We start from the raw sequence: 576,716 nt of genomic DNA on the forward strand, positions 1-576,716 counted from the left end.
TCTGGGCAGATTTTTGTTGTTGTTATTGGAAGGTTTTAAATTATGGATTCAATTTCTTAAGTAGACACAGGACTATGCAGTTTATCTATTTCTTCTTGAGTGAGCTACAGTAGTTTGTATGTTTCAAACAAATCTGTAAATTTCATCCAAGTTATCAAATTTGTTGGCATCAATTTTTATTCATAATACTTCCATATTATTCCTTTAATGCCTATAGGATATGTGGTGATGTCCTTACTTTCATTTCTGATATTGGTAATTCACATATTCTCTCATTTTTCCTTCCTCAATCTGGCTAGCTTTTCTAAGAAACATCTTTTGGTTTTATTGATTTTCTCTGTTGTTTTTCCACATTTTATTTCACTGATTTTGCTTTTATATTTCTTATTGTCTTCTTACTGCTAACTTTGGATTTATTGGCTCTTGTTTTTCTAGTTTCTTAGGGTGAAAACTTGGATCATTAATTTGAGAACTTTCTTTTGTACTTTAAGTGTTTAATACTATAAATTTCCCTCGAAACATCGCTTCAGCTGCATCTCACAATTTTGTGTGTGTGTTTTGTGTTTATTAAGTTCAAAATTTGTTTAAGTTTTTTTTGAGCCATGGGCTTTTAACAAGTGTGTTGTTTAACTTCTGAATATTTAGGAATTTTCCAGATATCTTTTCATTATTGATTGCTAGTTTAATTCTGCTGTGGTCACAGAGCACACCTTATACAATTTCAACCCTCTTAAATTTATTGAGGCTTGATTTACGGTCAGAAGTATGGTCTACCTTGGTGAATGTTCTGTGTGCACTTGAAAAGAATGTGCATTCTGCTGTTGTTGGATGGAGTGTTCTATAAATGTCACTTAGAGCAAACTGATGGATAGCATTGTTTAAGTCTTCTATATCTTTATAGATTTTCTGTCTACTCATTCCATCAATTACTGAGAGAACATTGTTGAAGTTTCTAATTACCCTAGTGGATCTGTTCTTTTCATTTCTACGGGATCTGTGGTCTCTTTTTATTTTTTTATTTCTTATAATTTTATTTATTTTTTTTCCCCCAAAGCCCCAGTAGATAGTTGTTATGTCATAGCTGCACATCCTTCTAGTTGCTGTATGTGGGATGCGACCTCAGCATGGCTGGAGAAGCGGTGCGTCGGTGCACACCCGGGATCCGAACCCGGGCCGCCAGTAGCAGAGCGTGTGCACTTAACCGCGAAGCCACGGGGCCGGCCCTGTGGTCTCTTTTTAGTTCTGTCACTTTTTTGCTTCATGTACTTTGAAACTAGGTTATTTGGTGCATAGACACTTAAGACTGATAAGTTCTTTGGATGAATTGGCCCCTTTATCATTAAGAAATGACCCCTGATAAAATTATCCCTGATAAAATTCCTTGTTCTGAAGTTTACTTTTTCTTGTATTAATATAGCTACTTTAGCTTTCTTTTCATTCATGTTTTCAAGATATATGTTTTTTCCATTCTTCTACTTTTAATCTATCTGTGTCTTTATATTTAAAGTAGTGTTTTAGTAGACAGCATATAATTGAATCTTACTCTTTAAACCAATCTGACAATCTCTGCCTGTTAATGTTGGAGTGTTTTGACCATCTATAGTAATGTAATTGGGTTTAAATCTACAATCTTGCTATTTTTTTGTTGTTTCATCTATTCATTTTTTTTTTTCTTCCCTCTTTTCCTGACTTCTTTGGATTAATTTAGTATGTTTTATGTTTCCATTTTATTTTTTGGCTTAAGAGGCATACTTTTTTGTTGTTGTTGCTTATATATTTTTTTATTGATGTCATAATAGTTTATCACATTGTGAGATTCCAGTTGTACATTATTATTTGTCAGTCGCCATATAAATGCACCCCTTCACCCCTTGTGCCCACCCCCAACTCCCTTCCCCCTGGTAACCACCAAACTGTTCTAAGAGGTATACTTTTTTGTTTTAAAATTTTGTGATTGCCTTAGAGTTTACAATATGTATCTTTAATTAGCATTGATAATTATCATGATATTAAAGATAAATATTGTATCAATTCACATATTTTGTAAGCACCTTGTCATAGTATGCTTCCATTTCATGTTATACCACTTCACATATTTTCTAAGCATTTTATTATAGTATATGTCCATTTTACCCTTTTCAGCCTTTGTGTTATTGTTTTCATATATTTTACCTACATATGTTATAAAGTCCACAATATATTTTTATTTGCTTTAAACAATTGGTTACCTTTTAAAGTGATTTTTAAACATGAGAAAACCAGTCTTTTATGATACTCACATGTTTACCATTTCCAGTGCTCTGTATTACTTTGTGTAGATCTGAATTTCTTTTAGGTGTCATTTTCCTTTTGCCTGAAGAACTTCCTTTAACATTTCTTGTAATCTAAGTGTGCTAGCAATGAATATTTCCAGCTTTTGTCTGTCTCGATGTCTTTATTTTGCCTTTGTTTTTGAATAATATTTTCACTGGCATGGATTCTAGGTTGATGTATATCGATATAGATACAGAAATATGCATATGTTATTCAGTACTTTAAAATATATCATTCTCTTATGGCTTGCATTGTTTTTGATGAGATGTCTTCTTTCATTCTTAATTTAGTTCCTCTCTATGTAATGTGCCTTCTTTTCTCTGACTGCTTTTAGCTTTTGTCTTTGTCACTGGTTTTCAGGAGTTTGATTATGGTTTGTGTGTGTGTGTGTGTATGTGTGTGTCTGTGTGTGTGTGTGTATGCTTTCGTGTTCTTTCTGCTTGGGGTTCATCGAGCCTTTTGTATCTGTGAATTTGTAGTTCATCAAATTTGGAAGATTTTTTGGTAATTTTTTCTTCAAAATCTTTTTCTGTCCACCTCTCTGATTTTCTAGGACTTCAATTATATGTGTGTTAGGTCCATTGATATTGTCCCACAGCTCACTGATGTTCTCTTATAGTCTTAGTCTTTTTCTCTGTATGTGTCATTTTGGATAGTTTCTCCTGCTCTGTGTTGAAGTTCATTGATCTTTTCTCATGAATCATCTAATCTGCTGTTAGGAGCATAGCATGTATTTTTCATTTCGGATATTGTATTTTTCGTCTCTATGAATTAAATTTGTGTCTTTAACAAATCTTCCATTTCTCTTTTCATCATGTTCATGCTTTCTTCTACCTTTTTAAACTTATGGACTATATTTATAATAGTAGTTTTAAAGTTTTTGTCTATAATTATATAAATTGTGTCTTTTCTGGTCTATTAGTTTATTTTTCTTAATATTGTGAATCATAGTTTCCTCCTTCTTTGTATGATTGTACAATTAGTGATTCTTTATTGGGTGCCAGATATTGTGAAGTTTACATTGTTATAAATGGAGTGCTGGAGTTTGTTGTATTCCTTCAAATAGTTTTTGCTTTGTTCTAGATGCAGTTAAAGTCCTTGAAATCAGTTTAATCTTCTTGAGACTTGTGTTTGAGCTTTGTCCCGATGGGTTTATTCTGGCTAATTTGATTCCATTACTGAGACCACACACTTCTGAGGGATCTAACGACCTCTTATGTTAGGAGATCGCTTCTTGCTTGCTTGTGGGAGCACAAGCCATTCCTGGTCCTGTGTCAATTCTGCAATTGTTTTGTCTACTCCCTTATGGTGGTTCTTTCCCCAGCTTGCATTGTTTCCCAACTTACATCTGCAGACTGGTACTCAAGTAAAGATTTGAGGGGCCCCTCTGCAGATCTCTAGAGCTTGCTCATTCTATACAGTCCCCTCCTTTATGGTACTCTGTCTCACAAATTCAGTTCACCTTGGCCTCTGTCTCCATAACTCAGTAGGTCCTATAGGCTTTGTGTGGGTTCCTGTTTCACGTACTGAAGCCTAGAAACTCTCCTGGCAGTGACCTGGGCACTTGCTGAGCTCACTTTGTGTTATGGGCTGAATTGTGTCCCCTCCAAAATTTGTTTTGAAGTCCTAACCCCCAGTACCTCAGAATGTGACTATATTTGATGTAGGGCCTTTAAAGAGGTAAGTAAGGTTAAATGAGGTCATTGAGGAGGGCCCTAATCCAATATGACTGGTGTCCTTACAAGAGGAGGAGATTAGGACACAGACACACACAGAGGGACGCCATGTGAAGGCACTGGGAGAGGATGGCCATATGCAAGCCAAGGAGCGAGGCATCAGAAGAAGCTAACCCTACTGACATCTTGATCTCAGACTTCCTACCTCCAGAATGTGAGAAAATAAATTTTTGTTGTTTAAGCTGCCTGGTCCGTGGTACTTTGTTACGGCAGCCCGAGCAAAGTAATACGTCTCATTTGGTTCCTTTCTTTCAGAAATCACTGTTCTGTGATGTTTGTGTTCTAATGTCCTATATTTTATCTGGTTTTCTAGTTATGTAAGGTGGAAGAATAAATCCAATTCCTGTTTTTCCATTATGTCCGTAAGTGGAAGTCAGAACCAGATTTTAGTTACTCAGCAATATCTGCTGCAGCTCTGTGATCCAAGTTAGACGACTGTTCATGGAATGTCCAATTAGAAGGAAGCCTAATGGAGACTGCAGAAACACAGAGACAAGAGGAGGAAGGCTAGACTGCTCTAACGAGAGACTCTAATGAGTGGCTTAAACAGATGCAAGCCAATTTCTCTCTCCCGGACCACCTCGGGCAGGCCAGCCACGGCCACTGGCTCGTCAGAGCTCCATCCTCCTCGCTCTTCTCCCATCTGCCGCGTTTGCTCCTGTCTTCATGGCCAGAGATGTTGTTCTACACATCCATGCTCCACCGTGCAAAGAGGGAAAGAAGGAGCAGGGGCTGCGTGCAGCTTTCTACTCATGTCCCGACTCAGGGCTGGGCCTGACTGCAGGGCAGTCTGGGAAATGCATTTGGGGGCCATCAGGTGCTCAGATAAAATGACTGTTCCTGGGGAAGAAGGGAGCACGGTAGCAGTTGATGCTACACACGTGAGACTTTTCTATCTGGTAAGAAAGGAGAAGAAGCTTCTTAAATGGGAAGCAGGAGTGCACTTACCTTCACAAACCCTGTTCACCAGGCAGCACCAACAGTGGCTAGGCATTTCAGGAGCTGGCCAGTGAAGATTTGTTTGGGATGGGGCAGTTCCACTTATCTCATGGCTGTTAAATGGCTCTATAGGGATGTCCCTTGACGATGGTCTCATGCCTGACACTGAGTAAGAGAAGATGAGGAATGAATAAACCTGAGAGATTTGGCCCAAAATCAAATCCTGAGACATTCTGGGAATATAACCTATGTTGTATATAAAATGCAGGCATTGTGTGTGATAGCTGAACTGTTTAACTAAATTTTGTGATATCAATTCTGGATCATATTTTTAGGTCTAAACATCCTTGCAAGATCCTCCAAGAGTGTATTAGAACATCACGCCCCACACAGCTGGCAGCTTGTCAGTTGTTACAGAAATGTTAGATTGCAAAAGTGTTCTGTTTTCCCAGGAGAAACGAAAGAGCCAAGTGCCACATGGTCCAGGACCTCTGTTATCGCAGGGATTTCGAGCTGTTCTACAAAGGCCTTCATGAGTGTCATAGATGTGGGGGTGCCCATGCAGAGGGGCATCTGGGCCCCCACCCGTTTCAAGAAGAATGACTCTGCTTTCATCTAGTGTATACGCTAAGCTTCCAGATAAGATTTCTTTTGAACGACCAGTCCTAGGGTATTGAAAACATAAAGCATAAAGCAGCTCTTCCACAGTTTACGTGGTGGATGCAACGGGGATGCTAGTATTAACAGATAATTCCAAAGCCTGGAAGGTGACCCCGTTTGTAACGGAAGAGAAACCTACTTCCCTTGTGAATTCTGCCTGTTCATCCTGGGAGCCCCTTTCAATGGTCAGAGGCCATTCCAGCCCTGACCCTGAGGACAGCGCTGTGTCACCACTAACCCTGCTCCAGGCTCCACAGCTGCACAGCCCTTGGTGGTTCCCCACCTGCCCCCACGACGTGCAGCTAGCTCAGCTGGACTGTCTGTGGGGCAGGTGACCAGTGCAGAGTGCAGTGGCACCCCTACATCCACCCATGTGGGCAGTTTTCAATTTACTTATATCACATCATCCTTTTGGAGGAACTTCACTCATTCTACAAATGATCTTTGGTCAAGTGCAATAAATTGCTGGTTTTACAGTTATTCAGATTGGTGCATTAATTTCTTCCCTTGAGGTAACTGTGACCTTGATTCTGTCAACTGTTATATCTACCTGTCCCACTAGGCTTTGGGTAATTGATAGATGTGATATCTATGCCTTGATCCTTCGTCTAGATTATAGAATGTACTACTGGGCAGAGCCCTGCGGTATGCCACTAGAGACCTCTCTTCAGATTGACAGTGATTTGACCTGGCCCCACAGAAGATTCTGAAGCTTTTGATTAAAATCTAGGTCCTTTGATAAGTTAATTGAAAAACTATAAATCAGTGATGATCCAGATGAACAGCTGAAAAGTCACTCCCAGACTGATTTACGTTTATTAGGGCTGCGACGCACATTTAAGAAGCACATGAAAGGGCTGAGTTCAGGGTGACATACTGGATTTGCCATGTTGCAGAGTCTGCCCCCTCCTTCCCTTTTGAAGTGCTCAGCGCCACAGCAGCTGACACAGGAGACAAGAGAAGTGGCGACGAGCGAGGCTGCAGAGTCCGCATCTCCGCAGAGAGCTCGTCCTGAATCCTGGGAAGGGCTGACATCACACACGGAGACTTCTGGCGAGGGAGACGTTTCCACATCAGAAACCAAGTGTCAAGATTGCAGCTTTGAACATCAAAAAGAAGAGAGAGCCCCCGACAGCACTGACACCCAAGGGACAAGCTCTGAGGCCACAGATTGAGGCACTTCTGCCGAGACCTCAAAGATCCCAGGTGGAAGGGTGGTCTCCCGGCCTTGTCTCCTGTCCCCCTCTGCTCACGCACTCCCGGGCTGGAGAGGGCGTGGTGTGGCAGGACCCAGTGAGGAGGGGGGAGGACGTGGAGGAGGCAGCTTCCTGATGCTGGGAATCCTTTCCCCTCTTCCAGAGTCTCTATTTCGTTTCCTTGAAGCCGTTTCTGACTGTGTCTGTGTCGAGGGCTCAACCTTCCCTCCCCTCCCGCCTCTCAGCAGACAGCTCCAAGGCTGCTCCACGGCCACGAGCCACGAGGAGCCAGCCCAGCCCAGCCCTTCCTCCCAAAGGTCTCAGGCGGCACAGACGCTGGATGTAGGGATCCTATTCAACAGCACCCGGAGAGGCAGTCAGTGTTCAGCTTCTGCATTTCAGCACAGGTCACTTGATTTTTAAATTGAAACTTAGGTTTTGACAAACAAACACATAGATACAGAGGACAGATTGGTGGTTACCAGAGGGGAAGGGGGTGGGGGGAGGGCTCAAGGGGTGAAGGGGCACATGTGTATGGTGACGGATGAAAGACTCTTGGTGGTGAGCACAATGCAGTCTGTACAGAAGCCGGAATATAATGATGTACACTTGACATTACACAATGTTATAAACTAATATGACCTCAATAAAAAGAAAGAAAATTACGTTTTGAGTGTGTAAGCCATTTATATGTAAAAAGTAAACACCGTGTGAAAAGGTACATCCAAAGACATGCGGTGCTCACCTCGGCTCGAAGTCCTGTTTCTTCCAACTCCTTGACTATTTTTATCACAACTGTGTTGATCATTAGTGTCGTTAGTGTTTCTGTTGCAAAACCAAGCAAATACAAAGTATATATACATTCTTATTACTTTTATATATATATATAAATATATATATATATATACTTATTACTTAAAAATTTGCTTTCTTACAAGAAGATGTATGTACATGTTTATTGTTCTGGCCCTCACTTTCTTCATTTAGCAATCTATGTGGAGACTTCTGCAAATCCGTGCTCACCTCAGTGTCAGTTTGGCAGCTGCGTGGGCTCCATGGTGTGGATGGGCCACATTCACCGGTCCCTGGCTGGAGGACACCTGGTTGTTTCCTGTCGTTTAATATTACAACGCTGCTGTCATGTCTTGGTGCACAGGTGTGTCCGTGCGGCTACATTCCTCTCCCTGGAGCTGCTCTGCCTGCGACCCCCCAGCAGGTGGGGGAATGCCGGCTCCCTGCAGCCTCCGCCACTGAGAGTGCTGTCCAACCTGTGGATTTCGGCCAATGAGTGATGTCTCTGCATCGTTTGAATTTGCATTTCTCTCACTATGAGTGAGGCTGAGCATCTTTTCATATGGTGAGGGCCATTTGTACTTCTTTTGTGGGAACTGTCTGTTCATTAGACTCTTTAGACCTAAAGCAGAAACATCACTCTCAAAAGTCAGAGCAAGAGCTGTTTTTGTTTTTTTAAAGAAAAGAATTGATTTGATTGCCAAAAGGCTGAGGGCCTGAGGGACAGAACAGGAGATTTATTCCATAAGCAATAGAGTGGGGAAGAATGTGTGATGATTTAGGAGAAGTTTCCATGCCCCAAAGGGCAAGAAGGTTCATCCAATGGCGGGTAGGGGGTCTGGGGGTGGGGACCACAGCTTGGGGGTGGAGGATCCCTGAGAAGGAAGCTGTCCCCCACCATCCTCCTCGGGCTGAGCCCCAGGGTGTGATGGCGGAAGTGACAGAGGAAACGCTCAGGATCCATCCCTCCTTCTGCCAAGGCTCTGGGTCTTTCTCCCACAGACCCCGGCAGCCTCCACGACACCCTCCACACCCCACCTTCCCAGGGACGGCACGCAGCACAGCTTCCCTCGTCCTGCAAAAGAAGGCAAACAAAACCCCACCGCTTTGCTCTCTGCAGCCATTGCCCATGTTCAACTCCCAGTGCCATCTCGCCCCTGCCTCCCGTCCCACCCTCACATGGCCAGGGTCTCCTCGTGCCCAGCCCAGAGCCGGAACACTTCCCCTGTAGTCTCTCCTCAGCCCAGTCACAGCGATCACCTCCCCCGTGGGGGGCTCCACAGGCTCTGTCCTCTAGCGCATTCCCGGCCCCACCCCACCTTCCCTCTGGAGCCTCTTCCTCAGCAGTTCCTGAAGCTTCCTCTGTGTCCTCAGGGATGCTGATGGTCACTCCACATCAGGAATCCCCCCTTCCTCTGCACACTTGCGCCAGCTTTTGCTTGCCATCCTCCTTTTCCTGGCTGGCCCCTCGTCCTGTCCATGTTCAAACAGATCCACTTCCATCCCTCCTGAGAAGAAAGGCCACGCTGGACGGCCCTCCAGGCCCCGCAGGGACTCCAGGACTCCCTGGAGTCAGTCAGGACACATCACAAGTTGGAGGAACGGGGGCTCATCAGCCTGAGGCCACTCAGGGGGCACCTGCGAGTGACCTCAGCGATGGCCACTGTGTTCACTTCTTGTGCCTGATGTGATAGAACATCAGAACTGGGTGCTGGTGACACAAAGTTATTATCCTACAGTTCTGGAGACCAGGAGTCCAGAGTGGGTCTCACTGGGCTGAAACCAAGGTGTCGGCAGGGCTGTGTTCCTTCTGGAGGCTCCAGGGGACAACCCATTTCCTTGCCTCTTCCAGCTTCTAGAAGCCCTGCATTTGTTGGCTCACGGTCCCTTTGTCCATCTCCAAAGCCAGCAATGGTGGCTTGAGTCCTTCTCACGTAGCATCTCTCCCACACTGACCCTTCTGCCTCCCTCATCCACTTGCAAGGACCTTGTGATCCGGTTGGGCCCGCCCAGATAATCAAGGTCAGTGATTAGCAGCCTGAATCCCTCTTAGTCTTGTCCTAGAAGGTTCTGGGGATTAAGACCCTCTAGGGGCCATGGTTCTGCTTTGTCTGCAGGACGTTTGGCACTGGCCTGTCCTTGCCATCTCCCAGTCACCCCCCTGCTTTCTCTCCTGTGACCTCTGCCCTGCCTGTTGTAGGAGCTTCGTCACAACCCTCCTGGGCCCTACTCTCCCCTTTCTTACACAGAATTACTTTTCTGAACCACAGGCCTTCCCCTGTCCCTTGCAGGCTGAGCCCTGTGACCGGCCAGCCTCGCCAGGCCTCTGGAGGTCTGGCTCCAGTCTTCCTGGGAAGGCACAGGTCTCTGGACTGACATAGCCTAAAAAGGCAAACTTGTAAACACTCAGCATTCCCATTTTTGTGGATAATTCCCAGAACAGTCCTTGCTCTGCAGTGGGGCTTGGGCAGGTGGTAGTGACGGCACTTGGGACAGAGCAGGGAGAGGCTGGAGGGAGGCAGGACATCTGTTTTGTGTGCCACTGAACAGCTAAGTTTTTATTGGTGACACATGTCCTCAAATCTGTCCTTGCAGAAGCCCTGCTGGGCTCAGCCCGGGAGCACAGACCTCCCGGGGTGTCCCACTTGGAAGCTGATGGACTGCCCTGGGCTATGATCAGGCTACTCCGTGTTTGAATATCTCTGGGACATCTCCGGAAGAGAGCAGATGCTTGGTGGGCGTTCAGAGCCTGTCTGGGCCAGCGAGCTTTCTTGCTCTGCTCCGCGGCCCCGGTGCCCGGCAGCCTGCATATCCAGTAACCCAGAGACGTCCTCTGCACCCTGACACACCGCTTACCTCTCACCACACCTGAGTCCTTTCTTCCACCTCCAGTCTGTCTTCCTCTGCACAGCCTTTTTCCTGCCCCAGTACCTGCCGACGTACCCGGGTCTGGCTCCACCCGGGCCTCCCACACACTTACAGCCCTTGTGCCATGCGCATCCTTTACTAGCTGGAACCATCCTCAAAGAGGACACCCGGAGGGGCCCGACTCTCTGGACTCTTCCCATGGAGTTGACCACCAACCCAGATGGACTGTCTGGGTGGACTGTGGACTAGTGGACTGTCCAGTAGTCCACCTGGATGGGCTATGCTCTCCTGCCCTCATTCTCCACCGCCCTCTCTCCCCTTGCCCTCTCCCACAGTCTCAGTCACCATTGCCATTCACTTCTCTTTATGGAGCTGGGAAGGAGGCTTCCGTCCCCGGTGACTCTGACGAGGGCTTGAGGTCCTTCAAAAAGAATCAACAGCAAAGCAAACATTAAGATTAACAGCCTGTCAGCCACATCTGCTTATTTTCTTTTAAAAAATCTTATTTTGAGATAATTTCAGATTTAACAAAAAATTGCAAAAATAGTACAGACTCTCATATTCCTTTCATCCAGCGCCCCTTAACGTTATCATCTTACAAAACCACAGTACAATTGTCTAAATCAGAACCGTAACATTGATACGATACTAAACTCATTTGAATTCTGCCAGTTGTCCCACTAATGTCCGTTTTCTTGCCCAGGATCCCACTTTGCACTTGTCCTGCCTCTCTGTCTCCTCCAAGACAAAGTGACAGCCCCTCAGTCTTTCCCTGTGGTTAGGACCTTGTCAGGTGCATCTTGACTGCGGAGAAGCGCGTGCAACATGTGTGTGTCTCTCACCAAAACTCCCCACCGAGGAGAGGAAGGAAGCACACACCATCCCACCCACAATAGACCATGTTCTGTGTAGCGTCACCCTTCCTGTGCACATGGCTGGTTTTCCATGGATGTGGCCATCTGGAGTCCCTCACACCCTCTCCATCTTTTCGTCTCCAGGACCATCAGTGTCTGCATGTGGCAGTGGATTGATAACTGTTGGCTGCACTGGGCTCAGGTACCTAAGTGAACCTAGTTTGTGAGCAGGTGTGAGGTGTTGCACGTGTATGTAAACACTTGTAGAAGTGGGGGTGCCTCTATAGATAGCTGCTGCAAAAGTCAGTTATTTCTATGAGTCAAATCAAGCCATTTAAATTGCTCAACTAAAATTTATTAAGTGTGAACTTGGTGGCAAGCACTGCACTGATTAGACATGATACGAAGTCCTGGAAAAGCAAGACACATTCCCTGCCCTGGGGCGGCCCACTCTTCCGTGGTAAGCAAACGCTTGCTGGCTAAGCAGACACCGTGGCTCTGGGAGCACCGAGGGCTGCCCAGAAGTGACATCTTAGTTGTGAGAGGGGCGTTGAAGGGGAATTCACCAGGAGTGAGGGAGTGACAGGGACCAAGGGTGGGTCTCAGGTGAAGGTGAGAGAGAGGGTGCATTTGGAGAACTTCAGCCGGAAAGAAGTCACATCCATTGAGTTCCTCTGTGCAGGTCCCACACCAGAGACACTCTGCACAATTTCTCTAATCCCTAGACCTCAGACAGCAGGCATAGTGTCCTCATCTAAAGATGAGGTGAAAGGAGCTGGGAGAGGTGGTGACTTGCCCAAGGCCACGAAGTCAGCAGGAGGCAGCCTGAGGTCTAAACTCCAGAAGAGGAAGCCTGTGGCTGGAATGTGAGGTCTCAGAGGCCGGCAGAGGAAGCCTCCATGAGAAGTGACAATCTGTGGAAGGACAGGACAAAGTTTCAGTGCGTGCTCAGTTCACCCAGCTTCCTGGCTGCCAGAGGCTCAGATGGGAACCGGCAGTGGGGGCTCCAAACGCCGGCGGGTCGCAGACAGCTCCTCAGTGCAGGATGCTCACGGCCCTGTAACCTATGACCTGTGACCTGGCACAGCCTCCTCCCTGCACACTCTGCCGCCCAGGGCCGTGGTTTAGACGCCGTTAACACTGAGGCTCCTGATTAAGCTGGAGAGTTCGCAAGAGCAGCGGTCCCTCATCCACATCAGACGAAAAGTGAGGGGACCGGGGGGACCCCGAGACTCAAGCGGGGAAGTGGAGCCGCAGCCAGCGTGCACCCGTGGTCCTGAGCACAGGTAGGTGCAGGTGGAGGAGGAGCCACAGCGCTAAGCTCTGAGAAGGGTGGCCGTTTCTCATAATCAGATGAGAGCAATGGCCAGCAAGCCCCGGGGCTTTCTCCCCTGCGTTCCATGACAGCCGGCTCTGAGCAGCCTGTCCCCAGCTACCCAACAGGTGACCAAGGAGTCCCCGGGGACACTCCACTCTCCGGACCCCAAATCCGAGGAGCGCTGCCCCTCTTCAGGGACCGGGCACGGCGCGGGGCCCACGTTGCCGGTCCAGCAACTTCTTCACAGCACGCATCTGTGGCTCTTTCAAGACCCGGCTCAAACTCATTGCTTCCAGAAGAGAACTGGATGTCGAGGATCACTAGCTTTAGAGGTGTAGCCCGGGTGGCACGGGCTTCGCGAGGGAGGCAAAGACTGGGGTGAGATAAGTAGCAGATAAATGGAGAGGAGCAGCTGCTGGGAGCCTGAGAAACTCCTTTAGTTTCCTAGAGAGCTCAGCATGTGACCATTGTGGCAGGAGAGGATAGGGTCTGATTATTTCACTTTGCCGTCCTGAAAGGGCATTTCTCAGCATCAGCCAGAGGTGGTCCCAGACCACCCAGAGCTGTGGGGCGGAGAACTGCAAATTCAGTAAGTGCCTGAGGCCAGCATCTAATCTAGGTGGAGGTGATCAACTGGTAGAGAAGGATGTTTGGCACCCCGGTCACAGGGTCTCAAAGGCCCTGGAGGAAGTGTCCAGGAAGATCCAGGTCTCCGAGCTGTGCTGTTCCCAGGCCAGCACAGGAAGGAGGGTGCCTGCTGTGGCTGTGCTCCTGACGTAGGTGTGGGGAGGCCCGCAGGTGGGTCTACCTGATGAGGCCTGAGGGTCTCCCTCCACTGGGCCGGGACTCGGCCCGAGGCTGTTGTGCTAACGCACTCTTCCATGGAGGGAGTTCCTCAACATCTGGTCAGAAGAGGCCTCCTGGGACAAGGGAGGCAGGTGACACAGCAGAGCTCCCAAGTAAAGTGCTAGGGGGCCGTGTCCCTGTGGGAATGCTGGGGGAACGGGCACCCAGCCCCACAGTGTGGCCCTGTATAGCTTGACAGGACCCACAGGACTAGCAGGGGCAGCGCCTGTCTCAGGAGGGAACCTGGTCCACAGAGAGGGACCCACTGCCTGCCATGCCCCCCCCCCACGCCAGGGACACAGACCACACCGACCAGGCTGTGCATGAGTGGTCTCCTCCAGAAACGTGCTATGTAGATGCACGCTCTTCCACTGATTTCTCTGATTGGGTGCTTACTCTGTGCCAGACACCTTAGAGATATCAACTCGTTAACTCTCTAGAATGACCTGTGGGATGGAAACCACATGGCCTCCTGTCCTCCCCAGTGCCCACGCTCACCCCGCAGCTGGAAGCTGTGGGCAGCTGCCTCCCGTCTCTCTGAGCTGCCTGGCCACATTCCCAGCAGGGCTGGCAAGCATTGATGCCACCCACACGTGGCTAATGCCTCAGAGACTGGGACATGGACTGCCATTCAGCTCGAGATTTATCCCAGTTCAGATTTTTCTATTTGTGCCTCAAGCCTTGCTTCTCTGCTCTAATTGCAGCAGTTTCTACTGAGCCAGCATCTGTAAATAGCCACGGCACACAGCCCTGCCTTGTGGTGCTGTTTTTATCACAGCTGCTGCCTGGCACAGGGTGGGGGACAGGGCAGACCCCTGCCCTCCAGGTTCCTGGGCTGGCTCTTGCCTTTGCAGTGAGACAAGAGCTGGGTCTGTTCTGTGCACTCTGCCCCCTCACAACATGCATAAGGCTTAGTTAGTGAAGCCTTATGAACACTAATAAGTGGCAGGATTTGGAGTCAAGGCAAGATTGCTGACTCAGCTGTCTACTCCTCCATAACAAACCACCCCAAGTGCAATGGCTCAAAACATGCCCCAACTCTCTGCTCACAGGTCTGCAGTTTGGGCTTGGCTCAGCAGGGCAGTTCTGCTGACCCCCCAGGGTCCCCCATGCAGGTGCAGTCACCTGGCAGTCAGCAGGGCCGTGTGTTCCAAGCAGGCTTCCTCACCAGGTGGCAGACAGGTGCCAGCAGCAAGAGAGGGTAAACCCTAAGGCACAAACACTTCTCAACCTCCGTGTGGATGATGTGTGCTGGTGTCCTCGTAGGCAAGCCCCAGGCCAGGGTGTGAGGGGACCACACAGAATGCGGGTCCTGTGCGGTATGGGCGACCAGCATTTTGAACAGGCATGTCTATTGGTGTATTACCATCACACTAGGTAAAGATGCCTTTTATTTTTAATATTATTGAGTTTTTAAATCAGAGAAGAACTCACTGTAGAAAATACAGAAAATAAGGAAAAAGAATCAAGAAGTAAACGAAAACCACAAGTAATCTTCAAGCCCAGAGTGAATATTTGATGTGTCTTCCATTTATTTTTCTCTAAGCATGATTTTTTTCTCTGTTTGCTTAATACTAGATCTTAAATCCAGCCCCATAGACACAGTGTTTGGCAGCTGCCTGATATTCTTGCATATCACAGACGAGTTAAATGATTTCCCGAGGTTGGGCATTTACGGTTTTTTTCATTATTATGGATAATGCTTCAGCAAATATCCTTTGACATAGCTTTTTGTTTGCATCTCTGATTATTTCCATGGTTAGATTTCCCAAGAGGTCAAAGAGCATGAACATATGAAGGTTCTTGGCACATTTTGGCAAACGCTAAAGGCAGCCCTTAAAAGGTGAACTTGCCGAGAGCCACTGCTGGCCTTTTGGGGGTGGCTCCTGCCTGTCGGGGAGCCATGTGTACTGGTGAGGGCTCCCATCTCAGGTCTCTCGGCGGCCCCGACTGGAGTTCCACAGCATGCGGGCAACTCTCTGAAGGCAGGCCTCCTCTGGTGTCTTCAGAGGCTGGACAGCCAAGCAAGGACCTGTCCCATTCAAGACGAGGCCTGGCGAGATACTCCAGACAGCAGGAAGGTCGGCACTCAGAGCCTGAGAGAGCCCCCATCCAAGTGCTTAGGGGACAGATGGCATTTTGCAGGTCATGTGTCCCCAGCGCTGTGCCCAGAGGAGATGTTCCATAAAGGTTTGTAAAACATAGATGCTGAAGGCAGTGGAACCAGCAGTCGTGAAAACGACACCGGCAGTCTGTTGGAGGGAGAATGTTAACCCAGCGAATGTTTGAGCATGTAGATCAATAACAACAAGAAACTTAGTGACAGCTCATTTACATATACTTGCATGTTTGTTCCTTTTAGCACTTACTCAAATTGGGCAATCTACAATTCATAAACAGAACTGGAATGTATGCTGCCCTATGTAAATGCATATCTGTGGTAACGTGCTCCTTCTCTCTGGCCTTCTCGTCAGTCCAATGGCTGTACTTTAGCTGCTCTGCTGCAGGCACAGCTGACGGCCAAGTTGTTTCCTTAAACGAAGATAGAGAGCAATGCTTCTTAATTTCGGCGGCATATTAATGTCCCTGGGAAGCTTGTAGAAGATGGTGATACCTAAACTGACCTGGGGCCCACTGGACCAGAGTCATTGGGGTGGGGCTGGACTCTGGTATTTTCTTCCCGAGGATGCTTATACTCAGCTGGGGCTGAGAACCACATGTACAGGTAGCTGGAGAATCAAAGATGCCCCGCTCAAAACTTATTTTGCTAAATTTTTACTGATCTCAACTGGTAGGAGACTCAATTCAATTTGCATATATTCATTCAGTGGTTTCTTTTTTAAAATTAAATTTCGAAGGAAATTGCCACCAAAACTTTAAACGTTACAAAGTCAGATGCTGCTGTTGCCAGGTGACAGGCATGGAGTCTAAGCAGTGCTGAGTCCATGGCTGCTAGACCCGACAGGCAGAGCAGCAGCTGCCAACCGAACCACCTGCCCTGTCCCTGCAGAAAACTCATCTTCAATTAACACCTGCTGTAACAGGTACTAATAAGAGGTGTCTAGGTAACGAGTTGATTAAAGCTGTAATAAAAGTGTTAACAGCAGGACCCCCAAGGAGATGAGCTGCTGCCGGGTCTGCTAAAGGGACACAAAGCTGTTTCCCGTGGATGCAAGCTCCTTCCTGTTTGAAAGGGTGTTTCCAGGTTACTTTTCCAGCCAGTGATTTCTTTTCGTTGTTAAAAACACCAAGACTCAAATAAAGGGGGTGGCAAGGAACAGAACAGTGTAGAACAGAGTGGGCGTGAGTGCGAGTTCAGTCGTTGGACCGGAGGCACGCGCTGACCTGATGGGCGTCACCGCTGGTGCAGCACGCGGCGTCCCCCGCTCTCCTGGACGCGTCTAAGGTCCAGAGCGCTCTGCTAGGCCTCGGCTGGGGCACTGCCGAACAGCGAGAAGGAAACGCTGGACCTTTCCCAGCGCGCTCGCAGCCTCACAGGGGAGACTGAGCCCGCGCGGCCGGCACGGCGGCCGGCGGCTGAGTGTGGTGCGGCTTGACCAGCACCACGCCCAGCGCAGCGCTGGACAGCTAGCCCTCCGCGCAGCGCCTCCCTCCCTCGTGCCGCTCTGGCTCCTCTGAAGCTCCCTCTCCCTGATGGAGCAGGCGCGGCAGAGCTGAGGCCGCGCTGCCGACAGCATCCAGCCGCCTCCGTCTCTCATCTTCAACATCCTAAGCCTCAGGCACTGCTCCACCCCCCCCACCCACTGTGTCATCTTTTTGCTCTAAACTCAGCTCCAACTCCTCTCCCACTTTTTAAAACTTTTTATTTTGAGATAATTGTGGATTCACGTGGAGTTTTAGGAAATAATACAGAGAGATTCCATGCGCCCTGCACCAAGTTTCCCCAGTGGTAGCATCTTGTGAGCCGTACACCATATTCCTGCCAGGAACCTGTTCTGATACAATCCTCTGACCTTATTCAGATCTCACCAGCTCTACTTGTGTGTGTGTCTGAGTGTGAGTCTGTGTGTGTGTGCACACGCATTTAGTTCTATGCCCTTTAATCCCATATCTATAGTCACCACCACCAAGACACAGAACAGCTCCATCAGCACAGGGATTCCCCCAGCTACCCTATCATAGTCACACCTACCTCCCTCCTGCCGCCCTCCAACCCCTTGCAACCACTAATCTGTTCTCCACCTCTATGACTTTATAATTTCAAGGATGTTATATAAATGGAATCATACAGTATGTGACCTTTTGGGTTGGCCTTTTTTCACTCAGCATAATGCCCTTGAGACGCATCCAGGTTGTTGATGTATAACAGTTTGCTCCTTTTCACTGCTAATATTCCACGGGATGCCTGTACCACAGTCTGTTTAACCACTCAGCCATCGAAGGACATTTGGGATTTTTTGCAATTTTGGGTATTATGAACAAAACATTAGAGTACAGGCTTTTGTGTGAACATAGTTTGCATTTTTTAGGGTAAATGTGCAGAAGTGTGCAATTTCTGGGTCATATGGCAGTGCATGTTTAATTTTTTAAGAAACTGCCAGACTGTTTCTTAGAGTGGTCATACCATTTTCCATTCCCACCAGCAATGTATGAGAGACCCAATTTCTTCACATCCTCACCAGCTTTTGGTGTTATCACTATTTTTTATTTTAGCCAGGTGGTTTTTAGGTGTACAGTGGTATCCCGTGGTTTTAATTTGCGTTTCCCTAATGGCTGATGATCCTGAATGCCTTTTCATGTGACTGTTTGCCATCTGTGAATCCTCTCTGGGGAGATGTGTCTTCATGCCTTTTGCCCATTTTCTAATTAAATTGTTTGGTTTTTTATTCTTGAGTTTTGAGAATTCTTTATATATTCTAGATATAACTCTGTGGGCAATCTCCCTCCTCCCCCTTTAAAAGTGACTAGGATTCAGGGACGATTGTCAATGAAATAACTAACCACGTGGCATCTGTGTGCATGTTATTATATATATTTTTAATGCATGTCTGTCGTTTTTATTGAAAAAAGGTGCAAATATAGCGTTTTCAGGTCAAAAGAGACCAGTGTGATCTCCCCAACAGCTGTGAGGACCGGCTGGTGGCCACGGGAGCTCCGGACACCCCTCCTGACTGGGCTGCTCCTGTCCTAACAGTAGGAATGACATATGGGTCAGTGATCCTGAAAATGAAAGTTTGGGCGAATTGTAGAGTGATAAATATGCATTTGAATCCCATACACTATCTGTAAGAAAGCATTTTTTAAATTCCAGCAAAGTTCAGTGGGAAATTTGATTTGGTATATGCATATTTGCTTTACATATAATTTCACTGATGAATGTTAATCATGAAAATGTCCATCAGCAATTGCACAGTGGTGGTTGGTAAAGCAGATGCCTTCTCTCTCGGAGTGGACAGACTGTCGACGCAATGAGTATTTGTGGATCTGAATGCGTGAGCGCAGGTGGTGGCCGGGAGGGTCTCACTATTAGTTCAGCTGATTGCCGGTTGGGAGACCTCAGGGAAGTTACCTAACCTCCCTCAACCTCCGCTTTCCCAGCAGTAAAACAGCGTGACAGGAGTACTTATGTGTAGAGTGCTAATAAAATTAAATGAGGTCATCGTGTAAGGTGCTCAGTCCTCAATCCACACAGCTAAGATTGTGTGTAGAGACAAAAAGGAAAGAGTAGCGAATGCTCCACTCCCTCGAGGGGCGTGCTGCTCAGCAGGAGAAATATGCCTGTGTGCAAACAGCTCTTGCATAAGAGTGAGAAACAGATTCATGCTACATCGATCAAAACTAGAAAAGTAACACAATTGCCCACATATATTTTCCTGTCCTGGAAGTTATTTGCTAGGGATTTTGTTTAAGGATTCTAATGAGGCCAAATAGAGAAACCAACTGCTGGGCTGGGAAGACAGCTCTAGAGCAGGCATGGGGAATCTGCAGCTCGACAAAGCACCTCACTGGGCAGCAGGACCTCAGCACGTTAGCCTGCTCCATTCTGGTCCGTGTTTGCCTCTCTGAAGTTATAAAATGAGACGCGATGCCGGCGTTCCACACAGTCTTCTCTCACCGCCCTTATGGGACATGTGTTCAGGCAGCTTTTGAAGACTTTGGAGCTGCAAACACGTGTCCACCCTAAAGAATCCAGGACCCACTCCATAAGTTACTATAGGCTCCTGAGGTCACCCCAGAAACAGCATGATTCATGTGGAACACCTGCCCCGTGGTTGTGAGCGTGCCCCTGGAGCCCATGGTACACACGCAGTGGGTGTCAACCTGAGCTGAGCATTAGGTCACCTGGGAGACTTCCACCCCAGACCCCTAGACTCAAAATCCCAGGCAGGGATCCAGAGTCTGGACCTTTGAAAGCTTCCAGGTGACTGCAGCATGTGGCCAAGGTGGAGAATCAGTGAGAATGAAGAAGTGAGGCCGTGGGCAGACAGGTGCCAGGGCAATGTGAGATCACACCTCCCTTAGAGCCCGCAGGTGGAGCCAGAGAAGCAGGAGAGCCATGGTCCAGCGCCCCAGGACCTGTCAAAGCCACTTCCTCCAATACCTCTAATGGACTGCAACAAAGCAAATAGCTGGGGTGTCCGGGGCATTGTGGGCACCAAACCTGCGGGTTTTGGTCTCCACTGACCTGTCTGGCCTTCTTCGTTGAGGCAGTGCTGAAGCTCTGAGGAGAAACATTTGAGCAGAGGTCCCTACAAGGTCTCAGATTGAGTCATTAATGATCAACCACCCCTTCAACCTTTGATTGAGCTCCTGGGCACTGGTGGTCCCTGCTAAGGAGGGGCAGGCATGGAAACAAATGGGGACACGGATGGCATCTGGGGGGTGGGGCAAGGGACCTGAGCTGCAGGGGGGCAGCAGATTTCAGAGGGAGGTTGAGGTCATCAGGGCCTCTGCATCCCTTTGCACATTCCGCGTGGAGCTTTCCAAGGCTTCACCCCAGTGACCCCATCCCCCAGGACACAGTGGTTCTGGTTGGTTCTGGGCCTGTAAGGCAAGGGGCTGGCATTCCTAGAAGGCCTTTTCTGGGTCAGCAGAACCTGCCATCACCGTTTACTGAACCGTGAACTTCAGGGGCTCATTGAGCAGAGGTGAAGAATTCTGCAGGGGACTTGCCCCCTACTTCCAGCAACCGGGATCCATTTTGACTGATGAGGAGCAGTGATGAACTATTTTTTGCACTTAAAAAAGTTATTATGGGAAAATAATTGGACTGTCTGTTCTGGAAAAGGCAAGCTTTGTTGAGGAGATCTTCATCTGAAGGCAGGAGGCGAGGAAATTTCGTTGTTCTTGGTGAGCTGAGAGCTCCGCCCCGCAGTTAACTGAGCTTACACGCCTCCCTGTTTTGAGGCCTGGGGGCTCCTGCAAGAGGTCTGTCCCGATTTCCACCCACAGGAGAGCTTCACCTCCTTTCTGGCTTCCCCAGGGTCATGAGTAACGCCGCCTCGCTCCCTGAGCTGTCCAGGGCAGGCCCTGGGGGGTGTGGTGGCGGGGGCAAGCCACTGTGCTGGGTACCCGGGAGGGCCTGGGTGGCCTCTCCTGCAAAGGCATCTCACCAAGATTATGCCACTTAGTCCTTAAACCTGATAGTAGGTCCATCATGTCCACCTTTTCTAGATGAAGAAGCTCTGGCCTGAGGTCACATAGTCAGTACCTGAACTTGGCTCTTTCTAACCCAGGAAACACCTGGGTGACATGAGCTCTGAATGAAGGCCAGTCGTGGCAGGCTGGGCCCACGGCTGGAGGGCAGAAGGGGGGTCAAGGGATCAGCAGCCCCACTTTGCGGGTTGCTGGGGCTCCAGGGCCTGCGGGCTCTCAACATCGGTGTCCCCAAACTCTGGACCTCCTCTGCGGGGGAGGGAGGCGGCATGCTGCGCTGGTCAGTGAGGAGGGGAGCACCTGGTTCAGAGGGCGCTTTCCACATCCCTTGGCTGGGAAGATCACTAATCATAACACTCCATTCAGCTGGAGACCCTGGAGCTGCGTGCGAGTGCGGAGCAGTACACGGGAAGTCAGGCCAAGCACGGCCTGCCCTGAGCAGAAGCATCTCTGCAGCTGATGGCCCTGTGGGGGGCCTAGAAACCTCACTGAGGGGACAAGTGGGCTTCTTGGGGGACTTCAGCCTTCCTGAGTCCCACAGTGGGGAGATGGGCATGAGACCAGGGCTACAGGAGAGGATGGAAAGGGTGTGCTATGCTGCTAATGGCTCCTGTCCTCTGGGGAGCACGCGGGTCCACGGCAGCCTCCTGCTGCGGGCAGTAAGCAGGGCCTGCCCATCCCTGCCGCCCAGGAGGAAGCGCTGGCTCCGTCCCCACGCCTCCAGGCTGCTGGGCTCCCTTCTCTCAGCTGCTGCCTCCAAACCCTCTTCACTTTGCATGCAGATTGTCTGAGGCAAACAGTCTGGATCTGGAGTCACAGGTCCTGCCGAGCTCACTGGCCACTGGGTGCTGCCGAGTTTCCATGAAGGCTCTGCCTGATGCTTAGAGAACATCTTCTGCCTTGGGTCATCATGCCGAGCCAGATGTCAGGGCCAAGTGCAGATCCAGACCGTGGGGCAGAGGCGTTCGGTCCTGGAGGCCACCGGTGATTTCTAGGGCAAACGTCTTCACTGGACTCATGTTCTACCACCAGGCAGAGCGCTGGGTGTGGGAAGTACAGAGAAGCCATTGGCTATGCCTTCCAGGTGTCTCTGGCTAATTAAGTCGAGTCTGGGGAGAAGAGTGCATGTGAGAGGGAGCGGGAAGGGAGGAAAGGAGGGGAGGATCGTGAGCCTGGAGAGGAGGAGGCATCTGAGGGAGCTACTGCCTGTCTCTGAGCGGCATGGCTGAGGCAGCCCAGGCATGGGGTGGGGAGTGGACATTCTCTTCCCCGACGCCCAAAGCCCACAAAAGAGCCAAGCCGTTGACTTCATGAAATGTAATAAAACGGTGAGAAGAGTTCCAGACACAGATCGGGCCATGGTAACAGAAAGTGGGAAGTGGCAGGAAAGAATACTCCAGTCCTGCTGTGGCCTCACACAAGGTCACTGTGGACGCTGGCGTTTGTCCACTCCGGCTGGGAGAGCAGAGGTCTGGGCTTAGACAGGAAGTACATTCCATGCCCGAGGCCTGTGGGTGGAGGGGCCTGTACATAGGGGAGGTACTCATCGTAAGGAATAAGGGACAGCCCGGTGACCTGCACCCTCCCAACAGCTGCCTGCCTGGCCCGGCCCCAGGCAGGTCCCTAGACACGGCCAGATGTCCTGAACTTAATTTGTACAGGTCCCGAGGGTTTGCCTTTCTTTAGAGGAGGACAGAACTGTTCACAAGTCTGAATTTACTAGAATTGGGGGTGGCAGGGCTGGATGGGGGAGCAGGGGCGGCTCGCACACCTGGGCTGCATGCTCCTAACAGCGCAGCCTGTGGTTTATAACGTGGTTCTCTGAGTCCGAAGAGGATGCTCTGTATTTACCAGCTCAGAGCGGCACTGAGGCTCCACGTCCATAAGCAAGTTACAAATCATGATAAGATTCTAGGGGGCCCGGCCCCGTGGCTTAGTGGTTAAGTGCACGTGCTCCACTACTGGTGGCCCGGGATAAGATCCCAGGCGCACCGATGCACCACTTGTCCGGCCATGCTGAGGCGGCATCCCACATACAGCAACTAGAAGGATGTGCAACTATGACATACAACTATCGACTGGGGCTTTGGGGAGAAAAAGGGGGAAAAAAAGGAGGAGGATTGGCAATAGATGTTAGCTCAGAGCCGGTCTTCCTCAGCAAAAAGAGGAGGATTAGCACGGATGTTAGCTCAGGGCTGATCGTCCTCAAAAAAAACAAGAATTGGCCTGAACTCACAAATTAAAAAAAGAAAAAAAGGTTCTAGGAACAGCCAGCCCAACACATGGGAATTCCCAGGGAGCCACGTCAGTTCGGAATCTGGTCCGAGGAATCTGATGTGGAGTTAGGTTGCACACAGCTCTCAGAGCAGTGAGAGCACTTTGATGGTGGAGACAGAAACTGGGCTTGCTGCCTCCCTGAGGGATGTGGGGACGTGTCCATTTTAAGGCCCTTCTCTTGTCCTCACTCTAGGTGCAGCAGAGAACTCTGACCTGGGGCTGTAGACTCACTGGGACAGGAGGGCCCACAGGCCCGGGTGGGTGCCCGGGCTTCCAGGTGGGCTGCTTGCTTTTCCAGGATGTGCTCCTCGCCAGCAGGCAGGCATCCTGCGACCCCACTGGAGGAGGAGGGAGGGCCCACAGGACGTGCTGTGAGTGAGGGCGTGGTCCCTGGAGACACCCGCTTCCCTGCACCCCTGGTGACACGCTTGGCAGCTCCAGACTGGCCCTGGGCAGGGGAGGGGCACAGACCACAGCCTCCCTGCTTGCCCTGACTCTTCCCTCCACGTGGTCCTCCTCCAATCCTCACCCAATACAGGAGCGCTACAAGGAGAGACAGGAGGGGTGTGTGTGGTGGGGGGCAGGTGTGAAACAGTGGGGCCCGGGTGCTGAGATGGGGGCTGTTGTGTCAGTGCTTTCTTCTGGGCGGTAGGTCAAGGGAACAGGAGTGGAAGACCCGGAAGGCAAGCCAGGGAAGGAGGGCAATCTCAGAACTGCCCCATGGAAAGAGAGGGGCATCTACCCACTGGTCCTGGGGGTATCGGTCCAGGTGTCCCCCGCATATGTAAGTGCTGTATAGACTCCGCAGGCTTCCCCTTACTGGGGTGACAGAAAAGCCCAGGACACAGAGGTGCAGCCAAGGTGGCGGGGGAAGGGTGGTCAGGTGACACTCACCAAAGGCGGCTACCATGGCAATGGCTGAAGTAAAGGTGGGCCTAGAGGATGGGAGTGGGACACAGAGGGTGACTTAGCTTTCAAGAAGCACACTGCCACCCTGGCTGGTGGTTCAGGACAAAGGGGAGTGGGGATGGGGTTCTGGCGAGCAGGTAGGTCTCAGGGGCACAAAGGTGGAGGACCTCCAAGAGATGGACACACCCAGGGGCTGCAAAGTCAGAGATGGCAGCACCAAAGGCTCTCTGGGGATCCAGGTGCAGGGCGAGCCTCTCACCCTCTCTTAGTCAGCCTCTGCAGCTAACTCATCTCACATGGGGCCCAGCATGCCTGCTCCTGCCTCGACTCAGCACAGCCCCTCCAGTCAAGGATTCTCGGAAAACGCTTGGTGCAGAGATAGAGACACGCAGCAGCAGATGAGACCAGGCAGGGGCGATTGCAGCAGATTAGGAGAGAGGTGAGCAGGGGTGACATTCAAAATCCTTAGCCACCGGCACAGAAGAGAACAGACCCTGACTCGTCAGACTGGGCCAAGTACACCTGGTGGGACCGTCCCTGTACCTAGGCACACCCAGGATGGGGGCAGAAAGATGGAGCTGGGGCCGCAGGTTAGAAGGTGAAAGTGGCAGCCAAATGTGGAGATTGGCTGGACATTAGGAAGAAGATGAAGGACATATAGAGGGTGGCCTCTGGGCTCTGCCTGGATCCCACTAGCCGAGACTACGAGGGGGTCCGGGGGGAGGTGCAGGGTGCCTGTGACATGTAGAGGGGATGTGTCCAGCCAGCAGTGAGGTCCTGTGATCAGCTCAGGGGAGAGCAGAGGCTGAGGCATGCGTGTTTGTGTCTTTCAGTCACAGGAGACGTTTCAGACGCCAAGAGCACGCGAGGCCGCCACGGGCATGCGTGAGGATAGAGGAGCGTGGGGCCCAGGACACCAGACAGGCCCAGCTGGAGAAGGATCAGAGGTGTCACTGCCAGAAGCCAAGAGTAGAGTTTCCAGAATGAGGGGCACCTCATGGTCTGAAACTGCTTCTTATGTTGAGACTTATGTCACCCCAATTTATCATCACATGTGATGGGGCTCTCAGAGGTGCAGGGCAGGTGGAGGCTCCCATGTGGCCAAGAGGTGGGTATGGGCAGGTGAGGCCAAGCACATCTAGGGCAGACATCCCCATGTAGCCTTCTTCTTTGTGTTGGTGGGCTTGGCAACTGTCAGGTCAACGTGGCCACGAGTGATGGTTTATGAATCTGAGCCTCGGACTGAGGCTGGAGGAGGTCTAATTCTTCCCTCTGCCCTTGGCCCCTGAGAACCCAGACTCTGTCCTATGCCCTCAGAGAGGCCTTCCCTAGTGGCCAGGGCCTGGGCAGCCTCTGGGAGCCTCCTACCTAGTGTTCTGGTCACACTAATGGCTATAAGACTTCAGCATGGAAAGCCGAGACCTAAAGGGATGGGGTTCCAGCCTCTGCTTCTCTCTCCCACCTCAGCCCTCAGCTGGGCTGACCTCCTTGGGGTATGGTTCTGCCCTCTAGACACTTAGAGTGACCCCGGACATGCAGATGGACAGCCAGTATCCAGGGTGGGCTCTCTGAGCGTTGCAGAGCCAGGAGGACCCTAAGGGCTGTGTACTCTGAAGAGTCCTTGGATCGGCAGCTGGACCCCAGTGCTCCCTCGGGGCATCCGATGGGGTGACAGGGTAGAGATGGGAAGTAGGAGCCAGCATGGCTCATGGGTCCCCAAGGCCCTTTGATGGGAAGGAAACAGGGTCAGCTCCTTAGAGGGGAGTGGAGGGCCGACCTTCACAGACAGCTGAGGGACCTCTGGGGGGGCCGTGAGCGTGGGACCCAGGCGGACGGGATGAGCATCTGTACTTTGCACCAGCCTGAGAGCAGTCTGGGTGGGAATGCTGCAAGCAGGGACTCTGCCAGCTGGTGTGAGTCTCTCTGGTCATCCTCCTTATGAGGGAAGGGAAGCTGATATCAAAGTACAGCGCAAGTGTCAACTAGGGTTTATCTGGTCAATTCGATAGAAGAGAATTGAACAGCAGATGAGGAGCTCTGGCCCCGGCCTCACCAGGGTCACAAAGCCAGTGGAGGACGATGTGACACCCACGGCCCCACCCCCAGGGATGCCGGGAGCTAGGCCTCCCTGGGTCAGGAGTGTGGTCTTTGGAGCCAGACTGCCGGGTTTGAATCCCAGCGGCACTACTTTGCCACCTCCTGAGGCAAGTTTGTTAACCTGTCTCTGCCTCAGTTTCCTCATCTATGAAATGGGCATGAGAACAGTCCCCACCTCTTAAGGCTGATGTGAGCACAAAAATGAGACAACCATGTACAGCATTAAGCAAGGGTCCAGCAGGGTGAGCACCTAATACTTCATCCACATGCACTGTCATCTTGGACAAGGACGCAGCAGGATTCTGGGGCCCAGGTATCCTCACCTCCCACATCAAGGCCTTCTCGTTACTGCTCTCGTCTGCTCCCTGGCTGCCACACTCTCCCCCATCTTGCACACAGTGTCCCCAAGACTCTCAGTGTCTTGCTTTGGTTGTACAATCTGTCTGGAGCTCCCACTCACTCACCTCTGGGCAGAACCCTTGCCCCTGCTGCTAATTGCTAGAGGAGTCCAGCTCCTGTCAGATGGTGAGGAGGGGTGTCACATGGCACATAGCAAGGCCACCACTGTGTAGGCTTTGCTGGCTGCTTTGTTCCGAAGCGGCGCTGGGCTTAGAGCCTCTGGTCCTGGCCAGGAATAGAAATGAGGCCTTTTATCACCCTCTGCATCGGGGCCAAACATGACCAGGATGAACCGCTGGAGACTAGCAGAGGGGGAGGGATGGAGTCTCACCTCTCGTTTTAGTAAAGTACAAGTCTCCACCAGTATGCAGAGAGGGGCTTCTGGCAACCGCCAACCCAGTGGTCCCCTTGGGCCTGCTAAGAAGGGGATCCTGATGGGCCATGATAGCTGTGAAGGTTAATTTTATGTGTCAACTTGGCTGGGCTAAGGGATGCCCAGACAGCTGATAAAACATTATTTCTGTTTTCCAGAAGAGATTAGCATTTGAATTAGTAGACTGAGTCAAGTACATGGCCCTCACCAAGGTGGGTGGGCATTATCTATTCCTTTGAGACTGAACAGAAAAAAAAGGCAAAAGAAGGGTGAATTCTCTCTCTCTCTTCTTGAGCTGGGACGTCCATGTTCTCCTCGGACATTGGAGCTCCTGGTTCTCGGACTCGACTCAGACTAAATTACACCACAGGCTTTCCTGGGTCTCCTCCTTGCAGATGACAGATGGTGGGACTTCTCAGCCTCCATAATTATGTCAGCCAATTCCCATAATAAACCTCCTCTTATATATCTCTATATAGGATATTATTGGTTCTGTTTTCTCTGGAGAACCTTGACTAATACATAGGTTCATCGTTGGGAGCATTCCTGGGCATCCTGCAGCCCTCCCTTCTTCCCTCTCTCCACAGCCTTGTAAAGAAATAACTGTATGGGGGGCCAGCCCCGTGGCTTAGTGGTTAAGTGCACGCGCTCCACTACTGGCGGCCCGGGGTTCAGATCCCGGGGGCGCACCGATGCACCACTTGTCTGGCCATGCTGAGGCCGTGCCCCACATACAGCAACTAGAAGGATGTGCAACTATGACACAACTATCTACTGGGGCTTTGGGGAAATAAAGGGAGGAGGAGTGGCAATAGATGTTAGCTCAGAGCCGGTCTTCCCCAGCAAAATGAGGAGGATTAGCATGGATGTGAGCTCAGAGCTGATCTTCCTCACAAAAAAAAAAAAAAAAGAAGAAAGAACTGTGCAAATGAGAGAAGAGTTACTTCAGAGTGGTCTCGCCCTAGGACATGTGGAGAGCTTCTTCCTTGGCCTCCACATGGCTTATTTGGGAGGTCCTTCAGGTCTTCCCACTTCTCTCTACGTCCTTGTGCTGCCCTAAGCCAAGACACCATCACCTCTTTCATGGACCTCTGCGGTAGCTTCTTCATTGGCTTCCCCACACTCACATGATCTAGTCTCTATACTGCCGACAGAGGGAGCTTTAAACACAGATATGGTTGCCTCACCCTCCCTCTTTATACTCTTTACAGGTTTCCTCTTGCCTTCAGCCTAGAAGGCTGGCCCGGCTTCCTGCCTGTTCTCATCCCAATCCTTCCTCTGCCCCTCCCCGCCTTCTCCTCTCTCTCTCAGTTTTAGCCAAGCTCTCTTCAGCCTCTCTGGGTATTTGCATATGTTGTTCCCTCTGCCAGAACATTCTTTCCTTCTCTAAGGAAGGACCTCAGTGACCTGCCATGCTGCCCCCCGACAGCTGGATGAGATCTCCTGTGATCCCTCCATACTCTGCTCTATAGTAATTATTTGCCTAGTAGCTATTGTCTAGTTGTTTTATTTAATTTAACTTTTGACTTCCTCACTACAATGTGGTCCCCATGAGCATAGGCACTATGCTCAAAATTCATATGGTGAGGTCCTAACCCCTGGGGACCTCAGAATGTGACTGGACTTGGAGATAGGGTCCTTAAAGAGGTAATTGAGTTAAAATGAGGTAACTGAGGTGGGCCCTAATCCAATACGACTGGTGTCCTTATCAGAAGAGGAAAATTAGACACAGACACACACAAAGGGAAGACCATGTGAAGACACTGGGAGCAGATGGACATCTACAAGCCAAGGAGAAAGACCTGAGAAGAAATCACCCCTGCAGACACCTGATCTCAGATTTCTAGCCTGTGTAACTGTGAGGAAATGAACATCTGTTGTGTGTGCCGCCCAAGCTGAGGTCCTTTGTTATGGCAGCAAACTAATAGTGATACCAGCTCAAGACAAGTTTGACATAAGGGAAGCCATATTGTAGAAAAGAAGCCCTATTGTAACTTTGAATGAACTCTGACTGACTAACCCAGCTGGATGTGCACCCTCCAGGAGATCTAACTGCTCTGTAGATTTTACAACCCCTGCTTGTGCATGTACCTCCCAGCTGTGATAAGATGATAACTTTGTTCTTGTGAGTTCCTCAGGAATGTGATGACCCCCGAACAGAGAGTCTATGCTGATAGCCATCATCAATGACAACTGAAAGATCTGGTGTGGCACTCCCAGTCTGTAACACCAGAAGGTCAACATTCCTAACTCCCCAATAACCCAATGGCCTATATAACTGCTGTAAGATTTTGTGCCCCCTTCAGATGGTTCTTTTGGACGTTAGTCAGCCATCTTCCCTCTTGCTAGCAAGCTGTAATAAACTGCCCTTTCTTTTCCACCATCTTGCCTCTTGACAATTGGCTTTTGTCACGCAGAGAGCAGATCGTGCCCTTTGTGTGGTAACAGAAATCTGGCGACTCTGGTGGGATGTTAAGTCCTGCTGGTGGCCAGCCAACCTCGGATGGGCGACCTGTCGGGTAAATCCCTAGCGGCTGCTGAGGCTCTCTTTGTCTTGGGGATCTGCTCTACCTGCTCTCCTGTGCCTACACCAGCTGCCTCCTAATGCTCCCTATGGTGGGAAGAGAAATGGCTACTTCTGGTGGGTCGACGGGCTCACATTTGGAGTAGGGTATGTCGCTTTGGTGGTGCACCACCAAGAACTTTCCTACAGCTCCATCTGGGGTCCCCTCTTTGAGAAGGGGGACCATCTGGTTAATAGGGTGCCCTGCCAGAGTGGGAAGAGGTATAGGACTTCACCTGGAATCTAGGAACTTGGTGTCCACCATTCCTAGGTTCAGTGGTGTCTCATTTGTCTGTGTCTGTGTCTGTGTCTGTAAAGAGCTCCAGGATCAGACGTCTTTTGGGTTTGGGTGAGTGACCTCATTAAAATATGGCTGTGGGGGCCGGCCTGGTGGGGCAAGCAGTTAAGTGCGCATGCTCCGCTGCAGCAGCCCGGGGTTCGCTGGTTAGGATGCTGGGCACGCACCCACACACCACTTGTCGAGCCATGCTATGGTGGTGTCCCATATAAAGTGGAGGAAGATGGGCATGGATGTTAGCCCAGGGCCAGTCTTCCTCAGCAAAAAAAGAGGAGGATTGGCAGATGTTAGCACAGGGCTGACCTTCCTCACCAAAAATAAATAAATAAATAAAATGTGGCTGTGCCTAAAATTGTCTAATGTCTCACCAGGATAGTGGGTTAGAGGCCCCACTGGTGAGATTTGGGTGCTGGGTTACAGTCCCAAGGAGAATTCTGGGAGACAATATAAAGGTTACAGCCGCTGGGGCACTCAAAAGGATCGGGTTAGAGTCCTGAGATCTGGGTTAGAGTCTCAGAGTACCCTGGGTTAGAGTCCCAGAATATCAGATTTTGGTGTCTGTTCATGTTTGTCTATGTCTGACTGTTTTATTTGTTAAAATTGGCTGTTTGGGGACTGAGTTTCTTGGTGATCATAACAAACTTTCTTTAGAAATTACCTAGTTTGTTGCCGCCACCTTGGGAAAAGCCCACTAAAAGGGATATAACTGTAAACAGCTGGCAAGATAACCTGGGACAATTTAAAATTACAGTGGCCATTTTGGGCTCTTTTTGAGCCTCCAAACCAAGGAACAAGGAAAAATCTTTAATCTTTAAAGAGTCAAGGGCTCCACCTTTCGACCGAAAGTTTCCAAAAGGTGTAAATGTTTACAGAGAACAGCAGAATCTTACCAAGCTTGTTTTGTGTCCTGAGCGCTTGACTTCACAATCATCAGGTTGGGGGGGGGTCCCAAAATACGGTTGGACAAAAATATGGTTGCACCTCATTTTGCAGTCAGACATAGTTGGACAGAAATGCGAGTTGCACTCCTGTTTGTGGCTAAGAGTCCTACCAAACCGCCGTCAGCCTCAGGGGAATTACACTGGCCATTAGAAGAAAGCCTTGGCTGGGCCTTCATTGTAAGGGTCTTGATTTCAGGGATGCTTTAAATTTTCACGATCAAATTCTAGCTGCAGCATAAATATATTTTTGACCAGCCGTGTCTAAATTCTGGAACAATGGAAACTCTAATTCAATCCCCACGTGTAACCCCTTAGGCTGCATTCTCCTGAACTGGGCGACTTTCAGCTATAAGTATGAGCTCCTAAGTATTCATTGGCTTATTGATCCTTCTCCTCCCAGAGACGGTCGCTATTTTTTCCTTTTCTTTGTTTTTTGTGTCATTTGTCATAAAGGAAAAACCACAGAGCAAGATGCAGGCATCTCCATAAGCCTGTTGTCTGGGCGGGCTTGCAGTAGACTTTGCCATAGGGCCCGCCTGTGGAGTATGTGCATAAGGTGGAAGCTGTTGCTAAGGGACATCTTGGAAGCCAAAAACAGTCCGCAATATTGGTGGGCGTAGGTTGAGCGGTTAAGAACCATTAGTTCCCCTGCCAACCTCAGAAAATGTCCATGCAACACACATACAATCTCCAACCCTGTGGCACCTCCCCCCTAGGTATTAGTCTGGCTCTGAGAGACCCAAAGCATAGCTAAAGCTGTTAATGTGCATATAAGATGAGGGTTTTTTTCTCTCTTTGTCTAGTGCTATGTCTTGAGAGCTTGACTTTGTGACCTCTTTTGTCATAAGAGGTCCCAATCCATCGGGAGCCTTTGTCGTCTCAACCTTTTGTTGTTGTTGTTAGTGGCACTACCACCTTGCAGCAGAAGCCTTTGCTTTCTTGGAATATTTTTGGGAGTGAACTTTCTGGATCTTGTGAGGGCTGCTCCTTTTGCACTCTCCTTTGGGGATGCCTCTTGTGTCCATAGTTAAGCCATAAATGCTTGTAGATATTGGGACGTTTAAAACTGATAAGGCAAATATGCCCCCAGAACTCCATCTTGGAGAAAACTTGAGTGGTTTCTCTGTGCCTTTCTGATGTAGTTGGACAGGTAGATCAACCTATAATGTCATTTCAGTTACAACCCAATTTCTAGAAATTAAGAACAATTGTCCTTAAAAAAATCCTTGTAAGACTGGAAAAGCAGCTCTAGAGGCAGTTCAGGTTCCACCCATTTCCTTTACCTCAAAGAGCTTGCAAATCCTCTGGGGAATACCTAGCCCATCACTAATTCCTAAGACTGAAGAAAAAAAAGGGAAAAAGGCCAAAAAAGGGCCATAAGAGCACCCTCGCCAAAAATCTAGCATCTTGAGTGTCTTCTCCACAAATATCAGTAAAAAAAGGCTTAAGACAAAATTTGGGCTCATAACTAGGGAGGCTTGTACCTGATTCATGGCAATAAATTTAAAACAATAGCTGTACATCTCTGTGTATGTGTGTCTATATCTACGTTATACGTGTGATATTTTACCTCCGGATGCTATAGTTTCTAAAGAGCTCTATTCAATTGGTTTAAAGTAAGCACTTACAAAAATTATTTCTAAATGCAACTAACCCAAATGTCTTTCAAGTTAATGTGATATGAAATAATCTTTGGTAAATGAAATCTTGTTTAAATTTGTTGACTTGATTGAAATAGACATGTCCTCAGAGTTATCAGCATTGGCTATGATGCAGACATGCAGCCTTCATTCTATATTTATTGGTCAAATAAGCTGATGTTATCTCTACCACAAAACTGGTTAGCAAAAATAATAACTTAAAATAATGGCTAATTTTGTCTAATGTCTCGTTAAGTTTTATAGGCAATCTAAGTAATTATTGGAAACAAGTAAACTGAATAAATATAAAAAGGGTAAAAGTTTTTAGGGAAACTTTTAAACGATTATGTGTTATGATGTATGTACTTAACTTAAGATGATGGCTAACTGCTTTAGTGTCACATGAAGTTTTTGTGAGTAATCTAAATATGATTGTTACAAACAAATGATCTAGATGTAAGTGAAATGAGTTTATAGGTAAACTTTTAGCAATAATTATAGTTTATAACATGGCTACTTAAAATAGTTTCTAAAATCTCTTTGGTAACTTGAAACATTGAAGTTTTGCTAGGTTAAACTGAATGATAGAAAATTCATTAAATATTTAGATCACTTCTTATTACAGAGAAACTAAAATGTATTTAGGTCTATTAGTAAACATGTCTTGTATTTTATTAAAAGATTGTACTATGAAGTAACATGTTTTTAGAAATTATGAAAGGTATTTATAAATTTGCCAAGCCACAAATGCTAAAATAAAAGACAGTTCATAATTGCTTTTTAGTTTTTACTAAGGTCATTAAGGGTTAAAAATTCTTTGTGGTTTTTTTTTTTGTGTGTGTGAGGAAGATCAGCCCTGAGCTAACATCCATGCCAATCCTCCTCTTTTTTGCTGAGGAATACTGGCTCTGAGCTAACATCCATGTTGATCTTCCTCCACTTTATGTGGGACGCTGCCACAGTGTGGCCTGACAAGCGGTGTGACGGTGCACGCCCGGGACCCACAGCCAGGCCGCCAGCAGTGGAGAGCACACACTACGCCATGGGGCTGGTCCCAGGGTTAAAAATTCTATTAAAAAATTAATAAGGAAAACATTTTTGTATTCAAGGAAAGTAACATGTATGTTTTTAGTAAAGAAGGTATAAAGAATAGGAATATTTTTGTTTGTTTTGTTAAGAAAGATAAATTTGTCCTAAAGTATTGGAAGGGAAGAAAAGAAGGCATGGGACAAATTCTGAATGTAAAAAGAAAGTTATAAAAGGTTTGTGGAAGAGGAACCCTAAAAAAAGAGTTTCATGCATGGTCAAGTTGGCTAAGATTTAATTAAATTTAAGTGAATAAGTTTTAACATAAAAAGTAAGCTGTTGAAAAAAATAAAATATGGTTTTCTCTTTCTTTTAAAAGGGATAATTTTCTTAAACTCTTAATCTGCTCTTGGTAAAGAGGTAATAAAATGTTTTTCTTTACCTTTGAGTAAGTCTACCTAAAAGATAGAAAAACTATGTTTTGTTAAAATAATTTCCTATGTTCAAAAAGACTGAGTTATCGCTATTAAGTTTTTTTTTTTTAACTATTTGGCTCTCTCTGTTTGCCTTCAAGACCTTGGTTGTCACTATAGCTAAATGGATAGCTAAGCATTGTTTCTTAGGGATCTATGATATTGTGTTGGTGAATGTTATTGATATAGGTGTTTTGAAATTGTATAACTTTACTAAGATTCTGGTCTGTCCTGGTTATCAGTCATAATTCTGGTGATTATTTTAAAGGGTTGTATGTCACAAAATTAACCAAATTTCTTTGTCAGTTGCCATTTTGGGGTCTTGTTGTCTACACACAGTTATTGTTTTACTCTGATGCTTTTGCAAAATATGTTTCATATTCAGAGAAATTCATGGAAAGGACTCTGGTGCTTACTCTAGAATATAGGCTTCTCATAAATTTTCAGATCATAAAACTGAACTGGATAAGAAATAACAGAACTCTAACAGAGAAACTGCTGACTTCATGAAACTGCTAACAGAAGATTAAGATCAAGAATCTATTACACAGGACTGAGTGAATTGATGAGGATGATTATAATTTTTCTGACTTTTGTTTGAAGTATTGCTGATTTTTAAAAGTGTTTTTTCAGATTTAAGGAAAACTTTTTCTTTTTTCTCTCAAGCTAACTGTGGCTTATAGCAATTTGGTAAATTATACTTTTTAAAGCAGAATTGAAACATTTATCTTTTTCTCTCTACCTGATCCCTCCAGAATTTGGAAACTCTTAGTAATTAAATACTCTTATTTCATGGAAATATAGTTATTTGCATAAGTTCAATAAGAATCTGTTCTCCTTATAACAGGCCACAATTGCAAACATTGATTATAATACCAAGGCTTTGACTGGAATGTCATATTTGCGAGAAACATGCATAGACTCAGATATGACCAGATAGCTTTTGAGAGACAAAGATGGGACTTTATGGAATAAAACCACTTGGAAATATTGGCCTGGTATTTTGTTTACAGCATTCCAAACAGCAACCTTACTGGGTAAGTAAGGAATGTCACTTATCTGGCAGGTGCAAGGAACCTCAATACTTTGGGGAACCTCAAAAGAAGAGAGGAATTCACTCAAATCTGTAGGTATTACAGGCAAAGTGTGATGACAAAGTCCTTGGCTTGGCTTTCCTGGCCTCAAGAGGACTTTAAAGTTCAATCTGAGCTTCCTTATAAAAAGCTCTAGCAAAGCAGGTTTAAAAGAGCCTATATGATCAATGACTAGTCTTGCTGCACTTACATAAATAACTGAATCAAGTTTTATTGAAACCAGACTTATTTTGCAAACCAGTTTATCTTAATTTGGCTATCTTTTACAAAAAAAATGAGGGTGGTTTTAGAGAGAAAAATTATGTTTCAATAGAAACTATAGTACACATTCATGGATATTAAATTCTAGTTCTTTTAATTATCTTTGAGGTTTTTGTTTTATATCTGTTCACTGGACTGGATCCTGAATTCTTCTAGTCTCCTGAAATATCTGGCTACAAATCTCCAAATTAACATTTTCAATTTTTTTCCATCGTTTTCACTTGGAATCATTGAAAACCGAACCTTCCCTTTTTCCTGAAGCCTTGCAAACTGAGGCTGGTGGACTTGATATAAACTTAAGAGAGATTCAAGTCTGTTGCTATGTAACCCACTCAGAAAGGTACCTGAATACCCAATGACACCATCAGGGACATTTTAAACTGCAAAATATGCTTTGACTCTGACATGTAGAAATCTTTTTGACTTGCTGTGCTCTGTCCTCGGAAACTGGTTTATAATTTGCTCCCACAATTAACTTTGTTTTTCTTTTCATCTTATCAATTACCTGGTTACTTGCTTCCACAATACAGGTCTAACTTTGGGAGCCCACCTGCATCACCGTCTTCCTAAGAGACTGGATCAATAAGATGGAACAACAGGATATCCCTTAATCCTGAGGGATTAAACAATAAAAGGGGGGAATTGATACTGGCTCAACACAAGGTTGACATAAGGTAAGCCATATTGTAGAAAAGAAGCCCTATTGTAACTTTGAATGAACTCTGACTGACTAACCCAGGTGGATATGCACCCTTCAGGAGATCTAACTGCTCTGTAGATTTTACAACCCCTGCTTGTGCATGTACCTCCCAGCTGTGATAAGATGATAACTTTGTTCTTGTGAGTTCCTTAGGAATGTGATGACCCCCGAACAGAGAGTCTATGCTGATAGCCATCATCAATGAAAACTGAAAGATCTGGTATGGCACTCCCAGTCTGTAACACCCGAGGGTCAACATTCCTAACCTCCTCCCCTATAACCCAATGGCTTATATAACTGCTGTAAGATTTTGTGCCCCCTTAAGCTGGTTCTTTCAGACATTAGTTGGCCATCTTCCCCCTTGCTAGCAAGCTGTAATAAACTGCCCTTTCTTTTCCACCATCTTGCCTCTTGACGACTGGCTTTTGTCTCTCAGCGAGCAGATCACACCCTTTGTGCAGTAACAATACAGGCACCAAGGCTTGTTCACCCCATGTCCACAGCACCAAGCACAGTATTTTCTGATGGACTGGCCAAGACACTACCAGGTAGAAATTCCAGGGGGCTTGAGCACCTCAGGCAGGGCCATCCTGTCTCCATTGTCTCTGTGATGCTGGGCCTGGCACAAGGAGTCTTAGGAAACAGCTGTTGGGTGAATGAGTACAGGTGGGAGACGAGGGAGAAGGCTCAGAGATGTAGAGCAAATGTCCTCAAATGACCTTACTAGAATGGGCCCCATCCTCAGGTTTCTCCTGGAAGAAATGAGCCTACCCCTTTCCTGGGCAGGAGTGAGCTCCTTGCCTACTCTGTCGACATTGCCCACTCTTGCTGAGAATCTCTAGGCAGGAAACAGCTCGAATCTTGTCCATGAGTGGGCTGGATCCCTCTGCCAGGTGCTTCCAAAGCCCGTTCCCCTCGGGCACCATGCTTACCATGTTTGCAGTTACTCATTCAACGCTGACTTTCCTCTTCCGATTGCCAACTCAGCCCTTCCTTGCCCCGTCACTAGGACCAGCCCAGCACGTGTGCATGCTCTATCAGTGTACATTCCCCAGTGAATGGGAGGATGAAGACTGGGGCCATTGATGGAGGGTGGACAGGTGGATTTCCTCCACAACATTTCCTTCCTGTATCCTAGCTTTTATCTGGTTCCATCTTTTAGGACACTGAAGAACACGACTTCCTCTAAACTAAGACTTTTTCTCCATATTCATAATTGTGTCCAAGTCTGTCAATATTTCCTGTCAGACTTATTTTAGATCTGGTTTTTATATCTCATCTTCATAAATACAGTATGATGACCATCTGATGATCTATCTTCTCAGACTTTGCTGGGGTATTTCTGGGAGCTGTGTCTTGGGGGGAGGCAGCCCTGTGGAGTGGGCATTTGCTGTTCTTACCTGGCTGGTCACGATTTCCTTCCATTTTTCTACCAGCACTATGGTGGTGTCCTCTCATCTCCACCTTCAACCACGTAGTTTGGGTGGGTGAGAGCTCAGGGACAGCTTTCATCTCAGGCCCCAGCAGTCAGCATATTCCTGTCTTCTGTCCACAAAGGCTGAGTCAGGGAGGTCAGCATGGGCCCAGACTGAACCAGTGGAGGTTTCAATCCCAGGATTTTGACTGGGACCACTGAGAAAGAAGCTCTTTTGCTGCAGGGATGGCTAAGGTGTTAGTCATCCTCAACCTGCTGGTGACAATATTGCCAAGATGTGGGGAGAGTTTGCCTGAGAAAGGAGCCAACATGGAGCATGGCAAGAAATACTCAAGAACAGCATATGAGTTCCTGGATGCAGGTGTACCTGAAGTAAAATATACCTAGACCAGTTTCTTGATGGGTACACTGTTGGCATTTCGAGTAGGACATTCTGCACTGTGTGGGATTATTCTATACATTGCAATATGTTCAATATCCGCAGCTCCCACAAGCAAAATGCGGGTCATTTTCCTAGTCACTGTAACAACCAGAACCACCCCCATCATTTCCACATATCTCAGATGACTGCCCTCAGCGTTTCAATTACTTGAGTCAAGAATTTCCCCATTTTACTTATTCCAGTGGGTTTTCTGACATTTTCAAATGGAAGGGCCCTGACTAATGACACTCTGTCACAACATTTCTGGGTATCTGGGATTTAATCTCAGCAGACCAGTTGATCTTGGTGTAGCCTGTCAGAGCACAGGACTAGTTCAGAGAAGAGCCAATGGCCAACACAGGTACCATCAACATAGACAAATAAAAAGTTGTCCAGGGGGCCAGCCCCGTAGCCTAGCAGTTAAGTGCACGTGCTCCACTACTGGCGGCCCGGATTCGGATCCCGGGTGCACACGACGCACCGCTTGTCTGGCCATGCTGAGGCAGCGTCCCACATACAGCAACTAGAAGGATGTGCAACTATGACATACAACTATCTACTGGGGCTTTGAGGAGAAAAAGGGAAGAAAAAAAAAAAGGAGGAGGATTGGCAATAGATGTTAGCGCAGGGCCGCTCTTCCTCAGCAAAAAGAGGAGGATTGGCATGGATGTTAGCTCAGGGCTGATCTTCCTCACAAAAAAAAAAAAAAAAAAGTTGTCCAGTCCTGGTCCTAGAAGACAACACAGAGGGACAGCCTCACCATGGCAGGGCCAGCCTTGAACATTGGGCGACAACAGCTAGACCTGAGTCGGGGCACCTCTAGCTCACAGGACCAATGCACTCCGTTGTGGGTGGCTGGATGTGGCCTCCTTTGAGAGAGTAAGAAACCATCTGCAAGGGCAACATCAAGTGGAAATGAGAAGAGAACTCCAGCAACATGTTCAAATAATAAAGATCCTGACAAGATCCACAGAGACGGCGACTGGCTCTGTGAGGCCCGGAGCTGGAGCTGGCTTGGGGAGGGAGGCCTCACGGCCTCCGCGGCTTCCTCTGAGCAGCACAGGCTTCATGAGGGGGTGCTGTGTTCTACCTGGACATGTAGGGTCTGAGCACAAGGAGAGACAGTTATCTTAGCGTTGGAAGGGCCTGAAGGGGCTCCTGCCCTCGTTCCTGTAGTGCAGGCCCACGCCAAGCTCCCTGAGGCACAGCTCAGAGCAGGTCCACAACTGTCGACAGCCCCCGCCGGGGGACTGAGCACGGCTCCTCCCAGCAGTCGGGCCTGTGTGAGCCACAGCTCCACCACGTACCACTGTGTGGTCCTAACCAGGCACCAGGCCTTGTGCTCCCTCCGTTTCCCCATCCGTGAAACAGTATGACACTAATGCCCACCTCATAAGGTGGTTAGTGCTGACAGCAGAGTGAGTGTTGGCTACCATAACCGTCATTTTAGGATTTCTGCTGCATTCCAGAAAAAGCCAGAGACTGGAATTCAGAAGTCCTGGCTCTGCCACTCATTTAACCCAGAGCTAATAAAAATACTTCTCAGAGTCTCAATTTCTTCTCTGTAAATTAGGAATGATAAAGACTACACCTCGGGGATGTTGTAAGGATGAAGTAAGATAGTATTTGTGAAAATACCTCATAAATAAAGATTTGGGATAGTATCTCAGCCCCGCCATTTGGAGAGCCCCCAGATGCTGGCTTGCCCCCCTTTAAAAGAAGCACACTAGGGAGAGACTCGCGGGAGGCCTCCTGCAGGCTTGGCTCCCTCTTCCGCAAATCTTCACAAGCCTCTGTTTAGGCGTTCCTCCCAGATTAGTCCCTCTCATTACCGACAGTGGTGTGTTGTCTTTGCAGCTCTGCTGAGAGCTGGCTGCTCTCCCTGCTCCCTGCAGCACCCAGTGTAGCTCTTCATGGGGAACTTTAAATGAAGGGCTGGCCCGTGGAGCTGCTCCCCTGGGAAAGAGGACCCAACACTTCCCCAGTGCAGATGTGCCACCTTGTTAGAGGCAGAGATGCAACCCCTGCTCATAAAGGCCAAGGGACTGAGGCCTCAACTGGGGCCCCAGATCACTGATGGACAATGAGAAACGTCTATGCTACCCAGGCCGAGCAGTCGCACTGCCCTGACTCGCACACTGTTCTCCCCGTGAGTGTTAAACTGGTGAAGGGAAATTAGTCCTGTTTGCTTAGTGAGCATGCATTCAGGACAGTGGGAGTAGTTGCACGCTCTGAATGTAAAAAGGCACCAGGCCCTGAGGGGTTGCCATATCCAACTCTATAGTCAGGCTATCCCTGCCCAGCAGACCTGCTGCACTGGCCACCAGACACCCTGTCCTGACAGATTGTGGTGGGCACTGCACACCTACGTGTCCTCTGGCCCGTCTCCCCACACTGTCATGCATGACACAGTATTTCTATAGAGGTTCTATATAGGTTTAGCACCCAGCTTTTGGAGCTGGCGAAATAGTCTCAAGTTTGGTGTTCCACTGAGCTTTGTGATCTGCAGCAATTCACGTCGGTTGTCTAACCTTGACTGCTCACCTAGCAGATGAGGTAAGATCATCTTTCCCCATGCCTGTTGGGAGAAGTAGGTGAGCACGTATGTGCTTCCTCACGGTAGTGCAGGCCCTCACCGTCCTCCCCTCAGAACCCACGGTGTGCTATTTACTCTTATACAAGTTCATTTCACTTTCATGGAAGAGTACAATGGGTCTTTGCTAAGCTTCCTTCCAGATCAAGTATACACATGAGAGTCAGACTGTGGCCATGCATCTGGGCCAGGAAGGCGGGGAAAGCCTAGTTCAGGAAACACCCAGATGTGTTTACGGCCCGCAGGGCAGGCCTCTGCCAGGGGTCAATCCGTCTGCCTGATTTGGGACAGGCCCACCTTTCTGGAGGTCAGCAGCCTCTTGAAGTCCCTCCTGTTGGTGAATTCCAGTGGTGAACTCTCCACCCCTTGCTCCAGAAAATAGTGCCCCATGGCTCGAGCACCCCACGGGCCAGACACACAAGGGCAGGGTCGTGAGTGTGCTGGTCAGGAGGTCAATACCAGGCACTCTTGGTTGACAGGGACTTGAATAACTACCAACACAAAATGCTTTCCCACAAGAAAGGAAGGTGAGTCGTCTGTAGAAGGTCACCCCGCTCTTTCTGACAGACGAACCCCTGGAGGGGAGCTAGAGGTCCTCCATGTTCTCTATGCCTGGCCAGCCTGTGACTCAATCTTACCATCCGTCCAGCAGATCTCTGGCCTGTGGGGGTATGGCTATCTGACATTCCCAGTCTCCTCTGCAGCCCACCCCCCGATACAGACCCTGTGTCCCCCACATGGAAGCACTCTGACTTGGCAGCTGTCTGAGCCAACAGGCTGGCCACAGGGACACAGGATGGTGCCTGCCTGGTTCTGCTCCTACCCAGCCAGGTGTTTCTGCCCAGGCGCCCCAGCCTCTGCCCCCTCTCACTGCTCCCGCCATCCAGACGCAGGACCTCTGCACGTTCATTTTTATTTAAGGACTCAGAAACACGGGCATCATAGTTCATCATCACTGTCAATTCTTCCAACATCACACACTGACATTTGTGTATAACCAAAACACTGCGGGGGGTGTGTGTGTGTCTCTGCGTACTGTGCAAAGTACATAGAATTTCCCAGCCAGTAGCTGAGCGTGTCTGGGCACTGGAGCCTGGCATTCACACCATGAGGCTGCTGGGGAAGGGCTTGTCTGCTGTCTCCCCACTGCACTCCTGTGGCCTTTTGGTGGCCTGAATGTCCCTGTCCCCTCAGTGTCCACCGACTGACCTCATTCAGTGGACTGTGGACTCTACTGCACTTCTCAAAGCAAGTCACCTTGGTTTGCAAATGCCACTGCACAACCAAGATGTGTAAGTCCCTGGCCCAGGATGGAATGTGAGGGTTTCAGACAAGTGTTGGTTTCATCTTAGTAGCCCAAAGAGTGTGTTCTTCCAGGCAAGACGGCCCGAAGGAAGGGTCTGATTCTGCTCCTGCTCTCGTCTGGGGGTTAAATGGTCATGAAGGCTGATGGGTCTGAATGAACGTGTTTGAAAACAGCCCAAAGCACAGGGGCTGGTCCTGCATGTCCCTGCTCTCTGGGAGCCCTGCCTGAAAGGATGCCCTCGTGCTGGCAGGCCTATGGCATTGCTTTCCTTCCCAAGGCAGTACACGCTTGTCCCTGACTCTGCCACAAGAGGGCCAGCTAATACCTCACAGAGACAGCTGGTTACTTGCCCCAGCTCTCTGCTGTAAGGGGGTGCTAGGCCCCGGGGGGCCGCCGCCTGCCCCAGTCACTGGGCTGTTCAGCAATTCCTACCTACCACAAGCATCATGTGGGCGGCGAGAGAGGAAAGAAGATCCAAATTAGTCTGCTCTGTTGCTTGGTAACTGCCGTTGTTGAGAATAAAATGACTTTCCTTATATCTGGGGATTTCAGTCAGTTCTGGTTTCACTGGAGAACATGTGTCTCCCTCAGCATGTTAATCCATGCGTGTTTTTGGTGATGACATGACTTGAAACATGCACATGATTTTCGTGCGTGGTAGGCAGCTAATCTGGCAACTGATGGCCAACGCATGGCCTCTGCTTGTCATTTACTCAGCGCACAGGCCTCCTTACGTTTAAACTGGACTTTTAAAAAATTTGATTCAGAAAAAATTTGTCAAGTCTATTAAATCGATTATCATCTGGAGAGAGAAAAAGAAGCTTTCTCTAGGCACGATCCCAGCAGCACCGTAGCCACCTGGCAGTGACAAACAGCCAAGTCACATTCCAAAATAGAGACTCTGAAAATAAGTGTTCTGTATTTCAAATGCATCATGCCAGGCAAGGGGATGGGTTTCTGGATTTTGTTGAATCCCTAGAAACCAGCGAAATTCTATGTTACCAAATGCTAATTTATTCAGCCTATTTAAACCTGAGGGGTTTTGTAAAAATATAGAAAGAGCAGATTGATGAATTGTGACTCTGAACGGATAGGAATGCATTCCTAAGGTGTGCATCTCTGAGAATAAGCTCCCTCGAGACAGAGCTCCTCCCATCAGACCTGGGACGCAAAGCTGCTGGACTCATGGACTCACTTCATGGACTCCACGTCGGGGAGGTCCGGGGACCAGAGCTGCCCCCTCTCCTCCCCGCCTCCCCGGGTCCTGTGAGTCTGCAGCAATGCCTCAAATCCTTTGTTAACCTCACTGTATCTCTAGTATTGAGACCAAGGTTGGCACTGTCTGACAGAGGACGAGTTATTTACTAAAAAAAAACCAAGAAAAAAAAAAAAAAAGACAAAACCTTCACAAGGCAACAAATCTGAACTGTGGTAAAAACTGTACATCTCAATAGTGAGAAATCATATTTTGACAATGCTAATTGTAGTCATTCTCTCCAAAGCAATAAAAGGAAAATTCTGCCTTCCTGGGCTGGTGTCAACCTTCATGTTCTTTTACTGCCACACAAAAGGTAATTATAGTGACCTTTCCTCAAAATGTTTCCAGTTCTTGAATAATAATTATCACTGCTTAGACAGAGGATGGGGCTTTGGTAAGGTTTAAAGAAATTGGCTTTTGCCAAACTTTCTCCAATCACCTAAATGGATTCCCTCTTATCCCACGGAGTGGTAGCCAACATTGTGATGGCGAGGACGTGGGCCTTCAGAGCTCTCCCAAATGCACATGGTACATATAAAAATTCTGCCCATTTGATGTCTCCTCACACATTTTTTTCTTTCAAGCTCAACCAAGTCATTACTAGTTTTACAAAAAGACAGCACCAGATGTGTGAAAAATAGGGAATGTATGACCTATTAGAAATATATGAAGTCTAACAGTTATACATTAAAAAGACGTAAGAAAGAAGCAATGCAAAGGGACCGTGGTGGCAAAACACAAATGCTGCTTATAATACTGGCAGGAGACAAAGCCTGTGGGATCCAGACCCAACAGGAGGCGTGGAGGGGGGTGCTTTCCCAGGACTTCGGCTGGTGAAGGCCCCTGGGCCAGGAACACCCTTGGCTGAGGAGCCAGGCGGCATGTGACTGAGGTATATAGAGAGGTGATGGAGCAACGTGACCCCACGTGAAGCCCGGGGCAGCCGGCAAAGACATTCTCCAGGCTCTCTGGGCCCCCCGCCCCACAGCCGGTCCGCAGCTTCCAGGCCGGCACAGGCGGCGACGAGAACACAGCAGCTCCACAGGGCCATCAGCCACATCAGTATCGTCTTCCCTGTTCCGACATCTCTTTATAGTTTACACAGAGGAGGCATTTCGTGGGTGAGCGACCCCAGGGTGTGCTCAGTCAGGGGTCTGGGGCAAAAGCACACCCTTCACACCTCAGGCTCCGACCCCACCCAGGGGGCCCCACCAGGCGCCTGAGAAGGGACCTGGGACCCTGGGGCACCGTGGCTCCCTCTCCTCGTGCCCGGGGCTTCCCGGGGGTCTGCATCCCTGTGAGCTGTGCGGGAACGCGTCCTCAGAAGCTCTCCACAAAGCTGCCCGGGAAGAGGCCGGTGCGGCCGGTCCTCTGCAGTGTCCCCTTGTACCAGCCGTCCTCGCGCTTCTTGTGCACAAAGACGATGTCACCTTCCTTCAGCTCGATCTCCGCCTCGCTCTGGGGTGGGTATGAGACCACCACGCGGTACCTGGGGGGACACACGGCACGGTGGGTGAGCCCGACCCAGACAGGCCCGCCTCCCGCCCAGGCCGCCTCTCTGTGCACTTCTTTTCCTTTTCCTTCTGATGTAAACTGTTGTAATTCGGGGCTACTTTTCCCACTTTAAAAAAAATTCTACTTATCTTTACTTTTAATTTTTCCAAAACATTTTAATTTTTTAAAAATAATTCTTCCCCTTGGTGTCCTTTTGGATACCAATCTATGCAGCTGGAATGTTTCTGCCCACGAAGCAGCCCCTCCATGTGGGTCTCATCCTCCCTCCGGCCCAGGGGCAGGGGTGGCCGCTTCAGTCCTGGCAGGCAGTGGGTAAGGGCAGGACACTGCTGTGTCCTCGGCTCTGTCCCGTCCTGGCTGCATGATCCTGGGCCGGCTGTCCTCATGAGTGTCAATGTCTCTGTCTGAAGAGCAAGCAAGTGAGGACACCTCTGGGGCGGTGGTCCCACATGATGTGTGAAGGTGTTTTGAACAATGTTGGTAAATGGTCACTCTTTTAAATGTGCTGCAAAAGTCACCTGTTGTTGTGGCCATAGCGCCTGAACGGCTGAAGGCACATCACAAATGAGGCCCGAGTTGTCATCCATCTCCTTCCTGCAAAACCTGGGCCTTCCCTGCAGCCTCCGAGGCCTCAGGAGAGTCCCGTTTTCAGATCAATGTGACATATAATTCGCCCAGAGACAGGAATCCTCCCCCGGGGACGCCTCTACCTGCTAGGTGCTTAGAGGGGGTGCTGCAGGCCTGGCCTCCCACCAAGCACAGACCCCCTGAGGGCCCCTCTGGGCCGCAGCAGGTCCACGGGGTGGGCAGGCGCCAGGCGCGGCCCCCAAAAGCTCCCCAGATCTGAGACAAGGGTCTGACCCTTTGGTCAGCACCTTGTCAAGGATCCAGAGCCCTCGGGTCAGCACAGGGCAGGCCCGACACGCCACCCAGGGCCCCCATCCCCCAGAGGAGGCCTCGAGGGAGGAGCAGGCAGCTAGAAAGAGAAGCTGCGCTCTCACGGAAGACCAGCCTTCTTCTGAATCACCACCAGGGGCAAATCCGCGCAGCCCCCTGGTGCCGAGTCCCTCACTCTGCCCGGCCTGACAGGAATCGCCCACCCACCACTCCAGCCCACGTGCCTCCCCTGGCCCTCAGGGAACCGCAGGGGCACGTGTGCCCAACAGCTGCCTGGGCCCTGCACCCTCCACCCTGCGGCATGCAGGGAGCACGGACACTGCCACCCTGCTGGGCACAGGTGAGCTGGGGCTCTGGAGCAAATCTAAATGTGGATGGGTTTTGTGGGAGGCCGGGTGTAGGTGCTCTCACTCCCTGAAAACCCCTAGCTCCAAGTTGCTACAGACACCCATGGGCTGAGGCGGCGCTGGGCGGGTTGGCCGGCAGGGCCAAGGTGCTCCATAACTGCTCCCCGACTGACCGCTGCTCCCCGACTGACTGGACAACGTCTCCGAGGGCTGCCTGGGACAACACACACCCAACCATTCTCAGACACATTCCCCCGCAACCTCACCACAGTCTCCCCATCACGGTCTCCGTATCATGGATATCCCCATCACGGCCTCCCCATCACGGTCTCCCCATCACGGTCTCCCCATCACAGCCTCCCCATCACGGCCTCCCCATCACGGTCTCCCCATCACGGCCTCCCCATCACGGTCTCCCCATCACACGTCTCCCCATCACGGCCTCCCCATCACGGTCTCCCCATCACACGTCTCCCCATCACGGCCTCCCCATCACACGTCTCCCCATCACGGCCTCCCCATCACGGTCTCCCCATCACAGCCTCCCCATCACGGCCTCCCCATCACGGTCTCGCCATCACGGATATCCCCATCATGGTCTCCCCATCACAGCCTCGCCATCACGGTCTCCCCATCAAGCATCTCCCCACTATGGCCTCCCCATCACGGTCTCCCGATCACGGCCTCCCGATCACACATCTCCCCACCACGGCCTCCTCATCACGGTCTCCCGATCACAGCCTCCCCATCACGCGTCTCCCCACCACAGTCTCCCCATCACGTGTCTCCCCATCGCAGGTCTCCCCATCACAGCCTCCCCATCACGCTTCTCCCCATCACGGTCTCCCCACCACAGTCTCCCCATCACGGACTCCCGATCACGGATATCCCCAGCACGGTCTCCCCATCATTGGTCTCCCCATCATGGTCTCCCAATCATGGTCTCCCCATCACAGGTCTCCCATCACGCGTCTCCCCATCACGCACCTCCCCATCACGCATCTCCCCATCACAGTCTCCTCATCACTCGTCTCTCATGGGTCCTCCAGGGTCCTGGCACTTGCCCCACTTGGGCTCCCTGCTTTACCCTTACTCCTCTTCAGCCTGCTCTCCACTCCGCAGCTGTACAAGTGAAAACACAGGCAGAGATCATGGCCCTCCTCTGCTTAGAACGTTCCAATGGTTTCCCATCTCTCAGAGTAGAAGCCAAAGTTGGGAAACGGCTTCTGTGTTCCCATCGCCCTCTGAGCACGTCGGTGCTCTGCGACCTCCCCCAGCTGTGGCCCAGGATGCCCACCTCAGGGCTCCTGTGCTGGCTGTTCCCTCTGCCCTGAAAGCTCTTCCCTGTCACAGCCACCTCAAGCCTGCCCCTTCCCTCCCTGTCCCTAGAGCACTCCCACCTTCGCAGGCCCTGCCATTACCTACTTACTGCACTTACTGTAGGTCTCTCCCCCTGGCAGGCAAGCCTGGTGATGATGGCAGGAACTCTGGCCCTGGCTCCCTGCTGTGCGCTCAGTGCCGAGAGCAGGCCCAGCACACAGCAGCAGTTCAGCGAAGAGCTGTCCAGTCAGTTCACTGTTAGCATGTGCTGGAGGGCAGGCTGGAGGCCTGGAAGGGGAGCTGCTAGGTGAAGGGTAGAGCTGCTGGGGGGTCAGAGGAGCAGAGGCAGCAGCAACCGGATGAGTGCCAGCTGGGGGCCAGGAGCTCTGCTGCTGGGAGGAGGGGGAGGCTGGGCAGTGGGCAGGGCTCCACCATAAACCTCCCAATAAACTTGTCTCATGTTCACTGATGACCCAGGCCCCAGAAGGCCATTGCTTCTTGCTCCTCAGTTATCAGTCCGCTGCCACCCCTCCTGTGGGCAATGGCAGATAACAGGAGTTGAGGTGTGTGCAGTGGGCTGGATGGGGAGAGCAGTTCACGGGGCTGCCTGTCCTGCAGCTCCTCTGCTTAGGGGCTGAGGCCTGTCCCTCGGCTGTCCCTGCCCTCAGGCCTGCAGCTGCAGCTCCTGTGTAGTGGTACCTGCCCAACTCACAGGACCCCAGATCCTCTTCTTGAGTCTTGCAAACCCCAAGGTGGCATCCCCCGAGTGGGCAGTTACACAGATTACACACTCCCCATTCTTCTCCGCCCGGCCCTGCCTAGCAGTCTCCTGGCTCTGGGCCCTTCCAGCTTTCCCTTCCTATGAAGAGGGCTACCGAAAGCCCCCAATGGAGAGAAGGATCCTGACAAATTGCATGGGCAGCGGTGGCCTGACCTCTGTTAGAGGGCCACCCTAAGGAGGCCCTGCTGTCCCCTCCTCCCGGGCAGTGCCCAGGCCATGGTCCTGGCCCACTAGCTGGGTGGGGGAAGGTGGGAGAATCCTGTACCCTCAGTCTTCTGTGGGCTGCCAGCTGGCTGTGAAAGCTTGCCCCTGGTCCCCGACTCGCTCGTCGGCCACAGCCACACAAATGGCCCCTGAAGGAGATCATCCAGGTGTCGTGGCAGCTGGCTGCCCTGAGGGTCCTCAAGGGGCTCTATGTTTGACCCAGTATATTCTGGTCTTTAAGAAACTAGGACATTCATTGTAAAACAAAAGAGCTCCTAAGACAGCATTTCTCAAATTGTGGCCCATGGGCTTTCAGGACCCTGGGTCAGATTCCTGGGCTCCATCCTGGACCTACTTGAGAGGCTCTGGTGGAAAGGGGCCAGGAATGTGGATTTTCCACAAATCCTCAGGCAAACGTCTGCATGCTGCTGTCTGAGAATCAAGGCGCTGAGGAGGACGTCACCCTTCCTCAGCCCCACGTGCTCACACAGCCTGTGGCACCGCCTGGCTAGGTCAGGACAGGGAAGCCGTGGTTTGGGGCAGCTGGGGCTGGCACTGGGGCTCGGATGACGCACAGGTGGAAAAGACCAGGCCCAGCCCTGGCAAGCTCCCAGCCCCACGTGCCCCAGGTGGTGAGAGCAGGGCAGAGAGGAAGGCGGCTCCTGAGGCCAACCTGGCAGGTGTGCAGGCATCCTGCTGCCGAGGAAGCATGGCTGGCCAGGCGCTCTAAGTGTCCTGGAATGGCCACAGGTGCAGGAGGGTTGGGCCAGTCTCCACTGCCATCCCTGGGGCCAGATGCTGGCGTTCAGGGTGTGGAGGAGAGGGAGGAAAGCCTAACTCCCACCCTCCTCCCAGCCCAGCAACTCTGCAAACAGCTGCCTGCCGGCCACTCCCCGGAGGAGGACAGATGGCCGCCAGGATGCAGCAGTGGTCAGTGACATCAGCCAGCACTCAGACTGCGCCGTTCCCACACCCCCACACTCAGGCTGTGTGTGCCGCCACGAAGACCAGCGCCGGTCCTATGTGGCTTTCTGCCTCCTCCACTCCTCTCCAGACACCTGCCTCCGTCTCTCAGCTCTCAGCTCTCAGCTCTCAGGCAAAGAGTGAGAGGATTTCTCAGACTCCGAACACAAGTTTTGGCTTTTGCCTCAACTGCCAGATGTGAAACAAACAAGCAACTTTAAAAATGTAATTTGTTAGGGGGAAAAAAGGTAATTTGGTACTTCTGAGCAATTCAATGATTTAATGAGCCCAGATGGATGATGGGGGCTGAAGGCATATGAGATGAGCATTTAGCGTTTCTGTCCAGATCATTCCAAGACTCTGAGCTATTCTTCCTGCTGCATGAAGTAATTGATACTCCCTGTTATGGGCACAAAGGGCCAAATGAACAGTTAAGGACAGCAGCTGCTCCTGCGTCATGATTGTGCTGTCATAAATCAGTAAGAGCCTCTCCTCTGCAGAGTTAAGGGTATGTCAACCATAGCTGATTGTCAGACATAAGACACGGGGGAGCAAAAGGCTCAACATCAGAGTGAATTCTTACCACTGCACACTGCAAGACGCTTTATGTGTGAGGTCTGGAGCGTTCTCCTCCCGTGGTGTCTGCTCCCCTCCCTGACAACGGGGTCACAAGGGGACCCTCCGGGCGGTGGGCTTCAGAGCTCTTGCTGCAGCACAGCTGAGGATGAGTGGTCTCCGAGTAGGTGGAATGTGATCACAGAGAAGTGTCCCGCTAGGAACATGGAGATGAAAACGACACGTCTACACCCTGGACACTGAACTCTAATATCAACACAAGTGTCAGTTGCCAATTGCTGCTGTAACAAATTTCTCCAGACTCTGGGCCTAAGACAACACAAACTTCTCATCCTGCAGTTCTTCAAGTCAAACGTCCAACACAGTCAGACAGGGCTAACATCATGGTCTCGGCGGGGCTGCCTTCCTCCTGGAGGCTCGAGGGGAGCAGGCGTTCCCTTGCCTTTTCCAGCTCCCAGAAGCTGCCCTCATTCCTGCGCTGGAGGCCTCTTCCTCATCTTCAAAGACAGCGAGGGCGGCTGAGTCCTCACAAGGCATCGCTTGGACCTTCTCTTTGGCCTCCTTCTCCTACTTATAAGGACTCTTGTGGTCACGCTGGGCCTGCCCAGATACTCTGGGATAATCTATTTTAGAGTCAGCTGGTTAGCAACCTTCATTCCATCTGCAACCTTAATTCCTCTCTGCCATGCAGGGTACATAGTCACAGTGTTTGATATTATGGCCTAGACGTCTTTTGGAGTCATTATTCTGCCTAACAAGACACATAATACATCAAAACAAAAATCTTTTAAATCCTAACAAAGCCAAACAACTTTTAGGTCAGCAATAGGTGAGGCTGGACAGATTGATGTGTGAACATATGGGACAAAAAGACTGTGTGGATCAACAGGGGAAGAGGCTGTGCCAGGCAGCACTGGAGGCATCATCATCATCATCTTATTATTAGTGTAGACGTCATATCGGATAATATTATTATATACATCATTTCATGTATTATTATTGTTATTGCTGTTGTTGTTTTTATTTATTATGCATTCATAATTTCCTAGGTATTAATCTAAGTGTTTTACAATATTATAACTATCAGGTAGGTATTATCATCCCCATTTTACATATGGGGGAACTGGGACTCAAAGAAACGAAGGCACTTGTTCGGGGTGAAATGGCTGATAAGTGGCAAGTGTGCCTACTGCTCAGAGCCACTGTGCACTATTGCCAAGGAGCCAGGAGGCAGGCGTCCAGAGGATGGGGTCAGCTAGCTCAAGAATTCAGCCAGACCTGTCTAGGGTCAGCACATCCCTGTTGGGGAGACAGGGCATTACACAGTTTTAGCCGATCCCATAACTACACCCCTATTACGAGTTCCCCAAGCAACTTCCAGAAACTTGGCTCCCTGCACACTGTCAACAGGGCATGAGTACGTGTAGACGGCCCAGGTGTTAGGCTAGGAAGGGATGGGAATTGCACTGGGTCTGCACATCAGGCTGTGGGCTTGGCTCCTGCAGGTCCCCTGCAGTCAGGCCTCCAGGTAGCTGATGCGCAGGCCTGGCCAGCCCAGCTGGGGGCCTTCTCCACGTTGGCTCCCCTCGGCAGCCTCCCGCTACAGCACGCTTCAACTTGAACTTCCTTCCTCAGAGCAGTTAGGAGAGTTGCTCCCCTGGTCTTCTCAAATCCTCCGGAAGAAATGGTGAGACCCGAGAAAGGCTGTACACAGGAGGCGCCCAGACACACAGGCAGCAGCACCATGGTCCACCGGGAGCCCAGCCTGAGCCAGGGCAGAGGGCCCCCCCTTGGCATGTTGGCGCTGGAAACCTGGAATCTGAGCCCCCGCCTGCCCTTCACCCATTTCCCACCCCGTCATCACAAAGTGGTCGTGCCCACAGCAGCACTCCACAGACACGGGGCCTCCGGGGCAGGGATTCCTGTCCCTGCTGCTCCCCTCAGCTGTGAAGAGAGTATTATTCCCCAGCCTGCAGAGCCTGAGCCCAGTGCCATCTGGAGCCGCCCCACCTGGAGAGGAAGCATCTCCACTGCCACATCCTTGGCTCCACTTGCCTGGGCCCCCGGGCGGGAGGCAGCCCCCGGGCTGCACTGGGGGAAGGGAAGCAGCATGGTGGGGCTCATTACACATTCGTTTGGTTTCAGGCTGTATTTTGAAAACTCTCATCACTAATGAGCTGTGTAGAGTGCTGGGGACAAGGAGGGCACCAAGAATCTCTGGGTATAATTCCTCCCAATTAGACAAAATATTCAGAGGTTGGGAGTAATTCCCTGAATTTTCTAGTGAATCATAGACATCCATGGTTTTTCAGAACAGGGTCTTTTAAGATCTTTTACTGAGGAGTTTGAAAGTTGAGGGATCTGGGGAGGACAGAACGCTAGGGGAGACATGGGAGCAGCTTAGAAATATCTAGAAGTCTGTCATTCTCAGGAGCCACCAACTCTGTGACTGGGGAAGAGGGATCCACATTCAGAAATCATAGGCAGTTGGGGGTGGTCCCATAGAAGGAAGAAGGTTCTGAAACGGAAGAGCTGCCCAAAGTTGGGGGAGGCTCCCTTGGGAAGGGAAGTGGAGGAAGAGAGAGAGAGAGAGAGAGTGTGTGTGTGTGTGTAGGTGTGTGTGGTGTGTGTGGTGTGGTGTGTGCTTATGTGTGTGGTGTGTTTGTGTGTGTGGTAGGAATCCAGTCTTCTAGGGGCCCTGGACTTGCTGTGGGACGGGTCTTCACTGTATTGGGTCCAGCCATGACTGGGTCGGGCCCACAGGTGCCCCTCAGATGGACAGTGTTGCTGCTCCGCTGCGGCAGATCCAGAAGCTGACACTGAGAGGCTGGCAGGGCTGTGACACGCTCGTACTGGTTACAAGCTGAAGACCCCTGGATCCCTCTGTGGACCAGGTAAGCACATGGGTGATGCTGACCGTGCCCCTCACACAGCAGGCAGAGCCCGGGCTCTGTTCCTGCTCCTGAGGGAAAGGGCTCAGCTCAGTCCCTGGCTTGGCAGCTAACTAGTCACCTGGCCTTTTATTCAACCTCAGTTTCCTCATCTATAAAACAAGGACACTGAATTCACAGGGTTCTTGGGAAGATTAGCTGAGATAACACAAGGCAGTGGGGAAAACGCTAGCAGATGCTAAGCTGCGTGCACGGCATGGCCATCCTGGATGGTCATGGCCAGTGTCTACAGCAACTGTTGAGTGTCCTGAGCATCACCCCTGCAGAGAGCTCAATGAATGCTAGCTAGTATTCTAAAAGCAGGTGTCAATACAAACTTACACTTGACCCGTTTATCAGAAATCCATAAGTGCCGGCCCACAGTGTCCCTCCACCGCCCTGGAGAGAGACTTGTTCTCTCAGTGACCCTGGATCTCAACGCCACCCCATCAGCTCAGCTCCAAGGACATCATCTGGACCAGGGCTTGGCACCCTGTGGCCTGCAACTAACTTGTGTGGTCTGAGAGCTAAGAATGTTGTTATACTTTAAATGGTTGAAAAAGAAATCAAGTGCCGGCCCCGTGGCTTAGTGGTTAAATGCGTGCGCTCCACTACTGGCGGCCCCGGTTCGGATCCCAGGCGCGCACCGACGCACCACTTCTCCGGCCATGCTGAGGCCGCATCCCACATACAGCAACTAGAAGGACGTACAACTATGACATACAACTATCTACTGGGGCTTTGGGGGAAAAAAAAGGAGGAGGATTGGCAATAGATGTTAGCTCAGAGCCGGTCTTCCTCAGTAAAAAGAGGAGGATTAGCATGGATGTTAGCTCAGGGCTGATCTCCCTGACACACACAAAAAAAACAAAAACCCAAGTATCTTTACTTAAAAAAAAAAAAAAGAAATCAAAAGAACAATAATTTTTCCATGACACAAGAAAATTTTACGGAATTTAAATTTGCATGCCCACACGTTGAGTTTGACTGGACGCCCGCGCGCTGTTTCTGTGTCGTCTGTGGCTGCCTCAATGCCATGACGGCTGAGATGAGTGGTGTGACACACCCTGCGACCTGCAGCGCCTGCAGTCCTTCCTCCCTGGCCCTCGACAGGGGAGGCGTCCGACCTGATTGAGATGGAGCCTCTGCAAGCCCGGACACGGCGCTGGACCTAGCAGACGCTCAGGACAGCGGTGGCCCTCTCAGGTCCCAGGCCCGGGAGACACGTGGAAGAGCTGGCCGGTGGGCAGTGTGGCCAGCAGGGGAAGGGTCCTCACAGCAACACCAGGATTGTCTCCTTGAGAGACCGCTCACCTTTTCACTATTTGTTTTTCTTTTTTTTGTGTGTGAGGAGGACTAGCCCTGAGCTAACATCCATGCCAATCCTCCCCTTTTTTCTTGAGGAAGACTGGCCCTGGGCCAACATCCGTGCCCATCTTCCTCTACTTTACATGGGACGCCACCACAGCACAGCTTAGCAAGCGGTGTGTTGGTGCGCGCCAGGGATCCGAACCTGCGAACCCCAGGCCGCCGCAGCGGAGCGCGCGCACTTAACTGCTGCGCCACCGGGCCAGCCCCTCACCTTTTTACTATTTAAGCAGCATTCCACCGAGAAGAAATTTAGGAAGGAAAATGTCCCCAGCTGTGCTAATCTGACACCGCCCCCTCTCTCTGCAGTGCCTTCTGGCCCTTACTTGAAGCTCCCTGAGGACTAACTCAAACGGGTCGACCCACCGAGCAAAGTACCAGCCTCTGACCCCTTGTGAAACCCCAGCACCCGCAGTCCCACAGCCCCAGGCCTAGGTGGGCCACATCGCCGTGGCTGGACTGATTCCTGATCTGTAAAACTCTAGCCTGAACTCTATGAAATTGCTAGTTTTGGTAGGAAAAAACAGATGAATATCGGCAATTTCAACAGACTATATACCGTGGAAGCCAATTTGGGATAATATTTTATGATTCTAAGATGTCAGAGTGGGTTGCACCTCAACAAAAGCTGTTCCTTGCATGGGGCACACAGGCCCACAGGAACTCAGCCCAGGGGTCCACTCCAGGGTGCCCCCAGCACTGAGGGGACAAAGTCCCCTCACTGCCCCTTCCCTCGCTCTTTGGGCTCAGTACCCCACCAGTTCTGCCAAACTTCCTGTGGGTCCAAGCTCAGGACCCACACGGATTCAGAACACGAAATATGCTCCTATCTACCTCCAAACTCATTTTATCCAATGCTCACTTTCCAAGCTCAGGAGCTGAGTAGATGCAGATAGTGAGGGATATCTGGTAAATTTAATCTTCAGAAAATCCCCATTGTCCCGCTTCCCCAAAAGTGGCTCCAGACTTCGGAGAGAGAACACCCACACCCAGAGGACACACCCACCTCTCGCTTACCTCTCTCTGGGCAATGGCTTGGGCTCGGGCCAGATGGCGGCCATGGAGAGAGGTGCTTGCCGGGAAGGGGATGAGGAGAAGTTCAGATCCAAGGAGCCAGCCTTTCTGTGCAGCGGCTCCATCCCCATCGCCCCCTGCATCTCACTTTCTATGGGGCAGGACCCTGCCCGACCATGGATGGACCCAGAGGACACTTCGGGTCCCACTGCACCCTGGAGCGAGGCGTCCACTGCCAGCTGGGGGTCGTGGGTCGGAGAGATGGTCGGAGGGGAGCGAGACTTCTTCTTGGTGGATGCCCCAGCTAGAAGTTTCAGCAGCCCACTCTTCTTCTCTTTCTGGAGAGACACCCAAAATTGAAATCAAATGGGTTAATGCTTCTAAATGCCCTTGTTGTTAGTGAGAGGGGAGAAGGATAATCTCATCTGGAAACTGGAAACAGAATCTTGTCAAGCTGGTTAGAGGAAGAAAACAAAGCCAAGACTTAAAGCTTTTCCAACTCTTGTTTTCCTTCCTTCCCCAGACCTGACAGAAGTGCCCAAAGCAGACCCCGGAGACCCTGGGGCAGGCCAGAAGGCACCCTGCCCAGGAGAGGATGCTGCGGGGGGCGGTCCTGACAACACAGCCCCTCGCCATCAGAGGACCATGTTGCAGCCTGACAACTTCATTTGCTCTGTCGGAGGAAGCAACAGTCAGCATAATTTGGTTTCTCCTGACCCAGTTTTTCTAAGTGTACTTTGCAGCTGGGGGCTAATAATTCTCCATTAGGCTTCCTGAGATGAGCTGCCCTGACCCTGGGTTCCAGAGCCAAAGGCCATGGGTCCTGGCACCCTGGGCAGCACATGTCAATTTCTCTCTGCACAGAATGATTCATCACACACAGGGAACCTGCAGAGTGCGCGCGTGCACGCGTGTACACGTGCCGGTGTGCATCTTGTCCATTCCCTAGAATGGCCATTGCAGGCCAGGGAGCAGCGCTCAGCCCAGAGCTGAGGGCAGCCCCGAGTGAGGGTAGTTCCCCCTCCCGCCCTGAATTCCCTCACTGGGAAATGTCCTGGTACAACCTTTTCACCCAGAGGCGGGCGGCTTCCCTACCTTACGAGAAAGGGCTGTAAGGGGTGTGACAACAGGCAGGCCACGGGCCTCACACACAGAACAGTGAAATAACTGACGGGATCTGCCCTACAGTCATCCCCCAGGATGTCCAGACCCCTCTGCAGGTCCATAGCCCATGCCCAGTTCCCACGGTGATTCCCACAGCAGCTCAGATGGCCACCTGCGGGCAGAGACCAGCACAAGGTCTTCATCCGATGTCCCAGATTCTGCACTCTCTTGGCTCTCTCTTTTTTTTTCCAAACCGGCCTTTTAAAAAAATTAGATGCATTCAATTAATTGGGCTTGACATAAAATCCAGGCAGAGAATCCTTGTTCCTGAAGACAGAGGCCCAAGTCTGGGAGGTCGGTCCAGGCCTTTCCACTCCAGCAGATGACGCAGGCGAGTAGCAGTGCTGGGGCTGGACGGCAGGTGCAAAAACCCCAGATGCAGTCCTCAGACCCCTTTCAGAGGCGGAATGGACGGGGAACCTGCCTGCCCGGCCTGGGTCCTAAGAGAAATCCAGCACAGCTCGGAAAGGGCCCAGACTTCTCAGAGAGGGCACTGCAGCTCCTCCCTCAGGCTCACGTCATGGGGGCTGACGTGCTATATGAGGAGCACGCCCTCAATAGATAATAACTGAGAGTTTGGCTGGGGCGGTGACACCAACCCAGGTAAGGACCAGGCAGTGTCCCTGACTGGCCTGGTCCCCGACTACCCCGTCTGCCACTTCTCCCTGCCCTGCATGTTGTGCAGCACGGTGAGTGGCACCCCACTGCAGCCTCCCTCAGCAGTGGCCTGTGGTGGTCACATGGAAATGCTTAAAATGTTGCCACTGACACTCTAGGAAAATTCCAGGTGAGAAAAGAATCACATCCACTTGAGGCTGGTCCATGTGTGTGTGTGCATGAGAGTTGCATACGTGTGAGTGCGTTGTGTGTGTGTATAAGTGATGTGTGTGTGTGAAGGAGAAAGTGTGTACACACAGAGAGGTGCTTTTATAACAATGTGCTTGCCTTGGAATTTGGACATTTTCACGGCTTTACTGGAAGTTAGTTTTCTAATGTTCAACGGAAGCTAGGTGGCAGGGGGGATATGGGGACACAGTGTAAGATGCGGGCAGTGCATGGAAGTCTGAAACGATAGTCACCGGGTCAGTGAAGACCATCTGAATCTACTTTGGTCACAGGGCTGGCCGGAGCCCGAGGTGGATAGATGGTAAGTCTCTTCTTCCCGCCTTTCTCATCAGCATGAGTGAAGCTACTGGCGGAGTGAGTGGTGCTGAAACCTCCCTCACGTCTAGGGACGGGGCAGCTCTTAGACTGAGTCAGCAACACTTTGGTATGAATGAATCCATGTGTTTTTCTCTTCTCCTAGCACTGATACTGATAGAAAGGACAGAAGCAGACGTCCTCAATACCGCCCACGATGAGGAAAGGCTGGCTTGAGTGAGCCCTGGGCCTGGTAGGGAGCGGTGGGCTCAGGGCAGCCCTATCTGTTTGCCCAGAGGAAGAGGTGCTTGGGGCACACCTAGGGAGCTTCAGTCATCTGGCCACCAGGGGGCGTCACACAGCTCAGAGGTGGCCTCAGGGCTTCCCTGTCCCCCAAGGAGCCGAGGCTCCTGAGGCCACCAGACAGCTGGTGGTGTGTGTCTGGCTCCTCGTGAGGACTGTCTCCTAACCTGAGACCACAGGGGAGGGCACAGAGGTGGGAGGACGCAGCAGGGTATGAAGGGTGTCTAAGGGCCACAGCCCTCTGGGCCCAGCCATCAGAGCCCACCCCTGAGTCCCGGCCTTCACCACCTGCCTTTGCTCCCCACCAGCGTGCTCCCCACCAGGCTTCCCCTGACCAGCCCTACTCCTCTTCCCCAGACGGGCGAGGTGACTTTCCATTCCCTCCTCTGCTCCCTCCGGAACAGAAACACTGGGGCCAGGATGTGTCCTTGTTGTTCTCCGCAGGACCCCAGCGCCTCGCCTGGAAGACAGCAGGCACTCAGTGCTCGGGGTGAACGACGCCGCAGGAAGCGAGCTCAGCCAGCATGAGAGCTCCCACGGCCCCTGTGGGGGGCCCCTCTTTCTCGTGAGCAAAGGACAGAGTTGATCAACAAACGCTTTCTTGCAGGGTGCCACCACGGGACAGAAAGCCTCGGCACCACGGGCTGAGCCTTAGAGGGATGTGCATGAGAGAGAAGATAAAGCCACTGGGCCACTTCGCACGTCTGCAGTGAAGTCCAGCCTGGCTGCATGTGTAGCAAGAGGCGTGTAGATGTGACAGTTGATTTTCCTGTCTCAGATCTGCATGAGTAAATATCACTGATCATTTTCTTAATTTGGCTTTGACAAACACTGATATTATGGCTGGAAACTCCTCTCCAAAAGGTCTGCTGTCCACGACAGAACTCTGCTAAGGCCGTAAGCATCCAGTCCCAACAGACGGCTGTGGAATTCCACGTCCTAGCAACCACAGTGCACACGGGGTCCACGAACGAGGGTGCGGGTGTTCCAAGCACCTCCCTGCTGGCAGTCCTGCTCTGTGTGACGCAGCTAAGAGTCAGCTAACGGCACTGTGGGGTGTCAGGAAAAGGCTCACTGGTTAGTCATGGGGCAACACTGGGACAACAAGAGAATAAGAGGGTTAGAGGACACAGGCTAGGGTTGATCTGGGCTAGAAGTTTATGTTCCCTGGGGTTCCTCCTGGGACCAGGACCAAATGAGGGACCTTCATGAGCCTGGTGAGATACCGAGAGTGATGTCTCTGTTACGTTTTCAGGGATCACTGTTTTCCTACACAAGATTGGGGGGTCACTGCTTTCCTACACAGCTTTCCCGCCAGCAGTTTGCTGTCTCCACTTGTGGTTCAAAGTTCCCTCTCCTGAGGAGGGGTCACTTTCCACCCCTATGACTGTTTGAATGGCCAGGGTCCAGTCATTTCAGCCTTGTTGGGGGACCCAAAACAGACTGAACTGTGGGAACAAAATGCCTCCATGTCCCACGAGTCCTGCCCGGGAGGAGGTGCCTCTGCAGAGAAAGGCGCCCTCATCTCCTGTCTTCACCCAAAATGCGTGCGGGGCTACTGCTGCCCAGTGAGGAAGCCCTCCCCAGCTCCGCACACCGTCAACCCTCCTGAGCTCGCAGCACGCCAGCTCTGCACCCTGAGTCCAGCCCCTTGGGAACCGTTTGCCTCACCAAGTTATTAAGATGGCAAATATAAGCGTGTTTTTTAAACTATTAATGTATCTCACAAATATTTGATTATGTTGCTGTTTCTATGATGTTTTGGATATTTTTAAGTTTTTGCAAAACACCTACAACCTGGTGAGCTCCCAATATTTTTTCATTAAATGAATAAAATTACTTCATCTCCACAATGTGATGTCTCACCTTAACCCTTGCCTTGCCTCAGGAGAGCACACGGGCCTACACAGGGACCCCTCAAAGATTCTGATTCAGTATGTCTGAAATGGGGACAAAAAAGTGATTCTGATTCAGAACCCAGCAAGTGATCAATTAGCAGCCAATGGTCATCTGCGCAACCTAAGTGGTTTCAGAAGACCACAGACAGAGATGTAGAGACACACACAAGGGACAAGCTGCTTGGGAAGGTAACAAAAGAAGGGCACCGTGGTTTGCTGAGCACCTCTTTAGTCCCCAGGCCCAGGGACAATGTGAGTTTTAAAGTAGTGCTTTCGAGTGCTGGGTGCACTGGAGAGAGAGGCCCATCTGTGGGGCTGAGCCGTCCAGCAGCTTCCAGGGAAGCCCGCCCACCCTGGTCGCACTTAGAGCAGCCAGGGCAGATGTGTGAGCAGGAGCTCAGTGAGCAGGGCAGGCCGCCAGGCAGAGGGACAGGCGCCAGCGGACTGCAGGCATGACATGAGGCTATTCCAGAAGATACACACCCAGATCTGACAGCCTCCCTCAGCATGTACGTGGAGCATCATGTAGAGAAGTAAGAGCCCGTGGGTTACACAAAGAAAAAGCTATGTGTGCAGACACACTCTCACACTTATAGACACACACTCACACTTATACACACAGTCACTAATAGGCTCACACTCACACTTACAGGCACACTCATATTTCTAGACCCACTCACTCCCATTTATATGCACACCTGCTCACACTTACAGACACTCACACTTATAGACACACACTCTCACACATATACACACACACCCTGAAATAAAGTCACATACTACTTTTAAAGAATCATCTGGAAATCTAACAATAAAAAAAGAGATATTTGAAAGTGTTCATTCTTTATAGGAAAACTGTAAAACATTTTACAAATAACGAAATAATAGTTTTTCCGTTATGATTGAGATAGAGGTTTCCCTAGGGGTCTCAATTGTTTCATAGAACATTATATAAAAGCTTGGCAAAAGGAAAAAGAAATTTAAAGCTTAAATTAAGAACCATTGCCAGTTAAAAGTCAATTGGAAATTATGAAACATGGTCTATGAAATTATAAGGAGCCAAGGGGAATATAATTTGATTTATAAAATGTGACATTAAATTTTTCAGGGATACAATTCATTTAATTAAAATGAAGTAAACCTGTAAATGTCACCTCTAAGTGCCCCGTTCTTATCAGGCTGTCTCCTTCATTCACCCATGCTGAAGGAGGTGGCCACGGCACCATTTCCCTCAAACAGATTTACGTTCTTAATTCTTTTTCGCTTAGGGCAACATCTAAAATCATTGACCAGGCACACGCTAGACAGTGGGCCAGAGCTGGTGGGCAGCACGCAGACACGGACTTGATTTGCAAGGCTTAGCCCTGAGATCCAGGAAACCCTGAACCTGTAGGATCCCACACTGACTGCACATGTGGATGAGTGTGTGCTCTTTTCAACATCAGAGGGGTGGCTTCACACATTTTCACTTTGCCAGATGCACGAAATGACATTTGCATGAGCTGAGACCCAGGAGAGAGTGGCCATGGGTCACGGGTCACGTTCAGATCACGTGTGGCCACTCAGTGACCTGGGACCGTCTGCGGACTGTCTGAGGAAAGCACAGCAATACTCCCCCCAGACTGTCAATATCGGTTACAGGGCTGAGCAGGGCCAGGAAGGGAACTCGGGGCAGAATTTAGCTTTTGTTATGCACTTTTGTAGTGTTTGAATTATCACGTCTAACACATATTTCTTTTTAATTTACGAGAGGAAACATAACAAAGGAAAAAGTTGCAACCTGTTGCTTTGAACATAGTGGTACTAGATGTGATGAACCAGAAAGAATTTTTGCTACTAATCAGCTTGTAGAGAAGGAGGTGATCTTATAGGAGGGGGCAAGTGGGGTGGCCTTGAGAGCTGCGCTGATTCGGGCATCATGAAAAGGAGTGGGCTAGTCAGTGATACTGTCCAGGGGAGGGAGCGGAAGGTGTGGAAGGAGCAGATCCAGCCAAGAGAAGACGCATGGTGCCTGGTGAGATGAGAAAGGCAGGTGGACAGCACATCCTGGTGGCCTTGGGGGCCAGCCAAGGAGCTGGAAGCCCGCTGGGTAGACACTGGGAGTTGCCAGGAGCTGCGCTGGAGGCAGAGGTGGTGGGAAGGGAGTGAGGGACTCCAGAGCGGCAGGCCTGCAGGATGCAGCCATTGATGTGGCTTCTGAGGAGTCTGAGCGGGGACATGGGGCCACGGACAGTGTCGGTGATAGTCACCAAGAGGTTAGAGGGAGGGTGATACCGGCTCCTGCCAGCTGGAGACAGGAGGTGAGAGACGTGGGCTCTGAGGCTGTGCTGCTGGGCGGCAGCCACGAGAATGTGCTCTGTGCCCACGTGGCCGTGGTGGACTCCTTTTTGTTTCCAGCCTTGACACTGTGCCAAACCCTACGGTAATTCTCACCATTAGTCATCTGTTGAATGACATCAACAGACAGAATGATAAAGGAAGCAAAATGAACTTAGGAAGATGGTCAAATAACTCTCAGATGCCACATCAACCTATGGGCAGCCAGGAAAAGCATGCGGCAGGCGTCTGAGTCTACAGGAAGGCCAGAGCCCGGAGAAGGCAGGCTCTTTAATTCTCACACACCTATTAGATTGACCTGCAGCTGTACATCTAGGAAGGGCTAGTGACACTGAACCATGGTCAGAGGCCTGGTCCACATGAATTTGGCATGACAAATAATGCTGGGGGCTGTAAGTAGCCCTTAGATATTCAAAATAAAAACCAAGGGACACAGTGTGTCCTTATCTTTACTGAGTCTGGCTCCTGGGCCAGCAAGTTACACTTTTTTTTGTGTGTGTGAGCAAGATCAGCCCTGAGCTAACATCTGCCAATCCTCCTCTTTTTGCTGAGGAAGACTGGCCCTGGGCTAACACCCGTGCCCATCTTCCTCCACTTTATATGGGACGCCGCCACAGCATGGCCTGACAAGCAGTACGTCGGTGCGTGCCCGGGATCTGAACCAGCGAACCACGGGTGGCCGCAGCAGAGCATGCGTGCTTAACCGCTTACGCCACCAGGCGGGCCCCTACACTTGGAAGCTTTTTGATTGGAATGTTACGTTTGGAAACTTTCCTGTTGGAGATGGGGAAAGGGTAATTAAAAGCTATGGCCTGTTAGAATTTTGATGGGGAAAGGCACATCTCTGATTATGCCTGAAAACATAGTTACTGTAAGAGCAGAGAAGGGTTTATAACAATATAAATATGCAACGCAGTTTCAGAAAGGGTAGAGGAATAGAAGAGCTATAATAAATAAAGAGGAAGAAGTTGACAAGCTAATTAAAAGAGACAAAAATTATGCATTTAGCTCTTGGCTATTTTAAACTTTAAAACACATCTTCAAAAATATTCCCCTCACAAAAACAGAAGATAAAGAAGACTGACTCATGAAAACCACGAGGGAGGGAAGCGGCGGACAGCGCGTGCGGTCTGACTGTGCTTCTGCAGCCTCAGTTTCTACGGGAAGACGCTGCCGCACTCCACTGCTTTTCCTGCTCTTCCCGAGGAACGAAGCTCTGGTGGTCCAGCCTTTGTTCAGGGCCCTTCTCTCTGTGGCCCTGGGTGCGTGGGAGTGGGAGCTGAATGGACAGGGGCGCAGTGGAGGTGGAGATCCTGGTATCCTGGTCCTGAGAGCAGAGCCACAGGTCCTGTGATCACAGCAGTCTGCCAGACCCAGAAATGGAGTGAAGAACACTCAGGAGCTGGGCCTCCTGGCAAGCGGTTTTGGGTGACCAGCCAAGTTCAACATGGCAGGAAAGAGCTCCCGACGTGGAGGAGACTGTCTCCTGAGGACCTCTGAGATGAATACAGCCACATCATGACAGCCATGGAGACAGATGGAGCTGGGGGTCAATGTCATTATTAGTTGACTGACCTTGAACAAGTTATTTAACTGCTCTGAGACTCAGTTACCTCATATGTAAAATGGACTACGTAATTATATATACATAAAACAGTACTGGAAACTATTTCTTCAGAAATAGGAACCAGGCACTGTTCTAAGTCTTGTACATACCTTAGCTCATTCGGCTCTTAAAACAACCTCATAGAAAAAATGGAGTCTCTGAGATACTAAACACAGACACAGGGTAATCAACTAGAAAGTTACATACTCTGGATGAACCCAGGATTCGATTCCAAATTTTAACTACAACTCCACTGCCTTGTCATGAGAAGTAAATACGACAAGGCACGTAATCCCAGTATGGCACTCAATAAGTGGTAGACACCCCTATCACACACTGCTCAGATTTTCATCTGTTTAAGTCACTTCTTGGAGGGGCACTGAAGTATTTACGTAGTGTGATGATTACAGAATCTAACGGGCTGCATGATGATAAAATAATGGGTTGGCCAGTTTCATATCACCCTGTGACACGGGCAGCACTTCCCCTCTCTGGGCTGCTTCTTCAAGACGGGACATCGATAGCAGCCCCCTCCACACTACTGGGAGGGCTAATGATGACGACACGTTAAGGCACCTAGCAAAGCGCCCAGTGCGCAGTAAGCACTCAGCACAGTGCAGCTGTCAGGGTGCTGAGCTATGGTGCTGCTGCAAGCCAAGCTCTTCATCTGCTCGCCTGGCCCTCAGCCAGCATTCACTTCCTGTTAGCAAAGGCTGAGCTCAGAGGAAGCACATGTCATTCACCCAGAAAGGAGGATGCAAATAGCACTGATGTGCCAGCTGCCATCCACCATCTTCTGGAAGCCTCTTGTGCAATAATAGGCTGAGAATGTCCTCCAAGTCCCTGAAACCGTCTAGTTACCCACAGACTGGATGGCTTCAACAACAGAAATTGATTTTCTCGTAGTTCTGGAAGCTGGAAAACCAAGATCAGGGTGCCAGCACGCCGGGGTTCTTGGTGAGGCCTCTTCCTGGCTGTGGACAGCCACCTTCTCGCGGTGTCCTCACACAGCCTTTCCTCAGTGCACGCACGTGGAAAGAGAAATCTCTCTTCCTCTTCTTAAAAGGTAACTACTCCCACGACAAGGGCCCACCCTCATGGCCTCATCTAACAATCACCTGCCTAGGGCCTCATTTCCAAATGCCGTCACATTGCGGGTTAGAGTCTCAACATACGAACTGAGGGGGGAAACAAATATTCAGTCCATAACATTCTGCCCTGACTCCTCAAATTCACGTCCTTCTCACATGCAAAATACACTCACTCCATGCCAACAGTCCTAAAGTCTTAACTTGTTGCAGCATCAACTCTCAAGTCCACAGTCCAAAGTCTCATCTCAGTGTCATCCGAATCATACCAGGGGGAGATTCAAGCTGTGACTCATCCTGAGGCATATTTCCTCTCCAGCTGTGAACCTGTGAAACCAAACAAGCCATATGCTTCCCAAACAATGGTAGGACAGGCATAATAGACATTCCCATCCCAAAAGGGAGAAATAGGAAAAGGAAGGGGTGATGGGTCCTAAGCAAGTCCAAAACTTAGCAAGGCAAACTCCATTAGATCCTAAAGTTCAAGAATAATCCTCTTTGGTTCAATGCCTGCCTGCCAGGCCCAGCTTCAGTCAGAGGCCATCTGGCCTGTTGAAACCGAGGTGGCGGTCCTGATGGCCTCTGAATCACCTTCGGCCTTCTTCTTCTTCCCTTTCCTTGCAGAATAGCACACGTTTGCAGTCAAACAGCTTGACGGTCCAGTCTTATAGAATCCAAGAAGTCTGACAGCCATCCTTCATTCCGTCCTGCTTTCTCTGTCCCCTTTCGTTCAAACTGACAGGGTCTCTGCTGGTACAGTGCCATCTCTATTCCTGGCCTCTGCTGAGATGGCTGGGTAAGCCAGTCTGGAGGGCAGAAGGGATTCTGATGTACACCTCCCTTGCGACACTTGATCCATCAAAGGAACAGAGGGCTGGCACCCCCGATTCCTCTCCGCATGGTTCTCTTTCCTCTCAGGCCCACAGGCCATCACAGCCTTCCCGAGGGCAGACTTGGGTTGCACGCATCCCTGCACTCCACAAAGGCCCTGAACAAAGGGGATCAGACCCTGTTGCAGCCGCATGTGCAGCTTCTGCAGCGTGGTCCTATGCTGCTGTCACTCCACACAGCAGGCAAGGCTAGGATCACAGCACCGTGGGTGGGGGTCACAAAGGCCACAGCAGGGCAGCCCACCATCGGCAGTTGCTGAGTGAAGCAGGGACCAGCACGGCTCAGAAGACACGCGGTAGAGGCTTATTGGGGTGTGCACTGGGAAATGACCTGTCATGGGGCGCCAGGATGCTCATTCTGAAACCAAGAGACCAGGCGAAGACTCTGGATAATGAAGGGAAGAGAGGCAACGCAGCACCACGGCAAAGAGCAGGAAACGACTAATCCGACTTCCACTACTGACCAGCCACACGCCCTTGAACAAGTGACTTAAATATTCTGTACCTCAGTTTCCTCATCTGTGAAATGAGGCTATCAACAGTACCTACCATAGAGAGCTGTGAGGATCAAATGAAATAGCACAGGTAAGAGGCTGGACACCTCGGAGACGCCTTCACGTTAGTGTGGTTACAACACAGATGTTCGCTGCCACAGGGATATTGGGCATAATGCCTTCTTTCTGTAGGAATAAGTCTTGTTATGAGCAAGACTTGAGTATCACACCACAGTTGCTTTTTACTATGTTGGAAAACAAAGTAACACCTCTCGGCCAAAAGAAAAGTGCCAGGATCTAGTCCTTTCCTGTCTAAGAATGGTCCTCACTGGAAGCAAGAGCAAAGCTGCTGCTTCCCACAGGCTGCGACAACACATGTGGCCTGAGGGGACACAACACCCACATGGCAGGGGTTGTCAGCAGAGCCAGAGCAGGAAGGAGAGTTCCCGGAAGCTGTTTCCCAATGCCTTGGGCTCGTCAGGGGCTCGAACGTGAAGGGCCTCAGGGGTCAGACAGCCCCCAGGTCTTAGTCAGCGGTCTGTGGATGGTGCGGGGTCTGCGACACTCCTGCAGCTGCACCGCTGGAGGTAGGTGTGCATATATACCCTTCAGGAGGGTCTCAAAGGTGTCCACGCCCCCCTCCCTAAAATTAAGAAACTGATGGTTTCACTCAATTGAAAAACAAGGAGGTGAAGGGGCGTGTGTGCCTGCCCAACACTGAACAGCGGCAGGCGTGGACGGGGCTGCGGAGTCCAGCATGAGGGCGCCTGGCACCCCAGGCCACTGCTTCCTCTGCCCATGATGTCAGGAGAAGCCGGAAAGCCTGGCTCCTTGGGATAACAGATATAACAGAATTTATTTTGCTCTTAATTAAAAAGTACTGAACCAGAGGGAGCTGTAACAGACAAGAAATGTTCCGGCTGAGCTCAAGGAAAGAGTGAGAGGTCACAGAGCTAAAAGGGGACCTTGGGCAATGTGGCAAATTGTATTTTCCAAAAACAGCCACAACACTGTCTCCCCTCCCATTCACCCTCCTTACAAAGTAACTTTGGCATTCCCCTTGTTAAGTGATAGGAGCCACGTCCCCTCCCCATGTGCCAGGAGACCTTGTGACAGTCTCCACTGATAGAGCACAGCGGAAATGCCACTCATGACTCCAAGGCATGGAGATGCCACACGCTCACTCTTGGAACCCGGCCTCCAGGCTGCAAGGAAGCCCCAGGTCGCCCACATGCAGACCACATGGAGAGGCCACATACTGGTGTGGGACGAACAGCCCAACCAAGGTTCCGGCCAGCTGCCAGCATCAATTGCCAAAGATGAGTGCACCAGCATGCCTCCAGATGGCTCTGGCCCAGCTGGCACACCATCCGTCACCCCCTGAGCTGAGGCCCCAGATATGGTGGAGCAGAGAGAGCCTTCCGGGCATGCTCTGCCCAAGGTCCTGACCCACAGGCCAGGAGCATAACATGAACATAACAAAGTGACTGTTGTTTGAAGCCATTGAGTCTGGGGTGACCCATTCTGCAGTAAGAGTAACTGCTGCAGATTTCACTCTGACCCCCAGGAGATTTCCCAGTCCAGACTAGGCTGCACAATGAGACTGCTGGCATTGCCACCTTTGAGTATAAGATCTTACATATGAGCTTCACACACACACACACACACACACAATATTTTTGATAAATAAGTGTGGGATGGAAAAATGAAAGCACATCCCAACAGACTGCTTTGGAAAAGTTTACAGAAATATTGGAAATATGTACAATGAAGGTGAACCAGGCATCTAAATAATAGATGAGAAGAATTCTGTGAGGAAAGGTGCCAAGAACTGAACTTCAATATATTTTACTGGAAACATGAGGACTTGTAGATAACCCAGTACAACCAAACCAGATAACAGGGTCATGAAAACCAAGAAGACAGCATGTTACACTGTTCAGGGTGTTCAGGAACTACAAGGCCCTGTCCTGATTTTAAGGCATAACTGGGAATTCAAGTAGAAGGGTTTTACCCAGAGGATGCATTTTTCAGCCAGCCCAGGGAATCTAAACCATGCAAGTTTGTATGTATCAGAGACAGCTAGATAGCTTTACAGTAACTGAGAAAGAGAGAAGGAATGAAAATAGAGCAAGGGCCACAAAGATGGAAATGTGAAACTTAACAAGGCCATTAGGACCCAAAAGCATTTAAATCACTTGCCCAAGACACCACTTCCAATCAAGCAGCTCATTTCTCTCTGCAAAGATACTGCTCAGCTAGCTCAGAGCCCTTGGTGGGCCCTTTCATGGCTATCAGTGGATAGGACACTCAGGGAACCCTCTCCCCAAGGGTCTCTCTCAACCTTGTAATCATTCAAGTAATGTTTCATTACCAGGGTGGGGATGTGAGGAGGCAGAGCATGCAGGAATCCTGCCAGCAGGGGGAGAGAGTTCCTCTGTGTAGGTCCACACGGAGGGGACGGTTCTGTGGGGCTGTGATCCAATCACTTTAATCCCACCTCTCCTGCTGGGAGAGTCCATCAAGTAGAGGGTTAGCTCTCCCCCACCACTCCTTGCCATGTGTCTGGCTGGAAGAGGGCCTCTCAGCCCATGGCTGGGAGAAGAACTCTCTGCTCTCCTTTTAGGGACTTCAGGATTGGGTTGGCAAGAGAAGCATGGGAGCCCCCTAAGGACCATGGCTGCAGGAAACGAGTGGTTTGCAGTAGACCCCATAGACCATGCTATTTCTTTCTTGGAGGGCAGAGAGTGACGTGGTCTTTGGGTGTGGAGCAACTTTGTGGAGGAGTGGGAAGCAATTTTCTCTCCTTTGGGTCAGCTCCTAACAGCCAACATGTGATGTTGAAACCAGTGGACAGTTAGCTATTAATGATTAGGTAGCTAGAAACTAAAGTTTTTTAGGCTGTTATTAATTGTAGCTTTAGTTGTTTGCCTGCCCATTGTTAGCTGTGCTTCTTAGGCAATATATAATCCAACTCCCACTAGGTTCCTCATGGATAACATCTCCCTGACACTTGGGTCACCATGGTAACAGATGCCGGAGCTGTTTTTCAGGAACTAAGAGTCGATCTCTGTCCGGTTCAGGCCAGCCAAGATAACCAACCCACCAATCGGGTCTGCGCAGGTATCCAATAGGTGAACTCCTGATGTCCGGGAGCCAAAAACTCCACCCTCACTTTATGTTAATGCCACCATTTTGTGAACATGCATCCTATGAAGAGCCATGCAGCTTGACTACACTTGTGCCGATCATCAATTACCTCACTTCTCCCCACCTCCAATCATCTATTCTCACACTTCAGACCACCCTGCCCCTCTGTGCTATAAATATTCCTAGTCCCTATTTTCAGGGAAGTGGATTTGAGATTTGTTCTTCTGTCTCCTTACTTGGCTGCCTTGCGAATAAACTCTTTTTCTGCTGCAAACTCATCTTCTTGGTGACTGGCTTTTCATGTGACAGGCAAAATGAACCTGGTTCAGTAACAATTTGGCAAGCTAGCCAGGAGGAAAGTCCGGATGGACCTTTTGCCCGTGGTTGTTAGCCCCTTGCTGGTGTGGAGAGCCTATGGATGAGTCTAAGCAGCTGCTGGAACCACTTGTCACAGGGACCGTTCCAGGATTTTCCCCAGCTCGGTGCCACCGACCTTGGGGCATAATTTCATTTTTTGCCACAGAGAAATGGTTTCTGGGTTTGGAAGACGTCTTTTTGGTGAGTAACTTTGGCACAAGTGACTGGACTCTTTTTCTTTTTCCTTCTCGTTTGGTCTATATTGTGAGGGTCTTTATTTCAGAGACATCTGGTATTAAGGAAGAATTAGGAGATCTGCTCACAGAAGTTCTCTTGGTTTTGTTTGTTTTTTTGAGATCTTGTTCTAGCAGAAGCATAAATATACTTTTTATTGGCCATGTCTAAATTCTGAAACAATGGGAAATGCTAATTGGATCCCCACATGTAGCTCCCTGGGCTGCATTCTCCAAAACTGGGCAACTTTCAGCTATGAATCAATGAAAAGGAAAATCTTTAATCTTTAAAGAGCTAAGCACGCAACCTTCTGGCACAATTGCTCAAAACCTAAAGGTTCCAGAAGCTGTAAATATTTACAAAGATCAGCAAGATCTTACTAAGCTTGTTTCATGTCCTGAGGGCTTGACTTGATAATCATCAGAGTCCCAAAATACAGTTGGACAAAGATGCGGTTGCACCCAAATTTGTGGTCAGATATGGTCAAACAGAAATGTGGGTTGCACTCCATTTTGTGGCTAAGGGTCCTACCAAACTGCTGTCAGCCTCAGGGGAGTCACAGTGGCCGTTAGAAGGAACATTCTGATAGATCACTTAAGAAGTGCACTTAAAAGCAAAGGCTTCAAAATTCCAAAATAACCTTACTGAAAGGTGTATTGCAAAAGGAAAAAATTAAGTTATAAAGTTACCCAAAATATCAATAGAAGCTTAAAATGAAATTTGGATTCATAACTAGTGAACTTTGTATTACTATACTTGATTCATGGCAGCAATTCTAAAACAATAGCTGTGAAGTCTCTGTGTATGTATGTCTATGTCACGTATGTGTGATATTTTTACCTCTGGATGGTATAATTTCTAAAATAGCTCTATTCAATTGGCTTAAAGTAAGTGCTTATATAAATACAATAGAAACTAACCCAAATATTTTTCAAGTTAACATGATATAAAATAATCTTTGGTAAATGAAAGCTTATTGAAGTTTGTTGGCTTGATTGAAATAGGAATGTGAGTTATCAACATTGGATATGATACACACATGCAGCCTTTATTCTATCTGGGTTTATTGGTCAAACAAGCTCATGTTATCTCTGTTATGAAACTTGTTAGCAAAAATAATAACTTAGAATATAGCTAATTTTGTCTAATGCCTCATAAAGTTTTGTAAGCAATCCAAATGATTATTGGGAACAAGTAAACTAAATAGATGTGAAAAGATAAAAGTGTTGGGTGAACATTTTAACAATAATTATGTGTTATGGTCTATGTACTTAAAATAACTTCAAAACCTTTTGGTAATTTGAAACCTTAGAGTTTTGCTAAATTAAGTTAAATGATAAAATTTATTGAGTATCTAGGTCATTTTCACATAAGATATAATATTAGATATTAATTACTAAACATAGATTTATTTACCTTTGGCTTCACATTACAGAGAAACTGGAAAAATACTTGGGTTTATTGATAAACATATTTTGTGCCACGCTGAGAAATTTTCTGTGAGAAAGCACGTTTCTAGACCGTATTTGTGGATATGCCAATCCACAGGATGCCAATACAAAAATTAAGGAAAGCAAGACGTATGTTTTCAGTAAAGAATATTTAAAGGAATGGAGACATTTTTGTTTGTTTTGTTAAAAAAGATAAATTTGTTCTAAAGCACTGTGGGGGTGGGGAAGTCATGGGACAAACTCTGAATGTAAAAAGAAAAGTTATAGAAGGTTTGTAGAAGAGGAAATCTGAGGAAAGAGATTTGTGCATGGTCAAGTTGGCTAAGATTAAAATGAATTTAATTAAGTAAATGGGTTTTAATATCAGAAGTAAGCTGGTGCCAAATTAAAATTTGGTTTTCTCTCTCTTAAAAGGATCATTTTCTTGAACTTTTAGTTTGCTCCATCAGAGATTATAAAAGGTTTTTCTTTACCTTTGGGTAAGTCTACCTAAAAGACAGAAGATCTGTGTTTTGTTACAATAATTTCCTATGTTCAAAAAGCTGAGGTCTCTCTATTAAAAAAACTAAGGTTTTTTTTTTAACTGTTTAATTCTGTACGTTTGCCGTTAACATCTTCTGTTGTCACTTTTGTTAAATGGATAACTAAGCATTGCTTCACAGTGAGCTATGATCCTAATTGATCAAGTGTTTTAAAACCTTTTGATATTTTTGACAAAATTCCCCAAAATTCAAATCCTAAATAAATTATTTCTTTTGACCTGAAAGGGACTTTGAGAATTTCCAATGGGCCCCTGGAACTTCTCAAAGAATTTGTTCTCTCTTTGTATAGAGGGAGATATTAAACTAATTAGGCTTATTTGGTATGTTAAATTCATGGGGACATTGTCAAATAAGTGATGGTAAACCTTCTTATGTTATATGGCATGGGTGAATATTATTAGTACAAGTGTTTTAAAAATTAAATAACATTCCTAAAATTCTGATCTGTCCTAGTTGTCAATCATAAGTCTAGTTATATCTTAAAGTGTTGTATGCCACAGAAATAGCCAAGTTTCTTTGTCAATTGCCATTTTTGAGTCTTTTGTCATTTACAGTTGTTGTTTTACTCGGATGTTTTTGCAGATGTGTTTCATCTTCAGAGAGACTCATGGAAAGGACTCTGACACTTGCTCTAGAATGCAGGTTTCTGATAAACTTTCAGATTATAAAACTGAGCTACGTATGAAATTACAGAACTCTAATGGAGAAACTGATGGTCTCATAAAACTGCTAACAGAATATCAAGATCATGAATTGATTAGATAGGACTGAATGAACTGATAAGGATGATTGTAACTTTTATGACTTTTTATTTGAAATGCTGCTGATCTTTAATGTTTTGTTTTTCCAGATTGATGGAAACCTTCTTCTCTTTTCTTTTAAGCTAACTATGTAAGCAGAATTGAAACATTTATTTTTTTCTCCCTACCTGATCCTTCCAGAATTTGGAAACTATTTGATGAATGAGTATTCTTATTTTCATGGCAATATAGTTATTTGCATAAGTTCAATAAGAATCTGTTCTCCTCATAACAGGATACAATTGGAAACATTGGTTATCTTACCAAGGCTTTGACTTGGATGTCATATTTGAGAGAGACATGCATAGACTCAGATACGACCAAATAGCTTTAAGGAACAAATACTGACTTTATGAAATAAAGCTACTTGGAAATTAGCCTGGTACCTTGCTTACAGGGTTCCCAGTAACCTTACCAAGGTGAGTAAAGAAGGTAACTCCCTGGAAGGTGCAATAACTTCAGAATATTTTGGGGACCTCAAGAAGAGAGGAATTCACCCAAATCTATAGGTATGGTAGACAGAGTCTGATGACAAGTCCTCAGCTTGGCTTTCCTGGCCTCAAGAGGCCTTTAAAGTTCAATCTGAGATTCCTTATAAAAAGTTCCAGCAAAGCAGATTTAAAAGATCCTATATGATCAGTTGCTATTCTTGCTCTACTTATGTGAATAATGGGGCCAATTTTATTGAAATTAGACTTATTTTGCAAACCAATGAGTCTTTATTTGGCTATCTTTGGTAAAAATGAAGGTGATTTTAAAGAGAAAAGTCATGTTTCAGTAGAAATTATAATACACATTTGTGGATATTAGAGTCTAGTTCTGTTAATTGTCTGTGAGGTTTTTGTTTTCTATCTGTAAACTGGACGGGATCCTGAATGCTTCTAGTTTCCTTAAACATCTGGCACAAATCTCCAAACTAACATTTTCAATTTTTTGCATGATTTTCATTTGGAATCATTGAGAACTGAAACCATCCTTTTTCCTGAAGCCCTGCAAACTGAAGCTGGGCAGCTTGACATAAACTTGAAAGAGACTCATGCCAGTTGCTGTGTAAGCCACTCAGAAAGATACCTGAACACCCAATGACATCATCAGAGACATTTCCAACTACAAAAGATGCTTCAACCCTGACATCTAGAAATCTTGACTGGCTGCCCCCTGGGCTCAGAAACTGGTTTATAATTTTCTCCAACCATTATCCTTGTTTTTCTTTTTGTTTCCATAGAAATGCTTCTTATTAAATACCTGGTTACTTGCTTACACAATATAGGCCTAACTTTGGGAGACCCCTCCTATGTTCTAGAGATGATCCAGGAAACTTGGAGGGAACTCGAATTAAGGAACTAGATACTGTCAGATGTTCCTTTGTACCATCTTTGTCATGGAGACTAGGTCCTACTGAAATCCTGGAAGTACAAGCACCCAAGCCCAAGCACAACTTCATCTCCACTGGATGGGACCATATGAGAAATGCCACAGAGAATGGGAACTACAACACAGAAGAACAACACAACCTGGAGCACCCAAACCTTAGCTGGCTTCATACTCCAGACCCTGACTTCTCCAAATGGACAAGCAAACCCCTGACAGACCTCAAGTTACTGTTCAGAAGACGATCTCCTAAAAATAAGTAACAAATGACTCCCAGGTTTTTACCTTACTTGTTGGACTATTTGCTTGCCTTTTCTTAACTTCTTACTTGTTCATTTATTTTTTACTACCTGAAGGGCTAAACCACTTCCTTTGTGGACCTAATCAAAAGACTCCACTATAGCTTCAGTGAGATGAAGACACACATTGGACTATAAACATGATTGCCCTTTTCCTTTGCTACTATGCTTCCCTCTTGACTTGACCAGCCTGGAGGGACAATCTGATGAGTAGAATTTCTCAGACATTGACAAAGGCAGGCAATACTTCTAGATGTTGGGTATGTCATCCCAAACCTTATTCCGTGCATGACCATGGGGATCTCTTGATACTTCCAGTTTATAATGTCACCAGACTCTCCCCCTTAGAAATTAAAAACATAATCTATAAATATGTCACATACAGAGTTCAGCTGGCCACCTATGCAATCAGAGAACAAGCTACCTGGCTACAGTAAGTATCCCCAGAGGTGCCGGGTCTAGATGGGTTTTCAGGACTGTTTTCTTGGGATTAGATATATTTTCCAGGGACTATTAAAATTTGGGTTCTTATAGTCCTTCTGGCCATATATTTGATTGTAAAATATGCCTTTAGATGTTGTACCAAAACTGTTGAACAAGGTACAAAAATGCTAATAAATGAAAAATGTCAACCTGAAGTCAGGAACAAGAGAGTATCTCCAAATGAGTGCTAAACAGTTCCATTCCTCTAACCCAGATCTATGTCCTGATTCAGCAGGAAGTAGCTAGATTGGTCTTTGCCCCAAATCCCTCAAGAATGAGGGATGAATGAAGAACAGGAGGGACTGAAATCAGTGGGCAGTTAGCCATTAATGATTACGTAGCTAGAAACTAAAGCTTTTTAGGCAGTTATTAATTGTAGTTTTAGTTGTTCACCCCCCATTGTTACCTGTGCTGCTTAGGCAGTATACTATCCGACTCCCACAAGGTTTCTCATAGATAAAAGCTCCCTGACACTTGGGTCACCATGGTCATGGATGCCAGAGTTGTTTTTCAGGAACTAAGAATCAACTGTGGTCCGGTTTAGATTGGTCAAGACCACCAACCCACCAACTGGGCCTGCGCAGATGACCGACAGATGAACTCTTGATGTCAAGGAGCCAAAAACTCCATCCTCAGATCATGTTAACACCACCATTTTGTGAACACGCACCCTATAAAAAGCCATGAAGCTTGACTGTGCTTGCGCAGATCATCAATTACGTCACTTCTCCTTGCCTCCAATCATTTATCCCCACTCTTTAGACCACCCTGACCCTCTACCCCATAAATATGCCTAATCTCCATTTTCAGGGAGTTGGATTGGAGATTTGTTCTTCTGTCTCCTTGCTTGGCTGCCTTGTGAATAAACCTTTTCTCTAACGCAAACTTGTCGTCTTGGTGATTGGCTTTTTGTGCGACAGGAAAAATGAGCCTGGTTTGGTAACAATGTGAGGTTTACGCAACCAGAGGCCCCCTGATCAGGGGGAAGAGGGTGTAAGCTTCAAGGATTTCCAGTTTTCTCCAAGGCTTACAGTCATTCAGTCTCTTCATAATCACCTGTTGAGGCTCATGCAGAGCCCAAGGGCACTTTAGGAGGCATTAGAAAGACTAATATCTCTTAGTCTTTGACAGCGTAGAGTCCCGATTAACATGAAAGTTCAAATATTTTTTTGTATTAGATCTCACTGTATGAACTGTCTGAGATGATCTGAGTACTAGCACCTTACCTTTGTGTTATGCCACAATTGTCAAAGATTCACACATACATAATCTCATTTGATCTGCACTCAAATCCCAAGACGCATTATGCCAGCATCCTTGGTGTTCCCAAGAACGTCACATTGCAGGATGTTAGCAGGTCTGGTGTGAGCAAGGCTGACCTGGTCAACTCACTTTAGGAGAGCTGGGATGAAAGGAAGGTACAGCCTTCTCCACTGCAGGACCTTCTCCAGCCTATGCTATGTTAATAAGCTAAATTTTTTAAATTAAATTTTATTTTGGTAAATTTGTGTGGATAATACAGTACTGTGGACAATACAGCATTGTTGACTATAGGTGCCATGTTGTAACAGCAGATCACTGGAACTAATTCATCTTGCTTAACTGAAACTTTATTGATGGACATAAGTATGAATAAGTTCTAATAAGCTAAATTTTACTGCAGGAGTTTTTTTGGCAGGGCTAGGGCTCTTTTGAAAGGGAAGGAAGGATTCTGAAGATTTGGAAAGGTAAGGATTCTGAAGATTTGGAAAGGGTAAAGTTGCCCAAGATAATCACTATCAACATAACCTCAGGGCAGAGCCAGGCCTCGGACCCAGGGGTCTCATACCCAATTCGTGGTTCCAGAGACACAGTTGGTGTATACATCAGGGGTTCTCAACCTGGGGCGATTTTGCCAGCCGGGGACATGTGGCAATGTTTGGGGATATTTCTGGTTGCCACAACTGGGGTGTGGCCATGCTACTGGGATCTAATGGGTAGAAACCAGGGGTGCTGCTCAACATCCTACAGTGCACAGCACAGTCCCACAACTGTGTCTAGCCCCCATAGTGCCAAGGTTGAGAAGCCCTGGTTTACATGATAGGTGTCAGGCTCTACTTGAGTGTCTGTCCCTGTCCCTCTCCTGTGGTCATTTTGTGGTAGAATGCAGATCTTGGCTGGGTGGGCCTTCTGCACCCAGACTGCCTCTCAGCATCCCATTTCTCTCCCAGCTTTGGCTTTAAGACCTGGGAAGCTGCAGGTACTGAGCTTGGAAACAGGTCTTGGGAGGCAGGGGGCATGGCTGCCGCTTTGTGTGGGTTTGCTTTGGGAGGCAAGGAAGTGGAGGGGTGACGAAGAGTGCATTTGGTAGACAGAACGATCCAGAAGCCCTTGCAGATTCACAGATAACACTGAAAAGCACTATTTTAACTTCTGTGATCAGGGGAGGAGGTGCTGCCATTGCTGGCACTGAAGCGGGCAGGCTGGGGCTGACTCTTGGAAGGCTGCTGAGTTCTCCAGCCAAGAGTGAGTGTGGAGTCTGCACTGCACCTGAGCACATGCCCCGGGCCCTGCTGACGTCCCCTCTGGAGCATAGGGACTGTGGGTCTCCAGAGCCATCTGTACTGCCCGCTGTTCTCTGTGACAGCAAAGAAGCATCTGTGGCACTGCGGATAAACGACAGGGCCTGGCCCTAATGCTGCCCAGGGAAGGCCAGCAAGAAGCTTCCCAGCTTCCATGTGCGGTCTCCTCCTGGCAGGCTGAAGCGCTGAGGACACGCGTACGTGTCCTTCTGGCGTGAGCCCTCTGCTGTACTTACTGTAATCCCACCCCCAGGCCAGCTGTGGGCCTGACATATGGCTGCCACGTGTCCCCAGTGGGACGCAGCCTGCTCTTGATTGTGCCCACATTTTCCATCAACAGTGCCCTACTCCACAGTGGACACAGCCCCACCCTCTCCCAGGGCTCCGCTAGGATGTTAGCATGCAAACACCTGTGATCAGCTCGCATCTGTAGCCCAAACGACCCACAGAAACCCGAGGGCTCTCTTTTCTCAACCAGCCTAACACATAACCAGCAGACCTATCACGCAACCCCTTCCTCCTACCCCGAAAGAACAGCCACAGACGCCGTGCCCACAGCCACCTCCCTGAGAGCAGCCGGGGTTCTGGCACGTGTGTGGACAAGCGTGTGTTCTTGTGCAGCCGTGCAGCTCGGCTTCCCTGGCGTTTGTGCCTTCTGCACACCTGCCAGCTCCAAAACCTCTGCCCCCCACGCCAGCCCTGCACTAAACATCTTAAATGGAAGCCACAACCCCAACTCCACGGTGATGAGGGCAAACAGGCATGGAAGACTCTCCCAGCAGCACGGTCCACTCCATGACCGTGCTCTCCAGCACCCTTGATGGAAAGACAGTATCCATGTGGACTTCCCGACCCTCAGTGGGGACGGCATTAGTATGCGGTGACATGTTACCCTAGGAGTAAGGATAGGTCTGCTGATGACAGGGAGCAGCACAAGAGAGCGCTTAGGAGACCCCCCAGGAGAAAGAGCTTGTGGGGATAAGGCAGCAGCTGTGCCCCAGAGGAAGCCCGGTGCTTGGGGGCCTCTCAGACAGGCTCACTCTGGTTCGCTCCAGGGCAGGCTTGGCAGTGAGAGGACATAACCTGGGGGGCAGGAGGCCAGCTGCGGCAGGTGGACAAGCCTCCTGGCAGCAGGACACAGGTGCATCCCCTCCTCTCTCCACTGGGAGATGCAGTCCTCCTCCACCCCTCCCAAGAGCCTGATTCGAGCTTTCAGCCCTGTTTGGAAGCCATCTCCTCTCTGAAACCTCGACGAGCGTTTTAGGGTTTGTTTCTCTCTCCTCTGCTCTGTCCCGCACACGTCTATATGGTTCAGGCCTCTTTAGCCTCTGTATTTGCTACTTTTACCTCCCCGCAAAGGACCCCGAGGACGCAGACCTCATCGTATCCGTGCTGTCTGGCACCAAATACTGATGGTGCCCCCAGCGCCCTCCATATTCTGAGTGTGATGCCGACCTGCTCTGGATAAGTGGCCGTGAGCCAGGGCAGCTGCTCCCCCACCACAAGGGAGGCTCCAGCACAGGCAGGGCCAAGGTTCAACTCCAAGTCCTCAGAGGGGGCTGGGCACGGAACGGGACCCGACCAGACCTCTGGGTGGCACTCACACTTCCAGGCAAGAAGCTGCCATCCCTAGGCAAACTATCACAGAGCTGAGACACAGTTAACCTGGTTTAATAGTGTTAAATGAGGGAGGATTAAAATGCTGCAGTTTCACTTCTTCACAAATTCTTCTAAACTCAGCACCTGAGAAGCTGCAGCGATGTGTGACCCTGCTCCCTGCTACCTCATCCCAATGCTGTCATCTTTTCACCGAAATGGGAAGGCCCCACTAGCCTAGTAGAATTTATAGCACAACATTAATTTCTTTAAAATTGCTTCCAAGGAGATTAAGCCAAAAGGCAGATAGACAGAGATAAGAAACCGGACCAGCCCTGTGTGCTCTAGGACGCGTCTGGGCTGTGTTACAGCTTTGTCCCACTAGGATACCTTTGACTTGCACTTGGATTTCCAACAGGCCTCTGGGGTGTTTTCTGTAGAACAAATACAGTGCTACCACAAACTATTAGATTAGATGAAATGCATTCAGATGAAATCTCCGTAAAATCTGGCATTCTTCTGAAGGATTTCTGTAATGGAACAAGAAAGACTAAACACTTCTTTATTTACTCAGGTATGCCAAGCTCATGTACTTTCTGAATTTTTTTTAAAAACAATGGAAACAGATGGATAGAAACAAAACAGATGGATAGAAATCACCTCACCCAACCAGAAAGGCAGCAGCAGGGGGTCAGCTCTACTGGGAAAGAGCAGCATGCTTCCTCAACAGGATGCAGGATTTCTGAGGCTCAGTTAGGAGTCAAGCTATTCTCTCCATTAGCACTCACAGCGGGCCAACAGCATGCCAGGCACTGACAGGGGCCTGCAAGCTCTGTGGGATGATGTAGATTTTACCCCTGTATTTGTGTGCTTCTCAAGACAGCCTGCTTCCAGCAAATGTCAGACGCCCATCTCACCTGGGGACCACCTCAGAGATGCAGCAAGGAAGGGCTCAGGGAGGCCCACTGGCAGGGGTCTTCTCCTGCCGCCACCCCGCTGGGAGCAGCCCAGACCCTGGCCAGGCAGCACCTCCCTGAACCGGCACCCTGATTTCTGCTTTCATCCATGTCCAATCTTAAACTGGCAACTGCTCCTGAGTTCTTCTAAGGAACCACCATCACAAGGTCATGCATGCTTGTTATTATCACATTAAAATGATTAGAAAAGGATGGAAATCTGAAGGAAGCTGAGTTGTCAGAATCCAGATGCACTAGTTCTGCAGGTTCACCAATCCAGGGGCCCCACACTCTGCTCTTCCTTGAATTACTAATCTAATCACGAAGGAAAATGGCATACATCCCAGACCGAATCACACAACCGCCCACACAGCTCTGACCTTCTGGAGTGCCGCCAGACATCTCCTTTACCTGTGCAAATAGTCTCAACAAAGGAGAATGTGGGAACAGTTTAACAAGAAGTGCTCTGTGCAAAGGGTAGGATAAGCTCTCCGTGGTTATGGGTTAGCTTATCTTCTATGACTAAACTCTTGGCACCATTTTCTACCCGGGATGTGAAGACTGAGATGGGAGGGGTTAGCAGAAAAGGAAGGCCCCTGGACCCCATCCCAGGGTGCGTCCTGGAGCAGGTGAATAGAGGCAGCCCCTTCCCCAGTGAAGTGCAACCACAGACGTGGAGGAAAGAAGGGAGGCCAAGTGCCTGGCCCGCTGGCTGTTCCTCTGGTGAATCTTGTTACTACCCCGCCTGAGGCGACAAAAGTGATTGCTTATAATCAGCAAAGAGGAACGAAAGGCAAGTATCCTTTACTTGCTGTGAGCTTCTGTGTGTTTAGAGTGAAGACTTCTCTGCAAAGGGTGTCCCTAGGCTGCAGCCTATGGAGCAGGGGACAGCTCAGGGCCTCGTACTCCGGCCATGTTTCCTACACGTCTGCACTGCTGCCCCCCTGATGGGGGCTCTGCCTCTGGGTTTCCACGGCGCCCCATCCATGGCAGTATGAGTCCACACAGCTCAGTGGAGCTGCCTGTGCAAAGGTGTGTCTCCTCCAGACCCCTCGTTCAGCTCTGGGCAGGAGCACTAAGCCGGGGCTCACCGCAAAGTAGATGCTCCACGAGTATTTTCTTGTCAACGGATGAAAAAAACAAATGAATGACCAGAGGGCAACTGCACTAACGGTGGGCTGTGTCTCCCCAGACTTGCAACACGGAAAAGGGTGAATTCTGGAAACTGCTGACTAATATGGTGCTTTCCAGGGATTTCTTATTGAGATCCAGCAAAGCTCTGGAAAAGGTGATCTACAGATGGGGCGTGAGTGGGCGGAAGCCTGTTAGAAACACAATCATGGGTTCACAGCTCCTATCCTTGGAGCTGGGAGGGCTTTGCAGATCATCCTTTCAAATCCTGTCACTCATTGATGAGGAAGTAAGTCATCCCAAAGGAAGGGAAGCTCATTTTCTTTTTGTGATCAGGTCCCTGGGCCCTGTGATGAGGGGATGCCGTTAGCCTGGTGGACACGGCCCTTCCACCCTAGAGGGGACAGGAGGACTCCAAGTGGGTGGGAATGTGGATCTGCCTTCCCTCACCAGAAGACAGTTCTGGTGCTTGCCCATTGCCCGAGGGCTCAGTTATGATAACCACCTTGAATAAGATTCTCTAATATTAACACGGTCAACATAAAGTAACTCCACTCAGCAGGGTAATTCACACAAGTGCTCATGGGTTCATTCTGCTGCTTGAACTTCCTGAAAATGCTTTGAGAACCCTTGCTGTGTAGGCTCAGATGCTCCATGGACACCCCACTGAGGTTGTCTGCCTTACAGTGGACAAGGGCCTGCTCCCAGACTTCGCACAGAACCAACTGCTGAGGGCTCTCTGGACTTGCTTCTGGGTAAAACCACAGTTCACACCTGATCTGCTCCCTAAGCATCCTGGGCCAAGAGGCAAGTAACACAGCCTGCCAGTAGCTTTCAATGCCTTGAACTTTACATGCATCTGGTAGCACAGGAGGCCACCACGAAGTGGGAAGGAAGCCCCAGGGTCACAGCCTCAGAGGGTGAGCAAACCTCACCAGGGAGACAGCTCTGTGTTCTGCTCCTCTGTTATTCTGTGAGGTAATCATTTGTCCTCTCTGCTTTCCAGGCACACGTAACATTTTCCTTCCCGGCCCCTTTGGGACTGGGTCGGGCTATGCATCTGGTTTTGAGCAATAAGTTGTGAGAGAATTTGTGAGCAAATGTGATGCGTGTCACTCCTGGGTTGAAACATTTAGCTGCTCCTGGGGAACCTTCCAGGAGCCTCTTTCCCACTGCCACAGCAGCCAGCAATGGTCATGTTGGCAGATCCATCAGCCTGAGTCCTGGGACCAGGAGACCTGGATTAGTGACTTTAGTTAAATGGCAAAGGACATGTGGTTTGCCTGAGAAACAAACAGCTGTGTGAGGTGTTCACATTCTGGCATAGCCTATTGTGACAGATCTCCGTATCAGATCAGGAAGGGAAGTGGCAACGTAGTATCAAAGTAGCGTACTGTTTGTGAAACAGATGCGCAAATCATGCTCACTCTTTCTTCTGGCTCTAATATGTATATTTTCACAAAAATACATAAATATTTTTTAATAAAGGGCTGTCAACTTTTTTTATAAACTTGATAAGTTTTGTTTTTTTTCTGAGGAAGATTGTCCCTGAGCTAACACCTGTGCCAATCTTCTTCTATTTTGTATGTGGGATGCTGCCACAGCATGGCTGGTGAATGATGTAGGTACGCACCTGGGGTTCTGAACCCGCGAACCCGGCCACCAAAGTGGAGTGCAAGGAACCTTAACCACTTGGCCGCGGGGTGCACCCCCAATCTTGATAGGTTTTGACACAGGCACACCCCTGTGAAACTTCACCACGGTCGGGGTAACATGCATTGCCACTGCCCCGAGGGTTCACACGTGCCCCTCTGTAGTCCACTGTTTGCTTCTCCCCTGGCCCCAGGAAACCACTGATCTGCTTTCTATCACTATAGATTAGTTTGAATTCTCTAAAACTTTATATAAATGAAATCATCCAGTATGTATTCTTTTTTTCTGTCTGGCTTCTTAAATGATTGTGAGCTTCAGCTATATCATTTTATGTATCAGCAGCTCATTTCCTTCTATTGCTGAGCAGTGGCCCATCGTGTGGATGCACCACAGTTTGTTCATCCATTCAACACCAGACTGACATTTGGGTTGATACCAGTTTGGAGTTCTTACAAATAAATCTGCTAGGAACACACACATAGGAGCCTTTATATAGGCCCGTGTTTCCATTTCTCCTAGGTGAATATCTAGGAGTGGAATGGCTGGGTCAGAGGTGGTATGGTTAACTTCTTTAAAAACCGCTAAACTATTTTCCAAAGTGGTTGTACCATGTTATATTTCTACCACCAGTGAATGAGAGTTCTCTGTCTAATCCTTCAAATACTCAGCCTCTCTTTTTCTCCCTCACTGAATATGGACACACACACACATACACACACACAGGCACACACATTAAAGAGTAAGTTTTTACATAAAAATAGGCACATTATTGTAGAGATAATTCTAGCCCCGTCTTCACTACAAAATAGCTTTCTTGTCTCTATGGTCAAGTCAGTTACCTTCTTGTTACCTCCCTTTCCCCATCTGTAACAGTAATGTAATTATGTTTGCTATTTACATCCTATTCCAGAATGAAAAGTGTCCATCCTGGTCCACACTGCCTCCATCTCTTTCTGAGACCCTTACACACTTCCGACCAGCCCTTGCCTCCCCCAGTGGACCCACTGATCTTTCAAAAAGGGTAAATATGACCATATCACTAATTCAAAACCACCAAAGGTTCTGCACTGCTTTTCCATTGGAATCCAGACTCCCCACTGTGCCCATGAGGTATTCCTGGATGGCCTGCTGACCTCTGGTACCCCTCCCCTACCACTGCTGCTCCCTTTACCTGGTTCTGGCCACACTAGTCTTCCCGGCCTTCTTCAATTGTGCCAAGCTTGGTATCCTTAGGGCCCTGGCTCTGGCTGTCCCCCTGTCTGAAACATACTTTTCCCCCTTGCATACCTGCCTCCTTTCTTCATTCAGGCCTCTGTCTAAAACACAATATCCCTCCCCCAGTGCCCTGCTTATTTCTCTTCCTAATGCTTAAAGCACCTAGAAGGATATTTGTTAATTCTTTGTGTACATGTTTGTCTTTCCTCCACCACAATGCCAGCTCCAGAAGGGCAGGGACTTTGCCAATCTTGTTCACCCCTGGGTCCCAATGCTTAGAAACTTGCCTGAGAGACAGTACTCACCAAACAGTTCTGAGAGAAATAAATGCCCAGGGTGCTGGGAGCCCCATTGTGTGAGGACTGTTCTGTGATGGTGTTTGTTTAATCTAGATTTAACAGTCTTTAGCTGAAGACTTCAGCACTCCTCTGTCAGTAACCCACAGATCCAGCAGGCAGAAAATCGGTAGGACATACTTGAACTCAACAGCACCATCAGTCAACTGGATATAATTGACATCTATAGACTACTTCATCCAACAACAGCAAAATACAAATTCTTCTCAAGCTCACATGGAACATTCACCAAGATAGATCACCTTCTGGGCCATGAAACACACTTTAACAAATTTAAAATGAAAATCATACGATATCTGCTCTCAGACCACAATGAAAACCAGAAATCAATAACAGAAAGATAACTGGAAAATCCCAAAATATGTGGAGATTAAACAGCACACTTCTAAATAACACATCGGTCAAAGAAGAAATCTCAAGCGAAATTTAAAAATATTTTGACTTTAATGAAAATTAAAATACAACCTCAAAATTTGTGGGATGCAGTGAAAGCAGTGCTTAGAGGGAAATTTATAGCACTGAAGGCACATATTAGAAAAGAGATCTAAAATCAATAATCTAAGCTTCCACCTTAGGAAACTAGAAAAAGAAGAACAAATTAAATCCAAATTAAGCAGAAGAAAAGAAATAATAAAAATTAGAGCAGAAATCAACGACACTGAAAATCAAGAGGGAAATCAAAGAAACCAAAAGCTGGTTCTTTGAAAAGACCAATAAAATTGATAGGCCTCTAGCTAAGCAAACTAAGAAAAAGGAGAGAAGACACAAATTACTAATATTAGAAATGAAAGAGAGGACATCACTAGAGATCCTGTGGACATTAAAAGATAATAAATAGTATGAATAATTTTATGCTCACGAATTTGATGTTAGATGAAATGGACCAATTCCTCGAAAGACACAAGCTGCCAAAACTTAGACAAGAAGGAATAGACAATATGAATAGGCCTATATCTATGAAAGAATTTGAATCAATAATTATAACCTTTCAAAACAGAAAGCACCAGCCCAGATGGGTTCACTGATGAATTCTACCAAACATTCAAGGAAGAATTATGCCAATTCTCTACAATCTCTTCCAGAAGATAGAAGCAGATGGAATATTTCCTAACTCATTCTATAAGGCCAGCGTTATCCTAGTACCAAAACCAAACAAAAGAATTATAAGAAAACTACAGACTAATATCTCTCATGATCATAGATGCAAAAATCCTCAACAAAATATTAGCAAATAGAATCCAACAATGTTTAAATTATATAGAATTATATATATATATATATATATATATATATATAAGAATTATATAACATAGCCAAGTGAGATTTATCCTACGTATGCAATATATCCTAGGTTCAACATTCAAAACTCAATTAATGTAATCCATCACATCAACAGGCTAAAGAAGAAAAGTCACATGATTACATCAACAGATGCAGAAAAAATGTGTGACAAAATCCAACACCTATCATGATAAAAACTCTTGGCAAATTAGGAATGGAAAGGAATTTCCTCAATCTGAAAAAGTACATTTACAAAAAACCTACAGCTAACATTATACCTAACAGTGAGAAGCTAGAAGCTTTTCTGCTAAGATCAGGAACAAGGCAAGAATGTCCCCTCTCACCCACTCCTCTTCAACATCATACTGGAAGTCTGAGCAAATGTAATAAGATGAGAAAAGGAAATAAAAGGTACACAGATTGGGAAGGAAGTAATAAAAATATTCACAGATTATATAATTGTCTACATAAAAATTTGAAAGAATTGACAAAAAAAAAAACACTCCTGGAACTAATATGCATTATAATGAGTTTGCAGGATCCAAAGTTAATACAAAAATGTTAATTGCTTTCCTCGATACCAGCAATGAACAGTTGAAATTTGAAATTAAAAACCCAATACCATTTACAGTAGCACTCCTTAAAATGAAATACTTAGGTATAAATCTAACAAAATAGGTACAAGTTTTATTTAATGAAAACTACAAAATTGTGATGAATGAAATCAAAGAACTAAATAAATGGAGAGATATTCTATGTTCGTGGACAGGAAGACTCACTACTGTCGAGATGTCAGTTCTTCCCAACTTGATATATAGATTCAACACAATCCTAATCAATATTCCAGCAAGTTATTTTGTGGACATTGACAAACTGATTCTAAAGTTTATATGAAGAGGCAAAAGACCTAGAATAGCCAACACAATATTGAAGGGGAAAAACAAAGTTGGAGGACTGACACTGCCAAGACTTACTATAAAGCTACAGGAACCAAGATGAATTGTATTGGCAAAAGAATAGACAAATAGATCAAGGGAACAGAATAGAGAGCCCAAAAATAGACCCACACAAACATAGTCAACTTATCTTTTACAAAGTAGCAAAGGCAATACAACGGAGACAAGACAATCTTTTCAACAGATGGTGCTGAAATGACTGGACATTCACATACAAAAAGAAAATAAAAAGAATCTAGACACAGATCTCACACTTTTCATAAAAATTAACTCAAAAGGGATCATAGACTTAAGTGTAAAATGCAAAACTGTAAAACTCCTAGAAGATAACATAGGACAAAATCTGGATGACCTTGGGTTTGGCAATGATTTTTTAGATATAACACCACAGGCATGATTCATGAAGGAAATAATTGATAAGTTGGACTTCTTTGAAATTAAAAACTTCTGCTCTGTAAAAGACACCATGAAGGGAATGAGAAGACAAGCCATAAACTGGGAGAAGATATTTGCAAAAGACAAATATGATAAAAGAATTGTTATCCAAAATATACAAACAACTATTAAAACTCAACGATAAGAAAACAAACAACTTGATTAAAAAGTGGGCAAAATATCTGAACACTTCACCAAAGAAGATAAACAGCAGGCAAATAAGCTTATGAAAAAATGTTCAACATCATATGTCGTCAGGGAACTGCAAATTAAAATGGCAATAAGATACTACTATGCAACTTTTAGAATGGCGAAAATTCAAAACACTGATAACACCAAATACTGGGGAGGATGTGGAGCAAGAGGAACTCTCATTCACGGCTTTGTGGGAATCCAAAACAGTACAGCCTCTTTGGAAGACAGTTTTGACAGTTTACAAAACCAAACATGCTCTTATCATATGATCCAGCAATCACACTCCTTGGTATTTACCCAAACAAGCTGAAAACTTACGTCCACACAAAACCTGCACACAATGTTTACAGCAGCTTCATCTGTAATTACCAAAACTTGGAAGCAAACAAGAATCCCTCAGTAAGCGAATGGATAAATAAACTGTGGTACATCTATACAATGGAATACTAATCAGTGATAAGGGGAAATGAGTTATCAATCCATGAAAAGGCATGGAGGAACCCTAAATGAATACTACTAAGTGAAAGAAGCCAGTCTGAATAGGTCACATAGTATACGATTCCAACTATCTGACATTCTGGAAGAGGCAAAGCTATGAAGGGAGTAAAGTGATCAGGGGTTGCCAGGGGCTGGGGGGAGGAGGGATGAATAGTCAGAGCACAGAGGATTTTTAGGGCAATGAAACTATTCTGTATGATACTATAATGGTGGACACATGTCATTATACATTTGTCCAAACCCATAGAATGCACAGCATCAAGAGTGAACCCTAATGTCAACTATAGCCTCTGGGTGATTATGATGTGTCAATGTAGGTTCATCAGTTGTAACAAGTGTACCACACTAGGCCGGGTGCTGAAAATGGCAGAGGCTGTGCATGTGTAGGGGCAGGGGTATATGGGAAATCTCTGTACCTTCTGCTCAATTTTGCTGTGAACCTAAAACTGATCTAAAAAATAAAGAATTTTAAAAACATGTCTTTGGGGGGCCGGCCTGGTAGCATAGTGGTTAAGTTTGTGCACTCCACTTCAGTGGCCTGGGGTTCACGTGTTCAGATCCTGGGTGCAGACCCACACACCGCTCATCAAGCCATGCTGTGGCAGAGTCCCACATATAAAACAGAGGAAGATGGGCACAGATGTTAGCTCAGAGCCAATCTTCCTCACCAAAAAAAAAAGAGGAAGATTGCCAACAGATGTTAGCTCAGGGCCAATCTTCCTCACCAAAAAAAAAAAAAAAGTCTTTGGGAGGATGACACAATATCAGAAGGGCTATTTTTAGAAGAGGAAATGGAGTGTGAGGTGGCAGAACTGCACAAGTGGATCAGCTATGCAGGATGTGTAGTTGTGTATGTACGCTTTGTGAATATGTGCATGTGAGGGTGTGCGTGTTTACACATGTGTGTACCTGGTGTGCGTGTGTCCACATGTGTGTGTTTGTACACATGTGAATGTGTGTATGCAGGTGTGCACGTGCATACGTGTAGCCTCTGTAGATTGTGACTCATCAAGCGGACGAGCTTTTTAGCAATAGATCAGTCCAGCCATGGAATCGGCTCCTTCATCAAAGGAAGTTCCTGTCCCCATAGGTATTTTGGCAGAACCCGAATAACCCCTCTTTGGGAATGCTGCAGACAGGACTGGCGGGGTGGTGGGGGCCTGGTGGGTCCGCGTAGCTCAGATGACAGCGAACCTCTCTTCTAGTGCTAAGCTCTGTGAATCTGGGGCCCTCAGGCGCGAGGGTCTCTGCATCATCTCTTGTGACTTCTTGCCAGGACCACTTTACACAGGGGCCTTTTCCTGAGAGAGGACCCTGAGTGTTCGCTTCCTGCCTCATCTATGTCCCCTTCCAGCTCTGAGAATCCTGAAAGCCCAGCTTGGGGAGTTAGAAAGAGCTCTGAGGGAGAAGGGGGACCCAACTGAGCAACGATCAGCTGTCTGCAGTGAGAAATGGACATTGCTTTGGACGTCCTTTATAACGATCTTAGTATTTTCCTAATATAAATATTTGAAGTCAGGTCAAGTGGTTTAGAGAGCTTGATTGCAGTGGAAACGATTGGTAACACCCTTCTTTTCTGTGAGCCCTGGAAGATTTATGGCTTCTTCTCCATTGCTTCCAAAGTACTGATTTGTTACACAATAATCAGAAGTTATTTAAATAATAATTTAAATTATAATTTAAATGATTAAATAATCAGCAAATAATCAGTGATTTGTTGCACGATAATCAGAAATTTGAAGTCATTTATATTCCTTCTCCACCAGGATGCATTTTACTTTCCCTATCACTTCACACAATAAGTTTAAACCTTAGTCCCCAAATCACCCCAGAGATGACTCTGTAGAGCTATAAATAAGAAACAGCTGACATCAGCATAGTCACTGTGAAATCTTGGAAAATAAAACACCAGCCTTGGCAACACCTCTCATAATTTTATCTGAGTAATTCTGACCTTGGAAATTTTTAGTAATGTTTCATCTAATCAGTTAATAGTTTTCTACTGATTACTCTGTTACGGTTAATTTCAGGTGTCAACTTGGTTAGGCTATGGTGGCAGTTGTTAGGTCAAATGCTAGCACAGGGTTGCCATGAGGGTGTTTGTGGACATCATTAACATCCACAATCATTTGACTTCACGTAAACATTACTCTCCACGATGCGGGTGGCAGTTGAAGGCTTTAAGAGCAAGAAGTGAGGTTTTCTGGGGAAGAAGAAATTCTGCCTCATGACTGCAGCATCAACTTCTGCCTCCATTTTCAGTCTGTGGGCCTGCCCCTCAGATTTTGGATTCAAGACTGCAACATCAACTCTTCCCTGAGTCTCCAGCCTGCTCCCCAGACTTCACACTTGCTAGCTTCCACAATCACGTGAGCCAATTCTTTCGGTTATGTTTCTCTGGAGAACCCTGAATGACAGAGATTTGGGTACCAGGAGTGATTCTAGAGGAGCAGAATCTTAAACATGAGTCTGTGAATTGGTTCTATGTTTTCTGGAATGAGTTCTCTAAGCTGATTAGATCTAAACACCCTGTGACTCTATTTTCATAGTGTTAAAGAGCGATCGTCCATGGTAAGATGTGGCACTAGAGACACGCGAAGTATCACATCGCATACTCCTAATCAAACAGTCTCAGGAGGCAAGGGGCTGGATGACCATGTATAGGACACCTTAGAACATTTTGTCCAACTCACAAGTATAATGAGATTGGCTGGTTGCTCTTAACTACGCTGGACAAACGATGAGCTCAGGATTTCAAATTCCCAGCTCAAGTGACACATAAGTGACCTGAAAGTTTCTATCTCTGCCCTGAAAGAAATCCTTGTCTCCTGTAGCCCCAGAGCTGAGATCTCTGAAAATTAAACCCAGAGTTTCATCCTGGAGTGGCTGAACCACTATGCTGTGTGAATACCCACCCTCGCAGGATGTCTGTTGTCTAACTGAGGGCAATGGTTGGGAAGGAATGGGATCCTGAAAGTTGGAATGGGAACATATGGCCAGATTCTATTGAAGCTAGAGACACTGAACCCCTAAATTCTGCTGAGTCTTCTTTGCCAATAGAAGCAGCCCTTCCATCCCTGTCTGAGGACCGCTGCATTGCCTGAGGAACCCGTTATGGCCTCCCCTGAAGGAGTTGCCTTGCAAGACACTGATGATTCTCCGCAGGACCCACCCCACCATCCTTTTATGCTTCTAGACCTATAACTAGACTCAAGTCTGAGCAGGCCCCGAAAGGTGTGGTACAAAGTATGACCCAAGAGGAAGTGTGTTACACTCCAACAGAACTGCATGACTTTTCCAATTTATACAGAAATAAATCTGGGGAATATGTGTGGCAACGGATATTAAGGGTGTGGGATAATGGTGAAAGAAACACAGTTAGAGCAGGCCAAATTTGTTGATAATGGGCCTTAATTGGCTAACAGAGACTCTGGATTTAATGCTATGGCTCAAGGTATGGAAAGGGCTCTAACAGTTTGTTTGGTTGGTTAGCTGAAACATGGACCGAAAGGTGACCTACAGTAAATGCGGCTGAAATGCCAGACCTGCCCTGGTATACTGTAGAAGAAGGCACCCAGAAACTTAGGGAGCCTGAAATGTTCGAGCAGACTTACCATGTGAGCCTGTTCACAATCCCACGCTGGTCCAGAGGACAGACCTGTGAGAAGAGCAGCAGCATCCTTGCAGAGCTCTGTGATCACCCTTCTCCGTGGGCAGACCTCACAGTGGGAACTGCAGCACTGAACTGGGAAGCCTGAATGGAACGGGAGTAACTGGACCCTGAGGTGGCAGGGACCAAGTGGAGGTACTCCATTGCCAAAGGCAAGGTGGGCACAGTTACCATAACGGACAGCAGAGTCAAACAGTCTGATTTGTGCAGACCTATGGCACTGGGTGGTTGATCACGGTGTCCCTAGAACAGAAGTAGCTGGGCAGTCTACTAAATTCTGACTTGATCTGTATAAGCAGAAGAGTTCTAGGTCTAGTGAAGAGAAGACTAATTAGAATCATAAAAACAGCGAGTTACAGCCCTTCAGTCAATTCCCAGACTTACAATTTACAGGCCCAGAACCCCTTCAATGAAAGGGAAGGTAGGTCCTCTTGAGGAAGGACCCTGCTACATTGCCAACAATTTATACTGTTAATCTTTCTCCCGGCCTTTCCCAAAAGACCCTACAGCTTTTTACCAGAATAACTGTGCACTGGGGAAAAGGAAAGAATCAGACATTTCAGGGACAATTGGACACAGGCTCTAAACTGCCATTAATTTCAGGAGACCTAAAATGTCATTGTGGTCCCCTAGTCAGAGTAAGGGGCCTATCGAGGTAGGGTGATCAATGGAGATTTAGCTCAGGTCCACCTTATTATAGGTCCAGTGGGTCCTCGAACCCATTTTGAGTTTTTTTCCCCCAGTTCCAGAATATATAACTAGAGAACGTATACTCAGCAACTGGGAGAATCCCCACATTGGCTCCCTGACCCATGGAGTGAGGGCTGTAATGGTGGGAAAGGCCAAGTGGAAGCCGTTAGAGCTGCCCCTACCCAGGAAAATAGTAAACCAAAAGCAGTGATGCATTCCTGGAGGGACTGCAAAGATTTGTGCCATCATTAAAGACTTGAAAGATGCGAGGGTGGTGATCCCCACCACATCCCCTTCAACTCCCCTATTTGATCTGTGCAGAAGACAGATGAATCTTGGAGAATGACAGTGGTTTGTCATAAACTTAACCAGGTGGTGACTCCAACTGCAGCTGGTGTACTGGACGTGGTTTCATTCCTTGAGCAAATTAACGCATCCTCTGGTACCTGGTGTGCAGCTATTGATCCAGCAAATGTTCTTTTCTCCACAGTTATTAATAAGACCCACCAGAAGCTGTTTGCTTTCAGCTGGCAAGGCCAACAATACACCTTTCACTGTTGTACCTCAGGGGTGTATGAACTCTGCAGACCCACGTCATAATTTAGTTTGCAGGGATCTTGATCACCTTTCCTTTCCAAAAGACATCACACTGATTAATTACATTGGTGACATTATCTGATTGGACCATTATGCTGCTTGGAGCTATTGAGCAAGAAGCAGCAACTACTCTAGACTTGGTGAGACATTTGCATTCAGAGGGTGGGAAATAAATCCAACAAAAATTCAGGGGCTTTCCACTCAGTGAAATTTCTCGAGTCCAGTGGTGCGAGACATGTCAAGATATCCCTTCTAAGGTGAAGGGTAAGTTGTTGCAGCTGGCCCCTCCCACAACTAAAAGAGAGACACAATGCCTAGTGGGCCTCTTTGGATTTTGGAGGCAACATAGTCCTCACTTGGGTGTGCTAACGTAGCCCATTTACTTAGTGAGCTGAAAAGGCTACTGGTTTTGAGTGGGGCCCAGAACAAGAGAAGGCTCTGCAACAGATCCAGGCACTATGCAAACTGCTCTGCCACTTGGACCATCTGATCCAGCAGACCCCATGGTGCTTGAAGTGTCAGTGGTAGTTAGGGATGCTGTTTGGAGCATCTGACAGGTCCTAACAGGTGAACTGCAGCACAGGCCCAAAAGCCTTCGGCTTTTGGTGCAAAGCCCTGCCAGCCTCTTCAAACAGTTACTCTCCTGTTGAGAAACAGCTTTTGGCTTGCTACTAGGTCTTAGCAGAGAATGAACTTTGAGGGCAGAACTTGGAGCAGCACACGTGGTTGGTAATTTTGCTTGGAAGGAGAAATGGCTACAGGTGTGATTGTCTAGTGATTCATAGGCTGCATGTGGTCAGGAACTTGGAAGAAATGTAATTGGAAAATCGGTGACAAGGAGGTCTGGGAAAGTGGTATATGGATAGACTTCTATGAATGGGAAAAAAAACGTGGAAATAAATTAGTGTTCCATGTGAATGCCACCAAAGGCTGACTACAGCAGAGGAGGATTTTAATGGCCCATTCTGAGGATACCAGTCATCCTCTTTCCCCAGCCAGTCCTCTCAAAGTGACCATGGTGGCAGGGTGGAAGTTACGCATGGGCTCAGTATCATGGACTTCCACTCACCAAGGCCATTTTGGTTAGTAGCCACTGCTGAGTGTCCAATCTGCCAGGAGCAGAGACCAACACTGAGCCCCCAATATGGTACCATTCCCTGGGTGATCAGCCAACTACCTGGTGGCAGGTTGATTACACTGGACCACTTTCATCATGGAAGAGGCACCACTGTGTTCCCACTGGACTAGACACTTACTCTGAATATGCATTTGCCTTTCCTAAATGTAATGTTTCCACCAAAACTACCATTCATGGACTTACACAATGTCTTATCCACCATCATAGTATTCCACACAGCATTGCTTCTGATCAAAGAACTCACTTCACAACAAATGAAGTGTGGTAATGGGCCCATTATCACAGAATTCATCGGTGTTACCATGTCCTCCACCATCCTGAAGCAGCAGGCTGGATAGAATGGTGGAATGGCCTTTTGAAGATTTAGCTACAGTACCAGCGAGGTGACAACACCTTGCAGGACTGGGGCAAGGTTCTCCAGGAGGCTGTATATGCTCTGAATCGGCGTTCAGTAAGTATTCCTCCCATAGCCAGGAGTCACGGGTCCAGGAATCAACGAGTGGAAACGGGAGCGGCACCACTCACTGTTACTCCTAGTGACCCACTAGCGAAACTTCTGCTTTCTGTCCCTGGGACCTTATGCTCTGCTGGCCTAGAGGGCTTATTTCCAAAGGGAGGAATGCTTCCGCCAGGAGACACGGCAATGATTCCATTGAACTGGAAGTTAAGACTGCTGCCCGGCCACTTTGGGCTTTTCATGCATCTAAATCAACAGGCAAAGAAGGAAGTTACCGTCCTGGATGAGGTGACTGATCCTGACTGCCAAGGGGAAATTGGACGGCTACTCCTCAGTGGAGGTAAGGAAGAGTATGTCTGGAATACAGGAGCTCCCTTAGGGCATCTCTTAGTATTACCATGCCCTGTGATTAAAAATCAATGGAAAAATACAACAACCCAATTCAGACAGGACTGCTAACGGCCTAGACTCTTCAGGAATGAAGATTTGAGTGTCCCGCCCCCAGGAAAAGAACCACGACTAGCTGAGGTGCTTGCCAATGGCAAAGGGAATATAAAATGGGTAGTGGAAGAAGGTGGTTATGAATACCAGCTATGACCACCTGACCAGCAAGAGAAAGGAGGACTGTACGGTTATGAGAATTTCCTCCTTATTTTGTTGTGAATACGTTTGTGTGTGTGTGTGTGTGGGTATATATATATAAAATATCTTTGTTTTCTTCACTCTCTTATCCCCTTATCATGTAACATAAGTTGTATTGACTTTATATCACAGTATTTGTTAACTTCACATCACAGTATTCAAATTACAGGATATCAAGAGAAGAGTGAATATCACCTAAAGACTTTGGATCCTCTTCGGGGGAAAGGGTTAGTGAATTTTCAGCTGTACCCAGGATTGTTGTATCATGTTAGGCAGAAGCATGACTTCACTATTGTCTTTATTTGAAGACTAAGTACAGTTTACAGAGATGAGTATGGGTGCCAAGTTGACAGAGGTTGACTGTAATGGTTAATTTTATGTCAACTTGGCTAGTCTGTGGTACCCAGTTTTAGTCAAACACTACTCTAGATGTTGCTGTGAAGGTACATTGTAGATGTGATTAACTTCTACAACAAATTAAGTAAAGGAGATTACTTAGAGCATGTGCCTCAACAATGTGGGTGGGCCTCATATAATCAGTTGAAGGACTTAAGAGCAATCTGAGGTTTCCTGGAGAAGTAAAATTTCTGCCTCAAGATGGCAGCATCAACTCCTGCCTGAGTTTTCAGCCTGTTGGCCTGCTCCACAGATTTTCAGCTTGCCAGCCTCCACAATCATCATATGAGCCAATTCCTTAAAAGAAATGTTTTTACCTATATATCCTTTTGGTTTTGTTTCTCTGGAGAACACTGACTGATACAAATCAATAATTAATTTTTTAGTAGTTAGCAGAAAACATTACAGGCATACCTCACTTTATTGTGCTTTTTATGGCGCTTCACAGATAACTATGTTTTTTACAAATTGAAGGTCTGTGGCAACATTGCATCAAGCAAGTCTATCGGCACCATTTTTCTGACAGCATTTGCTCACTTTGTGTCACATTTTGGTAATTCTCACAATATTTCAAACTTTTCCATTGTTACTCTATTCTTATGGTGATCTGTGATCAGTGGTCTTTGATGGCACTATTCTAATTTTTTTAGGGCACCATGAAGCATGCCCATATAAGACTGGAACTTAATTGATAAATGTTGTGAGTGTTCTGATTGCTCCACTGACCAGCTGTTTCCCGTCTCTCTCCCTCTCCTTGAGCCTCCCTACTCCCTGAAACTCAACAATATTGAAATTAGGCCAATTAATAACCCTACAATGGCCTCTAAGGGTTCAAGTGAAAGGAAGAGTCGCACATCTCTCACTTTAAATTGGAAAGTAGAAATGATTAAGCTTAGTGAAGAAGGCATGTTGAAAGCCAAGACAGGCTGAAAGGTAGGCATCTTGCGTCAAATAGTTAGCCAGGTTGTGAGTACAACGGAAAAGTTCTTGAAGGAAATTAAAAGTGCTACTCCAGTGAACACACAAATGATAAGACGGTGAAACAGCCTTATTGCTGACATGGAGAAAGTTTTGGTGGTCTGGAGAGAAGATCAAACCAGTCACAACATTCCCTTAAGCCAAAGCCTAATCCAGAGCAAGGCCCTAACTCTCCTCAATTCTCTGAAGGCTGAGAGAGGTGAGGAAGCTGCAGAAGAAAAGTTTGAAGCTAACAGAGGTTGATTCATGAGGTTTAAGGAAAGAAGCCATCTCCATAACATAAAAGTGCAAGGTGAAGCAGCAAGTGCTGGCGTAGAAGCTGCAAGTTATCCAGAAGGTCTGGCTAAGATAATTAATGAAGGTGACTACACTAAACAACAGATTTTCAATGTAGATGAAGCATCCTTATCTTGGAAGAAGATGCCATCTAAGACTTTCATAGCTAGAGAGGAGAAGTCAATCCCTGGCCTCAAAGCTTCAAAGGACAGGCTGACTCTCTTGTTGGGGGCTAATGCAGCTGTGACTTGCAGTTGAAGCCAATGCTCATTTACCATTCTGAAAATCCTAGGGCCCTTAAGAATTATGCTAAGCCTACTTTGCCTGTGCTCTATAAATGGAACAACAAAGCCTGGATGACAGCACATCTATTTACAACATGGTTTACTGAATAATTTAAGCCCATTGTTGAGACCTATTGTTCAGTAAAAAAGATTCCTTTCAAAATATTACTGTTCATTGACAATGCACCTGGTCTCCCAAGAGCTCTGGTGGAGATGTACGAGATTAATGTTGTTTTCATGCCTGCTAACACAATATCCATTCTGCAGACCACGGAACAAGAAGTAATTTTGATTTCAAGTCTTATTATTTAAGAAGTACATTTCATAAGGCCATAGCTGCCATGTATAGTGATTCCTCTGATAATCTGAGCAAGGTAAATTGAAAACCTTCTGGAAAGGATTCACCATTCTAGATGGCATTAAGAACATTTATGGTTCATCGGAAGAGGTCAAAACATCAACATTAACAGGAGGTTGGAAGAAGTTGATTCCAACTGTCGTGGACGACTTTGAGGGGTTCAAGACTTCAGTGGAGGAAGTAACTGCAGATGTGGTGGAAATAACAAGAGAACAAAATTAGAAGTTGAGCCTGAAGATGTGACTGAATTGCTGCAATCTCAGGATAAAACTTTAATGGTTGAGGAGTTGCTTCTTATGGATGAGCCAAGAAAGTGGTTTCTTGAGATGGAATCTATTCTGGGTGAAGATGCTGTGAAGATTGTTGAAATGACAACAAAGGATTTAGAATATCACATAAACTTAGTTGATAAAGCAGTGGCAGGGTATGAGAAGACTGACTCCAATTTTGAAAGAAGTTCTACGGTAGGTAAAATGCTATCAAACAGCATCGCACGCTACAGAGAAATCATTCGTGAAAGGAAGAGTCAATCGATGCGGCAAACTTCATTTTAAGAAATTGCCACAGCCCCCCACCTTCAGCAACCACCACCCTGATCAGTCAGCAGCCATCAACATGGAGGCGAGACCCTCCACCAGCAAAAAGGCGATGACTTGCTGCAGGCTCAGATGATGGTTAGCATTTTTTAGCAATAAAGTATTTTAAGGAAAGCATGTACATTGTTTTTTTAGACATAACGCTATTGATACTTAATCAACTACAGTACAGTGTTTACACTACTTTTATAGGCACTGGGAAACCAAAAAGCTCACATGACTCACTTTATTGCGATGTTTGCTTTTCTGCAGTGACCTGGAACTGAACCTGCAACATCTCCGAGGTGTGCCTGTGTTTCCATCTTAGTATTAAACAAACTGAAGTCTAAGAGACGGGTCTAAGATGATATAAAGTGAAGGAGAGAACAAGTAAGAGTCAGAAGGCAGTTGATACAAGCCAGAAATCTAGCCATTACTGCTAATCTTACAAAGAAATTGTAAAACAGGAACATTTTCATTACATTGACCCATTAGTTCTACTTGAGATGTGGATAGAAAGAGAATGACTCCTCTAAAAAGATTAATGAAATTTATTCTCATGCAATATGTAAATATGTCGTGTAATTTATTTAGATGTGGCCTGGAAGGAATTACTAAGCACATAAAATATCAGGCAAATGAAAATCAAGTCTGCCCAAGAGTGACTTCACCACGAGGAGATGACAGTGTAAAGCTGTCTTCCCCCGCTGAGGGGACAGAATGCCCCTGGCCTCCAGCACGGTCTGTGTGTTCAATAAAACCATAACAAACCAAACGACGACACCAGCACTCTGCTCTTCTCAGCACTGCCCTCAGCTATGGGACAAAACGGAAAAGCACTTACGAGTTCTCTAGAACATTAGAGATGCCCCATCATGCTGATATGTCTGCTTTCTGGGAAGGGCAGCCTGTTGGGTCCACTCTGTAGGCATTATCTCCTGGTGTGGTTTATGGGGTGTCTGCATATGTTTTTCTTTTGCACTGATTCCATCAGCTGAGATCTGGGCATTGAAGACCAAACAATATCCCACGTCTTTACGAGCAATGTGAGGACATGTCAATCGAAAAGGAAGGTGGTAACAGTGGTAGAATTTTGCAGAACAGAATTCAAACTTGATGTGGGAATCAAGTGTGCTCAGTGGCTCACAGCCACCCGAATGCCACTTGAATGTGTACTTTCTACCTCACAAGCCACACTGTCATATTCATCTCTTGGCTATCCCGGAGCGTTAGGTCTTGTGTCAGAAGAGTGCAAAATTCCCCAACAATCCTGACTAGTTATGGTAAACTCTGCCTTCTGGGAAGGGTTACAGAACCCCCACAGCTGTTACAGCTGATTCACAAATTCTTTTCCATTTCTAGAGTTTATTATTATTTAAAAAAAATAATTTTGGTTTAACGCTTTGGAGTTGAAACACAACTTCTGACTAAAATAGTTCTCCTGGGCTCCACACATCACTTAGGCTAAATGTCAGGTATGAAACTGACACCTTAAACAAACTCTTTATATCCGTGTTTCTTGGTGGGCATAGAAAAAATGAACCAGGAAAGGGAAGCTCCAGTGGTTGAGGAGATGAATAAATATTATTTCACAAATAGAGAACACCAGCCAATTCGGGTTCATTTTTGAGTAGCCTACATGTCTCAATTTGGCAATGTTAGGTGTCTTTTTTTTATCAAACTACAAAATCAATCTCCTTTTAATCTTTCATTAGAAGCCCCAGGAATATAAGTTTTACATCTGCATCTATCTCATAATTCTTATGGTATCTGGTCTTCAATGAATATCAAATTCTTAAGAATGATTTCTAATATTTTTGTTCCAAATCCTATGCTAAGTATTGACGAGATTAACTAATTTACTCCTCCCCAAAACTCAGGGTGTAGATGCTGCCATCCTTGTTTTACAGATGAGGAAAGTGAGGCATAGGAAGGCAAAAGAGCTTGTCCGAAGTCACACGGTCAGTCAACAGAAGAGCCCTGATCTACCCCAGGCAGCCCCACCCCAGACCCACCCTCTGTCTAATTAGTCCATTTGTGCCTTCTTCACCAAAGACAAATTTCACTCATTTTTGAAGTAATCTGGCTCCTGCTTCCTCTCTTCATCCCCAGCCACACCCTGAATGCTCAGAGGATGGGCCGCGGGACACCCAGTAGGAAAAGTTGGGAAATAGGGGCAGAGCAGAGGGAGCGGACACTCCCCTGAGCAGCAAGGCAAGTTTTTATTCCCAGTGATTACCAGCTGCAGGGCCTTGGGCAGGTCACCTTGCTCTCTGGACCTCCACATCCACATTTGACCTTGAAAGGGTCACCAGCACTCACTCTGCCAAGCCGAGATCCGGCAGTCTCATCCCAGGACAGAGGCTGGAGAAAAACTGGGGGACGGCCTGGCCTTGTGGCACCTTCTTGTTGGGGTGGGGGGGGCAAATGCCAAGAGAAGGTCTCCAGGCCACCTCTGAGCTCCCTGCAGACCAGGGTGGGGCCACCATCCTGCCCCACTCGGAGGTCTGTGTCCCGATGGGCTTGAGGAAGAAGCTGCTGCCCCATCACAGGGATGTGACGCTCCCGCAGCATGCCCCCATCTAAAAGTAAGTTTCCTGTAGAACTTCAGAATGCTGTGGTTTCAACAGCTCAGATTTGTGCTTGCAGGATGGGTTCATTTTCAGCCTGAAAATTACTCATCGGTCCAGTGTCAGCTTCCTTCACCCACAGAAGGCAGTCCACCTAAAGGGAGCTGAGCGGAAGGTCTGAAGTCCCTGGGGCTCCCAGAAGCCCCCGGCAGTCAGAAGGGGGACCTCTGCCCACCAGAGCGCCAACCCTCGTGCCAGGGGCAGGCAGAGCTGCCCAGCACGAGCGTCCCTGGGAGGAAGCAGGTATCCACAGACCACAACTGACCAGCTGCCCACTGGAGTCCTCTGTGACTCACTTGCAGGGCAGAGGGGGCTCCCTAAGCCCACAGGGATGTGCCACTTGGGCCTGTGGGCTCAGCGATGCTTCATGCGTCACCCTCTTCCGCTGAGGCCACACCTGAGACACAGCACTGGTCTGAGGGTCTCCGCATGGTTGGGCCTCACCCACAAGCAGGCCAGGGCAAGACTCCTCGAGATCAGTGTGAGGGTCAGGCCTGCGGTGGAATTCAGCTCTGGCAAGGTCAGACCCAGCCCACTCCCATCTCTGATTTACTGTCTGAGAGTCCACGCAGACACAGCAGGACACTCCCCACCGCCGGCTGGGCAGGTGGGGCGCACCCAGCTCATTGTGATGGCAGGAACACGCCTGCCTGTCCCTAAACTGGGGACGCACTGGCAGCAACGGAGATGTTGGTTACAGAGCCTACAGCAGCCCTCTTCCCAGTCCGCATTTTAGAAACAGCACACGCAAAGGCTTGGTTACTACAGGCAGCCCCAGTGGGAGGGAAAGACATCACAAACCGGGGATTCTTCCCTCAGAAAAGAGCTTCCTCCTCAAGGTCTCTTTAGATTGCACATTCCTGTTTTCATTAAAAATATAATTGTAACCCTATTAATAGGTGCCCTTTTATCAACTACCATATATACACATACTTTTAAACGGGTGGAGTATAGACAGTAAAGAACAAATTCACCTGCAGACACACTTCCCAGGGGTCCCCGCCACAGGCCAGGCCTCCTTGCTGTTGCTGTGCACCTCCTGCCAGCTCTCCTGCTCCCCAAAGCCTTAGTCATCAAGGCCACACCATCCATGTGGATTTGGTCATGTGGTTCACTACCACATGGGCTCCGGCTCCAACTGAGGCCAAAGTAGAGCCAGAAAGCAGACACCTCAGCTCACACTCCTCTCTCCTGGGCTGCCCTCACAGCCTCCTGCCAGCAGCTACCCAGACTTCTCACTGCAGAACTCCTGGTCAAGCCAAAAACACCAGGCGACGGCCTCACAGGGACTGGGAGGCCACCACAAGTCAGCACACTGGAGCCAAGATAGCACTGACATAGGAGTTGGGGACCAGAGTTCTTATGCTGGCTCCACACAGTGCTGTGTGACCCAGGCAAGTCTCTCAGCATCTCTGAGCCTCAGGAGCATCATCGAAAATGAGCAGTTTAATGGAAAGATCTTCAGAGGCTCTTTCCTGTTCCAATATTCCATTATTCTGTGAAACTGAAACTAGCTCACCCATAAGCAGAAAGTTACCTTTCTTCTGGCCCATCACGTCCAGGATTTCTCCCACGTCATGGGAGTGAGCACTCACCAGCAGCAGTCCCAGCTCTCTGCCAGACACCCACAGATGCCTTCTGAGAGCAAGGCACTCCTCAGGGCCTGTCAGGCAGGACTCGGGGGCTTTTTTGAAATAAATTTTATATCAGGACACAGCACATGCAACAACAACCACCATTTCCACCAAATATACTGACCCCTACTGTGTGCTGTGCATGCTGATCTATTCCAGTCTATGCAGCCTATTCGATCTAAATAAAAATGTTGGTCCAAATACACTAAATCGGTTTCGTGCCTTGTGAATGGGTCGTTTTCAAACATGTGGTTTGAAAGATGCAGCTGTAGAGATCACAGGAAAGGGCACGTGCCCCATGAGCACGCTCACTAGGGCAGCAGGAGGTGCAGGTAGGCACCAGCAGGAGAACCCTCCAAGGGGACAGTTCCCTGCAAGACAGAGAGCAAGACGGCGAGGCACCGGGGACTCAGAGCAGGGGAGGGGCACAGCAACGCCCTTCCATCAGGCCTTGAGTTCCACCCTTCTGCCCAGCGCCAGGCCACTCAAATCGCTGAACAGCGAGGCGGATAATGAGGCCCTTCCAGGGTCACCTGCTGCCGCCCAGCTGTCAGGCTGAAGCCCCTAGGAAGCCTCTGTCCCTGTCCCTGTACTGGAGTCTGCGTTCCTCCAGGCCAGGGCTGAGCCTTCTGTGGCTACAGACCCCCGGCGTTCCCCGTCTTTGTCACTGTGGCTGGCAGGGTGAGGGCCCGCGGGCACACTGCTGGACTGTGCACCACTCGGCAGGAGGTGGAGCTGCGGGGAGCTGGCGGCCGGCCCGGGGCAGGAAGGTGAGCAGCCTGATGCTCGGTGGCGGGGGGCGGCTGCACCCTGGCAGAAGCCAGGGGCCCAGAGCAGAGCTCTGGCTCAGGACCCAGTCTATAGGAAGAATCCCCACTCTGCCAGCACCGTGTCTTTCCACAGGCCTCCCCTGCCCAACACTGGGTCACGCAGGGCCAAGAGGCGGGGCCTGCCTGGAGCAGGGCCGAAAGGCCCAATCCCACAGGCCAACAGAAGAGGACCAGCCTCCTGGGGTCTCCACCACTGCGGCTGACGCACAAGCTGGGTTGGGCCTCTTCCTTCTCCAGGGGAGAAGGGACGCTGGGGCATAAATCTCCCAGGCTCCTGAGAGAGAGCCACCCCTAGCCTACCTCGGCGCCGGGGGCCCCATCAGTTACGGCTCTCTCTCGTGCACATTTCAGCAGAGCTCGGCACCATGAAAACCCGCAGACGCTGAGGTCCCTATCTCTGTGGACGGGGGAGCGCACTGTCTTTCCTCGAGGAAGATTCAATAACAGCAACAGCCCAGAGAATACTGCCAATTACTTTAAAAAATCCTTTCACTGTAATTAGACATGTGCACATCTACGATGGGGTTACTCAGAAACAGATTTGAAGCCGATAGCTCTGTTCTCAACGTTGGTCAAATGTGTTGAGCTGTGGTCATGGTCGGGGCAAGGGGAGGCGGCAGGGTCCTGCCAGAGCACTGCAGGCTCGGAGCCCAGCACCCAGTTCACCCCAGCAGCCAGCGTCTGCTCTTCTCCTAGAAACGGCAACTGTGGACGCTCCGCACCTTACTCCAAAGGAGGAAAACTTCAACTGGGGATACAGAGGGGAACATTAACAGGTGCTTTTTCAGAGCAGTGCTTTGTATTTTGCTTTGTTTGAGAGGTGAGAAAGGAAAACCACACGTAACATGTGGAAGGAGATACACTTCTCTTCTGGGCTTTGACGCTGACGACGGCTGCTGTACCTATGGACACATGCTGACTCCATCCCACGAAGTCCACTTCACTTCCTCCCTGGGACCACAGCACGGACGGCTCCCCGTGCGAGAGCAGTGTGGGTACAGGCTGGTTTGGACTGTGTGTGTCCACCGCCAGGCCCGACTTGGGGAGATGTCAGAGCGAAGCTGACACATCTGCTGCTTTCCGTCTGGGAGCAGGGCTTCCTTCCAGGTACCTTTCACCAAGAGGGACCTTTCGGGGGTCCACTGGACTCAGCTGTTCCTTGCTGAGGGAGGAGAACTGTTAGCAGAGTGTAAGCCTTGAGTGAAAGCAAAATACCTGCTAAGCGTCTACCAGGCAGATGTTGAGAGCCGCCCAGCGCTGTTGTCGTTAGCGACACACATGTGAGGGCAGAGACAGTGACCAGTATCGCTCCCCGTGTAGAGTCCTGCCAGCCTGACTCTGCTCAGCAGCAGCCCTGTTGAAGCCAGCCCTGTCTGTTCCACAAAGACAGAGGGAGTTTTTTGGCAAAGAACCCGAAATGTTTATAGAGCTAACACAGCTCTTCTCTCTCCAAGCCCATCCCCCTGTTTTTTTCTTAGCAGCTCGGAGGCCTAGGTGATCTGTCTTCCAGGAAGGATGTCCAAGTAAGAGGGTGGGCCCAAACCCCACCTCTGCCTCCTGACGAGACCCAGCTCGTCTCCTAACAAGGCTGTAAGGTGGCAAGGAGCAGATCAAGAGTTTGTGATTTTCAAGCAGGCATGGACACAACGTGCAGAGGAGCCATCTCATGTCACGCCCAGGTGCCCCGCTGGTCTCAAGGAGATGAGCTTTGCTGGCTGAGAGTGCAGCAGCAGTGGCTGTGACAGAGGCCTCTTCCATACCAGTGAGCTGGGAGTAACATTCCTCTGCACCAGACGAGACGGGTGGTGAGAAGGCCTGGGCATGGATCCAGAGGTCCTGAGGAGGCTGGGTGTGCATCTCTGTGAGGGACAGGGGCTCCTGCGGAGCACGGGGTGTGAGGGACCTGGGCTCCTGCAGAGCACGGGGTAGTGATTGGGTGGGCATGCCTCCAGGGGATCCTAGGGAGATGGCCTGAATTGGCAATGCTGGTTTTGGTATTGTCCCCAAGGAACAAGAGAGGCTGTCCTCACTTTGAATACCGCATCTAGTGTTGAGGGTCCTATCCAAACCCTGGCTAGCATGCTCTACTCAAGACTGGCTTTATATAGAAAGGTTTTAAAAGATCCACAAAATGTAGTAAAGCTAAGAGAGAATGAGAATCAACCGTTCATACAGCATGGCCGATAAAGAGAGGGGTTCCCTGCTGAAGGTCTTGGCCCACACTGCCCAGTGTAGCCGAGGACAGCGCACAGGCCCCTGAGCCCTGAGGATGTCTCATGGGACTCCACACTGCTGTCAGACTGAATATGACAAAAGGGGAGACATCTCATCAACACATTTTTTACATAGATTACATGTAGAAATTATAATATTTTGGATATTAGGTTTACTAGATTATGCCATTAAAATGAATTTTACCTCTTAATTTTATTTTTAAACTATCTTAACTTTTTAAAAACGTGGCTACTGGAAAATTTTAAATTAGATACGTGGCTTGAACTATAGTTTTATTGGACAGCACTGATTTAGAAATCTGGATTCCAATCCTGGCTAATCCAATGTGTAGGTGGGTGGCAACTGAGGCAAGTACACTGGACTCAGATTTCTTTTGTGAAACAAGCCCACTTTCCTTCACAGGAAGTGAAGGAAACCATCTGGCGCCATCCTCCTCTTGCTTCTCCTGAGAGAGCGGCCTGTCTCAGGTGGTTGGGCAGGTTGTGGACTGCACCAGGAGGATACATTGAAGGGAGGGGTGCTGTTCACACTGCATATAAGCAGATTTGTGTACTTATTATTATAATATCCTGGCACATGGCAGTAAGTATCTTCTTTTGACAAAATGAGTGTATTACAATGATTTTCCAATGGACGGCACTAGAGCGTCTTGGGCAGGAGATACCGGTTTTCTGATTTCCATGAAAATGCAGCCGGGCCCCTGTCAGCCCTACCTGACCTGAGACCCGCTTGAATTCCACATCCAGGACCAGCGGCTGTGCTGGTTTGACCCCCATCTCTGCCACGTGCCTGATGCCTCTGAGGGCAGGGCCTCGGTGCCCACGTTCAAGTCTTAATTGTACAAAACGTCTTTGGGATCTGGTGCCAAAGAGTTACAGTAACCAGCGGGGCCAGGGCCAGGGCTCGCCCAGGACGGGCCACTTACCTTTTCACTTTTCTTCTCGTCTGGTTTGTGTCCCGTGTTGGCAGGGCCAGATGTCGACAGGCCACCGACGGGCCCCCCTCCAGCCTCCCCGTTGATGTTGGCAGCAGTGACGTTGGGAGGTGTGATGGCCGATGCTGCTGACGTGAGGGGGATGGCTGGCCGGGCGCACTGGGCCCCGAGGACCATCTGCATCGGGGGCTGGTGGATGTGCTGTGGGGACACCACAGAGTGGGGCCTGAGGCTGGCGGCGGGCAGGTGGGACGGAGAGTTCTGTGTGCGCAGGGGCGACACTGTGGCCGTCGGTCGGTCCTGAGCCTGAGCTGACGAGTGGGCAGCTGGAGCAGCGGGTGAGAGAGAGAGGGTTGAAAGGTTAGTTTGCAACCTGCAGTGCAATTGCAACGGACTCTTTCCTCGGCCTCGTCCTCCTAGTGCCACAGCCTGGCTCTGAAGTCTCTCCAGACCGGCCACACTTCACAGGGCGAGAGACTAAAGCTGAGCATTCCTGCAAAGGCATTCCTTTCTTCCCAAAGCCCTGCCGCCACACAAAACAGCCCTCCCTCAGGAGCAGCCAAAATGCCTTCCCCAAGCTTGCAGTGAGTGCGGGCACGCTCTCAGTGCTCCGTGAAGTCTTTGAACTGGTTTTCTCTGCTGTGATGAACTAACACACTCAGAAGATTTTTAAAAACACCTTTGTTGGAATGTTCATAAAAGTAAAGCCCGTGAAAGAATCTTGAAGAAGCCTCCAGATGCCCTGAATTATTAGACCCCACTGCCTGTAAGGTGATCATTTTCTACAGGTCAACTCTGGTCAGTCTTGACCCCAGAACTGTGATGGCCCGCCCAGTCCTTGCTTCTCACCCTTGGTACCTGACGCGGCTGAGCCAGCTTTAGCTGGGCACGATCCATCACAGGAAGAAAGCAGGGGCCTTTCTCCCCACTGCAGCCTCGGGGCGAAGCCCAGCGCTGCTCCCACTGCAATCTGCCTGCAGGCGTCGTCCTGCCTGCACGTGAAGGGACAGAGTTTCTGGATTTATTGAGCAGGAGCCTCACAACTCTGAACCCGCCCTCTTGCCCTGCAAAAACGCTCCCTGAGGACGTCAGGAGTCTAAAGGCACAACACTTGTAAAACTCTGCCATTTGAAAAGATAAAGTTCTCTCTAAACAGCGCCATATTAAAATTAATCCTGCCATACCTTGTGTTAGAAATTTTGAAGAACTGTCTCCTTACTAATTACAGATGAAAAAAATAGGGGGAGAGGATGAGCCACACGGGAGGGACAGTGACTCGCAGCCTGGGCTGCTCTGACCCAAAAGGAGAGACACAGGTGGGGGCAGCAGACAGCACTTCACACCGTGTCCGATCCACACCAGGCAACCCAGATACAGCCATGTTCGCATTGTTACGTCAGAGGAAAATTACATCAAGCTGTTGCTATTTTCTACCACCAGAATTCGTGGCTTCAGCAAGAAACAAAAAGTTCATGCAATAAAACAATACCTCAGCCCCCAAATACGCCTTGAATAGATAATGTACTCATAAATCCTAACAGCTTCTCCCAGGCAGTGAAGTAACTCCCTCCACCTGCGAGCTAGGCCTCCTTCCTTTTGGCAGACTGTGGGAAGAGCTTTGAGATCTAATTATGTGATCGTGGGTTCTCTCAGACTCAGGCTGTGTCCTTGTTTCCAGGAGGTGAAATATATAAAGGCTGATTTATGGTTTTAAAAAACTATTCAGGGGCCGGCCCTGTGGCTTAGCGGTTAAGTGCTCGTGCTCCGCTACTGGCGGCCCGGGTTCGGATCCCGGGCGCGCACCGACGCACCACTTCTCCAGCCATGCTGAGGCCGCGTCCCACAGACAGCAACTAGAAGGATGTGCAACTATGACGTACAACTATCTACTGGGGCTTTGGGGGAAAACAAGGAGGAGGATTAGGCAATGGATGTTAGCTCAGAGCCGGTCTTCCTCAGCAAAAAAGACGAGGATTAGCATGGATGTTAGCTCAGGCCTGATCTTCCTCACCAAAAAAAAAAAGAAAGAAGAAAGATATTTAAAAAACTATTCAGGGTTTGGGAGGGGTTTGGATCCTCACTCAATGTGGCTCCACATTTCAAAAGGAAGACCAGGTCCATTCTGCAGATAGATGACGCCAGTGGGGTCATTTAATCACCCCGAGGTGACTCGTGACTCAGACGGGCTCCTGGGGCCATTTATCTCCCTCTCCCCTGCTGTCTGCACTCTCCTTCACCCCAACCCACCGGCCCCTGGAATGGAAGTGACGGCTCAGCTAGGGAAGGGCAGTCACACTCGGGCCCAGAGCTCAGTCTGCAGGGCTGCTCCAGGTTCCTCCTGCGGGCCCCACCCAGCTCACCCCCACCTCTGGCCAGCTTCCATGTGACTGCCACATCACTCTGCTAAACTGGACGCAAAAGAGAGCGTGTTCCCGAAAGTTCTAAGCCTATCTGCCACGCACGCTCTCTGATGCCATCTCCTAACCTCTCCCTCACCCACTCTGGCCCTGGCTGCGCGCACACATGCAGGTGCTCTCACCTCAGGGACTTGGGGCCGGACAGTCTGTCGCGGACTGCTCTTCCCCCAGAGAGCTGCCCGGCAGGACCCGGGCTGCCTCCAGTCAGCTCAGCCGCATTCTCAGAGAGGCCTGCCCTAACCAACCCCCAAGCAAGCCACCCACCTTTGGGGGGCTCAGCCCCTCTGGCCTGCTCTCACTTTCCTTTTCTCCCAAGGCACTCATCTCCTTTAGTGGTCTGTGTGTTGTGTATCGATTGTTCATGTCTGTGTCCCCACCCCACAGGGTGAGCTCTGGTGGGGGTGGGGGGCAGGTGCGGGAACAGCTGCTGTGTAATTCACTAACAAATTCCAAACAGCAGGAACAGTGCTCGCCATGTAGTGAGTGCTTCATAAACTTTTTGAATGAATGAACCAGTCTTTGAGAAAAGAGAATGTCAGCTACAACATCTCTGCAGACTTCACAGAACTGAACGACCGGGGAAGACACACATACCCAGGAGAAAGAGAAGCATGACTCCTGGCACTGGCTGGTGGAAGAATTTGGGGTTCCAGTGGCCTTCAGTAGGTTTGATCCTCCATTTCACCCACCCTGTGTCACCCAACCTTGTGCTGACCTAGCCTACAACCCGCTCGTGATCCTACTAGTTAGCAATGCCAAAGAATCTTCTTGACAGATGCAGGCTGTCTGAGAAAATGCTATGACTGCCCAGTCTCTGGTCCCCCTTTCCTCTCCTCTGTAAACCTTCAGCATGCTTCAGTAACTCTGGTCCCTGATCCCATGAGCCCTCACTCAGTCCACTGTTCTATCTCCAGGACCTAGAAACTTTCCTGGCACCCAGTGGGTGCTTTATAATGAGTAGTTAAATGAATAAATGACTTACTTTATCATCAATTTTGTCCCCTCCTTATTCCCAAGTCTATCACTTCCCACTTCATGGATGAAATGAACACTGGCAACTCCCACAACTTCAGGCCAACCTCTCTCTCAACTCATCCACATCCAGACCCACCCTCCCTCCGGTCTGCAGGATATAGGATCTCACCAGTTAACCCCTTCACCTTCATCTCAATCCTTTCCCCTGGCTCATCCCCTTCTCTCCTGCATTCAACTCCTCTATTGGCTTTCCTCCATGGTTTACTAACCAAGTCAAGTCTCTCCCAGGTAAACAACAGGCCTCCTCCTCTACTCTGTGTTCCTCTAGCTAGTACCTGCTTTTCTTTCTGCTTAATATTCTTGAAAGTGTCTACACTGGCTCTTTCTTACTTTTCACTCACTTCTCTGTATGACCTATATTTGCTTTCCTGGCAGTTTTCATCTTGGCTCTGTGTTCTGGATAAATTCCTTTGTATGGCTTTCCAGTGTCACGAATTCCATCCTCAACTCTGTCCAATATAGAGTTTATGTCACCCATGGAGGATCTGTATTTAAATAAATATATTTTTCTCTTTCCAAAACTTCAAGTTGGTTCTTTTTTATATCCAGCGGTTTCTGACTCATAGCTATCTATCTGTTATTTTTTTCTTCATAAGACCCTGATTTTCTTTCTTTTCTTAGGGGGTGGTGGGTGTTATTCTTTCTTCTTCCTCTTAGAGATCTTAAATATACTGATAGCAAAGGCTTTTTCAGATCTCTCTCATTTCCCTCCCATTTCTTCACTTTATTGCTCTCTTTTATGTGTTAGTTCTCCCCCTGTGCTCTGAGATTTTAGTGTGCAAGCTCATCTTGGGTGTAAGTGTCTTACTGCTGTGGTTTCCTCTCCTTGCTCACCTCTCCGGGTCTGGCAGTTCTATCACTGCTTCTGCATGGCTCTCTCGGACCTCCTCGTAGAACCAGGTGTAGGAGGACGGTTTGAGCTCCAGTCCTGCAGGGATGGTGCAGATCTAGTTCTCAGGCCAGAGCCAAACTCAGCTCTGTGCCCAGGTGGGACTCTCTATTCCCTCCCAGACCCAGGCAGTGGCTCAGCACTGACCATTCCCCAGGAAGAGGCTGCAGCTCTTTGAACCAGTGCACTTGACACTCACCAGGGTCTTCCTGTCCATATCTTCCTGCAGGAGTTGAAAGTCAGCCAATACCACCTGCTTTTGATCCTGGAGCCTGGTAGGCCAGCACTTCAACCCCACTTGCTATTGTGTGTTCCATTTTGTTTAGATCCATAGAGTTGACGTTTAAAAAATTTAAAAACAAACCTCTCTGTGTTGAGGACAGAGAAAGTAGGGGATTTCTACATAAGCTCACTCTTCCATACTGTCCAGGAATTCTTCATTCACCTCTTGGTCTACTGAAACATGGTGTCTCATCCCCTCATTCTATCAAATATTATCTGGACAAGATCAACTATGACTCCACCTGTCACCAAATTTAATGGACACTTTTCTGTGTTCAGAAAAAGTATCTGTTAATCTAGTTGTTTATCTTGACACCAGTATCACACTGACTTGATTACTGTAGCTTTATAACATGTCTTGAAATCAGTGTTAGCCTTCCAACTTTGTTGTTCTTTTCAAGGTTGTTTTTGGCTATTCTAGGTCCTTTGCATGCTATGTGAATTTGAGAACCAGATGTTAATTTCTACAAAAAAGTTGGGTGGGATCTTCATTGGTATTCTATTGAATCTATAGGTCAATTTTCAGAGAATAAACACCTTAACAATATTGTCTTATCACTCATGAAAAAAGTATAACCATCTACTTATTTAAGTCTTCTTCAATTCTCCTAGCAATATTTTGTTTAGTTTTCAGTGTGCAGGTCTTCCTCATCTTTGGTTAGACTTATTCCTAAGTCATTTATATTTTTTGATGTTATTAAAATTGGCATCTTTTTTAAAAATGTCAATTTCCAATTATTCATTGCTAATATGTAAAAATACAATTGATTTTTGCATATTGATATTGTATCTTGCAACCTTGCTGAACTCATTTACTAGCTCTAAAAAAAGCTTTGTGTGTGTGTGTGTGTGTGTGTGCGTGGATTCCTTAGGGTTTTCTATATACAAGATCACGTCATCTACAAATAGAGATAGTTTTACTCCCTCATCTCCAATCTGCATGCTTTTTATTTCTTTTTCTTAACTAACTGCTCTGGCTAGAACTTACAGTACAATATTGAACAGAAGTGGCAAGAGTGGACACCCTTGTCTTGATCCTGATCTCAGGGGGTAAGCTTTCAGTCTTTGACCATTAAGTCTGATGTTAGCTGTGGGTTTTCACAGATGCCCTTTATCAGGTTGAAGAAGTTCACTTCTATTTTCTCATTTTCTGAGAATTTTTATCAGGAATGTATGTTGAATTTTGTCAAAAATTTTTTTCACATCTATTGAACTGATCATATTATTTTCATTTTTTAGTTTGTTAATACAGTGAATTATCTTGATTGTCAAATGTTAATCAGACCCGGAATTCCTGAGATAAACTCTACTTGGTCATGATGTATTATCCTTTTGATTTATTGCTGTATTTGATTTGCCAAAATTTTGTTTAGAATTTTTACATTTATGTTTATGAGTGATATCAGTCTGTAGTTTTATTTTCTTTTTAATGTCTTTGTCTGGTTTTGGTATGAGGGTAATGCTGGTCTTATAGAGAGAGTGAGACAATATTCTCCCTTCTTTTCAATTTTCTGGAAAAGTTTCCATAGAATTGTTATAATTTCTTCCTTAACCATTAGGTATAATTCACCAAGGAAGCCACTTAGGCCTGGAGTTTTCTTTGTGAAAGGTTTTTAAGTAACTCAATTTCTCTAAGGGATGTAGGCGTATTCAGGTTATTTACTTCTTATGAAGTTTATAAATTTGTATATTTCAAGAAATTTATCCATTTTATCTAATTTGTTGAGTTTATTGGCATAAGATTTTTTATAATGATCCCTTATTATCCTGTAGAATCTGGAGTGACGTCACTTCTATTATCACTGGTATTGAAAAGTTTTGTATTCTCTCTTTATTCTTTATTCCTCTGGCTAGAGGTTTATCAATTTTATTATTGATTTTTTTCAATGAACCAAATTTTGGTCTCATTGATCTTCTCTATTGTCTTTCTGCTTTCTATTCCACTGATTTCTGCACTGATTTTTTCTACTTCCTTTGTGGCTCCTTTGTTCTTTCTATTCTAGTTTCTTAAAGTGAAACTGAGGTAATTGATTTGAGATCTTTCTTTCTTTTTGTAATATAGATGTTTAGTGCTATAAATTTCCTCTTAATTACTGCTTAAGTGGCATCCTACAAATTTTGAAATGCTGTGTTTTCATTTTCATTTAGTCCAAAATGCTTTATAATATTACTTTTGCTTTCTTCTTTGATCCATGGATTATTTCGAAGTGTACCATTTAGTTTTTAAATATTTGGGGATACTTTTGTGTTATTAATTTCTAATTCAACTCTAATGTAGTCTGTGTGACCTGAATCCTTTAAAATTTATTGAGATTTATATATTATGACCCAGAATATGGTCTCTCTTGCGTAAATGTTCTGTGTGCATGTGAAAAGAACATGTAATTTGCTCTTGTTGGGTGAAGTACTCCAAAAACGTCAATTAAGTCAAGTTGGTTATAGTATTGTTCTAATGTTCTATATTCTTAGCAATATTCTGTCTACTTGCTCTCTAAGTTATAGAGAAAAGCATTAAAATCTCTGACTACAATTGTGGATTTGTGTATCTATCTCTCCTTGTAACTCTATCAATAACTGCTTATATACTTTGAAGCTCTGTTATTCAAGGCATAAATATTTAGTCCTCTTGATGAACTGACCCCCTTAATCATTATGAAATTGCCTTTTTTATTAATAATAATATTCTTTGTTCTGAATTCTACTCTGTCTGTGATTACTACAACCACTACAGATTTCTTTTGATTAGTAAGCATGGTACAGTCTATCCTCATTATTCACAGATTCCATATTTGCAAATTTACCTACTAGCTAAAATTGATTTGTAACCCAAAATCAGTACTTACAGTGCCTTTGTGGTCATTCTCAGACATGCGCAGATTAGCTAAAAATTTGAGTCACTGATGCATATGTTCCCAGCTGAAGTACAATAAGATGACACTCTGCTTTCTTGTTCCAGCTCATGCAGAGATGCCCAGGGCCAGAGCTGGGAGGGGGCAGGGCAGTGCAGTGCAAGAAGCTCCAGCTCTGGGGCCAGCTGGATGGGTTTGAATCCTGATTTTGTCACTGGTTAGTGGAGTGGCCTCAGGCAAGTCACTTAATACTTATGAACCTCATTTTCTCTTTTTTAAAATAAAAAAAAAGAATCTACCAGGATGAGTTGTTTCTAGTATTTAAGATTATAATCTATGTGAGATACACACACACACACACGTGCACCTATTTCACTGAGCAATAGTTCCGTATTCACTAATTCAGCGTTCATGGAAACTTTATAGAACACAACTACTGTGAATAATGAGAATCAACTGTATATCTTGTTCCAGCCTTATACTTTTAACTTATTTTCATTTTTATATACTTTATATATACTTTAATATTAAAATCTGTTTCCTGTTCACAGCATATGGTTCAGTCTTGTCTTTTTCTTGTTTTTAATAACTGACAATCTCTGCATTCTATTTGGGGTTATTAATACGATTTACATTTAACGTGATTATTTATATGTCCAGCCTTAAATTTACATTTTACCACATGTTTTCTATTTGACCCATGTATTCTTTGTCTCCTTTCCCCTCTTTTTATGCCTTCTTTTGGATTAATTGGAAGTTTTGTGATTCCACTTTATTTCCTCTGTTAGCTTATTTGCTGTTAACTCTTCATTTTCATATTTAGTGGTTGCTTACATCTTTAATTTATCATAGTCTACCTACAAATGATCCCATAACTCTTCACATATAGTATAAGAATATATTACAGTACCTTACAATATAGTATACAGTATATACTTCCATTTTTCCCCTCCCAACCTTTGTGCATTTGCTATTATACACTTTAGTTTTATATATATTTTAATTCCAAACTGTGTTGCTTTTATTTTTGTTTATATAGTCAGTTATAATTTAAAGATATCTAAATAATAAGAAAAAATTTTATATATTTACCTATGTAGTTACTATTTCTAGTGCACTTCATCCCTTTGTAAAGACCCACATTTCCATCTGGTACCATTTTATTTCTTCCTAAAGAACTTTAACACTTATGATAGTGTGGGTCTACTAATGATGAAAACTTTTAGCTTTACAATGCCTGAATAATTCTTTATTTTGCTTTCCTTTTTGAAAGATAGTTGTGCTGGCTGTAGAGTCCTAACTTGACAGATTTATTTCTTTCAGTTCTCCCCTGTCTTCTGACTTGAAGTGTTCCTGACAAGAAATCTGTCATTGTTATTTTTTTCCTACTTTATGTTCTATACAAAGTAGGATGCTTTTAAGATTTTCTTTAGCACAGATTTTGAACAATTTGATTAGATTTTGCCTTGGTGTAGTTTTCTCCATGTTTCTTGTGCTTGGGGTTCACCAACTGTCATTGATCTGTGAGTCTGCAGTTTTCATCAAATTTAGAACAATTTTGGTCATTATTTCTTCAAATAATTTTTCTCTCTCACTTCTTTCTCCTCTACTTTGGGGACTCTAATCACACGTATATTAAGCCACTTGAAGTTGTCACATTGCTCACTGATGCTCTGTTCATTTTTTAAAGCTCTCTTTTATCTCTGTATTTCATTTTTCATAGTTTCTATTACTATATATTCAAGTTCACTAATATTTTCTTCAGCAACATCTAATCCGCCATTAATTCCATCACGTATATTCTTGGTCTCATGCACTGTAGTTTTTATTTCTAGAAGTTTGATTTGGGTCTTTTAAATATCTCCATGTCCTTACTTAACATTCTAAGCACAAGGAATGCAACTATAATACGGGTTTTAATGTCTCTGTCTGCTAATTCTAATATCTGTGTCAGTGCTGGGTCAGTTTTGATTGATTTATCTCTTCATTGTTGGTCATATTTTCCTGTTCCTTTGCATGCCTAGGGTGACAGCACTGACAGCACTGATCATTTCTTTCATTCTTTCCTGGCTTTGAGTAGTTTCCTCACAGGCACATGCTGACTAGTTCTCAGTGTACCACTCAGGAGGGATGCTCTGCATCTCTGGGGTTTCCTTCTCCATGCCACAGCCCAGAACTTCTCTCCAGGCAGCATGGTGGGCCTGCCTCTTTGTTTCCCAGCTCTCACAGATCACTGTCCTTGGTTTTTAAATATCTACTGCCTTGCAAACTGTTGTTTTACATATTTGTCTGTTATTTTTCAGTTGTTTCCAGTGGGAGGGTAAATCCTGTGCTCATTACTTTATCTGAGCAGAAGTCTAGCTTTATCTTTTAGATACAAAAATATGATTGTATCTATTATTTAAAACCCTCTAATGTCTCCATTGCCCTTAAGATAAAATCTGAAATTCCTTGACATGATCCAACAGAACCTTCATGATCTGCCCCGCTTGCCTTTTCAGCTCTACCTCAAGGCCCTCATCCTCTTGCTTTCTCGTTCTTCCACACTGGCCTTATTTCAGTCCTCAAATGCATCAGTCCTCTGCAGCCTCGGCTTTTCATGTTTGCACTCTCACCTCACCCCTGCTGCATGCTAAGTTCTACCATCTTTGAGATCTAAAAGGAAATGTTGCCTCAGCGGAGAAATTGTCATCAAGACACTATACTTCTCCTTCCATACCTTTTGTCTCAGTCATATCAAACTAAATAATCTTACCCAAATAGGGGCTATGGTCTTTCTCACTGCATGCCTTTGCCCTTGCTGGTCCCTCTGATGGAACTCTTTCTCTGCTTTGTCTGCTAAGATAGTTCCTATTTGTCCTTGAAGTATCAAGGCAAATCACCTCCTCTTGAAAACTCTCCATAAACCCCTCCCTATCCCTCTGCTACTTTCCTCCCCAATCTGAACAAGATGTCTCTCCTCCATGCTCTAGTACCCTACAGATGCCTCCACCACAGTGCTTTCCAAACTCTATTTTAAGAATTGGTTTTCTTATCCTTATCTCTAATTGGGGGTAGAAATGGGGTCTATCTGGTTCTTCTCTGTATTTCCAGATCATAGCAGACTGCCTTGTGTGTATCTAGCTCTCTTGCAGTGCTTTTTTGCTGATGAATAAATGGCCATACAGGGCTCTTGCCCCTGCTAAGCACTGATATGAGGATGTGTGGACAACGGCACTTTACAGGGAGAGATCTGCCCTTGGAAAAAGGAGTTATATTAATCAAGTAGGACAAATCATATTGGACGTTATGGGCAATGCAATTAAACCTTTGTGAAACTGCCTGCCTTTGGCTCGAGATAAGAACACTGATGAAACGCCTCTCAACCGCCTGGGTTCGGGTCTGCTGAAATGGGCAATCATCGCAGTGAACAATCCATTACTTGTACTGTCAGCAGTGTTTTTTCTCTCTTGAAATGCAGAGTGAAGTGGAAAATGCTGTGGGAACTCGGTGGCATTTAACTTACTGATATGACGCTGTAGGAGCCATTCTTTAACCTGGTTGTGACAGCAATAGTGTGGGGACAGCATTAAGTTGGAATGCACTGGGGAAGCCGTTTTAACCATCCTGTGCCTCACGCTTCCAATATGTAAAATTAAACTGATGGAAGAGAATGCTTGTCACACCACAGTGGTTACTATGGTGATCGATGACTGAGACGCAATGCTGTACTGCTGCTAGCCATGCCGATTTCTTTTGATTCTGCTTGTTATTTCATGGAGGGAGAAATGACTGGCAGGTCTCATTTTCTTCTTTGAATTGAGAAAGTTGCTAGGAAGGAAATGTCATTTTACTGGCATTTTGTGCAGATAACCCAGGGCTGCCGTGCTGTGATGTTCACTCTCAGTGAGGAGCAGGGCTGCCCAAACTTTCCATGTCGTGGTGCACAAAGAAACATCTGTGTGGCATGCTGGGGTAAGTGAGTGAGATGTTTATAACCAGAAGGGACCTGGTTTGGGACGTTAGCTTCTAAAGGCCAAGGAGATCGGTATCTTGGTGTACTTCTGACCAAGTCGTGCACACCAGGAAGCTCTGCTGTGGGCTCACTGGATCACTTGGCTACTACAACGCTGTGTCCCTAGATACAGTCTGCCAAGAAGCACCATCAGGTGAACTCGCACCACGCCAGAAGCACGGCTAAGAAGAAGGTGGTGGCTGGGGCCAGAGGTCCGGCACCAGGTGATGCTGCTACAGAGCTCTTTCAGGCAAAGACAGCTCGGTCCTCCCCAGGACCCTGCAGGCCAAAGCTGAAAAGACACAGAACTCACTCTTGGCTAACTTAAATGAAAAAGATATATATGAGAGACTATTAGGTGCTTACAGAGTCTCTGGGATGGCAGAGGCAGTCTTGGAGGCTCTGCAGCCAGGGCAGTGCCAAGCCCACCCGTGAGGGTTCCTTGGTGCAGATCCCACCACAGCTGGACACGGACACTACCCAGCATGACGCCAGACACTGGGCACCAGAAGTCTACCCTGCACCCACTAATGACTGGGCATGGGACCCCAAAGTCCACCTTGCACCCACTGAGCATCGGGCACTGGACCCCAGAAGTCCACTCTGCTTCCCCTGTAAAGGTGGATGTTTTCACCACCACCTTCACCCGCAAAAGGGATCCACATGGCCTCTCATGTTTTGTCTTCTGAATGGAAGTCATATGCAGGAGGATCTGTCCCCAGAGTCTAGGTCACAAGTCTACATGGTACCTATAAGGCAGGCTGGAGGAGGAGGGTCTGCCTTCTACCATGGGGAGGCAAGATTCACACATGGGATGTGAGCCCCACGTAGGGAGGCTGTCCCAAGTCAGCCAGCGGGCCACAGTGTGACCAACACCCATGGCACCTCTCAAAGCCACATGTCATTATCTTCCCCCGTAAACCTGTCCCTTTCTGGTCTCTTCTAGGTCAGGGGATGCCATGTCATTCTCCCAGTCAACTGGTTCCAGAAACCTGGAAACTGGACTTGGTTCCTTGCTCTCCCTGAACACTTCCATCCAGCCCATCCCCAAGTCATAACTATTCTGCCCCCTAAATATCTCATTATTTTATCCCAATTCTGCAACCCCATTCACTGGGTCCAGGCCCATTGCTACCTGTCACCTGGGCACAGCAACACCCTTCTAGTGGCTCCTGGCCTCAGGCTGCTCCATGCCAACTCTTCCTCCTGCTGTGCCTGGTGATATTTGACAAAGTGTCGTCCCTCTGGCTTAAAATCCTCGGTGGGTCCCCACTGCCTTTAAGAGAGAATTCATGCCCTAGATCTTTGGTAACAATTTCTATTTACTTTTTTGACTCTTACGCATTGAGTACTCCAGTAATATTCTTATTCTCTAACAAAAGAATAAAAATAGCTAAATGTACTGATTACTAGGCAAGCCGTGCTGGATGGTCCTCACACAATGTCCTCGGAGGGAAGCGCCACTTTACAGAGGAAGAAACCGAGGCGACAGCCAGGATGCCAGCCCCAGAATTCAAACCCAGGTCTGCCTGCCTCCCGTGCTCTGCCTCAACCAGACCTCTGTTGGCTCTGTCTGTACTGAATTGCTTGCAGCTGGTTGAATAAGAACGCACTTTCTCCCACTTCTGCTGGTCTGACTATTCCTTTCCTCCTGCTTCAAATGGCGCCCTTCTTTGTTTTCCTACCTGAGTGTTACTTTGCTGCTCATTGCGGGATGGACCTCTTTGAGGAGCCTTTCCGATCCTCCCAGCCTCCATCACATCAGAGCCTCCTGCACAGCCCCACGGCCTTCCCAGCCAGATGCACTGCTTCCCTGACAACTGAGAGCAGAGACGGGTCCTGTTTTGTTAGCGGGTGTGCTAACAAATGGACCACACTCAACAACACTCAGGGTGATTTACATCACATTCAGCGTTTCCTGCAAGGGCTCAGCAATTCCTCCTGGCGCGTGTACACCTGGATTGGCATCAGCGTGGGAACATGCAGGTCACCTTCCCTAAAGAGTAATCGGGTGAGCGAGTAGACATCTAACCCCTGCCCCCCGGCCCATCAGCAGTGACTCAGGAGAAAATATAGCCCCTGCTGCGCTAACTCTTATCTCGACTTTTCACACTCGAGAAGATGCTTTCTGGAGCACTTCTAATGGGTTGTCTTCTGGTTGGCTAAATTCCAAAAAATAGCGTATTTTATTGCTCCAAAGAATTTACATGTTTTGTCCTTTAAGCCTTACTTTGAGAAGAGAGATGATTTCTGAGAGAATAAGGTTGGGCTGTGTCATTTAATGACATTCAGAGTTACATCGTCCTGTCCTGTGTTCCCTTCACTGCACAGTGACAATGTCGCTGGCTCTATGGTTTCAGAAGGTTACTGGTGTGGGCTCCCAGGAGCATCAAGTAAGTTGAGCTTACTTTATTAGCTCAGCGTTAAGCTTCCAAGAAAGATGTGTTTACCTTCTTTATGGCTTTAAGATCCACCCCATAATTTCTCTTCATCTCACACCATACTGGGAGCAAACTGGATTTTCCTTAAATTATGTCAGCCTGGCTATTGATAAAGCTGGCACAAGGGGCCAACCCGATGGCGTAGCAGTTAAGTTCGTGCTCTACTACAGCAGCGTGGGGTTTGCCGGTTCAGATCCTGGGCGCAGACCTACACACTGCTCATCAAGCCATGCTGAGGCGGTGTCCCACATACAGCAACTAGAAGGATGTACAACTATGACATACAACTATCTACTGGGGTTTTGGGGAGAAAAAAGGGGAAAAAAGGACGAAGATTGGCAACAGATGTTAGCTCAGGATCAATCTTAAAAAAAAAAAAAAAAAGCTGGCACAAAGGTGAAGGATCAACAACCTTCACTCCTCCTAGCCTCAGAGCATTTCAGAAAGGGAAGACCCTGGATCTGGGTCTCATGCCCAGCCCGGCCGGTGAGATGCAGCCTGACTGGGAAACCCTTACGGGCCCGGCACACGGCAGGCCTGTGAGGCTACCTCCCCCACCCCACTGGGGTGTCCGGAGGCACCAACGTTAACCTTACTAGTTCGCGCGGTCCTCTTGCTACGATGAAATGTATGAATATTTGTCAATTCTCTATCCACTTCAGCCGCCAGCACAGGGTAATATGATGTCAGTACATTTCCCGGAGATCAGCAGAAGTTTATGATTCTGATGAGCAAATACAACTTGCCCCACTGTGGACTGCTTGAGACCTGGGCAAAAATGTTTCTCACGATTTGTGTCCCCGAGACACTTCCTTGTCAAATTTTCTGGCAGAGTGAGGTCCCTGGGGGCCTGGTCCATACCTGTGAGGATGGTGCTCCGGGCCTGGCTGGCCGCTGGCTGTGCTGAGTGCCGCAGACAGCTGCCCGTTGGAGGAGAGGGTGCCTGGTGCTGGGCCTGGGCCTGGGGTGTGGTGAGGGGAAAGGCAGGCCTGGTGGCAGTGGCTGGGCTGCTCAGACTTCCACCACCTGGGTGGATGGTTGTGGCCATCCCTTTGGCCAGTGGAGACCCTCCAACCACATTATTCCGGGGTGGCCCAGCCCCTCCTACAGGAACCCTGAGGAAATAAAGCACAATCAAGTCAGGCAAGGGCGCAGGTTGAAACCACACCACACAGGCCACTGCTAAAGGCCTGCTTGTACCTGCTGGCTCCAAGAGATGAAGGCCATGCAGCCCAAAGTACAGATCCTAAAACAATGACAGGATCACCCCGGTAGGCAAACGATGCCCAGGGCTCAAGCTCGGCAGCAGAGCACCCTTTACAAGACCTTCACAGGGGCCGACTCTCAACATGAGAATCTAAGAGATAGTAAAGAAGCCTAAGAAACAGAGGAATGACCCCAGTCTATCAAATGTTTTGTACCAGAGCTACTGCCTGGACTAATTCTAACAAACAGCTGTGTCCCCAAACACGCCCAGGAGGAACCCCCCAAGGCTTCCACACGTCTGGCACGTGATGGGAAGTGACGGCAAGGACCGGTCTCCCTCTGGACATGGCCACCTTGTTGTTTCTGCCGGCCTCTGGGAAAAGGCACAGACAGACTGCGTCCTTCTGAGGGATGTCAGCGAACTGGCAGTTTCAGACCAGAAATAGACGCCCTTTCACCCCAGAGTTTCCAGAAGAAACCAGTTTAGAGTGTGTAAGAAATACAAGAGGAGCACAGCAACTCTGAAGCAGGCTTTAACCCTTTCGCCCTACACGTATTTGCACCACTGGAGTTCAGGGCCTTGGAAGCTTCTATGGGTTCCGTTTTGGGGGATCAAACATCTTCCATTTGTCTAAGAAGCAGGTGAACTTCCCCTTCTGTCCCCTCAGGACCTCAGTTGTGAGACAGCAGAAGCCACATGTGCCAGAGAACAGGCGCTGCCAGGCCCGCGGCTCCTGGGCCGGGTCGGAGGGCCTCACCTCCATATGGCTCGGTACCACTGGGCCGTGACTTCACTCAGGGAAGAGCCCATGTGGCACTAAGTCAGGGCTTCTGCACAATAGCCGCGAGAAGAAGGGCCTCCTGGAAAAGGAGTTGGCCGTCCAGGGACCACAGGACCATGGGGTAGTACCTTCTCTCCTTAGCCCTTAGAGCTGCCCTGAAATTCTCCTCTAGCAAGGAACTCTGTCAGCTGGCCAGCCAAAACCACGAATTTTTTTTTTTTAATTACATCTGCTACCTGTTGAACTCAATTTTACCGTAGGAAATAATTTTTAAAAACTGAAGAAAGTGGGCTCACAAATTACGGGCCTTCCCAAGAAGGCCATCAGATGAGGTGGTGAGCAAGCCCATCTCCAGGGGGGCCCCACTCTTCCTGGTGCTTTGAAAAGAGTGAGTCAGCGTAGCCACCGCTGCAAGGTCTAGGCATGAGGTTCTTTCATAGCAGTCTTGCTCCAAAAAGAGCAGAACCCAAGGGCCACAGCTTCAGTTTGTGTGGGAGTCCTGGAGTGTCAACACAGGGCTGTGCCGGGAAGGGTTCCATGAGCGAGGCTGACAGAAATCAAATCAAGCAGCTGACCCCTCATCCCAATGGAAAATTCTCAGACAACTCGGGATTACCTCTTTAGCAAAATCTTTAAAACTCGTTTTTCTATTTTATAAAAATAATATAACAGAGGCCCGCCCGGTGGCACCAGCAGTTGGGTGCGCATGCTCTGATGCGGCGGCCCGGGGTTCGCAGGTTCGGATCCCGGGCGCGCACCGACGCACCGCTTGTCAAGCCACACTTTGGCGGCGTCCCATATAAAGTGGAGGAGGATGGGCACAGATGGTAGCCCAGGGCCAGTCTTCCTCAGCAAAAAAGAGGAGGATTGGCAGATGTTAGCTCAGGGCCGATCTTCCTCACAAAAAAATAAAAATAAAAATAATATAACAGAAAATTTGTAAAACACAAGAAAGCACAAGGAGGAAAAGAAATTTTAATTACTCAAAACATAATGCTACCAGTCAATAACAACTGTTAACTTCTGGGAATATATAATTTTTCCTTTGCACATATGCACATGTGTGTGCACTATGTACAACAGGTCTATATGTGATGACACGCAGGCTGGGGGAAAGACAAGCAAAACCCAGTTCAGAAGGTGCAACGGTCGCCAGGCAGACCCCTGGTTCCAGGGGAGCTCTGAGCTCCCAGAGCCGAGCCCTGGGCAGGGGCCCTGGAAGCCTTCTGGACGGTGTGTCTGGGTGGCCCCTTCAGGCAGTGACGACAGCTGCAGGGGATGTGGGGCGTGCCCCCCCAGCAGTGATGGCCTCACCTGGAGACGGGCGTCACGTAGTTCCCCGGGAACACCCCAGAGAGCCCGGTCCTCAGGGACGCGCCCTTGAACCAGCCGTCCCGGCACTTCTCCAGGACGCGGTACATCTCGCCCTTGCGCAGCTCCAGCTCGTCGCTCTTCTGGGGCTTGTAGGCGTAGAGCGCCAGGTACCTGCAGGCAGAAGCAGGGCCGAGGATGAAGGGAGGCTGGCCGGGCGGGCAGGGCCACGTGGCATCACTTGGTCACATGTGAGCTCATCTGTGGATGAACCCAACCTGAAAAGAGTAGCTGATGCTGTGGGGCTCACACACTGCATCTGACCTACTGCTCACAATATAACCGGCGAGGCAGTGGGGGGGCACCCAGCACGGCCACAGCACATCTGCAGAACCAGGTTCTGGGAGGATGCACAGGGAGGGACAGGGCTCTTCCTGGTGATCCTACAGCCCACAATCCCTCCACAGCCCTTTGAGGGCCTGGTAGGGGGCACTCGGCACCACCTTCCATCTGACGGCTCAGTGAGGCTATGCGCCTCATCCAAGGCCCTGGGGTTGGGGCAGAACTAGATCCCTGGGGGTCAGGAATTAGGGCCCCTCCATTTTTTTTCTAAAGCCTGATGATCAAGAGAAAACTATAGGGAAAATGGAGAGTGAACTAAGCAAGTCTGGGTGGGTTTTCCCCATTTAGTCTGACCTGGCCCTGGCTTGCCCGCCTGGCTTTTCCAATCAATCTGAGCTGGAAGAGAGCTCAGAGGCCCTTTTTAAAGAAGAGTCTAGTCAGGGACTTCTTGGTTGCATTCTCCCTTGCAATATTTGTACCAGGACTAATTATTTAAATTCTACTTTTCTTTGAAGACATGCAAAGAACAAACTTAGTGTTGTAAATCCTAGCCTGGGGTTCAAAAGTTGAGCCTGGAAGTTAGCCCTTGACCTTGGGCGAGCACTCATGTGAAGTACTCGGTGGTCCTCGTCCCCAACCTCACGGGTACTTGTAAGGGCTGGGTAATCCTTGCACAGTGCTTTCCTACCTTGGGGGTCTGGGGAATGCCTGGTTTTGAACTGATGGAGAGAACTGGATCAGGCAACTATATTTGCTTACAAGATTCAGGCTGGAGAGCGGGTGGTGGCTTCAGATCAGTAGGAGACCAAAGATGGATTTTAAAGATGTGTCATCTCCTGGCTCTCCCACCAGGATGGACTACTTGAGGGACACGCTGACTCTTCCCAGGGCTGTGGCTCCTTGGGGCTCGTGCACGGCAGCATCTCTGGGGCTCTGAGGAGGCTCCCAAACCCCCCAGCTCCCTCCTGACCCTAGGAGGGCCTTCTAAGTAGGGAATCCAGAAATGGGACAGGACTCACTAGGGTTCAAGTGGAAGAGAGGAGGCCTCCTGGGTCTAGGAGGCCTAGTGAGGAATATGCCAGAACAGAATGAGAATCCTGAAGAGACTAAAGATGTCTTGGTCTTAAAATAAAGTAAAATAAGATAAAATAAAATAAAATCTGCCGCCCCTTCCAACCTCCTAATCCTACAGACCCCTTTGCCTGCACAACCTCTGCTTTTCCTCCAGGGAGGAGCCCTGTTGACCTGCTTTGTCTACAGGCTTCCCACCCTCAGCCCCTCCCCGTCGGGACATCGCAGGATGAAAGGTGGCTCACATCTCTACTTCTTTCTCTGCTTGAAAAGATAAACACTGACAACTAGGAAGGACTCTGCATTTCAGGGCGGATAAACGAAGCCGTCACCAGCGAGGACACCTCGCTTTCATGGGCGTAAAGATTCATGTTTTGACGCAGTGCCCAGGTGACAAATGAAGAGACCCGGTGGCATCTTTGTGTTTCCACATTTGATGACTCCCAGGGAGCTCTCTGATGGCGACAGAAGAATGGCTACAAATGGAAAAGTCACGTGAACACTGCCTCTATACCACAGACACTGTGTGTCCTTCTCCTATTCCGGTAGGAGAAGGAGGGGGCCCCCACAGCTCGGGCTCAGGCACAGGAAAGAGGAAAAGAGAAAAGAAGTCTGGGTCTGTGAGAGGCCTGCGACCCCATAAAAATGATGCACGACTTTTCGTGCCTGCTCTCAAGGAAACATAATTGAAGCATAAATCCTGTTTGTTTGCCTTGTTCTGTCTCTTCCTGATGTGAGAACAATCTTTTTGATTCTGTGGCCGGTGAATGCACGGCGGCCAGGAGCAGAAGGCCAAGCTGGGGTGACAGCTCCTTGGGGTGTGCGTGTGTGGAACACAGACCGCGCCAAACAGTCCCGTTCCGTCAGGGAGAGAGGAACCGTGTGCTGCCCTGCTCCCTCTGCACAGCGTGCGGACAGACACGGGCTCTCTTCCCCCGGCTTGTTAAACAAGGCTTGGGGACTGAGGTTCTGTGCCACCCACTCCTGGGGCCTGTGCGGAGCCTGGACAGCACAGAGTGGACTCTGGCCCCACCACACAGCCTGTGCTCTGCCAGCCCTGCTCCTCCACCGCCAGGCCCAGGAGGAGCTGGAGTCCCGTAGGCCTCACGCACATCCCTTCTCTGCCCTCTGGGTCACTGCCGGCCGCAGGCTGTTGAACACTTCCCTGGAAGGACTGGGCCACGGGGCCATCACTTGGTGTGCTGGAATGGCACTCTGCGGAGCTCCTGTCCACCTGAGCAGCGCCACGCACGTGTGGCCTCGGATCACAGAACACGCGACAGGGCAAGTGTTACACCTCAGGTTTCCTGCCAGCCAAGCCCCGGGGGCTGTTGTCCAGAGCTCTGCCTTACTGAAGACCCCTTTTCCAAAGGCTCCTTTCATACATGGAGGTTTCACCATGGGCCGACCTCCTCAGGGAGGGTACTAGGTTGAGAGTTTCAATTCCCTCCCCTCCCCTCTCATCTCCCCCACTTCTCACTACACTCTTGTGGGATCTGGGGAATTCTGAGCAGCTGTGACCTCTTGTGACAGATCATCCTGTCCTTAGCTAGGATCCCATCAAGAGGCAGCCACCTGCTGACTTGTGGCCACGTCTACACCCTGAGAAGGCTGAGTGCCAGTGCAGAGGGAAACCCGAGTCCAACCTGGAGGAAGGGGACCATGTAGACACGTCTCTAGCTGAGAGGACCCAGCAAACCTTGGCTCAGGGAAGCTTTACCAAGGAATATATACTGTATATTAGGGAGGGAAATGACCCAGATAGGTGGAGGGAGGAGAGGTGGGCCACAGAGGGGAGTAGACCCTGGACTTGAAAGAGCTTCTTTTAACAGAGATGCCAAACAGGCTCTTCCAGCCCCTGGAGGTGTCAAGGGTCCCTCTAAACAGGGCACGGCGGGTGGCCTAGAAAAGGGTGTCTTTGACTGGGACTTCTTTCCTGACCCCTCCACCTACCCTTCCAGCCTCTGGGACCTGGGTGACTTCAGAGGGACATCCGCACCGTCCGTCTGCCGTGTGGAGAGTGAAGCTATGGACAAGGGGACCCTGCTTCCAATCACCTGCCAAACAAGAAGCTGTCCTTGCCAGAGAGAGGACAGACCCCAGGTGACTAGTGTACACGGCTCATGTTGGCTCAGCAGCCCACGGACTGGGGCCTGCACCACCCACAGCTGGCTCAGTGAGCCATGTCCACGAGCACCCAACTTCCAGGGCGGGAAATTCACCCTCCAGACTTTAAAAATAAAGCAAGTGTTAGCAACTGCAATAAATACCCTACAAAGCATCTGAACTGTTAACAATCAGGTTTGTGATGCGGGGGGAGGAGCCATCAAACAACTGAGAGCTCACTGTCTTCGGGAATGAGCTGATCATCTTCCACTCAGCATTTTAGGATTCCCACGCCATTTAAGGGCACAAGGGCTTTGTGTTCACTTCTCAGCATAAAGGGCTGTTTTCATCCTTCCCCATCAAAAGAAAAATGAGGATTCTTTAGATTGTGGGCATCAAGCCATCTTGATTAAGACTATTAAGTCAGCAAAGTCTTCTTTCAAATTCCATTTTTATTTTAGATAAACACAGACATGGTTCCTAATGAAGTAATAAAGGCAGCAGTACAGGCAGCCAAGAGGTGAACTTGGCTGGACGTTTGCTGCCCAATTCGTTCAAGTTGGACGACGTGTGTGGACCACAGTGCCGCAGAGCAGGGATGTCAGCACCACCCCTCCCGCGCCCAAGTGGGCACAGGACCTGCTGAGAGACAGCATCCTTTAGGTTGGTTTGCCAGAGGTGGATTTGGATTTATCCTCATCATGCCTGTTCACACGGACAGTCCAGATTCCTCACAGTGGGAAGTAGATATTTCAGCCCTTTTATTTATTAGATGACCCATGAGACAGACACCTCTCAGGGCCTAACAATAGGCAGGGCAGACAGTGCCATTTCCAAGGATGCCATCAACGCCATCGCACCCGAGGGGCGACATGCCCCTCTTCCTCGAAGCACAGCTCTCAAAGTCATCAAAGTCAAAAACTCTGATTTGGGCCGGCCCCATGGCTTAGGGGTTAAGTGCGCGCGCTCCGCTACTGGTGGCCCGGGTTCGGATCCCGGGCGCGCACCGACGCACCGCTTCTCCTGCCATGCTGAGGCCGCGATACAGCAACTAGAAGGATGCGCAACTATGACATACAACTATCTACTGGGACTTTGGAGGAAAAAAAAAAGGTGGAGGATTGGCAATAGATGTTAGCTCAGAGCCGGTCTTCCTCAGCAAAAAGAGGAGGATTAGCATGGATGTTAGCTCAGGGCTGATCTTCTTCACAAAAATAAAATAAAATAAAATAAAAAACTCTGATTTTACCTTATTTGTCAGGAGTTGATGTATGGGGGCCTTATGGACAGTTGTGCAGAGCTGCACCTCCACCCCAGGTGCATGAGCCATGGGCTGAGGCAAGACAGTTTCCAGAGGGCAGGAAACTGGCCTTTACCATGGGCCAGGCTCTCACACGGTCTTATACAAGCCCCACGTGAACTCTGAGGCTGGGATTACCCCCATATCACAGCTAAGGAAACTGAGGCTCAAGAAGATGGAGCATCTGCGCTTACACAGCAAGTTAGAGGCAGGCGGCGGTCTGTGGCCCCAAGGACTGGGCAGGACCCCATGCGAGGCTGTGGAGGAGGCCGGCAGGCCCGCTGAGGTTGCCCAGGCGAGGCCAGGTCTGGAGACGGGGAGCCGTGGGGCCCACAGCATAGGGGGTCCTGCACCAATTTGACGCTTGCTCTTTTCATCTTTATTTTAAATTTATTCTGTCGATGAGTAATCCCTCCTCTGGCCTCAATATTTCAAGTGTGCCCTCTAGGTATGTGTTGCCGGGGGAACTGGGATATAAATAAATCTGACTTCACCTTGAAAAATCTCTGCCCCTCCTACTTATTTTTCCTTTGGGTGCCTCGGGGGGAAACCAAATGCAGATGGATCTGCCAGGTCGTTTTTCTGCGTGTGGTGTCTGCAGATCTGGCACTTGGCTCGTGCTGGGCGGGGCACTGGCCTGGAGCAAGAGAATATGTCACAGGGCGTCTGCTTTCCTTTCCGATGACTCAAGAAGAAGCACCAGACGGACCACACTTGAACAGAGGATGACGCAGCCCGCTCTCAGCCGGACACCTGCAGCTCTCCTAGCCCCTGCTCCGGGCACCACGTCACTCAGTCTAGGCTCCGAGTGACGGCCACAGGGGTGCCAGCTCTCCACTCCCTTTCCACCCACGTCCCCTCGGCCGCGCCCTGCCAGCACTGCGAGTGCTGGCAGTCTCTGGGCAAGCTGCAGGCCTGTCCTCACGGAGCCTGCGGGGGCCACGGCCAAGCACGGGCCTGCGGGCCTGCTGGGAAACGGGGCAGAAGCAGTTGGCACCACATGGTGCTCGTCCTTCTGGTTCCCAGGGCCCGACTCTCACGTTTTGTTCCTTCGAAAGGCCTTGGCAGCTTTATGCAGACCTCCACGGAGGGCTCAGGGCGGTCTCAAAACCACACGTAGATCAGACAGGGGCTGCCCCTCCAGGCCCAGAACTCACCTCTGTGGATTCACACAAAAAAGGCTGGTACTAAAAATACCTTATTTAAGGCAATAGTAGGAGAATTTGGCTCAGAATGCCTTCTTCCCCATCGCCCTGTAGCCAATATGGGGCTTTTACGCCAGTTAGGAAAAGGTGCCCACTCCTCCAGGCAGCCCTGCGAGCATGAGTCAGGAGTGTAGCGCCAGGCCCCACACCGCCCTCCCCAGGCGCCCTCGCACAGAGAGGGCACAGGCTGGACACGGCGGGAGCTGTGACACTCAGCTTGCTATCGTGCACTGTCTGTTCTTACATGCAGCCTGTTGGGAATCTGGGCACAGCACTCCCTGAATCACTCGCTCATTTCTATAGCAAGATCTTCACTTGCTGTTAACTGTCTACAGACTTCCCTTCCGCTGTCATCAAGGAGGGAATGACAGGATTTCAGTGCCTTCATTAATTTCTCGCCCCTTCTCCTCTATGTGATGGCTTACTCATGTGTCTTCTAAAATATGTGAAAGATTTTTCCCATTCCTGCTGCAAAGATCTCTGCTCCTGCTCCTCTGGTTGCCAGGGCCACACGGGCTCAGATTAGTGAGACACGTGCCCACTCATTGATTGTTGATTCAATAGATGTCTACCGAATGACAGCCAGGTGCAGCCAGCTCCTGGGAAGGGGGAGATGGATGGCAAAGGTGCCATGCTAGGGTCTACACAGGATGCCACGGGGCCTGGGAGGGGACCACCCACACTCAGAAGGCCAGTAAGTCCTCCTGAAGGAGGTGACAGCTGAGCTGAGGGGGCTGTGAGGTGACGAGGCACTGCAGACAGGGCTAACTGTGGGTGCAGGTGCTCAGAGGAGAGAATCAGGGAGAACTCAGGAGCTGTTCAGACAAGGTTCTCCCAGTGGAACCCAATGTTGGGAGTCCAGGGAAGGAAGGAGGTGGGGGCAGTGTGGCTGGGAGGCCGGCGCAGGGACTGGCGTCTCTCCCACACTGAACTCACGGGAAGTGTGCCTGCGGGGCTGTAGAGCAGTGACCCCTACGGGGCAGGCAGCAGCATCCGCATCACCGGGGAACTTGTTCGAGATGCACATTCAGGGTCTCACCCCAGAGCTACTGGGTGAGACCCAGCAATTTGGGCTTCAACAAGCCCTCCAGGTATTTCTGCTGCATTCTGTCTGGGTATGGTGATGCCCAGCCCTGGTCCCCACCCAAGGCCACAGCACTGTCCCTCAGAGTGGGCCACGGCTGCTCACGGTGCCGCGGTGCCCCTCAGTGGGAATTTTCCCACAGGGCGCAGCTTCACTGTGCCCCTCCAAGGGCAGCCTGGAGTGCACATGGGCTCGCTTTGGGTGGGGAATCTGAAGGGCTGCCAGGGTCCAGAGCTCCCAGGGGGTCAGCTGGGCTTCCTGCAGCCACTGCTCAGAGCCTCGCTTCCCCATGGGCACGGCTCCTGGGAGCCGCCCCCAGCAAGCCTCAGCCTCGGGGTCGGCTTCTAGGAAACCTGACCTGGACAAACCTGGTGCTGCTGGGGACTCTCCCACCGCCCACCCGGCTCGCACTGGCTCAGGAGCAGTTCCTTTCTGTCACTGCCCGCCAGCCTGCCAGCACCTTTCCCAGGATCCAATCTCTGCCTGCCAGAGTCCCCTATCTGCTCAGGGGGTCCTGCTGCTCCCACATGCGTTTCTCCCACTCCCTCCCTGTTTGGGGCCTAGTTTGCTCTCTCCTTTAAAGGTGATCTGAGCAGCAGAGGTCACCTTCTCCACACTCTGGGGGCGGGTGCCATGATCCTGGAGGCGGGGACGGTGAGGCCAGGCGCTGTCAGAAAAGGCTGGACGGTGGCTTCACCGCAGCCTCGGCAGGCACTTATGTTACTGGGTTCTGGGGCACTGACCTCACACTAATCAAGCCCATCGCAGATGGGAGCACAGAACCAGCCTCCATGTGATGGATTTGTTGTGGAAGACTCCCCTCTCCTGTGCGGGCCATGGTCTCCTCACCAGTCCCCTTCTTAATGTCAGAACACGGGGGCCACGCAGTCATTAGAAGGTAGCTCATCAACCTCTTGACCCTCAAGACTAACAGAGGTGGGAGCACAAGGAGGGCGACCACAGCCTAGCCTGTGTGACTGCCCTGGCCACAGATGGGTCCCCTAGGAGCAGCTCCGGCCCAGGATCAGGGATGCCCCTCCACCCCGTGCACTGGCAGGAACATGCTGCCTGCTGCCCCTCGGGCTTCCCTTCCTGGTCTGCAGGCAACCCCCTCCCGCTCTCCTCGTCTTTCTCCGGCCTCCCTGATGAGACTCCAGGCCACCCAGGTGGCATTCAGGTAGTCACACACTTCAGGAGGCTCTTGGTTTTCCCACAGGAACGAATCTCACTCATCAGCCTGTGGAAGTTTCCTTCTCAGACGGTGAGCTGCATTCAGTTCCCCAGAGCGAGGCTCTAGGAGCCCTCATGCGGGCGGTGGGAGAGCTAGGGAGTGGCAGTCCGACTTGGGTTTGTCCACCTGACCCTTGTGCTTTTCCCCCACCTCCAGCGCCCATGACTCCTCAGCAGAGCTTTCAGGAGACTTGGCCAAACTGCTGAAGGTGCCGGATGCCTGTGGAGGTGGCTCAGCCCCATCCTCGCCTGTCCTCGGCTCTCTTCCTGCCCCCGTGGTCTTCCCTCTCCTTGTCTGGCTCTGAGACGCCCATGGAGAAGTGGAGGTGAGACATAACCCCCAGCCTGAGTGGTGGCCCCGTCACAGTCTTCCCTACCGACCTTTAGATCTTCAGACCCAGCAATCTGGGCTGCCTCCGACTCGCAGCATGGCCTCCAGGACCAGACACTCATTTCTGCCCCCGGGAAGCATGGCAGGTCAGGCAGATGAAGGGCAGACAAGCCCGATGAGGTGAGAAGACAGGGCGTGGGATCCTGTGGGTCTGAGTGCATCAAGGTCCCTAAAGATGAGCAGCCACCTCCACGCACTGGGTGGGCAAATCGAGAGGCCCTCATGTGTCTCAGCACCACCGCATCCTCAGGAAATCAGTGTCCGCGGAAATCTTTCACACGCCAGGAGGAGAGGACGAGAGCAACATCCTGCCGCCAGTGCCGACCAGAAAAACCAGGCCTTTTAACCGCACGGGCTAACGTTTCAAGGCACATGACTGGACCCACATGCTGCAGAGGACTGCAGAGCGAGGGGCTGTCACTGGCCTTCCCTCAGCCCCGCCGGCACGCCTTGGAGGCCCGGGCCATTCCCGCTGGCAGACTCTCCTGCTCACCGCAGTTTATGTGAAGGTAGCGCCCCTCACACTCAGTCTCAGACCTCTGAACAGGACTTCTGGTACTGTTTGGGAAGAACAGTCAGGTAAAGAGCCTCCACACTCCCACCCCAAACACCTGTCACCACTAAGCATGGGACCACTAACTTCTTGGAGCTAAACAGGATGGGCCAGTGCTCAGGCTAATCCCCTACTTGATAAACCACTGAGGTCAATCTAATCTTTCCCTCCCCAGGAATAAAATGAAAAATGTGATTTCAAAGGTCATGCTCTCGAAGTGCATCATGCACAGCACTGTAACGTCCGTGATAGGACCTGCCGTGATGCTCATTACTTGGTATAAACAGCCAGGGAATGCACACATTGAATTTACAACAGCCAATCGTAGTCACGCCAGCCACGATTCATCTGCTACTCAGATGGCCACTGTGACCAGCGGACACAATCCTGCCAAATTACTCACCATCCTCTGAAGAACATTATCTGACATGTAAGTCTCCCTTGTGTTACCCAAATGAAAATGTCAACCCAAACAGGGACAGCCATGCTCTAGGAGTGAGGCAGAGAGGGAGAGAGCAGAGGGCTGAGGACTACAGTGACCCCCTTGTCCGCCATGGCAGAGCAGGGCCAGGGGAGAAAGAGGTCCCTCCATACTCTGCACCAAATTAAAAAGGCCTCCATGACATGGAAGGTCTGTGCACGGTTGAGGCCTCCAAGTTCACAACACTTGGAGAGTGATATTCTTGGAACTGTATTACCTTTTGGGCCTCAAAGACAGAGCAGCCTTCTTGGGGGGCTGACCTGACGCATAAGAGCTGGGGACTTTGGGCCGACACCAGGAGCCGTGCGCACCCAGGACAGGGAAGGCTTTGGCTCGCACTGAACAAGTCAACAGTCATTGAGAGCCTGCGTGCAAGGCATTCATTTGGGGGGTGACCCCAAAATGAAACACCTGGGCCTTGTCCTTGAAGAACTCATCGTGTCCCATCTCTCATTTGGGGAACTACATTAGGGTCCAAGGGTCTCCCATGGACACAGCTCCACCTCCTCAGGGATAGGGTCCCACATCCAGCTCTTCCATCACCGCCCATGCTTCCCCGTGAGCTCCTCGGCCCCCAGGTGGGAGTGGACACCGCTGGAGCTTGTCCAGGAGATGGAGACAGAGGAGAGCATCTTCTGTCCAGTGTTGGTGAAAACCTGAATTTCACCCTAAACACATCTAGAAGGTAGCTTATTAATCTACGTTCCCCTCAGAAACTGGGTAACAAACAGCTAAGTCTCACTTTCCCTTTGTTTAGTTGGTTGTGGTAACGACCTAACCACAGCAGAGTGTGCAGACAGGGAGGACGTGCAGGGGTCTCCTGTCTGCTGCCAGATAATGCAGACGTTCGCCTGGGCTTCGAGAGACAGGTGAGCGGGTACCAGTGTCCTTAAGCTACTGCTAGGAAACCTTTTGAAGCTTGGCAAGTTGCTTTTTCAAACGGCATTTTTTGCCTGAAGTACATTCCATTCTGCAACAACACAGGTTCTCAGTGTCCCTTTGACCCACACCGGATCTATGGCACTTTCTACCTCGTCATGTTGTTTACCAAATTCATATTCTCCACCTTAAAACGTTCATTCAAGTAACTGAACTCATTGGCAAATAGAGTAGAAGGCAGTCTAAGTCTTCAGAACACTATTTAAATGGGGAATTTTTAAATTGCACGTATCTTTTAAGAGCTGTAATTTAACAAGAGCAGATTTTCTAATCTGGGGATAGCCTGCAGCCACTGTGCGTGGATGACAGTTCTGGTTGTTACGATACTGAGCTGCTTCTGAGTGGCTGGTAACTAGCGACTGCTGCAGGCTCCAGGCCCCCCGGCTCTGGCCACCCTCTGCCCTCCAGGGCCCGCCACCTAGACCTTCTCAGGGGCCTCTGGGTCTTGTCGGTTCTAAGGCTGCTCCTTTCCTGATTGGCCAGTGCCTGTGTCATCAAATATTTTGAATAGACCCCCTGCTTATAATAAATGTCTAGAGATAATGACATTTAAAGAACCTGCTAGACGTTTGTTTTCCACACTCTCCTGTCAGTGGTATTATTAGATGCACAAAACTAAGCTGACCAGCTAGTAACAAAATAGTAAACCCTATAGAAACCATATGTTTACATGCTAGCAGGGATGGGAGGGAGATGCTGAAGGCAAAGGGCCCCAGAAACATAAACAGCAGCTCACACGTTGAGGGGCAGCTGGACTTTGGGAGCCGAGCCCTGTTGTTCAGCCGCTGGGGTGGATCCGGCCGAGGAGGAGGAGTCCTGGAAACAGACAAGAGGAGACAGCAGTGAGTGGACAGGAGGCTCCCACCCCGGGCGGAGAAAGGCAAAGTGGGCTGGAGTCCAGAGGCATCTGTTCTCCCTTCAGGGGCCTGACTGATCCTGGGACCTCCAAAAAGCTCCGGTTCTGCTGGCCTGGTCGTTAAGAACATTTCTTCAGCCCACTGGAGAGAGCCTGGCGGCCAGCAACACTGTCCCGAAGCAGCTGTCAAGAGCCCTCTTGGAGCAGCTCAGAAATCACTCTGGCCTGCGTCCGGGTTGATCAGTATCACACTGTGTTCAACGTGGAAGAAGGCAGTGTAGGGAGGCCTGTTTTTATTCTTAGAACTTGAATTAATTATTCTTGTGTTTGTCAAAGAAAATCCAGACAAAACCTTTCATGCTACAAAGCATGAGCTTATTTAAAAACTACATTCCCAGGAACTGAAGATTAATCTCTCAAGAAAACTGGTCTTTTGGCAGTGGACAGAGGGGCAGGGTGACAGGATTCACAGACACAGCATCTCCCACCTCAGGCCCTGAGGGGCTCAAAGCTTCAAGGGTTTACTTTGCAAGGAGATCCCTGGAGGAATGGTCTACTTAGAGATGGCTCCCGGGAAGCATCAGGTACACGCTGAGCTGTCTGAGGGAAGCGGGTGAGGGCCAGGAGAGGTATCTGGGCCATGCGATGATCGTGCCCAGGCAACTCCTGCACAGAGAATCCTGCAGACCCAGCCCGTGAGGGGCAACATTGGCCCCAAATCCCCTCACCACCCATGTCTATCGCCCGGCCTCAGTCTTCCTCGGGCTCTTTCTGTTCAGAGGTATTAGATGGCACAGTGAACTGGACTGTGTGACCCCAAAAGATATGTCCAAGTCGTAGCCCCTGGAACCTGTGAAGGTGACCTTATTTGGAATAAAGGTCTTTGCAGATATAAGGGAAGGACCTTGAGGTGAGATTATCCTTGATTAGAGTGGGCCTTAAATCCAAAGACAGGTGTCCTTGTAAGAGAGAGAAAAGGAGAAGACAGACACCCAGAGGGGAAGGAAGGCCGTGTGAAGATGGAGGCAGATATTGGAGTGACATGCTCTAGGCCGAGGAACCCCAAAGATGGCTGGCAGCCATCAGAAGCAGGGCGAGGGGAATCAGATGGATTCTCTCAGCATCCAGAAGGAACCATTCCTGCCAACATGCTGGTTTTGGACTTCTGGCCTCCAGAACTGTGAGAGAATAACTTCCTATTGCTTTGAGCCACCCAGTTTGTGGTGCCATTATAGCTGCCCCAGGAAACTACACAGATGGGGACATCTAGGGGTGCCTGGAGGAGAGTAGGGTCTATGTCCCTCAAAGTCGAGGGAGCCAGGGGTCTCCTCCTTTCCTCAAGGATCCCTTCTAGGCTCCTCCACCAGGGACAGGATCGGGATCCTGGAGGACACTGGAACCAGACGAACGGGGAGCCAGGCAGGCTGGAGCAGAACCCTCAGGAGCTTCTGGGGCTTTGGCAGAAGGCAGGTAGGGAAGTGGGCTGCGGAGGGGCTGCCCAGGGCTCTGGTTGGGAGGTGGACCATGTGTGGGTTCTCAGGTGGGCCAAGGTCGCTAGAAGAGAAATCACAAAGATGGGATGAGAGCTCCACCCAGAACACACTCCAGGCGGGCAGCACAACCCTACGACTTGGCTGACTATTATACCACTTTCTTGCTTGCACGGAGGGGTGAGGGGGCATTTCTCATCAGCCCACCGACCAGCTCTGACCAGGCTCAGCTGATGAGCTCCACGTGCTAAGGCAGCCTGATTCCCTCCTCAGGTGGTCAACGGCCCTCCTCCACCAGGAATCACAAATGGGGCCGGAAATCACAGCTGTCCACAACCTCTAAGAAGGGAGAAATTCCTCTTGTTTCAACAGTGGAATGCCTGCAGAATGAGAATGTGCAATAGAGAAGCACAGCTTCCCTCGTGTCTCCAAGGTAACTTGAAGTCTCAAAGGACTTCCCATTCCACGCTCCCACACCTGTGAGAGAAAACTTTGATTTTCAAAGGCAGCGCCTTTCACAGATCTCTTCCCTGGGGCTAATGCATGGACGTCGTGTTTCCAGAGTGTGTGTGGAACTGGGCTAAAAGGAGGGGATATTCCTTCTGCTGACAGATTCTGGGGACTTCTGTTTGCTCATCACACCTGCCCTCCCTGGGGAGGGGAGAGAGACAAGGAGGCATTCCCCATCAAGGCTTGGGATTACGTTCCTTCAAGATAGTCGCTGGTAGAGTTCACCACAGCCGGCCAGGGACCGTCCTCCACAGACCTTCAGGCAGGAGTGGGATGGCGACCTCTACAGGTACAGCCACCTGCTCCAAGCCCACCCTCCCCTGGGGTATTGAGCAAGAGCAGCAGGCACCCCTAGTGCTGGTTTCTGAGGAGCCACAGCTCTCCTTGTCTGGTCACTGGAGACAAGTGTGGGGAGGACATGAGGGCCCTTCACTCCCTCACTCCCTCAGGCACGGGCAGGCCTGGCACCACGCCGCAGGCGGTCAGCAGACGTCGCCAAGCACCTCCAGCATGAAGCTCAGCAGCTAAGCAAGGTCAGAGTTGGTCAGTGACTTGATGAGAAAAGCCCCCCTCACCCCCCAACATGAGCAAGAAGGTGGCGCGATGCAGGTCGAGTTGCAGGGTTGTTCTGCCAGCATGGGGCATGGTCTAGGTGCTCATGGACATCTGCTGACCACCTGACTGTCAGACCCGGCTCAGGGTGCAGACATGGCCTCTGATCCCAGCGTGGGGCTTACACTGGGGGGCACAATTGTTAGACATGTCATTATAGACACGTGGGGTCCCAACAAGTGCAGGGCCACAGGAACACAGAACAGGGACCTCACCTGGGGCCGCAGCCAGAGAGGCTTCTGCGAGCAGGAGGCAGCCCCCTTGGGCGATGTGGTGAGGGAGCTGCAGAGCGGCCAGAGCAGCGAGGGCTGGGAAAGGCAAGCTCAGCGTATGTGAAGACACTGAAAGAGAGGAACGGCTGGAGGACGGGGGGGACACTCGAGTGGGCACAGCGGGCCGTGCGAGGCCACCCAGACCACTGTGAGGTGCCTGGTCCTCACCCTGAGGGCCAAGAGATGCCACGGAAGGACGGCAGGAGACAGGGCGAGATAGGCTCAGGGCCACGGCTTACAAAGGGGCCAGTCAGGAGGCACTGAGGAAGTTCAGGCCTGGACCGGGGCCATGATGCTGGGGGTTGTGGGGGGTCTGGACATGCGTAGGAGGCTGTGGGTAAGAGCAACCACTCCCCTCAAACAGAGCTCACCATGGACTGTGCCTGCTCTGAGAATTTCGCCTGGAATAATGCATTTAATCCTCCTAATAAGCCTGTATAGTGGGTGTTATTTTTTATCACCATTTTACAAAATGAAGAAACTGAGGCACAGAGATGTTAGGTGAATGGCTCATGTTCACACAGCCAGTAAGTGGCCAAGGCTGGGCTTGAACTCAGGCAGGCTGGTGCTAGAGGCCACACGCTTATCCACCACGCCATCTGTATGTGTTTCTTATGGCTGCTGTAACTAAGGACCATAAACTTAGTGGCTTAAAGCAACACATATTTACTCTCTTACAGTTCTGAAAGTCAGAAGTCCTAAAATCAAGGTGTCAGCAGGGCTGTGTTCCTTCCAGAGGCTCAAGGGGAGAATCGTTTCCTTGCCTTTTCCAGCTTCTACGGGCTGCCTGCATTCCTTGGCTTGTGACCTCTTCCTCCATCTTTAAAGCCAACAGTGTAGCATCTTCAACTCTCTCTCTGACCTCTGCTTCCATCGTCTCATGTTCTCTCTGACTCTGACCTCCTGCCTCTCTCTTATAAGGACCCCTATGATTACATTGGGCCCACCTGGATAATCCAGGATCATCTCCCCATCTTATTTTCCTTATCTCTTTTGCCAAGTGAGGTACCATATTCATAGGTTCTGGGGATTAGGATGTGCACGTTTGGGAGGCCATTATTCCCTCCCCCACCAACAGGACTGGTGGATTCAAGGGCACAACAAAGGAGGATGAGCCAAGTTTCTGGCCTTGGTGACTGGCCAGATGGAGATGCCATCTGAAGAGATAGGAGCATGAGATCTGGGGGAGGGCACAAGCCAAGTGTTGGACGTGTTGAGTTTGACCTGCCTGGAGAACCTGAGGATGAGGGCAGCCGGTGACGCCAGTCAGGAGCTCCGAGGAGGGGACTGGCCCAGAGGGTCATGAGCATAGAGTCCATCTACAGGCAGTGCCCCCTCACAGTTAAGCTTTCACTCTCAAGTGTGCGGGGCTGTGTCTGTGTGACCCTGGGCAAGTCACTGTCATTGGGCCTCAGTTTCCTCATCTTTAAGATGGAGTCATGGACTTCTGCTCTCAACCAACGATGGAGTCACAGGGCTGGATGTACCCTCCTCCCTGAAACAACTGAGAAATCTGACAAAACATGTGACTTGATGGTTCCTGGGACCTTGGAAATCAAGTAGTGCAGGACAGAGACCCTGGGGGGATGGAAAATGGGGTCATGAAAGCTCCAGTCCTCCAGGTTAGTTGGAATATTAAACGCAGTAATTTAAAGCTCATAGTAAGCCCTCAATAAATGCTGGCTGTCATTCTTCCTGAAGCCAGCTGGGAGGTGGATGAGATGGCCTGGGAGGACGTGTGCAGTGGGGAGAGAGGATGCCCTGAGACTCAGCCTGTGGACTCCAAGACATAGGGGAGCCAGCAAGGGGACAGAAAGAACCAGGAGTGCAGGCATCTCGGGTCCAGAGAGGTGAGTGTTCCAAGGGGAAGCTGGTGTCAACCACGCTGAATGCTGCAGAAAGGCCAAGTCAGCTGAAAGCCAGAAGGATCCCTTCAGTTTGGACACGTGGGTATGCACAGTGTGCTTACATGGCTGGCAACCGTCACTAATGGATGCCCAGGTTGGCTCACACTCCTTAACCCCGCCTCCCAGGACACACAAAAGACATGGGCCTGTGCAGGCGACCCTTGGTCACTTGCTTCTGTCTTGTTGTGTTTTAAATCAGGTCCTGCTCGGCTGTAGCCCTCATGACATGCCTGTGCAGTGGGGATGCCCCAGGTGGGGTACCCAGTTTACAGATTAAGGAGAAGAACTGGACAGGGGCAAGGAGCTTGTGGGCCAGAGTCGTTCTCACACAAAGTTAGCCCCGAATTCTAGTTATCTGGGCTTGCAGACAAAACTTCCGTCAGTTCAGGGGTAGGGGGGCGTGAAGAATGTGTTGACCCAGCAGTTTCCTGTTAAGATTCGAACCTGAAACATTTGAACAAGGCTAAAAGAAGGTACAGACAATGGTTCACTGCAGCACTGTTTATAACACGAGAAACCTGACTACTGAAGCGGCCCACATCCAGAGTAGAGCGTTCAATGAGATGATGCGACCGACACCACACAGCTGTGACGTGGGGGGTCCACACTGATGGGCACGGATGGCTGTGCAGGTTCATCAAATGGAAAAGGAGGTGAGAGAGATGGGCGTGTAGGATTATCTCGTTTCTGTAAAAGATGCACGTATTTCCATGGAAAAAAAGTCTGGAAATCTACATACCAAATGATAACCTTGGTATTTAGGGTAGCTGGGATTTGGGATATTCTTTTAAAAATCTGTATGTTCAAATTTTTCATCATTTTAATATGAACAAGTGACAATGGTTTTCAGGTACATTTTCAAAGTAATATAAAAAGAATAACAGTTTCAATTATTTGAGGTCTGTTTTAAGATCAAGCTCTGGTTGACAGCGACCCCATGTCTTCTTGGATTCCACACACACCACCTTTTGGGGGATGCCCAGAGGGGACAGGACAGGACTGCGGAGGTGACCCTCCAACTGGCCGCTCTGCCAGGCCCAGTCAGTGGCTGTCAGCAGCAGCACGCAGGCCAAGGGCAGTAGGCTGGGCAGCAGGGCAGCAGAGGCACAAGACGACCAGCTTAGACGGAGCACAAGTCCACGACCCTACTTTTGTCAACATGCCTTCTATCCAGGTGAACTCTCCCGCAACAGCTGAACCACCAAAACCGGCACACAGAGCACCAGGGACCTGGGGGGAGACTGCTCGGAGTCTTGCTGCAGCTGGACGGCAGCCTGCCTGGGGTCTCCCCCTCCCGACGCCCTGGGGCCTCAAGCCACAGTTCAATAGGAGGCACTAATGTCTGTGGCCAGAAGAGAGGAAGATTAATTTCAGTCTGCTGAGCAGAGGGAGGAGGCAGGCTGGCACTGTGGCCTGGGCCGGAGCATGCAGCATCAGGGCTCAAGAGCCCACCTTTGCTGACGTCTGCCAACTCCCCTGGGAGATGGGACACAGACTACTCCGTCCATAAGGCAGGTGTTAGGGGCTCAGGGAGGACTGGGCAGGGTGTTAGCCAGGCACACAGATGTCAGGAGCCGACAGCCGCCCCGAGACAGGACTGCACCTAAGGAAAGCTGGAGGGCAGGGGCGTCCTGGCGGCTTTGCTGGAAACCTGACCCTCAGTTGGAACTTGGTGTGACAGGTGCTACAAAACAGATATCTGGGATGTCACAGCAAAGTGTCACTTGAGCTGGAATGGAGGAGCAGAGAGAGGCCACACTTGTGAAGACGGTTTTCCGAAGGTCAAGATGGAGACTACCTAATGCTGACACTTGGCTGAGCGCGTTCCCGTCCGGACCCTGCAGTGCAGAGCCCAAGGTCTAAGGCCTGGCCCGAAGTCCTTCTGAGGCCAGCTCTGCCCTCAGGGATAGAGGAGCGAACAGTGTTGTGACTTCTGGATGTAGCCTGGGGCTCCATCCACCCTCCTCTGAATCAGGTCTTCGTTTCTGTGACTGTGGATACGAGGTGACGAGCAACGTTGCTGGTGGCGGAGGTGGAGTGGTGACCCCGCTGACCACTGAGCTGTGAATACTGAGGCCCAGGGGAGCAGAATGTAACCGAGGAGAAGCCCTGAAAGGCAGCCGGGCTGCTGCTCCCCCTGGCAGGTATCACAGCATAAAGGGGCTCTCCGTGAAGAGCTTGTGATTAGAACCGCGCGAGCACGAGGCCTCGCACAGGGCTCCCCGTCACCAGCCTTCCGCCAAGACTCGGGAGGGCTGCGCTGACTGGAGGCACCACCACACCTTCGTGAACCACGCCTAGAACACACGGGACAGGATAAGTCCGGTTTGAGATCGATTCAATGCAACACCAGGGCGTCTGCGCCCCTCCCCTTCCAGCTCCACAGTGCTGGACGGGGCTTCCTGGGCCCCTGGAATGGGGCCTGTTTCCTGTTAGCTGAGATCCACGTTGCTGATACTGCTTTGATTTTTAATGGCTTAATTTTAAATGATCTGGGCCTTAAGGGATCAGTGAAGCCTTGGCAGGAATAAGAGAAATCAGGCAGGGACAAACACAGGGAAGGAGAGGGGCTCCGGCTGCTTTCAGATGGAAATCATTGGGAACCAGCCCCTGAACAGACATTCCCCGTCTCCATAATCACCCGTGGACATCTCTGCCCTCACTTCAAAGCCAAGCCCAGCCCTGTGCACTGCGGAGCCGTGCCACCGGCCCGTTACGGGAAAGGCTGCCGCCTGTGATCTGGTAGATTCCCACAGTGTTCTTTTTCAGATGACTCTGCAATGGACACGTGCTGGGGTTCAGCCCAGGCAAGTGGGCACACCCCCATCTGGGGGAGCTGGCCAACAGTGAGAGGATGCTTATGGCTCTGTCCTCGGAGCCACTGACCCGACAGAATGGATGACTCCAGCAATCCCTTTGGGCCTAATGTTCAAAAACAGCCCACAGGCATTTAACAGGAGCCAAGTATGTGCGGGGTCAGCTGGCTGGGTCACCAGTTGGAGATGATGCCTTCATCAAATGGAACTTACCATGGGGCAAGCAAACAGAGGGAAAGCAGGCCAAGGAGCCCATCAATGCTGTTCCCTGGTGCCACTCGCCTATTGCCCTTCAAGGACATGCAGGGGTCAGGGGGCCAGAGCCCCGGCAGGCTATGCACTCCCGTGAACTGGGGCAAGCTGCTCGCCTTCCAGGCCTCCTTTTCCTCCCCGTAAAAGACAGAGCCACTGCCCGAGACCGCACAGGTGAGCGGCTCACACACCCCGGAGCCAACAGTCGGTAAAAACTCGGCTATCATTTCTTACTGTGACCTGCATGCCTCTTCGTATGATCCCAGCCTCCGCTGGCTGAAGCCCAGCGTCAGTTTCCGGCTGCGGTGCTGCAGTCACGAACCCCTGATCTAAATTGTCCGGTTGTTACCAGACGCTGGAGACCCCGCCGCTGCATTTTCACGGGGCCCCTGAGCCAGAGCTGGGAAGCGGGCCATTTTATTTTCCTGTTGGCATTAATAAGAAAGGAAAAAGGCGGTCTGTGGGTTGGCAGGCCGTACAGGGGATCCAAGTCGCTTTCCTTGACACAGTGGCACAGACCAAGACCCTGAGAAGCAACATCTTCTCGTTTTAATTTTTAATCTGAGTCCAGAAAACAGTGTCATCACCCCAAGGACCAGGGACATGAGCATGTTTTATTCATCACACGCCACCACTCCGAAACACAGTGTAAATCAGACTCGCAGGAAGGTGCTTCCCAAAGAAAACTTCAGAATAAAACACGTACAGCTGATTTTTCTGCTTGGCTCCAAAAGGAACAGCAAACAGCTTGCAGGGCCAGAGGGCCCAGGGGTGCCCCCCTGCTCCCTGGCCCGGGGGAACCTGGGCTGGTGAGGCCGGGCATGGCTGGGGGACAGGGGCCTGGGCTGGCTGAGCTCATGCTGGCAGCTCGAGGCCAGAGGCCAAGGAGCCTGAACAAGATGGTCTGTCCCCGAAGAAGGAGCGGGCTGTGCCTTGTGCCCACATAACCTCCACAGTTCTCTCCGTAACCCCTCAGGAAAGCTGGCTAGTCGCCTGAGATGGAGGCTGCAAGGGACCTAACTTCACCTTGAATGCTGCCCACTGCCCACCCTCCTCCTGCAGGAGCCCCATCCAACACAAGAGTCTGACTGTCCAACATCTGAGCTGCTGGCTGCAGGGCTGTGCAAACAGGCCCTCGCTTAGTCTCCATGGTCTGCTCAGGCGTGACAGACGCGCCTGTAGGTCAAAGCTGGCTGTCCCCTACTTTTGTGAATAACGTTTTACTGGCATCCAGCCACACTCACCCCATTTACTGTTGTCCCTGGCTGCTGGCAGAACTGAGGAGCTGTGACAGAGACCACATGGCCCACAAGTCTAAAAGATTTACTCTCTGGCTCTTTACTGAAAAAAGTTTGCCAACTCCTGCTCTAGGTGTAAGGAGAGGATGAACCTCCAGCTTCTGCCCTCATCCTACTGGGCCGAGAGTTGAGACCAAAAAGCCACAGCTGGGGGCCGGCCCCGTGACTTGGCGGTTAAGTGCGTGCTCTGCTACTGGCGGCCCGGGTTCGGATCCCGGGCGTGCACCGATGCCCCGCTTCTCCGGCCATGCTGAGGCCACGTCCCACATACAGCAACTAGAAGGATGTACAACTATGACATACAACTATCTACTGGGGCTTTGGGGAGAAAAAGGGAAAAAAAGGAGGATTGGCAATAGATGTTAGCTCAGGGCTGGTCTTCCTCAGCAAAAAAAAAGAGGAGGATTGGCATGGATGTTAGCTCAGGGCTGATCTTCCTCAAAAAAAAAAAAAAAAAAAAAATGAAAGCCACAGCCGTGCCAAAAGCTTAACAAGGCATCCTCAAGACATTATTCAAGGGAATGTGCAAAAAAAAGCGTGGTGGCATGTGGGAGAACAGCAACCACAAAATAGCTCCAGTTTAGGGAATGAAAGTCTCAAAACAGCAACGAGGAAAGGGGGATCTGTAAAGGTGTCACAGGACCTATTTCGTATGGATCTGGACCAACAGTTAGCCCTGGAGACTTTCCTCACCGAGAAGAGCTTCAGGCGGGTCTCCAGCCACCGCTTTCCTCTAGCGTTTCCCCTTTACAAGAGTCAGTGTGCTTGGGGGTCTTTAGCCATAGGAAGGTGCCAGTAGCTACTGTGGACCCCCCTCTGTGTGAGTCCATAAGACCAAAGGCATCTTCACCTGGCTTCGCACAAAATGTACAATATTCATATCCCAACGACCTGTGTGTTCAAACAGGTGGGGCCTCCTATACAGAGGCTGAGGAGGGATGGGCTTCCAAAACTCCTTCTGTTCAACTCTAACTCAGTGTGTCCACCCATCCATCCACACGTCTGAGAGCACCCCACACCAGGCACTGAGGGTACAAGAGGGCAAGCAGACCTTCTGTCTTAGCAAAGCTCACAGGCGGTCCTGTTGACAGCCAATGCCAGACATTATGAGAGCCGTGTCTACTCTGGCTGTGCAAGCTCACGGGAGGGGAAGGAGGGCAAGTCGGGAGGCTGCTGAAGGACCCCACGCCACACAGATGATGCCGGGGCTGGGGAAGAGGCGGCCCAGAGCTCAGCGTGGAGAGGGCACAGGCAGGACGTTCTCTGGGAAGGGGCTGGGCTGGGGCAGGGGAGGAGAGGAGGGCTGAGGTAGCTAGGAGATCCGGGGTGAGGTGGGGACGGTTCTGAACTTCCTTACTCTCCTCCTGTCCAAGAACAATGTGCCTTTGCACCAGACCTTTGAGAAGACGTGGAAGACCCTGGAGGAACCCGACTTGAGTGATCCTTGGTGCCCATTCTTGCCTCGTTTCCTCGTTTCCTCCTCTGACCTGCCATGGCCTTTCCCTGTGCTGATCCACGGTGCTTCCTACTTTCTACCCTTGATGGCACAGGCCTCTGGTCTCTTCTCCTGCTAGGCCGGGTGGGGCCTTGGAGGCTGGGGTCCTTGTCTTTGCCATGGGCTACTCCTTTAACAAAGAGCAAGGGAACCAGCAGCTCACCTGCATTCCTGGGCCAGCACACGCCAGCCCAGAGCTCCTGGGCACTCACCAGGTGCCAAGGGGAGGCCAGGGGCCTTCCCCGACGTGTCCCTCCCTTGTCTGCCAGCACACAGGCCTGAGGCACAGGCAGGAAACTGTGGATATCGCAGCAAAAGAAACGTTGTCGGCACCTGACCCCGTGGACGGAACAGCCTGGCAGCTGATGAAAACAGAGCCAAGCCACGGGCAGTCCCAGTGTTCTCTGTCCCCACCTTAAAGGCACGGCTGGTTAAGTCATGGACGTGCAGCAATTCCCAGACTTGCTGAAGAAAGCTCTTCTCACCCAACGTCCTCAGGATGGGAATTTATTCATCACATGTTCACTTGGTTCTTTTTTTTGGCTTCTTGTAAGGCATGGAATTAAGTTTGTAACTTTCTGAAAATACAAAACATAAGTGCCGGTTCTCCGGAGCCTGTGCTCTGCAGGTGAGTGCTCCAGCCAGGAGGCTACAAGGCTGGGTCTCCCACACCTCCTCCCGCCGGGGCGTCCATCCTGTGGGAGACAGGAGGAGAGACAACACGGCGCCCTCCTGTGACAGGTGGGGACGCATTTTAAAGATGCCCCAGAAGCTTCCAAGCAGAGTTCTTCTAATTTACTTCTCAGACACAGGGAAGACACTCGAGAAATGTTCTCTTTTCATGTTTTCCCTTCTGGGTTTCAAACACTTCCTCTTCCACTGATTTTGAAGGGCATTTGCCTAACCTCGAGGGTTTCTGTGTGCTTATCTGAAGTTGATTTGTAAGCCATCAGGCTCTCTGAAGCTGAGAAACAGGCGAGGTCTGGTGAGAGAGCCAGTTCTTGGCTGCATGGGGTCGGCCTGCGTGCAATCCTGGCCACGTCACAGGCAGCGCCCAGAGCCTGCTGGGGGGCCCTTCCCAAAGGTGGTGCTCCGTCCCACAGAACAAGTGTGTGCCACATGGGCAGTCCAAGATCAACTAGCATAGAAATCCGGGCTTCAACTTTTAAAGGTGTCAGCCCTTCCTGTACAGTCGCTATCTTCAGATAGCAGCTCCCCCTCTTCAAGTTTCCCAGCCTCTGTGTTAATGTGTTAACAATTTACAAACAAATACCGAGACTCCAGGGGGGAACGGCGTCATGGGGGCCATTCACCAGCATCGGGTTGTCCTCCTCATGGGCACCCACTGGACTTCACTCCCCACCCCCTGCAAGGAGAGCAGGGCTGTAGGATTTGCTTCGGCCACTGAAACATGAGCAGAGGTCAGCGGGTCACCTCCATGCGAAGCCTTTAAGGGCCACTGCACTCACTGCCACATTTCCCACCCCCGCCACAGTGACTGGAGGCATTCTAGACCAGGGGTCAGCAATTGTTTTCTGTACAGGGCCAGAAAATAAATGGTTCAGGCTTTGCAGGTCATGTGATCTGTTACAACTGTGCAACTACAGACAACGTACAGATGAGCGGGCGTGGCTGTGTCCAATAAAGCTGTTATTTACAGAAACCGGTAGCGGGCCAGGCTTGGCTGTGGGTGTCTGCTGGTGTCCCTGGCGAGGGCACTGTGGAGAAGCCCCCGATTGCTTGAGAGGCACACGCAACATGGGGGAAAGCAAGCCTCCAAGGGTCTGGGCTGCTTGCTACTAGGGTGTAAGCCGGCTCTGCTGACTGATGCGGGCCCCCAGAGCCGCACGCACCCTGCAGCCTCCTCAGTGATGACTAGGACCTTGCTTGGTTTCTTATTCGGTTTATGAGAGAACTGTTCTACAATGTAGAGAATCATTTCCTGATTTGATCCAATGACCTTTACAAGCAAGTATCTGGATTTTTAAAAGTGGAGTCTGCCCGAACGGCCTCATTACCTCTCCTTTCCTCTGATAATCCTCCGTCTCCAGCAGAAAGGCAACCCAGGAGTGCTGCTCCTTTATTCACCAGGAGTGGAGCTGCCCCTCTGACCTCTCCAAGTGGCAGGGAGAAGTAATTCATAAGGGTGCAAATGTGAGCAGGGTGGGCCACCTGAGGCTCAGCCTGACCACACACCCCTGGGAACCCTCAGCTGGTCACCTCGCAGCTGCACCCCCTCTGCAGCCACTGATGAGGACCTGGAGCCCAGGCGGAGCCAGGTAATGGTGGGGAAGGCCACATGGCACTTCTGGCGCCTTGTTGTTTGATGTGCAAGACCATTCAGTCTGCAATGTGGCTGACTCGGATCCCATGGTCCTCCAAGAAGAAAGCGAATGAGTGTGAACCCTCCTGTGGGCCAGGTGCCAGGATACAATGAATGGCACCCAGTTCCTGCCCTCAAGGGCTTCTAAGTCCAGGGGTGGGGGGGAACAGCCATATATACATATGACAAAGGCAATACGGTCCATGATAGACTATGGAAAAAGTCCCGCAGGCACAGAGACAAGGGAGGAATTAATTTGGTTTGTGGAAAGGTGATCTGGAGCTCTGGAAAGCTGTAGAGGGGAAGTGAAAATTTCAGATGGCTACGAAGGGTGAGCAGGAATTTTCTACCTCGGGATGTGTCTGGTGTTGTGTGGTGGGCGGGATGAGAAGGGAAGAGGGCGAGTGGGAAGCAGGAACAGCTTGGGTAAACGAATCAGTTGCCGCAGGCTTGTGAGACATGAGGCAGCTGGAGCCAGACCAGTGTGGGGCCCACAGGAAGTGGGTCTGTGCAGATGGTGCGGGAGTGGACAGCAACTGTGGGGGAGGCCGGGAAGACAACCTGGGGCCAAGTGTGAAGGGCTCTGCAGGCCCAGCTAAGGAGTTGGAGTTTATTGGGGAATCTCCAGATGCATTTGTGGAAAGATCAACCTTATTACAGAGGGATCAAGGGGACCCCAGAAGCAGAGAGGTAGGAATCAGCTGATACAGTCTCAGTGAGGGCTGAGGGGAGCCTGAACCAAGCCAGGGTTCGTGCCACACAGAGGAGGGACTCCAGTTTTCCTGACACGCCAGCACACGCTGCTTCACATGCCCCAGCTCCCTTACGGTTAAGTTGGGGCTGGGTGACTAGTTCTGGCGAATGAACTGAGAGAAGCGGTAATGAGCATCATTTCTAGGGTGAGGCAGTTAAGTGTCCAAGCACCTCTCTATCTCCCCTTCCTGTTGGAGGCCATGTGCTGTAGACGGCAGAGCCACAGGAGGAAGCAGGCTGGACACCAAGTCCAGCCTGAGCACGCCACTCAGGAGAGCCACCTGACCCGTTGCTTAAGCACATGACACACATTCACCGTGTTAAAGCAACTGGGGTCTGGCATTGTTTGTCACAGCTAATGACCTGCCTCATCCTGACTAATACATGGGAGAAAAGTTTTGGAATTAGAGCTGAGACCCTGGTTGGATGGCATAGGTGACAGGGAGAGTAGGGTTTGGAAGATGTAGGGTCTTCACTACGGGAATCTGTGCTAAGATGGAATAAAGAAGGGGAAACAGGTTTGAGGAAAGAGGAGAACAATTATTCTTTTCTGGTATCTACTGAAATTGAGGCCCCTCTCCAGATGAAGCCATCAGGTGGTAGGAAAAAGAACCTACAGGTCAGAAAAGGTCCTGCAGGGCAGTTCAGACACTTTGGGGGTCAGCTGTTGGCTAGATGAGAGCCCCATGGGAGAACGTGCACAAGATGGAAAAGGGACGCCAGGGGAGCATGGAGGTTCACGTGAGATTACACAGAGAGGGTCCACGGAGGGGCAGGAAGAGTGCTCAGAACTGCACGAGAAGGGTCCTAGAGGCAAAGGCAGGAGAGGCTCTCGAAGGGGGTCTTGTCCCCAGTGTCCAAGGGTGCTGGGGGTCGAGGGGGAGGACGATGGAGCAAGGACACTGGGCCCAGGACTGTGACCTTGGCCAGCTGGGTTTTGGCAGCAGGGGTGGAGGAAGAGGTCGGCTTGCAGAGTGGAGCATCCAACGTGAGAAAGTAGAGCACGTTAGAGGCAGAGAGAAGAACGAGCTGGGCCTCCAGCAGCAGCTGTGCTGGGAGAAGACAGCGCCGGTGGGAGAGGGGTCAACCCCCTTTTCCCTTCCTCGCCACGGCCAGCAGCCTGGCACCGCATCTCCAAGTCCCTCACAGTGCCCACGGCACCCTCCACGAGGGGCAGCAACGCCAGGGACGCAGCCGCGCGGCCACCTTCCCTCAAGCCCCCTGCTTACCACACCTTCTTCCCTGCACCTGTGGCTCCCAGAACACATCACTGGGGCCCTGAGTCTGGAGCCTCTAGCATCTTCTCGTATGGTTACTTGATGTGCAGAAACCTGCATAAGACCCAGGCTGCTGTCCCACGGGATATCGGAAGGGAGAAAGGAGCACTCTCCAGAATCTCCCACTGCCCCCGCCACCACCCCCCACAGGCAGACAAGCTCTGGACTGGCGAGGACAGGAAATTCATGCTTTTCAAGTTCAGGCCCCGCAGTCCAAGCCTTCTTCCCTGCCTCTGTTGGAGTCCCTCCTCCCGCCTGGGCCTCAGCTGCCCTTACACACCCGCACGTTTCCTCCTTTCCTCTCACCACCACGCGCTCCTCCTTTCAGGGCCCACAGCGGCACAGCTGCAGCCTCCAGCCTTGTTTGTAAAGGGCCGGGGAGGCAGTATTTCAGGTTCAGTGTTGCTTCTTCCTCTTCCTCTCCTAGCCACCCTTCTTCCCCACCCCCCACCTTTTTTAAACAACCTTTAAAAAATATAAAAGTCATTCTTAATGCAAGAGCTGTACAAAAACTGTTTGTACAGTTTGCCACCCAGGCCCAGCACACAGTCCCAGCAGAATCACCTAGAGGGCGCTGGAGAGCTCCGAGGCGAGGAGAGGGTTTTCAGCACTGTTCCCTCCCTCCTCCACCACATCAGTGTGGTCCCCTGCCCACTGCTGGGCCCAAGTCTAGGCCTTGAGAGGCCAGGCAAGTATCTCAAGCCCCAGGGAACCTCTGCCCTCCGGCTGGGCATCAAAATGAGGCCTGTGGAGCAGACCTGAGCCTGCCTGGACGGGAAGCCCCGCAGAGCTCCCAGGCCCCGCTGGCTGTTTGTTACACAGCATCCCTGCACACAGGCCACACGGATCCATGGCGCCCCTCCCTCTCTGACTCGGGTTTCATTGATGGGGTAGGCCCTGGGATCACAATGTTTTACAGGCCTCCCTGGTGGCACGACACACACCTCACAGGGGTTTAGGCAGCCTGGAGCGACGGCCGAGGCCTGGAGCAAGCGAGCGAGGCCTCCTGCCATCGCTTACATCTCCTACACTGTCGCCCTCAGGAGCAGCGACCAGGCCTTCCCTGCACTGGGGTCTCTGGGACCCAACAAAGGTGCTGCACAGGGGACAACATCACATTCTGTCGGAAACCTCCAGACACCTCCTTTTGGAGCCTGGTGAGCAAAAGAGAAATGTTGCAGGGTGACCAACTGTCCCGCTGGGCCTGGACCTGGTTTTAGCACTGAAGTCCTGTGGCCTAGGGAACCCCTCAGTCCTGGGTGTACCAGGACCCTGGTCACCCCATGTGGACTTGGGCCCGGGTTCAGGCATGGCCCGTGGCACAGCCAGAGTGTGAGAGAAGGGCACTGCTGCTCTCCAAGATGGGTGGTACTTCTCGACCTGGTCTTGCCACCCGGTGGGGGAGGGGCTATAAAGTCCCCAGACCCAGGCCGCACCGCAGACCAGTCACCTCAGTGTTGCGAGGCCAGGGCTGTGCTGGGGGACCTGGAATCTGAATTTGTTCAATCCACCAGGTGATAATGATGTGCAGCCAAGGCTGGAACTCACCTCAGTGGATTCCAAGTGGGGTCCTCAGATTTCTCTGGTGGATGTTGGAAGCCAGGGGGGCTGGACCACACCAGCCTGGCCTGGTTATCACTGGGGACAGACCAGTGAGCACCTGACAGCCGGGGGCGCACATCGGCTTATGGGGACGCTAATCAAGCCAGGCTCCCATGACAGGAGTTGTGATGGCAGGCAGCCTCGGCCCCACCCACCCCTTGTCTACCACCAGCCTTTGGAACCTCCGGGCTCCAGCACAGCACCACAGCAAAGAGAGAATCTTGCAGCAGAGAGCAGTGACTTAGCATAGAAGAGCCACCTGGAGCCCTGAGTGTCACATCTGACATCTTGGGGCTAGTGATTTGTTCCCTGATTCCCTGAGCAGCAGAGAGAACCACCACAGCCAACAATGATGTGCTGTGATGAGGAGAGGCCAGCCTGTGTCCACTCACTTCACCCTCATGACAATGTGACTGCTGTTGCTCCATTTAACAGGCGAGGAAACTGAGGCTCTGGGAGAAGAAACTGGGCAGCTTCCTCAGGGTCAAGAGGTGTGAGGATGGTGTTGAACTCGGCTCTAATGGCAACTCTCTAGGCTCAGAGAGGTTCAGCAACTCCCCTAGGGTGACAGAGCTAGTGGGCAGGGGAGCCAGGACCTCATCCCAGACTCTCTGCCCCACACTGCCCAGTGCAAGGTCCCAGACTAGGAGAGAAGGGGAAGGAGAGGCGGGCCCATCTCTCCAGGGTGCCAGCTGCTCTCTGCAGAGACTGGCTGGCATGTTCCTGCTTGTCTCCTTTGGCCTGAGGTCAGCCTGCTGCATCTTACAGAAGAGAAAGCTGAAGGGTTAAGTGACATCCATGTCCTGGACTCATGTCCACACCACTCCTGATGGGAGCCAGGGGGCAGGGAGGGCTTCCGGGCGAGCACAGGCTGAGACATTACTTACACCCTCTGGGCCTCAGTCTCCTCATCTATGAACAAAGATAATAAAACCTCCAGGCTCTCCCAATGGTGAGATGTGCCACGCGGGGCAGGAAGCTGAGATGTGCCAAGAAGCCCAGACGAGAGGTGAGATCAACAGAGGAGCGGGGAAGCGATGAGGGCGGGGCTGTGGGAGCAAGCCACAGACGGGCCGGACAGCACACCCCAGGCTCTCAGGAGGTGCCTCCCTGCTCTAGGACCCTGAGGCTTCAGGTTTAATAGTGCTCACTGCATTCTGTCTGAGAAGCAGGGAAATGGCACTGTTTTGTAGAGCCATTTCCATAGAAACCACAGCTCCCACTAGCTCTTCATTTTGGAGAAACACAAAAGAGTGCGAGAAGAGGCAGTGATGTTGATGAACGGCAAGCCAGCTACCAAGTGGTCCCTATCCACGTGCGCCCCGCCCCCCGAGTGTATCACCCACACTGATGCTCCTGTGGGTGTGAGTGTATTTGGTTTGCATTTGGTTCATCTGCCTCCACAGGGTTTTAGAATCAAGTCAATTATAACAGCAGCACAATCATCTCACATCGGGTGGCCCTTTCTGATCTGTAGTCACCTGCACACAAGGTGTGTGTCACCCTCAGAGCCTGGCTCACAGGGGGACTCAGCTGGAGCCACTTACCCAAGGCCTCTTCTCCACTCCAGCTGGCTGCTCTTGCAGGGCAGACAGGCCTGCGGCTTGGAACTTTCTATGGAACACTGTGCAATGTTCAGTGAAGGGTCAATGACTGTCAGCGACAACAGCCACCCTTGCTCTCCAGAAGAAATTCACTAGGACCCATGACTCGAGGTCTTACAAAAGCTCTGCTCCTCACAGCCCAAAAGGCCTGGGTGTGCAGGTAAGGGGTGCAGAGGTGTGAGCAGACCCGGCCTGGTGCTAGACGACCAGCCTTGTTCATCTCATGGGGGCTAAGAATTCATCCTGTAGGTAAAGACATTCTGTGTCACAGCCCGAATGGACGCATCGAGTCTCGAGGGGCTGCTGGGTGGGAGGGGGCTGGCTGGACACTCGCTGGGGCCAGCATCGCCCCATGCCCTTGGGTCCCGAGAAGCCTCAGTGCTTCTGTTCTGCCAGCCCAGAGCCCATCCCCACGATGTCGCCTGGCATGCGGAGGCCTTGGTTCGTGGATGAATACATGCCTGCAATGATGCTGGATTTCTCCAGGTGCATGATCACAAAGCCCAAGGTTGCCCCAAGCACAGAACCCTGGCACTGAGTCCCATCCCAGAGCGTGTCCAGCGCAACAGGGAGGATCCATGCAGCACCATGGCCAACTGCAGGACCTGCCTGGCACAACCTTAGCAACCCTAGGCAAGTCCTCAGGTGGGCCAGGGCATGGCCGTCCCGGCGGGATGCACGAGGCCAACAAAGCGATAGAGAAGCAGGAAGGCAGCGCCAGGGCGGGTGGAGAGCCCTGGTCTCTGGGTGCAGCCGACCACACAGCATGAGGTACCCACAGGCCACAGCATGGGGCGCTTGCCTGAGCTCAGAGCGCTCAATGCCACCCCCCACATCTCCCAAGAGTTGAGTTAAATCAGGACGGAGACAGGTGGAAACCACTTTGCTTGACCTCTCACCCTTTTCGATGACCCTCACTGAAGTCCAGAGCCTGGTCACAACTTTCACCTCAAGTGTAACTGCTGGAAAACAGTGTAACTGCTGGAAAACAGTCATCTCTAACAACAAGCTAATTCAGCACTTAAATCCTTGTGGAAAAAAGTAGGGCACAAATTTTTTAAAAAAACCTGTTCCCCTCCTGTCCGGGAGGCTGTCTATAGTAGACTCAGATTGCAGAGCCCAGGAACACTCCCTCTGCTCCTATTTTCTCAGCGCCACAGCAGCAGGAGGGCTGAGAACAGGGAGGATGAGGAAGAGGCAGAGAGAACCAGATCCCACACCCAGGCGCGCGGAGCCCACGGGACGCAGGCCAGAGAGCTCTGCTAATGTCCATGGGCCCTGCTCGCTCCTGTCTCAGAAGCCCCAGGGGATGCTGAGGGAACCTGGGCCCTGCACTTGTTACACATGAGTTACAGGACATAGAGACCAGATAGATACCCTGCGGGTGAGCACAGGCCTGGCGGCTCCAGGGCCGCCTTTGGCTGTTTGATTGAGAAAAAGGTCCTTCTCCTCTCCTTTATCTTACTAGTGGAATGGAACCAATGCCATGTCTAGAAATAGAAGGAATCTGTACAAATAATAAGAGCACTAAACAACGTAGTTAATTCTGGTTCCGAGCTCTGGCTCTTCTCTATTTGTGGAAAGGGAAGCAAGTCAGTGAGTGTTATAGAGACGCTAAAAGCACACTGGCACTAAACCAAGAGTTTCTCCATGACACAGTCAGATGGGTTGAAGGGATAACTCTTGTGTGTTGGGCCAACATAATTCAAAGGTCACTGTGGGCCATGGAAAAGTACCTCCCACACCACCTAGATCATCTTCTGACGCTGAGAGTACCAATCACATATTTACCTTGGTTGTGACAGGGAGACACACCTCCTACCAAGGCTTAGGGGGTCCCTGAGGCTGGGCCATGAGAAGGAACCACAGCTGACCCAAAGGGCACTGCTGCCGTGGCCCCCTTCACGCTAGTTTAGGGGACAGGACGCTGAGCACAGAGCCCCCAGACCCCAGGGATGCAGGCCTGGCACCTCTCTATTCACACTTCGAGGATGTTACCTGGGCAGGAGCACTGCAGGACAGATGAGCCAGCTCCCCGATTCTGGCCGCGGCCCGGGGATCGCTGGAACTGATCAAAACCGGAGCGCTAATTTCCATGGAATGCCTGTGGCTGGCGGCCCGTGAGGACTTGTGCGTCACGCTGAGCGCCGTGAAGGAGTGGCGTTTCTTGGCGTTCTTCTTGCCGTCTACGCGCCGCTGGAAGGCACTGACCGCCTCCATGCTGCTGACACTGGGCCCCACGCCAGGGTCAGAGGGCAAGGAGGCGTGGCTGCCAGACACAGCAGCGGGGCACGGCTTGTCCATCTCCATGAGCTGCTTGGCGGAGTCGTTGAGCTAGGAGAGAAAGGGAGAGGGGAGGCTTCATCAGACAACGGTCACGGCTACGTCCAGCTCTCTGCGCTCCCCCAGCCTGCGCCCGCATTTAAAAATGGACAACGTGTTCTAATGGGTCAGGTCTTTCTAATGGGGCATCCAGTAAGAATGGTGCTGTGACAGCACAAGGAAGGCCAGAGAGACATCGGCAGACTGTATGGAAAAGGCTCCTGGAGAGCTGTGTTTTCCAAGGGCCAGCGACCGCGTCTACCCCGGTGTAGCCCCCATCCTTTCCCGGCTGCCCATTCTGGGATGCGAGGTGCAGACCTGCAGAGGGCGAGGGACCAGAGGGAGGGGGGAAGAAACACCAGCCAGCGGCCCCACATTCACTGCGACAACAGGTTCCTGGCCTGCCCTGCACGATTCTGCTCACTCTGGGAGGAGAAGTCCAGGCCTGTGACCAGAGCGCACTTTCTAACCGCCGGGACCACAGGTGGCAGGACAGCAGGCCTGGTGAGTGGGAGCTATGGATGCTCCTTCCAGGAAGAGGCTCCAGTCAGGCTGTCAGGACCCAGAGCTGACCGGAGCCACGTCTAGTGATTCTGCAAGGACTCGGGACACTACTCCTTCCCTTTTCTCCCGACCTGTTCCACAAAATAGCAGGGAAGAGTTTGCTCTGGCAAAGGTTTGATCCTGGGTGGTGCTTATCAGGAGAGGTGGGATGGAGGCTGGACCCAGTGAGCACCTGTGGGAACAGGGAATCAGTGTCTAGGCCGTTAATGCGGCCTTCCGTCTCCGGCTGTGCTGGGCGGCCCCAGGAGGCTGAGGAGGAGCCTGTGCTCACACGGGGGGTCTGTGGGGCCTCAGGTTGGATAAAAGGTCAATTCACCATCTAGGAGCCATCATGTCCCCCGGACTCCCACATCTCGAGCAAGTTCTTCATTCAAGGTGTACGATGCAGCCCCTTCCCTGTTAGGCTGCGCTTGGCTCAACCTAAGTTCACACCTAAAGGGGAGCTTTCGGCAACTGAAAGAATGGAGCAGAGGGACCTGGATATTGCGTGTTCAGTGTGGCAGGGAGAAAATGTGATGTGACAATCAGTTGGGACCACCTCCACAAGACAGGTTAAATCAATGCCATTATGCTCGTACACATCCGTCAAATGCCATCTTTCCCCCTCATCTTTTCAGAAGTAGGAGAGATTGAGTAAATGCCAGCAGCCCTCTGGTGGACCTACCTCAGGGAGCATGGAGTTAAACATGAGGGAACTCAAGCTGTTGCTTTTTATTTTCTCCTCACCCAACAGAAACGGCTGCGGAAGTCCTGGGCTCCAGCAGGCCTGGCCCACGGTCTCTGTCCAGCACGATTCGGCTCTGCTGGCTGGAAAGCAGCAGCCGCAGTGACATCTATGCCAGGGCGTGGGTCCCCAGCTCGGCCTCTTGACACAGGCTGCACACGGCCGGATCTGGACCGCAGCTGGAGCAGAACCCGGCAGCACACCACCGGCTTTCCAGGACCGGCTGAGTCTCTATCCCTGCTCCCTCTTGTTTCTCTCCAGACACCACATTCCCAAATTTCTAGCCTATGGACATAAGCTCTGTGTAGCCTCCAGAGGGAAATGCCCTGAGGACAGTCACTGCCCAGCTCAGCTCTGCTTTCTGAACAGGAGGCAACAAAGAAGCCTGAGGCTCTGCAGGCGATGGCCCCGCGCTCATTTCCCTGCCTGACGCTGAAGAGGTGGAAAGAGCCAGGACTGCTGTGTGCTCCCAGCGGACAGGGATGTCTCCAGCCAGTTCATATCTTCTCACTGGGCTCAGAGACGGAAGGTCCCTCCACTCTAAAGAAGCTCCTGTTTTCCTAAAATTTGCTTCAAGATCTGGGCCTTGGCCATGGTTTTCCTGTGTGACCTACGAGGCCAGCAGTGGCTCCTGGGGCAGGGAGCAGGGGTGGGGTGGGAACGATGCCACTGCTGGTCAGCTATCCCAGGTAGGCCGGTGCTTACTGGTGGCACAGAGCTACCTGACATGTGCCTGCACGTTGCCCCTGCCACCATGATAGGAAAATTAGAAAAGAAAAAAGGAGGACTAGAGAGAGAAATGTACTGTCTCTGGCAGTCCAGAAGGCTGAGTAGACCCCACCACTTCCTGGGATTCGAGATGCCATCCACAGGACAGCCCATAGTCCTTCCGCAATGTTGGGGAGTGGGCTTTAGATGACACCCATGCACAGGAGGTAGAGACAGCATTCCCACCACAGACTGAACGTCGCAGGTTAGAAGGGCTGAGCTGACCAGGGGGCCTTAGGCCCAGAGACCCAGAGTTCTGGTGTGTCCAGGCAGAGCAGTCATGCCAGGTCAAGGCCACGCAGGTGCCCCAAGGCATGAGGAACCCCCTCCAAAGTGGCTCCCCAAAAGAGTGCCATGGGGTCAGAGGTGGCCCTGGAGTCAGTCCCCCGTGTATGGTCTGGGATAGGACTCACTTTGGTCGGGACTGTCCACCCACAGTCTTACGCCAGGGCCCAACTATGGTGTGGAGTGTCCAAGAAGGTACCACCAAGGGCAGGGGTGACGGACGATGAAAGGAGTGGGGCACACCACAGACTAACTTCCCTTTTTCACACTTTGGCCAAGCTGTGCTGTCCTGGGAAACGCTCAGCAAGGGGATGCCCCGCATGCCAGTGGCACCCCACCTGCTCTCCCACCCCCACGTGCTTCCGCTTCCCTTGCACCGCAGCCACTGCCCAGCCTGCAGGGACTTCCCATGGAGAGGGCTCAGGCTCCCGGCAGAGCAGAGTAGGTCAGCCCCCGACACCTCCCTGGAGTGCCTGGCCGCCTCCCTTGGCCCTCACGCCAGGGTGGCTGCCTGCTCGAGTGGGGAGGGGAGGAGGCAGAACACGGCCCTCCTGGAACACTGAACACACCTGCAGCCAGATAGACACACAGAGGGTCAATGGAAGCAAAAGCAAAGATGATGAGTGCACGGTTTAGTGCTGAGAGGCAGGCCCCATCCAAGGGTCAGTTTACAGAGGAGTGGTCAACAGAGGCCCTGGGCAGGCTGAAGCCTCCAGAGGAGAAGGGACCTGGAAGGGTCTGGAAGGCACACAGAGTTCAGACAGGACGGGAGACGAGGGTGTCAGGGGCTCTACAGAGGCAGGAGGTCCCAGCAGGCAGGTAAAGGCAGACCAGACGGCTGTGGATCAGCAGGGCACCTGGCAGGACCACGCCGGCGTCCTCTGGGCTGGAGTGGGGGGCTGGGTCCCCACATCCGTGCAGTCTGCCATCAGGCCTGGGTTAGGAAGTTCCCCTCAGCCCTGTGAGGGTGGAGGACAGACCAGGTCCTCACTCAGCACACACTACTAGGGTCTGCAGCTGGCAGCATCGTGACGCATTAAACAAGAGACAAAGCCCCGTGAATTTCAGCAGTGAGGGGGCTGCTGCGTCTGGGAGCTCACACGTCAGCAGCAGCTGGACGTCCGGCCGCCTGCCGACGGCCCAGGCGCAGGGCTGCCAGCATTTCCATTACAAATACCTGTCTTTCAGAGGAAGGTTATGAAAAAGTCACTCCAGGCCCCAAAATGTGTGATCTAAGTCCAGGATTATTTCCTTTGAAATGTGTCCTCCAGCCAGGCTCAGCTGTGTTGCTCTATTTTATGGCTTATTCATTTGCTTCCTCAGCAGTGCCAGCTCAAAGCACAACCAGTCCTGTTCCCTCCACAGCCCTGCGTGGGGTGCTCCAAACACCCGAGGGTCAGCCTCCTGGACCCCGGTGTTCTGCACCCACTTGCACAGCCAGGAGCCGAACAAAGCAGCGGGAGGCAACAGTACACCACCTTTGTTTCCCGGCATCGGAACGCGGTGAAGCACTCCCTGTCATGTGTCTCCACTTGGAACCTTATACAGAAATAACAGCACCAATAGTGCCTGAGGCTGGGCTGAAATCGTTCTGCTCCTCCCCAAAGCAACAGACCCAGGGCACCTCACTTAGTCCCCCTGTGACTCTATTGAGTTGGTATTAGAAACGCTATTTTCAAAATCAGGAAATCCAGGTCAGGTGGAGGCTGGTCCAGAACACATGGAACCATAATCTGAGCTGATGGGCACGGCAGCCGAGAGTTCTGCAATCGCTTACCGACCGCCAGGCGGCTCAACCAGCGCACGCGTCAGTCCCCGGCACATCTCCCCAAGAGACTGCTGGCGAGGGACCATTCTGCCCCTCCTTGATGGAGGACCAGGGTAGGGGGCACACATCTCTCTCCCTCGCGCCTTAATAATCCAAAACCCAGGGTGCATGCTGAAAGTCAGGGCAAATAAATTTCCATTAAAGATAGGTGGTTTCAACAAAGTAAGAGTATTAAGAGTAAGAAACTGCTTCCAAGTGGTGAATTCTGAGTATTTCATCAGGAGCTCAGAGTCCCTACCATCTACCTCTGCAGGAGGAGGGGAACTTTCCGTGAAGGACCCTCCTGGTGAAGAAAAACAGTTCGGTTTTATCTTGTTCTCTGAATCTCTGCTTCTGTGACCAGCGGCTTCTTGTTGGAGCCACACATATACGGCATTAACCAGTAATTACCACCCAAGACTGGAGACCCTGGCTTGCTAGACTTGGACAAACACAGTGGCAAGCAGATAGACTGTGGGCCCAGCAGAACCCAAGCTGAGTGCTGCTCCTCTGTGACTCGGTCCTAGAGGCAAAACTCAGGGCCGAGGAAGCTGTCATGATCTTCTCAACAAGCTCCAATCAGCCACGTTGCACAGCATTCAAGGTTGGGCCTGGCAGCTGGCCCCACTGGTGCGGTCCCAGTGAGAAGGCCTCTCTGCTGCACACATCCACGGGGGCCCATTATCGCAGGATGCCGTCACCTGCCCGTGACAGCAGCTCCTGCATCAGACCCGTGAGGAGCCGCCACATTCCTGTTACCTCACACTCCTCCCACCCATAGGCCTCCACCACTGCAGGAAAACCAGACGACTGTCTCCCCGGCTTGGGCACTGGAGCCCTGCCTCCCCAGGCCGGGGGACGCTGGCCCAGTAGCCCAAGTGCTTAGGGGAGGGCCGAGGAGGCAGTGAACGAATGTTGGAAGCTTCCTCCTCAGTCCCTCAACAATCACAATGCTAGAATGTTCTGTGAGTGGCTGCTGACTGCCAGCTGTGAAGGGGTGGTGTGTGGTGAGGTAGATGGGTGCTTCCTGGGACTCTGCCTCAGGATGCTCATCTAGAAACGAAAGGGCTCTGCCGCTCCGGCCGCACGTGTGTAGTCATCTGATTTGTTTCTCAAGTGGATGCTTCCCGCCCACATGGAGAGGCACACACAGAGACCATGCTCTTCATTCACGTAACAAAAAATCAGTGATAGACCAATAGATCCAATAACTCTGATTGTGATTGTATGTTGATGGAAATCGAGAACATTTTCAACTTTCATACGAAATGGAAACAGTGGTAGCACCAACATTTAAGTCTTGATGAGCTTATTTGTTATCATGAGGCCTGTCATGGGCACTGGAAAGGAGGCCACATCACAGGCCTGCTACCCTTGCTCTGTGCAAGCCCCTCTCTAGGAGCCAACCTGCGATCGAATGCTCCTGGGAATGTGGCATCAGACGGGGGAGGTCAGCTACAGTCAGGTGTGCTTCCTCCACCACAGCCACAGTCGTGCCAATGGGCCAGTAACGGGCAGCCAGGCTCACTCTCCCGCCTGGGACTCTGCTCTGCCTCGCACTTAGCGACCCTCTTCCCAGGACTTTGTCTCAACAACTTTATCAGCCCCACAACCACTCTTTCCTCCAACCACAGAAGCATCCAGAAATGTAGAAATGAACTGAAGAGTTTCCTCTTTCCATTGTTTAAATAGTTCCCCAGGACAGTCTCTTAAATTAGAGTTAGTTGTAGCATCCCAGCTGCATCTGAATTTGGGGACCAGGTTAAATAAAGGAGGCTCTCACCTGCAGGCTCACAGGAGCCATGGGACCATGCTGAGCCCGAGGCCAGTGCCGGATTTTGGAGCTTGGTCGAGCAAAGCTCCAGACCTGGGGTCCTGTGCGGAGCACAGGTACCCTGAAACCATGGTTCCAACAAAGAGGACTTTAAACTGAAGGCATGTAGGAGCAATCTTTAAAGGAGAAATAAGATTGGAAAGACAGACCTACGGGAGGGTATCACGTATAACATGAAAGGAAGCACTGTGGGGTGGGAGGTGCCCAGCAGCTCTCAAGAAAAATATCAGAAAAGGATGTGCACACCGACCCTCCATCCTAACCCAGAGGCAGGAAGTCCAGGTTCAGCACAGCCACCGCCCAGGGTGATGGGGCTGGGACCGTGACCCAGGGAAGGACATGTGTCTCCCTCTCCTGGAAATCCAGGCAGCCAAGGGGGCAAGCAGGCTGCAGGGCAGGTGCCTACGACTCAAAAGGAAGGCAACCAGTGCCTCTGCAGATGCACCATAAGACAACAACATTTTCTGAGCCCCGCCACATCCCAGGCCTGTGCGAGGTCAGGAGGACGCTGCAGGGAACAGGAGAGCCTGGTCCAGTGGAGTGTACACTTCAGTGTGTGTTGAATTACTAGGGAGTTTTCAAAGATGCGGATTCTGGTTCAGTAGGTCTGGGACGGTGCCCTCATTTCTGCAACTCTACAAGCTCCTAGGAGATGACACTGCCACTCTCGGCGGGCCCTTCTGAGTAGTGAGCTTCTAGAACACTGCTTTGCAACCTGGGCTTCACAATGGAGGCCGCCTCCCCTGGAAATGTCCACATGACCAACATGAGCGGCTCTGGCCGGGCACTGCCTTTGCTCCACTCCTCCCTCCCCGGTGGGCCGAGCACAGCACAGGTCACGGAGCCTGGCAGGCGGCCTGTGATTTCTCAGAACTTCACAAACGCAGGAGCCGATGACGAATGGCCTTTACCTGCCTAGAACCTGTGTCAGGAGAGACCGCAGGCGTTCCCCGCCTCACTGAGACGGGCAGCACAGCCGGCCGCACTGCATCTCCATCAGCGCTTCCCAGCTGTAACACACTCCATGCTCTACACGGCTGACCATCAGCAGGGGCTGCTGGGGACAGAGGATCTCCTGTCAACTCTGGCACCTCTCACCCTCCTCTCTAAAGGTGGCGTCTGGAGCACAGCTAAAGCTTGGGAGGAGAAAGGCTGAAATAAGGGCTCTCAGCGGCTGACTGACTGAGCTGTCAAAGCAAGCGGCCTGGTGATGGCCACTTGCCAAGCACTTCTGCGGTCCTCCTTCATCACCACAGAGGCTCATGTGACCCCTATGTCAACGGTCTGCGGCCATACCAACATGGCCATTTACAGGTGAGCAAACAGGCTGAGAGAGTTTAAATAACGTGTTCCAAATCACACAGTTCAGGGGCTCACCCCTTTTCCACCACACCTCACTGGATCTACTGTCATTTGCTTTTACTGCAGAGCATGAGGATGCTTTTCTGATCTTGCTACACCTTTAGACTAAAAACTAATACATTCTTTGAGGTTATCTATGCCTTTGGCAACCGGAGAGAGCTGGGTTCATCTTGGAGATTCAAATATGGGTCTTTAAAAATCAGACCTTTTTGTCAGCATGAAAATTAGGGCAGGCAGATTCCCACACTGGGAGGGCTCCAGCTACGGGTACCAAGGCAGGGTCATCTCTGTGCCCTTCCATGTATGTCAAAGCCGTGGGGGTGACCTTGAGGCCTGCTGACAATGCCAAACTTGTGTTTATCAGGGCTGATAGACCCTGGTCACCTGGAACACCAGTGCCAGCACTCTGGCCTGACACCTCCCACTCACTCCACACTGTTTGCTGTGCACCTGCCGTGGGAGAGGCTTCTACCTTGAGGTGATCCCCATCCTCAGAACTAAACGTTTTACAAAGCAGTAAGCAGAGCCAGAAGCCCTGCAGCAGTGTAATGGAGACCCAGACAAGGCGCGGTGGTCCGGGCTGCGGCCCACAGCACACCCAGCACAGGGCAGCTGCCTGTGTCCCATTCCGGCCTCTCTGTATTGCACTCAAGCCTTGCTCCCCTCTTGAAGCAACTAAAGTGCACAGGTGAGGCTGTAGTTACGTTGCCAAGGTGGGCTGACGAACTGAGGCAATTATTCAGATAACTGAGGTTTAAGACAAGAACTATCCAGCAAAGAAGACAAACGTAGGTGTACACCTGAACTGCACAACAGCTACCTAATCCTGCGTGCAAAGACTGAGTACAAGCAAGGATTTTGGAAGAGATGATCTCTAAAAATTAAAGTAAGGAGACAGGGAAGCACTCTTCATTTGAGCATCCCGTTATCTGGGACTGGACAAAGCCCCAGCTCTGTGAGACGCGGGGCGCTTCCCACGAGTGGCGGGCTGTGCCGCGCCACCAGCCCCTGGAAGAGCACGTGGGGAAGGGGCTGCCTCAGCTGCCGCGACGGCCGGCTGGCAGCTCTGGGGCAGTCTGGCAGAGCCATGGACCATGGTGGCAAATCTGCTCCCACTCCTGGCTCTCATGCGGATGACAGCGGCATTCACATTGTAACCCCAAGGCCTGCTGCTGGCCCTGGCAGACAGAGGGGCGCCCTTGTCCTCTACCCACACCTGCGGCACAGCCGCAAGCCCAGGAACAACCTCGCGGCCACCGCCAGTCTCACGTGGGCCTCCCAAGCCGCCCTGCAAGAGAGGGCCAGCACGTCCTTGCTTGGTGTGTGGGTCCCTCACTACAACCAGAAAACACACAGCACCCTTCTCTCGGCCTGCATGCAGAGTTGTCACCCCGCCTTTCCTAGGCACTCACCCAACTGCCATGGGGAATTTGGCACCCCTCTCTGAGTTCAGCCTCTTGATACTGGGTGATGTTCCCTTCCTGTGCCAGCACCACACTCTCATTTCAGTAACAGGGCCCATGAGAAGGAAGATTCCAGAAAGAGTCTGATACAGATTAAAATAAAAAAAAAACTTCACTCGTTTGCTAAGAATGTGTGAAAGTCAGAAAAAGGCCCATGAGCAGCAAAAAGTGAGGATTAGTGCCTAGGCAGAGTGTGTTCTGTGACAGAGGGACCATTTACCGGAAGTGTTGAGATTAGCGTTATGACCCTATGATAATTTTGCATGAAGATAAACTTAAAAGGAGACAAAAACGGTTGTTTTTCAGTAAAAGAGAAGCACACAAAAGGGGACCACTTATTCTCCACTTTCTGCCAGAACCCCTGAAGGGGCATCTCTCTTCCGGGAAGGTGGCAGACCTCGGAGGGCACCAGCAGGGGCTGCGTGGCCTCCCGCAGAAACGTCAGACCCTGGGTGTGCTTGCACAGGCATTTCTGGCCATTTTTAACCAGAGGACTGAAGTAATAATCTCACAGGGTCCTTCTGCTCTAGAAGTCACAGATTGCAAGCAGCTGAGGAAGGAGGAGGAGGAGGCACTGTGACAAGATGTGGCTGGCAAAGAGCTCAGGCTTCAGGAAGCAGGGTCAGCTTCACTGATGGATCCCAGGGTCAGGCCACCAGTGATGACCCAGGCCAGGGGCCTCTAACCTCTTCACTGACTGTGCACCCCATCAGGAAAGCATTTCTGGGCATACATCTCTGAAATGACACATATTTTCTAGTGTGCCACTATATTATATACTTTATAAAACACACACAAAATAGAAATTAAAACTGAGTTAAAAATTTTTAAATAATAAATTTGAATAGAAGTTCTAATATTACCTTTCCTTACAGAGCTGCATGCACCCCTAAGAGCAGTGGTTTGTAAACTATCGATTTAGTGGGCCCTGACTGACCACCACTTTTTAAAAAATAAACCGGATTAGAAGAGAGAATATCAGAAGGCATCAGAGTGCTCAGGGTAAACGAGCCCCGCGAGGCGTCCGTGCAGGCTCACGGCCGCACCGGGGCGTGTGCCCAAGGTCGGGATGTAAATGCATTTCTCACGGGGAGTCTCAGTCCAAAAACACTGACGGCCACCAGCATCAAGGGGAGAAGAGACACAGCGAGAAATACAAGCCCTCTTCTTCCCATTGGCCCAGGTGGGAAGTCAACGTCTGTGCAGCAAGGAACAGCGCCCTGGCCCCCAGCATGTGCCCCAAGAGCAGGAGCCTTTCTGGGGGACCTCAGCATCAGGCTGCCTACAGAGGATACGGGTTTGGAAACACCCCTCATGTCCCCCCGCCCCATCCTTGAACACACTTGCCAACTGTGCTGGGTTTACGATCCCCGAGGCGGGTGCTCAGGGCCCCATCTGTCCTCACAGGGCGCCTGGGAAGGCGATGGGATGTTTGTGCATCCGCATCTGGCACGCATCCTACATGCAGCGTCTCTGGGACAGAAAATCAGCTCCCAAGATCTGGCGAGGCCCAGGACACTGCCCATGGAGACTCCCACCGTGGCCGAGGGACAGAGAAATGCTCGGCCATGGTTTACGGAGCACCAGCCAGACTTTCGCTGAATTTTCCTGCTACTGCGGGCTCGACAGCCAACCTGGCACTTCACCACCACTTCCCTAAAGCCACCAACCACGCAGAGAGCCTCTGGATAGCAGGCATTTCCACCCTCTCCCTCCCTCTCCGTGTCTCTCCCTCTCCTTCTCCCTCAGTCTCTTTCTTTCTCTGTCCCTCTCTCTGTCTCACTCAGATCTCAGGAGCACCTCGGTAACTACAAGACCATCAGGACCTCCTAGCTGATATGGAATTCTGAAAATCAGAGCCTCTTTTGTCCTCTGACAAACAGCTGTCTCACTTCACCGGAGGTGCTCAGTAAGGACGCAGTCAGTGGATGAACGCAGCTGACCTCTGCGTGTCACGGAGTCCGTCAGCATGCTCACACGTGCCTCCCTCAGCTCCTCGAGAGAGCTGGCTCACACCCACTCCACACCCGGGGCCCAGCCCGCTGGGCGGCGTGCGGAGGCCGGGACGCCAGATCATAAATGCACATTGAATAAAAGATCTATTAGAGAAAGATTGGGCTACGTGGGAAGGAACTTAATTTCAGTGGTTATGGACAGGGGCAAACGTGACATGAGTATTTCAAGGCAGGCGAGAGACGCAGGCAGGAATGAGAACACGTGTGGGGGTGTGTGTGTGCACGCGCTGTGTGTGCAGGGTCAGAGTGAGTGGCCCGCGTCATGCAGATTACAGGCTGCATGGGAGTTGGCTGTGACTTGAGGCTCTGTCAGCTCCTGAGCAAGGATGGGTGCCTTCCGTGGAGCTGGTGCAGACGCTGGTGAGGAAGGTCTGGGCGGGGTTGTTAGGGTTCCTGGGTCAGTGCAGCAGCAGGGGGCTGAGACCAGCTGGACTGGCCGGGAGAGGACAGACCCCCAACCACCGGGGGTTGGTGTTAGAGAAGGGGAAGGGGTCTGATCACAGAGCACACATGTATTAGATGCCTACTGCATGCCAGGGCCTCTGCTTGGCACTGAAGGTACATCAGTGAAAAAATCAGACAGAACTCCTGCCTCATGGAGACCCAGAGAGTAGGGCGTAAGTATTTGATTATAGTTAGTGTGTCAGGTGGTGAGAGGTATACGGAGAAAAAGGTATGAGCAGAAGATGCACTGGTGGGGAGGGTGGCATGGTTACACAGGGGGGCTTGGAGGAAATGACCTGTGAGACAAGACCTGGAGGAGACACGGGAGGGGGACTGACATCTGGGGAAGAGGGACGGAGAGGCAGGAACAGCAGGTGCAAAGGCCCTGCAGTGGGAGTGGGCTGGGCTGGTGTGTCTGGGGAGGAAAAAGGAAGCCGGAGTGCTGGAGCAGACTTGTGGGTGGAGTGAGGTCGAGGTGACGGGGATTAGCCAGGTGGGGCTTCGGGCATCTGGGGGTCCTGGTTTTCCTCGAGTGAGATGGGGGACGGGCCGGAGGTCCACACAGCAGAGGGCCGTCCAACACACACTCAACAGGACCCCTGACTGTTGTGCTGAGAACAGACTGTGGGGTGAGGATCTTTGAAGCTATTGCAACAATGTCATTGAAAAATTCTCACAATTTAATGAAAAAAGCAAGATAGAAATACTGACGCAGCACAACCCCAAATTTGTTCAAAATATATGTAAATTTATACATAGGTAAGAATAAAGGAAATGGAACAATATGCTAACATTTCACTCTTTTTCTATATATATATATATATATATTTACACTTATGTTTACACTTAGTGGTAGGATTATAGGTGATTCTAATTTTCTTCTTTATACTTTCTGAATCTCCCTATTTTGAATAATAGCCAGGTATTATTTTTACAATCACAAAGTCATTAAAAACCAAACAAAACAGCAGATTTGGCTGGGCTTTCTATCAACCAATGGTGAGATTTCCTGAGTTGTGGCAGTAACATATTTTTTTCCATTTTGTACAAAGTGTGAGTTGCCATAGAAGACTTGGGTGTTTTCAGTTCAGTGAAAACGCAGTCATTCTTTAGGAGCAGGACGCTTCCAGGAAGGCCCAGGAAGGGTCTCCTCCTCCTGGCTGGTTTGGTTTCACCCCGCTGAGTGGCGGTGTCTTGATGTGGGAGCACAGACCCAGGGTCACACGCCTTAGGAGACTCCAGAATCCTTAGGGAGCTTCCTGGCATCATGCTCCCATGGGGGCTGCCACAAGGGCACCAGAGAGCTCAGAAAGGAATCCACCAGGCCAAAAAGGAAGGGAACTGGAAGCAGAGAGAGGTGAGCAGAGGGCGAGGGCGAGGGCAGCACACCTCTGCCTGTGGGCCAGTTCCAGCCTGATGCCTGTCTGTCAGGAGTGTCTGGGACACCACCACGCCTGTCTGCCTACTGTTGTGACAGCGCTGCCTTGTAGAGCTGGAGGTAACCCACCCTGGATAGCACTCATGGCCTCTTCTCTCATCCCTCCCCATCAGTTATCTGATTGCTGGGGGGAAAGGTCTGACACAGGATTTTTTAACTTTTTATAACAGACACAAAAGTAGAAAGATGCACCCATCACTCAGCTTCAGCCACCACCATCATTCTGCCGTTCCTATCTCATCTGCTGTCTGCCCTCCTCCCGTTTTTCTGGGGTGTTTTAAAGCAAACTGCCGAAACCATATAGTTTCATCTGTGAATGCTCAACACGCATCTCTGACAGAGGGAGATCTCCACGGTAGGGCCATCTGCATGGGCCAGGTGGAACTAGTCTATTCAGAAGGTATAGGCCCTGGGCGCAGTCTCTTCTTTCCAGTCTCCCAGCTCTAGTTCAGGTAGCAATTCTAGGCAGGTGTCAGTTTTCAGTCTTGACCCATTCTCTCAGGTGGGGAGGTCCCAAGGTCTATGCTCGAGGGTGAGGAACTAGCAAGTTCCCTTGTCCCAGATCTGACTTATTCTCCTACTGAGATTTATGGATAATAAAGTGAACATTTCAATTTCCATCTCTCAGACACTCATCTTTTTCTCAGCTGGATCCAAGAACAGGGTATGAAGACTTACTACGACTAAAACCCCAAGGATAACCCAGTAAATTCTCCCCAAAATTTATATATTTAAGAACATCAACATGTCAACTGTGTTGCAAATTTAGCAACAAGAAACAAACAAGAGCAGAGTCTCAACCACACATTCCTCCTCTTTGAAATACAAAAAGGTTTACAGGAGCATAAATTAACCCCTTGGTCTTGGCCTTTGCCTCAGTCTTCCTCCCTGCTCCAGAGAGGCCCAAGACCCTGTGAGTTTCTGACCACCACAGCTTGAAAATTTTGGTCTAGAAGGTTCTCTCTATATTCATTTTACACTATCAACCCCCCTAGGTAAAGGCAGGGGTGGGCTTAGAAACGACAAGGCCTTGGTCAGGGAGGGTCAGCAGACACAGGGACAAAGGTTGTGATGCCGGTCCTGATATCTGTTCCCCTGCGGTGAACCCAGCATATATGGGGTTAAAACCAAAACACACTCCTTCCCCCTTCCCTGCCTCTAAGTTACATTCACATGTAGATAGTGGTTGTTTTATGCTGTGTGTGCCTGAATTCCACAAGGCAAGTGGAGGTAATAAATTATTAAAAGCCCAGGTCGCTACAAACTGAAACTCTGGCTAATGACCAGTTCTTGAGGTTTGCTGCAGGGAGACTGAGATCTCCAAATTATCAAGAAGCTGAAGCTCCCCAACTCCTGGTTCCTGGGGCTGAATCCTCCATTCATCACAGGGACAGACAGACAGAGGACACCTGCAGCTTCCCTAACTCAGCTAAATGCAGGCTGATGGGAGGACGCCAAACTGCAAAGCCGCAGCTCCCCTCCTCCACCGAAAACTTTGTAAACTTTGTAATCCTTAATTGGCGGCAGTCGCCGTCCACTCCCCAAGGCCAAATTTCAGGTGATGCAAGATTGGTTGATGGAGCCCTAGATCTCTTGCTGTAGATAGAGATGACAGCCGGCTTGGCACCAGAAGACTGGGATCCCTCCTCCAACAAATAATCAGTCACCAAGGATATATTCTTTCCCACAGACTTTCCTTTAAAAACCCCAACTCCTAATGCCTCAGGAGGACTGTGGATTTTGGGGCATGAGCCCACCGCAGCCTCATTTTGCTGGCAAAATTAAACCATTTTTCTTTTCCTCGATCCCTGGTCATTGTGTTCACTGATTCGGCTACGGTGACAGGGTCCCGGGTTTTTCTGGCTACAGTTGTATGCACTGAGCAGGGAGAGGGTCTGGAAGGAGAGGAACCCAGACCCAGATTCGCCCACTTGTAGTGAGTGTTTGGAGCAAACACTAATGTCCTCGAGTGACCTGGCAGACCCTGTCAAGTCAGCCTCCCAGCGCCTCTCTGACCTCACCTCTCTCCCCTCCCCACTCAGGCTGCTCAGTCACCCTGGCCTCCTGGGCCTCTGCCACAAGCCAGCTCAGAGCCGTCACCTGGAGCCCCACGGCCCGCTCCTCACCCCCTTTACCTCCTTGCTCAAAGGTCGCTTCCTCAGTAGGGCCTTCTGAGCATGCCCATTAAAATCATAGCTCCCCTCCCCTCCCAGCCCCTTCCCCCACTTTTTTAGATTTATTTTTCTCCATAGAGAATAGACTACCCTCTAGAATTTATTCCTTTTCTCTATTGTTTGTCTCCCACTAGAATGGGGGTTTCAAGGTGATTCTCTTCTGCTTTGTTCATGGCTGCACCCCAGGGCCTAGCACATAGTGGGTGCTCAATAAATGAATGAATGATGGGATGAATGAATGAATGAATTATGGTGGCTGACTGGTGGCCTCAAGATATAGTTTGGAGAACATCATGGTGGTGGAAACTTGCTCTTTCAGTCAAGGGCTGAGATGTGCCAGCAGGAACCTAGATCAGAAGGAACGACCTCCCAGCTGCAGACAGCGCTCCCACAGGGGCAGGAGGATTCCTGTCCTACGGCTGAATTCGAGAAGCCCGAATATGGCTACATGTGCTCTCCCTGGGGACACCGGGCAGGGCATCCCCCCACAAAGGCTGTGATGTAGGGACGGGCTGCCTTTGTCTACAAGGGGCTGGCCCAGAGGACAAGTGTTTGTGGCAACCTGGAAGCCTTTAGACCCTCATGAAAACCGGAGAGTCTTGGGGAACAGCTGCAGCCACGTAAACTCACCTCATTGCTTCACAGCCAAGTGCGGAGACGTGGCTGTGGGAGATCAAGATTTGGCCACCCTGAAATATATCTCTTTACCTTGATTGTTTTCTCTGACAGACATTTGACCTCCTCCACTAACTGCCTAAAGAATTTGACACAGTAACTCCTTCCTGGAACAGATCTTCTATCTGATGGCTGTAATGTAATGTAAAATAGATGTTACAATACAAAAGGCACCAACAAGCCCATCTTATTGGAAGTTCTGTCTCTCTGGCCACATTCTCTGGATGGCCCTTGGAGGAGTTGCCAGAGAAACATTTGCATTTATAAGGGAAATCTCCATTTGTAAAGGTATCTCCCTCTCCGTATTGGGAAGAAGGGGGATGACCTCATTTCTAGAAACTTATCAATGTGGAAGGTGAGGCCTTAAATCTGCATAATAACCTTACTCTTGTTTATTGTGCTTTAGTGGTAATCTCCTGTAACTGACTCCCCCCACCCCCAACATCTTCCTTTGTCATTGGCTGAACATGGTATTTAAGACGAGAATTTCTGCTATTGTGTTGAGAAACGCAGTGTCCCTGGTTTCTCCCATGTATACATGTTATTAAACTTGGTATTATTTTCTCCTGCTAACCTGTCTTGTTAATTACTTGGCCAGCCATAAGAACCTTAAGGGAAAGGGCAGAGGGGGATTCTCTCTCTTCCCCCACATGGCTCAAGTTGAAACCAGCAGTTAGCCTTTGATGATTAAGCAGCTAGTAACTGTGGGGGGTGGGAATTGGCCATCTCACAATATGTCTGTGCCTGAATGACACTTTGGCCTCCACCCCCACTAACTGACCAAAGGAGTTTGGGATGGGAGGCCTGCCCCCAGAACAGGCTGTAACCATAGACATCTCTGGGTACCTGGGAGGGTCCATGCTAAGCCCATGCTTAGTTCTGGTTACCCTTTGTAAGAGACTTTTACATTTGTGAAGAAAATCTCCATTTGTAAATGTATCTTCTTCCCTGCACCAGGAAGAAGGGGGGATGGCCTTACCTAGAAACTTATCAGAATGGAAGGCTAGGACTTAAATCTGCATGATAAACTTACCCATTGTTAACTGTGCTGCTTAGGCAATATGCTACCTGACTCCCACTAGGTTCCTACAGATAGCATCTTCCTGGAGCTTGGGTCACCATGGTAACAGGTGTTTGAGCTATATTTTTCAGGAATTGGAACCCGTTGTCCACTTCAGGCCACTTAGGACCACCAGCCCATCAACTGTGCCCACGCAGACTTATGTCCAATAAGCGACCTTTTGACAGCAAGAGGTTAAGACTCCACCCTCAGGACATGCTGACACCGCCATTCTGTGGACACGGTCCTACAAAGAGGCACGCAGCCTGACTACGCCTGCGCAGATCATCCATTACCTCATCTCTCCTCACCTCCGGTCATTTCAGACCACCCTGCCCCCCACCCCATAAATACCCCTGAGTCCCTATTGTAGGGGAAGTGGATTTAAGATTCACTCTCCTGTTTCCTCACTTGGCTGCCTTGTGATTAATACTCTGAAGCAACCTCTTTCCCTCTTACAGCATTCTTCCTTCGGAGTGCCCCCCCCAATATAAAACTGAGCAAAATGTTCCCTCAACTCTGATGACCTCCTAAGACATGTCCCTTTCCTCACCTCCATCAGACCTTACTCCTCCACCCACCCATCCCTCCAGATTTACCTTCATTCCGCCACGCGATCAAACGCCTTTACAGGCTGGTGGGGAAGGGACACTTACACAGAGATTTTCCTTAGGCGTCCTCTGAATAAGGCCTGTCGTTTCATGTCATTTCCTCCTCAGCCCTAATGAAATCAACCAACACGCCCCAAATGGGCGGCCCCTCCTGTTCCGAGGATGCACTCCTCCCCACCTTGCAGTGGCGGAGGCTGGCTCGTCCCCCTGAGCACACAGCTTGGCCGTGGCTCCCAGTGGGCCTTGCAGTTGGGCAACCACGTGACTGAGTTCTGTCCACGGCCTAGCCTGTGGGCCGTGGTGCTGAACTCCACTGCGAGGCCTGGCCCATAAAACTCCCACTTATCCTCCACTCCCCACCGTGAAAGACGGCAGGGCCCCTGTTGGCTGGATTCCTTAATGCCTGTGCGAGGCAGAGCTCCACGCGCCCTCAGCAGCCAGACAGAAGCCTCTACCGTGTAAGCCCTGGGATTTCAGGGGTTACTGTCACGGCAGGTTGTGTTCCACTACTACGCTCACAATCCCTCTTCAGAGATTCCCCTTCCTCCTCCACACCTTTGCTTCCTGACCCTCTTCTCCTGACTCAATCTCCCCAGGATCAGCTCCTTTCACCTATGGGGTGAAGGGGGTCGCCAGGGAAAGGGCACACGAGAAGCACTGTGCGTCCCCAAGTCACCCTGCGTCCTTTCATGCTGTGGCCAGAGGCAGCCACTGTCCCTCCACATGTGGAGACTCATACATGATCATCAAGATCACTGGGCAAGCCCCCCTCAATTGGCTTGTTCACCCAGGGGGTCATCTCCTTACCTCCATGTTTAAATGCAAGAGCAGAAAACAAGGAAACACGTTAACACGTCTAAGTTAAATAAAGGTTGAGATATGCCATACAAAAGAGGGAAGGAAAGAGCACCACTTTCAACCCAGAAGTCCTGCCAGTGGCCAGGAAAACAGAATAGCACTTCCCCGGCGAGTGGGGCAGGCCTCGGGCCTAGGCATGCTTAGCACTAACAGCACAGCTCCCCTCCGTCAGGCGTCACCATCCGTCCACAGGGCCAAAGTCTTCGTCCGTGCCTTTGCGTACTTGCATCAGCACAGAGCATGGAAAGGCAAGTTTTCAGCGGCTCACCTGCCCGCTGTAACTGCGTGTAACTGCACCCTCTTTGAGTGCTGACCCCTGGGGACACGAGGAGACAGATGGAGTCCCACCTGCAGGGAGCTCTGGCACCGGAGGGGCAGAACGTAACTGGCCCCTACACCTGGGGGAGCCCAGAGCACGGTGGGAACATGGAGGAAGCCCTTATTCCAGTATTCCAGCCCTTATTCCAGTTGACCCAGGGGATCAAACCAGGGGTCTCCTCACAGAGGGGCGTGGGGGCCAGCCACAGGAGCTGCATGAATAAAGGCCTGGAAGTGAGACTAAGGGGTTTCCATGCCCTCCTCAAACTGTCCTCAGACAGGAGGGAGCTGTGCCCACACAGCCAGCCGTGTTCCCATCCGGCTCACCTCGGGGAGGTGGAGTCGGGAAGCGAGACCCAGCAGAGGCGCACAGCTGTGCCGGCAGCGGCGGGTGGCACAAGTCTGCTGGAGCTGAGAGAGGGAGATCTCTGCAAACACCCAAACCCAGGAGCAAGGCAACCGCACTCTTCCCACTGCTCCCAGACAGTGTTCACCCCCTCTGAATTTCACAGATATTTTTTTTCAGTTAAAAACTAGCCCAACACCAATTCTCCCTCACGCCCTGCTTCCCCCCAGTCTGTACCTCCAAAACCCCAAATAGCCATGGGCTCTGGACAGTTGCTGTGTTTTGCTGAATCCAAAAACGGCTCCTGGCTAATTCTTGGGCTGCTAATCTCCTGACAAGCTGTCACTCCTGCAGTCAAACATTTATTAAACACCCATGGTGTGCAGTCACTTTGCTAAGCACTGGGATGTTAAAAATGAACAAGAGAAGGTCCCTGACTCGGAGGACCAGGGTCTGAGCAGGAGGGAGTGAAGAGGTTGGAGAAACCACAATGTGTACAGGGTCTCAGGGCTCAGCCAACGGCTTCACGGAGGGAGGGGCATTTGAGTCGGTTTAGAAAAGTGAACGGGGCTCCACAGGTCCCTGCACAGAGGCCTGAGCTTGGGGAGGGAGTGGTGAAGTGTGGGGGCTGGAATCTAAGGTGCAGGGACAGGGACAGGGAGTGCTGGGAGGCTGGGCAGGAGGCCGGGATGTGGGACCTCCGCGCCTCAGGCAGGCTTGGAAACCATCACCCTGGAGGCAGCAGGAGGGAGGCTGGGAGGGAAGAAAGGGGCTGGGACTTAGAGGCGAGGGCAGGGCAAGGCAGATTCGAGAGAAACAGAACTTCAGTTATAGTGAGGAGGACGGACTAGTGTGGGGGAGGCCGGTGTCGGGCAGTGGGGGTCGGGGGCATGAATTATTCTAAACAGACACCACGACGTGTCTCTTTAGAGGCACGAAGACCTGATCTAGGGCAGGGCTCCACTCCTGGCCTCTGCCTAGCCGGCACCCGTTCCCACGGGGGTCTGCTTTAGGCTCGTGAGGCTGATTCCATCTTCATGCCAAAGACCCCGAGTTAGCATCTCCAGCGCGGACCTCTGTCAGGAACGTCATCCTTCTACGTCCACCTGCCTATCTGACATCCCCACTCGGGTGTTTAACAAACACCTCAGGCTCTGTGAGCCCAGCACTGACTCCTGGTCTCTGCACGACCCCCCTTCACACTCCATCTCCCACCTCCGTTGATTGCAGTTTCACCCCTCTAGCTGCTCAGCCGGGACACGGGGGAGCTCCATGACTCCTGTGATGCCGTAACCTCACAGCCAGCCTCAGCACAGCCGCTGGGTCCACCAGCGCCCAGCATCTGGTGATGCTGCCCCTCCACGGCCACCAGCCGGGCCCGAGGCAGCCTCACCTCTCACCTCGAACGGGCAGTAGCTTCACCACCTCTTTCCACTCTTGCCGCCCTCGGCCCCTGTGCAATCTAGGCTCGACGCTGGCACCAAGGGCATGCTCCCAAAACTGAAGTCAGGTCACCAACTGCAAAGGCTCTTCAGGGGTCTCCTGTTTCACCCAAAGCAAAAGCCCAAGTTCTTCAAAAGGCCTTCAAGGACATGGGTGGTGATGGACTGTAACTAGTGGTGGTGAACATGATGTAATCTGTGCAGAAACAGAAGTACAATGATGTACACCTGAACTTTACACAATGCTATAAACCAATGTTTCCACAATAAAAAAAAATTTAAAAAAAAAAGGCCTTCAAGGGCCTACGTGATCTGACCCTTGACACAAGCGCCCTCATCTCCTATGACTTGCCACCCGCCCACCCGGTTCCAGCCACTCGGCCCTTCTTGCTACTCCTCACACAGGCCTGCGGCATTCCTGCCTCGGCCTCTGCGCAGGCTGCTCCCTCGTCTGGAACGCTCACCCACTCCCCATCTCCCTTCTGTTTGATTGTTTTCCCACTGTGGTTATCACTTTCTAATGTGTTTGCATAACTGACCTACGTATCTTCTTTGCTGTCTGCTCCCCACACAGGAAAGGCAATTCCCTGAGGAGAGAGACCATTTCCTGTTTCCTGATGTGGGAAATAGTGAGACCAGTGCCTGACATATATCATCTGTATTTGTTGAATTGAGAAGGAGTTTCAGAGAGAGAACTGATGAGAACCGAGGGCAGAGTATATCTGGAAAGTGAGGGAGGAAAGGGGATCAGAGAGAACCCACGCTTCAGTTTGGGAGACACTGGTGCCATCTCGTGTGGTGGGCAAGAGAGGAGCCGAGAGGGAGCAGGAGGGGCCAGGCAACGCCAGAGTGGATGTGAGAGCTGAGGGGCTGGAGACACCGGGGGTCTTAGCCCTCATCAGTTGGTTGCAGACTTGAGCCTGCAGCTTAGGGCAGCGGCGGGGTTGGGGAGTCAGCCCTAGGAGCTGCAGGCCCAGTGGTGGTTCTTGGGGACCTGCGGTGGCACTCCACCCACACAGTCTCCAGGGGGAAATGAACCGCAGACCCAGCTCGCCCATGGCACTGCCCGCCACAGTGCACACAACGCACAGGCTTGCTAGATGTGGGATGGGCACTCAGAAAGCGGCTGCTGCAGATACATTTGAAAATTCCTGCCAGGCCTCTGGACTCCTCTCGACTGGGGTCCCCACTGTACAAGAGGCCCCTGGAGACTATCTGCTCGGGCCTCCTCATGAGACCTGACCACTCCCCTGCAGCAGCACTCAAGGATGGGCACGCCTCAGAGCCCATCCCATCCCATCTGCCATGGCCAGGTGCAAGTGTAAAGTATGCTTCGCTACCACAGAAATTCTATCTGCCTCTTTCCCCCAAAGCAATGGGGTTGACAAGCCACAGAGAGGAAGCCTGCAAACTCTTGGATCTCCAACTCCAGCACTGGGGAGAAAGGTGGAGGGACCCATGTCCACGGCAAACGTGCGGCAGCAGCCAGGGCATCGTGCTCCCTCGTGCTCACACAGCCACGGTCACAGAAGGCAGGAGAAAGTCTCCAGATACTCTCTCCAGATCCCAGGGAGATCTTAGTAAATCCACTGACGCAAAGGGGCTTTCTCTGAATTATCAGACCCTCGCATGTCACCATCAGCTCCGCTGATTAGTCCGTGCCCCTGTTTCCACTTCCCAACTCTGAGCCCAACATGGGCTGCCCCTGACCCACGGTCACCACGTGCTTCAACCTCTCCCATCTCAAGCCAACTCTACGTGCAGATGTGCACACACGCTGGGCTTAGCAAGATCTCCTGGATTCACAAGAGAAGTGCTCCCTGAAACCTTTCATTTCTAGAAGAACCCTGAGGCATTCCACAGCACCAAGCCAGGCCTCCAGGGGGTCAAGAGAACTCCTCCCTCCTTCGGTGCATGCCCGTCCACACTGGGAAAGAACCCGGCCGAGGTCAGGTGGCCGAGCCCCAGTGCCCAGTGCCCGGTGCCCAGTGCCATCCCGGTCAGGCTTCATGTTCCTTACCAGCCAAATGGGAGGATGACCTCTCACCCATAACACCCCCTGAGGAGCCGCGCCAATAAAAGCAGAGGATGAACGAGCAGACCGGGGACGCACGGTTAGGGCTCTTGCGGAGCACTGGTAGCGGAGGGGAGGGGAGGCCGTCCCGCGGGGCAGGACTACTACCCTCTCTTCTCCCAAGCCAGACCTGAGGCAGCAGGATGCCCGGACGCCAAGGAGCTCTCCCCTCCCCCTGAACAGAGCACGCCTAGGCACAGGGTGCTCCACACCCTCCGCCACCCCCGCCTGGTGTCACGCCGCAGACGTGGGGCCACGTGAAGCACACAACAGCCATCTTCTCCCTCGCCACCCGGGACACTTAGGGCAAGTGGGGAAGGCAGGACCCTCCTCACACCCTCCCCGTTTGCTGCCAGGGAGGAGGCGATGCGGGCTGCTCCTGCGCGTGGTGCGGGCACGAGTCTACATGAGGGTATGCCCTACACGACATGTCACCGAGGTAACCATCTACACACCGACCACGCAGAGGAGCTGATTTTTAAATATCCCACCCGGTATAAACAAAGCACCAGCATATCATCCACCGACTTGGGGGGTCTTTTTAGTTAACTGCTGGTGAGCTAGGTCTCCTCATGACGCTGCTTCAACAACTGGTTTTCTGAGCATGAACATAGAACTTGACATTGATGCTTAGTCCATTTCACCATTCTTTACAACTGTGTTTCCAGCCTATTCTGGTGTCTTTGGCATCTTAATTCTGCCCCCCGCGGAGAAGTTTTCCTCACGGACAAGCATCATAGGCAAACCTGCTAACGTGCCTTCTAAGTCTGCATGCAAGTCCCCACCAAGAGTCTGCAGGACAGGAGAGCACAGCCCTGCATCCTGTCTCTGGACCTCTCCACAGTGAGCTGATTCCCATGGTGCTGCTCAAAGACGGCGTTCAAGAGAGCTGCCTCTCCCACCACGCAGCACAGCACATTCGTGTCTCCTGTCTTGTTGGCATTATCCAACCGCTAATTCCCCAGCCGGGGCTGCTGTGCCTGCATAGACATGGGGGCACACCTGCCCCCAAAGAGCCCACCCCCTGGGAAGCGACAGGAGCACTTGTGAGAAAACACTCAGCCACACAGGCCGAGTGTGGTCAAAGCCCAGGAACCACACACAGATCTTCAACAAACACACGAGTGAGCAGTTATTCTTTCAGCAAACATTTATAGCAACGAAACAAAAGAGACGGCCCTTGCAAGGAGCCTACCTCGTGCCGGCCCGGTCTGTGCACTCCGTTATTGTCTTTAAGCCTCACAACCACCCCAGAGGTCCATGTCACTGCCCGTGAAGAGAGGACACTGAGGTTCAGGGAGGGTAAGGAACTTGCCAAAGGTCACGTGTCTCATGTGTGGTGTTGAGCCACACTGGGTCCACCTCTGAAGCCCACGAGGTCCTGAGCTGCCCCGCGGCCCACTCAAGGTCCTGCCATTGGGGCTGCCATTGCCCATGAGGAACGGGCCCTGCTCTCAAGAGTGGCAGACGCCAGGCACGCCATCTTGGAGCCCCGGGGAAAAGAAGAATGGGGCCGGCTTGGCAGGACCTCAGGTCGGGGCACTCACGCTACAGGGTGGGGACCCAGCCAAGCCATGGCAGGACTCGGGAACAACAGAGCCTCACCCGTGTTCCTGCAGCACACTGACCCACACAAGCAGCGCTGTAGCCCTCACACACCGAGGAGCAGGGCTCCCCAGCCCCTGGGCCTGAGGAATTCCCTCAGATTGACTTATCCTCACTTCTCTTAGAACAGTGCATTCTGAAGAACCAAAATGCTGGCAATAATTCTGCCCCCTCAAGGACTGGAGACACAGAACGAAGGCCCTGTCTTATGTTTGGGTTTATTCCCCGAGGACAAGAGCACCCTGTCTGCTCCTCTCTCTGTCCCAAATGGACACCAGCGAAGGCGCCCTGCCCAGCTGTCCTCTGACAAACGGACAGGTGTCAGTGACACGTGCCATCAGTCCTGGTGTGAAGATGGCCGCTGGCGCTGATGGCACACAAAACCGATGGGGAGCAAAGAACAAGGAGGCAGGTTCCGGGACGCGGGACTGTGGGCCAGGAAGAGGAGCTAGAAGGGCAATGAGGAAGATCAAGGCCTAGGCAGGAGAGGCGCACGGGGGCAGGGAGAAAGGACAGGGCGAGGTGGCAGGTGCACACAGATTGAGTGTCCGTGATCAGTGGGCAGGTGGGCACCTGGGGGCTGTGGAGATAGTAGCTGAGAGGATGACCCACAGCACACCAGGAAATACAGACACTCCTGGAGACAGCACTGCCTTCTCAGGAAACAGCCTGCAGGCAGCAGCAGGTCAGACCAGCTCCAGGCGGTTTTATTCCATTTGTCCACTGCGCCTGCCCGGAAAGCCCAGGGCAAAGAAATAGCCCTTGTTGGGAGAGGACTATACAGTCTGCAGCGCAAAAGTTCTCACCCACTTCTCACAGATCCACCCCGGTCCATCAAGCATCCGGCCTGAACTGACTGGTGGGCAGCCCAGGGCGGGCAGAGGCCCTCGGCGCCCCACGGGACCACAGCCAGACGCCTGAGCACAGACCTGAGCCCCACACGCACTTCCAACCCCAGCTAGACAGGCTGGAGGAGAGCTCTCTGTCAGCCAGTCCTGTAAGGAGCACGACTCCAGCCACGTTCCTCCAGAAGCACCAGGCTCATCTCTCGGATAAAGGACACTCCAAACGGGGCTGTCTGCCTGAGCAGCAGCGGAGACGACAGCCTCGGCCCCTCCTGGCGCACCAAGCTGGCTCAGGCTCCAATCCTGCGGAGGACCCCAGCTCCGACCACTCTGATCTGACGTGCCTGCTCGGCCTCAAAGAGGACAACAGTCTCAGCTAATCGCGAACTTTACAACCCACCAGGACGCACCCTAAGGCCATATGCGAGGCAAGAGTCATGGTGGGCTTTTGTCACACACCTCAAGCACCTCAAACCTCAAGCACCTCAAACCTCAAGCACCTCAAAAGGGAATCGACATAAAACCCCGGAGCACAGTCTCCGGAAATCCCCGTTTCGGGCTTCTTGTCTTCACTGGTTGTTGCTAAGAACCTAGGAGTCTGTTTCCGAGCATCTGAGGCAGTGCTGTGGCTGCACCAGGGCTCCACAGGCGATGGTGTGGGGCTGGGCACGGCACAGGCCGCAGCCCTGATCAGGAAGGTGCAGGAGAGGAAGGAGTGAGGCCCCTGCCACAGCTCCTGGGAGGAGGGCCGAGCCCCTGAGCCTCAAGGGCCATGGGGCCGTCCTGTCTGAGGAAACACACAGGGCATAAGGAGGCTGAGCCCAGAGCAGAGGGGGGCCTGTAAGGGGAGGCGTGGGGCACGAAGGGCCACAGGGCCAGAGTGATGAAGGAGCCCCCGTACATCCTGGAGGGAGGAGTATTTGAAAGGCACATCTCCAGCGACTAGGCAATCAACCCTGGGAAGGCATAGATGGGCGACCTGCCAGTTTGCCCTTTGCGTGTGTCTGGTTGGTCTTCCAGCTCTATGCCCATGCTCTCGGCCTCCCTGACAATGCCTGAGCCCCTTCCAGAGAAGGGGGTAGCTGACGGGCCTGACTCAACTGTCAGCAAGGGGTGGATGCCACTGTTACCTGTTACGGTTCCCCATAACATTTTTCCTAGCTTCTTAAATTGCAGTGTAAAAAAAAGTGCACCAATGTTAACTGGACACCAGCTGCTACATCCGTGTAGCCACTCCCAAAACCAAGCTATGAAACATCTCCACGTCCCAGAAGACTCCTTCTTGCCTCTTCCAGTTAACGTGCTGCCGAAACCACCGCTGTGCTGTCTGTTGCCCTCGGGTAGTCACGCCTGCTTTTGAACCTCCTTTAAAAAATCATATGGTATACGCTCTCTTGTGTTTGGCTTCTTTCAAAAATGTAGAAAATGTAGTAATCTTTCGTTCATTTTCACTGCTGGACAGCATTCCATCGTATGGACGTACCATACTTTATTTATCCATGCCACAGTTGATGGACATTTGAAGTGTTTCCAGTTTGCGGCCATCATAATAAGGTTTCTGTGAACATTCTCATATATGTCTTTGAGTATCCCTGTAAGAGTCAGCCTGGGAAAAAGTTCCACAGGCTAAAAATGTCTGGGAGCTCAGAGTTTTGACTTTTAGACTGCACGGTCAGTGGTATTCATGCATCAAGTTCTCAGATCTTAAGCAGCAGGATGGAGAACACCCCCTAGGAGCTGAAGCAAATGCACAAATGGAGGCTTACAAGGTGTTCGGGTAATTGTGAATCTTACAAGTCTATCTGACCTCAGATTATTGTGGAGTAGCTTCTTTCTCTCTTGGAAAAGGGGGCTCCAAGGTCAGGTCACCCCTGGTCTAAAGTCACATCACCCCTGGTCTAGTGAAACAAACAAGGGCAAAAGAAGCAGCAAGTGTGACAGTGGGACCTTACCTCCACGTACAGGAGAGGGAAAATCCCAATCTTGTCCCCCAGCATTCCTTCTGCCCAGTTGTCATCCACTCTTCTGATCACGGTCAGGACTTCGTCCTGGAATTGCCAGAGCCCACCATGTACACAAGCACAGGGATGTACACACACAACAAAGAAGAAAACAACAGACCATTAGTATCGTTGAGGTTAAGAAAAGATTCCAAGCAATGATTCGAAGAACAGTCACTATTCATTCCAAGATCTGACATGAAAACAGTCAACCCTTACATCTTCACCCAGGATCTCTCTCTTTCTCTCGTGTATTGATTACAGCTGCAAAGATTCTGAAATGGAAAAGCATGGCAATTCACAATATAGTTAGTATTTTAAAATTCACGTTCCCATTGTTTATTTAATGAAATAAAAATATTTTGAATAAATATAAATTCACTAAGTATAAAACTTTTTAAGTTTCTGACTCCATTAAAGAACAAAAAAATGACCCAATCAAACTGCATTTATTTAGAGTCACGGGTACAGAAAGCTTCGAATAACCCTCTTAAATTATTTAGCATGCCAGACAATACCAAGGAGAGATGGACAAAGTGGAAACAGATGGAAAGAGAAAGGAAGAGGCCTGAAGCAAGGAGGAAAGATGACTGTTGTGGGGAGATTGGCAGAAAGGCAGCTGATGAGGAAGGACAGACCCAGGATGCCTTCACAGGTGCCAGGAGCTGTAGAGACAAATGGCGGGGGTGTGGAAGGGAGGGTGAGAGAGAGAAAGGACTGAGAAGTGATGGAGAACAAAAGGGGGAAATGACCAGGAGGAACCCCCAGGGGAGAGAAAGACAATACAGGGTGCAGCAGGGTCAAGAGGGCCAGACAGGGATGCCATGGGCCAAACTGGTGCCGACATCAGGGCTCTTTGGCTAGCCTCTGTTCCCTCTCCAGTAACCATCATTCTTTTAGCACACAGGGGTACAGGGGAACCCCCACAACGACAGTCCGCCCAACCACCCGCCACCCCCGCCACACCACATCAAAACCTGTCGTTTGTCCCTCAAGAATCTGCTAGGAGACCAGCTGGCCCATCTGGGACTCTAATGTGCTGAGGAGCTGATGGCCAAGAGCGGCCTAATGGGGTAACCCCTATTGGATTTGAATGTACCACCCGCCTTCCCAATGAGCCTTCCAGACTTTAACATAAAGCAATAACATGGGACTTGTAGGCCTCTCTCAGGGTCAGAGCGACATTTTAGGGCAGTAGATTTCATGAAATCAGCAGAGAAGCTGCTTCACTGTGAGCTGAGGGACCATACAGTTTTGCGGTGTTCATCTAGGCTGAGATAGAATGATCTAATGGGAACTCGATATGCCTTTCAGAGACACAGAGAGGGAAAAGCAAGGACGAGCATCTGTATTGGGAAGTTCCTCCAAGGTCTCTTCCAAACCTCTCTTCTTCCAGGAGTACAGAGCAGAGCTTAGGGGCAATCATACCCCTCCTTTTCCCTGTCCTCAATTCCAATTTCCCACTTTAAAAAGTAACAAATAACAAAAGGATTTGTGACTTTTCCCAACTGATATAGGCCAGAAAAATGCAACGGACACTCTCAGGGAATCCTATCACTTCACATGTTACAGGGTAGCTGGTTCTTGGGCTACAGGATAACATTTACAAGGGTTTCCCTCTGGCAAATGCTCAGCCATTAGAGTGTGTGGGCTTTTCTGATAACCATTAGGGCCAAAGAGGCCAAGGGGCTTGGGGAGAGGTGTACAGAGAACGCTCCCTCACCCCTTGGCCTTGCTCACCTCTCATGGTCGCAACTAGGAGAGTCCTGACCCGGCGATGAACTCAGCTCAGATTTAGCCAAAGGGAGACCCTAAGACTGACCATGCAAAGGAAAAGGTAATGGCAGGCTTCCTACAAGTCTGAGTTTTTGCAACAGCAAAATAACACACACACAAATTTAATTTTATAACATTAAAAAGAAGAAAATACCAGCTTAATTTTGGTTAAAAACAAGAAAATGCCATAATATCTATACTATTATTTAACATTGGTCTAGAAATTAGAGCCAAGAAATAAAAGATGACAAAACAAGAAGTATGAATATTGGAAAGAAGAGTATACAATTTTCTACCTGGAAAAATAGAGTATCAACTAAAAAATTAGAATAAGTAAGAACTTGAGAAAGGCTTCAAATTTTAAAATAAATACATAAAAATGATTGTTTTTCCCATCTACCAGAAATAATCAGTTAGAAAATGTGATTAAAATTGGCTAACCATTAAAAAAAATAAAGTTAGTTCTCTAATTCACTGTATATGCCAAAATTAATTCCATAAGGATTAAAGATTTAAATGTTAGAAAAAAAACTGGAATATCCAAGAAGAAAATATGAAGAGATATACAATTTTGAGCTGGAGAAGGTCTTTTGAAGTATGATAACAAAAATTTGGCTATAAAAAAAACCCTAAATTCTCTATGATAAAAACAGCAGAAACAAAGCAAAAAGGCAAATAAATCAGAAAAATACTTGCAGGATGTATGAGAGTCTTTACTATATAAGGACCTAAAGACACAGTAGGAGAAAAAGACAAATATCTTAAAAGAAAAATAGGCCAAAGGCAAAAATCAGGCAAATCACAAAAGAAGAAAAGCAAATTGCCATTAAACACATTTAAAAATGTTATACCTGACTAGTAATCAAAAAAATACAATTTTATACATGAAGATTCCTTTTTTCCTTCTTTATTCTCTTTTGCCTATCAAATTAGCAAAGATGAACATAAAGCCAACTCATAGTGCTGGCCAGCACACAGGGAATGGGCACGTTATCATTTTTGGTGGGGATATAAATTTATGGCCGGCAGTTTGGCAATTCCTAGCAAACATTAGAGCCTACATACGATCTAACAACGCCACTTCTAGGGACTCTATCCTAAGAAAATCAAAGATATGCAAAAAGATTTAGCTTTGAGGATGTTCATTACAGTATTTGTCCAACTAGAGAAAAACTAGAGGCAAATGCACAGCAAAAGAGGATTGGTTAAATAAATTATGGTATTGTCACCAATACTACACCCAACTCCAGCCCACTCTAGCCATCCTGTCCTACCTAAGGAGGAGGGGAAAATGGAGAAGTGCATGTGGATTTCACAATCCAGAGGAGCAGTCTCCTTAAAAATCTGAGAGCTAATCATAGGATCGCAGGACTATAGAACACTTCCCCGCCTTTGACCTCTCCACTTCCACCTAAAACTACAAAACTCTGATGAATGGAATCAAAGAAGAACTAAACAAATGGAGAGATGTTCCACGTTCATGGACAGGAAGACTCAATATTGTCAAGATGTCAGTTTTCTCAACTTGATCTATAGATTCAATGCAATTACTATCAAAATCCCAGCAAGTTATTTTGTGGATATTGACAAATTGGCTCTAAAGTTTATACAGAGAGGCAAAAGAACAGAATAACCACCATGATACTCAAGGAGAGGAACAAAGACTGACACCATCGACTTCAAGACTTACTATAAAGCTACAGTAACTGAAGACAGTGTGGTATGGGTGATAGAATATAAAAAACATATATACTGGACACAAAAATATATTCTGCATGATCCATTTATTTGAAGTTCAAGAACAGACACAACTTATCGATGGTATTAAAAGACGTGGGAGAAGAGAGTATGGGTGGACTAGGGCGCTGATACCTCACCATTTCTCCACTGGGTAGTGATTATAAGGATACATTCTTTTCATTCATCAAGCTGCATAATCTTGATTATTGGACTTGGTATATTATGCTATACTTAAATAAAAAGTGTTTTTTTGTTTTTTTTTTAAAGGTAACAGTCCACTGGATATGGACAAGGCATGGCGCACCTTGAATATAGCATTTGGTCCTAACACATCTCCAAAGGGACATCATATACTGAGAAAGCCAACCATTACGTAAACAGTCTGAAATCAAGTCACAGAAAGCCAGAGAAGAAAGCAGGATCGCTGAGCCTGAGAAATGTTAAAGCTGAGTGTGTGTGTGCGCGTGCGCACGCGCGTGTGCATCCACACGTGTGTGTAGGGGGTTGTAGGGGTATGATTACTGTCTTCGAGCTTTGGCTTCTTTACCACACTGAAGAGCAGGGCTCATTCCGGGTCATCCAGGAGGGTGGGATTAGCACCAAGGGCTCCAAGTTCCTGAGAAGCAGACACGGTTCCACATAAGGGAGAGCTGTCCAAAAACAAGTGCCAACTCTTAGGCCAGAGAATTTGCCATCACTTCAAGGGTTAAGTAGTGCAAACCTGCTCCTCACCCAGCCACCAACATATGAGCAGCCCTAAGCGCCCGGCATGAGAAGGAGATGATCCCTTCCCAAGAAGAGCTCAGCACTTGGTCGGGGAGGCCCTCTAGTACAGAGACAGGCATTATCCATTGTAATGTAGGGTCAGTAAAATCCCACCATAACGTGGTAAGTGGGGTCCAACACCCAATCATGTCAAATGTGATATTGTGACGTTAGTGAAATGAGCAGGTGGAGCCTACACAGCCCCATCTGCCTATCAGATGCAAATCCAGTGTCGTCCCAGCTGTGGTTTGGTGGTACCTGGTGGCAGGTGTCTGTTCTGGCTCAAATACTGACGGAGGCAGTCCTGGGTCCCATGGCAGCCTCAGAACAAAGCCGTGCTGAGTGGGACGTGCAAGGAAACACCATGTGCTTGGCCTCTGTAGTGCTGTGCTCCATGTCACAGGGCAGCAAACCTTTCGAGAAAGGGCCACATAGTCAATATTTCAGGATTTGCAGGCCACACTGTCTCTGTCACGTACTCAACTCTGCTGTTTTAGGGTGAAAGCAACCAGAGACAACACATAAATAAAGGACCCTGGACTGCATGCCAATGGAACTGTATTTACAAAAACAGCAGCAGGTGGACAGAATTTGGCCTGTGAGCCCTCGTTCACCCACCCTCGCTTGATGCAGAGGAGTAAACACAATCTCACTAGCCACCACAGACATTGCTGACAGTCAGAGGGGCAGATGAGCTGCTGGGCCAATATGGCAACATTTGAGGATTTATGAATGAAAGTTGTTTCCACGACGTCACTTCACTTTCAGATGCACGACTCAATTTCATTTACAAGTTTCATGTAAAGTGCTTGTTATTCTCTGTGGGTCAGCAGAATTCCATATGCTGTCTTCCCCGTTCCCTGAAATTTTCAAGCTTTGAAAATACACCAAATGCCATCACCGTATGGCAGTGGCTCTCCTTAGTATTCAGGTGGTCTCAGGTGGTCCTAAATGATTGTAAGTCTGCGCTATGAACATAACATGGTTATGAAAAAGGTACATTGCCTTTATTCCCAAGGCTCAGTGGGTAATACATCTGCAAAGGATTCAAGTACCATAGTAGGCCCACCACCTAAAAGGGGCCTTTAACTGTGTTTCTAATTCATTTACCTAACTCCCCAAAATCTGTGCGCTCATTTCTACTGGGGGAACAGTACAGCTGCACACAGATGGGCTCCGTCAAGAAGAGACACTGCAGAGCAGTGCACCGAGGCTCTGCCTTCCTGCCCTGTCTGGGTTGGTGTATGGTGTCCCCACAGAAGCCTTCTGAGGGAGGCCACTAAAGGTGCTGGCCGAGCACACTGCCCCTCAATACCACTTGAAAGGTACGTTCAGTAAATGTCAGAGCTCACGTACCAAGGGCTCAGCCTGAGACGCTATGCTCACTGAGAACCCTGGAGAACTCCTTCAGCAGCTCTGGATAAACCAACCTCTAAGAGCCTAACATTTCACTCTCCTAAATGAGCTGTGGGGCAATATCACATAAAAAACCCCTAGAAACGGTCCCTGAAGGGCCATGAAAGGGCGCAGACGGCTCTCCTGGAGAGCACTTCAGCTTCTCTGCTCCCCTCTTCCACCTGCACTCAAGTGGCTTCCGAGAAGCAGTAACGTGCCGGAGACCAGAGACGCCCCTTTGGAAACCCAGCTCCGTGGCCTTGCCCTTCATCGTCAGAACGCACACCAACCACAGACAGAGAACCCAAGTCATTGTTTCACAGAAAGAAGGGAAAATTAAAAAGGGAAAAGCTCACAAACTCCCTCAACCTTTTGTGGCAGAAATAACACAAAATTGTCCATCTGGTAGCTGTCGGCAGTTCTAGGTGAGGCTCTTAACGGAATCAGCTGCCATGAATCCCCTGCTGTCCTGCTGAGGCCTCAGCAGCCATGACCTTCCAGAGCCCAGGGGGCTTTCTCCCATCTTCCTGTCTCATCACCTAGTCTCAACTCCAGAGGCTGCCAGAGGCCTAGAACCACCCCAGAGGGCAACACTGCATGAGGGAGAGGCAGACGGCTCAGGGGGTCTCAGGGCTGTGGCAACCTGCAGCCACAGGGTGGGCCCAGTTCCAAGTGGAGCGGTCAAAGGTCAGGTGCCACACCCTCCCCACTACACACCCTCCAGCAGGCATGGCTCAAAGACCAGATAATCCTTGTCCCAGTTGCCCACTGTGGGTTGTGAGCACTTGAGGGTGGGACTCTGTGCCCACGCACTGTCCTTGGCACTGAGCCTAGCACCCGGAACATAGCCCAGGGTTGAACACACGTCTGAAAAATGAACGAATGGACCAAGGAGGCTGGACGAGAATAAACTAATACTCTCCCTAGCAAGGCAGAGAGCCTGCACCCAGCTGCACCATCAAATATGGATTCAAAGTCCCCATGCTGGGGACAGGCAGAGAGTAGATGATGGACGATCCTCCCCTTGGGGAGCCTGCATTCCAGCCAGGAGGGGCAGACAATGTTATGTAAATATGAATCATACTTTCTTGCGAGGAGAAAATGCTGTGTGGAGTGCTGGGTAAGTGGGGGCTCCGTGACAAGGGGGTCAGGGCGGCTCCGAGGGCCTGCAGACACACGGGGAGGGCATCCAGGCTGAGGAGCCCTGGGGGAGCCAGCAGGCTGGACTGGAGAGAGAAGAGGCCAGGAGGCCAGTACGGCTGGGAGTGGAGTGAGCCAGGGACAAGCGCTGGAAACCAGCTGGGAGGGAGGCAGGCGAAGGGCCACGTCGGGTCTTGTAGGCAGCACAGACTTTGACGTCAGCTCTGGGGAAGAGGAGAAGCCAGTGGGGATTCTGAGCAGAGGTGGGGCACCCCGACACAAGGTAAAAGGCTTGCTCGCTCCAGCTGCTGAGGGGAGAACAGGCAGGGGGTTGCCTACAGTGAGCCAGGGGGACAGGGGCACACAGGGTGTGAGGCCTGTCCTGGGAGAAGAGCTCACCTCCTGGAGAGGCTTGAAAATCTTGCCTGACAAAGCTTCAGATATATCCCAAGCTTTCCTGCAAATGAAAATGATTCCCTGTACAGATTCCCCGACCTCCCCCTTGATGTCAAAGAAGGGGGTGGGCGAGGACACTCCGCAGCAGCCCCTCAGGCTGCCTCCGCTCCGCCACCTCCTCTCTGCCTCCGAGTTGATCACCTTAGTAAAGGCACCTCAACCACACAGGCCCCGTGGGCACTCAGGTGGCTGCAGGGCTGCTGCCCAACTGGAAGGAGGGGTCCAGGACCCAGCAGCCAAGAAAGTGACTGAGTTTCTCTGGTGAGTTTGAAACCGGGGGCCGACTTGCTTTAACTATACTCAGTTAGTCGTCTGTTTGTAAAAGTGGTTAGATAATGCATTACTAAAACCCACCCTACAGATAATATCTCTGTGCCTTGGGTCACCATGGTAACCAGTGCTTGAGTTTTTCAGGAACTGAGAATTGACCCCTTGTCCAGTTCAGGCTGCTTAAGAACCCCAGCTCACCAACTTGGCCTGTACGGATGACCAATAAGTGACCCTTTGATGTCAGAGGGCTGAAAACTCCACCCTCCGACTATGGTGACGCTGCCATTTTGTGGACATGCGTCCTACAAAGAGCCATGAAGCTTGACTACGCTTGCACAGATCATCAATTACCTCACTTCTCCTCACCTCCAATCATCTGTTCCCACACTTCAGACTACCCTGGCCCTTATTCTCATAAATATTCCCAATCCCCATATCTTGGGGAGGCAGATTTGAGATTTGTTCTCATGTCTCCTCACTTGGCTGACTTGTGAATTAAATCCTTTCTCTGCAGCAAACTCGTCATCTCAGTGATCAGCATAATCATGCCGTGGGCAAAACGAACCTGGTTGGGTTTTTCAGGGTGAAGTGGCCTGAGCAGAGCGCAGTGCTCAGGACAGGGAGAAGGAGGAGGAGCCACCCAGCTCTCCTCAGGCTCATCCCACCTTGGTCCATGGTCACAAAGTTCCCGAGTCTTCCCAACCCTGAAGGTGTTCCCAACTGCCCGTCAGGAAGAAGCAGAGAAACAGCAGGCCCGGGTGCCCAGAGACGAGGTCAGCAGCCTTGACACAGGGACTGAGTGGATTCCACACCCCGGAGCAATTCCCTCCAAAACTCAGCCACGAAGAAAATACGGTATAGCAGACTAGCCCTCGAAATTCTCAGTTCCGCACGAAGTATGTGTCTTAGGAAGGATGTTTGTTTTCCTGCGAGCATTCTGGGCTAACATAAAAAGTGGCATGTATCAGAGAGAACTGCAGCTTTTCCTGAAGCAGGAAGAAAGCAGACGGCAGGACGCAAATATTTGTTGAGAGCCTATTTTGAGCTCAGTTCTCTAAATGCCTTTGCTCATTGAATCCTATTATCAACTCCATTTTCTAGTTAAAAAAAGAGACTCAAAGACTAAGAAAAGGTCCCAAAGTCACCATATAATAATAAAAATGTGTCACGGTTTGGATTCGTGTCTGCCTGACTCTGGAGCCTAAGCTCTGTTACATTTGATTTTATTTTTATCTAAGTGTGCCCCCAAATCAGAAGAACATAGTTTGGGGTTAATGCTGGATTAATTCACAAAGGAGAGAAATGATGGTTAATTCTGGGAAATGATGATTAAACTCTCAGCAGCGTAAGAGGATCATATGGAAGGAGAAAAGTCTGAGTAGATGAGGACAAACTGTGGGGTGTTTTCAAAGGGTTTTTGCCAACTCAAAGCATCCCTTTGGCCCTGGAGGGTTGGGGAGGGCGAGTGTGAGAGGACTACCAGCAGCTGTCCCTGTGCCCACAAGTCCCGCAGCTCCTCCACGCAGCAAGAGTGGTGGGATTGGGGCCAACGTGGGGAGCCTCGGGTCCCTGATGCAAGTCGGGTACAAAAGTGCTTCTGTGATTGGCCAGGCGCTGCCTGAGCAAATCTCATGGCCTCTGACGATTCCTGAGCGTTGCAGAGTGAATTCACCAACCGGCAGCCCCAGGTCCTTCACATCCAGCACAGGTCCCCGGCCAGGTGATGAAAATGTTCTCATTCACTGACATTTAAATAGTCGGGGCTCAATAAATATTTGCTGAGTCTTGTAGTTAAGTGAAAATAAGATAATATGGAGTAAGCCACCACAAAAAGAATGGATCTCAAGGCTGCCAAGCCCTGAGCTCAGCTCTTGACTTGCTCTAGACACCCCAGGGCAGATATTAGCGTCCTGACTTGAACAGGAGGAGCCGAGGGCCCAGCAAGGTTAAGCATCTTCCTCAGGTCCCACAGGGATCCCTCACCGCCTGCACCCCGGTGCCTCCACACCAAACCCACCCCTCCCTGTCACTCGGAGGGCAGCGCCCACCGAGGCCTCCCGTGAGAGCGTGTGGGAAACCGGCTGGCAGTGCGTGGGGACACGGCACTTTTTCCTTCAGGCTCCTTATTTGCTGCTTTTTGGAGAGGGACTAAGAAGTTATAAAATATGCTTTTTATAGCTGCCTTATGAAAAGCAATTATTCATTCTCTTATATGAAACAAAGACTTTGGTTTTAGAATGACTTTAATCAAAGCAAGATTTTTACCTTTGGTGTTGGCTTTTGAACAGTCCTGTAAAAATTGCATTAATCTCCCCGCTTCATGCCTTTTTAAACCAAATCAATCCATCATAGTGATGTTTTTTAAAGGTGAGTTAGCACCCTCCGCGGATTTTAGAGACCCATCTTCCTTGTTACTCGAATGGAACATAGTCAAACAATAAAGCTTTCTCTGGAGGCAAAACCAAGCTGGCCTGAACCAGCCAGTAGTGCCAAAGCACAGACAGCCATGTGGTCACCTGAGGTGCAATATAAATGGAGATTGTTAGATAGAACCGGCATTCCAGGCTGGGGCAATGAACGGGGTCAGAGGCATGTGCAAGGAAAATCTCAGGCAAGCAGTGGGGGCAACAGCAAATACAAACTGAGCAGAAAGAGAGTCAGGATGAGTCGCCCACGTCCTTTGGAGGCTGTGCTGGGAGACGTTTAGAGGCGAGAGACGTAGACAGAATGGGTGCATAGTAGGGCTGTGCCCTGATCCAGGTAGGAGGGCGGAAGCCGGTGTGGTGAAAAGGTCATGTGAACATGGCAGGGGTCACAGCACTGTTTTCATTGGGAATCACACCCAGGGGACTCTAACCCTCCACATTAACCCACAGGATTCAAGAAAAGCAAGTCCTTGGAAAACATGCCAAGATACAGCACCTCCCACCAGGCCTCCTGTGGGAACAGCCACCACGTCCCACTGCAGGAGACCCCCGGCCCTCTCACAGCTGGCGCTCTGGCCCCTCAATCTCAACTCAAATGCCACCTCCCCAGAGAGCCCTTGTGAGGACACCCTCTTCCAGGGATGCTCGCTCACCCCAGGGACCTCACGGTACCCCCACCGACGTAATTCAAAGTAAAAACAGTGCCAACCACAGCAGGAGTCTAAGGAAGCCTAGCAGAGCGCCGCGTTTCCCACAGGGACTTGCTTTCTTGTTTCTTTTGATATATCAAATCACTGAATGTTTTGGAACGCTTACTAAATGTCCAGTCTGCCTCCTGGGTGACCAGCATAGCTCATTATTCCCTGAAACTGTCTTTTGAAGCCTTATTTCTTGACTGGCTGCTCCTGTCTCTCCCACTAGGTTCAGGCTGCAGTAGGGCGCCAATCCGTCTGTGTCCTGAGACACAGCACCGTTCCCAGCAGAGGCGGGGCCCCATACATTTTGTTGATAAGTAGACCAAGCCCTTCTGTCCTCTTGTCCAGTGGGCTCTGGTCTTCACCCTGGAGTCAAGTGTCCTAGAGCAGAGCAGGTTAGGTGAAGGCAAGAAGAGCCCGCCTTGGCTCACGCCAGGAGAGGCTGGAGGCTGGAGGCTGGAGGGCTCTGTCTTCCACAGTGAGCTCTCCTGGCTCTGAGAGCCTCCTCTGATGAAATTCTGTGAAGGAGGGCCTCATGTCTGTCCCTAAGCTGAGCTCAAAGGAGCCTGGAGCCATAACGGGATCTGTCTCCTTAGCAAGGGCCTGACCAGACTCCCAGAGGTTGTTGGAGTCCCTGCTCTTGGTCACAAGTGACAGCACAGAGCACGACGGGCCCCCTGGGGGTTCTCCTCTCAGGGCAGGATCTCCAGAGTCCACTGGGCAGAGAAGTGAGCAAAGTGGGGGTTCTGTGTGCCTGACACTACCCTCTGGGCAGCCTGCCCCTCTGCCCTTGCACTGAGAGAGAGATGGAGGAAAAGGGAGGGGATAGAGAGGGAGGAGAGAGAGAGAGGGAAAGAGAGAGAGAGGGGGAGAGAGAGAGAGAGATGCAGGGAGAGAGATGGAGGGAGAAAGAGAGAGACGGAGGGAGAGAGATGCAGGAAGAGAGAGAGGGAGGGAGGGAGAGAGAGGGAGGGACATGAAGGGAGAAAGAGAGAGAGGGAGGGAGAGATGAAGGGAGAAAGAGAGAGAGAGACGGAGGGAGAAAGAGAGAGAGGGAGGGAGAGAGATGCAGGAAAAAAGAGAGAGAGATGGAGGGAGAAAGAGAGAGAGAGAGAGATGGAAGGAGAGAGAGAGGGAAAGGAAGAAGGAAAGAGAAAAAGGGGGAGAGAGAGATGGAGGGAGACAGAGAGAGAGGGAAAGGGAAAGGGAGAGAGAGGGAAAAGGAGAGAGAGAGGAAGAGAGAAAGAGAGGGAGGCCTGGATGTGGGCTTCCTGGGAAGCTGCATCAGCCAGATGACAATCAGAATTAGCATCAGAACACCTTGACGAAAGGAAGGAAGCAAGAGTTGGATCCCTGAATGAAAAATAGATTATTCACTGTCAGGCTGAACAATGGAACAAGACATTAATAGCAGCTGTGCACAGGAGATGCCAATTTTGCTCAAATATGGTGTGCATGGTACTGCAGCAGCCCTCCAGAGAGCTCAGCACCACAGCCAAGTTCTGCACTGAGCAGAAGAGAGTGAGTGGGTGAGAGGAGAGGGAGACAGGGAAACAGGGAGAGAGGGAAAGAGGGAGGGAGGGAGGGAGAGAGGAAGAGGGGTGGAGGGAGCAGAGGAGAGACAGGAGGATGAGGACGGAGAGCCAACCAGCAGCCTTGGGTAAGGGACTCGGCCTCTGAGCTGTGGTTCCCACATCAGGAAGAGGAGCTCCAAGGACTTCCCTGGGACCCTTGGTGGTTGTGAAGACACAGCACGAGCGTGTTGGTAAAGCACCTGGCACAGATAATTAACTCATGAGTGGTAAGTGCTTTGACTGCCGTCAGGCAGACAGCAACGCTTCAGGGGTTCCACGTGGACTCATGGTCCCAGAGCCCAGAGGAGAGTGTGAGGATGAAGCCCAGGAAGGAGCGATGCCCAAAGACACAAATGGAGCTCGCTGGTCGTGGTCAGAAAGGACCATCACGGCCTGAGGGCCATCACCTCTGTTCTCTGGATGTTTGACAACCTCTGATGCCCGGGACAGCCGGAAACCAGGCCCCTGGCATTTCACTCGGTTCCCCTAGGACAAAGCCACCGGAAAATACCATTTAGCTCATCACCAAGCGGGTCCCTCTCGGAGAGACTGACCTGGCCTCTTCAAATGCCCTCAGCACCAGTGTCTGCCTCTCTCTGGAGCACCTTGTATGCTGGAGGACCAGGCTGTGACACGCTGGTTTTGGGGCCGCCTCCCTCTTCCCCATGAGCAGCTCTCCCCATGAGCCCTCTCCTAGGGCCTGGGAGTCCTGGAAAGACTCCATGCCTTCGCACCTGAGTCCCGCTTAGATGCCAGAACTGACTCAGGTCACAGAGGCTCCCGCTCTGGCACCCAGGAGCGCCCTGTCCGCTCTGGGGAGCTGGGTCAGGCTGTGTGTTGTCTCATTCCACCAGACAAGCTCAGGAGGTGGAAACAACCCCTCTCTGCACTTGGGAGGCGCAGCGAGTGCCGATGTCAGGTAGGAGGCAGGGTTCGAACCCGCAGGAAGATGCGGGTGCGTGCTCTGCCCCAGGCTTCTGGCAGGGAACTGCATGGGAGGACGGCCCCTTACCTTGGTGAAGGTCAGACAGTCCTTGTCCTGGTCTCTGTCCTTCATCTCAAAGTCATAGAGCGCTTTGCCCTGGGGCAGGGCCTGTGGCCAGGGCCGCACGCACTGGATGTAGCTGGCGGGCAGGAAGCCGCGCGCCCCCTGCAACTCCCCGTGGTACCAGTGCTCGTCCACCCTGCGCCGCAGGAGGATGACATCGCCCTTGTTGAACTTGAGGTCCCCAGGCTCTTTCCCCTCGTAACTGTAGAGGGCTTTGCCATAGGGGAGCTGGGAAAGAGTCTGAAAGAAAACAAAACACCAGTTACTCAGGGGGCCCTTCCCACGGCCCGGTCGGATGCGCCCAGTGGCCTGCACCAGGGCCCATGTCTGCAGGCACGTCCAGAATGCCCCAGAGTGGGAAGTATTTCACAGGAACAGGCACCTTGTCAGTGGGACATGTGAGCCCTGCCTGGACAAGAGGGTCGCCACAATGATAATTCTCTCTCAAACAGCGCAGGTGAGGGGGGCCAGGCTCTGTCCAGGGCCTTCCACAAGGTCTAACTCACTCTGCACTGAGTAGGACTCTGAAGCAGGAGCTAAATTATCTTCACTTACAGGTGAGGAAACTGAGACACAGAGACAGAAGGTCACTGGCCCAAAGCCCCACACCTGTAAAGGTAGGGCAGAATGCCCACCCAGGTGGTCTGGCTCTGGAATGTTCTCACCCACTACTCAGTGCTGAATTGTCCTCCGTTGGGTGATATTTCCGGCTTCCAGATTTCCAGCAATTAGTATCCAACAAAAATTGTCCTTACTTTGTCTCTGAACCTTCACAGCAACTCAGAACACGCGTCATGGCTGAGGAGACAGACCCGCACCGACCTTGCTGTGCCCTTCCCACTCAGTGAGCTCACGACCTGTGGAATATGCCTACAATGTCCACCCAGATGGACAGCCTTGCTGTGGAAGCTGGAGGCCACCCCCAGGACTTTGGTCCCCAGTGCAATAGAGGTTGTAACAAGTGGTTCCCAGCTGTCAACGACCCCCCAACCATGACACATAGCTTTTGATGCATACGGCAGTCTGGTCCAGAAGTACAATTTCAAGAGCATAAAACAGTATCCTCTTAACATCATGGGATATTCCTGTCATCCTGTCAAAGATTAGCCAACCCATCCAAAAGCAATCTGCTGTCTCTGGCCTCCACTAGAGACCAGCTCTGAAACCCAAGCAGAATTCTTGGTGATCTTCTGCTCTTCAGCAATAAGGAGTCTGTTGAACCACAATGAAACTTGACCTAACACCATCGTCCACTTCCTGGGGTCCTCTAACTTAACTGGGCCTGTTTCATAAAGACCAGGGACCGCCTGGGTTTCTCTTCCTCTTCTTACCAGTGGCCAAGACCAGCTCAACGGAGTAAGCTTTGTCAAAGGCCAAGTCTATGCCAGAGGAAAACCAAACAAACAACAACCATTGTCCCTGTGTCAACACCCAACAATTTCCCTAACGAAAGCCTCATTTTCTCACCAGGGCTGCCTATGCCAAGGATTTCTTTAGTATTCGAATCAATCAATAGAGGCACAAAAGCCTGAAGCGGTAGTGCACCGAAAAACTCTTTGTAGAGGACTTAACAGCATGTTGGCAACTCAATCACTCTGCATTTATGTTTCAGCAATGTCACATGACAGCAGTTAAGAGGGAACCTGCTGGCCAAGTGACAAACAGCCACCACCAACCAATTAAATAGTAACACCAGAGGATTTGCCTTACAAAACTCGATGAGGAAAAAAATCAGTTTGCTTCCAATAATGTTCACCCTGGCTAGCTTTGTACTGCAAGCACAATAGACTGTCACAGGCCGGATTTTAGGGAGCTGAGGTGGAGGGGTAATTTGCAATACAAGGACTGCGATCAGAAAAGAATGGAAGAGGCTGCTGGCTGTGGGCCACCAGAAGAATTCCACTGCCACACAAGGGCTGGTCAGCCGCTGGCCCAGGGTTCTCAATCAGGGACAATTTTGTCCCCAAGGGCACATCTGGCAATGTCTGAAGACATTTTTCATTGTCACAACTGGGAGGTGGGAAGCTATTAGAATTTAATGAGTAGAAACCAGGGATCCTACAATGCCCAGGACGGCACCAATACCAAGGATGACCCCGCTTGGAATGTCCACAGTGCCAGGGGTCAGAAACCTGTCCAGCCAGTTAGGTTAAATTTACAAAAAGACAGAATAGCTTCCTTGTTCTCTTTGAACTTAGTCTATCACAACTTCCTAAGTGAAATACAACATTTATTTTTGTGGAGGGAGAATTTTCACTGTTGGCCACATGGGGAAGCTGAAACGTGTGGAGGTAACAGGTGTTACAGGGCCAGTGAAAAAAGAACTTACTGTTTAATAAATGGCAAGCAATAGGATATATTGGAGCATATGAGGAAGCCATCTGGTGTAAAACTAATTCGGCCTGACCTTGTTTTTCCAAAAGGGCCTGTGGCCTTTGAACATGCATTGTGTATCTGCTTTACTATGTCCCAAAAAGAAGAGTAAATGCCTTTAAGATAAGAATGCAACTTTCTCCACATTGGAATTTCATTAAGGATAAGCATTTCTCCCTAGGCTAGGATTTAATTGCTGCGCTCATCCTGTGACCACCCAGCTGGAGACAACAGACCTGACACCAGCCATGCCCATCGAGACAGCAGACCTGCTCCCCACTGTGTCCATCAATAGCTATTCTGGCAGGGCAATCTGGCAGGGCGATCTTGTGGCTATTATAAAAGGGACATTGCAATCATATGTGATACATGCTCTTTGACGGTATATAACCACTCTGTACAGCCCACTTCTTTGGTGCCCTTCCTTCCTTAGGGAAGAAAGGCCCCAGGCTATGGTCCTCAAAAGTTGGCTCATAATAAACTTACCCCAGTTTTGATTTATAGATTGATTATGGATTCTTTACGTCAACACTGTTACACTTGAAAACTGGCCTCAACTCAGTGACCAAAGGAAACATCACTCGTCAAACAGGCTCCGTTTCCTTCCATTCCACACTAAGGGGCAGCGCTCACAGACTCTGAGGCTGTGTGGTAACTTTTGCTACTACCGATGACAACGGAGAGCAAGACTCAATAGATCTGCACTTTTGTTTTGATAAATAAATAGAAAGTGATAGGACATACTGGAGTATATGAGGAAGCCATTTGGTTTAAAACTAATTCAGCCTGACCTTGTCTTTCCAAAAGGGCCCGATGTGGCCTTGTACGTCTGCTTTAAATATTTACTATGTCCCAAAGACAAGAATGATGCCCTTAAAGATAGGGATATAATTTCCCCCATATTGGCAATTCCTTAAGGATAAGCATTGATACCGGCTCAAGACAAGGTTGACATAAGGGAAGCCATATTGTAGAAAAGAAAAACTCTATTGTAACTTTGAATGACCTCTGACAGACTAACCCAGCTGGATATGCACCCTCCAGGAGATCCAACTGCTCTGTAGATTTTATGAACCCTGCTTGTGCATGTACCTCCCAGCTGCGATAAGATGATAACTTTGTTCTTTTGAGCTCCTTAGGAATGTGATGACCCCTGAGCTGAGTCTATGCTGATAGCCATCATCAGTGAAAACTGAAAGATCTGGTGTGACACTCCCAGTCTGTAACAGCAGAGGGTCAACATTCCTAACCCCCTCCCCTATAACCCAATGGCCTATATATAACTGCTGTAAGATTTTGTGCCCCATTAAGGTGGATCTGTCAGACATTAGTCGGCCATCTTCCCCCTTGCTAGCAAATAAATAAAATTAGAAATGAAAGAGGAGAAATCACAACGGATACCACAGAAATACAAAGGATTATAAGAGAATACTATGAAAAACTATATGCCAACAAATTGGACAATCTAGAAGAAATAGATAAATTCTTAGACTCATACAACCTCCCAAAACTGAATCAAGAAGAAATAGAGAACCTGAATAGACCAATCACAAGTAAAGAGATTGAAACAATAATCAAAAACATCCCAAAAAATAAAAGTCCAGGAGCAGATGGATTCTCCGGAGAATTTTACCAAACATTCAAAGAAGATTTAATACCTATCCTTCTCAAACTATTCCAAAAAATACAGGAAGATGGAACACTTCCTAACACACTCTACGAGGCCAACATCACCCTGATACCAAAGCCAGACAAGGACAATACAAAGAAGGAAAATTACAGGCCAATATCCCTGATGAACGTAGATGCAAAAATCCTCAACAAAATATTGGCAAACCAAATACAGCAATACATTAGAAAGATCATCAAGTAGGATTTATACCAGGGACACAGGGAAGGTTTAACATCCGCAAATCAATCAATGTGATACACTACATTAACAAAATGAGGAATAAAAACCACATGATCATCTCAATAGGTGCAGAGAAAGCATTTGACAAGATCCAACATCCATTTACGATAAAAACTCTCAACAAAATGGGTATAGAAGGAAAGTACCTCAACACGATACAGGCCATATATGACAAACCCACAGCCAACATCACACTCAATCGGAAAAACTGAAAGCCATCCCTCTGAAAACAGGAACAAGACAAGGGTCCCCACTTTTGCCACTATTATTCAACATAGTGCTGGAAGTTCTGGCCAGAGCAATTAGGCAAGAAAAAGGAATAAAAGGAATGCAAATAGGCAATGAAGAAGTGAAACTCTCGCTGTTTGCAGATGACATGATTTTATATATAGAAAACCCTAAAGAATCCATCTGAAAACTATTAGAAATAATCAACAACTACAGCCAAGTGGCAGTGTACAAAATCAACTTACAGAAATCAGTTGCATTTCTATATACCAACAATGAACTAACAGAAAGAGAACTCAAGAATACAATCCCATTTACAATCACAACAAAAAGAATAAAATATCTAGGAATAAATTTAACCAAGGAGGTGAAAGACCTACACAATGAAAACTATAAGACATTATTGAAAGAAATTGGTGATGACATACAGAAATGGAAAGATATCCCATGCACATGGATTGGAAGAATAAACATAGTTAAAATGTTCATACTACCTAAAGAAATCTACAGATTCAATGCAATCCCAATCAGAATCCCAAGGACATTCTTCATGGAAATAGAACAAAGAATCCTAAAATTCATTTGGGGCAACAAAAGACCCCGAATAGCTAAAGCAATCCTGAAAAAAGAACAAGGCTGGAGGCATCACAATCCCTGACTTCAAAACATACTACAAAGCGATTGTAATCAAAACAGCATGGTACTGAAACAAAACCAGACACACAGATCAATGGAACAGAATTGAAACCCCAGAAATAAAACCTCATTTCTATGGGCAGCTAATCTTCGACAAAGGAGCAAAGAACATACAATGGAGAAAGGAAAGTCTCTTCAATAAATGGTGCTGGGAAAACTGGACAGTCACTTGCAACAGAATGAAAGCAGACCATCTTCTTTCGCCATGCACAAAAATTAACTCAAAATGGATCAAAGACCTGAAGGTGAGACCGGAAACTATAAAACTCCTGGAAGAAAATGTAGGCAGTACACTATTCGTCATTGGTCCTTAAGGGGTCTTCTAGAATTCCATGTCTACTCGGACAAGGGAAACAACAGAAAAAATAAACAACTGGGACTTCATCAGACTAAAGAGCTTCTGCAAGGCAAAGGAAACCAGGATCAAAATGAAAAGACAACCCACCAGCTGGAAGAAAATATTTGCAAACCATATATCTGACAAGGGGTTAATCGCCATAATATATAAAGAACTTACACATCTGAACAAGAAAAAAACAAATAACCTGACCAAAAAATGGGCAGAGGATATGAACAGACATTTTTCCAAGGAAGATATACACATGGCCAATAGGCACATGAAAAGATGTTCAACATCACTAATCATCAGGGAAATGCAAATCAAAACTATACTAAGATATCACCTTACACCCGTGAGAATGACTATAATCACTAAGACAAAAGTAACAAATGTTGGAGAGGACGTGGAGAAAAGGGAACCCTCATCCACTGCTGGTGGGAATGCAAACTGGTGCAGCCTCTATGGAAAACAGTATGGAGATTCCTTAAAAAATTAAAAATAGAAATACCTTATGATCCAGCTATCCCACTTCTGAGTATTTATCCAAAGACCTTAAAATCAACAATCCAAAGAGGCTTATGCACCCCTATGTTCATTGCATCATTATTTACTATAGCCAAGATGTGGAAGCAACCCAAGTGTCCATCAACAGATGATTGGATAAAGAAGATGTGGTATATATTCACAATGGAATACTACTCAGCCATAAAAAAAAGACAGAATCGTCCCATTTGCAACAACATGGATGGACTTGGAGGGGATCATGTTAAGTGAAATAAGCGAGACAGAGAAAGACAAACACTGTATGACTCTCTCATATGTGGAATATAAACTAACACACGGACAGAGCGAATAGTTTGGTGGTTACCAGGGGGAAGGAAGTTAGGGGGTGGGCACAAAGGGTGAAGGGGCACATTTATATGGTGACTGGCAAATAATAATGTACAACTGGAATCTCACAATGTTATAAAATGTGATAAACTATTATGACATCATTAAAAAAAAAAAGAAAGAAAGAAAAAAAAATGTGCCTGTACCTAAAATTGTCTAATATCTCATCAGGATAGTGGGTTAGAGGCCCCACTGGTGAGATCCGGTTGCTGGGTTAAAGTCCCAAGGTTAGGATTGTGGGAGACAATATAAAGGCTACAGCCACTGGGGCACTCAAAAGGATCGGGTTAGAGTCCAGAGCTCTGGGGTAGGGCCTCAGAGTATTGGATTTCTGTATCTGTTCATGTTTGTCTATGTTTGACTATGTTATTTGTTAAAATTGCCTCCTTGGGGACTGAGTTTCTCAGTGACTGTAACAAACTGCCTTTTAGACTAATCTTATGAGTGTCTTCTGACTCCCAAGAAAAGAGGCACTGTTCCCTCTGGTCCTTCGGGACGTTCCCAGGTGACTGGGACTTTACCAAGGTGTCGGGGTGTCTGCCAGTGACACGCAACGGCCTCATAGGGACCCCTCCTGAAGAACATATCTTACTGGGCCCTCATTGTTCGTGGTGAGGCAATCGGCAGCGGCAGCTCCTCCGGGGCTTAAATCACCTGAACTTTGTGGGTGCTGGGACACCTAAGAGAAAGAGCCGACCCCTTGATTATTCTTGGGGGAGCTGCTCCCACTAGCTCACTATCAGACCTTGTTTGTTGCGGCCACCTTGATAAAAGTGAGATAACTGTAAATGGCTGGCAAGATAACCCAGGATAATTTAAAATTACAGTGGCCATTTTGGGCTCTTTGAGCCTCCAAACCAAGGAACAAGGAAAAATCTTTAAAGAGTCAAGGGCTCCACCTTTTGACCGAAAGTTTCCAGAAGCTGTAAATGTTTACAGAGAACAGCAGAATCTTACCAAGCTTGTTCTGTGTCCTGAGGGCTTGGCCTGATAATCGTCAGCTTGTGGGGGATGGGGTCCCAAAATATGGTCAGACGAGAATATGGTTGCATCTCATTTTGTGGTCAGAGATGGTTGGACAAAAATGCGGGCTGCACTCCTGTTTGTGTCTAAGAGTCCTACCAAACTGCCATCAGCCTCAGGGGAATTACACTGGCCATTAGAAGAAAGCCTTGGTCAGCCTTCATTGTAAGGGTCTTGATTTGGGGGATGCTTGAAATTTTCGCAATCTGATTCTAGCTGCAGCATAAACACACTTTTGACCAGCAATGTCTAAATTCTGAAACAATGGGAAACACTAATTTGATCCCTACCTGAAACCCCTTAGGCTGCATTCTCCTGAATTGGGTGACTTGCAGCTACAGGTAAGCAGTAGGAGCTACTGAGTACTCATTGGTTTACTGATCCTTACTCCCAGAGACAGTAACTATTTCTGTTTTTTGTGTCATTTGTCATAAAGGAAAACCCTTAGAGCAAGAGGCAGGCAGCTCCACAAGCCTGTTGTCTGGGCGGGCCGCAGTAGACTTTGCCGCAGGGCCCGCCTGTGGAGCATGCGCATAGGGTGGAAGCTGTTGCTAACAGGGCATCGTGGAAGCCAAAAGAGCAGCAATATTGGTGGGAGCGGGTCGAGCAGTTAACAGCCACTAGGGTGCTCGCCATCTCCAGCAGTCTCCTGTGAAAGGATAAGTTGGTCACTGAACAGGGTAGCTGACACAGGTCCCCCGCCAATTTCAAGAAAATGTCTGTGCAATAACGAGGCACTCTGTAAAGCACACACAGTCTCCTACCCCGCAGCACTGCCCCCCTAGGTATTAGTCTGGCTCTGAGAGAACCAAGGCATAGCTAAAGCTGTTAACGTGCATATAAGATGAGGGATTTTCCCCCCTTTTTGTCTTATTCTATGTCTTGAGAGCTTGGCTTTGTGAGCTCTTTAGTCATGAGGGGTCCCAGTCCATCGGGGGCCTGTGTCATCTTAATCTTTGTTGTTTGTTAGCGCACTACCACCTGTGCAGCGGAAGCCTTTGCCTTCTTGGGCTATTTTTTTGTGAGTGAACTTTCTGGATCTTGTGAGGGCTGCTCCTTTTGCACTCTCCTTTGGGGACGCCTCTTTCATCCATAGTTAAGCCGTAAATGCTTGCAGATATTGGGGCATTAAAAACTGACAAGGCAAATATCCCTAAGAAACTCCATCTTGGAGAAAACTTGAGTGGTTTCTCTGCGCCTTTGTGATGTAATTGGAGAGGCAGATCAACCAATAATGTCATTTCAGCTGCAACCCAATTTCTGAGAAGTTAAGAGCAACTGTCCTTTAAAAACAATCCTGTAAGACTGGAGAAGCAGCGCTAGAGGCAGTTCAGAGTCCACCCAGTTCCTTTATATCAAAAAGGACTATCACCTCGCCTCTCTGAGAACTGTTATCTGGCCCATCACTAATTCCTAGGACTGAAGGAAAAAAAAAGTAAAAAGGCCAAAAAAAAAGGCCATAGGAGTGCACCTGGCCAAAAATCTAGCATCTCGAGTGTCTTCTCCACAAATATTAGTAAAAAGGCTTAAACCAAAAATTTGGATTCACAATTGGGGAGCCTTGTACCTGATTCACAGCAGTAATAGCTGTGCAGTCTCTGTGTATGTGTGTCTGTTACCTATGTGTGGTATTTTCCCTCCGGATGGTATGGTCAAAATTAAGAGCTCTGTTCAATTAACTTGAAGTAAGTGCTTACAAACATTATTTCCAAACGCAATTAACCCGGATATCTTTCATGTTAACATGACATAAAGTCATCTTTGGTAAATGAAAGCTGGTTTAAGTTTGTTGGTTTGATTGACAATTGTTGGAAACAAATGATTTAGATAGATGAAAATGAGTAAGAGATTTGGGGTACAATAATTATGTTTTATGGTCTGTACACTTGAAAGAACAGCTTCCAAATTCCTTTTGGTAAGTTAAAACTTTAGAGTTTTGCTAAATTAAGTTAATGATAAAAGTTCGTTGAGTATCCAGGACATTTTCAAATAAGAAAAAATACTGAAACAATAATGCTAAACATATCTAACTTTATCTACTTTTGGCTTATTACAGAAAAACTAAAAGGTGTTTGGGTCTATTAGTAAACATGTCTTGTGTTTTATTAAAAGATTGTATTATAGGGGCCGGCCCGGTGGCGCAAGCAGTTAAATGCGCATGCTCTGCTGCGGTGGCCCGGGGTTCGCCGGTTTGGATCCCGGGTGTGCACCGATGCACCGCTTGGCAAGCCACGCTGTGGTGGCATCCCATAGAAAGTGGAGGAAGGTGGGCATGGATGTTAGCCCAGGGCCAGTCTTCCTCAGTAAAAAGAGGAGGATTGGCAGACGTTAGCTCAGGGCCAATCTTCCTCACCAAAAAAAAAAAAAAAAAGGATTGTATTATAAAGTAACATGTTTCCAGAAATTCTGAAGTGTTTATAAATTTGTCAAGCCACAGAATGCTAATGTAAAAGAAAGTTTATAACCTATTACTTAGTTTTACTTAGAAAGTAAAGTCTATAAGGGTTAAAAATTCTAATTAATATTTGTGATTAAGGTTACTAAAAATTAATAAGGAAAACACCTCCGTATACAAGGAAAGTAAGATGTATATTTTCCATAAAGAAGGTACGAAGAATGGAAATATTTTGTTTGTTTGGTTAAGAAAGATAAATTTGTCCTAAAGTACTAGAAGAGAAGAAAGGAAGGCATGGGACAAATTCTGAAAGTAAAAGGAAAGTTATAAAGGGTTTGTGGAAGAGGAATTCTCGGAAAAGAGTTTTATGCATGGTTAAGTTGGCTAAGATTAAAATGAATTTAATTAAGTAAATAAGTTTTAATATCAAAAGTAAGCTGGTACAAAATTAAAATTTGGTCTTCTTTCTCTTAGGATAATTTTCTTGAACTTGATAAAGAGGTTATAAATGATTTTTCTTTACCTTTGAATAAGTCTACCTAAAAGAAAAACTATTGAAACAATTTCTCATAATCAAAAGGACTGAGGTCTCTCTATTAAGCTTTTTTTTGACTATTTTAATTCTCTGTTTACCCTTGACTGTTTCTGTTGTCACTTCGAATGGATAACTGTTTCACAGTGAGCATTGTTTCTTGTTTGATCAAGTGTTTTAAAACCTTTTGATATTTTTGACAAGCTCTCCCAAATTCATATCTTAAATAAAGTCTTTCTTTTGACTTTTTTCTTTGAGAATTTTCAAAGGGCCCCTGGAACTTTTCAAAGAAATTTGCTCTCTTCCTATAAGGAGGAAGATGCTAAACTTACTAGACTTATTCAGTATGTTAAATTACATGGAAAGCATTGTCAAATAAGTGTTGATAAACCTTCTTAGATGATATTGTGTGGGTGAATGAGATTGAATAGGTGTTTTGAAATTGTATAACATTACTGAAATTCCGATCTGTCCTGGTTATCAGTCTGGACTGATAATGTATTGTATGCCACAAAATTAACCAAACTTCTTTGTCGATTGCCATTTTGGGGTCTTGTTGGTTACAGACAGTTATTTCTTTGCTCTGATGCTGTTGAAAAATATGTTTCATCGTCAGAGACATACATGGAAAGGACTCTGGCGCTTACTCTAGAATATAGGTTTCTGATAAACTTTCAGATCATAACACTGAATTGGGTAAGAAATAACAGAACTCTAACAGAGAAACAGCTGACTTCACGAAATTCTAACAAGATTAAGATCAACAATCGATTACACTGGACTGAATGAACTGATGGGGATGATTATAATTTTTATGACATTTGTCTGAAATATTGCTGATTTTTTTAATGTTTTTTGTTTTTTTTTTTCAGATTTAAGGAAAACTTTTTCTCTTTTATCCTGAGCTGGCTATGACTTATGGCAATTTGGAAAATTATACCTTTGTAAGAAGAATTGAAACATTTATCTTTTTCTCCCTACCTGATCCATCCAGGATTTGGAAACTCTTAGTGAGTGAGGATTGTTTTCATGGCAATATAGTTATTTGCATAAGTTCAATAAGAATCTGTTCTCCTTACAGCAGGACACAATTGGAAACACTGGTTATATTACCAAAGCTTCAACTGAAATATTATATTTGAGAAAAACATACAGACTCAGATATGACAAGACAGCTTTTGAGAGACAAAGACGGGACTTTATGGAATAAAGCCATGTGGAAATATTGGCCTGGTACCTTATGTTCAGCACACCAAGCAGCATTTACTGGATAAGTATTGAATGTCACTTATCTGGCAGGTGCAAGGAACCTCAAAATATTTTGGAGGACCTCGAGAAGAGAGGAATTCACCCAAATCTGTAGGTATTGCAGGCAAAGTCTGATGACAAAGTCCTTGGCTTGGCTTTCCTGGCCTTGAGAGGCCTTTAAAGCTCAATCTGAGATTCCTTATAGAGTTCCAGCAAAGCAGATTTAAAAGACCCTATATGATCAGTTGCTATTCTTGCTGCACTCATGTAAATAACTGGGCCAAGTTTATTGAAACTAAACTTATTTTGCAAACCAGTTAGTTTTAATTTGGCTATCTTTTATAAAATGAGAGTGACTTTAGAATGAAAAACATATGTTTCAATAGAAACTATAGTACACATTCATGGATATGAGGTTCTAGTTCTGATAATTGTCTTTGAGCTTTCTGTTTTATATGTGTTAACTGGACTGGATCCTGAATTCTTCTAGGCTCCCGAAATATCTGGCTACAAATCTCTAAACTAATGTTTTCGATTTTTTTCCGTCATTTTCATTTGGCAGCACTGAGAACTGAACCTCCCCTTTTTCCTGAAGCCTTGCAAACTGGAGCTGGAGGACTTGATATAAACTTAAGAGAGATTCATGTCTGTTGCTATGTAACCCATTCAGAAAGGTACCTGAATACCCAATGACATCATCAGAGACATTTTAAGCTGCAAAAGATGCTTTAACTCTGACATCTAGAAATCTTGACTGGCTGTCCCCAGGACTCAGAAACCGGTTTATAATTGGCTCCCACCATTAACTTTGTTTTTCTTTTTCTCTTATTAATTACCTGGTTACTTGCCTCCACAATATAGGCTTAACTTTGGGAGCCCACCTGCATCACCATCTTACTAAGAGACTGGTTCAATAAGATGGAACAACAGGATATCCCTCAAGATTGAGGGATTAAACAGCAAAGGGGGCTATTGATACCAGCCCAGGACAAGCTTGACATAAGGGAAGCCATATTGTAGAAAACAAAAACTTTATTGTAACTTTGAATGACCTCTGACAGACTAACTCAGCTGGATATGCACCCTCCAGGAGATCTAACTGCTCTGTAGATTTTATTTATTTATTTACTTGTGAGGAAGATCAGCCCTGGGCTAACATCCATGCTAATCCTCCTCTTTTTGCTGAGGAAGACCAGCTCTGAGCTAACATCTGTCGCCAATCCTCCTCCTTTTTTTTTTCCCCCAAAGCCCCAGTAGATAGTTGTATGTCATAGTTGCACATCCTTCTAGTTGCTGTATGTGGGACGCAGCCTCAGCACGGCCGGAGAAGCAGCACGACGGTGCGCGCCCGGGATCTGAACCTGGGCCATCAGTAGTGGAGCGCGCGCGCACGTAACCGCGAAGCCACGGGGCCGGCCCCGCTCTGTAGATTTTACGACCCCTGCTTGTGCACGTACCTCCCAGCTGTGATAAGATGATAACTTTGTTCTTGTGAGTTCCTTAGGAATGTGATGACCCCGAAACAGAGAGTCTATGCTGATAGCCATCATCAACGAAACTGAAAGATCTGGTGTGGCACTCCGTCTGTAACAGCAGAAGGTCAACATTCCTAACCCCCTCCCCAATAACCCAACGGTTGTAAGATTTTGTGCCCCCTTAAGATGGTTTTTTCAGACATTAGTTGGCCATCTTCCCCCTTGCTAGCAAGCTGTAATAAACTGCCCTTTCTTTTCCACCATTTTGCCTCTTGACCATTGGCTTTTGTCTTGTGGTGAGCAGATCGTGCCCTTTGTGCAGTAACAGCATCCCTTCTGAGGAACTAAGGATTCATTACTGACCTGCTGTGCTCATCTTGTGACCACTGACCTGCTGACCACCAACCTGCTGTGCCAGCTAAGCATCTTGTGACGGTAGTAAAAGAGATACTCCTGGGGCTGGCCCACTGGTGTAGTGGTTGGGTCCGTGCGCTCCGCTTTGGTGGCCTGGGGTGCGCAGGTTTGGATCCTGGGCACAGACCTACACACTGTTTATCAAGTCATGCTGTGGTGGGCATCCCACATATTAAGTAGAGGAAGACGGGCATGGATGTTAGCTCAGGGCTAATCTTCCTCGCCAAAAAAAAAAAGAGAGAGAGATTCCTGTCATATGTGATGTATGTTCTTTGTTCCAAGATGGTATATAACCACTGCGTACACCCCACTCTTCTGTTGCCCTTCCTTCCTTAGGGAAGGAAGACCCTAGGCTGGTCCTCAGATCTGGCTCATAATAAACTGATCCCAATTTTGATTTACAGACTGATTATAGATTATTTGCATCAACAGTTCCTATGGACTCTGCTTTACTCTGTGCACCGTCATGCTATCTGAACAGACGCACCTCCCCATCCTCCCGTGTGCAGGGGACGCTGCATTTCCACAGTGGCCTGCCCACCATCAGCTCTACTAGCGTGGTTGACACAGAAGCCACTTGCACGCACCACTCACGCGCATGATGTGCAACTCTGGCTCGACTTGCCCAGCGTGGCAGGGGAGGGCCTAGGTGTAGTGAAGACAAAGCGGGCCCCTCCCACGCGGGGGCCTGGCCCCGGGGCTCGTGCTCTTGAGGAGTATGTCTCCACGGGTCCTGTGAGGCGTGCACTCCTCACATGCCGGGGACTCCACCTTTCACCGAGTCTCAGAAAGCACACGGCTGCCGCTTGTCTGGGCACTGTGGCCTCAGGCCTCCCGGGCCAGCTGACCACTTTCACGGCTGCCTCTTCCTGCCTCTAGGCTGTGACTCTCAAATCTCTCTGTGCTCCCAACTTCCCTTTCCGAGTATCGGACTTACGTCAGTCTAACTGCTTGCCTGACATCCCTGCCCAGACGTCCCACAGCTCCCTGAAGCCACCATCAGTCCTGGAGCCCCCAGCCCTGGCATTCCTCGTCCTGGCCGTGGACTCCCCACCCACTGCTAAGCAAGCCCCCTCTGCTATCCCTGTGCCCACCCTTTCCCTCAGCCTCAGCACGAGTCCTCAAATTCTGTCTATTCCACGTCTAAGCTCTCATCAGGAAACCCCATACATGCTTCCATCCTCACCTCTCCCATCTAAACCACTGCACACCTCTGCCAGCGAGCCCCTAGGTCCCATCAGCCCACTGTGAGGCTGCATGCCCAAAGACAGAGCTGATCCTACCACCCTGCCACTTACAAGCTTTCAGGGGGTACTTACCGCCCTCGAGGAGGGGTACCCAAGCTCCTAGCATGGCATCTGCCAGGCTGGCCTTGGTATACCTTCCAGCCACAGCCCTGCCCTCAACACTCCTCCCCACTCCCACGTCCAACCACGGTGGCAGCATCCTCACTCACAAAGAGCACGTGCTTCTGGAACCTGCAGGTCTTTGCTACCTCCTCTGCCTACTCTCTCTCCTTCTGAAATTCAGCAGCAGCCCAGGCTGTGTTCCTGCCTCTTGGGAGCCTCTCTAGTCCACCACTCTCCTCATTGCATTAGCCCCTATTAAACCAAGGCCCCAGAACAGGACTGTGCTGTGTTTGCCTGACTACCCCGGGACCGAGGAGAGGTCCCGGCACAGGTAGGTGTCCCATCCATGCTTGTGAATTCAAGGCAGCTCAGGTTATTCCTGAGAAAGGCCTGGGCAGGCCGGGAGTGGGGAAAGTTAGAAAGGACAGACAGATCTGACAGGACAACCTGTAAACCAGCATGCCTCACAGAGATCCAGGAAAGGGGTGCCAATCCCAGCTCGGCACGGAAGAGCAAAAGAGCAGCTGTTCTGGCACGTGAACCCCGGGGAAAAGGGGGGGCAGACGCCTTCTGGAGCAGCAGCAGCGGGCAGGAAGGGACGGTACCGCCCCTCGCCACAGCTCCACGGGCGGCCGAGACGGGGCCAACCACCCCTGACCCCAATGTCAGAGCGCAGGGCGGGGAGCACACAACACCGCTTCGCTGGCTCCAGCGACGTCTGGTCAGGCAGCCACTCTGGTCAGCTCCTGTGCGTAGGCAAGGAGAAGGCGGCGAGAGGAGAGAGCAAGCAGTGGGGAAGGGGAAGGGGGAGAGGGAGCCCATCCCACTGCACCAATCCCCTCCCCAGACTGCCAAGATCAGCATCTCACAGAGCAGTGCTGAGAGGGCAATAAGCCTTTTTAGATGCAGGACACATTTCTGACAGCAAAAAATAAAAGTCAGGGACAACGTCGAGAGGCGGTATGTTCAGGGGGCAGAAGAGTCGGAACCTGGTTCCCGCTGTTAGGAAATGCTCAGAAATGATGCCTCTCAGCACCTCCACAGTGGCTTTCATCTTCAAAGCCCTCTGTAAGATGAACTAATTAGTCCATAACAAGGGCCTAGAGGCAGGGGAATGCTATCACGGGGGGAAAAGACTTCTGCAAACTTAACGGCAGCTTCCCTAGCCCAGCACAAGGAAAATGAGCAGTTTCTCTGGAGCCACCCCCTTTCTGCCCCAGACTGTTCCTCACAAGCTCTCCCACATTCTGTGTGCTCCCCTCTGGAGGAATTGTATTCCGATTTGCCACTGAGCTGCCATTATATGGGCTCACTACATTAAGAAAAGGAAATAAAAGGAAAAGGGGAAATACATCTGGATGCCTACAGGATAATGAACACCAGCCGCCCTGCAAGGCATTAATAATAATTAAAATTTATAATGTCAATTTCATGGCTCATTACTCAGATGTAGCACACAAATCTTACTATAGGCTTAATATCCTATCCCGTGCAGACATGGGTGCTCACGCATGCACAGCAGCACCATCTCCATCTTCTACTGCAGTCGACACGGCAGCGGGCTTTGACAAATGTGCGTCCACTACACCATGCTGCAACGTGGCTCTAAGTCATGCTGGCTTCCCTGGGAGTGAGCACAGGCGCCACGGCGGGCCTGGAGCCTGGGGGTGCAGGGGAGCTTGGCCCAGGTCAGGTCTCTCTCCCCCAGATCTCTAGCAAGTTGGGGTGAAGAGTGCATACAAAGAGCTCACTCATCCTTTAGACTCTAAGGAGTCACCCGTTCTCCCTTATCCAGGGTTTCCCAGGCCACACTTGTCAGGTCCTAACTCCATGATCCAATGGAGGCCCCAGGTCACCAGCCCCACCAGGGCAGATGCTGTGCCTGGTTTTGATTGAGGTTGCATCCCTGACCCCGGCCTGATACGGATCACACGCTCAAAATACTGACCGACTGAATCAATGACTGTATGGACTACTGTGGGTTAGGGCCTGGGTGAAGAGTCTCTGGCTGGAGGAACTTTCCCTGCACATTATTCTTCCCAGGATGTGCGGTTTAGTGTCTATGTTGCCCAAAATCCTGTTGCTGACACTGGCTGGGCCTGGACGAAGGGGGAGACCCCCAATGCTTGCTGGATGAAGAATAGGGCATTACGGCTGGAGGAGCCAGCCTAAGCAAAGGCATGGAGTTGGAGACAGACACAGGTCTGCCTCACACAGAATATGGCAGAGTCGACAAGTGCTGGGGAAACGAATCATGGCGAGCTCCAGGGCTGGTGAGCAGGCCAAAGAGGGGAGACTGCCTGACTGCAAACAAACCAAGCACTGCAGCGTCCATGAAGGCGGCAGAGGCAGCTCATTACCCACCAACATCCACTCGTTCCTTCTTCTTGTCAGTAAGATATTCCACGATCCAACTGGGGTCAAGGTCACCCAGCTAAAGATTTCATTTTCCAGCCTCCCTTACAGGCAGCCATGACCGTGTGTCAAGATTTTAGTGAATGGAACGCAAGTGAAAGTGATGTGCTCAAATTCTGGACCACGTTTTATAATGACATCATACAGAAACTCCACTTCCTGTTTCTCCCCTTGCACGGCCTGGAAAGGTGAGCCAGGCTTTTCCACACAAAGATTTCCACTCAGAGCAGAAGAGGAAGGAAGCTGGGTCCTTGGGTGACCTTACAGAACAGAGCCCTAGATGGACATGAGACAAAAGAAACTCTATCATACCTGAGCCGCCATGCTTTGGGGTCTTCTCATTAGCAGCTTAGCCCGTATCCTGACTAATTCAGGGGATCTGAAGTCCAACTGAGGATTTCTTTAGCTCTAAGCAGTTTTCAGGTCCAAGTGTTTACTTCAAGATCACGTGTGGGGGCTATCACTTCTGTATTTTCTTTTTAGAACATAAGCACTCTCAGATTTAGACTTACCTGGAAAAGCATGATTCCTTGGCCTTATCATGTGTTCGTAACGTGTTTAACCAGAATGTCCCTATCTTCTACTTTACAAATTTAATCTGTGATAAAGTTGTTACTATGTCATACTCCAGCCAGGAGGTCCCCAGGTTTTAATTTTACAGCTGGTGACATTTCAAGTTCTTTCTTTCCTTTTCTATTAAGAGCTATCCATTGGGTCCTGGCTTTTTGTTTCTTTCACTCTTTTATTCTGATGGCTTTTTCCTTCCCCATATTTGTGCACTCCTTCTTCCAGGCATTTATGGAACACCATGATATGGCAGACCCCGCTCCAGGCTCTAGGCTACGGGAGGAGTAAGACACACTCCTTTATGCAGAAGTTCACTGAAAAATGCAGCAAAAGAGAAATGCACAATTTGTCCCCAAACACAGGTGAGATGAGGACACCCCTAAGCGGTTATTGTGTGATACAACTGGGCTGCCTTTAGCTAAACTTCATGTTTCAGCAAGATTAGGGAGGATTAAAAAGCAAATGTACTTTTCTTTTTCTTTCCTTTTTTTTTCTTTTCCCAGACTTTGTCAAAGGTCCTCTTCTCAAGTTTGCCTGCTGCTCGACACACTTGGGCCAGTCAATTCGCTGCTGTTAGTGACACTTTGCTAGAAGCTGGTAGGGCTTAACTTCCCATTCTGCACTGTTGGGAGAAGCATGATTTAAGGAACGCTGTATTTTGCCTTAGAGACATCTGGTGACTTTGGGATGCAAGAGTCACTTGTACGTGGAAGGTGTGATGTCCTTTGGGTTCCTCCAGATGAACAGTGTTATATAAAGCAATGTCACTGTTATGTCATATAAGGGATGTGGCTCTTTGAACATCTTATTAGCTGATACAACTTCATAATGAAACCATCATGTCATAAGAAATAAACCTTTTTCAAAACAGCACTCTCCTCTTCAAAGAATTTATGCTTAAAAAGCTCAATTCACCCTTCTGAGGATAGGAAGCCAATTTCTAAGCCACTCACACGTTACCCTGGAAAGAGGATAGACACTCGGATCAAACTAAGTCTAACAGAGGGAAGGTGAGATTCCAGTTAAGGCCATCTGAAAGCACACTGAAGAACCATTCTTAGAAAAAGTTGCTCCTGACAAGGAAATAGCTTAGTTAGGGGGTGTTTTGTTTTGTTTGCTTTTCCATTTTGGTAGATTTACAGCCAAAATTAATGAAAACGTGGAGAGTGAAGAAAATTCTGTGGAAAGCACGTGCACACACACACGCACACACACAGACGTGTTCACCGGCTGGGCCTCTGCTCAGCATTCACACTGATGAGGGTCCCGGGCAGTTAGTTTGCTCCCATGAGATAGTGAGCACCTATGTGAGACGAACAGCCCGCCCAGCACCCTACCCTCTGTCCCAGGGGAACACGCGGAGTGGGCATGCTCACAGCAAGGACACCCATGGGCTGCCACACTCGTGCTCCGGCCATGGCCAGGAGCTCACTCTTCGCGACCCACGTGGAGAGGAATAACGGGAAGCCCAGGGTCACCGAACAACGAGAGCCTCTCCTGACCTCTAGCCCAAGACCACCGTTGGCCCTGGTTCGTGGGTTCACGTGGGTGCCGTGGAGCTTCGTGCTGCCTATCAGTACAGACTGATCAGTACAGACTGGGGGACCCAAGGATGCATATTTATACATGCCCTTTCTCCCTTTAAGACCCACACATTCTTCACAGTCTGAGCAGCTTCTGACAACGCACAATTGCATTTCTGAGCACCAGGTTTTTAAAGTTGGTTGGTCTGACAGAGTTTCTACAGGATTGCTACAATAAGCTGTTGCAATCTGGTCAGACAAAGGCTTCACAAAGCTCTCTGTTCCACCAGCAATGTCTTCATTTCTGGTTTGCAAAGATAAAGATGCCCTGGGAGAAGCTTCTCAGGAATTCGTATGATGTCCAACTGTGGATTATCTACACTGTGGTTCAGGTGAGGGAAGCATTCAGTGTTAATATCTGTTTCAGCCCTCCCGGCTGAACGTCTTTCTGCCTGGGTCCCTCAGAGGGCCTTGGACACACAGTGCACTGAGCTGTTACCACACGGGGGCCCTGACCAATGCAAGTCCCACCTCCTCTCTCTCCTCCTGATGGGGGGTGGAGGACGAGCAGTGGAATAGCTCAAAGTTGGGAATGAAAATGAGGAGGTTCTACGAAAAGGAGAGCAAGGGGAGGTGAAGGCTGAGACCTCTGCAGGTGCCCTAGCCCTGCTGCATGTGCCATCTGGAGAGCAGAGAGTGACACAAGAAGATGCACAGGAGCTGCAAAGGAGACCGACCAACAAGAAGTATGGCTGGAAAGGGGGCATGGAATGGCATCCTTTCACTGAAATCAAAATGTGCACGCCCAGCCCAGAGTCTCCCTGAGTCACAGACGGACAACCTGCCACCACCGTTAGCTGGGAGAGGCGGAATTCGACTGTGCAAATGGTCAGCTTAAGAGTACGGGGCCCCATGTTGGAGGAGCCAGGCTCTACTGGCCACCTTGGTTTCCAAGCACCTCCAGACTCTCCAGCCCAGCAACCACGCCCCACTCGCCTACCTCCAACACCGCATCCATCCGCTCTCCTCATTCTCACAGCACATTTCCACACAAGAGCTTGAAAGGGTTCAAAGGCTAACAAAACAAGGTTTTCAACCCCCGGGAGAGCGCATGCCTCTGCTCCATCAGACACAACCCCAGCTCCCACAGCCTCCTTCAGCCCCGCCCTCTCGCTGCCCTTGCTGCCTGTGAATCACCACTCTCACCATCTGCCTCTGCGACCTTAAAGTTCTCCAGAGGTCCCTGCTGCTCTGGGAATGGTGACGGCCCATTTGTGCTTTATTTAAAGTGTGAAGAAAACTCTATAACATCTAGTTCATAAAGGAAATAAAAAGTAATTCTGTTCTGACAATTATGAAAAAAATTAGAATTGCCTGGAGAAGTGTTAAGCCAGGGTTGGTAGTCCCATCTCGGGGTCTTCAGTAAGTACTGCAGGTATTCATTTAGAGACCTGAATGCCTAGTTCAGGCCCTGGGACCCACCTGTCATACTCCGTTACTGAAAGGGGCATGTACGGACAGCATGCACGCAAGCACGTCCACAGACACACACTCAAACTGTTTCTCAAACATAATCCACCCACCACTGACCCAGGTTTATTGTTCTGAAGTCAGTGAGGAGAAAGGGAAGGTGAACGCATGGAATATTAGCACAGATCAGGAGTTGGCAAACCATGGCCCCCGGTCAAATCCATCCTGCCTCCTGTCTCTGTAAGTCAAGATTTATGGCGACGCAGCCACGCCCACGCCCATCCATTTACAACAGAGACCATATGGGCCACAAAGCCAAACACATGTGCTACCTGGCCCTTCACAGAAAAGGTCTGCCGACCCCTGGAACAGAGTGTCAAGCTTAGCGATGGCTCAAGGTCAGACGTGAGCACAGTTTCCACTCATTCCAGGGAAAGGGGCACAGCTGGGAGACTCCTCTGTGGAAGTGGAGTGTGTGTTACATTTACGAGTAGCACTACCACTTCTGATGTGAAAGCAGGGATTTGGGGACAGCCGTGGCTTGGAGGTGGCCTTGCAATGTGCCTTTTGACGAAGCACCTCAATTCTCAGAGGCTTCGTTTTCCCATATACTGGAGATAATCAAATCTGTCCTATATTTCCTAGTAATGTCAAGAGAATAAAATTGACGCAACGTGACGAGCTTTTTGTCGGTTAATGAAGAAAGTACCATATAAGAATGACTGTCATAGACTATTTGCTGAGGCAAACACATGCTCCAAGAACCTAGATGCCGGTGCTAGAAAAGGCAGCAGTTTCTAAGCACAGGAAACGGCCAACAACAAGCCCTAACTCTATATGGGAGTACACGCCAGATGGGGAGGTGAGGACGCCCAGCGCCTGCTCACATTGGCTCAGTCACGCATCGGGTAGAAGTAAAACCGGCCGGAGTCGAGCGTGTTGTCCTTGTGTGACGCCCCCTGGCCACTCACGCAGTCTCTGTGCACTGGCTCAGGCTCCAGGAGTACTGACCCCTCCCTCCAGCATGACACTCTCCATGCTGACCACCACGGGCCCTGTCGCCCCTTCACCACAAGGACCAGCCGTTTTCTCCTTAGCAGCCGGGACGTGCCAGGTGCTGCTCCCCACACTCTCCCTAGGGGACCACCGAGTCCTCACAGCAACCCTAGGGCGTTGGTCTTATATTACTGACACTTTACAGACAGGAAACTGAGGCACAATGAAGCTCAGGAACTTGCTGAAGGTCCCAGAAGTGGAAGAAAACAGCAGACCAGGATCGGAACCCCGGTGGTCTGACTCCCACTTATACTGTCTCCTAAAGATAACAACACGACCATTTATTTAGCTGCTACTCCACACCAGACACTCCAGATAACTCGATTATTGCCCACAGGAACCCTGTGAAGTAGGAATTGTTATTGCCATTGTGGGGGGGTCAGGGCAGGCCACCCCAAGATGTGCCACTCTGGGATGTGGATTATTTCGAGCTGAAGACAATAAAGGCTCAGAAGACTCAGAAACAAACTTTGACTCCCCATCCCGCACCTCCCCACCCCCCTGCCCGCCACCGCCACCCGCCACCACCACCAACTGCCTAAAAGAATCTAAGATAGAAGGCCTGGTAGATAACATCACTGTAGATAACTCTGGGTATGGACAGACTGGGAGGGTCCTTGCTAAGCCCATTCCAAATAAAAGTAGAAGTTATCCTTTGTAGGAGACATTTACAGTTGTAAGGGAAATCTCCATTTGTAAAGGTCTCTCCCTCTCTGTACTGGGAAGAGGGGGGATGGCCTTATCTCTAGAAACTCTTATCAGTTTGGAAGATGAGGACTTCAATCTGCACACTCTTTGGTGTGCTTTCTGGTCCTCTCCCACAGCTGACTCCCCCACCCCCAACATGCTCCTTTGTCTTGTGGGAGATCAAGATTTGGCCACTCTGAAATATATCTCTTTACCTTGATTGTTTTCTCTGAGGGACATTTGACCTCTCCCACTAACTGCCTAAAGAATTTGACATGGTGGCTCCTTCCTGGAACAGATCTTCTATCATGATGGCTGTAAAGATAATGTAGGATAGAGGTTACAATAGGAAAGGCACCAGGCCTCTTTTATCAAAAACTCTGTCTCTCCCTGACCACATTATCTATAGATGACCCTGAAAAGAATTGTCCTCCTGCTCTCTGAAGTCCCAGGCCACTACCCGCCCCCAACACGCTCCTCGCCTTTAGCTGCAATACTTAAGCAAGCAGCTTAGTCAGAGGGACGAGTTGCTCATTTCTGAGTTTCTCCCATGTATACATGTTATTAAACTTGGTATTATTTTCTCCTGCTAACCTGTCTTGTTAATTATTTGGCCAGCCATAAGAACCTTAAGGAAAAGGGCAGAGGGAGATTCTCCCTCTTCCCCCGACAGTCTACCTGAAAATGCTATTTAAGGTGAAAACCTCCACCATTTGTCGAGAAACTCAGTTTCCCTGGTTTCTCCCATGTATACATGTTATAAAGCCTTGTTTGATTTTCTCCTGCAATTCCATCTCACGTCAATTTAATTCGTAGCCCAGGCAGAAAGGACCCAGAGTGGGTAGAGGATAGTCTTTCTCCCCTTCAATACAAAACAGGGTTTGCTATTAAGTTTAAAAAAATTTAAGCCTGAATCAAAGTATAGCTAATCGTTTGGGTTTAATTTACACATATATGGAATTTACCTGCTTTTCACTAATTCTGTCATTTTCTACCCACATAGGAGAGCAGCCTGTCTAGGGCTCAGACCACCTTTGCCTGGGACAGGTGAACACTGGGGCAGGATTCTCCACTGCACCAGCCTCAATGGACACAGTTGGAGCTGGAGAGGGTCCCTTGGTGTTTCACTTCTATGTTGATTTACAGAAATCGTTAACTCTAGATATTTACAAAATGCTATGCTAACTTTGTACTGGAAATTACCTCAAAATTGGATGTTGCAGTCACTTTTATAGACTTAAGGTGAACTTCATAAATAAATGATTAGTGCAGATAGTCTCACTACAGAGAAACAAGCAAGGGTCTCCAAATCACTGCCAGCAGCATGTGTCTCCGTGTGGCAGGAAGGCTGCCGGGGCCCATCACCCCCTCATGCAGGGACTGGCTCATTCAACAGCAGCTTTCAGCTAGAAGGGAGGCCACAGCGAGCCTCTGCATTTATCACCTGTGTACAAAGGGGAGAAATGTACTGGTGGCAGCTTGGCTCCAAAATGTATTCTGTATGCTAGACAGTCAATCCAGTTATTTTCTGGTATACTGTGGGAGAAGAGGAAGAATCCTCCTCTGCCCTTTCCCTTAAGGTTCTTATGGCTGGCCAAATAATTAACAAGACAGGTTAGCAGGAGAAAATAATACCAAGTTTAATAAAGTATACATGGGAGAAAGCAGGGACACTGCATTTCTCAACACAATAGCAGAATTCTCTTCTTAAATACCACGTTCAGCTAAGGACAAAGGAGGATGTTGTGGGTGGGGGGAGTCAGTTACAGGAGATTACCACTCAAGCACAGTAAACAAGAGTAAGGTTATTATGCAGATTTAAGGCCTCACCTTCCACATTGATAAGTTTCTAGAAATGAGGTCATCCCCCCTCCTCCCAATACAGAGAGGGAGATACCTTTACAAATGGAGATTTCCCTTATAAATGTAAATGTTTGTCTGGCAACTCCTCGCAGGGCCATCCAGAGAATGTGGCCAGAGAGACAGAACTTCCGATAAGATGGGCTTGTTGGTGCTTTCCTATTGTAACATCTATTTTACATTATATTACAGCCATCAGATAGAAGATCTGTTCCAGGAAGGAGTTACTATGTCAAATTCTTTAGGCAGTTAGTGGGGGAGGTCAAATGTCTGTCAGAGAAAACAATCAAGGTAAAGAGATATATTTCAGGGTGGCCAAGTCTTGATCTCCCACAGTACCTATGAGAAATCCCTTCTTGAAGCCCGCATGCCTTTATGTGACTGTAAACCTATCTAAAAGTGAAAGCGGGTCTTCAGTTGTCCCTGCATGCCGCCCAGAAACAAGACTGCCTGTCCAGCATGGAGCCTCGTCCCCTGCATAGGGAGGGTCTTTCTCCCACTGGCTGACTTCTGGGCCAAGGAGTATTTTTGACCTTCCTAAAATATTAAGCATTGTTGAGCTTCCTAAAATATTACAGAGCTTACTAGGCCTGTCTCAATTTTCAAAAATGAGCGAGACGACCCCCATCTACTCTAACCGGTTTCTGATGAGTCTTAGACTCTGCAGTCACTTAAATCAGCCCCAAGGCCTCGGCGACATCACACCATCAGTCTGACCACACACCCCACCTCCAGCCCCACCAAGAGCTTCTTTTCTTGCTGTTATAATTGCTTCCTTAATAACTATACCTTTCATATTCATTTAGCATTTTAAACTCTCTAAGCATTTTTACAGGCTTTATTTAATTTTCATTCTTATCCTCTCAAAAACCCTATAAGGTAGCAAGTGGTTTTAGTAAATTGCATACATTTATTCAATAAATCAGTATGGAGTGCACACTCTGGGGGGTGCTGTTCTGGCCACAGGGGAGCTGGCAGTGAACAAACTCGATAAAGCATCTGCCCTCATGGAGTGTATGTTCCTGCAGGGAACAGCAGGGAAATATCCAGGTAGGTAAACTAGAGAGGATGGAAGTGGTGAGTGCTGAGAGAGGGGCAAATAAACCAGGGAAGGGGATGGTTAACTCTGAGAGCGTCATCACCAGGAGGTGACTCTGAGCAGCCCTGAGGAGTGAGGGCAAAGCGAAGGGTCCAGGCCCCAAGGAGGGCATGGGGCTTTGGAAGAGTAGCAGCTGGCACCGGGGAGGCCACGAAGGTCCAGGAATTCCTGGGGGGGGCCTCGTGTGGGACCCTGAACATCCCAGTGGAGACTCTGAAGCAGATGGATGCAAATGAGGGCTTTCCATGTGGAAACTGAGGCATAGGCAGAGGGTAAAGAAAGACACTGAGAAAGTGTCTTCTCTGGAGGATATCTTAGGAGAGACATTCTGCTCGTCTGGGGTGGGTGAAAGGCTGTGCGGCCTGGAGTCCTGAAGCTCCTCCTTGGAGGTGTTGAGTGGTGGCATTCTAAATCAGGCCAAGGAATAGAATAATACTGAAGGCTGGCGGGGCAACATTCTTACTGGCAGGATGCTGTAAAACACCCTGATGAACCTGCACTAGGAACACACGGATTTTAGTCCCGAAGCAAGTAGTGGTGTAATCATTACTCTCCTGTGGAGAAACAAAACCTCGACTCAAATGATTGAAGTACATGAGCCATCCACGCCGTGATATAAATCGTATTCTCGGAGCCTCGAATCAGGAGACCTGGCCTGAGAATGCATAAAAATAATTAAAAGCACAATTTTCTGAGAAAATCCAGCCTGAAAAACAAGAAAGGGGACCCAGAGACTTCTCAATAGAAACGTTGGGTTCTCCAAACATGGAGTCTACCTGCTTTCAAGACTCTGCCTCAGAAGTGCTCTCTAAGAGCAGGTGACGGAAAGGTCTAGCCTGAGAAGGCCGAGAAGCAGAGGCAGGAACAGAGGCACTCAGCAGCGAGAGAAAAGCCCCACGGTCTGTTCTCAAAAGCTGAGGGGTATCTTGCAGCTTACCCCCATGCCCGACTCCCTCCTGTCCATCCCCCTCTCACTGACATCCACGCCTTCTTGTTGCTGGGGCACCACCCCCATGCCCACGTCCCTCCCCCTGCTGGAATCACACCCCTGTGGGAACTGCGGCTGCCTCCCTCGGGCGCTGTCTACACCCAGTCGGTTGGCAGAGGGCCCGCTGGCTCTCCACACCAGCTGTCCTTCCTCCAGCCAATCAAGTCTCTACCCTAATTTTCAGGAAGAGTCATCCAGGGCAGTGGAGACAGGAACTATCCGCCTCACAAAGCAGGATCTTCCACAGAGGAGGCCTCACAGGGGCCGGGGGTGCCGGAAAAACGACGTGGTCCTCACGTGGTCAGTGCCCAATGAGGGGCTGCCTGAGACTTGAATAAGCGGTTGGACTTTTCCACAGTCTTAGAAACCTGCCCACATGTGTAAACATTTAACAAATTTACCACTTGCCAGAAATTGTTCTAAGATGTTACAACTACTGATTCATTTAATCTTCGTAACAACCTTATAAAGCAAGTATTACTATTATCTCCATTTTACAGATGAGGAACCTGAGTCACAAAGAAGTTAAATAACTTGCTCAAGATCACACAGCCAGTCCTTATTCTCTTTGCCAGGAGTCAGCAAATCTGTCTCATAAAGAGCCAGACAGTAAATATTTCAGGCTTTGCAAGCCACAGGGTCTCCTGACAAAGCTACTTAACTCTGCTGTTGTAGCACGAAAGCAGCCACAGCTTCCATAGATTATACACAAATGAATGGGTGTGGCTGTGTTCCAATAAAACTTTATTTACAGAAACAGGAAATGGGGAGGATTTGGCCCTCAGGCTGGGGTTTGTTCCTCAGCGCTGTGTGTCTCACTTTGGGTCATGCAAAATGTGATCACACTCAAGTTGGTCTCAAGTTTGTGCTAATGGAGAATCTGGCTAGATTTGTTTTGTTTTGTGGTTTCAAAAGCAAGAAACCAGTAGATTGACTTTATTTTTCTTTTTTTTGGTGTGGAGAGCGAGGAAGATTAGCCCTGAGCTAACATCTGTTGCCAATCCTCCTCTTTTTGCTGAGGAAGATAGACCCTGGGCTAACATCCGTGCCCATCTTCCTCTACTTTATATGTGGGACGCTGCCACAGCACGGCTTGATGAGTGGCGTAGGTCTGTGCCCAGGATCCGAACCTGCGAACCCAGGGCCACCGAAGCAGTGCATGCGAACTTAACCACTACGCCACTGGGCTGGCCCCAGGATTGACTTTCTTAAAATGTCATGCTCAAACTGATGCATCAGATTGGTCACATACAGTTTCTTGTGCATTTCAGCCAATACCGGGCAACATTAACATGTCCAACAAAGACATGCTGGAGATTTTTTAAAGGTAAAATGAATTGCCCTTAACTTGAATTCTCAACTGCAGGCAGGAGAATGCCAGAACTTGACAAATAAAGGCAAGTCCACCATTTTTCTCTGAGGTGCAGGCCTAGCACTGGCTGCCAACGAGACTGAGCCCAGGCCCTGTTAGCCTTGGGAAGCGAGCTCAGGGCTCAGAACTGAGGTCTCTCCTGGAAGAGCTCCTGGGCCACGGCCCAGGCTCTGCAGCCACTCTCCATTCCTGGCAAAGCTGCGCCTGCAGGGAACCAGCCCGAGAGGAGAGCGCACTGCTCCAGCCAAGCCAGGCCTGGTCACCGTCACCCTCCCAGGGCCCAGGCTGTCAGTCCACGTGACCCCCCACTGATGGGGATGAACGCCCCAGCAGCAGGCTGCACTTGCTCCGTATGCTGCACTGACAGGGGCTGCCAGGGCTTTGGTTCCGCAGTTTATTTCCACCTCATCAGACCGGTGCAAAGGAACCATCGGTTTCTAATCATTTATGCCACAGGGCAAGAAATACTTCAATACATTCGTAAGGACAATTAACAGACCACGCAAACTCAAGACCACGTGCCCCAGTCCTAGTTCTCGCTGTCCACACTGCACCTGAACCGCTGCCTTCTGACCTCCTGGGGTCTGTGAGAATTGTTCAGCAGAACGATGCCAACGCCCTCACAGATTAGAGCACATCCCACACACTGCGGGCAGCCCAGCCTCCGTACAACTGCAAGGATTGCTAAGAAAGGCATGCCCACCGAACTGAAGGCAGAACAGTCTCAGTCCAGGAGGGGCTGAGCTGAGGTGCGCCTGGGGCGCTGGTGTGCAGTGGGTGCAGGAGAGGCTCTCTCTGTCCCACAGGCAGCCTTGGGTCAGCGCAGCATTAACGCCCTTGCACGGCTCCTGCCTGGCTCGGGCCCTGAGGCCCTCGGGGAAGACCTGTGTGCCACATGTTGGGCCAGAGGAGCCGCCTACCTGTCAGAGGGAGGGCAAACTCTGGGGAAGCAGCCCTGGCTGGAGCGCTCAGCCCTCACAATACCTGGCGCAGAAACGCCATCAGGAGCCTGAGCTCTCGTGGGTGTAGCTGGGACGCAAAGAGAAAACAGCAGGTAAGGGGGCTGTCCCTCCCCTGAACCAGAGAGCCCGGAGGCCTGACCTGGGTCAGACACAGGCAGGTGGAGGGAGGGCTCCCAGCCACAGCCACTGCCCTCTCCGGTGAAGAGCTTCTGCTGCTATTTACAGTAAGCCTTGGCCAATGTACACGCCAAACAAGAGCACCCAAAAGACTGGCGAAAAGCACACAGTCTTCCCACGGTAGCTGAAGCAGAAAGTCAGAGTCCTGGCACAGACTGCTGCAGGCTCGGCTGGCATCCGTGACCCAGTGCAGACGGGCACAGCCCAGAGAGACCTGCAAGAGGGTCGGGCCCAGTTCTGCTGGGCAGGCCAAGTCTGTCAGGGCCAGCTCACCACCAAGGCGGCAGGAACGGCGGAGAGAGCTGCAGCCCCTCCCACACAGGCTGAACAAAAGGCTTTCATGAACAGTTATTAATATAGTCATTAATCTACTGAGTATGCACTGGCCACCTAACATGTGCCATACCCAGTTCTAGGAACAAACAAAACAGACAAAAAACGTCTCTGCCCTGAGGGAGCAAACATTCTAGAGGGGGAGAGACAGATACAAAATAAGGCATCAAATACATGCAGCATTTGAAGACAGTAAGTACTGTGGAGAAACTATACCCACGTGGGAAAAGGACAGGAAGTGTCGGTGGGCGTGGGGTTGCGACCACAAATTAAGCCAGGGGAAAGAACCTGAAGGAGGAGGGTTCGGGAAGCCCGCCATTTCTAGGGGACAGGCTCCAGGCGGGGAGGACCTGCACGCAATGCCTGGGTAAGGTCCATCGCATTTGAGAATTCCTCTTCTCACTCAATTCAGTTTCTTTATGATGCAGAAAGAGGAGAGAAAAGGGGGAGGGGATGAGGCAAGAAAGAAGGCTGGGTGGCTGTTAACTGAGCACAAAGGAGGAACCCGGGATGGCCAATTCCTGAATCTCGCCCTAGCACACAGCCCCGCGAGGCGGAAAGAGAGGGAGGATCTGTGCACAGTGTCAGGCCATGTCAAACCAAACACCAGCATTCCCGATGCTCAAGGAAACAGCGGTCAGACTGAAGGATGTAAATTATGTTAAAAATTTAATATGTTAACACCTTAAGGGGCAGTTGGGGCGAGTCTTCTATGAATAGAGTCTATCGATCCTAACTGACTCTGTTCGCGGAAGACTCACCCTAAACTGTTCAGAGAAAATTGAGAACAAGGGAGTGCTACAGAGGGATAAGTTTGGGAGGGTCGGGGTGGAGGGGGGCCAGGTGGGGACATGTGTGTGCACCTTGATAGCTGTTTCGCGCCGTAGCAATTCGCGCCATAAAATATAACTGTCTAAATGTTTTGAATTAACCAATCATGTAAAACCGCGCCAACCTTTTCCCGCTTTATGCTACCAAATCCTATAAAAGAACTTGCCCCCTAAGGCTCAGGGTCGACCCCTCTGTCTCCTGCGAGGGACACGAGTCGACCCGGAGCTCCGCTCAATAAACCTCTTGCGTTTGCATCAAGTTCGGTCTTCTGTGTCTGTGGGCCCGCGTCATCCCGAGACCTGGTGAGTTGGGATTTCCCTCCCCTTCCCCTTGGGAATCCAACATTTGGGGGCTCGTCCGGGATCTGCGCGGTCACCCCAGACTCCGAAGACCCCTTGGAGGTAAGCCTGAGTGACTGGGTGTGCGAGTGTGTGCGGCGCCGCGAAGCATTGCTTTGGTCTCGGTATCTGGGCAGCCGCCGCTTTGGGCCGAGAGGGCCCAGCGGCTGCAGTGGCAGACGTGCTGGGAACTGCAGGCTGCAACCCTGGGGGACGCCCCAAGGTACAAGGGGAGTCAGGAAAGCCTGACTACCCCCTTTCAGGTAGAAAAAGAAACGGCACTCTTTTTCCCAGGGAGGACACGAAAACCCCTCCCGTCTGAAACCGCCTTCGGTTGGCTTGTACAGACACCAACCGGGCAAAGTTGTTTTTGTCTTGCTGTGTTTTTGATGTTCATTGTTCTGTTTTTGTTCGTTACGTGGACCTCATTTGACGGGATGGGACAGACTATGACGACCCCCCTCTCTTTGACCTTAGACCACTGGACTGAAGTGAGAGCGAGAGCGCACGAATTGTCGGTAGAAATAAAAAAAGGGCGTTGGCAGACTTTTTGCACCTCTGAGTGGCCCTCCCTCAATGTGGGTTGGCCCCCTGAGGGGACGTTTAATCTAACTGTTATCCTCGCGGTGAGGGCTATTGTTTTCCAGGAGAGACCGGGGTCCCATCCTGACCAACGACCATATATTACAGTGCGGCAGGATCTGGTGCAGAACCCACTCCCGTGGGTTAAGCCATGGGTAAAAGCAGAAAAACTAAGCCCCCGAGTCCTGGCGCTGCAGGATGCGGAGACACGGCAAAAATCGAAATCAACTCGAACAGCGGAGTCGGAGACCCCTTCGGCCCCCCCCCGGGGTCTACCCTGAGATTGAGCCTCCTCCCGAATGGCCCCCTTTCTCGCCTCCCCCTTACCCCTCCCCCGCTCCAGGATCGCAATCAGGACGGAGGGCGACTGGCTCGGGTCCCTCCGCTGGAACCCGAAGCCGCCGCGGAGCCACTCCGGACGGGCCTGATACCACGGTGGCGCTCCCGCTAAGAGAGTATGGAGCTCCTGCGGGGCCCAACCAGCTGTCACCCCTCCAGTACTGGCCTTTCTCTTCCTCAGACCTGTATAACTGGAAAAATAACCATCCCCCCTTTTTCAGAAAACCCCGCCGGATTAACCGCCCTGATAGAGTCCCTAATGTTTTCCCATCAGCCCACTTGGGATGACTGTCAACAGCTCTTACAGGCACTCTTCACCACGGAGGAGAGAGAAAGAATCACACAGGAAGCAAGAAAGAATATCCGAGGCACCAACGGGCAGCCGGCAACGATAGCTGAGGCGGAAGAAGGGTTTCCGCACAACCGACCCAACTGGGACTATAACACGGCTGAAGGTAGGGGGTCGCTGTCCGTTTATCACCGGGCTCTAGTGGCGGGTCTCCGAGGGGCCGCAAGGCGGCCCACCAATTTGGCTAAGGTAAGAGAGATCCAGCAGGGGCCCACTGAACCTCCCTCCGTTTTCCTAGAACGATTGATGGAGGCTTACCGCAGGTATACGCCCTTCGACCCATCCTCGGAAGGGCAAAAGGCCTCTGTCATTATGGCCTTTATTGGACAGTCTGCCCCAGATATAAAAAGGAGATTACAAAGGCTAGAGGGGCTGCAGGACTACGACTTGCGGGACGTGGTAAAGGAGGCTGAAAAGGTGTATCATAAAAGAGAGAGTGAGGAGGAAAAGCGAGAGAGAGAGAGAAGGGAGGCTGAAGAGAGGGAAGATAAGAGAGATAGGAGACAAGAGAAGAAACTGACCAAAATACTGGCCGCAGTGATAAAGGCGACAGGGCCAGATCATAGGCAGTCAGGGAACCTGGGCAACGCCCCACGACCAGGCTCGCGCAGACGACAGCCCTTGGACAAGGACCAATGTGCCTATTGTAAGGAGAGAGGACACTGGGCAAGAGAATGTCCCAAGAAAAGGGCCACACCCAAGGTGTTGTCCTTGGGAGAGGACGAAGAATAGCGGGGACGGGGCTCGGGCCCCCTCCCCGAGCCTAGGGTAACCCTAACTGTTGAGGGGACCCCTATGAGTTTTCTGATTGATACTGGGGCTGAATATTCAGTACTGAAGCAACCTTTGGGGAAATTAAAAACTAAAAAGACTCTGGTTGTTGGAGCCACTGGGCAGAAACAATACTCATGGACCACTTCCCGGACAGTGGACTTGGGGAAAGGAAGGGTGTCCCATTCCTTCCTAGTAATTCCTAAATGCCCAACCCCGTTGCTAGGTCGAGACCTTTTAACCAAACTAAAAGCCCAAATAGATTTTGCTCAACCTCGGCCTACAGTATCCTGGTCCGCACCTACTACTATGATATTGGCCTTGGAGCTAGAAGAAGAATACCGGCTCCACCAGCAGCCTAAACCTAGAGCTCGGCTTGATGCCGACAAGTGGCTGATCGAATTTCCTACGGCATGGGCTGAAACAGGGGGGCTAGGGACAGCTACGAGAACTCCCCCAGTCATGATAAACCTTAAGGCCGGAGCTCTCCCAATAAGGGTGCGCCAGTACCCAATAAGCAAAGAGGCCAGAGAAAAAATTCGTCCCCATATCCAGAGGCTGCTTCAACAAGGAATCCTAGTTCCTTGCCGGTCTCCTTGGAACACCCCTCTCCTGCCTGTAAAAAAGCCTGGAACTGCTGATTATAGGCCGGTCCAGGATTTGAGGGAAGTGAACAAGAGAGTGCAGGACTTACACCCTACTGTGCCAAACCCATATAACCTACTCAGCTCCCTCCCCCCATCACGAAAATGGTATACTGTCCTGGACCTGAAAGATGCATTCTTCTGTCTGCGGCTGCACCCAAAGAGCCAATTACTTTTTGCTTTCGAGTGGCGCGACCCTGACATGGGGGTCGCTGGACAACTGACTTGGACAAGACTGCCTCAAGGGTTTAAAAACTCCCCCACCCTGTTCGATGAGGCCCTCCACAGGGATTTGACTGACTATAGGGTTAAAAACCCTCAAGTGACTCTTTTACAGTATGTAGATGATCTACTGTTGGCGGCGGAAACCCCGGAAGACTGTGAAGAAGGGACCAAGCGCCTCCTGGCCGAGTTGGGTGAGTTGGGGTACCGGGCGTCGAGGAAGAAGGCACAGCTGTGCCAGGAAAAAGTAGTCTATTTAGGCTACACACTAAAGGACGGCCACAGGTGGCTGACCGACGCACGGAAAAAGACTGTGATCCAGATCCCGGCCCCAACCTCCGCTCGCCAGGTAAGAGAGTTCTTGGGGACAGCCGGCTTCTGCCGATTATGGATCCCTGGGTTCGCCACTCTGGCTGCTCCACTGTACCCATTGACTAAGGAAAGCGGGGACTTTGTCTGGACTCCAGGGCACCAAAAGGCTTTTGAGACTCTAAAACGGGCATTATTAGAGGCGCCCGCGTTGGCCCTACCAGATTTGACTAAGCCCTTCACCTTGTATGTAGATGAAAGAAAGGGAATCGCCCGGGGAGTCCTAACTCAAGCCCTTGGGCCCTGGAAGCGCCCAGTCGCATATCTATCAAAAAAACTGGACCCGGTAGCCAGTGGATGGCCCTCCTGCTTAAGGGCGATCGCGGCCACCGCCCAGCTGGTAAAAGATGCAGATAAGTTAACTCTGGGCCAACAGATAACCGTAGTAGCCCCCCATGCCTTAGAAAGCATTATCAGACAGCCTCCAGATCGATGGATGACTAACGCCCGGATGACTCACTACCAAAGTCTGCTCCTAACTGAGAGAATTACCTTCGCCCCACCGGCCATCTTAAACCCGGCCACACTACTGCCCGAAGCAGATGATGAAATACCTGTTCACCAATGCGGCGACATCTTGGCATCAGAAACGGGGACCCGACCCGATCTGCCGGATGAGCCATGGGCTGGGGCCCCTAATTGGTACACCGACGGCAGCAGCTTTATGGCAGAAGGTAAGAGGATGGCTGGGGCTGCTGTGGTAGACGGGAAAAAGACTCTGTGGGCAAGCAGCTTGCCGGAAGGGACTTCTGCACAAAAGGCTGAGCTTATCGCCCTGACACAGGCGTTAAGGTTAGCTGAAAATAAGACTGTGAATATATACACGGACAGCAGGTATGCCTTTGCTACTGCCCATGTTCATGGGGCTATTTATAAACAAAGAGGGCTGCTTACCTCGGCCGGAAAAGATATCAAAAATAAAAAAGAGATTCTGGGCCTCCTAGAGGCTATACACTTGCCTAAAAAGGTGGCAATCATCCATTGCCCAGGTCATCAGAAAGGCGCCGACCCCATAGCTCAAGGGAACCGCCTCGCGGACTTGGAAGCCAAGCGGGCGGCACTAGGACCTATGGTCCTGACCCTCCAGGAAGCTGAAGTCAACGAAATTGACTCCGATGGGGAACCATCTAAAAAAGAGAAAGTCCTTTCCGTAGCAGAAGGGCGAGAATATCTATCACATCTACACCGGCTAACCCACTTAAGCCCCCAAAAACTAATTAAAATTATTGAGGCCTCCCCGTACCAGGTGCCAGACTTGAGAAAGGCGGCTGAGGAAATTTATAAAGATTGTAGAGCTTGCGCTCTCACAAATGCTGCAGTTACCAAATACCGCACTGGACATAGACTCCGGGGAGATAGGCCTGGAACCTTTTGGGAGATAGACTTCACTGAGATCAAACCGGCCCGGTACGGAAATAAATATCTTCTAGTATTTGTAGATACCTTCTCGGGATGGGTAGAGGCTTTCCCCACCCGAAAGGAGACTGCCTCTGTAGTAGCCAAGAAGATATTAGAAAAAATCCTCCCAAGATTCGGAATCCCAAAGGTAATTGGATCTGACAACGGTCCTGCATTCGTTGCCCAGGTAAGTCAGGGATTGGCCAGTCAACTGGGGATCAATTGGAAATTACATTGTGCTTATAGACCCCAGAGTTCAGGCCAGGTAGAGAGGATGAATAGAACAATTAAAGAGACCCTAACTAAATTGTCTATGGAGACCGGCGGTAGTGACTGGACAGCCCTCCTGCCCTTTGCCCTGTTCCGCGTCCGGAACACCCCACAGGGACCCTTAAAACTTACACCCTTTGAAATCCTCTATGGGACCCCTCCCCCTTTGGCACAAATAGGGATACATGACCCTGACATTATACCCTCTATACCCTTGTTAGCCCGCTTGAAAGCACTCGAAGCTGTCAGGCGCGACATCTGGAGCCAACTAAAGGAAGCCTACCAGCCTGGTGACCTGCTCATACCGCACCAGTTCCAGGTTGGGGACTCTGTCCTTGTGAGACGACATCGGACGGGGTCGCTAGAACCACGCTGGAAAGGGCCCTACGTGGTGCTCCTCACTACGCCTACAGCAGTTAAAGTGGACGGTATAACTTCTTGGGTGCACGCCACACACGTGAAGAAGGCACCCCAGAATGCAGCAGATCTTTGGAAGGTGGAAAAGACTGATAACCCTCTTAAGCTGCGTTTGCGTCATGGGAACGGCGAGCAGGTCGTCCAATCCTAATCCCCACGCTCCTCAACTGCTCACGTGGCAAGTCGTCTCCCAGGTAGGAGATATAACCTGGTCAATCCAAAAAACTGCTTCCCCTTGGACATGGTGGCCAGACTTACACCCTGACCTTTGTAAACTGGCTATAGGAACCCCCGACTGGGATTTCATGGGTCGACGAGGGGGGGCAAAACAAGCCGGAGGATGCCACTCCCCCCCTCGCAAGGGTAAACTAAAGGCATACCCCTTTTACGTGTGCCCCGGTCACCACAGACCTCGTTCAATTGACTCCTGGTGCGGGGGCAAAAAAGACTTCTACTGTAAAAACTGGGGATGTGAAACCAGTGGGACTACTTATTGGGAACCCTCCTCTTCTTGGGATTTAATCAGGGTTAGAGCAAATTATAGCCACCAGATGAGTCGGGGCTCAGAATGCAATACCTGGTGCCACCCCTTAACCATTCAGTTCACAGGGAAGGGAAAAACAATTAAAACCTGGATCGGGAATGGTCATTCATGGGGAATAAGATTGTACAAAGAACGGTACGATGATGGCCTGACCTTCTCTATTAGATTAAAAATAGAACCCCCCGCCAGCAGACCAATAGGGCCAAACGAGATCCTAGCCGATCAGAGGTCCCCTCTGCCCCAAAAATCCCCCGCCAGCAGACCGATAGGGTTAAATAGCCCCAAACCCCCCCAGGTAAAATCCATAACCCTAAATGGGGCCGTAGATATGGTCACCAGATCTGCTCTGCGACCACCATCTACGCCACCTCCCGCAGTACCTACTGAGCAAAGATGGCACAGACTGTTTAACTTAGTATGGGGAGCTTACTACGCCTTGAATGATTCCAACCCTGAAATGACTGAATCATGCTGGCTATGCCTAGCGGTCAGCCCCCCTTATTATGAAGGAATTGCCACCATGGGGGTCTATAATAACACCCCAGACCACACGACTTGTCTTTGGGGCAAAGAAGGGCGGCTAACCCTAACGGATGTGTCGGGGACCGGTTCAGGACTATGCTTAGGAAAAATTCCCCCAGGCTACCAGGCTCTATGTAATAAGATTGAAGTCAGCCTTCCGACTACTCCTGGTCATTTTTTGGTACCAGGACCCAATAGGTGGTGGGCCTGCACCACGGGCCTAACCCCCTGCATCTCAACTAGCGTATTCAATTCGTCACAAGATTTTTGCGTGCTTGTGCAGTTGGTGCCTAGAATTTATTATCATACTGCTAATAGTTTCGAGGATGAATTTGACCAGAGATCCAGATTATGGAAAAGAGAACCAGTATCCCTCACCCTGGCTGTACTCCTGGGACTGGGAGTTGCCGCGGGCGTAGGGACTGGCACTACGGCCTTAGTCACAGGAGAAAGGGGATTAACTGCCTTGAGCAATGCTATAGATGAAGACCTCAGGACTTTAGAACAGTCCATCTCTAAATTAGAAGAGTCCCTCACCTCCCTGTCTGAAGTAGTGCTCCAGAATAGAAGAGGATTAGATCTGCTGTTTTTAAGAGAGGGAGGACTTTGTGCGGCCCTTAAAGAAGACTGCTGTTTCTATGCAGATCACACAGGGGTAGTCCGAGATTCAATGCAAAGATTAAAGAAAAGATTAGACATGAGGCAGCAAAGCAGGGAGGCGCAACAAAGCTGGTTTAAATCCTGGTTCACTAAGTCCCCCTGGATGACGACCTTACTATCCTCCCTAGCAGGACCCTTGCTGATTCTTTGTCTACTTTTGGTTTTTGGACCGTGTGTTTTCAATAGAATTACTGCTTTCATAAGAAAAAGAGTCAATGCAGTGCATGCTATGATGCTCCAACGCCATTACCAAGCTCTCCCACGCAATGAGCCACTAATAGTAGACACCGAAAACTAAGTTCTAAGATTAGAACTAGGGACAAAAGAAGAAGTGGGGAATGAAGGATGTAAATTATGTTAAAAATTTAATATGTTAACACCTTAAGGGGCAGTTGGGGCGAGTCTTCTATGAATAGAGTCTATCGATCCTAACTGACTCTGTTCGCGGAAGACTCACCCTAAACTGTTCAGAGAAAATTGAGAACAAGGGAGTGCTACAGAGGGATAAGTTTGGGAGGGTCGGGGTGGAGGGGGGCCAGGTGGGGACATGTGTGTGCACCTTGATAGCTGTTTCGCGCCGTAGCAATTCGCGCCATAAAATATAACTGTCTGAATGTTTTGAATTAACCAATCATGTAAAACCGCGCCAACCTTTTCCCGCTTTATGCTCCCAAATCCTATAAAAGAACTTGCCCCCTAAGGCTCGGGGTCGACCCCTCTGTCTCCTGCGAGGGACACGAGTCGACCCGGAGCTCCGCTCAATAAACCTCTTGCGTTTGCATCAAGTTCGGTCTTCTGTGTCTGTGGGCCCGCGTCATCCCGAGACCTGGTGAGTTGGGATTTCCCTCCCCTTCCCCTTGGGAATCCAACAAGACTAGGGCGGGGAGAGAAATGAGAAACCGCCTTTCCATTTATCTTCTGGTCATCTTGGAAAGAGCACCTTCCTGTGCTCAAGGAAAAGCTGAGGAGCCTTGTTTAGATTTCAGTCGAAAGTCAACAGACACTAAAAAGGTTCCAAATGCCTAGCTTTTCACACGGGCCTTAGACCACAAGCTGATACGTGGCACCACCTCTGTTCAACAGACATTTACTCCCCACATTTACTCCTATCATAAAACACTGTGCAAGGTGCTAGTGATGTAGAGATGCGTGACTTGAACACCTTTACCAGAGGAATTCAGTCCCTTAACACAGAGCTCCCTTACTGATGGGGACCAGGGTGAGCGCACACACACACACCTCTTTAGCGGAGTTGGGGAGTGGTAGCGTATATTTGTATACCTGTGTACATATTTGAAGTATCTATCTTTATCCATCCATCATCTACCCATCCACCCACTTACTGACCACGTTCTCTGAGCCAGATACTGTGTGAGGCTCTAGAGATATAAAAGTTTAAGGCTGACATGGTCCTCCATTCTCACAATATTTGCAAGGAAGATGGAATGTTTATTTATATAATAAGATATAAAACATACAGGACTTAAAAAAATCCCAGGATAAAAGTCTTGGATACTTTGGAGATACGCCAAGATGAGAGAGAGAGAAAAACAGAAAGGTCAGAGACAGAGAGATGAACACCAGGAGAAGACAGTTGCTGTTTTTCCTTAGTTTGGCAATGACATTGGAAATGCAAACCAAAATTGAGGAAAAGGCAACATTCTTTCTGTGGGCCACAACATCGGGCAGACTTACCACACACATTCCAGTATGACAGAAACTGGACAGAGGACATTCTCTCCAGCACTTTCCCTCAGAGTACCTCCACAGCCCCTTGGCACGGGAGAAGACAGATGGTTTGCACAGGCTACATTTCATCACACATGTAGCTTCTTAAATTTTTTCACCATTTGCTTCATCTAGACAAAATTAAACTGTTCTCAAGGGCCAGGAATGATGTCTTCTTGTGGTATCCCCTTCTTAATGCCTACTTCAATGACTGGTGATCCAAGAACCCACTGGAAAATGATGTGGCTTATCTGGACCCAACGTTAAAAGGTTCTTCAGAGAGACTTCTGGAAACCCTTCACTTCCATGTAACTTTCTTCTTCTGTTGAGCTCCAGACATTGCAAAACTGCCTAAGATGGGAGAACAGATGGGTTGAAGGCAGAAGCCGGGCCCATGGTAAGAAAAAACATCTCTTGCCTAGTTTGTGTCAGGCTCCTGCAATTTATTTTACCCTCCTTTCTGCTTTCTTGCATCTCAGCTCTAAATTAAGCTGAGTGTGGCCCCCATGCAGCCTTGGAGATGTGTAAACCTCTCTGCTGAAGCTTCCTCCGCTGGCAGAGGCCTGTCAGCTCAGGACTCATGGGAATCAGCTATCCATCTCTGAAATGTGCCTGAGGAAGGCTAAGTCCCAGAGAGGGAGGGGAACAGGCACTGGCTCTAATCATGATCTCTAGAACCACTGGTTTTTTCTCTCAAGGCAAAGAATCCAATGATTTGCATCCGTTGAAAAAGTCTTAGTGAAGAACCCTGCCTGCAGATCAACCTGATTCTTTGGGCCCAGAAGTAGTCCCATGGGGACCTGTTCTCAAGGCAAAAGCCCTTTTTCCCATGAGTTAATCTTTCCTCAGAAATCTCCAGGATGGTTGTCAGATGGAAAGATTTAGAAACAGTCCACTAAGTCTGTGGGGGTCTGGTCAGTGACTGGGCCTAGAAATTAGGAACACTGGGAGAGGACTGAGTGGGGGTCAAATACCAAAGAAATGTGTAAAGATGGCCACCTGAAAGACACCGAAATAGGAGTGAGAGGAACAATTTTTTGAGAGGAGAAAAATGTGAAGTAAAAGAGGAGGTAAGTCTTCTCAGAAGAAATGTGAGGAAGATTCCAGGTCACCATATTAAGAAGATTGCCTCTGTGGACACATGAAGACAACAGAGGCCAGCCAGGATGTAGGAGGAAGAAGTGGCCCAGGCCCGTCATGACCACTAGGTCAGCACCCCGAGGGGAGGCTCAGCTCACCATCCCTGATCAGGGTGGAGAAGAGACTGGAGCTCACACCTTTGACAGCTGTGCACGCCAGCTCTGGATAACATTAGTGCTCACGGGAGGGACTGTCACATCCCTGTGACCAAAGTGATCCTGAGTCTCTGGGTCATGTACATAAAGATCGGGGCAGAGGAGAAACATGCTGCCAGATCACAGGACAACGTGCAACCAGAAACCTAAAATGGAGAACAGTCACATCACCAGAAACTATTCTGGACTTGCATTTCTATCAATGCCATGATCTAGGCATCCTGGACAACCCTCCTAATTGAAGCAACTAAAATGCCAGATTAAAAAGTACAAAGACCGACTTTGTAATGCGTTGCTGAAATTGGAGGTTTCCAGCACCACCTACGAAGTGCCCTTGGAAAAACAAACAAGTAAGTAAACAAACACATCTAATGGAATCAGTTTACAGGAAATACCAGGATGAAGGAACATGACAAATAACACTACAAGGATGTAACTAGCAGAGTCAAGAATGTGGGAATGCTATAGGACAAACGACTAGGTTTCTTCACTAAACTAATGGCACCAAGAGGCAGCGTGAACTGTTCAAGTTCAAAAGAAATGGAAGAGACAAAACCCAGGGCCATGTGTGGACCTTATTTCAAACAAAAAGTCACGAAAACACATTTCAGAATTCTCTAGGGCAGGCTCCGTGGCTTAGCGGTTAACTGCATGTGCTCCGCTGCTGGCGACCCGGGTTCGATCCCAGGCGCACACTGACGCACCGCTTGTCCGGCCATGCTGAGGCCGCGTCTCGCGTACAGCAACCAGAAGGATGTGCAGCTATGACATACAACTATCTACTGGGGCTTTGGGGGGAAAAAAAATAATAATAATAAAATTAAATTAAAAAAAAAAAGAATTCTCTAAAATTTGCACATGGATCGATATTAGGGAATTATTGTTAATTTGAAAGACGTGATGATGATGATATGGTTATTTTCTTTTTAAGACTGCATCTGTTGGAGATACATGCTGAAGTATTTACAGGTGAAATAATATGTTTGAAATTTACTTTAAAATATTCAAAATAAAGTAGAAGGAGATATGAAATAAGATTGGCAAATGTTTATAAGTACTGATGCTGGATACACCAGGGTCCTTATATTAGACCCTCCACTATTTCATATATTTGAAAGTGTCCATAATAACAAGAAAAGAAAGACGTTGTTGAGCTGACATGAAAGGAAGGATTACGCAAAGGCCGAAAGTGAACATGGGAACGCTGGGAAGCTAGCACCAAAGCCAGTTTCTACTGAGAGGTTTCTGCTGAACCATTTGATGTTGGCAAGGGGGTGGGCTGTGAAGCCTCAGGCCCATCACGATGGGGAGGCCAAGAGCTACCTCAGAAAGTTTGGCTCTCACAGGCTTCACCCTGAGGAGAAGCAAGAATGAGAAACAGGCCAGCCCCACTGAAAGCCAATCTCCTGAACACTAGATTCGCCAGCTGACTCCATCAATGCATAAGAAATCAGAGCACATCCTGCCTGATTTGGGTTTTCCAGGAATATAAGGTCGGTTTAACATTAGAAAAATTACTTATTTGTCACATTGAAGATTGAAAGAGAAAAACCATACTTTCTCAAAAGTAAAAGAAAAATCATTTGATAAAATTCAAAATTGACTTATAATTTTAAAATAACCTCTTAGTAAACCAAAACAGAAGAGAATTTCCTTAACCTGATTAAGAATGTCAACAAAACCTGCACAACAAACATCATCCTCACTGGGGAAATCTTGAACACATTACCTTTAAGATCAGGATCAATGCAAGGATGCTTTTTCTATGACTCCTGCTCCACAGTGCACGGGGGATGCCATGAGACAGAAGAGAAATAAAAATAGATTGGAAGGGAAGAAACAAAACTATAATCGTTTATAGATGATATGACTACCTATGTAAAAACCCAAAAATACCACCCAGAAATTGTCAGAATTAATACGAATTTGGCAAGGTTATTGGATACAACCACCAATATACAAAAGTCTACTGCTTTTCTATACACAATCAACAAGCAGTTAGAATATATAATTTAGAAAATACTTTATATTTTTGTTGCTATTATAAATGGTACTAGGAATAAATTTAACAAAAAAATGTGCATTCCCTTTATAGAGAGAATACTATGAAGTTTATTGAAAGGCATTAAAGATGACCTAAATAAATTGAAAGAAATACCATGTTTTTGAGTAGGGAGATTCAGAAAAGCTATAATTTTCTCTCAAATTGATGTATAATTCAAATGCATTTACAGTGTAAATTTCAACAGGATTTTAAGGTACTTGAAATATTGATTCAAAATTTATATGGAACAGCAAAGTTCTTGGTCCTACTAGATATCGAGGCTTTAAATAAGCTATAGTCATTGTGAACATATAATGGAATCAGGAATAGACAAATAGACTGGGGGAACTGAACCAGTCCAGAAACAGCACCACACAGAGATGACTTGATTTATGAGCATGGGCACCCAGATCAGCAGGGAGAGGCTGGGCTATTTAATAAATGGTCCTGGCAAAACTGGATTATCTATATGGGCAAAAGTGGTCCTCCACTTCATATCATACACAGAATTATTCCTAGCCAAATTAAAGTCTTAGATGTGAAAAGCAAAACTATGAAACTTTTAGAGAAGTTAATTTAAGGTTCCAAGGTAGGAAAAGATTTTTTAAATTAGACACAAAACACTCACCATAAAGGAAAACATGTTCAGTTCAACAACATTAAAATTAAAAACTTCTGTTCATCAAAGGACACTAAAAAGAAAGGAAAAAGAGAATCCACAAACTGGGAGAAGATATTTACATCACATTTCAGAAACAAGGTATTAGCAGCCAGAATATATAAATAATTCAGTGAGAGACCGCGCAGGGTGAGGAGCAAAGTCAGGAGACAGGGTGCCAGGTGCCGGTCCTGCCCTGCTCGTACCAGTGGGGATACCAAGGGAGGGACTCCATCTGCCCTCAGGGTCTTCACCTTCAAATACATGAAAAGATACTCAACAGCACTGGTAATCAGAGAGCTGCAAATTAAGCCACAACGAGATGCCATTTCACACCCGCAGACTGGCAAAAATTAAAAAGTCTGACAAGACCAAGTTTTGGCAAGGGTGTTGAACAGCGTCTGTCACCACTGCTGGTGGGAGTGGAAAGTGGTGTCCTATCACCCAGCTATTCAGTTCCAAAGAATACAGCCTCGTGTTCTCTAGAGCAAGAACGCACTTCTATGCGTGCATCAAAAAAACAGAAGCAAGCGAAATGCCCATCAATTGTAAGGTGGATAACATGAGAACTACTCCAATCAGGGAACACGACCCAGTAGAAAAAATGACTGGACGACATCCACACACGTCACCATGGCTGACTCTTTGCTGAGTGGAAGAAGCAAGTTACAGAAGAACACATAATGATTCTAAGTATGTAATATTTAGCAACAAGCAGAGCTAAATAAAACTAAACAAGCTATTTAGAGACACATACTATATGTCCTTAAATGGTTTTACCCCTCGAAAGGAGAGCAAAGGAGACATTAATACAACAGGAAGAACCAGCGGAAGGGCCTCTGGGTCCCAAGTTTTCAGGCTGGGTGAGAGAGACACTGGTGCTTGGTATGTTATCCTCATTAAACTGTGTATACACACTTTATAGGCTTTTATGTATAATGTTTCACAACAAAATATTGCTAAAAATACTGTGTAAAGACTATCCATTTCTAATCTAAGCACCAAGCACACTTTTAACACTCGATGAGTTTTTTACCCGGAGTGATCTGGAATGGAAGTCTATGAGGGTCGTGTTTGGATCAGCATCATTGTCGTACACAGCAACGAGAAGGGACAGCAGCGGGCACCACGGTCCTCGCACCTGCCCTAGGCCGGGCAGTCCGCAGGACACTCGGACGGGGGGCTGGAGGAGCAGGTGCAGATGGCCAGCCTGGAAACTAGAGTAGTGGGGATGGGGGTAATGGCTGTTTTTTAAATACTTTAATTAAAGTGCCACCGTGTAAAAGATTGGGACAAACCACTGCAGAGTGGTCCACAGGGTGGAGCCCAGGGGCAGATGTGACTGGGCAGCAGACTTAGAATTCATATAGAAAAGAACGTTCTAGCAGTTAGAGTTGAGATGGAATGGGCTGCCTCTGGGCATGGGTGTGTCTGGGTCCCAGGTAGACCTGGAACAGCCACTTTGGGGGATGTTGTACAGGGGGCTGAGTCGGGGCGGGGCGCGGTAAGAGGAAACCAAGAAGGTAAACGGAGGAGGTGGTCCTGAGATCCACTTTAGTCCCGAGATTCTTAGATTTATTTCTTGGCTTGCTCTGTGTAAACCAACCCAGCCTGACTCCAGCAGTGCCAGCTGGAGGGATGCAGTGAGGCACTCATCTTCAGAGAAAATTAAAGACGAGTGCGTTGTTTCCGAGCACAGCAAGGGAAATGTGGCCAAGAACCCCGGTGCCGACCTCTGGGGCCTGGTAAGAGTCATCACATCCTCCCTTGCAGCCTCTAGGGAAAAAAAACCGCAAAAACCACACACACATTTTAAAAACATTTTTTAACACAAGCCAAAAGCCTGTCCCAGAATAGACTTCTCCATGCCAAAATTGTGTGACTGAATTTTTCTGTATTAGTCATTACTATTTAGAAATGGGAAGAAGAGAGGGTTTGGGGGAAGCGACATTTCAGGCTGTTGCCTGCAGGAGACGATGCGCCAGCATGCGTGCACGCACACTGCAGAGATGCAGACACGGCACAGGAGCGAGAACGCTGGCCCTCGGAATCAGAGCAGAATGCAGTCAGGCTCTATTCCCGCCCATACAGCCTCCTTCTCCTCAGGATCACTCAGGGATTACACAGTGACTGCGATTTTCAGCCACTTTACCACCAGAAGGCAGCAACAGCTTCTGAGCAAGTAATTCCAGAATAAAGGGTCCACTTTGCCTTCTTAAAATACTATCTTCAAAGGACCTATTAGCACTTTATAAATACGAGTTGACAGATTATCAACATGGTTTTCCTTCCAAAGTAAGTGGTGACTATAACCTTCATTATTATTTTAAAATCTAAAAGATTAATCGAAACAACTGCATACCCACAAGGATGGCTATAACCATAGAGACAGGCAATAGTAAATGCTGGCAACGATGTGGAGACACTGGAACCCTCATGCTTTGCTGGTGGAAATGTAAAATGGTTCAGCCACTTTGAACAACAACAGGCAGTTCCTCAAAAGATTAAACAGAGTTACCATATGACTCGCAATTCCACCCCTAGATGGATGAAAACATATGCCCACACACAACTTCCACATGAATATTCATAGCAGGACTAGCACGATTGTTAAAAAGTGAGAACTACCCAAATGTCCATCAACTGATGAATGGATAAATAAATGTGGTATATCTGTACAATGCATTATTATTCAGCCATAAAAAGAACGACAGGCTGATATGTGTGACAACCAAAATGAACTTTGAAAATATCATGCTATGTAAAAGAAATCAGACACACATTATCTGATTCCATTTATATGAAGTGTTGGGAATAGACTAATCCATAGAGACAGAAAGCAGATTCCTGGTTTCCAGGGACCAGGAGCACAGGAGAATAGAGTGACTGCTGTTGGGTATGGGGTTTCTTTCTGGGGTCATGAAATTGTTCTGGAATTAGATAGCAGTGTTGGTTGCATGACTGTGTGACTATACTAATAACCACTTTAAAACGATAAAATATAAACTTAAAAAATCTGAGATTAGCACTCTGAGATATTTGGGGACCTAAACTAAACAACAGTTAACATCCATAAAGCAGGTTTACAGTTTAGAACACTGTCTTCACGCCCAGGATCTCTTCTGAACTCTACTGCCACTGGCAGGAGGGCCGGAGCACAGGCGCCATCGTCATTCCTCTTGTTTCCTCCCACTGCTGCTGGAGGGCACACAGCCAGGCCCACATGTGGACCCTACAGGCGTCCAGGAGCCACTAGTCCTGGTGCAGACACGCGTTCAGATCAGGTCACTAGAGGCAGCTATGTTGGGGGGCTTAAATTTTACGCCTCGTCCATCACCACTTATAATTTTTTTCTGGAGAGAGAGGTGGGCATGGGGGGGCGCTACAAATTACAGAGAATTCACTTGGTTGTTTGTTTCCGATTTTAAATCTCACTGAAAATTCTTGGGGATGGTATGTATATATGTGAGCTTCTGTGTGTGCATGTGCGGTTTTTTAATTCAGACAAGTCCCTATACATGGAAAGAATGCAGAGCCCATAGCTAGAATCTCACAGGTCTCCCCTTCATTGCAGCTTTCTCTGCGTACCTGCTTTACAGGTACCCGCCCTTGTGTCAGCCCTTGCTGAACACCTGACGACTTCTAGACCAACACCTAATGAGCCAGAGGGTCCTGATGGCCCCCTGGCTCTTCTTCCCACTTCAGAAGTACACACTTCCCCTTTCCTTCCTTTGCACTGTCCATGGAAGCCAAGGCCTCTCTCTGGAGCACATGCTAGGAGCCCAAGCACGGCTAGCAAAAGCAGAAGCAGCAGATATGTATATGGTCCTTCCTGTCTCTGCTAGAGCATTTAATGAAATAACCTCAGGGGGTAGGATGATAAAAACACTGACACAGCACAGGAAAACCCCTCCTCAACACAGCTTAACAGCCATGCCCACATCCCATATTTAGCTTTTTTATGATGTCTGCCTACTCTCATTAAATCCCAATTTAGCCAGGGAAAAGCCACCTCGTGGCCTCATCTTAACAGTACAAGATTTGTGCCTGGAACTTTAATTAATGGCAATAAAGCTGTCTGCCCATATTCTAATGTGGTGAGATATGCAGACACCAGAAGCTTGATTTCCAAGTTGGAGAAGGATCCTCATTTGAATTCTTATCTGCTGAAAAACCAAAGAATGAGCTGATAGCCTATCCCTCAATGAATCAGAAATCACTTGCGTGGGTCCCCTCTGTGCTCAGTTAATGCACCCTTTCTGAAAGGTTTTTTCTGCATTGGACCATCCTTTCCCATGTGACTGGCAGCTACTGCAGATGGACTCATTCAGCAAATTCATTCCTACAGTAGCTCTCAAAAATCAGCACCCACTATTATACAGCACAGGCCCCATTTATGAAATTATTTATAGCCTTATTTAGAAATCTAAGCTTCCTTAAGACTGACAATTTTATTGGCTGACTTAAGCTCAACTCTAAGGCAAGGAGTGCTGAGCCCTCTCAGCTCACTTCTTAGCTCGGCCTCCACCATCAAGGCTGCCCTTGGGAACCACCTCACAGGTTTGGCTTTGCTTCTGCCTGGCCTGGCTGCCCTCAGACTCTGTGGGTTTACAGAGGAGGATGTGGATTCGGGACTTCAACAGGAAACACAAAAGATACAAAGTTCTGCTAAAACAGGAGAAGAGGTTGCGATTATTCAGGGAATCCAGGCTGTTAGAAGCCATGCCAGGTCTTCTGCCTGTCTGTCCTTCTCTCCTACACCCTTCACCCATCTCTCTCCTTCCCGTTTCTCCCTATTCCTCCCTCCATCACTGCCCCTCCCCTTCCCCTTTCCTTGCTGTGCCTGCCAGTTGTCAAGGTGATTTTGTTTTTTAAAGAGCCATCCACTCCTTGAAATGTGGTATTTGCTTTGGTACTGAATTATCAGAACTGATAATCTCCAGAGCTCAGACCTGCCAGAAAATGGCCCCATCTCCAGTTCACAGAAGTACTGCCCACACCAGACTCTAGGTAAGCAGTAATAACCCTGGGAATTTGGTCAAAACTTTGGGATTTTCGTGGCCAGTCTTTGATGTCAGCACATGGCCCGTCCCTTACTTATACGTATCTTCTAGCATCCGTAATGGTAGCTGGAAGTAGACCCTCTCCCCATGAGACCTCTCCTTAGTTGCTTGGCAGGAGACCAGGGTTGACATTTGCTACACAATTGTTCATATTCACCAGATCTATTCTGCCACAAGGGGGCTTGTCTAGACAAGACTCCTCAATTGGCCAGGTAAAATTTAATCCTCTATTGATTAGTCTCATCTCCTGTAATCCATCCAGTCACTGAAGAGTGTTTGTTAAATTTCTATTTTAATAAAAACACCACCACCAACATTTTCCTTCCTTTGTTAAATGGAAACAAAGCATAATCTAATTTCTAAAATACTCTAAGCAGATAATCAAAATTCTACAACTGTCTATACTAAGTCAACTAATTTCCACTTCAAATGCTTCTAAATCCATGCTGGCTTTGGCAACAAACCATGTTCTGTAGTGAGGAAGAGGCAATTTGCATGCCACATTTGCTCTACCAATTTACTAAATTAAGTGGCAAGATAGCAAAGGAATGGTGTTTTGATGAGAACAGTCTAATTAAAAGTGAATCTGAGGATGTAAGTTTTGAGTTCCATTACTGACTGCAGACCTCAAAGACTGCAAAGAACAGCAAAGAAGAGTTGCAGAGATGTGTTCCCGCACCTGGAGTCTTGTGTGTCCATGTGTCTTTCTTTCATGAGTGCTATTTCTTATCAGTAATGCCTATCAGTACAATCATTACTTACATTGCTATAATTATATTGCTTATCGTTAATAGCAGCCATTTTTGAGCTCCTATGAAACAATCTTAGATGGTTTACATACATTCTAATCCTCATTAAAAAAACCCTACAAGATAGGCAATATTATCCTCATTTTACAGATCACGTGTTTGTGGTTCAGAAAGGTTAAGAAAATTGCATACAGTTACACAGATGACAGGAGTAGGGCAGGGACTTGAATCCAGGTCTGGTACCCAACTCCACGGTCATTGGTCATCCCACTGGGCCACTCTGCCTCTCCACCTGTGTCCAGCAAAGCTCCGTGCCTAGACAGCTTGATCTTCCTTTAGTAGTAAATCCATCTGCATGGCTCTGCTTGTTCACCTGTAGCATCTGCCTCTGCGCTGACGTTTCACAGGAAAGAAATACCTATAATTTTACAAGAACAGCAGTTCCGCATGTTGAGTATTAAAGAGCTAGAATCCATACGGATTATGCTGACCTCATAAGGAGGGGGCTTAGACATTCTGCTGAGGTGGGATAGGCCTAAACTGCTCCAGATAACAAACGTGGATCCAACAGGTAGAACAACATCCTTTTAGCATGGAAACTGGCCTAAGATGAGGAAATGCAAGGAAGAAGCTGTGACTTACTGCTGAGGATGCAAGTAACACGGTCCTGGACTGGGGTTGCTCTGCTAGCAAGAAAGACCGTTTTGTGCCCTTTGTGGTTAGACCTAGCATCTCCTGGTTATACAGGTTAGACCTGGCTGCCGCAGATAGGCTTAGGAAAGGATAAGAGCCCAGATCTTCCTCTCCAGCCAAGGAGGCCACTGCCAACCGTGCGGAGAAGGGGAAGGAAATCTCTTCTCCTGGTTCTCATTTGCCCCTCCTCCCCACAAGGACTGATCCTTCGGAGAGAGCCACGGGAGCTGGGGCGAGCACAGTAAGGCCACAAACACTGGGCAGAGAGAACAGTCACCCTCATTCACAAACATTACTTGAACACCTGCTGTACTCTGGGGGGCGTACAGTCACGTGCATTCAGTTCTCACCAAAAGCCCATGCGAGAGAGGCCACACAGCATGGCCAGTGTCTTTAGGAACACGGGACCACGGTGAAGGCTTGAAGGGAGGGGCAGACAAACAGCTAAAGAGCCGCAGTAGGCAAAGACGGCTTCACAGAGCAGGTCACATTTTAGGTTTCAAAAGATGAGTAGAAATTTACCAGGCAGAGGAGAGGAGTAGTGCAGAAGAAACAGCTCGACCATCCATCATAAATAGGTAATGAGGGGCAGAGCTACAAGGCAGGGATGCAAAGATCACTTAAGGGACTAGTCCTCAGGTCTTTTTAGAGAATTATACGTTGTAAATTGCAGCCATAGTCATTCGCATAGTACAAAACAACCCATTTTTACACTTCAATCCCAAGGCTATTTCATTTAGCTGTTTGGGGTGGAGAGGTGGTGTTGAGAGTTCTGACCGCCTGTGAAACTCCAAGCTGACAGCCACTGGGCTGCTTTCCCCTCCTTCCAGGTTGTTGAGTGGGCAGCCAGCCAACCGAAATCCAAGTTAGCATATGAATCCTTTCGCCATCCCCGGGACTTGGTTCCAGGCGAGGCTCAAAGCAGAAGCTCACTGAAGATTTAAAATAGAGGCTGCTCACGTTGGGACTCCCAGTCACTGCCCTCTCTAACCTTTTATAAAGCACTGGGGGAGATTTCTAAATCCTAAATGCAGGGCAAATGGACCAATATTATTACTAGCCCAAGCAGGATGATGAGAGGGAGGGTATGGCTGCAATGTCCGGGACAGTGGGGCAGGCCAGGCCTGGGAGGGAGCCAGCCACACTCACTCGGCTCTGGCCAGGCTTCTACAAGTCAGCACATTTTAAAAGAGAGGAGGAGGATAAAGCTAATGTTTAGACACAACAGAGATGACAAGAGACTATGGGGGAGGGGAGGGACTTTATTCTCTGGAACAAGCCCCACGGGGTGTTTTCTGCCATGTGGGCCCCCTTCCATGTGGGCATGGGAATACAGATCTGTACTCACGTGTATTTCTCTTGACCAGTCACCACCCCAAGAAGCTGCAAGTGAACAACAAAGCTCTTGTAAATCCAAGCTCTGGGCCCAGGACATTTAAGGAAAGCACTGGGTGTTCTACGGGTCCCCACTGGGCCTGTGGCAGACACAGGTGAGGACCATTGTCTCTTTCTGGTCTCTGCCTTCACAGGTTCAGGAAAAGGGGAAATAAACATAGAGTGTCTATCAGGATGCTCTAGGGACCGACTCTTTTTCAATTCCAAATAATGCAACAAACTTCATCCTTGGTCCTTGGTACCGCTGTCACCATGTAACATCTTTAGGGTGACAACCAAGAAGAAGGTACCCGAGAGGAAACCAAGACATGCCCACCCGGGCAGGGACGGGAGCTCCGGTCCTGCAACACCCACCAGTGGCCTGCTGTATCGGGCAGTGCACACAGCAGGCCGGCGCCCCATGGGAATGGAGATCCAATTCATTTCCCATCTTTAATCCCAGCCAGACGAGTGCTTTTGATCTGTTCTGGAACACAGACTTTAAATAAAATTGTTCTCAGAGAAGTTTTGAAGTAAAAGTTCATTGCATATTTAATCCACTTGGCTCTACCTACAAGAGGCAAGAAATTTCACTTGGGTTTGGTTCCAGAACTCTCCCTCTTTCTTCTAAATGCACTCTCTGCCTTTGGACTGAAGGGTAGCCTCAGGTCAGGCTAATTGGGGCTTATCTTTTATGCTTCGTCTTTAGATTGGATGGTAACACCTGGGAGGCCCAGCACCTGGACTTCTGCTGGCAGCTAGCCAGGGCAGCACCAGCTTCTGGATCATTCTGGCTTCATGGGGACCTCAGTCTCACAAACCAAGCTCAAGGAACAAATGCCGCTCCCTGAATGTCAGCACGCAAGTGATTCCCATCAGAATCTGGTCATATTCACCCTGACTTTGAACCAATACCCCCACAAGAGCAAACCACAGTTGTCTGACATCCTTTTCCTCACAAATTCCAAAATGCAGAGTTCACACATGCTGCGATGTACTCACTCTGATAAACGAGTATTCTGAGAGCAAGCCTGGCGTGCTCCCCCTTACACGAGTCTCTGTTAACCAGCCGGCACTGGGTGGTCCTCCTTCCTCACACACAAGCGTGCGCAGTCACGCGGCCAAATTCGAGCGTCTGGGAGGTATGCAGCCCGTCATGCCAGGAGGAGCAGCCGAATGGAAACACTCCCAAACATCTGGGGCCGCGCTTCAAATTTCAAAGTGATTCTTCTGCTTGCACAACTTCACAACCTCGGCATTTGCCAAATGCTTACGTTCTGCCTAATCTGAAATTAGGCAAGGATTTCATCTCTCACTCGCAGCATCACTGAAATGATTTTTCCACTTAAAGGGAGGTTAGGCATACCGAAGCTCGGCCTGCTGGCAGTTCAGAGAACCAGGAGGGTGAGGATCAGCAGCAGCCTTCTGCCCTCGGCTTCGCAGGATCCGCCTCTGTGCAGACGCAGGCCTTCCCCGCCTTTGCCGAGCTGCGGTCAGGAAAGGCGGCAAAGCTGCCAAGGCCCCTCGGTTCTCAAGCTGCGAGAGACGCGACTGACCACACTCGACTTGCCTCTCGACCCAGACTCCAGGTATTCGCCTCATTGAGAAATCTACACCCAGACAGACGGGGTTGTTCCTTAGGTCCTACGACGTGTCCCCCAGTTAGCACCAGGACACTAAGGGCAGTCATAAGCAGAGTTACATCTGGTGAAACCTTTCCTCTCAAAGGCAAGCAGCCCTCTTACTTTAATACTGTGACACAAAAATAAAGGTAACTAATATTATGTACCTGAAGTCATCTAAACACGGATCAGTTCTCTTTTCCCAGGGACAGCAATTCACAGAAACCCAAGAGGACTTTCTGACTGTCCTGTACCCGCGAAGGGGCACTGGAACAGAGGAGGCAACGCCTAGCAGAAACCAGACCAGAATGGAGTCCTGGGCCACTCACAACGGCACGTGACATGCCTCCCTCGGAACCTGCGAGCTGGGGGGATGCTCCCTAGGACTGAGGCAATTTCCTTGCTGAGGTCCAACAGGTGGAGACAGAGACCTGGGGCTTCTCCTCCCTGCCCCTTCTCTCCCCCAGGGCTGGGAGTGGAGTTACAGGTCAACAGTGCTGACCATGGGCAGGATCCAGCGCGGAACCACCATCAATCAGCTTGTGAACAGAACCGTCACTCTAGGACTCCACTTTGCCAAGACCGCACATCCCAGTGAGAGGTGTAGCTGGGATCTCACGAACCCAACACCATAAAAACGGAGAATGAAAACTATGTCCACACAAAAACCTGCACACGGAGGTTTATAGCAGCTTTATTCACAATTGCCCAAACTTGGAGGCAACAACGATGACCTACAGTAGATGAACAGATAAATAAACATCCAGACAATGGAATATTATCCAGCATTAAAAAGAAATGAGCCATCAAGCCATGAAAAGACATAGAGGAACCTTAAATGCATATTACTAGGTGAAAGAAGCCAATCTGAAAAGGCTACATACTGTATGATTCCAACTACATGACATTCTGGAAAAGGCAGAACTATGGAGCCAGTAAAAAGATCAGTGGTTGCCAGGGGCTGGGGGAGAGGAAAGGATAGATTGGAAGAGCACAGGGGATTTTTAGGGCGGTGAAACTACTCGACATGCTACTATAAGGTACATGTACATCATTAGACATTTGTCTAAGCTCACAGGATGTACAACGCCAAGAGTGAACCCTAATGTAGACTACGGACTTTGGATGACAATGATGTGTCAGTGTAGGTTCACTGATCATAACAAATGTAAGCTCTGCTGGGGGATGTTGATAATGGGGAGGCTTTGCATGTAGGCAGGGAGGATATAGGAAATCTCAGTACCTTCCTCTCAATTTTGCTGTAAACCTAAAACTGCTCTAACAAATAAAGTCTATTTTTTTCTTTTAGAAAAGCAGAAGGACTCTCTAAGACGAGTGACAAATTCTCTTTATGTCACGGACTGTGTTGTTAAAGGCCACCCATGTAGCGATGACCACAGTGACATCACACCGGATGGTTCACCTGCCATGGGCAGGAGGCCAGTGTCTGAAGGAGAATCAGCGCGTGCACTGAGCCCTCTGCACCAGCTGGAGCATGCAGAGCCAGCCACAGCACGCGGCAACCTCCCCAGCGTCAGCATCAACTCAGTATCCAGGAGGGGAGGTGTGGACTTCATCCCTCCCTCCGTCATCCTTCCTGCATCCACCAAGCCCCCAGAGAGAGGCCCCCCAGCGCTGGGAGCACCCTGGAGCTGTGCACGAGGGATAAAACCCAGACCAGGACCTCAGGGGAACCTCCTCCAGGCTCCCGAGCCCCATCTTGTCCTCTCTCTCCTTTGAAACCTTCATTTTTTTTCTGCTTCAGAACCACATGCTAGAAAAATATTTTTTAACCACATCAAACCCCTAAATATCAGAAATGTTTGCAGTTTAGATGAAACATTCACATGAAATCTCACACAGTTAGACCAAAAAACCTTCAATCACATCTCAAAAGGCCCCCTTCTCTAGTACAATATGGGGCCAGAGACCTGCTCTGGTAACAGGTGACATTCTGGTGGCTGGTGCCTCAGTACTTAGATCACATCCGGACACGTCCAAGTGGGTGAAGGGCCATCCAGGATGGCAGTGCTACCGTCGGCCCGTCCACACCAACAGAGGCTCGTCTGTGCCAAGGCAGCAAACAGCACTCCCCTCCCCCTCCCTAAAAGTCACAAGGACAATGAGAATGAAAGAGGCCAGGAGACAGCTCTGATGGGAAAGCCTCGACTAAGATAGGAGGCGCCTCCTTCACCAGCTCGGAGAACCCACACAGACCTTCCCTCTCACAGATGTCCTCGTTTGTTCCAGCTTCTGACGTCTTAGGACACTCAGTGTCCCCTCTGCTTACACCAAAAACTGACCGTGCTTCTGCATATTTCTGATTCACGCTAAGATACTGTGTATTCCACAGATAGAAGCTATTATTTTCCTCACGTTCTCCTTCTGAGATAGGGGCAGAGGTTTATTTTGCTTTGTTTTTTTTTAACTGTAACTTCTTTTTTGGTGAGGAAGATCAGCCCTGAGCTAACATCTATGCTAATCCTCCTTGTTTTGCTGAGGAAGACCAGCTCTGAGCTAACATCTACTACCAATCTTCCTCCTTTTTTTTTCCCCCCAAAGCCCCAGTAGATAGTCATATGTCATACTTGCACATCCTTCTAGTTGCTGTATGTGGGACGCGGCCTCAGCATGGCCGGAGAAGCGGTGCGTCAGTGTGCGCCAGGGATCTGAACCCGGGCCGCCAGTAGCGGAGCGCACGCACTTTTGCTTTGTTTTTAAGCCACGGGGCCGGTGCTATTTTGCTTTGTTTTTAAGAGAATTTTAAGACTCAAGGAACAAAGCAATTTACCTTGCTTAGTGTTACTCAATTAATAGCCCACAGTTGGGGCTGGACCCAGGGCCTTTTAAATCACTGGACTTTTCCTGTTGGACAATTCTGCCTTGTTATGGAGAGACTGGTAGTCCTCTGACACACTGTGGGGGTTCACATTTAAGGGGGACCCCAAAGAGTAAATCATAAAACAAAACTTTTTGCCAATAACACTCGGCCCAGTAAAACTTCCTGCCTTTGTCGTCACCATTCCAGAGCAGTGCCATCCGTGGAGCTTTCTGCACCGACAGACACGGTCGGCACGTGCTGTCCAAGCGTGGTTAGTGGCTACCTGTGCACTACCTGCACAGCTCTGCAATGAGGGCTGGGGGTTCTGAAACTAAGGGCTTCACCAAGAATAACAGTCATGGGGGGCTGTGAGTTTCCCGTGATCCCCAGAGATGTTTCCTCTATGTCCACTTCCTACAACACAGACAGGCATAGGATGGGCCTGATATACTGGTGGTCTGACTCCCCTACTCACTGAGAGAAATTTGACGCTAGTACAGTTATATTCCACGTTAAACAAAACGAAAACAGCAAAAGAATTTACAGAGTAAGAAATAGGCTGGCGAAGGAGCCAGCCTGGTGGCATAGCGGTTAAGTTCGCGTACTCCGCTTCGGCGGCCCAGGGTTCACAGGTTCAGATCCCAGGCATGGACCTACGCACTTATCAAAGCCATGCTTTGATAAGCATGGCTTATGGTGATGTGGTGGCATCCCACATATAAAGCAGAGGAAGATGGGTACGGATGTTAGCCCAGCGCCCATCTTCCTCAGCAAAAAGAGGAGGATTGGCAAGGGATGTTAGCTCAGGGCTAATCTTCCTCACCCAAAAAAAAAAAAAAAGAAAAGACAGAAAGAGGCTGGTGAAGATTATTCACTTTTAAAAAGATTCATCAAATGATTCATTAAGGAGCAAGTCTGCCTTGTGCATGTAGAGAAGGACTAATTTACAAATTGATATGCAACCTTAAAGACCATGCAAAGTCACAGACACATGCAAATTAAGATGAAGACAGTATTCACGAGGTACAGGAATAACAAAAATGAGTAAGTTAGCGATAATATTCACTTGGTGGAGAATTCATTCCTGCAGGGAGGTAAAGTCAAAGGTGAGCCCATCTAGGGCTGACCCACTTTCCCGGCCGGGATCCTGGTCTCTACCCTCCCGGCTCTGTCGTTATTATCACTCGGACAACATCCCTGATATCTACACCCCTTTAAAGTATCCATTCTTTGAAATCCTAGCCTCTAGGAGATAATTAAAGATTTATCAATTTAACCATTTCAGGGGAAAGAAATCTTCTAAACTGTATCCCAGGCTCTGCTTTCTTAAACAGACTGCATTGCACATATGTGGGCCAGTGTCGGCACTGTGCCCTGTCGCTGGGCACCTCCACCTCCCGGTCCCCTGGCACACAGCCCAGCGTCCCCTCTGCCACCACCCTGTTTCACAGCCCACATTCAGCCAGCTGCTCTCCTCCACTGTGGTGCCCCTAGATCCACACAGGCTGGGTCCTCATGGCCCCGTGCTTCCCCACAGCCTCTTTCCTCTCCAAGCATCCTGTGGTCCTTGGCTCTTTCTAGTCACCTTCCTCCCTACTCCAAAACCTCCACTGTCTCTCTCACACCCTACAAAACAAAAGTCCAAACACCGCAGCTCAAGTACGAGGCCCCAGAGCACCTTTCCCGTTACCTTCTCCATCGTTATTCTTCACACCCGTTTGCTCTAGCCAAGCCCTCTCACTCGCTCTTCCCCAAACGCACCCGGAACGGCAAGCCCCTTCCCTGTGCTCAGGCTGCCACCTCTGTGTCGAGTGGCGGCCCCTCCATCTCCACAAATAAACTGGAAGCATCTTTCAGGTCTTAAGGCAAATGCCACCACCTGCAGAAAGGGGTCCCTTCTCTGAGCCAGGAAAACGCACCTCTCTGTGACCCCAGAATCCTTCCTTCTCCCCTCTCCTGTGGCTGTCGAGCTTGAGAGGAAGCTGGGGCTGCCTGCAGCGGGTCTCACCGCCAGCCAGAGCCCCAGATCTTCCACTCACAGCTATGTGGCCTTGGGCTAAGTACGGAGATTCCTAGGCTTCAGTTTCCCCCTTTGCAGAAGGGTGCTAATAGAGACTCACCTCATAAGATTACTGTGAGGACCACCCGATACACCACACATCAAGGGTGGCGGGCAGTCCCCCACATGGCAAGCACTCAGATGTGAGTATCAGTGTCTCTCATGAACATGCCTTACAATCTGACACTTCAGCTGTGGCTCTCATCCTGGCTGTGCACCATCATCTACTGTATCAACAGCAAACGCAACAGGAAACACAGATACCAGGCCTCGCCCTGGAGATGCAGTTCAGTGGGTCTAGGTAAGGCCTGGACATCGTCAGGAGGAAAGTGGGTCCTGACATCACACCAGGTTGTACAAACCAGCTCTCTAACCCATTTCCAGGTTTCCCCTGGCTCCTCAGAGCCCAGGCCACCCACAGAGGAGGCCGATGAACACAGGACACACACCCCTACTGCGGTGGGGGCTTGAGTTCAGTTCCCTGTCTTATGCTTCTTCTCAATGCTACAGACGTGCCCACCTTAACCCTCAGTTCCTCTTCTCCTTCCACTTTACTGTAGAGAAAATTAAAATCCAAGAGCTGTTGTGGAAAACACTATGGCAGTTCCTCAATAAGAAAAACATAGAATTACCATATGACCTGGCCATTCCACTCCCAGGTATATTCCAAAGTAGTGAAAACAGGTATTCAAGCAAAGACTCGCAGAGGAATGTTCAGTGCAGCTCTATTCACAATTGCCAAAAGGTGGAAGCAGCCCAAACGTCCGTCAATGAATGAATGGATAAACAAAATGTGCATATACACAATGGCATTCTAGCCTTAAAAAGGAATGAAATTCTGACACACGCTGCAACATGGATAAAACTTGAAAACGTTATGCCAAGTGAAAGAAGCCAGACACTAATGCGCAAATACTGTATGACTCCACTTACATGAGGTCCCTAGAGAAGTCAAATTCAGAGACAGAAAGAACAACAGAGGCTGCCAGGGACTGGGAGGAGAGAGGAATGGGGAGTAACAGGTTAATGGATACAGAGTTCCCTTCTGGGGTGATGAAAAGGTTCTGGAACTAGACAGAGGTGATGATCGCACGAAATTGTGAACGTGCTAAATGCCCCTGAAAGGTACACCTTAAAATGGTTAAAATGGTGAATTTTATATGATACGTATTTTACCACAGTAAAAAATAATAAAAACCCAAAAACTAAACTTGTTAGAATTATCACAGACAGGAACAAGTGGACTTTGAGTGAGTACCTTGTCCACAAGAAGAGGGATTTAGAACCTGAGCTACGATATTTTTGTCCCTTAGGCCTTGTATTTTTCATTTATTAATGCTTTGTGATTCTTTGTAAGAGTTTGAGTTTCGAAATAACCAAATTGCCAGTTCCAGATAGCTGACATGTTTTTGAACCAACAACGACAATGCTAAAAGAAACCAAGAAACACACAGCCCAACGTCCCCCTGGTCGGCGTCTGACTGCTGGACTGGCCGCCGTGATGCCTAGGTTAGCGCAACAAGAGGACAGCGTACAGTGGCTGACCTCCCCTGGGCCGGACTCACCATAAGTTCATTCTGGATGGAAGCACAGGTGTGATGTGTAGAAAACACCAGCTCTAGAGTCTACGTGACTCTACGCCACCCACTAGAAGACAGTGCAGCTGCGGCAAGAGGAGAATCAGAAAACAGCTTCAAAGCTATCATTAAAAATTAATACAGGGGCCGGCCCGATGGTGTAGCAGTTAAGTTTGCACGCTCCACTTCAGCGGCCCGGGGTTCGCAGGTTCGGATTCCCGGGGGGGACCGACACACCACTCATCAAGCCATGCTGCGGAGGCGTCCCATATAAAGTAGAGGAAGATGGGCACGGCTGTTAGCCCAGGGCCAGTCTTCCTCACAAAAAAACAATAATAATAATGCAGAAGAACAGGACAAGCCACTATTTTAGTAAAGTTCACTAACTGTGCCATAAGATTAGCCTTGATGTGACTCGTGCATCACTTGAAATCAGTGCCATTGTCAAAGTGAAGCCAGACAGAGAAAAACACAACCACCACCAGGGCACATCAATTGGAAAGGTACTTCCACAGACCTGACCTCCAGTCAAGCACTAAATCATCCTTCAACATCCACTACTTCTGGGATAGACATGCATCTTGCAAGCTATAGCACAGAACACAGAAGGGAGCCAAGCGGAAAGGCACATCCTGCTTGCCCTCAACATGACACCTTCCTGACTTCCCCGGGAGAGAGCTCCTGTAATGGTCATAGCAGAACATCTTCAATGTTAGATTACAATGCAGATTTAAGAATTAAATCAATTTGGCTACATAAAAGTTCAATTTGTGACAAGATACTTATGTATATTCAATCCCCAAGTAGGCATCTCTCAGCAATGGAAACTAAATGTGAACATTATTTGATAATAGTATGGAAGGCACAAGTATTTTTCTATTTCAAACCACTTTAAGAGAAATAAAGAACTCCTGTTGATTACATACAGAATCGAGAAATACATCTTAGAAGTCTCCCATCTATAAACTAAAAACGTACTGCAGCAATCACAGTGCCTTCAATCATGTCCCTTAAGTGCCACATACCAAATGCAAACACCTGAGCCAAGCCTTCCTCTATAACCAAATCACAAACCAGCTGGGGTGTGGAGTGCACGCCGAGCACACGGTGGAACCATGCTTCAGCTCTCTCGCTGATTATTCAAAATATACACCACCTGCTCAACCCAGGTTGCTACACTATCAACCAATCCACCAAACGGCCCTGTGGTTTTTAAGTTTCTTCCTGGACCATGCCCTAAAAGAGTCACCAAACAACAAGAAATGTGATCCTCCCATCTCAGGTTGGATTTGTTGCAAATAATGTCCTAGGTTGCTGGATGCATTTGGAGTCAACTGGCTGGTAACTCTGAAGTTATTCTGTGTACTTAAATTACAGTGGGGCGTGGTCAGTGCAGGCAGCTTCTCGCCTGGAGACCACCACCAGCGACCACAAAAGTAAGAGAACACATCCATAGGACATGGATGCAGGGACAGAGGGAACTTGCCTTGCTTCTCTCCACGGGTCATGGGAGATAGAGGTATCTCATGGCCCTGCGGCTGGCTCTAGGTGGGTATACCCTAAAACCGCAGTGCATCATCACAACGAGCTGCTCCCGTCACAAAGGTCCTGGCCCTGGTCGGGGGCAGGGCCCAGGATCCCAGCTGGAGAAATGTATCTCCATACACACTGACGTCTGCTTGCTGTCCTGTCACCAGGTGCTAAGAAGGGGAGTCTTCATCTCACTACCTCAAGTGCTAAGGCAGATGATGACAGTGAGGGGAACCCCGTGAAAAACAGTGCCCTGCCAGGCTCTCTCTGAGAACGTTTCTCCTGAAACCACCTTCATTCTGCTCTGCCCTCACGCCTTCTGCTGTATGTGCAACCTGCTTGCAAGAGTGGGAACAGGTGCCTGGGCACGCTCCCAGGAGGAATCACAGAGCTCTGCCAAGTGCTGCCGGAGCACGGGCTTGCTCAAGGTGGGACAGACGTCCTGCGAGCGACCAACGGCACAGGACAGCTGCAAGCCTGCATGTAGGGGCACCCTCCAGGCATCCCGTGTCCCAGCCCCCACCCTGACACTTCTTGGGGCCTGTGCTTTGCTGACTCTGCATCTCTTCTGAGAAATGGTCTGTTCCAAGTGTTTTAATGCATCCTGCCTAGTGTGGTTTTTATCTGAAAGGAGAATGTAGATGATGTGACATCTGCTTCCTTGGTGTTAGATGATGTAACCACAGCATGAGGCAGGACAAAAGCAATATTCCTGACACATCCCACCGTGGCCAGTATGAGCCCAGGAGACGGCACTAAGCCATTCCTGAAGTCACTCAACTCGGAAATGCCTGGGTCTACTGAGAGCTCAAAAAATATTGTGCCGGCTGAAGGAGGAAGGAACAGCCAGGGAAGCAGCCCGAAGGGGCTGAGCCCAGAGAAGCACCAGGCACGTGGGAGGGCTCCACGTGGATTTCCTTCTGTTGTGTCACACGCGCTGGTCTCAATTAGAGCTACCAAGACCACGTCTAGGAAGCCTGGGGGCTTCTCAGGGCGCTGCCGGGAATGTGCGTCCTCCCCAGTCTCAGGTCCTCGCTGCGAAGGAAGGAATGTAAGGTGACGGCGCCCACTGGAATCGACCAGTCTTGCTGCCAGTGGGGCCCAGCATCACAAAGGCCTGCCCGGGCTTCCCGCTCTCATCCACGTCTAGGTCAGGTCAGCTTACGACAGCAGGTGGAACGAGGAGTGCCACAAAAAATGTGCGTGGACAATCCCAGGCCCTTCTGAGGGGATCAGCATCTGCTCTGTCCTTGCTGTTGCTGGCCTAGTTCTGGCCCCTGTGCTCACAGACCCCTGCAACAGCTTCCTTTACAGGTCCCCCACCTCTGTGCCATACAGAAACAACACACCGCAGAATCCCACACGAACGGAACACACCCTCAGCGTCCAATACAACGCCATGTGCTTGCATGATACCCCCGGGACATGGTCACAGGAACACAGCGCAGGAGGGCCGGCGTCTGGGGCACATCCTGCTGCCACGTTGGCTTAAACCCAAGGCCCACTGAGAGAACGCCACTCCATCCTGCCACGTGGGGAGGAAACGGCAGGAGAGACAGAACAGGACTGCAGTGCTGAGCCGCTGCCGGGCATTCTCTGGGCTGCATGGCCTCTCCGTTCCAGCTTTGGGAAGTGCCAGACAAAGCAGTGGGACTTGGTGTGGACCCGTGTGCACTCAGCACTCTCAGGTGTCCTGGTCTTCGGGTTAGATGCACCATGGAGTGGTGTGCCGGGTTTAGATCCTAAGTAGATCCAGCTCTGTTTCAGTAAGCTTTTAGGCAACTTTTTCTTTTCTCTTCTAACAACGATTGTTCATTTTACTGGTTTTAATCACAAAGCAAGGTGGGGGGTTTTCTTGTTGTTTGGGAGAGGTGCTATTTTTTTTTTTTAAATCAAGCATAATAAAGTTAAGAAACATGCTGTGCAGTTCTCATTGTCCTGGCTCCTGCCGCCAGGGCTCAGGGCAGACACTCCCACGGGGGACGCTGGAGCCTGTCAGCCGTCCTCCCTGCTCCAGGCTGCCTGCATGATGACCGGAACCCTCCTCCCTCTTCTTTCCCCACGCCTGCCCCTCTCACCTGGCCAGACCACACTCTCGTGCCTCTGGCTTCCTCCTCTCCACTCATTTCAGCCCAAATCCCACCTCTTCTTCAGCACCCTCCCCACGCAGCTGCAGCGACATCACCCCTCTGTGCTCCACGCCCCATAAAATCCTGCTACCCATACCGGGCAGCTGTGCCCCCTGGCGCCCAGGTGCCCTCTTCTTTTTTTTCCTTTCAGTTGTATTGAGGTGTAATTGACATACAGCTCTGTATAAATTTAAGGTGTACAGTAAAATGACGACTTACATATATAGTGAAATGATTACCACAGTAACTTTAGTTAACATCCATCATCTCATAAAGATACAAGGAAAACAGAAAAAAACTTTTTCCTTGTGATGAGAACTCTCAGGCTCTACTCTCTTAGCAACTTTCAAATATAACGTACAGCAGTGTTAACCGTAGTCATCACGTACGCTGCATCCCTAGTACTTATTTACCTTATAATTGGAAGTTTGTATGTTTTGACCATCTTCATCCCCGCCCCGCCCCCCCCCCCGCCTCTGGTAACCAGAGATGATCTTTTTCTACGAGTTTGGTGGGGTTTTTTTGATTCCACATGTAAGTGTGATCATACAGTATTTGTCTTTCTCCATCTGACACTCTTCACTTAGCATAATGCCCTGAAGGTTCATCCAACTTGTTGCGAGCAGCAGGATTTCCTTCTTTTTTGCAGCTGGCTAGTATTCCATTGTATATATACACCACATTGCCCTTACCCATTCATCCGTAGGTGGGCACTTAGGTGGCCTCCATATCTTGGCTATTGTGAATAACGCTGCAATGAACATGGGGGGCAGTTATCTTCTTGAGTTAGTGTTTTCATTTCCTTTGGATACATTCTCTGAAGTGGAACTGCTGGATCACATGGCAGTTCTGTTCTGACTTTTGGAGGAGACTCCAGTTTTCCATAGCAGCTGCACCAGCTTACAGTCCCACCAGCCGTGCACACAGGGTTCCTTCTTCCCCACATCCTCACCAACTCATTATTTGTCTTTTTGATCATAGTCATGCTGACAGATGTGAGGTGGTATCTCATTGTGGTTTTATTTTTATATATATATATTTTTTGGTGAGGAAAATAAGCCCTAGGCTAACATCTGTTGTCAATCCTCCTCTTTTTGCTGAGGAAGATTGGCCCTGAGCTAACATCCGTGCCCATCTTTCCCCATTTTATATGTGGGATGCCTAACACAGCGTGGCTTGATGAGCGGTGCATAGGTCCACACCCGGAATCCAAACCTGTGAACCCAGGGCCACTGGAGCAGAGCGTGCGGACTCAACCACTACGCCACCGGGCCAGCCCCTCACTGTGCTTTTGATTTGAATTTCCCTGATAATTCATGATGTTGAGCACCACTTCGTGTGCCTATTGGTCACCTGTATGTCTTCTTTGGAAAAATATCTATTCAGTTCCTTCGCCCATTTTTAATTGGATTATTTAGTTTTTTGCTATTGAGTTGTGTGTTCTTTATGTATTTTGTTTACTTATTTATTTATTTTGTGAGGAAGATAAGCCCTGAGCTAACATCTGTGCTAATCCTCCTCTTTTTGCTGAGGAAGACCGGCTCTGAGCTAACATCTATCGCCAATCCTCCTCTTTTTTTCCCCCAAAGCCCCAGTAGACAGTTGTATGTCATAGGTGCACATCCTTCTAGTTGTTGTATGTGGGACGCGGCCTTAGCATGGCCAGAGAAGTGGTGCGTCGGTGCGCGCCCGGGATCCGAACCCGGGCCACCAGTAGCGGAGCACGTGCACTTAACTGCTAAGCCACGGGGCCAGCCCTGTATTTTGGATATTAACCAAATATCAGATATATGATTTGAAAACAATTTCTCTAATTCCATAGGTTGTCTTTTAATTTTGTTGATGGTCTCCTTTGCTGTACAGAAGATTTTCACTTTGATATAGCCCCACTTGTTTATTTTTGATGTTGTTGTTTCTGCTTTAGGCGTCATTTCCAAAAAAACCACAGACAAGACCAATGTCAAGGAGCTTTATTTCTATGTTTTCTTCTAGAGCTTAATGGTTTCAGGTCTTACATTTAATTTAAGTCTTTAATCCCTTTTGAGGTAATTTTTGTGAGTGATATAAGATAGAGGTCAAGTTTCATTCTTTTACATGTGAATATCTAGTTTTCCCAGCACCATTCATTGAAGAGACTGTGTTTCCTCCATTGAGTATTCTTGGCTCCCTTGTCAAATAGTAGTTGACCATATATGTTTGGGTTATGTCTGCCAGGTATCCTCTTCTGAACCTGTCTGTCTGGCAGAACTACATCACCAAATATGGCCTGTCATATGTAACTTTTCCTTGATGATTGTGCCCTAATTTTTATCTTGAGTGTTTCAGGGCAGGAAACTTGGGTTTTGTAGGTTACACAATGAAATATATGTTTCTGCAGTCCTTAAGTAATGAAAATATTTGTTGGCTTATCAATGTTCTCCTGCTCCCGTGAAGTGACTGACGGGAAGATGCAGGTGTGGGGAAGCCATACCCGTGTGAGCAGGCAAGAAGGGAAATGGTACTCCATCCTCTTGGTAGAGTTTACAATAAGTCTCAGTAAACCCTTTCCACTTTAGTATACGTCACCATATTTCAGAGAAACAAACAGTCAGCAGGTTAAAACAGCTAAAGAACAGATATATTAAAACGTCACCATTCTGGGAGCTAATTCAGGAGAAGATCAACATACCCCAGTTGTGGACTCCTTCCTAAGAGATTAATAATATCAAAGTAATCAAAAGTGTCTTAGGCACAATTTCACTCCATGGACCCAGATAACATTCAGATGGAGAAATGCCCCCTGCCTGAGAAGTACCCAAGCGACCAGACGTCTCAAGAAGTTAGGTGATGAACGGATCACATGTTCCTTTGTATAAGCTGATGCTGACTTTACAGATGGGACCGAAACCAGCCAGGTGGCTTTTAGCTCTGACCCGTGACCTCAGCAGCTCCCCCTTGTCTTCTCAAGGTGTCTCTGCGATTCTCATTGCCTCCTAAGGTTGCTCTCGGTGGCTGCTCTTTCCCAGCACCTCCTGTTTCGCAACTGTGACTGAGGTGGGGGCGGGGAGCGCCATCTCTGCTCAGGTTTGCTCCCGGGTCACAACTACACAGACCCCTCCCAGCTGGACACTCACCCACCCAGCCGGGGGACAGAATGCGCTGGCTGGCCGAGCCGTTCTCCTCTGTGCTCCTGAGCAGTGGGTCCACCTGCCGCTGTTGGCAAGTGTGGGGCTGAGCAGGGCGGTGACAAAATGCCTCCCCAGAGGGAGGCCAGGCTGCTCACAAGAGAAACCTGGAAACTCAGGCTGGAGCTCGGCCCTTCACATCTGCTGGCTTGGCGTTTACCGTTCCCTTAACCCTGGTGTCCTCAGGGCACTGGCCAGGGCAGCAGAATTATCCCACGGTGGGCAAGGTTTCCCTGGACCCTATTGATTCAAAGGACTCCAACACATAGAGTTTAATGCTAGTTTTCTGTTTGACTACCCACATCAAGCTGATTCAAGGGGTCCTTTCTGCTCTACTTACACAATCCTACCACTGTGCTGGGGACCGAGGTGGGAACAGACTGCTACCGAGCATGACTGACAGTACTACTGTGAAGTAGATTTTCAATCTGGGTCAAGACAATAACTACACTGTAGGGCAGCTGCTGCACCCATGCCCTCCTTCTCCGAAAATCAACCCCACCAATGGCAGCCCTGATGACAGTGGCCAGGACCGACTGCACAAGTAGAGGAGAGCTGATCCAGGAGGCTCCCTCCACTGGCTGGCCAGACCCTCGCCCCAACGTGGCCCGATTCAAAGCGATGAGCTGGGCAAAGCCTCACAGTGCAGAGCGGCACTGGACAGAGACCTTCAGAGATGATGAACACGCGCCCCATCCGTGTTGTGTGGGACATGGTCACTAGCTCTTAGGCACTTGAAAAGTGGCTAGTGTAACTGAGAAACTGAATTTTATCTAATTTTAATCACTTGACATTCAAATTTGAAGAGCTTTAAACTGCACTGGGCAGCGCAGCTCCAAAAACGTGAACTAACAAGCTAGAGGGCAGTTCTAACGGGGCTGAGAGCTTCAGCGAACGGGTCTCTGGAGGCCTTCACTGGTGCCAGCGCCCTGGGCAAGGACGAAGGAGACTCAGGAAGCCACCAGAGAGAGGACAGAGGACGCCCAGCAGACGACACGGGCCTGAGCCCGGCCGCATGGCTCTGCCCACCTCCCTGACGTCTTGCTGGACCTGTGTAGCAGCCCTATCCCTGTCACTCATGCGACAAGAGTTGCGCTCTCTTCCTTGATGCTCAGAGGGAATAGAAAGTATCTCAGGATCGCCATACGTACTGGCTGCCACATCCTACGCCTAAAAATATTTCACTTAAACAAAAAGTTTCATCACTTTTAGTGTGCAGCAGTCTATGAGTCTACACAAAGATCACCTTAACTAAAAATGTAGTTTGAGCCGGAGGAGAAAAGCCTTGCCCTAAAAGAGAACAGTGCTCACCCTCAATCAAACTGAATGTGGGTCGTCGGTGGATCCTGTGGCGACGGGCACTTCACTCAGAAGCACCCATAGTGGGGAGGAGCCCCAACAGAGACAGGAACTCCTCTGTGAGAGCTGGTCAATCTCTCAAGTTTCCTTGGCTACAGTGGAGTTTAAAAACTAAGGAAATCAGATAATACAGTTTCAAATTCTGTGTAGAGATCACCAGAATTTTCCCTTCCACTCCAGATTGCCCCCATTTAACTAATTCCAGCCTCTGAGGGGTCGGTGAAATCTGGTGTCTGAAGAACAGACAGACTCTGAGAGCTCTCTGATGAGCATCTCCAGGATCATTCCTGCGGGCTGACTGTGAGGACCCCGACCCTGGTGCTCTTGTAAGCCAGCGAGCCCACAAACCAACCAGGCAGGAGGCACGCCCACACCCCAATTCTCCTGCCAGCTCTCTGAGCAACCAGAGGGGGACAGAGACCTGCTGACATTCCATGAGAGCAGATTACTTCTGCTCTCTGCACCCCGGGCCACAGCCCGGCAGCCCCCAAGAGTCAGGAGGGCGTGGAGGGCAGAGCTCTCCACTGCCTCTTTCAAGGGCTGTTTCAAGTCAGCAGGAGCCCACGGAGGTGAGGAGGCCTGTGGGCTGGTGGACCACACGCTCACTTGTGCAACATGAGCTGCGGGCAACCCCCGCTGAGCCCACTCTCACCTGCCGACTGAAGTCTGCTCAGATTGCAGGCAGAGCGTGAGGAGGAAGAGGAAGACGTCAGAGAAAGGGTGACTTCCCAGTGCACTTCCACCCATCGCACCCCTCGCCACCCACCGTGGAGGCAATGCCCAGCATCCCTGGGGCGCGCATTCATGTCCTTCCTCACGCGAGGGCCAGAGTGGTGCACGACGCCACGTCTCAAGAGCAGACCTCAGATCACTGCTCTCCCCCACCCGTGTGCAGGAGCTCACGCAGCGGTGCCCGCGCTCACAACTTTGTGCTCTCATGTTCTTGCTCCACGGAATAGCTGGTCACCCCCTGACTGTGCAGCTTTCATTCACTCACTCACTCACTCACTGACTACGCGCTTTCCAGTTTCCAAACCATACGAGAAAGGGCAAGGTGAATAAATAGAATAAATCTTCACCTGCTTTAAGTTTTATCGTTTTATTCTTTTCTTAGCTGGTTCTGCACATCCTACTTGTCATTCAGCAGTTCTGATTTTTCATTTCAGTCTTTTTAATTGAATGTTCAGCTTGGCTGTACACACTGGGTTTTGTAGCATTTTAATCAATAAATAAATTAGTCTGTACCAGGGCCACATCCGCCACCTGGTGCTGACGACAGAGCAGAGAGTGAGCAGAGAAAAGCCTTGCTTGAGGATTCTGTTTTTTAGCTCCGATTATTTAGAATATTCCAGACAGAACTAGCGTTTAGATTCATCAAGTATAGGGCAAAAGAGGCGCCTTACAATTCAAGGAAATTCACGAAATGGAAGGCAATTTCACCCCCTGGCGATTCCCGGAGCTCCCCCCGGGAAGCAGTCCTCCTGTGGGGGGGGGTGGGAGCACAGGTCAAAGGCCTGTGGGGGGTGAATCACGGGGATGGCCCCTTGCTTCAAAACGCCCCGGAGGCAGGCAGACTTCCCTCAGGCCTTATGGTCAATCACCCAAGTGTGTGTCGAGGACTTTGTGTGCCAAGTGCCACTCTTGAATATGTGGTTACAGCATCTACCAAAATGCGGAAATATCCCCGCTCTTCTGGACCTCAAATTTTAGTGGGAAAAGACAGACAATACAAAATATACAAATAAAATACAGAGAAGGCTAAATGGTGAGAAGTCCTCTAGAGAGAATTAACAAAGAGAAAGGGAACGGGAATTATTACGCAGAAGCAGAGTTGCAATTTTAAGAAGAGTGGTCAGTGAAGACCCCACTGAGAAGATGACTTGGGGCTGAGGGGGTATTCTAGGCCATGGGAACAGCATGTTCAAATGTCCTGGGGTGGGGGCCTGCCTGGTGAGTTACAAGAAAGGCAGGGGCCAGTGTGGCTGCAGTGGGTAGAGGGGGTGAGGGAGTAGGAGAATGAAGAGAAGTGACCTGAGAGGCAGTGGCGGGGGGTGGGAGGTGCAGGCCCTCGTAAGCCGTTTTACAGGCTCTGGAGTTTTCTCTGACTGTGACAGGAGGCACTGGGGGATTTTGAGTGTAGGACTGGCATGATCTGACTTCTGTTTTAACAGGATCGCTCTGGGCACCCTGAGATAACAGATGTAGGGCAAGGGAAGGAGGAGGAAAGGGTCAGGAGCAGCCCCACCATCCAGGGAAGAGGAGAAGGTGGCCGGAGAAGTGGCCAGACCATGGGTGTCTCGTGGGGAGAGCTGACGGGTGTGCCAATGCAGGGTAAGGGACAGAGAGGGGGCCAGGGTCACCGGCCTCTGTGATGGCCTGTCTCGTGGGAGAAGAGCTGTGGCACCAGAATGCGGGTCCTGCGGGGAGCACTTGATGAACGCTGCTGCGCTACCACCCGGGGCTCGTCCTCCACCAGGCCTGGCACAGTGCAGGTGGCCAAAGTCAGGGCAGGGCTCACTGCCCGGGAGAAAAGGAACCCAGCCTGTCCTCAGAAACGGCCTCTCCCTGCGCTGTGGAGACTCTCCTTCTCTGGCTCCTTCAGGCCACGGGGCCCAGGGCAGCCAGCACCTCTCTGCTGACTGCAGAAACCTGAATGGATGAGACACCTCATGGACAGGCAGTTCTCCTCCCACCTCCAGCCCCCACGCAGCCCCCCCTTGGAAACACAGCTAAGATTGTGTGCATGACCCGCGCACTCTGCCTCTCCCTTCCTTCCCTCCATCTATTTGGTGACTTCATTACGCCCACCTCCACCAGCTCATACCCTGTCCCTCCCCCGCTGCCACTCTGCCCATCCTGGATCCCTCCCCTAAGAAGGTCTGATTGGGACAGTCCCTCTCTATCCAGCGGAGGACACTCCTGCTGGACACGTTCTCATGCCACACTACATACGGCATGGCTGTCGGTCTGCTCAGGGGAAAACCTGGAGGCCGGGGGGGGCAGCGACCTGTGCCGGGCTAGGGCAGGGTCAGGGCGCCTCCTCTCCAGGGGACTGGTCAGAGTCTGATCCCCCAGGTGGCAGAGTTTCACCTCTTCCCCTCCCCCATTCTGTGGGCTTCCTTTCAACTGCTTTAGCAAAGGGTATCCTCAAAGAAGGCAAACAGAAATCAGTCTTTTCTATCATTTACAGCATTAGTAGTAACAAAAATAATGTCAATGAAAAGGGAACAAGTCAACAGCAAACTCCTCCTGGAAGTCAGCTCCTCAGAGACACTGTTCCTGCTGCCCACTCTGCAGACTTCTTCCTTGCTTCTCTTTATCCTTCTTCCCCGCTCGCATTCTTCACGGCACTTACCACATGTATTCAGGTGTTTCCGTCCTGGGTGTCTCTCCCCCCTGAACCAGAAGCCCCTTGAGAGCAGAATCGGAGCTGAGTCACTCACCACCACATACTCAGGGCCAGCCGCAATGCCTGGCATACAGTGGGCGCTCAGTGAGTCCTACATGAATGAGTGAGGAAATGGGTGAACGGTCAGACCCTGGGGGTGGGCTCCCAGGCCTAGCTCATCCATATTGCAGCCTACATATTGTAAGCACTCAACAAATATTAGCTAAAATAACAATTCAGAAAATGCTGTGTCCACTGCCGAACACCATCCTCCTCCCCCGCCCCTTCTCTCCTCGCTAAGTTCTCTTTCTCACTCATTCAGCACCTCTTCTGAGCACACCGGTGTGCTGGGCTCTGTGTCAGGGGTTTGGCTGAGACCCCTGTCGAGCCAGCACCTCCTCCAGGTGGGCCTCCCTCGGAGCAGTCCTCCCCTTGGGTCGTGACATTGTGTACCTGGGTGTGGCCCTGCACCTCCAGCCGAGTCTTCTTCCCAGCTGAGTCCTAGATTACACAGTAGATGCTAAAACATTTGACGATCAGGTAAAGGAATGCAAGGATGGTTGTAACAACAATTCTTTATATAGACAGAACACCTGTCTTCAGAGAAGCTCTCCAATGGCTCGAGCAAAATCTCCTACCAAGGGATCTTATGTGACACACAGACTCCTCCTTTGAAACAGTGGAAGGAAGACAGCTGACTAGAGCAACCTTATCTCATGGAGGGGCTCAAGGAACAATCATAAACCGCAGACAGCTCTCTCCTAGTGGGTCAGAAGGAAGAATCCATGGTCACTTTTCAGGCAGAGAAAAGACCACAATGAGAAGGGACACAACATCACCAGCCACTCCGCCAAGCCACGGCCCCTAGATGCTGGACCCCGTGGCTACTCAAGCCACAGCCATTTCGTGGCAAGGACATGTGCACAAGCAGTAGATCCTGGGCCACACTCCTGGTTATCCTGACTCCGGGTCTGACAATAAATCCCAAGCGTTCTGCCCAGATCTGGGCAAGGGAGTATTTTGCTCCCCATTGAAACTGTGCAGGTGATTTCAAGAAGAGCTGACAGCCAAGCAGGAACGCTAAGACACAACACTGATTCTCGGGCGTAACACACTCTCACTTGCAGAGGACCCTGCCCCAAAGACAACTAAATGAGTCTGGGAAACGGAACTTAATTTGAGAAGAGGGCTCCCTGGGTTGCATGGTCTTCATGCCCTTCGTCTTCTAGTGGTCAGTGGGCTCAGCAAGGATGCCGTCTGACCTGGCGGAGCTGACTTCCACCAGGGTTGGTTGAGGCAAGGGGGAGCCCTCCTTGGCCCCCTTCTGTCCTGTGGTTGGCCAGCCTCTCACCTGTCTAGTGGCCTGGTCTGGCCTGTCAGTGACTGGCAATGCACCGAATGCCAACATGGGTCAAGAGAAGCAGCACCAGAGCTGTAGCCTCTCTGCCAGATGTTGGTGGCCTCTGACTCCACGTGAATGGACACTGCCGTGTCCTACAAGTTATAGTGCAAACCCAGCAGGAAGAAGGAGACTCCAGTTAGCTGTGTGGACTTGTGTATTTGCACTACAGTGCCAGATATTTTTAAGAAGAGGACTTTCCTCACCCTCCCCCACTGTGCCAACCCCGAGGCAGCACAGACTGCAGGTGCGTCTCCTGACGTGGGGCCGTCCAGGGGGCCTAACAGATACTGCCTCTCAGAGGTTGCCACAAAGCAGCAGCCCCGGGCCATGCCTCCACAAGCCCCCCTGTGACTGTGGGGCTGACACATTCCACGTAAATGTCCAACAGTCATTAAGCAAACCAGGCAGATGAGGCCTCCCTCCCACACCATCTCAACAAGACAGGTGCTTTTCAGGCAAGCATGTGGATAGAACACTGGCAAAAGGGAAAAGATAAATGTATACACAAGAAAAACATCCAAAACAGAAATTAGGAAATACAACTTGAAAAATGGGACATTATTTAAAAGAGAGAAAAACTGGAACAAGCTTAAATATCTAATACGTGAACAGTTACACAAATTATGGGAAATATTTGTAATGATTTATTTCACAGTTATTAAATATCTCATTTTAAAAACATTTTAATGAAATAAAAATATTCTAACTAAATATAGCACTAAGTGAAAGACCAGGATACAAAACTTCATGTTTAACATGATCCCAATCGCGTTTGGAAAACAAACGCATATGCAGAACACCAAGATATTAATGAGGGGCTTTTCAGGATTATGGAAAGGGCAAGTTCTATTTCCTTCTTTAAACGTTATTTTTATACATTTATACGTTCCACATTTTCTGTAGTGAGCATAAATAATGATTTTAATTAGGAAACATTTTAAAATATAATTATTTCAGACTGAAGAGACATCAAACGGCTCAGCTTCCGGCAGCTCCTCGACGGAGCTGAGATGCAGCACTCACTGGAAACTGGTGTCCTTGCCAAGCTGATGCCCCACTCTGAAGTCTGTGGATGAACCGGGAGCCCAGGAGCAGCTTGGGAGCAGAGAGGAACTGGTGGGAGCAGGCAGGCACCATGCCCCATTGCAAAGTGATTCAGTCTTCCCAAATTCCTCCCACCATCGCCCCAGCACGCAGAAGTAGCCCAGGCTCAGGAGACCAAGGGGTCAACAGCGTCCTCCAAGAGCATTCTTAGGATGGAAACGGCGCTCCTCAGAAGCATCCTGCCCAAGAGCCACCTGAACCTGAGCCCCACCCTCCCGACCCTGTGCGGCAGCGAGGCCCTCCCAGCAAGCACCGGAAATGAAACACACCATCTGCACTCGCCTTGTGGCAGATGGGCCTTGTCCAACCAAACATGATTGAGGCAGCTGCGAGTAGAACACTGAAAATCAAAACAACTTCCCTCCTCCTCAAACATAATGCAAAAAAGTCAAAGTTTCTCAGCTTCTTTTTCTCCTGACAGCCTTCTGTGGTTGCTTTTCTGGCATTTCTCCGTATTATCCTGACAGCATTTTCAAAGAACTCGTGTTAAGTGGTGCCCTCCCTCCCACTGCAGACTCGTGAGAACAAGTGTCTCAGACTAGGTTCCACTGGACATGTTCAGTGACCAGTTCGACACTTCCTGGGTCAAGGGGACTATGGACTCCCTCAGGAACTAGATGAGCACGTGGGGATGCAGGACCCAGAGCTGCCCCAGGGAAACAGCACTGCCCCAGGGAAACACCCCCAGGTGGTCAGGTCATCACTTACTGTGCACCCACCACACACCCAGCACTCTGCCAGGCGCCCCAGGGAAACAGCAACAAAATGCATAGCCAAACACACAGTCCCCATCCTCAACAAATTTACCATCTGGCCAAAGAGGCGAAAATACATACATGAAGAATAAAGATATATTTGAGCCCTAAACCAGATGGAAAAGATGTTTCAAGCAATTGTTAGAGGCTGTCAAGAGCACTGTGTTGGGAAGGATGCTGAAGCCCCCTCCTGAGGCCAGGAGAGGTGTGTGAGCAACAGCAGGGGTACAGCCAGGGCAGAGCAGGGACCAGGCCAAGGTCTGCACCCTTGCCCCAAAGACCAGGGTAGAACAGGAAGCGCGTCAGAGGGCTTCAAGGAGGAGTTAGGATGTGAGCTAATCTAGAAAAATGACAGGCTTGGGGTAGGTGAAGAGACATTTTAGTCAGAGGAAATGTATGTCTAGAAAGGGGCGAAGAAAACGGAAGCTGAGTACTGCAGAATACAGACACAAGCTGGATGTGTAACAGGGGATTCCAGGTAATAGAATCTGGTGTGTGTGTGTGCGCGCGCGCGCGCGCGCGCATACACGCGAGGAGAGGAGGAGAGGGGGAGAGAGGGAGAGAGAGAGAGCACGCATGCATAGGGGGAGGAGGGGAACAGGTAGGGGGAAACTTGAGTATTTTATGCCTGAATACACACGTCTTCTCCCACTCAACTAATGTAAGAAATATTTCTTGTGTGCCTGGGTGCAATGCATTGGATCACTAGAAACAGAAGTTCTCACTTTGCCCTCCTTGTTTCTCTTTATTGCCAAAGAGAAGGAATAACGTGATGAGCACTGAAAAATCTGAAGATGAAGAAAGGATTTGGCTCGCCCAGGACCCCACAACATAGGCCATGTACATTCATGGTACTCAAAGTGTGGTCCGTGGACTTGCAGCATTGGCATCACCAGCTTCCTTGGTTAATGCCAACTCCCAGGAGTCCCCCTGGACCCACAGAATCAGAATCTGCATTTTAATAGGATCCCCCAGTGGTCTGCTAGCCTCTTAAAGATTAGAAGCACTGATCCAGGTCAAAGAGCCCCAAAGGCTTAGAATCTAAGAATTATAAGCAAACCTGGAAGGAACCTCAGAGATCATCTGGTTCAATCCCACAAGGTGCTAGATAAGAAAACCAAGGTCTGAATAAGTTAACTGATTTTCCAGTTTTCCACCTTTTGAACATTTCACTGCCATCCAGTTTGGGGCTAAAAAAACCCAAACCATCAACAACAAGGTGTTACTTCATGACAGCACACCCTCCCTCAGCATGCATTCCCGGGAATCAAGTGCCTACCATTCTTCATCCTCCATTTTGTAACATGATGCCACACCAACTGTGCCACCCAGAGCAAGAAAGTCTCAGAGGGGACGAAAGTCAACACAGCTTCCCTTGTGCCTCAAAAGCAAAACCAAAGACATCTAAGCACAAGGTGAGACATCGCAGCGCACCTCACGATAACCATGATTAACGAGATCTTTACACAGATTTCCACTATGCCCAATGTTTAGCCAAAGGTACTTCTTGTAAGAGTGGCACCTCCTAGACTCATTTCCTGTCAAAATGAGATATACATCATCAAGAAAACCCAAATTCATATACAAACAACAATTTCTCTACAGAAGATACGTCAAGTATCTATCTGAAATGGTTGTTTTTAAGACTCCTTTGTGTAGAAGCAAAGAATTTGAAATCCTCCTCCATTTGGGATTAAATACTGAGAAGAATCACCTCCAGCCAGTTGGAGATAGCATGGCGTCCATTACAACACTCTGTGCACAGAGCGTGCATGCCCAGTCATAGGACAGCAGAGAAAGGGCTCTTCCTGCAGAGGGTAGGGGAAGGACGGAAGAAGAGAGAGAGTTAATGATTTTCTTTTCATTTGACAGCTTGGAAAATCCTAGTTCAGCTTTATAATGCCAGCTTCTCAGTTCTAATTTAACACCCATTCCAAGAACAGTTGACAAACGCATGTTAGTGAGCAACACAATGCCATTTTCATTTGTCAGCCAGAATGATTTTTTCATGTTCTTGATAAGCCCACAAATAAATTCGTCAATTTATTCATAGCTGTGGTTTGGAGTCCAGATGCATTCTCTTATGCTCTGCAGACACTGGTACCGCTTTCTTTATGGTACCTCCATCTGTTTTTCTACCACATGGGCATAAAAATTTCCAGAAGCTACTAAATCAGAAAGTGATTTTAGTCATCCTGTAGTAGCTCTCTAGCCATCTGCCATCTTATCCCATGTGTCCTCCATCATGACAACCACTTTTGCCCCTGTTCTATAGGCAAGGATCAGAGATAGCAATCTCCTGGGCTTCTGGCAGGATTTCATCATGCAAGGAAAAAAAATGGCAGCAAAGAGTGAAAATAAGTCAGTCTCCTTTGGTGACAATGCCTTGCCTTGCAAAAATCCCAGTGTGCTGTCAGGAAATGCATAACAACCCTCGACAGAAAGGGAGTGGGGATGACTTTAGTCCTACATGACAAAAATTCTGTTCTAGGAGTCACCTGAGGTGCCTAATAACATAGGGAAGGAAAAATTTCTTTAATGACATCTCTGTAGGCTAATATACTTGCTGGCTTCATCCAATTTTAAGAGCTGGCATATGCACATTAAAATGCCTCCTTCATGAACTGGTCTTCAGAGGAGAATACCTCCCAGTGCTCCTGTGCCCTAATCCATTAAGAACTCAGGCAACCTCGGGACTCCAGGCCTCCTGTGACTCTCGCGGGAGTCATGCAAAGGCAATTACAGCTAATGACAGTCATTCTGATTGTTCACTTCCTTTTCTTAGGAGGCCCAGGGATTTGGATCCTTTGCCTTTTCTGAATGGTTGCAAGTGCAGTTTATCTAGGTCTCCTGAGTTCTTCTTGGAGACAGAAATTCAAAGTGTTTTCTTGGTAGCCTCATCTTTTCAGCAAACAAGATAGCTCAGGGGCATGAGACTGATGCGATAGTTAAGACTAGCAATGTTAGAACAAGACAACTCAACCTGCTGGCACTGGCGGCAATCAGCCAGAGGGCCACAGGACTGCCAACGCCAAGAACTGAACCATCTTCTGGCGTGGTAGTTTTATGAGGCAGGTCTTGGAAGAAGAGAGAGGGAACACTCCACTCTACAGGAGAGTCTGTAGAAGGAAAACTGACAGGAGTGTGGGCAGGGTTGGGAAATTGCATCAGGGGCAGTGCAGGACCGGCAACAGTAGGATATGTTGACCACCCTGGGCCCAGAGGGGGAGGAGAGAAAGGTCTGCAGTGCCCAGAGAGAAGCGCCCCATGCAGAGGGTCTCCTGACAGGAGTGGAGGTCCACGGAAAGAGGCAGCGGGAGGTAAACATCCTGGTCCATGCTTCCTCCTCTTGCACTAACAGACAGATCCAACCCCATGCCCGGGATGTGGTCCTGACTACTCAGCCTCCTGGGCACACACAGGGTCAAGGGGGAGGGTGGCTCTGCAGAACCCAGTGGAAACCACCTGAGAGTGGTGCCCAAGCCCAGTGCTCTCAGAAACCCTTGGGCAGCCTCTTGATGCCCGAGCACCTCAAAAACATGATTTTCTTCTGCTCTTGATAAGCCCACAAATACACGTGTCTATTGAGTCACAGCTGTGGTTTGGAGCCAAGATGGTCTGCAGACACTGGCACAGCTTTTCTGCCAGGGTACCAGGAATCGGGGAACGCCTGCGATCACTGGGCAGGTTTGGGGGCCACCATACACCCTCACAAGGGAGACCAAGCGTCTATTCACGGGACCTCAGCAGAAAGCAGTCCCTTCAAGAAATTTTAAAAATGTAAATTTCGGATGCAAAATCTGTGTCACATGATCATTGCCTCTTTTTAATCTCTGACAAGCTGACAGCCTCCCCACGGGGTGGGTACCACTGTCATGACCTGAGTGTTACAGGTAAGTAACTGAAACCTGGAGACAGCAGCTCAGGAGGCCTGAGCATGGGGAAAGTGGGCAATACGTGTTTCACAGGGTTCCCAGTCAGGGGAGGCTGGCACCACCGGGATCTGGGCGATCAGAAAACTGCATACTCATCTTTTCAAATGCAGACCCACATCACTGCCGAAGGCCCTTGGGGACAGATGGGCCCAGGAATTCAAAAACGTTTGCATTTTGGAAAGAGAGAATAGCACCCTCTCCTATAATTACATAATTCCTCCCTATAGGTCCTGCCACGCAAGCTATTGGGCAAGGAAACTTAGGCATCACTAAGTCACACGGACTCATGACAGCACAGGTCAAATTTTGCTGTGAAATGACTTTGTGCCAAACATAGGGGAGAAAACCCGTCAGTCTTCAGCGCTTTTGGGGTTTTAGAATTACAGTGAAGGACCTGTGTGGAGGCTCCTTGTGCACTCTAATCGAGGACTTGCTCGTCGCAGGGACCGCAGGGAGCCAGCCTTCATGCTCAGCCCAAGCCCTGCGGCCCAGCGGGGCTGAGCTGTGAGGAACCCTGCCCTCCACACGGCCCCAAGGGCCCGCGTCCAAGCTCCTGCCCGGGCTCGGAGGCGGCCTGGCCTTAGCGACTTCACCTGCCCTGCTTGGTGTAAGACATACAGCCTCCTGCAAAACCTCTGTGAGACTGTGGGAGATGGTGCTGAGAGACCACAGGACACCGAATAGGCCCACCCCCTTCGCACACTAGGCCTCTGGTCTGTCACTTAGCCTCAAAACTGCCAGGCGGGGTGTGGGTCAACACGGCTAGGCAGAGTGCCATCTCCAGTTTCTTCCAGGAAGACGGAAAACATCCCTCAATCACGTTTTAGTCATCACAACTAATCTGTGTTTTACTCAAGTTTCCTTCCTCAGAGTGACTGGAAACTGTCTCATCCTTTTGTCTACCCCTTACTTTAAGAACTGAAAGTGAAATAAAATCCCAGGATAAAGTTACTTTGAAAATCCACAGATACGGGCAGCACACCCCCAGGGGGTCTGATCACCACATAATTTTCCATTCTGCCACTTCATGACACTCGCCCACACACCCACCTCTCAGCGTCACAAACCCCATTCTATGCGCAAGCACGAGCTCAGGTGTTTACCAAGCCCTCACTTAATTATCACAGCTAATCTTAGGCTAACTGTCTTCAAGGCCACAGAACCTTGGAACCCAGAGAAGGAGAGAGAAAACTGGGCACATAAGACCACTCCCACAGGAGTGCAGGGAGAAATGGGGATGCCATGGAGAGGACGTGGAGAGGTGCCCGGGCGAGGCAGAAGAGTTCATGGCTCCAAGCCACGCAGATGCGTGGTCTCCACGATCAGACATGAAGCCAGCGAGGCCAGGACGAGCACGGAGGCAACCATCCCTAGTCCTCAGACTCACAGAGCGCTAGGTCTGAGAGGTGTGGCTTCCTCACACTGGACCATGGGTCCGACAGATGCAGAAAGAAACTTTCATACGTGGCGCCTTTGTCCCACAGAACTCCCAGGACAGACAAGGCAGACACACATCAGGCTCCGGGCAGAGCACGGCCACGCTCCAGGGCATGACCAGACAAGCTTCCCACCCAGCCCACTGTGCACCAGCCGCCAGCACTCCAGCCCCCGCAAGTATGTGTGCCCTGCATGCGCTGTGAACACGCCCCTTCCCAATAGGCTCACAGAAGGGCAGACAGCAGAACACAGGAGAATCGATGGGTCCTACCTTAAGTCTCATTAAAACAGAACATTCTGTCTGACTGCTTTGGAAAGGCATGCTATGGATTCATGCTTAATCCGGCTATTAACACGACGCTTCTCAGGCCTCCCGGAGCCCCGGGGGCTCAGCTCCACACTGAATGGCACCCCGCATGTGACGGACAGCACGCTCCCCAGGGCAGGACAGCCATCTGTCTTCTCTCTAGCGCAGCTTCCATGGAAAGCCCCGCCTCACACACAGCCCCTCCCCAGGGGTCTTCCACAGTGGGTGGGGCGGGACGAACCGCTCCTGTGCCTCGCTCTTCCTCTGGGCAAGGACAGGACAGGTGCAGCCTGGCAGCAGAGTGAGGGCACGTGCAGCAAGGTAAATGGGCAGCACATCCTGAAAGCCCACTGTTTCCTGCACTGCATTCACTTTCGACACTGCGAGGCCAGAATGTCTTCCGTTCCTTTCCCAAATCCCCATCATCAGGAAAGCAGACGTTGAACCAGGGTGGATTTTTTTTTTTTTTTGCTGAGAAAGATTTGCCCTGAGCTAACATCTGTTGCCAAGCTTGCTCTTTTTTCCTTTATGTGAGCCGCTGCCACAGCATGGCCACAAACAGATGAGTAGTGTAGGTCCATGCCCGGGAACCAAACCCAGGACGCTGAAGCAGAGCGCACCGAACTTAACCACTAGGCCACCAGGGCTGGCCCAGAGTGGACTTTTTTAATTCAGTATACTCAGGAGCATCATCCTACACAGGGCCACAGATCATTTTCACACACACACACACTGCACAGAGATGGAGCCCAGAGACTAGCGACCCAGAGGGGCGGCCCTCAGAGATCAGCGTCTCCGTGGATCTGCGCGCCTGGCCCGGGGCGGAGTTCCAACAAGGCACCAAAGCCTCAACAACACTGCTGGGCCCCTAAAATGGGTAGTGGTCTCCCACATGCTCACAGAGCCCACTCCACACCCTTCTTCCAGCCAGAACCACCCTGTCACTGCTCCGCAGGGCACTCAAACACAAGGTCTCCGGCAGTCAAAAATGTCTCAAGCGGCTTCCCAAAAGTTGGGGGCATGAAGGCCAGACTGTGAGAATGCGAGGGGAGGAGGGCTGTGCCACTTCTTCAGGGGCCCACCTCCCAACCCACAGTCCCAAGACTAGCTACCTTCGAGAATAAAGTCCTAGCCTAGAGGCAGGAGCCTGTCCCGACAACCACCAAATTTCACCTCTTACAACTTATTTTATAATTTTGGTCACTATCAGTGCCTGAATGCTTTAGGAACAAAAATGCCCTTTAGTGATATTCATTGTCATCCGGGGAATGAAGGTGCTCCAGAAAACCAACAACACTCAAATGATGTGACCTCCAAAACAGAAATCCCTGAGGGGCAAACCACAGATGGGAACACTGGAGGCCCCACCCATCCCCCCAGGGCTGCCCCTCTGTGAGACCTGTGGGCTCAGGACCCGGGGATCACGGGGATCACGTTCGTTCAGATCCTTGGTTAAGAGTGGAGACAGGAAGGCGATTCGCCAGCAACAAAGGAACACTCAAGACAACATTAACGCGGAGTTGGCGGATGTACACGGAAGTAACATCACTGCTGCACCGCACCCCCAACCCCCCGTTTTCTCCTATGGCAGGCTCAAGCTCTCATAGATTAACGCCTCTAAACAGAGCCGCGGGGCAGAGAAGGGGTCTGAAACAGAACGTTCACATTGAATGGAACCTGAGGGTCATTTTACGCGCACTTCACTGCAAGTACCTACGAAAGAACCCTCCACCCAAGCACCCAACCTTGGCTAATCCTCCCTGGCACGGACGCTCCTGACTCCGTAAGGGAGTCGCATGAGGGGATTAAGAAAACTAACACGGGAGCCAGCCAGAGCCAAGCTCAAATCCCAAGCCCACCACGTAACATCTCTGTGACTTGGGACAGCTCTTGAACATAATTCTCAAATTCTTCATCTACAGAAGGAGCTAATGTGCCCCCCTTCCAGGGTCACTGTGAGCACTGAAAGACACAACGCAGGACACTTCCCTTGCAAATGCTCTCTCACGGCCCCGACTATTAGAAAAGAGCCCAAATTCACCGCTATCACCACCCTCCCTTTCCCACGTACCCTATGCCACCCTCAGCAGCAACCCAGACCTCACTTGTCTCCCAGAGACCTCTGCGGATAACACGAGTGGTCCTCGGAGTCACCCGCACTTCTGAGTTCTTGTCTATGGAGTAGTGCAGTTCCCACCCCCTCAGGGAGCTCAGAGCTGAGGAGGAGAGACACTCAAAGCCTAGATTTCCAGCTAGTGAAAAGAGGGCTATACTGAGGACACTAGCAAGAGGGCCACCAAGAAGAGGGCCTTCCGGTGGAGGGGAGGCAGCTGGCCAGGCTCTGCAGTGGGAAGACCATTGTGTCGGGAATGAAAAGGCAGAGAGCAGAGCTGGGCCACAGTGCCCAGGCATCTTCCTCGGAATACGCCAGCCACTTTTGAAAACTAGTTGTTTTCAATTCACTTTCAGAATTTATCATCCCACGGCCTTCATCACTGCCGCCCGTGAACCCAGCCCTGGGCCAAGCCTTGACTCCCCTTCTATCTGAACACAGTTCCGCGTAATGTTCATCCAACCCCTGATGCACTCACTCTGACCCCCTCTTACATGTGAGGAACCCGGGGCTCAGTGAGATGAACAGCCCGCCGCATGACCCTCACAGCTGACATACCACGTCTCCACCATGCCTTCCTGAGGCCCCGCATGGACCTGCCTGTGTCCACAGTGGGCCACCAGACTCCTCCCATTAGGTCAGGACCACTCCAGCTTGTCCTGCCCAGGGCGAGGGGTGCGCTGCCGCCAGCCCACCCTCACCTCGCCCACGGCTGACCCTAGAGCACACAGAAATGGACTGTCGCGTCTTGATGCCGTTCTTCTGCATCTTTCTCCTTTGGCCTTTCGGATTGCTAAATCATAAAACAAAAAACAAAGTTGAAAAGTAAAAGAAAATGGTCAGCCAAACCCACTTTAAGGGACTTAATCCAAGTGCATGAGGGTGCACACACGTCCTCATCATGGATGAGCACAGGAGTCCAGTGGCTCCCTACACTATCTGTCCAGCTGACGGTCCCCATGCCTTGCAGTGGTCTGGGCCCAATCCTATACCAGCAGGGACCTCCCAGCACAGGTGAGGGCTCTGAAGGCCTGGGGGTCCCTGTTTCAGAGAACCCAGTGCCTTCTCGATGTGGTCAAGAAGTGGGGGCCGTGGGACAGGGCAGGAGGACTCCTCTAGCTAGCCCACTTCTCCACACCTGTGTCTTGGCATCTCAGCAAAACCCGAGCTCACTGCCTCCCGGAGGTGCATTTTTTTTTTTTTTTTTGCGTGAGGAACATCAGCCCTGAACTAACATCCAATGCCAATCCTTCTCTTTTTGCTGAGGAAGATTGGCCCTGTGCTAACATCCGTGCCCATTTTCCTCTACTTTATATGTGGGACGCTGCCACAGCATGGCTTGATAAGCGGTCTGTCGGTGTGCGCCTGCGATCCGAACCCGCAAATCCCGGGCCGCTGCAGCAGGGCGTGTGAACTTAACCGCTGTGCCACCGGGCCGGCCCCTAGGTGGATTCTTTTAGTTAAGAAAAAGCAGACAACTTGTGCTTTTGTCTGCTTGCTTGTTGTTGTACAGTTTTTGGTTTTTGTTACCTTCCCAAGGGAGCAATTCCTGATTGATGATGGATAGCAGCTATTTTCATTTCATCATACTGCCACGCGTGTTTATTGGGATAAACCTCATCCTTACACATCAAGGAAGGGAGAGAGATGCTTTGCGGATGTGTGTAGATGGGATTGTGTTATTTAGTCATGATCATAGTTGATACCTTTCCACCCTGGGCTGTGACACCCCAGAGACAGGCTCTGGCCAGGGCAGAGCCAGCTCAGGTCCTTTCCGCACGTCTCCTGACACCGACAGCAGGGAGCATCTGGAACCTGAGTGCTGGCTCACCTCCAAGGCAGCTGCACCGTCAGCTCAGCCAGGAAGGTTTCTCCAGGGCTCCTGCTCTCCAAACCCAGGGCCAGCCACGGCCTTCCAGCTCCAGGCTCACGGCCACTCTAGGCTCTCCTCCCTGGAGGCAGGAGAGGTCAGCTCTAGCCCACCACCCAGGTAGGTCCGTGTACCCCCCACACCTCCCTGTGCTGTCTGCATGCCCCCCCTCCCAACCAGGATGGTTGGTGCGCTCATCAGCACAGGATCACCCTGCAGGTTTGCCTTTTGGGTCTGCAGCCACCCCATCATCGTGGAACCAGAGACAGAGCCTTTCGATTCAGCTCTGGCCTGAGTCTGAGAACTGTGGAAAATGTGGCAGCTGTTCTTTCAGAACACACTATGTTCAAGCTGAGTATAGCACTTTTCCAAAGAGCAGACCTAGAGCTTGATTAAGAGGTTCCCGTCCTTAACTCCCCAGCAGGGAAACACCCATCACCACCGCTTCACACATGCCCTGCTGGTGCCCAACAGCGGAGAAAAGCAGGCTCCAGAGTCACACCCGCAAGCACTGCCCAACTCCGCTGGACCCAGGTGCTTGACATGGAGGGCAGAGGGAGCCCCATTCCAGGCATGTTACACCAGCAGAGCGAGGCCGGGCCATCCCCTCTCCTCACTTCTTCGCCCCAGCAATGGAATTCGTGATGGAGAATGAAGGGGCACCTGGAAGAGGCAGGAGGTATCTGAAAGTACTCCCACCCAACAAACCTTCCACAAAGGACTGGAGGGAGCCCGGCACTGTGCCAAGGTGGGGACTCTCCTTCTTATCACATGGGTGAAGCTGTCCATTGCTGTCTCCCAGTAATCAGTTCTCTCTCCGTCTCTCTCTAACGTGGCTCAGCTGTTAGGAGCGTGAGGCTCTGCGGCTGTGGGGACCTCCTCCTCTCTACTTCCCTGGGGTGCACTTCCCCACTCCTGACTTTGGGCTCAGCCACGTGGCTTGCTCTGGCCAAGGGATGCTGCGCAGATGTGTGTTTGTATCCGCATCACCATTTCTACCTATGCGACCCCATGCAAGCTCCTAATGGGCCAGCACTTCAGTTTCTGCATTTGCAAGGAGAATAATGCATCTACTCCCAAAGGCTTATCATACACTGTGCAGGATAATGTGTAATGGACATGGTACAGCTGACCACACAGCAGGTGCTCAATAAATGGGGAGAAATGGGGTCCTCGTCTAAACGAAATCCTCAACACTTGTGAGTCACGGATTCACAGCCCAAGTGGGGTGAACCTCATTTCAACTTATCCAGACATATCACACAGGCACTCTCACCTTTTGGTGCTAAACAGCAGAAAAATCATTTATATCACCCAAATCGTCTCAAAATAATCTTTTGAGACGATTTGGCTGGTCTACCAGTGTGCAGTGTGTTGTGGAAACTCCTTACGTGAGGTTCTCCAGAATCGGGACACTGGATCCCTGCATCTCCTTTCTCCTGGGGCGGGATCTGGATCACGCCCAGTCAAGCCCCATTTGGTCAACAACCCCCAGACAGGGATCCCCATTGCTTCCCCTTCCCCACTGCCGACTGTCCAGCAGGCTGGGGCCCTGACGGCCCTGCCCCGCCACGAGTGCAGGGCTGTGGGGCACGGAGCAGCGGCCAGCAGGAACACTGCTATCCAGAGCCTTCCAGAGCTGACTGCCACCTGGGCTTTGGGACCCAGGAAGTCCTCCCCTCACTGGGCCTCAGTTCCTTGTGTGTAAAATGAGGGGGTTAAACGGAGAGGCCTCTGGCTCCCCAGCAGTGCTAACAGGCTAGGACTTGATGCCGAGTTCTCAGGGACCAGGTGGTGTGTGTTTCATGTGTCTTTTCTTCCCTCCGCTAGTGCAGATCATTAGAGTTAGCTGTAGAGGTCAGCGGTTTATGACTGCGCACTGCAGCAAGAAAGAAGGAGCCCCTGAAAAGCACAGAAAAAAGAACTATGTTGTCTTCCAGGATAAAAAAAATAAGGGGGGAGCCTGAAGGCCCCAGTCTCTACCACTCTTACCCCAAAGCAGCACAGCCTAAGAAAGGGCGTGGCCTCAGGAGTTGTTTCTGGTGCCTTCTCCTCTCTGGCCCCTCTCACTCCCCAGCTGCCCAGTGGCCCCCAGGGGCCCACCCCTAATCCCCACTACAGGCCCGGCCCTGCCTGTGTCCCACAATACTCGTAGATCCCCAACCCTTCCCCTCAAAGGCAGTCCTCCTTGTCCTCCTCTCCGGGCCTGGCTCTGAGCCGTTTTAGCTTGAAATCCATCTGCAGAAGTGGAGCTGGCAAGCAGGTCAGCGTGTGCAATGGTCTGGGGTCACTGTTCCCAAGGGTACTGAGTTTCAAGGCAAATGGAAGCTGACAAGAGCTGCAAACATGGGAAAGTCCAACAACAGAATTCCAAAAGGAAACGGTGGTGAGGACATCTTTGGAAAAGGTGAGGGGTGGGAAAGGAATGCAGAAATCCCACCAAACAGGCAACTGTGTGCTCCTCACTCCAGCCCTGGACAGGCAGAACGACAGTGAGGGGAGGGGCGACTTTCGCAGCCAAAACCTCAGGGGTCTCACAGCATCAAAGTGAGGGGGAGAAAGAGCCGGAGGAAGGACGAGGCCTGAGACGGAGGCCTCCAGCCAGGCGATGGCATTTCCCACAAGACCCTGCACTGCAGCTCGAGCCTGACTGTCAGCGGCCTCACGTCTCATGTTCTCACGTCGTCACCAGCCCTTCACTGGCCACTGGAATCCTGTCATGCTGTCAGCCTTGAAAAAGCAGCAGAGACGGTGTAAAGGGTGGAGGTAAGTCACCTCCTTCAGGAGTGAGCAAACCGCCCAGCAAGCTAATTAGCACAGAACAGCTAAGCCTCTTCCCAAAAGGCATGCATGGAATCTGAGACCACATCTCTTAGTCTGCCCCTCAACACCACGTGGATAATCTTCTAAGTAATAAATGCATTTGCTGTAAATTTAATGGTCACAGCAGTCTCCAAGACCCCCTGACTGTCTTTCATGCTTCACACCCAGGCAGGACAATCACCTCCAAGTCAAGCACACGCCCACCGACTTTGGGATGAGGAAACCTACAAGCCAAAAATGTTCAGTCTTCCCTTTACTGCTGAAAGTACACACTCACACAGTGCCTGGGTAGGTCATTCCTCAGCAAGTACTCCTTCCCCTCCACTTCCGTGGGGTGCCTTCCCCCCTCTTGACTTTGGGCTTAGCCACTTGACTTGCTTTGGCCAAGGGGATGCTGACGGGCAAGACACAGGCAAAGGCTTGAAATGTGTTTCAGGTGGGCACAGGTGGGCTTGCTTTCTTGCAGTCTTGCCTTTTGTCATGAGAATGTGGCTCAGGTTGCTGCTGGTCCAAAGAAGGTAAAAGTCAAATGCAGTAGACTGGACCCAACCACAGCCTGCCTGAAGCCAAGCCCAGCACATGTCAGCCAAAATTTACGAGTGTGGTGAGCAGTACACACTCCCTGCTGTGTGCCAGGCACTCTTGGGTGGATGGTTATGCAGCATTACTGGGGCCCTGGTGGACTGACAGACTGTCTCGCATTCCTGCAATCACACAGTCAGCCTTCCCCATTGTCAAATCGATGTGCCTCACTGGCAACCACGGGCCTTTGTTCATTGGGCACATCTATTTTAGCTGAACAGAGAGCACTGAACACCGAGGCAGAAGAACTGCCTCGTTCTCTCAGAAGTGTCGTCACCGCTGCAAATCAACAAGCCCCAACTCGACGCTCCTTGGCCACACTCACCACAGGTTCCAGCCTGTTCTGCACCTGCACCAGCCCTGCCAATGAGGTGTCCATTGTGGACTCTGGAAACATCCTCCACAAATGAATGCAGACAAAATAGTCCAGGTGAATTATGGAAACCACTTTAAGCAAAAGAAATGTCCTTGTAATTCATTTTCATGAGGGAAGAGTCTAAGTTACTTGGCCACTGTTTCTCCATTTTCGAGAAGTGAGACCGTCAGGCAGAAGAATGTAATTTTCCATGTAATCATTTCCCAAGACCTACACATCCTCCCCCAGCTATGCATGGGGTCAATGATCCTGTTGTCACACAGTACATCTGGGGTTCCTCAAGAACAGGAGGTGCCCTGAGTGTCCCAACCCAAGCACCAACCGTTTAATCCCAAATTAAATCTGAGTCGTGCTGCAGAGGAGCAAAGGGAATAAACACCGACAGTGCACACAGGAAGTCTCAGGGAGGGACTGTCAACTGAATCGACGCCTGTTCCTCGGTATTCCATGGACTGCTCAGAGGTGCAGGCAGCTGCTAATGCCCTAACAGAAGTAGGACTCTTCACAAAAGACACTAAATCTTATGAAATTACACAGTTGTAGTAACTGAGAGCATGAAGCTGATTTCCATAACCAAGTCGTGGGTCACATAAAGAGGCTTAAATGAAATGACGCTAGAAAAAGAATCAGTTCAAAATTGAATCAAACCATTATCTGCAAACCTCAGTAATATGGATCGCAGAACCACATTTAGGTTACCACACCAACGGAGGACAGGCCAGTGTGAAAATGCCAAGACGACGGACACACCTGGCACTCATGTAGCTAAAATCCTGGGAATCCACTTCTAACTAAATAATGGAGACAACCGGAGGGCGGAGCCACCAGCCCTACTCAGGCCCTGAGGGTTCTAAGCAGCTGAGCGCCAGCCGTGCGGAGCTGACTGCACGTGTACACCCAGCACCCAGAACGGGCCTTGAACGTTCAACAGGTGCTCAGCGAAAGCCTGGCGGATTACGTGCACACATCCAACCCTCCTTCCAGGGAGCAGAGTGCTCTCAAGCTAAGTACTCCCCATCTTAAACTCTCCCCCAAACACGGAGCTGGGCTGAATGTGTCATACTTCATCTCCACTCTCTTCACGTCATTCTTTTCTCATGTCAAGATTTCACTGTAGTATTTCTATAAGGCACCTTAAATCCTTGCAGAAACAAGGAAGGATATATGTAAGTAAATCAAAACTGACTTCTCCAGATACAAAACAGCAGAGGAAGCTGAGATGTTAACAATGCTGGAAAAAAGGAGGTGATTTTTTAAAGGTGTTCTCTATCAGACTTTGACTATTTGCATAGTAAAACAGCTCAGATCCGCCCAGCACCTTAGCTCAAAGCACTCACGGCATAATGATAGCAATTGTATCATTTGGTTTCACAATACACACGTGAAATACAAGATTTCTTCAGTTACTGCATCCATTTTACAGATAGAGAAAAGAAGGCACTAAGTGGCTTGAACAAGGCCCTCCATGTAGCAATGACTGGACTAAGGTGTCAAGCTCTCTGGGGGTCCTGGAGGGCATTTACACTCTTTAGACGGCCTGGACCCTGACAGAGTCATTCTCGGGCCATTGCCACTGGGCTTGCCCAAAAATAGCTGCTATGGTTATTGAGGGACATATTTTTCATCACTGCCATTCATATCCCAAAGATCTAATTCCATTTTGGTCTAAGCGTGACCCTTTTCTAGAGTAACTTTTTATTCTTCTAAGATATGAGAGTTGTACTTCTCCAAGAACACCCACACTGCACACTTGGTCATGTGGGAGAATATTTGTGCCTTCCCTGGTTTTCAGGTGAATGCCTGCTCCTGTAGAGTCAGACATCAGCCCTGGAGAACAAGGGCTTCCTAACTCTAACGCTGGGCAGGTTCCACCAGAAGACGCCCTCAACATCTCCAGTCAGGAGCTCAGCCACTGGGGATAGCAAATGCCCTCTGAACCAGCGGGTGTTGAGTTACTCTCTGACCACCCAACCATGAAATCCTCCCCAGGGTGAAAACACCGGGCTCTGCCACCAGAACCAAACGGGAGGATGTTTTGTCTTCCTTCACCCAGCTGTAACTGACATGGGCTATAAATCCATTCCATAACCGCAGCCAAAGAATGTCAGAGTATAATGAATTTTACTCTCCATAAACCTAGAGTGGACTTAGAAAACCAACCGACCTTGAAGGGAAAGCCTCGATCCTATTACCAGCTCCACCTGAACCCTCAGATCTCTCTCACTGACGCCTCGCTCCATCAACTACTATTAGCGAGGGGAAGCAGGTAGGTGGCTAAAATGGAGAGGAAGGGAGGCCAGCAAACAGTGAAATGAAGGATGGACTGCTTAAAATAATGCCTCAGCTAATCAAGTGCCCAGATAACCTTGGCTGATCCCTGAACTTGGAAGTGGCAACTATCCCACAGGTAGGGGAAGAAAACGATGGGGGCTGGGTAGGTGCGGGGTACAATTTGAGTGCCTATCAACTGATTTACACATTTATTAAGATTTCTAGTCACCTCCATCATTTCGAACAACCTACAACCCCAAAATAAACAAACAGTGCCCCAAATCAGTAAGAAAACCCACTGCCCCACAGTCCACAGGAGACGGGAAAGCCTGAGAGGGCAGGGGCTGTTGATTCCTTCATCAATCCAGTCCCTCACAGCCCCTGGCCCCCAGCAGACTTTCCGTGTCTGTCAGACCAAATGGAGGGTCCCGGGACCCTCCTGAGAGTACATAACAAGCAGCCAGGGAGCTGTCCTATGGGCCAGGCACGGCTCTGAGCAGCTCACCAATATTATCACAAACGTGCAGAGTGGAGTCTGGTCACCTGACTTCCCCGGGGATGCGCCAAGTCTCTTCTGCTTCTCGGGATCAGAAGAGGGGTAGGGTGGATATCTGTCTCATTTGGCAGCCCCTGCAGCCTCACCATATTGCAGCAAAGTATGTTAAACATACTCATGGTGATTATCCAAAGCTTCATAAAAGGTTAAACTTGGGCTCCTAGCTGTTGGTGGAACAAGGCAGACAAGCACAGACAACATTTGTTTTTAATGATGGAAGGTGTTCTGAGTGGGATGTTCAGAGAGGGCAATTTTGCATTATTTGTAAAGGTTGAAGTCATATAAAGGAGGTATTATGGTAATCTACAAATATAATGTAAGTGGTACTTAAGAACTAGCTTTTTATTATTGAGGTGAAATTTACGTGACATAAAATTAACCACTTTAAAGTGAACAATTTAGTGGCTTTTAGCACATTCACAACATTGCACAACTACCACCTCTATCTAGTTCCAAAATATTTTCATTATGTCAAAATAAAATCCCATTAAGCAATTATTCTCCATTCCTTCTCCCCCCATCCTCTGGCAACCACCAACCCACCTTCTATTTCCATGAATTTATCTATTCTGGATATTTATATAAATGGAATCATATGTGACCTTTTGTGATTGGCTTTCCTTGAGCATAATGTTTTCAAGGTTCATCCATGTTGTAGCATGTATCAGTACTTCATTTCTTTTTACGGCTAAATAATAGTCCACTGTACGTATATGCCACAATTTGTCCATCCGCTCATCCACTGACGGACGCTGGGTAGTTTCTGCCTTTTAGCTCCTGTGATTAGTGCTACTGTGAACATGGGTGAACCAGCACTTGTCTGGCCACTTGCTTTCAGTTCTTTGGGGCACATACCTAGAAGTGGAGTTGCTAGAACTAGCTTTTGATATACAGAATACCCAGTGTTACAGTATGCTTAGGACTGATAAACTTGAAATCTCAAACCTGGAAAGTTTTTTCCCAGGGATGATGAATTTTCAACTTTCTAATAAATTAAGGTCCTAGAAGATTTCTAGAGCTACAAGATTGCTTTTGGTACAGGACCAAAGGCAATTCTGCTCAACATGACAACAAAGACAATAATAATAGCAATGACAATAACAAGACATAGAACGTAACAGTGACTGACACTTCCTGTAAGTCAAGCGCTATGCTCAGTAGTGCACCTGTCAGTACTATTACATATTCCCACTTTTCATGGAGAAAGGCGCACTGCCAGTAAGTGAGTCTCAAACTTGCCCCACCACTCCAGAGCCCATATTCTTAATAGTAGGCCACCTTTTACAAAGCATATCAAAGAACCCCTTGATAAGCAATCAGTATTTATGCTGAGTACTTTCTGGATTTAAGTCACCATGCACATTCCTGTCACCACATGAAAGGGAAACCCCATGACATCCTACTCTGCAAGCAATAACTCTCACAGATCCCCTTCAGCAGTTGTCTGTGTTTAATGTCTGTCATTAGGAAACCATGAGCTCCAGGAGAGGAGGGATCTGTGCCTGCCCCACTACCAAACCCCCACACGGCACGACTCCTGGCACCTTGCTTGCACTCACTGAGCACATGCTGAATGAGCAGGGCTGCAGTAACCTATTCCTCGAATGGCACAGCCTGCAGGCTCTCAGTTTCTACCTTTTTCTCAATCACCTAGGTCCGACTTCATCTACCTCTCAGGGGCAGACAAGGATCCATATGTCCCCTTTAGGATCTTGCTCCTCTTCATTCGTGGTTCAGGACTTTCCTTCATCAATGGCACCCGGGCTGCCCAAGGACACACTCCTCCCAGACAGGCCAGGAAAGCCTCTGCCTCAAGGGCCCTGTGCCCACCTGCCCCTGCTATCTACAGGGACACATGTAGTGGGCCTTCCTTAGCCCGACTGTTGGCACTGAGTAACAACAAGCATGTAATAATCCTGGAACAGGCCTATGATCTTGCTACTTAATGGGCAGTGCCTTTATTTCTATACAGGAAATTTAAAAGTTTGTCCTAAGTCACCAAGATGGTCCTCAAGAACTAATACTTCTTCAACCCTCAATACTCAGTAAACAACTTCTGTTGGACTAGTCTCTACCCCACTGGTAAAATTAAGACCAATTTTTAAAAAGTAACATCTTCTTTTCCTCTTTTAATTTCTTCCAGTAGCTTAACAGGAAACAAATGGGCCCTTTGTGATTCCTCCACTCTGAAGGTGAGCACGCCCTGATTCAGGGGACATGCAAGAGCACAGGCCAACGAAGAAAGCAAGCCTCAAGCCTGCGATCACAAGGCCCGACGTCACGCCACGCGCCATAGTACTTAGAGGTATTTTTTACTGAGATGTATTCATTCTGATGCTCTCAGATGCTCTCACTCACCCACCGTCCCAACAAACTCCGTAAATGCGTGAGATCTCGGCACTCCCCAACAGGGTGTCAGCATGGCCGTCTGCCCTTCACAAACCACAAACAGCCAGGCCTGACCGTCTCCATGACGACTAAAGACTGCAGGTCACGGAGAACTGTCAGTGACTATATGTGGGTCTAAAAGCAGAAGCTTTTCCTCAGTTGAGGCAGGATTTCCATGGGAACAAAAGCTCCTTTCAGCCCAAATAGAAGCATCATTAAAAGAAAACAAACAAACAAGCCACCAGCACCTATTGGGGACAGGCACCGCAGTACACTGCACGAGAGGGACCGTGCCAGCGGGAGCCCCAGGTGAGTCTGGGCATGGTCCGCTCTGGTTCCGGTTCTTCTGGGTTCCATTCTGCAGAAGCTCTTGCTTCTCAGAGGCAGCATCGTCACGGGATGTGGAGCCACTGGCCCCAAGAAGCAGTTTCTGGTTCAGCAACTGCTAGAGATTTGGTCTGGAAAAGCAAGCACCTGCTTAATAGGAAAAGGACTGTCAGACCGTCAGCGGAGGAGGGCCCCCGGGGATCCGAACCTTGCTAAGTCTGATCCCTCAGACCAGGGATGGCCACTCTGCCAGTCCAGACAGCTGGCCCGAGACAGATGGGGCTGCCCAGGCTGGTGGGTGGCACAGGCCCAGCCATGACACAGGGCACCACAGGGTCACTCAGCTGCTCAGCACTTACCCACACCAGATGAACCCGAAGGTCCCATGGTCTGAAAACTATCAACAGGCACCTGAAAGAATACATGAGAAAGACAACCCTGCGCTGAGAGTGCATGTGGGTAGCAGTCAGAATTTCAGCTCCCCCTTTGGATTTTTCTAGCCATTTTCAGTAATCAAGTTACAGGATAAACATAGTTCAGATTTGCACCACATTTTAAGGATGGTAGACTCAATCTTGGGTTTCAACAGTGATACCACAGAAGTCCAGTGAGGTCACACAGGATTTGTGGTGCCTAACAGGCAATGGGTGAGCCGTGGGAGAGGACCTGGTACAATGGTCCCAGTGCAGCCCCGTTAGTGAGCACAGGCCCCCCATGGCTGGAGTCCCGGCTACGATGCCATCATCACAGTCTATCAGTTTATAATCAGTTTCAAGGGTGCCCAAACAGCTCTCTTCGCTGCTCTCACCGTGCCTGGTAGCAAGACCCTCGGTTGATTTCAGGGAAAAGGATGAGCAATATGGTCTCAATCAATTTTTTTAACTCTTATTCCAAAAAACCAAATGCTGAGTGTTTTACACATGTTTTTGATCTTTTTGCTTTCAGTTTTCTCTGCACATCTATTTAGGTCCCCTGTGAGAGGGGTTAAGTGTCTCCGAGGCAAGTATCTAAGGACAGACCCCACACCACGCATGGTGAGAGGATCCAGAGGCTTCTTGGGAGCAGCTCACTGCTGGCTTCCTGTGACTTTTCCTTTTCAAGTCAACACACCTTGTCTCGTCCACCGGCAGACACTCAAGGAAGTCAAGCATCCGCTGTCTCAGCACAGGCTCCTGCTCCCTACGCTCACTGGTGGGTAGTGGAGGTGGGAAGGAATAAAGCGAAGATCGACAGACTTAGATTAACTTCTACTCAGGACAGTGTCAGACATATAGTAAACGTTCAACAAACGGTGACAAAAAATTGAATAAAAATTACAAAGAAATTGCAACGCAGGCCCAGGACAACACAAGCCATGGAGAGCCCAGCCTGCACCTTCTCTGCCTGTGTGGGCCGCGGGCCGCTCCGTGGATAGGCCTGGAGAGGGCTCGCTGTAGATTCCGCCATCACATCATCCTAACACAGTTCTGGGCCTGGTGTCCCCAGGGAGGATGGCTGGCCCCCACTCCCACTAGGGAAAGGTAAAACTGGGTAGGAGCAGGAAAAAGTCGGAAAACCAGGACTGATCCCCAAAGGAAGTTCCCAACACAGGCCTGGGCGGCCTGGAGGCAGGCTAAGATGCTGACGTCTGTGTAGCCACATTCCCGCTGCCACGAGGGTCTTGGGAGAACGCCAGCTCTGACTTGCTGTCCTCACACTGCCCTGGGCTTTGGCTACCCAGCACACAGAAAGGGGTGCGTTCTTCTTCAGCCTTCTGCCCACGTAAGTCACATAGATCTGAGTTCCAGGGGACGTGGCAGAAGCAAGAGGAAACCTCCCCTTCCCTGTGGCAGCCTCAGGCTTTCTTGGCCATCCAATGGCACAAGCCATGACCACCTGCTGAGCTGCCCTCCCCGTCCCTGCACAGCCTGCTGCTTTCTGAAGGACCATCCTTCCACCCAGGAGAGGGCTATTTTCCACATCCCAAGGTGACCGGAGACTCCCTTTCAGGAGGACACACATTTCAGGTTTTCCAGCTTAACTTACACTCCCTCCAAATCGTTCTTCTGACTGGCTGCATGCCATCCCAATTCGCTGAGCTTAAATCCACAGCAGACACACCTCCGTGGCCCTTGGGGAGGGTGCCAGGACTGCAGGAAGGCGGGTGGCAGGGTCAGGAGAGGAGGGTGTGGCGCCCCGGCCCTCTGGCAAGGAACTGATGCCCTGGAAAAACTCTGCTGGCGTTTACTTCTTTCAGGGTTGGACAGACCCGGACCTGTAGCAGCTTCAATCCACATCTACTAAGTATTTCATCATATTCCCTTCTCTAGCGCTTCACTAATTTTCTGTACAGCCAAGAATTCTCTGTACAACCAGCTTATTAGCAGTCGTTACATTTTGCTTTTTTGTGGTGGGATAGTGGGACTTAAACTGATGAGTTTTTTTCTTGAGTCTTGGTCCAAATTCCTAAAATGTGCAAGTATTTTGGCAACTATCTTTGTCTGGCGCTTAAAATCAGAAGAAAGGGGAGCTGGCTTTTTAAAGGGTTAACAGGAGGAAATCGTAGAGCTTAGTCAGCCAACAAGAAAACCCCAGAATGACATGGTCAACAAAGCAATGACGAGACATCAGTGTTTTCTGGAAATAACAATATTTTGTTAGAGGCCTTCTCTCTGTTCTCCCAAGGGAGTAGCAAGATTATCCAATCTTCACTGCCATCATTCTTGATTTACCGACAGTCATTTTATATCACTGTCAAAAAATTATGAATGAGAACTCAGGAATCTGACTCCATCCCCAGTAGCCTCTCCCAAGACAACAGCGAAAGAGAACATACTGCTTTTGACCCCTCTGACCTGCCTCCGAGGCACACTCTTCCACAGCCTACTTATTTCAAAATCCCAAATACGGTTCCTGTGCCTGTGTTTACGTAAGGTGATAGCATCGTGGAAATTGAAAGAAAAACCTATTACCTAGAGATGGAGCTCTGTATAAGTGTCATCAATATCACTGCATGTTTTATGGCTTGAGAAGTCCTTGTTGGACATTTGTCAAAAAAAGAAAAAATCCCATTTACAATTGCATCAAAAAGAATAAAATGCCTAGGAATAAATTTAACTAAGGAAGTGAAAGAACTATCCACTGAAACTATAAGACACTGATGAAAGGAATGGAAGAAGACACCAATAAACGGAAACATATTCCATGCTCATGGATTGGAAGAATTCATATTGCTAAAACGTCCATACTACCCAAAGCAATCTGCAGATTCAGTGCAATCCCTATCAAAACGCCAATGGCATTTTTCACAGAAATAGGACAAACAATCCTAAAATTTGTATGAAACCATAAAAGACCCCAAACAGCCAGAGCAATCTTGAGAAAGAAGAACGAAGAATAAATCACCACACTTACTGATTTAAAACTATACTACAAGCTATAGTAATCAAAACAGTATGGTACTGCCAAGAAACAGACACACAGATCAATGGAATAGAATAGAGAGCCCAGAAATAAATCCACGCATATATGATCAATTAATTTATGACAAAGGAGCCAAGAACTTACAAAGGGGAAAGGACAGTCTCTTCAATAAATGGTGTTGGGAAAACTGGACAGTCACATGCAAAAGAATGAAACCAGACCACCACGTTACACCACACACAAAAATTAACTCAAAATTGATTAAAGACTTGAATGTAAGACCTGAAACCATAGAACTCCTAGAACAAAACACAGGCTTGTAAGCTCCTTGACATAGGTCTTGGTGATGATTTTTTGGATTTGACACCAAAAAGAAAAACAAATAATTTTTTTAAAGAAAGGAAAAAACATATCATTTTAACAATCAGGACTCAGGATTCTCAATTCCATATCAAAATCATTTGGAGAAGATGAATCTATCCCAGCCTGCTACTTTCCCTCTGTCTTTTTTAACATCATAAAAATCAGCTGAAGTGAATATCAAGGGAAGTTTTTCCTCTGGAGCTGACCCTCAGCCACCCCACCTCCTCCCTGCCTCCCCATCTTCCTTTGCACTGGACACCCAGCTCAACCACAGCCCACAGCCAGGACTGAAAGCTGGGAGCGTGACCACCTCCAGCCCAGAGCCCAGGGAGCACCACTGCAGCTCCGAGCTCCCGGTGCACGCCAGCCCCCAGCAATGCCCCCACGAAGGAGACCTGCCCTGCCGCCCGCCCCGCAGGCTCGCCCTCCTGTGCAGGGGCTGCTCTCCTCTGACCTCCAGTCCTCAGGCAGGGCCTCCCAGCAGACCCACAGCTAGGTGTCTGTCTGACTCTCCCCTCACAGAGACGATCTCTGCAGGAGCAGACAGAAAGGGGGAAGGGCTTCCCGGAGGGATTCCTGCTCCCAGAACTGAGTCTGCCGCCACTCCCTCTCCCCCTGCATGGATGCATCACACCCTCCCCCTCCCTTCAGGAGCCCCCTGAGAGGAACAGGGCTCTGTGGAAAGGCAGTGAAGACATCAAATGCAATAAGCACAAAAGTCAGATTTTTCATTCTTCTCTTAGGGACACGGATATTGTCTTTATACAAAGCCTAGGAACAAGGTTTTCTCCAAGTGGGGGCAGTGATCATCTCTCTTTTGCTCATGGTTTCTTCCTCTGGCACTATAGCGACACTAGCCTATGTGCCCTATAACAGCCATGTGTTCTTCTGGCCCCCTTCTGGGCGCGACTACAACCCTCTGGGATGTGTAACAATCCAGGGCCTGGCCAACCCGGATCTTAACTTCTCTCACTCAAAGAACACCACGTCTTGAAGGAACACAGAGCCCTTCCACGTGAGCTACTGTTCCTGGGAATGCTGGTCGTACCAAGGCCCGTCCCTCTTGGCAAGCACGCAGCCTTATTCCCCTGCCTATATATGCAACCCCCTCTCTGCCCACAGTAGCGGGTGCACAACTCCGTCCAGCCAGCCACCCCTGGACACTCTGTTTGCAAGAACAAATAAACCCTTATGTCTTGTACACCGTCTCCAAGTCTCTTCTTTGGTATCTCTGCAATCTATCCTGCACTGCTTGCTCAACTGCGCATGCGGCCACACAGGCACGCTCAGAACTTTTACAAGCCACACAGTTTTCATCATCTGGGTTTGCTGGCAGTGCTTGTGTTCGCACCCTGCCCTCTTCCCTAAGGGGTGTCCCCCTCCGACAGATCTAACACGAGGCTCTGCCTGGTTCCTCCATTTGTCTTGACATCTATTTCCTATTTGGAGGGAGGGAGATTCCTAACAAAATGACAAATCTCAGCACACACAGGGAAAATCACGGATAGGTAGGGATTCCTAATGCAACAACCTCCCCAGCTGGTTACTGACAACTAGTGAGAGGCCCCTTCAGGGACAGAGGAATTCAGGATGCTTTCATTAATCATTAACTTCCTTACTGATCAATGCTGTTGCTCAGAGAGTAGATCTTAAAAGTTTTCATCACAAGGGAAAAAAAATTTTGTATCTATATGAGGTGATGGATGTTAACTAACCCTGCTGTGTGATCATTTCACAATATATACATATATCAAATCGTTATGTTATACACTTCAAACTTATACAATGTTATATGTCCGTTATATCTCAATAAAACTGGGAAATTATTGATCAACGCTTTCATCCATGTCTGTCTACAGGTAGTATTACTCTCTTTTTAAGTCATATAAATATTTTATAGTTTTGTGAATCAGAAATTGCTGCTTATACAGATTTGTAAATAAACTGGCTCACAAAGCATAACGGTTACTGCTCGGTGGACGTGAAGGACCCTGCCCTTAGCGGAACGGCTACCTGCAGCATTGGTCTTTAGCTCTGACCATGTGGAGGGTGATTAAATAACGTGGGATAAATCTCTCTGAGGCTCGCACACGCATGTGCACACACATTCACTCTTCCTTCTTATTTTTTTTAATTGAAGAAACCAGAGTTTAGTTAGTCATTCTACTTTTGATGTACATATTAGTATGTTGCTAATGAAGCAAGCTTGGGGGCCACACCACTGCTCAGTGACCAAGGGAAGGGAAGGCCTGAAACGAAGGCCTTCTAAATCCGTTTCTGCCTTGGCTCCTGAGCTACCTGAGTGTGAAGGACTCACAGGCTGTCCCTGACCCCGCCTGGAGCAGTGCTATTCATGCGGCCTCGGTGTCAGGCCCATGGGCACCCTCGGTGTCACCAGTGGTTAAAGGGCCTCATTCCACAGTCATGCGCTGCAAAATGACATTTCGGTCAACAACGGACTGCAAAAACGATGGTGGTCCCATAAGATAAGTACCATATAGCCCAGGTGTGTAGCAGGCTGTACCATCTAGGTTTGTGCGAGTGCACTCTAAGATGTTCACACAACGACGACATCACCTAACGATGCATTCTCAGAACTAACCCTGTCATTAGGCGACGCACGACTGTGTCTGGGAGAGTGACAAGAGCAGGAGGCAGTGAAGAAAGACAGAGTACAGATGCCTCCGGGGAAGCATTTCGAAATATGGGTCCCCTGTCATGTCCTCTGGATGGGAACAAGACTCCTTGTGTCAGAGGATGCTCTGGCTTCAGGCAGCAGCTGATTTGATGCACTGGCTGGATCTCCTGTGGTCACACACAGGCACAGGCACATGCACACATGTGTATGCAGTCACACTAGCGAACTCCTGTACTCCTAAGAATTTCTCCAGGACTCGGCAGGTCATTCCCACCTCCTTTCAATCCCCAGAAATATTTCAGACCTAAACATGTTTGGAGCTGGAGGCATCTCAGTGACCAGTTCAGCAGTTTCCACCTCTGTCGTCCACCTCTTGGTATTCCACACTGCCCTCCAGACCATACGTACTAAAGCTTTTATGCATCAATATCTTGTATTAGTTTTTCATTTTTATTAATAAAAAACCTGCAACTGCTCATCAGAGCTTCCAACTATAATGGGATAACCTGTGGCTACAAATTCAACCCAAAGCAAAGACACACTGTGTGTCAGGGTCAGCCGTCTCACTGAGGCAAATGTGGGCTCCTGTGTGCTGTCTGCATCATCGGGGAGAGGAGCCCTTACCACCTTGAACAGGACCTGAGCTTTGGGGGACCCCGAGCCAGGCCACTGGCCTCAGACAGCCTCACATTTCACAGACGGATCCCCAGAGGACTCGCAGCAGAATCCCAGTGGTCTGCGCTGGGTCATCTCTGACATTACGGGTGCCATTACCAGGCTCAATGTTAGTATCTGGCTGATGTCTAAAATCAGAGTGTTTGTTTCCACCATCTGACTTTAGGAGATTTTAATTACCTGAAGAAAAAGAGCAATAAGAAAGGTCAACTTTTCTCCCATTCTGCACTATCAGGTTTGTTTTTCAAATCTCAGTCCTTTCAGTAGCTGGTGGACATAGCCCACAGGCTGCCATTGATAGCTGCCTCGGGTTCTTCCAGCTTTGGGCTTTTAATCCTAATGCCTGGCTGTTCTCCACACTTTCCTTCCCACCAACTACCCTCACGGCTTTCTCATCTGTTCCTTTTTAACATGAGAAGACAACCATCCCATCCCAAAAAGCCTCCAGAGCCAGAATCTAAGCCGCAGGACCATCTCTGGGGAGCAGGCCTTCTTGCTGTGTGCTCCCCAAACTGATGGTGCCTCAAATGCAAAACACAAGACTACCCATGATGCACTGCCTCCCCCCAAACCCGAGATTTTTTACAAGAAGAACTTTGCCAGGAAGAGAGTCTGAGATGTTTGGAAATAGACTGCCAAACGGGAAGTGGAGAAACCTCATTCTAGAGAGGCCAGGGAGGGTAAGCCTTGGGGTACAGGCCCCGGCCTCGGAGTCAGTCGTGGAGGTGAGCCTGGCTCCACCCTCAGCAAGTTCCTCGACCTCCCTGAGGCTCCGTCTTCTCCTGCACACAGTCAGGGTAATAACGAGGGTGCTGACCAGGAGGCTGAGACGGGCACTAAGGGGGGTCTGCACAGAAAGCACTCAGGAGAGCTCTGGCCGTATTCTGAGTGGCTACTGTCATATTTCCCTGAGGAAACCCACCACCACCCAGACTCCGACTTCCAACTGGCAGCCTGTGCACCTGGGTTTGAAATCCCACCTTGAGATCTTATAACAGAGTGTGGCACTTGCCTTGAGACTTGATTCATTCAACAAATTCAGCCCTCATTTATCTACTGAGCACCCACAAAGCGTGAGACACTGAGGGAGAGGCACCAAGCTTCCTGGCCTCAGGCTCCGAGAGCTTGAACTGTAAGCTTGAGCTGTAATCTCTCCCTGACTGAGTGAAATGCGAATGACTAGTGAGCGAGGAGCAGAAAGATTCAGTTTGAGTGACGTGAGCACCCACCAAATCAAAGGGCTTTATTACAAGCCAGGGAGTCTGAACACCCCAGCGGTTTTGTCAAGGCCCATCAATTCCACAGTAGGCGCTGTGCAGCTCCTCCTCAGCGTCTAGACATGATGCCTGGTGATCAGGCCCATCCCCACTGGGGAGAGGGAAGAGGGCAGAAGGCCTAGAACCCAGGCTGGGCCGGGCTGGCCTCAGTCACATGGGTAGGCCTGCCAAGGAATACTGTTTGGACCCCAGGTCCCACAGGCAGAGCCTGGCCATCACCTCTGCCCAGGAAGTCCATCTGTCTCCCACTGCACCCCCCCACCCCAGGCTTACAGGCTGCTGTCTCAGGACAGGGCCTCCTCCAACAGTGACCACAGATGCTGGAGAAATGACAAAGGGAGTCCCAACTCTGACAACAAAAGTCTGCGGCTTCTGATGGCAACTCAGGCACCTGAGCTCCAGGGAGCCTAACACAGCAAGAGGGATTAGTGCCAAGTGCTGCACTTGGCACTAATGCAGCCCAGGGGAGTTAATACAAGGGTGCTGGGCAGAGTGGTGTGAGTGTGTATGCAATGGCCTTCCCAAATCGGGGGACATGAACGTCCCCCCACTCAGGGCCCCTCACTCTTCTCCCTCTAGGGGCCACATAGGTAGTTAGGGTTTTTTTCCTTACAATTTATCACCCTTGAAACACACCTACTCAAACAAGCAAACCAGAATACATAATACTATTTAAAATAAATAAAAATAAAGCCGATCTCTTTCCCAGACAAACAAAAGCTGAGGGAGTTCATCACCACTAGAGCTGCCTTACAAGAAATGCTGTAAGAAGTCCTCCTACCTGAAACTAAAAAGCAAAGGTTTACAAAACCTTGAACAAGGAGATAAATACCCAGACAGAATCAGAAAATTGCAGGTCTATATAAGAATAGGATAGAAAACAATTAATTATAAAAGGTAAAGGGAAAAGAAAGTATCAAAAATAACTATAACAAATATGATTTGCTCACAAACTCACAACACAAAAAAGAATTTGTGACAAAAACACAGAAGGGGAAGAGAAGGGGGACAGAACCTGCAGAGGCTAATGGAAATAAGACACTATCAGAAAAAGGACTATCTCATCTATGAGATCTTTTATACAAACCTCATGGTAACCACAATACAAAAAATCAGAGCAGAGTCACAAAGCGTAAATAAAGAGAAAACTGAGAAAACCGCCAAACTAAATGGCAGTCAGAAATACAAGGGAAAAGAAACAATGGAAACAATAGAACAACCAGAAAACAAGAGATAAACTGACAGTATTAAGCCCTCATATATCAATAATCACTCTAAATGTAAATGAATTGAATTCTCCAATCAAAAGACACAGAGCGGCAGGATGGATTGAAAAAACAAGATGCAACAATATGCTGCCTCCAGGAGACACATCTCAGCTCTAAAGACAAACACAGGCTCAGAGAGAAGGGACGGAAGACAACACTCCAAACAAATAGCAACAAAAAGAAAGCAGGTGTAGCTTTACTTATATCAGACAAAACAGACTTCAAGATAAAAAAGATAACTAGAAACGAAGAAGAGCATTATATAATGATAAAAGGGACATTCCAAAAAGAAGACATGACACTTATGAATATATATGCACCTAACACAGGAGCACCAAAGTACATAAAGCAACTATTAACAGACCTAAAGGGAAAAATTGACAGCAACACAATAATAATAGGGGACCTTAAGACCCCACTTACATCAATGGATACATCATCCAGACAGAAAGTCAACAAGGAGACAGTGGCCTTAAATGAAACACTAGACCAGATGGACTTAACAGATATATATAAAACATTCCATCAAAAAACAGCAAAATACACATTCTTCTCAAGTGCACATGGAACAGGCTCAAAGACAGACCATATGTTGAGAAACAAAGCAAGACTCAATAAATCTAAGAAGATTGAAATCATATCAACCATCTTTTCCAAATGCAACGCTATGAAACTAGAGATCAACTACAAGAAAGAGCTGGGAAAGTCACAAATATGTGGAAACTAAACAACATGCTACTGAACAACCATTGGATCAATAAAGAAATCAAAAGGGAAAAAAAATACCTGGAGACAAATGAAAAGAAAATACAACACACCAACTCTTACGGGATGCAGCAAAAGTGGTACAAAGAGGGAAATTTATAGCAATACAGGCCCATCTCAACAAAAAAGAAAAATCTCAAATAAGCAATCTCACATTTTACCTAAAAGAACAAGAAAAAGAAGGAGAAACAAAGGCCAAAGTCAGTAGAAGGAAAGAAATAATAAAAATCAGAGCAGAAATAAACAAAATAGAGACTAAAAACACAATAGAAAGGACAAATGAAACTAAGAGCTGGTGCTTTGAGAAGACAGACAAAATTGAAAAACTCTTAGCCAGACTCACTAAGGAAAAAAGAGAGAAGACTCAAATAAATAAAATCAGAAATGAAAGAGGAGAAATTACACTGTAGACCACAGAAACACAAAGGATTATAAGAGAATACTGTGGAAAGCTATATGCCAACAAATTGGATAACCTACAAGAAATGGATAAATTCTTAGAAGCACATAACCTCCCAAAACTGAATCAAGAAGAAATAGAGACTCTGAATAGACCAATCACAAGAGATTGAAAGAGTAATCAAAAACCTCCCAAAAATAAAAGTCCAGGACCAGATGGCTTCTCTGGTGAATTCCACCAAACATTCAAAGAGTTAATACCTAACCTTCTCAAACTATTTTGAAATATTGAAGAGGAGGGGACACTTCCTAACTCATTCTGTGAGGCCAACATTACAAAACCAGATAAGGACAACACAAAGAAGGAAAATTATAGGCCAATATTGCTGATGAACATCTATGCAAAAATCCTCAACAAAATATTCGCAAACCAAATACAGCAATACAGTAAAAGGATCATACACCACGATCAAGTGGGATTTATTCCAGGGATGCAAGGATGGTTCAACATCCACAAATCAATCAACGTGATACACCACATTAACAAAATAAGAATAAAAATCACATGATAATCTCAATAGATGCAGAGAAAGCATTTGACAAGATGCAGCACCCATTTATGATAAAAACTCTGAATAAAAATGGGTATAAAAGAAAAGTATCTCAACATAATAAAGGCCATATATGACAAACCCACAGCCAACATCATACTCAACAGGGAACAACTGAAAGCCACCCCTCTGAGAACAGGAACAAGACAAAGGTCCCCACTTTCACCACTTATTCAACATAGTACTGGAAGTTTTAGCCAGAGCAATTAGGCAAGAAAAAGAAATAAAAGGGATCACAACAGGAAAAAAAGTAAAACTGTCACTATTTGCAGATGACATGATTCTGTATGTAGAAAACCCTGAAGAATCCACTGGAAAACTATTAGAAATAATCAATGAATACAGTAAAGTTGCAGGGTGCAAACTGCTGTAGCCACTACATAAAACAGTATGGAGATTTCTAAAAAAATTAAAAATAGAAACAGCATATGAACCAGTTATTCCACTACTGGGTATTTATCCAAAGAACATGAAGTCAATAATTCAAAAAGATATATGCACCCTTATGTTCATCACAGCATTATTCACAATAGCCAAGACGTGGAAGCAACCCAAGTGCCCATAAACTGACGAACAGATAAAGAAGATGTGGTATATGTATATAATGGAGTACTATTCAGCCATAAAAAAAGACAAAATTGTGCCATTTGTGACAACATGGATGGACCTTGAGGGTATTATGCTGAGCAAAATAAGTCAGACAGGGAAAGACAAATATTGCATGATTTCACTCATATGTGGAAAATAAACAAACACATAGATAAGGAGAATAGATTAGTGGTTACCAGAGGAGAAGGGGGTATGGGCGGGTGAAAGGGGTAAAAAGGTACATATGTATAGTGACAGATAAAAACTGGACTGTTGGTGGTGAACACAATGCAGTCTGTACAGAAACTGACATATAGTGATGTACACTTGAAATTTACACAATGTTGTAAGCCACTATGACCCCAATAAAATAATTTAAAAATAAATAAATAAAGCTGATCTCAAAGTAGTTCAAGGAGGATCAGATTTCTCTGTAGTGGAAGCCTAGGGCCCTGGGTTTTCTGTTGTGAACAGTGATACCAACTTCCCCTTTCCCTGGGGCCTGAGATGAGTGGGAACTGCGTGAAAGGTGAGCCTGCTGCCTCCGAAGGGCCTATATTTTCGTGGCGACCAGGAGGGAGGAGGAAGGCACAGGCAGCTATGACACGCTGGGGTCCCCCGTGCACTCACTGACCTTAACCTCTCGGCGACCCGAGTGATGGTGCAGCTATGGTGGGCCTGCAGCGCCGTCCACCGGCAAGCTGCTGCAGGACACTTCCAGATTTGTGAGAAGATTCCTGTCTGTGCTAAAAGACAGAGGAAATGAAACCTAGGATGAATCTATTTCAAGTCAGGTTTTCCTGATAAGAACTGCCCAAAACTCCTCTCACACTTCAAAGTTGGTAACAGCGTAATGCCAGGGTGCATGGTGACCACCAGGCACCACTGCAAGACCTCCAGGCTTGCTGGAGCCATCTCTCACTGATCCCAGAACACCATGTGAGGACGAGGCCGGTGCAGTCCCCCGTGCCAGATGGCGCATGGCGGGGAGGGGTGAGGCGGGGAGGGGTAGAGGTGGGGTCCCTCTGCCAGGCCATGCAGGCGCTGCACTGGGCACTCAGTGATCTCTACAGCAGGTTTCCTAATGCAGGAGAGAGGACCCTGCTGTCTTAGGAAAGGGAGTCAAAGGTCCCCACAGGACAGTCAGTCACAGTCACGTCTCCGAAGTCAGACGGACCTCGATGTGACTCCCAGCTCACCACTTACAGCAGACATTGCTGGGCAGGGATGTCACCTCCCTGGGTCTCAGTGTATCTGTAATGGGGTGTCAGTGACCTCCCTGAGCTGCTGCAAAGATGGGAAGTGACGCACGGTGCCTATGAGAATGCCGGGCACGGGTGGAGCAGTGATCCCACTAACGCCACTCTCAGCACCATCCATCTACTGCTTCTCTTCCCAGGTAGATCCCATGGCTTCTAAAAACATGCTGGAGTCTAGGTTATGATTGGTTGTTTGTTTTTAAGTTTGTTGGGGTTGGGATACATCGTGCAAGTTTCAGGATCTGGGCTTGATGACCACTCCACACACTGGAGCATATTATGTTCCCCAAACATCAACAAAGAGGAGAAAAACAGCTCCCTGGAGACCCCTGAAGTCTATGTATCACCAAGGAGTTACTGTCGTACTGCATCAGTAACTGTAGACATTCTTAGGTGCATAAGTGAGCAAACCCAGACAGACAGAAGACAACTTTCTAAAGGGTGAGACTGGAGAGGAAGACAAGTAGGTTCAACAATCCATTCCAAACAATATTACATCCTTTGGGTAAGAAGCAAGGTTTCTGCCCCACTACGTAGACATAGAGACCAATCTGTATATGTCTTTGAGTTTCCTGGTGGGCTGGGGAAGATACTGAACGTTTCACCTGAACAAATGTTAAGTCATCGCTAGAGTTCTAGTTACTGCTGGAATGACTGTGGAGACAATCCACCACAAGCTACTAAGAGTGCACGTTTTCGGGGGATGGTGAACCCCTCTCCCCGAGAATCTGCTCTCTGCTTCAGGGGCAGTGGACCTGAGTTACCCTGGGAAGCAGGAACAACCAGTTCACTGACCAGGGTGGAACCTTGTGGAAGGTGTGTCACCACTGGGTGGAAAGGACATGCTCTGCTAAGTGAAAGCCATTCTCGGCTAATAAGTTCTAGCTCTTTCTCCTGGCTCCCGGAGTCTTTTGTGGGCTTTTTCCTTGAGGCATTCCAACAGCAAGTAAACTTAAAAATATACCTATTCATGCATAAAAGCTGAGTATCTAACAAAATCTTCTGTGTCTACAGATACCCTTGACTCCACAGCGTGAGCACCAGATCACTGGGAAGCCAAGTAGGACATGTGGCGACCACGCTGAGGTAGAGGGGGAGCACCCACAGACACGGGGAACGGCGGTGTCGAGGTAGACAGGGAGCACCCTCAGGCTCGGGGGATGGCGGCATCGAGGCAGGCGGGGTGCACCCGCAGACTCGGGGGGATGGTGGCATCGAGGTAGACAGGGAGCACCCACAGGCTCAGGGGATGGCGGCGTCGAGGCAGGCGGGGAGCACTCGCAGACTCGGGGGGATGGTGGCATCAAGGTAGACGGGGAGCACCCACAGGCTCAGGGGATGGCGGCGTCGAGGTAGGCGGGGAGCACTCGCAGACTCGGGGGGATGGTGGCATCGAGGTAGACGGGGAGCACCCACAGGCTCAGGGGATGGCAGCGTCGAGGTAGGCGGGGAGCACTCACAGACTCGGGGGGATGGTGGCATCGAGGTAGACGGGGAGCACCCACAGGCTCAGGGGATGGCAGCGTCGAGGTAGGCGGGGAGCACTCGCAGACTCGGGGGGATGGTGGCATCGAGGTAGACGGGGAGCACCCACAGGCTCAGGGGATGGCGGTGTCAAGGCAGACTGGGAGCACCCACAGACCACGTGAGGCTCCTAAATGCTCCCGATCGGGGCCTGACATGTCATAGCTCACAGCCCTCTCAGTGCTGTCTCCTCCTTGAGGAGCTTTCCTGGGAGAAGGAGCTAAGTTCATCAGTCGGCTTTGCTCAGACAATGGAAATCTTGAGCAAATTCTCTGCCTGACTCCTCATGAAAAAAACGTAGAGAATGAATCTTTCCACGCCTCAGCACCCTAGCCCACAAGAGGTTTCTTAAAAGTCTCCATATTCCAGCCACTTAATTACTTGCTCTCACAAATCTCTGAAGGGATGAGGCCTGAATCAGCCTCAGATCCCAGGCTCAAGGGCAGGGCCTGGGTAGGCTGACCTGTCTGCAGAGAGTGGGGGCTGAACGCTGCTCTCTGGGCCCTCGGGCTCCCCAGAGGCACCCCGGGAGGCTACCACGGCGGGCATCAAAAGCCGAGTTTGAGGCAGTGACCTCAGCGCTTCTGCAGTCAGACCAGGCTGGCCCCCGCGCGCGGTGAGGAGCTCCCGGTTCTCATTACGACATCTGTCTGGTGCTTCTGAATTATGCTCACCTATGACATGCATCTCTCACATTTGCAAAACCAGTTAGCCACGTGGTTTTTCTACAAGCTCTCAAGCCTCCGATATCTAAATGCAGAATCTTAATGATGGTCTTCTTTAAATAAGACTTTGTTAGAAAAATACAATTGCAATCTTAATGGGAAGACCCCAGCATTGCAGTAAGAGTCCCAAGCCTTTCTCACACCAGGGCCCAGAGGATCCTGTGGGCTCATGTGTTCTTGTCAGCCTGTCAGCGTGGATCGGCGGCTGCCCTCCTGTTCTGGCCACACTTTGTCCTGCGGGGGACCTGGTTTTGTGGAATCCTGTGGCCTTTCCTCTTGACCTAATAAAGTGCTGCATATTCATATCCACTGAAGGGTTTTTAATACAGATCATAGTTCATGCATCAGAATGTCTCTTGTGGCAACAGAGTAGAGAGAACACAGCAGGGCCTCAGTTTCCCTGCTGTAAGGAGGAAAGGCTGGAGCAGCTGGCCTCCAGGGCACTCCCAGCTCCCAAACCTGCATGGGTCCATGACGCAGGCCTGGAAATGCCTACCATTTACACTGGTTCTCAACAGGCCAAACTTTACAGACATGCCCCATTCGACAAGACTAGTGACCAGTAAATGCACACAAATAGCACACAAATCCCTGTTTATGAAACAGGGATTTCTCACCCTCTCCAGGCAATTCCCAGGCAGGACAGTGACAGAATCTCAGCAGTGTTTAGGGATCTCAACATGCAGAGGGCAACAGGCTCTCTGCCTTCCAGGCAACTAACATCTAGGGAAGAAACAGGACGTGAACACTTTAGGACGTAACAGTCTTGCAGGAAATAGCACAGATGTTACAGGGTCGCATATTTTCATTGGCAAGTGAAGCACCCAGTTGGTGCTATGCGTACTCAACAGAGCAGGAGATAGTCACAAATGAGCGTGCCGGACAAAGAGAGTTTACAGACGGAGTTACCAGAGCTGGGAGTTCTGTTCTGCTTTCTTGTTTCTTACTCTGCAATACTCTCAAAGGAAACGCGGCTCCTTAGTTCCGTCACACTGGACCCTGGCTCTCTGGGCAGACTGCACCTTGCTGGGCTCCCTCCCACTTCTGGAGGATGGGGATCATTCACCTGACTCCCAGGGAGCAGAGAGACACTATGGAAACATCCAGAAAGCCGGGGCAAGTGTGTGAGGAGACGAGTCACCAGTTCTTACCTGACAAGAAGCTCTCAACTACTGCTCCTACGTGAGGGTGGACAGATGGACCTGGAACACTGGTCCCATCCACAACTTCACTTGCATTTAACTCACTGCAGCCTCTGGCCCTGCTCCAACAGCTCAGAAAGAAACATGGGCACATCTCTCACAGAGAGAACCAGAGACCCCCAGCTGCTCTCTGGGTGTTGCTTGAATGCCAGGTGGGCTACCCCAGAAGATATCTGCGCAGGGTCGCTCTGGGGCAGGGGCAGAGGCCCACCAGGCCCCTTCTTGAATCCACTCCCAGCCACATCCTGAAGGGTGCCATCCATTGCCCATGCCTGCTCTTGCACTGCTCCTGTGCCCGCCACTCTGCAGCTGGCCTGCGCTCTGGGTGGAGGGCCCATCCTGTCCAATGGTATATGTTTTCCTTGCTCTGTCATCACCCAGCTCAAAGGGGGGCTGCCGCTTCCTCACACCGGTGCTGGGCAGCAAAGGTCTGCATGATGTGGCATGGATTTCAGTCAATGGGAATAAAGCCAAACAGCACAGACATGACTTTCTCAACTCCAGGCTGAATGGACGGAAACCCCTCCTCTCCATCTGGGAGAGATACGCACACATCCACACATCCAGCCTGGGCGACCTGCATCTCTAAACAAAACAGGGAAGGAAGGAAGTGCTAGGATTCTGCTGTGTGTGATGAGCAAAGGTGGGGTGCCAAGGGGCTTCCCGCCCACCCAGCAGGGTCCTAACTTCACCTGCTCAGCCGGGGGCTCACCAGCACACACTGTCACAGCCAGATATAAAATGGTCAAGGACCAGGTAAAGACGTCTCACAGCCCCACACACTTCCATCTGAGGATCCCTCCCCCTTGGAAGGGTCTACTGGTGTTTTACATACTTCCAGTCCTTCACTGCAGAAGGGAGACTCCTGGTCCCTTCCCCACACAGGGCAGGGGCGGCATGCACTCGTCTCGGCCACCTGAAGGTACTTCACGAGTGCCACTTTTATAGCGTGTGATGTTCTCAGAGCCGTGAGGGGTCCCTGCCCTGATATCTGTCTTGACCATCGTCATTCCGTGTCGTCTTCGCCCTGGCTCTGCCAGTTTAATTTCACTGGCAGCGCGCTTACTGCTCTGCTGTCATCACAGTTAGCACAGACAGAATGCACTCTTCGTGACTGATCAGCACCCCTGCTGCGTGCTGCTCAGCACGATGTGAGGATGGGAGCCTCCCCAGGCCCTGGGGAGGGGACAGTCACTTCATCAGTGCTTTGTTCCTGATAGGAAAAGCCATCAACAGAGGGTTCTCTCCTTGCATCTTCACCACTACAAATGGAAGGTCACGCTCTGGGGTGAACTGGCCAGACCTGTGTGATGGAGCATACACGTCTGAATGCCAGCATCATGTATTCCAGCGCACTGTAGGGCACGCGGGAGGGACAGGCTTTACAACCCAGAGCAGGGCTCCCCGAGCGCTCAGGAGGCTTATGCAAACCAGCCATGCAGGGTTCTTCACAGAGTGGACTTCCTATTCCAGAACTAGACAGGCAGGGCTGGGAAGGCGCCATCTAGTCCGGTCCCTTCACCCTTGCCGTTCTCTGGAGAGGAGAAACTTGCCACCACGCCGGACCGTGCACTCAGGCACTTTGTGTAGACACAACAGCAGGTCCCCCGAAGCTTCAGTTCACTCTGCCACTGGGATTGCTGGAGGCTGGTCTCACTCCAAGGACGGCGGCAGTAGCTTCTCCCGCATGCTTCCTCCAGCCCCAGACGACCCTCCAGCTCTCATCCACAATCAGCCCCTTCGGCTCAGCACTTTACGTGAAAGACGTGCCTGTGCCCACCTGACAGAGGAGAACCCCGAGTTCAGCGGAGGTCTAGCGGCTCATCCACAACAGCACAGGGTGGGGACTAATCCCAGGTCGGCAGGTCTGGGGCAGCACTGTCTTCACCATGGCCCAAACCTGAGCCAGCACAGCTGACTCCACCTGCTCGTCTCCAGTCAGGACCGGGCCACTGTGGTGCTCCCAGAGGGACGTGCACTGGAACTGGCGCCTCGTGGGGCACGCCCCGGGCCCCGCCCCGACAGGCAGAGAGGTGACAACTGGCACAAGGCCTCACAGCCCGCAGAGGCTCTACCGGAGGAAGAACCTTCTCTGAAAGTGCTCTCTGAACCTCAAGCATTAGGCGAATGTGAGTGCTCAGAGCAGGACTCACCTGGGGAGGAGGCTCACATGGGCAGGGCATCCTGACAGCCCTGCCCCTTTCCCCTCGGCCCAAGCCCACCCCAGACCGGACAGGGAAGCTTGTTTCTCCAGCTTCCCAGAGAAGCCGGGGCTCAGTCCTGCCCACACCCCTCCTCAGAGCCCATGAGAGGAACACCACGGCTCCCTGCAGCACAGGCCCCTCCCGCGCTGCCGCCACCTGGCTGCAGCTTCCTGCAGGGTTCAGTCTCACTGCCAAGTGGCCTGCTGTCTCATTACTGAATCCCACCTGGGCCCACGAGCACTCTGACCCTCTGCCTGTGTCCACCAGCGAGGCCCACGCAGCTCCCTGACCAGGTCACACGTGCCCTCTCGCTCCCTCACCAGCAGTCCCCTGAGGGTCGGCAGAGACTGCGCACCAGGCTGGGAGGTGAGGAGACAGTCTGCGTGGTTTTCCACTGAGGAGAGGAAGGCTCAATTACAGGGTTGCCAAACCTAGTTAGTGTACGCAGTTTAGGAACAGCCACCAGGAGAGTCTCAGGAAGGCATTTACTCTCAAAACGCCCTGAGAATTCAGAGAAGGAAAAGATCCAAAGAACCTCTCTGCTCTCAAAAAGTGTTGGGATATATCACATGCATCTCTCTACCGAAAACATTCAGAGGACCATTTGCAAAGGATCTCTCTGGCCGGTGGAGAAAAGAGACCAGAAGCAGTGGCTCCTAGGGCACCCGAGACACGGCAGCATCAGCCAGGGTCTGTGCTCATAGAGGCAGGTCACAAATACAGCTCGGACACTCCCAGTGTCCTGTCCCCCAGCCTAGACACCGTGCAAACACTGGAGGCTCACGGAGCCGGGCGGCACAGACCTCCCAGACACGTCGGGGGGAGCCCCATTTTGGCACACGGCTCCCTCCACACGCACTTATTTGAAGCCTCCGTGTAGCAAAAGTGAAATGAACAAAATAAAGAAAAAAAATTCTTCTGTCGGCAGTGAGAACAAGTATAGAAATCATTATATTTTAATTTAGCTCAGATTCTCCTCCCTGTCACCAACTTCTAAATAAAGTGCCTCTGAAACAAGCTATCTCCAGGGCGTTTCGAGAAAAAGTGCTCTATGAACAGGCTCTTAGGATATTAAAGCTCACAGGACTCCGGAGAGCCCTGGGGGCAGGCAGTGCGGCTGGGGGGTGGTACTGCAGCCTGACCGTGGGCCAGGGAGCTGTCCTCTCAAAGGACTCCAAGCCCCAGCAGGTCCACAGGGTCAGCATGTCACTGAGTCACACCACCCAGGAGAATCAGAACAGAGAAGCCATGGGAACCCCAGCCTGCCCTTTGCAGGTTTTAGCACCCCCACAGCTCTGGGTGGCGGTCCCAGAGGGTGTCAGGCCCAGGCCTCTGTGTGCACACACAGCCAGCCACAGCCTCACCCAGGACCTGCATGGCCTGGGGTGCTCCCCGGAGCCCAGAGGCGCCCTCCACTTGACCCCAGGGGCCGGAGAGGCACAAGCACACAGACACACCCCTATGTGACAGCCAAGCCTTCCCGTCCCCCGACCCAGAGTCACGACCCCGGAGTCACTGACCCAGAGTCACCGACCTGGAGTCCTGACCCGGAGTCACGACCTAGAGTCACGACCTAGAGTCATCGACTAGGCGCCTTGGGGAAACTCAAAGGTGGGTTTGGAAGCAATTAACTGTTTTCCCAAGTTGTTTCTTTTCCTTTTGTGTGTTAAGGAGATGTAACCACCAGCCCTCCTGAAACTGACCAAGCCTCACCACCACAGCTGTGCCCATGACCTTTGCCTTATTTTTAATGCAAAGATCTCTCCAGGAGGAGCTCAGGCCTCATTATGTGGAAGCATGTTCTCCAGCTGAGCCTGTGCAAGCAAATACCCGCCTCTCCCTTTTGAATATTCATTCCTCAACCAAATACAAGTTCTTGCTTCCCTTTGTTCAGCAACACCATGACTCTGGAAATGATTCCTCGTGGTTCCTATTTGCTGCAAATACACTTCACTTTGTGAGACAACTTCCACTGGGGTAGAGGCTTATTTAACTCACCAGGAGGCGAGCCCACTTGGTTCAGTAACACCAGCTTTTGTGAGTGACTTAACCCTGAGCTGTGCGGCTATGTGGTGGCTCATTTATGATCTGGCAGCAAGTTTGTGTCAAAACCCTTGTGATGAAGCTGCATGGAGCCAGATCCCCTCCTAGCCCAAGGCCTCGCTACTCCTCTCTGAAGGCAGCCTTCAGCCCAAGCAGATGCAGAGCCATTCTCCCCTGCTCACCCAGGTAGAGAGGGCACGGGGGCACCCAACGCACAGAATCAAGGAAAGCAGTGGCCTAGAGACAGCCTCTGCAGTTCCTGCTGAGAGTGTCGGGGGAAGAGGGAGAATCCCCCTCTGCCCCTTCCCTTAAGGTTCTTATGGCTGGCCAAATAATTAACAGGAGAAAATAATACCAAGTTTAATAACGTATAAATGGGAGAAAGCAGGGACACTGTGTTTCTCAACACAATAGCAGAAATTCTCGTCTTAAATACCATGTTCAGCCAATGACAAAGGAGGATTTTGGGGGTGGGGGGAGTCAGTTACAGGAGATTACCACTAAAGCACAGTAAACAAGAGTAAGGTTATTATGCAGATTTAAGGCCTCACCTTCCACATTGATAAGCCTCTAGAAATGAGGCCATCCGCCCTCTTCCCAATACAGAGAGAGAGAGATACCTTTACAAATGGAGATTTCCCTTATAAATGTAAATGTTTGCCTGGCAACTCCTCGCAGGGCCATCCAGAGAATGTGGCCAGAGAGAACTTCCGATAAGATGGGCTTGTTGGTGCCTTTTCTATTGTAACATTTATCCTACATTATCTTGACAGCCATCACGATAGAAGATCTGTTCCAGGAAGGAGCCACCATGTCAAATTCTTTAGGCAGTTAGTGGGGGAGGTCAAATGTCCCTCAGAGAAAACAATCAAGGTAAAGAGATATATTTCAGGGTGGCCAAATCTTGATCTCCCACAAGAGGCAGAAGCCCTGACCACAGAATGTCCTGGCAGAATACAGCACAGCCAATTAGCTCTTAAGGCAGCTCCCCAACAATCAGCCAAGGGGCTCAAACACCTTCTCTTGGAAGCTTGGTCCAGGCCACTGTGCCTGGACATGAGCCTGCTCTGGCCTGGAGAGAGCCTGCACTCAGAGTGATGAACAGCAGAGCAGACCCGGTTTAAGCAGCGTCCACTCTGTGCACGTGGACTACGAACTGGAACTTTCAGACAGCCATGGCTCACCCACTGGCTGCCAAAGTAGGGCTTCCGGAGGAGCAAGGGGCCTGCCGCCTCAGGGCAGGAGCGAGCGTCAGAAGCAGAGCGTGCCTCAGTCTGACCGGTCGAGGCTCGAGCTGGCAACACCATGCCCACGTCACTCGGCTGCTCACCGCCCTCACCAGTCTACGTGGTAGGCTTGGCCTTGACAGGAGTGAGTTGAGGACCCCCAGGAAGGCTCTCCCCACACCCAAGGGGAAACAGAGCTTATGGGCTCTGAGCTTTGAGATACCTTTACTGAAACCCCGGCTTCACATGGCTCAGTGGTCCTCTTGACTCCTCAGTTTCTTGCTCTTTAAAATGGGGGCACAGGGGCCAGCCCACTGGCATAGGGGTTAAGTTCATGCACTCCACTTCAGCGGCCCAAGTTTTCCAGGTTTGGATCCTGGGTGCAGACCTACACACCCCTTGTCAGCCACGCTGTGGCGGCATCCCACATACAAAGTAGAGGAAGATGGGCACAGATGTTAGCTCAGGGCCAATCTTCCTCAAGTGAAAAACAAAAATGAGGGCACAATCTCCTCACTGGTCATCATACTGGCCAGCCCCATTAGAATCCCCTCAATGTTCATTTCATTCCCTACAAATGACTCCTGGAAATCTTGCCACTAGGCAGTTATTTTTAGAGGTTATTAAAGTAAATTTATTCGTATGTAAGTGTAGGTTGATGGGCTCAAGTGTAGGTTGATGACTTATCAGCCACCAGCTCCTGGGTGTTCCTAACATCTGGGCCGGATGAGCGCTGGGTTCTTTCCCACGCCCTGAATCAGAAAGTCAGTCCTGATAAGGAGTCTGCTTCCCAAGGGCAAGCAGATTCCTGGGCAGCCCAGGGACGGCCCGGCTGCCAGAGCCAGCAAGAGACAGTGCTCACATGCCCATGTGCACAAGGGTGGGCCCACCGAACAGGGAAAGGACCCCTGAAACGGGGGGCACAGGAGCCAAACTGGTCGGCTGCACGTTGGGCTTAGGGCAGCCCGGACCCCGGGTTTGGAAGACGGCATCCCATAAAGTCTCCACCGGAACTGGGTCTTTGTCTCCTTTATATAAAATATACATTCCTAGCCTTGTTTCTGCACTTGCTTTTTTTTGGAAACTCAGACAGGGGAAGCTCTCTGGCTGTGTCTTCAGGACACGGATAACCTGCCAGTGGCTTTCAAAAAGTAGGCACCCAGGTATCGAGAAGGAGAGAGAACCCTCTGTATGAAGCAGGTGGCAGGAGAGCCGTCCTGGCCCAGAGCAGTCAGGGAAGAAAGTAAGGGCAGCTTTGCGCCAGGCTCCCGGTCCTCTGCGCCCACAGATGCGGTCTGGCTTCCCGGTTGACAACCTCCCAACCCCCGGCGTGCGCTGCACAGACACAGGGCAGCTGCCACTGCAGAGGCCACAAGGCTGCTTCCTCTCTCTCCCTCTTTTCCTTAAACCCACACAATTTAAATCAGAGCAGCTGATGTATTATTGCCTTGTCACATGATGGAATGAACTACTTGATTGAGCCTCCCCTAAAAGGACTTATCTTCATGCCCACAGGGGCATGAAAAGCTCCTGGCCCGATGGGTACTTTTCTAGGGTGCGGAGTGAACTGAGGCCTCAGAGTGGATGAGAGCGATCTGGTGGCTTTGGGGCTGCCTGGACTCAGAGGTCACAGCCACTGCACAGCTGGACTCGCTCTGAGCGGACTCGAATGCAACGAAACGCGAGCCAGGCAGCATGAAGGGAAGAGGGGAGTAACACCCTCCCAGCCGAAAGAGCCGCTGGCTCTCCGCGAGGCTCCGCCACCGCCCGTGGGGAACACACGTGAAAATGCTTTCCAGCAGATCGGGCGCTGGCAGCTGGTCGCAGGGCAAGGGGACACCAGAATGCCCCTGTCTGTCATCAGATACCTAAGGTACCTTGAGATAAAATCTTTCTTCGCTGTTTTCTCCAGTGATTCATTGGTCAACAGCTTGATGTTTCCTTTTTCACTGAATAAAACTTCACTCCACCCAGAAAAAATGAGAAATGAGAGATTTAGGCAATAAAGATTACAAAAAAAGTAACAATAGAAACTATGGCATGATCCCAAAAGCAAAATTCTCCAGAAGCTCTCCAAGGCCCAACACGTCCTGAACACAGGGGCCCAGGGACACGTGCGGGGGCGGGCGGAGCCTGGGCCTTAAGGTATCTGCAGGCCATCCCGAATCTCCCTGCTTCCCCAGGGGAGCCCCTGCCTCCATGGTTAAACAAATCATGGCTCCGAAACATTTACATCCCTTCCAGGGACGGCAGAGCACTGTGATCTCTAATAGAGACCGGAATCACTTTAACTGACGTGTCAGGAACCCTTCGGAGCTCACCCCGGGACTAACGGAACAGCACCGACCTGCTTCATGCCCAGGATTACGCTGACCCAGCACCGGGTGGAGCATGGGCTCCCCGAATTGGCAGTCTCTGTACAACTGTAGTGTCACCCTAGTTTCTCTTTCATTCTCCACTCAGGGAACAAGCACTGAGGTTGCAAGGTGCCCTGCAGGGGGCTGCAGCGAGCAACACGCACGGCCTCCCCACTTGGCGTTTACGGTCTGGACAAGTGTGGAACAACGATGTGCTCCCATCTGCGAGGAGCGAAAAGGACGGTAAGAAAGTTCGCGTGTCCACGCACAAGCACACACAGAAAATCCTCCTCCTAGGGGTGAAGCGAGTGCTGCTGGTTGGACCAAGAAAACAAAGATGTTCTCCTCCCCCTTCCTATCATTTTGCCTTGATCTGCTGGACAGAAGCAGGGATAATTAAAGGGGCAAAAAGAAAAACCACTTTAGTTGTCTTACTTCTCTGAAAAACGCCACTTACTTAAAGCACAAACAACAAGCAGGCTGGTTTCATTTTATCTTCATTAAGTCAGGAAGACGCACCCCAGGGGGGATTCTGCCCCAGCAGTGCGCGGGACCCATGAGAGCCACTGTGGACAGCACCCAGGGCCTGCCACGCTGCTTCTGATAAATAGTTTCATTGCTTAAAACAACTCAGAAAGTGGTTCCCAACTGTTCTTAAAAGTTGTCCAGGGGCCGGCCCGGTGCACCGCGGTTAAGCAGGCTTGCTCCACTTCGGCGGCCCGAGAGTTCGCAGGTTCGGATCCGGGGTGCGGACCGACACACCACTTGTCAGGCCATGCTGTGGCGGCGTCCCATATAAGGTAGAGGAAGATGGGCACGGATGTTAGCCCAGGGCCAGTCTTCCTCAGCGAAAAAGAGGAGGATTGGCATGGATGTTAGCTCAGGGCTGGTCTTCCTCATTAAAAAAAAAAAAACGTTATCCAAATTTTCAGGCCCATATCATTTAACATTTTTGTACCTACAGAGGTTATGGCGTCTCTGATAAGAACTGTCAAGATTATCTTAACGGAATTATTTGCTACTTTTGTATCTTTTGGATATAACTGGATAACTAAAGATATCCAGTTAGTTGACTGATATAACCCCGTCGGACTCTAAATGTGTCCACAGCCTCATATATCTTTATACTAACACTAAACAGATATAACACAGATCACTAACATGAGAACAACCCAGAGATTCACTATCAATAGCAAAGGTGACAAAATGAGACATGTCCAATGCTCTGTGTTCTTCGAGCAGCTCTACTCAAGTTTCATTCAGGGGATGATATGGTGTCTACCGGCACCCTGGCGAGTCCGCAACGGACTCACAGTGAGAAGAAACACAACCCTGAAGGCACTGTTCTGTGGCCCCAATGGGTGGCACACATTTGATTAGGAAAGAGAAATCCTACACACACAAAGAAAGAATCAGATGAGTGTGGGTGCACACACACCAATCTTTAGAACCCCACACAGTGCCACAGGCACAACATACTCTCTTTTGGCCGCACAAGGACTGTGAGCTTATACAAAGCCTCAGAGAGGTCTCCTCTCTCCGTTTCCATTTAGGTCTCACTCTGATCCAGGGTCAAAACTGCCATCTCGGCTCTGACGGAAATGACACGCACGCCCTGATCTAATCTGAACACAGAGCCCACGTGCACGTTCAACATCCTCCCGGAGCATTTTCTAGATGTCGAGAGCAGAATGGGGCAGGTGGTAAGCGCTGCCCTGCTGAGCCTGCCCAGGAGGATCAGGACACAGAGAGAGAACACTGCCCTAGGAGGCAGGGGCCCCCAACCCCAAGGAGCGCCAACCCACGCACTGACCTCAAACGCCCCGGAGCCTGCCACGTGCCCGTGAGGCCCGAGAACCAAAGCTTCTGCCACAGAAGAGGCTCCATCTCATGGGAGAGGCTGGTACATAAACAACTACACACCAGGTAGAGGACTGCTGAGACAGGGGGAAGCAAAACCCAGAAGAAAACAGGCAAAGAAATCGACTATCTACCTGGGCTGCTTCTCCTGGGATCAAGAGAGCAGATCGTGGGTTCTCTACCTGTGCCCTCAAAGGTTCATCCGTGTTTAAGATGCGGTCCTGCTACACACAGGCGCCATGAGAGCAACATCAGACGGAAGCTGAACACGGACATGTGGCGTGTCAGGCACAGCTGCAAATACTTTACACTATCATTCATTTAACCCTCCCAATGGCCCACTGACGGAGGTCCCCTCCTCATTTTACAGACGAGGACACTGAGGCACAGAGCATTTCCCCTCGATAATGCAGGTAGACAACTGTGGCCCTGGCTCCCCGCTCTGTGCTCTATACCACTACACACAGATCAGCTAGCTGAGGTTAGAGACATGAAGGTCTGGAGTGGGGGTAGAGAAGGCTGCAAAATATTAGCATAAGAAAAATTTGATTTCCTTCATGTTTTCCTCTAAGTACCTTCGTTGGCAGGGGGAGGTAGTCACACTGACTGCCACTTGCCCAGGAGCATTCTTGTGCAAGTCAGAAAAAGCACTCCTTTCTCACGTCAAACCTCAGGTGAATGTAACGTGAATGCCCACCTCCAAGTTGTGCAGTGCACAACCTGCACAACCTCACATGGCAGCCCTCCAAGCTATGGGAAGGGAATTAAAGAGTATAATGGTTTTAGAATAAAGAAAATACAGTTAAGAAAAAATGCTCATATGTCACTTCCTGGTTTCTACTTCCTGAATAATTATCTTCTTAAAATGTATTATGAATCTTTATATGTTAATCCATGTTGCAATATTTGCATCTAAATCAAAGAAAGCGTGAGCTGCACTTGGCCTGGTGATTTAGTAACCACTTGCTCTACATTCTCCATTCCACACAAATTCCTGTTCAAACGACCCAGATACAATCAATTTTTATCAAAACTCTAAGTACGGCCCAGAGCACAATCGGATCCGAGTGACTACTAAACGAGAAGAATCAGAACAGGCTGCTTCGAAATCTCGGCTCGAACACGAAAGCCGCGCTGCGGGCCGCGCTGCGATGGCGCCCGACGAGGGGCGAGCGCGGCCCGGGAGCGGTCAGCGCTGGCCGCAGGGGCCGTCGCCACGGCCGCGCCCCCCCCACGGCACGACCGCCGGGCCTCCGGCCTCGCAAACGCTCCGCCCGCCAGACAGCACGAGCGCGGAGGCGAGCTGCGCACGCGCTGCGTCCGCGCTCCCGGGGGGCGACCGCGCCCCCAGCCCCGGTCCTGCGCGGGGGCCACAGCGGCGGCCCGCCGGCGGCCGGGCACCCCCGGGACCCTCGAAGGCCGCCGCCAGGGCACGGTTCAGCTGTGCACGCTCGAGCCCGCAAACCTGCAGTCTGCACGCTGACCCTTCTCTGAAGACGGAAACTGCTTCTGGCGACGCCTCACATCTCCAGAGGACGCTCCAGCCTCCCCCCGTGTCCCCCGGCCGTCACCACGGGGCGCACAGGCCACGCGCGCCCTCCGCTCGGCGGGCGGGGAAGTGCGGTTCCCAGGGCGCCGGCCGCGGAACCCCGCCCTCGGGCGCCGCGTGACGCAACCCTGAAGTACCCGCCTGGCTTTGGGGGGTATTTTTGCCCACTTAAGAACAAGGGGAAGAGAACTCAAAGCTAGACCCTTAATATCCGTCCTCTTATACCTCAGCGTATTTTTAGAAAACATTTTTTAAAAACTTCGCATTTTTCTTAGTATATTAAATTCTGTATTAAAGATAATTTTATGAAGAAAACCAAATTATGCAGAATATAACGTATATTCCTAAATGAACACGGTTAATTTAGAAATTCTGAAGAGACTTTGCAAAGAGAGGTGCACTTATTTGAGCTGACTGCCCTAAGTGCTGGGGTCCTGCCCTCCCTAACCAGCACCCCCTAGCTGCTCCTCGGCCTCACCAGTCCCGCAAACCCACATCTCCTTTTAGGGACCCTTCCTAAAATAGCTGATTATGAAGTACAGCAGATGCAGAAGGTGGATTTGGTCAGTTCTAGTAGTTTTATCTCAGTGCCTGCTTTGAGATAAAAAAAGTTTTCTGTATTTGTTTTACACTGCAAAGTTTTGTAAATTTAGCCCAGAAAACACACCATTATTATGATTATTTTGTTGACCTCATTTATTTAAAAACTTCTACTGATCCACAATCAACACACATAACTATTAAAGATTTAGTATTTGGACTATTTAAAGAACTCCCACCAATCAATATAAAAGACCAACAACTCCAAAGAGAAAAAGGCAGTGGCTTTGTGGGGGCTACATAGGAAGAGCCTCCTGTCGGTTCCCTCTCCCTGCAGGGCCTTGGAGAGCTCCCTCCACACTGCCCTTGCCTGGGCGGCCACGGGGCTTACTCTGGCCAATGTGGCAACAACACCCCAACGCAGGCAGAGGGTTCAAGAGCGACTGCACACTGCGGTCTGCCTCCCCGTGCTGCTTGTTGGAACCCTCAGTCCACCACATGAAGAGGCCCAGGTCAGCCTGCTGCAGGACAAGAAGCCACGTGGAAAGAGCCCCAGCCATCCCTGCCATCCAGTAACCCCAGCCAACACACAGAATTGTCAGCTAAATGGATGTTATTTTAAGCTTTAAGTGCCGGGGATATTTGTTTTGCAGTAAATGCTAACCAACACAGGAAAAAAAGAAACAAAAGATGTTCAGTCTCATTGACAATCAGGAAAATGCACACACGGAGATACCACTTCACATCCACTAGACTGGCAAAAATTAATAATCTGGAGAATACCAGGTGTTGTTGAAGATGTGGAGCATCAATAACTCGCACCCACTGCAACTGGGAGTATAAATTGGTACAACCTCCTTGAAAAAAAATGTTTGGTGGTTATCTATCAAAGATGAAAATCCATGGAGTCTACAGTCTAGCAATTCTGCTACTAAGGGTATTTCTAGAGAAATCCGTGCCCATGTGCACCAGGAGGTAAATGTAAGTACGTTTATGTCAGCAATGACCATGACAGCCCCAGACTGCAAACAACTGAAATGCTGTCAACGCTCGACTGGGTGCCTGGACTGTGTGTGTTCACACACTAGAATTATATGCAGCACTGAATGTGAATAATCCTCTACAACACACATGTGAACCACAGTGCTTGAAAGAAGCACGTCACAAAACAGGTACTGTATGAATCCACGCATATGACGTTCACCGACAGGTAACATTAACCCACACCTAGTTTAGGGATAGGTACAGACACGGCCATTAACACAGTAAACAGGACAGTGGTTACCTACCGGGGATAGGGAGGGTAAAACGGGAGACTCTGGGGGCTGTAATGTTCTACTTGGTTCTAGTTGGTGAGTACATGGCTGTTCATTTTATTATTGTCCTTTAAATGGTATAAGTTTTTTCATTTACCATAAAATATCTTTATTTTGCCTTCATTTTTAATAGCTTTATTGATATAGTTCATATACCATAAAAATCACCCACAAAGTGATTCAGTGGTTTTTAGTGTAGTCACAGAGCTGTGCAACCATCACCACAGCCACAATTTTGGAACATTTTCATCCTGTCATAAAGAATCCTTATACCCTTTAGCAGTAATCCCCAATCCTCCTCCCAAGCCCTAAGCAACCACTAGTCTACTTCTGTCGATAGGTTTCCCTATTCTGGACATTTCACAGAAATGGGATCATATCATATATGGTCTTTTGTGGCTGGTTTTTTCACTTAGCATAATGTTTACATGTTATTTTGTAATATGCTATATTTCACAATTAAAAATTTTTAAAATACCTGCGAGGAATAATTAAAAGCTCAGTTTGCTAATATGAAAAATAAGACTACACCAGTAGGGCCGGCCCTGTGGCTTAGCGGTTAAGTGCACGCACTCCGCTACTGGCGGCCTGAGTTCAGATCCCGGGCACGCACCGACGCACCGCGTCTCCGGCCATGCTGAGGCCGCGTCCCACATACAGCAACTAGAAGGATGTGCAGCTATGACGTACAACTATCTACTGGGGCTTTGGGGAAAAAAAAAAACGAGGAGGATTGGCAATAGATGTTAGCTCAGGGCCGGTCTTCCTCAGCAAAAAGAGGAGGATTAGCATGGATGTTACCTCAGGGCTGATCTTCCTCACAATACATACATACATACATACATACATACAACTACACCAGTAAGGGGAGCCTTGACGAAGAACTGACTCCACAGCCAGTCTGTCGGAAAGCAGGAGCTGGGACACCACATTACGGTCATCTGGGGAAGAGGCCCTGAGTGCAGCTGGACAGGAGCTCTGCACATGGAGGAGCGACAGGCAACACCAACGCAGGACTCCCCAGCGCTCCTACGTCAAGGAAACAGAAGCTCAAAGAAGCTAAGTCACTTGCCCACTGTCACCACAGACCTAGGGACGAAAGAGATGGAACTCAGGTGTCCTGAATACAAGATCGCTCCAGCCCCACCGCCTTGTGTGAATGAGCCACTTTGTGAATCAGCAACTTTCATTACAGGGCATAGTTTTTCGTTCCCTCAAAGGATTTCCCGAGTCCAGTAAACAATGCCAGGATCGTGTTAAGTACTCTAGATTGCACGTCTAAGAGTCTTCAGCCTCAAGGAGCTCACGGACTCCGTAAAAACCCCTCCTGGAGGCAACTTTAACTGGGAAATCTGATGGGCAAGGAGTTATGGCAAAAATAATGACTTACGATGAGTTTCCCGGATTGGTTAATATATTTACTGTGGCCAACTTGGAAGGAAATTCTTAATGAACCTGGTCTCAGCTCAAGGGATAAGAAGCAACGGTGAGAAGTCATGGAGATTCTCAGCCTTTAGCTGTCTCCCTCGAAGTCCAACTTCCCACAATAAGAAGTCAGTTAAGAGGTGCAGCTTGTCGAAGAAAAGTAAAAGTTAATTTGCTTTCAATTTCTAGTTGACACTTGGAGAGGAAAATTACCCATTGGCACAGGAAGAACCAAGGTGTAAGTGATTTTCCAGACTCTGAGGGTCTGAGTATCCAGACTGAAATTACCACAAGGAAACAAAAATTACATCTGAGCACCAAGAGGGAGTCTACTTACAGCGCAGGCCGATGCTGGCCATGTGCTGGCCACAGAAGGAAGTGACCACAGGCATGGCCTCACTCTGAGCACGGCAGTGGGCAGCTCTGCTCACCGTCTTGGTGTCTGAAAACCTCAGCAGAGCTGCAAGCTGACCCTCAGAGAGACGGGGTGGGTGCGTCCCCTGGGAGCACAGGGACTGGGCCTCACATGCATAGCTGTGCCGGGCCCTGGGAGCCTTTGGTGGGAGGAGCCTGAGACTCCTTCCCCTCTGCAGAGAGCTGGGCAGACGAGGGCCTTGGCAGTGCGTCCCTCAGCAGAAGGCTGCCCAGAACAGCGGAACAGAACATTTCAAGGGGATGCCTTCCAAGAGCAAGGACAGCGAGAACTCCACTCACCTCCTCAGCAACACCAGACACCTGTGGGAGGGCTGAAACCCAAGGGCAGGCCCCAGGCCGACTTGCCTTGCTTCCACCTCTGTGTCTGCACCAAACAGAACAGGACCCCACTGGTGACGGCGGTGCAGGCTGCAGTGTGCAAAGTGTGAGAGACCTCACCTGGCTCCTGCAGGGAGGGCTGTTCTCAGGCCCCCCCGCCGAGGCCAGTGACAGGGCCACAGGCTGTTTCTAGGGCCAAGCATCAAGGCTTTGCACGTCTTGGACTCCAGTTTCTTGAGGCTGTGGTTTTCAGGGCTGTAGATAATACTATCCCCAGATGTCCTCCCTCTACGTGCCTAACAGAAATTCTGATAACATCTCTTACTAACTGGCATTCTTGGGTTTTCCTCATTCTGCCAGCTTACTCCTAGAACAACTTTTAGGTGGAACAGCTCTCATCTTAAAAACATAGTTCCCCACAGCTTAGGGCCCTATGAATTTAACTTTCATTCTGACATTTGGCATTTGTTTTGGGATATTTCCAACGCATCAGGAAGACAGGATTGCATTCACGAGTGAAAACCAGTCCTGATGGCTTTGCCTAGAGACTTACTGTAGCATTTATTTTCTTAATACTGCCAGAGGTTTATACGTTACAACACATCAGCTATCTGCTGCTTTGCTGAGCTGCTCCTAATGCAGAATGCGCATTTTTCTCAAAGCTTTTACATAATGCTTTGTTGTGATTCGCATGTGCTTCTTAAATGTTTCATGCTCTTCTTACAGTTTATCTCTAGCTCAGATTAGAATCTATTGTTTTGCAGTCCATAAATAGTATATCCTTCAAACAGTATAAGAAAAACAGAAAAATAGCCAAAGAGGATTTGCTAAATTTTCAGTTCAAGGAAACCACTGTTTCCTTCAGAATTATAGGCAGCCTAGGACCAAAAGAATAGAAAATAACCTCCCTTCAATTATCCATTGCAGTGTGTAATGATCATTGCTGGCAGCAGAAGCTTTTGCTTAGGAACAAACGAGTTGGGCAGGGGGAAACAGAAATATGAACTGCCCATGGCTGTCACGCTGCATGTGTACTTGGTACCGACTTACTGGGGTTCTAACACTTCACTCGCTCACTCATCCACTCACTCACTCATCCGTTCACTCACTCACTCATCTATTCACTCACTCATCCACTCACTCACTCACTCATCCATTCACTCACTCACTCAGTCATCCACTCACTCACTCATCCATTCACTCACTCATCCACTCACTCACTCATCCATTCACTCACTCACTCATCCATTCACTCACTCGCTCAGTCATCCACTCACTCACTCACTCATCCACTCACTCACTCATCCACTCACTCACTCATCCATTCACTCACTCGCTCAGTCATCCACTCACTCACTCACTCATCCACTCACTCATCCACTCACTCACTCATCCATTCACTCACTCGCTCAGTCATCCACTCACTCACTCATCCACTCACTCACTCACTCACTCATCCACTCACTCATCCACTCACTCACTCATCCATTCACTCACTCACTCACTCATCCACTCACTCACTCATCCATTCACTCATCCATTGGCTCACTCACTCAACCATTCACTCATTCACTTGCTCGTCCATTCATTCATTAACTCGTCCATTCACTCATTTATTCACAAATCCAGTCACTCATCCATGCAACATTTCTCAAATGTCTGATAGTTTCATTGAATTGTGAAGGCTAGGGTTGAGAGGAAAGATAAAGATGGAAAAGAAATAATCCCTGCCTTCAAGTGGTTTGTAGTCTAATAAGGAGACATAGCCATGTACATGTGACTATAATACAACGAATAATAAGAAACTGCCACATGAAAAGCTATAAACAAAGTACTATGGGAACACAGAAGGGCAATTAAGTCCAAGAAATTAGTTGTTGGAACCTGAGGTAAGTTTCAACGGAGAAGATGACATTTAAATTAGCTCCTTAAGAGTAAGTCTGATTTTGGTCTGAAAAGTGGAGGACAGGGAGAATGTAGCAAGCTCATCCACAGCAATCTCCTCATTCAGTCCAAGTGGGCTTCCACCTTTCCCCAGCCACTGGGAGTGTCCTTATGAGACTGCCACATGCAATGCTCACTGTGTGTCCTCATCTCACTCTGTCACACGTGACACTCTTTCCTTCCCAAGCACATTCCTTTCTGGGCTGGGATGAGCCATCTCCTTCTGACTTTTCTCTCACTTTGGTGGCTGCTTCCTTGGTCTCCTCCCACATCTACACGTCAAAGTGCTCTATCTATATTGCATCCTCTCTCCCCTGGCATGAAATACCACCTCTGTAAAAGATGATGATATAAATTACAGCACAAACAGGTCTGCTGCTGAGAGTGAAAAGGTTTAATAATGATGTTAGGACAACAGGCGTAGACCAGGACTGTCCTGGGAAAACAGGAACACACCATCACTCTTTCTAAATGCCACTGACTCCAACAATCTATGTCTCTATGTGTATAACCACTTGACTACTAACATCTCTACTTTGACGTCTAACATATACCTCAACCTTCACATGCTCCAATTAGAAATTTTTATATTCCTTTTAGATATTGAACGGTCTTTGCAACTTTGACAAGTAATATTAATATCCATCCAGTTGCCGAAGCCAAAACTCTGGGAGTCATCCTTGATTTACCTCACCCTCAGGCCAAACATCTAATGCATCCACAAGCCTGTTGATCATTCTTCCAAGCAAACTCTAAGTCTGGCCACTTATTGTCATCTCTACTACTACAACCTGGCCTAAGTCATCATCGTTTCTGGCCTGTGATACTGTAATCACCTACATCTGGTCACCTGCTTCAAACTTGGCTCCCCAAATCTTTCCCCTGGGGAGCACCCAGAAAGATCTTTCTAAAGCAAGCCAGATGAAGCACTGCTCTGCTTAAAGCCTTTCAATGACTTCCGTATGCACTGAGAACACAATCCAAACTCCTTCCCTGGATTGCAAAACCATTCAGGCTGCTACGTGGTTCCTGTAAAATGCCAAGGTCGTTCTCACCATAGCACCTTTGCTCCAGGTGTCCCCTCCCCCATCTTTAATTTTTGCCTAGCTGGCTCCTTCTCATCACTCAGCTCTTCAGCTATTGGCTTAGACATCATCTCTTCAAAGATGTTCCCGGGCCACCAAACATAAAAATCATCCTTTTGCCATTCTCCATTATATTTTCCTATAATGTTAATTATTACCATGTCGCCTGCCCCCATCTGGCTTTCTTTCTTTTCAGGTGTACCTCATTATATTTCAATTTCTGTCTAGATTACATCATGTTCACCACCCAAAGACTAATTACAAGCCATCACCATACACATGTGCCTAATCACCCCTTTCCCCTTCATTTCCACCCCCTTCCCCTCTGGTAACCACCAATCCCATCTCTGTCTCTATGTGTTTGTTTGCTGTTGTTTTTATCTTCTACTTATGAGTGAGATCATACAATATCTGACCTTCTCCCTCTGACTTATTTCACTTAGCATAATACCCTCAAGGTCCATCCATGTTGTCACAAATGGCCCAATTTCACAATTTCTTGCGGCTGAGTAGTATTCCATTGTGTATATACACCACATCTTCTTTATCCGTTCGTCCCTTGATGGACAGCCAGGTTGCTTCCAAGTCTTGGCTATTGTGAATAATGCTGCAATGAATATAGAGGTGCACGAATCTTTACACATTAGCATTTTCATGTTCTTTGGATAAATACCCAGCAGTGGAATAGCTGGATCATATGATAGTTCCATCCTTAATTTTTTGAGGAATCTCCACACTGTTTTCCATAATAGCTGCACCAGTTTGCACACCCACCAGCAGTGTATGAGACTTCCCTTTTCTCCACATCCTCTCCAACACTTGTTATTTCCTGCCTTGGTAACTATACCCATTCTGATGGGAGTGAGGTAAATCTCACTGTAGTTTTGATTTGCATTTCCCTGATAGTTAATGATGTTGAACATCTTTTCATGTATGTGCCTGTTGGCCATCTGTATATCTTCTTTGGAGAAATGACTGTTCAGATCTTTTGCCCATTTCTTAATTGGGTTCTTAGTTATTCTGCAGTTGAGATGTATGAGTTCTTTATATATTTTGGAGATTAACCCCGTATCAGATATATGGTTTGCAAATATCTTCTCCCAATTGTTAGATTGTCTTTTTGTTTTGTTGATGGTTTCCTTTGCTGTGCAGAAGCTTTTTAGTTTGATGTAGTCTCATTTGTTTATTTTTTCTTTTGTTTCCCTTGCCCAGTCAGACATGGTACTTGAAAATATGCTCCTAAGACTGATGTCAAAGAGCATACTGCCTATGTTTTCTTCTAGAAGTTTCATGGTTTCAGGTCTTATATTCAAGTCTTTAATCCATTTTGAGTTAATTTTTGTGTGTGGTGAAAGAGGATGGTCTACCTTCATTCTTTTGCAAGTGGCTGTCCAGTTTTCCCAGCACCATTTATTGAAGAGACTTTCCCTTCTCCACTGTATGTCCTTAGCTCTTTTGTCCAAGATTACCTGCCCGTAGATGTGAGGTTTTATTTCTGGACTTTCAATTCTGTTCCATTGATCTGTGTGTAGGTTTTTGTACCAGTACCACGCTGTTTTAATTACTATCGCTTTGTAGTATGTTTTGAAGTCAGGGATTGTGATGCCTCCAGCTTTGTTTCTTCTTTCTCAGGATTGCTTTAGCTATTCGGGGTCTTTTTTTGCCCCATACGAATGTTAGTATTCTTTGTTCTATTTCTGTGAAGAATGTCATTGGGATTCTGATTGGGATTGCATTGAATCTGTAGATTGCTTTAGGTAGTATGGACATTTTAACTATGTTTATTCTTCCAATCCAAGTGCATGGAATATTTTTCCATTTCTTTACGTCATCATTGATTTCACTCAATAATGTCTTATAGTTTTCATTATATAGGTCTTTCACTTCCTTGGTTACATTTACTCCTAGATATTTTATTCTTTTTGTTGCAATTGTAAATAGGATTGTCTTCTTGAGTTCTCTTTCTGTTAGTTCGTTGTTGGTATATAGAATGCAACTGATTTCTGCAAGTTAATTTTGTACCGTGCAACTTGGCTGCAGTTGTTGATTATTTCTAATAGCTTTCCAATGAATTCTTTAGGGTTTTCTATAAATAAGATCATGTCATCTGCAAACAACGAGAGTTTCACTTCTTAGTTGCCTGTTTGGATTCCTTTTATTCCTTTTATTCTTGCCTAACTGCTCTGGCCAGAACCTGTAGTACTATGTTGAATAAGAGTGGCGAGAGTGGGCACCCTTGTCTTGTCCCTGTTTTCAGAGGGATGGCTTTCAGTTTTTCCCATTGAATATGATGGCTGTGGGTTTGTCATATATGGCCTTTATTACGTTAAGGTACTTTCCTTCTATACCCATTTTGTTAAGAGTTTTTTATCATAAATGGATGTTGGATCTTGTCAGAAAGCCTTCTCTGTGTCTACTGAGTTGATCATATGGTTTTGATTCCTCATTTTGTTAATCTGGTACATCACATTGATTGATTTGCAGATGTTGGACCATCCCTGTGTCCTGGTATAAATCCCACTTGATCGTGGTGTATGATCTTTTTCATGTATTGCTGTATTCGGTTTGCCAATATTTTGTTGAGGATTTTTGCATTTATGTTCATCAGGGATATTGGCCTGTAATTTTCCTTCTGTGTATTGTCCTTGTCTGGCTTTGGTATCAAGGTGATGTTGGCCTAGTAGAATGTATTGGGAAATGTTCCATCTTCCTCTTTTTTTTGGAATAGTTTGACAAGGATAGGTATTAAGTCTTCTTTGAATGTTTGGTAGAATTCTCCAGAGAAGCCATCTGGTCCTGGACTTTTATTTTGGGCGAGGTTTTTGATTACTGTTTCAATCTCCTTACTGGTGATTGGTCTATTCAAATTCTCTATTTCTTCTTGATCCAGTTTTGGAAGGTTGTATGATTCTAAGATTTTATCCATTTCTTGTAGGTTATCTAATTTGTTTGCATATAGCTTTTCACAGTATTCTCTTATAATCTTTTATATTTCTGAGGTGTCCATTGTAATTTCTCCTCTTTCATTTCTGATTTTATTTCTTTGAGCCTTCTCTCTTTTTTTCTTGGTGAGTCTAGCTAAAGGCTTGTCAATTTTGTTTATCTTTTAAAGGACCAGCTCTTAGTTTCATTGATTTTTTCTACTGTTGTTTTAGTCTCTATTTCATTTATTTCTGCTCTTATTTTTATTATTTCCTTCCTTCTACTGATTTTGGGCTTTGTTTGTTCTTCTTTCTCCAGTTCCTTTAGGTGCATTGTTAGACTGCTTATTTGAGATTTTTCTTGTTTGTTGAGGTAGGCCTCAACAAACTAAAGGCCCTCTTAGAACCGCTTTTGCTGCATCCCATAAAATTCAGGCATGTTTTATTTTCATTTACCTTTGTTTCCTTTCATTTACCTTTGTATTTTTTGATTTCTCCTTGGATTTCTTCATTGACCCAATCATTGTTCAGTAGCCTTCTGTTTAATCTCCACATATTTGGGCTTTTCTGATTTTCTTCCTGTAGTTGATTTATAGTTTCATACCATGGTGGTCAGAAAAGATGTTTAGTATTTCAGTCTTCTTAAATTTACTGAGACTTGTTTTGTGGCCTAATATGTGACCAATCCTGCAGAAGGTTCCATGTGCATTTGAAAAGAATGTGTATTCTGCAGTTTTTGGATGGAATGTTCTGTAAATGTTCACATTTACTAAGTCCATCTCTTCTAGTGTGTCATTTAATGCCAATGTCTCCTTATTGATCTTCTGTTTGGATGATCTGTCCATTGGTGTAAATGGAGTGTTCAAGTCCCCTACTAATATTGTGTTCCTGTCTATTTCTCCTTTTATGTCTGTTAATAATAAATTGCTTTATATGTTTAGGTGCTCCTAGGTTGGGTGTATAGATATTTACAAGTGTTGTATCCTCTTGTTGGATTGTTCCCTTGATCATTATGTAGCGCCCTTCTTTGTCTTGTTACAGTTTTTGTTTTAAAGTCTATTTTGTGTGATATAAGTATTGCAACTCCAGCTGTCTTTTCATTGCTATTTGCTTGGAGTATCTTTTTCCATCCCTTCACTTTCAGTTTGTGAGTGTCTTTAGGTCTGAAGTGTGTCTCTTATATGCAGCATATATATGGGTCTTGTTTTTTTATCCAATTAGCCACCCTACACCTTTTGATTGGAGCATTTAGTCCATTGACATTTAGGTAGCTATTGATAAGTATGTACTTACTGCCATTTTTTAACTTTTTTTCCTCAGTATTTTAGTACTTCTTCTCTGTTCCTTTCTTCTTCTCTTGCTGTCTTCCCTTGTGGTTTGATGGCTTTCTTCAGTATTATGTTTGGGTTCCTTTCTCTTAATTTTTTGTGTATTTATTATAGGTTTCTAGTTTGTGATTACCATGATGTTAATATATAATAACCTACATGCATAGCAATCTATATTAAGGTGATGGTCTCTTTAGTTTGACCTCTTGCTAAAAGCTCTACTCTTTTACTTCCCTCCTCCCACATTTTATGTTTTTGAAATCATATCTTACCTTTTTTTTTGCACACGTGTATCCGTTACCCTCTTATCATGGAACCACATAATTTTAGTACTTTTGTCTTTTAACCTTCATATTATCTTCATAGGTGGTTGATCTGCTACCTTTACTGTATATTTGCCTTTACCAGTGATTTTACTGCTTTTCTTTTTTTGATAATTTTCTTATTCCTATTCATGATGTTCTCTTTCCCACTTAAATAAGTCCCGTTAGCACTTCTTGTAAGGTTGGTTTATTGGCGTAAACTCCTTTAGTTTTTGCTTGTCTGGCAAACTCTTTATCTCTCTTTCCATTCTGAATGATAACCTTGCTGGGTAGAGTATTCTTGGCTTCAGGTTTTTTTTCCTTTTAGCACTTTAAATACATAGTGCCCCTCCCTTCTTGCCTGTAAGGTTTCTGCTGAGAAGTCAGCAGACAGCCTTATGGGGTTTCCTTTGTATGTAACTTGTTGACTTTCTCTTATGGCTTTTAGGATTCTCTCTCTTTATCTTTAATTCTTGACATTTTAATTATAATGTGTCTTGGTGCAGGCCTCTTTGGGTTCATCTTGTTTGGTGCACTCTGTGTTTCCTATACCTGGATGTCTCTTTCCTTCCTTAGGTTAGGAAAGTTTTCACATATTATTTCTTCAAATAGATTCTCTGCCCCTTTGTGTCTCTCTTCTCCTTCTGGGACACCTATAACATCGATGTTAGTGCGCTTGATGTTGTCCCAGAGGTCGCTTAGACTGTCCTCACTCTTTTTAATTCTTTTTTCTTTTTTCTGTTCAGCTTGGGTGATTTCCTCTAGTCTTTCATCCAGCTCACTGATCCGTTCTTTTGTATCATCTACTCTGCTACTGAGTCCCTCTAGTGAATTTTTCATTTCCAGTACTGTGTTTTTCATTTCTGATTGGTTCTTATTTATATTTTCCAATTATTTGTTGACATTCTCACTGAGTTCATCCATTCTTCTCCCAAGATCAGTGAGCATCCTTATGACTTTTTGTTTGAACTCTTTGTCAGGCAGATTGTTTATTGCTGTTTCATTTAGTTCTTTTTCTGGCATTTTGCCCTGTTCCCTTACTTAGATTTTATTCCTCTGTCTCCTCACTTTGCCTCTCTCTGTGCTTATATCTATGTATTAGGTGGGTCAGCTACATCTCCTGATCTTGGAGAGGTGGCCTTATATATAAGAGATGCCTTATGAGACCCAGCAGAGTGCTTCCCTCTCGTCACCAGTTCCACATGTTCCAGGAGTGTCCCCTCTCTGGGCTATGTGTGTCCTTCTGTTGTGGCAGGGTTGCTCTTGCTGCAGGCACCCAGGGTGGCTAGGCTGTCTCCCTGGCTGGCTGGTTGTAATGCTCAGCTGCATGTGGCTGCTATGGACCCTTCAGTCACTTTATCGAGCATGGGGAGCCTCGGCACAGTTGGATGCAAGGTCTAATAGCACATTCCTGTTGCAGTTTTTCTCTTGAGTAGGCCCCCAGTATGGCTCGTTGCTAAGTTCAGGGGCTTACAGTTGCCTCCGGCTTGCAAGGTTTTTGTCAGCTCTCTCAAGATTGCAGCTGAGTGGGGCCAGCCCCAGACATGGGAGCACCCAATTGCTTCAGGCTTTGGAAGGTGGGGGTGATCCCCTATGTGGCTGTTTGAGGAGCACAAATATGCTGCAGCTGTCAGGCCCCACTGCCCACGGGGCCACACACCCTGTCAACACAGTCTTGCCCCATGCTTGCGCCCTGACCCACTGAAGGAGACCCTGTCACCCCACAGCAGAGGCCCCACACACTCCACCAATGGCCCCCACACTCCACCCGCTCCTCACGCATGCCCTGCCCTGCAGAGGCAGGCCCACTGGCCCGGTTGCAGAAGTTCCAGGCACCCTGCCTATGTGGGCCCACAAGTTGCCTGAGGGCTTGCTGTTGGGTGGGGCCAGTCCCTAGTGCCGGCTGCCTACCCTGGCTGAGCTGGATTAAGTCAGTACTCTAGTGGGTGGGGCAGACCCTGGGCTAGCAGGCCAAGGGAACAACTCCAATGGCGTCAGCCAGCATCTGTGCCATCACACCTGTACTAGGTCACAGTAATGGCCACCAATGATCAGTCCCTGGAGAGGTCTCACCTCTCACCGAGGTGCACCCAGAGCTGATTTTGCTAGTAGGCACAGCCCCAGTGGGGTGAAGCCAAGGCCAGAGGTCAATTTGGGTTGACCAAATGCCCAGCTAGACCAGTACCAAGGCAGGACGGTCAGCGCAGAAACACAGACGTCCTCGCTCGGGCTCGTTTCCATTCACTTCAGTTTTTCCAGTAAGCACTCAGTGCCCAGCACCAGGATCTGTAGAGCAGTAAGGCCTGGTGGCATTCCTGACATCCAGGGGTCAGGACCTAGAGACTGACATGCGCCATGCATGTGACCATCCACAATACAGTGAGACGCCAGAAGGAGGTTCTCAGCCCTGCTAACGGACACTCCTGGGAGCTTTAAGACACCCTGTGCCTCGCTTCCACCCAGACCAATAACATTGAAACCACTGGGCTGGGACCCAGGCCTAGGATTTCTGAAGCTCCCCCAGGTGACAACAATGTGCTGCCAAAACTGAGAACACTGGGAGGAAGGGAGAGGTAAGATAGGACAGCAGCACGGATGGGAGAACTGATTCTGCCTGGGAGCAGGTTATGATCGGGGAAATGGAAGGACAGAGAATTAACATTAAAAGGAAAACTATCGATTTGACAGGCTGTATATGACACCCCTTTTCATACAAAAGTCAGCCACTTGCCAGAAGAAATACTGGGAGTCCGAGTCTGATGGCTCAAGGGCACCTGGACAGACACCTAAACCACCACGAGGACAGCTCCCTGGGGCCATCGGTATGGCCCAAGCAGAATAAAAAGATTCCTGAAGAGACTAGAGAAACACACACACAGAGAAAAGAAAATTGGGAGATACTAAAGCCAAAGAGGAAAGAATTTCAGGGATGAGGGAAAGCACTGAAAAAAGCCAAGTGGGAGAGGGTGGCCGCAGAGCTGACGGAACGAGAGAGGGCTGAGGGGTACATGTGAGGGGCGAAAGGAGAGGGAGAAGGACACTTTTTAAATCTGATTTTTCTGCTAAAAAAATGTTATACAAGCTCATTGTAAGAAATTTCAAAAGGTAAAAAATAAAAAAAGGATATTGAAGAGACATCTGCACTCCCATGTTTACTGCAGCATTATTTACAACAGCCAAGACATGGAAACAACCTCAGTGTCCATCAGTGGGTCAAGCTCCCAAGGAGGCAAGGTGCACTCGAGAGTCCAGGAGGAGGATCTGGCCTTCCAGGAGGAGAGGAAACCTCTCGGGTTAGAGAGGAGGACCACCGGAGAAAAGATGAACAAGCTCAGAGGTGGGCAGAGGGAAGGTGAGAGCGTCCCCACCTCACGGCCTCCTGCACGTGTGTGAAGTAATCAGTGCGCCACGGGTAGGGGAGATTAGAGACGCAGAAGGTCTGAAACCCTGCAGTGAAAACCCTTTTATCACTAAGTTCAAGGACTGTAGGTCTGTAGCAGGTGAGCCTCCTACTGAGGGAATGGAAAGAGACCATCGTGTCCAACCTCCATTTTGCATGTGAGGAAACTGAGGCCGCGAGGTGTTAGGTGGGTAACCTGTGGTTCTCCAGGAAGAAATGACAGAGCCAGTCTGGAATCCTCAGGTGTGGCTCATCCCACTCTGCAATACAACATCCTTAACGCTAGGAAGCAAATTAAGAACAGGAATCTGGGCCAGAGGCTGGCAGCCCCTGAGGGACTAAGTGATTTATCCATCTTATTAGCCAGCAAGCCCTCTGAGAACAGCCCAGCATCCTGCTTTGCAAACCCCAGCACTAACCAGAAAACACGTCCAAAACAAGTCATGATGGCCAGGCTCCCGGGGATCGAATGACTCCTCATCCCTCAGCACATGTATTTTTAAGCCTCAAAGGAAAACCGTCAGAAATTCTGGAAGATGCTGTGCAAGGCAGTTGCTTCAGTTCTAGACCTCTAGTGATGAAAGCAGGTGGCCACGGAAATTCTCTCCCACGGATGTGCAACCACCAGAGTGGAGCAGCCAGTTCTGCTCCACAGGTGGCTCTGCTGAGTTGGAATGCCGGGCAGAGCACCTGCCTTCCCTAAAATCTATGACTCAACTAAGAACACCCTCACAATCAGCCCCCTCATCCGCCCGTATGGGATGATCAAACCTGAGCTCGACAACCAGCCTCTTATTTGCAAACAACGTGTCTGCACATTAACCCCATTTCTCGGTCAGATTTAAAGTCAAATGAAGGTCTAAACTCAAAATCTCTTCAGAATAGCACAGTTGATTTGATCTGAAAAATTCTTACTTGATAGGGGAAAAAAGGCCCAGCTTTTCACTCACAAAGTGTATCCTTATTGAGTCCATTTTTGTGCGAGAAGAAAGACGTGACCCCTGTGTACCCTGGAACGGACCGGACCCACTGAGACTTACAAAACCCCCAAAGCAGCAGGAATGCATCAAGGTCCCACACAGAGGCCTCAGGAGACACCTCCACACAAGACACCAAGCTGGAACTTTGTCATCGATTCAAAGCTCTGGTTACTGACTCCCAACTCTGTGCAGAGCTGGTGCCACGTGCTAGAGCAAGAACCTCAGTGCGCTCACAGGACTCGGAGTTCTGGGATGCTGTGGAGCCACAGAATCCCTAACCGTGCAAAGCACCCTGCAGGTCAGCCTGCACACACACCCAGCGCACTCATTTATTCCCACTGCATTTCCCATGGCTCCACCTACAGGAGCTTTTCCTTCTCCACAAGTAGAAAGAACAGGAAGCAGAAAAGTCAAATGAAGGGATTCCCTCTCCAATGGCTGCTGGCAGCCTCTCGGTCCCCAGCTGTTCCCAGAACCGGCTGACCGCCGGCGAGCTGCAGACCACCCCTTCAGGAGAGCCCTGGGGCTGCCGCCTCCAGGGCACATCACTCCTCACCAGCCCATTTGGGGAGATCAGAGCTTCCCCTCATTTACTAGGGAAACAACGCACGAAGCAACACGAGCAAAAGATGCTGGAGGGACAGGGCGCGTCCCCTATTTACTGCTGAGCGAGACCGTCTCGTAAGCCAGCTCCTTTACTTAAACCACACTCTGGGTTTAAGAAGCTCTGAAACAAAGGCATCAATAAAGCTAAAAATAGCTCTTGTAGAAAAATTCCCCCTCCCCATATTTTCTAATTAGGGACAATAAGGTGTCACACACAGTTTGCTGACACGCTTCACAAAAAGTAGAGCATTCTGCTTTCTCCAAGCTGGGGTCACCTTGCATGGAGCAAAGTCTGGAAAACTAGCCTTCATTCCCTGCTGCCTAGTGGGCTCCGTGCCCCTGGATTATCTGTGGTGAGCAGGGCTGATGCAGAGCTCAGCTGCCAGGCAGCCGAGAGCTCCCGCTCCTTCCTCTCTTCTCTCCCACCTCCTAACGGTCACCACATTGCTGGACATGTAGGGCCCAGCGGTGACCCCCCATGGGACCTCCTCTTCACCCACCTTTTTCTCCCAAGCACTGTTACATGGGTGAGGGCTGCCTTGAAAGGGAAGTGACACTTGCACAAAATACTTTTCCATGACCATCACACAAAACTACTAATTCTCAGCCACTGGGCAGAGGAATCCACATCATAACCGCTATTAAGTCAGGAGTCCTCAGACCAACCTTTTATATAAGAACAAGGACATCCTGACACTACATTGCATAGCTGGCAGTCAAGAGCTTAAAGATTAAGTTTTATTTTCATCATTATCAAAAGAATACATAATAATTAGGAAAACTGTTAAATATACAAAATGTGAAATTTGTTTTAGAGCACCATAATCTACCTGTTGATGCCTTTGTTAGCTGTCTTCCAGCCTTTTCTCTGTGTATAGGTCTACAAGATTTTTAAAAATATCATAGTATCAGTGTATATACCATTTGGTATCCTGTTTCTTTTTAACAGCCAATACTTCCCTATTGAATTAGTCTTAATAAGAATCACTTTAAATTGGGTGTATAACATTGAACTAATTGCATATACAATAGTTTATTTAGTAATCTCTACTATTAATAATATTGAGGTTGTCCTCAATATTATTATTCTGCTATAATTCATAATACTAAAATGAAAACTTTGTGTAAAAGGTGTTTCATTTTTGTACTTGTTTGTTCTGAGGATTATTTTCTCCCGGCGGATCCCCAAGTATAATCACGTTTTAAAGTCCACCTCGCTGGGTCCCAGAAGGATCATGCAACTGACTTTTCACCACAGCTTTATCAAGACTTTGCACTTTTTTACATTCTTTGCTAATTTGACAGTTGAGAAATGGCATTTTATTATTTTTTCTTAAATGTGTACCTCTTGGATTACTTAAATCAAACATTTTTCCATATGTTTTCAGATTACCAAGATCAAATGTTTTCTAACGTTAATTATTGTCATTTCTTCTATTATGAATTATTTATATATGTTCTTTGCTGTTTTATATGATCAGGTTTTGGTAATTTTAAACAAATGTTTTTAACAAATTCTTCATTTATTAAAAATATTAACTCTTTAGGGCCGCCCCGTGGCTTAGCGGTTAATTGCGTGCGCTCCGCTGCTGGCGGCCCGGGTTCGGATCCCTAGCGCGCACTGACGCACCGCTTCTCCGGCCATGCTGAGGCCACGTCCCACATACAGCAACTAGAAGAATGTGCAGCTATGACATACAACTATCTACTGGGGCTTTGGGGGAAAAAATAAATAAACAAATAAAGTTAAAATAACTTTAAAAAAAAATTAACTCTTTGAAATATACTCTGTAAACATCTCTTCCCGTGTGTATTTTTCTGTCTGTTAGTTCCCGACTGTATGCAGCCGACATGACCACACTGTTTTCACCCACTGCCTTCTCTCCCTTCTAAGTCTGGACAGCTATCCTGCACCAGGCGCTGATTCTTCCGCTCTCTCTGTGGCAGGTTTAGTATGTATCCCTTGGTCCAGCTGAAATTTATTTGGGGGCTGCTTCTCCCCATCCTCTAGCTACAGTCTGGCCTTGTCACCTGAGCCCACAAGCACAGGTCACCCACAGGCTTTCACAACCTGTCACGGTGACTGTGGTTTTGTGTGTGCGTGTGTGTGTGTGTGTGTGTGTGTGTGTGTGTGTGAGAGAGGGAGATCAGCCCTGAGCTAACATCCATGCTAATCCTCCTCTTTTTGCTGAGGAAGACCGGCTCTGAGCTAACGTCCACTGCCCATCGTCCTCCTTTTTTTTTCTTTGCCCAAAGCCCCAGTAGATAGTTGTATGTCATAGTTGCATATCCTTCTAGTTGCTGTATGTGGGACGCGGCCTCAGCATGGCCGGACAAGCGGTGCGTCGGTGCGCCCGGGATCCGAACCCAGGCTGCCAGTAGCAGAGCGCACGCACTTAACCGCTAAGCCACGGGGCCGGCCCGTGACTGTGGTTTTGACCTTCGGTTGGAGGCCCCCTAACTGTGTGGGCTGTTTCCTCAGGCTCGTGAATCCACCCACGTCACAGTTCAGCCGCAACACCAATCTGCAAACAGGAAACAGTTCCATGGGTGTCGGGAAGTGAAAATAAAATAAGGGGCAGGGTAAGGTCAGTCAGGATTTCCTTTCCTCAACCTTGACCTTGAGATTTCCTTAAACTTCCCATTTAAGCAGCTTCTTCCAGTTTCCACTGAGTTGGACAGCACTGTCCCTGTTTCTAAGCAAAACAGAGCCCTCATTCCTTGTCGTCTTCAACCAAGTGCATGCAAAGGAATAACCACACAAATGTACCATCTATTTCCTCAACTGCACTGACCCAAGAAGACTTTCTTTCCCGCTTCCTGATAAACAGGGCTTACAATCAAGTGCACACGGTACATCTCAGGGAGGAAGAGAGTGAGCGTGAGGAACAGCTTACACCAACGGTGGGAAGTGGCTTCCCTCACTGGTGATGCTCCGTGCCACACGGGAGAGGGAAGAACATCACAGAGCGCCCCAGAGGGCTTCGCTGGGAGATTCGCAAGCACCTTCTGGGCATCACCTTCTCCAGACATGACTGCAGAAATGCCCTGGTCCCTCTGGCCCAGGGGAGTCTGGTCATTAGCGAAAGGTCCAAAGGAACACTGTCATCGAGAGCCAGTTTCACTTCCAGAAGAGATTCCTTCTTTTTGGCAGAGTAATTAACTGCTCGAAAAATGTCCCCCAGAAACAAATCATTAATCTTGGAGAGGTTTAAGGCTTAAATAGGTTTAATGCATATTCCAGGAGGTCACAGTGAAACCCCACAGCCTCTCACAGTAAGGGCCGTGAACTTGGGAGACTGTCCTCTGGGCAATTTAGTTTTGCAGAGTTAAGAGGTTAATGTGGTTGAGCAGGTCAGGGAGGAGGGACACTCAGGTGCAGGGTGAATGTGCAGATTAGACAAGAATGGACAGGGAGATGCATGATAGAGTCATATAAATGTTGTCATCAAAGCCCACACTTCTGCCAGGGACACCTGGACCGCAGATCTGAAATCTCTATAGCAGTAGACATGTACCCCCTCCCTCTCTCTCTCTACCGACACTGTGAAACAGCAAAAGCTCAACAGACAGCAGCCTTGCAGGCCCAGTGCCCACAGCGTCCCTCACATCCAGCCGTAGGCCCTCCTCCCAGTCACTTCTAACCTGTGTCCTCAGCTCTAGGTGACCAGACGGTCCGATGTGCCCACTTACACCTGTCATCCTGAGTCCTGATTTGTTTGGTACATGCTTACTCTATTCAGCTACCAGATAAAGGGTTAGGAAAGTTTAAGGTCTCTCAAACTGGACTCTTGAGGCCCTTAGAGATCACCGGGATGGAGGAGGAGGAGAGGGAGAAGGAAGACTCCAGGGTCAGGGTTCTGGGCCTCCCCACCTCACTTCTCCCAGAACCACTCAGAGTTTTTCTATTTTACACGCTAACTTTCCTTGTAAGCTTTCTCTTGAAGAAAGGTTTCTCCTCCTGCAATGTGTTTGGAAACCATAGGCTACACAGTCTCCAAGGGACCCCCCCAACTTTAAAGCAGTATCATTCTGTGGTCTGGTTCTAAAGCTCTGCCTCCTAAAAAGAAGAAAATGATATCCTACTGGCCTGAAGGAATTAGGGCAGCTTCCGAAGGTGCCTGACACATACACCCAATAAATAGCCCAGTAAATTGCAGGATCAAGTGACAACAGGCGCTGAGGTCAGGGCACTCGTCCAATCCTCAAACACAGAAATACATAAAATAGGACAAAAGCCTTTTGCTTGAGCCCTTTAGAATTTGAGGTGGTAACAAGAACTGTTCAACAATATTCCATTTCTCCTCTTTCCAGGCACATGTTATGATTGACTTTCCCCAGGAAGTCAGGTGTGGTCATGTAACTTGTTTAGGTCATGTGGATATGGCATGTGTCACTTCTAGACAGAAGCCTTCAAGAGCCAGAGTGCTATGTGCCTGTGCCCCTGGGTGCGACCAACAAGGAGCAGAGCCCTCACCTTCTGAGACAAACATATAGCAGGAATGAGAAATAAACCTTCATTGTTTTAGACAGCTGAGAATAAAGGCTGCTTGTTACTATAACACAACACAGCCCATCCTGACCAATACAGAGTTCAGACAAAAGAGAACAACGCATTGAGAGGAATTTGTGTCCTCTAGCTTAGTGTTTCCCAAAATTGGTTCCAAAGGACACTGGCTCCATAAGACATCTGTTGTCAAATAAATTTAGAAAAACTATCTACCTTCATCTCCCTGCTGAAGGGCCACAAGTGTTAGTCAGATACTCAATGTCTTGCGATAAAGAAAGAGATGAACTTTATTTAACCTCAAGTTTTCCTCCATGAATCTGTCCACAGAATGAGCATTTCACAGCAGACCTACCAACGGCTTGAGAATCAAAACTCTAGTCACTTCAGAAAAGTATATATGAACATCAAGACATGAGTATGTTCTCAGTAACCAATTCAGGGATTTCAGTGGCCTGGTTAAAACATTATTAATTTCATGGTATAGCTAACTTTGGAAAACAATCTGGCAATTTCTTAAAAAGTTAAACATACGCTCACCATATGATCCATCACCATATGATCCAGCAATCCCTCTCCTAAATATCTACCCAAGTGAAATGGAAACTTATATTCACACAAAATCCTTTATGTGAATGTTTACAGTGACTTTATTAATAATTGCCAAAAACTAGAAACAACTCAGATGTCCTTCAATGTTAAATGGACATACTACTGTGGTACATCTATATAGTGGAATATTAATACCCAGCAGTAAAAAGGGACAAACTACTGACAGACACAACAACATGGACAAATCACAAATGTGGTATGTCAAGTGAGAGAAGCCAGACTCAAGGGCTACATACTATGTGATCCCTTTTATATCACGTTCTGGAATAGGCAAAACTACAGGAACAGAAAAACGATCAGGGATTGCCAGGGCCTAGGGGTGGGAAGAAAGTGTGACAACAAAGAGGCAGGGTGGAAGTGTTCAGAGTTGACAAACCTTAGAGTTTTACGTATCTTGACTGTGGTGGTGGTCACTCAATTGCAATTATTTGTCAAAACTCACAGATCTGTAAACCCCAAATTGTGAATTCCGGTATATAAATGATACCTCAATAAAAACTGTATCATTAACTTAGTTTCAGGTATAAAATGAAGGGCCAGATGTGTTTAAGTGACGCCTTTATAAGCATCATCAGGGAAAATCCAGGGACGGCCCTTACAGCTCCTGGTTTCCATCACCTCATGTATCCAATTAGCCCATCTTTGCTCAGCCCACATGAGGCTGATCATGTGGGATGATCCCACATTTCTCTAAAACCTAGTTAGTTCATTACCCCATTCAAAAAAAAGGAAGGGATAGACAGGGTAGAAGGAAAGGGTAGGCACCCATAGTTGGCATCATTTTATGCATAATGATAAAGGCTCACATTTATTAAGCGTTGAGATGTGTGAGACGCCATGCTGGTTCACGTTCCCTCTGTCGATCCTTACAAGCATCCTATGAGACAGGTATAGTTATTTTCTCTGTATAGACAGGCAAACCAGGGTTCAGGGAAATGAAGCAACTCACCCAGGTAAGTGGTCTAGCAGTAACTTGAACCCATATCCACACTCCTGGCAACCCTATATCATTTTCCAACGCTAAAAAATTGATACCACCTAGGACGGCTATAAACAACAAAACAGATAGTAATACGTGTTGGCAAGAATGTGGAGAAACTGGAACTCTCATACATTGCTGAGAGGAATGTAAAATGAGGCAGCCACTTTGAAAAACAGTCTGGCAGTTCCTCAAACGGTTAAACAGAGTTATCACATGATCCAGCAATTCCACTTCTAGGTATGTCCCCAAGAAAGAAGAAAACGTAAGTCCACACAGCAACTTATACATGCATATTCACAGCAGCATCATTCAGAATAGTCAAAAAGTGAAAACAACTCAAATGTCCATCATCTAGTAAATGGATGGATAAACTATGATATATTCATACACTGGATCATGATTCAGCAATAAAAGGAAGGAATGTTCAAAAGTTGATTGTGGTGATAGATACACAACTCTGTGAAGACATGAAAAGCCATTGGTTCATACGCTGTAAGTGGACAACTTATATGCTAAATGAACTACATCTCAATAAGGCTGTTTTAAGAAATGGCCTGTACCTACCCCAGTTAGAGTGAATTCTACATTACTAAAAATGAGTAAGAGGAGAACAAGGAAGAGAAGATCCAACACAAAAAATAAATCCCAAATACTCGAGCTGCCTTTAGAATGCATGCTAAGATTTAATTTGGAAGCAGACTTTCACACTAACTATATTTTTACTTAGGCTAATGTTAAAATTAGCATGTAGTCCTTGGCTACATGTCAGGTGAGACTAGACAGAAGCAGCCTAGTTAACAGGGAGGTGGAAAGAAGAAGCCTATCACAGAATAAAGAAATACAGCAGAGACCCCCAGAGGACAGCAGAGACCCCCAGAGGACAAACTGACGAACAGATAGCAATATTCACTCTTAGTAGATGTTTCTGGAAAAAGAATTCAAGCACTATACGTTAGAATATGAGGGAGATTGGTCTGCACGAGAAGAGGAAAGCATTCTGCCCCAACGAGACAAATCTAAGGACGCCAATGCTAACGTGGCTGATAACTGCATTAACCTTCTCCTACGGGAGCTATTTTTTAACACACTTGTCAAAACGTCATCACATTAGCTGGCCTTTCCCAGATCTGCCCACCAATTCTTCTCAGCTGTTCAAGAAACAGCAGCAATTAGAGCAGGAAACAGCCCTGGACGAATTAACTGCTCTAGCCTGACAGTGCGCCCGAGACCTCTACAGAGGCGTTCTGGACAGGCCCTCCTGGAGGCGAGACAGGCGGGTCACGTGCATAGAGGTAAGGCAAGCCACCTAAAGCCTCTTTACAGCCACCCTGGCAAACAGTAATTGCTTCCCAGAAACCAACTCTCCTGCCCCGTGTGAAGGCTGGCATTCAGGACCCGTGAGGATTAACCACACATAACCACGTGCACTTCTGTCTCACACAGTCAGCCTGACTCCTACCCCAAATGAGTCTGGCCCTTCCTGCCTTCCTGCGTGTGCTGTCCCCTAGCTGAGACGGGAGAAGCCCCCAACCAGAAGCCAATCAGCCAGGGAATTCCCAGGAGATTTAGAAATGAAAATGGAATTTTTTGTCTTCTTTAAAAATAAATATATTTAATGGATAAAAAAAATGTGTGGTATATCCATACAATGGAATATTATTCAGCCTTAAATAGGAAGGAAATTCTGACACGTGCTACAACATGGATGAACCTAGAGACATTATGCTAAGCGAAATAAGTCAGACACCAAAGGCCAAATGTTATATGATTCCCCTTATATAAGTACCTAGACATATTAGCCATGTCTTACTTCCTGTGTTATGATGCTGAGACATCTGGGGCCTCGCTGACCCTGGAGGGGTTGCCCCTTCCAGGATCAGCCAATTCTAGAGATAGTAAATAGCTCATCTGTGAGTGTGCCTTCCAAATGCAAAGCAACCAGTGCAGAGCCCACACCACCCCCACCTCCTCCATGGGGCTCTCACACTCCAGACCACTATCCATCTGCCATAATCACACCAGGGCAGGTACCAGATAACTAGGGAGAGCCCCTATGCCCCAGAGCCCACTGAAATCATTCAAATCAGCCAATCCTAAGCCTGCTTACCCTGCCTCACCGCTTTCTTCCCCAGAAACCACAATAAAGGCTCTTGCCCACAGTACCCCCCACTCCTTTGACCAACCCTGGTGCTTCCCCACGTGGCCCTGCACAATGTGGTGTGCCCCCTCCTCTTGAGAACTGTAAGTAACAGCTATCTTTTCAATGGCAGTCACCTCCTGGTCTGTTGGTCTCATCATACCTGAAAATAATAAAATCTATATTAAAACACTAGAGCAGTCAATTTCATAGAACAGAAAGTAGAATGGTGGTTGCCAGGGGCTGGGGGAGGGAGATGGGGAGTCAGTGTACAATGGAGACAGTTTCAGTTGGGGAAGATGAAAAAGTTTGGGAGATGGAAGGTGGTGATGGTTGTACAACAATGTCAATATACTCAATGCCACTTAATGGTTAAAATGGTAAATGCAGTGTATATGTATATTTCACCACAATAAAAATAAATAAATAGACAGATGGATAAACAAACAAAAGGAAGACAGCATGTACCCTTGATATGCTGTGATGAAAAGGGCACTTCACCTCCACAGTCTTCCTCCCCAAACCCATAGCCACAGCCAAATCATGAGGAAAACATCCAACAAACCCCAGTTCAGGAACATTCTGCAAAATACCTGACCAACACTCCTTGAAACTGTCCAGGTCATCAAAAACAAAGAGCGTCTGAGAAACTGTCACAGCCAAGAGGAGCCTGAGGAGACATGAGGACGAGATGTGATGTGATGTGGTCTCCTGGGGGGCTCCTGGGAGAGAAAAAGGACGTCAGGGAGAAGCGAAAGATACCCAAGTAGAGGATGGATGTTAGTTAATAATGATGTTTCAAAAGCACCTCACTAATGTAAGGGGTTAACAATGGGGGAATGGGATGTGGGCGCATGGGGACTGTCTCCACTACATTCACAAATATTCTAAAATAAAAAGGTTATTAAAAAGCGGAAAGGGAAGGGGTGACATGGAGATAGAACACACCCCCCAAACATCTGCAGACTAACAGAGATGCTGTCTACAACACAGTTTATCACACCTGCTCATTAATGAGACAATAAAAGCCCACGGGGAATAGACGTGCCGTGTAACACCTGCCACCAAGCACATTCCAGGGACTGTGAAGGCCACTGATTGAATTTTTGACAGTATTATAAGCAAGTGGTGCAATGTTTGCCCAACACTGCAAGTACGTGATGTGCAGCACGAAAATTTACCAGAGACGGTCTGTACATATGAGGAAAGAGCCAAAATATCAAGGCTAGATACATGCAGCAGTGTCCAGGGACCACCATCCTACAAATAAAGGAAAATACTGAGCTGCTCCCTCTCTCTTTGCCACCCACAACAGACGTAAATCCCAGGCCCCTCTGAGCCAGGATGGCACCAATGCGCAATCAGTGTCTACTGGGCTGGGGGCTGGGAGGAGACTGGCGGAGCATCACAAGTGACGGCCACCATCCATGGGAGCTTAGAGGTAAGTGTGACTGCAGACACCACAGATCAAAGGAAGAGCCACCAGGAAGGCCAAGGATGATCAGCAAGAGTAAGCTGGAACTCAGGGAAGGCAGCATTGACCTCAGCTGGCAGGGGAGGGTGGTCTACCAGAAGAAGGCCCTTTTGAGCTGGACCTTGAAGGACTGTGTGGAATTCTGGTACCTGCAGAGGAGTGGACAATGTGACAGGGCAGCAGGGGGCGAGAAGGGCTGCCAGAGCACACCACAGAGCCGGTGGCACAGCCACGCTAACTGGAGGGGAATCTTCCACACCAAGATGATCCCGAAAGGTCAGTGTGCTCCCAAGGAAATAGGTGTGGATGAAGGTCAGGGACCTGGTCAGACCTAGGGAACCCAAATTAACAGTCCTCGATTTCTCCCAATGTCTCCGTCCTCAGCACTTCCATTACATGTGTTTTTTACTTGACATGTGACTCTTTTAAAGTCTCTAGTATAGTAATGTCCTGGAGTGGTCATGTATGGTCCTAGCCTAGCATTCACTCACCTCCTCTGGCAACAGCCACCAATCTTCTCTTACACACCCACTCCTCCCCCAACTGTCAGGCCTGGGTGGAATCCCTTCAATCTCCAGAGGGAGCACAGGACCTAAGTCTAAGCCAACTGGTGCCACAATCACCAACAGAGTGAAACTCATGTGTTCTGAAGAGGCTGCCAGAGAAGACTCCAGAAAGGATTCCAGAGGGACAAAGACCCTACACCATCTTGCTCCCATGAGGATGACCCTGGAGCCCTGGGCACCACAAGGAGCCTCGAGTGAGGCCCAGCGCTGGAAGAACCAAGTCCTGAAGGTATCACTTGGACCATGAAGCCGGCCCCAACAGATACCACCCCCTCAGGGCGTTCAGTCCCCTCAGCCACTACATCTCTTCCTTTCTTTCTGCGTCTGGGCTGGTTCAAATTAGATTTTCTGTCTCTTGCAACTCTAAGAATCCTGGTTCATTTTTATAACCAGCTATTTCTTTTACTAGGCCATAAACTTAATGCATAAGTCATGTCGTACAGATCTCACTGTCCCCAGAGAACCAGCATAACGCCCTCCACATGGTGGATCCTGCAAGCTCCCAGGACTGAAGTGAGCCGCTGAGTGAGGAGAAGCCGGAGGGAGATGAAGAGAGACTCAGAAAGAGCAGGGATTCAAGCAGAAATGAGGAAAAGCTACGAGAGACCAAAAAGTCATCCAGAGCGAGCCACAAAGTCATCCTAAAGAACAGGAAAGAACTAAACCTTCAAAGGGCTTAAAAGAGGTCGCTGCTACAGTTGATTTTGGATGCAGGTCCTGAGAGGTCAGCAGGACACATTTAACCCAGCGCCTGCGATGGGCCGTGCTCATCCAGACACTGCTGGTCCTCTGTGGCTGGCGGCACGGCCAAGAGAACTCCCGTTTTCAGAATCCAGTGGGCCCTTAGCTTTGAAATCACTGGCAAGGTCACATTTAAAGTAAGCTCACAGATCTGTTTACACGGCAGCTCCGACATCAGCTATTATCCTAAGACATGTAAAAGGAGCTAATCTCTCTCTAGGTTCCTTCTGCAGACAGTGACAAGTAGCACTGGGAACTGGGCTGACAGGGCTGGGAGACAGAGAAGAGCTTCTGTTTGGGACGGATGCCTCCTACATCTCCTCCTAGAAATGAGGACGTGGTTTGGCCTGAGTAAAAAATAACAAGACCACAGGTAAGCAGAAAAATTGTTTAGGTCTGTTTTTCAAGACAAAGTAATATTCTAATATTAAAATCATATTTGGTGATTCACTGTAATAGAGTCCTATTATTCTTCAACAATAGGAGATTAGAATAGGGTTCTTTAAAAGCAAACTTGAAGCTCACTCACAAACATTAAAGCTAAGGCCAAGGACAAACACACAGACATGCTCTTATCCCTGTTTGCAATATTTATAGGAAAGAATGAGGCAAACTTTCAGTTTCCTGAATTCCAGCATGAAGGTAATTGAGGCTCTAACACTGGCTGGTCCTGGAGAGGGACTTGGAGTATCCCACCCGGAAAACCATCCTCTGGCCCCAACTTTCAGGAAAACACTCCACACTGAGCACCCACATTGACCAGGCTGGGCAGGCGACCCTCAAGCTCCCTTTAAGGGGGTCATTTGTGTAAGAATTGCTAGGAAACTTGTCAAAATGCAGATTTCCTGCCTCTGAGAGCGTCTGGGTGGAGTCCAGGAACCTGCAGTTTGAAATCATCCTGGCTATTTCCAGGTCTGTCCACCCAGCTGAGAGGGAAGCAACTTAAGGAATATCCAGCCTAGCCACCAAGTCTTTAGTAAACTTTTATTATTATTATTATTACTACTACTACTACTACTACTACTACTACTACTACCACTACTACTACTACTACTAAAATCAAGCTCTTTGAGTCCCCAGTAGCCAAGAACAAGATGAGACAGACTCCCAGAACTAGAAGCAGCCTTGGAACCTCACTTTACACATGAGGAACATGAAGCCAGAGAGGTTAAGTGACAATTCTGACCTCATCCAGCTGAGTCAGGTGCTATAAGAGGTGGATCAAGGAAGAAGCTCCAGACCAGGGGTGACGAATCCTAGCTTGGCCACCACCTTCTTCCAGACCTAATCTTTCCTTCAAATCCACAAAATTCTTTTTAAAAGTAAACAAAAAAAAAGAATGATAAGACAAGATCACGTTACAATCCCCTATCAGAGTAGCCACAAAGCACATGTGGCTGTTTCAATTTCAATTTCAACTGATCACAAGTAAATATCATTACAATCCAATTCCTGGGTCTCACTAGCCGCATCTCACCAGCTCAACAGCCAGAGGTGGTAGTGGCCACTCTACTAGACAGAACACACCTGGAAGATTCCCGTTAGCGCAGACGTGCACAGCTCCCAGGCGGCACCGTCAGGCCCCTTGACAGAAGAGAATGCAGGCTAAAAGGACTCAACCCAGCATGCAGTTGAAAACCTGCATGCATATGGACACGTCTTATGTACCAATATACGACATACAGCTTTAGCATGATACTAATAATAATGCCAAGTCAGTCTTGGTTTGCTAAGTAAAAGTCTAAATCTGATATGTTTGATTAGCTACACAAGCAAAGTCTTCTCTCACTAACACACTCCTTCCATATGCCCCCACACTTCATCGCATCTGCCAACCAGGAGGAAGAAAGGAGACTGGGCCTCAGTTTCTCTTTGTGTAAAATGAGGGGCCTGGGCATGTGGCAGCTCTAACATCCTACCCACATATGAGCCGAGCTGACAAATCTTCATTTCACTTCTTGCACAAACATGTGCTGAGCACTTTATATACCAGGAGAGACAACTACACAGAACGCTGTCACACCGATGGGCAGAATGGTGAGGAGGGCATGGAGGGGCTGCAAAGGGGCACTCAACCAGGCTCTGAGTGACTGCAGCTGTCCCCATGCACGCCCCTGGCCCTTAGAATACTTCAGCTGAGCGGACAGCTGAGCACGTGCCCACCTACCTCCAGGCTGTTGAGACGAAAGACTCCTGACAGCTTATGTCCAGCTGCTGACCTAGAGGCTGGCCTGGGCAGGCCATTCCTCCTCCCAAAGGGGGCTGCCTTAAATAATCTGGTAATCAAAGCACTTCACAACTCAGTCCAAGCCAGCCCAGAGCACCTCCTGCAACACTTCTGATACCTCATGGGCCTGGGAAACAAACCCACAAGGGCTGCTCACCAAGCTGGTGGAGGGTGAACTGGGCCATCTGAGGGCTCTGAAGTCACAGCGATAACCAGCACTCGCTCTAAGGCACGTGTGACCGTGTGTGGAATGGCAGGGGAGTGGAACGAAGCATTCCTGATCCTTACTAGCACAAGTCTGGTTTTAGGTAATTAGGTGACAGCCACATCCTCCAGCCTCCCTCCAGCCACTTCCTTCCACCCCGCTGTGGACAGAGACGCACCAGGGCAGGGAGTGCCAGCCTCTGCCGAGAAACAGAATCGGGACATCTGATGAACCCAGCACCTTCCTTCACACTGAGGGCGCAGTGCCTTGACAGGGAGCGTCATGGGGGACACTGGCTGAATCTCAGCAGGGGACACCCACAGAAGCCAGGACGCCTTTGGGGAACACCATGCAGTCCAGGAAAACAGTTTCTGGCTGAGAATTGGGAAATGCACTTTACCTGCTATGTGTTTTATTTCGTTTTTTTGGCAGTCAGAAAAGTCTTTCGGCAAATCACTTGATTTCACAGAAACATTGGGATGTCAGCATCTGAAGAGCTGAGCCAATGTAGTCCTAGGGTTTTACAGAGAGAAGGCCGAGGCCAGGAGCAGGGAGGCCCTTGCAGGGCTGGCACTGGTCCCCAGAGCGTCCCCAAGCCCTTGCCCCCGGGCTGTTAGGGCAGCACGCTCCCTCCAGGGTCCCTAGACAAGGATGCCCATGCTGCGGATGTTGGCAGCTCAGTGAAGTGCCCTCCTTTCCCAGCCTCACTCACCACACCCCACCTCACTCTGCGGCTGTGGACTCGCTGTGCCGAGGGCCAAGCTGTTTATTTCTGAGCTGTTGGAGACCAGTCCCCAGTCCTACTGTGCACAACGTGCATGCGGCTGGCACAACTCAGCACTGCTGGAGAAAGAAGGCCACGGGCCCAAGAGGGGCCCTGCAGCAAGGCCAGTGCCCTAAGGGTCTCCACATGCTTTCTGCAGGAATCTCATCGTGGATGTTGAGAAAGGGTTCCTGTTACCAGACTGGGAATGCCCAATCAAAGCCCACTTCCATAACTCTGAGTTGGGGGCCCCTGACCACGTTCTCGGCCCCATTTCACCCAGAGTTCTGCAGGAGCGGGGCTTGAGGCCCTGGCTCCAGTGGGTGCGATAACTCCATGTGAACAACCCAGACTGTGTGGAGAGACTGTGTGCATCCGTGCAGTGGCACACCTGTCTTAAAGCGGATTATGGGCCATAATGGAGAAAAACTGAAGAGCTTAACCAAGTTTCGATTAACGCTCCCAAACTGAAAATCTCGTATCAAGAAAGCAATTACACATATTGACGTTTTACTTTGCAATTTTTCTCCATTCAAACCTAACACATTCTTTCTTTTCTTTAGGATGTATTTGTAAAGTTGCTCAGGGCCTTTTCTCAGGAAGACTTGTACATTCAGATTATGTCCTTACTACTTAAAAAAAATTTCTTCTTTGTGGTAAAATACACGTAACAAAATTTACCATTTTAACCATTTTAAGTGCACAGTTCAGTGGCATTAAGTACATCCACACTGTTGTGTAACCATCACCACCATCTATTTCCAGAACTCTTCCATCCTCCCAAACAACAACTTTGTACCCATTAAACAATAACCCCCCGTTTCCCCTTCCCCTGGCCCCTTGTAATCTCTATTCTACTTTCTTTATCTAGGAATTTCACTACTCTAGGGACCTCATATAAGTGAAATCATAGAATATTTGTCCTTTGGTGTCTGGCTTATTTCATTTAGCATCACGTCCTCAAGGTTCATCCATGTTGTAGCCTGTGTCAAAATTTCCTTCCTTTTCAAGACTGAATAATATTCCATTGTATGTATATATCACATTTTGTTTACCCATTCACCCATCCATCAATGGACACTTGGGTTGCTTCCATGTTTATAGCTATTATGAATAATGCTGCTAGGAACATGGGTATACAAATATCTCTTCAAGACCCTGCCTTTAGGGTCTTGAAGTGGATACCCAGAAGTGGAGTTGCTGGATCATATGGTAATTCTATGTTTAATTTTTTGAGGAACTACCATACTGTTTTCCTCAGCAGCTGTACTATTTCACATTCCCACCAAAAGTGCACAAGGGTGCCAATTTCTCTACCTCCTCTCTAACACTTGTTATTTTCTGCTTTTTTTTTAATAGTAGCCATCTTAAGGGGCGTGAGGTGGTAACTCATTGCAGTTTTGATTTGCATTTCCCTGATGATTAGTGACGTTGAGCACCTTTTCATTGCTTATTGGCCATTTGGCTGTCTTCGCCCATTTTTTAATTGGCTTGGTTTTTGTTGTTGTTGTTCAATTGTACAAGTTCTTTATTTACTCTGGATATTAATTCCTTATCAGATATACGATTTGTAGGTGTTTCTCCCATTCTGCGGGCTGTCTTTTTATTCTCTTACTACTGTCCTTTGATGCACAAAAGTTTTTAATTTTGATAAAGTCCAAGTTATCTATTTTTCCTTTTTTTGCCTGTGCTATTGGTGTTATACTTAAGGAAGCATTGCCTGGGCCGGCCCCATGGCTTAGCGGTTAAGTGCGTGCGCTCCGCTACTGGCGGCCCGGGTTCGGATCCCGGGCACGCACTGACACACCGCTTCTCCAGCCATGCTGAGGCCGCGTCCCACATACGGCAACTAGAAGGATGTGCAGCTATGACATGCAACTATCTGCTGGGGCTTTGAGGGAAAAAATAAATAAATAAAATTAAAAAAAAAAAAAAAAGAAAGCATTGCCTAATCTACAGTCAAGAAGACTTTCACCTGTGTCTTCTTTTAAGAGTTTTATAAAACACTTATATTTAGGTTTTAGCTCTTACAGTTAGGTCATGGATCCATTTTGAGTTAAACTTTATATTTGGTGTAAGGTAAGGGTCCAACTTCATTCTTTGGCATGTGGATATTCAGTTTTCCCAGCACCATTTGTTGATTAGAACTTTCCTTAATGAATGGTCTTGGCACCCTGTCGAAAATCACCCAACCACACAGGCAAGGGTTTATTCTTTGGCTCTCTTCTATTCCATTGGCCTGCCTGTTCTTATGCCAGTCCCACACTGTTTTGATTACTGTAGATTTGTAGTACATTTTGGAATCAGGAAGTGAGTTCTCCAGCTTTGTTCTTTTTCAAGATCATTTTCTCTACCTGAGATCCCTTGAGATTCCATAGGAATTTCAGGATGGTTTTTTCTACTTCTGCAGAAAACACCATTGGGATTTTGATAGGGATTGCACTGAATCTGTAGATCACTTTGGGTAGTACTGTCATCTTAACAATATTAAGTTTTCCAACCCATGAAGAAGGGAGTCTATTTGTGTCATCTATTTGGATCATAAATGTTTTGTAGTTTTCAATGTACAAGTCTTTTGCCTCCTTGGTTACATTTATCCCTAAGTACTTTATTCTTTTTGATGCTATTAACGGAATTTTTTAAAATTTTCTTTTCAGATTGTTCATTGTGAGTGTATAGAAATACAACTGAATTTTGAGTGTTGATTTCATATTCTGCAACTGTGCTGAATTCATTTACTAGCTCTCAAAATTTTTTTGAGGATTCTTTAGGGTTTCCTATCATAAGATCATGTCATCTGAAAACAGAAATAATTCTACTTCTTCCTGTCCAATTTGGATGCCTCTTATTTCTTTTTCTTGCCTAATTTCTCTGGTTAGAACTTTCACTACTATGTTGAATAGAAATGGCTGTCCTTTCTACTTTTGTGATATTAAAATGTTCACTATTTTAGTAAATGATGGTGAAATTTTTTTTGTTTTACTTGGCAAAATGAAGAGGTTGGGAACTACATAGCACACACAGCATTTTGGACATGAGCCAAAACAAATACTGATCAAAACAAAAGTGTGATAACAACACTGCTAGACAGTCTCAGGGAAGCCCCTGCAGGCCTGTGATCCTCTGCTTCTCCAGCCCACATGCCCCGGAAGCCTCCTGCAGGTGAGGCGTGAGACGAAGGAGGTGGGGACTCCACAAGACCAATTAGGTGGGATGCCAGTGGAGGGCAAGTTGGAAATCATCCAAATCAAGCTCAGTAAGGGAGGACCTGAGCCCCAAAGAGCACTCTAACCAAGGAAGAGGATCAGTTCCCATAAAGGGCATAATCCCAGAAAAGAAAGGAACAGAGACATGCCAGCCTACAAGCTTAGATGCTAGGGCAAAGCTCTCATCTGGTTCTAGGGGAGTAAACAGGATGGAAGCACATGGGGGCTCTGAAGAGGCTGGCATGTGCTTCCTCTCACACAGAAGGATGACCATGCCATCCCCCCCTCGCCTGTCCCTTTGTCACTTTTGGCCCCCAAGGGTCACATGGACCTTAGGGAGCCTTGCCCCTTGCTCTCCCCAATCCCACCTCTCTCATGTGTGTCACATGTTGAGAAACATGGCCAGGGACAGGCAGCAGTGGCAAGCAAGAAAGGCTTGGAGGGCAAGAAGTTGGCAGCGGGAAGGGGAAAGAGTCCCGTTCAGGAGCGCGGTGAGGCGTTAGAAGACTCAGACCAGGATGGGAGCCCTAAGATTTGAAGAGAGAGGCAGTGGAGTGCCTCACTGACAGCAGTGAGCCTGCTCCCAGCTGGTCAGCTTCCCGATCCCTGCCTTCTCATGTCCACAGTGGGGCTAACACCCAGCCCATCCAGCCCACCCACAGAGTGTTCTGAGGATAAATATGGCAATGCAGGCAACACTGCTTTGAGAACTCTGCTGCACTCTACAATACAACATCACTAGTGGAGAGCCGTGGGACACAAGACCTGAATTAATACCTATGGGGAGTTGAACCCTACCCAATGCCGTTTATCTCCTTGGATACACTGTGCCCCTGCTCCTTCAGCACCCAGGCAAGGCTGGGATGCTTTAACCGAGCAGGAAGGAGTCCTGCTCACTGTGGTCCAGTGAGAGAAACCCTGGCCTGGACTCAGGCCGAGGGCTCTGGTCCCAGTTCTGTGTGGATTTGCCCTGCGAACCTGGGGACAGCCCTTGCAGCCTTGGTGCTCAGTCCCACCACCTGTAAAGGAGGGATTGGTCTAGATCAGTGGTCCCCACCTCGGAGAACAAACAAAACACATGACAACCCCAACACCAATGGAAGGGGAGTGACGGGCGCAGAGGAGGAGTGGGGCTCTCAGAGGGGGGTCCCTGGGCCAGCAGCAGCAGGGTCCTGGGAACTTGCTGGAAAGGCAGGTTCTAACAAGGCCCCACCCCAGACCTGCTGCATGGGAAACTCGAGGCGGCAGCGATCTGCATTTTCACAAGCCCGGGGTGGCCCCGACCTGTTCACAAGTGTGAGAAGCACCACTTGGCACACACACACAGGTTCTGGTTCTGACCTGCAGGTGTGAAGACAAGCTTCACGGCCTCAGTTAACCTGTCTCCAGGGTCAAATCTCTGCTCTGTGTGGGTAGGCTGTGACTACGTGGGTAGGCTGCTTAACCTCTCTGAACCCCGTTTCTCAAGTATAGAATAGGGATGAAACATCCCTCCGTCACAGGACTGCTGTGAGGAGAGGCAGCCTTGCCCATGAAGGGTTCAGCACAGAGCTGGCCTTCGAGAACCCCCAGCCATCCTCACCACTGCTCACTCTCTTCCATGTCCATCTCCTCCATGGAACTGGGGGCCACACTCCGGTGGTCAACCCTGTGGGCTCTCATAGGATCAAAACGGAAAGGCCCGTCTGCCCTGAGTGCCCCCGCATGTCTTCCTGTTGCTGGAGACGGCGTGCCTCGGCCTGGTGGGCACCCAGCTCCTTGGGACTCTCTCAACCCGCCTTTTCTCTTTAGCCGCTAAGAGGCTCTAAACTTGGAATCTGGAAAGTGGGTTGAATCTTAACCTGACCCTTCTCTGGGTACACATCATCTCCTCACCTCCTCTTTGATCTAATCTCCTTCTTCATCTACATTTTTCTAACTGCACTAATCACAGGTTTTTTTAAAAATAAATCACCCCGGATGTATTTTCAGCCAGGCAGAGGAGCACTAAGTAAACAGCAAGTACAGTCAGAGCCCCAGGAAGTGTCTCTTCCGTTCGCACTTGGAGAAGGCCACCGCAAGAGGGCAAACACCCCACACACCACGCTGGCCGGCGGGACCGCGCCTGCACCAAAGTGCACTTGTGTATGGCTTTTTGACTAAGAGGGGAGGTGATGAGGCTGTGTTTTGCCCGGGAGATAAAAAGGTCTATTGTTTGACTTTGTGGTCAGAAGGGGCCAGTAACACACCCTTCCATCTGCTCCTGTGTTTCTGCCTATAAGCAGCATCATGTAGGTGCGTACAGCAGCACAAAGGAAGTGGAAATGGAAAGCCCAGTTTTGTTAAGTGTAACATTTTCACTCAAAGGCTGTTTCTATAACTTTTTATCCAGCAACTCAGAAGCTCATATGTCAAACCAAAAGAAGGACAACTTCTGGTGAAGTAGAAGAAATCCACACCTTCCTTTAAGCCATAAAAACAAGGGCAGGAGAGCCAAGAAATTCTAAATACTGAAGTGTCCTGTTATATGCTAAGTCATATGAATGATCCCTGATTAAAACTAGGTTTTGTCGTGCATCTCGGAAAGCTGGTAAGGCCAGTCAGGATATTTTTTTAGGGCAGAAAAGGAGATTAAAACAGTTTCTGTCTCAATTCAGTTTCCAAAACCTTCTAGTCCCCAACTCCTGTGGTCATCTTCACCATGCCCCAACCTCGTGCGTTCTTCATTCTCTACAAAGTCCACAGGCCCAACGGAAGGCAGGTGACAGGAGCAACAGCAGAAAGCCTCAAGGAAAAAGGCCTGCGTGTGTGCTCCTGGCTGAGCTGTCAGGCAGCTCCCCTGGGGCCAGGCCACAACGGAGATCCTTGTGTTGGGGGGAGGCCCCCAGCATGAGGACCACTGGGACAGCAGTCCTTCTGGAGCCACCTGGCTGCTCAGTGTTGACTACGTGCTGGGCTTGCGCGGGTCCAGGCCTACGCCTCCCAGTCCAGAGACCTCCCTAAAGGCTGCCCCCACGCTCCCACTTTCAACAGAAATTGAATTTCCTGTATTTCCTTTTCTACTGTATTTTTCTCTCCTCGTAAGAAGCTTCAAAGTTGGAAATTAGATACGCCATAAACAAATGAGCCAGAGGAGGATGCTCTCAACACAATCACGTCTGTGCGAGAGCTCAGCCTGTCTGAGCCACACCAGGGAGCAAGTCAGAATGGGCCCCAGGGAAGCGAGCACGGGCAGCCCTGGACCACCTCCCCCGCATCAATCATCGGGGACAGGCAGGACTCTGGTCTGCAGAAGGCTCCAGGTGCCCTGTGAACTGCGCTTCACTGTGGTGACAAAGGCTAACTGGCGTGAAGGCGTGCTGGCCTGCCAAGAACCACAGGCACAGCCAGAGGGCCAGGAGCCAAGGCTGCGCAGAGGACACCCCGGGACACCTCCCCTCATTTAGAACAGGCAGGAAACAGGGAGAAAGGTATGTGTGGGATGAGGGGTGGGTGAGCGGGGAGGGAAGAGCAGGGGGCCTGAGAAACCTGCCTTTGAACAGCTGACTGCCAGCACAAGATATCTAACACTGATTCTCTGCAGCTCAGCCAGTTGTTTTTAAGTCTCTCTGTGGAAGGCCTTTAGCTCACAGACAGACCACGCCCACTGCTGGCCCGGCTGACCCACAGCAGCCCTGGCCCACCATCTGATGCTGGGCTGGGGACCCGAGGCCATGCATCCCGCTCTGGGCTCACCCTCTGGAGGCTGGCGTACGCAGCATCTCGGACTAACAAGTGTCACCTGTCTCTAACCCCCTCTGCCCCCCGACTGTGTAGGTGGTAAAGAGCGAGGCGCAGAAGTTAAGGAGCCCTGGCAAGTCGGCACCAGGGCTTGAAGGCCCACGCCATCTCCCATGGCCCTGGCAAGGGAGGAGCCAAGAGCACATCTGCAGCTTTGAATGGGCCCCACATGCACGTGTCTTGGGAATCCTAACATCCCGCTTCCATGTGAGAAGAAGGAAGTGGGACAAACCAGTGCAGTCTGCACACGGGGCCAATTCCAGCCACCACCCGGTCCTTGGCGACAGCTACGCACTGTCCGCTGTGGGGTCAAGCGCATGGGACGTGGTACATTCCCGAAGCAGCAGCCCAGCAAGTGCCTTCCAGGGAGGAACAAACCTCCCACACTGGGAGCCCGGAGCCCTCACCAGGCACTCGCCAGAGCAACGAGTGAGGGTGGAGACAGGCGGCTCTCCGCAGAGGGGACGCACATAGGACTCCATGCGCTCCGAGGACACGCTAGTTAAACTGGGGCTCATCTCCTCCTGCTCCTCCTCCCAAGGTCTGAAGTGGTTTGTGAAGAGGCTGGGCCTAAAGCCTATATTTTACAGATTATCCAGGCTCATTGATCTTTGTCCAAACACTTCTTCTTGATAGAGCAACCTCCCCTCCGCTGGGTTCAACTGACTGTTGTCTTCAACCAAGAAAACACCTGTTCAATGAAGACTCATTCTCCCTTCTCCTCCCTTGACCCAAAGCCGCCTTCTCCCGGCCCAGCCCCTGCACACCTGGCATCAGCAAGGGGCTGAGCGACAGACTCCCTTATTCCACACGTGAGACACGCTAAGACACAGAGAGACGGGGACGTGGACGTCAGCACGGTAAACTGTGACACATGGAAGTTAAAAATGGAGCTGAAATTTTAATGCTGCTCATTTTTTTAAAAGGCCAGAATTACTAGATTCAGGAGTACAAACGCTGTTTCCCAGATTCTCTGATACCTTCCTCTGCCACTAAGGAGAGGTGTGACCGTCTAGGGCAGGGCCCCCAGGCCTGGGCGCCAGGCCCCACAGCTCTGCTGCAGGACTTCTGCCCTTGTGTCTCCGTGCCTCCCCGCTGGGCCTTACACTTCCCAAAGCTTCCCTGCTCGCTCCTCCCCAGCAGGCCTCTGAGCCCAGGCCTCTGAGCCCAGGCCTCTGAGGTGCACGGATGGACAGACGGACAGATGGACGGACGCTGTTCCTTTGGTGGGTGAGGAAGCCAGCTGAGGCAGGGAGTGATTGGCTCAAGGTCACACAGCTCATTAGTAACCAGACCCCAGCTTTTGGACTGTCGAGTTCACAGGAGCACCGGCAGTGTCTCCAGGGGAAGTCCAAGTCAGATGTCCTTGTTCACAAAGACTCCCCACACCTGCAGCCCTGCCTCACTCCTCTCTCGATGTCTCCACTCCTGGGCGGCGCTCCCAGCCCCGGCCTCCTCATCCTCCAGCCATCATGGCGGTGCTCCCGGAAGGACTGAATGAGTCCTTCTGCCTAGCTCCCCCATCACCCACCTTCGGTGACCTGTCTCCTCCTGTGGTCTCAACTACAAACCACGAGGCGAGAGCGCCATTTCCAGTCTACGTCTTGGCCCTTTCTGTCCACCAGCCTGCTGACGTTACATGCCGCACAGGTGCCAGCCCGCACATCTAAGACGACTCACAGAAAACACTGTTTCCTTCCCTCTCCAATCTCGATCACCTTCCCGTTCTCCCTGTTTTATTTACTCAAACCAAAAACACGGGGCTCATCTCAGACCTTCTCCCTCCCCGGGCCCCCACATCCAACCCAGTCATCGAATCCTGCCTCAGTGCCTGGCTTCAAGCCTCCTAGAGGTGTCATCGGGCTGCCCCCTTGTGCCTTTGTTACCATCACTCACGTGTGCCCCCTTCAGGCCATCGACCACACCGTAAGCACAGTGAGCATGCCTGCTGCTACTTCAAACTGCCCCATGGTTTCCCACTCCAGGAAAAGGATAAAGCCAGGCTCCGTAATGTGGCGTCTGACACCCCCGCTGACCTCAGCCCCACCTGCCTGTCCAGGTTTGCAGTCCTGACACCCAGCGCTCAGAGGTGCCTGCCGTGGCAGACAGTTGGCACCCACCCAAGACCCAGTCCCGTCCCCCAACCCGCCTGTTCTTCCTTCCTTTAAGAGCCCAGAGCCCATGACAGAGGCTGAAAATGCCAGATCCTCACTTTCCCAGAGTCTCTTGCAGATCCTATGGCTGCATTCTCACCAGTGAGATACAAGAGGAAGTGTACTGGCCACTCTGGGGGAGATTTTCTTCCCTAATAAAATGAAAGCGGTTCCAGGAGCCCTGGCCCTTCTGTCCTATGGTCGGACATTGTCACTGAAGGATGCAATGCCTAGGCTGCACCAGCCATCTTGCACTGTCAGGTAGGGCAGAGAGGTGGGAAGAGCCTGCATCCTTGATGACATCTGTGAGCCCAGGACCAAAGTGGCACCACCTCCGCCCAGAGATCTTGCCAAACGAGGCCATGAGTTTCCCTACCACGTCCAGGGGCCATCTCCGTGGCACAGCTGTTAAGTGCGCGCGCTCCGCTGCTGGTGGCCCAGGTACGGATCCCGGGCACGCACCGTGGCACTGCTTGTCAGGCCATGCTGTGATGATGTCCCATATAAAGTGAAGGAAGACAGGCACAGATGTTACCCCAGGGCCAGCCTTCCTCAGCACAAAGAGGAGGATTGGCATGGATGTTAGCGCAGGGCTGATCTTCTTCACAAAAAAATTAAAAATAAATAAATAAACCACGTCCAGCTGGGTTTTTGCTACTTGCAGCCAAGAGCTACCAAATGACCTCTCTACTCGACTGTGTTATCAGATTGCTCTGAGCCTCCCCCGGCCCTGTCCTCTGCCTGCTCAGAAGGCCATTCCCACTCAAGCACCTCTCAGTGCAGGCCTCCTGCAGGGAGCCTGGGCAGGCGTCCGTCTTCTCTCTGACCACACTGTATTCCAATCGTCTGTCTTCCGCGCAGACAGAAGCTCCCTGCGTCTGGGCCTCCTTGCTCTTCCAGTGCCCAGCCTGGAACAGTGGCTCCTCCACACGATCTCATCAGCTGACCCCACTTCTGCAGCCAGGAAAGCAACGCCAGGCCTGCCCTGGCGCTGTGATTAAGCCCCACAAGCTGCCACAACAACTAGAATGGATTTGTTTTGAGGTTTTTATATTGTTTTTCCTTATCGGGGGTCCTAAATGAAATGCTGTCCAGTTGGGATTTATAACCAGCTACAATCAGCCGAAGCAGCTCCCCCACTTAGGGGACTGTATCAGTCTAATTGAAAACTCTTCCCCACCACAGTAAGCCAACTGACCTTCCTCAGCCTTGTCTGTGGAGCCTTATTTCGTGGGACTGGAGGGAGATGTGGAGTAAGGGAAGGAGAAGGAAAATTCCAGGGGAGGCACCAGCGGCATGGGACCCTGACAAGTCAGCTAGAAGCCAAACAAAACCAAAGCCCCGTGCAGGGGCACGATTCTGAGCCACCATCAGGCAAGCCACACCAACCGGCCCAGTTACCAACACAGAGTCACCCAACGAGCCCTCCAAGTCTCAACCTCTTCCTGGAATTCAGAAGCTAGCCCAGTTGCACCAAAGCAAGTACTCACTGAATTCTTTCTTGAGTCCAATGGAGTTCAGGTTCAGGTTTCAGGGAAGAGGTAACAGAGGGGTGGAGAACCAGGAAGGAATATCATTTGTGTCTGTCTCTCCAATGCTGCCCTCGGGCCTGGGGTTCTAAGCTCATCTCCCCTTCCTCCATGATGGTCCTCAGCTCGCCCAATAAACACTGCAGGCAGGTTTCACCCCTGCACTCCAGCTGTGCCCACCCGAGTCTTTCTTAGACGAGGCGCGTGCTATTTCCTCTCCGTATCTCTAACCTCTCCAGGGCTTCACCCTGCCTTCACTGCTGTTTGTAACACCTCCCGATTTAGCTTCATCTGTGAATTTCATTAAATTGCTATTTACTGATGCTTCCAGCATCATTAATAAAGATGTTAAAACCCAGGCTTGTAAGCAATGCCTGCTGCAATGGCGGGCCGCCCCGCCCTCCTCTGTGCTGCCGTTCATCACAGCCGCCTCCTGCTTCTCATCCCTGGCAGCAAGCCCTCCCCGCCAGCTTACAGGCCACGTGGCAGGGCTCACCTCTCCTTTAATTGCGCTTAATTCTGCAAGTAATGCTTTCTCCAGAGGCCCCACAGACATGCATAAATGGGTGTACTAACCAAAGTAGATGCGTTCTTTACAGGGGACCAGAGCAAAACAAAATTGACTCAAGCGCTGTCAGCAATCCCCACCCCTGAGAAGGATAAAGAGTTGACAGAGGGAGCTCACGCCCCCTGCAATCTAACCCCCGCGAAGGATGCCCCTGACATGGAAGACCACAGTAACTCGACCACCTGCAGAGTGGGGGTGTTTTCCTTGATGGATTGTAATCAGTCTTTGGGTGGTGAACATGATGTAGTCTGTGCAGAAAAGCAAGTATAATGATGTACACCTGAACTTTATACAATGTTATAAACCAATGTTACCACAATAAAAAAAAAAGAAAAAGAAATTTTCTCACCTAGGGTTTGTTAATTGATTTTTTAATTTAAAGCATCATGTTTTGTTGTGATTCATGCTTTAAAAACAGGGACTTGGCCAGAGGAGCAGTTGAAAGCTAAGCAGCATTTCTCCCTGCTGGAACCAGGACAGAACTAAGGTAGGAAACCCAGCTTTCTCTCTGTGACTCCCACCTGGAAAAACCTGCCAGGCTCCACCTCCCCACTCTGTCCAGGCTCGGGCCGGGCCTGAGCTGGGACACAGGCTGCCTACAGCCTCCTCCTGCCTGTGCCTGCAGTGTCAGGGAAAACCCAACAACCGCCCTGCTCAGGCCACTGGCTCCAGCTCTGTGAAACCTCAGATGTCCCATTCCAATTGTTCAGTGACTCCCGCCGACCCTGCTCCCCAGGGACTCGGGGTCCAGCAACCACTGTGCTAGTCATTAGCTGGGCAACTGTGAAAAGAGCATACGGCCTTTTCTGGGCTCGACTCCCATAGACAAAATGAAGAGCTTAGACAAGACCAGTGGTCCCCCACTTTGGATTTAATAGGCCAGCTGCATTAAAAATCTTCAAATATTACTTCTAAGTGTATATTAAATGGAAAAGAAGGCAGAGACACAGACAGATACTTGCACACCGATGTTCACAGTAGCGTTATTCATACTAGCCAAAAGAAATAACCCAAATGTCCCTGGATGCATGAATGGATATGCAAAATGTGGTCTATACATACAGTGGACTGTTATTCAGCCTTAAAAAGTAAGGGAATTCTGACACATGCTTCAAAATATCACGATTCCACTTATCTGAGTAGTCAAATTCATAGAGACAGAAAGTAGAAGTGGGGTTACCAGGGGCTGGGTGGAGGCGGGAATGGGGAGCCACTGCTGACTGGGTCCAGGGTTTCTGTTTGGGATGATGAAAAAGTTCTGGAAAGCGTAATGATGATGGCTGTATAACATTGTAAATGTTAATGCCACTGAATTGTATACTTAAAAATGGCTAAAATGGCGGGCCAGTGCCAGTGTCCTAGTGGTTAAGTAAGTATGGCACGCTCTGCTTTAGCGGCCCAGGTTCGGCTCCTGGGCGTGGACCTACACCACTCGCCTATCAGTGTCCATGCTGTGATGGTGGCTCACATACAAAATAAAGGAAAATTGGCAACAGATGTGAGCTCAGAGCAAATCTTCCTCAGCAAAAAAAAGCTAAAATGGTAAATTTTGTTATGTATATTTTACCATAATAAAAATTATAATAATAAATCTTTAAATATTGGTGTCTCCAATTTGTCACTCTACTGAGTTAGCACAAGGGTTAAACAAACCATCCACTCCTACCACCAAGTCATAACAGAAAGGCTGTTTTAACACCAAAAAGGGGGAGTGGATAGAAAGCTCAAACTGAAGGAAGGACAGCTGGTGCCCTCACTCAGACAACATTTAACACAGACCCTGCATGCACACAGGCGCACAGCACCTTGTTCCCACGCCCCTCCCTGCACCCAGGCGAGAGCCACTCGTGCGTGCACGTCTCTTCCCTACTCAGTGACACCACATCAGCTGCCTGGAGTCGGCCATGGCAGGAGTATTCACACCCCAAAACTGGCATTTGCTATCAGGGCTTTTTTCCCAGAGAACTGACTGTTCAACATTTGCCAGCACACCGAGAAGCTGAGGCAACTCGGTCACGGTTGCCAAAGTCACCTGCACATGCCCTGCCATGAGGGAACTTCTGAATTTGATGACCTCTCAGTTTCCCTACAGCCCGGAAAGAGCTTATGACTCCACAGGACATCAGACCATCGGCCTGGTCACACAGCTACAGTGCCAGACAGACCACCACACAGAGGGAGAGAGAGGGAACTAATGCCCCCTCTTCACCCCGTCTGCGCGCATCACTCACCAAAGGCCCAGTGCGCTCATCCTGAGGATGCTCAGCGCAGGGCAGAGCAGGCGGCCGAGTAAACACAGAACCCTGGCCCAGCACACTGAGCACACTGGCTGTGTGTACAGCAAGACCTCATCCAACCTGCAGCATTTAGGAAGACATGGGGCAACATTTGTGGGTTTGCTTTGGGGCGCCCACTGCCATGGAAAGCTGGTGTGGCCAGCTGGTAGGGTCAGCTCTGTCCACTCTGGGTGTGTCCCCATCAATGCTGGACCTCCATGGGAGCCGCTCTGCCAAAGGCATCTCTGTCAGGTGACCTACATCCCTCAAACCTTCTCCATCCACCCACTCTGGCCCGCTTTAAGGATCTCCTCTAGCAGGTCAGTAAGACAAAAGTTCCTGGTAAGAGATAATTATCCTGATTTTCTTTTTACTGGAGATGCTTGTGCATCTCAGCCTTGAGACATCTGTCCAATGTGTGTATTTTCTAGGCAGGTTTCCCTTTACCTCACTTCCTATGACAAGGCTATTCAACACTGGCATATTCCCAGAGCAACAGTACAGAGGTTAGAAAAAAATGTAAGTGTTCTGGTTATCTCTTGCTGCATAACAAACCAGCCCAAAACTCAGTGGCTTAACAACAACAGTCAGTTTTGCTGACAAATGTGCCACTTGAACAGGCTTGGCAGGTACAGCGCGTCTCTGCTCCACATGAGAGCAGCTGGCGAGGCGATGGGGCCTGAGCCTTTTCTCGAAGCTCACGCGCATCGGGGCACAGTGGTGCTGGCTGTTGGAGCTTAGCCAAGACTGTCAGCTGGAGCTGAGGCTCCTCTCCACGTGGGCCTTTCCACCGGGCTGCTTGGGCTCCCTCACAGGATGGCTGGGTTACAAGGGCGACGGTTCTAAGAGACGGGAAGTGCAAGCTGCTGATCTCTGAAGGCTGGGCCCAGAAACTGGCACAAAGTCACTTCTGCTGTATTCTATTAGAGCAGCCAGAGAGTCCAGGTTCAAGGGAAAGGGACATGCCCCCACCTCTAGATGGCAGGAGTTGTCACCAACTAGGTGATCTGAGAAACTCAAAGGTGGGTTTGCAAGTGTGGGAGATCAAAATTGACCATCCTGAAATATATCTCTTCACCTTGATTACTTTCTCTGACAGACATTTGACCTCCCCCACTAACTGCCTAAAGGAATTTAACTCTGGGTATGGACAGACTGGCAGGGTCCTCACTAAGCCCATTCTTTTCAAAGTTCTGTTTACCAAATATTTACATTTGTAAAGGTATCTCCCTCTGTGTAGTGGGAAGAGGGGGGATAACCTTATCTATGGAAACTCTTATCAGGACGGAAGAAGACGACTTAAATCTACATACTCTTGATTACTGTGATTTCTGTCTCTCCGGCCACATTCTCTATAGGTGGCCCTGCAAGGCATTGTCTGACAAACATTTACATTTCCCTCTTCATGTAAATTGTCCTCTTCTTGAAATCCCAAACCACTATCCCCCAACATCCTCCTTTGTCTTTAGCTAAGATGGTAATTAAGATAAGAATTGCCCCTATTGTGTTGAGAAACTCAGTTTCCCTGGTTTCTCCCATGTATACATGTTATTAAACTTGGTATTATCTTCTCCTGCTAACCTGTCTTGTAATTATTTGGACAGCCACATGAACGTTAAGGAAAGGGCGGAGAGGGATTCTCCCTCTTCCCCCACAGAAGCAATTAACTGTTTTTCCAAGTTGTTTCTTTTCCTTTTGTCTGTTAACGAGATGTAACCACCAGCCCTCCTGAAACTGACCAAGCCTCACCACCAGAGCTACGCCCATGACCTTTGCCTTATTTTTAATGCAAAGATCTCTCCAGGAGGAGCTTAGGCCTCCTCCTGGAGGGTTGATTAAGCATGTTCTCCAGCTGAGCCTGCGCAAGCGAATACCCACCTCTCCCTTTTGAATATTCAATCCCCAACCAAATACAAGTTCCTGCTTTCCTTTGTTTGGGGATGCCATGACTTTGGAAATGATTCCTCATGGTTCCTATTTGCTGCAAATACACTTTACTTTGTGAGACAACTTCACTGGTGTCGAGTCTTATTTAACTCACTAGGAGGCGAGCCCACTTGGTTCGGTATCAGAATGTCCATGAATTTGCATCCATCTCACATCTACCACATTAAGATGTGAACTACACAACCTCAGCTCTGCAGAGTTGTCACTCAGGAACCATATGACAGTCACATCATGTCTTAGCAGAGCTTAAACTTATAGCATAAGCTCCATAAAGACTGAGTAACCAGGACAGTGCCCCACACAGGCATTAATAAATATTTGCTGAATCATTAAGTTTAACAAGTCTGTGCTAAGGTTTCTTTTTCTTTTAAATCACATCAGAATTCTAAAACCAGGGTAGGGGAGAGAAGAGATTTCCAACTGCATGTAAGTGAAAGAAAGAATTCCAAATTAGAGCAAAACTAACCTGAAATGCCTGGGAGAATGAGGATAGAGGGAAACAGCCATATGTCAATTTGTTAAACTGGTCCGCAAACAATATGAGATATACTTTAATAAAAAAGGAGACAGAAAAAAATGTGCCATTTACAGACCAAAATCAGTTATTAACCAGAGTAAAGTTGATTTTAGCTGCTTACAAAATTACACACTCAATTAGTCTCGGGTAAGTCTTACTATATAAACATTTTATTTCCAAGTGAAAATAGCTTTCCGAATTCTATAGGTGACATATTACATCACACAGCAGCTGCATCCCGGAGACAATTTTAGAGCTCCATTCTATCTGTACTGTTCACAATTTCAATATCCTAATAACACACAAAAAGCATTTTGTTCCTTATAGAAACACTATTTTACCGTAAAATTCCATGACACACATCTTTCCAAAGCCAGATGGCTCTGCTGCATAACATTACTACATATATAATTACCTACATCACAAATATTTTCAAAATCGAAACTGCTAAGCTTTCTCGCCTGTCACTTTTTCTTATGTTGTCTCCATAGCAACCTGCCTCCCCTCCCCCAGAGACAAAGAGAACACAGATGACATCTTTAAATTGGCATAAATTAGAGACAAATTCTTTAATCTGATACATAGCTTACTCTAATAATTACTATACACCATACACCAGAATTATTCAAAAATAATAATTGTAGCTCATAAAAACGAACCTCTGTAAACAGACCTCTCTGCACTCGACAAGAGTATAATTATAAAACACAGTGCTCATCTTCTACCACCCCTGCGCCCTCATCCCGTTTATCATCCTCTGTAACCACGCACGGCCACATCACCCCCCATTCTGGGCACATACAGCCCCCCACACCCTTTCCTTCAAATGATCCAGGACAGCCCCTGCTTCCGGGGTCCGGGGACTCGTGTACAACTCTTGCCTCCTGCAAAGGCAGAGCTCAGCAATCACAGGTGTGCCAAGGGTGATTTCAGCCACGTAACAGACTCACTAACCCAAACGCAAGCTCATGGCCCAGAACTGGGCAGAAAAGGTGTTAAGAATTATCTCAATTAACTTTGATAATTGGTATAGGGACAGCACAGCAAGAGTTCAGCAACTCCTAGTGTCCCTACCACAAACCCTCTAGTTTGTGACCACAGTCAACAACACCCCCCCAAAGAGGCCCCGTAATAACATTCGCTACCAGGCGGCATCCCCAGGGAGGGAGAGGGCCCTCCTATTCACACACTTCCAGCTCATACAACACCCAGAGCCGCAGCGCTTGCCTGAAGAGCAACCTCAGAGCCCGAGGAACCGCTCACCCAGGGCGTCCCAGCTACCGCCTTCAAACACTTTTTAAAACGTAAACATGATAATCTCAGTAGTGCACGGAGCTCAGAGAAACACATACCCCCTTTCTTTTAAGTAAACAAATAATACACAACCCTGCAGTTGGTTTCCATGGAGAAACAGAAGGGAGAGGGGAAAAACTTTCAGCTTGAGCCCCACGAGTGTTAAGCACACAGACCCAGAGCTGTTCACCTGCCTCAGGTGGCCACCTGCAAGGCAACACAGAAGAGGACCGCCCTCCCTTCAGCGAGCCACAGCCCTGCGGCCCCAAGAGAGCTGTCCCCACAGTGCCCGCCCGCCCTGCTCCAGGAGCTCCCCCGCGGCTGCTCCCTCCCACGTGTGAGAAACGTGCCCTGCTCCACCCCCACAAGGTACTTCCGTTGCGAGCATAAACAGTCACATAAATTGCTCTATTTTAAAAGTTAGGCTTCCAAGATTATTTAATTGGAACATAATAAAGCCTTTAGTTTGGCCCCCACTTCCAGTTTACAGAAAATACAGGGAATCGAGAAACAAGTTAAATGACACTACCAAAAAATGACCCGCCAAATCCAGAAAGTGGGATGTTTTACAAAACTGGCCTGCGTCTTCAAAAGGTCAATGCCTTGGAAAACAAAGTTGGGGAGACTGTTGTAGAACAGTGGTTCTCCAACCAGGGCATTCTGCGTGCCAGCAGGCACACTGTCTGGAGGCAGTGCTGGTTGTCACAAAGGCAGGCGGTGCTACCTGCATGTGGAGGGTGGAGCCAGCAATGCTGCTCAGCACACACATCTGTGTGCATCTGAGTAACAGTGTGGCTGTGGACAAACCCTGGTCTAGAATCAGAGCGAGTCAAGGGGCATGGCAATGAGTGCACCTAGTTTTAACAGAACCTACAAAGAGATTTTTAAGGAAGAATTGGGGAAAAGCAAATGTGAACCAGGTGTTTGAGATTGATAATATTAGGAAATCGGTGTTTGTTCTCTCGGGTGGGTAACAGTGTGACAGAAGAGCCCTATTCTTCAGAGGTGGATGCTGCATTATCTAGCAATGAGGCAACATGACATTTGCAAAACAAAAGTTTCACGGTTCACCCAAGACAGACAGACACAGAGATGGACAGACTGACATATAAAAAGAAAAAGCAAATGTGGCAGTTAATAGTTGAATATAAGTGATAAAGATATAGACATTCTCCTGATTTTTCTTTCATCTTTTCTTCTTGTTGAAAAGGTTCATGACAATTACTTGGTGGAAGGTAGAAATTCAGGCAAATGGCCTTCTGCCATTTCCACAAATGTAGACTATTCTGATTTTTACACTCAGCACCCCTTCCTCCACGTCACCATTTGTGCATCTGAGTACCCTGCGGACACTCTGTGCGAAGGCTCCAGAGGCGTGCACTGCCCACATCAGCCCCCGCCCTCAAGACAGTGACAATCCATCACAGCAACAAGACATGGAGGGAAGAAATGCTACAGGGGTTCAGGTCTGTGTGTACAGAAAAAAGGCCCGGGAAGGCTTCGTGTAAGACATGGCAGTCATGGTGGTTCCTCCGGGACGGGCACATGTGGACGTGTGAACTAGCAGAGGGAGCTTCTAGGCCACGGGACTGGGAAAGTACAGGGGGTGCAAAAGAGAACAGCAAGAGGGATGATGTTGGTTGCACCAAAGTGACAAGGAGTGGGGTCAGATAAAGCCGGAGCACAGGAGGCAGTTGCGGGGGCCCACATGGGATCAGGGCGGCTCTATTCAGGAGGCAGTGAGGAGCCTCAGACTCTGGAAGAGAGAAGTGGCTGAGGAACACGATTCCAGCAGTGATACAATGATCGCCTGGCCATGGCTTACACACTCGCAGGCACGAGGAAACACCCGGGACGAGGCCATCCATTTCACAGTAGGGTAGCACTGATGACGAGAAAGCACTTCTGCTTCTGCACCGTGGCCTGTGGTCCAGCCAGGGAAGCCACTTCCAGCCTCTTAATGACAGTGATGCCTCTGCCTTTCCAGACAGCTGTCCCGCAGCTTCCTGAAGAGGCTTGCACATTTCTCTTGACCTCCCCTTCTTGGAGTAAAGCATTCCCATGGAGTCATTGTGCTCCTTGACGGATGAGGGCAAGAGCAGAGCAGGCGTGGGGCACAGGCTGGCTGCGGGCAGGGCCCAACGCCATGCTCTTGACTAGAGAGCCTCTTCCCTTGTCGTCACTGCAACACTATGACCGGGGCCTATGCCCCCAGAGACACCAGTTAGGACAAGATGGGACTCCCACTATACACCATAGTGAGATCACATTCTCATTTCTTCCATGTAACCTACGCTCTAAAATATTATGATCAGGACCAGAAAATGTGCTAATGAGCCAAGCAGTTGTTATTTCTGTGAATTCTGCAACAAAGACTTCAAGTTGAGCCCTTCCCCAAGAAGGACGCTCTCTCCCCAACACTGAATGTGCACAGACGCCTAAGAGAACTGCGGTTCCTAGAAAGGGCTGTCAGCAGCCCCCAAGGCAGGTGCTGTCATGTGGCCTTTACGGATGGGGAAGTCGAGGCCAGGGAGGGAGAGCACTCACCCAAGGCAGTTTGCCGGTTGGCTTACCCGGGATCCAGGGTCACGGGGCCAGGCCCCATGCTCCATCTTCCAAGCTCTGAAGCAGGTCTTCCAGGAACAATCCTGCTGACTGCCAGGAGGGAGGAAGGGAGAGGCAGAGGAGGGGGCCAGGGGAGTAAATGGCCTGCTAATCGTCCACCAGCTACCCAGACACGTGGGGCACAGCGCCAGTGACACCAAGAGAAAACACAACTGAAAGCACACACTAAGTTCATCCCATCACGGCTTCACACCCGGAAATCTTGGACACTGGAAAGCCCCTGGAGCAGCTGAAACACAATCTCCAGAGAATCTCACTGTCAACCCCTCTTTTAAAGGAGTCCAGGACCCTGCCTTACTAAACTTGAAAAACAGGTGACGTTTAAACCTCCTGGGGCTGTGCCAGACTGGGACACTCGGGCAGCCTGTGGATGCCGACACACCAGGCCAGAGCTGCGAGCTGCTCTTGCGATCCACAGGAGGGCTCGGTCGGGGGCCTGTGTGGTCCAGGACAGCAGAAGAGGACTCTCCGTTCTGTCTACGAGCTGTTGATGTGTCCATCTGTTCTGTCCCGGGAGTGTGAGAGGAACAGTGGCCACCTTCTCTGACTGACCACAGCTGATGGGCCAAGGTCACCTCCCAGGGAACATCAGCGTACCTGTTCTGAGCCCCCCAGTGACAAACCCGGCCAGGCCTCAAGGCAAACCTAAATGTGGCTGCAGTCACACTTGTGTCCCTATTTTCTTTGGATATATAACCAGTGACTTGCATCAACACATCTGCTCCTCAACTAACACTTTGTTTTCGACTCCATGCACCCCAGTATTGATTTCAAACAGGCTGGATGAATTGGTGGGATGCTGGCTGGCTTAGCAACACAGGACATAATTCTCTTAGGAGAGCATTCCCTTCCCGTATAAAGAACGTGAAGAGACCTGCCGAGCAGCATTTACACTGGCTTCCCGAAGCAGTATTCACCCCACTGTGTAGACCCCGCATTGTGGATCTGCTTTGCGGAGTGCAGCTGCTTCCGAAGCTCCGTGGGCTGAGCTGAGGAACACGTGAACAGATCGATTTCACTCGTGAAATTACATAGATTTAATGAAGGCCATGGAGTGAAAGGCCCAGGAGAGACACACACCACGTCCTCACAGACCCTCAAACCGGGAGGGGGAGGGGAACTTTGAGTGGAGACTGTTCCCAGATAACCGAGGGTGACTCAGGGGAGAGCGGGGCTGGGCGTGCGTGGTGAGCAGCCAGGCCTCAGAGACAGGGCGCAGCGGGAAAGGCTGCCACACAGGTGGGAGGCGGAGGCCCAAAGCCAGGGCTTGTGCCCGTGTTGACAGCACACGGAGCAGAAGCAACGCAGAGCAGCGCCAGGTGTGTCTGTGGGAGGTTTACACACGGGGCCAATGCGTGCTCACTGTGCGCAATAAGTTCTGAAGTGCAGAAGAGACAAGAGGTCCCTTAGCCTTGCAGTCACGTGAGGGACGGGTTAGCGGGAAGACAGGTAAAGGTGCAGCCAGTGCAGCAACCTGACACAGAAGAAGGGCCAAGCTGAGGGAGTGGGGGCGAATGGAGAGAATGCTGGGGTCTGCGGCTCGGGCGCGCAGCCTCAGCTCACAGGTGGTCCCGCCTGTCTCCCGGGACTGTCTGATCCTCAGCCCCCGACTCCCATTCCCCTGCCACCATCTGTCCCCACCAGCACCCAGGCGACAGTGCAGAGAGGGCAGGGGTCTGGCCCCTGGCCCTGGGCCAAGGCACAGGGGGCCGCCTGGGCTCCTGTGAAGGTCTGCACTGCCTCCACATAGAAAAATCCCATGACAGGCTGAGAGGCCAAGAGCCACGGAGAAGGAAAGGCTTTTCTCCTTCTCTTTGAACAAAGGGCCTTGTACTTTATTTTTCATTTTGCGCCAGGCCCCACAGATCTGTAGCCAGCCCAGTTATGGAGTAGATATGTGGGGGTGAGGAGGGGTCGCACAGCACCGACACTGGGAGCAGACCACTGCACAGGCATGGCAGTATCGCCAAGAGGGCAGCTATCAGGGAGAAGCTGCCACTGTGCCAGGGAGGCTCGTGGGCCAAGTTCACTCTGGGGGCCGGCAGCATCTCTAGGCAGAGGGGGGGGGGAGGCAACTGGACCAGCAGGGCTGGAGTCCAGGGCTGCAGACACAGGCCAGGGCAGGCGCTCCGAGCCCTCGAACCAACCCGGACACAGGGACCATACAGGAAACGGGGCCAGAGCCACAGCCAGGGACCAAAAGGGAGACTGAGCCATCAGAGAGCAAGGGAGGGCCAGAAAAGACGAGAAACATGAGGAGGACAGGCTGCGAGGAAAGGCCAGATCCCGTGGGAGGTGGAGGAGGCTGCCGTCTCCTCTGGGGTCTGTGAAGGTGCTCGAGCAAACTGCAGGGAGTCTTGCTGCAGAGCCCCAACCCCAGGCGCAGGCACAGCCCCCCTCAGAGGTCATCTCTGCAGACGGGTGTCAGAGTTCCTGCTCTCATTCTGTTCTGTAAACTGGAAATGGTTGTACTCACAGGGCTGTGTTAAGAGTATGTGGAGACAATACGTAACATTCTCCCAACTCGCCAGGGCAACTGCCCCACAGGCTCTACAGAGAGATGCTGGGTCTGCAGCCTCAGCACGGGTGGCACTGCTGGGGCGGGCTCTGTCCTGTACGCCGTGGGGTGCTCCACGGCACCCGCAGGCTCCACTCACCAGATGCCAGTGCACACCTTAGCTGTGACAACCAAAAGTGTCCCAGACCCTGCCAAATGTCCCCTGGGGACACACCCTGAGGGCCCGGTCTCCCCACTCTGGGAGGCAGCCCACTGTGCCCTCCTCCACATACACTACTAGCTCACTGAGTTTTAGATTATCTGTCACATGGGTGTTTAAAGTAATCCCTGTCTTGCACTGTTGAGAATTTATTCTTTAGGGCCATAAATTTTACTGCCATGTAGACTGTTCTGCAGTTGTAATCTCACAGGGTTTAGATCATGGGTTTATTTTATTTTTTCATTTACGACTCCATGCAGTCACTGTCATTTACAGTCCCAGAAGGTCCCTGATGTGACCACCCCTGGTACCTGAGAGGGACCTCCATGTGTGCTGTTCAGGTACTAAGAGAAGTGCTGGCCACAGGGCCCCATGCTCCTGAGCACCTCCGGAGAGCGGCGCTGACCCCACCAGGCTGGACCGCTCAGCACAGCTGATGGGCTGCCAAGTCCACCCACAGGAGCTGAACTTAGCAGCAGCCTCTCTGGAAACCTGACTCTTACTAATGACAGGTCCAGGAAAACCCACCTCTCTCCTCTCAGCCCTCACCCAGATCCCAAATAACCGAGGCTGCCAACTGGGGCACCCACAAAGCCGGCGGGACCCAGTGCAAAATCTAAGTGCAGGTCCTTTGTGCAAACAGCAGGAAAAAGGTTTTTTCCTTTCTTCCGTGGTCTCTCTCCCTACCTGTGACCTGTCATAGTGTTTTCTATTTGCTACCTCATGCTGGTCCCCCGGCAGGAGACCAGGCAGGGCTGGCGCAGAGCCCCGCAGGCGCCCTCCTCGCCTGGACAAGGACGAGGCCCTGCTGGGTGGCAGCTGCAGCGGGGGCAGCTGACCTGGAGAGGCAGGACCACGTGGGGGCCCACTGTCCACTCGTACCTCACAAAACACAAACTCAAGATAAGATATGAAGACCATTACGACGGCACCCACAGAGCTGTAAGGCTCGGTCCCCTTGAGGGCCTGCTGCTGCTTCTCCAGGCAGCCTGTTGCTCAGGCACCACCACAGGCGACCTGCATCGAGGAGCACCTGTGTGCACGGGGGCATCCAAGTCCCACGTGGAGAGGCTACGGTGGATGGTGGGAAGTGCACCGAGACCACGGCCTGGGTTCAAACCCTACGTCTACCGGAGTAAGTTCTTTACTGTGCCTTCGTGTGTGTAAAAAGAGAACACAGAGGGCCGGCCCCGTGGCTTAGCGGTTAAGTGCGCGCGCTCCGCTACTGGCGGCCCAGGTTCGGATCCTGGGCATGCACCGACGCACCGCTTCTCCGGCCATGCTGAGGCCGCATCCCACATACAGCAACTAGAAAGATGTACAACTATGACATACAACTATCTACTGGGACTTTGGGGGAAAAAAAAAGGAGGAGGATTGGCAATAGATGTTAGCTCAGAGCCAGTCTTCCTCAGCAAAAAGAAGAGGATTAGCATGGATGTTAGCTCAGGGCTGATCTTCCTCACAAAAAAATAAATAAATAGATACATAAAAGGGAACACAGAGCCCCCGCTGAGGGTGATGGCGAAGCCTAAATGAGTTAAGGTGTGCTCTGTGACCGGGCCCAGCACGCGGGAGCCCTGGTGGCTACGTGGGAGCTGTTCCACTACTTGGCAGGTAACGTCGGCCTCTAACACCTGCGCAGGGTCTCAGAGGATGTTCCTCTGTGCTCACCTGCGCCTCTGTGCAGGAATCCCGCGGCCTAGGGTTGTGCCCCAAAAAGTCAGGAGTCAGATTGTAAGCAGCAATGCGGTCTGGTCCGCTGAGCCCCGGTTTTCTGTCGTGGCCACAGGTGAGCCTGGAAGGGTATGTGGTGCAGCATCCTCTTCCCTCTGCTGGTGCAAACTCTCGTACAAGATTCACACCAGGATCCACCCCAGTCACAGTGCCCAGACTCAGCCACCTGGTTCAGGGTGCAGCCTGAGACCACACAACAGCGACACTCCTGGAGCTGCGAGGCTGGGTCCTATGAGCATCGTCCAAATCCAGTCCCATACCTGGGCCACCCTCACAGGACGACAAAGCCTGGCCTTCCAAGCACATGTTTTAAGCAGCTGGTCCCAGGTACTCTCCAAACCAAATGGCAGGAATGTCTGCTTCCCTCTGCCCGTTAGGGCTGCCCCAGGGGAGCAGTGGAGCTGCAGCAACCAGACTCAGGGCCGAAGGCTGCACGCCAGGGGTTCAATGACAGTGAATGCCAGGGGCAGGACCCAGGCCACGACCAAAATGCCAGGCTGAGGGGTGAGGGTGACCCAGTTGTGACCTAGCCCAGGCGAGCCAGGGAAGCCCTGGGTGAGGGAGGGGTGGGATGGCACCCACAGCCTAGAGACAGTTTCGACCCTCATCCCCTCTCAGAGGAGGCCCTGTGACGGTCTCAGTGACGGACCACCCCAAACACCACCCGACACGGTCTCTGTGGTAGACGGGACTCCAGATAGCCAGCTCCACCACGAATGACCGACCATGTGACCCTGAGTGACCTTGAGTGAGCCATGACCCCTCCTAGCCTCTGTCCTTCATCCCACAAAGGAGGCTTGAAGAAGATGGCCTGAAGACGCCTCTTGTAGACTGGTAGCAACAGGGGTTCCCGCTACTGAAAACATGTGCTCCTACAGAGCAGCAGATGCAACCTCCCTGCGGAAGTTTCCAGTGTCAGTTTCCAGACGGCCCACAAGATGGACATGTCACCTGGCCCCTTCCGCTGTAGAATGAGTCTAGGTAACAAAGCAAGTTAACACCCGGAGATAGAAAGGAAACTAGGGAAACCCTCCAAATACCCAGACTTACTCCGTTCCAGAGTTAAGCAATCACAAAAAGCAGGTGGGAGGTCCAAAGACTACTTTAAAACACCTTATCAGAAGTTCAGGTCAAACGAATACCAAAAAGGACAAAAATAGCAAGTGCTCAGAAAAATAAAATGCAAAAGCTGACTATCGGGCACACAGTCAAGGCTGCCTGCAGGGAAAGTGGCATCTCTCCAGAAAACCACCTAAACATAGTTTCAACGAGGGTTAGGTGCAAATGGGAACTTGATTAAACAGGTCTCCAGAGAACGTGGCTTCCCAAATACAACAGACAGCTCTTTCACGCCCAGGCCCAGGACGGGGGAGGTGCCCGAGGGCTGGACAGGCAGAATGAACAGCAGACACCATTGTCTGCAGGGCCAGGGCCGCCCCGGATGGGGGCGAGGAAGCCCTGAGCAGCTCCTCGGTCTCCTGTCCCTCCCTGGGCACTGAAGGTCACCTCCCAGCCCACTGCCCGGCACATAACCCAGCCTGAAGACGCTCTCACCACCGCTCTGCTGCCGGAGGACCGGAGTGAGCGGGAAGACGGAGACATCTGTTGTTTACCTAGACCGGCACCCAGTGAGCTTCCCTCGCTGCAGAGAGAACCAAATGTGTCTTTTTTTTTTTTTTTTTTACCATCTACCAGGTGCAAATACATCTGTAAAGTGCTTTCCTTTTTAGTCAAGGAGCCAAAATTATTAGGGCTCATTTTAAACATCAGCTCGCTGTTTCATCTTCATCTCCCCCTGCTTCTACACAGCCGTGTGTCTGCACATCCACGGCCCGGGGACCGGAGATTAGCAGCATTTCCCCACTGTCTCATTCCACAGGTTCCTCCTCTTTCTCCCCCTCTGGGACTCGCCTCACGCCGTGAGCGTGAGGGCCTCTGTTCAGCATCTCGAGCACTGTGAGCTCCTGTTCTCACTGCCCTGGCTACCCCAGGCACTCAGTATTAGAGAGGGTCCCCTGCGTACCCCGCAGTCTTTGGGGTGGAGACCAGGAAGCCCGTCACCTGCCCCGCTGACGCCTGCACTGGGGGAATGACCCAGCCCACGTCTGTGTCCACGCGTGCGGGCACTGCCTCACCAGCACATCCCCTCTGCCCAGCGGACACTCCACCCCTTCAGTCGGGGTCCTTCACCAGCTGCCGGAGCAACGACCGTCTTCCTCAGACGTGCAGGGGCCCGGGCACAGCCGTGGGCTTTTCCATGACAAGTAGCTGTGACATGGCTGCCATTAGCCAGGTGACAGCTCAGCCCAAGACTGTGCTGGAGGGAGGTGAGGTGGCACCAGAACGGACCACAGGAAACAAGCGAGCCTGCCCCTCCAAAACCAGGAGGGGACAGCAGGCGCCGTGCCGGCAGAGCGGGGCTCATGGGGGCCCTGCACATGTGGGGAGGGTTCACAACTAACCACGCGCTTTGGGGTCCCGGGAGCAGGGGAAGGTGGGGAGGGGCACGTCCGAGGGCGGTCCCTGCCTGAGCTTTAGAAAGTCTTCCCGGAGGCAGGAAGTGCAGGAGCCTGTGGCTCCAGTTGCGTATACGCGCCCGTGGGCTGAGCTGACTGGTGCCAAGCTCCCGAACGCGCTCTGAGACACAAGCACCTGAGCCACGCCGCAGGGACTCCTCGGAGAGCTGGCCAGAGTGTGGGGAAGTTCAAGGACAGGTCACCACAGCCACTGTCCATGAATCTACCGTCCTGGGGAACTTTCATCAGAATATCCTGACACGGATAGTTGGCGTACTGTACATACACAGACGGAAGAAATGGTTCTAAAGCTTTCAGAGTTTATTTTTAGGAATCAACCACTCATTTGGGTACACCAGAGAAGCACTGTATTTGGAGTCCAAACTGCCATCACTGTTCACTGGCCAGGAGACCTTGGGCAAGTCTTGTAATTTGCTAAACCAGTCTGACCCAGGGTTAGGTGAGGCGTTAGTGAAGTGCCGTGTAGGAAACATCCTTTGTTAGGAACTAAGCATTATATTACTATTTTCCCTTTAATTGACAGCTAGTTCTCATGTGAGAAAAAAGAATGATTTGGGTCTCAAAATGTATCACGTATATTTATCTTTTTACACAATCATTACAAGTAAATGTAAATGAGAAAACAACCCAAGTATCCATCAACAGAGGAGCAGATAAACAAAATGTGGTACATACACACAATGGAATATTATTCAGCCACGATAAGGAATGAAGTACTGATTCATGCCACAATGGATGGAGCTTGAAAACATTCTGCTAATGAAAGAAGCCAATCACAAAAGGCCACACACTCTATAATCCATTCATATGAAAGCCCAGAATAGGGAAATCTAGAGGCAGAAAGTAGATTCACGGCTGCTCAGGGCTGGGGGTGCAGGTGGTGGATGGGGGAGGGCAGTGGAGTGACAGTAAAGGGTACAGAGTGTCTTTTTGAAGTGATGAAATGTTCTAATACTGACTGGGGCGAAGGTTGCACATATCTGTGAATATACTAAAAACCACTGAATTGTATACTTTGAGTGTGTGAATCATATGGTATGTGAATTCCATCTCAATAAAACTGTTAAAAGAAAAAAACAGTAAACGTAGGTGAAATGACCAGGAATTTATTTTTCACTCCCTCAGCTTACCTTCCTAGGGACTGGAAAGTGTTTAATCTGATTCCAGTTCTCTTAAAATGTGAGACCTCTGGTAATTCCCTTAGGATCCAAAATCCAATTGTGATAACTATTAAGAAATTTTCTACATAATGTTCATCTATTACCTCTATTTATTCACCTTTGAACCACATTAAGTCCTTTCTTTTCACACTGACATTTCAGACGTCAATAGATCTATATTATAACTTTCCCAGGCGACACGTTTCCATGTCACAAAACCGTTCATCACTCTTCCTCCTTTTGTGGACTGCCCTGAATTTAACTCCTGCTCCCTCAGTAGTATCTGGCATCTCACCAGAAGAATGTCATAAACTGAAAATTCATAAAATCACATACGCAGGCGCTCAACAGCTCCACGGTGAAGTAATTCTGATGTCCGTTCCTATTTATCCAAGTCCGAGTTCATCTGTCACCACTCGAACCTCCCCTGTGGTGGCAGCACCAAAGGCCCCAGGGATGGAAACAAGTTTCCAGATTTTAAAGTAAGTCCTTGGAAAATATAGCTCAACGTACAAAGTCTTGCTCTGCAGTTGGAACGCATGTTTGAAGTATCTTTCTTATATTTAGTTATGGCTTTCCTCCTCATCTCACACACCATTCTGTTACCAGACACAAATATAGGTTCTTTCCCCACCACACAAGTGGGGCCAAATAAAAACTGGAACGCCAGGCTTATGGCAAGGAAAGGATTTTTATTTCAGGTGACGTCAGCCGGGAGATGAGAGTGAGCCCTCAACTTTGTCTCCTCTGCCCCAAAGATGGGAGGCAAGGGGTTTTAAAGGTTGTGAGGAATGCGGCTGCTTGTAGGGAGGGGAGCCTGTGGCCTGGCCGCATTTGGGCTTGTGGCGCTTTCCCCCCAGCCTGCGTTTGGCCTTGTGAGGCTGCTGGCAGGGAGGAGGATGGTGAGATAGGGGAATCCACAGGTGGGTGTCCTTGGTTGTCTGCCTCCATGGTGGAGGGTGGATTCTGGTGCCAGGAAGCCAAGGAGTTGGGGTCTGGGAGGCTTCAGCATCTTGATATTCTCTGGTTATCAGTTTCCTTGTAACAAACCTCAAGAACCAGTAATCAGCCAAAACTTCAGTGTGACAGCGTGAGGCCACCTGGGCTTTTATCAATTTGTAACTTCTATCTGCCTTGCGAAGTTCAGGGATACAAAGGTTTAAAAAAGCCAATATTGGGTCCGGCCCCGTGGCGCAAGCGGTTAAGTGCGCGCGCTCCGCTGTGGCGGCCCAGGTTTGGATCCTGGGCACACACCGATGCACTGCTTGTCAGGCCATGCTGTGGCGCCGTCCCATATAAAGTGGAGGAAGATGGGCACGGATGTTAGCAAGATGGGCACGGATATTAGCCCAGGGCCAGTCTTCCTCAGCAAAATAGAGGAGGATTGGCAGATGTTAGCTCAGGGCCGATCTTCCTCACACACACACACAAAAAAAGGAAAAAATAAAAGAAATAGACCTTTAAAAAAAAAAAAGCCAATATTCACATATGAAGGTAACTTAGAGAACCAGGAAAGGGGATGAGCGGGTTTAACGCAGAGCAACTGATATCAGGGCCAGCATCCATTCCAAGATAGAAATCCAACTTGAAGATCATGTTGGCACAGTTATAGAAATTATATCCAACACAACGCGCACCAGGCTGATGAAAACTCCATTCCCAGTGATGAAAGTCTTCTTCCCATGGGTAATAAATGCCATAAAGACTTGACATTTTTTAAATGGTACCTGCTCAAGAAAGAGATTTTTTTAAAACTCATTTTCCTGCTTTTTGTGGCCAAACATCTCAAATCACTTTCTGGAAAGCCATGATGTCCCCAAACTTCCCCATGAGACTGAGCGCCAGTGAAAGCTCCCTTTTTAGGACAGACACAACCATCAAGAAGTTAGGCAGCCCGTTGAACAAACAGGCCAGTGCCATATGCCAACCTGCTCTCAAGGAACAAATGTGGGTGGCCTTAAGAATCCTGAGTCCAAAATGAACCCATTTGACTTCAGTTGATGAGTCTCCTCACTTGCAAAATGAGAGCATGGGTAGACAAGGTCAATGTCTTTCAAACTGTTTCCCCCAAAATGATGGCAGGGGTTGAAGGAGCTGGACACTGAGTCCCCTTTCATCAACCAGGAAAGCACCACTTTCAACTGTTTCTGTTAATCAGAAGAATCTTCTGCAGAAAACACATAAATAAAGATTTCCATAACACTGGTCTAAATAATCCTAAAGGGCCATTCTTTTTCTAACCACAGAGACGAGGGATCCTCAGACTCAGCCTGCTAACCTTGTCCGTCAAATGACTGGTGATCCACAATGGAGACCAGAATGTAAGCTTCCTCAAGAGGGAGCACATACGATGAGAAAGGAGCTCATTGTTGCCCAGTATATTACCTACCTAGATGACCATGGGCAAGTCGCTCCATGTTTCTGGACTGCATTTTCCTCAAGTACAGTTTCTTCATGTAAAAAGGTGGGAAACGCCTGCACCTCCAGCAATATCACACAGAGACACTGCCAAGCGGAGCAGCCGCCCAGAGGGCGTGGCTCCTTTTCTTCATGGCAGTGATCACCCTAGGCCTCCTGGCCTCCCTTCTCCCTACTCCTAGGCTGCTGAGAATAATCAGGAATAACTCAAAAATGCAGACTGTTCCACCCCAAATCCATTGATTCATAATTGATCCCACTTTCTTCTAAACAGGAGTCACGGTAGGTACCGAACAGTCAAGCTAACCAACACCTCAGCTGAGACCTCAGGGCCTCTGCAGGATCCTCATGTAACCTCCAGCTGGTTCTCTATCAGCCACCTAACACCTCCTTCTCCATTTCATAATCACCCCCTTTCCTTCTGATGTCCCGTCCACGGGTCAAGCATACACCCTCCACTTTGCCCCTCCAAGTGGCATGGTCACCATCCTTCCTCTGCCCTGCAATGGCACTCAGGGACTCCCCCACGCTCACCTGCAATCTCTCCTTGTTTCCTTCCTCATTCATTTACATACTGTCTACAGCTGCTTTCCAGCTACAACAACAGAGGTTTGACTATATGTAGCTCACAAAGCTTAAAATATTTACTATCTGGCCTTTATAGAAAAGATTTGCTGACTCCTGTATTAAAGCCATTACTAAAATTAATGGGAGTTATCTCCCCCACAAAAATGTTTGCTTCCAGTGAGCGAAATATCACAATACTCTTTATATTTTCTCATTATGTATAGCAAAGCGCTTTGCATACCGTAAGTGTTTAATCAAATGTTTTCTGAATTGAACACTTTCTAAAAAATGATTAATTTGAGCCTCAGTCTTGTGTATGACATCTCTTGGTTATCCCATCCCATGAGGGTCAAGTCTTTTGACCAGAAAAGGAAGAGAGACACTAGACATCTAGTGAATTTTTTTTTTTAACATTGCAGATGATTTTAAGTGCACAGAGGCTGTGGAAATAAAACAAGAAGAAAAATTTGCAGTAAGTTGCTGCAACCTCATTAGGTGCAATGGGAGTTTGGTAATTTACCATCTCCATTAAAAATCTGTTCACTCAGGTGTTATACAATTCCACAGGAAAAGAATCAACACTTGGGAAGTTTACAACCCATCAGCAACAACCTATAAAAGTGAGATGCCGATTTGATTGTAACAGAGGGAAAGACGACTGCCATCACGGTTTTTGTCAAAGCTCACACATACAAGTTTCCCACTCGATGACAGGAAAGTTGAAAGCAACGACAGTTACAATGGAAGCTTCCCCTCCTTTTTAGTTCTGCCAACTTCCTTTATCATAAGCACTGAACAGATCTGTTACAGCAACATTCCGGACCCGTTTCACACAACCACAGCTTGCTCCCAGCTTCCTGGAGGCATCATTACGCAATTCTGTGCAGAGAGCACGATCTGCAACCTGAGGGCAACCCCAGGCTGCGCCTCGGACGGGACCTCTGTCCCTGTCAGCTTGAGAACTCGGACCAGTCTTTCCCAGTGGGCATCACTTTGGGGGAATTCATGAAAGACGGTCAGAACTGCTAGATGCTCCAGACGAGGAGCTGACAGTGATGCAAACATAAAAGCTACTTTTACTGGGCTTTTAATTTCAACTTTGGTTACTTAATAAGATATCAAATTGATATATTTCCAAGGTACATATTTGTGATAAGCTAGGAAGTCATTTGGTGGGAGAATATAAAAAATGGAGAACATTGATAAAAATAACATAAGGCTTTTTTATTTTGCTAAATAAAACTCTTTGGGGAGAAATTATAATCTGACTGAGAGGGTCATTTTTCTCCACGAGGTATGACATAGAAAGTCAAAGGGCTGAACACATACATTCACACCTCTGGGGTGGTGAGGTGTCAGGGGAAGCCTGACGACCCACAGCTCGGGCTGCTGCCCGCGCTCCCGGGGCGAGTAACTCCACACGCTCTTGGCCAGGTCTCACTCTGTGTCCTCCCTAAGACACTTGAGGCTCCTCTATCGCTGCGGGGCATCATAAGCAGCGTTTTCCATTCCAGAAGAAACACGATACTGTCAGCTTGATCAGAGTCTACCAGAAGCCTCTGTGAGCAGGGTCGCGGAAGCCCCTGCCCCAAATCTGTGAGCCTCCAGAAGGTTCCAGCTGGAGCGCGCAGGTCTCTGTTAGAGTCAACACCTACGTTCTCCCCTCACATCAGCCGTGGGGAAGTTGGAGGGCACTGGTGGGGAGCTGCCTCCTTCCCTCAGAAGCAGCCTCTATTTTTCAGACTGAAAAGAGTACTTTAAACATAGTTTCAGATTCTTTTATTAACTAAAAAATGCTAGAATACGTGCCCGTTGCTATACAATGCCCCAGAAAAGCAAAGCCTTTCTCCCTTCCATTGCACTCAAAGAACCAGCCTAGAAAGCAGGAACCATTTTTATTCTATTCATGGTTGTCTATAAAAAACCAAATTGTAATATTCTGCTTTTGCAATGATGTCTCTCAGAAAGTCTCAAAAGCCACATTGACAACAAGCACCACGTGATGTGATGGTGAAAACCTCAAGCAGCCCCGAGCACTTGGCACCTAATGGTCCCATAGGCAGCCCGGGACAAGAATGGCTTCCCTGTCACCAGCAAGCAGAGCTGTTTGAGGGAGAGGAAAGGACCACCTGACACCCCCTTCCAGATGCAGTCGTGACGACGGGGGTGCTGTTTCTCTGGACCTGGTCCTTCATCTGCACATGAGCCAAATCTGGAGACAGCCCAAGCCCTGGAGGGCGAAGTGCCACAAGCTGTCCAGTCCTGAGGTGTAAACGGTAGCCCACAGCGCCTCAGCCCTGGGAGCACAGCAGCCCCCTGGGAACCGAGGAGGCAGCGATCCCTTTGGGGAAGAGAGGACAGAGAAAACCATGCTCCAGACCAGACAGAGAGTGGCCACGCTGCTCAACAGAGAGCTTAAACTGACCAGAGAGGCGGGCCGCGCTTTGGGGAGCAGGGCCCAGGGGCCTGCAGGAGCCACACAAACCTCCTAGGTCCACAGGCGAGGAGGCAGCGAAGAGCCTCAGGTTTTCATCCAGTTCTGACATTCTTTTATGTTATCAACTGCGAAAATAAGTAGACCCACAGAATCACAAAATGCAACTAAACTCGGGCCCAACAGCTGCAAACTAAGACAGAAGCTAACTTGGTAGGTTGAATATAATGCAAGTAATATTTGCCAGGTGGCTTCTCTCTCCACATGCTCCTAAATCCTCACCAATGTGCCGTAAGAAGTGTTCACCTCGAAGTTGCATACGGGGTTCCTTTATTAGAAGAAAAGCTAATAAGATAGATCTCCTGCAGTGACATCATAGGATTCTCTACCTCGATCTAAAACCCCATTCAAAATATGAACTGTCTTTTGGTTCATTTGGGGGTCGGGGTGGGGGTTATTTGTTTTAGCAGTTGTTGGAAATGTTAAACACAAATGAGTTTCCAAATTGAAGTCTGAGTAACTGGCCCTACATACTTTTACTACTTTTATTTTACATACGACTTGAACTTGCAAAGGGCGGTCCAGCATGTTGGTAAAGAGCATGTATTCTAATGCCTCACTCCCGGAGTTCAAATCCTGGCTCTCCCTCTTGGTGCTGTGTGACTTCACATAAGTTACTCAACCTCTCTGCGTCTCAGTGTCTTCATCTGCAGGATGGAGATGATGGCAATACCTACCTCTAGGGTTGTTGTGAGGATTCTATGAATTAATCTGTGCAAATACTAAGAACGCAGTAAGTACTCCAGTTATCATCACCTTCGTTTCAGTAAGTCTCGGTAATGACATTTCCGAACACCAGGAAGATTACTGAAGGCACATGTCCAGCATGCAGAGCCATGGCCTGTCCTCTTCTGAGTAAGATCACTTGGGAATGTGAAACGCAGGCAACAACACTGGGTTAAGTGTACAAAATAGCCACCCCAGTGACTGAGGGACTAAAACCCACAGAGAATGGTGTGGAACGTGCTCACGGTGGCCAAGGCCAGACCACTGCCGGCCGAGTTCAGGGGCACGAAGCCAGTGGGGACAATGACTAACAGCAGGACAGACCGTGTCTACACTGATGAGTGACTCGGCCGCTTCCAAGGGCACAAGAAAGCCTTTAAATTACAGGACATTGTCACCCCATTTCTCCTCCGTAGTATAGAGGGTTAATTACAAAATTATTAAGGTGCCAATTTAATCATCTAAAATCACAATATAAAATTCTGGCTGAGTTTTTTTTGTCTAAAATTTATGAAGTTCCACTTCCTGTCCAAAACATATCTTTCCCCTAGAGCCGCGTGCCCAGTGAACCGAGGGCACTCGGGGCGTCCTTGGCCATCCATCCAGGCCTTAGCTTGCTGCCACCCGGGGGCAGGAACACCAAGTCCCGCCCAAAGGCACTGGGGACCCCACCCCAACACTGAGAGGCCCCCATGTCTCTCTCTGCCTCGTGGCATCCACGCTTCTCAACACGCTCTGTTCTCAAGTAAACGTGACGTCTTCCCTCTATCCTGTTGAATTAGTTTACCTCTTCAGATCCAGGATTTAAAACAAGACTTTTTATTTAAGTACCCAAAGAAAACAAACACAGCTGTCTTTCCTCTTCTCTGAAGCTCTAACAATCCAATGGCTTATTGTCGGGAAAAAAAAATGCACACACACTGAACTTGTCTTACATGGGGTTTCATTCACATAGACTCAAAAGGAACCATTTCCCTGACAGTATGTGTCTGCCAAGTTATTCCGGTCAATATACAGAAAATTAATCACCCTTCAAATCCCTAACAGGAGAGAATTTTTAGCAATCAGGAAAACATTCCAGATGCAATCCAAATTGTCCTCCAGCAGACGCAGTCTACTCTGATCCCACTTGATGACCCTAACGGCCTAACTGGGCCCGAATGGAAGGGAGAGCACAGACAGCTGATCCACAGGCTCCACATGTTAATCACGGCTGCTGCAGCTGCAGTGTGGGGATTACATATTCTTCATGGACACCTACAGTTGTCTTCATGCTTTCCACCCGGAAATAAATGGAAACTGTAAATCTCTCTCACACTCTCTGTTGTTGGATGAGCCCATTGTCTCCTAGAACCTGCCTCAATGACAAACACCAATTTTTGCCCAGTCTTCTGGACAACCACTCAACGGCCTCACTGGGCTTGGCAAACACGATCTCAAACGTGGCGCAGCGCCCCAGCTCAGCAAACCCCAACCAGAAAGCCCTGCAGGGCAGGAACCGGCACACCCTCAGGAGGAAGAACAAAGACGGAGGAGCTGCCTCCCGAAGGCAGGGGGGGACCCATCCCAGTGTGGGGCGGGGGCTTGAGGGGACATGCTCCCTTATGAAGGGACACAAGCACCCCAGGATTGGGTGGAGGTGAGCACACAACCTGGGAAGGAGGGAGCCTGAGGCTGAACCATGGTTTAGACCTCCCACTTCCCACCTCTGCCCACAGGACTGAGTGGAGCCCCTGGGCTAGGGCAGGTGGGGACAGCGCTCCCCCCAGGAACCGCTGCTGGTAGCACAGCCCACACCTGCTCTATCTGCCTTCATCACTGGAACACTCCCTTTCCATGTTGCATCCTGCCAGGAAACTCCAGGCCTTCGCGTGATAAATGTTTATTTTTAGGAACTGGGATCCCAACCTCCTCATTTGAAGAGGGGGGCAGAGTTTAACAGTGGTTTGGCCAATGCAAAGTCTCCCAGAACCCCCAAGGGAGAGAGTAGACATTCTGACCGCCGTAGGAGGAGATACCGATCCACCCAAACACCACAGTCAGGCGCCAGCAGGCAGGCCCAGCAGCGCCCTGAAGCATGACACGTGACGCTACCATGCAGCCTCACACACATACCACATCCGTGGAGAGACCATGGTCCCCAGGACAGCTCCCGGGACTCAACACGAGTCATGTCACTTAAGCCCACAAAAGACTGTTACATCTCCATTCTACAGATGAGAAAAACTGAGGCTTCAGAATGCTGAGGAGCTCACCTCCAGCTCCTAAGAGACGAGCTCTGGGATTCTGGAGCCCACACTCCTCCGCATGATGCCCCAGAGAGAGTGTGGCCCCGCGGGACAACACAGTGACCTGGTGTGGGCCCTTGGTTCCACTCCTTACTAGCTGTATGCCTGTGGACAGGTAACTGAACCTGTCCGGCCTTACCTCCTTATCCATAAAGTGAATCCATTATTCCTGACCTGACTGAGCTGCTGTGAGGCTCCAATACTCATGTAGGAAAGTGCGGGCAAGTTGCAGACGCTTGAGTTTTGTTTTGGGTGGTTAACAACATTTTCAGAATCAAAGCGTGAGTGGACAAGCAGGATAGAAAGACGTGAATTTCTAGATTCTTCTATTAAAAAAAAACTAAGGGGGCCGGCCCGCTGGCATAGTGGTTAAGTTCTCGCCTTGTTCACAGTCAGCCAGGAAAGAAGTGATGGAACAGGCGTGCACACCCAGGTCTGTCTGAATCCAATCCCCGCTCAGTGACATCCGCAGCGGCACTGTCCAGCACAGCAGCCACTCGCCCCGTGCGGCCACTGCCCACGTGAACGTGCCTGTCCTAGCTGAGACGTGAGGGAAGGGTAAAACACACGCCAAATTTGGAAGATAGTTTTAAAAACAGGCAAAACAGCTCAACAATTTTTTGTGTTGACTCTATACTGAATTGATAACGTTTTGGATATATTGGGTTAAATAAAATATACTATTAAAAAAATTAGTTTCATCTGTTTCTTTTTACTTTTTTTTAATGTGACTACTAGAAAATTTTAAATTATACATATGCCTTGCATTTGTGGCTTAGATTGTATTTCTTTTGGGCAACACCGATCTAAAACACTAGAACGAAGTCTCAACTCTGTCAAAAATACTCTCCTGGTGAAAGAGCCGTAACTCAAGGAGGAGCCATTCAACTAGTCTGATATCAGATGGGCTCGAAGTTCTTGACCAGTAACGGAATCCGACTTTCCCTGTCTGTATTCTATTGTTGTTTTGTGTTTTGCTTTTCAAACTTCACAGAGGCTTTGAATGAGTGCAGTTTTATAAATAAATGAAATAAACTCATTTACAAAAAGGGAAAGAAATACATCCCAACATCCCACAATGCAGGTAAGGACGATGTTGCTCTGAAACCTGTTACGAGCCCCAAAAAGGAGTTCTTTGATGTTAAAGCCACCAATGTCAAAGACTCACGGGAAATTTTTGAATTAAATTATTTTATGAAATGTGAGGGTTAAAAAATATTTTGAATAGTATGTAATTTTAATATGTATAATTAAATAAACTAAATATGAAAAGCAGATAGTTGAGTATTCCACTTACATTCCTAGAAATTCAAATGTCCAAATCGGCCTGACACTTTTTTTAGTCGTCACATAGGAAAAACAGGAAATAATTTAAATTGAGAGTCGTTTTATATTTGGACAAACATTGTAGATGATATAAAGGATGTGATCAGCAGCCTAGCCTCAAAGCCTCAGAATTTAACTGGAGCCATCATTTATCGCCTCACTCATCCCCTTACTCACTGGTTCACCCGACAGATGTCTTGTGCACCTTCCACATCCCAAGCACACCCAGAGAAACAGCTAACTGTGAGACGAGACTGTGCAGAGAGCTTTCTGCGACTTCTCCACGCTACCACGGGTTTGGCTTCTAACCCACTTTTAAACATTATTCTAGTTTGCAGCATATACATATTTATCACATGGAGAATTTTTTTTAAATTCAAAATCAGGCTCCTCCTCCCCTGAGAAGGAGTGAACATCACTGAACTAGCTCACGGTTCCCGTCACTGCCAGGCTCGGAGGTCTGGGAAGGCACACTCAAGTCCCTTACAGACATGACAAGATAGCTGCACTAAGATCTCAAAGGAAAACCAGAGAATTATACTAACAATGTCAACTTAACACTTGCCAGGACATAAAAAAAGGGGTGTAGCTCATGGAGAAACGGTCTTCAGAAAGTGACATGGAGGAAGTAGGCTCAGAGATACAAAGAGACAGACAGCAAAACCACAGGCGGGGAGGGCTGGAACCCCAGCATCCAGTCCCCACGCTGGAAGAGGAGGCAGGCGGGAGAGGCTAGGTCACAGGGCAGAAGCCCAGGGGCCACGTGCAGAGTTTGGATCTGATGTGTTCAGCAACAGGCCTCTACTGCAGGTTCTTAAACCAGAGAGGAAGGTAACGAAAGCAGCTTTTAACAAAGAGGAATCTGGTAAGAGTCTGTGGTATGATATGGATTGGAGGAGAAAGGGGCCGCAGACTCTCAGGTTCCTTGTGCTGGTGGTGGTGGTACGTGTGTACATGTGTGTGTCTAGCAGTGGAATCCTTTCTTCACACAAAATGTCACACAGCTACATGCAATGTGGTATTCCGGACTGGATCCTGGGACAGAGAAAGGAGATGAGTGGAAAAAACAGTGAAATCTGAATAAAGTCTGTAATTCAGTTAACAGCAAGGTACCCGTGTTAATTTCTTAGTTTTGACAAATGTACCATGGTAACGTAAAACGTTAACATTAGGGGAAACTGGGTGATGGGTGTACGGGAGTTCTCAGTACTGTTTTTTAAACTTTTCCATAAATATAAAATTATTCCAAAATAATAAGTTTATTTGAAAAATCTGACACGGAAGTCCAACACTGAAAGCAGATGAGCGGGAAGGGCCTGCCCACTCCACTCCTGTCTCTCATTTCACAACAGCCGCACCAGAGGCCATCAGTCAGCCAATGAACTGGCTCCCCTGGGGCCAGTCAGCTGACAGGGCAGTCACCTGGGCCTCAGGGGCTGAGTGCAGGGCAGGCTCGCTGGGGAGGGACTGCGAGGCACACGCTGAGGGCACTGACAGAGGCTGTTTCCGGCCTCCTCAGGCACGCAGTAGGTGCACTCTGAAGCAAGCTTCTCAGGTTGACAAAGTTCTAATCCCGCTTACCTCAGTATTTGTCCCTTCTTGACAAGTCCCCACTGATGGGCTGGCCTGCTGTGCTCATACATATGCCAGGATAAAATTTTAAATTATACATATAGGAATTCTCAGTACTGTTTTTTCAACTTTTCCATAAATATAACATTATTCCAAAATAACAAGTTTATTTGAAAAATCTGACACGGAAGTCCAACACTGAAAGCAGATGAGCCGGAAGGGCCTGCCCACTGCGCTCCTCCCTCTCACTGCCTCCTGCCTCGGCCCCGGTGGTGGTGGTGGTGGTGGTGGTGGTGGTGGTGGTGGTGGGGTGTCCCTGGCATATGTATGAGCACAGCAGGCCAGCCCATCAGTGGGGACTTGTCAAGAAGGGACAAATACTGAGGTAAGCGGGATTAGAACTTTGTCAACCTGAGAAGCTTGCTTCAGAGTGCACCTACTGCGTGCCTGAGGAGGCCGGAAACAGCCTCTGTCAGTGCCCTCAGCGTGTGCCTCGCAGTCCCTCCCCAGCGAGCCTGCCCTGCACTCAGCCCCTGAGGCCCAGGTGACTGCCCTGTCAGCTGACTGGCCCCAGGGGAGCCAGTTCATTGGCTGACTGATGGCCTCTGGTGCGGCTGTTGTGAAATGATCCTGCCGCCATTATGATGGTTCCCTTTTGGGAACTAGAATCAGGAAACAGAACAAGGACAGCCACTGACACTATCTGCCCAAACAGGAAAGGTGGCATGAACTAGAGGCAGAGAGAAGCAGAGAATGTGAGCAGAAAGAGGAGGGAACAGAACAGAGGTGGGAGGAGTCAGTGGTAGGACAGGAAGAGAGAGAAGCTAACAGGTGGGTGCAGCCCAGCCATGTGACTAGCAGAACAGAGAATCCCACAACCCAAGGGGACAGTTGCCCCTCAGCTGGGTTCTCCTGTGGTTCCTGCCCCTCCTGAGGCCCAGTGTTCAGCTGTGCCTGGGTCCCCATGCAGGAGAACCCTTACTATAACCTCCTACCACTTGAAGGATTTGAGTGAGTCTGTTTCATGTGACCAAAAGAATCTTTACAAAATACCTTTGGGCCAGAATGATCCAACCTCTGGCTTGTTTGACAGCCCTTGTTCTTTCTTCACTGATTTTTTTTTTTTTTTGGTCCCCCTATTTTCCTCCTACAACGAACACTTTGAAGGGTACGAGTCAGCATGGTTCAGCCAAGAGGGCCCTGGGTTGGCGGTTAAGAGCTCTCAGGACTCCACGTGCTCAGGGACTATGATGCTGGGCAAGCTAGGACCTCTAGGATTCTGCTTCTTCATCCACTGCAGGGTGAGTTTAGACTTGGTCTCAGCAGCTCCAAAGTCTCTTGACCACCTTTCTTTACATCATCCTCTTACTTCTTGGCCATCACCTCCAGAATCAGAGAATGAAAAGGGCTGCCTGATGAAACAGGAAGTAAACTTAATTTTGATCATCTCAATTTCTACAGAGCTGTGAGGTATCTACTTCCCTGGTCAGAGACACTGCACATCCTACCCACTTCCTCTTTGCAGCCAGGGCATTCTACACACTCTTCTGAGGCTCAGTCAAAGGACATGAATCCCTTTTTACTTACAGACTCTCATTCTTGTCGTAAATACACACACACACACACACACACACAAAATATTACAATCCAAAAGAAAAAGCACATTTATTTCCTCCAAAACCATCATACACACACACAAAGTCAATTTCAATCTTACACTGAGAAGACAGTCCATAACCACTTTCTCAGGTTTCCATGAAGTCATCATTTAATTCATTTATTAAGTCAGTGAATATGTACATATTCATTTCACTGTAACACAATTATTTTGCTCATTAAACATGTTGTGCTGCCAGAGACACCTAAGAAATCTAATAAGCAGTTTCCAGAACTACACAACAAGCCAATTAAAAATGTTAATTAGAGCTAAGTGAACAGCACAAGAAATTTAACAAAGTAAATTCCAGGGAGGGCAAGGAAGAACATGCCATGTTAAGTAAGCCAACAGCCATGCCATCAGCTCTGCCTTACTCTCCCATCACGGACTCTGAAAAATATCATATTTGAGTTCAAAGATCTTGGGACAAAAAGCTGACATAATAAATGATATACAGCAATGTTGGGAATAATCCCTGAGTAATATACTTAGAGAATGTAAACGATCCAAATATGATGTCTCTAGAGCACCCACCACAGGATGATCCAGGGCTCATGCTGAGCCACACTGCCCTGCTACAGAACAGAGGCGAATTGAAGAGGACCCACCAACATCCCTCCAACATGCTCAGGGTATGCCAGGCTTATTGCAGGCACCATATCATTCAGGCCCTTCAAACTGGAATGAAGAACATTCACAAAGGAGCTCTAAAAATTAAAGCGAACAGGAGGAGAAACATGTGACCCCCGTGTTCCTGAAGGAAGTCTGGAAGATGACTTTGCAACGGAAGAAGTACACATGGAGTTGTTTTGCTTGGTAGCATGGTGCCTCATATTTTTTCTCACCCAAAGAAGGGCTGGACTTGAGTCCAGCAGGACAGATTTGTCTAGAAACAGGGAGGGAAGGTGCTTTTTGGTTTTAGGATGTGCTTGTCTATTTGCTTTACTTTAACATGGAGACATACCTGAACAATCAGGAGAAAAGATTTAGGTTGTTAGGTCTTCCGGCTTTCTGATTGTTTTAGATGCTTTTGGAGACCGAAAGAAAACTTAAATGAGACTTCTGCTCCCTAGAAACTTCCAGTTTAGTAATGAAATCCTACCTCAAGGGAGGAGGATGAATTAAACAAACAAGCTTACTCACTCTTGACCCACAAGTCGTCAGGCAGTCAGCCAAAATAAATCACATGGATTGCCTTGCCTCCTAGGCTTTGATATTCCTTACATCTAACATCTACTAGAGGACCAAGGTGAAGGGGGCTCCTGTACACTCCTCTGGAATATACCTATCCTACGTTATGTGAAGAGTTTTTAGATTCCCTTACAAGAGCCTGATCCCAGAGCGCCCACCCACACACCTTGTGATCCTTCTTCTTCCTCTAGATCACTGACTCTAACCTTTTGGGGATCATGTACCTCCATGAGAATCTGATGGCCACCCTCCCCAGGAAAACAAAAGCTCCAGGAGCCTGCAATGGTAACATCAATGTCACATACCATCCCAAGGAGTCATGGGGCTTCCAAGTCAATTCATGGACCCTCTAGGGAGCCAAAGGCCCCAAGGTAAGAAATCCCTGCCCCAAACTATTTCATGTCCAATTAATTCACGTGAGGCGGGACCTGGTTGGTTACACCACAAATATCCTTGGAGATAAGAAAGAAAAAACCACCATTCACTGGGACCTTCTACGCACCAGCCCAAGGCTAGGCATTTAATCTTCCTGCTTAATAATCCTGAAGAGTGGTTATTCCTCCTGTTTTTACATATGAGAAAACAGTCTCCATTGTCCTGACCCCAGGGTTGAGTGTGTCTGTAAGGAAAAGACCTCTCTTTGAGATTAATCTAACCATCACTAACAAATAGGTCACCACATAAGTGACCTTTCCAGAAAAACAAAGCTTATTGTCTCAGATTTTGGAACATTTAACAGTAACTGCCCCCAGATCACAGGCAAGAGGGTGACAAATCTGGGAGAAGCCTGGTCACCCAACCCCAGTGGAGGACTCTCTCCACTACACCATTGTCTGGTCCTCACTTCTCTTCTCTTCCCACCACCACAACCTTAGTGGAGGCCGTCATGTCTCATCTAGAACACCAAGTCTCATATGTGATCTCTTTCCACCAGCCTCACCTGACAAATCCACCCCACCCTCCAGCCACAGGGATCTTTCTCCTCTAAATGCACATCACCTCTGCTGAAAGCCATTCAAGGAGGCCTCGTCGCCTACAAAATAAGGCTCACAGCTGAGCCTCATTCTGCCTACATAACAACCTCCTTTCTTGCTCTGTGCCCTTTACGCCTTTTGATCCAGAAATTGTAAACAAGTATTGGTCTCCTAGAAACATAACATGCCTTTGCAGAGGTGTTCTTTCTACTTGGAGTATCTCTTTCATTGTTATTCGCTCGTCTTCTTTCAAAACACCTCCATCGAGCCTGCTCTGAAATGACCTTTCAATTAATTGACTTCCTTCTCTGTACTTTTATATATTTTATGAACCGCTACAATTACCACTTAACTCAAGCATTACAAAATAATTATCGTACAGTCTGTTGTTCCCCTACTAAGTTATATATTGGTTATTTTCCTTTGAATTCTCAACATTTAGCACTGTGCCAAGCAAACAGCAGGCACCCAGGAAATGCAGGTCAACTAAGTGAATTTTTTCCAATATGCTAACCAAAAGCAGGAGACAGCCCCAAGTGCAGACAGGGTCTCTCATGGACGTAAATACAGAGTATCATTTGGACTACCGGAATCTCTTCTGCTTGCTCTCTGATTTGCTCCAATGAAAGTGATCCAGATAAATGAACTATTATCATAAAATGTTCAAAGAACTTCCAGGAAAAAATAAGTCAGTGCTTATCCAATAAATAATTAAAACGCATGTAAAAAAAAAAACTAATCTACAGGAATGACAGCTTAAAGTTGGTAAAAAGTAAATTACCCCTACTTCAGGTTGTCTTTCTATTAAGCCTATAGGTCACATTGTGCAAAATTACTCCAGTCCACTCTACCTAGAAAAGACCCTTAATCAAGGTGACTTGAAATGTGCCTTTTTACTGATTCTGGATATCCTTAAAAACAAGGTTTCTGCTCAGATCTCATTTTAAGCCAAAGCAATAACATAAGCTTTCAGATTTGCTGCTCATTGAGCACAGTCACAGGACTAGCCTTGTTAAGGGGAGCTATGAGCTCACCCTTGTTCCCTCTCAGTAAACACTTGATGAGTAAATGAACAAATGGATGTACAAACCACCTGCCAATCATGATGCTTCCTGGTTGAACAGACAACTGTCAAGAATTTATATTTACTTTCAAAGGTGTCTAACTTCACCAGCATTTACTTTTCAGTGAGCTAACCTTCTTTGTCTCCATGACACAGGAGGAAATACAGACCCCTCAGAGATTTCATCAAAATACAGCTGCAAAGATTAGAGCACCAAAGGGGAAATGACAACACGGAAGCAGCAAGCCAAGCCACAGGGAAGCTACACAGCCCACGGCACCAAACGATCTCGCCGTCAAGGCTGAAATGATGAGTCAGATCCCAGTCTGAGCTGCGACTGGGTCCCAGGGCTTCATTAGGATTGACTAGGACCAGAACTATAAGCAGGCATGAATGCATTTCTTAGCAGCATCTCAAAATCCTTTAAGTAGGGATTTTTCTTGCTAGACTCAAATAAAGTCTACTCAAGGAAGCCTAAAGACAACTGCACGTTATTTTGAAAAAAGAAAGAAACCACCTTCTAAGTATATTTTCTTTTAGGCAACTGGAAAGAATCTCCCCATTAGATGACATCAGTGTTGAACGAGCCCAAAAGACAATCTGAAATATGCGGAGAGCAAGACAGAAACTGCCCGTCTCTTGCGGGCCCCAAAACATGCCCTGTAAGCCCCTGCCCTCCAAGCCCCTGCCCTCCCAGGGTCTGGCCACAGGTCTCCAGGGAATTATTCTATGCGATGAGGCTAAGTTCCCAACGTTTCCTCTGTAGACACCACTAAAATCCCCTACCTCAATTCATGAACTCTACCTTGAAAAGATTTTACCCTCCAAATAAATTACATTTATTAAGCATTCATATTCCCATTCCGTATCACATACATACAATTCCCAATCAAGGCTTCTGCCCTTCTGGATATGAGCACTGCTGCCACACTGAGGGAACTCCAGATCCACAGGATCCAGCAGAAAGACCATAGCACTGGGCTGTAGTCGTGGCCGGGCCGTTCACCAACTGAGAGAGTGTGGCCCGGACGCCTCACTTCTGAGCTTCAGCACTGCTCTGCCACCCCCCACACACCCCAGGTACCAAGTGGAGATATCAGCTACCAATCGCAATGAGGTATCGGGAAAGGAAAAAGGAGACGAAATAAAAATATCCAGCACTCTGACTGGTACACAGGAAGTGAACCCAAATGTGTGTTCCTTTTCTCCTTTTGCCAAAACAAAGCAACGTGACCTTTCTTTCTGCCTGTGCTGCTCTGTCATAGATCGTCGTCAAGTGTCCACTTACTGTTGGAGACACTGGACTGGCCTGGGGGACTCCCCAGCGTCCAGCAGCCTCTGGCTGGGAGGCCCTGCCGTGTGCACTGCCCTCCTATCTTGAGGGCACGGGGGACAGTGCACACACGGGGATGGTTGCGGGGACACTGCAGGAGCAGCCTACCACACTGCACTGCTTGGCTGTCCTCTGATATTTAATCTGAACGAAGCCCAAACAGTGTTTCCCACTGCTGATGCCAGTCCCCAGCACTCAGCACCCACACCTAAACTTGACGTCTGCTTTAAAGGCCCACACCAGAGTTCACATTCCTAATGAGAACATTCCAGATGAAGCAACACAGCAAAAGAGCTGGGTTTGTGTGTGTGCTTGTGTATATGTGTGTCTCTGGCTTATCTCACTTAGCATAATATTTTCAAGGTTCATCCATTTGTAGTCTAACGGGGTTTTTTTTTAATATTGATGTCTGAATAGTTTATAACATTGTGAAATTTTAGTTGTACATTATTATTTGTCAGTCACCATATAAATGCCTCCCCTCACCCTTTGTGCCCACCCCCCAACCCCCTTGCCCCTGGTAACCACCAATCAGTTCTCTCTGTCTTAGTTTATCTTCCACATACGGGTGAAATCATGCAGTGTTTGTCTTTCTCTCTCTGCCTTATTTCACTTAACATAATACCCTCCAGGTCCATCCACGTTGTGCAAATGGGACAATTTTGTCTTTTTTTTATGGCTGAGTAGTATTCCATTGTATATATATACCACATCTTCTTTATCCATTCATCAGTCAAGCGACACTTGGTTGCTTCCACTTCTTGGCTATAGAGAATAATGCTGCAATGAACACACGGGTGCATAAGCCTCTTTGGATTGTTGATTTCAGGTTCACTGGACAGATTCCCAGTAGTGGGATAGCTGGATCATAAGATATTTCTATTTTTAACTTCTTGAGGAATCTCCATGCTGTTTTCCATAGAGGCTGCAGCCAGTTTACATTCCCACTAGCAGTGAATTGGGGTTCCCGTTTCTCCACAACCTCTCCAACATTTGTTATTTTTTGTCTTAGTGATTATAGCCATTGTAACGGGTGTAAGGTGATATCTTAGTGTAGTTTTGATTTGCATTTTCCTGATGATTAGTGATGTTTAACATCTTTTCATGTGCCTGCTGGCCATTCGTATATCTTCCTAGGAAAAATGTCTGTTCATATCCTCTGCCCATTTTTTCATCAGGCTGTTTGTTTTTCTGTTGTTCAGTTGTGTGAGTTCTTTATATATTATGGAGATTAACCCCTTGTCGGATATATGATTTGCAAATATTTTCTCCCAGCTGGTTAGCTGTCTATTCATTTTGATCCTGGTTTCATTCGCCTTGTAGAAGCTCAAGAGAGGTGGGTTTTAACATCCACTCCCAAGGACAACAGTAGCTTTCCAGCCCCATCTCACACCTTTGGTCAAGGGGAGCTAAATTGAGACCATCAAAAACAGCACAGGCAAGCATTAGTCTCTGTTTCCTCCCGGAAAGTTCTACTCCACAGAGTAGATTGCCCATTCTGACATTGATGGTCCTTGTCACAGGTCTCCTGTTAAGATTCTACCATCTTATGAGTCTTAACAGGTGTCAACAAACTTTCTGAAAGGTCCAGATAGTAACTACTTTCGGTTTCCCAGGCCATGCAACCTTTGTTGCAACTACTCACACCTTGCTGTTGCAACCCCAAAGCACCCACAGACATACATAAACAAAGGGGTGCAGCTGTGTTCCAGAAATAAAAACTTTTGTCTCCAAAAACAGGAGGCCAGCCCATAGGCCGTACTTTGCCAAGCCCCAATCTTGAGTTGTCTGTGAGTTTGGCCTTAGCTGTGAAGGAAATGAAGAATTATCCCAAACCAGAGTAACCCAACCTCATCTGGAAATGTCACATACAGACGCCCAGATCAGGGATGGGTTGGTTGGTGGTTGAAAGGGCACAGGAGCTGGAACCAGAAGGCGAGAACCCAAGGGTAGGCTCTGCCACCTCTCATCTGAATGACAGGCTCTGAACTCAGCCGTCATTAAGGTTCTTTCCAACTCTACAATTCTGTTATTCTAAAACCTGGGACTCAATGTGTATTTGATTTCCATGAAGAAAAAAAAGATTCTGAAAGACAGAAAATTTTTAAAATCTGAATTTAAAAAAATAATATATGCTCACAGTGGAAACTTAAATAGACCAAAAAAAACATGAAAAGAAAGGTAAACTTCTCCTAAGTCTCACCTCCCCAGAGATGACCGACAGCATCTTGGTGATTTCCTGCCGACACCTGTGTAAAGAGACACACAACGTTCTGTACGAGCACAGCAGCCACAGCCATAGCCACAGCCAAGCAGGACTCAGAACTTGCATGTTCTCTTTGGGAAAGAAACATTGGCCTCACCCAAGGCAATGCTCTTCTATAACATACACCAGCTGAGGTCAAGTGCTGGGACGAGGAAAGCAAGGAGCCCGCTTCTGTGCTCCAGCACCCAGGCAGGGCTCTCCCCGAGCAGATGTGCCTCGTCATTTCCAGGAAAAGGAGGGGAAGGAAGAGCTCCAGCACAGCGCTTGGCCACACCCCCAGCAACTGCTGCCCGTCCATGGGCTCCAGCAACTGTGCAGCCGACTGAAAACATCAGCATGACGGTAGGGCAGAGCCGCGGAGCAGCGCACAGTAGTCAGAATGACAGCGCTGGGAAGCGAGTGTCAGGGAAGAGGGCGAATCCCCCTCCGCCCTTTCCCTTAAGGTTCTTATGGCTGGCCAAATAATTAAAAGACAGGTTGGGAGGAGAAAATAATACCAAGTTTAATAAACATGTATACATGGGCGAAACCAGGGAAACTGAGTTTCTCAACATATTAGCGGCGATTCTCATCTTAAATACTATCTTCAGCTAAAGACAAAGGAGGATGTTGGGGGTGGGTAGTGTTTTGGGATTTCAGAGGGGAAGAAGACAATTTACATGAAGAGGGAAATGTAAATGTTTGTCAGACAATGCCTTGCAGGGCCACCTATAGAGAATGTGGCCGGAGAGACAGAAATCACAGTAATCAAGAGTATGTAGATTTAAGTCGTCTTTTCCGTCCTGATAAGAGTTTCCATAGATAAGGTCATCCCCCCTCTTCCCACTACACAGAGGGAGATACCTTTACAAATGTAAATATTTGGTAAACAGAACTTTGTTAAGAATGGGCTTAGCAAGGACCCTGCCAGTCTGTCTACACCCAGAGTTATAATTCCTTTAGGCAGTTTGGGAGAGGTCAACAATCAAGGTAAAGAGACATATTTCAGGGTGGCCAACCTTGATCTCCCACAGGAGGCAGGGAGGGGGAGAGAGGAGAGGGAGGGGAAAATTACACAATTAAAGGGTATTTTTCACTTGTAACACCAAGGAGGATAAAAGACTGATATCTCATTTTAAATGCTTTTAAGTTACAACCAGAAGCACAGAAAAGAAAGACCAGCAGACAGGGAGAGAGGTAGTGCGTCGCGAACAGCCGTGTTCAGACCCACCAGTTGCCTGGTTAAATCCTAGGGGAGTTTGGGAGGTGTTTTTCCAGACCACATCCAGCACTGAGGACAGGGTCCGAGAAGCCTGTCCTGCAGATGAGAGGGTTGCTGACTCACTGCATCAGCAGCTGTGCTCAAGAAACTGGGATGCCTGAGAATCCTGCCACTTGGGGCTGATGGCCAGCTTACTCATCAGCACATTCCAGACAGCTCTGAGGGAGAGAAATGCTCTCCACCCCACTCTGCCTCGGGCCATTTCAATGGAAATGCCATGCATATCAGCTTTTCCCCCTGCTCCAAAGAAAGCAACAGGCCGTAATGAAGCCCACAGCCCTGGACGCGGCCTTTGATCAGGAAACGGGTACTCAGCTCCAAATGCGCTGGAGAGGAAGGATTCTACCACAACCACCGGAAGGAGTCATGACTCAGTTCTCTGCACCTTCATGTATTTTTATGGGAACAAAATGAGGCTTTCACAGATGAATCCATATAAAACACAAATAGAACGTCTTCATTCCATGAAAGAGATGCCAACTCGGAGCAAGCAATCCACTCTTTTCCTCCCAATATGGAGTGTGTTGGGGCCCCACGTGCCCTGAAGGGCCATCTGGGGAGAGGGCTGAGCCTCGGTGGCACTCTGAGGGGCAGAGCCTCTGGAAGGCATCACCAGGACCAAACTCCCAAAGATTCAGACAAAACAAGCCTGGAGAGCCCTGGATGTTAGTCCCCAACAGGAAATGTCTCCGAGGCAGTTCTGCACTGATGAAAGATGGCGAGAAGGAAATGACACCATCTGTTCTGTGTTCTAAGGCACTTTCCTGTCCCACCACAGGCATAAGAGTCCTAACAGTGCCCGCAAGCCCAAGGCCGAGTGTCCTCATCAGAGAGACACAAAGAAGCAAAAGCACGGAGCTTGGGGAAATCACCTTTGGTACAAAAGAGTATTTCAAGTTGATACACATCCAATTTTCCCTGCACATGCACAGTAACTGACAGCAAATCATATCATTTTGTTTGAAGATGACAAAAGCTCTAAATTCTTAACAGACTATAGCTAAGACACAGATATGGCAAGGAGATAAAAGGACGTGCAAGCAGACAAATACGCAACCAACAAACATCTGATTTAAAATCTGTCAATTACCAGGAAAAGATAAGTCAAGTAGCCAGCAGGCTACACAAAAGCAGGACTTCAGTGAGTGGAGGTGGGTGCAGACGCCCTCCCACCCCACGCGTGGACACACTGCAGCTGGCTGCAGAACTGGCCGCACGGCATCAGCATCCACACCTCCCCGAGGCCCAGTGCTCTTGGGAAGCACATCCTGCTTCTCTGGTGCTCTGAGCCCTGAGCCCTGTGTGGCGACAGCGGGCAGGGGCTGCTGTCTGATGAGAAGGCCTCCCCTCACTCCTCTCTGAATGGGGGCAGGTGAGCCCAGGTGGCCTTCCAAGAGAAAGATTCTGCCATCTCTCTGCCCACTTGGAAATCTGCCCTGTGCAACCAAAGGGGAGCTTCCTGAGGCAGCCGACAGGGCTTCTCCACCACTGTCACCAGTCCTGGCACGTAGTTGGTGCTCAAGAAACAACTGTGTAATGAATGAGTAACTACCTCAACTGGGAGCAAGACCAATCCTCAGAAAATGTCACCCCAGCCACCTGCAGTAAAGGAAATAAGAGCCAACCATGGTACCAGGTGTGTGTACAGTTACAAGCCTTGTTAATGGCAAACCGCCTCCTGGAATCCAGGCATTCTGAACCGAGTCCTGTCTGCCCCCCTCGAACCACACTCTGGAACACCTTACATCCTGAGGAAAGTTTTAAAGACATGGGAATTGTAGTTTCTGCTAAAGTGTTTTGGCCAAAATGCCATGGTTGTCAAAACCGTAATCGCTCTGGGCTATACGAAAACAAAGGCCTAAGTCCAGTACCGTCAAGGAAACGGCATGTAATAGTTCTTTACCAGTTAATACATTAAGGTCTCTAAGTTAAAGAAATACACATATTTTTGCCACTTAAATAAAAAGTCAGAGAAACAATGAAATACCTACTGTGTCCAGACATGTTGCCCAAATCTATCATACTTACAGAGAGCTATCCCACTTGCTATAAAAGGTCAGTCAATTTGTTCAGCAAAAAGTAATTTTATGCCTTCAGTCTGGACCCCTTAGAGGAAGTAGAAAAGAAAATGGTTTAGCAGAGAGCAGTTAGCACAAGCGAACAAGTTAGCACAGAGCAGACAAGAAGCCCCCTGCAGCTTCCTTCACTCCCTGTGACTACACCCTTCCTCCACTTCAGGGAGCTGGGGGTGCTGATCTCCACCATCATCACCTTCATCATCCACATCATCAGCCTCACAGCATAGACCAAGGGAGCCCTTCCTGAAATTTCTGTGGGCTCAGAAATTAACTTCATGCCACCAATGGAAGGCACTATGAACTCAGCAATAACAATATACTACCTCCTGGTAAGTACAAATACACTCAAATGAGGCTGAATTCTTGGAGACAGACCAGCATTGTCTCACAGCTGATTTTTAACCACAAAGAAAGTTACAACTCCGTAACATTAGATAGTACATGTGCAGAGACCCCAGCAACGCTGCTCTGTGGAAAAGGCTGACTCTTGCAAGGGCTCCTCAGCTGCGAGGTGTTGAGCAAGCAGCCCTCAGGGACCCAGGGAGAGTTCCCTTACACAAACCTATGGGCTGCCTTTCTCCCAGCCCTCAATCCCTGTGACCCCTCAAGGCCATGAGGAAGCTTGGGGTTGGTGAGGCGCTCTGGAGACCCAGCAGAGGGCCCACCAGGGTGCGGCGGCATCATCTGTTTGCAGAGGCCATTCTCACTAGGGATCTTAACACGGGGAAGACAGAAATGTTCTTTTCAGGCACCATTTCTTTATAAAAGCCGTAAACCTTCCAGAGTTGATGGCCCCTCACCAAGTCAGTCCCAAGAGGCATCACAACAGGCTGAAAAGGGGGTACACGCTGCACAGCCAAGGAAACCATCAACAGAGTGAAAAGGCAACCTACTGAACAGGGGGAAACATCGGCAAATCATGTGTCTGATAAGGAGTGAATCTCCAAAATATAGAAAGAACTCACACAACCCAACAGCAAAAACCAAACTATCTGATTAAATAAAATGTCAGAGGATCTGAATAGACATTTTTCCAAACAAGACATACAGACAGCCAAAAGGCACATGAAAAGATGCTCAACACCACTAATCATCAGAGAAATGCAAATCAAAATGACAATGAGATACCACCTCAGATCTGTCAGAATGGCTATTACCAAAAATATAAGAGATACAAGTATTGGCAAGAATGTGGAAAAAACCCTTGTGCACTGCAGGTGGAAATGTATATTGGTGCAGCCACTATGGAAAACAGTATGGAGCTTCCTCAAAAAAAGTGAAAATAGAACTACACAATCTAGCAATACCACTTCTAGGTATTTATCTAAAGTAAACACAAACATTAATTCAAAAGATACATGCACCCCTATGTTCACTGCAGCATTATTTACAATAGCCAAGATATGGAAACAACCTAAGTGTCCATCAATGGATGAATGGATAAAGAAGATGTGGTGTGTATATATATATATACACACACACACATACAATGAAATATTACTCAGTCATAAAAAAGAAGGAAATCTTGCCATATGTGACAACATGGATGGACCTTGAAGCCATTATGCTGAGTGAAATAAGCCAGACAGAGAAAGACAATTACCATAAGATTGCACGTAATACGTGGAATTTAAAATAAATAAAACCAAGCTCATAGATACAGACAACAGATTGGTGCTTGCCAGAGGCAGGAGATGGGGTGGGTGAAGGGGGTCAAGAAAAAAAGAAGGGGACTCGCTCCTGAACCGATCGGTTTCAGTTCACGCGGCTGCCAGTCCACGGCTGGAGAGCAGAGATACCCATCCTTGCTGGAGGATAAAAACTAAACAAATCCTCATAAGGATCTATAATCAACCCTAACCTACAAGGATTTAACGTGAAAATCATGCCAAAGCCCAGCCAGGCAGTGAGGACCTACTTGCGCGGCTTCCACAGGCTTATTAATAAATTATAAACTTAACCTAGAAGTCTGGAAACGATTTGCCTCTTCATTCTAACAGTGTGACCAGGGAAACTCTGAAGACGAAGTGGGTTTTTCCAGGCAGAGCCACTCCCAGCCCAAGGAGTGACACGAGAGGTCACACGACAGCCTCAGAGGACTGTCGTCTCTCATCGCCCCAAGTGACGCCAGCAGGCAGCCTCGCCCCCCTCACCCGCTCCTTCTTCCCACCTTCCTCATTAGGTGCATGAGATACGAAACTCACCCTGGACACACACATCGGTGAGGTCTGCGTCTGTTTTCAAATGCGTAGTGTCTTCCCCCACGAGAGCACCAACTGCTTGAAGGAAAAGCTGCCTTTAACCCACGTGACCTGAAGTCGGAGCTCAGAGAATTTAATGACCCAGACGAGCAAGGATTTGCAAGATCATAACCACCACGCGCAGCCCAAGCAGTCAGTCTGGGCGACATCACGGCTGCTGCAGCACAGCTGCAAGGGGGCTCCACCTGGCCTTGCCCCCGGCCCGGGGCGTCAGGCCTGGCTCAGCTCACCACGGACAGCTACAAGCCACCAGAAGTCGCGAGGAGGCGACAGTCAAGCACAAGGATTTATTGCAGGTGGTGCCCCTCTGACCAGGGCCCCTCCTCCCGCCTGTGCAGAGCCCACCTCCCAAGCCCTGGAGTCTACCAGTACTAGCAAGGGTCCCTTTCCTGTCACCCCCATAGCTGGGATCTAAACAAAGGCAGGACAGCCCCGGACGACTCTTGCCAGCACTGTGCTCTGAGATCAACCGCCAAATGGCCACGATGACGGTGAGAACAGGAGTGTCATTTCCCGACAGCCAGACTCTCCAGCAGATGATGAAAATGTGTAGTTTCAATCCCTCCAGAAAGGCTCTGAATTCGTAACCCCATGATGAAATGTTTGCAGATCAGAGTATGCATCACTGTTCTGACTCCCTGCAAGGAGACACTTTAAGCCTCACAAGGAGATACTCTAAGCATAAGAGGCCTACCGTATTTGGGTTTGTAGGATTTCATTTTAGCAAATGAAAGTTTCAGAGAGTCCCTGCACAGAACAGGCTTCTCTCCAAAGTCACACTTTAGAGGGGTCACCTCGTTACATGCTCATCCATTTAATAAATGTTTCTGTGGTAGACGCAAGAGACGTCAGAATGAACAAAGCCACAGCTCCCTACCTCATGAGGCTCAAGTCAAGTGGGGAATCTGGACACAGACGGATAGAGACGAGCAGTGACGGTCCACGGGGAGCGCAGGTGTGCCTGAAGGAAAAACGCAAGCAGGGTGGGGGCTCCTACCCACTGATACCTCTCACCAGGCTGCAAGCCATCAGGTCTCCACATATTCTTTAATCAAACATGAGCCAAGAGAAGAGAGAGCTCATAATTCAAGTCACACTGTGGGCTGCCAATGCTGAGAAGCCCTCTTGTGTTAATGGCTCTACCACAACTCCCGCTCCTGTGATTTCTCTTATCCAAATGATTTGGCAGCCATGTCTTGGACTAAAATGCCACTTCTCTCCTTGTTTTAGGGCCACATTGGTTCTAGAAAAGCGGAAGAATAAAATCCCATGTGCCAAGAACCATATCATAAAGGAATACTCAGAACTACTCCTGAGCCAGTTCTGCTGTTAATCCGACTCTGGATCGCCACTGGCCGAGCGGGGTACCCGCGGGAGGCTGGTCTGCCCTCCTGGCACTGCTCATGCGAGCTGGCTTGCTGGAGGCCGGATTGAGGGAATGGGCATTTTACAAGAAGGCAGACTTACACATCATGTTGACTGTATAACACAGTGATGTTGTTTTCGTTCAAGTAGTAAGATCTGAGCATAACTTACAGCTAAAAATAATCTTTCTGAAAATCATGCATGGGGGCACAGAGTTTTAGAGTTAAGTACAGTTTCATACTTATAGTTTCAACATATATAGTTAAAAACTGAAGCTAAAGTCTTATAAAATGCCAGAATCCATGGCAATTGTCAATAAGATGAAAGGAAAAAAAAGACATTCCACATTGCTTTGAGTAAGAATTTAAGGTTTTCTCTTTATTTCCCGTTCCCTATATTCTTTCTGCTCAGGACTTCTCCCCTTCACCTCCCCCACTGGAAGTCCCCCAAAATAATGACTTTGAATAATTTTTTCCTGAATAATCTTTTCTTACTGACTCAGCTACGACGCAGTATGGGTGATAACATCTCAATAGAGAGAGATGTAACACAACAAATGAACTCAATACAATAGGAAAGGGGTGTATTTCCTTTAACATTAGAATTAGGACAGAGACAACCATGTGAAGGCCCATTCCTAAACTCTGCCCCTGCTGGTCTTCCTTCTGAAAGGCCCCCAGCTTGGCTATGCAGCTTGCAAGGGTATTTATCTACAGAATGAGCAAGAAACTGGAGGAAAAGGGAAAATGAGTAACCCAATAGTGGAAAAAGAGGGGAAAGGACGACAGAGCTTAAGTCAGAACCCATAAAATAAAATCAGTCACTGTCCATTTCTCAAACAACACGGCACAGCGCCCAGCCGAGGGCACACGTGAAAACATCCACACAGAGTCACAGATACACTGAAATGTGCTAAAGTAAATGTGTGCATCCCACTCACACCAAGTGAGGATTCTTGTGTACGTAAAAAAGAAAGACTGAGGCGGAGTTCCGGCAGTGAAAAGCCCCCGTCCAGCAGTGTCCCTGGGGCCTGCCAGTCAGGCTCTGGGTGTGACGTTTCCACCCCCGTGGCAGTACAGCCTGCAGAATGGCCAGAGAGCAAACAGCCCAGGCTTTGCAGGCCCCACGTCTCTGTCACAGCCACGCAGCTCTCTGTACAGGGAAAGCAGCCTGAGACAATAAGTAAACAAGCGGGCGTGGCACTGTTCCAACTACCACTGGCTGGAGGTTGCCAACCCGTTTTAGGGCTTTTTCTTGCGCCCCTCCCACCCAAGCCTCCTTTTTCTTCTAACAGTGGCAAGGAGGTTCACGAAGCACACCGTCCTCGTTCCCGCCAGTGTTCCCTACTTGAGGCAGGAAGGAGGGGGCGTGTGTGCGGAAACACTGGGATGGCCCCAGATGGGCAGCCCACGCCAGCCGTTACTCTTTCCTCCAAGACAAAAATAAACCATCTTGACCCATGCAGTAAGATCTGCTTGTGGGATTAGCACCCTCTTCCCTCAGCGTCTGTGGGTGATGGTTTTACTGGATTTGGCAGGCAGCTGATGATCTAAAGCTGCATTGTCCTTATCCAAAGAGAAGAGGGGACCCCAGGAGAGAAACACTGAGTTCTGTCAAGGCCCACTGCCAGTGGAAATGGAATCGATCCCGAGGAGGAAACCAGCCATCTTCACTTACGTTCCAGTGAAGATTCTGATTAAGAGGCTTTGAAAAGCAAAACAATTACGACCTCCCCATTGTTTCTTATTTTCATTTGCAATGGTCCAGTTGTGGTGTACTGACTGTCATCAGTCAACCCCTTTGAAGCTTCAAGCAACTTGCAGCATCATTAGAAACCTGTGTCCTGGCACAGCAGGGTTCCGGGGCCAGCTTTCACCAACTCAAGGGCAGACTGTTAAATTTTCAGAGGTTTTGTAAGCCAGGCAACATCACGTTAGTAGCATGAATTGACCGTGATGAGAGTCTTTACACCTTGAAAATTGGCAAATGCTACAAATCAGTGCTCTTTTTTCTCCCCTCCCAGAGATCCAGTTTTTAAACCTTTATCAGAACACCACTCCCTGGGAAAGTAATGGAAAAGGAAGCTGGATATGTAGAAGAGTGAATACTAGCAGTAAATCGGGAGACAGCCAGGTCTGGCCACAGGGTCCACAGAAAAAATAAAAGAAAAGGGGCATAAGAGTTGTCTCAAACCAAGAAGAGAGAGCCCCTCTTCCCCCTATAGCCAGTGGGGTTCATCTTAGAGGCAAATACATAAACACAAGGATCAGAATCTCGTTGTACTAAATGAGTCAAAGGCCCAGAGAGGGTGCAGGGGAAGGAGAAGTAACACAGCCAGATCACAAAACTGAAATCAGCCCAGCCCATCTACCAAACCCTAAGTGCATTCTTCCATTCATACTTGGTCCAACCACAAACAGTTGGTAATAGACCAGAGAGATCACGGAAAACACACTGTTTAGGAGCAAAGCGGAGCAATTCCTAAGACATTTCCTTCTTATGCTGAGCTGCCAACTATGTACCGACAGGACTGTGTATCAGTTACCGACTATGGAGTCATAAAACTTCCAAGCTTCAGAACATCTGTCCTTAGTGAGTCTAGGAAGAGCCCCCGTCTGCCCTCTGATGGCCCTTAAAACTCCACTTACAGCTTCTTTTTTTCCAACACTGTAAGCACCTATTTCATTAGAGAAGAAACCAAGGTGGCGCCCTACAGTCAACACACCATACACCAAAAAAGAACCATGTTTGAGCCCAAGAGCGCCCACAGGGTCTTCTTCCTGTGTCCAGGGTGAGCTGGGCTCTCAACTCCACGGGCCCTGGCGGCTGGGGCCGCCATGCCGCCTGGGCTGCCAAGGTGAGCAAAGGTTGCCACTGCAGTCTACTCCACTCCAGCCTCCTATTTGGCAGAACCTGTGCGTCAGGCCCTGCCTCTCTATCGCTATAAATACCCGGGGCTTCTTTCCCGCCAGACCAGAGCAGGCTCTCAGTCTGAGAGAGACTGTAAATCTCTAAGACAGGTGACAGCCTCAGCCGTCTTCAAAGGCAGCAGCCAAGAGGGTCTCATGACCAAACAAAATTACTGAAAAGCCTGCTTCTTCCAGTACTGTCTGCGGTCTCCAGCCCTGTGGCACCAAAATTAAGAAGGACCTGGTCGAGGAACTCACCGTTCCTCTCACATCAAAGGCTGGGGGGACCCCTGGGGGAGGGGAGCGCGGCCCCAGCTCTGTGCTCGTGAGTTGTCAGAGCAACCTCCCGTGGTGGTTTATCTACACCAGCACCTCGCAGGGATCTTAACAGCCGAGCTGAGCTGTCCCGTGCTCAGAGAAGGCAAGCTCGTCTTCATGAGACGTCTATGGAGGCCATCCCTAGGCACACAGGTGGGCGACGTCTATGGAGGCCATCCCTAGGCACACAGGTGGGCAACGTCTATGGAGACCATCCCTAGGCACACAGGTGGGCGAGCTCCGGGCACGTGTCCTTGGTCTCTCCACAGTCCCCTTTAGTGCCAAAGGCATCTGTCGAGGAAACAAGTGGTATCCTTCTGCAGCTCCCAACTCTGCCAGCCAGCAGAGTCCTGAACCAGCTCCCACGCACCTCCGTATCTTGAGGATGCCCCCGAGGAGAAGGCTGGAGCAGGCGCCGTGCTCGCCGACACCATGGACACGTTAAGCACCTTGTGATATGCAATACACGAGACCGAATCCTCACACCCGCAGGAAGCTTCCCGCTCACACTGGGCAGAAAGGAAATGGAGGCTCAAGGAGGCTGCACCGCACTTCCAGGTCACACAGCTGGCGGTGGGAGAGATGAGCCTGAGTTGGCCCCACCTCTGTGCTCCTTCCTTATGCCTGACTCCTGCAGTGTCCTGACGTCCCCGAGTGGCCTAAACTCACCTAAACTGCACATCATGGACATGCCCGACTTGGAAGGTGAGGATCTCCGTGCCCTTCAGCTGCCCTGTGTGATTCATCTGCTACTGCACGCCACAGAACAGTCTCACTGGTGCTGACCGTGATTCCATGTGGAGAAGGCAAAGAGCACATCAGGAAACCTCAAAGGGCTTCTCTCCTAAGGAAACAGTCTGTTGCTTCATGCTCACAGGTACCTGCCTCTGCATCCCTCTCCAAGCTACGGCCTTCCACATCCAAGGCAGACCTGGGCTCAGCTCTCCCAGCAGGCCCCAACTCCCAGGACCCACCCCACCCTCTGCTCCGCCTGGCCCCTTGGCTGAGGCTCTCCTCCTCCTCCATGCACTGGATGACTGCCGGGGGGCCCACCTGCAGCCTGCCCACCTCCCAGCCCCCGGCCCCATGCAAACGTGCATCTCCGGGAGCCATGCCTCAGCGACTCCTCTCAGCCTGGGGTGGAGTCCACACTCCCGGGCCAGCGCAAAGGGCCTTCCAGACCTGGCTTCCAGAAGGGTGCCAGCCGAGGGTGGAGCGTGGCCTCTGAGTCAGAGATGGTGAGTTTGAACCCTAGCTCCTTGTTTTTGAGTTCCGGGACCTGGGTGAGCCTCATTTTGTTTTTCATTGGAAAATAAGGGCTCACAAACACACTTCCCTCGTTGAGTTACTATGAGAATTAAATGAGGTGAAGCCTGCAAACCTGACTGCCATCCAGGTGATGTGAAGGAAGAGCACTGAGGCTCGGGGACCAGACGCCGCCCCGACACTTGCAGCCCACGAATGGACCGAGTGAGCACTGGAGACCTCTGCTCGAGGGCTGAGGGGCGACTGTCTCCACCGCTGTTTCACTTACAACACAAAGAGCTGCGTGGGAGTCCTGCGAGCCTGGCTTTGCTGATAACCACCTGGAAGGCCCTCCCTCCCAGCCTCAGTCCTGACGCGGTGCCCTAGTGGGAAACTGCACGAGCCTTCAAGTTAGGTCACAATCCTGTTTCAGCCTCTCACTAGCTATGGGACCCTCGACAGATCATGTAACCTCTTGTGACTTCTGCTGCCATCTGTAAAATGGGGGTCCTGCTTCATGATGCTACGGACAACACACAGCACAGGAACCCACAGAATAAAATGAGTCAGACGAAAGATGTACAGGTCCTCAGTCAATAAGATAATTCTCCTGGATAACATTATAACAATCTGGGAAACCAAATTCAAGAGGTCTCATCCTAACTGGGAAGAACGTCCCAGGTGCTCGTGACACCAGCATGAAGCCGCCTCTGCTCACCACAGAGGCTCTTGGAGCCCCTCCCAAGGTCAGAGACACAAACCCTTCCACGTGGAGGAAGCAAGTGAACTCATATGCAACCTCTGTGTGATTTCAGGGGGAAATCAACCTTTATTCACCTTTGTTTGGTAGTCTTTAAATAAGAGACGGTGTTCGAACTTCAGCCCTTACCGACAATCAGGAACGTCCCCTCGGCCCCCTTGCTCAGCGCAGGACTAGTTTTACACTCGCATCAGGTCAGCTGCAACAACCTTCACATCATTTTTTATTTTTTTTATTTATTTTTTTTTTTTGTGAGGAGAACCAGCCCTGAGCTAACATCCAATGCCAATCCTCCTCTTTTTTGCTGAGGAAGACTGGCCCTGGGCTAACATCCATGCCCATCTTCCTCTACTTTATATGGGACGCTGCCACAGCATGGCTTAACAAGCGGTGCGTCGGTGCGCACCCGGGATCCGAACCGGCGAACCCCGGGCCGCCGCAGCGGAACGTGCGCACCTAACCACTTGCGCCACCGGGCCAGCCCCTCATTTTTTATTTTTATTTATTTATTTTTTTTTTGAGGAAGATTGGCCCTGAGCTAACATCTATTGCCAATTTTCTTCCTTTTTTTCCTCCCCAAAACTCAATAGATAGTTGTATGTCATAGTTGTACATCCTTCTAGTTCTACGTGGGACACCGCCTCAGCATGGCTTGATGAGCAATGCGTAGGTACACACCCAGGATCTGAGCCGGGAAACCCCGGGCCGCCGAAGGGGAGTGCGCGAACTCAACCGCTGCGCCACCAGGCTGGCCCTTACGTCATTTTTTTAAAAACTTAAAATTCATACCTTAGCGTTCATCCTTAGTGATTCTCCCTGGAGTCATTCAAAGGTCCCTAAACAAACACCTTCGGTGGGCACTCGCTCCCCCTGCAAGACCCTTATTTCAGGTAGGAAAGATCAACAGCCCAGACCCAGGGAAGCTACCAGCAGCGCAAGCACATGACCTTGGTGAGACTGTGTCTGAGCCTCCTGTTGATAACTCATCAGGTTAACTCTATGCCCAGTGCCAAGTTCATCGACTTTACAAGCTTGGTTCCGACTGCTAAGGCGGACTGCAAGTCAGGGAGTGTAGAGACTGGGAGGATGGCCAGCAGCCAGCAATCTCTAAAGTGGCAGCAGAGGCGGAGAGAGGACCCCTGCTTTCAACAATACGGGCTACTTCGTGCAGGGGCTGGGGAGCCCCCAGGGACGCCCCTCAGTGACTGACAGGCAGAATGACCCCAAGTCACCAAACAAACCTAACCCAATCCAATACACTTGGTACAGTGTATATAAAACAATTTTAGACAGACGCCCAACAAAATAGTTACAATAAGACCCTGCAACTTGAGAGTAAGCCGTCTACTCCATTTTATGTTATTTATACACATCAACACTGTACCACACGTATTGGCAGTGTTCACTTCTGTTCTAAAGTACTGCTGGAAGCCATATCAAAGTCCAATGTTATAATAGAGGATGAATTACAGGCCAGGCACTGTGCTTGAAATAAATCATAAATAACCAAAAATGTGTCGTCCAAGCAACGATAGAACTTCAAAATTCTATAATCATTTAAAGTAGTAAAATTATAGCACAAGTACCATAAAATAGGCCTAAACACTAGATACATATCAATGAGAACACCACCTCACATTAGCACAGCAATTTGCAGTTTATAAACACCTTTTCCCAGCTTGTTCGACAGTCACCTTGACCCCCACAGAGCAGCAGGAGCCTCAGCATGCCATATTGCACCCATGAAACACACTCCGTTCTATTTTACGGGTCCGACAGAAAAACGACTGGCTGGAGTCAGTCAAGGTGACAAATGGAAAGTGCAAAGTCATCTTTAGGGACGAGGGCGAGAACGCCAGCAGCCCAAATTGGGGAACAGCCTCCAAAAACATGTGCTCTCAGACTCCTGGGCAAGAGCTCAAACCTGCCTGGCCCCACGGTGGCCCTGGCCAACAGGGGGCGGCTCAACTATGAGGCCAAAAATATTCACCTGGAAGCCAGGAGAGCTAGGACAAGGAGAAGGGTACCCCTGGAGCCTGCGACTTTCAGCTGAGCTGTCTGGCCACGACTTAGGGACAATTCTAATTTCAAGAGTGAGCCCTGATTTCCCACTGATGAAGAATTAAAGCTGGCTGAGGGGTCCTTCAAGGCCCTGTCCCCCAAGAAGAGCTGATGGCCCCTCTCAGGAGCCCCGCCCAACAAAGCCTCTGCTACACCACTGGAGGACAGAGGCAGCAGTGCTGGGAAACGCTTTCCACCTCACCTATACCACCTTCCCCACACCATCCCCGAAGCCACCTCCACCAGGACAAACCCAATCCTATGTCGGGAAAGTGTGGGGTGTTCCCTCGCCTGGTCCCCTGCATTTCCCAACGTCGGGCCAACATGGTCACCCAGGTAAGCACAGCAACAACGGAAAGCACCACGCAGGACCCACACCACCCACACCAGCACGCAGCTCAGCTGCCCAGACCCATCAGCCACGCCCCATGCAGGACAGACGTTTTGAGCCCTAAGTGAAGCAAGGCAGGCACTCTAGCAAGAGCTTTAAACTCAAGAGATCAGGGGGTGGGAACCACAGCCTGCTGGAGTTCCATACTTTGATGTGCTGACACAGAAGGTTGGGGTCTGCAGGTCTGCACCCCAAGGCACGGGAGTCACAGACTGGGCCCCTTCACCTGCTCTGTGGTCACATCGTAAAGCTCCTTATAATTCTGAGCAAGGAGCCCCAACTTTTACTTTGCACTGGGCCCCACAAATGATGTACCGGGTCCTGATCACGAACGTCCCAGAGTGCCGGGAGACGGGTGGGTGGCACGGCGGGAGCAGGTCTGCAGGAAATCCCAGCTCAGCTGGAGTAAAATACACGGTGAGAAGTACATCCTCGGCAGGACCGAGTCACAATTCATTCGCAGTGTGTCAGAAGCAGGGTCATTTGGGTAAACTTTTTCCTACGACATGCCCCTCCACTGTAGTGGCTCCCATACACACAGACATAGCGTCTGTTGGTCCAGTGTGCAGAAGCAGGCAAGTCGAGTACCAGGCACGTCACACTGGGCTGAGTCTGGTGTTCATCTACACATGACCTTAATATTTCTCAGCAAATCACAGTAAATTTTATGCCCTTTTAATACCCTCGTCATTTCCTTCTCAACAGAGCCGATCTGTCCAAATTTCAGGCAAAATCAGCATAACTGCCTTTCCAACTCTCAACAAAAATACAAATTAAAAAATCACTAAGGGGGCTGGCCCGGTGGCACAAGCGGTTAAGTGCACGCTCCGCTTCGGCGGCCCGGGGTTCACAGGTTCGGATCCTGGGCATGCACCGACGCACCGCTTGTTAAGCCATGCTGTGGCAGCGTCCCATATAAAGCAGAGGAAGATGGGCGCAGCTGTTAGCTCAGGGCGAATCTTCCTCAGCAAAAAGAGGAGGATTGGCATCGGATGTTAGCTCAGGGCTAGTCCCCTTCACACACACACAAAAAAAATCACTAAGAAGATAGAGAAAAAAACATACAATTCAGCTTCTTCTCAGTGATGGGTTCTCGGTTACTCCTTAAACGCCCACATTACCATCAAGGATGGCTTTAATTTCTCTTCTCAGAAAGGAATGTGTTCGTTGGCCTCACTCGCAGGCAGGATTTAGGGCTAACAGCGTAGTGCACAGGTTTTGGCCAACATTAGTTCTGTTCTGGTGAAATATTTGCTACAATACTGGGTTCCACTCTGCTGGGAACAGGCTTTCCAAGAGACGTTCCCAGTTACCACCTGTGGACGAGGCCCATTTCCGCCCATCAGCACCTGCTTCCAAGAGGGGCTCGGACGCAGCTGCACTGTCACAGCAATGGCCTCAGTGCTACCTTTACCAGGGGTTTTTGTCCCCAAGATTAAAGCTTTCAACAGGGTGCCCAGGGCCTCCACTGGAGGGAAGGGGAGTGCGTGCTAAGAGCCACCCTTCAAGTCTGAAAGACAAGGTGAGTCGCTGAGCAACACAACGCTGAGAGGCGGCCGCACAGGGGATGGTGACCAGCACCCCCACCAGCCTGGCGAGGACGCCAGGGAACGCCAGGTCCCCAGCCAGGCCCACTCCTGCCCAAACCTGTTAATTGAATTTCCAATGAAATGCTAATTCTTTATTAAATAATGCCATTTAAAGAGAATGATAATCCCCACAGACTTAAATATAAATCTGATAATATACAATGTAAATAAAAGGCAAAAATCCAATTTCCACATAGTGAACATTCAAACACTCCGCTGTTCCCATTAAACTAGCTTTCCTTCTAAGTGCTATCAGGCTACTGCAGGCACATGGGGCCCGGATCAAGGCTCTTTCACACTGGTTCTTACTGGAGACTGAGCTCAGAATCGTTTACTCAGCGTACCGTGCGCGTCAGCCATCAAGAGCACTGTACTCGGGGACAGCGCAGGCCACTCCCACGCAAAACTGTGAAGAGGGACAACCTGGCAGATGACAGCTTCGCAGCCACTTAACGTCTGACACACTGAGCACTCTTCCTAGGAAGGAATGTCAATCCAGATACTGAATTTCATTCCCTCCAAAAAGGGGCTGGGAGAAAAAAACAGACTCCACGTCCATCAAGACCACTGACAAGAGCCTGCTGACAAGGAGACTCCTCAGAGAAGGAAGAACTCCCTGCTGGGAAATTTGAATCATCAGCTGCGTATGAAAAACAGGCATATTCTGGCTTTCAGGCCAATTTCTCAGCATGCCTTTTATAAGCCCTCCAGGCTTTTATTACATTAAGTTTAAACCAAAAATTCCTGCAGTTGTTTGCAGATTCTATCACAATGACAATTCAGAAATCAGAGGAGCTTCACATTGCTGCTTATAAATCTTCTGAAAGTACATTATATGGATACAAATCTGTTAGAGTCATAAAAAGTATGTTAGCGTCAGAACCTGTACTCCAGCATCCGGAGTGTTCTAATCCATTAGAGCCCAACCGTCCAACAGGCACCAGGCCCATGTGGCCACCGAGCACTTGCAAGAGGGCGTCAGAACTGAGAGGTGCCACGAGTATGAAACACTAAGCCTGGAGAAAAGAATGCAAATGACCTCATTAATAATTTTTATAGTACTTAATGTTTACATGTTAACATTTTGGATACAGTGGGTTAAACAACACACATTACTAAAACTAATTTCATCTGTTGCTTTTTATCTTTTGTAAGAAGGCTACTACATAATTTTAAATTACACATGTGGCTCGCGTTCTATTGCTATGGACACTGCTGCTTTGGAATATAAAACGAAGAATTCAAGCCATCAAAAAACTATTTGAACACATGTTAATCCATTAGCTTTTTGTAAATGTTTTTGAGACAAGTAAGCGCAGATGTCCAGGGGAAAAAAAAATCTGTATTCATTCCGTCTCCATGGCCACAAATGTGGAGCCCCACAAACATCTGGCCCTGATTTTAACACTCAAGAGGAACAGAGACTGAGATGGCAGGGAGAGGCTACCTATGTAAGAAAACTGAACAACAAGACGGCGTCGACACTTCAGGATATCCTGGGTCACTGTGCACACATTTTCCATAATGTTCATTTCACCGTGTGAATCAAGAACCCTTCAAACATAAGCAAGAACCCAAGCACCTCACCTCCCCAAACACAGGGCAAGTACATCCCATGTCACAGCGGCCTCTGTGCAACAACACAAGACTACCTTTGAAAGCCTCTTCCTTCATTAAGCCCAAAAACAGGGCCAAACTTCATCAGCATTTCAGCAACAGAAAAGGTGGAATCTTCTTTCTCCCATCCCTTCTCTCATCAGCTCCTCGTTATGTATATATGCTTTTTATGTTCAGCTATGAAATTCCCCCACTGGCTTGCATCTTTATGCATGCACTATTTTTTTTTTAACAATACTGTAAAAGATAACATAAAATATTTTAATTTTCCCCCCAGTCTGGGCAGCCCAGTAAGGAAGATTATTATGTGAACTTTGAAGCAATCAGAACTGATTTCTAATCCCAGCTCACACCTTGGTTTCTTGCTCTGTGAAACGAGGCTCATGGCACCAATCTGACAAAAACATGGAGCCCAAGCAAAAGCCAGAGTCTCTGGGTTCTGGTCCCAGCTGCAGCCCCCCACTGGCTGTGTGACAGTCTACTCAACTTCCCTGGGCCTCACCTTCCCCGTCTGCAAAATGGGAGTAATCATACTACCTATTTCACTGAGTTGTTATAAGGATAAGTGAATTAATGAGTTGAATTCATCGTTTTCGTACAAAATTATTTTTCTAAGGAATTATTTTTTAACTGAATTAATGAGCAGAATAGTGCCAGGCTCATAAATAAAATGGCTCCAACTGTCACTAGGTAAAAGACCAAACTCTCTAGCATGGTCTTATACCATCTGCCTCCACCTTCCCCTCTAACTGTATCCCAAGCTGGACTCCTGGCCCCTCATGAGGCCCCAAACATTTCCTTTCACAGTTCCACATTTGCTCCAAGCACCTCAGTACTCTAGGTCTCCGTGCCTGCTGTTCCCTGCGCTGGAACACTCTCTTCCTCCCTCTTCAGCTGGCCAGGTCCTACTCATCCTTCCAGGCACAGATCTGCAGGATTCTCCTAGCCTCTGCTCTGACAACCCTTTACACGTCCCTGCAAGTTGGGAATGGGCTGCCAGGAAAAGTCTCCTCTACTCGACCAACTTTCCTAGGCCTTCTGCGGTCTGGACCAGTACTGCTCAACCCTAGCATTAGCCTCACCTGGGGACCTTTGACAAGCCAATGCCAGGCTGCATCCAGATCACGCACATCAGGACCTCCGGGCTGGGACTACACTTCGTGTTTGGGCAAGTTCCCCAGGGGATTTCCACCTGCAGCCCACATCGAGACCGGCTGGGTTAGGAAAGGAAGAGAGCTGCAGTATTTTAAAAGATAATTTCAATCTTCCAATAGGATAAAAAAATCATCTTTTGATTGCAAACAGAACTCACTGATATTTTTAAATCTAAATTGAGTCCAATTAGAATATAAAAATCATGCATTACAAAACATCTCCACTGTATCTGAAATTCTTCGGTTGGCATTTTATTCACAGTCTCTTGCTAGCACCCCCATCACGCCGACTAAATGTGAGCTCCCGGAGGTCAGAGGCTATCTTGCTCTCTGCTGTGTCACCAGCACGCTGACCCGTGCCCGGCACACACATGGACACCTCGACGCGATGTGCAGCACTCCTCCCCCCAGACGCAGGTGATAGGAGCCCGGGCCCGGGAGCACACCTGCGCAGTGCACAGAGACAGGCCCAGGCTGGCTTAATAGCACCTGGCCATTAAGCAGATGGATCCCCGAGCTGCTCCTCGCCGAGCCTGGCAAGCGCGGGAGAGAGCCCTGTGCCTTGTTTCAAGTCCCTCATCTCCGGTTTATGAAATGCTGTGGCAACCTTTGAGATGAAAGAGGTTTAGAAGTGCAAATGACTGTCAATATGAATATTAACAGCAGCATTATTCATAGCTGAAGTCGTCTGCCAGACACTTGACTCTTGATTAAATGGAGTGACGGAGCTCGAGCCAGAGACCTGCGGGGGCAGCAGGGACTGCTCTCACCGGCTGACGAGAGAAGCCTGGATAGAGCCAGGCGTGGACGAAGGGCAAAGACAGCAAGCCGCTCCCTGTCGGGGCGCGCCTTCCCCGTGTTTTGTGTTCACTGGGGCAGGGGCTCCGTGCGCAGAGCTCGGCTTGGCTGGCCGCTCTCTCCCCGGAGCCCAAACCGTGTCTGGCCTGCAAAAGATGCTCCGGCAAAGCTTCCTGACTCCGCCTACTTCACAAAGAACAAAAAAGAGGACTTCTTTTTTTGGTAAAAGCATCAATCACAACTGTTCCACAAGCTGTTAATTCACCTAAAATACTTTTTTTAAACCACCATGGTCGCTGTCACTACAAATGTTTGAGACTTAAAAGGACACCAGCTGTCCTGCAAACAAGCAGCCTGTCTATAACCGCATCTTAGTAACTTCGTGATTCAAATACACCCCATTATGTTCTGCTTCTTAAGTCATGAATGTACTTTCAGCATTAGAAACGATCCCTTTCACGTTTTTAATGCTGCAGTTTCTGCCTGACTAATGCCATCTTTAATTATACATCATCGAGTATTTTAGTGTGATCTAATGGGGTCTACTGCTCATCGAAATGGCCCCAGTCAGCAACAGTATTCCTCAGAGCCAATTACTCACCCCTTCCTTTATTCTTCAAAAATACCAGCCTGCATGTGCAGAAATTTGTACAAAGTCTGAGCCACAGCTCTTACCAATGTGTCCAAAAAGAAAAAACTATCTTTTGGGGCTGGCCTGGTGGCGTAGTGGTTAAGTTCGCATGCTCCACGTCGGTGGCCTGGGGTTCGCAGGTTCGGATCCCAGGCACGGACCTATGCGCACCACTCATCAAGCCATGCTGTGGCGGTGTCCCACGTACAAAATAGAGGAAGATGGGCATGGATGTTAGCTCAGGGCTAATCTTCCTCGGCAAAAAAAATGAGGAAGATTGGCAACAGAGGTTAGCCCAGGGCCAATCTTCCTCACCAAACACAAACAAGCAAACAAAACACTATTTTTTAAGGAACCCGCCTTTCTAGTGAGTCCTGGCCCAGTGACACTACTCACTACTGATGGTGCTCTGAGCTCTCCCTGGGAGCCGTGCACACGTCCCTGTCCATCCCAGCACACACTCTGCACAGGTGGCCTGAACGGAAGAGGAAATGCATCCTCCGTTAGGTAAGCGATTTGCCCAAGTTCTGCTGCAGGCAGGCGGCAGAGCGGCAGTGCCCCGCGGGGGGCCCTCCTTAACCTGATTCCCACAGTCACCACAGCACAATCCCCCTGGACCACCCTGGTCACTATCCAACATATTCTGAGCAGCTGAGTGATCTGAAGCAAACCTAAAGATCAGCAGAAATCAGCTCGTCCCCAAACTTTCATTCAAAGCAATAAACTGCCAATGCAATTAATAATTGTAAATGCATACTTTATAAAAATTATAAATGTATGTGTACATTCTATATGTATTAATGCATATGTGTATATATATATAAATGTATTTATATATATTGAAATGCATTAATTATTGGGTGAGAAATGAAAGGGTCAGCCTCAAATTCTGGACATTTTATCTGAACAACTGATGATTGACTTCTGCATACTCACAAGAGAAACTCAAATGACTAAACCAAGTGCCCTAAGACCTACAAGCAGGAAAATATAACTGGAAAGGTCACCTGATGGACAATTAACAAGTAAATCATGTTTGAAAGAAATGGGAATCAGTGATGAGCTATGAGACCTTGATATGTCCCTCTCGAATAACTGACAAAGCGTCTCTTCTTGGACCATTTACAGGACTATGTTTAGAATTCCATTTAGCACTGCAAGATAATTCACTCAAGTGTTGGCTTCTTATCAGATCTGTTGACCAAGCAGCAGATGGAAAATAATAAATACACACAAATATAGTGTTTCTTTACTGTGCAAACAGCACACTGAAGTGACCATTCAAGAGCTGCCTTCTTTTGGCCCTAGTGACAGCAAGGCTACTTGTCAACGCACAGATCGGATACTGTCTGTAAAAGCCTGCCGGATCCACTGACGTGCTCCCTGACAGACTGCAGCATCGTCTCCCTATTCTTAGTTCCTTCCAACAAACCTCTCAGGAGCAAATGAAGGTTGTGATGGCAAGAAATGGGTATTCTGGCCATTTCTTCCAGGCGCCTCTAGGAAGGTGCCAGCCAACACCTCTCCCCTTTGGACAAAGAGAACCACTATTCTCTGACTCACTCCAGGGTCACCATGAGGGCAAAAAGGATGAGAGACAGGGAGGGAAAGAACTTTGTCTGAACAGCTGCGAAAGAGGTGAGAGCCTCGGCTGAGGAGAAAGCCTGAGAAGTCAGTGTTGGAAGATGGGGCTCCAGAAAAGGCTTTGGGAGGAGAGAGGAAAACAAAGAGTTAACTGCTGGAAGTTTCCTAACAGAACTTTGAGACTGGGATAGAATTGGGAGAAAGGGGAGGGGAGCGGAGAGAGGAATGGGGCGACACCAACAAGTGGGGGAGGCTGTCCCACATGACAGGGCTGGCGTGAGGCTGTGTGAAGCCCCTCTAGTGCCCACGACCCTCAGTAAAGCTTTGAGTCGATGCCTTTTGAAAGAGTCCCTGAACGCATCCACAGGACCACAGGAAGTGAACTAATCCTGCAGCGGCAGAGACCCTGAGCCATAGGAGGCGTGAGAGAATATACAGCCCCCAAGACCCCCTGAGAGACTGGCAGGGGTCGCTAGGTCTCCCACCACACTCAGAAAGGCTACAGCCAATGTCATGTGACCCTCAAAACGCCAGACCGAGGCTCCTGTGGAGACAGACACGGCCTGTCCATGGCTGGACCCCTGCCCCACAGCCAGCCAACTCCTCTGGGTGCACATGGCCTCTTCCGGGTGCCCCCAGGCCTGGTGCCAAGGGAGAGTGCAGGTAGTGGTGGTGTAGATGTGAGAGGTGGGACCTAACAAAAACACTACTTTACCTTGAGCTCCCTAAAATGTCTGGACTGGTGGGTGATACGGAACTAGATAAAAAGGGCATCTGTAATTTGGAGAAGGAAGGATTGCAGAAAAGGTACCCAGAGGTAGACTCTGTGGGGTCCCCCATCTGTGCCCCACGTCCTTCCTCGGGGTCCCAGCCCAACTCTGCTGGGGGAGGGTTTCATCCACCAGACATACCAGCACCCCCGTGGCACTCTCCTCTTGTTTGTCTTCCGTGCCAGGTCACACTCCACCAGCCAGGATGCCACCTCTTAGTCCTCGGCACTCCACTGTAACACCCCTCACTATGTCTGTCAACACAACTGTCACCTTGAAAACTGACACCCTTGAAAATCCCTCAACCTGACAGAATTTTTCCCACTTACATTTGGAGTAAAAGCATCCCCAAATGACAGCCACCTTTCCCCACATCTACTGACAAGCCCACAGTGCTTCCTCCACTCAAAAGCAAACCCTGATGACTTCGCAGGTAAGGCCAATTGAGCACCAACTATCAGAAAATAAACCTCGGCCTGACCTCACTCTAGAAAGAAGAGGCATGCAGTGTAACAGGGCAACGGCAGCTCTTCATCCAGAGAAGAAAGCAAGTGCCCACAGAAAAGTCACATCTAAAACCTTGCTTTAGTGAACAGCACTGTTAGGGTACAGGAGACACTGCTCCACTCATCTTCAGAGAAGCTGTCCCGGGCAGCAGCCCTTTCTTGCTGGTAGGAGCCAGTGCACCCCACTCTGCTCAGTGGAGCTCAGCCCCCCACAGCTCTGCCCAACAAGATGGGGAACCCAAGAGGGGAGCTGGGGTGGGCCAGGGCTGTGGGAAGTCACGGGAAACATCTGATTCCAAGTTTGAGGAGATAAGCCCATGATTAAAACCATGAAAATCAGAGAAAGCACATTCTAAAGTAGAACACAACATTCATGTGAATTTTTAAGAAGAAAATATAACACCACAAATAAACACAGGAGAAGAACATCAGCAGAAAGGGTATGGGTGGGGAGGGGGCAGCCGGCAAAGAAACGGAGATGCAGAGCCCGATCTGAGGCTGCAGAGCCTCAGGCAGGTGGTCACAGGACCCTGGTCCCTTCACAGTCACCAGAAACTGTTACGGAGCCAAGGGCTCCGTAACAAGGGCTGACACATATTGAAGCCAATACTATGGCACTGGCTTTTGAGAAAAGAAAAGGCTTTATTTATTGCAAGGTCAACTGGCAAGGAGACAGGAGGCAAGGCTCTCAAATCTGTCTCTCCAATCCAAGGTTCAGAGCAAAATTTAAGCAGTTACCAGGCTACTAAGCTACAGCTGGACCAATGTGAGCTGACTGGCTAGTCTCGAATCAGTCTGTATATTGTAACCAAGCTTCCTGGACTGCTGGCAGCCAGATTTTCCCTATTGAAGGAAGATCCTTGGTTCCAGGGTCATCCTGGGGCCATGGGTTCCTGCCTGGCACATGCACAGTGCTATCTGTTATTGAGCAAGGTCTGATGAATTAATAACCTGTTTTAAGAAAGCAAAACTAGTTTAAGCTGGTCAACGTTTTATGTGGTGTTTCAAGTCCACCCACAGGGGTCCTAGAACACGTTGGCAATTCAGCACGGTGGGCTCCTTAGAGCTGGGAAATATCATCCAGCAGGCAGCAGCTTTCCCATGAGGGCAGCTGGCGGGTGGAGGCCAGGGAGGACTGGCAGAAGGTCGGAGCAAGAGATCAGAGATGCCCTTTGGGAACACCCTGAGACACCCCAGGAGACTCATGGAACTTGACAAAGACCCGGCAGTGGAAGGGTGGTAGGGGAAGGATGTGAGGGGGAGTGACATCAGAGGAAGTTCCTCTGTAACTTCTCCTGGTGAGAGCAGGGAGCTCTGTGCTACCTAAGGAGTCCTGCAGAGGGGAAGCGGCCAGTTGGCTGCATGCAGCCACCTCTCAGGGTGGCATGACCTTGCTGGGTGCCTTGCAAGGGCGACAGCCAGGAGCATTCCCAGCTGTGGATACCAGACGTGTTTTCTCAAAGGCCAAAACCACTGCCAATGATAACATCATGGGACAGTGGGGCAATCAGAAAGAGGACGTCCTCGGTCACCGGGGCACTACCTCTGCGTAGAACAGGATGCCCTCATCCTCAGTGTGATCACACCTGGAGAGCCAGTGGAGGCCACACAGTGGCCCAGCAAGCATGGAAGGAGATGAAGTCCACGTCTTATTGAGCTGAATTAACTGGCCTGAACACACTCCTCATGGCCCCTACGGCCACTCAGAACCCCCCTCTCTCTCCACGTCTGACCTCCCGTGGATGCCTCCAGGAGACCTGTTCCCTGAGCCTAGGAAATGAATATTTTGCTTTCTCTGGGGAGATGCTGACTTAGAAATTTAACTCTTGTCTCAAGAGTCACTGTCACCCCCAAGTGTTGCCCACCCTTTCTGAGACCTGCACCCTAAATTCACACAGATTTCTGTCTGCATCTGGAAAAGATCTCTGCAGCTCTGGGGCTCAGCTCCCTGCCGAGCCCTGGGCACTTGGGAAGGAGGGCTGGTCCAAGGCTGTGTGCGGGCACTCAGGCCCCTTCTTGGAGCACAACCTCAGTGAGGCTGTCAATCACTAAGAAAGCTGGAGGAGGAGAAGCTGAGGCAAGATGACTAACTGTTGCCTCTGGGAAGCCAGAAGATCCAAACTTTAAAGAGCCAACAAAGCAGTGATTGTCAGGAAAACGCGCAGCCCACAGAAGCAACAGTGAAGAAAGAGCACCAAAAACAGCCTGAGGAAACAAAAACAGGACCAGAAAATGCCCGGGAGAGACAAAAGAAGGGGCTGTGAGGGCGGCTTGCTTAGGTGGGCTGGTGTGTTGGCCAACATCTCTTCACCTGGATGAAGTCAACCAGGACCTGGTTCACCAACCTGGCCCAGACTGATCCCTTCCATATGGACAACGCAAGCCGCCCACACCAACCCAGAAGCCACCCAACTCCCCAGGTGTCTTGGGGGGGCATGTGACATCCCTTTTGGCCCCCAGGACCACCCACAGAGGGCCTAGCCATCAGGGGTGCTTTAGGGGTTGTTCAGTTCGTAACAACCCAAATGGACAGCCTGGGGTTATAGAAGAAAGGTTTTCGAAGCCCAGGACATTGTTTATGGTAAATGAAGCATTTAGTGGAAAACTGGTCCATCCAGGCCAGACTGAGGTACTGGGTAGTTAAAGCTGATGCACTGATTAGTTTGGGGACACAGAGGAAATGCTACAATGATTATAAACCACACTTCACAGACTAACATTAACACGTGTAGAGTACATATGCCTTTTGCTGAAAGGAAAAAAGAAAATTCTATTTCCTATAACACCTAAATTTTAAAAATGCAAGAAACTGCTGAAGTTTTGAGAAAACAGAAGAACATCAGTATGTGAAGGGACCTTAAACAGAATTATGGTTTACAACGACAAACGAAGCAGGCATGAGCAGCCGATGCGGGGACAGAGGGGCGTCCCCCACGCACATCGGCTCACGGGCTGAGAGGGGCCACCGCTGCACCCACGGGCGGGGGGGGGGGGGCTGCCCAGCTTAAATGGGAAGCCTGCTGGCCGGTGCTCTTCACCCAGCCTTGTCATTTGAGTTAGGTGGACATGTTGCTACATGTTATGAGTCACTATCTCTGCTCAATAAAGTGCTTTCATTCTGCACATGTTTAGACTCCAAACTTGGTCCAGACAATTATGGCCAGTGACACAACCCACAGGCATCGAGAACCTGGTAGGTACAGGCGAGTCTCACTGGTTATGTTTTACAGTGATGTTAATTTAGCACGGGGCTGTGTGCCCGCACCATTCTTGACACCCTGCACGCTTCATCTTGCACAAACGCGTCTGGCTTTAATTACCTTTAGCTATGCTTGGGAAGGGGAAATAGGTGCAATTTTTAAGTTATGTAGAATTTAGGTAATTATTATAAAGAGTTAAGGAACCCAATGGCTTATCCATAAACAGTAAATATTTATTCTTATGTAGACATTTCTAAAAACCATGTAGAGATAAGGTGGTGGGGCTTCAATTCTGCGTGTGGAAGAAATGAAGGCTTGGAAGTGCAACCGTCCAAGAAGGCACAGCAGCTCTCGTTGCCAGGACGGCAGTGCTGCTTTAAAAATCAGCCTGGTGCTCCATTTGCTGGTGAGGTGGGAAGCAGATTTTGATCCCACGTCCTAAAGACCAATATAATTTTTATCCCAAGTACCCCCGGTGCTTCCTGCAGTGGCTGGGACATAGGAGGTACACAAATACGTGTGCAGTGAAGCAGAAGAGACAGGAAACACAGTCCTGCTCCTTGAACCGCGGTGTCACAGCCTCCCTACGAAGTGCACCCTGGTTTCCTGGGCGCCTCCTTCATCTGAGTGCTGCCAAGAACTTGCTCTCCGGCTCACAGTGCTCTGGCTCTAGAACGTTCACACCCACTCCTGGTGCCGGCCTGTTCTTCAAGTCTCTCACCACTTCTATTTACCTGAATTCCTGCGGCAAATCCTAACTCACTTAAATAAATTCACATGAGCATCACGCACACATTCCATTAAGCAGAAATGCAAATATCATAATATCTTCATGTCTGCAGATGACCATCGTAGCAGTTAACAATGTAAACACATGTGGCAGATGAGAGAAACAAGCGACCACAGCAACTCCTCCCGGAAGCTCTTCTGGGTCTCCCAAAGGACTACTGCGCCTCTAAACATCCATAAGCCATCAAGAGCCAAAGTCAAGTTTAAAGAAGAAAGCAGCAGTCTGTGAGCAGAATCCAAACCGTGCTACTATTTTATATGCTTGTTTATTCTTGCTTCACTCAATGGGAAAACGGAGCCCACATTATGGTGTGCCAGCACAATTTTAAACCATTCACCACTGCCAACACCTTCCGTTTGACACCCTGTTCTTTTAAGGTTAATTAGAATTCCAATAGGATACACATCAAGCACGCATTTCTAATTCATCAAATCTGAAGATCTTCCAAGCAAGGCAAATCTGATAGAAAGTGACCTTGGCCTCTTCAAATGATGCTATAAAGAGCGTTTCCCCCAACTAAATCCTTGCTGCTGTTTTATTTCAAAAATGTACCTCGAAAAACAGCATGTTAAGTGCAAAAAAACAGAGATTAAATACAGATTGACTGAAATACAACTTGAAGCAAATGCATAATTGAGACCCAATTTCGTCACGCTCCAGCAGGCAAGCGGGCTCTCAGCAGCCGGAATGAAGGGACAATGGGATATAACTCTGCTCAGCTCACCCGCACGGAGCAGCCTGATTCCAGGCAGCTGTAGACAAGCGACGTGTCCTGGACGAGGAGGTGAGCTGCGTCTTTGGGGAGCCTGCCAACCAGCTGCGTCAGCAACTGAGCAGGACCGCTCTCCCCTCCCACCCTTTTAAAACAGTTTATAGTGTGGACTTCTTTCACTTTAATGAAGCTTGTAAGGATCAGGAACACGACCTCTGATAACAAAGATAAAAGTCGAAACAAACAGATTCAAGCACTTGGCTTAGATGCCATTAATGCTCAACAGTCCGGTCCCTGTAACACAGGCCGACTTCAAATAGAGAGGCACAGCGTGGATCAGACCACACACACACACACGCCCCTCAACTCAGGACACCACATGAATGAACCCACTAGCAGTAAGGTGGGCCCTGTGAAGTGTGCCTCATTGGTAAGACGGAATTTCGAGATTCTTGTAGTAGTAACAGGCACTGACATGACAGCCGGCCATGCGTGCCAGGCCCTGCAGGGATGCCATCTCATTTACCCAATAAAGCAGAGAGGATCCCTAACTCATCGACAAGAAGGCTCAGAAGAGCTGGACCATTTGCGCAGGGGCACATGGGGAGGAAGTGAGGAAGTCAGGATTAAAACCACCTGTGCTGAGCACCCAGCCCCTGTGCCACTCTCGGCCACCCGCCCTTGCTCTCCTTCCTCATGGGGCTCCACAGAGCCCAGGGACCTGCCCTGTCTACAGCCATGTGCACAGCGGAGCTGGTGGGACCTCAGCCCCAGGAGGGGAAGCCAATCCTGTGTCCCAAGGCCCTGGCCGAGCTGTGGCTGGTCCAGGCTCCAGACTGGGATGCAGCACTGGCCCCAGAGGTGTGAGGGGAAGTGTGTGAGGCTAGCCACGTCACGGTTTGCTCACCAACTTGGAACGGGAGCACAAGAGGAAGAAACCTTCCTTTCTCTGCTTTTGGGTACTATCACGAGGAAGTGATGCCTGAGGCCACGACATCTATCTTGAGACCTAGTGGGTGGCGCTGAGGGTGGCAGAGCAGGATGGATGAGTCTGCCTCCCTGAGGACAGAACAGAGCCACCTAGACAGCCACCCAGCCCACTCAGACTCCAGAGACACCGCTCACGTCCTTTGCGTGGGGCGGCCTATTACTCGCTGCCAAAGCCATAAGTGATACGGCGCTCTTTCCTCAGGGCCACACCACTCGGCACAGTTCCTGCCAACTGCCCCTGAGACTCACAGCTTGGCTCTACAAGGCGGCAGCCTGGAACTGGAGGAGCATCCGCAGCCCCGGGGCAGAGGGGATCTAAGGGGTCAGTGCTGCGTAAGCTTGGGACCCTGGTCTCTAGTTAACTGACTTTGTCAGAGAGTGAGAGGAATCCTCCACCCACAAGACCAGTCAGCCAGTCAGCCCACAGTTTATCTTTCAAGTACACCCCTATTAATTGTGTACCCCTGAGCAAGGAAACCCTGGAGCCTCAGGTTCCCCATTTATGTAACTCACCTCCTCACTGAGCTGTAGTAAGGACTAGATGAGATACCCTGTAATCACCTGACTCACCCCTGGCACACCACAGGCACTCGGCGAACACCTGGCGCACACAGGCACTCAGCAAACCCCTGGCACACCACAGGCACTCAGGAACACCTGGCACACACAGGCACTCAGCGAACACCTGGCACATGGCAGGCACTCGAACACCTGGCACACCACACGCACTCAGCGAACATTTGGCACACAGCAGGCACTCAGTGAACACCTGGCACACGGCAGGCACTCAGGAACACCTGGCACACCACACGCACTCGGCGAACACTTGGCACAGCGGGCACTCAGAGAACAACTGGCACACAGCAGGCACTCAGTGAACACCTGGCACACGGCAGGCACTCAGGGAACACCTGGCACACGGCAGGCACTGGGCCGTTTCTTCTGGAGTAATTACATCCAAGACCAAATAACAACAACCAAACCCCCATGACACGGCCCAGCAGCCCAGAAAGGGCAGGGATGGAGCCTGAGAACACACTCTGACCCAGTCACTTCCTGGCCCTTTGACTCTGCCACTCTGCCCATAGATCAACCTCTCTAAGTCTCAAAACAGTAACCATGCCACCCACCTCGCAGGATCACTGTGAACTTTTCATAAGGCGACACGCCAAAAGCCCAGCGCTTGGTAGGCGCTTGGTAACCATGAAAACAAAAGTCTCAAGCATAAACTGCTCAGCTGTCGACAACTGAAGAGCACGCTGATTTGCTTCAGACAGCGCAGACACTCTCTAAACTGGCCTCCAGCTAGCTGCCCAGCTAGACCAGCCAACACTCCATTTCCTCCGTAAGACATCCCAAGGCGCCCGTCCCCAGAGAAGGCTGCTGTCCAGGCGTCAGGCCTGCCTGGCGGCCTGTGCTTACCAGGAATCTGCGCACCTGTAACGGTCAACACACATTTTAATTAAATATTATGTAAACTAAAGAAGTGTGAGTGCAAAAAAAGTCACTCCTCGGAAAAGCACCTGCCTGGGAGAGGCTCACCAGAGGCAGACAGCTTCCAACCGTCTAGTCGGCCTGAGCAAGACACAAAACACGGAGGGGGCATTATTTCAATCCAGAAGGTACTCCACTCACAATTCTTTGAAAGTCTCTTAGTTCTGCCTCCATTTGAAAAAAACAAATAGAAAAATCATAAATTGCGGCTGTGGTTTAAGCTAGAAAGACAATTTTGAACTCAAAGAAAAGTCCTTAGCCCTGCATCCAAAAAATGGTGAACAAACACATATATGTGTACGTCTATAACATAAAATACTTAATAGATATATTCCAGTTTGTTTGACTTTTTCCATGACTGGGTCCCAGTCACATGGCTGAAAGAGATAAAAGAGATTTCCAGGTTAAACATATCCCAAAGTACTTCAAGACACACAATACAAACAAACTAATTAGGCCCCTAATGTCTACGTTTTATATCATCAAAAGCATTACCCAAGCTTCCTATAGTTCTTTAATTTGTGAAAATGTCCTTCCTCTTCCCCTTCATGGAGTTCTGAACTGACACCAATCCTGTGCCCGAGGGCACCTCCTGAGAGCCAAGAGCAGAACAGCTTCCAGCCCCTTAACGTCAGCTCCGTAAAGAGAGTCCACGCTGGCCCCATTTACTAAGAATGTGCCCGGCACAGGGTAAGTCCATAAGAAATTCTGTGTACGCCCAAATATAAGGCAAGGGATTTAAAGAAAAATCATTCAGAAAAAAATCGGAATTGCCTTATATATGAGTAAAGCATATTTAAAAAGTACTCTTTGAATGACTCAATTTGTAACCACAAAACCCCTTTAGAAAGACACGTTGCCCTGAAATACCCCGATCAATGCTAGTTAGGGGTGTTAAAAGGGTCACCTTGCTAAACCATAAAATAAAACAACCAACAATTTGGGCTGAGAAACTGAGCGCACGTTTAGCAACTGCAATGGACAGTATCATTAAAACACAGCTTCTTAAAGGTCACTTTAAGAAGCAACACATAACGACAAGGCTGTGCCAACAGGCAAATGAAGGGACCAACAGTCCTAACCTTAGGCCGTGGGTACCTGTAACTTGGTTTAAAATTTCCAGGGGTAGCATCATTAATGGTTTTAAAACACGCCTCATCTCAAATGGCTCAGGCGAAAGCAGATCTGAGAGGCTCTGCTAATCCGATCAGAGGATTCCAAATGATTCTGGAGATGACCAAAACTCGGACGAAAAAAGACACAAGTGAAGAGTTTGGGAAAAAAATGTTTCATGAACTCCAAGTAGAACCAAATAGGAATGAATACATTTTATACACCATGCGTTCCCAATGCCTAACTGTAACTACATTTATAAACACTCTAACCAGATATTTGTTTACTTGCATACCTAAAAAGTTTACATATCCCAATTGGCCCAAAAGAAGATTTGAGAGCCTCTCATTGGGAAAACAGAGGCTGTCTTCTATTTACAGTCACCTGCTATTCAGGCATACATGGTATTTGCTGAATGGTAACATGAGTGCCCATCTATTAAACAACGTGCAGCAGCAGCTGGCATTCAGCTTTGCTAAGACGAGTCAAAGCAACTCGAATGGACAGTAAAGCACCAAGAGCCAATTTGGAAGTAATTTTCAGCTGACATCTTTGCCAGCCAAATTTAGAGTTGCTTAACGTGCAACACTCTATTACAACCCCTTTCCCTATTCCCACCTTGCCCCTGTCCCCCAGATGCTGCCGTAGGCCCTGAATGCTCTCACCCAGAGTGGTGGGACAAGTGCGGCATGCAGGTCTTCCGGATGCCCAGGAAGACCCACCACTATGAAAACTCAGTGGATACACAGCTGGATGATATTACCATCCCCACCTCCACTCCTTCTTCCTCTCTGAAAATGATCTGAATATAATTCAGACTCCTTCCTAGACCCTGAACTTAGTCCTTATAAGGTGGGCCTGTGAAAAAAGGACTGAGGGTCACACTTAGTTAACACAATAAAAAGAAAGAAAATGTGTCTCAAGTCTCCTAAAGCACAGAGGGCATCAACATAGTCTGACAGTTACATGCACCTCTAGAGAAAGTTAGCTACAACCCCAGACAACAGAAAGTCAATTCTTTGTCACTGTGCATCAGCACTCAACATTACAGAGTCAACCCCTCTGACAAATATTTTTAAATGCTACAAATGCCACTGAGTTCCAAGAGCTGCCTCAAGGCTACGGCCTTTCATGTTTCAGAGGTTACTGCCTGACCTCCTGATCAAATACTGTTCACCTGAGATGAACTGGGAGGCCACTGCAACATGTCGTTGTCAAAATGTCCTCATCTTTTACTAGAAGCATCATTCCAAAAATCATTTAATTCTCCGAGCAGGAGGAGGTAACCCACTTACTTTGCAAATAAAGACCTTTAATTATTATACCTTGGATAAACACAGCAAGGACAGGAAGGAAAAGCTTAAAAATCTGTAACAAGAACACACGTAACTGGATTTCATCACAATTAAAACCAAAGAAAAACTACTTAACTCTCCTTCAGCAGTGATCCCAAGTATAAACAGTCATCGACTCCTCTTGACTGTCCGTTCATCCTGATCCACAGGAAAACCCCGTTTGGCAGAGAACAGCAGTTAATTCAAGCTCAACACCCATGGGCTTAAGCTCCTAACCGGAGAGATGCTGCAGGACTGAGTGATTCAGACAGGAAAATTCTCCCAGCATATCAGTATTATACATGTTGGAAGGATTATCTAAACGATTTACGTACCACCAACTCCTCAAAGGGTCAAAAATAGACAAATAAGGTTGTGTTTTCTAAAACCAATGATAACTGCAATCGATCAACAATGATTTTTTTTACCGTTCAATGGGGCTTTTCTACACGCAAAGAAAATGTAAAACACGAGTACCTTGTTTCTCACTTAAATCAGGGTCCCATGGGCTACCCCTCCCCCCCAATAACAGTTCCCAAGGTGGCAAAGGGTATGAGATGCCACATTCTAAGAAGCTTTTGAAACTAAATCACTGAAATCCTAAAGATAAGGTCTTTCAACTAAAACAGCAGCAGTGGACGCCATATGAAGTCGGTCGCTGCATTAAAAAACTCAACTAAGGACCCACGCGGGAATGCAACCCCGCCCAGAAGCCCAAGAGAGGCCCAGGGCTTCCTGGCCGACCAAGTCCAGGGCCAACCACTCCTCCGGTCTCCAGCTGATTCCTTCCTTCCTGTAAACACAGTCTGTAATCAGTGTCCTTCCAACCTCCAGTCTCGCTCGCACTGCCTCTGCCCAATTCTCCTTTACCAGACACGGTGTTCCCAGCTATCAGACCCGGGAAACACTAAGCACCAACCCTACCCCAGGCCGGCCGCGAGTGTGCAGAAAACTAGTCTGGGGGTTCAAGGGAAAAAGACCTATTTCTGGGAAGAAGGGGGGCCCAGCAAACTTAAAAAGGCAGGGAAACACGTCGGGCCAGCAGAGGGACTGGAAGTGAGGAGGGGACAGAAAGACGTACCCACCCCGCGGGAGAATGGGGTGTTGGTACACATATAGACAGGTGGCAAGGTTCCCTAGGACCACAGACCGCCACAAAGCAAGTGCACGTGGGGAAAAAAGGGATTCCAGAGAGAGAGGATGAACGGGCAGCAGGTGCGGACAGGAAGTTCAGCGGGGAGGGGCCGGGACGAGTGAGACTTGAAGGATTACGCTCACGAGTCCCTGAAAGAAAGCAAGTCTGAGAAAGAAGAGCAAGGCAAGGAGCACTGTGGAGCCACTTCTGGTCTACCCCCCCCCCCGCCATCACTGCCCCCACATCCACGCGTGTCCACACACAGCCCTCTGCGCTGCACCGGGAAGCAGACACCCACCTTTGCCACCGGCGCGCTCCTGGTGGTCGTCAGCTCGCGCAGGCTGGCGGTGGCGCTGCCCCCCGACCCGGAAAGGAAGACCGGAGAGCCAGGAGCGCTGCCCGCCGCGCTGCCCCCCGCCATCCGCGAGCGCGGTGGCCGCCCCCGCGCCGGGGGCAGTGCGCGCGGGCGGGCTGCCGCCCGGGCTGGCGCCGGCGCGGGGCCGCTGGCGGATGCCGTCCAGCAGGCGCACCAGCAGGATGTTGGCCGGCAGCTCGTCCACGCCGCAGCCTACCAGGATGCGGCACTCGGGGCAGCGCAGCTCGTGGCGCGAGCACACGATGCTCTCCAGACAGCGGCGGCAAAAAGTGTGCTGGCACGGCAGCACCTTGGCCGTGGTGTCCAGGCGCTCCAGGCACACGGAGCACTCCAGCAAGTCCAGCAGCGACGACTCATCCATGTCCTCGCCTGCCGCCCGCCGCCGCCGCCGCCGCTCGCCCGGCCTGTCGTCGTCGCCCTCGCTCTGCGCAGCAGCGGCGGCCGCCTTGGACGCGCACAGCCAGGACGCTCCGAGCAGCATGGGGGAGGCGCCGGCGGCGGCCGCGCGCAGCTGCCTAGGTCCTGGGGCCGGCGCGGGGCCCGCCGCGAGCAGCGGGCACCAGGATTGCGGCCGGGCAGCCGCCGGAGAGCCCTGCTCCGCCGCGACTTCCTTCACCCAAGCTGGCGGCCCAAGGCTCCGGCCGCGGCGGTGCAAAGTGACGCGCCGACCCGCCTGCGTGGCAGGGACGGGAGTTCCGCGCCCCGCGAGCCAACTCGCGGCCAGCCGAGGCCACGCAGTCCTTCGGAGCGCGGCGCCCAAGGCTGCCGGCTACACCTGTCCCGCCGCGCGCCCGCCCCGCGCCAGGGTGCAGGGACGCGGCGAGCACCACACTCAGCGGGTTCTGCGCTGAAAGAGACCGCTCGCGGCCCGGAGCCCCGCGGCAGGAAATGCGAGCAGCGGCCGGTCGGCCCCCAGCGGAGGCAGGGGCGCTGCGTGCGCGCTACCCCGCGGCGCCTCCATGCGCCCTGGGCCTGCCCGCTAGTCGCTGCCCCCAGGCGGGTTCAGCCAGACCCCTCCTCCTCCTCGGCCGCGAGCACGTGCGCGGGGAGCGCGCGGAGGTCACGGTCACTGCGGGGCGCAGGAAAGGAGATGCCGCGCCCGCTGGAGCTCCCTTTGCCTGGGCCAACGCTGGCGACTAGTCCTGCCCCTTAGGACACCTTCAGGGCTCCGAAGAACTCTGAGCGCGCCCTCCTGCGCAGGCTCGGCCCTGTCCCCTCCAGCTGCTCTGAGTCTTCCCTTCGGCTCTCGGTGAGCCTCCGCGAGGGGTGTTTCCCCCCGACACTGCCGCGGAGGAAAGTTTGGGCGGTGCTATCCCGACAGCCTTCCTCGCCAGCGCCGGCAAGCAGCTTGGGGACATAGCCAACGCCACGGCAGATCCTGGACGACTCCCCAGAGTGCTCCCGCTTTGGTCTCCTTTCGAGGCGGCGCGAAGAACCTCGGAGCTGCGGGTGTGGGTACAGGGTGGCCTCGCGAAGCAGAAGGGAGAGGCGCTCAGATTGGCGGGGGCGCCCCGGGGCGGCTCGTGGTCCTCCCGGCGGCAGCCCCGCTCCCCGGAGTCTGGGTCGGGGGCTGGCCCACTGCCCGCCGCCCCGCACCCTCGCGCGGGCACCCGACTCCGCGCCGCGCCCTTGCCGGCGCAGTGCGGGGGACTCCAGCTCCCACGGCGGCGCGGCCTCGCGAATCCCGCTCCAGTCTCTCCTCGGGAGGCGCAGAGGCAGGGGAATTCGCGCTCTCCTTCCCGACGCCCCGGCTTCTGGGAGCGTCACAGCAACGGAAGTACGTACTGAGGACCGGGAGCCGCAGGGAAGTTTGGCGGTGGGCTGGGGTCGACCGCGAGGATTCCCTGCCGCGCGCTGCCCCCTCGTGGCCGCCGTGTTCCCAGCGCTCCGGTTCCTCGTCCCCGCCCTGCACAAACCCTGGTCCTGGGCCAGACGCTGCAGGGCCGCGCGTTCTTGCCGGGGCTGACGTCAGAAGAGGCGGTAAGGGCCCGGCGACCGGACAGGCTAACCTGTGCTTTGTGAAGTAAAGTCTAACTTTTTTGACTTTTCAGGGAGGAAGTAATATTTGTTGAGGCTTAAATGCCAAGAACATGCCTATGTATTATTTTATTTAATCTTCTAAACGGTCCTGTGAGGTTATTCTAACCGCAGTTTACATGTAAGGAAGATGAGGCTTGTAGTTGTGACATCATTGACGCTGAATGTTGTTAATTTCTGTCTGCAGACTCTGACGCATAGAAAACATCATATTCCATTAAAATATAAACTCCCGTAATGTTACACTGTAATATTCCTGGTGCCTAGGGCAGTGCCTGGCACACAGTAGGTGCTCAATAAATGTTTGTTGAATTAATGAAAAACAGGTCTCCGGATGGATCATCAGCCAGCAGTGACCTGAGCGCAGAGCTTAGCATCTCAGGTCCAGGTAGCCTGAGCTCCCAGCAGGGGGCCAGTGCCTGGAAACCTCATCCTGGGGGCAGTGGGGTGCTTTGCCATGCCGACCTGCTTCGTGGAATCTCTCACTAGTGCAGATTTCTGCGTGTACTGTTCATTTCAGCGCTAGCAACCGTTTGAGATGGAAGGCTCACTGGAACCTGGGAGCAGGCTTCCCAGGAGGACCAGAGGAAGGGCATGCACGTCAGAGTGCACAGAAGCAGCTTCACGTTATCCTCCTTTTACTCTTTGATCCCTGCTAGGGGGGTCAACAAAGGACACTCTTCAAGAGGACCCAGAAAGCTTGATCCAAAAGAAGGCGGCATGGACACAGGACACAAGGGAGAGCGTGAAGGGGCGCCCTCAGACACTGGGAAGGCTCACAGAGGCAGGGGCTGCCTGTGATGACATGCCCTGGGTGCTTTTGGTTGTGAGCAACAGAAACCAGCTCTCGCTGGGTTCTAAAAGGAGCAGAAAAGATTATGAGAATCAGAGGCACCTCACAGGACCCCAGACTAAGAGCTGGGCCAGATGACTGTAGGTGGGACCCCATGTGTCTGGCTCTCCACCCTTCTCTGTACGATGACATGCTCCTTCCCTCTCTTGTACCACTGCCTCTACTTCTCAGCCCACAGGACAGGAAATGCAGCCAAAGCTCCAGAAGTATTTCGTCCAGTGGCTTCAGCCACCGACAGAGGACACTCATCTCACACTGTCCTGTTGGGGAGTTTTAAACCCCTATCGCCTAGCTTGGCCCAGGTGGTCACTCTCTGGACCAGTGTGTGCTGGCACAGGAGCAGATCACCTGAAACCTGGCAGCAGCCTCAGGAGGCACACACGAGGAGAAGTGAGCGTTTCTGGAACAAGTGGCATGCTAGGCACACAGACCAATAGCTGCCCATGCCAGGGGCTCAGAAACACGCCTCTGCCCTCAGCTTCCTCTTTATGATGCACAATCCAGGCCACCCGCGAGCAGACGCGGGCTGTTGAACCCGCCTTCCTCAGACCTCCCCTGCTCCCCCTCTACCCCTTTAGCCCTGCCTTAACCACCTCCCACAGCACAGGCAGGCTGCAGCTCAAACAAGTCAGAGGCGGGCTGCACATGGAAACTGATGACGCGCAGTAGGCTAAGCGGCAGAGGGTGCTGGGGACTGCAGCGACCTGGCCTGCGCCTGGCAAAGGGCGTGCCTGCTACTCAGCCCCAGCCGGTCACGCCTCGCTGTGAGGAAATGAGGGCCTAGGATCGCCAGATTGGTCCACCTCTCCAGAGAAGTTGGAAGGCCTGCTTTTCATGTGAGATAACCCGATGTTCCACAGTTGGCAACCAATTCGGTTCTCAAAAAAACACCATGTTAACCAAACAAAATGAATGATTGGCCCACAGGCCACCAGTTTGCAATTTCTGGTTGAAGCAGCCAAGTAAAATGTACTACAGTATAAAGGAATTTAAGGGTGTGAACTGAATAGGTGAAGTATTACAAGTACAGTTTTATGTTACTCACTTAAGTTTGCACATGTTCAATAAGCGAATTATATAAGCAAATGATTGAGAAGGCCTGGCTTAATGTCCATTCATATGAAAAGATCTTGGGAATGCAGTCGACCACAAAAGTAATATGAGCCAACATGAGTCATCAGTGTAGTGTGGCTGCCTGGAAAAGGAATGAGGTCTTATGAAGAGCTCACGGAAGTGAAGGGTCAGGATATGGAAAGAAATGACCCCTTTGTACCTCGGGCTTGTCAGACCTCATTACTTTCAATCACGGGAACAGGGTGGCAAGGGATCTAGAAGGCTTGTCCCTGAATTTAGGATAAAGGAAGAGCATCTGTCCAAAGAGAAAGATCAGAGGAAATAGGATAGGGTGACTGTGTCAGGTTTTTGGCTGCCCAAGGTCTGAACTCCTTCTTAGATTTGGGAGATTCTCTGCTTGGTGAAAGTCAGATATTCGTTTTTCCAGCTAGTGTGCGGGAAAGTGACTCAGGCTTAGTCAGTCAAAAGCTGCTCCTCACCGCCCCGTGCCCTGAGGGGTGGAGGGAGTGAGGCAGATGCAGCATCGTGGCGCTCCAGCTGCAGGGGCAGGTGGCGGAGGCTGGTGGGGCCAGCAGCAGCAGCACCCAGAGTCTGGGGCTGGCCAGCTGGTGTCTCGGGACAAGGGGTGACTGTCATTCCAGACCAGCCCGGGCACAATTGGGGTGGTGAGCCTGGGCTGTGGCCTGCACCACTTTGCCAGCCTTCCTGGTGATCCTGTGGGTTTCCCAGTTTTATTTAATTAGTTCCTGTTTTGTTAAATCAGCCAGAGTCAGTTTCTGCTGTTTCAACAGGGACCCTTAATTGATACACATTATTTATTATTAATCAGACACCAGTGAAGGCCCTCAACGTGAGCCAGTTGTCACTGTTTGCTCTTGGCCTTCCTGCTGGAAAAGTGTCCAGGTGAGCCACTCAGAGCACTGTTCAGTCATTCACAAATAGTTTCTGAGTGTGTTCTCCAGCCTCAGGCACTGGGTGAGAGCAGAGCCTCCTGACTACGACAGGCAGTGTGCCGTCGTGAGTGGAGCCTGTCTCCAGGGCTGCAGGAACCCTGGCTGGGCTAACTTAGCAAGTGACATGACCTCTGCGAACCTCAGTTACATCTTCTGCAAACTGGAAGATGAAAATATTTCATCTCCTTAGAGCTTGAGGCCCTTGAATCTCTAAGATTGAATAACACGTTGGAAGAGTATATTTGGTTTGCCTTGTTATTCGGGGGAAAACTAAAATGAATTAAAGTGACAGGGAGGCAGGTTTCAGCTCAGCATAGAGAAGGGCTTTTTAATAGGCTGAGTTGTCAGCATCAGCAGTCTTGTGAAGGAGGAGCCCCCCTCACTGAAAGATTTCAAGCACAAATTATGTCTGTAAAGAATCTCTTAAAAGAGATCAATTTTTATTTCTTCTACCCCTTCCACAAAGCACCTCTCTAGTGGACGTAGGGTGCTGGTCAGGCCAGCTTCCCTTCCTTTGGGGAGCCTCCGCATCCCCAGTCCACATGGCCCTTGCAGATGGCCAATCACAGTGCCTGCACCTGTGTCCCCGACAGGCCTTGTGGCCTAGGCTGGCCCATCAGAGTCATTCACCCTTGAGATGAGCAGTTCAGGGCAGGCACGTAACTGAGCAGCACCAGTGAGCTTCTAACCTGAAATTTGGTATATAATAAGGTATAGACATTAACAGGGAGGAAGTTCTCTCTTCCTTTCAGATTCCAAGCCTTAAAGATGTAGGCTCTGGGCGCCAGCCTGGTCGCGTAGTGGTTGAGTGCGTGCGCTCCGCTGCGGCGGCCCGGGGTTCACAGGTTTGGGTCCCAGGCACGGACCTGTGCACCGCTTGTGAGGCCATACTGTGGCGGCGTCCCATGTAGAGTGGAGAAAGATCGGCACAGATGTTAGCCCAGGGCCAGTCTTCCTCAGCAAAATGAGGAGGATTGGCAACAAATGTTACCTCAGGGCTCATCTTCCTCACACACACACATGAAAAGATGTAGACCCTGGGGTTTCAGTGGCCATCTTTCCTGCCATGGTGAGAAGGCCTGCTAGAACGTAGGTAAGAGCAGAAGAGAAAGCAGAGAGTGGGGTTGGGGGAGAGAGAGGGAGGGAGGAGGAGCAGGAGGAGGAGGCGGAGGAGGAGGCGGAGGAGGAGGAGGCGGCAAGAGAGAGCCTTGATGACATCATTGACCGTTTGAGTCCATGGAGGAAGCTGTGCCTAACGCATTCGTGAGCCATTATAATCTCACTTTTGCTGAAGCTATTTTGAGGTGGGTTTCTGTCACTTTCAACCCAAAGAATTTCAACAAAAGCACACCTTCCTGTGGGTGCCCTGACCTTATCATTTCCCTGGGTACCCAAGTTTAAGACAGAAACACACCTTTAAGCCTTTCCCAACCTCAGTCCCTCATATGTATCTAGTTACCAATTTTTGCAGTTTTCCAACGTCGTCATAGACATGTCCCCCAAGTGTCTCCCATTTCCATTTCCACTGCCACCAATTCTACCTCTCACTGTCTGTAACTGGACCCTGGCTCCTCCATCCTCGGCCTCTCCTCCGCCCATCCATCCACACTGTGGAGCCAGCTTTGCTCCCCAACTCACGGGGCTGCCGCCTCCCCTCTAGCCATTTCTCCCTCAGCTGTGACTCTTCATCTTCCAGGCTTTTTCCCAGACCCGCCCCTTACTTGCCCGCCTCTGTGTGTAAACTCGTCCTGCATCTTTCTGCTCCTTTTGACACCCCATCTATCTCACAGACCCCCTCCTCCAGGAAACCTTTCCTGATTGCCTCTCTTTTGAATTGACTTGGCTCTTTTTTCCTACCTCTTTCGTATTCTGCCTTACCTTATATTTGTTTTGTAATGTAATGTAGTCTCTCCCAGCCCACTAGCTCCTCAAGGGCAAAGACTATGTTTTATTGGCCCTTAAGACCTGTCAGGAAATGTCTTGAGCATAGCAGGCATTTCATAAACATCTGCAGAGTTAGGCTAAACTGAATTTGAAGAGGCTGAACTGGTTGACCTCTAAGTTCCCTTTCACTCCAAGACTGCATGAGATCATCATAAATGCTTCTGAGCATCTGAGATCTGGACTTTCTATTGCACTTTCTTTTCATAAAAAGGAATGAAGCTCTCAAAGTTAATTTCACATAGTATGCACTGTGTGTGTGGGTGTGAGGTAATAATAGCTATGGTAGTCACAGTTTCCAGTACTTATCATGGCTGCATCTGTCACGGCTAGAGAGACGGTGGGAGGAAGCCTCAGCCACCATGCCATCCACAGGCCTGGGACTTTCCCAGCAAATGCCTCACATTTGCCATCAGTTCTCTCTCCTCTGCGAAGCACGTGGACTTCTCTTCACTCAACATCTGCCCCACCGAATCCTTAGCTATCATTCCACTCTCTTGAGCAAGCCCCCTGGTATAATTAGCCCTTCAAGTCCGTTACCCATATTTGTGAGCACCCATTCGGTTTGTTGGGTTCTGTCCCAGGCCTCAGAGAATCAGCAGGTAGAAAGTTCACAGCCCACCTTCAGGATGTGCAGTCTATCTGTGACGCTAGGCCAGCTGCTGAAACACGTCACCAGGAAGGACAAAATGAGAGAGTGAGCCAGGAGCACTCCAGGGAGGAGGTGCTGCAGCCTCGGGGATGGGCTGGACTGGCCTGGGCTGCAGGAGGGAGAGGACCCCAGGGCAGAGGGAAGAGCACGTGCAAGCTCGTGGAGTGAGAACCAGCTGGGCGCTCAGCCATAGGCCCTCCATGCGGATCATGTAGTCCTCCACACACCCTCTGAGGATGAGGAGAGAGAGGTTATGGCCCTTGCCCAGGGTCACACAGCTACTCAGTGGAAGAGCCGGGATTTGCTTCCAGAGGGTGGAACTCCAGAGTCTATTTTATATCGACAAACTCCCGGAGCTGATGGACAAGGTGAGAGCTAAAAATGCACACTTGAAGTCATCAGCTTATAGGCTGTAGGCAGCCCCAGGGAGTAGATGCTTTCATCCGTGGAGAAGAGGAAAGGAAGCTTTCCTAGGCAGAGCCCTGCAGAGCACAGCACTTCAGGGCGCGGAGAAGCAACAGTGAAGACTGAGACGGAATGGCCGCAAGGGTCGGAAAAGAACTAGAGAGGGTCACCTCACTGGTTGGCACACAACAGAGAGGCGAGTGTGAGGGTATGACTGACTCAGAGCCATGGCTGATACCAGCAACGTCAACCTGCAGGCCTCTGGACAGCCACGCACAGTCACGACCGTCTCTGGGGGTGCCTCCCCATGCAGCTTGCTGCATCTCCCAGCTGTGTGCTGCGGAACCGGGGTAGTGGCCACAGAGTCAACCCGCCATGGGGTCAGGCTTCTTCCTGCCATGACCACTTCACTGTCTTTGTGCAAGTGACCTCGGCCGCCAATTTAAAGTGAGATGAGTTATGGGGCTGGCCCCGTGGCGTAGCGGTTAAGTGAGCGCGCTCCACGGCTGGCGGCCCGGGTTCGGATCCCAGGCGTGCACCGATGTACCACTTGTCAGGCCGTGCTGTGGCGGCGTCCCATATAAAGTAGAGGAAGATGGGCACAGATGTTAGCCCAGGGCCAGTCTTCCTCAGCAAAAAAAGAGGAGGATTCACGTGAATGTTAGCTCAGGGCTGATCTTCCTCAGACACAAAAAAAATAAAAAAAAATAAATAAAGTGAGATGAGTTAAACCTGCCTTGCCGTTGTGATAGAGGCTTCAGTGGGACAATGCGAGTGGGTGGAGGCTGTCATAGCCCTGCCTACGTGCTCTCGGCCCTTCTTGCCCAGCTCATGCCCTGCGCTGGTGGCCTCTGAACTTGGGAGCTTTCTCTGGCCGCCCAGAGCCTGCTCTGACACCAGAGCCATCCTCAACACTGCCAAAGGACAGCTCACTGCCCCCTTGGGAAGGAGAGCTCTACCCTGGTTCCCTGAGCCCCCGCAGGGCTGAGCTTCACTTGCCCACAATGGAACCCTGTTGGCTGACTTCCCCTCTCTGCTCACTTTCCTATGCCCAGCAGATGTCTCCTAGGATTCTCTCCCAAATAAACCACTTGCCCTTGAGATAGGCAGGAAGCTAGATATGAACTGGGAGCAAGGTCACTCCACCAGGTGCAGCGTCCTATTGCCTGGCAGCAGCTCTTCAAATGTGCAACATTCCCCCCGACCCTGACTGAGAGTAGCCCCAAGCCTCATTATACCCTCATTTGCATTGCGGTTTTGACCCCCCTTGCGGGGGATCACTGCCATGACAGTTCCGGAGATGCCTATGTAAGGAAAAAATCTCCGCCTCTCGACATGGGGGTGGAGACAATGCCCTGATTGGCACACGTTCAAGACCTTCACCCACCCCCAGGACCCGACCTTCCAAAGCCACTAACCACCACAATTTCGGTGCAGTTGCTCCCCCTCGAGCCTGCCCACCCCTCCCCTTGGGGCTGTACTTTCGCTTTGCTAATAAATCCTCCTCTGTTAAAACTTCTGCTGACTGTCCACTCTCAAATTCTTATGTGTCTGTGGACCAAGAACCTGGGACCTCACCGCTGAGATCCAACTGGTGCAGGTAACACCCTCAAATCTTTCTCTTTGGATCTGCTTCTGGGGAAACCCAAACCAGAGCAGTGTGCAGTACACCGAGCAGAGAGGGCACTTGATACATGTGAACCCCCTTCACTGAAAGTGTGTCCCCTCCCAGTTTCCTCAGAACTATCTCGGTTCTTTTCCTGTTGACTTTGTCCCTCTCTCCCATGCAACAGAGACACTTTGTCTCCCTCTCCTGGATCTAGGCTCCTTGAGTAACCAGATTCAAGTTTGTATCCTCTCCATCACCAAGCACGGCGCTTTACACACAGCAGGTATTCAGTAAACGCTGTTGGAGACACACATGAAAAAAGAAAACACCTCCTTGGTCGCTGGTTAGATACAGGAGGGAAGAGAGCAGGAGGAATCATGGATAACCTCGACCTAAAAGGGGAGTCCAGAGGGACCAACGTAAGGGGCCAGGCAGCAAGTTTTAATGTAAGCACAGGAGTTTGACGTGCTGGCAGGCCAGGGAGGTGCAGCTGTCTGGAAGCTAGGGATGTGATTCAAACAGAGCTCGAGGGATATCAGAGCTAGGGATGTGAATGTGGGAGTCATTTTCCTGGAGGTGATGGATGAAGCCGCGGGTGAGAAGAGTAAGTACAGTTCCTACAGGGAAGAATCTTCCCCACTTCTCACTGGAGGACAGGGAAGGAGCCTGCAGCGGGGGCTCATCAGTCACTTACAGTTACTCATAACACTTTCCAGCTGCAGCTTGCAAAAGCCTTTACAGATGTGATTTAGTGCTGCTCCAGTGTTGCCATTCCCATTACCGAGAGGGTGACAGAGGAACATTCTTAAGCTTGCAAAATATATGCCATGCATTTATTTCATTTTTGAAGCTGTTGTTCCAGATAATTACAATGTAAATATCATTAGTTCAAGGGCAGGGTATGTTGTTGCTCTCCCAAAGCTTACTTTTGTCTTTAAATATTGAGATGCCTGGACCTGCTGAGGCAGAACTTGAACTACTTTCTATCCTGAGTCAACTGCCCCATGTGAGTTGGCGCCCTCTTGACTGTGTAGGTGAGGATGCGCAGTGCCCTCGGGCAGGGCTTCTCTGTGCTGGGAGGAAATATCTGAGTGTTCCCTTTGGTTTTGGACAGGTGAGACAGGTAGGTATCTGCTGCCCAGGGCAAAGTCAATAGGACCATTTTTGTGACTTGACAAAAGCCACTCCTCCCTGAACCTCTTGGTATATAGAGCTGAGAGGCATGAGTCAGTTTCCACAGTCTCCTCCACCCTTCACCAAGATGCTTTTTTGACTGAAGTGTGCTGGAATGAGAGGCCACCCACCCAGAGCACAAGTGGTTACTCATCCACAAAGAAGCACCGTTGGTCTGATGACGCAGGTCTTGGTGGTTGTGGGACGGCTGACCCAACTGAGCATGTGGCTGAGGCTGGAAGACCTTCCCCACCCAATATCCTGTGGGACAACGTGCAAGGGTAATTTCAAGAGACGCCACCTGGAGAGCCCTGCTGGCTGACGGCAGCCTGAGGGGAGGGACTGGCACCTGGAATGTCTCGTGATCATCCACCACTGCCCTGGTTGTAACAGAGTGAGCCCAGAGCCCTGGCAGGGGTGGTCATGCCAGGCGAGCATACACTGGGGTCCTCCCCCTTCTGTCACAGACAAGCAGTGGCAGGGTGACTGCCACTCTGCAGGATGGCTGGGGCCAGCAGGGCCACCATGAGGAGCAAGGGCAGCAGGTGCCAGGGGCCTGGAGCGGGCCCTCACACCCCCCAGTTCCCACCTTGCGTGCCTTGGAAACAGAGCTGCCCCTCCAGAGGGGGTAATTCTCAGAGAGTGCAGAAGGAGGTCCCAAGACAAGCCTCTGCGCTTCTCTTAATCTGACTGGGAACAGGGCCGTGGGGTGGGGGTTGGGGGGAGGGACGGCTTCAGTGATTCTTTGAAGCATGAACAACGTTTTGAACATGAATTTGTTCAAACGATGGAACAGGTCATTCAATTAAATGAATAAATCACTATTTCTTCACCTGTAAAGCAGTGAACATTTCAACCTGATGAGGTTGCTCCTCATTAACGGCTGCAGTTTCCATAGCACTGGGACAAATATATTTCAAATTCTTTTTTGGGTATTAAAAATAATCCTGCAGTTGTCTGTTTTCTTTCACAGTCTTCAAAAGAATTATAATAAATTCTCTCCTCCAATTTGGAGACATAGCACACTTTATTTTAGTTTGACTCGAGATCTTGAAAAATACTTAAACCCATATGCATGGTACAGTTATTAAGCTAAAGCACTGCCCTGGTGATACGTTAACACAATTAAGAAAACCCTGTATTTAAATCACAGTCATAAGCAAAATGAATTAAAATTTAATATAAAAAAAGCTTCCAGAATAATCACACCATAATTGACGTTGAATAATATTTAATATCTGAATTCATGTCTTGGCAGAAGTACATCCTAAATCACCCAAGGGGAGATTGTCAGTTATAAATAATACTGATGTGTTTTCTCTAAAAATGTGAAATACTTTATGAGAGATATAGAGCTAAAGAATAATAATCAATCTCATGAGAAAGAGTAATGGACTCTTTTCATGGATAAGATACTCGCCTCCTTCTGAGGAAAGATGAGAATTGTGAATGGTGAAGCCAAGAGTTGTGTTTATTCTGAGCTGTGGGGAAACACATAGACCCTTCTAGAAAATACATACCGAAAGTTTGTATGTGCCTCGATGAACATCACTTCCAGAGATTCCAGGGCTGACACACCGTTCTCAGCATTTCCTCAGATCTACCATTGAAAGAAGTGTCTTAGACAGTCTTTGAAAAGCCAGGTCGCAGCCTCGTGTGTGCCTAGGATGATGCTTCCCAGAGGAGCTTTGCGAAGGCAGCAGAGGGGATTCAGTTACAAAATCAAATTTGGAATGTCCCCTTCTTCAGCCTTCAAGCCTCCCGTCAACACTCCTACAGCATGGTGGCCACACACCTCTGCATGGACATTGCCAGTGACCAACAGAATCCACCTTCCAGGAACTTTTACCTGTCTTCCCTTCTCCAAGCACCTGGGAATGAATGTGGTCCCTGACCACCTGACTGTGCAAGTACTTGAAATCGTGACTTTTTTGGTTTCCTTTGCGGGGAAATCATCTGGTGGGCCTGGTGTGAACTCTGTTGCCATGCTTGTCTGACTCACCCAGAACAGGAACGGCATATGTAGGTTTGTCATAGGATGTCACAGGGAAATGTTCCAGTTATCTATTGTCAAGTGAAAAACCACCCCAAAATGTAACGGCTTACAGCAATAGCACTATCTATTCTGTTCACACATCTGTCATTGGGTCAGAGCATGTCCCTCCTCTGCTCATCTTGAAGGTGGGACCTGGAGTCATAGGAAGGCCCACGGGCCTGGCTGATTTTGGCTGGGGCTGTCAGCCAGAGCACCTACATGTGGCCTCTCCATGTGGCCTGGGTCCCAAAGGTGAGTGTCCCCAGAAAGCGAGCCAGGTGGAAGGCTCATTACCTCAGAAGTCACCCAGGATCGCTTCCGCTGCATTCCATTCATCCAGGCAGTCACCGGCAATAGTCACAAGAGCTCATCGAGGTGAAAGAGCTGGAGAAATACATTCTACCTTTTGATGGAGGAGTGGCAAGCTCCTAGAAGAACGTATGGGATTGAAAATATTGCTGTACCTTTTATTGGGAAAATCTCCCAATTACTTCTCACAAATACAGTGAGTTTGTAGCCTCATGTTATGCCTTAACACAATAAAAGTTTATTTCTGACTCGTGTCCACCGTGGCTGTCCCTATCGGCAGGGTGATGATGCGGCGGGTGATGCAGGGCCCCTTCTGTCGTGCCGCTCTGCCCTGCTGCAGGGCTTGGAGCCCTCCGCCTCCAGCCAGAGGACTGTGCCTGAGTGACACACATCCCCTCCACTCTCATCCACTGGTGTGAGCTAGTCACCTGAGCTCACCTAATGCAAGAGGGCGTGGATGGCTGCCTCCCACGACAACTCCACACCATGGAAGAAGAAACCTGAACTTTTAATGACCGGCCAACTGGCTCTGACACAGTCAGACTGCAAATGGAACTCTTGCATTGGCCAAGAGATTGGGCCAATTATCTTCAAGGTCCCTACAACTCTAAGAGTCTATAATTCTCACAATAGTATATTTAAATTTTCAACATTGCCAAGACAGGGGTAGGGAGGATATCTCACTCAGTGTTATTTTGGTGGATGATGATATTCATTTCCCTTGTGGCTCTGGAGTATGGTTGGGAAGGGAACCTTCATACCCTGACCATCTCCAAGTGCCGTGGATAAGTGATCACAAGATTAAGGACATGGATATCTTGGAATCTGCCAAGTCCCAATGATGGTAAACGCCTTCTGCCTGTGTTAGTGGTTCAGAGTCAGTCAGGCCGACATCCTAACCCCATTGCCTCTGGAGCAGTCCCACCAGTCACAGAGCTATTGCTACTTGCCAGGAAGGTAAGCAATGAATCCTGCTTACCAAGTACCCCAAGAGGATAGATACCCAGGCATTATTGGGCAAGTAGGATTTCATTTATAACCCCCTCTATGCCTGTTGTACAAAAATGCCCGTGTGTATCAATTCCAGCAGCCTTCCTTCACCTCCCCACACTTTGTCGCAGGCAAGACTCAGAGACAGAAGGGAGGCAGAGGAAGGGACCATCCTGGGATCTTCCATCTCTGAGAGGAGAGACAGGTGTGGCTCAGCACAAATGGTTGGCGTCAATTTTCAGTGCCTAGTCTAAACATTTGGCACAGAGCCAGGGTAAGGGAGAGCTGTGAGATTTGTGTGCTCAATTTTCCATATTTAGGGTGGCAGAATTTAAGATCAAAAGTTCTTTTTATAATGATAAGAGTATAAGGACCATAAAAAAGGTAAGAATCATTCCAAAACTATTATCTTCAGGAAAAGAAAGTTGATCCAGTGTTCTTTGAAGTTCATCTAGTTGCGTCAGGATTAGTGGAGGTGACTAATCTATTGGGACAAGCTAATGCAATCTGCACCACATCTATGAAGTCTGATCTGGCCTGTGAAGTGCGATGGGATAAAAAGTACTCATATCACATAGATAGAAAACATATCCTTATTAATCAGCAGTGAGTTGCATTTGAAGGAAGTAATTTAATTAAACTTGCAATATAATAAATAACTAGTCATTAAAAACCTATTAGTGCCCTCGGATTTCCTGTGTCTGCCTGCCTTTAAGTAATTGCTTGCCTTACTTACCTATGTTATCTACAATTACATACAAAACCCATGTTAAAATGCCATTAAGGTCCTGAATTAACTTTTATCTGCATCTCCTTTAGGTCGCTCTGTGCCCTGCATTACATGTGAGAGGGCCATGAGGGGCATGTGCTTAAGTTGAATGCCCTTAAGGAAAAGTTTCAGAACGTTCTCCACACTTTTCATTGGAAAAAAATGAACCTCCTCAGAAAGGTGTCCTCACCTTTCAAGAGCCCTCCATTATGTTCCTTTTGAAAACATACCGAGCACAGTCAGGCGCTTGCTAAGGACCCAATACCAATAAGACAGGACTCCCCCTGCCCCTAGTACAGGGAGCAGACTGCCCAGCAAAGAGTAGGCACTAAGTAAACATTTATTAAATAAATGATTCAAGTAATAAAGTGGTAGAAGTTTGAAAATTAACAGCACATAGTAAGAATTGGGCAGCGTTTATGCTGCATAATACCCTAAATTGTCCAGCTGTACCCTGATATGAGGAGACGAGTTGCTAATGCATGGCCCCTCCCAGCCTTTCCCTCTCACTGGGGCTACAGAGTTCGGCTCTGCCCCCAGCGCCCTCCCAGACCAGATTTTCTGGCCAGTTCTTTGGGCCTTGTGATACAGAGGAGAGGAAATTGGGGCACCCCAAGGAAAGGCCCAGAGGTAGGTGGGCAAAGACTCAGAAAGGAGGTCTGAGGCGTTGAGAAAGGAAGGGGACCACGGAGCTGTGTGTTAGCAGGGTGAGCACACATCTGGCTGCCAGGACACTGCCAGCTCTGTCTTCTCTTCCAGTGACTTGGCACTGCGTCCACTTGGCTGAGCAGGGGCTCTGCTTGCCAGAATCCCTTTTCCTGTATGTTTCCAGGGTAAGGTTGGCACAAAACAAACAAACGTGTGCCGCATTTGGAAGGCAGAGGCAAGCCGCAGGCTTGCTTTCTGACGCGCTGAAGGTTGGTGGAGGGCCAGGAGCCCCTGCACCCCCACCCTGATCCGAGGGCTGGTCGTGTTGTTGGGGCCAGTTCCACGTCTCTCTTTACCTCCATTCAAATCTTACTGATGCGGTTCTTACCTCTGCATGGGTTATGCTTATCAGGACCCCTGGGTCCTGGCCAGGTGCGTGTGCGTCGCTGGCCGGAAGCGCGCGGCTGCTCTTGCAGGTCAGCCCCGCGGCTGAGGTTGGAGCTGGCGAGAGACAGGTGGTCCAGAGGTGCCCTTGCTCTCTCTCGCGTGGTCTTTCCTCCCAACTCACCAGCCTCAGGCCAACACCAGCAGCAGAGGCAACAGCCTCACACGGACTTCTCCATCGGCCCCCACAATTACATAGGTCCAGTTGCTATCGCAAATCCTTATTCTATACCACTCCTAGTGGCTCTGCTTCTCTAATCAAACCCTGACCACACACTTGTCTCAGCACAAGTATTACTAGTGCTCTTTCCTGGTTTAAATGATACACTGTTCACCTAAGTATAAATTGATGGGAAAGGGGGGGATTTTTAAACAGTTGTTGTGGATTAAATATCCTGTTCACAGAACTAAAGTCACAAGAATTTACACTGAAATTTCTTTTTGTTGCTGGGGCTGAGTTTCTTTGATCCAGTCTTCCTGAGACCGGACCATTGGGTCACGGCTTGATAAGCATAAGCCATGCAGAGGTAAGAACCGCATCAGTAAGATCTGAATGGAGGTAAAGAGAGACGTGGAACTGGTCTGCTCCCGAGGAAGACACACAGATGGCAGAGTACCTGCATTTCCTCCGGGGTCCCGGAGGTCATAAGACAGGAGAGCGCGTGCGCACTGTTCCTGGTCCACTCAGACACGCCCCCACAGGACCCAGGTGAGCAAGCCTGGCTCGTTCCACTTTCCTGTCTTTCTGTTCACTTTGTCTTCCCTCCCCAGTTGCAGACTCCGAGTCTGGACCTGTACTTACTCCTGGGAGCGTGGGTCTAGCCACACTCGAGGGGTGGTAATCCCTCACTCGGTCCCCTTCCCTCAAGTCACTGAGGTCTTTTTGAACTCTAAAAGTCTTTGGCAGCTACAGAAAATGGAGAAGGCCCACAGAACATCAACAATAAACAGGAAAAGTGGGGAAAGAAACTAAGGAAATAGGATTATTTTCCCTGAAAAAGTGGCTAATTTTAGAAGTTGAGTTGACAAATAAGAGAAGATGCTCCCCATCAGGTGGTCGTGAATGCCCAGGGGGGCCGTTCTATTTGAGGACAAGTTGGGGGATTTGCTTAGATGCATTATGACCCATGACGGTTATTGTACAAGACATGATCCTGTACAAAGGCACAGTACAGTTCTTGAACCAATTTATGTGGCTCACTTACATTTATAGCTAGTAGTTTATAGGCCTTCATCTGTGAAATGCGGTAATTATAGTACCTCCCACACGCAGTTCTCGCAAAGACTAGTTAATGTGTGTGAAGCACTGAGTACAGGATCTGGCAAATAGCAAGCTTTCCATACATGTGACCATTACGTTTTATTACCATCATGATCATTATCACTTTTAGGGTCTCACTGAGGCTAGAACACAAGCCGCCCAACTTTGCCGTCCGCGCTGTAGTCTCCAACCACGGGTGTCCGTCGCCAGGAGCAGACGGCTGAGCGCTGTGTGCCGACAGCCCAGCACAGCACCGGCACACAGCTGGTGCTCAGCAAATGTTAGTCTCCTTCTCTCTTCAGTCATGCAACGCGCTGCAGGGTTCTTGTTCAAAACTGTTTCCAGCACCATGCCTCACTCCTCTCCTGAAGATTTTACGAGACTCTTCACTGCCTTTCAGCTGGCTTCCCTTCACCCATCAGACTCCCTTCCCAAATTCCTTTTTCTAGGCAAAGCAATTCATTCAATAATTTATGGAATACTTTTGTTCTCTCGAAAGTTCTTAGTAGCCTGCATCATCCTCTGTTACACGTCTTCTGAAATTTAAAGTTCTCACAAGGCTAGGAGAGAAGGAGTGCCTTGTACTCATCAGCTGACAGGCTCAGGGCTCTTCCTCAACCTCACTCTCCTGCCAGGCTCCGCCATGTGCGTTCTGACAGGTGATGGTTTTGAGAAAATACCTCTAGATCTTTAAGATTATTATTCCTAACTACTGAAGTGTTATGTCAAAGGAGCACAATTTGTAAGTGTTGTTCTCTCCTCATTAAATTATCTAAGTATTTTGGGATTAAAGGTTAAGGAAAACTTGGCAGAGTTTTTATTTTTAAGATACATTCTTTTTTTTTTTTGAGTGTTCTTTTTTTTTAATGTCTTTTTTTTTTTTCTCTGTGAGGAAGATCAGCCCTGAGCTAACATCCGTGCTAATCCTCCTCTTTTTGCTAAGGAAGACCGGCTCTGAGCTAACATCTACTGCCAATCCTCCTCTTTTTCCCCAAAGCCCCAGTAGATAGTTGTATGTCATAGTTGCACATCCTTCTAGTTGCTGTATGTGGGACGCGGCCTCAGCATGGCCGGAGAAGCAGTGAGTGGGTGCACGCCCGGAATCCCAACCCGGGCCGACAGTAGCAGAGCACGCACACGTAACCGCTAAGCCATAGGGCCAGCCCTTTAAGATACATTCTGAGATGCTTTATTTTAGTTGGATTTTTTCCTTTTCTTTTTTTTTTTAAAGGTAGATTCTTTTAGAAATACACAGTGTTATACATTTTGCCATTCTGGTCTTTTCTTTTTTTTGCTACTGTATACATACTTTAGATTTTTCTCACAATCTTAAGACCACCCAGTCTAGGCACCCAGTCTCTGGAAGCACCATGTTAGTCACCTTTTGGATACAAAACTGGGCTCAGTAGAGTCTAAAAGAGTCTAGAGCAACAAATTCTATGCCTGAATTTGCCACAGTTCCATTGCCGGGCACCAGCCAAAAGCTCCTCCCTCTCAAGACGCCTTTAGGACGGGCCTCTACTCCTGTTTGATCCATCGTTTCTCCTATAATCTTGACCAGATTTTACAACAGATCTCTCCTTCCTTCTCTTTTCTTCACTATTTCTGCTTCTGGATCTTCATTTTTATCTTTTTAACAATGTGTTGCACACAGTAACTCCATAAATAATATTGATGAATTAGCCAGTATGGGGTTCTTTTACATTTTTATCAAAGTAAGTAGGTACAAGGTAATGAATAAAATAGCACAACAGAGCTCAGTGTGAAAGCAGCTGCCTCCACACTCGCCACAGCCTCACGCCCTCCCCTCACACTCCACTTCCACTGCTCCCGTCTTTGTGCTTCTGCACACTTCTCCTGAAGTCTAGCTCACACCCTTACCCTTCTTGGCTATAGACCCTGGGCAGTCATCTGAAATAACAAGGGTTTGGTCCCCCTTGCACTTCCCCTCAACCACTCTTCTTGATTGTTGGACAGTTCGTCCTCCTGTTGTAGCTCTTCTGTTGGTTCACTGATAACATGACATAACTGACTGAACTCTGCTTACAGCCCCAGCAATGCTGACAGCAGGGCCCCGCTAGGGGTTTAGAAGCTGGTGATGAAAGCAGCCTTAGCTTTTTATTGTCTTTTCTTTGAACTATGAATTTCTGGTTCTGCTTTTGTTTTTGTTTTTTCTGGAATTCCTATTGTCTCCCTTTTTCTTACATTATTTGCCTTTATTATAACTTCAATTTTTTTGAAAAGCACTATATCATAAAATTTACTCTTCTGAGTCCTTCTTTTTCCCTGGAGCTCTCCCACAGGGAGCCACCCATCTCCTGCTCCAACTTAGGGTAACAAGGTAACACTAGAGGAATTTAAAGCCTGCGGTGCACTCAGAGCAACTACAGCAACAACAACTCCCACACCAGCTCAGCTCCTGACTAGACCAATTTGCCCACACTAGCGGCTCAGAGGAAGGAAGGTGCATCCATCTCCAGGCACAAAATCTGTTTTCCTGTGTCTCTACTGGCTTACACAAATGTCAGGCACTCAATAAAATACCACAAGGGATACAAAAAAGCAAGAGAAAAGATCCACATTTCCAGAAGACAAAGAAATCAATGTATATGACCAGACTTTAGAACTATAAGACAAATAATGATAATAACTGTGATTAATATATTAAAGGATCTAATGGAAAAGTTTGAATATGCAATATCAAGTGAATAATTTCAGCAGAGAGATGGGAACTGTAAGAAAGAATCAAATGGAAATGGTAGGAATGAAAAACATAGTAACAGAGATGAAGAATACCTTCCAAATTTCATCAGCAGACTCGACAAAGCCAAGAAAGGAATCAGGCAGAAGAGCATCTGAGAACTATTGAACATTGTCAAGTGGTCTAACATATATGTAACTAGAATTTCAGAAGGAGAGGAGAGAGTGGAGCAGATGAAATTATTTGGGAAGAAAAAGGCTGAGAATCTTCCAAAATGGATGACAGACATTAAACCACAAATCTCATAAGCTGAGAAATACCAAGCAGGATAAATACCAACACACACACATCCCCACATACACACAAACCTGCACACACACATCTCTAGGCCTATCATATTCAAACTACTACAAATCAAAGACAAAGAGTAAATCTTGAAGGTAGCCAAAGGAAAAAGACACACTGCACACAAAAGAACAAAGATTACAAGAGACTTCTTGTCAAGAAACTATGCAAGTCAAAATTTAGTGGAGTGATACCTTTTAAACTTTTATTTTGTGTATAGTGTCACAAAATGACACTATACACAAAATAAATTATTTCAAATGGATTGTAATTCTAAATATGAAAGGCAAGCAATAAAGTTTCTGAAAGAATATCTTCTTTTACCGCATGATCTCACTCATTAAGTGGTAGATAATAACAACAACAAACAAACACATAGAGACAGAGATTGGATTGGTGGTTACCAGAGGGGAAGGGGGGAGGGAGGAAGGCGAAAGAGATAATTACGCACGTGTGTGGTGATGGATTGTAATTAGTATTTGGGTGGTGAACATGAGAACATGATGTAATCTATGCAGAAACAGAAGCGTAATGACGTACACCTGAAATTTATACAATGTTATAAACCAATGTTACCGCAATAAACAAAAATTAAAAAAAAGAAAGTTATACCTTGAATAAATACCTATAGTATGGAAAAAAAAAAAAGAATATCTTCTTGACTTCAGAGTAAGCAAAAATTTCTTAAACACTACACAAACATTTTTGACTACAAAGGGAAAAAAATGATAAAATCCATGTAAATTAGAAGCTTCCATTCAGTGTCAGGACTAGGGTAGGCGAGGGAGGCACACACCTCGTGCACAAAATGTAAGGGGAGGGGCAGAATACTCAGTCATTCAAGTGATTGATATATTAATGCAATATTTATTTTTAAAACTCAGAATTAATACGAAAAATCTGTGATGAACAAAACATCAAAATTTTAAATAAAAGCAGGATCTGAGAGGACTTCCAATCCCCAGTTCCAGATGTAAGGAAGGAGCTTAGAAGTCTCCAAACCATCTTAGAAACAAATAAAAAGCTAAACAAACTGAAAAATCAACAACTCTTCTTGGATCCGTAAGAGAGGTGAGGACACAGGGCACACCACTGTCCCCACGATTGGAGAGACAGACAGGCCAATACAGGGAGCCATGGCTTACCGGAGCAGAGACACAAGCGGAGACCACCACAGGAACCAGCGCCGTGTAGGGAAGCCCCACCTATAGCTGAAGCACTGCTGAAGGCTCCGTGTGGACAAGGCAGAGTTAAAAACTCCAGGGGGACCCAATCATGAGGGCGGCCCACAAGATTGTGAGATTTACCTCCAGGAGCTTGACCAGGTTCCCACAGTAAATATTGGAGAAATATCCCCTTGTGCTTCCAGCAGGTGGAGGGAAAAAGGAACCATTTTGAAATACCCCAGGGCTGGCCCCGTGGCATAGTAGTTAAGTGCGCGCGCTCTGCTGCTGGCGGCCTGGGTTCAGATCCCAGGCGCGCACCGACACTCTGCTTGTCAGGCCATGCTGTGGCAGCGTCCCACATAAAGTGGAGGAAGATGGGCACGAATGTTAGCCCAGGGCCAGTCTTCCTCAGCAAAAAGAGGAGGATTGGCATGGATGTTAGCTCAGGGTTGATCTTCCTCACAAAAAAAAAAAGAAAGAAAGAAATACCCCAGAACAAACTACTGCAAGGCATGCAAAAAAGCAAGAGAACATATCCACATTGCCAAAAGACAAAGAAATCAATGTATTTTACACAGATTTTAGAACAATAAGACAAATAACTATAACGACTATGATTAATATATTAAAGGATCTAATGGAAAAGTTGGACTATGCAATATCAGGTGGATAATTTCAGAAGAGAGATGGGAACTATAAGAAAGAATCAATGGAAATGGCAGGAATGAAAAACACAGTAACAAAGATGAAGTTACTCTGTTCTTCTTAACAAGGGCCTACCCTCAGGAGAAACTAGTTAACCAGAACCTAACCTCCTGCAGTATTATCAGAATCTAACTAACCTGCGGGAAGGAAAATACCCAACTCCAGTCAGCTCTACCTTCCACAGGAGAGAAGGAAAATACCCAACTCCAGCCCACTCTAGCCATCCTCTCCCACCTAAAAGCAGAGGGAAAAAACCCTGAGAAACGCTCTGAAATTCACAGTCCAGAGGCACAGGCTTACGTAAAGACTGAGACCTAACCATGGGACTATAGAACGTGTCCCCTCCCCCCACACCTCACCACATCATTACAAAGGCCTATTTACAACAGTTCCTTTTACCTGGCACATCATATTGGGCTATCAAGAAAAAATTACAAAGCATACTAAAAGGCAAGTAACACAATTTGAAGAGAGAGAGCCAGCATCAGAACCAGACATGGCAGAGACGTTGGCATTATCAGACTGGGAATTTAAAACAACTATGATTAGTATGCCAAGAGCTCAAAAGGGTAAAGCAGAGAACAGGCAAGAACAGATGGGCACTGTAAGCAGAGAGATGGAAATCCTAAGAAAGAACCAAAAAAAAAAAAAAAAAAAGCTAGCGATAAAAAATAACAGAAATGAAAAATGCCTTTGTAGTGCTTATTAGTAGACTGGACATGGCTGAGGAAAGAATCTCTGAGCTTGAAGACATATCAATGGAAACCTCCCAACTGAAAAGCAAAGAGAACAAAGACTGAAAAAAAAAAAAAACCCACACATAGAACAGAATATCCAAGGACTCTGAGACAACTACAAAAGGTGTAACATACATGGAATGGGAATACCAGAAGGCGAAGAAAAAGAGAAAGAACACATGAAATGTTTGAAACATGATAACTGAGAATTTCCACAAATTAATGTCAGACACCAAACCACAGATCCAGGAAGCTCAGAGAATACCAAGGAAGATAAATGTCAGAAAAACTACCCCTAGGCATATCATTTTCAAACTACTGAAAATCAAAGATAAATAAAAAATCCTGAAGAAAGCCAGAGGAGAAAAACACCTTACCTGCAGAGGCACAAAGATGAGAATCCAACCCCTCAGAAACCATGCAAGCAAGAAGAGAGTGGAGTGAAATACTTAGAGTGTTGCAACGAAAAAAACACCAACCTAGAATTCTGTACTGTGAGAAAATACTCTTCAAAAGTGAAGGAGAAATAAAGATTTTCTCAGACAAACAAAAACCGAGGGAATTTGTTGCCAGTAGACCTGCCTCGTGAGAAATGTTAAAAAAAGTTATTCAGAGAGAAGAAAACTAATATGTCAGAATCTTAGAAATAAGTGAGAAAAGAAGAGCATCAAAGGAATAAATGAAGGTAAAATAAAACTTATTTTTCTTATTCTTAATTATCTAACATAATTTGTTAAAAATAATAGCAACAATGTATTCAATTATGTATGCTTATGTATATATCATATACATACACATATATATATCCTTATGTATGCTTATACGCAGGTGAAGGAAATGACAGCAATGATAGAAGGGATGGGAGGGAGGAACTGGGATTATTTTGTTATTATAAAGTACTCACACTACTTGTAAAGCAGAGTAATGTTATTTGAAAGTGGACTTAGATTAGCTGTAAATGTATATTACAAACTCTAGGGCAACCACTAAAAAATGTTAAAAAAAAAAAAGTATAAGTGACATGCTAAGAAAGGAGAGAAAATGGAATCATATAAAATGCTCAATTAAAACAACAAAAGAAAATATTTGGGAGAAAATATTTGCAAATCATATATCTGACAAGGGGTTAATTTCCAAAATATATAAAGAACTCATACAACTTGACAACAAAAACATGAACAACCCAATCCAAAAATGGGCAAAGGATCTGAACAGAGATTTTTCCAAAGAAGATATACAGATGGCCAACAGGCACATGAAAAGATGTTCAACATCACTAGTTATTAGGAAAATGCAAATCAAAACTACAATGAGATATCACCTCATGCCCATCAGAATGGCTATAATTAACAAGACAAGAAACATCAAGTGTTGGAGAGGATGTGCAGAAAAGGGAACCCTCATTCACTGCTGGTGAGAGTGCAAACTGGTGCAGCCACCATGGAAAACAGTATGGAGTTTTTTCAAAAAATTAGAAATACCATATGACCCAGCTATTCCACTACTAGGTATTTATCCAAACAACTTGAAATCAATAATTCAAAGAGATTTATGCATCCCTATGTTCATCACAGCATTATTCACAATAGCCAAGATGTGGAAGCAACCCAAGTGCCCATCAATGGATGAATAGGTAAAGAAGATGTGGTGTATATATATATATACATACACACGATGGAATACCACTAAGCCATAAGAAAAAAAGACAAAATCATGCCATTTGCGACAACATGATGGACCCTGAGAGTATTATGCTAAGCAAAATAAGTCAGACAGAGAAAGACAAATACCATATGATTTCACTCATATGAGGAAGAAAAAACAAACACATAGATAAGGAGAACAAATTAGCGGTTACCAGAGAAGAAGGGGGTGGGGGCAGTGTGAAAGGGGTAAAGGGGCACATATGTATGGTGACAGATAAAAATTGGACTGTTGGTGGTGAACACAATGCAGTCCACACAGAAACTGAAATAATATGGTGATGACCTGAAATTTACACAATGTTGTAAGCCAAGATGACCTCAATAAAATAATTTTTTTTAACATTCCTTTTTTTTTTCTTTTGAAGAATGTTGGCCCTGAGCTAACATCTGTTGCCAATCTTCTTCCTTTTTTTTTCCCTTCCCAAAGCCCCAGTAGATAGTTGTACGTCATTGTTGTACATCCTTCCAGTTGCTCTATGTGGGACGCCCCCTCAGCGTGGCTTGATGAGCGGTGCATAGGTCAGTGCCCAGGATCCAAAGGGGCGAACCCTGGGCCACCAAAGCAGAGCATGCAAACTTAACCACTACGCCACTGGGCCGGCCCCGAAAAAATAATTTTTTAAAAAGGAAGTATAAATAACATGCTAAGAAAGGAGAGAATATAGGATCATAAAAATGCTCAATTAAAACCACAAAAGGCAGAAAAAGAGTGGAAGACAAAAATAGGAACAAAAAAACAGAGCAACCAATAGAAAACACTGTAGACATTAATTCAACTATATCAATAATTCAGTAGAGATTAATCCAACTATATCAAAAATCACTTTGAATGTCAGTGGTCTAAATGTACCAATTAAAAGACAGATTCTCAGAGTGGATCAAAAAACAAGACCAAACTCTATGTTGTCCACAAGAAAACCGCTTTAAATATAACAACACATATAGATTAAAAGTAAATGAATGGAGGGGCCGGCCCGTGGCTTAGCGGTTAAGTGCGCGTGCTACGCTACCGGCGGCCCGGGTTCAGATCCCGGGCGCACACCAACGCACCGCTCCTCCGGCCATGCTGAGGCCACGTCCCACATACAGCAACTAGAAGGATGTGCAACTATGACATACAACTATCTACTGGGGCTTTGGGGGAAAAAAAAAAAGGAGGAGGATTGGCGGTAGATGTTAGCTCAGAGCAAGTCTTCTTCAGCAAAAAAAGAGGAGGATTAGCATGGATGTTAGCTCAGGGCTGATCTTCCTCACAAAAAAGAAAAAAAGGAAATGAATGGAGAAAAATATACCATGCTAACACTAATCAAAAAAAGCAGGAGTAGCTATATTAACTTCAGACAGACCAAACAAGGAAAGTTATCAGGGATAAAGAAGGGCATTACAGGAGCCGGCCCCATGGCATAGCAGTTAAGTGCGTGTGCTCCGATGCTGGCGGCCCAAGTTTGGATCCCGAGTGTGCACCAATGCACCACTTGTCAGGCCATGCTGTGGCGGCGTCCCACGTAAAGTGATGGAAGATGGGTACAGATGTTAGCTCAGGGCTGGTCTTCCTCAGCAAAAAGAGAGGAGGATTGGCATGGATGTTAGCTCAGGGCTGATCTTCCTCACAAAAAAAAAAAAAAAGAAGGGCATTACATAATGTTAAAGAGATCAATCCTCCAAGACGTAAAAGTCCTTAATGTGTATGCACCTAACGACAGAGCATCGAAATATGTAAGGCAAAACTGATAGAACTGCAAAGAGAACAGATGAATCCACTATTATAGGTGGAGACTTCAACAGCCCTCTATCAGAAATGGATGGATCCAGCAGGCCAAAAATCAGTAAGGACATAGCTGAACACACCACCACCATCAATCAACTGGATATAATGGACATCTATAGACTACTTCATCCAAGAACAGCAGAATACACATTCTTGTTAAGCTCACGTGGAATATTCATCAAGATAGATCACATTCTGGGCCATAAAACACACCTTAAAAAATTTAACAGAATAGAAATCACGTAATATCTGTTCTCAGACCACAATGGAATTAAACTAGAAATCAATAACAGAAAGATAGCTGGAAAATCCCCAAATACGTAGAGATTAAACTATCCCACTGTAAGACTTACTATAAAGCTACTGTAATCAAGGCAGTGTGGTGTTGGTGAAAGAATAGACAAATAGATCAATGGAGCAGAAAAGAGAGTCCAGAAATAGACCCACACAAATATAATCAACTGATCTTTGACCAAGGAGCAAAGGCAGCCCAATGGAAAAAAAAGATGTGACCACACACCAGCAAGTGTGCAGCTGGAATGGTGAGGAAGAAAGCATTTCCCAGAACAGTGGAATGGCGACAGGACCTACTACTTAAACCTTTGCTGTTCATGGCGTGGTCTCAACCAGCAACATTGGCATGACTCCGGGAGCCTTATGAAATACAGAATCTCAAGCCTGGGACCTACTGGAACAGAACCTGCACTTTAACTAGGTCCCAGGAGACTCACTCGATGTGCAGATGAAGGATGGCTGAGAAGCCAGAGCCTGAGCCCAGCTTGGTGGGCGTCCGGGTTCTGTCACCTTTTATCACGAGATCTTTGGCAAGTTTCCAACCTGATCCTTATCTGTAAAATGGATTGACATCCTGGCTCTTAGGGTTGTTTGGAGAATTAAATGAGATCACACATTTAAAAGGACTTCACACAGAATCTTCTTGCTTCCAAGAGTTCTAAGAACTCTGTCAATGGCAGGAATGAACGACTATGCTTAAAATGATACCCTACTGACTCAAACAGATACTTATACACCCATGTTTGTAGCAGCGTTAATCACGATAGGCAAAAGGTGGACACACCCAAGTGTCCATTGACAGATGAATGAGCAAACAAAATGTGATATATACATACAATGGAATATTATTCAGCCTTAAAAAGGAAGGAAATTCTGACATGCTACAACATGGATGAACTTGGAGAAAATTACGCTAAGTGAAATAAGCCAGTCACAAAAAGACAAACAGTGCATGATTACACTTATATGTGGTCCCTAGAGTAGTCAAATTCATACAGACAGAAAGCAAAAAGGGATCTACCAGGGGCTGGGGGAGGAGGGAATGGGAAGTTATTGTTTAATAGGTATGAAGTTTCATTTTGGGATAATGAAAAAGTCCTGGAGGGGATAGTGGCGATGATTACACCACAATGTGAATGTACTTAATGCCACTGAACCATACACTTAAGAATGGTTGTTAAATGGTAAATTTTATGCTATGTATGTTTTACCACACACACACACAAAAAATCGATGATCTGATCAGCGACGTGCCTACACTGTGGAATGCAAAGCCTGAAGCAGACCACTCAGCCCCTGGACTGGAACAGTGTCTTAGCTCCTCTCAGCTGAGCCAGAAGTGCCTGAGCCAGCAAGGGCCTGCCTGGCTGCGAACACCCGCATTCTCCTACCCACACTCTCCTGAGTCCACTGTGGTTCAGATGCTCCCACAGGACTCTCTCAGCCGAGGAAGCTGCTACCACAGTTCTCAGGACAGAGGCAGAGCTTCTGTCTGGTGGGAAACATTTGGATGTTCCCTGAGTCTACATTTTCCCCCTTGTTAAAATTTAGGACATTTCTTGCCTCAGCCTTGTGGATTCTCTTATTCTTTTGGATGTCTTTACCTAACTGGCAGGAGGTAGAGTTGCATTATTTAACAAGACCCAGGTGATTATTTTATGCCCTCTGGGTGAGAACAACTGCTCTATTATTGCCCAAGGATGGCCGGCTAGTGGTCAAGTATCATCACCACCAATTCTCTCAGAATACCCAACTGTAAATTGCCAAGACCTGTGGAGGTGAACTTCCCTGCAGCTAGCTACCTTCTCCTCTACCTTAGGCTTCAATTTCCTCTTTAACGGTGTCCCTTCTGACCTCCATCATTTAAAGATAGTGCTCTTGGATAGAGAAAGCAAACAAAATATGAGTAGAGTCCTTCTGTGTTCACACTGTCGTCTTCTGACGACAAGCAGTGGGCCCTACGCCTTCCTCCTCCACCTCAGGGTCAGGAAAGCCCTCTTGTGTTTTTCTTAACAGTTTCAGAAGGCTCAGCTCATTCTAATCTGGAACCTCCCTAGCATGGTTCTGACAAAATCTGAGTCACCCCACCACCCTCACCTCTGCAGGAGGTGGCAATGAGCACCCACTCTCTTGAGACTCCTTCAGGGAGGCAGTCACAGCCAGCCTCAACTGGGTCTCTGGCCAACTCCTGCTGTAGAGAGTTCCAGGAATGTGAAGGACTAGGGAGTCTGCTCTGTCTGGTCTTTCACATTTGCCTCTTGTCTTCCTGAAAGACCCGCAGCTGCTCTCAGTGAACACAGTGCGTGCCGTTGGCTTTGCAGGTGCCTTTCTCGTTTGAAAATAAATCTCCGTAGCTCTTCAGTCTCCGAATTTTCACCACCCTTCTCACAATGTGAAGACTTGCCTAGATGTTTTTAATGTATCAACAGGCCAGGGGAGTCTGGTTGACATCGACCTGAAGTTAGAACTCTGGAGAAATAAGGGCGTGCTGGCACCGAGCTGGTTCATTCTCTATCTGGGATCTTTTCATTGTAGGTTTTCCTCCAGAAGAGGGAGAAGGAGGGTCTTGGAGAGACAACAGAAGAAGACGCAGGTTGGAGCTTACTTGGGAGCGAACTGTATGAGGAGCTTGACTACTCCAGTCCCACACACGTCCACTTTGCAGTCAGCTGCAGTACTCCTAGGGCGCCTGGGGTGGGGGGAGGGCGGCACAAAGCCTTAAGATCAATGCAAAAGGGTAAAATGTAAACGTCACTCAAAACCGCTAATGTTGCCAGGAATTTCACAATGAGGCTGAATTGTCTACTGGGCAAGCATGGGGTTTGGGCTTTGGTTTTTCTTTTTTTGGAGGAGGAATAGTAGTCAGGAAAGAGAGAAGCTTGAGGAAATTGAAATATGTTTTGGAAAAGCTGTGAAGGAAAATAAGACAGAGAGGCAATGAGATTGGGCAAAGGGGACTGCCACAGTGTGCACTGTGGGTGGGATGGAAAATGGCACAGCCACTGTGGAACGCAGTCTGGCAGGTCCTCGGAAAACTAGAGAATTACCATATGACCCAGCAAATCCACTTCTGGGTATATATTCAGAAGAATCAACAGCAAAATCTCGAAAACATATTTATAGACCCATGTTTTATATCAGCACTATTCATGATTACCGAAAGACGGAAGCAACTCAAGTGTGCATTGATGGATGAGTGGATAAACAAAACGTGATGCATATATACAATGGAATATTATTCAGCCTTGAAAAGGAAGGAAATTCTGACACATGCTACAACATGGACGGAATTTTGAGGACATTAGCTCAGTGAAATAAGCCAGTCACAAAAAGACAAATACTGTATGATTTCACCTATAGGAGTTCCCTAGAGAAGTCAAATTCACAGTAGAATGATAATTTCCAGGGGCTGGGGGCAGAGGATGGGGAGCTAGTGTGTAATAAGTACAGAGTTGCTGGTTGGATGATGAAAAAAGGGTCTGGAGATGGGTGGTGGTGACAATTGCACAGCAGTCTGAACAGAACTGCACTGTACTCTTAAAAATGGTTAAATGGTAAATTTTGTATTATGTTTATGTTATCACAATAAAGAATATTAATTTTTAAAAAGGAAAGCCATGGAATGCTGGCAGCTGGCTGAGGTTTGGAGTCATCAGCTTTGTTCAGAGCTGCTGTCTGAGGAGGGTGGAGCCTGGGAGGAGCTGTCCTGCATGTCCAAAGCCTTAGAAACTGTTCCTATTTTGTAGCCACCAAGTCTGGTGAGTGCATGAGGGGATGGGTTCTCGGGTATGCTAGAACAGGGATGGAAGAATTTAATTGTAGATTGGGAGCTTCTGGATTGGGTGTGCCAGGTCCATCAGCTGAGGTGGTTTTAACAGTTTGCATTATTTGTTGACTGAAACCTAGAGACAATCCCTATTGAAATGAAGATGCCAGAAATCCACCTGAACAATGTTGAGGAAAGAAGATGTGAAAAATTAGGAATGTCAGAGTGGAGGATCCTATGAAAACTGCTTACCGTCCTCCAATCCTGATCCCTCGAGGGCCCAGAAGACGCTTTGTCGACATGCACACTGGGGTGCCAAGGTGGCCTTCTCTGCAGGCTGAGCTGCTGGTGGCAGCAGTCACAGCAGGCTCCGTGGTCTGGGCAGGATGTGAGGTCCTGAATTGGCAGGGGCAAAGCTGTGGCACTCGGATGCCAGAGCAAGGAGGGGTGAGGCCACCATAACAGGTGGAGGGTGGACATGGTCACCAGAGGCTCTGACCTGTAATGGGGAGTGTGATGAAGACCTGATCTTGAGGCTGCTTCTCTAGGACCAAAGGAGATGGGCAGCCCAGGAAGGCCCTGCATGATGTGTATAACAAAAACTCTAGACGTGACAGAGGCTAGACCTGACCTGTCCTGCGAGAGTCACATCTCTCCCAAGCCCAGTACTGAGTCAGCCCACAGACACCAATCCCCATCCTCATCAAAAAAGCAGGGGCTGGCCGGCCCAGTGGCGCAAGCGGTTAAGTGCGCGCGCTCCGCTGCAGCGGCCCGGGGTTCGCCGGTTCGTGATCCCAGGCATGCACAGACACAGCGCTTGGCAAGCCATGCTGTGGCAGCGTCCCGTATAAAGTGGAGGAAGATGGGCATGGATGTTAGCCCAGGGCCAGTCTTCCTCAGCAAAAAGAGGAGGATTGGCAGATGTTAGCTCAGGGCCCACACAGCCCAGGGCCAATCTTCCTCACAAAAAAAAATAAAGAAAGCAGGGGCAGCGCTGCTGTCGGAGACACTCAGATACTCCCAAAGACAGCCTCCGACAGCTGCGTCCAAGCTGTTGTCTGTTTCCTTTCCCCCTGGATATCGGAAGTGGCCTTGTGACTTGCTTTGATCAACAGAAAACAGAGGAAATGGTGATGTGCCAGTTTCCCATATGTAACTTAAAATTTTCTATTAACTCCACTTAAAAAAAGTAAAAAAAAAACAGGTGAAATTTTAACATATTTAATCCAGTGTATCCAGATACTATAATTTCAACACATAATATTTTAAAAGTATTAGTGAGGTATTTTACACTCTTTTTTCCAAGATGGTGAAGTCTTTGAAATCCAGCATGTATTTTACACTGACAACACATCTCAGCTAGGACTGGCCGCATCGCACGTGCTCAATAGCCACATGTAGCTAGTAGCTGCCTTATTGGGCAGCACCAGCAATGGAATTCATGGATTTTAAATATCGTTTTCAGTGGCATAGCATCCAATCTGGTTCTCCACCTCTCCTGGAGATTTTGTAAACTACTCAATATCCTTTTAATAAATTTCTGTTCTGTTTAAATCATCCAGTGAGTTTCTTTTGCTTGCAACTGAGAATCTGATTAATACACCCCGCCTTACTATTTAAATGATTTTCTGAATGTAGAAACAAGATTACACACATACATCATTTTACTTGCTAGAACACAGGCTTTTTAATGTATGTTTTCCCAGTGTTAACCTGAAATATACATCATCCATTGTAAAGGCTTCCATAACATTCACTTCACAGATATTAAAGAATAGAACATACTCAAAAATAATTCTTGAAAAGTTGGTCACTCTTTCCAGAAAAATGCACCTTATAATAAATACACACACACATTTGTAGATGTCCTGTCCAGCATTAGATAAAAGTAAGACAGAGGACGACTCAGAAGAGTCAAGAGTCTTTGGGGCGGCTCTTCCCATCATTCCCGCCTCTCCCGTTTCTTCAGTTGGTCCCGCTCCACGGTCTCTCCTTGGTCTATCAACAGGCTTCAGTTTCTTCCATCCCTCCAAACCCTCTCCCTAGGGTCCACGTCCTTCTAGCCCGTCTCCATTCCCGTCGGGCTCCTGAGAGAGGCGGCCCTCCTTCCTGCCTCCTCCGTTCCTCACCCTCCACCGTGCTGCCGACACTGACAGTGACCATCGCTGTCGGAGCCCACGGTGTTTGCTCTAAGGTGTTTAACCCCGCGGGGCCTTTACATCGCTGACCACTCCCTCTGACTCAGCACTTCCTTCTCCGGAGGACCCCGGTTCCCTCTCGGCTCTCACTGCCCTCCTCATCTCCCTTCTGGCTCCTCTTCCTTCAGCTGCTCAGTACATGTGAGTGTGCCCCAACTTCTGTCAGCCACCCCCCTTCCCACCTCTCCGCTCACTCAAGACGTTCTCCATGAGTGAGTGTATCTCATATCGTTATCATTTTAATTCCCACATACTCATCACTGATGGCTCCCAGCATTTCATCTGAGTCTATGGCAATCTTGCTCACGGCCTACCCGATATCCAGTCTTCCTTGATCACAGAACTCTGATTTGGGTGTTGGGGATATGCCTTCGCTTGCAATTGGGGTGGCCACTGACACAGTCCTGGACATGAGATGAAACAGGAAATTGCTCAGTGGGGCTTCGGGACAGCAACTGCAGAGGAAATTTCAGCAGGCATGCGTCTTGGTCTCGTTCCTTTCCTTCTTCCTGCCTGAGCAAGGACTCGTGTTAGAGCAGAGAGCACGGAGACAACAGCCACGTGCCAGATAGCTACACAGAAGTAGGGAGCCAGGCTCCTTGACGGCGTCACTGAGGCTTGGAATGCCAACCTTAGGACTTCTTGTTACATGAGAAAAATAAAACTCTAGTTGTTTAGGTCATTGTTTTGCCCAGCCTTCTGTCACTCATACTCATTAGAGCAATCCTAAGTGATTCACAATCCTGGACCTTTCTTCTAATCTTTAGATTTGACATCCAATTGCTTGCTGGACATCTATACTGTAATACCACACTTTAAATTCAAACACTCAGGGGCCGGCCGGGTGGCACAAGCAGTTAAGTGCGCGCGCTCTGCTGCGCCGGCCCGGGTTCGCCGGTTTGGATCCCGGGCGCGCACTGACGCACTGCTTGTCAAGCCATGCTGTGGCGGCGTCCCATATAAAGTGAGGAAGATGGGCACGGGTGTTAGCCCAGGGCCAGTCTTCCTCAGCAAAAAGAGGAGGATTGGCGTGGATGTTAGCTCAGGGCTGATCTTCCTCACACACACACAAAAATAATAAATAAATAAATTCAAACACTCAACATATGAAATCACTACCATTCCCAATCAGCTCCTTCCTCCCTGGCTTCCCTCTCTCAGCTGCAACACCATCCTGGAAACCAGATCCGGAGATGGTTGTTAATTCCTCTTTCTCCCAACCACTTCCCATTTTCAGTTAACCATTACAATCTTGCTGCGTTTTGCCCAATTGCAAATATTCATTGGCTGCATGTCCCTCTTCCGTTCCTCTGCCAGTGGCCTCATGTGAAGCCTCAGCCTTTCGTGCTGTAAGCCCCTATCCTCAGTCATCATGATGAGTTTAGAGCTCTGTTCTGATTACTTCTTGGTTTAAACCTTGTGCTGACTTCCTTTCAGCCAGGGTGCACCCGTGCCCCTAGCAGGCCCAGTGGCCCTCCAGATTGACTCTTGAGTCCCCAGGGATGCCGCCTCTCTCCCCTCCACTACTCACCCCTGTGGGTCTCCAGTCATACCCTGCCTCACAGGTGGCACTCCAGTGGCCGAGTGGCCTCCAGCCCCCAGTGCGTTTCAGCCTTCCTTTTCTCCCCTCTGCCTGGAACTTCCGCCTGCCCCTGTCGGTAATTTCTGCTCCCCCTGCAATCCTCTTCTCCAGGAAGCCTTCCCCTTTGGCCCGGGGCCCAGTTGGATGGGCTCCATCAGTGCCTGAGCCATGTCTACACCTGCAGGTTTGGGTCGGGGGGGTATTTGTCTTCCCCACCACGAATTCAGGGATAAGGCCTTATCCATCTTTATATTCCTAGCACATAGCTGGGAATGTGCAGCACTGTAACAGCTCATCTGATACTTAGTGAATGAAAAGTGAAATTATAAATAGGTCAAGATCCTCATTGACCCTTTTGCCCTTCTCTTTCTGTTTCTCTCTGCCCCCAACCTCCTCCCCCTCAGTGCTCACACTCTTCTGCCTGCCAGAGCCCTCAACTATGAGGTGCCCCCCACATTGGCATCCCTGACAGTATCTCCTTCTCCTCCTCACACCCCCATCTCCTCCTGCTTTCCATATCTTATTCAACAATGTCACCATTTGCCCACTCACTCAAGTAGGAATTTTCCAAATCATCTTTGTTTTAAATTGTTAAAATACACATAACATAAAATTTACCATCTCAACCATTTTAAGTGTACAGTTCTGTACTGTTAAATATATTCACATTGCCGCACGACCAATCTCCAGAACTCTTTCATCTTGCAAAACAGAAACTCTGTACCCATTAAACAACAACTCCCCATTTCCTCTTCTCTGCCCCGAGCCCCTGGCAACCACCATTCTATTTTCCGTATGAATTTGACTACTCCAGGAACCTCATATAAATGGAATCATACAGTGTTTGTCTTTTGGTGACTGGCTTATTTCATGAAGCATGTCCTCAAGGTTCATCCACGTTGTAGCCTTTGTCAGAATTTCCTTCGTTTTTAAGGCTGAATAATATTCCACTGAATATATATACCACATTTTCTTTATCTATTCATCCATCAGTGGATACTTGAGTTGCTTCCACCTTTTGGCTCTTGTGAAACATGATGCTGTAAACATGGGTGTACACATATCTCTTTGCAACCCTGCTTTCAATTCTTTGTGGATAGACCCTGAAGTAGAACAGCCAGGTCACAGAACAATAGAACAGCAGAACAGTAGATCATACGGTAATTCTACGTTTAACCTTTCAAAGAACTGCTATACTGTTTTCCACAGTGGCTGCACCATTTTACATTCCCATCAACAGTGCACAGGTGTTCCAATTTCCATACAACCTCGCCAACACTTCTTCTTTTCTGGGCTTTTTGGGGGGAGTGGAGGAGGTGTCGATAATAGCCGTCCTAATGAGTGTGAAGTGTCCAAATCATATTTGACTCCCGCTATCCCTCATCCCAATCTGTAGATTCTTCTCACTGTGTTCTGAAATGTCTCCTATATCCCACTCAGATGTTCCTCGTGTTTGGCTTGTTCTGAAACAAAGGCCCCTCAGTCGTCTCCCTGCTTCCTGTTTCCCTTCCAAGAAAAATGGGAATATTTTGAAGTATTTTTACAACCCTGACTCCTTACCCTGGCACTCAAGGTTCCTTATGATCTGGTCACACCTGAGCTTTGCAATCATCTGTTACTGCTGTGCCGTGCTCTTTATGCCCCGTAGCAAGACATGGGGAGATTTTCTTTGCAGCTAATATGAAAACTCCTCTCTGGGAAAGGACCCTATGTGTATGAAAGGCATAGTTTGATAAAATGCTCAGAGATTGAGCCCCTTAAGGACACATTTCAAATAAAAAATATTGCTAGCAAAAAATATTGCTGGATGTGAGCTGTGGGATATGGGATATGAGAGGCAAATCCATTCTTTCTTCCCTATGAAATTGTCACTAATCCTCCATTGCTCACTAATGCCTTTTGTGTGACTGGATCAGCTGACTTCCGGGTTACAGGGTCGTGTCAGATAACTCCCCCTTCTCCAGACACCTAGGATGGCCAGTCATCCTTATGTACCCAAAACAGTACAGTTTCAGCTGGTTGCCCCATGCTAGTTGTTAACAGTACCGCTTTCACCCTGAGAAGGGTGCCAGTTTAGATGATAAATTATATGGTCCCCCTACCAACATGCCATGGAGCTTCATGCCTTGGGGCCTTGTCTCCTGGTGAAGACCTCCCACCTCATTCATCCCTAATTATCTACACGGCAAAGTCAATGTCCTCAAGGCCCAGTGTGCATGTCATCATGTCAGTCAGAAGTTTTAGTCCAAATGGAAGAATCTACTCGGGGGAGTCTAAGCAGAAAAGTAATTTATTAAAAGATAAACCCACAAATCTCCAGGAGGGTCAGACAGATAGACCCCGAAGTTACACCTCCAAGGATGGTACCCGCCCACGCCTGCCTCCTCCTTTAGCAAACACACCACGGCCAACACCTCTGGACACCTCCAAGACTCATGCTTCCATTACAGGGGCTCTGCCCTGTCAACTCCGAGCACTGATGCCTCTGCCACCAGGCTTGCCAGAATCACAATGAGAGAGGGCAGACTTACGTGACTCTCACACGTGCCACATGTGGCTGTAAGTGCCTTCCACATAGTAGCTAATAACGCCCGTGAGGCAGTGCTATTATTATCCCCATTCCACAACTGAAGACACTAAGGCCCAGAGAGGTGGGGTAGCCTGCCTGTGGTCACTCACTCCAGAGCCCAAGCTTCCTCCCCTAGAAGACTGATTTCCCTGCCTGCAGGCCCCTCCTCAGATGGCTCATTTCTGAATCTAACTCGAAGTCTAAGTCTGTGTCCCATGGACAGAACCCAGTTACATTACTGTCCCGTGCCCACCGGAGGGTCTGCAGTTGCAAGTCTTCTGGCTTCCACCTTGGGAAGGCGGGACTCAGAACATGGAGGTTTATCAAAATGAAGTAAATACCCAAAGCTGTTGATGAATGATGACTGTCCAATACTGTTGTCACTTCTGTGAAGCTTTCTTCAGCATCCCTCTCCTCAGGCAGCACTGGGACAAGCAGACCCTCTACCCAGACCCCGCCCTTTGGAGTACCTTCCTTGACATTTTCTAAGTCCCCTCTGGCGGCTGGGACTGACCGGGCCAGCTGTGCCATCTGGGTGTATCACCCTGAGACCAAATCAGGACCTTTTTGGTGCTCTCCTCTATACTATGCATGTGGTCAACAGCTGTCCCTCGTACCCAGGCCCCTGAGCAGGGCTGTTCAGGAGAGTCTGGCTGGCATGTGTGCATCTCCCAGCACAGCATTTCTTTCATGAGACCACGTGAGAGTGCTACTCACCACCACCACCACAGTGATAGCAACGCACTGATTTGGAGAGACACACTCACTTTGGGCACAGGATGAAGACTCTTCAAACACACTAATTGTCCAATAAACAAATACGTAAGTACCTCTTCCTATCCATTATTCTAAATCTTCATTGATAAACCACTATACAAAGGCCCAAGGATTTGTAACACATTTTTAAATCAAATTGCTTCTGTAGATGAGGGCCCCACAACAATGTTCTCAAGGTGCCCCACATCCTAGAGGCAACCCTGCCCTCAGTGTCCTCAGCGCACTTCACACTCACTTCTGCTGTAGCACATTTAGAGCATCTGACACGTTCAAACACATTCCTCTCTGAGACGTTTTCTGCTGTCACCTTCCACGATAGCCCTCTTCTGCTTTTCCCTCTCCCGCCATCTCTGCCGTCTCCTCCTTCTCCATCACCCTTTACAGGCCAGAGTGCTCTCTGCTTGCTCCCGGCCCTCCTCAGCTAACACTCTCCCTTGTCATCTTGTCTACTCCTGTGACTTTATCTGCATGTTGAGGAATCCCAACTCTTCATTTCTTGCCCTGACCTCTTCCCCAAACTCAAGATTTTATCCAACTACCCACCAGACACCTCCACTCTGATGTCTAACGGGCATCTCAACTTCACACATCAGACAGAACTGTTGTTTGCACACACAGACATCTCAAACCCTCCCAGCCTCTCTATCTCTGCACCTAATTACTTAAGCCCAAGACCCAGGAGACATCCTTGATTTTCCCTTTTCATTATGGTTTGTGACAATTCCATTGACGAGGCCTGTTTTTCTTCCTTAAACTATATCTCAAACCCATCTCCCCAGCCACCACCCTAGTCTAAGCGTCCCCCTCTCTTGCTGTCCGTGTGTGACAGCCTCTGCTGGTCACCCCGCTTCCCCTCCATCTGCATAATCCATTCTCTCAAACACTGGAGAGCTCCTTTCATAAGGCAAATCAGAGCATTTCATTCCTCTACTTAAAATACTTCAATAACGTTCCATTTCCCTTAAACAACATACAAATTCACCCCACAGCATGTCGCCAAGGCTCCGCCTGATCCTGCCCCTGCTTACCTCTCCAGACCCTCCCCTTGCTTCTCTCCCCTCGCTCACTCTATCCCAGGCCCTTGGCTCGCCTCTTGCTAACTCATTCCTACTTCAGACCGTTTGAACGCACGGCACCCTCTCTGGGAGCACTGCTTGCCCAGGGTGTTGCAGCCTGGCTCCCTCTCCCACTCAGGCCTCGGCTCCGGCAAACATCACTTTCCAGACCAGCCTCTTCCCTCCAGAACACTTCTTACATTCTGAAATTGTACTGTTCATTCGTTTGTTTATCAGTTTGTTATCTCTGGATTATAAGCTTCGTGAGGGCAACGTACTTGTCTGTCTTGTTTTCCACAAGATTCTTCAGACTTGGAACACTGCCCAGTACAAATAAGATTTCAATAAATATTGTTGAATGAATAAATGAACTGATGACTTGAGGAAAAAATAATGACTCTCTGAAGGAGCCAGATGAAAGAAGAAGAAACAAAGATGTGAATTATGTTGCTAGGTAAATAATATTTACATTCATTTGATATCCTATTTTCCAGAGACTCTTTCAGGTCTAATCCCCACTAAGCCAGAAAGGTGAAACCGTGATCTGTGATCTGTGCTCGGGAGCAAGCTGCGGCATCTCAGGGGGCTGGCCAGGCCCCGCCACTCGCTCTTTGATGTTGCAGGTCTTTAACTGAAGGCCCTTGGGCGACCTGTCAGGGAGGCTGCTCACTGCCAGCGGGTGGGCAGACACGCTCTCCAGGGCTCTGCTTGTACAGCTTCCAGAATGATAGAGGGAGCCCTACACTGGCTATTTCTGGTCCCTACATCACATGTTTGCCAGCGTTATTGCACGCTGGCATCTGGGACACGTGCATTTTACTGTTCCATTCACAAGAAGAATGTGATCACATTGCAAGAAGGTGTGTGTCCAAATCAAGCCTCGGGGGTCCTTGCCCTCAAAGGCACCACACTTACAGCTAGAAGCCCAGGCCCTTGGTTTACAATCCCCTCCTTTTACTTTACAATCTCTATTTTACTGGGTTTTTCTTCACTTCTTTTACCTTGGTGTATGTCTGAGAAAAATTACCCAAGATAGAAAATTTATTAGTACCATTTTGAGCATATTGTCTGAATTTTAAATGCAAAAGTTCTTCAGTGAAATATATGTGCAATGCGTTTTAAAGGTCTGTCTGCTCCTTTTCTTCTAAGATACCTGTCTAAGGAAGGAGTGCCATATGGGCAGAAATGGAAACTCTCTCAAATTATGAAAAATGGACTCTGAATAATGGGCTCCTTGTAACCAATGTAAGATTGTCAGCAATGGTAAAATCAATTAGTTTTTCCATTTTGTAGGAGGCACCACATAATGGCAATATTTTAAAGGTATTCAGTGGTTACAAGCACTTCGAAATATTATCGTATTTGCTCATCCTATCAGTTTTCCAGATAAAAATAAAAAAAATTTTATCCCAATCTAATGGATGAGGAAATGAAATCTCAGAGGGGTTAAAGGACTTGTCCAGAGACACACAGCTCATAATGTGAGCCCCTGAGCTGGGGCTCAGACAGCTTTGACTCCACGTCCAGCATCCTCCCCACTCTGTCACGGTGCCCAGGAGGGTAGAGACCTTTCTGAAAACCCTAGGCATGGAAACTACACAAACCCAAAATTAATGTTTACTAAGTGCTAAGGATGTGCCATCTCTGCTCGCTCCACATTTACTGAGCATCTCGATATCAAGCCCTGTTCTGAGAGCTAGAGATGCAACAGTGAGCAAACAGGGGAAAGGAACTGTTGCCCTCAGAGAGCTTACATTCTCCACCAGGGTTCGCAGCATGGGCATGATTGACTCCTTAGGTAGATGGTTCTTTGGGGCATAACACACAGGGCACTGTCCTGTGCATCCCTGCCTCTACCTGACAGGTGCCAGTAGCACCCCACTCCCAGTTATGAGAACCCCAAACGCCTCTGGACATTGCCAAATGTCCTCAAACAGGTTGAGAACTGCTGTTCTAGCAGGAAGAGCAAGTCAGCAGGAAAAGGAAGAAGTAACCGACATGGTGTGCTAGAGGTTAATATACACTGCGGATGAAAATGGGCCAGGAAGGAGGGATAGCCGGAGCGTGGGTGGCGTGGGTGGCAACGGTCAAGGGGGCCCTTCCTAGGATGGTGACACTGGGGCAAGGCTTGCCGGGGAGAGAGTGTGGGCAGGCAGGAGTCTGGGGACACAGCGGTCCAGGCAGAGGCCTGAAAGCAGCAGCAAAGCAGGCCTTCTAGGGAAGCAGGTGTGGCTGGAGGGGAGGGAGGGAGCCAGACGCATCCTCCTCTGCTGGTGAGACGGGTGACCCCGCAGAGTGTGGGCAGAGGAAGCACATACCAAAGCCTCTCTGCTTAGAAAACTCTGTGGGGACAAGGATGGAGGCAGGGAGAGCACTGGCAGAGATGAGGGTGTCACAGCAGAGTGGCAGTGAGGGAGGTGGGGAGAAGGGGGGCTTCTGGGTAAATTTTAAGCTGGAGCCAACAGAATTTGCTGACAGATTCAATAAGGGATGTGGGGGGAAGAGGAGACTCAAGGATGCCTCTGAGAATCTTGGTCTGAGCAGCCGAAGGATCGAGAGGCCAGGAAAGGAAGGGGTCTGGGGAGAGGAGTGCGGTTTGATTTCACTGGGAGCTAGAGGCCTCTGTTAGATGTAGTGTTTTGCATAGAGATAGAGACTCGTGGTGGCTTCTCAACACCCCAGGAGATGGACACTTATACCCACACTTTGCAGATGAAGACAGCGGTGAGGTGACTTGCCTAGGGTCACACAGAGCTGGGAGACTGGCACCTGGCAAGCAGCTCCCAAGCCCCGCTCTCGACCATAATGACTAACTAACGACAGTGGTCCAGTGTCACTGCTGTCTCCCCGTGGAAGCCACGCCTAGCGAGAGCCGCTGAAAGTACTCAGTGACCATCTTTGGAGGTGTTGCTGCCCGTTGTGGTTTTCAGGATGAATAAGCACTTTAATTCTTCACGGCTACATGGATGGAGAGGTAGCCATATCCAGCAGGACAAAACCGGCTGACTTGCCTCCTCCGTAGCTCCGCGGCCTCCCCCGGGACAGCACGCCGGACCTGGAGCCGGCGGAGGAGCGCCTGCGTCCTTCTCACCGCGCTGTGCTGACGAGCCCACCCGCCGGCCTCTCCCCGCCTCTGCGTTCTTTCTTTGCCAAGTCGGATTTTATTTATTTTTTTCTTTCTGTATTCCTTTTTATGTTGCCCCTCTGCTATCTGTTGTCTTCTGTGGAGAAAGGTTCAAAGGCTATGCCCGGGATGAAACGTCAGGTTTTCTGTTCTGCCTCTTGAGCACTTCAGAGAGGGTGGGCATCAGCATGTGGACAGGCAATACTATTACTGGAGCGCCTCCATATAGAACACAGAGCCCTGGTCATCTCGCGGATGTGGAGAAGTCCGACCCATCAAGGGGATCTCAGTGCCTTTGAGGCTGCTCTCTGTCCCCTGGTCACCTGTTGGCTGTCTTTCCTGTAAGGCCCAGGTTAAGGTCATCTCAGGCAGTCCTGGCCCAGCCTCCATCCCCTGTGCTCCTCCCCCCAGTCCAGGCGCCCACCATATGGCGTCGTGACCATCTCCCCAGAGGCTGAACAGCAATGGGGCGGAGGGGACACGCAGGACCTGGGTCTGGAAAGGCGGCTGGGCCAGTTGTAAATGGCCTTCCCCTGAAGATTCAGAATTGATTCCGAGGGCAGCAGGAACCGAGTGCATTTGCTCGGCAGGAGGGAGACAGAGTCGCAGTGGAGTTTGGAGCACCAGCTGCGTCCACACTGGGGAGGAGCCAGCGGAGAGGGACAGTTCAGGTGCTTCCTGGCGGTCTGCGTGGGGGCTGGCGGTCCAGCGTGGGTGGAGAAGAAGGTTTGGACTGGACAGGCCTTTAGAAGAAGGATCGGCACGAGCTGGTGACAGAAGCTGAGGACTAGAGCGGACAAGGAGGACAGCATCTCAGGATGGACGCCTCGCCGTCGCTGGCCCTTCCCGCAGGGCTCCCAGGCCGCGTGCTGCAGCACATCCCGAGGCGCAGGGCCGCCTCCAGGTAGGCTCTTCCCCGTCTGCACGAGGTTTCCAGGTCTCTGCAGCCCCCCACCCAGGTCCGCACTTTTCTCTTGGGGACTACACAGATGTCAGGCCCATACGATTTTTAAACAGCCTCCGTGTGTCCACTAGAAATCGTCCCTTTCCTAGGCAAACACCACCAGGTTCTGCCCCTTCTCCAGCCTCCTCACCTCCAGTTGGTCCCTGGCTCTTGGGCTGCATGTGACACAGCACTGGCTGGGGGCAGCGCAGAGCTGTCACCTACATTCCAGACAGAAGGCAGCAAGGACAGGAGTGACCACAGCAAACACCTCAGAGTGGGCGGCTCCAAGGGCCCATCCCTCCACAGAACCTTGAAAAAATGAGCACCAATTGTCAGAATCAACCTTGTTGGAACTCTGGAAAATAGTCAAAGGTTTACAGCAAGCAAGCGAATGCCAAATCAAGAAAAGAGAGCGTTGAAGGAAATCTCCATCAAACCAGGAGGTGGCCACAAGTTAGAGGACCAGAGACGGCCGAGAGCACACACAGCAAAGAACACAGCCTTCAGCACACGCTGCTGAGGCTGGCTCTGCTGGACGTGGGGCCGACTGTGCCGGCTCGTGCTAGATCTGTGGTCAGCTCTGCCCTTTCCATCCGGCTGACCGACCAAGCAGGACTCCTGCCCCTGTACACCTCCGTTCACTCTCTGAATCGAAGTGCTTGGCATTATATGAATCCTATCATAGTCCATTGTATTTATTTAAGCCCCAAGGCTCCTGTGGTTTACTTTATACTCCAGCTCAGAAGCTATCCCTCCCAGATCTGTGTTTTCTGTGATTTCTAAAGCCTCCTGTCTATGTCTTCCTTAAAATTATTGATTAAGTGTCTGACAGGACTGGATCAATACAGAGCCCAGGCACATGACCAGAGGCCTCCATTGGAGTGACTCTGGCTCCGTGGGTGCGTTTATCCATCAGCTACAACCGCACAAGCGTCTAACGCCCCAGAAGATGGCACTCAGAAAAGAAGTAGTTTATTTTGGCTTGACTTTTCTGTTTAAAAATCTACTCTAGACTTTTGCTGAAAATTGACTTCACTGAAGAGGTTTTTAGTTTCTTTAATTTCTCTCTTTCCCGCTCAGAACGGTGAGCTAATGCTGTCTCCCCATCTCTGCGCCCTCGCTCCCGAGAGCCGCCCACGTGCTGAGAGGCCGTGTTTCCAGGCTGCGGCAGGTCGCACCCTGCAGTGTGCAGAGCAGGGCTGTGGGCGCAGAAGCACCCGCTCCAGGGGTGAAGACGGCACAGCGGTGAGAAGTGCCTTCTGGCTGGAGCCATCACTGACCGCAAGTCATTCTCCTGGACAGAAGGAGGAGGAAGCCAAGTGGGGGGACGCCCATCCCTCCTCCATGCACCCCCCGCCCCGTCATGCCCGTCCTCGAGACCCTGCCTCTCTACCACCTCCTCACTCCTTTCTCCAGCCAGAAGCCATCTTTCACTCTTTAAACAATTTTCGTAACTGTCTTTTTTTGTTGTTGTTGAGGAAGATCAGCCCTGGGCTAACATCCATGCCCGATTCCCTCTACTTTAGATGTGGAACGCTTGCCGCAGCATGGCTTGATGAGCACTGCTTAGGTCCACACCCGGGATCCAAAACTGCAAACCCCGAGCTGCTGAGGCAGAGCGTGAACTTAACCACTACACGACTGGGCGGGCGGCCATAACACTTTCTATGCATTCCCATTAGAGCGCATTTAACTCCCTACCTTGTGTTGAAGGCTCAGTTCACATTTAAAGGTCAAGAGTGCATTGAGAGAACTGGGCTCAAGTCCAAACTCTGCCACTTACCAGCTCTTTGTCTCTCTAAGCTTCAGTTTCTTCATGTCTAAAATGGGAACGACGTTAGTACCTGCCTTATAGAATTATCATAGGATTACATGAGATAGAGCTCATAAGTACAATGCTTGGCACTTAGAATTCATGTTGTCTCTTCTCTTATAAATTCAGTGTGCCATACCCAGAAACCAACCCAACCACCTTGAATGGATATGATGGCTGGAGCCAGGGCAGCCATTTTGTAGCTGTGCAGCAAGAAGTATGAGGATAAGACCGTAAGACTTAGTCAACAATTATCACTGGACCCCTGAACCAAAGCCACAGTTTAGCATCATTATATGAGAAAAAAAATCCTATTTGTTAAAGGCACTAAGCTGGTTTTTCAGTTACTTGCAGTTGCCCCTTTTAGCCAGCCTGCCCTAACTCTAACCACTAACCAGATATGATTTGTCATAAGTTGCATCTCCATTTAAGAGAGAAAATCAGTTAGAAGTTTGTAGCACATGTGTGGGGGTATATCTGTCTCGTGTGTGGGTGGGTGTGTACTCAGGTGCCTGCAGGAAAGTTCAGGCTGTTTGTTCACAAGCCAATGCTATGCCTCGTTATTGGGCAAGATGACTCGGGAGTTCTCCCCTAGTGCACGGGGCGGGAGCAGGCGGCTGGGGTTTCTGGCCGGAGAGCTGTGTGTTGGGGCCTCTGCTACATTTCCCTTTCACTCACTCACTTCCTGAGCTGATGGGAGGCTCCTTGCTGGCTGAAGGAGAGGCCGCGGCAAAGGCCAACATTGCAGGTATGAGCCCCACAGTGTCAAGATGCCCAGGGACACGTGGAGAAGGGAAACGAAAACCCCGGTACCATGCAGTTGGGGAGGGAGGGAGCCAGGAAACACTCCAAGATTCGGCCTGTAATTTGAAGCAGGATGAAAAGCTGGGAGTGGGTGGCTCACACTCCCGCCTTCCCCAGCCCCTGGGGATATACAAGCACAGCTGGAAAAGCTCCAGATCTCACTCAGACCCGGGACCCAACAAGCACAGTGGAGGGGAGGGCTGTGGCAGCCAGCCCCAGGGGAAAGGCACTGTGGCTCTCAGGTTGGCATGTGGGGGTGGGAGGTGCACACTGCGGCAGGTAGACAAGGTGGGAAGGGAGGAGGAAGGGGTGGGGAGATGCAGGAGGCAGCTCCTGTCCCGAGAGGCCCACCTGCACGCCCTCCCTCCCCTGTTGCACAGCCTGGCACAGGGGCAGCGTGGGTGGGTGGGCTGCTGGGGGTTGGCAGGGGCTCTCTCTGCACAGGTGGTCGCCCTGAGGCAGACAAATGCAAGGGGCTGCCAGCACCCTCCCCCGCACCATCCCAGCACCCTGGGGTCCAAAAACTTCCGGACTTTTTCCCGGGGATGCAAGAGCAGTCTTGTACTGTACTCAGCCACACAAGAGAGGGCGGCGTAAGTAAGGGTTTGCTCGCGCAGGGAGGTGGGCGTGCAGCGGGACCAGACCCGGCCCCCATCCAGCGCTGTGCCTTCTCCAAGCCTCAGGTATCTTGTCTGTAAATGGGTCCAATACTTCCAGCTGAGGAGGGGCTGTGGAGGCGGGAGCGGGGGTGTCAGGGAACCTTCCAGGGTCCTGGAAACCTGTTTTGATCTGGGTGGTGATTCTCTGGGTGCACACGTATGTAAACCTTCACGCAGCTCTGCATATAAGACTGTGCACTTCACCACATGTGCAAATAAGGGACTGCCTTAGAATTCAGCGGGAGAGGCTACCTCCAGCGTGGTCTGGCTTAAGGGGCCTAGGGCATGTCTCCTCCCCAGACACAGTCACTCCACCTTTGTTCCGTTGGCATTGATGCTGGAAATTCTGCTGTTACAGATGAACACCTTTGATTTAAAGCTGTGTCAGCGATAGCTACAGTAGGAAGTGTGCTTGTCTCCTATCCCAGAGGAGAGCTGGCCAGGGGTGGAGAGGGAAGGCTAACACGTTGTCCCACGTCATAACTCTGCCTGAAGCTGAAGTCAAGGTGGGTGGGAGTAGTGAGCTGTGCTCCTCCCTCTGGGAGAGGGAGGGGAACAGATCAAGAAGCAATGAGTGCCCTGCCTGGCCCTCTGCCAGTAGGGCTGGGGCTTGGGCCCTGACGGGGGAGGGCGGCCGGTCCTGGCTGCTGGGGTGTGTATGGAGCTCCGGGGGACCCTGCTCGCGTGTGAACCAACCCGAGAGAAACTCACCAGGCCTTCCTTAGGCTGTGGGCTCCGGGGGAAGCTCACACCCACATTTTGATGCCCCAAATTATCCTCCCATGTAATAGGAGTTGTATCCTTAGTAGAAAATTCATAATGTCCAAAGTTACTATGAATTGGTGATATTTTTAAATTACTTTGCATTTATGGCCATGACTTTACTTGTATTTGAAAAATCGTTCCACGTAAGTTTGAGAGGCGACGGCTTCAGTCTACAGCTGCCGCCATGCCTCCCCCCTCTGCAGGCCAGCAGGGGCTGTGGGCTGCCGGGAAACCCACCAAAGAAGCAAATGAAACCTGACCGATGGGAAAGACGACCTGGAGGGAGGGAAAACCAGCAATGACACGTGACAAGAGCAAATCTTCCCGTGCTGGATGAGCCACTCGGCTTCCCTTAGCTTTTATGTTTACAAACAGACCTAGAATTTCCCAGCAATGTTGCCGTGAGGGGGAATTCAGCCTAGGCCTGGGGATCCTTGTGTGCACAGGTGTGTGCACAAGGATACACACACACTCACCCACCGACATTGTACCGGTGTTCCGGCTCAGGGTTCCCCAGAGCCTTGACCTGAGTAATCTACACCCCATAGACTCATGTGGATAGAGGCGCGAGGGCATCGTCCTGAACTCAGAGGACGCAGCTGTGCTGGGCAGAAGGCAGAAGGCCAACCCTGGTCAGGACGCTGGGCTGGACTCCTGTGCTGGGGCCTGGGCCCCACCTCACAGGCCTCAGTTTCCTCATCTGTCAAAGGAAGCCACAGAACAGGTGGTCTCTGAGATCACCAGCTGTGGCCCTCTGCTTTCACTTTTCAAAGCAAATAAGAAGAACCTCAGCAAAATCCCCAGAACTCCAAGGAAATTAAGGAAACACAAAAGAACTAAGACCAAAAATCAGGCAGAAGGTGTGATACAACTCTCCCTTAATTTAGGCTTCAGGGCCACAGCTCAGAGGGCTGCTGAGTCCCGCAGCTCTGGAGAACAGCAACAGGCCGTGAGGCCTATGGAGAGTGTGGGACTCAGAATCCTGTGAGGACTTGAAGATGCTGACAACCACTGTCAGCATCACAGCTGAAAAGGAAGCCTGCCGGACACTGAACCAAGTGGGCTCGCCTCCTGGCGAGTTAAATAAGACTCTATACCAGTGGACGTAGTCTCACAAAGCAAAGTGTAAAGTGTATTTGCAGCAAATAAGAGGCCATGAGGAATCATTTCCAAAGTCATGGCGTCCCCGAACAAAGGGAAGCAGGAACTTTTATTTTGGTTGGGGAATGAATATTTAAAAGGGAGAGGCAGGTACACTGTAGATTATGGTAATGAGGCTTAACCTTCTCTTGAAGAGATCTTCAAATTAAAAATAAGGCAAGGTCATGGGCCTAGCTCTTGCAGGGAAGATTGGTTAGCTTCAGGGTGGTTGCTGGTTGTATCTCCTTACCATAAAAAAAAAACAGAAAAACAGTTAAATGCTTCCAAACCCATCCTTGAGTTCCTCGGGGCACTAGTTAGTGACATGCCCTGAAAGAAAATATATATATATATTATATATATATTTATGAATATATATATATATTTATTCATGTATATATACGAAGCAACTGGTATTTGGGCAGGGGACAAATAGGTTTCTTTATACCTAGTTCTTCCTAGAAATGGAGCGGGTTTCAAGAGCTGTCTTACTAGAAGGATGCCCTCTCATCTAAAAACATCAATATTGACTTCCTTGGGGTGCTAGGACTGTGAATGATCTTTTCCTACCTTTTTGGCTTTTTCCAAATTTTCTAAAAAGAGCATGTAAATTAACTATAGGTGTGTATATTATACTTACAATGAGACAATTAATCTCAGAGAAATTCATAAAACATGAGAAAGTAGTTAAAAGCCCAAAAGGAAAACCATCATCCAGCGACCCAGGGGCACCGGGCCTGGAGTGGTGGATGTGCTGTGTGTGGTCCCCGCACATTTGCTCAGTGAAGCCAGTGTGGGGAGAGCAGTTTGCACTCAGGTGAGCCCAACTCTACCACTTCCTGGCACAGACACTGATTTTACTAGATCTTCGTAGAAAATTGTTTAGAAAATTGAGTCTGATCTACTCACAAGGTTCTCAAAAGGCTATGGAGAGATGCAAGCACGGGAGAGAGCAAAGCAGGCCCGTCTAAGCAGGGCTGGGAGGTGGCGGGTGAAGGGCAGCTATGTCTCTCCTGCAGGAGCTCCCTGTTTAGTAAAGTGTGGAAACCATCTGTGATATTGTGATTGATAAGAAATATATATTTCATCTTCCAGATGATCAAAATACATTTCTCATATATATTTGGTCTTCGTCCACAGTTCCTGGCTCACAGCTCCCCAAACCCTTGGAATTTCCTAAATGTTGAGTGATAAAGGTATCTCTTGTGATGTGAATGAGGTGACTTTTGGACCCCACATAAGGATGGGGCCTGGTTGCCAGGAGGACCAACCATGAGATTGGAGTGTTGGACCTTTCAGTCCCACCCCCACCTCTGGGGAGGGGAGAGGGGCTGGAGGTTGAGTCAATTGCCAATGGCCAGTGATTTAATCAATCATGCCTATGTAATGAGGCCTCCATAAAAACCCAAAAGGACAGGGTTTGGAGAGCTTCAGGGTTGGTGCACACTGGGAGATTTGGGGAGAACAGCACTTTGGAGAGGGCATGGAAGCTCTGTGCCTTTTCGCCATATCTTGCCCTATGCATCTCTTCCGTCTGGCTGTTCCTGAGCTACACCCTTTTATAATAAAACAGTGATCTAGGATGTAAAGTGTTTTCCTGAGTTCTGTGAGCCACTCTAACAAATTAATCGAACCTGAGGAGGGGGTCTTGGAAACCTCTGATCTATAGCCAGTTGGTCAGAAGCACAGGTAACAACCTGGGCTTGCGATTGGCATCTGAAGGGGGTGGGAGTCAGTCTTGTGGGACTGAGCCCTTAACCTATGGGAGCTGATGCTATCTCCAGGTAGACAGTGTCAGAATTGAGTTGAATTCTTGAAGACCCTGCTGGTGTCCAAGAATTGCGTGGTGTTGTGTCGGAAGCCCCCCACCTCACCCCAACATACGCACACACGTTGGAATTGGGTCCAGAAACCTAATTTACCACAGCACGTGGAAGCTCGGTCAACATTCAGTTCAGCTTTTTGCTTGTTCCAAAGGGACATTCATGCACCATGTAACCAATCCAATGTGAAACTAGACAAATGGCTCCAGGAGATGGGGCCAAAGTGACAGGCATATACTAGCTCAGTTCCTTGTTTCTGCATTTTCTGCTTCTAAATACACGTATTAAATTCTCCGTTTTTAATCAGCTATAACTGCAAAATATTCTAAGGATTTACTCAGCATATCTCAAGAAGACATGTTATCAAAATGTTTAACTCCACGGTGGGAATCAGATTCTCATTTGATGAGTGGCAGGTCTGGGAAGGCAGCATCTGGGAGTCTGAGGGACCTGGGTCAGTCTTGACAGCCAGGAGCAGGGCAATGACCATGTTATGGCCCAAGGTGGGGTCGTCTGCCCACCGCAAGACATGCCAATAGTCAAGAGGCAAGGTGGTAGGAAAGAAAGGACTTTTTATTACAGCTTGCTAGCAAGAGGGAAGATGGCCGACTAATGTCTGAAAGAACCATCTTCCAGAACAAAGATCACCAGCCAGGTATATAGGGGGCTGGTCTCTGGGTGGAGGAGGCATCTGCTCTCCAGATACGGGCATCCATCTGCTCTCCAGATGGGGGCATCCATCCGATCTCCAGGTGGAGGCAGACATCTGCTCTCCAGGTGGGGCATCCATCTGACGTCTAGGTGAAGGCAGACATCTATTCTCTGGGTGGGGGCTTCCATCTGATCTCCAGGTGGGGCATCCATCTTACCTCCAGGTGGGGGCAGACATTTGATCTTAGTTCCTGATAGTCTTTGGTTTTACTGGATATGCCTCAGAGACCAGAGCAATGCCCTATACCCAGATCTTTCAGTTGTCCTCATTGATGGCTATCAGCATAGACTCTCTGCCCTGGGGTCATCACATTCCTAAGGAACTCAAGAGAACAAAGTTATCAACTTATAGCAGCTGGGAGGGGACATAAAATCCACAGAGCATGTCTGGGCTAGTTAGTCAGAGGTCATTCAAAATTACAACAGGTTTCTTTTCTACAATATGGCTTCCCTTATGTCAACCTTGTGTTGAGCCAGTATCAACCACACTGGGGTTTGTGGGGCAGCAGAATGCTACCCACTGTCCCCTGGTCCTCTGGGGTGCTGTGGCTTGTGTCCGAGTGCACCCTCCCCTTCCCTACATCGTGGGGCTTAAAGCCATAACCGAATTTCCCAGGGCTCCAGTTGCAGTTGAGGTTCTGCCAGCAAGATGCGTGGCCATCAGGTGTGGGTCACACCAGGGACAGAGGCTCTCATCCTGCAGCTTTGTGGCTGAAGAGTGAGCCCAGCAGACAAAGTGTTTCTGGTGCTGGGTCTCACATCCCAGTACCAGAGGACATGTGGTGACGGCGATGACTGGCAGGAATTTGCCGCTGCCTGACCCCTGGAGAACGGCCCTGCAGTCCGACCTTGACACTAATAGTTGGGGCAGGGGGGCTGCCTAACTTTCCTTCCTCTGGGCCATCCAGTGATTTTGTGAGCTCCTAATTCCTTGGAACAGTAGAGTGGCTTCTGCTTCCTTAACTATGCCTTCAATGAAACCGGCTCCCAGGTCCCAGCTGTGGATGAGGGTCCTCTAACTCCCTTCCCGTCCTTCGCAATGAGGAGGCCGGTGGCTCCTCTGTCCTGCAAGGCTGTCTCCTCACTGCTTTCTTCCCCTCCGCCCACTGTCCCGCCCCACAGCCTCTGGCTGCTCACAAGCCCCTCCTGCTCTGTCTCCTGCTCCGCCTCCCGGCTGTGGGCGGCTCTCTGCCTCCCACTGTATCCGTTCACGGCGCTCACAGCAGGGGTGAAAGTCACCCCCTAGGAGACCACACTTTTCCTGGCTCTGCTCTGACTGGCTGCCCCCCATTTCTTCCCGAGATGTCACCCTTCCATCCCCTAGAGCCCTGCCTTACTTCCTTCCCTCCACTCTAATCAATTCCACCCTTCTGACTCTTCCGTAGCCCAAAGTATTTATCGTAATTACCAAGTCTATAAAGATGATTGTTTCCAAATCCTGATAGGATGTTCCCTGGGCTGACAGGGCAGTGCACAGCAGCATCCTGGCACAAGCCCTGAGTGAGAATTGTCGCTGTTTAATGAACCGCATCAGAAAAATGGTGAGATAAGTGCAGAATAATGGAGGACCTGGGCCAGAGCAGGGCGAAGATGCCCGGCTTGGACAAAACCATTAAATGAGCACCACCTTTATGCAAATATCTCAGGCCAGTTGCATAATCTCCTCTCTGCTTCCAAGGGCCTATAAATATCTCAGGAAAAGAGAGCTGAGACAACGTCTCAGAGCTCCCTGGAGGCCGCCTTTCCAAAGGGCCGTGGGGCACCAGTTGGGGTAAATTCACTGCCCTGTGGAGAGCCTGGAGAGGGACAGCAGGCCCAACAGGGCACACTGGCAGAAACTACAATAAGAACATGAGGTTTTTAAAACCCTGGTTCACATCTGATGCCTCCAGTCTGGTTGCAGCTGTCTGTTAAGCCTGCCCCCTCTTCACACCGTGGCTAAACCACGGGAGGACTGATGTCTCATTTATCACGCCGTGAGAAGGGGCAGGCACTGAGGGCGGCTCAACCTCCCCAGTGCAGATGGGGCTCTTTGAGTCCCCCCACCCCACACCCTCACCTGCCACGGACAGTGCAGCTGCGGCAGGATGGGCCTCGTGGCCTCTGCTGCTGGTACACAGGCCAGCCGCAGCTTCCTGGCCACTTGGCTGGCCTAGGCCACCACACAGTGACCCTCAAGCCTGCAGGGGGCCCAAAGCATCTCTAGTTTAAGTTTGGGCAGAAAATCCTCCTCCTGCCATGGCACAGCCCTCCACCACTGCAAAGGCCTCTCCTTGCCATGCTTAATAAGCACGTAATAAACATGAGTAACTACCGAAGTACATCATTATCATCTTCCTTGAAAAGCTATTAAGGACCTTGTTGGAGCGGTACTGGAGCCGTACAGGAGTGCAACCGGACAGACACAGACAGGAAAGCACATACAGTCGTGGCTCGGTATCCGCCGGGCACTGGCTCCAGGAATTCCCGTGGATACCAAAATCCACGGATGCTCAAGTCCCTGATATAAAATGGCACAGTACAGTGAAGACAGTCGGCCCCGTATCCAGGGGTTCCACATCCGCAGATTCCATTCAATTCCTCCATCTCCGCGAAATTTCCCTCTGCGGTCGGTTGAATTGGTGGATATGAAACCCATGGATACAGAGGGCCGACGTACACAGGATGCGGTAACTGCAGAATGCGAAGGTCTGTTCTCAAGTCTGCATCGGGCTGAGGAGGAGTCGGGGGTGCACCATTCACCGTGGAGAGCCAAGCCCCTCAACCACCAGCTGCTCAGAAAGGGAAAGCAGCTGACAGAGACTCTGCAAGGATGGGCAGTTGGGTTTCATCTCAACTCCTTTTGCGGTTGACTAGCCACCGACGGCCTGAAGCCCACCACGGAAAGTGGCTCTCCCACCAAGTTCAGCGAGAGAGACACCCTAGGACCTGAAGACGCTGTGCCCTTCAGCTCCACCATCTGCTCGCTGCTTCAGGTACATGATATTTATTAGAGGGTGATTATCCGACCGTAAATGTCAGAGTCAAGAATGGAATTGTCATCCATCACTAAGACCCATTAGAAATAATTTGAGGTATGATATTGTCATTTATATCACTGAAAATATGGAAATCCGGTTTCTCCTTACATAATTCATACAGCCATAGATCAAATAAAAAACACGCTGACCCTTTTCTTGAAAAATAAATGGCTCTAGTTTAAAGTATTAAAATGGTAGGTGTATGGGGGACACTGAAGACTGACTGAAGGGAACTAATTAGATCTTATCATGCATAGTGATAGTCTCTCACATGAACATTGTAGGAACAGAAATTGACATCTCTACAAATGTCTGGCCTAAAACCCCAGAAACCCTAGGTATTCAAATACTCATTTCAAAAGATAACTGGGTAATATCAAAGACGTGAGGAAACGCTTGACTTCTAATCAAAGATGAGAGATTAAATCCGAGAGACTGACAGACAGGAACACAGTCGGTTTCTCCGCCTCTTCCCTCCTACAAGCGACCCTCAAGGAGAGCACAGAGCTCTGTCGCTGTGGACAGGCCGACCGTGAGCCTTTCCTCTGGACTCAGGAGGGCTATACAGTGCTTCTGGGGCATGTTCCCTCATTGCATCCGAGGGACATTTTCTGAGCACCTGCTGTGTGCCAGGCAGCATGGTAGGGGCTGCAGGAGATGAGTATTCAGCAAGACCCTCGCTGTCATGGGGCTTAGGGACAAAAAGAACAAATTATTCTGAGAACTAATTGTCTTCTGAATACTGTGTTAACAAGGAAGAGTCCTAAACCCTCACGGAGCCAGCTTGTAATTCAGTGGAAACAGTACAGATCTGGTAAGCTGGCTACAGAGTTGGTGTAGAAGCCAATCATCAGTCAACAACTGCTGTCACTTGGGAGAATGTTCCAGGCCCTGCCCATGGGCTGGGAAGAAGACAAGCAAAGAACGGAAGCCAAGACCCTAGTTTCAAGGAGTCCTCCGCTGAGTCAACTGTGAACAACACCGTAAGAATTAAATAGTCATAACAGGTAATACTACACCTGTCACAAGGATTACTGCAAAGGCACGCAAAAATATCATAGGGGGACACTTAAGAAAACGAAAAGGCAAGACATAAACCGGAAGAAAATATTAGCAATACATCTATCTACAAAGACCTGTCCTCATTTCAAGAATAAGACAGTAAGTAACCGATGTTACCTAGACTTATGTGGTGAGCATTTTGCAATATATACAAATATTGAATCATTACGTTGTACACCTGAAACTAACATAATGTATGTCAATAATACCTCAATAAAAAATAAAGTTTATCTTCCAAAAAATAAAATAAAGTAAGCAACCTAGTTCTTAAAAATAGGCAAAAGACTTGAACAGACACTTCACAAAAGAAAATATATGAATGGTTAATAAGCACATGAAAGGATGCTCGGTATCATTAATCATCATGGAAATGCAAATTAAAACCACCATGAGATACCACTTCACACTCACTAACATGACTAACATTAAAAAGACTGACTACACCAAGTGTGGGGCAAAATGCAAAACGAAACAAGGACTTTGAAAACTAGTTCAGCAGTATCATACTCAATCAGACTTGCAGCTGTTCTATGAACCAGCCATTTTCTCCTATTTATCCAGTAGAAATGAAAACATCTGTCCACTCAAAGACTAATACAAGACTATTCATAGCAGCTTTATACGTAATAGCAAAAAGCTGGAAATAACCCAGAGACCCATCAATGGGTGAATGGACAAACAAATTGGGGTATGTACATACAACAGAATGCTACTCAGCAATAGAAAGAATTACTGAAACACAAAACAACATGGGCAAATCTCAAGAGTACCTCTGTATATTCCATGTGCGTGACATTCCAGAATAAGCAGAGCTAAGCTCTGGTACAGAAACTGGAGCACTGGGTGCCTGTGGAGGGTTGAGGAGGGCCTGGGAAGGGGCAGGGGCACACGGGGTGATGGAAACTCTCCATGTCTTGACTGGGGTGGAGGTTACACAGATGTATAGATTTGTCCAAACTCTTCTAACTGAACTCTTAAGATCTGTGTGTTTTATTTTATGTAAATTATACTTCAATTTAAAAAAAGAAAGATGTGAGGCAGGGAGTGGGTGAATCTACATAGGAGGCCGGGATCCCCTGGGGAGAAGAGGGATGGGTGCCTCCTTCCTTTTGAAGTTCAACATGAGTAGACGCTTCTGGTAATAGATCATCTCAATTAAGAGCAGTGGCAGGAAAGGAGGCAAAGGGGCTTCAGTGAGGTTTGGTCATGAGGAAAGGGGACAGCTGCCCTGGTCATCCTGGACAGCCCAGACTCGGATGGGAGGAGGGGCTGGTTTGGGGCATGGCACGTAGGTTTGATCTCTGGGCACAGGAACAAAAAGGAGGATCTGCCAGGCTGGGTGTGCTGAGATCTCTGCTGGGGCTCTGCCAGGGTAAAACTTGGAACCAGGAGAAGAAGGGGCATGCTGGGAAGACCTAACAGGAAAGGGACTCCCAAATGCCCATCTGAGGTTGGCTCTGAAATACAATGATGATCGACTCAATGACAAAAATAAAGATATGTTTTGTGCAATCGAGGAGCTAATAGGATGGGTTTCTTCTGGTAATAGTTAATACACTCCTGCTTCCCAAATGGATTCCTGCATTCAACCTTTATTTATTATTTATCTAATTATGATTAAAGTAGACTTAGCATCTATTTTGTGGTGGGCACTGGGATCCAGCAGTAAACATGACGGATAAATCTTTGCACTCGTGATGGGAGATAGAAAAAAACACATCCAAGTTGTCAGGTGGAGATAGGGGGCAGGGGAGAAAATAAAGCTAGGCAAAAGAGGAGAGGATGATGGGTTCCAGGGTTGGTGGGGGAGAGTCTATTGCACGAAGGGAGGCCAGGGAAGGCTTCTTCTAAGATGACACGGAGCAGACACCCGAGGGAGCGAACATGCCGGGCAGAGGGAAGAGGCACATGGCAGCCTGGGGTGAGCGTGGACTTGCTCTGCGTGGAGACTGATGGAAGGGAACCCCACGAGGAAAGCGCAGCGTGGTAGGCTGGATGAGGACGATGGGACTGACGCTGAGCACAACTGGAAGCCGTGAGAAGACGCTGAGCCAAGGCCTGACCAGAGCTGATGCTCGCTGGCCACTCTGCCCGCGGTTGGGACAGCAGACTGCAGGAAGGCAGGGCTCCTCTCCCTCTGGGAAGTTTTAACGGCACCTGCGCGTCAGCAGGAAGCCGGTCCCCAGGAGCCGCGGACCCAGGAGGGCTGTGGCTATTTCCACTGTTCCTCTCTGTGAGCCTGACCCGTGTCAGGAATCACAGTGACCAAGACAGAGAAGGGTGGGGACCTGCCCCCACAGCCTGGCCAAAGGACCCCAGTCCTGAAATCAGCCTCCTCAGCAGGGGCCCGGCCCTGCCGACCAGGCCTCACAGGCAGATGAGGATTCCGCCCTGAAATCTCCATCACTTTTCAGAAATTCATATTCCAGGTCCAAAGCAGACAGCAGCTTCTGAGCGGCTATTTTTGGTCCAGTCCACTAATTTGAATGGAACGCTCCTATGAATGGGAGACCGTGCTGCGAGGTGGCACTTCATGAGGCAGAGCAGCCACCCAGACCCCAGGCCAGAACAACCCTCGGTGCAGTGATAAAATTTCAAAACCGAAATAACCAGAGGTAAATAAATATTCCTACTTTCATTCAATTATTTACATATTCAGTTACCATTTATTAAGCACCTATTATTTGACAAGTACCCTGAACCTTTTTAAAAAGATCAAGGGGCTGCAAAATCTGTTAGAAAGTGGCTTAGGATGGAAAGTAACCCTGCCCCTTAACCAGCAATGGGATCCCAACCCTGAGGACAAACTCCGTGGAACTCTAAAATGTGGAAGAATAACCAGGAGGGGTGGTACCTGGCCCGCACAGCCTCAGCCCACTCGGGCTGGTGAGAACAATTCACAAAGCATTTCTCCCCTGGAGTTAGTCTCTATCTTCTTGAGCCATTCAGAAGTATTCCAGAAATTTCAGTAGCAAAAAAAAAAAAAAAGAAAGAAAAGAATTTTAAAAATCACAAACAGAGTTTTCTTGAGCAATACTGGTATGATCCATAGATTTTATTTAAAAGTTCCTTAAATTCCTGTGTTCCATAAAAGCTTGACAGAGAAGGGAGGCAATTTCTCACAAGCCAAGCGCCTGCATAATGAGAGTCCCAGGGCACTGATAGAAATAGTATGAAAAGCAGCTTAATCAGATCACAGAACTTATTAAATCAAAAAGAAGAGGGTCTCAGTTACGTATCTGGCTCAGATACCACGAGAAACACCCATCTAAAATAAACTGGACCTGCATGCATTCCTCTGTACAATCAGACCCAAGAGGGATTTCTTCAGGCGGGCAAGGAGAGGGTCTCTCTGAAAGGTTTCTCTGAACAAAACAAGCAGAGAAAACTCACTGTGAATGTTCAATGAACCCAACTGAGATAATTGGTGGCTGTAAGAAAAACGTACATTAAAAATACGCCTAAGCCCACCTCCCAGAGACATTCAGCAAAATAGTGCTAGAGAGAGAAGAGTGAGGAAAGGAAGACAAGATGGAGAGAAAGAAGGCTAATTCCAACCCCAAAGAGAGAAGGCATCTGCCCTTGGTCTTGGGTGAATTCCCTGAGGCGCATCTCTGCATCAGCAACTTTATTCTGCCTGTAACCTGGCGAAAACGGGCTTGTTCTACTTGCTACAATCAGGTGCCAATCAATTGCAAAAGAGTCAGTGGTTGAGAAAGGAAAGTTTACACGATTAGCTAGCACAATCGGAAGATGGCAGACTAGTGTCCTAAAGAACCATCTTAAAATCATACAGAATCTTGAGGCAGTTATATAGAAGAAATGGACAAGGAAGGAGGGGGTTTAGGGATGTTGATCATCTGGTGTGACAAACTTCAAGGAGCCACATTATCTCTTTCTTCCGTCATTCATGAAGGGTACCAACACAGAGGTTTTCTTTCTGGAGGTCATCATGTTCCTGGGGAACTCAGAGAACAAAGTTATTGTCTTATCACAACTGGGAGATATACATAAGCAAGAGTCACAGAGCTAGCAGATCATGTATTCTGCAAAAATGAGAGGTACTTAATCATCTAGGCTACTTGCAGGCTAGAGTGCATTCTCAGAGACTAGTGAGTCAGGATCATTATTGCAATACTGCTTCCTTTCCCTAAGATGGCTTCCCTCACGTTAACCTAAGATCTAGCTGTTACAATGTCCACTCCAGGACCAGCCCACAATTAGCCACTCTTCCCCATGGTCTCCTAAGATATCTTTACTTAAAAACACCTTTGTTTGAAATTCTTGCCTGCTGGGTACTTTAGGAACAACTACTTTCCTTCTTCCCCATCTTATTCACAAAAAGCACATTTAATACTGTAAACATACGATCCTTTAAAAAGGAGACAGAGGGAAAATTGTGAATGGTCCAAAAATGAGAAACATCATACCAATCTGGTAATGAGATTTCTTCTACAACTGAGGAAACAAAAATGCTCATTTTTCAGGTTCATTAACTCTCTTCAGCTGTGTGTTCATGGTCCAGATCCAGGACTATATCATAGATGACATGGACCTCTTGTTCCTGCTCTAAAAATGTCAACTTCTTTATTCCATCTCCAACCCACAAGAAAGTTAAGGTGTGGGTTATTTTAGGAGGAGGCTTTCAGGGGCTACAGAGATGTCTACAGAATATAGAAGAGCAGCCTCCAAAAAAGATTGGTTTCATTTTTTTACAATATTCCAAAAAAGATTGGTTTCATTTTTTTTTACAATAATTAAAAGAAAAACGGGAAAAGAATATGAATGGTCTCAAAAGAGCAGACACTGGAGGCTTCACGTGAATTCCCTGCAATTCAATTACCATGATGGAGACCCAGTGCAGGACGTGTTGTGCTGGGCCTGGGGCAGGTCAACACGCTGCATAGGAGGGTCTCAGCCACTGTTTTATCGCAAATAGAATGTAGACAAAGACTCGGGACTCCACGTGCTTGCAGCTGCTTTAAGCTAATTTTCCAGGATAGCATGAAATAATTGCCAAAGATGGTTAAATATAACGTCCCCATGATATTATAAGTTATGTCTTTTGGGAGAGATTCTAAGAAAGTTTAATGCCAAAGATATGATTAAACTCTGAAAAGTAAATAAATAAATCACGCCTAGCAAGAATGAGCAAAAATAGTCAGCTGCAGCTATTATATTTGTGGACAAAATTAATGACCTGATGCTTAGAAAAATTAGATTACACACAATTTCTAAGTATGTTATCAAATTATTTTTTCTCCATGCATGTTATCCAAATATATTCAGATGTGTATAAAATTCTGTGGCACTTCAGTGGATATTAACTGCTAACTGAAATGATGCATCCTCAGAAATAATAACAGGACAGGATGGGCATACATGTACCTGCTCAAGTCGGCATCACGGCCGCCACCCAGGACCAGATCGCAGGTGGACAGAGTGGACAGTGGCCGCTCGGTGTGCTCGCCAGGGAGCGGCTCAGAGGCTCCCTCCCGCTGGGCGGAGAATCTGGTTCCAGCCCACCGCGTGCTAGCTGCGGGATTTGGGGTGAGGATTTTGTTTGTTCTCGCTTTGTTTGCCTCACGGAGTCATCAGGAGTCCCCTACTAACGTGGGAAAAACAAAAGGCCCCTCCGGCCCTAGGAAAGTCATAGAGAGGTTTGTTACCGCACCAGGTCCATTTTTGCTTGCCGCCCAGAAAGCCAATCACCGAGATGACGAGATTGCAGAGAGAGAGGGTTTAATCACAAGGCAGCCAAGCAACGAAAACGGGAGAACAAGTCTTAAATCTGCCTCCCCTAAAATAGGGACTCAGGGGTATTTATGGGGTGGGGGGCAGGGTGGTCTGAAATGACCGGAGGTGAGGAGAGATGAGGTAATGGATGATCTGTGCAGGCGTAGTCAGCCTTCATGCCTCTTTGTAGGACCGTGTTCACAGAATGAGGGCATTAGCATGCCCTGAGGGTGGAGTTCCAACCTCTTGCTGTTGTGGGAGATCAAGATTTGGCCACCCTGAAATATATCTCTTTACCTTGATTGTTTTTTTTGATGGACATTTGACCTCACCCCACTAACTGCCTAAAGAATTTGACATGGTGGCTCCTTCCTGGAACAGATCTTCTATCATGATGGCTGTAATGATCATGTAAAATAGATGTTACAATGGGAGGGGCACCAAGCCCCTTTTGTCAAAAAACTCTCTCTCTCCCTGACCACATTATCTATAGATGACCCTGAAAAGAATTGTCTTCTTGCGTTCTGAAGTCCCAGACCACAACCCATCCCCAACACCTTCCTCGCCTTTAGCTACAATGCTTAAGCAAGCCTTAGACAGAGGGACGAGTTGCTCATTTCTGAGTTTCTCCCATGTATACATGTTATTAAACTTGGTAATATTTTCTCCTGCTAACCTGTCTTGTTAATTACTTGGCCAGCCATAAGAACCTTAAGGAAAATGGCAGAGGGGGATTCTCCCTCTCTCCCCACAGTTTTGGCGTAGTCGCCAGGATCCCCACTGGCTGGCAAGTTGCCTTCTCTGGCTGGAAGAACTGCCTTCTCCTTGGGCTACAGCAGATGTTGAGTTACGGGAACGCCTGACGAAAGCCGGCAAAAAGTAAGACTTCTTACCACGTCAGCCTCCCGGAATCTGTATCTGAGGGGTCCGGTGGAAGCAAGCAGTGAGAATATTTTTTCTCTTTCCAAATTAAGATTGGCAGGAGAAAATATTTGGAAAACTAGTTTCTTGTGCTTTTAGTGACTCTGGTAAATTTGGTAGAGTACTCTTGGTTTTAATCTTGATCCCTTTTCTCCCAGAGTAGTCTCTGTTTTGTTCTGTGTCCTGAGAACTTGGCTTTGTGACCAGTGAGAATCTTCTCCTTGGTCTCCACCATACGGAAGGTGCATTTACCGGGGTGCACCTTGGTGGCCAGTTGAGTAGACTGGGGTTCCGAACTGTCTTTGTCCGGCTGTGCCAAGCTCTCAGGGGAGTGTGTCATAAAGGGCCCAGTCCATAAGGGTTTTTGTCATCTTAACCTTCGTTGCTTGTTAGTGCTGGAAAAATCCCATTCCAGTATCGCCTGGCCGGTGTCACAGATTAGTGGGTCTGTGACTGGAGGCGTCTCACACTATTGTGGGAGACTGGAGACACCGTTTTCACTACACCATCCTTACTGCCTGTACAATGAAGGTCTTTACTTTCTCTGAATATCTTTGGGAGTGAATTCTGTGGATCATGGGGGCTACATCATCTGCGCCCTCACCAGTGATGCCTCCTGCATCCATGGTAAAGATTCATTCTAAGCGTGGAAAGTTACCTCCGGGTCTTTCCTTAAAAAGGCTTATTGGATCTAGTCACTATTGGAATAAACATACAAATGAAGATCCTACTCGTCAATGGCCAGACGAGGGATCCTTTGAATTGGAAAAACTTCTAAATTGGGGGAAAAAAAAAAAAAAAGTTTTGAGAGCTCTCACACAATTGTTTAATTGATACCTAAAAAAAAGGCCAGAAAAAGGAAGGGAAAAATCTAAATAGCCTTAAGACCTAACTCAGGTTACAATTGAATTGAGAACATGTAAAAGTGTAAATGTTGATACGATTATAAAGGTTGGAATGTTTGAGCTAATTTTATATAAAGAGGTTACATCAACTTTGCCTGAGTATGTTATAAAATGTCTGACTGGTGTGGGAGATCAAGACTTGGCCACCCTGAAATATGTCTCTTTACCTTGATTGTTTTCTCTGAAGGACATTTGACCTCCCCCACTAACTGCCTAAAGAATTTGACATAGTAACTCCTTCCTGGAACAGATCTTCTATCTGATGGCTGTAATGTAATGTAAAATAGATGTTACAGTAGAAAAGTCACCAACAAGCCCATCTTATTGGAAGTTCTGTCTCTCTGGCCACATTCTCTGGATGGCCCTGCAAGGAGTTGCCAGAAAATCATTTACATTTATAAGGGAAATCTCCATTTGTAAAGGTATCTCTCTCTCTGTATTGGGAAGAGGGCGGATGGCCTCATTTCTAGAGACTTATCAATGTGGAAAGTGAGGCCTTAAATCTGCATAATAACCTTACTCTTGTTTATTGTGCCTTAGTGGTAATCTCCTGTAACTGACTCCCCCCACCCCCAACATCCTCCTTTGTCATTGGCTGAACATGGTATTTAAGACGAGAATTTCTGCTATCGTGTTGAGAAACGCAGTGTCCCTGGTTTCTCCCATGTATACATGTTATTAAACTTGGTATTATTTTCTCCTGCTAACCTGTCTTGTTAATTATTTGGCCAGCCATAAGAACCTTAAGGGAAGGGGCAGAGGGGGATTCTCCCTCTTCCCCCAACACTGGGAATGCTTCCCTTGTCCAAAATTAGAAGACCAAGACCTACTGATAAAAATCTTAATGATAACTATGTTTAGAGGTATAAGAGGTGATGAAATTTACGTGAAATTTTGTAGGAAAAAACTGATGTTATTTCTATTACAGAACTGGTTAACAAAAATAGTAATTTAAATGATGGCTAATTTTACCTAATGTCTTATGAAGTCTTGTAGGCAATCTAAATAATTATTGGGAATAAGTAACTAAATAGTTGTGAAAAAGATGAATGTTGGGTGAACTTTAAACAATAATTACGTGTTATGGTGGTTACAGCTTCCAAACCCTTTTTGGTGACTTAAAACTTTAGAGTTTTGCTAAATTTTATGATAAAAATTCACTGAGTATCATCATTTCCAAATAAGATAAGATATTAGACATTGACTGCTAAATGTACATTTGTCTACTTTTAGCTTTTCATTATAGGAAAACTAAAAGGTATTTTGGGCCTATTGGTAAACATATCTTTTATTAAAAGATTATACTGTAAAGTAACATGTTTCCAGAAATTATGAAGTGTTTATAAATTTTCCAAGCCACAAGATACTACTGTAAAACAAGTTTATAATTGTTTACTTAGTTTTTACTTACAAATTAAGGTTTCCAAGGGTTAAAATTTCAAATCAGTATATGTGATTGAAGCTACTAAAAATTAAAACAAATATGTCTGTGTACAAAAAAAGTAAGATGTATAAAGAAGGTACAAAAAGTGGAAATATTTTGTTTGGTTGATTAAAAAAGATAAATTTGTCCTCAAGTACTAGGAGGGAAAAGAAAGACATGGGACAAATTCTGAATGTAAAAAGAAAGTTATAGAAGGTTTGTGGAAGAGGAATTCTGGAAAAGGAGTTTTTGCATGGTCAAGTTGGCTAAGATTAAAATGAATTTAATTAAGTAAATGAGTTTTAATATCAGAAGTAAGCTGGTAAAAAATTATAATTTGGTCTTATTTCTCTTAAAAGGATAATTTTCTTGAACTTGATAAAGAGGTTATAAAAGATTTTTCTTTACCTTTGAGTAAGTCTACCTAAAAGACAAAAAAAATCTATGTTTTGTTAAAATAATTTCCTGTGTTCAAAAGACTGAGGTCTCTCTATTAAGGCTTTTTGGACTGTTAATGCTCTGTTTGCTTTGACTTTTTATATTTTTGACAAGCTCCCCAAAATTCATATCTTAAAGTCTTTTTTTTACTTTTTTTCTTTGAAAATTTTCAAAGGGCCCTGGAACTTCTCAAAGAAATTTGCTCTCTTCCTATAAGGAGAAAGATACTAAACTTATTAGGCTTATTCAGTATGTTAAATAACATGGGAAGCATTGCAGACAAGTGATGATAAACCTTCTTAGGTGGTATTATGTGGGTAAATGTTATTGATATAGGCGTTTTAAAATTGTATAACATTACTGAAATTCTGATCTGTCCTGGTTATGTCATAATTCTGGCTATTATTATGTTAAAGTGTTGTACGTCACAAAATTAACCAAATTTCTTTGTCAATTGCCATTTTGAGGTCTTGTGTACAGACTTATTTCTTTGCTCTAATGCTTTTGCAAAATATGTTTCAACTTCAGAAAAATTCATGGAAAAGACTCTGACATTTACACTAGAGTACAGGTTTCTGACAAACTTTCTGATCATAAAACTGAACTTGGTAAGAAATTACAAAAATCTGATAGAGAAACTGATGACTTCATGAAGACGCTAACAAAAAGATTGGGATCAAAAAGAGATTACACAGGACTGAATGAACTGATCAAGATGATTATAATTTTTATGATTTTTCATTTGAAGTATTATTAAATTTTTAATGTTTTATTTTTTCAGATTTAAGAAAAACTTTTTCTCTTTTCTCCTGAGCTAGCTGTGACTTGTAACAATTTGGTAAATGATAATTTTGTAAGCAAAATTAAAATATTTCTCTTTTTCTCTCTACCTGATCCCTCCAGGATTTAGAAACTCTTAGTAAGTGAGTATTGTTTTCATGGCAATATAGTTATTTGCGTAAGTTCAATAAGAATCTGTTCTCCTTATAACAGGACACAATTGGAAACACTGGTTATATTACCAAGGCTGTGACTGGAACATCATATTTGCAATATAACCATACAGCTTTTGAGGGATGAAGATTGGACTTTATGGAATAAAGCCACATGGAAATATTGGCCTGGTACCTTATGTTCCAAGCAGCACTTACCAGGATAAGTAAAGAATGTCACTTATCTGGCAGGTACAAAAAAACCTCAAAATAATTTGGGAGAACCTCAGAAGAGAGGAGTTCACCCAAATCTGTAGGTATTACAGGCGAAGTCTGATGACAAAATCCTTGGCTTGGCTTTCCTGGCCTCGAGAGGCCTTTGAAGTTCAATCTGAGATTCCTTATAAAAAGTTCCAGCTAAGCAGATTTAAAAGAGCTTATATGATCAATTGCTATTCTTGCTGTACTTATGTAAATAATCGGGCCACATTCATTGAAACTAGACGTATTTTGCAAACCAGTTTTAATTTAGCTATCTTTGATAAAAATGAGGGTGATTTTAAAAAGAAAAATTATATTTCAGTAAAAATATTCAGCGGATATTAGATCCTAGTTTTGTTAATTGTCTTTTAAGGTTTTTGTTTATATCTGTTGACTAGACTGGATCCTGATTTCTTCTAGACTCCTAAAATATCTTGCTACACATATCCAAACTAACTTTTTGATTTTTTCCATCATTTTCATTTAGAATCACTGAGAACTAAACCTGCCCTTTATCCTGAAGCCTTACAAACTGAAGCCAATGGACTTGATATAAACTTGAGAGATGACCTGACAACATCATCAGAGACATTTTAAACTGCAAAAGATGCTTTGACGCTGACATCTAAAAATCTTCTTAACTGGCTGTCCTCTGACCTCAGAAACTGGTTTACAATTTGCCCCAACCATTAACCTTGTTTTTCTTTTGTTTACATAGAAATGCTTCTGTTAAATACTTGATTGCTTGCCTCCACAACACAGGCGTTACCTTGAGAGCCCACCTACATCACCACCTTCTAAAATAAACTTAATTGAACTGATCTATTATCAGGACTAAGAAATGTGTTCAGTGAGATAAAACAATCTACCAACTCAGCTTCTGGACTATGAAACTTCTTTAAGTTTCAAAAGGACTGTGAAACTTTTAGTTTCAAAGGCGGGACTGTGGGAGATCAAGATTTGGCCACCCTGAAATATATCTCTTTATCTTGATTGTTTTCTCTGACGGACATTTGACCTCCCCCACTAACTGCCTAAAAAATTTGACATGGTGGCTCCTTCCTGGAACAGATCTTCTATCATGATGGCTGTAATGATAACGTAAAATAGATGTTACAATGGGAGGGGCACCAAGCTCCTTTTATCAAAAAACTCTCTCTCTCCCTGACCACATTATCTATAGATGACCCTGAAAAGAATTGTCTTCTTGCCCTCTGAAGTCCCAGACCAGTACCTACCCCCAACACCTTCCTCACCTTTAGCTACAATACTTAAGCAAGCAACTTAGACAGAGAGACGAGTTGCTCATTTCTGAGTTTCTCCCATATATACATGTTATTAAACTTAGTAATATTTTCTCCTGCTAACCTGTCTTGTTGATTATTTGGCCAGCCATAAGAACCTTAAGAAAAAGGGCAGAGGGGGATTCTCCCTCTCTCCCCACACTGTCAAAAGGGCCCAGTGGATGGGTTGGTGGCCTCAATCCGGCCCAAAGTGGACAAGCAGTTCAGTTCCTGAAAAAAATAGCTCAGACATCCATTACCATGGTGACCCCGACTCCAGAGGGATGTTACCTATAGGAACCTAGTGGGAGTCAGATAGCATATTACCTAAACAGCGCAATTAACAATGGGTAATTATTGTGCAGATTTAAGTCCTCACTTTCTGTTCTGATAAGTTTCTAGGTAAGGCCATCCCCCACTTCTTCCTGGTACATGGAAGAAGATACCTTTACAGATGGAGATTTTCTTTTCAAACGTAAACGTCTCTCATAAAGGGTAACCAGAACTAAGAATGGGCTTAGCAGGACCCACCCAGACAGCAGAGATGTCTGTGGTGATGGCCTATTCTGGGGGCAGGCCTCCCACCGCAAACTCCTTTGATTAGTTAGTGGGACGGTGGGGGCCAAAATGTCATTCGGCAGAGATATATTCTGAGCTGGCAAATTCCAATCCCCCATAGATACTAGCTGCTTAATCATCAATGGCTGTTTGCCTGGTTCCGGTTGTGCACTAACTAAAGGCCAGTGGTTGGCCCTGAGCACGATCACTTCCTCAGAAGGGCCAGTGCCCCCATGACGGTGGGGAGCCAGGGCCCCAGCTAAGCACGGGCACAGCAATGGGAGCAGGGCCGGGCTGAGCTGGAGCAGGGCGCACAGCTGCCGCTGCCAGGCGGTGGGCTGGGCAGAGCCGCAGGAGGGGCCTGAATCTGCGGCCAGGGGAGGACCAGAGGAGGACCAGGGGAGGACCAGGGGAGGGAGAGCTGGAGGAGGAGATGGGGCACACAGCCTCCCGGGGAGGGGTTCCCACTGCGCGCCCGCAGGGCCTGCTGACGGGTGCAGAGCGCAGCCTTCCTCCTCCCCGGGCAGCGAGGGGCGCTGCCTTCCCCCTTCTCCCCTCTGGCCTCCACCCTTCGGACGTCTCTGGCCGCTGCTCCAGACCCCGCTCACAACAGCCCCGGGGTCAGGACCTGCGGAGCCGTGGCCAGGACCTCCGGAGCCGTGGCCGGAAAGACAGCCTCGTGCGCAGCGAGGAGGGGCGGGGAGCTGCGGCTCGTCATCGCTCCCGGCTCTACGTGCAAATAGCCTTATACTTTGCTTTTGTTTTTGAAAATAAAAAGCTATACATGCTCGTAAAATTTTCCTAATTCAAAAACAAATAAATAAAAAGAGTAAAACAAATCCCCCATGATCTCACCACCAGAAACAAAAACCATTTTTTTTTTCATGTAAATGAACACACACATTTACAGACTGAGGCCTGCCAGATGTCTGTACCTTTTTTTCCTGAAACTGTGCTCATGTTGTCTGGACTCCGCCAAACCTGTCGGTGGGGGTGGAGGGCGGTGGGAGAAGGACGTTTAAAAGTTCCCATTCCAGATAATATACTCACTTTGGGTTGAAAACAGGGTCTTTCAGGTTAACACAATCTCTGGAAGTAGTAATTCTGTGTTCAGGGTTTCAGGGTTTCTTCCTCCTCCTCCATTTCAAGGCCCAGGTAACAGAAAGTTTAAAGAAAGCACATCAACAAACCCCATTCTGACCAGCAGCAGAGCCCAGTCTTCCCGCTGTACAGCCCAGCGGCCTCGGAGTGCTCTGTCAGGAGGGGAGGGTCCAGCCCAAATCATCTCAGGGTCTCGAGCCCCCCTCACACTGTTTGGGGTTTCTATCAGTCTCCACGTTCTGGAACCTCCTTTCTACCAGATTGTTTTTTATCCCTCTTCCCCAAGAGGGAGGGTCCTGCTCACACTTGACCTCAGGCCCTCAGCACTCACATCGCAGGCCCCATGTCATCATCATCTTCACTGTGCTTATGGGGAAACTCTTTGTTCAGCCCCCACACTTTGATTCTGGTGCAGACAGGGCCTTCCTCCCATGGGGTGACAATCCTCCCGGCTTAGCCCTGATGGGAGAGGGGTGGTAGAGGTACAATGAAAAATAAATCGATGTAGTATTTCCAAAATATTATTCCTGTGAGATATGAGACGTACTGCAGGTAAGCTTTCTTTATTTTAACGGTATACTTTGAGCATCACCAAAAGACAGCTCTCCACCCTCCTCCGGCCTGCCGCTTCCTCTCCATCTCGGATACCCTTCTTATCCCTTCTTCAGTGTCCTAAACTTTTACGTGCTCCTCCCTGCCCCTCGGCTGAGCTTCCTCAGGAACCCCTGCACTGAGGAGGAGACCATGAATCAGAGGCTCCTGCAAGGTCTTTCTCCGGCACCCCTGCCCCCACACCTTTAGAGGGTATTAAGCTGGTCACAGAGTAGATTATTTTTGGCATAAAAACTTCAGATACTATTCTCCTGGTTTACTCTTATCTAATACAGCAAATCCTTTCCTATGAAGACTTTAGTAAAGTCCCTTATTTGTACAAAAGAAATCACCCTTTTTTATGACAGAAATATTGTGGGGGTGCTTTTCATTAAAACCTTGAAGGCTTGCCTTGCAGGTATGGAATGTACCCTAATCGCACTAAAAACTGCCCCACGTGAGTAGAACAGACAATGTGTCAAACCTGCTTCTTTCCTTCAGCCCCTGCCCCCAGCCCTCAACACCTGCCACACAGACACCTAAAAGCAGGACAGAGAATGGGGAAGAACTGTACAGTAAACTCTCATTAGTGTAGATTCTACCACTTTGTACTTTTGTGATGCAGTAAAATTTTATTTTATCAGAATGAGTCAGATAAATTCAATTCTATAAATACAGTTTTATTTACTGAAATTAGCGATTCATCTTATTAATTTAGTTTTTTCTAATTCTATTCTAATTAAACAATAATGAGAGCTATCATGAGTTTTCTCCCCTTAATAATTTATTTGGGGATAAAATGATTCTATTTTTTAAATTATATAAAGTTCCTTTAAGCCCAATTCAAATTTTCTTTACTAGAGCTAAAAGCCACATTTGATGTCTCCCTCTTGATTATTCCTCTCACTGATTAGACAACATGCTGTGTGGAGATCCTACCCCTAAACACTCCACTGCTGCCTTGCCTCTCGATGCCTACTGGCCCTACCCTGGTCAGGCTATACCACCCCTGACCCATGACTGTAATGGCTTCCTAACCAGGCGGCCCAGCTCCAGGCTTCCCCCATCTTTCCAGTTACCTCTCTAAAACCTTCCTGAGCTTAGAGCCAGGTAAATATTAACTGTTGGGTGAAATCCAACTTCTTTAGTGTGATGTTTCAGCCTCCTGGTCGTCTTCCGACTGTGTCAAGGGTTCATTTGTTTTCTAATGTCTGTCTTCCGATGCCTGGTTTCAGGTGACATTTAAATAACTATGCTTGTGGGTGCTTACACAATACATTCATGTCATAAAATCATCATCTCTACAGACATGCTCTTATGCAAACATGGGATTTTACTGTAATTCAAAGGTAATCTTAGTGAAGTTTACTCCTGTATTAACTATTGTAAAAAAATTAACAAGTTGACTAAGCAAATGAACAATGTAAATAAAATTTCAAGAAATAATCTCTTAAATGAATAAATTTCATAAAGTAATTCAGAAACCAAAATTTACATACAAATGACTCACTAATTGTAAGTCATTCTTGGCTAGTCATTAATTCAGGAAACTTCCTGCACTATCCCCTTCTGGTTAGGGGATAACCCATTTTCAGGCCTCCTGAAGATCCTGTGGACAAACTTTACCTTACATACCTGTGTAGTGGCAGCTCCTAGCTGTTAGCCTTTATATAGATTAGAAAAGATGACCCCCTCTGGATGGAGAAAGCCCCATTGATGAGTTTGGCCAGCTGAACATGGACTAAATTCCAGTCCCCATTCAGTCCCCTGGCCAAGAACCCTTGTGGACTGAACAACAGACCCAGCTGTATGTAGTGGCCTTGCTCCTATCACTGGGCCTGGATGAGTAGAGGTGCTTAATAAATGTTGGTTGAATTATACTAAAATGATTTTCCTTGAATTCTTTTATTCAGTAATATTTATTTAGTATGTGGACCAAAAAATTTAGGGCATTTATTATGAACAGACCTGATTCTGTACAGGTCTCAAGCACTTACTTACATATAAACAACTATTTTTCAAATATGTGCGTAATTACTACTTACAAATAGTAAAATAAAATTTATTTTTAAAGTTCATTAAATTCACAGTAGAATGTGATCCTTTGGTAGTAACACAATCACGAATTCGAAAAGTAATGTAAATTTATTGACTACGAAAATGGTCATTAGGATTTCTATTTGTGGTAGACTGAAAATTAGCCTCAATCTTCCCTCCTGGGACATCTATAAAAGCTAAATAATCTTTTTAAAATCTGTTTGAGGGCATTGGAGAACTAACAACACAGACAAGAGTGGTGAGGTAAGACCCAGGAGAACACTGAAATCCAGATCAGTGAGCGCAGGCTTAGAAGTCCTCTTGCCCTGGTGTCGTTGGCTAAAATGAAGAAGACAGATGACAGGCTGATGGTGTTCTGACAGCCCTGTGGGTTCAGAAAGACAAATGTTGGGGCCCAGTCATTTCCAAAGGCTGGGATTTGGCAGCCCCCTGAGTTTGGGGATGGGACCTAGCTCTCAGGGAGAACTGGGAGTAAAGCAGCTTTCACCCAGGCTCAGCACAGCCTCAAGTCATTTGGGTGGCACACAAACATCTCAGTCCCTGTAGTTGGATTGAGGGGATCTTGGATTGCTAGTGTCCCGGGAGCTTCAAAAAAGAAAGAAAAAAACTCTCTGGAGGAAGATAACCTCAAGGCTGAAATTGTTTCTACCAAAAAAAGAGTTCAAATACAATGTCTATCACAAAATCAAAAATAACCAGGCACATGAGGAGACATGACATCACAAATAAGAGCCAGTGAAAACACCAGAAAATAGAAATACACCCACAGAGACTCTACATATTGGAATACTAAAACAAGACTTCAAAATAAACATGAAATAGAGACTCTGGGACTGACTAATAAAGTAACTGAACTTAAGTTAACATAAACAACTTAAATATAAAACTAAAACTTAATGAATGAGTTTAACAAAAGAAGAGACACCACTGAAGAAAGAATTGGTTAACTGGAGGTAGATTAGAAGAAATTATCTAGAAAGAAGCATGGATATAGAGAAAACGATATAAAACAAATAAACAAACAAAACAGATAAGGTAGCAAAAGACACAGAAGATATTAAAAGAAGATCCAGAAGAAAAGGAGAGAGAGAATGGGGCTGGAACAGTATTTGAAGAGATAATGGCTGAGAATTTGTTAAAACTGATGGAAAACATCAATCCACATCTTCAAGAAGCCCAGCAAACCTGAAATAGGATAAATACAAATACATAATAAGACTGCAGAAAAATCTTAAAACAGAGGAACAAAATAGATTGCATTCAATTATTTAACAATAAGAAGACTTCTCAACAGAAACTATGAAATCCAAAACACAACCAAATGTTGAGTAGACTGGAATGAAGTGACAGTCTTTGTAGAGCTCTATACTCTGAGTCTAGAAAAGGAAGTAACTTGTTTAATGAAGAAAGCGTCCTCTTGATTCCCAAACTAGACAAGGACGTTATGAGAAAGTAAAACAGCTAATTGCTCTCATGAATGTAGATATGGAAACCTGAAACAAAATATAATCAAACTGAATCCAGCTATATATAAAAAGATAATATCACAACCAATTTGCATTTATTCCAGCAATGCAAGATTTGTTTAACATTAGAAAAACAATATTGTCATTCACAACATTAACAGAATAAAGGAGAACAAATAATATAGGTGGCTCACTACATGCAGAAAAAGCATTTGATAAAATGCAACATGCATAAATGATATTTAAAAAACTCAGCAAGCTAGAAACAGAAAGAATATTTTTTTTTTAAAGATTTTATTTATTTATTTTTTCCCCCCAAAGCCCCAGTAGGTAGTTGTGTGTCATAGCTGCACATCCTTCTAGTTGCTGTATGTGGGACGCGGCCTCAGCATGGCCAGAGAAGCAGCGCGTCGGTGCGAGCCCGGGATCCAAACCCGGGTCGCCAGCAGTGGAGCGCGCTCACTTAACCACTAAGCCACGGGGCTGGCCCCAGAAAGAATATTTTAATCAAATAAAGGGTAACTACGTGAAGGTCTATAGTGAACAGTACACTTACGAGTAAAATGTGGAAAGTTTTCCTTTAGAAATAGAGATCAAGACAACGATGTCCTTTATCTGTGTTTCTATTCAACATTGTTCAGGTGGTTTTAGCCAGAACAGTAAGGCTAAAAGAAAGAAAGAAAAAAAGAAGGAAGGAAGGAAGGAACGAAGGAAGGAGGAAGGAAGGAAGGAAGGAAGGGAAAGGAAAGGAAGGAGGAAGGAAGGGAGGGTGGGAGGGAAGGAGAGAAGGAGGAAGGAAATGAAGGAAGGGAGGGAAGGAGGGAGAGGGGGAGAGAGAGAGAGAAAGAGAGAAAGGAAGGAAGGAAGAGAGGGAGGGAGGGAGGAAGGAAGAAAGAAAGAAGCAAGCTACCATTATCTGTGGATGATATAATTGTATAGGCAAAAAATGAAAAAACAGTGTAGTTAAACTATTAAGATCAATAACTGTTTAGCAAGATTGCTGAATATACACAAGTCAGTACTTTAAAAATCAATTGCATTTCTATATACAAGTAAACAACCAAAAAATGAAATTTGAGATACAAAGTATAAGATATAATAGCAAAAGTTCTGAGAATAATAGCAACAAAAAATAGGAAAAAGAAGTGACGTTAGTATCATGGCAGAGTGAGCTTCCCCCATTGAACTATCCCCCTCTAAGACACAACAAAAAGGACATTCATATTTCAACAGAAGCTAGTCACACAACACAGGGGATGTCTGAGGCACACAGGCAGCCGTACACCAGAGGACTGAGGTGCTGGAATCCCCAGAGTGAGTGGAAGGAGGTAAGAGGAGCTCCCTTCCTTCCCCAAGGACTGTGACCCAGAGACTGAGACCATGCGGCTCTCAGAAGAGGGGGAGGAGCGGCTTGCTGCGTGAAAACTGGCGCTCTCCAAGACCCCACACAGCCCATGGGGATCCCCCTACGGAGGGAGCGGAACTGTTGCGAGGGTACTTTCAGCAAACTAGCCCCTCAGGAGAGCAGAGAGCAACAGCGAGGCGAGAAACTTCTGAGATGGGGGGGTTGGGGGGGGTGCGAAAGTAAGTGCCCCTCTCCCACCTAGCCTGCCCACCCAGCGCTTCAGCACAGCGGCACTTCAGCTCAGCCCCGTCCCCAGAAGCAGCAGCCCCCAGGCACCAGGCGCCACCAGTAGGGGTAGTGTGACCACGCCTCACCCCCACAGGCAGCAGCCAGAGGTGCCTGGGCCTCACCAGCAGTGGGGCGAACCTGCACCCCTGCACCAGAGGCAGCAGCAGCTCAGGCCCCACTGCACCACAGCCCCAGCTGCTCCGGCTGGACCAAGCCACGGCCCCAGCTTCCCCAGCTGCACCGTGCCATCGCCCGAGCTCCTTTGGCTTGACGCCCCCACCCCTACCCCGGCTCCAGCTGCTGTGGCCTGGCCTGTGCTCAGGCTCCAGCTGACTTGGCTGACTTGGCAACTTCAGCCCACAGCACTCCAGTTCCAGCTTCTTTGGCCCAGCAGTGCTCCAGGTCCTCCTACTTTAGCCCAGCGCACTCCAGTTCCAGCTTCTTTGGCCCAGCAGTGCTCCAGGTCCTCCTACTTTAGCCCAGGGCACTCCAGTTCCAGCTTCTTTGGCCCAGTGGTGCTCCAGCTCCTGTTTCCTTGGCCCAGTGGCACTTCAGCTGCAGCTACTCCAACCCACCCTCACCCAAGCCCCAGGTGCTTCGGTCTAGTTGCGCTCCAGTCCCAGCTGTTCCCACATTCCAGCTCCAGTTGTTCCCATGATTCCCCCCAAGCAGCCTCCACTCAGCCATGCCTCAGATCAGCCAGGGGCTGACCAGAGTTCCCGTGGATTGAGGCAAGCCAGAATATACAGCTCTTGACCCCCATGCAGTGGCAACAAGAGGAAACTGTGACCATATGTTTTCACTATGAGGAAAAGTAAGCCCACACCAACAGGCACTATGCAAAAATATATTAAATCTCCATACCAAAAGGAAAATGACAAGCACCCAGAAGTCAATCCGGAAAGCACAGAAATGTATAACCCAATCACAGAGAATTCAAAATAGCCATCATAAAAAAGCTTAATTAAATACAAAAAACACAGACAGACAATTCAATGAAATCAGGAGTTTCTTCACAAAAAAGATTGAAACTATAAAAAAAAAACACTCAGAAGTATTAGAGATGAAAAACACAATAGAGGAGATAAAGACAAATCTGGAAGCCTTAAGCATCAGAGCTGACAATATGGAGGAAGGAATTAGCAATATTGAGGACAGCAATGCAGAAATGCTCCAGATGGAGGAGGAAATAGAACTAAGACCAAAAAGAAATGAAGAAACTCTCCGAGAAATATCCAACTCAATTAGGAAATCCAAGATAAGGATTATAGGTATTCCAGAGGGAGAAGAGAGGGAAAAAGGAGCAGAGAACTTGTTCAAAGAAATAATATCTGAGAACTTCCCAAACCTGGGGAAGGAGCTGGAAATACCAGTGAATGAAATAAATAGATCTAAATATATCAACACGAAAAGACCCTCTCCAAGGCATATAGTAGTAAGGCTGGCAAAACTCAACGACAAAGAATAAATATTAAGGGCAGTTAGACAAAAAAAAAAAAAAAATAACATACAAAGGATTTCCTACCAGGCTCTCAGTCGATTTCTCGACAGAAACTTTACAGGCTAGGAGAGAGTGGAACGATATATTCAAAATTCTGAAGGACAAAACTTTCAGCCAAGAATACTCTATCCAGTGAAAATATCCTTCAGATATGATGGAGAAATAATAACTATCCCCAATAAACAAAATCTAAGGAAGTGCATTGCCACAAGACCCGCACTACAAGAAGGCCCTCATCCCTGAGAAAAAAAAGAGAAAGGGGATTCAAAGTTTTGAACAAGGAGGAAAATAGGTCGACAAAACCAGAAAAATAGCAGTCCTCTATCAAAATAGATTAGCAAACACTTAATTATAAAACCAAAGATCAAGGAAAGGTAAGCACCAAGCATAAATATAACTTCATCATGTTAAACACGAACTCACAACATAGGAAGGAATAAGATGTGACAACAATAACTTAGAAGGGGAAGAGGAAAGGGATTGAATGAACTTAGTCTAAGGGAATAAAAGGCCATCAAAAAAGGGACTATCACATTCACGAGATTTTTTATACAAACCTCATGGTAACCACTAACCAAATAATCAGAACAGAATCACACATGATAAAGAAAGAGAAAACTAAGAGAACCCCCATACAGAACTACCAAACTGAATTGGTAATCCAAAACACATGGGACGAGAAACAAAAGAAATGCAAAAGAACCAGAAAAAGAGCGATAAAATAACAACAAGCCCCCATATATCAATAATTACTCTAAATGTAAATGGACTGAACTCTCCAATCAAAAGACACAGAGTGTTGGGATGGATTAAAAAACAAGACCCAACAATATGCTGCCTCCAGGAAACACATCTCAGCTCTAAAGACAAACACAGGCTCAGAGTGAAATAATGGAAGACAATACTCCAAGCTAATGGCAAACAAAAGAAAGCAGGTGTTGCCATGCTTATGTCAGACAAAGTTGACTTCCAGATAAAACAGGACAAAGAGGAGTAATATATAATGATAAAAAGGACACTCCACCAAAGAAGACATATCACTTTTAAATATATATGCACCCAATACAGGAGCACCAAGGTACATAAAGCAACTATTAACAAACCTAAAAGGAGATATTAACAACAACACAATAGTAGTAGGGGATCTTCACACCCCACTCTCATCAATGGACAGATCATCCAGACAGAAAAATCAATAAGGAAATAATGGACTTAAACGAAAAACTTGATGAGATGGACTTATATATATATAGAGCACTCCATCCAAACACAGCAGATTACACATTCTTCTCAAGTGCACACGGAACATTCTCAAGAATAGACCATATATTGGGAAACAAGGCATGCATATATAAATTTAAGAAGATTAAAATCATAACAAGCATCTTTTCTGACCATAATGCCATTGAAGCTAGAAATCAACTACAAGGAAAATACCGGGAAAGTGACAAAGCTGTGGAGACTCAACAACATGCTACTAAACAACCAATGGATCATTGATGAAATTAAAGGAGAGATCAAATCATATCTGGAGACAATTGAAAATGAAAATACACCCTACCAACTCATATGGGATGCAGCAAAAGTGGTCCTGAGAGGGAAACTCACAGCAATATAGGCCCACATTAACAAACAAGAAAAAGCCCAAATAAGCAACCTCAAACTATGCCTAACAGAATTAGAAAAAGAAGAACAAACAAAGCCCAAAGTCAGCAGAAGGAGGGAAATAATAAAAATCAGAGCAGAAATAAATGAAATTGAAATCAAAAAAAGAGTAGACAGGATCAATGAAACAAAGAGCTGGTTCTTTGAGAAGATAAACAAAATTGACAAACCTTTAGACAGACTCACCAAGAAAAAAAGAGAGAATGCTCAAATAAATAAAATTAGAAATGAAAAAGAAATTACAACAGATACCACAGAAATACAAAAGATGATAAGAGAATACTATGAAAAACTATATGCCAACAAATTGGACAATCTAGAAGAAATGGCTAGATTCTTAGACTCATACAACCTCCCAAAACTGAATCAAGAAGAAATAGAGAACCTGAATAGACCAATCACAAGTAAAGAGATTGAAACAGTAATCAAAAACCTCCCCCAAAATAAAATTCCAGGACCAGATGGCTTCTCTGGAGAATTTTACCAAACATTCAAAGAAGACTTAATACCTATCCTTCTCAAACTATTACAAAAAATAGAGGAAGATGGAACACTTCCCAACACATTCTATGAGGCCAACATAACCCTGATACCAAAGCCAGGCAAAGACAATACTAAGAAGGAAAACTACAGACCAATATCCCTGATGAATATAGATGCAAAAATCCTCAACAAAATATTGGCAAACTGAATACAGCAATACATTAAAAAGATCATACACCATGATCAAGTGGGATTTATACCCACTTGATCTTTATACTTTTATATTTTATACTTTTATACTTAATCTTTTTGAATTCCATGTCTACTCAGACAGGGATGGTTCAACATCTGAAAATCAATCAATGTGATACACCACATTAACAAAATGAGGAATAAAAACCATATGATCATCTCAATAGATGCATAGAAGGCTTTTGACAAGATCCAACATCCATTTATGGTAAAAACTCTCAACAAAATGGGTATAGAAGGAAAGTACCTTAACATAATAAAGAAAGTACCATAACCATATATGACAAACCCACAGCCAACATCATACTCAATGGGGAAAAACTGAAAGCCATCCCTCTGAAAACAGGAACAAGACAAGGGTGCCCACTCTCACCACTCTTATTCAACACAGTACTAGAGGTTCTGGCCAAAGCAATTAGGCAAGAAAAAGGAATAAAAGGAATCCAAATAGGCAACAAAGAAGTGAAACTCTTGCTGTTTGCAGATGACATGATCTTGTATATAGAAAACCCCAAAGAATCCATTGGAAAACTATTAGAAATAATCAACAGCTACAGCCAAGTGGCAGTGTACAAAATCAACTTACAGAAATCAGTTGCATTTCTATATACCAACAACGAACTAACAGAAAGAGAACTCAAGAAGACAATCCCATTTACAATTGCAACAAAAAGAATAAAATATCTAGGAGCAAATTTAACCAAGGAAGTGAAAGACCTATACAATAAAAACTATAAGTCATTATCGAGTGAAATCAATGATGACATAAAGAAATGCAAAAATATTCCATGCAGGGCCGGCCCCATGGCTTGGTGGTTAAGTGCGCATGCTCCGCTGCTGGCGGCCTGGGTTTGGATCCCGGGCGCGCACCGACGTACCGCTTCTCCGGCCATGCTGAGGTCGCGTCCCATGTACAGCAACTAGAACGATGTGCATCTATGACATACAACTATCTACTGGGGCTTTGGGGGAAAAAAAATATTCCAAGCACTTGGATTGGAAGAATAAACATGGTTAAAATGTCCACACTACAAAGCAACCTACAGATTCAATGCAATCCCAATCAGAATCTGAAGGACATTCTTCACAGAAATAGAACAAAAAATACTAACATTCATATGGGGCAACAAAAGACCCTGTATAGCTAAAGCAACCCTGAATAAGAAGAACAAGGTTGGAGGCATCACAATCCCTGACTTCAAAACATACTACAAAGCGATAGTAATTAAAACAGCATGGTAGTGGTACAAAAACACACACACAGATCAATGGAAGAGAATTGAAAGTCCAGAAATAAAACCTCATATCTATGGGCAGCTAATCTTTGACAAAGGAGCTAAGGATCTACAGTGGAGAAAGGAAAGTCTCTTCAGTAAATGGTGCTGGGAAAACTAGACAGCCACTTGCAAAAGAAAGTAGACCATTTTCTTTTGCCATACAAAAAAATTAACTCAAAATGGATCAAAGACCTGAAGATGAGACCTGAAACTATAAAACTCCTGGAGGAATATATAGGTAGTACACTATTCATCATTGGCCATAAAGGGATCTTTTTTAATTCCATGTCTACTCGGACAAGGGAAACAAAAGAAAAAATAAACAAGTAGGACTTCATCAGATTAAAGAACTTCTACAAGGCAAATGAAACCAGGATCAAAATGAATAGGGAACCCACTAGCTGGGAAAAAATATTTGCAAACCATATATCTGACAAAGGATTAATCTCCATTATATACAAAGAACTCACACAACTGAATAACAAAAAATTGAACAACACGATCAAAAAATGGGCAGAGGAAATGATCAGACACTTCTCCAAAGAAGATATACAGATGGCCAATAGGCCCATGAAAAGATGCTCAACATAACTAATCATCAGAGAAATGCAAATCAAAACCACACTAAGATATCATCTTACACCCGTTAGAATGGCTATAATCACCAAGACAAATAATAACAAATGCTGGAGAGGCTGTGGAGAAATGGGAACCCTAATCCACTGCTGGTGGGAATGCAAACCGGTGCAGCCTCTATGGAAAACAGTATGGAGATTCCTCAAAAAATTGAAAATAGAAATACGTTATGATCCAGCTATCCCACTACTAGGTATCTACCCAACGAACCTGAAATCAACAATCCAAAGAGGCTATGTTTGTTGCAGTATTATTCACTATAGCCAAGACATGGAAGCAACCCAACTGTCCCTTGACTGATGACTGGATAAAGAAGATGTCATATATATATATGCCATTGAATACTACTGAACCACAAAAAAAGACAAAATCGTCCCATTTGCAGCAACATGGATGGACCCGGAGGGTATTATGTTTAGTGAAATAAGCCAGAAAGAGAAAGACAAACAGTGCATGATTTCACTCATATGTGGAAGATAAACCAACACATGGACAGATAGAACTGTTTTGGTGGTTACCAGGAGCTAGGGGGGTGGGGCTTGGGCACAAGGGGTCAAGGGTTGCACTTTTATATGGTGACTGACAAACAATAATGTACAACAAAAATTTCACACACACACAAAAAAAGATAGAAAGAAATAAAAAAAAAAGGAAAAAATCTAACAAGGAATAGGCAAGATCTCCAGAAAGAAAATTAAAATTCATTAATAACAAAATTAAAGAATATCTAAATAAATGGAAAAAAATATCATGTCTATGGATTGGAAAACTCAATATTGTAAAGATATCAATTCTCTTCAAATTGATCTATATTCAATGCAATCCCAACAGGTTTTGTGTGTATATATTTTTACAAGCTGATTCTAAAATTTATGTAAAAATACAAACAGTCAAGAAGAGCCAAGACACTTTTGAAAAAAGAAAAATGAGGGGGCTGGCCCTGTGGCCTAGTGGTTAAGTTTGGCAGGCTCCACTTCAGTTCCTGGGCATGGACCTACACAACTCATTGGCGGCCACGCTGTGGCAGTGACCCACATACAAAATAGAGGAAGATTCACACTAATGTTAGCTCAGGGTGAATCTTCCTCAGCAAAAAAGAAAAAAAGAAAAAAAGACAAGAAAAGAAAAAAAGAAAACTGAATGAGGTGGGAGAATTTACTCTGTTGGATGGCAAGAGTCATAAAGCTGAAAATAATTAAGACAATGTGATATTAGTTCAAGATAAAAAGATAAAATCAATGAAACAGAATTGGGACCCCAGAAACACATCATGCATGTATGGACACTTGATTTATGACAAAGTTGTAGAATAAGGGAGCAAAGAATGGTCTTTCCATAAATTGAACTGGGACAATTACATATCCAGGTGGGGAGAAAAATGAAACTCGACCCCAACTTCATGCCACATGCAAAAACTGATTCCAGATGTATATTAGATCCATCTGTGAAAGAAAAATAGTAAAGGCTTTATAAAATAATGTGGAAAATAACTTCATGTTTTTGGGTTACGGAAAATTGGGCTGGGGATACAAAAAGCACTAATTTAAGGAAAAGAGTGACAAACTGGACTACATTAAAATTATGAATTTCTGTTTATTAAATGACACCATCAGGAGCCTGAAAAGGCAAGTTACAAGAGAAGATATTTGTAACATGTATTGCTGCATAGGGCTCATACACAGAATATATTTTTAAATGCCTATGAATTATTAAGAAAAAGATAAATATATCAATAGGAAAAAATGGAAAGACTTCATTGAGATGCACTAACAAAAGAGAAAATCAAAATGGCCAATAAACATATGAAAACCGCTCAATTTATCAGTCAGGGTTCTCCAGAGAAACAGAACCGACGGGATACGCACACACACACGCACAAGTATATGTGTGCGTGTGTGTGTGTGTGTGTACAGAGAGAGAGAGAGAGGGTGATTTAAAGGAATTGGCTCACACCATTGTGGAACTTGGCAAGTCTGAGATCTGCGAGGAAGGCCAGCAGGCTGGAGACCCAGGAAGAGTTAACGTTGCAGTCTTGAGTCTGCAGGTCATCTGAAGGCAGAATTCCCTCTTCTTCGGGAAACTTGTTTTTTGCTCTTAAGGCTTTCAAATGATTGGAGGAGGCCCACCTACATTATGGAGGACAATCTGATTTACTCAGTCTACTAATTCAAATGTGAATCACATCTAAAAAACACCTTCACAGCAACATCTAGACTGGTGTTTGCCCGAACAACTGGGGACCACGGCCTAGCCAATTTGACATATAAAATTAACCATCACACTCATCCTCCTTAATAATGGAAGAATGCAAATTAAAACTACAACAAGATGCCACTACACATGCACCAGAATGGCTAAAATTAAAAAGATGAACCATATCAGCTGTTAAAATATGGAGAAACAGAAACTTTCATATGCTGCCAGTTGATATGAAAGTGAGTACAACCACTTTAGAAAACAGTTAAAAATGGTCTTAACCTACAACTCAGTAATTCCACTCCTTGGTATTTACCCAAAATAAATACATGCACATGCTCCTGAGAAGACATGCACAAAAATGTTCATACCAACATTACTCAAAGTAGCCAAGAATAGCAAGTAACCCAATTGTCCATCAGGAAAAGAGGGGAAAAACAAATTGTGGTATTCTGTTCAATGGAATATTATACGGTAAATAAAAATATAAGAACTATAGATACATGCAACATCTTAGATGCATCTTATGAAAATACTGTTGAGTGAACAAAGCCAAACATGATATATCTTGTATGATTCCAATCATATAAAGCTTTAAAAAGTCTCTACACAGAAATGGAAATATAATGATGTACACCTGACATTTATATGATGTTATAAACTGATGTTACCTATAAAAAATTAAATATAAAAAATAAAAAAGGAAACATTAAATAAAGATGTTTTTAACAACCTAAAAAAAAAATCTCTTATGTTGAGGAATGCACAGTTAAATGATAAAAGAAGAAAAGCAAGGATGTAATTACCATAAAACTTAGCAGATAATAATATAAATGGAGGAAGTCTAAAATATTGTCTTTTGAAAAATATTATGTAAATGGGATCACACAGGATATAACATTTTGGGGTTGGCTATGTACGTTCAGCATAATTCCCTGGAGATGCATCCAAATTGTGGCGTGCATCAATAGTTCTTTCCTTTTTGTTTCTGCATAGTATTCCATGATACGGATTCACCACATTTTGCTTAACCATTCACCCATTGAAGGGTATCTCGGTTGTTTCCAGTTTTGACTATTACAAGTAAAGCTGCTGTGAATACTCCTATACAGGTTTCTGTGTAAATATACGTCTTCATTTCTCTGGGATGCCCAGGAGTGCAGTTGCTGGGTCATATGGTAATTGCATGTTTACTTTCACAAGAAACTGCCAAACTGTTTTCTAGAGTGGCTGTATCATTCATTTCCCACCAGCAATGTATGGGTGATCCAGTTTCTCCACATCCTGACCAGCATGTAGTGCTGTCACTATTTTTCTTTTAGCCATTCTGATAGATTTGCAGTGATATCTCATTGTGGTTTTAATTTGCATTTCCCTAATGGCTAGTGATGCTGAACATCTCATGTGCTTATTTCCTATCTGTATATCCTCTTCCTTGAAATAGCTGCTCATGTTTTTTGCTTATTTTCTAATTGGATTGTATTTTGACTCTTAAAGTTTGAGATTTCTCTATTCTAGATCCTAGTCCTTTGTCAGATATGTGATTTGTAAGTATTTTCTCCCAGTCTGTAGCTTGACTTTTGATTCTCTTTGCAAGATCTTTCACAAGCACAAATTTTTAATTTTGATGAGGTCCAATTCATAAATCTTTCCTATACATCAGTCTGTGATCCATTTTGAGCTAATTTTTGTATAAGGTGTGAGACTTAGGTCAAGGTTTATTTTTGCCTGTGGATGTCCAATTTCTCCAGAACCATTAGTTGAAAAGGCTATCCTTCCTCCATTAAATTGCTTTTGCAACTTTGACAAAAGTCAGTTGGGCATATTTATGTGGGTCTATTTTCTGGGCTCTCTGTTCTGCTGCATTCATCCATGTGTCTGTCCCTCTGCCGGTGCAATACTCTCTTGATTACTGTAGCTAGATAGTAAGATAAACTTACTCTCTTGATTTATTCTTCTTTTTCAAGATTGTTTTAGCTATTCTAGCACTTGTGCCTTTCCATATAAATTTTAGGATAAACTTGTCTATGTCTACAAAACACCTGGCTGGGATTTTAATAAGAATTGCATTAAATTTATTGATCAGTTTGGGGAGAATTGACATCTTTACAATGTTGAGTGGTCCAACCCTTGAACACGGTATGTTTCTCCATTTGTTTAGCACTTTGATTTCTTTCATCAACATTTCATAGTTTCAGCATGCAGATTCTGTACATATTTTGTTAAATATATACCTAAGCATGTCATTTTCTTTGGAACTGTTGTAAATAGTATCGTGTTTTTAATTTTGGTTTTGAAATGTTCATTGTTAATATATAGAAATACCGTTGATTTTTGTGTATTGTCCTTGCTGACATCACTTATTAGTTCTAGGAGATTTTAAATAAATTCCTTGGAATTTTCTATGTCATTAGAAACAACCATGTCATTAGTTAATAAGGGCAGTTTTATTTCTTCCTTCCCAAATGTTATGCCTTTTATTCTTTTTCTTGCCTTATTTCAGCAGCTATAACTTTCAGTACTATGTCAAATAAGAGTGGTGAGAGCAGACATCCTTGTATTTTTCCCAACCTTGGGGGGAAAGCACTCAGTCTTTCACCATTAAGTCTGGTGTCATCTATAGATATTCTATAGCTTCCCTTTATCAAGTTAAGGAAGCAAGCTCTATTTCTAATTGGCTGAGAGTTTTTATTACAAATGAGTGTAGGATTGTGTCAAATGCTTTTTCTGCATCAATTGATATATGACTTTTATTCTTTGACATGTTGACATGGCAAATTACATTGATTTTCAGATATTGAACTAGCTTTGCAAGCCTGAAATAAATCACACTTTATCATGGTGTATAATTCTTTTATATAAATTACTGGATTTGATTTGCAAAAATTTTCTTGGGGACTTTTGCATCTCAGTTCATGCAGATAGTGGTCTATAATTTTCATTCATTCTTTCTTTCTTTTTTGTACTGTTGTTTTTTTGGTTTTGGCACTAGTCTCATAAAATGAGTTGAGAAATGTTCACTCTTCTATTTTTCGAGATAGATTGTGTAAAATCGGTGTTAATTCTTCTTAAAATGTTTTCATATGAATATTTCTAACAACTCCTTACTCACAACTTCTTTAGTGGTTATAGAACCATTCAGGTTGTCTGTTTCATCCTGGTTCAGTTTGGTAGTTTGTGGTTTTCTAGGAAATGGCCCATTTCTTCTCAGTTGGCAACAAATTCTCTAAGTTTTCTTTCATCTGAGAATCTCTGATTTCCCCTTCATTCTTGAAGGGTATTTTTGCTGGATATAAGATTTACGGTTAACAGTTATTTCTTTCAGTACTTGAAAAGTGTATTCCTTTTACTTCTGGCTTCCACGGTTTTAGATGAGATATCCACTGTCATTGGAATAGATGCTCCCCATAAGTAAGGCATCATTTCTCTCCGGTTCTTTCAAGATTTTTTCTTTGTTTTTGGTTTTTAGATGTTTAATTTTGATGTTAAGAAATTTAATCATGATTTCTTTGTGTTTATCCTGTTTTTATTTGCTCTGCCTGAGGGATGGAGGATTAGCTCCCAGCTCCCAGCTCCCAGCTCAGGCGCCCACCCCACTGGACCGGGGAGTGAAGTGCAGGTGAGACTGGAAGCTCCTCATCCAGCCCACTGGTGTTTGCTGGGCTGGGCTGGATATCGCCTAAAAGATTTCCTTTTGTTGTCAGGTCACCTTTTCTCCCTGTCCTTTGACTGGGACAACAGGCTTTCCCTAGAGCTTTTTTGTCTGTTCCTGTTGGTGATCTGGGGTTGGAGGCTCTGCAGCGCCCTGTCCAGGATACGTAGGAGTGATGAAGAAACCCAGGGAACTCATCACCATGTCATTCTTTAAGTCCCAAGATCCCTGGGCTGTTCGCCTTCTTCTTTCCACCTTCAGAGTCTTCCTAGGCTTGTTTGCTGTGTTATGTCCAGGGATTTTTAGTTGTAGGAGGGAGGGCTTGGGAGGAATAGGGCTACTCCATCTGGGTGGAACCAGAAGTCAACACTTCCGTTTTAATGTACTTTCCTCTATGCTAGTTATATTTTGCTATTAAGAAGGGTTAAAAAGCAAGAAAGAGGTGGCCATCACACTTGAAAAGGCTGAGGAACCCTGATGGTGCAAATTATTCCGTGTTCTCACACATAACAAAACTGAATTTCTTACAAATAATAGACATGTGCCGACCCAAGCTGACCCCTCTGGAGAGTCTGATTTAGGGAAGTTACTTCGCGAAGCGACTCCTCGAAAACCCAGGACAGCTCTGCACCATGGGCATCTGGCTGACAGGCCCCACCAAGCTTCAAACCAACCCAAACTGTATTCCTGACCCATTTTCTTCTCTCTTTAAATGTGCCCGTTTGCTTTTCTGTGATTTTTCCCATGCCCTTTTCATGCCTTTTCCTTGTGGGTTGGCTCTGAGTAATCGTTAACCACTGCTGTTCATTCTGTTCAGAACGAAGGTCTCACCTAAGCCCTGCTGGTTTGGGGAAGTCTCCTCAGCCGCTTACAATGGGCAAATATGAGCCCAAGTAACCACCGCCATCAGGTCGTCCGAGAAGGCCCTAAAACGTTGAATGCACTATTTACGATATGTCCGGGAGTACAGTGTCCCGGGGTTGAGGAGCATCTGGCCTGAGTCTAGCGCAACGAAATGCACAAGCCAGGCAGAGAAGGAATGCTGACAGTGTGCTTGCTTCGGCGCCACTGGCACCTCGCCCTGTCTGCTGGCCTGCTGCTTTGATCTCCGTCTTCCTCCAGACCCTCTTTTCATGACCCTCCCCCTTGGCTCACCAACATTCCAGGCTCTACTTCTCTGTGCCCTTGTTTCCTGGACTCCAATCTCCTCCACCTCTGCGGTTTGCTCCCTCCCAGGATGGGTGGACAGGAAACAATTTCCGTGAGGTGTAGCCCTGGGCCCCCACCCGCACCTGCCTTCCAGGGCAGGCCCGAACTGGAGGCGACTGGGCCATAGCGCCCAATTCATCTCAGTGGCTCTGTTTTACAAAGAGAGTCTTGGAGATGGAATAATCAAAATCCCTGCTCACAGAAATGAGCAAGGCTGAATTAAAAATTAAAATGGACAGGTCCCATCCACAGCCTGAGGCGGCTGCATTAGTCCATCCTAGGGAAGCTGTTGCCTCTGAAGGAAGTACCTGGTTGATGAATGACTAAACTTGGGAGGTCACCATTGCACTCATCAAACAGATCAAACCGAGGCCAGAAGGCCAACCTAAAGGCAAGGTATTTCCCACAGCCAATGTCACACACTCAGCTTCTCAGAGCTCAGAGGGATTTACGTCTCATCCTTCCATGACATGGGTCAAATATGAAGCCCCTTTTCAGATCCAGGGAAAACTAGCTCCTGGTCACATGGTGCAATTGTCGGCTCCTACTGGCCTGCATGGAGTTCCCTTTGGACCCACAGAATTAGCAAGCTCCATTGTTTGGAGTTAGGTGATAACTCACTAGCCCTTGCACCTGCAACCCGAGGGAAATTAATTTTCCATTCTGATCTGTGAGCTCCAATCAATGTTAGCTTTAATCAAATGCTTGGTAATCACAACTTGAGTTTCATCTAAACCACCTGCCTGAGCCAGAGGTGAAAGGTGGCCCAAGGTGACAGCCCAGAAGACAAGTCCTGTCTGCTGAGGCCTCAGCTGGAGGAAACGGCACCACGTCGGGGGGACCTCACTAAAGGAGTGGGACAGGGAGAAAAAAGAGAGCTTTGATGGTGTACGAGTCCTGGCATCTCTGGAAGCCTCAGGTGTAGGCAGCTGAGTTCACCGTAAGTAAGTTCTACAGGACAGGGAGCTGCCAAGGGCAGGCACAGCCTCGGTGTGCAGACGCTGTGTTTGAAGAGCCTGAGGTTGGCTCTGTGAGTTCTAATCCTTTCCTTCATCTTACTTCACCTTCCTGAAAAGCGGGGGAGCAGAAAAATAGCTATGCAGAAGCTCACTCAGGAAAATGCCTTGAAATAGAATCAACAAGATTGATGTGCAGGCAGACAGGTAATAACTTTAAAAGTGAAAGAAATCTTGGAAGATCTATGGCATTTTTAACAAAATAGGAAGAAGGTGGGCAGCACTCAAAACAGAACGGTGGTAATTACACCCAGAGGAAGTCCCTAATGAACCTGAAAACAAAGCTCTAAAGAAAGAAAGAAGATAAATACAAAATTGTGTTTATGTAACCTTAGGGGGTCTGAACACCAAGAACTTACAGTGCCTGAAACACCGTGAGCAGATGAGATGGAGGGTGGCTGAGCATTAAGAAATAGAGGTTTTTGGCAGAAGGTCAAAGAGAGTGAACGGATGTGATGGGGTGAGGGGGGAGGGAGGGAAACGGGGGTGAGCACAGCTTTCATGTTAAAAGAAATTTAGCGAAAATAAAAGCTTGGTTACTGTAGAAAACACGTGGAGGGAGGAGGACTCTGTTAACTGGGGGCCAGGAAGGGCGGCTGTCCCCCACCAGTTTCATGGGGCTGCCCGCAGCCCAACCGGCGTCCACCCTGAGGGCCTGGAGCCCAGGCACCACGCCAACAGCACTGAAGCAGTGCTTCTGTTCAACCACCTGGTAGCACTCAGCTGAGCTGGATGTGATTCTACGGTGGAATACGCAAGAAGAACATGGCGGCCTGGGGCTGTGCCTCTCTCCTCCATGTTTAGAGTGCCAGACCGTGCCAGACCCTGGAGCCAGTCAAGGGAACAAACTCAAATGATGCCTACGCCATCGATCAGAGCCAAGCCAAGAGAGGCAGAGGAAGCACTGGGACCCATAGCAATCAATTATTGTGATTGACAATTACGATAATTATTTAGACTTGAACATCTGCACAAAGGGCTTCCCATACGTTAGCTCTCTGGGGCCTCACAGTGACCCAGTGAGACATTACTAATTACAGTATATATACATACTGTACTAATATACCTATTAGTACATATACTAGTTATTAGTATGTATCCTCATTGTTAAACCATTTTACAAAGGAGAAAATCAGGTCGTGGGAAGGTTTCAAAAACTGCCAAGAGGCAGAACGTGGATAACAAATTGGTTGTATAGACCAAAATGGTCCAGGAATTTGGGCGCACAGGAACCTCAGGGCGATCCTACACACTCATGGAAAATGCTACTTAAGTGAGCCTTCTCCTGCTCCACAGGCTGCCTGACCATCCTTCTCCTCCTCGGGGATCCCCTCCCCATCAGCAGGTGGAGCTATATCATTCATTCATTCAGCTAATATTTATTGCATACCTACCATGCACCAGGCACTGTTAGGTGCTATTATATACATTATCACATTTGACAGTTTATGGCATACCACTTAATTTAAAAATAACCCTTCCAACGACATTAAAGACCTGCTTTATTTATGTGAAATCCACTTACAATAAAAATTTAAGGAATTTTAAATAGCATGGGGTAACGTGGTTAGAGATAGGGCAGGGCTTCCTAGGGAAACAGTGTTTCAGCACACGCACATGCTGAGGAGAGCCCACGCCCACGAACCGATCTGCTGGAAGTGTGGTTTGAGACTGGGGCCGGAAATGGAGGCCGAGCATCGCCTTCACCAGCCCCCCAGGCCAATCTGAAACTTTTTTGCACAGGCAGGACATTCCAAGTATCAAACAAAAGTTAGAGGCAGAATAGTTCTCTTTGAAGACAGGTGTCTAGGGGACCGTAAATCTAAGACTCACCTGCACACACTCAAATGGGCACTGCACAAACGCTTCCTGAATGAGTGAATGAATGACTCAATAAATGAATGAATGCAGAGATAGCAGCCAGGATCCTGATCAAGAGAGTTGTTCGTGTCTCTATAATAGGAACAGCCTGCCTGTGAGCAAACCAAGAGGCTGTGCACGAAGGCAACGGATCTCCCCGCTCTGAATGTCACGTTCACCTGAGAACGAGCCTTTCAGAGCACAGTGATTAGACATCCCTGGAGACAAGGCTGTGGATGGAAAGATAGAGAGGATGCTGAACATCATGGGCCCCCCCTGGGCAGCAGTTTCAGTGAGGAGAGGAGAGACACACAGAGGAAAGAGTGTGGGGTGTCCCCAAGGGCGTTCTGAGGCAGGCGGACTCGAAGGGGTCTACTCCCCAGTTCCCCACAGGTCGCCCCTGCTCTGTTTTTCGAGCTGATGCTGTAAAGTTAGATCCACCAGCATAGACCTGCTGCAGATTCTCCTCTTTAAACTGTCTGGAAGGACCAGTTTTTACCTTGGAGAAGGAGGGTCACAACTGAACTGCTTTTTGCACGGGACTGCAGGAGGGCCCACTGCAATGACCTTTCAGGAAAGGAGCTACAGCCATAGGAAGCCGCATCAGTGTCATTCACATTTACCTGCACGTTCCCTACGTGTAATAAAGTCGTCCCCACATCTTCCCCCATTTACATATTATTGTCCCCACTGTCCCTCTCCTGGATGCTTTACTAATTTACAAAGCAAGAGTGACAGAAAGCAACCTGAAGGAATGGAGAGGGCTGGTGATGGTTAACGTCGAGGTCCCCAGCACCTGCAACCCCGTGGGTGTATTGGGGCTGGTCGGGGGGCAGGGAGGGACTTCATGGGACTCAGTACTGACACAAAGGGCAAAAGGGTCCAGGTGTCCTATTAACAGTTATAACAATAATATTGCATTAAGCCTTTCTTTTGGAAGGAGGTGAGGCCTAAGTGAATAAAACAATCACAACTCAAGTCGTGATAACCAAAAGATTTCACCTGTCTATTCTCTGTTTACCTTCACAACCACCCCAGGAGCCACATGTACCTCTCAAGGTCCCTGAGACCCCTTTGGGTTACAGGAGAGAAGTTTGGGCCAGATGACCTCTAATGTCTGTCCAATGCTTTAGGCTCACGGTCGAAGATGCTGTGTATTTGTGTAAGGGAGAGGGGGAAAGAAGTGTACTATTTTTGACTTTAGCTACTCATTTGAAAGCATTGTCAACTGACAATGCCTGTGGAATGAACAGTTTAAAGAGCTTATTTACATGAGGACAATTGGGATCAAAATGCTTGGGATACAGCAGAGGAAAATGGAAAGGGGGTCAGAACTGTCCAAATGTTGATTCAGTGACGCCACCCCTCAAATATGGAGTGCCGGTGACAAGTGAGTCGCCGCGCAGGAGGATGGAGAGGGCACACGGAGACACGCCATCTCCCGACTGGGGGAGCGGATGGCGGGGGAACCTTTCCAGTCCAGTCTGGAACTGGCCGCACTCACGTCTGCAAGCGCTAATCCCCGTGCTCTCTCTATGGCTCAACGCTGACTTTGCGCTTTCTATCAGCCATGAGCCTCAGGTATCTATTACAATTTATCAATCAAAATTCAACAGTATATCTTGAAACGTCACCAGGAAATCCTTGAGCTCAGACATTTTTGCTCTTCCTTGCCTCCACAAGACACATACTTTAACCTGCAGAGAACAGAGCCCGGCGCTGCCGCGGAGGAGCATCCTTTGAGGGGCAGCTCCAGAGAGACAGAGGCAGGGAGGACAGGAGGGAGTGGAGACAGGTGAGAGAGAGGGTGAGTGCTGGGAGGTGCATGCGCATGGCAGGAGGGCCAGCCTCACCTAACTCCCTCGTGGGGCCAGGGCCCCTGTCAACTCCAGGCCCTGTTCCTGGCCTAAGTCCTGCTTCTGATTCCCCAAAGGAACGATGTTTGCACAGCACTGTTTCACTCAAGCCGCTTTATCCACATCAATCCCCCATAACCCGTGTACAGGCAGAGGAGCCGCAGCTCCGTTTCAGTCCCTACCCAAGGAGCATGCACCAGGCTCAGAGCCCCACTTCTCCATGTCGGGCTCCCTGGGCTTCTTCAGTTTCATGCTGCCTTCAAAGGAGGAAACTTACCTTTGTCTTCAAAATCCAATCTTCCCTTGTGGCTTCAACATCTCTCCCTTGAAGTCCCCACAAAAGAACAGGACTTCTGGGCTCTGGGCCGGGTCCGGGAGTGCCCGGTGATGCCTCGAAGGGGAGCTGGTCAGCAGTGTGGGTAACGCCCACCCTGGTGCAGGGAACACACAGCAAATAGCCAAGAAACTATGCAAAAGCAGTGTTAAATGCAAATATCGCAACCACAGAAAGCATGCATATAGATAAAAATGGATATAGAACCATACACGTGGTTTGATATGCCTGGGTGATGGAACTATGGTTCTAATTATTTTTTTCTTGACATTAAATTGTTTTTAGTGATTTTTAAAAGTATTTAGCAACTCCAAACCAGCAACTATCATGAAATATAATAGAGGGGAGCCATTCTGACCTTCTTCCCAGCCTAAAGGGCTCTGAGTTTTAAGGATGTAAGGAAATAGGCTGCTTTCCCACTTGAATGTGTGATTTGTCTAGTGTGTCATTCGTGGCTCCCCCAGAGCTGAGAGGTCATACCGCTGGTGAGTCTTCTTTCCCCCGCTTCAAAGGTAAGAGAGAGCTCAGGGGACAGTCAATACTCAGACAAGCAAACACTGGCCATTGAGAAAAATATGCTTTCTTCCAGGTACTGAATCCTTCTGAGCTGTTTTCCAGGCGTGGGGAGGGCCTCACCTCCCTCTCTTCTGATTCGCTCTGGACTGGCATACACTGAGCCTCCCAGCAGGAGGAGTGTGAACTGAGGCTGGACACAATCGTTGGGGCCTTTGTGAGGGTGAAAGGGGCACTACTAACAATTACACCAGGACAAGAGGCATCACTGGGACTGTCCCAGGTAAACCATGGGAAGCTAGAAATCCAGGAACTAACCACATGGCCACTAGAATCTCAGCATGAAGCTCTAACTGGGCAACTTCCCAATTTTTTTGTAACATTGCCAAAGGATACTACAGGAATGCTATAGACTGTGTCCCCCTAAAATTCATATGTTGAAACCCTAACCCCCAAGGTGATGGTATTTGGAGGTGGGGCCTTTGGGAGGTGATTAGGTCATGAGAGTGGAGCCCTCATGGTGGGATTAGTGCCCTTATGAGAAGAGACATGAAAGAGCTTGCTTCCTCTCTCTCCCTCTCTGTCATGTGAGGACACAAGGAGAAGGCGGCCATCTGCAAACTAGGAAGAGAGCCCTCACCAGGAACTGAACCAGCCGGCAGCCTGATCCTAGAGTTCCAGCCTCCAGAACTGTGGGAAATAAATGTTTGTTGTTTAAGCCAACCAGTCTATGAGATTTTGTTATAGCAGCCAGAATGGACTAAGATACCCCAACACCTTCTATTCTAGAATCTACCTGCAAAGTTTTGAAGTTCTTGAGAGTAGCTGTGAAAAGATTCAAAGAGATTAAGGACTATTTGCCAATTTACCCAGCTTCTTATAGACTTAAACTGACAATGTTATTTGTAAGATACTGTCTACAAATTGCCCCAGTTTTATCTTTTTATTGAATAAGGGTATAGAGGAATTTTTGATACATTCACAATAACATTTATCTTTATCTTCTTGAACCACAGCACCATTTTACCCAGAAATAAAAGCAGTGGTCACAAATCGTAGGCATGTTACCTTAAGGAGAGATGAGACTCGCTGTGGAGAAACTGTGGAGTAGCACCCACAGCCATCAGCAAAATAGTGACAGTAATGGCTGACAGCAAAAAGCTATTTTAAGTCTCATTTCACTGATTTTAATTTTTCTTTTATTATTTTATACATAATAGTTTTCTGCAATGAACATATATTACTGTTGTAATTAGAAGAGCAATTTTTTAAGAACTGTCTAGTTGTCCCGTTTTCTAGATTTTTTTTTTGTCCCTGAGGTTTGGGATCATTCATTGTCGGGGAAGCAGTTCTATAAGCCCTGGAAATCCTCAGGGTAGCCCAGTCATTGATGTTCACAATGACCTTCCTGAGTCATTGTGAGAAGGTGAATTACACTGTGTATTTTCTGCTTAGTAAAGCACATTTGTACATATTATAAATGTTTTCAACAAAAACAGTGACCTTTTAAAGTTTTAGACTGCAGAAGTTTGAACCACCAAAGATCTGGAAAAGCACCTGTGTGAGCGCCCACTCCCCAGGGTCCCCTCGCCAACAGGGCGATGCTGGATGTTGAGGAGTGTGGATGATCCTGATGATGCCCGACGCGGGCGCTGCTTCTCCCAGAGAAAGCTGATGGACAGAGGGCGTGTCAGCCCTCACATGGGTTTGAAACAGTTGATTCATCCCTGACAAACAGTAACTCCGTGAAGCAGGGGTGGAGAGGAACGGAACTTGCTGTTATTAAGGTGTTTGGTATTGGAAAAAGAACAGCCGCTGACTGAAAGTTCACTACTTTCAGTTGCCTGAAAGTGGTGTTAGTCATCCCGAGAGGCCGCTGTGACTACAGACCTCACCTCAGGCCGTGGCTGGGACTCTGCTCCTCTTCCCTGTCCCTTGCCGCCACGGCCCTCCTCAAGGCTGAAGGGCAGAGGAGGCGAAGGTGGAGGTGCTGCCGCCCGGCTGGAGGGAGGCAGCGTCAGTGCTCCCGCCTGACCCCACGCGCTGGCCTCCTGACTGTCAAGCGCCAGGCACAACAGGCCGGGTCCCGCGGCACAGTTTCCAGAGAGCTCTCGAAACATGTAAGCCTCTGTGCAGGCCAAAGGCACGCTTGTATAAGAGCCAAGTGCCATGGTCAATGGTAAGGCAAACTCCTGCTTGGCTCCAGGGTCCATTTCAACACCCCAGAGCATCCTCAATCCCTAGTGAAGGTGCAAGTCACGTCCTTACAGAATCTCTTCTCAGGAGGAGGGAAAGAGCAGCTTTAAAGCAACTTTGTTTGGACTTCCAGACACCTGCTTGTCTACTTCTGCCATCACCTTTGTCATGGGCCTCCGGGCGCTGCCCTGCTGCCCAACAGCGAGTTGGAGACTTCCAAGTCCTGTGCCGCTCTGGTCACAAACCCCCGTTGCCCTGGGTACTTGATAATGAGTGAGATGCTGCCAAAAAGGCCTGTTCCCTGACCTCTGCTTCTCTGCCTTCATCTCTTTAACACGCTCCTGTGGCATCTCCTTCCACGCATCTTCTCCTCAAAGTCCTCAGTTCTCATAAATCTCTACCTTGTGCCAGAACACAGTCATAGGCAGAGTCCTTCTGTGTCACCATTTTCACACACAGACACTCTGATGATTGTGTTGCTTATTGCTTGGTCAGCACTAACCAGATTGCCATAAGCCATCAACAGCCCACGTAGCCCCCTTATTCTACCTTCCCCAGGACTCTGTGTCTCTGCCATAGATCCTTCTCCACCAGGTCCCAGTTTTCCCCTCTTGCTGGAAAATGGGTGTGAAATGGTTCCTGCTTTCAGAGACAGGACATGTTGCCTTCTGAGGTGTCCTTTCCAGGTGCCTTCTGAGACTGGGAGATCAGGCTGGGGTGTGACTCTTCCTACCAATTCTTCCACCTTGATGGATAATCAGGGTCTTCTAGCCTCGGTCTGAACATTTCTGCTACCATGCTCCCCTTAGCAAGCAACCTACCCTGTCAATGCCTAGATTTCCCCCTTTGTGAAATGCTTCTTACTGACCATAATTTTCTGATAATAACTTAAAAACTGAAAATGCTCCCTGTTGTGGGTATTAACCACAGTCATCTCATGAAGAAAGTCTGTAGCTGGCATGTCTCAGCCAGTCTCCCCGACCGCTTGGTGGAGTTGTCTCCATTTACCAATTCCTCGTTGTTAGATTACCGTTAATATCGTGGTTGGGTTTCTCCTCCCCATCTGGGCCTAGTGAAGCAGTTATGTTGTGACATTCTCTCTCTGCATCTGAGGCAGAGGCCATTGAGTAACTGTATCATTCACACTGGGATCCACACCTCCTGAGGGTTTTTCTTCTTTGCTTTCACCACAAAAAGCACTAATCCCTTTAACCATCATCTCACTTCCTCTGCAGAACCCAAACGTGAGGCTGTTGTAGGTAATTCGGGCCCTGAGCTCCTTCGTTTGCTCTCTGCCTGTGTCATAAACCGGGGGAAGGGTTATCACAAGCTTCTTGCAGCAGCTTGTCTTTAGTACTCCCTTTAATGGCCAACCTTTAACAGTGCTGGCACCGTCTCTGCTGTTTACTCTGCCTGCGCTCGCTGCTCACTGCCTTCTTTGTTGTTTTTGCAAATGGTGGCTCCATATGTTTCCCCATGTTTCTAACATGTCACGCCTCCTTTCAGAAGCCCCTTCCCAGTATTAACAGTGAAGAAGTTATAAAAGAAAATGAACAAATCACTAGAAAACTAGTGCAAAAACATATCTCAAATGGTCTCTTGTTCAAACATAGTCCATTGAACATAGTTCCATTGAACACGTAGCCCCAAACTTGACCCCACTTTTGCTTTTCCACCACCTGTTTTCCCTACGCCCTGTAACTCTGCCCACTTAAGAGCAGGTTACCCCTGGGGCTCTGTCACTGGGGACACAGACACTGTCGGTGCTGGTTTAGATGGTTTCAGAACTGTATTAATTATAAACAACCACTTGAATAGCTTGAATAGTGTGAACAGGGACCAAAATCAGTAGTAAAACCCAGGACTCCAGACTGGACTAATCCCTAATGTTATTTCCCTTTATTATAACGTGGACTGAATAAGCCAGATGCATTTAGTTTCTTTGCCAGATAGTTAAGAGGGAGATGGATGGATAAAGAAAGGAGTAGAAAAATAGATTCTTTGTAAGTCAGTTTGAACTTGAATAGGTATTGCATATTGGCAAAAATCGGTTAGCCAAAAATCAAACCAGCACATCAAATTGCTAAACTAAGCCAAGTGGTATTTGGCTTGAGTCTGGCCACGGAGAAGGCTCTTCCCAGATGACCTGGATGTTATGTCCTTTCCCTGAGGAAGGAGGCAGAAGCAGCTGAGGCCCCTGGAGAAGCAGCCTCCTGGCTTGCTGGGTGGAAGGGGCGGCCTGACTTAGCACCTTTCTGAGGCCAATAATGCCAGAACGTCCTGAGACACATTACTTATTCCAAGGGTGTAATCATAGACCCTGGACAAATACAACTCCCCAAAGCATTTTCTAAGCCGCTCAATTCCATTCAGAACCTGGCCAGCCATTGGCACGTAGCTTTCCCCACTGGACACACGGCAGTAACAGCACACATGCACGAGCTCTGACTACGGGCTCTGAGCTAAGGCTTGACGTATGTATCTAATTCAGACCTCAACCCTGCATTGGGCACTAGAATCCCCACTTTCAGATGGGGAAACCGAGGTGCAGAGCAGATGAGTAATTTCCAGAGGGTGTTCAGCCAGGAAGGTAAGGAGAAGGAATGCGGACCCAGGCGGTCTGACTCCACAGATCATGCCTTCCAACCAGCACACCACTCTGCCTCCCTACAAGAAACAGCTATTGATTTGACCCAATCTGATCTGGAACACATGCTTCTGTGACAGCAATCACACGTTCTAAGTGCATTTTTAACTAAACTCCCTTTTCCATCTCTTTAATAGATGTTTATTGAGGGCATGCTATGCGTCAGCACTGTTCCAGCGCTGGAGACTCAGTCAATGGTGAGCAAAAACCTACTATCCTTACAGGTAGATATAGAGTTTATTAGGAGAGAAACATAACCAAACAAGCAGATGTGTAACTCCATATATGGCAAGTGGTGGTGTACGTGCTTATAGTAGGGGAACCTGACTCCCTAGGTGAAAAGAACATGCAAAGGCCCTGTGGTAGGTGGGAGCATAGCTGAGGGTGTGCCTGGAACGAGAGAAGGTGCACAGCAAGGGTGAATGGAGGGCAGGGGCAAGATCTTGCTGGACTTCAGAGGCAGAGGGAAGGATCCCAAGGCAGAGGGATTTACTCAGGGGTGGGTGGGGGTAGAAGGATGACACGATCCTGTTTGCATTGGAAGACGACCACTCTAGCTGCAGGATGGAGCATGGACCGGGGGCACAGCGCATGCAGGAAGGCTGGTCAACAGGCAGCAGGAGCTGTCCTGGCAGGCTGTTTTGCGGGGACAAGGCCTCACTTAACTGACTGTGCAAACAGTTGTGCTCCTGATCTCTTCCATCATGCCCTGAGAATTTCAAGTCCTGGATCTGTGCCAATGAAAGTTACTTTCCCTCTTTGGAGAGAAGCTAATTCCTCATTCCAGTAATAGAGGTCTTCATGTTGAGCTTCTATGTGGCAACATTTCAGTTTAAGTTAATATTGACAGGATGGCCTGATCTGCCCAATTCTGTCCTTTTGTTGATCCTAACTCTGAGGCAATGATCTGATTTTACGAAAACAGTTACTAGTGCACAAGCTCTTTTCTAAACAATAAGCGTCGTCACCTTCCCTTAATTAATGAGGCGTCTGTGAGATGAGGGAGTCAGGGATGTATCTCGCCACCATTTTAACTGGAACTCTCCTCACCTCAACCACCACTTCCACCACCTCAGGCACAGTTCAGGGTGACTACGTTATAGGCAAAGACAGTACAAAATACAGTGCCAGGAAGTGCCATGCTCAGTCTTACCGAGAGCGGATTTAGACAATGTCTTGTCCCTTCAGACTAAGTGACCTCTGCCTCTCCGATCTGGCTCATGCCCTGTGGGCTTGTTCACTGCTCAGAGGGCTGAGTGCATCATGCATTCAAGGGTCAGATGTCCACTACAGATGACATAATGACTTACTAAAATACCCACAGACCTCACACGCCCACTCTGTCCCAAAAATACGTAAATTACCCAAGAAAAGGGAAAAAAAGAGCAAATGACAAGAGAGATCCAACCAAACTGGGCAAGGTAACCAGTTTGATTACCTTCAAAGGCCTTCCTTCATTGCAAACAAGGCTTTCTCCACATCTGTCCAAGAGCTGCTGAGGAAAGAGGCTGGAAGTCGAAGAGGGCAGGCAGCCAACAGCAGGACGAGGCTCCACCGCCATCCTGGGATTTCCACAGCAGGCACGCTGCCTCTCTCTCTCTCCCTTCCTCTCCACCTCAGAAGCTGCAGGGACAGAGCCTGCTGAGATCATCGCCCAGCTAGTGATTCCACGGAGACTCAGCATTATACCAAAGAGGTGAAATCACTCAGCTGCCTCTACAGCTTTAGGAAAATAATGACACATTCCGGGCATGAGTGAAGAGACAGATCACTCCCAGGATCTGAATTCTGACCTGTCTTTCACAGTAAGAGCCTTTGGCAACCAGAGAATGGCAGGGTTTCCACTGGGTGTGAATCGAAAGGAGAACTCTTTCTATGCTGATTTAAAAAAAAAAGAGAGAGAATATGGACAAGATAGATACAAGCTGAGCAAAGTGAGTTCCTTTCTTTCAAAAAATGTGAGATTCTAGCAGGTTCAGAGCAGCCAGATCTTCATGCACCTGGCTTTGCAGTGAGATCAGAGAGCAGATTTCCTTCTTAGGTCTGCCTCCAAAGCCCCTTTCACTCTTCAACTTCCATCCCCTCTTTAGGCGTCCCCTCCACAACAGTTAATGAACTTTCAGTTAACTAACAGTTAATTAACTTTCCCCTTATACCTGCCGGTGATTGCCACAATTATGCTGATTCAAAAGCCACCCCAAAACTCGTTGGCTTAACATTTATTCTTACTCACACATGTCCAGGTTGTCTGGGCATCAGCTGGCTGGGAGTCCAGTGGCCAGCTGGGCTTGGCGCTAAGCAGCAGCTGCGTCGAGCTCTGCTCCACGCGTCTCTCGTCTTCCCGGACGAGGCAGCAGGGCTTTCTATTCCCATGAGCGATGGTCGCCCCTTAAGAGCACAAGTGGAAACATGCATACCTCTTCAGGCCTGGACTCACGGCTGGCACGCTGTCTCGCCCTAACCACACACCATTAGCCAAAGCAATCACACGGCCAGACCTACAGTCAAGGGCTGAGGAAGTGCATTCCGCCTCTAGTGAGAAACTTCCAAGTCACGTGAGAAACAGAGGAGTAAAAAATTGGGAACAATAATGCCACCTACAACGCCTGTGAAGAAAATATCAAGAATAATAATAATGCTAATACTTTTGAAGCACTCTCCATGCGCTGTTACACACACTTCATATAGTAACATATTTGTTCCCCATAACAACTCTCCAAGCTCTACTATGATCTTTATTGGTTGATTAGGAGAGTGAACAGCAGACATGAAGTAACTTGCCCAAATACATACCACATCCCTTGCTGGAGCTGGGTTCCGAGCCCTGGGCCTGGCTCTGCATCCGGCACCCTTTGCCCCCATGCTGTCCTGAACGCTGGAGCAGAAGGTCTCTGCGAGTGTGGTGGGCTCACACAGGCTCCAGGTGTTCAAGGATCGCGGCGGAAGGGGAGCTGCCTCCAAGTCTGGTTCCGAGAACCGGGAACTTGCTCGAGGAATACAGCTCACTTCTTTTTTGCCCAAGGTCACCAGTGAGTCACTGGCTGTCCCTAAAATAGAAGTTCTGCTTCTGAAAATTGCCCAGATATTTGTTAGACAATGAATATTTTCCCTCTTATTTAATGGATACAAACTACAAGCGCTGAGGAAAGAGCCCCAAACTACAGGGAAGAAACCACAAGGAGGCCCTGTCCCAGGAGCGCAGGCCCAGAACACACTGACATCAGGGTTTCAAATTTGGGTACTGCCACATAGTCGTCAACACAACACGAGTCTCACCTTGTTTCCACTCAGGACCCTGGTATCTCTCAACCGACACTTTTCTAAAGCAATGGCTACTTGGGCAGTCACACTGAAAAGAAAGGTGATGTTTTCATGGATGAGAGAACTGTATTATCTGACGGGAGAGAATTGAGTCGATTCCAATGGCTTCTTAAAAAAATAAACATATTATAGACCTGAAAGGCTTGCTAGTCCATAAACAAAACATATCAAATTTTGTCTTTAAGATACTCAAATTCTAGCTGCCTTGTTGCATTGTCTAGTAAGCTCAGAAGTGAATATCTCCATTGTTGTTCAAGAGTGGGGAACAAAATAACCGGAACTTACTTTTGAACTTCAAATGTTATCTAGTAACAAGCCAGAAATGGGAGTAGGCAAAAGCCATTAAGAATGATTGGAAAGAGATTACCCCGCACTTTGCAATATAAACATGTTTAAATAGACATCTATGTATGTCACAGAATTGCTTTACCACCAGGCTGCCAGGGAGCACACGCTCTCTGTTTCTAATGATGTGTTTGTATATTATTAACTCATCTGTGACCCGAGTGCCCTGACACATCCCCTGAACTCTCGCCGTGGTCAGGTGTGCCTCTAGAGTGAGCCATCCATTATTGTGTAAGGAAAGCACTTCCTCCAGAGAGACAAATCATTAAACTGAGAATGACGCAGATATCCTTTTAAGCTATTACTATTACTCCTTCATCAAGATCCCATTAAAGCGTTCTAAACTGGAGCAAACAAGACTCCAAACCACTTGCTCCTTGAGAAAAATCAGTTGTAAAGTTAAAAACTAATCACCAAGAAAACTATGGCTACTATAGTGACAGCTTATGTATAAAAAAAAAAAAAATCCCCAAATAAAAAGTAAATCACATAGGAAGAAAAGTGTTTCTTGTACTAATGATAAAAATGTATTTCTGAAAAAATCTGCGATATACTTGACCTCACTTTTTCAACTATGACCTGGATGATTGATAAGACACCTCTGCTGAGGCTGGTCCCCTAGTTGACATCAAGTGGAGAAGAGAATTATGTCCTTATTGAGTTGCTTGCCCAAGGAAGGAACCAGAAACCAACGGCATTAGAGGTAGAGACATTCTGTAAATCAGTCAGTGGACAGAGAAAGCATTGTCCAAGATGGGCCCCTTGGCTGGAATTACGCAAAATGGGCCTGAAAGGTGTTGGGCAGATACAGCAAGCGAGCTCTTTGACCCCTATTGTAGTCAGGGAGCTACTAGGTCCTTCTTTAAAGAGGCCTGGCAGTTTATAACAACTTTCCCCACAAGCACACAAAGTTCCTCTCTTTCAAATGAAGTTAAAAGAAAAAAATTTTTTTAAAGAGAAGAACAGGGTTGCCTCCATGTATATTAGGGCAGAAAAGCAATCGGTCTCCTCTGTTAATCCTGGGTCGGCACAGATGCCTCTTAGAGCTAAGTCAACACCTTGATGGATCGTGTTTGTGTATTACCCAGGGACAAAGACTCCTGGAATTCCAGGGAAAGGCATGTGGCACCCATTAAAGATATTGACTTGAATACATACCTTTGCTCCCTCCCAAACCTCACCAAAATAGACAGGAATGGGATTTTCAAACCGGTACAAGCCCTCGAGGACAGAGGGGATGGGAGATGAGACAACAGTAACAAAACGTGGAGGCTGCAGAGCAGGCGGCCGAGTGATAAGTCACGCAGCAGACTCCAAAAGCTGCTCCGTAGCGGCGGGAACAGCGGGCGCAGCTCAATCCGCTCTGCACAACTCCCGAAGACTTGGAAGGTGGCAGCTCCAGCAACAGTACAAGCAGGGTGAAGGTGGGGCTAAAAACAGGAGTTTGGGGTGTGACTTTTTCATTCTGTGCAGTGTTGGAAAGAATACTGAAGAAGCAGTTCGAGTCCCTGAAGTTCTCCCTCATTCCTACTGTTTTGCCACCGCAAGGTGGGGCGAGAGGTGAGGCGGAGGTGGGGGAGGCGACTGAAAACTCCTGGTTTGCTTTGTGGAGGTTCTTGGACGGAGGGATGCCAGGCGCCGCCGAGAGCAAGCACTGTAGGGATGCTGACGCTGCCAGGCGGCCCTCAGCACCCTGGCACTCAAGCTGTACCCGCCAGGAAGGAGACTGGGGATCCTTCTCAGGGCAAACTGGCCAGCCCATGAAGGGAAATCCTAAGGATACTGACAATGCGAGAAATGGCTCCACTGTATCACCTTAAGATAAAGCCTGAAGATGATCAAAGATAACTAGATATCTGACTAAAGCCTCAAATGTGAAATAAACAGACAAAACCAGACAAATCAAAAAACAGAAGAAAGTACCTTGAAAAGACACCAGCACTAACATCTTCAGAAAAATAAGAACAGGTACAGCCTTTAAGGGAAAAAGAACAGAGTCACTCACAGGCATGCACACACCATCTTTAAGGAACAACTAGAGAACAAAAAGAGTTTTTGGAAATTAAGAAATGACAATAGAAATTAAAATCTCTAGAGAAGGGTTTGGAAGTAAAGTTGAGGAAATGTCCCAGAAAGTAGAAGGCAAAAAAAGGCAAAAACCAACTAAACAAACAAACACAAAGAAAACAGCACAGGAAAGGGAAAAAGTGAGAGGACTCAGTCCCAGAGCTCCCACAGCCATATGGTAGGAGCTGCGCTAAGAGAGACCAGAAATGCAGGTGAGGAACCTGGTGATGAAATCAGGGCTATGGAGTGCCACATAGTGGGTGAAAGCAGAACCACACTGTGGTACATGGTCACAAATTTCAGAATTTGGGGAACAAAGAAGATCCTATAGGCTTCTGCAGAGGAAACCAAACAAAAAGACCAGGAATTAGAATGATCTGAACTCCTCAACGTCAACACTGGATGCTAGAATGCTTCAACAACATGACACTAACCTAGAACTTTATGCCCATTCGAACCACAAGTGAAGATGGGGAGTGGAATGGGACGCTTGCAGACATTAAGCCCTCACAACACTCACCGCCTGTGAATTCTGTTGTTCTCTAAGCACTCCCGGGGACGTGCTCGACAGAAACATGGGTATAAACCGATAGCGGGGAAAACACGGGATCCAGAAAACAAAGGTCTAAATCCAAAGAAAAAAGGCAAAAGGACTCACTTGGATGATGAAGGCGATCCCAGTACGAAACACCGCACCAGGTATAGAGCGTGACCAGCCCAGACTGGAGCAGGTCAGTTCCGTCAAGATTGGGCTGCATTTGTACTGGGTCAGCTTTGCTGAGCTGGAACTATGCCCAGAATTCCCTTCTTGAATGGTTCCAGATCAGCCTTGGCCAAAGAAACATTTTGCATGCCATTTGGAAGGTCAAAGTGGAGGAGCAGCCATATTCTTGTACGCTAGGAAGGTGGGTACGGGGCACCAGGAGCTGTCACCGCTCACACACACTGTCCTTCATCTGCTGGCTCACCTGTGGCACACGGGCCCACAGCAACCCCAGCTGCTGCTGGCTCTCTTCCCTGGCCTTCTCCGAATCCACAGGAAAATTTTAACTTCAGGAAAACAAAACGGTGTGCAAGAAGGGAAAAGTAATCATGGTATACCATGTGCTTTAGCAGTGAATAGAATTCACATGCACATAATAATGTAACGTAAATGCTGAATGCTAACTTCACCAAAGCTGCAGAACACTGGATCTGGGGAGGATGCAGGGATGGGAACTACGCATGTGTGCGTGTTGGGGGCTGGGGGGTGGGGTGGAGAGTGGTGGTGACAGAGAGCTAAATGTTCATCTTCCATGGAGGAAGCCTTTAGTGCCCAAAACTGAAGAGTCAAGGTGCAGCGATATAAGCATACTATTGGAAGATATGGAGGTAAATTCCAAAATAATCAGCTAAGAGAAAGGAAAGTGGTTGCCTCAAAGGATCAAAAGGAAGAGGGCAAGGAATTGCTGCCTTCATAAGAAGCTTTAAAGAACGAGTTTACTCTGTAAACTATGTAAGGTATACGTTAAAAAACTTTTTTGAATGGAAGTATCCATTCACAGTGTCCAAATTTAGAAGAATTTTTAAATACATTATTGTACGCCCAGGTGATAGAACACTAAGTAGCCATTAAAATTACGTTTTCAAGGGATATATAAAGGCATGGGATATGCTCAAAATATAGATTAAAGAAGGCAATACACGAAGTCACAGGTACAGTGTGATCCCAATTAAGAGACCAAAAAGTATGGAGAAAAAAGGCTGAAATAAGTGTATCAAGATGTTAACCCGTGGTGATCTTGGTGGTGAGATTATGAGCTTTTTAGGTAATTCCATATTGTCCAAGTTATCTTCAACAAGCCCAGATTGCTCTTGTAAAGTGAAAGGAAAAAATGTAATTATGTTTTACACTCTCATATAACAAAAATCCCCCACTGAAACTAATCAGGCTTTTTACCTAGGTTTGTAAAATGTAAATAGTATTAGATATAAAAAACAGCTCATTATACATGGACTTCTTCTCTTATTCACTCCTCAGAAGTTGCTCAACCATTAACCGGCACCACATTCCAACACACAGGAAGCGACTGGACCAAGCGCCCGGGCCCTGTCTCAGCTTCAAGTGCCCGGCACAGCTTACAGGAAAGGGCAAAAGTACTGTTTCTGTTAAAATATTGTTTCCTTAAAATATTGAATTTGTTTTTGCAGTTCAGTGTTTGGTGGGTACAATTCAGAAGTTGATGTAAGTCCAGTCTCCTTCATCTATGTTACTTCCTTACCTCCATCTCATTCATTCATTCCACAAACATGAATTGTGCATCTACCATGTGCTTGCATACTCTGCTACACTGTGTGTGGGGACTCAGATGGATCTTGACCTCACAGAGCTTACTCTCCAGCAGTGGAAATACTTGAGCTCATAGATGCTTCTGAGATGGGACCAAGTTTAGTAAGGGCCGTGAGAAAGGTACAAAGGGTTTCCAAAGGAATGGAGAGTAAGGGAAATATTAACTCTCAAAGCTTTGTGATTTAGTTTGATGCCAGGTCTGTAAAATATTCTCTTGTTACTCATTCCCTGTATGATTTACTGTGTCACAAAAATGGACTCTTTAGAAGCACACTGTTTAAACAAAGAAAATGTCACCCTGCTACGGTCAGCTCACCCAGCAATGTTAGCTCTTGTCCTGCTGCTGCTCTCTCATCAGTGAAGCTGCTGACAGGTTCAGATTTCTTCTCTTAGTTTCCTGATTATGTGAGAGAGTGAAAAAGTTGCTTTTTACCAAGAAGGCTGCTTTTTACCATTTCCAATAGATAGACCTGATCTTGGTTTTCTGAGACAACACAGAAGAGATGTCCGTTTCTATCCATACCCATCTCAGTAAAATGTCTGTTATGAATGGGGGTTTCTCTTTCCACCCACAAGCAGTGCTAAACAGTCCACACTTCCGAAGATTCATCTCCTTCCCAACTTCTCCCAACCCCCTACACTGTGCTGTGTGAGAGGGAATGAGAGTCAGAGGGGAGGCCCCACATGCACAGATGTCTCTGAAACAGCCTCAGATAGGCTGCTCTGGGCCCGGTAGGCAGCAGTGTGCTTTTTCCAATTAGAGGTGGCAGCAAATATGGGATGAGTTAGTCCATAAGTAGTCACAGCCTCACTCTGAGGTACTAAAAGCTGTGGGGACACGTTGTTTAGCCAGGAGAGTTGTTCCCGGAAACTAGAGTGCTAAGGTAATCAGCTGTATATACAGTGACTTGAGTGTACTCCCTATGGAGCTGTGTTCCCAACATGGTATGATGTATCTTATACAGACAGACCACCAGGTGGCTGCTTGATCAAAAAAGCCAGTTAAACTGGGAATCATAAGAAAAAAATACAAACATAACCATTTTAACTTAAAACACATAAGAGTACATTTATTTGTCAATCTTTTGAATTTGAGCCAAGGCCTAGTCCTGAGTCTCGGCGGTCTTTTCTGCAAATGTCACATATGTAAAGCATCAAATTTGATTTCCAGTTTTGCTTTCTTCTAAGTGCAGCTAGAACTGCAAGACACCCTGAAGCAGAGTGCCGAGTCCTCTGTATTTTTACAACCCTCCCCCACCCCTTCCCCTACAGTTGTCTCACACACACATCTGATCTGAAATCATTTTTTTAATCAATTCATCTTCACCAAATTTTCCAAAGTAGTCAAAGTAATTTTTATTTATTTATTTTTTGGTGAGGAAAGTTAGTCCTGAGCTAACATCCGATGCCAATCCTCCTCTTTTTGCTGAGGAAGACTATTCCTGGACTAACATCTGTGCCGATCTTCCCCTACTTTATATGGGATGCCCCCACAGCATGGCTTGACAAGCCACATATGTCCGCGCCAGGGATGCGAACGCGCGAACCCCGGCCACCAAAGCAGAGCGCACGAACTTAACCACTACACTGCCCGGCCACCCCCAGTAATTTTTATTTTTAAAAATGTGGTTTTCACTTTTATTTCCATTTTACTGATTAGTTAGCGCAGCATCAATTAAAGTGTTAAATAATTTAAACAGTACGCATAACTGGCCTAAAAAGGCTTAGGAACCGCCGCACCGGCACTGCGCGCACAGCGCCCGGAGGAGCGGGCGGCGGGTGCAGGCAGCGGCCGCCCGCTGGCGGGAGAGCGCGACCGCAGCTTCGCGTGAGGCGCCTCGGCAGCCGCGAGCGCCGCACGTGCGGCGGAACCCGCAAAATTACCGCGGTCGGCTCGGCCTTGGGAAATTTCCTTGCACCACAACTGCTGCGCCGTTAGCGCCCGCCTCCGGCCGGCCCTGCGCCGCCCGCACCTTCCGCAGGCGCGCCCGCCGGCTCTCCGCCGCCTCTCCGGGGCCGCCGCCGGGAACGAAGGCGGCTGCCGCCAGCCGGGGAACGCGGCGCACGCGGCGCGAGAGCGCGGGCTCGCCAGTCCGCAGGGACGGCCCCTCGCTCGGGGCGGTGCGCGCCCTCGCCGCGGGAGGGCGCCGCGGGCTGTGACCCAGGGGGCTGCGGGGGCGCAGGAGGGCCCGCGCCCCGGAGTGGCCCTGGAGGGGAAGGTCGGGCCGTAGACGGTCCGCCTGGACAGCCAGGGAGTGTGGACTTGAGCGCTGCGCGGGAAACACGTCGTAGAAACCTCAGGAGCGGGGGAGAGCGCGTCTCGGTGCTTTCCGGAGATCGGTTTGGTAAAGCGTGTAAACTGGATTAGAGAGAAGGCCTGAGGAAGAGGATTAATAGATTACCGTAATAAATCAGGAACTAAGTTATTTGAAGGCAGGACCTGTATTAATTCTGCTTTCTGTCCCAGTGGGGCCTGGCACAGTGCATTTCAGGTTACCTAATAAGTATTTCTTGAGTTGGATTGGGGCGAAAGAGGGTCTTCACTGGAGTCGAGGCCAGAGGCCTGGAAAACGAGGGGCAAGAAATTATATGAAGACCTATCACACAGGGCCTCTGGAAGAGGGAGAAGGAAAAATAACCACCAGGCTCTGAACATGTGTGAGTGAGAATTAGTGATAGCATGTAGGATAGAGGCTGTCCCAGCACAAGGGTTGGCCATAGGAGACCCTCGGTACATAATTGTGAGAGGGAGGGAAAAATGGACAAAAGAAAAGAGGTCTGGTGAATAAAACGGGGAGAAAATGGTGAGTTTTGCCTTAGATGTTTCAGATTTGAAGCTAGGGTAGCCTCTGCAGATTGAAACAGCTAGGAGGGGAAAAAAGAAACCTCAAGGAAGAAGTAAGGACAGAAATCAGAGATGAGAGATTCTCTCCAAGGAGGTGAGCACTAGAACTGTGAGTGTGGATCAACCCAGGGGAGGGAATGGAGAGAGAGAAAAGGCCTAGGAAAGCCCCTTCATGCCACCCTCTCCTCACTTCCCACTGCTCCTTCCCCAGGGATGGAAGCCACCCCTGGCCCCCAACTCCATTCCCAAAGAGAATGCCCAATGGTTGGACTATAAGAGTGCTTCCCATGAGCATGGAAATCACCAGAAGCACTGTTATGCCACAGCTTACTGGGCCCACCTCAGAGTCGGCTTCAGGAAGTGGAGTAGAGCTTGACAGTGTGCATTTCTAACACGCTCTTGGTGATCTGGGACCACTCTTTGAGAACCTCTGAACTGTGGGAAAGAAGCAGCCTCTCTGAGCTCAGTCCCCACCTCACTCCTACCCTCAGGGTGGGTGAGGTTGGGCTATGGGGGTCTCCAGGTCATTCACTTGACTTGGGAAACTTGGTTTACAGAGTGATTCCCACAAGCGGCTGCCATGAAAGACCAAGTCTCCTGGGCTTGCAGCCGTATTACGAAAGTGATTTTATGTTCTTTTACAAAAATGTGATGACGTCAACATTCTTATCAGAATAAACAAGATAAGGGAAGCTTTGTCCCATTTCGTTTTTTGTTCTTAACTGCTCCACTTCCCTCTATGCCCGCCGTCATGTCAACTAGGTGAGACTAGAATGTTTGCCACTCAGGAAACCTGGGACACCTCACAGCTCTTTGGGGTGGTAAGGGATGGCCATTCCAGCTCAGGCAAACCAAGAGCTAAGCAAACAGCTCTGCTGGTGTTTCTTCCTATGATGTTGTGACCTCGCCCGGAGAGCTGTCTTCCAGTATCCCTCCCGAGCACGTTTTTATTCCCATATGCAGAGCTGAGCCGCTTGAGTCTGCACCTAAGGAGACACAGGTGCTTGTTAGGAGCTCTTGCTCAAAATGAGAGCATTAAAAGAGGTGACCACATCACCTGTCACTCATTCTTCCTTTCAGCAGTTTGTTGAAAAATTGCTACCATGTGCCAGGTGTTGCACTAAGCTCGAAAAGACTTGTTCTTTGCCCTTGAGGAGCCAACAGCTGGTGAAGAAGACAAGCAAGTGAACACACTGTACTGGCATCTGGAAAGCCTTCAGTAAAAGAGCATGATGAAGTATGAACTTCATAGGTGACAATGGGTGAGGGCCTTCAGAGCATCCTCAGGCCCAGGAGTGGGGAACAGTGTTGACCTAGCATTCTGCAAACTGTGAATATGTTAGTATGACTGGAATGAAGGGTTTTTATTTATTCCACCAAAAACCCCAAGCCCAGGTATCAGGAACTATGTTTAGAACGTGATCAGTGCCAGGTCCTGGAGCTTTGGGGACGCCCCGCCTGGTGGAGGGTGATGAGGAGTAGAGTAAACCTGGCTCCATGTGAGGTTAGAGAGATGGGCTGGGCCGGGTTGTGAGGGGCTTGGTGTACTAAGGCTTAGTAACTAAAGCAGCGGCCTGGGACTTTATCCCGAGGGCAGTCAGGAGCCACTGAAGGTCTTAAACTGGGAAGTGGTGTGATCTGGCCACTGCAGCAGAGAGCAGAGGATGGAAGCAAGGAGACCATTTAGAGAGACCAACACAGCAGTCCAAGGGAAACATGACGTGAGTCAGAAAGAGAGGGGCAGGTGTGGGACCCTTTGCTTTAACCCCTAAGAGTGTAACAATCTGGGAACTGGAATCCCAGCTCCTGAGGCATGAGGCACCCAGGGGTGGGGAGCTGGCCGAAGGCACCATTCCAGAAGAAAGCAGGCCTGGGCCAGGAGGCCAGGTTCTCATGTAGCAGCCTCGTGGGTAAGTTTGGCCTCTTGGGAGCATCACCTGGGGACAGGAGCAGAAAAAGTTGGGGCCAGAGAGGGGTGTGATGCAGCCTCAGGACACAAGGAGCAGGAAATGGCAGCAACTTCCTCCCTTCTTTTGGATGAAAACTGCTTTTTTCGCTCTATTAAAATCTTCACCAGGGGCCGGCCCGGTAGTGCAAGCAGTTAAGTGTGCGCGCTCCGCTGCGGTGGCCCCGGGTTTGCCGGTTCGGATCCCAGGCACGCACCGACATACGGCTTGTCAAGCCATGCTGTGGCAGCGTCCCATATAAAGTAGAGGAAGATGGGCACGGATGTTAGCCCAGGGCCAGTCTTCCTCAGCAAAAAGAGGAGGGTTGGCAGATGTTAGCACAGGGCTGATCTTCCTCACACACACAAAAAAGCTTCACCAGAAAATTATAAAAAGAGGCCCTCCTGGAGGCCGTAGGGTGAAGAATTTAGGGTCAGTTCAGTGTCTCCTTTCCTAAAGGGAGCCAGGAGGGCTCTTTGAGGCGGGGGCCATGGGTGGTATGCCAGTAGCTGCTGCAATGCCTGGCACGTCCACTTTTGCAAGCTCCATGGGAGGGTCCCTCTGTCCCTCCTTTTCCAGCCCCTCTCTCCTGCCCAGCAGAAGCGAGGTCTGCACAGGACAGCCAGGTTAGACCAGCTCCCAAGGCTGCTGGCTTCCAGCCTTCCTGAGAATCAGGCCTGAACTTGCCTCTCATTGTATCAAAGCTTCCCTGCCCCTCCTGTGACCCCAACTTGGTGTCAGACGAGCCTTCTCCTTGGCCTTAGCACTTACCACACAGCGGGTTGGAAGGCGTGTTTTCAGCCAAAGGATCTGATTCTCCCTGTGATTGTCTCATGGTGCCAAAGACCATGCCCTGGGGGCTTAGTCGCTGGTGTGAATGGTTCCTGGGCTTGCTGTGAATGCTTTTACTTTTATGCTTATGGCACAATCAGTTCCTCTCTGGATTTTCTTACACAAACCACTCGCGTAGCAATGAGACTTCTGAGTACCTTTACTGGTAATGAGAAGTTCATCAGAACCAGACAGAAAACCAACTGAGGGTTCTCTGACCTGTGCTTTCCTCCTCCATGGGAAAAAGGATGTTGTCCTCAGAGACCCACAGCAAACAGAGTACACAGCCCCTTCTCCTGGGCCTTGTGGCCATGCAGTGAAGGTGTTCAGAGCTCTGATCCAAAGATCTGGTTGTCTGGGGTTGAGTCCTGGCTCTGCTCCTTACTAGCTGAGTGGGCAAGTTATTTCACCTGTGTGAGCCTCAGTTTTCTCACCTGTAAATGAGGGTGATAGGTATGCCTATCTCATTGGGTTCTTATGAGGGTTATTCAAGTTAAGTCATGCAAAGCACTTAGTGCCTGGCACATGGGAAGCACTCAGTAATGCTGGACACTCATTGTCATCATCATCAACAGCATCAACACCATCATCACCATCATCATCATCATCACCATCATCATCATCATCACTGTCATCTGTCCTTCAAGGCCGCACTCCTGTGCCCCTTCTCCATGAAGCCATCCCCAGTTTCCTAATAGAAGAAACCTGTTCTGCCTTGTGCTTTCCTTATTTGTCTCTCTCCTTTGGCCTTTGAGCCTTCTACATCACATGTATTATTTGCCTGCTTGCCTCCCTGTCTCACTTGCCATTTTCTGCTATGACAATTTCCAATAGGTCAGAATTTTTCATAGGACAGACACTCTTGATTCAGTTCTTTGCCCTACTGACATTTTGCTGAACTTCTGCACTATAGCTTCATGCTCCCAGAAGTTGTTCCTCTTGCTGGTTTTGATAAAGGGAGCACACAGGTTTGTGTAAAACCTACAGATTGCCTTTAAGAGCTGGTAGATGTTTACTGGGACCTGTGCAGGCAGCAGCTCAGACACAGGAGCATAGGATGGGACTGAAATCCACGTGGGCAGGTTAGAAACATTGTTCTAATGAAACCCTTCGCGTCTTACAGCCCCAAACTCAAGCCCTCAACCTCTGCCACTGATGGCAAGTCAATAGATCCAAAGTGACTTCATTTCTCCTCATGACCCCCACGACATTTCTGTAAGAATAAAATGGGAAATTTTGTGATTTTTAAAGTTATTCAATCTTTGCCTTCTAGAAAGCCTAAAACCCTTAATCAAAGGGATTTCACAAATCTTTACAAAGCACAAGAACTGATAAGTATACATAACACAGCTTGTGCTTTTTGCCGTCAGCCTAGCGTAGAATCTCCATGTGTTACCACCCTATGTGACAAGCTTTTGTACTAAAAGGTTAAAAAGTCACATTTAGTAGCCTAGTCTTAAAATAAAGGAAGTACTTAATATCTGATCAAGACCAGGGTCCCCTTGCTCAGTTAGATGTGTGGCAAAGTCATCTTGGTAACTGAGCTAAAATGGGTTGGTTCCTTTAGTTTTGAGCCTCCATGTAGCTGCAGAATCCATGTCAGCTTAGTTATAGCCAAAGGTATAAAAGTGATCTGGGTGGTTTGAAAGAGATGGTATAATTTCTAATTAATAGGAATAGTAGGTAACATTACTTAACGTGTATGCAAAGCTCCAGGCTAAGCCCTGTGTATATATTATTTAACGCTCACAACAATCTTATGAAGTAGACGCTGTTGTTATCCCCATTTTAAAAGTGAAAAAACCAAGGGAGGCTAAGCAAGCTAGTGAGAAGCTGTGTTGGGAGAATGCAGCTCTGTCAAGCACCAAGACCCCTCCAAACAACTACGTCCTTATGCTAGTAAACTGAATTTTAAACTCTATAGTCATTTGGGCAATAAGATCATAAAATAGATAGGTTTATTTACAAAAATCATTTCAGAAAAACAGAATGCCTTGAGACCATAAAGCTTTGGTTGCTATTGGCATCTGAAGTTCAAAGGAGGCCTGGCAATCATGAGGCTAATGGATCACCAGGGTCTGGTTGTGGAGGGCACGAGCTTGGCTTTCGGCCTTCAGTACAGATGGCGCCGAGTGGCTGCCTGGGGGCCTTATCCAATCCAGAGACATTTTTTGTGTTTCTTTGGGCAACATAGATTAGTTGCCAATATTTAAAAATGAGAAGATTTTCTATTTCTAAAAAGATCCAGATTTTTGAGCTTGTCTTGAAGCTCTGTGGACCCGCATTCCAGCAACAATTGACAAGGGCTGATGGGTGGGTGCTGTCCCCCTTCACTTACTGAGCTCAGTAGCCTGGAGCTCAGAATTTGAGTTTTAGATAGATCCTTATAGTGGCTGGATTGAGGAGAGAAAGTCAGAGGCAGGAGAAACAGAAGGCTGTTACAATCCTGATAAGACACGATGAGAACTGGAACTAGGGCAAAGGCGGTTGGAATGGAATGGAAGGAGCAGATTTGAAAAATATCTGGGAGGTAAAACTGGCAAGATTTGGGAGCTAAGAAAGAGAGACACTAAGAATGATCCCATGGTCTCCCCTCCCCTTCGGAGGCTTAGTGGTGGTCCCAGCTGAGCTAGGGACTAAGGTGAGGAGCAGGTTTCAGGGAATGGTGATGAGTTTGGTCTGGATGTGTTTAGTTCCCAGCATCTATGAGACTTCTCAATGAGGTATTGTACACTCAGTTGGATATAAGAATTGAAGCTCAAAGGATGAGATTGGGGCTAAAAATTTAAATGTGCGAGTCAGCCTATGTGTAGCTGCTGAAGCAAGGAGACTGGGAGAATGCCAAGTTCAGGAGTGGGAACACCACCTTTGGGGCAGCTGAAGATGAATCGCCCGTGAAAGACCAAGAGTAAACCATCAAAGAAAGACATGGAGAACCCAAGTGGTCACAGAAAGCAAAGGAATTGGGTTTCACACAGGAAGAAGAGAGCTATAGTCTCAGTTGCAGTGCGGTAAAAAGCTCCAGGAGGAAAAAGACTAAAAGGCGTCTATTGACTTTGGCAATTAGCAGGTCCCTGATGACCTAGGCAAGAACAATTTCAGAATGTAGGGAGAGCAACAGCCAAGTTCTGGCAGAGTGGAGAGTGTATACAACCATTTCATTGTGAAATCAATACAACCCTGTGAAAGACAATGATCGTCATTCAGATGTGCACACTGAGACTTGCTGAGGGTGAGTGGCTCAGCCTATGTGCACATATAATGAAGCTCAGAGCAGGCTATCAAAGCCAGATCTTCAGACTGCAGGGCCAGAGCCTCCAGCCAGCACCCTGCCTCTTTACATCGGTGTTAAACACCCTTGTTGAAACTGCAATATGTTCTCTGGATGTTTCTAAACTGTTAACAACAATAATCTTTTATATTCCTACTAGGCCACCTTATTTTTCTGAGCAGCTGCCTAGAAGCAGGATCTAGAATGATGGACAGAAGTTGGATAAGTTTGGTGAAACAGAAAAAATAGTTTAGGAAAGTATCTTGCAACAGTGACTAGTTGACAAATCCCATTTTCTCTTCCTGGACACACAAGAACGCTCCATTTCCCAGCTTTAGTTGCAGTCAGTCTGGGGACAGGTGACTCGATCTTAGTCAGTGGAAGTGATCTGTTCCACTGCCAGGCCTAGCTCCTAAAACATCCTAACGTGCTCATCCAAGCTTTCTCTCCCCTACCTGCCCTGGGATGAAGGACTTAGGATGGTAGGGCCACAGGATGGAAGGAGCTTGGGTTTCTGAGTCACAGCTTGCAGGAGAACCATCCAGAAGAGCCACCTGACCCATATCAGAATGTAACATGAACAAGAAATAGCTATTGCTGTATTATACCACCAAGATTTCAGCGTTTCTCTGTTGCTGCAGCGCCACCCGGCCTACACAGACTGTTATGGCCTGGAAGATTACTAAGAGGGAAGTCCAGGGCAGCAGTGTGGCAGATGAGAGCCCCAGGCTTGTGGGCAGGAGAGGAAGAGAACAAATGGAGATGGTTGACAGTGACAGAAGTAAATGCATAGTTCAACTCTTCTCGAACACTTTAAACCATTTTGGCAGACTCCTGGTGTTGTCTGATTAGACCTGTTTTTACCTTGTAAAAGAACACATAGTAGGAGAAGCAAATCCCTAGATTAAATAGGAATAATATGTTGTTTGTTTCTTGTATTTTCGTTACTAGAAGTCAATGTAAGCAGAAGTGTTAATATTCTACCCCCCACCCAATGAATTGCCTTGATTGCCTCTGGGGTGCACATTCCCACTTTGGAGACCCTGGAGCATACGGTTAATTGACCTCTTAATGAGGCCAGTGTCCTGAAAGCTGCTCACCCATCTGGAGTCTTGCTTGTACTTGGAGCTGCTCCAGGGAGTGTAGTTGGACATTATTGGACCCCTGAAAGGACCGGCTCTCCTTTGAGAGCCTTGTTCTATCTCCCTGTCGTGTAGCCCAATTTGGGATTGTGAGAAACCGCGTTGAACTTAAACCCATATCCCTGCACTGGGATAAAGAGTCCTAACCTGGGTGGCTTAGAGTGGGGCCAAGACCTGCCCCACACCCTGGAGGGGTTCAGACTCAGTCAGAAGCTGGAGCTGGGCACCTCTGGCTGCTCTGTGAGCTGGACTCTCTGGCCCATCGAGGGCCACAGTTAGGTACAGGGGACTCTCACTCTTCATTCCCCATTCCCAACTCAGAATCCTCAGTTAACCAACACTTCCATTCCTTTTATGCTCCTAATGACACTCCACTATAACCAATAGGAAAGCTAAGATCATCTTAAAATAGACTCTCTTAAACCTCACTTGTCTAGGAAAAAAAAAATAGCATATCCTAATTTTTCATAATGAGAGACTGTACAAATTAATTAGGCTTCTAGTAGCAGGCTTGAGCACAGTGGCTAAGAGACGTGAGGGTTTGCTCTTCCCATTCATGAAGCAGGCAACTCAGGGCTCACGTGGCAGCTCCACAAGGGGCCAGAGCTCCTTCTGTCCCCGGCGCCACCACTTTTACACCAGTCGTCGCATCCGCACGGGGCAGCAGCAAAGAGCAGGCGCGAGAGGACAGAACAGCTGTCCTCCCAGATGAGCTAGCCCTTTCAGTAGCCTTGTCGGAAGTCACACACTTCTGCTCTGGCTCCTTGGCCTAGCTGCAAGGGAAACTGAGACATGTAGCCCTTCAGCCCAGTGCCTTCCCCTGGATGGAGCTGAGGAAGTTACTGCTGAGATGGAGACTGGCGGGCAGGTGGCAGATAAAGCTCTGCCAGCCAAGTTGAATTCCCATTAAAATAATTTTTTGTCTCCATTCTGATTTTCTTTTGCTGACCATAGCTTTTGAGGACAATGAGCTCATATCCACGATAGGTGAAGAATAAGGGTGAACCAAATATTCTGTAGAATTAAATGCCCCCGAGGAACATCATAAATTGATGATTCTTCTGCCTTATGTATAACTTACAAAATGTGATAAAATTTCATTAATAAATTTTATTAACTATAACCCAGTGAACAGATAATTTTATGTATTTATGCTATGGACTCATACTCCTCTGCTGTGGGTATCGACTGATAATAGAGTGGTAATCCCATGAACCGCTAACGCCATTACCCCAAAGCCATGAATTATGGCAGAAATATGAACTCGTCTATTGGAAGAATGAATTTGCTGATTTTTAAGTGAAGACATCAATATTCCATATTTCCAAACTCAGTAGCCCCCTCTTAATTTTTCCAGTACAGTGCAATTAGGTTTTAAAATACTCTTGTGGTTGTCTTTATTAGAAAAACATACTGATCTGTATTGTTGAGCTAAATGACAATATTACAGGTCATAAAAAAGATTTAGTATTTTAAACCTTTGCCCTATTCAAGCTCCCAAAGTCATTCTGGGCGAGGATCAATTTCAATTATACTTTTAGTGCTTACATTGTGGAGGTGGGTGGGGTCCACTGCAGGAACGAATGGGGGCAGAGAAAGCTTAGGGCACTGGCTGTGCTCCTGTTGGCCCTCCACTCAGCTCCTCACCTGGATCTTCCCCTCTGCTCATGTCTGTTTCTCCATCCACTGCACGGAGTCACAGTGGTACTTTCTTTCACAACGGGACCAGAATCAGCGTTCTAAATCCAGACAATTTTTTTTTTTTGGTGAGGAAGATTAGCCCTGAGCTAACATCTGTGCCCATCTTCCTCTACTTTATATACGAGACGCCTGCCACAGCATGGCTTGATAAGCGGAGCGCAGGTCTGCACCCAGGATCCAAACCCATGAACCCCGGGCCGCCCAAGCAGAGTGCATGAACCTAACCACTAGGCCACCAGGCCAGTCCCAAGGCAGCCTTTTTAATAAACAGTGTCCACTTAGGAATCCTGGGCAAATGGGTAGTAAAGGAAATCAAGACTTTTATTTCTTTGATTAGCAACAGGGTGTTGGGTGTAGCAAAGTGTAGTTAAATAACAAAATGCAGAGTCTCATTCTCAGAATGGTTAAAATCAGTTGAAGCCCAGCTAGTTTGCTCTGCTTTTGACCTGGACTTGTCCCATCTTACTTTGTGCTGGGAGAGGACAGATGACTCAGGCATGCTAACAGCTCACTTTGCCTTTCATCTCCCTGTGTCTAGTCTACATGGGACCAGGGCCCAACATGTGCACTGCTCCCCAGGCTTTCTCTCTCCTTCCTCATTTTGCTAGGGATAGAGCCCTCTTCCTCTTCTTAATTGTTTCCATTTCCATCATCTTTAAATCATGATGTACTTGCAATAAAATCCAAACCCCTTTCACTCCCCCATGGCCTCCACTGCCTTTCCCGAGGCTGCCCACTCAGACCAGCTCCCTGCTCTTCAGCCACAGGGCGTTTCTTGGTTTCCCCAACACATCTGCCTCTTTTCCCCTCAGGGCCTTTGCACAAGCTCTTTGTTTTCCTGCAAAACATCTTTTTTCTGTACTCTGCAAGATTCCCTCCTTCCTTCTTAGAACAACCAGTCCTGGCTGCCTTTATTAGCCACTGTGCCACTCTCATACACCCTCATTCTCCTTCACAGCTGCCTGCTTGTCTCCTTGGTACCACCTAACTGCTTTCTAATATTTTGGGGATGTTTGCAAACCAAGGCCCTTTGCAGGATCCATGCTTTTAGGAAGACATCATGAAACTTTAAATCACAAATATTTGTTTTCCTGTCTTTTCTGCCTATGGAGCTGTGATAAGCATGGGCAGCAGGGAGTCTGAGGTAATGCTTTAAAAACTAGCTAGCCCATGCTCTCAGGAGGGCAGGGCTGGTGCGTTGACCACTAACAGAGCTGGGGTCATGCGTCTTCTAGGGAAAGGAGAGGAGCTGGGCCAGGACCAGCCTGAGGAGCCTCTGGTCCTCACCTCACAAGGGCAGGACAGGGTTCTCCCAGAAAACAATTCCAGTTCTGCTCCAGTTCAGGGACAGATTCGAAGCTGCAAATTCCATGTTGCAGACAGAGCTGTGGTCATTTTATTCTAAATACCCTGGTGTTACCAAGCACCCACTATGGGCATAAAAAAATTTCATCAAATACTCATAAGCTTCCTATGTTTTGAGCAATATAATTTCCTGGAAGGAACTCAGAGATAAACTCTGTAGGTAACCAGAAGTTTACTTGCTGTGGTGAGTTGTTAGGTAAAGGTAGTTAAATGTCAGGGGTCAGCTTCTAGAAAGAAGCATTCTCATTTGGTGTATTTGATCTGATTCCACTTTTCCAGACAGTAATTAGATAGCAGGAAACTGTCACGAGCAGGTGATTATAATCCCCACCCATACAGCCCCCACCCACACAGCCCAAGTGTCCTCTACCCCCTTGCCTGCTTATCCCCTCCAGAAAGTATATTTCATAGTTATTTGATAGCTTGATTACTCTCTGCTTCCCCAGAGTATAGACTTCTTGGGACTAGAGGTCTGACTGTCTGTATCATTGTGGTTCCCAGCACCTCGAATAGTGGCTGGCTCCTAGAGGTACTTCATTGCATTTCCTGAATGAATAAGTGATACATGAACATATTAATATGGAAGAATGCTATTTTGATGGAATGAGAGGGTATCAAGAGTTTTCTTCCTGCTCACCTGACATAAGATTAGTAATTAGGACACAGATTTTAAATAATTATGACCAAGATATGGCTCAGTTTCACTCACTGGAAATTATCTGATCTGCTAGGAGATCATTCCTACCAATCCCTGCATGTTTTCTACAGGCATGAGAGTCCTATTCAATCTCTATGATCATTTGCAAAATTACAGCTCTGTGGTGCAGAGAGCTGGGGCCTGCTCCCTGGGCATGCCTTAGCCCCTCTGCTGGGTTCCCAGCTGGCCCATCCCCATGAAAGGGAGGGCAGGTGGGCCAGCGCTGTTATGTGTGTCAAGCATGTGTTCTAAGTTACACTCCATTCTCCACACCCCCGGGAGACCTCATCTATCCAACCATGGTCTGCAATCTTGATTCATGTTATTACTAAAAGATACTATTGATAACCTTTTGCTATTTCTGCCTTAGTCTTTTAGGAAATGTGCAAAACAGAACACCACGTATGTTCAAGGCTCTGGAGCCTTAAATGGTGAAGATAAGCACTAATGTCTCTTATTTCATTCTTTCTCTTAATTGAATTAATTTGTATGCTCATTTTCATTTGGCTGTGACAATTGTGAAAATTTCAAGTCTAACCATCTACGACGTTTCTAAAAATGGCATAATGTTTTGGATTTTTCAAAGAGAGGAAAAAAACTTCTTTGGCTTCTAGTACAGCATCTATCTTCTGTGCCCATTCTAATTTTTCCTCCTTTTTCCTATCTTTTGGCAATATCATTGTCATCTTTTTGGTAAAGTTAAAGTCACTATTTAATTCCCAGTAGAAAAAAAGTTACACCTAAGATAATCTCTGTCCTCAAACACACTTATCAAAATGAACATGCCAAAAAGTCAAAATTATATACACTAGAAAAGATTGGCACAGGATAGTTACTTCTCATTCGTTTTCCTAGGTTCCTAGTTTAACAGTTCTAGTAATTTTAATTTATCACAGACCCTCAGTTTGGACTCAGCATGGGCAGTATAAATGACCAAACCCGAACATTCAAGTTAAAATTCTCGTTCGAGAGCCTACATTATCTGGATTGATTGTCCACACTGGTCAAGTAAGTTGGGTAAATGTGGTTATGCTCAACCTCTCTGGAGAAAGAATGAGTCTTTAATTCAAGATCCTCCCCCCAGTCCCACGTATTTTTGTCTCTGTTGCTCTCTTAAGCTCTTTACTTTCTCATATGTGAATTAAATTGTATGTGTCCAGGGCAGAGGGGACAAGATGAAAAGGAGAACATAGAAATCTAGCCTAGGGGAGCAGTTTGTTCCTCTGTATGTAGGTGGGGTTTGGGGAGAGGAGGGCAGAAGAAATTTCATTCTTTTAAAGGGTGGGGTTTTTTTCTAATCATTTAACTTTTGAAAAAGAATTGACCCGATACTAAAAGGCAAAGTCCTTTCAAAATGTTTGTGTTTCAAGTGTTTTCCTGATTATGCAGTTATATGAGCTATAAATGGTTGTCTGGAGTTACATGGAGTATGTGGTGATGATGTGGGGTATGGGCGATCAGAATTGGCCACCCCAAAATGTATCTCTTTGGCTTGATTATTATTATTTTTTTCTTTTTTTTGTGAGGAGATCAGCCCTATGCTAACATCTGTCAATCCTCCTCTCTTTTTGCTGAGGAAGACTGGCCCTGGGCTAACATCAGTGCCCATCTTCTTCCACTTTATATGGGACGCCGCCACAGCATGGCTTGCCAAGCAGTGCATTGGTGCGCGCCCGGGATCCGAACCGGCAAACCCCAGGCCACCGCAGCGGAGCATGGGCACTTAACTGCTTGCGCCACTGGGCTGGCCCTGGCTTGATTATTTTTAAGGACACAAGACTCTGAAAGAAACTTTGACCTTCCCCCGACTGCCTAAAAGAATTCGAGATAGAAGGCCTGTCCCAGAACAAGACATCACCATAGATAACTGTGGGTATTGGTAGACTGGAAGGGTCCTTGCTAAGCCCATTTCTATCAAAGTTCTGTCTTTCAGGTCACATTGTCTACAGATGACCCAGCAAGCACTTGTCTACCAAACATTCGCTTTTCCATCTCCATGTGAATCGCCTTCCTCCCCTTTGAAGTCCCAAACCACCGCCCCCAACACCCTCCTTTGCCTTTAGCTGAAGATGGTATTTAAGGTGGTGGCTTTGGCCATTTTGGCAGGTTACTGAGTCTTCTTGGGTCTCTCCCATGTATACATGTTATTAAACTTTGTTTGCTTTTCCTCCTGCTATTCTGTCTCATGTCAATTTAATGCTTAGACCAGCCAGAAGGACCTAGAGGGTAGAGGAATTATCTTCCTCCCCTACAGGGGTCTCAGGGGAGAAGACAGAAAGAACAATCCTGGCGACTCAAACCCTGCAGTAGATGTGGGGGAGGGGCAGGGGAATTGGCAGGAATGTGCAGGAACATGCCAACACATTTCAAAGCTGGATGGATGCAGCAGCACCGTGCCCGTGGCCATCTCGCTGGGGGGTCGTTGGGGCGAACACATTTTGTAATGCTCATGTAACTTTCTAGCATTCCAATGCCCCAAGGCTCTGGTTGTTCTGATAGAAGCAAGACCCTCCTCCAAAAAAACAAATCAATGATTTTACACATTCTAACTGGTGTCTCTCAGGGCAGGAAGTCAAGAGCCAGCTGTGTGTGTCTGGCTCAGGCTGCAGAGGGGCTCACCTGCTGAGCAAGGCACTAGCATCTCCAGTGCTGGGAGAGGCCTCTAGATGGTGCAAGTGAGTCTGCAGTGAGGGAAAGCCCCTCGGCAAGGACTGTTTCCAAACTGCAGACAGGACGGGAACAATCAAGGAGTTCCAGAGAAGCCCTTTGGAACAGAAGGAAAGCGGGGCTGACGGCAGAGAGGTGCCTCACCCCAGGCGGCTCTACCAGCCCCCAGCGACATTGAGCACCTGATTCTGAGAGTGGTGCCGGGCAGCCACCTGAGAATCTTGGTGGCCCAAAACGGGACAGTGCCTGGCTTTCTTCAGGGACCATCTTCTGCTTGGATTAGAAACTGCCCCTCCAGGTAAGCCTTCCTCCTTCTCTGGTGGTTTTCTAAACTCTTTGGCTGTGGATGAGACTGAGGTGTCATAGGCTGAGAAATAGCCTGAGTGCATTTTTGAAATGCGTGTCATTTTTGGGTCGCGTTTGAACAAGCTTTCCCGATTACTGTACATCGGTGCTACTAGTTCTAAGACCTGAGATTGTTCCTTTGTTTTCAGGAAAACATCGGAAACCCCATTTTGCTATTGGTTACACATTTGGTTAGTGAGCCAAACTCTGTGTGTGCTTAGCGGGCTTTAAGATTTTGGCGACAGAAACAGCCCGTGTCTCCAGAGAGCGTGAAAGTGTGTTTCTCGGGTTGGCCCCCGAGCCTGGCTCACCGAGAAGGCAAGTGGCAGCCGGGACTTTAGCTGGGTTCTGTACCTGCATCCCACCCCCCAGTACCCACAGTGCCCTATGAGACCTTCCAGGTGCAGTTTTGAATCAAGTCTGAGACCCGATGTCATGGCCCCTGTGTTTTAGGATGGGAGGATGGGGGAGTGAGAGGTGGGTATGTATTTCTGATGATTGAGGCTTTCATTTCCAGCCAAGGGGCTCCTCTCAGTGCTCTGACAGATCTCAGAGTGGTTTGGGCTCTTGCACAGGAGCAAGCTCTGAGTCCCCAGCATCCTGCAGCCATTGCTTTTGCACAGCAGAGGCTAGAGGTGTTAGGGTGGGGAGGAAGGGGGCAGCTGTGTGGGGAGGACGGCAGTGAGGCTCCAAGAGGGACAGTTAAAGCAATAAGGGGTCGGGAGTAAGGTGATAAGTTAGCAGAGCAGAAGCCCATCAATCAGGGGCATTGGACCAAAGTGGTGGGACACAGGATAGAGATGACGGGAATGAAGAACAGAGAGTGGAGGAGGGCAGACGGAGGGCCAGCCCTGCCTTCCCTGCTCTCCAGCTGACCGCAGCTCTGCAGTTCTGAAGTTGCATTTTTGAAACACTCTCTGACCAAGAGTGAAACTGCAGCTAATTCAAAATATTAAAGAGGTAAAAAGCCATAATGGGCTAGAGGCTAAAAGGAATTAGTTCAAATAACTAAGAATATTTCTTGCCTGCCTCGATGCTCTGAGATTTCTAAGTCATAGCCACTTCAAACCTTTAAAGTTACATTTTGAGAGAGTCCACCAAAAAGAGAGTTTTCATCAAAGTTGGGAAATGAGCGTGTGTCCTTCTGATTGCCCGTGGGTACCCTTCATCACTAGAGAAGACTGGGGGGCCCAGTAACGCTCAGCTGTCCTCATCCTTAAGTGAGCCAGGCTGTGTGTACTGTGTGAGTATTAATTTGTGACAGCACATTTGGAGGGTAATCCTGGAAGCACATGTCTTTGGGAGGAAAAAGTAAATAAAATTTCCCTGATATGTTTGATTTTCACTGTCTGGCCACTACCCAGCTTCTAAAGGTAAACAGGATTTTAATTTTGCTGCAAAGCTCAGAAGTGTCAGGGGCTCACCATCTTCCTCAAGCGGCATTGTGTCCTCGTAGCTAGCACAGCGGGAAGTGAAGACAGACCTGGCCTTACCTCCCATTTCATGGGGTGCAAACCGAGCTGACCCTTTTAAGTGGGGAGCATCTTCTCATCAAAGTTCCTTAGGTCCCAAAAGACCACAGATAGAAGCCAGGTCACCTGAGTCTCCTTCCTTGGTGCAGGTGACTGAGTTTTGTGGTTTCCAAAAAATGGGATCCATTCTCAAGGAAATGCCCAGGAACCCAGCTTCAAAGACTCAAGCAAATCTGAAATTCAAACATAGTAGCTATAAGCAGGATGGCATCTTGGAAGCCAGCCCAGTAATTAAATGGCTCAACCCCTCAGGTCAGTTTCCCTCCCCAGCCTGCTCTGTGTCCTGCCTGCACACCTCTTAGCAGCTTTCCTCCTGGGCCTGGTTTCCTCAATTATCCCGGAGGACACCTGCCTGCTTATTCCCTTGATGCTGTTTGAGGCTCTGCCTAGATAATTCCACCCACCAAGAGCATCATTAATTAACCTACATTACACTCACTTAGCACATTAGATTAATTAGGAAACAAAGGCCAGGCTCTGCCTCTGCGAGTGCCCCTGCAGCCCTGCTGCTGTCCTCCTGGAATTCCATGTATGGGCAGGACTTGTATTCAATCCCTGATTGTTGTTTTCCTAAAAAAAAAGCAAGGAAAGATAAAGTGATGTCCAGTCATTTAACCTGTGCCCTACATTTCTCTACCTCTTTACAAAGCATTTTCATGATGTCTTCCCTATTTTCCACATAAGGAACTTGAGACTTAGGGAGGTTAAGTGACTCGCCCAAAGCTGCGTGATACCAACAATAGCTGACATGGGTTGTGTACCTAGAATGCCAGGCATCGTGCTATGTAAGTTGTAACTAGGCGGGCCGAACCCAGCACCTCTGTCCCCGCCTCTGAGACTGGTATGTGTGCCTCTGTGACGAGAAGCGGAGAAGGTGCAATGACAACCACCAGGGAGAAATAAGTGTAGAGTGAGTAAATGCTCCCCTCATACACCTTAGCATCCCAGGGTAGGGTCAACCCTGACACCACACTATTTACTGGCCCCCCGTCCTCATCAGAGGCAAGAGCTAAGGAGGAAACAAACTCCGTTTGATTCTTTGTGAGCCATCCTGATAAAGGTTTGGTAATAGAGGAAATATTGTAGTGGAAAATATGAAATTATTGTTTGTATATAGTGCAAAAATAGTTGAATACAGGTAATTTCAGGGGGTTCAGTCTAATATAGTCTAATAACGAAGAGAAATTTTCAAATGGCTTTTGGAGTTCAGACATCCCACCAACTCCTTGGTCTCTGTTGGTACAAACAAAGGGACTGGACTGTATTTAATTTTTCATCATTGTCCTAAGGGAGTCACAGAGCATTGCCACAAGTGGTTAACTCTGAACAATCAAAGCTAAGGAAAAAGCTTTGCCCTGGGTCTTGGCAGGGGGGTGGGCCATTCATTAGATGGCATAGAAGGGGATCCTGCAATCCAAGGAGTCCTCAGTCCCAGCGTCCTCCCTAGCACATAGTTGGCACATAGTGAAAATATGTCCAATGAATGAATGGAATCTTTCATGTGAAAGAAAGGTCACGGATTGTTCTAATCACACAGTGGGGGGCAAGGAGCTGCTGGAACATCAAAGTACCTTGAGTCAACAAGCAAACCAATTCCAGTTAGCAAAACTACCCTCTCTAGGAGCAGAGATACATACTAGGTCTTAGAGGCTGGGCACCCAAGGATGCCAGGCACACTGTGTGGCTACAAGGTAGAACAGACACAGCTGGTGAAGCTGGAGGCCCTGCCTCCTCTGCCTGGGTCCCCCTGCCTGGGCACCTAGAGGTCTGTACACATAATTACACACACAACTAACCAGGACGCCTTTGTTCTCCATTCCAACAAATCAGATCACTGGAAAACAGTGGGTGGTATTGAGCCTTGCACAGGGAGACGAACTTGCCTTGATGCTACAGCTGTGCACCCAGTGAGCTCATGTCATCTCACGTCACGTCACAAGCCAGCAAATCAGACTGTGCCTACGCATGGCAAGAAGTTGCCTTGGCTTGTGAGTCCGGATGGAATCAGCAAGCAGAGCAGTAACAGCCATAATCATTTTATCATTACTAACAGTGGCAAGGCCTGGGGTACGTGGAAGCCCGGCTTAGCTGTGGTATTTCTAGATCCCTTAGGATTGATACTGTTAAATGATACCATTCAGTGGCTAGATACAAGCAACTAAAAGGTGAGCCCAAATACTGAAATAAGATATTAGTCTCCTGAAAATAATAGGGAGATAATTCTGCCAACAACGCTTTAATCCTCTTACAAAGAACTTTCTTAGGATATGAAGAAAGACACGCTAAACTAGACTGCAAATGAAAAACGAGAGGTCACAGTTTTGACAACCATCAGACCATTACCAAATCTTTTCTCTTAAAATTCCAATGTTGCCATATTTCCAATTCCATATTTCCTAAACTTCATGCACAGGAGAAAGAGGAAGCTAGGATTCATACTGGTTTTAACTTACATTCGTTCATTGAACAGATCTTTTCTGAGCTTCTGCTCCATGTAGGCACCGTCCTGGGCTGCGGTGATGCTGAGGTACCGTGGATGCTTGGAGAAAACACCTCTGCTTCATGGAGCTAGCATTCTAGCGTAGGAGAGGAGCCCTAATACACAGATATGAAGGTAACTTCAAATAAATCCAATGCCATGAAGAAACATAAGTGGGGCAGGCAGAGAATGTGCTTGGCATGAGAATGGGGGGACCTTGTGAGAAGATGGTGTCTGAGCGAAAACCTGAATGAAGTGAGGGAGAGAACCAAGCGGAGGCCCCAGGGTGGGCATGAACCTGAGCCATCCCAGCAGCACCAGGAAGGCGGTGTGGCTACAGCAGAGGGGAAGGTGGAAGAGTGGGAGGAGATGAGAGAGGAGAACCGGGAGCCGGAGCGTGCCGGCCGGAGGCCCTGGTGAGCAGTCTGGGCTGTCACTGAGGGTGGTAGGAAGGCCATTAAAACTAGAGCACATTGACTCACGGCTACAGTTCAGCCACAATTGTGCATGCCCGTGTTGTTCCGGGACCATCAGTGCCCACAGCATGCCAGTTGTTATATTTCGAAACCCGCCCCCATCCTCTATGAGTCAGAACTCCAGGTAGCCTCTTCCTAAGAGGGCTGGTGTGCGGGGCGGGAGAAGCAGGCGCAGGAGGATTTGGCAGGACGGTGGGACAATCCCTTTCAACCCAACATCTCTTCTCTTTGCAATTAAGAAATAACAAAGGGACCCTTTCTGAGAAAAATTTTAAAGACTTGAAAGACATGCTTACATTGTTTAAAGTATCAAACTAGAATGAAGACCCTTAACATTCTTATAGAGTCAAACACGTCGAGTCAAACTCTATTCCTTTGCAGCTTTACCCAGTACTGCCGCAGTCAGCCCAGAGCCCCTAGCCAGCTCCACTCACTCCACATTTGTCACTCAGAGAGATGGAGAAGCACTTTGCTTGTTAGGAGAGAGATGGAGCTGAGCGGAGAGAGAAGCACTGATGAGAGTGCAGCACAGCACCCTGACTGTTCAGTTAGGAGGCCACATTTTCCAGTGTGCTGTTGGAGAGCTAATTGAGAGATCAATTTCACAGCTCGTTTGGCATGCCAGAGCTGTTCCTGTCCATTGTACACGGTAGAGAGAACCCTGGCTGCTCTGCCCGTCACCATGTGGCCAGCACCTGGCAAGTTCAGTTTCCTTCCAAGTAATAGGACCATGGAGATAGATTGGATGGGAAGACAGCCTGGAGGAAGAGACTCTCTCTGGGAAGCCAAGCGCAGTGAGAGTGTGTGGATGGGTCATGAGGGAGGAGCTGGAGCGTGGACACATTGGCTTGTCATCCAGCCAGGCTCCTGACACTGTTCAGACCACGGAGGATCGTCGGATGGGATGCAAATGCCTATTGATTTGGCTGATTTTGTTTACCTGGTAGATATGGTTTTATGGTTTAATATTTTGGTTAAAGCTCTGTGTTCTTGCATAACAAACATTACCTCTGGCCCAGAAAAAGCCTAATCCTTAAAAACATTGAAATGCACTACACTTTCTTAAAGGCATCTCAGAGGACTTTCAGGGTTCATTTTCTTTAAGATTCAGTCCTTAATAATTGCTCAAAATGGCTGTTCCTAAATCTTCCTGTACATAATGAAGAAAATCAATCAGAATGAGCACTCTGGGTATGTGGCTATATAGATGCGCCCTCCTCTCCAGAAAGCTGGCATGTCCAAGCAGTGCGACCGGGAGAGGGGCAGCGGCAGGTGGGCAGAGTGGCGTGTGTAAACACACGAGTCAACTGGGTGTCATTAGATTGGCAGAGTGTGGTTTTCTGCTGATGGTTCCTGGGCAATAAAATTTACAATAAGCATTGTTTAAATTCAGCAGAACCCGTTTTAAATTTTAGCTTATTCTTGGAGAGATTTGGAGAGTGAGACCCATCCCTAAGGTATGTGAACACACAGCAGACGTCTGATCTATCCGGGTGGCCTCTGCCAGAGGTCAGCCCTGGTCCTAGGACCACTGTGATCCGAGCAAACATCTTGGTCCCCCTTCACACTCACTGAAGCAGTTTCGCTCCTCATTTTATGGATGGAGGAAACCAAGGCAGGGCCATTCCAGTGACCTGGGACACTTGGTTTTGAGTCAACTCTAAAAACCAAGAGTCCAAACTTTCTCCAAAATTGCTGCCAGTTGGTTTCCAACTTGAGGTTTCCACGTGACAATCGTTATCCAAACAGACCACACACAGCGCTCTGACTTGCCTTCTGCGATTGGCAGAAGTGTGAGAGGGAAAGGCGCTCGAGAATGTTACCCTGATGATTATTGCAGTTGTTGCTTTGAAGGCAAATATTTATTTTGTGAAGATTGCAAAACTAAGAGCAGTAGAATGTTGAGCTCCTCCTTATGTTTACAGAATAAACACAATTCAGACACTGACAAAAGCAGTGTCCGTTGTTCTCTAAGAAACCGGCTGTTTGCCTCCTGCGGCGTCAGTTAAATAAAAGCAGGGCCTCTGGACGTGCAGGGCTCGGCCGAGCTGCGCATCCTTCCTCCCACCCACCCTGGTTCCAGTCAGGAGGCCGGAGGACGCCGGCTGCCCGAGTGTGGACTGCGCAGTGGGGTTGGGGGGCCGTCCTTCCTGTTTACCCTGGTGGCCTAAATGAGAACACTTCTCCAAGGCCTCCCTGGAGGTTTTCTTTGTTAAATTAGAAAGGCCACTGCGTTTGCCATAGGATAATGTGCTCCAAATCTTGCTCAAGCTTTTGTAAGAAGATCTAAAAGAAATAGAAGGAGACCTGGTTCCTGTTCTTATGGCCTGTACTATCAAAAGGAAGAAATAGGACAAATAGTCACATATTCACAAAAACAAAAAGACAGATTCATATAGGAAATAGCAATAACAGCACTAACCACATTGCACTACACTGTAATTAGTCTGTTCGGTATCTGTGTCCTCCATACCCTGAATTGTGCTCTCTTCAAGGACGAAGAGCATGTAAACATAGGGAGCACCCGTCTACTCTAGCACCTAGCACATGCCTGGCACAGAGTAGGTTCTCAATAAATGTTTATATAAACCAACCTTTTTTGGACACTTATTACCTTCAAATGTTTTCATTTCATTTCATCTGCATAGCAATCCTGTAAAATAGAGATTATCACCACTGTTTCACAAATGTGCAGTTAAGGCTCGGAGAGGGGAGGGACTTGCCCAAGAGCTCTCTCCTGGTAAATGGCAGGATTTCAACTCAGGTTCATGGACTTCAACTTGTTGTCTTTTCCATGGGCTCCTTCATAGATCAGATCTGGGATGAGGTGGGTTGTTGCAAATTAGATTGAAGTTTAATTTTATGTCATAACCATTTCAGGGATGGGGCACAATTTCTACCCGACAGACGTCTGAAACCCTAGACATCTCTGAGCTCCCAGACCCTTAAGCAGGTACCTGCTGCTGGGTGGGCCCCAGAGCCTATACAGGTGTTGTTTGGAGAGAAGGATTCTGGGAACTAGAGCAGAAAACAGAAGCTTCTCTTTCTATTCCCCCAAGGCCAAGAGCAGACCCAGGCAGCCACTCTTATCACAACGGCAGGGTCAGAACTGCACGAGACCCAAGACAAGCCAGATCTACTTCAACTTCAGAAGGCCTTTCTTCTTCTCTGACGTTGGGCTGGACGTGTCCAGAGTGGGTTAGACCAGAGTGGGCACAAACACAGGAGTGGGCACACCTGCAGGAGGAAGCACAGCTCAGGCAAGGGTGCTGAGGCCAGGGCAACAGGGAAGGGTGGGTCGGAGGACAGCCCCCAGCATCCCACGGACATGGTCCCAGATCCTGGCTCCCCCCTGGGCTGGTTGGTGGGACTTTGGATAATCATTGTTGGGTAATGTCTCGCAAGTACCTGAGAAAGGATAATAGTACTCACCTCGTGGGATTATTGTGCAGATTTAAGTGAGATGAGGTAGGCAGAGCACTTAGGACAAGGGCACACTGTAGTCCTGTCAGTGCTCTGCATGCACTCATGGGATGAATTTAATATATCAGCTAAGCCTTGGCTTGTCAATCATTCGCTTTGGTTTCCTGAAAGTCAAGTCCATCTGAGGTATCTCTTTCCCTGGGGCAACCTATCACTTTGGCCAGGATCCAGAACACCACTGGGACCCTGCAATTAAGGGGCAGCTACACCAGGGAGATCAGGGCAGGGTCTGCAATTCCCATGGAGTATGGTGTCTGGGTGGCTACCCCAAAACAGGGACACCCTGACCACACTCTGGCCACGTGAGCCTTCTTGCTGCTCCTCACACAAGCCGCAAGGTGCATCTGCTATTCCTTCTGCCCAAAATGCTCTTGCCCAGGGTCTCTGTGTGTCTCGTTCACTCCCTTCATGTCTCTGCTAACAAGTCACCTTATCACAGAAACCCTCCTGGCCCCGCTCTGTATAAAATAGCAGCTCCCACCCCAAAACTATATGAACAATGATCACTAGATGACTTGTTATGTGTACAATATAACATAAATATCATCATACGTATGTGAGCCTAGAACTTGGTGGGTAATCAATAAATCTTTGTTTAAAAAAAATTGCTGCTGAGGCCAGAAGCAGGTATGCATGCCTGCTGGAGCTGGGGAAGGGAATTTCCTCCTAGCTCTTGAGAGCCTCACAAGGGAGGTTTCACTCTCCTCTCCCCTGCAGAGGTTTCGGGTTGTGACTCTCAGGACCCTTCCTGGAATTCTTCCATTGCAGACCTGTCTGGAATCAGTGAAGGCAGTAGGGAAGAGGATGAAATGAACCGAGGTTAAAGAACAACTTAAACCTCATTGACGTAGTTGGCTTTCGGGTTAAGAACACAGAAAGCACAGTGACTCGTCCCCCACCCCCACCCCCACCCCGAGGAACCTCGCAGTGGCTGGTGTTGTTAAGTGCAGGTGTACACATTATCACAGGTACTCACAGCAGGTGTGGGAGGCGAGTTCTCTTGGCTCTATCACAGGTGGTGGGGCTGCAGCCCCCAGCCCCATATGCCCCCTGGGCTGCCCTGCCCGCCATGTGCTGCCCCTCAGAACTTGGGTGCATCAGGAAACACAGTTCATATCAGATGGTCGAAGTGAAGAAACTTGATTCAAGGGCCCAGTAATTCTAGAGGAGAGGGCAGGGTGAAGGGAGCCAGCTTCGCCTTCCCAAACACGTTTCAGTGGCTTTCCACTTGTTGACTACTGTTGCCTAAAATCAGCAGGAGCCCTCCTCTGGGTCTCCGGTTGTCACTGTCTGTATTCTTCTTGATATCTAACTCTGGGCTGAGCAGCCTTCTCAGCGTCCTCAAGCCCCCTGCTGCCATCTGACATCTCCCCACTTCGTGGATTTTCTTTCCTTCCCTTCCCTTCACTCGTTCTTCGTTCATCATGTTTTAAATGAACAGCTCCTCTGAATTGTACAGTCCTTGCCCCAGAATTCCTGGGGTGAGGGAATGCTTTATAGTTGCAGCTCCCTGCCCCCACCCCAGCTGCTATGGGGTGCCGTGGGGTGTGTGTGTGTGTGTGTGTGTGTGTGTGTGTGAAAAGCTCCCAAAATAGCTTGGGATGAGGCTGCAACCAGGCTGGGCAAGTGGGAGAGGTGAAGGGCAGAGGGCAGCCTAGTGTGGGCCCCAGCAAAGGAGGACGTTGGAGGGGGTGGACATTCACCAAATGGAGGCGGAAAATCTGGCTCTCAGCTTCCCCAGCGGGATGATACCTTCACTTCCTGCATATCTGGGGTCTAAGCTGCAGATTCTCCTCAACCAACATCAATAAAGGTCTGTTTCTTAGGCGTGAGTTAAATACTTGGGAGGCATAATGAAGAAATGCAGTGGGAAGGAGGGAGGGAACAGTCTCGGCATCCTTGGATGGTTCAGCATCTATGAGTTTTAGGTGAATCTCATTTTCTACAACACCCAACATTTTTGAGGCTGGCAGTTCTCCACTTACTAAGTAGACACCTGAGCCCTTATTGGAAATGGAATGTCTGTTCCTTATGCAGCCCCCGCCCCTTGCTGAAAACTCTTGAGGGTTAATAGTTTCCTTTTGGAAAGCTTTCAGATTGTATTCATTTGAGTTTACATTGTCTGCTTCCTTCTGGTCTGTGTGTGGATTATTCTCCTGTTGGGTTTAATTTAACCAAATTTGCAGCTGTGCTAACAAATTCATTGATGGCCCCCTGCTTTCAGAATGGATTTTTCTAAGTCTTTTCTCTGGCCTTATTGGTAGACTGTGTCCATACAGAAACACTCCCAGGTTGGGCATGGTCTGTGTGGTGTTCCTATTGCTTCAAAACTCATTTCTTCTGACTATACTTCACTGCATCTCAGATTCTAACAAGTTACCTCTAATATTTAAGTCAAAATTATAAAATTTATTAAAATCCCTGTTAAAAACAAACAAAACAACAAGAAAAATGCTTCTCCTAGTGCCGTCAACTTCGGCATCTATTAGGAGGATCTGTGTGTTCCATAAACATGAAGATCCCTTGGAGGTCTGCTCTTTAGAAATACATTGTGAAACCCCAAGTCTTTTAAAAAATATTGCAAACATGCAGGTTAGCAAAGACACCCAGAATCTGCCAAGTTCAATCTTTTTGTGATTTTTTTCTTTTAATGAGCTTGTTGTGTTTAAATTAGACTTAAGAAGAGACCTGGCCACCTAATAAGATGGTGATTATTGGGAACCACAGAGATGTAATGGGGCGTTCTAGACTTGGATGGTATGTTTTACCCCTTCAAACACTACTCCTGTACTCTGGCTAGATCCTTTTGTACTTTGAAGACCAATAATAGATTTCTAAAAGATATGGCTCTTTCAGTGACAACAGTAGCCAGCAAGCCTTACCCAGGGACATGGCCCATGCAGCCCTGTCTCTGGTGCCTCTCTGCTTGCCTTCTTGCCCTGGGCACTTCCCTGTGTGGATGCCCTTGATCAGGAGACGGAAGAATGACTTGTACTGCAGCCCAGTTGTATTAGAGGAAGTTGGTTGGAATTCTGCTATTAGAAACAGGCTCCTTGAGGGATCTTATCTATATCCATAGATACCATAAATCCTATCTATAGATAGGAGTAAACACATGCCATTTGACTCTTCAGTTCATCATATAGTGTGATGCCTTGCATTTAATAAGGGCTTAGAAAGTGATTAGTTTGTTTGTATGGATGAGAGATTGAGCAAGAAAAGAAAACAAATGATGGTTTTTCACTCGCAGGTCCAGAAATCCCTACTGGCCTTTCACAAACACTGCAGCCCATTGCTGCTGCCAGCTCTAAAGTCTCATATTAATTAAAGTCTTCCAGGCTTTTTCAGCAATGGAAACAACAAAGACTCTTTCAATGAGAAGGTAAATGTGTGTCTTAAAGTTGAGGAAGCGGGTGTTGGGAGAGAGGACTTTCAGATGTGCCAAGTCCTTCATAATACCTGGAATCGTTTTTCTATTTAAAGAATACTCAGAAAGGGCAAGTTCTTCAAAAAGCCAAAGGTGAAAGGCCATCAGATCTCTGAGGCAGGCCACAGGGGCAGCACTGATGAGCCAGGAGCCCAGGACACTTGAGTTCACTTTGGCCTTATCCATTCTGGAAAAATGCAAGGGCGGGCCAGTGGTGGGCTACCAGCATCAGTACACCATTGTCGACTTACTGTCACAGCAGGTACCTTCATACATGTGAGCTCATTCTTTCTTACGCTGGAAAGTAACAGGTATTTCAGGGCACCCTCAGATATCTCTTCGCCTTACCCAGCACCCATATGCAGCTGTCCAATGCCATTCTCCAATAAAGTGGACCAGAGTTCCTTGCAGAAATGGCTCATCTTGGGGCTGGGCAGGGAAAATAACAAGGCAAGGCTGGGCATGTTATAGTGCCAGAGAGTAAGGAAGTAAGTAAGCTCAAAAAAATGGGGGTGTGTCAAGGGGACGCAAGAATCAACTGGCATAGCTCCCACTCACCAAAGCTGGAATAATTTGGCAATAAAATAAAGTCGTATTGGATTATAATCTAAAATTTAAAATAAATATCCATGTATCTAAAATAAACATCCATAGAAGTAAATGATTGAATGAATGAATGAATGGAGTAGAAGAGACAAATCTCTCATACAGAAGAACTTGAAGTAAATTATGCAGATACCCTCCTCTCAAGGAGGTAGAGCATAACTCCCCACCCCTTGAGTGTGTCTGCGCATGGTGGCTTCCTTCTAAAAGGACAGTGTGGAATGGGAAAAAAAGAAACTTTAGAGTGGAAAAGCCTGGCAGACACTGCCTCAGCCAGGCGACCAAGGTCAGTATCAACAGTGATAAGTCATGTTGACAGCATGTACCCCTGATATGCTGTGATGAAAAGGGCACTTCACCTCTGTGGTCTTCCTCCCCAAACCCATAACCCAGTGTAATCATGAGAAAAATCATGAGAAAAACACCCAATTGAGGGACATTCTACAAAATACCCGGCCAGCACTCCTCAAAGTCAAAGTCATCAAAAACAAAGAGCTTCTGAGAAACTGTCACAGCCACAAGGAGCCTGAGGAGACATGACAACAAAAATGTGATGTGATGTGGTCTCCTGGGTGGGATCCTGGGACAGAAAAAGGTAAAGGATGTTAGGTGAAAACTAAAAAACTCTGAATAAAGTGTGGACTTTAGTTAGTAATAATGTACCAATATTGGTTCATCAGATGTGACAAATGTATCATATGATTGTTAAGATCTTAACAAAAGGGGAGGCCGGCCCTGTGGCTTAGCGGTTAAGTGTGTGTGCTCCACTACTGGCGGCCCGGGTTCAGATCTGGGCATGCACTGACGCACCGCATCTCCGGCCATGCTGAGGCCGCGTCCCACATGCAGCAACTAGAAGGATGTGCAACTATGACGTACAACTATCTACTGGGGCTTTGGGGAGAAAAGGGAAAAAAAGAGGAGGATTGGCATGGATGTTAGCTCAGGGCTGATCCTCCTCACAAAAAAAATAAAATCTTAACAAAAGGGAAAACTAGTGTGAGGTGTACGGGGAGCCCTCTGTACTGTATTTGCAACTTTTCTGGAAATCTAAAACTATTCTAAAGGAAAGGTTTATTTTAACGAGAATCCTTGTTTAGACTCGATGGCTTCCTCTCTGCTCCACCACCTGCAGGTCAGCTCCACCCTGCAGCTAAATCTATCGTTCCCACTGGCTCCTGCACCATGTTCAGAGGTGGGAGCACGCAGAAGTCAGGACGGCCCTAGAGCCAGACTTCCTGCGTCCAAACTGGCTCTCCCTCTCAAAAGCTCGGTGACCCTGGGCAAGTTCCATACTCAGTACCTCAGTTTCCTCCTCTGTCAAGTGGGGATAATAATACCCGCCTTCGTGAGGACTCCATGGTTTAACACGTGAGTGGAAAGTGCTTAGGACGGTGTGTGGCACGTGCTCCATGAATGTCACGCTAGTACTTGTTCATCACACGGCTACTTGGTGGTCCCAATGGTTGCTTACTATCTTCCAGGTTAGGAATAGGGAGGAAGTCCTGTCGCTTTGCACTCCTGCCCCCTGGCATCATCTAAAATTCTGGGCCTCTGACCAATGAGGCAGGGCCCTCTTACCCACAAAATAAAGAGCTCCTTAGCAATGAAAACCTCTCCTTTTTGTGTGTCAACCCTTCCTCTGTAGAAGCGGGTTGGGTGGGATCGAGGACCCAGGGTCCTTCCCTGCAGGACAGTCCAGTGGCCTCAGAGAGCTGCTCTATCTTACTACAAGCAGTTAACGGCAGCTATGACTTTTCTAACTTGTGCAGGAACAATTTCATGAGAAATCCTGCCATTGTCTAATCTGTCCCCGGCAGATCAGCCAGCTGCCTCTTCCCTGCCCAGCACTCCCAGGCCCAGTCTCTCAGACATCACCCGCCAAGGGGTGGGCCAGACGGACTGTGCCAATCAGTTCATGTCCCCCAGGCCGTTCCCACCAGCCAGCACTGGGCTCTGACCAGCAGCTTTTCTGCCGGGGGCTTTCCAAGCTCCTTAGCTCCCAGACCCAACCTCATGCCAGCCAGCTCTCTCCTAGGCCTGTTGGTTCTGGCCGCCCACTGCCTGCCTGAGAACTGTCGCCGCGCTTCTGGTGCTGAGGTGGAGTAGGGTGGCTATGCCTACATATCTACCCACCACCTCCACTCACTCTTGCACTCATCCTCTCAACCAACATTTACAAGCACCTACTATATGTCAGGCCCAGGCTGGGGCCCCCAGGACAAATAAGACACAGTTCTTGTCCTCTGTATGCTGGGCTTTTCCATTTCTCCCCTGACCCACTCTCCAGCCCTCTCTGCTCTGTGGCCAGGAGGCTGCCCTGTGTGGGCTGCACCAACAGGCTCCCTTGCCCTCTGACCTCCAGCTGGATTTGGCCAACAGAAGGCCTGGGTGGGAGGCAGAGGGCAGAAGGAGGCTGGTGGCAGGCAGGGTGTTTACTCCCACTTGCTCCCTGTGCCTCTCTGCCTAAGGCCTATCGCTGGCTTCAGACCCCGCTCCCCGCGCGTGTCCCTTCAGGCTCAGGGGAGGTAAAGGTTCCTGGGGTGCTGGCCCCAGGGGGCCGCACCATCTCTTGCAGCCCCCTGAATCCTGCCTAGTGCCTACAGGCCGTGTCCTTGCACTTGGGGCCGGCTCAGAGGAAAAGCAAACTCAGTGATGGGTGTTGGTTCTCCAGGCTAGGTGTAAAGATGATGCTCGTAGAGGAAGGCTGCAGAATGGCTGCCTGGATGGTCAGAGAACGACTGAGTTATTGCCTCTGAGTCTTTCTAAATCTCCACCGGAATCCTACAAGCTCATAAAGGCTGAAGCCCGCTGTGCGCACTGCAGGTGTTCAGCGTGTACTGGTGAGGCAGCTGGGGGAGAGGGACGAGCTGGGCTTCCACCTGTGCCACCTACTAGCTGTGTTAAGTTCTTTCTTCCCTCTGAGTCTCAGTTTATCTATAAAATGGGAACAATGTCTATTTTTCATAATGTAAGGATTGAAATAACGCTTGTAAAAAGGGTACCTCAGTGTCTAGCACATAATCCACAATGAACGTGTGGCACCTTTTATTTTTATTCCTGTTTGAAAAATGAATGGACAGGAAGGTCTTATGTCTCCTAGAGGTGGAATGTTGAGCCTTTTGTGAACAAAGATGAGGCTTATAGCTCCATACTTAGTTGATAATGGATAAGAACTTGATGCGGAAAATGTCCCGTGGGCCTGATCTTGAACCCCAGGAACAGTCATTGAGTTATTTACATAAGCCAAAGGCCAGTGGGACATCTAAAAGAACCCAAGGTTAAAGAGTCTTTGAGAATTCTGATATGTTTTTCTTACCATGAGATGGAAGCCAAGCTTGTGACTCCAAGCCAGACAATTTCCAGTGTTTGGAGTCAGTGTGGAGCTGCAAATAAGCTGGGGTCCCGAACAGGCTCTCCGGAAAGTGCATTCCTCGTTTTTCTCCCCCAGAGGCAGCTGGCACCTTGGCAGATGGAGGGAGGAAGACACAGCAAGTTCTAAGAGCCACTGCTTGCAGGCTGAGACTGTTCCAGCAGAAAGCAGAGAGGCAGGGGCATCTGCTCACTGCCAGGGTTCAGGCCCAAGACATCCTCGGGCACTTGAAAACTCGGCTGTGCCCAGCCCAGAACTCTGGGTCTCCCTAGAGGTTGAGCTGCTGCAGGACAGAGCTGATGGCTGCTGTTCTCTCAGCACCACCCTCTCGCCCTGGCCAGCCCTTGAGGGACCGTCCAGCTTCTAATGGCCTGTTTTCACAAAAGGCGGGGAAGTGGCATTATAAACACCTGGTGGAGCACCCTCATGGGAATTACTTTGGACTTGGGATGTAGGTTGTTATGTTCTGGGCATGCCCAGCTCAGAAAGCTCTAGAAGAAAATTCAAGAAGGTAAAGGGGAGAATCTAGCTAGCCAGGGTGAGGTGGCTGGAGCACGGATGGAGGAAGAGGCACAGACAGCATCCTCAGCAGGAGACCATCTTGCCTGAGCCCACCTTTTCTCACCCTCTTTCTGAGTCTCAGCATCTGGTTTCTGGGCCATTGACCATTCTTTGGTCGTTGACAAATCAGCTGTGCGTTGTTTTCCAAATTAGCTGGACAAGTTCTCACTCCAGGGCAATCACAGCCACAGCTACAAGACAAGCAGAGAAGGGGAAAAATCCATCAACCTTGTTCAGACACTGGTTTTGCCAACACCTGGCAAGCGGGGCCAGACATCCTATTTCTGAACCAAGGTTCCAGTCTCTCTTTTGCTAGGCTGCCCCAGCCCTGCCCCCAGCACTCCCACAGCCTGGCAAGATTGGAAAGGGCAGTGGCTGGAATGTTGGCCTGGAAGCCAACCAGAGGGCTGGGCAGACACCTGAGGGGCTGAAAGAAAGGAGTGGGGACCACAGTGTGACAGCGTGTGCTTGGGCTGGGTGACCACACTGCGCCAGTGCCCTGCCTCCCTCTGTTTTGATTTCACTCTCATATCTGCTTTAAAAGCTTCTAAAACACTGGGGTCAGTGTGTCTACTTAAGTTCTACCTTGGTGCCACATGATTGTCGCATTGGGGCGTGACTGAAATAGCAGAGGACTCGAAGGTGAAACACCCAGTTTCAGCAGTTTCGTTTAACAAACGACCCCAAAACTTAGCAACTTAAAATAACAGCCCTTTACTATCGCACAGAGTTCTTGAGGGTCAGGATCAGGGAGTGGTTCAGCTGCTTGAGTGTCCCCACGACCTGGCAGCTGAGCGGTCGGAGAGAGAGAGCAAGCAGGAAGCTGCAGTGCCTTTATGAGCCAGTCTCTGAAGTTGCACACAGTCACTTCTGCTCTTTTCCTATTCGTTAGAAATGAGTCACTAACCCCAGCCCACGTTCACAGGGAGGGGAATTAGACTCCACCTTTTGAAGGCAGTGTCAAAGAATTTGTGTACACGTTTTAAACCACCACAGCTGATTTCTAACACTTGCTTGTCTGTAACTTCTATGTGACCTTGCGCAAATCACTTCAAACCTCTAGGCCTCAATTTCTTCTATAAAATGAGAGAGCTGATCAGATGTCTAAGAGCCTCCTCTAAGCCCTCATGTCCTATCATGCATTCATTCTATGCATTTATTTACTAAACATTTACTCAGTGCTTACTTTCTAGCTCTCTTCTAGATTCCTGGCCTCTCACTGGAGTGCCTGGGAGCTTCTGAGAAATACGGGTACTTGAAACCCACCCAAGAAATCCAGCTTTAATTGGTCTGGGTGGAGCCCAGGAGCTCCGTAGTCTTTAGAAACTCCCCCAATGATGCTAATGTGCAGGCAGGATTGAGGACTGTTGTACTAGAGTCATAATCTTGAACTTTGATAGACACATGAATCATCTGGGGATCAAGTTAAAATGAAGATTTTGATATAGTGAGCCTGGAGTGAGGCTCCCAATTTCTCATTTCTAACAAACTCCCAGGTAATACAATACATTCCAAGGACTACACTTTGAATAGCAAGTTTTTAGTTCCTAGGAGAAAGGTACAGAAGATAATTCCCGCCCTCAAAGAGCAAAGAATCTAGTTCGAGAGGGAAGACATAGCATGAAAATGTCGAAAGCAACCCAAGACCTAACTGCCCAATATGTGGCCCAGACAACAAGCACCAGGAATTGAGTTTGATGTGGTGAAGAGCTCCCAAGTAACCCGCCAACTCCTGCCTAGACTGTGATCTCATCACCGCGAGCACCGTTCCCTCCCACCCCTCCATCACCCACGGCGGGACGGAGCAGCGGCTTCAGGTCCTTCTGTGGTCTCTGCAGTCTTGCACAAGCTGGTTTGTTTTACTGAACAGTAGCAATTTCCACAGGGAAAGAAAAGAGTTAGCAAATCCATTATTTGTATTTGTTCAGTCTTGTAGTATATCCTCAAGATGAAATTCTTGTTGTTTAGTGAGCCTGCTTTTATTGGTGCCACTAACAAAGTGTGTTTTCTGAACTTATTTCAACGGTGTGAAATTCTAGTAAAATTTCCTTTAATGCAAGCTGCAAGGATCTGTGGCTCTAGTTTTTCTTTCTCTCTTATGGTTTCTCTGTTGTCTCTGGTGAGTCCTCGTCCTGTCCCCAGTAGAGAGCACCTGGAAGAGCCCCAGAGCCTCCACGCTCAGCAGAGTAGAACCCCCGCTCCTCATGGCCACTTTTCCGTTGGAGTTCACCCTGTCTCCCGGGCTCGTGGCTGTGTGTGGGCTGCCCGCCCTCACACCCACCTGCCAGCCCCAGCCTGGGTCCTGGGGGTCCGTGCAGTGTCTCCAAGTGGTGTCGTGCCCTCTCTTCTACCTCAGGAGACCCAAAATGACATCAGGACCCTCCTCATTTCATAGCTCAGCCACGGAAACAGACTCCTGGTTGAACTCCTGGTTGCCAAGTTCTCTTCACCCTGACTTTACACACCATGAACAGGTTAATATTCCTGAAAGATTTCCTTCATCCTGTCAGTGATTGCAAACACATCCTGGCTCCTCACATCCCGAAGAAGTGCTTCTCAGATTCTAATGTCCGCCCCCGGGGTCTTGTGAAAATGCAGAGTCTGACTCAGTGAGTCTGGGGTGGGGCCTGACATTCTCTGGCTCTAAGTAGTTCCCATGATGCTCAGCATGCTGGTGCTGGGTTTGCGGAGCCAGGTTCCGTGGGATGAGCCCCCACAGCCGACCATCTAAGGTTCACCATATCTGTCTGCGTCGCACCCATCCCACCTGTCATCTTCCACGAGGGAGCTCCAGTCTTCCGAGTCAGACTCCACATCCTCCCAACAGCCGAGGCTTCACCTGGACTCCAGCCTTTGCCCGCTGTCCCCTCCATTAGCGACTCTCCTACTTCCTTTCTCCCATGTGGAAAGTCTGTACGATCCTTGTGACCTGGAGCAAACTCGAGTTCTCCTTGAAGCCTTCTGACTGCCCTTCTCTCGCCCTCTGGGTCCCTGCACAACTGTTCTCCGCTGCTGTTTGCTCTTAATCACACACTGCCTGGCATTGTTATTTCCGTTTTCTTACATGTTTCTGACTGTCTTTCCAGCTACACGGTGAGGCCCCAGGGGCTGTGGCTGACTCATCTTTTACTTCTTTTGTATTTCTTTCAGCACTGAGATGGTGTTGTGCTATTAATCACCTAATAAATTTCTTTAAATGACGCAAGGTAAAATTCCCACACAATCAAAAATTAGTCTGAGAAATAAAGAGAATGAAGAGCTAAGCTGAAACAGAACTGCCCCCACTTTACAGCCCTCAGCAAACTGTACTGTAACCACCTGCTTTTGAGTGGACTTCCCCACTGGACTCTCAGGGCTGTGACCCGTCTGTCGCCGGCACTGAGCGTGCCGTCTGCCCCGTGAACACTGTGCAAATGCACGATTCATGAGTTTGCTAGCTGTTCTGTCCTCACTGGAGATGTAAGCCATCTGTCTTCCACCAGCACGTCCATGAGTCGTACAAATCAACAGCAGCAAAAACAAGACCAAGGGGAAAATGGGTAAATTCAACTGAGGTCTTGGAAAGACAGAAACTAACCTTATATCTAAACGAGGGTGTGGTGGGGTCAGGATCAAGGGCAGAGAGAAGAGCAGAAGGAAAAGAAGAGAAGAGTCCAAACCAGCTAGGGTCTGCGTGTTCTCTCTGGCACATCAAACCTACGGGCAGAGCCCCTTCACTGCAGCAAAGAGGAGCCGTGAAAACAGTTGTGTGTTCTTCACTGGGCTTTGCAGAATCAAGGAGCTGAAACCACGACTCTCACGCAGCGTAGACTGTGTGTCAGGGATTTACTCAGCTCAATGATGAAGGAGTCCTGAGGTGGCAAAGCTGCTTCCAGGAGCGTCTGAGGAACTGGGTATTTAGAGGCATTTTTTAAAGAACGTTAGGATAATAAAACTGCTTCAGGTCTCGCAGAGCAATGAAATCAGTCTTTGGGGTTATCTTTGCTACAAGGCCAAAATCTGTATGCCGACATGTAACTTCACAGTGACTGGGGTTGGCCACACAGTACAGAACAAAGCCACACCCAGGGACCCTCCCCAGGAGACTTAAGTCATCTTGGCCAGGCCTAGGTCACCGAGGGCTGTGCCGCCTGTCCAGGTTGCCTTATTTCCAAGTGTTGGACAGTTTTTGAATCTGGGTCAAGCTGTAGCCCAGGGTGACTCAGAAGGGTGTAGGGAACAAGACTTCTCTGCGGAGTGGTATGGAAGAAGGTGCCAGAATGCTTTTCTCCCCATAGCAAAGAAGAAAGCACCATGCCCTTTACCAGGAGACAGGGCACACAGGCCTCACTCAGGGCCAGAACAGGGCCCTGAGGTGCTGCTGAGACCGCTCCCCCCGGATTCCTGCCTGGGGGGTGGGTAGGACCCAGATGGGTGACAGGAAGGCTCTTACTGGACCCTCCCACTTCAGCCCCCCACAAGCCACAGCAGCTTTATATGGTCCACTCCTTCACAGCTCCTCACGGTTATGACCACTGAGAAGAAACCGCTGCGCTACTAAAAGGCTACAACCCGTTTTCAAAGTTTAAACAACCAAAAGGATTTTTGCACCATTAGTAAGTAAGCATTGCTTATTTCATCTTAACCTCAAGCTTTCTACTGTCTATATTTGTATATATTTATAATGTACATAGTATATTAGCGTAATAGGGTATCATATATGATGCTTACTCATTTTTTTTCTATTAGGGATTTGCAACCGAAAAAGCCTGGAGCCCTTTGGTGGCATCCATTCTCTCAGGTGTCAGTGTGTATCTGAATCACCTGGGAATCCAATCATAATGCAGATTCTGGTTCAGTGGGTCTGGGAGGGGTGGGGAGTCCGCACTTCTCACAGGCTCCCAGGTGACGCTGCTGTAGCTGGTCTGGGGGCCACACGTTGAGGAGAGAACGGGTTTTGGCTCTCAGTCTGCAGAAAGCTGCTGACACAACAGCACCCAAACACCCAGATGTGAGTAAAGTGCTCAGCACCCACCCAGATTCAAGGAGTGGGGGCTGCTGCTGTGGCTGCAGCTGCTCCTAAAGCTTCAATTTCTCTTGTACCTTGGGTTCGGTGTTCTAAAAAAAGCTGGTATTTAGATAAATACCCAAAATATCATGCTTTACAGTAACCCCACAGGTTAAAGGTCCCCATCTATTGCTTGTTAGTTATTATGACCCTAGATACATTATTTAGTCTCTGAGCCTCAGTTTCCTCATCTATAAAGGGAGATCAGTAAGAGCACCTGCCTCATGCTGATTTGTGAAAATCAGAGGAGCTAGCCTGTGGGCAGCACTGAGCACAGTGCCTCGTGCGCCCAGGGCTGAGGGCTCCCGGGGTGCAGGGCTCTGTCCCAGGTGGGCTGCTCTCGTATTCAGTGCTCAGGAACACGGCCGTGCATTCTCTCCATCCGTTCTCTAGGCGTCGGTCCTGGTGAATACGGCTCTGTCTTCTGCGAGCGCAGGCTGTTCTCTAACATGTGGCTGCTGGATGTGAGGCCTGTGTCTCCGCCAAGCTGTGTTTGACAGGTCTTACACTTCGTAATCGCTGGGGTTTTCCGCCTTTTGTCTTGGTGAAGTCACTGCTCTCAGTAACATTGTTACATGAAGAGAATTTTATCTTGGTGGGTTCTTACTTTCCTTTTTAAAAAATCCACATATGAAACCCTCAGACAAACAGAAATCTACAGTCTACTTTTACCCAGTAGATTGTGTTATCAGAAGCTTTTAGGGAAAGGGGGAAAGAAATTGGTTTTTGAAGTAAAATTGAAGCAATTAAAGGATCAAATTCACCTTAAACTTTTTTACAAAGACGTATTTTTCCATGCATGGACAGCACCCAGTTCTTTTCAAGTTTTATAGCCACCTTGTTTTGGCAGAAAAATCAGGAAGTCTCTTGTTGCATACAGGACTGTTATAAGCCTCTTTGATAATAAAAAAGGATGAAAAGACAAGCAAGAAACCTGTAAACACTAACTTTAAAGCCCTGAGAGCAGTGGGCCTCCCCTTTCCTCGGCTCCCTTCTTAGCCTACAAACCCTCCAACCATATTTTCCATAGTACATTCACTGCAGCCTCAGGGAGAACATGAAGTATTGAAGTAAACGGAAATTCTAGCCTTTGATATTCTTAAATTTTTTCTGGTTTTCTCTGTGAAATATGAACCCACAACCGAATATCCCAAGGAGCTGATCTCAAAAATACAGGATGGGCTGGTGTCCGGGGTAAACCCCGGTGAAGACGGTCCTGCTCTCAGCCTCCCTGGCTTTTCTACCCACGCTGGCTTTGATTACCATGTTGTGGAGGCGTTTGTCCTATTTGGCTGTTTAGCCAAGGACAGTGGTCTACACAGCTTCTGCAGTCAACACCCTCTGTTCCAAGGAGGCCGGTCCTCCCTCTACTGTTACCTTTCAGGGCCAGCTCCTGGACTTAGGCGAGCATGGACCCTCACGCGTAGCTCAGACGAAGGGCAAGCGTGAACCCCTGTACCCTACTCCATAGGTAGAGCCAACACAGCTGAGGCTCGTTTTCTCAGCAACCCTGTAACAATATACAGTAGCTGGGGTGTTCCTGAAACAAGATGGCTTCCTTTACTATGGGAATGAACTAGAGACAGTAAACTCCACTATAACTGGTGTCCAGACAAAAGACAGCCCCTTCTCATAGGCTCTTGGCATTGCCTCGAGGAAGAAGCACAATGTCTGACTGAGTTTGCAGGCTCCACGCTCTGGCCCCACATGACTGCACAGTGGCCCAGTGAGACATCACATAATGGGACTTCCTGTGAGCCATGATGAATGTTGTCCCAAAGAGCCTCAACCTGTGACGGCCCTTTGCTGCATTTCTTAACGTTCTAGAGTTACTTAATGCCACTCTTAGCATAGCACATGCTAAGTCCTTCACCCACAGTCCGTGTGTTCATTGTAAAGATGATCCAATAAAAAATATTAATAACAGAAATAACAAAGACAGAACTTGAGCAGCTAATAAAATGCTACACGGATACATTTTTGAGTTTTGAAATTTAATACATGAGATGGAAGTGAGGGCAAAAAAGACCAGGAGGAGAGGACTGTTTCAAAGTTAGCCTGATCAAAACACCTTGATGTACTAACGGCATAAACTGCATTAGATCCAAGGTTATGGTAATGTCAAATGCTTTAATCGTGCATATTAAGAGCCTAGTTGGAAAGTGGAAGATGTCGCTCACCGATAAGGGAACTGGGCCTGAATTTTATAACCTAATTTAATTAGCGCTGATCTGAGGTTGCTAGTACCTGGTTTTTCCAGTTTTCATGAAATATATCTTTGCCTGGGGAGGTGAGGGGGTGCAGAAGGAAAAGGTGGAGGGAGGGTAAAGGCAGGGAGGGGGTGGGGGAGGTGGGCTGTGAGACTTGAAAGGCCTCAATATTGAATTTCATCTGTGATGTGATAAAACCTCAGGCCTCCCTCTCTTCACCTGCCAATGCACACAGCAAGCCACACCTCTCCTACATCAAACGTTCAATTACCATAAACCCAAGGAAGGGCGAAGGAGACTTTCAACTGTAACAATCACTAAAAGGAGAATGAAAGAAGTACACAGACACCCAAAGGTAAGAGAAAAATACCCAAATCCCTCTAAAGCCTGTGGAGCTCAAGAGGAGAAAATCCTCCTAGGGTGAAAGCCTTCTAAGGCTCTTCCTGTGTTTCAATTTCTTCCTCCTGCTAGAAGACCTGTATCTGGGAACAACTGGGGCATTTATGATCATTGAGAGAAATAACCATGACACTTTGGGGACTCAGAAAAAAACACCCCCCGTACACACAAACATACACATTTTCTGATTTGTTGGGACAGTTTTTAAATGTTTGGGGAAATATTAAAGAGGAAGTTTTTAGGAAGTTAGTAAAATAGGCAGGTTGTGTTATTGAAGATAAAGAGCCTTAGACTATTAAAAATATATTTTTAATATTAGGCTGAACTTTATAGGATTTAATTAGAATGCATGAATTCTTCTTTATTGTAAATGTGCTGTGAACTATGTCTTTGTCATGCTACATGGTTTGTAGAATTTCTTCCAAGCAGGTTGTGTCTGCAATTCTCCGGAGCTTCCCCTGGTAAAGAAGGACCATATCTCTTGGTAGAAGCCCACCTGTGGGCTGGTGCCATCACCGAATGAGCAGTGAGCTTAGCCTAACAGAAACAGTGTTGAATCTAGGAGTTTGTAAGCTCTCATATGGATTAATCTTCAACATTTTTTCTTTCTAGAATTGGTTTGCTATTTGCTGTCCCATTTTGCTCACAGAAACCTGGTTCTTTTAGGATCTCTTAGTTGTCAAAAAATCATTCTCATTTCTGTTACTGGTTACCATCGTTTTTTTCCCCAAAGGGCCTGCCTTTCTCTTGGTTAGAATAAGAACTTTCACTTCCCATATTTCGGGTTTCATATTCAGTTTAGGGGAAGAATGAACAGTTCCATGACTTGATTCCTTTTTGTCACAGTTAAATGTTGGTGGGGTTGCTGTTAAGCCCGGGCGTAACACAAAAAGGGTGGTGACTTGGTCTAGGAATCACATGACCTGGGGTGTGCTTCTAGCTCTAGCACAGACTCCCTGGTGGGACCTCAGAAATGTTCTGAATCTCTCTGAGCCTCAGTTTCCTCAGGAGTAAGGCTCACTGCCTATCTCACAGGGAGCCAGATGGCCAATCTAGACAAGCCTAGATATTTTAATTAGAATATTTGAGAGGTAGGGGGGGATCTGACCATCTTCTGTCCTGCCGAATGAGGTAGCCACTATCCACGTGTCTTTACATTTAAATTGATTAAAACAAATTAACATTAAAAACTCAGTTCCTCAGTTGCACTAGCTGTGCTTCAGTGCCCAGCAGACACGTGTGGATAGTGGCCATGGTACCCGACAGCACAGGGCTCAGCCGCCTCATCTTCTGGCTGAGGAAAATGACCCGAGAAGTGAGTGCGTGACTGGCCAGTGCTGGAGCTGGGGCTGGACTCTGCTCACCGCCTGGTCCATTGTTAGTCCAGAGGTTGTGGACATCTTTACAGTATGGTGGCCGCTGGGAAGAGCGTTGGCCTTACGGTGGGAAGCTCTTGGTTTGAGTTCCTTTCTCATCACTTATATTGGTTGTGTGAACTTCAACAATTGACCTAATCTCTTTAATCCTCAATTTCTTTGTCTGTAAGACAGATAAAACAAAACCCACCTATTTTGTAAGATTTTCATGAGAAGTAACTTCGGTTAGCATGGGTGAAATGCTCTGAGAGAATAGAGTGACCCTCCATGGTAGGCAGTGCGCTGTCCCGGCTTCATGGAACACTGAGGAGAGGCCAGGTGGGGATGCGGGAGAGCATCCCATGTGCTGACCCTGACAGAAATCATGTTCCCACTTGGATGTCTTTGTAGATGTCCCTTCTGTGCCTTACAGACAAAGTCTACACAAGGAGAAAATCTCTCCAGGATTTTATCCAAACTGTTATATTCTGGGACAGAATGTTGG

At 48.5% G+C, this 576,716-nt stretch overlaps 1 protein-coding gene across 1 annotated transcript; it reads right to left on the reverse strand.

Annotated features, from left to right (window-relative positions):
• Positions 1–41,580: 41,580 nt before the first annotated feature.
• Positions 41,581–429,895, reverse strand: SH3RF3 (SH3 domain containing ring finger 3). Its single transcript, XM_058534325.1, is given in 11 exon segments — positions 41,581–44,692; positions 55,122–55,456; positions 105,874–106,208; positions 120,651–120,904; positions 123,092–123,262; positions 134,527–134,606; positions 154,856–155,191; positions 181,844–181,939; positions 195,141–195,416; positions 429,329–429,445; positions 429,447–429,895. Coding segments are annotated over 11 exon segments (2,610 nt in total). The 5' UTR covers positions 429,888–429,895; the 3' UTR covers positions 41,581–44,523.
• Positions 429,896–576,716: the final 146,821 nt, after the last annotated feature.

Source organism: Diceros bicornis, chromosome 40, assembly GCF_020826845.1.
Source record: "Diceros bicornis minor isolate mBicDic1 chromosome 40, mDicBic1.mat.cur, whole genome shotgun sequence".
Lineage (NCBI taxonomy): Eukaryota > Metazoa > Chordata > Mammalia > Perissodactyla > Rhinocerotidae > Diceros > Diceros bicornis.